Genomic DNA, 487,587 nt, shown 5'->3' with positions numbered 1-487,587 from the left:
ACAATACTATGCTCAAATCCATTGGTCAAACGGCTTGACTTGCTCTGCAAATCTATGCACAGCTGGAATGTTTCAAAGAATGTCCTGAAATGTGTCAAAGTCACCCGAGTCAAGAAATCCAAGTTATACCTTTTCCTAAATAGGTAAACCCACATGACAGGCCTTCATAATCGATGTAATGAAATTGACATTAAAAAGTGGAAAATTCCATCTTCTGCTCCAGTTCCTGATTGATATGAAAGATGTTTCAGAGAATCATTCTCTCTCTCTGCTTCCAGATGCCTGCTCATTGTGGAGTCACAGACTTTTTTGCAGTGTCAATACAATGTCATTAGCATCAAAACGGCAGCCCGGATCCCCACTTCCCCCTATTTAATCTGTATTTAAAGTTTCTGGGTGCTTTAAAAACAAAACAAAAACTTATTGCCAACGACTCTTTGCAATAAGGTGCCTTAGACCGAGTCAAACCATTCATTGTTCCATTTAGCTCGGCATTGTCTGACCGACAGCATCTCTCCAGGGTTTCAGACACCAGTCATTCCCAACCTTAGTATAATAATTAATAATAATTTATTATTTATACCCCGCCCACCCGGAGATGCCAGAAATTGAACGTGGGGTCTTCTGCACGCAGAACGTGCGGTTGGCAACTGGGAAGCAGCTCGGCCACAGTTCTGAATTTCGCTTGTTCCCTATACATAGGCAGCTGCCACTATTATCCCGCAAGCAGAGGTGGAACCAGGGTTCCCCCTCCCCTCTTCCAGCCGGCAGCAGATTTGGCCTTCAGCTCCGGGGCGCATCAGGAAACGAAAGAGAAAGTCGGATTCTCCGAGGGCGGTTTGCGCACGTCGAAGTCTTGAGGAGAGGGGGCGGAGCCTTCCATAACGAGGGGACGTTTATTGGCTGACGCCTCGGCCAAAGCGCCGCGCCGCCGTCACCGCGCTTTCCGCACGCGGCGCGGCGCTCCTCAGCCCAGCCGGCAAAACCGGCGGAAGGGGAGGAACGCGGCTGCGCGAGGAGAGGAACCCGGAAGCGGCTGGGTCGAAATAGTAAGCGTCGGCCCTCCATGGGAGAGAAGCGGCGTGGCAGCAAAGCGAAGAAGGTAAGCCGGGCAGCAGCTGCCGCCGGACGGAGCCGCTTCTCGGCTGGGGGCTGAGCAGGAGGCGCCCTCCGTGTGAGGGAGAGAGAAAGACTCAGCCCTGCTGAGCCCCTGACGCCCCCCGGGCAGGGCTTCCCGCCGGAATCGGAGCCAGGCAGCGACAGTCTCCGGCCCGTCCCTCGCTTCTCGTGGCTTCCCTCCCTTCTTGTAGCCGCGGGATTCAGCGGCCCACGCTCCCGAGGAAGAGGACGGGGATCGCAGCCTTTTATAGCCCAAGCCCTGCGCGCCCGTTTACTCGGGTGCGACTTTGGTTTAGGGACACTTCGGTGTGACGGTTGCCTCTCGGTCCCGGTCGTGTTTATTATTGCAGGCAAACCCCCCAGTTCTCTCTGGTCCTGTTCGTGGCCGTTTGGGAGTAAAGTCCATTGGGTAACGGGGCAGATCAACAAGTAAGCAAGGGACCGCTTTTGTCACCGCTGAGGGGGGTAAGCGACTGGCATTGCAAGTTAAAGGAAAACTGAGCCTGACGTCTCTTAAATCGGGCTGCCTGCGAGAGCCCCGGGCTTCCTACTTGCGGATAGGTGGATATTTGGAAAAAGACGTCATGACTTGCTACTTTCCCCCATCCCCATTCAGGCTCCCAGTGACTAAGTCAAAGTAGATGGCCTTGAGCCAAATAGTGCATTTTAATAGTACTGCCCCCACCATAGGTGCTATATAAGGTTCTAATCTAATGCATCTCCAAGCACTTTCCACCCCACCCCACCCCACTGATTTTGGCAGTGGTTGTAGAAGAAAAAAGTAGATACAGCACGCGAGTCAGCAGAGAGCTCAACATCACTTCCTCCCTGTGCATCACATTGATTATTTGCTAAGTGGAGAAATAGTCCCATTCCACACAGATTGCTGCTTCTCAGTTAGTTCATCTGCATGGATCAGCTGAAAAGGTGGGAAATTGGTTTTGTACCCTTGTGTGTTTAGAGGTGTGCAAGAGGGTGGGTGGCCATTTCCACTTTTGACCACACCCACTGCTGACATGCAGCCCCAGAGTGAATGTGGCCATCAAGCCAATGAAGACTGGTCACCTTTGGTATATTTGTTACTCAGGCTACATAAAACGTGTTCTCAATACTCCCGATTATATAATCTGGGGAGGCTCAGAGGTACATCAGTGGCGGAACACACACTTTACATGCCCCATGGCATTTCTAGTTAAATGGATCGGGCAGGTGACAGCAAAGATCTTTACCAGTGACACTGGCAAGAACCTCCCAGTCTGAGTAGATCACACTGGGTTAGTTGTAAAATAGTCTAACCTGGTATAAGGCAGCTGCCTATATTAAGAATATGTAAAGCGCTGTGGTCTAAATCACTGAGTCAAGGGTTGCCAATCAGAGGGTTGGCAGTTCGAATCCCCGTGACGGAGTGAGCTCCCGTTGCTCGGTCCCAGCTCCTGCCAACCTAGCAGTTCGAAAGCACATCAAAGTGCAAGTAGATAAATAGGTACCGCTCCTGCGGGAAGGTAAACAGCTTTTCCGTGCACTGCTCTGGTTCGCCAGAATGCTGGCCACATGACCCGGAAGCTGTCTGCGGACAGATGCGGGCTCCCTCGGCCTATAGAGTGAGATGAGCGTGCAACCCCAGAGTCCGTGACTGGACCTAACGGTCAGGGGTACCTTTACCTTTTCCTTTTAAGGCTAGTATTATGCCTATTTGCTTTTTAATTGTAGTCTTTTCTGATAAACTGGTCACACTTGCTGCTGAATCTTGCATTTTAATGTATATTTTACATTTTGGGTAAACTTGGGTTACAGACACTTCAGGTTACAGACGCTTCAGGTTACAGACTCCAGTAACCCAGAAATAGTACCTCGGGTTAAGAACCTTGCTTCAGGATGACAACAGAAATCGTGCTCCAGTGGCGCAGCAGCAGCGGGAGACCCCATTAGCTAAAGTGGTACCTCAGGTTAAGAACAGTTTCAGGTTAAAAACAGACCTCCAGAACGAATTAAGTTCTTAACCTGAGGTACCACTGTATACAAATTAGGTTAAGTAGGAATAAAATAAATAGTCTTTTGGTTCCCTTGTTTATAGTAAGATGAAAACAAGGCAGACATAGTGGGTGAAAGATTACTAATAAGTAGCTTTTGGGCGTTTTGCAGACATTAGTGTTATTTTGCAAGATAAGCTATTATAAATATCAGTAAGAAAGGTATGTGCTGCTTTAATCTTTTGATTTCTTGTTGAAGTTGTTTTGGTTTCCAGCTTATTCTACCATAAATAGACACTCAACTGGTTGTGTAGTGAAGTTCCATTAAAATTTTCTGAGGATAGGAAAAGCGTTCTCTCCATACTTGACAGCTGAGTAAAGCAAGTGGTACTTCTGTTTCCATCCAGAGAGCTTTTGGACCAAATAAGACTTGACAAATGAAGGTGGAACAAAAGGACTTGATAACAACATCATGTCCACATGTTATCCGTCTAACTAAAATCTCTTCTGTGTAAGTTTTGCGAAGGCTGGAAAAATCCTAGGCAGCAAGTAGTCCCCAAAATGGAAAATTAATTGTTGGTGTAAAGAATGTGCTCTTCTGCAGGAGCATTAAAAGTCTCTTGACTGTAAGTGGGTGATCCAGTACTGCATGATCCAAGGCCATAAGAAAGCTCTTCAGTTAGCAGAGTAGCTAAAAGAGTTTTATGTTCTCTATGACTTTGAAAATTGCAATGACAAGAGAGAATGACATGCCCAGGAGAGAGGAGACAGGAACCTGGGAAGTTCTTGGTGACTGGCCTTAGGTATGTGTATGTAGGTTGTTGCTGCTACCACCACTACTTTTATTCCTATTTGAGAGCACAGCTATTTGGTTTGCTTTGGAGGTGATGGCATGAAGCAGGGCTTGTTCACTTGGCTTGCTAAAGTCTTCCTTGAAGAATTTAAGCCTTTTCAATTTGCCGGGTGCTGAAGTCTTCCAGTTGCTTGATAGTTTCAACAATTTCTTTTAAGGAAAAGATATTGATGTGGATCTTCAGTTTGCTCCTGGTGGTTGGAGTATTCCATGAGTAGAGTTTTGTTCATGGGAGGCTTCCACTGGTGGAAGGGCAATGAGAGGTGACTTTCCTTGCTCCTGTAGCCCTTTGTGGCACCACATCTCTTCTGAGTTAATGCAGTCCTGTATATATTTATGCATACAAAATCAGCATGTCTTAAATCATTGACATTTCCTTTCCATGACTGACCTGGTGAAGATGTAATGTTGGCTTTGTGTATTTTACAAATTCAGAGCCAGCCTTGGCAACACATACTTAACTCTGTTCTTGCATCTGGTGCAAATCCCTATCCCCTCATTAGCCATAATTACAGTTCAGTATTACATCTGCCCCAAAGCTGACTATGATAACACTCAAACAAGTTACACTGGGCAGTGAAACATATTTTCAAATGGTTAAGGAACAACCTGGTTAGTGTTAACCATGATTTGTACAGGTGAAACTGTAAAGCTGAATCATGTTTAATGCTGAATATGGTTGGAGGGAAATGGGAAAAATGCACCAGACAATGAGGGAAGTCATTTTCCTTAGCCTGGATCTCAGTTTACAAACTGCAGTTGCCAGGGAGCCAATGTTATGTTAAGTTGCTACCAAGTATACAATGTTGTGTGCATTTTGTGATCCTAAACCAGGCATAGGTAAACTCGGCCCTCCAGATGTTTTGGGACTACAACTCCCATCATCCCTCACCACTGGTCCTGTTAGCTAGGGATGATGCCTGTACCTGTCTTAGACTTTGGAACCTTCTAGGAATGATTGGTAAGGTGGAGAATGTGGTTCTCCATTGTGTTTCCTGCTCCTCAACACAGCAGGTTGCTGGGGCTTTCTGAGAAGGGGAGGGCCAAGGCAGCAGGGGCTCATTGTGGTGCATGTACAATGTAAAGGCAGCATCAGGTTGGCTTTGCCACAGCACCTCATCATTCACTACTAAAACCTTCTCTACTGGAGTATCTAAGGCTGCTGTGCCCATATGATTTCCATTTTATAGATTATATACCGAGTGTAAAATAACTTTTACAGCTTGAAATTTGGTGGGGTATCAGTTGTGGCTATTCTCTGTCAAAAATACAGATGGTATTCTAAGTCTGTGTACATGTGTTGATTTTTGGGGATAGACTTATCATTCCCACATAATAAATCAGATGTTAATAATGTAGTCCTTTAATATCTACTTGGCAGTCACCCCCATTGAGTTCAATGGGACTTACTCCCCGGTAAATATGAATACAATTGGAGCCTAAGGAAATGTATTCAGTCATTGGCACAGTATGACTTAGCTGCTGCTGTACCATAAAATTCCTGATGTTATTTGCTTACTCAGTGAATGTATGCGTTATCTGTTAATTAGTGAAAATGAATTTATCATTTTATAATAAGTTTATAATGCTGCTTGTGTTATATTATTTCATCAAATAATTTAAAGTAATTTCTTTTTGCTAAAGTTCTTGCCTGCCGGTTTAAGAGGAAGTACAATCCTATACACAGAACCATAGAATTGCAGAGTTGGAAGGGATCCCGAAGATCATCTAGTTCAGCCCCCTGTAGTGTACCCATGGCAGATGGCAATCCAACCTCTGCTTGAAAACCTCCAAGGGAGCGGAGTCCATCACCCTCCAAGGGAGTCTATTCCACTGTTAAAAAGCTCTTATTGTCAGAAAGTTCTTCCTGATGTTTAGTTGGAATCTCCTTTCTTGTAACTTGAAGCCATCGGTCTAGGTTCTACCCTTTGGAGCAGGAGAAAACAGGTTTTCTCCATCTTTCATGTGACAGCCCTTTAGATATTTGAAGATGGCTATCATATCTCCTCCCAGTCTCCTCTTTTCCAGGCCAAACATATCCGCTTCCCTCAACCGTTCCTCATAAGGCTCAGTTTCCAGACCCTTGATCATCTTGGCTGCCCTCCTTTGCACACGGTTTAGCTTGTCAACATTCTTCTTAAATTGTGGTACCCAGAACTGGACATAGTGCCCTAGGTATGGTCTGACCAAGGGAAAATAGAGCAGTAGTATTATTTCCCTTGATCAGGACACTATACTTCTATTGGTGCAGCTTGTGGTCTATCTACCAAGCCCTCTAGATTCTTTTCACATGAGATTCATGTGACATTACTTCTTTTGAGAAACTGTGCTGGGTTGTAATAATCACAGCATGCTTTTCCAAGTGCTCATAGACCGGCTGTTTACTTATGTGCTCTAGGACCTTTCCTGCTATCAGTGTCAAGGTGACTGGTTGGTGACCTGGGTTTTCTTCCCCCCCACTTTTTGAAGATATGTTTTGGATAGCTCAGTTGGTTAGAGCATGGTGTTGATAATGCCAAGGTCACAGGTTCAATCCCTGGTATGGGACAGCTGCATATTTCTGTGTTGTAGGGGTTTAGACTAAATGATCCTCAGGGTACCTTCCAACTCTATGATTCTATGATTGTACAGTTCTAAGATGGGGACAACATTTGCCTGTCTCCAGTCTGTAGGGATCTCACCTATTCTTCAAGAATTTTCATAGGTTATAGACAGAGGCTCTGAGTGTACATCCATTTCTTTGCATAAAATAGTTTATTTACTTAATCTGAGAAGTTCCCAAAGCACTGGCAAAACTTAACTGTGATTTTGATGTTCTTTTTGGAGGTTTACCTGTTGGAGATGAATTTAATGTCTCATCATATGGATCACTGAATGGGTAATAAATGGCCCTTCCTCGCCTAACAGGAGCCCTGCGCTCCTTTTCAAATGTCACTAAACAAGATGATTACAGTGAAGAATCTGCTGACTTAACGGTAATTTATTTGTTCAAAACTTAACTATTGAGAATTATTTTAATGTTTTTAGTTGCTTATTATATTCAGTCATTTTGTCAACAGCTTTGCCTCAGATTATGTGCTTTATCTATTCCCCCCCCCCAAAAAAAAAACATTAATCTTTTTTTAAAGCTCACACAGGAGAGGATAGAGCTCTGAAGGGATGCAGTAGTGCCATAAATTTTGTAACTTCGAAAAGTCATTTTAATGTCACACAGTTGTATGTGCGTGCAGTATTTTTCTACAGTTTTCCATTCCTAGCATCTGTGGACATACCAGTGTGTGACATTCTATGAGTTAGTTCTGACCTTCAGTCTGTCACTGGCCAACCAGTAATCTGTAGCGCAGGCAAGTATAACGTCTAGCTCCTAGGCCAAATGAGGCAGCTCATGGGAGATGCCATGAGATCTGAGGTCCTACCAGGCTCATGAGTGGAGTGGCAGGCTGAAACAGATAAAACTTTCTGGAAAACCCACATCACTGGGCATACATGAGAAAATAAAGTCATACCTCAGGTTGAAGTCGCTTCAGGTTAAGCCTTTTTGGGTTGCGCTCTGTGGCGACCCGAAAGTAACGGAGCGCATTACTTCCAGATTTCACCGCTCGCGCATGCACAGTCGCTCAAAATGACGTCACGCGCATGCGTGGAAGCGGCAAATCGCTGCCCATGCACCGCAGACATGCAGACGCGGGTTGCGTTCGCTTTAGGATGTGAACGGGGCTCCGGAACAGATCCCGTTCGCATCCAGAGGTACCACTGTAATCCTTTTGCTTTGTTTTTAATGGGCTATGGCGATAGAGCTGCTGATCTCTCTAGAAAGTGAAAAGCTAAAACTTTTAACCAATAGCAGACACTCCTGAAACAAAAGGCAAAATAGCACAAATAGTCATTGCCAGCCAATGGCATCTTCTGTTCAAAGTAAATTGAAAAGAAACAAATTGGCATCTGGCAATTTGATACTGAGATGCCATCTACGCCTACGCGTACACCTACCCAAGCACTTCAGAGCTGATTCTGATTTCCATCATGTCGCTATAAGCCCAGAGTAACTCCTCTAATCTTACCTCTATTCCATTCTTTCATCACTATAACTAGAGCATCAATTTGGCCCTCTCTTTTCATGTCATTTGAAATTGTGTAAGTGCACTACTAAATGAACCATTAAAAGAGAATCCATTCACTGAAACAAGCATCAGCAACAACTAATATAGCATAAATTTAAGGAACATACTGTACAGCACTTTAATGCATTTTTTCTTAAATAATCTTCTGATGGCTCTCAAAGAAGAGTTGGAATACTAGCTCTATTTAATAATAATCTGTGCAGCTTTTTTTAGGTGCCTGTTTTTTATGGCAATAGCAGCCCCCCCCCCTAAACTGCATGAGAATGGAAAGAATCTCAAAAAGGGACTGTGATTGGCTGCTGGAATGAAGGGTGGTATCAGTGATGGAGAAGGAGAATTGTTTACATTCTCCAGTGGGGTCCTTTTGAAAAAGGGGGGAAATGGTATAGGATGGATCAGTCAGTTGTATTTCAGAGTTTCCCAAATCAGAGAGGGGTTTGGGGAAGGGGAAGATTGGGCAGGGAAAAAAATAGGGAGAAGTCAAATTTTAGATAGAAGATGATTCATGAATCCCATTGTCAATCATTAGAGATTGGCATGGTTTATAAGCCATGATTTAGTTAATCATTAGCTAAAGTTGATTTTCCAAACCTGGCCCTTCAGCTTAACTATGGTTTATAAACAACAGTTAAAACTATACTCGCTAGCCAGGGTTAATCTATAATTTATAATTCTATAATCCTTGGATAAAATTAGCCCATCACCTAGCAATATGTTGAACACAGACCTACTCCTTAACTATGGTTAGAACCCAGATTCATAGAGCCATAAGTGAAGAGTAGTTCAGAATTAAAGCTACTCCCAAAGCTCATCTCTTACTAGTGCTTTAAACCAGTGATGGCCAAACTTGGCCCTCCAGCTGTTTTGGGACTACAATTCCCATTATCCCTGACCACTGATCCTGTTAGCTAGGGGTGATGGGAGTTGTAGTCCCAAAACACCTGGAGGGCCAAGTTTGGCCATCACTGCTTTAAACTCTGCCTGGTAACAGCTACTCTCCTTGCCTCCCCCCTTTCCCCCATTCAAGTTTAAAGGAATGGCTAAAGAGTGATGATTGCTGAAATGACTAATAGAACAGTGTGAGATTCAAGCATGCAATTTTTTCACTAGATTTTTATGTGTTGTTTTAAAAGCAATCATTTTTAACACATGAATAATGTGCTAGCATTTGGAACTTTCAGCTCTGTTAAGCAATAGGTAGGTAGCGTTTGGAAGTATTTGAAAACATTCCTTTTCTTACCATATAGAATACCTTTTTTCAAAGAAAATGAACCTTTCTGACTACTTGTGTTATATATATATCTTCAGAATAAAAGAACCAAATTGCAAGAAGAGCAACTGAACTCTGGTCTTACCTGGAAGAAAATAGTTAGCTTTGTTGATGAAAATTCAGCCAAAGAAAACAAACAATCCATACTTGAAGATTTAAAGACAATACTACAAGCTTCCAAACAAATAGGTAAGTGGTAATTTAGAAGTGGGATAGTATTTGTAGATGACTGAGCCACACTGTAGTCTAGTCTTGCAGAACAAAAGGCCGCAACATTTAAAAGGCTCCTAATCATCCACAAGCCTGTTTTCCTGTGCATATCCATAATTACCGTATTTTTCACTCTATAAGACGCACTTTTCTCCTCCTAAAAAGTAAGGGGAAATGTGTGTGCATCTTATGGAGCGAATGCAGGCTGCGCAGCTATCGCTGAAGCCAGGAGAGCAAGAGGGATTGGTGTGCACCGATCCCTCTTGTTCTCCTGGCTTCAGCGATAGCCATGCAAAGCCTCTTGAGTGCAGCTGGAGCACTCCTGCCTCTTCGCTCAAGAGGCTTTGCATTGCTTTCTTGCTGCTTGTTTACCTTCTCTAAAAACTAGGTGCGTCTTATGGTTGGGTGCGTCTTATAGAGCGAAAAATACGGTACTCATTTGTAGGATATTAATGGTATGATGAAATTAGGCTAGCTTTGCAGATGAGTCCTCAAAAGTTGTTATCTTATTATCCTTGCATTTTAAAAACCACCTTTTTTGGGGGGGCGGATCTCTAATCTGAAACTTTGGAGTGAACACCTTTAAAAAACTCAGTTCTGGGATTACAGTTTTAATACTGTTTTCCCTTTTACAGACTAACTGAACAAAAGCACAAGGCACACAACCTCCCCCCACCCCGGCCGCTTCATAATTGCTGCACCTAACAGTGCAGGCCATGGCACATCCATTATATCCTCTTTCCTTTCTTTCTGCTTCTAATGCAAGAGATGTTTACTGGCAGAATTCGCCCCAATAGTATGTGATATAATATTTGATCTTCAAGTATTAATAAAGTGCCTTATTTTCCCCACTAATACCTTTAATGTAAGCAATCTTGCATAGTCTTCAAAATCATTGCAAAGTAATTTGATAGTGAGGCACCAGCATACCTCAGCTGCTTCTGTAAATACACAAAGCTGTCTTTCCACCCGCCTCCCAGCCAGAAAGAACACTCTGTTCCTACTGTCTGTTGCCCTTGGACCACAGGGCTGAGGGGAAGCATACTGGGCTGGGACTAAGGTTTGCTGGATTGTGTGGCTTTTCCTGTGTGTTGTGCACACACATTATTAAAATCTCATCTAAGAACGTTTGAGAATAATTTGATCAAAAATTGGGATATGAATCTTCTAGATCAATACTACTACTACTACTACTACTACTACTAATATATTATTTATACCCCGCCCATCTGGCTGGGCCTCCCCAGCCACTCTGGGCGGCTTCCATAAAAACCAAAAATATCACATGTTAAAAACTTCCCTGAACAGGGCTGCCTTAAGATGTCTTCTGAATGTCAGGTAGTTGTTTATCGCTTTGACATCTGCTGGAAGGGCGTTCCACAGGGCGGGCGCCACTACCGAGAAGGCCCTCTGCCTGGTTCCCTGTAGCTTTGCTTCTCGCAATGAGGGAACCGCCAGAAGGCCCTCGGCGCTGGACCTCAGCGTCCGGGCAGAATGATGGGGGTGGAGACGCTCCTTCAGGTATACTGGACCGAGGCCGTTTAGGGCTTTAAAGGTCAGCACCAACACTTTGAATTGTGCTCGGAAACGTACTGGGAGCCAATGTAGGTCTTTCAAGACCGGTGTTATATGGTCTCGGCGGCCGCCCCCAGTCACCAGTCTAGCTGCCGCATTCTGGATTAGTTGTAGTTTCCGAGTCACCTTCAAAGGTAGCCCCACGTAGAGTGCATTGCAGTATAGACTTCACTTTAGCACTCTGCATCTGGGAAAGGAAAAGTACATTGAAGGCCACACTCTGAGCATGGGCCATCTACTCTTAACTTACTGGGTCCTGATTGTGTACCAAAAAGATAGCAATGGAGGAGCTGAGTGCTAAGGTTTTGAAGTGTTGAAGTGATCATATTGAATGGTGGTTGTTTTTTTAAAGAGTTTGACTTGTGTTGCTAGGGAATCTTTTAAATTGGGGTTTCTGATCCACCTGGTTGCAAGAGGAAATGTCTGGGTCGCCTTGGCCAAATCTAGTTGCCAGTGGCAACCAGGTTCCCTGCTGACAGCAAGCCTGTGTAGTCTATAAAGTAATCCAGTGTTTGCTTGGAAACGAGCTACCTTTTTGGGTAACTGAATCACATCCTTCACAGCTGGCCTGACTGCTTTGGGTAACATGAGCCAGGCCAGAGGAGGATCACTTCTGAACCATAAGAAGTGCCTGTAGGATGTTCAGAGTTTGACTGCTGAGATTACTTTCATAAAGAGATTTGGAGGTTATGAAGCATATGTAGTATAAATCTGCCTGTCTTGCTGTCATTGGGACAATTAGGCCCAGGTTGGATTGGAAACCAGTACAGAAATTAGGAGCAGATCACGTGGGTCATTCACTCTCCTGGTCCTCCCTTCTGCTCTGCCTTGGTTTAGTATGATGGAAGACCGCTAGAGAACACCAATGTTCTCCTAAATTTAGTCCTAAATTCACTGTGATGAAAACCAGCTTTTCAAAAGTGAATTTACAAGCAAACCCAAGTTCATTTTGACCTGGAGTAGTAATGGTCTGTCTTAGCAATGAACCATGGTGGAATGGGAGTGGGGTTTATGCATAAGTGTGGTTGGTCGTAAAAGAGTACGCACAGCCCTCCTGTCTCTTCTTGATTCTTAAAAACTCTCCTTCTGGCTACTTGTCAACTTGTACTCCAGTGGTCCTTCACTTGTTGCGCCAGTCAGCATGGCCAGTGTAGTAATGGTAGTTGTAGTTGAACACCATCTGGAAGCCTACAGGTATCCTCTGTGCCCTTTAATAGCAGTGGAACTGAACACTCTAGCTGAATCAGTGCTATCTGTCCTTTGGTCCTCTTTATTCCAGAAAGATTGAGAAACTCCTAGCCTTGATGCTATGCTTGTGTGCTTATGCTCTCCTTCCATTTCATAGGCATGCATAAGATAATACATGTGTGCACACAGGTATTATTATTACAGTGGTACCTCGCAAGACGAAATTAATTCGTTCTGCGAGTTTTTTCGTCTTGCGAATTTTTCGTCTTGCGAAGCACGGATTCCCATAGGAATGCATTGAAAATCAATTAATGCGTTCCTATGGTCAAAAAAAGTCCATACAAAGCCAAATTTGGTACAAAAAGAGTTTATTAAGTGCTCTTTAAAGTCACACATACTGTAAAGAGCATTTAAAAAATTGAAGGAACAATAGTTTCTAAACATGACAGAAAAGCATTTAAAAATCACCAAAGTGTACAGTACTGTACATACATTTTCTAAGATTCGGGGGGACAACTCGAAGAAGGTTCCTCTTCCACTCTTTGCTTCTTGCTGAAGAACCTGTCCATGGTCTGCTGCTTCATCCGCCTTTTCAGCACCTCCCTGAAAGACAACATGACCCTCATATCAAAAGTGTTCGCAAGGTCACGTGTCAGGTCCTTGTCAGGGTGGTGCCGCTGTGCAAAAGCCTGCACATCTTTCCACTTCTGGCAAATGTCCCTCAGTTCTTTGGAGGACAGCCGCTGTGGAACGTAGCCCTCCGTCTTCACAACCTCCAGGAACTCCGCTGCAAAGTCTTCAGCTGCAGGAACATCAGAACTGGCAGCCTCTCCATGACTGACCACGCTGTGGATTCCAGATCTTGTCTTGAACCGGTCAAACCAGCCTCTGCTTGCCTTGAAGACTTCTGGCTCGCCTGAGGTTCCTGGTTGTTGCCGGATGAGGTCTGCGTGCAAGGCCTTGGCCTTCTCACAAATGACGGCCTCAGTCACTGTGTCCCCTGCACACTGCTTCTCTTCTAACCAGATGAGCAGCAACTTCTCCACCTCCTTCAGAACAGCTGGGCGGTTCTTCACGATCCTGGTGACTCCCTTGGCTGCATCAGTCGCAAGGATCTTCTCCCTCATCTTCAGGATGGTCCCGATGGTTGATGGATTCCTCCCGTACTCCCTGGCGAGGTCTGTCACACGCATTCCACCGTCGTGCTTCCGGATGATCTCCTTCATTTCCAGCGTAACCTTCTTCTTCCTCTCGCTGGCCTCTGCAGCAGCAGTCTTCTTGGGCCCCATGGCAGCACAGCTCCTACCTTTGCAACCCCCCCCCAAAAAAAACCAGTGCTTCACATCCAAAAAATTAAAAAGCACCAAACCTCCTAGAAAACACCCCAACCCAAAATCCAAAACCCCCCAAAAAAGTTTTAAAAGTTTAACTTACCAAATGGCTGCAAAAGAAGTTTTGGAAAAGCTTCAAAAATCACCAAAGTCTTCAAAAACCTCAAAAAAGGCTACCACACCGCGTGCTATGAGTTGCTCCTCGAAGTCAAGTCGCAACTGCACCTCTTCAAGCAATGCACCCTGGGTATTAACGGTTTTAAGAAAAAGGAAACATACTTGCAAGGCGTTTTTGTCTTGCGAAGCAAGCCCATAGGGAAATTCGTCTTGCGAAGCAACTCAAAAAACGAAAAACTCTTTCGTCTTGCGAGTTTTTCGTCTTATGAGGCATTCGTCTTGCGAGGTACCACTGTATTATATTAAAATTTATATACCATCCTTTATCTGAAGGCATCTTAAGGCAATTCACAAGATTAAAAAAAGAATAAAAGCACAACATAAATAGTTAAAACAAAAACGAAACAAAATCCCCACCCCCATGCCTACTGATTTCCTGACCACTTCCTGTGTTTGATGAAAAGGATCATAAGTAAAAATCGATTTCTTGTTGTTTTAACCTAACAATGTGAATTTGCATTGGTTTTAGCTGTAGAAGAACATATTTCTATATAGAAGTGTTAAATGTATAACTTCAGACTTGTGTAGCTTATAATACCTGTCCAGTAGAACATCTTAACATTAATTCAGATCATTGATGTATGGGGTGTCCTTGATGTCCTACTTTCAGTTTCATAAAATAAAGGTGGTACAAATAATGTCAAAAGGATGAAAATGGATTTATTATTTGAAGTTTGTGAGCAAATGTTAAGACTGTGCTGAAAAATCGTTGTGGCTCCCATTCATTGCCGTTTCAGCAAAGCGGACTGCATATCTTGTCTGCTGAAGTACAGGTTTGGGGTGGTAGGGTTGGGAGGATATCCTGGGAATTGCATATCTCACTTAGGTCAAGGCTCTGCTGTTTCTGGCCATGTGCAACTCCCTGTAGATGTTGCCTTGTACATGTTGCAGGACTTCAGCTCCCATCATTCCTGGCTATTGGCCGTGCTACCTGGTGCTGAGGGGAAATGGTGTCAAGCCATTGGTGTAGAGCTTCTCATTCCCCCATCTCCTCTTTAAGTTATTGAAGCACATTGACATTATATTTGCAAATTGGGGAATGTTGGGTGCGGAGAAAGGTGGCAGATTCTGGTCTGGGGCTGAAAATCAGCTACAACCAGGCAAGGAAGAGGATGGGTGAAAACTGAAGTTACTACCGAAAGCCCTTGGTATAGGAAAGAGAAGTCATCTTCATTAACTGAAAGGATGGGAGGTAAGTGATAAAACTCATGACTCTAGTGTCTAAATTGCATTTTGGGATTCTAGCTTAAAGGGGGAGCTCATCCTTGCCTATATCCTAAGGAAAAAACACAGAAATTCACCTGCAGCAGTATCTTTTAGACATTTAGAAAAGCATTAGTAGGAGGCATGGTGCTGTTCTTATGTAAAGTGGTGATTATCCTAGCACATGTGATTATCCTAGCACATTAGGGAGATGGCTAGGCTAGCCTTCTTGCACTGTTCTAGTTTATTACATGCAGGAAGCTTTAAATGAGGGCAGCATTACAAAACTATGTCCCTTCTCCACCTAACCACCCCACCCATCTCAAACTTTCACATACATGCATACTGGCAGCTTAGTAGCTTTGCTTTTTAGCTGCAGCTTAGTAGCTCTGTATAAAGTGTAGACTGGATCTAATGGAATATCATTGTTATTTGTCAAATTCCTAGGACTTCAGTTCTTCAAAAGAGTTTTATTCTTCAATTTATATTCTTGCTTTGTGTCCCTTACCTGATTGTCACAAAAATCATTCAAATATGGTGGTTGCATAAGGTAGTTGGTTTAAACTGTAGGTATTTATAACCTTTTCTGGGTTTCTTTTTTGTGAACAGTGGGATCTGAGAATGGTCAAGAAGCCATTGAAAGTGGTGCTGTTTTCCTTTTTAAAACATTTCACACAAAGGAATGTGTTGGTCATGAGGAAACGAAAGCCATCAAGCAGATGTTTGGGCCCTTTCCCTCATCCTCTGCGACAGAAGCCTGTGAAGCTACCTATCGGATTGCTTCTCATTTCACAGAAGATCAGCTAGCTGGCCTTCTGCAGATGACAGAAGACAAAAATGATGACAGGAAACTGTGTTTTGGTAAAAACATTGCGTTTTCCTTTGACATGTATGATTTGGATCACTTTGAAGAACTGCCAGTAAACGGGGAAATGGATGAACAGAAAGGTATTAGCTTGGATTTTAAGAAATTTCTAAATAACCATTTGGAACGTTTCCCAAATGGCTATGATGAAAGCTCTGGCATGAAGTCATTGGACAAAGTGGATGATTCTTTTCTGTGGTGTGAGGTTGGAAAGTACCTGAGTGAATCACTAAAAGAAACCCCTGGAGTCCCAACAACGGAGGATCTTTGCTGCACTTTGTATGAGATGCTAGCTTCGCATAAAAGTGGTGATGAGCTTCAGAATGAGGTACGGTATGCATAATGTTTTCATTATTACCTTAAGTATCAATGGCTTGGAACCAGGGTGTGCTTAAGTAGTGCCCCCTCGTGCTACCGCTGCATCTGTTCTCCCCATCCCCATAAGCCTGGCCCGATGCTCAGTAAATCCTTGGGAATGGCCTGAGGTGGGAGAGTCAGAGAAAACAATATGGAAACAGCTTGCTGCTTCTTGAAGCCACTCCTTTGTAAAGTGGTCTGAGAATAATCCCGGGGGTAATTTTCTGCTGACTTGCTGTGAAGTGGCAGTACTTCAGCTTCTTACAATAGTTGTAATGGGGAAATATATGAAACGGGGGTTTACTGTGTTTTGAGAAAAATTGCTTTTCAAACCAACACCTAGAAACTGGGTTTTGTGCGCTGTTTCCCCTTTGATTCTTTTGTAAAGAACAGGATGCCTCAGAGATAGTAGGGAAATAGAGAACAGAAAAGCCTGCTGGATCAGGCCAGTGGTCCATCTCATCAAGCCCCCTGTTCTCACAGTGGCCAACCAGATGCCTATGGGAAGCTCACAGGCAAGACTTGAGTGAAAACCCTCCTGTGGTTTCCAGGAGAGAGAGCCAGTGTGGTGTAGTGGTTAAGAGCAATAGACTCGTAATCTGGTGAACCGGGTTGGTGTCTCCGCTCCTCCACATGCAGCTGCTGGGTGACCCTGGGCTAGTCACACTTCTCTGAAGTCTCTCAGCCCCACTCACCTCACAGAGTGTTTGTTGTGGGGGAGGAAGGGAAAGGAGAATGTTAGCCGCTTTGAGACTCCTTCGGGTAGTGATAAAGCGGGATATCAAATCCAAACTCTTCAGGAAGCCTACTGCCTCCAACAATGGAAGCAAAGCATAGTCACTGTGGGAAGAAGCCATTGGTCGCCTTGTGCTGCATAAATTTTTCCAATTCTCTTTTAAAGCCACCCAATTGGTGGCCATCACGGCCTCCCATGAGAGCGAGTTCCACTTCCAGCTTCATTGGATGGCCACAAGTTCTAGAGGGAGAAGGTTTCTCTGTCCACTTTCTGCATGCCGTGCGTTATTTTATACATTTCTGTCATGTTGCCTCTTACTTACCTTTTCTATAAACTAAAAAGTCCCCAATGCTGTAGCCTTTCCACACAGGGGTGTTGCTCTGTCCCATTGATCATTTCAGCTGCCCTTTTCTGAACCTTTCCCAGCTCTGCAATACGCTTTCAGATCAGAACTGTACACAGTATTCCAACTGCAGTTGCACCATAGTTTCGTAGAATGGCATTATAATATTGGCAGTTTTATTCTTGGTTGCTTTCCTAATGGTCCTTAGCATGGAATTTGCCTTTTACACAGCTACAGCGCATTGAGTTGACATCTTCATTGAGCTGTCCACTATGACCCCAAGGTCTTGTTGCTCGTCTGTGACTGCCACTTCAGACCCCAAAACATATAGGTGACTCCCTTGTCATTCAAGGGTCCAGACCACCTCTCTAGAGTCTAGACCAGGCTTCCTCAACCTCAGCCCTCCAGATGTTTTGAGACTACAATTCCCATCATCCCTAACCACTGGTTCTGCTAGCTAGGAATCATGGGAGTTGTAGGCCAAAAACATCTGGAGGGCCAAGGTTGAGGAATTCTGGTCTAGACAATCTTCTGCTACTAATGTATTTAATTGCTTTGTTTTGTCCGTGGTCTTTATGTTTTTAGGAATGTACCGTCTGATTTCAAATGCACTTTCCTAAACCCTCTAGGACCTTGAGGGTCACATATGTGGTTTGGGGATGTGTAGTTTGAATTGGAGTCTCCCACCATTCTGTTACCGTACTTCCTTTCATTGAATTGGTTCCTTTCCAAATTACAGGCATGTTACCATAGCTCCCTCTGCTGGAACTCGTTAACATACTGGTAAAAGAATTCCATTCAAAAATAAAAACTTCTTTCAAATCTTTATTTCCTTCTGTATCTGCTCTTGGTACCAGACTACAGTGGTACCTCGGATTAAGTATTTAATTCGTTCCAGAGGTCTGTACTTAACCTGAAACTGTTCTTAACCTGAAGCACCACTTTAGCTAATGGGGCTTCCTGCTGCTGCCACGCCACCAGAGCACGATTTCTGTTCTCATCCTGAAGCAAAGTTCTTAACCTGAAGCACTATTTCTGGGTTAGCAGAGTCTGTAACCTGAAGCGTATGTAACCTGAAGCATATGTAACCCGAGGTACCACTGTACTTGTAATATGCATGTTGCTTGTAGTGTTGTCCTGTGAGGGTGTGTTTGTGTCCCAAACTGCAGTCAGAGAGATTGCCACAATGTGTCTCAGAACACTCATGGCAGGGTGAGGAGCTTAAAAACCCTTTCCCCTGTGTTTTTCTTTCTCCAATTGCTGAAAATCACCCCGACATTCCCCCCTCCCTCTGGTCCTGTTGCTTTTTGTTAAATCAGTTTACGGAATAACATTGTGTGGGGGTGTTTTCAAGTCCCCAGGGAAAGATTACATATGATTTGGTGCTGCATGTAACTTGGCGCTCGCTTTTTCCTTGTAAGAAGAAATCATGTTGAATAGCTTTTCACAAGTGAAGGGGCTCCTCTCATCTTTTCTGTTCATTCTTAGTGGATCCCATCTTATTTGCTGCTGCTTCAAGATGCTCCAGCAGGCTAGCTAATGTGGTACCTCCAGATGTTATTGGAGAATAAATCCAGCATCCCTAACCATGAGCCATGCTAGCTGGGATTGATTAGAGTTGGAACGCAACCACATCTGGAGGGCACCATGTTGGCTATCTCTGCTTTACAGTGTGACTGACCTTCTGGGAATCCTCCACTAGTTACCCATTCTTGACAGTATTAAGCACAAACAGCTTTTAAGCCCTTTCTTGGCTTTTGCTATCTTTCCTGTTGTGTTGATATCCAGTAGAGTTCCCAAGTACTTGCTTACTTTAAGTAGCTGAAAACACCTTCATATTTTGCCCTCATGCTGGGAGACAGCACGCTGCCAGAACTTCCCTTACTGTGATGGCATCCATACATAAGCTGGGGTTGTCTCTTTCACTGTTGAATGTTGTATAATTGTTTCCTCTCGATTTAATTTCTGTATCCTGCTGTTTCTACATTTGTTTGGTTTGCCAAGTTGAGCTTACAAATACTATAAACAGAAAACATCCTCGTTTTGTATCTGTATATTGCCTATGACAATGGAACTTTGTACCACCACAGTAAATATAGTATAAACAACAATGGCTTCTGTCCTGCCCAGAACTGAGTATACTCATTTTTCACTGAAATTATTGAGATATAAGAGCGTTAGTTTTCTTTATTTATTTAGCTCTATATATCTGGCAACTTTTGGGTCACATGTCTTTTTAGTATGCCAGAATCTCATTTGTTACTGAAATTAACCAGAAAAATTTGCACCATCAGCTAACAGCGACTGTATATAAACATGGTAACCTTTGTGCAACAAGATTTTGGTACCTAGCCCTTTTCGTAAAATTGTATATGTTGGGTTATATCTGGCTAACTCAGAAATAGACATGCTGAAATCAGTGGACAAGTTAAGTTTGTTTGTTTTAGTGGATCTATGCAGAGCATGATTTAATTCAAATTGAATTTTGAATAAATGCACAATTAATTGTTACTGTTTTGAATATTATTGCGCTATTATCTTTCTTGGTGGGTCATGCAAACTGCTAATTTGAGTAATGCTTTTTTATTGAGTAGGGTAGAGAGTGCTGGGGATGAGTTTATGCAGGGGTAGGCAACCTAAGGCCCATGGGCTACAAGTGGCTCATGGGAGTCATTTAAGCAGCCCATGGGCTACAAGTGGCTCATGGGAGTCATTTAAGCAGCCCATGAGCTGCCCCTGAACAAAGCCACCCTCTTGGTGAGTCCCCGCGGCTGCGCTAAACCGGTGCAGCGTGGCACAGGGACTCGCTTCCGTGGTGTCGGAAATCGCGTCTGCGCATGCACAGACAATGAAAATTGTGTCTGCACAGACGCTGGAAATCGTGTCTGCACAGATGCTGGAAATTGCAGGCGCAGGCACACACAATCCAGCCACAGAGGGATCTCCACTGGAGTGAACCGGTCCATGCGAGGTAAACCTTGCCCCTGAGTTTATGGGACTCATGGGGGGGTGTCCAAAAAAAGTTTGGGAACTGGTGCTCCAACTGCTTCGGTTGAATGTAACTAATGTCCACTTTAAAAATAGTGGGCTATATCTAAATAATAATAATAATAATAATAATAATAATAATAATAATTTATTATTTGTACCCCGCCCATTTGGCTGGGTTTTCCTAGCCACTCTGGCGGCTTCCATAGAAACCAAAAATACACTAAAATATCACACATTAAAAACTTCCCTGAATAGGGCTGCCTTAAGATGTCTTCTGAATGTCAGGTAGTTATTTATCGCTTTGACATCTGATGGGAGGGCGTTCCACAGGGCAGGCGCCACTACCGAGAAGGCCCTCTGCCTGGTTCCCTGTAGCTTTACTTCTCGCAATGAGGGAACCGCCAGAAGGCCCTCGGCGCTGGACCTCAGCGTCCGGGCAGAACGATGGGGGTGGAGACGCTCCTTCAGGTGATTTCTCCGTTTTTGTTTATTAGTGCCTCTCTTAATAGTTTAAGGTACTTTTATTATTAGATTTTTTTCCCTTTGAAGTGTTTGAGGTGCTGTGCGGTTCTTTGGCATTTTAAGCTTAACGTGCATGTGCAGAGAAAGTGTGTTTCACGGGCACAAATTTTTGTCAGACAAATTTTTCACAGACCTAAAGGTTTAAACCCAAATGAGATCTATGGGCTGTTTTGTATATTCAGCACTAAAGGGAAGACATTGAATTCTTTTAAGTTTCCTTGCCTTGTTGCGATAAATTACTCTGTTTTTCAGATAAACTGAAGAACCAGAACATCTTCATGGATAACTATCTTCTGAATTACTGCCTAAATAGTGCACTGATTTTACTACAGATAGATTTATTTGCTGGGGTAGGACTTTTTGGGTATGGGGGAAGAATGTTCATTAAAGATGTGTTGCTGATAATTGGATATAGTGTGTTGGCATAGAGAGTATCCTATTGCTGTTTACAAGAATTTTGTTAGGCCACTTTCTTTATTTTCCTGTTGCAGATGGGATGAATCGTGGCCCATTGAATAGATGTGATAAGAAGATTCTTAAGAGATTCATGCTTAATAAAGATTCATGCTTTATTGGGGGTATTCTCTACTAATCCCATTAAGTTGATGAGTTCTTAATTGGAACTGTGGTTTGGATTGAGAACACGTTAGTCATGCTTGGTCATGACTCACTTACTTTGCAGCCAACTCAATCTGTTTCAAGAGTTTTAAATGCTTTTGTTTTCTTTTTTGTGTTCTTTCATCACACCATCGAGGATAGGGAAGATTGAAAACTCAAATAAATACAGATTTACGGCAATGATATCTACATAATGTTTGTATTTTTTAAAAGAAAAACACAGGGCAAAAGCCTCATAGTAATTTATAGTCCTGTTAATGGTAGCTGGGACGCGGGTGGCGCTATGGGTTAAGCCACAGAACCTAGGGCTTGCCGATCAGAAGGTCGGCGGTTCGAATCCCCGCGACGGGGTGAGCTCCCGTTGCTCAGTCCCTGCTCCTGCCAACCTAGCAGTTCGAAAGCACATCAAAGTGCAAGTAGATAAATAGCTACCGCTCTGGCGGGAAGGTAAACGGCGTTTCTGTGCGCTGCTCTGGTTCGCCAGAAGCGGCTTAGTCAGGCTGGCCACATGACCCGGAAGCTGTACACCGGCTCCCTCAGCCAATAAAGCGAGATGAGCGCCGCAACCCCAGAGTCGTCCGCAACTGGACCTAATGGTCCAGGGGTCCCTTTACCTTTACCTTTACCCTGTCTTTAGATTTCATAGGGTAAGCTTTCATGGACTTAGGAGTGGACTCTGGGAGCAAACTCAAGTACAAGAATGCTAATGAGGACATTCTCAGTAAGTAACAATAGCTAAATAGTCATGCCACTATACAGTAAAGATGCCACTATACAGTAAAGATGGGATGCTAATGAATAGGAATAGATTAGAATAAGATTTAGATTAGAGTAAGATTTGGAAGATTTAGAGATTTAGAGTAAGATTAGCTTAGGAATAGATAGAAATATATTGTGTATTTTACTGCATAGCTACAAAGAGATCGTGTCCATCTGTTGGATCTAGTGTGGTTGTGGCAATGTTTGTTGCCAGTTGGCTAATTTAGGTGGAGAATTATGGCGCTACTTCCAAATGTTTTGGACTACAACTGTCATTTGCTGATGGTAGTCCAAGACACCTTGAGGGCAACAGGCTGGGGAAGGCTGAGCTAGATCTTCTATAGGGAAGTTTGTGTGTTAACAGATTCTCCATATTACATACCCTTCTTCTGAGACTGATGGGGCCAAGTTCAAGACTTAACAGCCCAAGGGCCTTTAAAGATGTCTCCTTGCCTTTTCAATTTAGGAAGAGATCACACATTTGAATTTGATTAACCCTGAGAGCTAGCAGGCAAGGCCAGGAGGAAGTGTAGGTTGGAGTCTGTTGCAGGGGGATGGGAGTTCATAAAGAGCACAGATTGGCAAAACTCATAAGGAATTTCAATGCTCCATGGCTGTTTTTTACTTTAACCTACTTTTAATCTGCTTTATAATTTACATTTAGTATTCTAAGCTTCTGGAATTGGGTTTAATGTAGATCAACATCATCAAGTAAAGAAATAAATGCTGGTAGGAATGTATCATTTATTTACGTTACATAGAACGCAAATTGTTTTAGTACATGCCTCTGTACTGTGTTTTTTTTTCTAATAGCAGAAAAATGTATGAAACTCTAGCATGCGCTGTTGTTTATAACAGTGGGGAAATTGGGTTTTAATTGTCCCAAAGCAGATGCTTCCAGATCTTACTCTGCAGCCCACCTCTGCTCCCTGCTGGCAAGCTGCTCTCCAATAGCATCCAAAGCTTAGTTTCTAGATATTAGCTGGTGCCCTTTCTCTCCCTCTAGATGAATCAACATGCAATGTTCCCAAATGCCTTCCAGCTGCTGCCTTTCTTCCTAGTTGAAACAGAACCAAAGGTTTACTCGGAGCATTCGTATTGCAGCTGCTTTTTGTCCTACCATGAGCAAAGCTTCTGATCCACTGTATAATCAATTGGTTTCTTCTGAAATGGCGTTTATAACAAAACGGACACTAAAATTAGGGTCTTGAAAACTGACAATTTTTCGCAAAAATAAGTAGAAGATTTTTTAAAGTTGATAAGCTATATCTGTAAGTCCCCCAAAGTTAATATTAATAGCAAAACTGAGTTTTGTTTTGGTTTTTTATGGAGGAAAAAGTATCTATTAATAATCTGTGCAATGAAGGCTATGTTTGGTTTTATCCATTTTACTTCAGTTTTGGTGCACGTGCACTGTTGAACTGGAGTGTGTTGATATCAGTAACGACATAGTTCAACATAATCTCAATCCTTCACAACTGCAGTTTCATTGTTGACTTGTGTGGACCGAGAAGAAGTCGAGCTTCCCCCCTCAGACATGAAGTGTCTCCTTTTGGTATTTTCATTCATGTGTTGAAGACACATGGGAGATCTAATGGGGGTGGTCTTTAATGGTTTTAATAGTTCATTGTTGGACAGTGTCACAAATACAGCTATGGTATGTTATATCTGCTGGCAAAGTTGACAGGGGTCCAAACATCTCATATGTCTAAGGAGCATGTGATCATCCCCCCCCCAATATTTATTATTTTCAGTAGATAAACATATTAAAAAAGAAGAAATTAACAATAATAAAGACAAACAAAAAATAGGAGGAAAAAAGAAAAAAGATACATACAACATATTACCACTTAATTAATTAAAATTAGGTACCATCCATCTTCATAAACATAGTATTTGACTTCCTCGAATCTCTTCCATCCGAATTTCTTAGTAATTATATGTAGCAGTTTCCAAAGGAGCATTTGATCATCTTGCGGTTCAAACAACCTTACACAAACAGGTTGGAATTGGCAGCATAGGATGCGGACATGTGTCATGTAATCTTAAAGCTTCGTAGAAATCTTTTGGCACATATGACTGAGTCTGGACATGCACCACTTATTCTGGACCCTGTTTTGTGTTGTCTTCCTCATGTAGCATTCCACCACACCTTCCCATCTCACATGTGGCCATATAGACCTGTATCAACTGGCAGATCTCCACACGTTACTTAGTAGCAAATGGGGTTGGGAATTTCAGTCTTTTAGTGGTTTGCTAGAACTGATGAAAATGGATGCAGATACAGTGGCTGAGATCCAAAGATCTGCTTTAGGTACACTTTTCCTTGTCTTTTTTTTTTCCCAGCAGACTTTCCTGCCATATGATGAGAAGCTGCTTTTTAAAGCCCCCAGGGTCTCAAAAGTGGCTTGCTGGTTGCTGTTTGAAAAATAAAAGCTCAAAGATTTTTTTGAGCATGCTGTGCTTTGGATCCTGATATATTTTCTTATATAAAATACAGTTGCTCTAGACGAGGGATAGCCAATGTAGCACCCTCCAGATGTTACATTTGGCACTTGACCACGCTGGCTAGGGCAGATGGAAGTTGGAAGTCTGAATAGCATATGGCGGCTGCTGAATTGGCTTTTCCTGATCTAGACATCTGCCTGTGGCCAGGAAGGTGATTTTCATATGCCATGGAAGGAATAATATCCAATGGTGTTCAGTATACAGGCGATGCAGTATAAAGGCAATAATTTCTCTTGTTTCTGAAAATGATTCTACCTATGTCACTTCATTCTAAACTTATCAAAATAGTGTCATGGTACTACTAATAATTACAGCTTTACTGGGAGGGTTGCTTCATTTTGAAATGCGTAGTTCACAAGATTACTGTGATTCATTGGAGTTTTGATAGTGGAGTATCACAGCTTAACAATCTTAATTAATGTTAATCATACATTTTCTGACATGTTGCACAAAGGATTTCCATGCCTCTGTTTGTGTAAAAGGAGTGAAGGCTGTGGCAACTTTGCCGTATTGGAACAATCACTTCATTTGTGAAAGCCTGATCCATATGTGTCCTTTTATGTGTGAAAAGGCAGTGTCAGTAATGGAAAAGGTAAAGGAAACCTTTATGTTTCCTTTTTTAGGTGTAAATTTAACGTATTAAGTATGAATGTGCCAAATGTATATGTTTGGCAACCCTCAGCTTATAAGTAGAATCAAAAATTGTAGAGTTGGAAGGGACCACGAGGATAATGTAGTTCAACTCACTATTTTGCCCAATTTTGGGTTCAAACCCACAATTCTGGGAAAGAGTCTCATGCTCTACTTCCGTCAGATCAGTTGACTTGTTACCAGGGATCAATTACCACTACTTCCATATGAATAGCCTGATTTAACTGAGAGGGGTTGTTGGCTGACCCTATGGGACATGTGCATGGTCTCCAAGGGGGGGGGGGGGGATTTCCTAGTAGTCTCCAGCCATTTTGTAATGTTTTATGTGGAAGCTGATGTGTTATATCTGGACATCACAACCACCCTCCGCAAAGGTCTGCTGCCATTTGCTAGTGGAATTTCCATTCTACAAAGACCCCTGCTCTGCTTGTTGAGTGCTCCTGTGGTCAGAAAAGGGAGGTGATTTTCACTGGTTTCCTCCCTACCTTCCCCCTGTTCCACTTTCTACAGCTTTCTGGAGGTTTTGTCAATCCTCTGCAGAACATTTGGGGTGGCGGGATTGGTGAAAAATTATCCACTCTTTACCTGCAGGAATGTGTAGTAAATGGGGTTCAACTCTGAATCTGGCCTTATGCATTTAGCTATACTGGGAAGCAGTGTGTGTGTGCTGCTCATTAAGTCTGGATTACGATTTATACATTACAGATCAACTGTACTGCCAACAGAACTGATATTGTGTCAAGAAAGTCTCTTTTTTTTAATGCCTTGATTGATCTGGACTCATCTCCCAGCACTAATCAGAAAACTAGTGTGAACTTGGGCTTCCATGTGTGAATCATCTTTTGGATTGGATTCTGCATAATATCCCTCGTAAGCAGTCAGTTTTGTCAGTGCTGAGAGCAGCCGCCATCTGCATGCTTGCTGCTTGATAGCGTGTTGAATCTATTTGTGTAAACGGACAGAAACTTTCACTCCTGAAAATCAGCTCTTGGGGGGCATCCTTCAACATAGCTATGGAAGTATCCTCCACACATAGCAGCAGCATGTGTGATAATGGGTTGTGGGAGCTCCACATGTTCTTAGCATTCTTGATCACAGCTTAGTGCCTGGAAGTTGTGAACAAGTACAATTCTGTAAAGTATATTTCATCCAATAATTGATAATACTAAGACAATGGCTTTTCCTTCCATTTCTTTAGTTGTTTGAGCTGCTAGGACCTGAGGGATTTGAACTGATAGAGAAACTCCTGCAGAACAGATCAACAATTGTGGAGAGATCTTTGTCGGGACCAAATGATTATAAGCTGCAGGCTCTGCAAGGTAAAGTAATAGCACACAGGGGTTTTACTAGTTGCATGGCTTAATTCTTGGTTCAAAACTTAGCAACACCACTCACACAGGGGAAAGAGGTGGTCATGGGTATGGATGGCAGACATCCAAAAATAACTTATTTTAGTGTGTATTTTTTTTTAAAAAATAAACACATTTTCTAATTTGAAAAGCTGAATACAATAACTTGAGATCACAAATTTATTCTTCAGTTTTTCCCCTTTTCCAAGTTCATAGTTTTAGTAAATTAAAAAAAAAAAACTTGTCTGAAGGTCTGCCATTATTAGTGGGTTTGCTGTAACTCCACAGTTAAGGGTATATAGTTTCATAGTGAGGGAGAGTACACACAATCACATCTCAGCTTAATAGGTTGAAACATGATGGGGATCTTCTCCCCTTGCATGAGCCTGAAAACTAGAAAGTCTTCCTGTAACTATAGTTTTAATGGTTTGAAAGAAATAGAGAAACTATTATTGTCAAGCTTTGGAATGGGCTATTGGGAACTGACTTTGAGGGGGAAAGGTGGGGTATAAAGAAATATACAACAACAACAACAGCCAAGATATTAAACCATGGTTGTCTTAATTTCCTAGTTTATTCTGAAGCTATTAATCATAGTTTCCTAGTTTCAATTAAACTAGGAATAGGAAGCCTTGCTGATTAGTTTGATGACTCCTGTAAATGAATGAGTGAAGGGGCTGTGTATGCAGCCAAAAGGCTTGTTCTTATCTCAGTTTATTAAGCTAAGATTCAATCATTCAAATGAGGTTGAATGTGTTGTGGAAAGCAAGCTGGTTATACTGTATCCACTTCCTTCCTTATCCCACTGCTAATTATTACCCAGTAGGGGAGGTGAACCGAATGTTTCAGAATGTGTCAAGTAACCTAACAATATTTTGGAAATCTAAAAGCATTCTCGAAAGAAAGCTCCCCCCCCCCAAACTTTTAAAAATAATGTTCCAGGCTACTTAGAAATTTAATAACTTTGCTAAAAACTCACATTGCAGACAGCATGATGCTACAAATAGCTGTACCCTTTTCCATGTTGCAGAACAGTGCAGGAAGCTTGCTGGAGAAAACACTAAGCCCAACTATGGCTGTCAAGTAACAATTCAGTCTGAACAAGAGAAGCAGTTAATGAAACTATGTCGCCGTGAAGAAAAGCGGAATGCCCGGCGAGAAAAACGAACTGGGGAAGATGGAGACGTTTTTCTCGATGGAGGAATGTGCTTTGATCCCAAAGAGCTCCGCAGTCAAAGGTAATAAATGCCATCAGTGGAAAAATGCTGTTCTTGTTAACTTTTAATGTATAGTAAGCATTTGTTCTCTCTTAGTGCATCTTTAGGGATTAGATAGACCTGACCTTCAGGGCATGTTTTATTTTTTATTTTTATTTTTTTAAATAATATTTATTACTTTTAGAACCTTACAAGAAAAAAAGAGAAGAAAAAAGACAAAAAGAAAAAACAAAAGAGAGGGGAAAAAACAATACAATACAATATATAAACAATACAAAACACAACCTTAACACATTAAACTAAACTAAACAAAACAGCAACAATTTAAAAACATACATCATACCATTTCAATACTCTATCTTTCATTCCCTTGTTTCATCAACCTCTTCTCACCTCCCTTTTTGTATTCCACTTCTGTTAATTGTTTCAGCAATTCCTTTCCATCTTTCTCTATTTTTTGTCATATAAATATCTTAACATATTTTTAACCTTATTTTCCATTAATGCTAAAGTACTTATTTATGCTTAACTCCTTATCACATTTCTACTAAAGCCATAAAATTTCATTCCAACATTTTTCTAACACTCATTAATTTTACAATATTTCTATATATAAACTTTAAACTTTTCCAATCTTTTTCCACCATCTCTTCTCCCTGGTCTCGGATTCTGCCAGTCATTTCCGTCAAATCCATATAGTTCATCAACCTGGAGATCTTCTGTCCGAGGCTCTTAACTCTTTTCAAGTCCCTTCTGCAGGTCTTCTTCATATTCCTTGATGCTGAAGAGTAGATCTCGGGGAAACTCCGGCCTAACAATGCTTTTATTCCTTCTCGACAGATCAGCCAGCTCTCCATAGTTAAAACTAAGGTCCATATAATATTTCAGGACATGTTTCAAAATTCCTCCAAATCCGAAAGCCCCCGCAACTCCAATCACCTCCTGACCCAAATCCAGGTCCCAACAGTCAATAAATCCCTGCATGAAGGGATCTATCCAACTTTCCTTCTCCAGTCCAAGCAGAGCTCCGATCCTCAAAGGCTGACTTTTTCTATATTCAATCATAAAAGGCCTCAACTTATAGTCCTCAATTTGCCTCTGTAAGGCTGATGCTCCCACTTGTATTATTTTAGGTTCAACAACAACAACTTTCTCCTTCGTCTTCTCCCCAATTTGTCCTGTCAAAGTAGATTACTGTGTCAAATCCTGAATAATTTCTGTATTGATGTTCACTTTTTGTCCCAAACTAATCACTTTTTGTCCCAAGTTATCAATTTTAGTAGTCATAACATCCGTCTTCTTGTGGAGCTGTTCCAGCGAATAGCTTATCTTACATAGTACAGTCACTAAAGCTTCTTCTGTCGACATTCTTAAATGGTCCAAGGTCAATCCCTGATTCTCACAATTTCTTATGTTGCAGCTGGAGATTCCCCAGCTCCACTCTTGTAACAGTTTCAAAAGCTCCCTCTAGAGGGAAACAGTCTCCACTTGTATCAATCCTTTCAAGCACAGTTTAAGCAATAAAATTAGTTTCAATTTTCAGTTACTTTTCCTCCTTTTTAAACGCAGAAAAGGACAATGGAAACAATATATTTCTCTTATTTAGCCAGCTGTCAACATACGTTCTGTTCACAGTCAATGAACTCTCCCAAGACGTCAATCTTACTGGCAGCCCGTTTCCAGGTTCAGAGCGGTGGTAATTTGATTTTCATCACTCTCTCCTGCAGGCTTACTAGGTCCAAAATTTTTCCCCTCTTCCCCTGCTTCCAAGGGGGGTTTAATAATTTTAACCGATGGAAATTTACTCCTTTACAATAGACTTTCCGAGACTTTAGCTTGCAGCGTCTTTGCTTCAATCTATTTACAAAAGAGGAAGGCGGACTTCCTGTTTGAAACCTTCCCGTTTCGATGCCAAATTATGATGTTTAAAGATCCAATTTTCCGTTCTACTCACGGGTAGTTGTTTAAAGTCCAATTGTCCACAGGAAAAAGTCAGCGCTCTCCGGCAACAGCAATGCGGCTTCACTCCGTGAAAGAAGCAGTCAATTCGAAGCACCGCGCCACTCACCCCACGTCGCTCTGGATCCCCGAAACCGGGTTTCCCCGCGAGTAGGGGAGGCGCTAAAGGTGCCAGCCGAATCCCACGTCCACAGGCTTCTCCCGCCTGTGATTTTTGGTGGGTCTCCTCCTTCGCCGTGGCGGCCAGACCCAGATTTCCACGGAGCGGATTCCTCCCGATCAGAGGAATTCCGCCATAGCCGGAGGCGCTAACCCGGAAGTCCCTTCAGGGCATGTTTTATTACAACTACAGATTATTTTTGGTATGAAACAAAAGAGCAGTGATCTGCCTAACACAGGTTAGAGGTAAAGATGCAAAAGGCACCCTATCATATTTGAGTACTGTCCATTTAGTTTAAAACATATAAGGTCTCTGTTCATTGTATTAAAACCATCTGTCTCATCATTAGATTAGTCCTTTTTCACATTGCCATTGTATTATGGATGGGGAGTGGGGCGTGCAGAAAGCTTGATAACAATATTTGTTTATTTCTAAAATAGGATGTATTTAGACAGGTACATCAGCGGAAGCAAGAGTGGTAAGAAAGAGTGGATGATCCCTTCCAATAGTAAAGACTTTGCATCAGTGCAGAAAGGAATGGGAGATAGAATGGCCCTCACTTTGCCCCTATATTTGTTAGAACCATCCCATTTTAAGGCTTGCACCACTGGGCTGCTGGGGGATATCTCTGGTGGCAGAGGACTGTCCTTAGCCACTAACGTTTGCTTGCTGGCGAGAGATGCTAGCTGGCTGTCAGAACACAGCTGCACTCTCTTCCTTGTTTAAGCTAGGCCTGCCTCTTGCTTGAAAATCACCTGAGCTTCCCTCCAGTCCAGCTGTGAGTGGAACAGCGGTTACCCTTGCCAGCTCCCTTTTCTCTGTTGAAGGAAGAACCTCCTCCCCTCTTTAAAAGATGTTGCCAGGCTTCCTGCGTATGCCAGAAAGCAAGTGGGGCATATCCTTTAATGGGCAGTCTGCGTCCTTTACTCTGTACAAGTGGAGAATATAAAGTGTACAAGAAAGATGAGGTAGTGAGAGAAGGTGAGGAAATACAGTGGAGGAAGTGAAGGAGAAAGGTGTTGGGAAGCAGTGAAGGTTGGGCTACAATTAGAGACTCGTCAGGGAACAGTAAGGTGTGTAATAATAAAGCCAAAAGCTTTTTCTTCTTTCCATTGTTTTTTCTACTTCCCTTGCCCCTTCAACATTTTTTCCACCCTTGTATGTACCCATCCAGTGGAAATTTCTGGGCTATTCACCCTTTGATCACCTCCTTAATTAAGAAGAGCACCATTCATTACTTCCTGAAGAGAGAGCTCTTGATTTGACCCGCATTTTACAATCTTCTTTTCCACAACTCCTCTCCTTGCACAGTGTTGGGTTTAGCATATTACACTTTGCTTACTTTTTACTCATCAGTATTTTGGTGCAAGTAATATTTTAGCTTAGATGCTATATGAGTGATAGGACTCCATCTTTCTCCCCAGTAAAGTTTTATTGTCAATCTTCTTCTCCCATCTATAAAAGCTGCTCAGTGTATGAATTGGCCCAAGTTTCTTGCAGTCCTCCCGACTGGCTTTTTTGTGATTTGTCAGAGTCAACATTAAAAAAAATGTTATTGGGAACTGTTGCACCTTCGTCTGGTATACCAGGAGTGAACCACCAATCGGCATGGAATGCTGGCTGATGCGGGGGGGGGGGCAGGAACAAAAAACAAGAGGGGAAATGGAATGGTGTATCCTGCAGGAGGGCATGAATGGCTGCTAGTCCTACCTACTGTAACATTTTGTTTCAGGTCACACTTGTTCTCTTTCGAATATTTATTTTGAAGCTGAATTTGCATGGTGGGAGGAAGGTTCCATGTGAATTCGCCTAAGCAGCCAGCTTTGGGTGTTAGTCTCCTTTGTAGAAAGCCAAATTTAAATGAAACTTCAGGCAGTATACCTACTTAAAAAGAAAAAGGAAAGATGGAAAACCAGTAGATAATTAAAAAAACACTCCCAAACAGGCTGTGAAAAGTTATTCTATATTGATATGTTTACTGAATTAAAAAGCAACTGAGAGAAATTTCATAGTTCCTGTGTGTTTCAATAGGAGGTTCATTCATTTTATAATACAGGTTTGCTCAAGTAAAAGGTGTTTCTAACAACTGTAATACACGTAAATGTTTTGCTGAGTTTGCGTAATATAACCTCTTGATTATAATGTGGTTTATTTTGTGATTACAGAGAACAAGCGCTTTTGAACGCCCGTACAGCGCCAGTGCTGGGCAGACAGCGAGACACAGAATTTGAAAAAATTCATTACCCTCACGTTTACGACTCTCAAGCTGAAGCTAGGAGAACCTCAGCATTTATTGGAGGATCAAAGGTATGCTTTGGGTGTTTGTTTCTAAATTCTGCATTTGAGGAAGTGTGAAACTTGTTTAAAACCATTTATATATTAAAAAGAAACACATTTTCCGCTCAAAGGAGGCAGTAATTTGTCTTCACGTTGATTTAATAATATTTCCCCCTACTCAATTAACACTTGCATGTTTGGTAATCTTGGTGACAGCCAGAAGTCACTTATTCCAGAGAGATCCTGCTGAATTCATTGCCATTAGTTCCACTAAAGTGGTTTTGAGGTCTTGGCAGCCTCTGCCATACTCAGCTGTATTTCTTGGAATATTGAAAGTGGAACAATCCTTTTAAGGACTATTGGTGGGATTATATATACAATGGACCACCCAGCAGTTAAAGACATTGCTACAAGCTTTCACATTATGGTTGTGAATTAAAGTTGTTCCTGAGTGGAGCTGGTTTTGGTGGCTCTCAGGTTACAGCATTTCAAGTCTTTCCCAGCTGAAACAGTGCAGAATGCATTCGTCCTCCAAATCCAGCCTTTGGATTTAGAGCTCCATGTTAATTTGAAACAAGCGCTGTTCTCTACCTCCTACCCATGGGTAAGAGATCGGAGAAGTGTCCCATGCTCACACTTTCTCTCCTTTGATTTCGCATGTGATTTCATGCCATACCATCTGTGTTTCAATATAGGTGTGATTGGCTTTTAGGTAGAGTTTGAAAACACATCTGCAAACCTTGCTTAAAGGGTTGGTAGAGAAATTTTGTTGGCCGTGAAATTTTGTTGGCATTACAATGGGGGGCAGGGGGAAAGTTGTGGGGGGAGGAGAGAGAAGGATATGAGGGAGTGTGAAACCTACAGCGTGCCTCCAAATGTGGTTTGAAAGAGAGAGAGAGAGAGAACACAAAACAGCTCAAGAGCAGCCCAGCTGGATCAGATCAGTGGCCCATGTATCCCAGCATCCTGTTATCACAGTGGCAAACCAGATGCCTCTGGGAAGCCCGTAAGCAGGATCTGAGCACAACAGTTCACTTCGCACATGCGATATGCAGCAACTGACATTCAAAGGCGTAGAGCATCAGCCAGTGGTGATGGAACAAAACCATCATGGTTAGTAATAAGTGGTAGCCTTTTCCTTCCCGAATTCCTCTTTCAGCACCATCTAAGAGAAGGTACTATGAAACAGGACATGCAGGTGATCTAGGACTTTGTGCTTTGAAATAGACTTTTCTGTGAATAAATAAGCCTGTGGCAATATTTTTAAAGTAGTGGTCAGTTTAATGAAAGATGCTTACTGATTCTGTACCTTTGCCTTTGCGGCACAGAACATGTCCACCAGTAGCTTGAATTAAGTAATATGAAATTTTTGTAGTTCAATCTCTTTTCCTAACAGAATTAATAAATCTGGTTAGCTTAACTGGTCACTACCACCCAAAATGCAAGCGTTTAAAACATGTATTGCAACCGCTTTGAAGGTGTGCTTTTTTACAATCAAGCAGTTTATACATTTCATGAAATAAACAGCAAGAAACAAAATACCTTGCGGATGCATATTTTTTGTAATCATCAGTATGACTTTCTCCAAACCTCTTACTCAATTTCTGGGCTGCTTACACATTTTTTACCACTTGGAAAATTACTTCACTTTGTATTTCTACTGTCCAAGAGAATATCTTTAATCAAGATTAAATCAAATTACAAACAGAAGCCTTTCTCTGGAGTTAATATAATTGAAGCAATGAAATAAATAACAGCATACAGATTCAACTTTACCATGATTTCCATAAAGATTTAATTGATGTTCTATATAGATTGTTGATCTCTCTCTTTCCTCTAGAAGGCTTACTTTGAAACCTTCATGTAAAACTGGGTTGTTGTTGTTGTTTATTTGGAGAACCCCGAAATAATCCCCTAAAGTTCACTAAAATCTGCAGTGGAGATGGGATTGATTTTCCCCCATGGAATTCCAGGAACTTGTTTTGCTTAGTTTTTGCTACTTTGTGCTTTTTGATGCTAGCTGTGTTATTTCCGGACTCTGTTCAAACTGATTTTTACCTGTTTGTGGAGGGTTTTCAAAACATTATTTATTCATTTAATTATTTTTAAGTTGTTTTCCCCCTTTCTTTTCTCCTGCTTAATTTTCACAGATGCTTCTGCCAGAAGGTATTGAGAGAGAAAATAACAAAATGTATGAAGAAGTAAAGATCCCTCACACCGAACCGATGCCTATTGGTTTGGAGGAAAAACCAGTTTACATTAACGATTTGGATGAGGTGAGGAAAACCTAACTTTTGTGGTGTGCTATGGAACATGTATACAAACTTTTGTTCCATTGCATCAGTATTGAATCAGGCGTGTTTGAAAGAAAAATATAAATTCAGTTTTTGTGTGTGGTTTAATACTGATATCAGGTTGGATCAAGGATTGTTTTGGACAAGCTGCACGTCACTGAGCACCCCCCGCCCCCATTCCACTGCCACCCCACCCCACATCTCTCACTATCAGCACTCAACAGTGGATTTTTTGCAGGCACAGAAGGTTGCAGTGGGGACGAAAGGGCAAGAAGGCCCCATTGTGCAAGCCAAGCTTTCTTTGAACTTCTCTGGATTCAAGCCATAGTGTTCTCACATGTTCTAACACTTTACAGCATGGCATAAGTAGAAAAAAGACAAATGCTTGCATTTATTGGGTGGGGTGGCAAAGGCGGAAGAAGATCAAATCCAAGATCACTCTGGTCAGTGACCAAAATAAATCAATTCATTCATTCAAGATGGAAGAAACAGGAAGAGAATATAGTAATTATTTATAGACCGTAATTTTGTTATCTTTAGTTGAAAACTTGATAATGTAATCTGCCTTAACCCTCTGTCAATACATAATCTTTAATCAGTCTGGATGCAGGTGTCTGTGTGTCAAATGCATGGTACAAAAACCAGAAAATTAAATTATTTCAAAACAAAAACAATTTTTTTTTCTTCCAGTAGCACCTTAAAGACCAACTAAGTTAGTTCTTGGTATGAGCTTTCGTGTGCATGCACACTTCTTCAGATACCAAACTAACTTAGTTGGTCTTTAAGGTGCTACTGGAAGAAAAAAAAAATTGTTTTTGTTTTGACTATGGCAGACCAACACGGCTACCTATCTGTAACTGAAATTATTTCAAGGGTAGGTAATAAGCATGACATAATGTGCAAGTTAAAGAATTATGCCTTCATTGAGAATTTTCTTTTTTCTAGCAATACACAATAGATGCAAATAAGAAATTGGGGCTAGCAATACCCCACAATGTAAAGTATAAACAACTACAAAAACATACATAAAATAGTTATGATGAAAAAGGCAGGTTTTTCACAAGGAGGTTTTAACTGGGGGTGGGGGCACAGAGATCTAATTTTGTTTGTAAAAAGGCTTTGTAAACCTGTGGGATACTGTTGACCCCTGATACCGTTGGTCAAGATATTAAGGGATTTGTCTGTTGGGAAAATAAACAGTTTCCCCTCTGTGCTCCTTTGCTGCAAGAAATGGCAATAAGAGGTTCTGGTTTAGTTATTTGTAGACATGAATTAACTAGCAAGCTACATTTTGGACAGTTTCTTTGACACCTAGCACCTTGTGTGTATAGTTTTTGAGTTTCTTTTTTCATTTCACTAGTACTAAAACTAGTGAAGAATAAATCTAGCTGTAAGAATAAATCTAGATTTTCCTCAAGATTTGGGATGGTGAGGCTGGATTGCTACATGGTAATTTATGGTGGGATGTTGAGAACATGAAGTTATGAAGTGAGCCACAGAAAAGTATAATATGGGGGGTGGGTTACATTTGACCTCCAGCTGTTTGTGAGGCACTGCAAGCTAGTCTTAAGAGGCAGAGATGTAACCAAGACAACCACTGAACAGGAATTTAAATCCATTTCTCTCTGATTCAGGTCATAGTTCTTTTTTTCTACATACCTCTCTTCTTATTGCACTAATTATGCAATAATACAGAATGTTTGATGTGGACTCTTTCTAGCATTAGCTTTTGGGCATCATCCAGCAAATGTTTAGCACTTTGGGCTCTCTGATTTCACTTAGAAAAGCACAAGTGCTTAATTTTGGTTACACAATGCTCAGTAGGTGGTAAAAGGACATCTGTCAACTGGTTTTCAATAGATTCCAATGGCAGATGGAAAACTGAAATGCTATGCCATAAGCCTTCGGAGCTAAAGGAGGTACATTATTGTACTTGTGACCTTTTCCTCTACGCTTCTCCCAACATTTTTATCCAATGGAACAGAGTCGTGTAAGCTGCTTCGTAGAAGTTGAGCTGGGATTTTTAGTACCCATTGCAGGATTTCATACTTTGGCAGAGTGCATCTCTTATTTGAAAATTACATGTGATCTTGAAGTACTGGCATCATAGTAATTAAAAGGATGACCTTCACACATTTTGCTTAAAACGCAAAGAGTCCCTAGAAATATGCATGCGGTTGGATAACAGTTGATCTATAATGTTTAGAAACTTGTGGCTTCCAGTCCAGCCTGCCTTGGAGGCAGTCCCCACGACAGTGTGGGATCAGCAGACTAAAAAGAAAAATGGTTCAATTTGCTAAACTTTCCCATATAACATGCTTACTTTATGCATCCCTGAAGTGTGTGCTTTTAAGGTATTAAAATCTTTCTGCTTACTTGGGACAAAGAGAAATTTTTCCTTTTCCTTTGCTGACCAAGTGAATGGTGGCCTGCCCTTCCTTCCACAGGAAATTTATGCTGCTTTTACAGGCCTAGTATTTGCCATGCAAAGCCCATGCTGCTGTTTCTCTGACATTTTGCCAAAGCATACTGCTGATATAATAATAATAATAATAATAATAATAATAATAATAATAATAATAATTTATTATTTATACCCCACCCATCTGGCTGGGCTTCCCCAGCCACTCTGAGCGGCTTCCAAAAAAATATTAAAATACTGTAATACGTCAAACATTAAAAGCTTCCCTAAACAGGGCTGCCTACAGATGTCTTCTAAAAGTCTGGTAGTTGTTGTTCTCTTTGACATCTGGTGGGAGGGCGTTCCACAGGGAGGGCGCCACTACTGAGAAGGCCCTCTGCCTGGTTCCCTGTAACTTAGCTTCTCGCAGTGAGGGAACCGCCAGAAGGCCCTCGGTGCTGGACCTCAGTGTCCGGGTAGAACGATGGGGGTGGAGACGCTCCTTCAGATATACTGGACCGAGGCCATTTAGGGCTTTAAAGGTCAGCATCAACACTTTGAAATGTGCTCGGAAACGTACTGGGATATGAAAGAAAGAGGTACTGTCAAGACTAGTCCTATTTCCTGTTGGGTAGGATAGCCAAGACTGGTTGTGTGGTAGTCTTTCTTAGCCTAATGCAAAGCTTTGCAGTGGTTTATCCTGGACTGGCCAGACTGCTGTGATGCTATCATGCCTTCCGCTATGCTCTTTCTTCCTCAAAAACAGAATGCTGTTGTGGCGCAAGCAAGGAGCCGGCAGGCAGAGGGTGATGTGTAGCATTGGAATGGGAGTGTGTAGGCCAGTGCTTTGAAACTATTTACAGGGCTGTGATACAAGGTTAAACCTGTTCTCTTCACCACTCTCCTAAGGTTAAAGAAAGGCTTACCTAACACATCTATGTTGCTGATGAATGGCTCTACTGTTACCTAAAGTGGATGGCTGTGATAGGATTTATTTCCTTGTTTCATGTCATTTCCATTTTCTTTCACTTGCTGTAATTAATCGATGGCCTAAATATAAAAAAGTACATATTTTTCTTTGCATAATGGTTAGGAATGATTACAAAATCAATACCCTCATTTTCTTTCCGTAATGTTTTCTTGCTTTTATGGTTTTAGTTAATAAGCAGGGCTGGTTGAAGGCAGACATATTAATGTATAAATTTTACTTTTGACGTCACCCTTCAGGATGTTTTGACTGTTTCTTAGGTTCCCTTGAAGAATGAGGCCAATCATTATTGTTTTTTAGATATTTCATGAAAGCTTGGCAGTAACTGATGTCTTTTGAAGAATATTGTTGCTGTGTGTGCAGCCATAACAACATTCTGTAGCAAAACAAGCAGGAGGGGATAGGAGTGAGAGTGTACATTTCTTCTACCACTATTTTAATAACCTGGAAATCCTTACTATTGGGAGTAACCAGTGCTTTGTCTGTCTGGTATTGGAAGAAATCCATTGGCATAACAGGGCAAGGAGGCAAGCTGTGATTCCCCTGCCTCCTGCATACCTCCACATCCCCTTAAAACTGTTCTGATGACAAAAGGAGCGCTTTTTGAAAGGTGATATCGTGCACTAGAGAAGTTCCTGAGCTAACTGAACACTATCACTTTTTGGTATGGCAGGACTACTTGATTTTGAAAATGCAGAACAAGTTATTGTTTGTGGAGGGTAACGGAGAGGATGGGCTGTATTTATATATAGCAGTCATTTATATAACCATGTACATTATTAAGAAGTGAAAAATTTAAAATGCTATTTATGCATCTTTTAAGAGCTGTCCGGATAGCATAAAATCCAGCTTTAATGACCTTCATTTTTGCTCAGATATTCTGATGTAATATAGTAATTTATCTTCTTCCTCTTTTGAAGTCGTGCTATTTTTTCCTTCTGCCTAGACGTATTGGGGCCACATATCTGAAATGTTTATAAAAGCAAGTTTTGAAAATAGTTGGTAGGCATTATTCTTAGGCTGATTATCTTCTGGCACGAACTTCCCAGTCATTTGGTTGCTAGCAAGTTGTTTGGCTGCAGCTAGCTGGGCTTTATCAGGCAGGTGGTTTCAATACTGGATGAGACCCTATCACAGGACCACTTGCATTTATTTAGCAGGGGCTTACAGAACCACTCTCCCCAGGATAGCTTCAGCTGCATGAAACCTTGAGCCACGCTGTGGGCCTATGCTTGCTCATTAATGCAAGATATGCCCAAGCCTTTTGCTCACACATACAGCCCATTCAGACCTCCTTATGGTGGTGAGCTGCAATTTCAACAAGGAAATCTACATCATAACCAAGGTTTCCCATTTAGTCTTAACTGGAAAATTATACTTGTCAGTTTCAGTACAAGCCAGGAACTTAAACCAACTTCAAACCATGGCTTAAGAACTGGGCCAGTTGCATTTTCTAGCCCAGTCCAATATCCAGAATCCTGTGCTGATCAGTATGGGAGAAGTGAGGGGGTAAAGTTGGATTCAGGCACCTCCATTCCTTCCAAAGAGGGTTTCAGCATTCAAAAAACAAAACAAAAAAATTGCTTATATAGACTGATGCATTTTGTTGGAATGGATGCAGTATCACTGTCTACAAGAATCATATACATATAGCAAGATGCACTTTATTAGAACAGTGCAATGAAAGAACAGTGAGTAGGGAGTTCATATTAACCAACAATACACCTTCACTTGCTATCTAGGCATAATGTATTCATGAGAGCTATGCAGACATCTTGAAAAAAGTTAGTGTAGAAAATAGATGCTAAGTGTTGGTTCCTGTGGAGTATTTCCTAATGTGTTTATCTTTTTTAAAAAAAGGAAAAAAATGTTTAATATGCTTTTAAAAATTTAAAACATACTTATAAAAGCAGGGATTGGTGATGAAGGGACATGGCCATAAGACTCATGGGTATTGATTTTAATCACGGTATTAATTACCAAGTAGAAAGCTTCTATTTGCATTATTGATTGTAATCAATGCTCTCTATTTTTTTACATCAGTATTCCACGGTTTATTGTCCATTTGAATATAGCTCCCTCGCTCTCTTAGCTGTTCCTGTGTTAGTGTAACAAAAGGTGCAGTTACAAACAAGTAAAAATAAACATTTAGTTTGAAACTTTTTAGCTCAGAATGCATTGTAGCTCATCAAGCCTTGAGCTGGTCCAGAGACAAAATTGGACACAGAATATGTATCATGTAAACCAATGGGAAACTAGGGTGCTAGCTGGAGCGTCTCAAGCCATGCTGGAGCTGAAATTTATGTGGGAAATAGGGAGAGTTCTGGATTGAAGTGGTAATGGTGGTGAATTGCTAATAGTCTGAAGGGTTGGGCTTATGCATGGGTGAAGAACATGTGGCTTCAGATGTTGCTGCAGTACAACTCCATCCCCTATCATTGGCCAAACTGGCTGGGACTGATGGAAGCTGAAGTCCAACAAAAGAGTGCCCCTGATCAGAGGGTGAAATCCATGTTAATAAATGGAGGTACCCAGGACCAGCCCAAGAGATGCTCAAAATCACTGGACGTAAATGTATTTTACCACCAGTAAATGAGGAATAAATATTCAGAATTCTTGGGACTCAAATATAGCTGTTAAAGCAAATGTCATGGAATTGCTAGAGTCAGTCCAATGTGTTTTGTTAAACTCCCACTGTATCTTTGCTCCTCTTGTTCCTCATTCTACAACCTTCTTACTTGTTTCCTAGAACAGGAACATAGAAGCTGCCTTATACTGAGTCATACTCTTGATCCACCTAGTTCAGTATTGTCCACATTGAGCATGGGGAACCTGTGGCCTTCCATATGTGGCTGGATTTCAATTCCCGTCTGACCTAGCTAGCATGGCCAGTGGTCAGGAATGATGGGAACTGTAGTCGAACAACATATAGAGGGCCACAGGTTCTCCAACCCAGCTCTACACTGACCAGCAGTGGCTCTCCAAAGTTTTAGACAGGGATCTTTTCTATCCCTACCTGAAAATGGCAGGAATTTAGTCAGGGATGTTTTGCATACTAAGGCTGTACTTCAGATTATAGCCATACATTTTCACCTTCACAAATTATATTTAATTTTGATTTTTAATTTGTTCTAGCTAAGAACAAAAATCCCCACCTCATTTTTGTTCACGTTGAAAACAAGAACAGGGAAATGTTTGGTGAAATTAAAATGTACAAAGTTTTTCTCAGTTTTTCTAAAAGCAAGCGTTGTGTAACTTCTACTTCAGGAAACATGAAGTTTCTGCTTTGTTCCCATATAATTACTAGGAAACAACTAGTGTTTGAACACTGTTATTAACTGGAGTTAAGATTTCTGTGTAGCACGCTTGATGAAAGTTATACAAACAGTAGAAACATTCTTAATTATTTTAAAGGTTTACATATTAAAAGTATGTTTTTTATAACAATAATGAACTGCCATCTTGTTGTTTCAGTCTTAGACATTAAGAACATATACATAATGTGCCCTAAAAAATTATAGATGATAATTATTAGGGAAACTATTCTTTTCCAGAACAGGCTGTAACGTCTGATAATATTTTAGGTACTTGGAGAATTTGCCTGTTAGAATGCTTCAAAGTATAAAACACACTTAAAATAGAAACGATGTTTACAGAGTTTACAGAGGAATTTTATGGGTGTTTTTCTGTGGGGGGAAACGGGGGAATCTCTTTGGGGAGCTATCACATGTTGCTAAGCCCTATCAGCACATAGCAGCCAGAATGAGAGGTGGGAGACTTTATTTTTTTACCTTTTTGAGGGGGTGCGTCTTCTTCCATTGCAGTCAACTGAAAGAAATTAACTACACCACCTCCAGGATTGGCGTAGGTAGGGCCATTTTTGGGGATATGTCTGTGGAATGAAGTGGAGTTAGGATTCTGTGGGTCCTCAGCCAACTCCAAGATGTGCTTGTGGGGTTTTCCATAGGTATACCAGATGCTCTTCCCAAAAGGTCTCCCAGCCTTCTGTAGCAGATTCTGGTGAAGTGGGGTACTGTCAGGGGAAGAAAGGGGAAGTTCCATTTGTGCAAACAGAAGCCCATGTTGTAATTTGGATGCCACAACTTGATATCATCTATGACAGGGGTTGTCAACCTTTTTGATGCAGTGGGCACATTTCAGATTTTCAGAGTACAGTGGGTTACAGTTACAAAATGGCTTCCAAGGGGGTTTTGCATAGAACTAAATGGGTGTCAGGGGGACATGGCAGGACACAAAATTAGAGAAGGTACTTTCATGATGCAGCTTGTCCATATTTGTATTCCTATGTTCTTTGCCTGAAAGTAAATAGCTTGCATCAATATGAGATGTGCCTTTTACCAAGTCTCCACCCCCCAATTTTCCTTCTGTGTAAACTAATGTAATGGTACTAATTTTGTCAAATTATCAGCTTTAATACATTTTTGCTTTAATTTTGGCACAGTAGATGATCTGCTCTGGGGCTGTGAGATTGAAATTAGGATACAAACAAACAAACAAAAAGGTAACCATGTCAACCCATAAGGGGGGACGACCAAAATACACATTAGGTAATATCGTTATCAGACCAACCAAAACGTCACAAAACATTGTGCAGGTTTTCAAGTTTTTAAGGCAAAAATAGTTTTCTTTGCTTGATTTTTCTCTCATGTTCTACCTTAAGATGCTTACAAAATACACACATATATGGCTTGAGAAACAGCCTTTTCTTTATGCCCGCCGCCTTATATTTTTTATTATTTAACCTGATGAAGAGTTATTGGGATCCTGAACGCTTACGCATAATTAGTTGCTTACTCTAGCTTGCTATTGCATGAGATAAAGAACAAGAAAAAAACAAGTGTACTCTAAAAAGTAGATGCTCACGACATTTGTGTTTTTCCCCCCAGAAGAATGTTCTTTCCATTCTCTGTTGCCTCACTCCTACTTGACGGGTTAACGTTTATTATCTCTGTCAGCTATAATTACCCTTTAAAGTAGTGTGTGTTAGTTCTTCCCCTTTTTGTTAAATAGATATTGTAGCACCAAGCTTGAAGGAGGTGGTTTATCTCCCATCATAAGAGAACAAGCAAGTTAAATATGTACTCTGAAAATCATTATTCAGTACATGTGGAGATCTCTAAAGTGATAAGATTGTTAAGAGCTTTAATCGTGACTCATGCCTGAACAGCTGGAATCTGTGCCATTAGTTAGTGCCTGTAGAGAAGGAAATTTCACTCACGGTCTTTCTCCTCAACCATTTTATTTCGCAGTAAATACACATTTGTTGAGCACACCTTCCAACCAGTTTGTGCTTCTGTTGCTGTGAAATCATGTTTTCCAAGAACTTAAAAGTGCAGTAGGGCAAACCAGGTGCTCTTCTAGACAGCACATTTGTTTTCTAATGTGATTGCAAGGCTGAGTGGAATATGGTTGGATGAGCATATCGGGCACCTGTTGAATATCTCTGTAGTTTAGTTATGGTTGACACAGAGTTAATCCCTGTGCATTCTCATGTTGTTAATTTCAAGCTGTTCAAAAGTAGGGAATACCAGCAAAGTTACCTCCTGCGACAGTGACCTGACATTTTGTTGAATGGGTGGTTGAGCTTTTATCTCGTCCCACCCCAATGTAGCTTTAAACATTGTTTGGAAGCTGTGCACTCCACCTTGTTTAATAGCTCTCTTGACTCATGAGAGTCTGTAATTTATTACTTTTAAACAGTTAAATTAAAAGATAGAAAAGGGGGGAATAGTTAAAACAGCATGTAAAATAGCAGGCAGGCTAAAACAGTGCTAAAAACAGGCTCCAAATAAATTTACAGTGTTCCTCAGTTAAAAGGCCTGGGTTTTCACCTTGCGTCAACAACTCATAACAGGGTATTGTATAATCTAGATGTCTTGACAGAGAAGGCCCAATCCATGATGGTCATTCTCTTTACCTTACTAGGTTGGGAAGAGTTTTTCCTGATCCGATGAGCCAACTAGTTCATATAGGAACAGGAAGTTCTTGAAGTATTCAGATCCAAAGTAAAATGTTATAGATTATCCCCTATAAAGTGCAGGGAGAGCTCATGAAGCTGTTTTAGAATTGGTGACCATTGTTCTAAATTTCATGTTGGTTAGGAGCCTAGTTGCTGAGTGTTGGACCAATTTAAGCTTCTGACATATCTTCAAAGACAGTCTTAATCTGCAATGCATTGCAGTTTATTCTAAATGTTGCCCAAACACGGGTGACAGCGGTGTTCAACACCTTCACTGTCTACTTTGTGCATGGGATGAAGTACAGTGGTACCTTGGGTTACAAACACTTCGGATTACAGACCCCGCTAACCTGGAAGTAGTACCTTGGGTTAAGAACTTTCCCTCAGGATGAGAACAGAAATCATGTGGTGGTGGCACAGCGGCGGCAGCAGGAGGCCCTATTAGCTAAAGTGGTACCTCAGGTTAAGAACGGACCTCTGGAACAAATTAAGTTCGTAACCAGAGGTACCACTGTAGACAAATGGTGAATGAAAGCTCATGCCTCCGTAACGTGGTTAACTAAGGTACCCCAGGGTTCTTTATTTTCTTCCCAAACGAAAGTAAATTTTGTTTAGTGAGGAAACATGAATACATCAACATGCAAAAATAAAAGCAGTGGCCCAGTTTGCATTTCCCAGTAAACTATAGGTTAAAGCAAAACTGGTTTGATGTGAATGAAGAGTGGAACCCCCAAGGCGCTGGTCCCACACTCTTGCTGTGCCTATGATGAAACAAGCCAGAATCTGAACCTGAACTTGTGGTTTGTTTCATGTGTCCTGAGGTGTTAATGCACATGTATTCGTCTGTAGCTTATGAGCTTAAAGGAAGAGTTGTACTAATCCCCCAATGCTTTGTTGCTGGCTTGTTTTTGCAATCCAAGTGCTTGGTTCAGTTATTGGTGTAAATCTAAGGAAGGAGAGAGACAGGGATGCTGAGAGAAGCCTTTGGTCATGTCTTGTCACAGTGACAACCGTGGGTGGGTGAATTTTTAAATTTGTTTGCATGGCCAAACATAGTTTTGCATTTGTTCTTTATATTCCAGTTTTAATTTGCCATCTTCACTCTGTACTTCACTTGATTTTTCTAACAAGTGGGTGTTGCTGCTTGTTGCAGTGGCACAGAGGAGAAACTAGGGTAGATCACTATTTTTGTAACACAAACAGCAGAACTGTTTTCATCTACAATAACAGGACCTGACAATGTTGGCTGTAGGCATAAGATTAGCTGGCAGGTGGCTAATTGGCTTTTCCTGTGTCCTGTCATGATCCAGAAGTGCAACTGCTCACCAGCCGAGCCTTTTCATCGAAAATGTGATGTTATGTTGCTGCCAGAATCAACAGCGGAATGAAGGAAATAAGCAGCTATTGGACACTTCATGGCTGACATTAAGGTCCCACAGAACCTTGTTCAAAGGAAATATGTATCGGACCACAGGGCTTTTGAGTTGGTTAATATATTATTAAATCCTCTCAATTATGTTCTTTACTGTAGCAGATCCAGGTTTAAATTGCTTCTTAGCTGCGGAATTCTGGAATAGGTGGATATTGTTGTGGATCTAGCAAAGAAATTTTTAGCTATTAGCAAATTTTGAACAATAGATTGGCTCTGGATTTTTTCAGAACATTTCAGCAGATCAACGGATGGTAAAAACAAATGCAACTCTGAGTAGAGGAACAATAAACTCCACAAACAGGAGAGCTCCTTGCATTCTGTGACCTCCAGGGATATAAGATTTAAACCCAATGCCTTTGAGGCACAAACCTAACGTACCACCACAGGTTAGCTGGCAACTAGGTATCAGTGAGATATTATTCTATTCACTCCTTTGTATTTCATATTCAAAGTGTGACTTGAAGGGACAAATACAAGTTGGGATAAAATATCTTACAACCATCATAAATCATCTTCCCAAAACCTATTTTAATAAGTGGATGTTACACAGCAATCTAGAATTCTGCTGCTAAACCTTTTAAAAGAGTCAGCTCATAAGAACTGGCAGCAACATACCCATTAATCAATGCACAATTATACTGTCCCAATTTTTTTCCTTTAGCCATAAAAGTCCAAATGGTCAAGCTGTCCAGGGAAAGAACAAACTTAATGATGATGATGATGATGATGATGATGATAATAGTAGTAATAATAATAATAATAATAATAATAATTTATTATTTGTACCCCGCCCATCTGGCTGGGTTTCCCGAGCCACTCTGAGCGGCTTCCAACAAAGATGAAAGATACACTAAAATGTCACATATTAAAAACTTCCCTGAACAGGGCTGCCTTCAGATGTCTTCTGAATGTCAGGTAGATGTTTATCGCTTTGACATCTGATGGGAGGGCGTTCCACAGGGCGGGCGCCACTACCGAGAAGGCCCTCTGCCTGGTTCCCTGTAACTTGGCCTCTCGCAGTGAGGGAACTGCCAGAAGGCCCTCGGAGCTGGACCTCAGTGTCCGGGCAGAACGATGGGGGAGGAGACGCTCCTTCAGATATACTGGACCGAGGCCGTTTAGGGGTTTAAAGGTCAGCACCAACACTTTGAATTGTGCTCGGAAACGTACTGGGAGCCAATGTAGGTCTTTCAAGACCGGTGTTATATGGTCTCAGCGGCCGCTCCCAGTCACCAGTCTAGCTGCCGCATTCTGGATTAGTTGTAGTTTCCGGGTCACCTTCAAAGGTAGCCCCACGTAGAACGCATTGCAGTAGTCCAAGCGGGAGATAACCAGAGCATGCACCACTCTGGCGAGACAGTCTGCAGGCAGATAGGGTCTCAGCCTACGTACCAGATGGAGCTGGTAAACAGCTGCCCTGGATACAGATTTGACCTGTGCCTCCATGGACAGCTGTGAGTCCAAAATGACTCCCAGGCTGCGCACCTGGTCCTTCAGGGGCACAGTTACCCCATTCAGGACCAGGGAATCCTCCACACCTGCCCGCCTCCTGTCCCCCAAAAACAGTACTTCTGTCTTGTCAGGATTCAACCTCAATCTGTTAGCCGCCATCCATCCTCCAACCGCCTCCAGACACTCACACAGGACCTTCACCGCCTTCACTGGTTCTGATTTAAAAGAGAGGTAGAGCTGGGTATCATCCGCATACTGATGAACACCCAGCCCAAACCTCCTGATGATATCTCCCAGTGGCTGCATGTAAATGTTGAAAAGCATGGGGGAGAGGACAGAACCCTGAGGCACCCCACAAGTGAGAGCCCAGGGGTCTGAACACTCATCCCCCACCACCACTTTCTGAACACGGCCCAGGAGGAAGGAGCGGAACCACTGTATGACAGTGCCCCCAGCTCCCAGCCCCTCAAGACGGTCCAGAAGGATGGTATGGTCGATGGTATCAAACGCCACTGAGAGATCCAGCAGAACTAGGAAACAGCTCTCACCTTTGTCCCTAGCCCGCCGGAGATCATCAACCAGTGCGACCAAGGCAGTTTCAGTCCCATGATGAGGCCTGAATCCCGACTGGAAGGGATCCAAATGGTCCGCTTCTTCCAGGCGTGCCTGGAGTTGTTCAGCAACCACTCGCTCAATCACCTTGCCCAAGAATGGAAGATTTGAGACTGGGCGATAATTGGCCATCGTGGCCGCATCTAAAGATGGTTTTTTAAGAAGCGGTTTAATAACCGCCTCTTTCAGCGGGTCTGGGAAGGATCCCTCACGGAGGGAAGCATTCACCACCCCACGAAGCCCATCGCCCAGTCCTTCTCGGCTAGCTTTTATAAGCCAGGATAGGCAAGGATCCAGGAGACAGGTGGTTGGCTTCACTTGTCCAAGCAGCCTGTCCACATCCTCGGAGGTAACAGATTGGAATTGATCCCACACAACTTGACTAGACAGGACTCTAGCAGTCTCCCGCCCCGGCCCTGCTCCCACGGTGGAGTCTACTTCTTCCCGAATCTGAGCGATTTTATCTGCAAAAAACTTTGCAAAATCATTGCAGGAGATCATGTGGCCCGTACTGGCAAATCAAAGCCATCGCAAAGTTCAATTCTCTTCTCCATTTTGCTTGTTTATATTATTTTGTTAGGTAAACATGTTGTTCAAGAGCAATTAATTCTTATCAAATCAAGCAAGAGTCATAAGTAGCAATGAATTTGGGAATACATGACAAGTGGGAAAGTTTTCATTGAGAAAGGGAAGCCATAATCAGATTAATGTCTAACTTTAAAAATATGCAAATTCCAGGTGTGAGGCTAGGAAATGCTTAAGTCTATTCCAACTCCCTGTTCTGGTCAGTCATGTGACCTAGGGTTCAAGTCTCAAAACTCAGGCCCATACTCACCTGCTGGGTTAGTTGTCAGTAGCCCTCTCAGAGGCTTCCGAACAGCGTTTGGAATGGGATAACTTACATTAATGTAAGTTATGCTGGTTTCCAGTAGTTAGAATTGCTCTGTAAATTGGTTCAGGATAGACAAGAAATTTTATAACTGAGATGTAGAATTCTCTGGCATAAGGAGTAGAAATAGCTCCTGTTATAGTTAGATTTCAAAAATAAGTAGACATACCGTATTTTTCGCCCTATAGGACGCATTTCCCCCCCTCCAAAAATGAAGGGGAAATGTGTGTGTGTCCTATGGGGCGAATACAGGTGCGCACCGACCCCTCTCGCTCTCCAGGCTTCAGGAAGCTCTGCACAACCCTAGGGAGCCCGGCGCAAAGCCGTGCCGGGCTCCCGAGGGTTGCGCGGAGCTGCCTGCACTCCGCGCAACCCTCCGAAGAATTTTTTTTCTTTATTTCCCCCCCCCCCAAAAAAAAACTATGTGTGTCCTATGGGGCGGTGCATCCTATGGGGCGAAAAATACAGTATTCATCCCTCACAATGGAAAAGAATACAGTAACAACATTTTTACCTTTCAGCTTTTTCCATTTGCAGCATGATGACCCCTGCCTTTTCTTACACAGAAAACTAGTTCAGAACTACCAATTTGTCAGATCTGAGTTTGGCAATTCAGGTCGTTTTGAAACAGCTGCAAAGGGGCTGGCTTATTAAATGGGGTGCAGCAGAAAAAGCGAAATATTTTCTGGACTTCCACTAAACATTACTTTTTACCTCTTCCAGCTCCTGTAGCCATCCAGATACATTTATTGCATTGTGAGGGAAAGTGACTGGTGGAGGGGAGGGGATGAGGTTGCAGGGGTGAAGTGGTGAAAGGGTTAACCCTTGCCAATTTTCCCATTACTGCAAACTGATCAATTGCAAACAGGCAAGAATAGAGACTTGGGTTCGTGAGCAGTGATCTGCATCTGAAGGTGTGTTGATCAAACAGACTATTCTTTAGGTTGTTTTCATAAATTGTGGTTCCTTCTCCTTCCTCATGCCACCGTCTCTTAGAAGTACATGTTTGAAGAGCTTTCCAAGATCGCTTCATTCTTTCTGGGCTTTGATTTCTTGTTCCTGCCGTCTTTTAGGAGTAGTGACTTGACAGACTGCCAGCCCATCTTGAAAAATCTGTCGTTGCTCACTCCTACTACTTTTCCTCCTCTGCCTGGTGTAACCATTATTTAAAAAAAAAAAAAAAAATTCAAAGCATGTCGGTAGCAATTCTTCTCCTGGAAACTGTTTCTGCCCTTCTCTTTTTCTTCTACACTTATGAATTGATCACACCTGGAATAGAAAACCTTAAGATGACTTTGACTTTTCACGTGGCAAGTTTCTGAGAACTGCTGTAGAAACAAAGGGAACACATTTTTCATTCCCAAGCCTGACCCCAGTTAGCATGATTGTGAAATTGCTAAAAAATTTAGATTGCGTATATTAACACGCATAATCTTGCACAACAGCTGTAGAATACTTATACTAGGTGAAATAAATGATCTGTCTAGTTCAACATTCTCTCTGGTATCTGTGGCCAGCCTAATGTGCCAGGCAAGCTTGCATGCCCCACATCTCTGTGCCCTGTTATCTGAGTGTCAGGAATATACTACGTGAATATGTCCTTCATGAATTTACCATCTCATTTAAAAAAAAAAATTGGACATGGGTCGCTCTGTGGGCTAAACCACAGAGCCTAGGGCTTGCTGATCAGAAGGTTGGCGGTTCGAATCCCCGTGACAGGGTGAGCTCCCGTAGCTTGGTCCCAGCTCCTGCCAACCTAGCAGTTTGAAAGCACGTCGAAGTGCAAGTAGATAAATAGGTACCTCTCCGACGGGAAGGTAAACGGCGTTTCCGTGCACTGCTCTAGTTCGCCAGAAGCGTCTTAGTCATGCTGGCCACATGAAGCTGTACGCCATCTCACTCGGCCAATAAAGTGAGATGAGCGCCGCAACCCCAGAGTCGGTCACGACTGGACCTAATGGTCAGGGGTCCCTTTACCTTTACCTAAAAAAAAAATCTATTGACGTAAGTGATGTGTTAATATTCTGTGGTAGTAGGTTTCATAGGTTTATTGTGCATTCCTGTGAGGAAATCTTAAAACTGCTTTGTTTTTGTTTTACTGTATAAAATGAAATAATAATTTCCATCCTCTCTGCTCCCTGTATAGTTAAAAGTCCTGATGTTATTTGTACACAAGATGCTTGATCCCTGTAATCATTTCAATTGCTTTTTAACATTTGCTTCTCTTAATATACATTCCTGACTGTGGTGGGGAGCCTGTGGCCCACCACAGGTTGCTGAACCTCAGTTGTGATTGGTCCCAACTCCTATATCCATTGCTAGGGATGATGGGAATTGTATGCCAGCAGGAGCTGGAGGACCACAGGTTCCCCCTACCCACTTCAAACACAACTTGAGGCAACTTCTGGGTGCACTGCTCTCACTTGAGGCTCAAGTGGCCTTGGTGGCATGGAGTGCCTTCCATTGGCTTCAACTGTTAGTCCAGCTATGTCCTATCTAGACAGGGATAGCCTGTCTTCTATCATCTATCCTCTGGTAACCTCTAGGTTAGATTACTGCAACAAGTTACACATGGGGCTGCCTCTAAAGGCAGTTTGATGCAGAATTTGGCTGCCAGGTTGCTGAACGGGGCAAGACAGTTTGGGCATATGATGCCAATCCTGGCCTGATTGCACTGGCTGCCAAATAGTTTCTGGGTCCTATGTAGAGGTGCTTTTTTTGACCTAAAAGCCTTAAATGTCTCAAGACTGCAATAACTCTCTCCAGATGAACTGACCCAGACCCTGCAATAATAATCTGAGGCCCTTCTTCATGTGCCTCCTCCATAAGAGGTCCAGAGAGTGGCAACACAAGAATGTGTATTTTCTGTGGTGGCTCTCCCTTTGTGGAATGCTCTCCCCAAGGAGGCTTGCCTGGCGCCTTTGTTACATATTTTTAGGTGTCAGGCAAAAACTTTCCTAATATGCCTAGATTAAAATATGAAGTACTGGATGGAAGAAAAATTAGTAAGGAAAGATAATAATATGCAGATGATTTGAGAAGGTTGTAGAATGCAAAGATTATTGTAAATTGTATAATGTGGAGGAAATTGAGTGGGGGCGGAGGGAAGTGGAAGGGAGAAAAGAATAATATGATGGATTGAGGAAATAGAAATGTAAATGTATGGGGGGATGGGGAGGAAATGGTGTTGGCTTTGGTATATCTGTATTGTAAAGTAATATGTGAAAAAAATAAAAAAAGGAAAGGAAAAAAGAAAAGGGAAAAAACCTCAAAGCGGGGGAAAAACCTTTCCTCTTCTCCCAGGCTTTGACTAATTTAAAAAATGTGTGGCCTTTTAAATGGGGGGGTATTGTTTTTGTTTGTTACTATGGTTTGTGTTTTTTGTGTTTTTATATTGAAATCCATCCCATGATCCTTAGTTGAAAGGTGGTGTAGAAATATAGTAAGTAATCATATTCCATTGATATGGGCTAACCAGCATTGTGCATAGCATTCTTATAATGTTACTTGCTTATAAATTGCCTAAAATGAACTGTTATCAGTCCGTATCAAGGAGAGCAAAGCCACAAGATATATGCTGTTAGAAGAAAAAAGTTGATTGCAAAGTGGGAGGGGAAGTAAGTAATGGTCTGTTTGATTTGGTCAAAGTGGTAGACTGTAATCTTAGCTGAACTTGAAAGGAGACGAAGTGTGACTAAGGGAAAAGTTGTGAGAAATGTTTATTTTTAGTAGTGAAGTGGAAAGAAAGTTGGCAGGTGATGACAACTAAGAGGACCTGAGGAGCAAAAAAGTGAAGAAGGGAATGGATAAATGTGAAACTATGCTTTTCAGTTAGTTGAATGTTAGGTGTGATGTAGTCTAGGGATAGAAACTGGGGCCCTCCAGATGTTGTTGTGACTACAGCTGAAGACTTTTATTCGAGCGAGCAATTAAAGTAATTTCTGCTTTTATAGTTTATTTTTACCTTTTTTATCTTGATTGCATTTGTTGACCTTGATGTAAACCAAATAGAATCAACTGCAGGTAAGAAATACATAAATAGTCAAAATAAATAAAAGTTGGACAAATAATATAATTCTCATAATCCCTGGCTGTTGGCTATGCTGGGTGGGGCTGATGGGAGCCAGGAGTCCAGTATCATTTAGGGGGCCACTGGTTCTCCACCCTGGTGTAGTTCATAATGATGAACTGGACATATTAAAGTTAGAGAGAATTGTACACTTTAGTCCTTGTCAACAGCAACTGTTTTGATTATTTAGTTGAATACTTCTTTTCTTTTCTGGACTTCTATTGCAGATTGGGCAACTTGCTTTCAAGGGCATGAAAAGGTTAAATCGAATCCAGTCCATAGTTTTTGAAACTGCCTACAATACAAATGAAAACATGCTAATCTGTGCGCCCACTGGGGCTGGAAAGACTAACATTGCCATGTTAACAGTTTTGCATGAAATCCGTCAGCATGTTCAGCAAGGAGTCATCAAAAAGGACGAGTTTAAGGTAGGAATTTAATGAACTGCAGGACAGCTTTATAACTTGTAAGATAAAGCCCATTATAGAGTTGTGCACATTTATATGGATTCAAGAAGTTTTCAAGGGCATTGTGTTTTCCCCAAGTCACATGGAGATGGAGCCTGTTGATTTACTTCATCTCTGTTATGTAATTCCTTTTTCTGTTCTGAAAATCTTATTACCCATGTGAAAAGCTTTGAAAATATATTTAGCTTTGATGCAGAACCAATTTTCAAAATGATAAGCCCGTGTAAACAAAATCTATTGTCTTTTAAAAAGCTGCACACTTATCCAGCACCGATAACCACTTTCCATATACTACTATTAAGTTTTTCCCCCGTTGCTGTAAGGTGCTAGGTATAATATTTCACAATAAATTGTGATTTGTATCAGTTGCTGCAAAACCAACAGTCTTGTACACTTTGCTCATTTATCAAACTGGTGTCCTTTTTGGTACAGATTGTTTATGTTGCTCCTATGAAGGCATTGGCAGCTGAGATGACAAATTACTTCAGTAAGCGGCTGGAGCCACTAGGCATCACAGTGAAAGAGCTGACTGGTGATATGCAGTTGTCGAAAAGTGAGATTCTACGAACCCAGGTATGCTACATGACAAACATAAGTATATTGATGGATGCAAGCAAGCAGTAGTGTATAAATGTGCTTTAACAAAACAATGAAATATTCTTGATTCATGAATTAAAGCAGTGATTTTTCAAACTTACTGCCATCAGGTTAGCTTTTCTGCAATGCTACCTGCTGCAGAAGATGGTGGGAAACATTCTAAGCTGCCTTGAAAGTCCATGCATAGAGGGAAACATTTGTGGAATATCTGAAAAGTTTTTGTATACATTTAAGCTCGTTAGCAGGATTAACGTGAAGCAAGAAGTTAAATGCAACGTTAAAGAAAAATCAGGGAATAGCTAATAAATCGAATAACGTAGGAAACGCAGTATTAAAAATGATAAGAAACTGCAAAAGGGGTGGAGTCAAAATATATACGTTTATTGGGAAGTTTTGTATTTGTATGTCTCGGGGGGGGATCCAAAATTGGAAAATAAAATTTATAAAAAAGAAAGTCCATGCATAGTGCTAGTCAGGCCTTTTGTGTTTCACCAGTGCCTTGCATGAGCAGAGATCACACACACCACTCCACTGTATGTCTGCTTTCAAATGGCAAGGCATAAACTGTAGTGATGAAGAAATAAGTCATCCAGTGAAACTTGTTCTTATTTACTGATACTTTTATTGGGAAACCAACTCCATATGAACTTCCAAATGGCCCTAGCGTCTCTTGGATGACTCTGAAAAACTGTTTTATGCCATGGCACCAGTATCGGTTCTCTTACCGCTTGCAGATCTGAGAGAGAAGCGAATGGATCTAGTGATACACAAATGGAGCTTTCAGCTTCTGTGTAAGCATAAGAAGAGCCCTGATGGATCAAGCCAAAGGCCCACATAGCCCGGCTTGCTTTTCTCATAGTGCTCAACCAAATACCTACAGGAAACTCACAAGCAGGACCTGAGCACAGGCTCCCCATTTTTGTTCCCTAGGAACTGATGTTCAGAAGCATGCTGCTTCCAACCAGTGAGGCACCCATTTTGTGGCTAGTAGCCATTGAGAGCTGTTTATATCCATTGATTAAAGGTAAAGGGACCCCTGACCGTTAGGTCCAGTTGTGGCCGACTCTGGGGTTGCAGCGCTCATCTCGCTTTATTGGCCAAGGGAGCTGGCGTACAGCTTGCGGGTCATGTGGCCAGCATGACTAAGCTGCTTCTGGCAAACCAGAGCCGCGCACAGAAACGCCGTTTTCCTTCCTTATTTATCTACTTGCACTTTGATGTGCTTTCAAACTGCTAGGTTGGCAGGAGCAGGGACCGAGAAACGGGAGCTCACCCCGTCGCAGGGATTCGAACCTCTGACCTTCTGATCAGCAAGTCCTAGGCTCTGTGGTTTAACCCACAGCGACACCCGCGTCCCATCCATTGATTATCCTTCGTGAATTTGTCTGATCCTCATTTAAAGCCATTGCAGTTGACGACCATTACTGCCTCTTGTAGCGGTGAATCCCATAGTTGAGCTATGCGCTGTGTGAAAAAGTACTGAATCTTTCAACACTGAGCTTCATGGGATGTCCAAGAGTTCATGCTGAAAGCATGTCTAAATCATCATCATCACCATCATCTTAGCACTCTGGCTGAAAGTGAGACAGGAGAGAGCTTGTTAGATTTCACCAAAGAGGGTTTTGCAAAACTGTGGCACCATCTCTGAGAAGACCCTAAGTATCACCTGAGTTTTTAATCAGTGACAGGACAGAGAGCAGAAACTCATTTTAAGATGTGGGCCAGTTTATTTGGGTGAGGTCAGTCATGTTAGTCATAAGGAGCACTGTGCTGTTATGTATATCCTGCTCTTAACTCTCTGCAGCCTTTCTGTTTCTTTCCTTCAAACAGATACTGAATTGTTATCTAACTCTTTGTGTACAGGTCAACTTGCAACTTGCATATAGTTAACTTACTCAATCCCAGCTTTACATGTTTGGCAGCTGGCCAGCTGAAATCGCACAAATTAAACACACACTTTGTCGACAATTAAACACACACGTTGTCGACAACCATACGCAACATAGGGATTTAATGCTGACCTAGCTAAAGGAGTTTTGTAAGGATTGTTGCAACGGAACTGTGTATTTGAAGCACTTAAGTGTTTTCAAAATGTCTCTTATCTTTTTTTACCCCAGCTCTGATTTCTAGCCCTAAACCAGAAACTCTAGGCTCAGATGTAGGGGCTTGGATGGACACACAGAGCTCTGGATAAGCAGGAAGAGCCCAATTCCAGTAACTGGGAAAGTGCCACATGCAGTGGATACGTGGGTGCACAGAAAATCTATTATGGTGAACAGACACTTTAAGTCAGTGTGGCTGCCTTTGTTCACTCACAGTTCTTTGTGCACAGCAGAACCCAGCAGGGACTGTCTGTTTACATATTGTCTCCCCACATACTAGAAAAGGTGGAGAGTGGGCGAATTAGTTTCCTGAAGCTCCTTTATAGAGGTTTTCTGTAAAGATCTGAGCAGCATTAATGTCTATTTTAACCAGATTTGTGGTAAGCACACTTGTGAGACAGATGTTGATGTGGTTTATTATGTTAGGTAATGTTTGAAACTCTGAGACAGAGACGTTAATAAATCCATAATGAGAGTCAGTAGCACAACTCCTACATATAACTGGTTTATTACTTTGCGAAAATACAACTTGTTTATGTAAGCTAATATTTCAGTGAAGTGGGCACTTTTCCAGTTACGCGTGCAGTGTTGCTTTTCTGGAATGGCGAAATAGCTTGGAGGGGGCAAGCAGATTGCCATTTCAAAGATTAGTAGATGGATTGCTTTTGTGATGACAGTGCAGTAGAAAGAAGTGAAGCAGACAACGGATGTGTCACAGCTGAACAGAGCAAGTAGCCCTGAGGGTGGCAAATGATATCAGGACTTTTTGAGCTGTATGGATTAGCACCCTGATGGGTTTGCCCGCTGATGGACTTCAGACACTTCAGCTATGATGGCTTTTCTGTCCAGTGGCAAATGATCCTGACAAGAGAGGGAACAATGCAGTTTTTCCCTTCAAGGGGAGGGCGACAACCAGCTTTAGGTAAGCAAAAGTGTGTGGGGAAGGGCTAGAATTCCTCACTTCTGAGGTGTCTTCCTGCCTTCGTCAGAGAGAACAGTTTTTGGCACAGCTCCCATTTTTGTTTGGCCTGTTTTTTGGCATAGGCTTATCTGCCTATGCAGATGGGATATCATCGCCAAACTTGACACGAGGGCTTCCATAATGTTTGAGTGTCAGGTGCCATTTTGAACCAAGATGGCGGACCAAAAGGTGACTCTTGATTTTACCTGATTTTTGACGTGATTGGTTCAAACTCACAAAGTGCACTACCCACTTAAAAATCACATTTTTTTCTGTTTTTAAGGATACTATGCAGGGCTGGGCACTCCCTGCTAGTATATAATATAACACTAAGAGTATTTTTGTGGCACTTTAAAGTCTAACAAATGTATTATAACTTAAACTGAAACAGACAAACATGGCTTCACTTCTGGAAATACAATAATTGTGATTATAATAATTTTATTATTTATTTTAATTTTAGTTATTAAGCATGACAAAATCTCTGTATTTTCAGTCAGTATAGTCTCCATTTGGAATTGCTAATTACTCAGGTTGTTGGTTGCCCAGCTGCTGTTCTGCTCACTCTGACATTCCTTCTCCTGATGACTGCTGCTTCACTTGCAATTTTTAAAGGGCCATTGGTTCCTGAATGCTACACGAGATGGAGCCAGATATGTGTATCCTCCCATGGCTCACCTCTTCTTTAATTCATACTCTGTGATTCCTCACCCCTTTTCTACCTACCACCTGGCAGTAAAAAAAACAACACACACACAAAACCTACTTTTTTTTTTAACGGCGGAATGAAAGAGAGAAGCCCAGTACCACTGATTTGCAGCCTTCATAGCTGGGTGATAAGCCGAACAGACACTTTTTGGAGTCTGTGGGTATCCTTTTCTAGTATTAAGGGTCTGTTTTAATTAAAATACTATAGACATATACCACACATATTCTCTCTCTCTCTCTCTCTCTCTCTCTCTCACTCACACACACACACACACACACCAAAAAGCCCTTCCGCACATCAGCATCACAACTCTGCACTGTCATAAGTGAGGACAGTACAACTGGGGTAGCCTGGTTTCTTATTGTTTGCTGTTTTTAGGACCAGTTTTTTTTGGTTTTTTTACAAATGAGACCTTTTGGAATAATGGCTTTTGAACACAAATAGGAGCAGCTGGAATCACAGAAGGTCCTCTGAAGACCCCGACATTACCAAGAAAAGTTCCCCATTACAAATGTTACATCTGAAAAGAAAAAGCAGTTGTTATAATACTTGTATTTTCTTCCATCATAACTAGGTGGAGAGAAAAAACTAATGCTGAGCGTTTTGCCCACCCACAGAGCTTCGGGATCAGAATATTTGCCTTTGATCGACATTTGGGCAGGGACCTGTAGCAATACCAGAATACATCAAGAAGCTATTGCTAATAAAGAGGAAGCCTTGTTCCTTTGCTGATAAATCTCTTGCAGCATTTCTCAGTGGCACAGCTATGCTGAAAGTAATTTCTTTTATTCACAAGGTAGAAAGGCATGCCCTATTTAAAATTAGATTCTTGTCCCCCCCTTAAGCGAACTACAAATGGAAATATAAAAATGTCTGTGTCTTTTTTCAAATGTAGCACAATGTACCCAAAGGTTGGTAGTGGTGTTCGAGGCTGAAGATACTTAGGAAAAACGTCTAGCTCTCCATAGGGAGCTGAACATCCTTTTCATATGCAATCATTTTTATAATCTGAAGTCTTCCTTATTTCACACTGTGTTCTCCCTTTATGGATTCATCTTTATAGTAGAGTGGTTTATGTGCCCCAGAATAAAGTGTTACATCCCACTTGATTGTATATTTTGGGAGGAATTCAGCAGTGCTCTTATGAACCTTCCATCTGTCCAAGCATTGCAGCTTGCCAGATAGAATGATCCCCTCTCTCCTCCCCCTGCATGCTGTTCTGGAGGTTCTTCTGGGCCCCCTATTGGCTATTTCAGGGGGTGAGGGGGAGGACGGCATGAAAGTCCCATTGTGCAAGCAGACCCAGCATGCCTCATCCTCATGGAACACATATAGGGAATCCTTCACCCAGTCTTTAAGGCAGAACTCGACAAGACTATCTACTCCCTTGCCCATCCCATCTTCTCACAAAGCTTCTGCCAGATGTCATTCAGACCACAACATCTAAACATTTTTATGCTTGATTCATTGCACAAAGAGCTCGAGGCAAGATTCAACTAGTTGTTCCATGCACAAAATGAGGTCTGCTTGCACAACCTAACTTTCTCCCTCTCTCTTCCCACCTGTCCTCCCCCCCCAAAAAAAAATGTTCTGGGGGTTTGAGGGGAAACCCAGAACAGTTTTAGGTGGTGTGAGGGGCATGAGAAGGAGGAAGTCTTATTGTGTGACTGGACCTCATTCCCCACACTCATGCCCCACTTAGCAGTGTGCTGAGTTCTACTCTCTGCATGCATACTTTGTGGGTTTTCTGTATCACTTTGTCATATGGAATACTGTTATACCTGGGCAGCTAAGTGGTAGAGCTCATGCATTCTGTTGCAGATGGTCCCAGGTACAGTCCATGGTTTCTCAAGGCAAGAGGATTGACTAGAACTTGGAGAACCACTGACAGTCCTAACAGGCAGTACAGTGGTACCTCGGGTTACAGACACTTCAGGTTACAGACTCCACTAACCCAGAAATAGTACTTCGGGTTAAGAACTTTGCTTCAGGATGAGAACAGAAATTGTGCGGCAGCAGGAGGCCCCATTAGCTAAAGTGGTACCTCAGGTTAAGAACAGTTTCAGGTTAAGAACGGACCTCCGGAACGAATTAAGTTCTTAACCCGAGGTACCACTGTACTGGTTTCGATGGACAGGTAGACAGGCCTAATATAAGGCAGCTTTCAAGGTTCCTGCTTGTGACACACTAACAGGTGATGATGGCAGATTACTAGTTACCAACGTATTCAAGTAAGCGCTTCGCCAAACAGTCATTTGTACCATTCTGCAAGCATGCTCGTTCTCCTGATTAGCCCTTTGTAACATGCAACTACTTTCTAATGCTGCTCAAAACCCAGCTAGACGGTGTGTTAGATTTGTGGCCACAACTGCATTCCTCCTCCTCCTTTCAAATGGCAGCCAAGGGGTCCTAATTTGGACTGGGACTATAGAGGGGAGGGAGGTGATTTGTACAAAGAAGTGTGAACGTTCAGTAAGTGCTAAATAAGAGCAGAGTACGGCGGCTTGAATTTTGGGAAAGGTAGTGTATATTTTATTATTTTTAAATTACTAATGGTAATTTAAATTTAATATTGCCAAAAAATGACTTTCCTTTTTTAAAGTATGTTGATTTCATTCTGCCTCCTTTCCTTGTGAACCCTCTCCTATATTTTAAATGACAAAATTGTTTAATCCCCTTTTAGAATAAAGGCTTTTTTATTTCAAAACTATATATGTTCTGGTTGATTGAAGCAGGCTTTTTGCTTAGAAGATTTAGTTTCAAGTATGCACACTCTTCCATTTATTTTACTCACTGTCTGAAAAAAATCAGTGTTAGTAGGCCTAAAAATGAAATAGTTAAATTAATAGCTATGCTGAGGTTTATTGTTGTACAACTTTAAAGGGCTAACATAAAAAAGAAGAAATAATGTTTTTCTTTGGATCCCTCATCAATCCAAAACAGTTGAGCACACTGAAAAGGAATATTTACTGCTTGTTGCTTATGTGTTTTCATGGACTGGTCCAACAGTGTCACCTGCAGGTGAACAAAATGTGTTTCTTAATTCTTGTAGTTGTTAATCCAATATATGATGCTGTAGAAGAGCTAATGTTTTGTGAAATAAAAAAAAAGGTGAAATGTTTTACTTTTCAATTCAGTATAGCCCAAGCTAGCAATGTTTTTGCCTACAAACCTTTCATCCACCTTTTCTTCATCTCCACGTTGGTTAAAAGAATGTTTATAGTGAATTCAGGGTGAATTTCAAATACATAAAGTACATTAGATTAAATTAGTGACACTTCCGCAAAATCAGGAATGAGGAATGTGTGGTCTTCTGAATATTTCTGAACTACATCTGTCACTCTCATTACTGGCCATGCTGACTGCAGCTGATGATTGCTAGAAGTCCAACATCATCTGAATAGCTCCCCATCCCTGCTCTGAAAGTTTACCTAGTCAGTTTTAGATCTGATTTAATATTTGTAAAACGTGATGATAACACACTAATAGTCTTGTTTTAATTCATGCAGGCAAACATTTTGTAGTGACATTTCATCATCCGATAAGTATTTTTTATTTTTTAAAATCTTATTAAATGTTTATATTAATGCAAAATCAAAATCTGTTAAGGTTATTTTTTTCAGGCTTCATAAATGGAAAGAGAACCTTTAGGAAGATGCTGGAAAACCTTTTGCTTCAAAATTCACGATTCTATTATCTCTGGCTTACAAATGATCCTTGTCATGCTTTTTGCATGGTGCTTCTGTAGGATTGCTGCAGGATTTGGGAAATCAGAGTGGTGATTTCCTATTGCCCTCCACAACACAGCATTGAGACTGCAGATGTCAACCACTGGCAATGCTTTGAATAAGCTATTTAGCAAGTGCACCTGCCTCACAAAGTTTTAAAATGTTTTTCACTTTGAGGCCTTTTCTCTTGTAACTGCTTACTATCTCAAACTTCAATTTGAATTTCTAAAACCTGTTCTGCTTTCCACATAAAAAAGAGAGAGACCTTGCCCCAAGAGGGCTCGTCATCTGGTGGGAAATGAAGCAGAAGAGCAAGATGAAAAGAGGAATAGCAGACCACCTGTCCTGTGGACCAAAAGATGCTCATTCTGGCAATCATTTGCAGAGTCGCACAAAGCGGCTTGCAGTTCAGTGCTCTGGGTGCTAGTGGAAAGCATTTAAAGGCAGAATTCCTTTTTCCTCCTTGAAAAGTAGCAACAACAATAATAACTAGCTGCCCTCCTTGCAATGTTTTGCCAGATATGATTGCAATTAGTGCTTGTTTAATAAATGGCCGACTTGTTACTGCTAGACTTATTAATAATATTTTTACAGAGACAGATGTGGAATACCTAACAGTACAGCTGCAGGGCTTTCTATGCTAATGTGTTAACTGCTTAGGATATGGTATACTGACTGCTGTGGCAAAGTGGTGATATTGTATGCAACTTCATGCCAGAATTACAACATTACATTATTTGTTTTTTCAGGCAAACACTGGGTATAATGATCTGTATCATTTTAAACTGCTATAACAATAAAGCTTTACTAATTTCCCTTTATATAATTGCTTTGTGAATCTGTTAATGCTTGATTGCATTAGGGTTTTTTAAAAATCTCACCAAATGATGACCCTTTTTACTGTGCGTTGAGTGCAAATATGATTTTTACAACATACTGTTCATAAAACAAATAGGACCCACTTATGAGAAATATTTCATTACTTGTATTAATAACTTTAAACATTGTAGAATTCCCAGAGTTGGTTATTGATTTTTCTTACTTTTGCAAGATTTAATAGCTTCTCATAAAACCCTTTTGTGCAAAGAAATCCACAAAGAAATCTGTAAAACTACTGTATAACTCTTTTGTGCTCCCCCCATACAAAAAGCACTATAAATTTAAAAGGATAGAAAAGCAGTCTTTATAGGTAATGCAAATGATGCATTAAGCTAGATTCTTTTCCTAGGCTACAATTTAAAAGTACTCTGAAGTCCAATTATCTTTGATTTAGCTGTAAAGATTTCAGAATAACAGCTGTGCTTGTTGAGTGAATATTCTTGAGCAGAGAAATGGATTTGAATGGTGAGAAATGTGGAGAGTAGGGGAGGGATGACAAAATGGAAGTGGAAGAACACAGTAATGCTTGCTTTCTTTTTGTTCTTTTTCTAAAAAACAAAAACATTCTGTCTTTTAGTGTGATGATTATATAGAATAAGAAACAACACTGAGGAATCCAGTAGTACTTAACATTTAATCTAAAAGCAGAAACGAAGAACAAATTGGGTATTATATATATAACCATAGTATCAGTGCATGCAAAATGACTTTATAACAGTTTAGTGTACTGGGCTTTCTTTTGAAATTCATGCAGAATAATTTTGTTTGCCAATTCAGTAGCCATCAGATTGAATTTACTTCAGCTGCTTAATTGAAACGCACAAATTAATCTTTACCTCTCAGATGCTAAAAGCCTTAAAAGTAAAACGCTGTTGTTCCCAGCGTGATTTTAGTCCCTGTTTGACTAACTTGCAGTTAGGGAAATCAGCAATCTTTTAATTTTGATTTCTGCTTTTAAATTAGAAATGTGTGCAATCTTTACATGATGGAAGTTTAAATGGGAAACTAAAGCTTCTATAAAGCTAAGTAGTCTAAACACTGTTTCTGCAGATTGCATCCTCCCGCCATTTCTTTGCTTTCAGAACGTCTTGATGGAAGACTCTGCTGAATCAAAGCAGCAGCAGCAGCAAGGATGAAGGTGATCTTCTGCATCATCTCCCTGCTGTTCTGAAGTGTCCCCAAGCTATTGAGAGCAGAGGGTTTTTTTGTGGGGAAAGCACCAATGATCACCTTGATCCCTGTTGTTTTGACCCAAGCCTGAATCAAATATGCTGAATCAAATAACATTCTGTCAGCTAACCGATACCAACTGAATATAACCCTGAGGCACTTGATTTGCTTGCACAAGTTTTGCCTTTGTTTAGGTATTTTGATTTTGTTTTGAGTGTATCTGTTGAATTGTTGTTGGGGTTTTTTAAAAAAACAACAACAACAGCAGCAGTTTGATTTTCCAAGGCTTTGAGGTCTTAGTGTTTTGGGAATGGTGTAATGTTGCAGGAATGAATCCCCTTCACTGTTTTGTCTCTAATGAAGATTGAGTAGGTCATATTTGAGAATGAAAGAACCATAGAGCTAATTCATATGTTACATTATGGAGAAGGTGGGGGAAAGCAGAGGGACTATTTTCCCTGCATATGTTGCAGCATGCAAAGGAAGAGACCCTTAGTTCACATTTGCTGAAGTAATAAAATTCACAGGCAGGATGGAGGCAGGGTTTTTAGGGGCAGATCAGGAAAAGGTAGTGCTTAATCCCTCCTACACTTGCCAAGTCTCCTCTGAAATTAGCTCTCAGAGGCTCATCCTCCAGCTGGGCTTAATTTGCATTTCTGAACTCAGTTGGCACAAACAAACAAAACTGACTAAAAACAGTTAAGCATTTTACATATCTGCCAATCCTTTATTGCAGATATCTCCCCATCCCCAACACACTCCCAGCCCATTACAAACAGGGGGGTTGGATCGCTATGATTGTCTTGCAACATGTAGTTTGACTCTGTGTACTAGAACTTAGGTCTGAAATAAAGCAGTGGGTCGGGACTGCAGCTTAGTAGCAGAGCATGTGCTGTTAATGCAGAATATTTTTAAGTTCAACCCTGTTATCCTGGTTGAAAGAGTAAGTTAGCAGGCGATGGAGAAGCACTCTGCCTGAGCGAGACAAATAGTCTAACATGGTCATAGAACAAACATTCTCTTCCTCCCTAGAGAATGAAGGAAGAGTATGTGATGGAGACTTAATTGCACTATGTAGCTGCCAATAAGCTACCATGCTGGAAAGCCAAAATGCATTTCCTAGATGTAAGGAATCCCCTCTGTGAAGGCAGGATAATAGGATGGTAGGATTTCTTATCTGTGCGTGTGTTCCATCACAATCAGTCAGGTCCCTGTGATGTACAGGAAAAGGAAAACACTTGGTTTTTGTTTCATTTTGCTTTATATCACAATTTTTTTCATATTTCAGAATTGAATATTTTCTTAACAAATTGTCCATTGGCTTTCACTACACAGGGGTAGGGAATCTGATGTAGCCAGAGGGACAGATACTCACCTCCCCTAACTCCCATGGGCCATTTCAGTAGGTGAACATTGTCACATGGTTTGAAATAAAGTTGTGCAGGCAAAGGCACAAGGGTTTTGTAATAATTTTATAATTTAGCTATTATTGGGGAAATATTGGAAAAGTAATAAAAATTATTCCTGCCCCCCCCAAAGGCACAAGGGTTTTGAAGATGCTACTGATTGGTGGTACCTGCATACCTCACTTTCAGCAGGGGGTCATGCCTGTGCCATACCTGAAACTCTGTATGACACCAGGTGTGTGTGGCTTATGGCCCTAATCTGGCCTGCAGCCTGGATGTTCCCCATGCCTGATTTATACCTCACACTTTGACAGAATCACCTGTTAAAATGGGCAATGAAATGTGGGGGGAAAGAGAAAATTATGAACAGGATTGCTGTGTGCTAATGAGGCACGCTAGCTGAAAGTTGTCATACCTGATTAAGGAGCTTATTGGCATCAGTCAAAGCTGACACTGGAATATTGGAGTTGATATAACCATGATTAGTGAAATGAATTAGAGCAAAGAAAGTCGGATAATAATATGGAATTTCTCTCCTGTTTAAAACATTTAAATCATTATTTAAACTTGCAGACTGAGAAGCTAATTATGTATTTTACAATACAAGTGTTGGATTTCACAAAGCACACAAGCTGTTCCTCCTCTTTTGTTCTGGAGGCTAAAAATGTGCTTTGTGTAGACAGACTTACTTACCCTAGAAAAATGTACTGGAATACTGTTTTGATGCTGCTTTTTATCAGTATACCATAATATGCTTTATTCTGATGACTTTCCCCCCTTATCCTTCCTTCCTTTGCACTTTCTCCTCTCTGCTCCCTTATGTCCTTTTATCTTTTGATATGTTTGCAGATTATTATACAAATATAGGTGCAAATCTTAATCAGTTTAATTGGTTAGTAAACTATTAAAGCTTATACCCAGTTAAACAACTATGCATTGTTTCCTGCTTGGCAGGGGGTTGGACTCGATGGCCCTTGTGGTCTCTTCCAACTCTATGATTCTATGAGTCACATTTTGTTACCATCTTTACTATTCTAGTTCTACATCCACCACAGTTTCTGGTCTCACCCACTTCTGGCATGCAATAGTTGAGATGTCACAAGAAAACTCTGCTATCCTCCGTTATCTTGACATGGTTTTTTTTGTACTGATGGGTTTAAATTGAGGGTGAGCATCTTCCCTGACTTCTGGTTTTATGTGGATATCTGGATGAAGAGAGCTTCAACGTCTTTTTTGTTTTAAAAAATATTTCTGTCGTAATGTTACTGTGAGCATGTTACGTGTTCAGTGACATGGAACAACTTTTTCCAGCTCGAACAGAGATAGCTGGTCTCAGTGATCCATTCAGAATACAGATGTTAGATTAACCGGGAGAGAGCCATTATGAGCACATTGTACTTCACAAGGTATTCTTTTGTGGGCTCCACCTCTATCTGAAATGTGGCAGGTGGCTACCTGGGAGAAGGCCTTTTCTGTGCTGATGCCCAGCTCTAAAATTTCTCTCCCCAGAGAATGCTAGCCTGGCAATCTGGTGCCTTTCTACCATGAGGTGAATGCATTTTTTATTTCACTGGGGTTTTAACTTTTTAACTCCAGTTGATCTGTATGTGGATGCTGCTTTTATAAGGGTGCTGTTTTTCACTTAATTTAATGCATTAGTAACTTTATGATGATTTTAACACTTTATTGTAAGTTGTCCAGATAGTGTATTTCAAAGATGGGATATAGGAATTTTGTAGTTACTAAGTGAAATTTTAGGACTCCTGCAAAGACAGCTTCAGTGTGCTATCAGGCTTATTTTTGCTCTTGAATATACTGGGATGGTCATGTGCGCTCCTGCAGTCCAGTTGATTTGCACCCTCAGACTGTCTAGATGGTCATGTAGAATCTGTAGCAATGATCCATAGCTTTTTACAGAAAGACTGTCAATTTTCATGCCAAAAAAAGTTCCCATTTTGGGGAATGGGTATTGGTCATTCTTCCGTTGCACTATAGCACTAGGTTGTCCTGGCAGTGTGCCAAATTAGGTTTGCTTTTTTGTGAAATGCTTCCCATTAATGCATTCTTGGGGGCAGGGGAGCGGGTGGAAATGGGCAAAGGTTTAGCATAGCAATAGCAGCCTTTACAATACTTTTTTCTTGCATTGCAATCCATGGTATACTGAGAAGTAAGTCCCACTTCATTCAATGGGACTCAATCCCAGGTAACACGACATAGGATTGGAACCTAAATATCTGTATCCAAAGTCTTAAATGTTGCACTTTTGTTAGCTGATATTAATTTTTTAATTGACCAGCGGTTTTGGACTTCTGCACGCATTTATTCTGTGCTTACCCAGTGATGGAACTAGTTCTGGAGTAGTTCCTAATACTAATCTGGGCACCACTGAAGAGGGTGTGGGAAGAAATTATATGGACAGAGAGAAATGTAAGTTGACAGTCAAAATATTGACAGTTAGCCCATTTCTATTTGGCCATGCCCTAATACGAAAACCAGATTGAAATGTCTTGCATGAGTTTCAATTCATTAACCAAATGTGACACTTTATTTCCTGGCTGTTTCTGTGCTGAGAGAACTGAAGTGGTGTAATAGTGATATAAATGAAAACTCTTTGCAGTGCTGCTCATTGAGAATAGAAACCATGGCTGTAGAAAGGTATTCTAAAACTCCTTTAAAAATGAAATGGTTTTCCAGTGTCACGAAATGAATATGCTATGACTATCTGTGAAGCTTGCCATGCTCACTGTAAGAAAGAAGAGATGACAAAAATAAATATGATTATCCGTGGGCTAGTGGCATAGAAATGTGCACTTCCCATGGGCAACCTATATACCCAGCTTCACTGTACTACTCATTTTGCCCCAATTGTATTTCCTAGATCAGGGATGTCCAACAGGTTTATCGTGATATACCGGTCAATCGTGGGCTGTCCCTGTTCGATCCCAATCACATTGGCTCTACCTCCCCCTAAAAAAGCTCAACAACTTTGGCTCTTCCTCCTCCTAAAAAGCTCATCAACTTTGGCTCATCCTTCCCCCCAAAAAGCTCAACATCTCTGGTCAATCCAATGGGTAGATTACTGCCAGTTTTTTATAGTGGGAGGAGATCACAGTCTCTTGGGAGTTGGACATGCTTGTCCTAGATGAATGTATTGATGTGAGCAGAGATTTGCATTTCTAGGCAAGCTCCTTGTTGTTATACAGGCAACTGCCTATTGACGTGGGTGGTTACATTCCAAGGCACCGCTCGCGTCAACAGAACGTGTGTAAGCCTGTTGTGCCCCTGCCCCATTCCATCCCTGCCCCATTGCGGTGCCAAAAACTGTGTGCTCATCAGCGGTTGTATGCATGCTGGCTGCACAAAAATAGGGAGTTGCTTCCACAGTGGTACCTCATGTTACGCACCGTCCCCCATACAAATGCTGTGGGTTACGAGCTCTACTAACCCAGAAGTAGATGCCCCTTGTTGCGACTTTTGCCCCAGGATGCGAGTGGAAGTTGTGCTCCAGCGGTGTGGCAGCATGTTACGAGTGGTTTCCTGTTACAAATGGACCTCCGGAACGGATTAAGTACGTAACACAAGGTGCCACTGTACTTGAATATTTTTTTGCAAACACAGTTGGATTGGGGGGGTTGATTCCCCTCACCACATGTAAATATTTTTAAAAACCCTTTATTCCAGTAGCTAATTTTAGTAGTGGTCTTGTGCCTACCAGAAAGACAGTTGAATTGGTAAGAGAATGTAAAGATTTCCGAATACTTTGAGGACTTGCCCAAGTACGTAGAAGCGTATTTACTCAGTCAAGAACTGAGCATTTCTCTAGGTGCCATGTTGAATATGTCAAAAGGAAATAATAAACTGGAGTAGGGTGGTAGACATGGGTGTGCTTAAGACCTAACAGTTTGTCACAGGGATGGGAAACATGTGGCCCTCCAGATGTTGGACTCACAGCTCCCATTATCTCTAGGCAGCATTTCCAGAGCTTAGGAATGGTGCAAGTTGTAGTCTAACAACTGGAGGGCCATAAATTCCCTATCCCTGGTTTACCATATCCTGAGGGTGGGTTGGGGAAGGTAACCTGAAAAGTGTATCTTACAACCATAATCAATATCCCACTTTTGGAAGCTCAGCGTTTTAAATCTAATTCTAAACTGTTTGAAGCTTAAAAGGCCCTTCTTCAGACTTTATATATTTTTCCTTCTCCTCGGCACGCCTCCCATTATCCCTGACTATTGGCCATACTTGCTGGGACTGATAGGCATTGGATTCAAACAGCATCTGGATGGCTGCATGTTAGCCACACCTGCTCTTGCCCAAATCTCCTTTCCAACTATCCTATGCAGCAAATGGAGGTGAGGAACAAACAGCCCCTCATTCATCCACCCCATGCCTTGGCACTTAGTGCTACAAGGCAATTTGGTTACAGAGTTAGAATTCTAGGCAAGATGAGCAGTAAACTACTCATCTTGCCTCAGAGATGAAACAACTCACACAACTGCACTTAGAGGAGGAAATCTTCGGACTGTTTGTTCTCCTTTCCTCACAGGAGCCTAAATTCTTAGTCATAAATCTGAAAACGAGCAGCATTGTCTAGCAAGACATGCACTGTTCTTCTAACTTTGGGTCCAGTCCATCAGGCACTGGCACTGTTTTTCTCCCTCAGTTTGTTTAAATGGTGTTTGTGTCAGAGTCCTATTGAAATTCAATGCTGGAGACTGCTCAGCAGCTGTGCTCAATGTGTTCACACTGTCTTCAGAATAACAATATACAGAACTCCGCATTTAATTCACGTCGTTATTTAGAGTGCCATCAGCAACTTTTAATTACAACATGCAGCCGTAAAAGAGGTTTACGCTTAGCACCGAATGTGTCTAAATACTTTAAAACTGAAGAAGAAGAAAATATGCATCTGTTTTATTTTAAATTGTGACAGCAGGGCTGTGGTACAAGAAAGTGTGTGATCGCAGCAGTACCAGTTTAGCTTTGGCAAATTAGCTAAGTAGCTTGCGTTTGTAGCATTTCACACCTTTAAATTCTTAATATGCCTTGCTAAATATATTTCATCACAGTTTGCTAATTAATGTTCTATGAAAATTACAGCTGCTAATTTTCGTGGTTGACATGGCTCATTTCAAAGTGGTAATAAGTTACATCTGTAGTGGTATGATGGCATTTTATAAATGCTGGTTGTACACTCACTATTTGGAGTTAGAGTGGGTTCATTAAAGGCCGCCATCATTATATACAAAGCCAGTATCTTCCCTGTACACAGTGTATTGTTGCGATTCTCTGAGTCTAATGTGACTAACATGTCCATCTTTTTCCACATCAGGCAACCAGATGCTGGTGATGGGGGATGATTCCCTTTCCCTTGCTTGTGAGAGATGCAGGGACAATTGACTAGCTATGACTGCTGGCCTGTAGCTTTCGGCTTTTGATTTGTTCTTTTGTCACTAGCTATTCTCATTTTCTCAGGCGAGTCAGTCTAAAAGTTAACATATTTGGAAACCACATTTTCTACTGCATTAAACTTCCGCCTTTAATAGGGAAGGGTCAAAGTTCGGTGATGGAGCACATGCTCCCCGTTCCAATCTCTGCAGGTAGGACTAGGAAAAGTGCTTTGAAATCTGGATGAGCTGCTGCTAATCAGTTAAACAAAACTCAGCTAAATTGACCGGTGGTCAGACTCTGACTTTGAAGTCCCTTCAAACCATCCCTGGAATCCAACCATAGCCAAAGCGCCAATGCAGAATAGCTCTAAGAATCTTATGCCTCTTGGAAGTTGTTAGCTATCTTAGCAAGATTGTTAGCTATTGTTAGGGTAGATTGTTAGCTGGCGTGGCTATAAGGGCAGTGACAGTACTTTCAGTAAGGTTCATTTGGCTAAAGAGGGATTTGCCTGACAAGTGGACAAAAACAGAAGATTTCTGCCTCTATTTCCACATATAGAGTGTTGCAGCATCTATAAATGTTTTATTAGGTTACATAGCATAGGCATAGAGATTTATTAGCTGTCTTCTATTTTTGAACACACACACACACACACACACACACACACACACACAGGTTCTGTTTTGTATAGATTCATTTAGATCAGCCTACACATTTAAAAGAGAACGTAGGGCAACTCCAACTGGTTTCCTTAGATTTATTTGTTTCCTAATTTAAATTTATATTTATTTTTTCATTAAATGTCTATACCACCCTTTTATCCAAGGATCACAAGGCAGGTTGCAATATAAAAACAAAAAATTACATAACACGGTAACAAACAAAACAATAACCACTACCACCTTTAGCAGTATAAAGGTAAAAGTAGTATAGGTATAGTATAGCATTTAGTAGTATAGGTGACTGTGCACTTGCGTATGCTTGTGTGTGGAGGAAGATACGCATTGCATTTTACAGGATCGTGGATGAAAAATTAACACACGTTACACCTTTCAAACAACATTTAGACTTAGCTGATTGTACTAAAGCTTGTTTTAAAATTTGACCATGTTTAAATAACCCCCCCCCCCAGTTGTATCAGTAAATATATTAGATGCTTAGGTTTCAGTAGAGTGATAATGTGAAAGATTTGTATAATTGTGTGTGTGCCTGTGTGCAAGCATACACACACCAACTTCATTAGAAGTTGAACTTTCAGGACATCCATTCACATTGGTTGGCAGAAGGCAACAACAGAAACAAAAAAGTAGTACCAACTTACATAGTCTTCTACCACAAAATATGTGATGGGAAAATTTTCTTTAAAAGTTAGCCAGTTACATAAGGGAAGCTATCAATGACTATTAACAATAGGTAGTGAATAATAGAGTGTCCATGTTCCGTTTCAGTATGCTGACTAGCAAAACAGTTATGAGCCAGTGTGGTGTAGTGGTTAAGAGCGGTAGTCACGTAATCCAGGGAACCGGGTTCGCGTCTCCGCTCCTCCACATGCAGCTGCTGGGTGATCTTGGGCCAGTCACACTTCTCTGAAGTCTCTCAGCCCCACTCACCTCACAGACAAAACAAAAAATTTTTTTTTCTTCCAGTAGCACCTTAAAGACCAACTAAGTTAGTTCTTGGTATGAGCTTTCGTGTGCATGCACACTTCTTCAGATACACTGAAACAGAAGTTGCCAGATCCTTCTATATAGTGAGAAGGTGGGGAGGGGTATTACTCAGAAGGGTGGTGGGAATGGGTGATTGGCAGATAGCTGTGATGAGCCTGTTGACGACTCTTAACGACTGCAATAGGTCTTACAGGAAAAAGCAAGGGGTGAGAAGGTGAAAAATGGCTTTGTCATGTATAATGAGATAAGAATCCAATGTCTTTGTTCAGACCAGGTCTCTCCATGGTTTTAAGTTTGGTAATGAGTTGCAATTCAGCACCTCACATCTGTCACCTCACAGAGTGTTTGTTGTGGGGGAGGAAGGGAAAGGAGATTGTTAGCTGCTTTGAGACTCCTGAAGGGGAGTGAAAGGCGGGATATCAAATCCAAACTCTTCTTCTTCTTCTTCTTATATCAGGCCCTTCCTCCCAAAGGAGCCCAGGGCAGCAAACAACAAGTAATAAAACAATAAAAACATCTCACCATTGGCAACTCTGGAAGTTGTACTCCAAAGCATGTGGAGAGCACCAGGTTGGGGAAGGTATTGCTATTATAAAGGCCACATTGAATAAATTATTTAACCAGTAGGCACCATTTTCAAGTGTAGCAAGAAAAATTCAGTCCTAAATTAGCTAATAAACAAAAGCTCATTATATTTCCCCCCCTTTAAGTTACATGAGAATTTGCCTCCTTCTTTTAACATCTAAAGCTGTACCTTCTGTATAGTAGCTGAAGCCTGATTAGAATTGTTCCCATTTATAAGGTAGTTCTTGAATTTGAAGTTATATAGGAAGTCCTGCTTTAATGGGTATCAGTTGGCTTTTCTAGTTACAGAACGAGGAAGGTAATGTTTTTTGCATGTCCTTGAAACCTCAGATTTATTATTTCCAGTCTGGTGATTTATCACTTTTACTACAGGGATGCAAATATACAACAGATAACTTCTCTCAAATCTCAGCAATAAGTGCCAGGCAGTGAACATCTAGGAAGTTACTCTGAATTTCTGATGGACATGATTAATCCTGCAGTGTTAATACATAAATGGTGGCATATTTAAAGAGGTTCATGGATACAACAATCCTTTTAACTACACACAGTGCCCAGTAAGCGTTATTCAGATGTAGTCCTTGCAGGGCAAAATATATCGGATGGTAGGAGGAAATTTCCTGATTAAGTGATGAAGTTTTGTTGGCCTTAATGTCCGCTGGGGACTTGCCAGTCTACCAGCCACAGCCTTGACTGCTAGATTCCCTACCGGAAGGTACAGAGGGATTTCCAGTGCTATGCTAAGGCCAGCTGAGCAGGTCAGTGTATGATGCGTCAGTGAGAGAAGTTCCAGGTGCACAGCTTTCTCAGGGATTGGTGCTGCTGTTCTTTTTAGATAAGAAATAAGACTGAGAGATCTCGGCTGTTTTTAAGTTGGTTGGGGCTGTGGTCTTTTAGATCTACATTGTTTGAGAGGGGATGTTTAATCAGATTAAAATCTACGTCTCTTCCAAACCTACCAAGAAGCTGGCCTCAGAATGATAGTGTTGCCACATTTTGCTTTGGATGTCTGCCTCTTACCCATCTGCAAAGTTCTTCTTATTTGTGAAGGAAGCTCTTTTGAACAGTGTTCGAAACTCCTGTTGTTCTAGGTGCATTTTGCGGCAGGGACTTTCATTAGGACAAGCAGTTTCTAAGCTGTGGATGCAGTACTGCGCCTAAGATTTCAGATTAAAACTGCAAAATGGAAGGAAAGGAGGACCTTTTTCTGCCTCCCCACTTCCAGCTACTTTCTGAAGACTGGAGAAGAGACCCTCTTAAGAATATTAGGGGGGTGAGCAGGGTCAGGACTAGACCATGTGAAAAATGAACATATATTTTAGATGCAGTTCATTTATTTTCATCTTATAAAAAAGTCTGCCTAGACATTCCGTCGTTGCCCCCATAACCCAGGTTTAAGGTGCCATTTAGCTCCTAGCCTTCATATCTCAGTTTCTAACACTGCTTTTGAATAACTCAGAAGTTTTAGCTGAAATGTTTTACTAAGGCAAAGTGGGAAACTTAAGGTGTGGAGACTGAATTCTGCCCTCTAGGCCTCTCCCCAGGCCATACCTCTTACTGACCCTGCTCCATGCCCTCCTTGAATTCTTTTCCCTGGCTAGAATGTGTCCTTGGATTGTGTTGATGATACTTCTTATGTGCTGGAATGGAGGTAGGTAGGGGTGTATTGTATGTATGGCCTGAATATAGTGTACTGTAGAAAGGTAAGGGCGACATTGGATAGCTCAGAATGAGATCAGAGGAAAGTGGTTTGAGGCCAGGGTGCTTTGTAACACAAAATGGCAGTGGAATTCTGCTCTGGCAAGAATAAGCTTATCTTCATTGGTTTACAAACTTGTTATTAGCCATTTCTTTTTGTTTGTTTCATTTTGTGTGGTTTTTTTAAAAAATCAGTAAAAAATAAATAAAAATGTGTCTGCTCCTTTTGTCTTTGTCAGATGCTTGTGACCACTCCAGAGAAATGGGATGTTGTGACAAGGAAGAGTGTTGGAGATGTAGCCCTCTCCCAACTTGTGAAGCTCCTTATTCTTGATGAAGTGCACCTTCTACATGAAGATAGAGGACCTGTGCTGGAAAGTTTAGTGGCACGCACCTTACGTCAGGTATGTGCAAAACCCTTTTTGGAGCTGCCAGATTAAACATTAGAATGCACATGGAGAAGTCAAATAATTCTAGTTGGTTCCTTCATTGTGCCTAAGCTGCCTCCAGATCATGTAGCTGTCAATTAAGGCTGCTGTGAAAGACAACAGAGAGAGGAAGGATGAAAATGTGTAAATCTGGAAACTTTCTGTTTTGGTAACATGAATAAAATAAGGAATAATTCAAAATCTATCACATAATTCCTAAAATAAGACACTCATAAGTATTTTTTTATTGAATTGTTATACAAATACAAATGAAACAAAGTATAAAAAACATTTCAATTAAATACAAAAAAGAAGAGTAAAGAAAGGGGTCAAGACAAAAAGAAACAGAAGAAAAAGAAAAAAGAAAACAGCAAAGCAGAGAAAATGCAAAAAGTAAGAACATAAGTATACATCAGGGTAACTAGAATAGATAGCCCAGAATGTCATTTCTCTACCGAGATACTGACCCTTCTGGGGTGGATCTCTTTTGATTATACTTTTGGTTTTTGACTTCCGTCGACCTCACGGTGGTTCATTTCTTATAACTAAAGCAATTTCTCTGTATTTCAATAGATTCCTCATCTTGGTATAAGGAGACATTTTCCCACTTACGGGTTTATTCTAAACACAACCAAATCTTGGTTGTTGAACCTTGACTCGATAGGTAGATATTTAGGTATTCCCATTCCTTCTGGACTATTTTATTTGACTTATTCCTTAAGGCTTCAGTCAACTTAGTGAGTTCCAAGTACTCACTCAGCTACTGTAGCCATTCTTCTCTAGTTGGTATATGGTCACCCTTTCAGTACTTGGCTATTAGTACCCTAGCCGCCATCACTACATAGAAAAAATAGTTTTAATCTTTCTTTTCGGGTATTGTCAGTTAGAATCCCAAGAAGGAATGATTCCATTTTTTTGTGAAATGCGATTTTTAGTAAATTTTTCATTTCTTCGTAGATCGTAAATCCCAGAATTTTTTTTATTTCTGGGCACGACCACTACATATGAAAGAAGGTTCCCACTTGTAGTTTACATTTCCAGCATTTGTTATTATGGTTTTTGTTGATTTTGGCCAATTTTGCAGGAGTTAGGTACCCTAAGTATTTTTTAACAAAAAACTATATGCCTCTTGCTAGGCTCTCTGAAGCAGACAATTTATTCCTATCTTGGAGTTATAGGACCTTATTTAAAATTAAAAGGGTGATTCCTGCAGTCTAGTACAGAGGGCAGTATCCAGTTAATTTGTTCCATCAGTGCAATGATTTATGCTTGTGCAATCCAACTTTCCCCGTATTTTTACCCCCCCCCCCCCTTTTTCCAATAATCTGTTCTGGGGTTAAGCACTCCTCTCTGTTGGTGGAGTTCCATTGGGCAACCGTAAATCCTTGCGCTGACAGAACAAGGTACTTAGTGCTGCTTTGGATAAAACCCAGGATACAACTCACAGTGGTGTGTACACCATCATGGCATATATACTTATCACATAACTTCAAAAATAAAATGTTAAACATAGTTAACGGTGCTAAAAATAGTTGGTTTTAATATTCTAATAACAAACATTGGGAGTTCAAGGCATATAATTCTTAGCAGAAGTTACTCTGTCTAGATTATACCTTACATCAGACAACAGGGAACTTGTTGGCAATGAAATATAGTTGGACTGCTAATGCCATTGCTCCTGGCCCACATGTCTAAGGTCCAAGGACAATGGGAATTGTAGTTGAATATCTGGAAGTATTAATACTGTGGCTGAAATTCAGTGTTACACTGTTACAAATGTTCCATAGCAGCTTGTCAGCTGGATCCATTCCCTTACCCTGTGTACTATTCTGGGGTTTTCCTGATCCCTCTTACAAATTGGGGGGCATTGGGGTGCTCAGGAGATGAAGAGAGGGGATCAAGCCCCATTGTGCAGGGCTTCCACAGAATCCTGTCTGTAGTTTCAGTTCTTGACACATGGAACCCTCAGAAAGTGTTGAGTCCTCTTACAATATTTAAACATTGGTTAAGAAACATTAATGTCATTATACACTGAATATAGCACAGGTGTGAAAATGAAATCCTCTGGTCGAAGATGTTAGCTAAAGTGGTGCTTAAAATTTTCAGCAATTCTTTGTTCAAATATTGGAAGAGTGGCAATACTCAAGGGTTTGGGGTTTTTTTGCATTCTACTGTGAATTAGAGCAGTATATGAGATGATTGTTGAGGGTTGGAGGATAGCTGTCTTTTTGATGTGCTTTGCTGAGCTCAGATTTTGGTCCCTTCAACTCAGGGGTCAAGTTACATATCTCGCAGGGTAAAAGCTGATGTGACCTTAGCTAAAAGGGTATAAAATACGAATGCACATTATGCACTTTGTGAATTCTAAAGGTTCCTTTTACAAGATATTTAAATTGAATTGACAAAACTTTTTTTAGTGGAAAAAGGCTTTGAGCTTTGCTCATATGCTGTGGATACAACATCAAAAGACTCTTCTGAAACTAATTGTAGCTTTGATGTTTAAAATTGTGCATTCCTGAAAATAACAGGGATGTAAGATGAAAATGCTTAAATGTTTAAAATAGAAAAAAAGTTAAATAAAAAACCATGCAGTTCAGTAATATCTACTTAGCAAATTAGTGCACTTTAAATTTCTAAGTTTCTGGTCATCATTTGGCTGGTGCATTGATGACTACCTTTTCTGACTTAGACATTTTGTCTAAATTAGTGATGGTAAAAGTCTCCCACCACCCACTCCCCCCCTTCTTTGTTTGAAATTGGCTTCTTTTTCCTAAACTCTATTGCAGTAGTCTGGGAGAAAAACTCAGCATTTTTTGTGAGCTCTGTCCAGGTTTGCAATAAGAACAAAGGAGTTCCACATCAGCCCCCTGTACCCCACACCAATTCCCAAATCTTACCCTTGAGAAAGGGGAAAGATTTGTGGTGGTAGGGGGTTAAGCAGCAATGGTGGAAACAGAAGCCTTCCTCTTTCAGATATTTATCTCTTCCCTTCCATTGCTTCGATTTTGTTAAGGCAGCGAACGCTTCTGATTATAGAATCATAGAATTTACATCTACTTTGAAGCCCCGTAGATTCACTTTTTTTGGAGGGTTTTCTATTCTCTAAATAGGCACCTGCACCATTGTCCCTTTATTACGCTGCTTCTCTTTTTGACTTCTCCTGCGTTCTCCCTCATTAGTGGTGTGTTGCTGCTGTTCATTACATTACTCATTCAGCGATCAATTTGTCAAAGCTAGCAGGTGTCTCTGGACGTTGACCCCATAAGAAACCCAGAAGCGGTGGTGTGCTCATTGAAATAGGACATTCAATTTGTATTAATTTCAGTGCAAATGCTGCAAACCCTTGGTGTGCAATCCAATGTAGCACTATGGCAATCATTCCATCAGTGCAAGGATTTCTGCGTCAGCAATGGAATGTTTTTACCTTCTTGTCCCCCAACCCCACCCTAAGTCTTTTCTAGGTGTTCCCTGAACTCTCTGGGGCAGGTTTGGGGAGGGCATTGGGGGGGAGTCCTACTGAACACATGGAAATCCTTGTGCTGATGGGACATAATAGTAGAATATTTCCCATGCTCTCTATACATATTCTAACCCTTCCTCTGTCTATCATCCTTGGCCTTTTACTTAAACAATCTATGACCTTTTAAACTGGGGGGGGGTGTTTGTTGTTATGGGTATGTATGTTTGTGTTTTTCTATTGTAAACTGCCCTGTGTTCTTTGGGTGAAGGGCAATATAGAAATTTATTTCATTAAAATAAAATTAATTAATTAATTTTAAATTGCTCTATAATAAGAATGCAGAACTTTTGCTTGGTCGAATGTGTGTTGGGATTCTCTTGCATTCTATCTGGCATTTACAGGAACCTCTGTTGTGGTACGCTCACACCACGTACAAAAGAAATTTGATTGTCCTTTTTTAACTATCAGGTGTGAAAGCTTCATAAAATAGGTATGGATGTTTATCCATCACAGAATACTGCAGAATTACAAAGCTTTGAGTGTTGTCTTCACTTAGTGGGTTTTCCCTCTATTGTTTGATTTAAGACTACTATTAATAGAGGCTCAGGAGGCCAGAGCACTTTAAACACCAGAATTCATTTGTTAGAATTAACCCATATATAGCATTACTCAGTTAGGTAGTTGCCTAGTAACAAATGCATTTTTGTTCTGAATAGTGAAGGCACATATGATTTCCAGTTGGTTTTTGTGCATAACTTCTATGCTAATCATTATTGCAGTTTTGTGTCTTTACATTGTTGCAGTTAAGGATGGATAAATAATTAAACCCTGAATATTTAGTCATAATTGTAGAAATGCCTGCTTGCATAGGCCCATAACAGTTTGTGATATGGAATTTGGTGCTCAGCTATGACCCCCCGACTCCCACTGTTGTTGTTTGTCTTGAATAAAAGTATTTAGCATGGTGTTTCCTGATAGAGGCTTAATGGTAACAAATAGTTCTGTTGTAGGACTTGAATCTCTGTGTCTTCCAAAATTACAGTCCTCCATCCTATCTGTCAGTCTCCATTAACTTACAGGTGTGTGTGTGTGTGTGTGTGTGAGAGAGAGAGAGAGAGAGAGAGAGAGAGAGAGAGAGAGTTCTGATGTGTTCTTTCAATGTCAGGAAAGCAACATTTTTTTGGAAGATTGGTTGAGGGGTAAACAGTGGGATGGAGGACTGTAGGGGGTAAGTGGCAGATAGGAAATGGGCTAAGCACCGCCTCTTTCTTGCAAATTGCTCTTCCCACTGTTGTGTTGCAAAGGAGAAACAGGATGGGGATTTTGGAAATGTGACTTGACCATGTAACATGGATTTCAGGCCAATGTGTGTAGCCAGAGACTGGATCAGGCTGCCCGCCAAGCAGTCCCGTCCCCCCCAATTTTGCTGAATGCTGCAAAAAGAAAAAGTAGACATGGTGCTGAGGTAGTTCAGCTCTCTGAGAGGAGTGCTAATTGACTCCTCGCTGTTCATCAGATTGATCATTTGATGAGTGGCAAGAGGGTATGGTTGGAAAGCAGGGGGCTCTTTGTCCTGTGTATATGTGTGCCCAAGAGTGTTGAGTGCAAGTGTGTTGGGCTTTCTCCCACCACTGGCAGATAAGATTTGCTGTACTCACAAAATCCAAAGTAAAGATTTGTAGGCAGAAAACATTACCATGCAGACTTTTAATATATTTTAATTAAAAATAAGCTTTCATGGCAATGCTAAAAGCATTACCTGGTGGTGTTAATCGTCAGTTTGTTAATTTGTCATTCTAATACATAATGAAAAAGTTCAATTTTCAGTGAGTTTTGTTGTCTGTCTCCGTATACTCTTAACAAAACTTGGGTCATAAAAACTGTTGACCATATCTTCTGGAACCATTCTGTTGATGGTGGTGCATTCTCTCACCTGCCACTACCCCCCTTTTTCAGCTTTACAAATCTTTGCTGCAATTAGCTAAATACTAATTCCCTTAAAATAACTCAATGGTAGTATATTTGCATCATGAGGGATTAAAGTATTCAGCCGTGTCTCCAATTAACCTCATAATCTCTCTTCAGAATTCTTCCACTCCCAGTCATAGTAAATTCGGTATCAACAGCATGGTATTGCAGCTATAATTACATGTTAAATTTTTAGTACATTTCAATCTATGTGGCATCTAAAGCTGCTGGAGTTGAACCTTAAAAGTGTTGTTTAATATTTGAACTTACTATCTTTATCAAAAATATCTTTCTAATTTTTTAGAAAGTGCCATGCAGTGCCATACAGTGCCATGATGCCATTTTAAGACATGCAGAGAGCTACTTTGAACAGTTCATAATACTGTATAGTACTGATCTCCCCCTCAAACTACTTGCAGTAAGATTAGGTGTCACTGAAAAACATTTTGGAAAGAACCATAAAAACTGCCTACACCCTTCTTTTCTTTTTCATGCACTAGTTTCAGTAATTGCAAAAATTATACGCTTCCCATATTTCCTCACACTGTTACAGTTACCTGTCAATTAGATACACCTATAAATCATGACAGGATTGCTCTTTGACTCAAATCCGTTTCGGTGTTACCATCATAATGTGGAACAGCGTTGCTTTCAGACTACTTGGTGTACAAATTAAATTGCTTTTTTAAAAAATCAAAAACAAGTCCTTGTTGGTTCTTTGCCTCTCTTTGTTTGTCTGTCTGTCTACTTCTGTACTCCTTTTGCAGCAGTTCAAAGTGACTTGCATGAGATTTAAAAACAAAACAATAAGCACAAGAACAGCACACCTATACAGGTTTGAAACAGACACAAAAAAGTTTCTCCCTTGAAAGAAATACGTAAGTTAGGTCCCTGGAGCAAACTGACAACCACAGAAAAGGTTGGAAAACCTTCTACCTTATCAACACCAGTTAAAAGACATGCAGCAGCATTCTGTACCAGGTGAAATTTCAAAACTGTCTTGGGGGGGGGGGGAGCCCTGTGGAAAGTGCATTGTAGTAATCAAGCCTGAGAGATCCAATACCATGCATCCATCTGATCTGTCTGAAAGGGAATTGCCCCCTTACTATCCAAACACAGATGAAGCCACTCCTAGCAACAACTTGTACAGACAACTTAGGAATCAATGCTGGATCTAGGAATATCCTCCAGGCCCTTTCCTTATTGTATCACAGGGATACAATCACTCACAGGCAGACATCTCCCTCTCCAGACCAGAGCCGTTCCTCCTCCTCACCTCTTTTTTTGTTTTCTGGGTTCAGTTTTAGTCTATTCTTCCCCCATCCATTTGACCCCAGTCTTCAAACACTGGCTCAGAAAACAGATAGCTTCAGTAAAGTTACATAGAGGTTAAACCAGTCAGTACCAAGTTTCCATAAAGTTCTGAGCACACTCAAGTGAATATCAGAATTAATGGATTTGAACATGAACTGAGAAAATCCTTGCTCTGCTTTATAAATTTAATGCCGCTAGGTTCTTTAACATCATCAACTTGGTTCAGCTTCTTTTTGTTCTGAACTCCACATGCTTTGAAGATCTTACCTCAAGTGTTCTCCATCTGGAGCATACACACAGTTCTTAGTGCCATGGTTTGAGAGTGAGAGCACGTTCTGTAGATAAGTGCTGGGTCCACTGCAAGACCTATCAGGACGTACTGCAGATATCTGAGTGATGTGGCTTGCTTGTTTGTTCATTCTGGTAATTTATTAGTTGCTTTTCAAAGCTAAGATTTCACAAAGTGACCCTCAGAGAGAAATATTGCTATAGAACCACAGGCAGAGCTGGCGCAGACAAGTAAGCTACATGAGAGATAATGAAGTAGATCACAAAAATTCTTGTAAGCGAAGACAATAGTAAAAAGATACATTTTAAAAGCCTCCTTCAATGCCAGAACTGAACTGATTTGCAGTACTTCTACAGCCTTCTGACTCAGTTGTTTAACCATGGAAGCAACTTGGCTTTGGCTTTCTAAATTGAGTTGATCTAAATCAGAAGTGGGTTTTTTGAGAAAGGACTACGAGTTCAGTTCAGGTTCTGACCACAACAACACACCCTCAAATCTGCTATTTTGAATGTGTCTCTAATTGCTGGGCCTTGGGGGTTTTGTTAGGAAAAGGAAAAACTCCTGCTGTACTACACATTGAGCAAAATATTAGTATCCACTAACACATATTTATATATTTATGTGGAAATTATTTTTATATTTTATTAAGGTAATATTAACTCTAGACTTTAATTAAAAAATGTGCTAACTTAATGACATTTTCTTTTCTTTTTTACAGGTTGAATCTACCCAAAGCATGATTAGGATCTTGGGCCTTTCAGCCACTTTACCTAATTACCTTGATGTTGCTACATTTCTGCATGTTAATCCCTATATTGGACTGTTTTATTTTGATGGCCGTTTCCGGCCTGTTCCACTTGGGCAGACATTTCTTGGTATCAAGACAACTAACAAGGTACAGTTTTGCTATAAAATATTTGGAATGAGACGTTGAGACAACCATTCTTAGGAACATGTTCAAGTGGTATTTCCGTATATATCTGTAGTAGTCGCCATCCTTCTCATATTATCATCCCTTTGTCTCTCCCTTCCTTGTAATACCTTCTTCAGCATTAGCTTTAGATTGACTACTACTTTGGGGTCAGGATCTTATTAAATTTTTGTTTGGTTTACAAAACTCTACAAAGTGCCCTGTCTGTTTCACAGGCATGAAAATAAACAATATCCAGTATGTTAGCATGTGTATATTGTTCAAAGTGATTCACGTATGCTTTCTTGGCAATCCTTATGACAAACCTGCAAGGTCCCTGTGTACCAAATGGGGAACCACGGTTTGCCATAAGGCAACAGAGTGAATCTTTTGCTGAGTTGAGATTTGAATTTGCAACATAGCCTGCAATTCTAATTGCACAATAGAACGTCTGACTATAGTGTAGTAATAAACTATTAGTCACTGTGCAACACTCATTACAGGGGAGATGTGTGGATTACTGCTTCAGACTTTACCCAGCAACACAGTAATTATGATAAATAAATACATGGAAGCATGGGAATTGGTTTGGAGTTCTCTTTTCAGTTCTGCTGTCTGATTCTTATGTGTTCCTGCATAATCCTACAGCAGTACAGTATTGCTGATGTTGGAAGAAATATCCAGCGTCTCTTTTTCCTTGGAATATTGTTTCTCTACATTAAGTTTGCATTTGAGAGTTAGATTTGAGACTTCTTTGACTTGCTCAGTAGTGTCAAATTCCCTTCCCTCCTTCATGATTACGTTTTGCCATGATAATAGAGATGGCGGTTTGCATTTTATTTCTTTGCTAGCGAGTTATTTATTCACTTTAGTCAACTACCCTTTTAGTAATGATGTGCTATGGACAGAGTGTCAGCTATGACTATGAATTCCCTGGCTTCATTTTAAGCTGTTGCTGCCTTCATGATTGAATTATTTCCCCCTTGGAACTCAGGTAGAGCTAGCTGTGTTGCAGTGTGATCAGGAATTATGTTACTCTCCAAGTATTAATATAAATAGAGAGTTAATATCAGATTACTTCTCTGAAGCTGTCTTTTATCAATGTTAATGCATAAGAGTCAAGAGGCACAAGGGGTTCTATAGTGCAAAATGCTTGTGAAATTGAAGTTCAGGTTTCTCCAGTTAAGTTGATGGCTTCCCCATCCTCTGCTTTCAATCAGAAGGAACATACCAAGCTCCAGAGACAGCACAAGTGACTATACAGATAGTAGTAGTTTTTTCTCTGGAGAGGATAAGGAGTCTGAGTAAGGATAGAATGCTAGAATCATATATTTGGAAGGGACCACAAGCTTCTTCTGTTCCAGCCCCCTCCTGTACAGAAATCTTTTGCCCAACGTGAGGCTCAAACCCACAGTCCTGAGATTAACATGCTGTATGTCCGTGTGGCACTGAACATGTTCACACATCATGTTTCGCCTCAGCCTGTAAATTTAGTATGTAATGCTTTACACATTTACTTGATTGTAAGTCTCATTGACTTCTAGCTTACTTCTGAGCAAACACATTAAGTCTTCTTTTACCTCACCTCTGCAAATGATGCAAATAGCAGCTTTGCATCAGTTGATTGGTTTAACAGCAACCAAACTGCTAAGGTAGTCTGTTAACCATGAAGCTGCAAATCTTGAATATTTATTCCGTGATCCTGTAGGGCATCTGTTTGTTCCATAGTGTTGTATGCAGCTGGTGAAGCTGGTTTTGTCCATTTAAAAAATGGGGTGACTTCTAGCTCCATTTGATATTATAAGTACAAAAGGTTGCCAGGCCTTGCATTCTAGTAGGGCCTTGGAACTCACTGAAGTTGTGGTGTCGTTCTGATGACTTCAGAATGTTTCAAGTGCCGCTAATGACATGGAAATAGTGACTAGGAAATCTTCACGCTGCACAGATCAAGGCAAGCTGCAGACCTGATCAAGTTTGAGGAACAGAACTTCTCTAAGAAGAAATGATTTTAAGTTATTGGTGTTAATATTTGTACCTCTTTGTTTCCACGGTATCTCAATGAAAGAGAAATATGTAACAATATAATAAAAGTATGCTTTCGTCAAGCATTAGTAAAACACCATAAATTTTTAAAATTATGCTACGTTAAAGTTGGTAGAATGGGAATACTGTCTTTTACATTTTGATACTACAATAAAGCATTTCTGTTGTATTGCTCAGGTGCAGCAGCTGAATAATATGGATGAAGTTTGTTATGAAAATGTCTTGAAGCAAGTAACAGCTGGACATCAGGTATGTTTATTCATTGGCTTTTAAGTTAGAACCTGCTTGTGAATATCCACAAGGATTTATTCTTTGCACACATAAACACTTGGATTTCGTTCTATTCAGGAAACCAGCTGACTTGGCCTTTTTTGAGGTTTCTGGAGGCGGTGAAAAGCTTCTAAAAATGAAAGGTTTTCATGTAAGGAAGTCTGCACAATCAAATACTGCAGAATGCAAATGCAAGCACATGTAGAATTTATTTCCACTCGTCGTTTGCTATTTGCCCTTCTTCTGCTGTATAGTAACTTGAGAAAAATTACCCTGCTGTAATGAAATAATGTACTTTTCCACTGAAGGTATGCATTCATTTCATACCAGATGAAAAATTAACTGAATGCAGCCCATTTGGTTCAACTTTCTTTCATTTCAGAACAAATATCAGAATGGGTGCAAATATGTTCACTGTCATTATCCTATTTATACCCATTGGTTACTTTTTGGTTATTGATTTCTGTGGGCACTGTTTTATTTTCCCAGAATTATTACTATTGTTACTAATCACCTTCCGCTCAATCATCTCAAAACAATGTGCAATAAACAAGAAGCTAAAAACACAACAAACAGCAGATACACTTAAAACAAAACTAAAACAATGCAAAATAGGCATATATTTTTTTTACAAATGGCACCCATTGATCCAGCCTGGAAAGCCTGCTGGAACAAAAAGTACAAATAATGGGTCCCTGACATATCTTGACAGGAATGCTATTCCACCGAACAAGGGCAGCCACAGTGAAAGCCTTGTCTGAGTTGTTGGAAAGTGAGCTTCTGAGATCTTGGAAAATTGCAAGAGAAACTCACTAATAGACTGCAGTGATATATAAAGTATATACAGTGGTACCTTGGTTCTGGAATAGCTTGGCTTCCAAACAAATTGGCTTCTGAATTCTGCAAACCCAGAAGTAAGTTTTCCGGTTTGTGAACGTTTTTCAGAAGCTAAACATGTGATGCGGTTTCCACTTGAGTGCTGGAAGCTCCTGCAGATAATCGGAAGCTGCGCCTTGGTTTTCAAACAGTTTCGGGAGTAGAATGGACTCCCGGAACGGATTAAGTTCAAGAACCAAGGTACCACTGTAAGAGAGGACAGTTTTTCAAGTAACCTGGACCTGAGCTGCATAGGGCCTTATATGTTAGTACCAACACCTTGAACTGCCTGGTAGCAGATTGGCCACTGGTGCAAATTGTGCAAGCAATGTTTTATTGTGGAAGTCTGCTCTCACAAGCAACCTAGCCACTACGTTCTGCACCATTTGTAGCCTCAAGACTAACCCATTTACCACATCACAGTAATTCAAAGGCTAGGATATTATCTCATTCCAGGGTGGAAATGATGGTTACTGGTTAGGGCTGGTATTTTTTGTGCCGGCAGGCACTGTTTCAAAGAATGCTGTTGAACTACTCAACATTTGGAGTGTTCTGGGAAAATAAAATTGAGCTCTACTACCACCCACTTCTCCATAAAAATAGAAAAGAGAGAGAGAGGCAGATTCTGGAGCATTCTAGGTGGGTCTTTCAGTCATTCAGCATCCATAACTACTTGAAAATATTAACAGGGCTTTAGTTGGGTCAAAAGTTGAGGTGGGTCACAACTAATAAGTCTCACTGATCTTAATAGCATGGAGAGTGGATATGTACCCTATATGGCACAACCACAGGATTTCCAAATGGTGATTGTATACTGAGACGTTTTATAAAAAAAGAGGGGGAGGTTTGTTGGGTGTGCTTAGAACGGAGTCTGATGTTTTTGCAGTTTTTTTAATTTTTGCTGTTAGAAGTTTCAAGCATTCTGGCAGCAAAAGATGTTGAATGATATATACATATCCCCACTTGTTATTAAAGTCTGTTTTCTATAATGCACTGTATTAAAAGTATGACATAAAACCTCTCCACCTACTACTAGTAAACCTATAATAAAGCTGCCTCTAGCTGTTTTCATATGGTCCTTAATACATCCTTAATACATACTTCTTCCTTCCTCTTCTCCAAAACTGGTTTCTTTCCATATGCATGACAAGTTACCGAATCTATATTCCATGGGTTTGTAGCTACTAAGAAAGTGTTTTTCCTCCTGAAATGAATTTTAATGTGTGTTTTTCCTGAATGATGTGTTTTGAATGGTTTCAGATATATGTCCAAAGAGATAGATTATTGTAGAAACAAGACCTTTATCATCTTTTCTTTTAATTCATCCTACTTGCTTTCTCTTAAAAATGCCCTACATGTAACCTAAACACTGATAAATGCTACCTTTTAGAGAACTCTATAGAATTTGACAGCTGTTCATTCAGAATTCCCTAAAGGAAAATGTGATAACTTGCTCTTTTTAAAAGTAAAAATTGGAACTCCATTTCATCAGTCGTTTGGGGATTGCGCTGATTCTTTACTGCACTCAGAGCACAGTTCGATATTTTGATTTTTTACTATAATACATACCTGAGGGGCAGACTTCTCACTTGTCTCCAATATAATCAAGCCATGCCATTTTAATGTAGTTAAACATGGTTTAAATATTGTGGATACAAAATAAGGTGGGTTTATTTTATTATTTTGTGATATGCAACTAAATTGTACCAAGATTGTTAAAGTAGTGCATGAGTTAAAATACTGAAATAATAGCTGAAGTGGCCTTATCAGACTATTGGGCCACTTGTCTCAGTATTGTCTGTTTTTACTGACGACGGCTCTCCAAGGTAGTTCTGTATTACAGAAACAGAACCGTATACTAGAACTGATCAAATCAGTATTTTATCTGTTGTTCCATTACTTGTAATATGGAATGAAAAATATTAACTTCATGTAATGTAGCCAGTTACACATTGGAAACGCTAATCTTTTAAGTGAGGTAAGTGTGACTTTCTTTAATACTTAGGTGAGCAGCTTCTGTCATAAATGGGATAAGTGCAGATGCTATTAATATATAATATTTTTATTTAAAAATATTCCTAAAGATTAGTTTGATATTCAGCACTAATTATTGTTTGTTGTGAAAGAGTTCGTTTTTATTAGCAAGTAATCTTCTTTCCATTTCCTACTGTCAGATCAGGAAATAAGATTTTATTATACCACCACAAATTTATATTTTTTATATATTTAAAAAAACCCCACAGGAATGGAGGCAGGTGTAAGAGAATTAGAATTTACATTAGAAGCAAACAAAGGAATTAAAGGAATGTATCTTGAACGAGCAAGCTACAACAACCTACATGGGTAAATGATAATTCTAGGTTTCTCAGAGTTTTAGTACTTAAGTGATACTTGATGCTACTGATCACCCTTCTCACCCCATTCATGTTGAATAAACCAAGGATTGTGAAGATCAAACACTTTACAACAGGCATAGGCAAACTCAGCCCTCCAGATGTTTTGGGACTACAGCTCCCATCATCCCTGACCACTGGTCCTGTTAGCTAGGGATGATGGGAGTTGTAGTCCCAAAAAAATCTGGAGGGCCGAGTTTGCCTATGACTGCTTTACAAGTTATAACGCAATGTAGAGAGCTGCCTTCCTTCTCAGGGGTGCTGAACTCTACCCTCTGAAAATTTCCTTGGGGACCACATACCCAGAATGGAGGCCCAAGTCAAAAGTGGGCGGAGCAATTAAATTACCCTTCTTCCTGGCACAGAAAGAAGAGAAAGAGAGAGAGATTTTAAAATTGCTCCCTGCACAGCAGTTAAGGTGGGGGGGGGCGGGTTTCATTGGTGCCTACAGGAACTTTTTATCAGCATATTTGCTGGGGCGGGGGGCAAGACTGAGGACGGGCAGCCGCAATCTGAATTCAGAGCCATTGAACAGCAATTTCCCATTCCTGCTCTAATGTGTAAGAACTTACTACAGGGGTCACTAGCCCTTTTAAATCTGTGGGCAAATTTTGAATGTTGAGTGAGTGTCATGGGTGCCGCTCTGCCTGGTCATTTGTCACCCCCTCCCCAGGATCAGTCCCCTGAGAGGCAGAGTGCATATCCCTTTTCCAAAGGATCTATGTAAAAGTGTGGTGCAGTACAATTAATCTTAGCGTTGGAAAACTTATAAAGCTGAACGAGGAAGTGAGGAAAGAGCTCTATGTACTTTTCAAGGGGCAAAAAGATAACCACTCACTGACCAAGGGGTCAATGAATGGAGGGAAACAGAAGCTTCATGGGCACCAATGGAAGATGTCATGGTTGCCATGACACCCATGGGCCTATTAATGACTCCATATGCATTAAGCATGCATGAGGCAAATTGTATAAATTTAATGGTGGTTCTTAGCTTTTGGCTAATTGTGTTAGGCATTTCCATTCAGCATTTGGTCCCTAGATTGAATTGTATGGAAGTCAGAAATAACTAGCCTTACTAGGGGCCCAAACCATCTGTGATATCAGAGATGTCTTTCCCTCTAATGTCTTTGTTTGTTTGTTTGTGAAATGGAAATAGCAGCTGCTGGAAGCACACAAGGAGGGAGAGTTTAACCCTTTCATCCCCTACAGCAGACCTGCTGAGAATCCTTCCTTTTAAAGCAGCTTGTTTGCATTGTGAGGAAAGCTCCTTTAGGGCCTATGAGTTTTCTTCTCAACGCAAATAGCAGCTTCAAAGAAACCATTTTCATTAGGGTCTTGGCAGAGGAGGAAAGGGTTAAAATCTCCCTCCTTACCTGCTACTATTGTGTACATAGACAGAGTTAAAAGGCAGTGAGATTCTTTTGCCTTGCTGTGTTCCAAGCCACATTTGCACACTGTTGTACACAAGGGAGAGGGGGTGGGGATGTCTTCAACTGGATGCCTGTATGGTTTCCCTTCCCCAGGATCCCCCCTCCAATTTCTATTCAATGAAGCAGTCATCTGTGCATGCATTGTCATCCACACACGCGCAATGGCTGTCTTAAGTGTACACCTCAGCTTGACTGTGACATGAAGGCGGCATAAGTTTTTCTTTTAGATTGAAGCTAGTTTGAGATTGATTTTCAATTATTCTACCCCTCCCTCCTTATGCTGGTCTATGACCGTAATAAAGTTGTTGTTGAAAAGAAAGGCATCAAACAGCAGTATTTCTAAAGAAATTACGGGATAGCTCTACGTTGTGGGTAACATTGTGGGTATACCGATTCAGAAGCACTGGAGCCAGAGTCAACAACATACACAGTCATAGTCTCTTACACTCCAGTTTAAAAGTGCTCGTTAAAGAAATTATGCATTCAGTGTCATGTCTGGTTCAGTTCCACTGACTTTATTTACATCTCAAATGCAGCCAAAAAAAGGAATCCTATGGTGCAGAGAGGTGGAAGGAACCTTGTTATTTTAACCCAAAGGGTGCTCATCAATGGTTCCTCTTCATCCTGGAGAAGAGTGACTAGTGGGGTGCCACAGGGTTCTGTCTTGGGCCCGGTCTTATTCAACATCTTTATCAACGCCTTGGATGACGGACTCAAGGGCATCCTGATCAAATTTGCAGATGACACCAAACTGGGAGGGGTGGCTAACACCCCAGAGGACAGGATCACACTTCAAAACGACCTTGACAGATTAGAGAACTGGGCCAAAACAAGCAAGATGAATTTTAACAGGGAGAAATGTAAAGTATTGCACTTGGGCAAAAAAAATGAGAGGCACAAATACAAGATGGGTGACACCTGGCTTGAGAGCAGTACATGTGAAAAGGATCTAGGAGTCTTGGTTGACCACAAACTTGACATGAGCCAACAGTGTGACGCAGCAGCTAAAAAAGCCAATGCAATTCTGGGCTGCATCAATAGGAGTATAGCATCTAGATCAAGGGAAGTAATAGTGCCACTGTATTCTGCTCTGGTCAGACCTCACCTGGAGTACTGTGTCCAGTTCTGGGCACCACAGTTCAAGAAGGACACTGACAAACTGGAACGTGTCCAGAGGAGGGCAACCAAAATGGTCAAAGGCCTGGAAACTATGCCTTATGAGGAACGGCTAAGGGAGCTGGGCATGTTTAGCTTGGAGAAGAGGAGGTTAAGGGGTGATATGATAGCCATGTTCAAATATATAAAAGGATGTCACATAGAGGAGGGAGAAAGGTTGTTTTCTGCTGCTCCAGAGAAGCGGACACGGAGCAATGGATCCAAACTACAAGAAAGAAGATTCCACCTAAACATTAGGAAGAACTAAACATTAGGAAGAACTTCCTGACAGTAAGAGCTGTTCGACAGTGGAATTTGCTGCCAAGGAGTGTGGTGGAGTCTCCTTCTTTGGAGGTCTTTAAGGAGAGGCTTGACAACCATATGTCAGGAGTGCTCTGATGGTGTTTCCTGCTTGGCAGGGGGTTGGACTCGATGGCCCTTGTGGTCTCTTCCAACTCTATGATTCTATGATTCTAAGATGCTCAAAGGTATTACTTATTTGTTGGAAGTACTTTATTTGGTATCAATGTACCACCACTTCAGGTGTCTGAAAATGTTAGTGATTTATTGGCATTGGCAGAATGAGAATAGCATTATGAAGAAATAATTTGGAAGCAATGCATTTTTCCATACTCAAAACTAGGACTGGATTTATTATTACCTGCATTACTGTAGCTACTATGATTTATTAATAGTTTGTGATAGGCTTTTTGACAGCTTGATCAATTATATCCACGGGTTATCCTTTATCTACTATTCTTAGCTCCTCAAAGAACATAGCATCCTAACAAGGCATAATTTTCACGTCTGCAATTCATGCTGGTTTGGTTCAGTCCTATTACTGTAATACAGGTTGTAGCATGTGATATTCAGATGATGTTGTATGTTGGTGTGCATTAATAGATGTTGCATGTTGTACTGCTATTAAATAATAAAGGACAGTGGGAGGTAGATTTATTCTGCACAGGCATGTGCTTATGACAGATGGAAGAAAATCTTTTCATGTTGATTTTTCAACTGTCCTACTCCGCAAGACTTCGAGCTCCTCTTGGCTATTGGGAAATTAGAAGTTGGCGAATCAGCCTTTAATTTTTATCCATCTGTTCAAACTAATGAGATGTCTCGTTTGTAGGCTTCACTTTGAATTACTCAATGCAAGCGCAGTGATAGCATTCTTCCCTCAGCCCCTCCTCCTGCGTTAACTTGCCGAAAGGGATCATAATAGATATCTTAGTCTTGCTGTGCTTTCCCCTCTTTTATGGAAACCTTTTAAAAATAGGTGAAAAAACACGCACACAAAACCTGCATACAGAGTTGACTTGCTTTCTTGGTAGTGTTTACGAAAGCTGTAGGTTTCTAAGGTTAGCTTTGTACTAGAGCATTGCCTGCTTCCTTAAGATTTCTACTAAAAATGTATTGGAACAGTTCTAATTGAAAAATCTAAATACTCACAAGATTTTGAGTATGACATTGGATGCTGTTTTGAGTTCCCTTTCCAAATGGTTAACTGTCTCCCTCCCCTGGTGAATGTTTTCCTATGCCTGCTAGTTTAATCTTTAATTATTATTTTTTTCCCTTGTTTGGGAAAGATGGAAGAAGAGATCCTTAGTTTCAGTTTGACAAGCATGTTACTGTTGTTTTCAAATGGAAGTTCAGGAGTCATGTTACGTTCCTTGTGCCCTAGGTTAGTGTGACTAGTCTTGGGCAAAATTGGTCAATATATTGATGAAGTGGGCTGAGCTAGATAGGATTGTGGAAAGCATGGGGTGCTTTTATTAATTAGCCAGCAAGACACAGGGAAGGGGGAAATGAATTTGGAGGAAAGTGTGGCATTCCTTTGCTATAACTTTGAGTGCCCATTCCTTCCAAAGAAGGAAGTCAGTCAAAGCCCAACAGTACATTAGGATACAGCTGCATATTACACCCAACTAGGTTATGGGTGATGGGGAGACTCTTCCGGGTTGGTGCCACTGTTTAATGGCGGATTCCCTCCGAGCTCCGGAGGGAATCGGCTCCGTAGCGTCTGGGTCTGGCCGCTGCGGCGAAGCGGGGACCCTTAAAATCACAGGCGCGGATGCCTGTGAACACAGAGACTCGGCGGGCACCATTTGCGCCCCCCCAATCCGCGACGGAGCCTTTTTAAAGGCTTCGGAACGGAGGCAGGGTAAGGCGTGGTGCTGAGAGTACTCCCTCGTCTACGGAGTGAAGCCGCAAGCCATTGACAGAGAGCGCCAACTTCTTCTAAGAGTGATTGGATCCTAAAACATCAACCCGTGAGTAATACGGAGATTGGAACTTAAAAAAATTTCTTATCTTGGATTTGGAACGAGCGGGAAGGGGCTAAAAAGGAAGTCCACCCCCCCCCTCTTTGTAAACAACTTAAAGCAAAGGACTGGGCAGCTAAGGTCGAGAGAATCTGTTTCTTGCTTTTTTTTTAACTAAAGATCCTGACCTCACGGTTTGGACATTATAAGAGGATATTCTGGAGGATAAAAAGAATTTTGGGAGCTGAAACTACACCCCCCCCCCCAGACCCGGGAACGTCCGATGAGAAAGCCTGTTGCATGGAAGATTTTGACAGCTGTCAAGTGAGCTGCTAGTCAGCTAGTTGTCAGCTGGAAAAAGAGAACATTGTTTCTACTGTTTTTGCTGGTTTATTCGGGATAACTTGTTGAAAATAAGGTTGATACAAAATAACTGGACTTTTGGTTTTTTGAGCTGAAAGGAAGATCAAGGAATTAAATCCCCCTAGAGGGGTAACAAGGATACTACATTACAAAAATGGCTGGAGTGTCTAAATTCCAAGCAGAATTGGACAGAGCACTGGTTCTCTTGGGAAACTTACAAGATGAGTACGATGCTTTGTCTACAGAGGTAGCGCTATTACACTGGACAGTAAACAACAGCTTGGAGTCTGATAAGGATTTGAAACAGGAAGCCTATTCAACTGAACAAATAAATGAAACCGAAAGCGTAGACACGATGGAGCAATATGTCCTTTTTGAAGAAAACGAAGGAGGAGATGGAGGTTTGCAGGAGTCAAAGGAGAGCTACAATATGAGGCCTGACATGATGACAAAAAAGGACAATAAAAACTGGATGCGGAAAGCCTGGTTTGATTGGGAATTTGGAAAATGGAGAGATCCTCTTTTGAGGAGATCTGAAGACCTGAGGATTATAAATTTGTTGAAGGTGGAAGCTGGAGCTGTGGGGACATTTGGATTTGAAAGAAATTTGAAACAAGAGTTGGAATACCCCATAGGCTTTGCTTTTGCTTTTAAGTATGGAGGACTGGCTAGAAGCAACACCGATTCTGTTGGGCCAGAGCCCCTCCGAGACCTGGGGCTTAACATCAAGGTCTATCAAAGAGACCGGCAGAAAGGAACTGAGAGAGACATAAGGGCCTCGGACCTGAGATCTCCAGGCTAAATAAATAATATAAAGACTGATGGATATTGGTTGGGGACTGGAACCGGGAGAAGGGTGGGTGGAGGTTGGGAATCCAAAGGGTACATAAGGATAATTTGCATTGCTTTGTTTGTTTTATATTTTGTTAGTGGTAAGGAAATTGGGTAAACCGTGGAAGGGAAATTTTGGTCGACCTTAGGAAAAAGGTTCAAGAGTAAATTAATGAGGTATAAGTATTGATGTGTAACTTTAATAAGGTGAAATTGGTTTTTTTCTTCTTCTTTTTTTAACTAAGTGAGAATAAGGCTGTTAAAAAATAAATGGAGGAAATGGAAAAAAGAAGTAAAGTAAAATAACAGTATGTTAGAATAAATGTTTAAGTTAAGGTGAAGAAATAAGTTAAGGACTTGCTGAATTGACAATTTAAATTGGAATACAAGAAGGGGAGGTGTGAGGAGGTCTGAGAAATAAGGTTGAGGAAAATAAGTATCAGAAACTGTATGTGTTTTTTCTATTTTTTTTTGTTTAGTTTCGAATATTTTGTTTATTTTTTTGTTTTTGTTTGTTGTGTGTTTTCTGAAAATACCAATAAATATTTAATTAAAAAAAAAAAAAAATATGGGTGATGGGGAAATGACACTGTATATATGAATTTCGGGATGGGGGGGGGGAGACCTTCGCCAGCAGCTAATGATCTGAACCTGGAGTGGGAAAACTCTGATTTGATTTGCTTTTGTATATTTTTATGCCACTTTCCCAACAACCAATCTGAACTCAAAAGCAGCTCACAACGGTAAAATGTTGTCAAATAAAAACAACACTTCCCAATAAAATAAATGAACCAGAACAATGTGATGTTGACATAATGGAGTAGGATGCCAACATGTCCTCTTCACAGAGGAGACACTATTTGAAGGGCTGTCAGATTACAGTCTCTTTCAGGGATGGGGGAACCCCAGGCCAAGATAAAAATTTTCATTGATTGCTCTGCCCTGCTTTGGCTCTGGCCCTGCTTTCCACTGGTGTGTTACCTCCAGGAGGTTGATCAGAAGGATATGTGACCCTCAGGCTGTAAAACGTTGCTCACCCTCCTCTATCTGAAAGGTGTCCAACCCAGATCTGGTTTAAACCCAAGAAAGGGCAGACGCTTTAAAGTTGTCCATCAGCAGCACTCAGATAGCAGAGGAACATAGGTCACTGGTCACAGTCAGCTCCACTATGATTATATAATTAATATTTACATTACAGTAGTAATTATTTCTAAATTTGCATCTGTACATATAAATTAGGATATACTGTACAGTTTTTATGCAAACTACTGTTCTCTTTTGTCCTCTGTTTTAGTGATGACTTTCTTTCTTTTCTTTTATTATTTTCTGTCAATATGTAATTGACCACCTTATCAAGGAGTAAGTGCTGGTTTATGTTACAAGAAGGAAGAGAAGGAACAAATTTAACCATGATCATACGTATTGAGAAGCAGAAACTTGTTATTTAGATTGTCATTTGTTGATTAACTGAGAAAATCCTTCCTTGCTGTCAACAGATTTTGCATTTTATGGCTTGTTTTAATCATGTATGTTTAGAACAGTGCTTATCAAAAGGTGGGGCACTCCATCCCACCCAGAGGAAGTTATGAAGGTTTCAGGGTAGATGTAAATGTTTCAAAAAAGTAGTACAGTATAATTTTAAAATAATAATTAAAATTCACAATATTTCAATGCTTTTGAAAATTTGAATAAAATAATTCAGAAAGCTAGGTTTGAATGGAGATGTGGGATTTTCTTGTTAGCTAAAAGTGGGCATGGGTTTTAAAAGGTTGAGAAGCACTATGTTAGACTTGGTGTGCTTCTCTACAAAGTAAAAACTAGAATACACATTCAAAACATTAAATATATGTAAAGCATGTTGGTTCTCACACGTTTCCTGTCATATTGGGGAGAAGATTACATGCATCCATAAAACTCTTAATATAATACACTAATGCGTAATGATGCTTTAACAGTAACACTGAAGCGAGAACTGCTGTTGAGAATGTCAGCCTTTAGTTACTTTGCATATTACTGGTTTTATTATAGACAGAAATTGCAGGAGTGGAGAGCAGTGGCACTGCTGAGTAGTGTCTTCTGAACTAATGATTACATTTTAGTTTTGACCTGCTTGCAGCTTCTTCTAATTTCACACATGGATGTTTCCTGATCTATAAACTGCAGTGCATGCACTCCTAATTTGTGTGTGGTGTTTTTAAGGGAATTTTTTTTATGCAAGAGGAGTTTGGTTTTCCATATTGTAGAACCAGCTAGCTGTCTTTCTTGTCAACAAGACAGCTTAGTTTTTCAAATCACTTTGCTTCAGGAACAGTCCCAAGAAGGGGAAAGCTGCAAAAATTTGCCGTGTTTTTCATTTGCAATCCTCTTTATGCATTCTTGAAACCCCCTTTCTTTCCTACACATATGATTTATACCTGCCATCCTCACCCATACAGCTCACACACTTAAATGCTCATCCTCAATATTAATGGCCTCTACCACAGCATTGCCAGCTCCTCCAACATGTTTTCACAACAACTCTCATTCCATTCTCTTCCTGGACCCTTTGATTTGTAGCTGGTGCTCATGAGCTTGCCCCAATGCTCAAAACCATCATATTATAGTGCTAGGAAAATATAATTTGTCCTTTAGGTAGGAGAGCAATAACTAGTGAGTGCTGTGTGGAATGTGGTTGCAGGTTGCTTAGTTGCAATTCCTTTAAGTTTATTCAAATGTGCATTTTCTTTTCATTTTTGTACAGTGGTACCTCTAGTTACAAACTTAATTCGTTTCGGAGGTCTGTTTTAACCTGAAACTGTTCTTAACTAGAGGCGTGCTTTCGCTAATGGGGCCTCTTGCTGCCACTGCGTGCCGGCACACAATTTCCGTTCTCATCCTGGGGCAAAGTTCTCAACTCGGGGTAACTCTTCCAGGTTACCAGAGTTTGTAACCTGAAGTGTTTGTGACCTGAGGCATTTGTAACTCGAGGTACCACTGTATTTACTTCAACCCTGTCATAATATATAGATGAATTTCTGTCTTTTACTTGACTTGGGTTTAGGAGTATTTAGGACCATTTTGAAGCTACATTAAGAATGGAATCCTTTGTGTGACTACTCAGATGTAAATTCCATTGAGTTCAATGAGATTGACTCCTATATAAGTGTATATAGGATGCAACCTGTGGCTGCTATTTATATTTTTAAAATGTACATTAGCTCATAGTATGTCAGTCCCAGTTTACGTAATATTCTTCCTTCCTCTTTGAAAAGTCTGTGCTTAGTGGCGTTCCCTTTTTTTTTTTTGCATTATAAATCTCCTGATTTGGTTTAAGGGTGGGTTCTGACACTGAAGAGGAAAGCTGGAAAGTTATGATCGGCTATTGTCATAGCCAGCCCCTACTTGGAGTGTCACCCCAGGAAGGATGCATATCAGCAAGATTTTCCTATGTACTGTAGTGACCGTGTAATGTAGGGTGTTGAGTCTCCGGAAGGAATATGTCTAAATGCAACCTTGCACAGGTAGATTTAGGTAAACACTAGGATTTACCATCCAGCCACTCACTCAGTTCTGTACTGTGGGTTGGTGTTGGCATAGCCATATGTTTATAGTTGTGCTTTTCAGCAATATTTAATGTATCTGAATGCTTTCATATGACAGAACTGGCCTATGCTACCTGCTTTTCACTTTTTTTTGCAGCCTTGGGTTTGTTTATTGTGACAAGTAGTATAGAGGTGAGCAGAGTGGCAGATCCCTTCATTTCTCTGAGGTAATGAGGCAAAAAGCCTGGAGTGACTTGGAAGGCATAAAAGTGCTGCTAAGCTGGAAAGGGAATTGAAGTTTTCTGATGAATTTAAGGCACTTCCCCTCTGTTGGGGTAGGGAACACTCATGGTAGGCTGTAGGCTTTGGGGGCATCCATCACTTTAGTCGTAGACTACCTTTTATATACATCTCACTCAAGGTGTTTTGCAGTACGGTGGAACCTCTGGTTACGTACTGTCCTCCTTCTGATTGCTTCGGGTAACAAGCTCCGCTAACCCGGAGATAAATGATCCTTTTTGCGAACTTTGCCCCAGGGATACGAGCGGAAGTGGTCTTGGCGGCAGCAGGAGGCCCCATTGGCGAAAACGTGCCTCATGTTAAGAATGGTTTCGGGTTAAGAACAGACCTCCAGAATGAATTAAGTTTGTAACCAGAGGTACCACTGTAAAGCATTAAAAAAAATCAAGCGTGTAAGTCTTTTTAAGGGTCCATTGCATGTGAATATGAATGAATCAAATGAGTTCCTTAGAGGCCAGTTTAGCTGTATAACATATTTAGCCCATTATGAACATTCTGGAATTTCCTCTTTCGCCAGGGGTAGAGAATCTGTGGCCCTTCAAATGTTGGATTCCCAACTACATTAAACTCCATCCAGCTTGGCCAGTCCTGTAGTCCAGCAACAGCAGGCCACAGGTTCCCCGACTCCTGGTTTAAACTATGTAAAGGTCAAGGTAAAGGTACCCCTGCCCTTACGGGCCAGTCTTGACAGACTCTAGGGTTGTGCGCTCATCTCACTCTAGAGGCCGGGAGCCAGCGCTGTCCGCAGACACTTCCGGGTCACGTGGCCAGCGTGACGAAGGTGCTCTGGCGAACCAGCACCAGAGCAGCACACGGAAACGCCGTTTACCTTCCCGCTATAAAGCGGTACCTATTTATCTACTTGCACTTAAGGGTGCTTTCAAACTGCTAGGTGGGCAGGAGCTGGGACCAAACGACGGGAGCTCACCCCGCCGCGGGGATTCGAACCGCCGACCATGCGATCGGCAAGTCCTAGGCGCTGAGGTTTTACCCACAGCGCCACCCGCGTCCCTTCCTTAAACTATGTACCACCTGCTAAAGCAATATGGCTGTGGTCTAGTTTAATATTATTAGGGGGATTTGTCGTTAAATATAATCTGTTTTAGCAGGGGCAGTTAGGACCTGTGTTCTGTATTGTGGGTTTGGTTCCAGGGGGTCCACACACAAAGACAAAATGGCTCAAAATCAGGTAGCCCAGAACCGACCCCACCCCTACCCCTGCAAGGTGGAGGGCTGCTAACCAGGCTCTGGGAAAGTTGTAGTAAGGACCTGAGACGCTTCCAGAGCTGTCCCATGATATTCCCAGAGCCCAGCGTGCAAGGAAAACCCACTGGATGTGTGGGATGGGGGGAAATAAATGGGACAGTGGGTTTTTCCAACTCTTCATTTATCTATCTATCTATCTATCTATCTATCTATCCAAACACCAACATAAGTTGTATATAATACACCTGTACATAATACACACACTGTGTATTTTGAAGGACTATACATTGGTAGTACTACACTGCACTAATCCTGAGTGGATGAGAATATGGGGAAAGATAACAAGGGTGTCTGGCTATATGTAGTCAGAATATTTATTAGTTTTCTTCATTCCAGGGTTGGTTGGGCTGCTTGTAATTTTGAATAATAACCCTTCAAGTTCATTGGCATCCACAGAAATGTGTTTGTTAGCTGTCTAATGACTTAAATTTTCAAGGCAATAGGCTAGCCACTCTTGCTTAATTTTTGTACAAGAATAGACACTGCTGTTTCTATATATTTGAATTGTTACTGACAGGAATGTTTACCTACCAGTAGAAGCTGGCAAAAGATTAAGCGATCAATTGTGTCACAGTAAAAAAAATAAAAAATCTTTTTTAACCTTCAGGCTCTCCATACTTGGATTTTGAAAAGGCTTATGATAATCAAAGTTTCCTATAAATTTAGTAGTTGCAGGTTAGATCTGTTTGTGTTATAGTTCAGTAATTTGGCTAAGGACAGGAAGCAAATGGACAGTTTACACAATCACAATGGAGGAAAGAATCCATGTTAGGATTAACTGAATCAGATAGTCTGGTGTGGGGTGAGAAGTGAAGTTAAGCCAGGTTGCAGGGAACGCCAAATTATTTAACATAACAAAAATCAGACTGTGAAGAATTTTAGAGGAATTTCTTCAAACCGTGTGACTGGGCAACAAAATGACCAATAGGATTCAGTATAAGTAAGTGCAAGTGCACATTGGTATAAAATAAAAGCAAGCCACATCCTGACTTGGACCCCCTTTGGTGTGCTAAATGTTCCTCTTTTTCACACAGTAAAATTTAGGATATATGGTAGCATTTATTTATGTTTTTTGTAACATTGTGGCTTTTATATAAATTCATAGTATGACCATTTTTGAATGCTATTTACATTTCTGTTTACCTTATCTCAGAAACGGTATCTTAGTACTTTTAAGCATTTGGTTGCTTCAGATGGTTGCATAAGTAAAATAGTTGGAAAGAAGATTTCTGTCTTTCAGTGTGCATAATTTAATTTGATGTAAGTAAATACATCATGCCTTTAATTCAGGATTTTATGCTCTAAAGGTGTAGTGAATATGCCATTAGTGGTGATCTTGCATGCTAACTGGTAACAAATTGATTCTTGCTAAAAAAAAAAATTTAATAAAGTAGATTATGCAAATATAAATTATCCCACAAGCTTTTAAGCTGCAAAAGTTACCTTTGGAAGTCATGTTTTGCCATTAGTATTCCAGATTTTTCTTCAATCAAGTGAGTTTTAGGCTTTATACAGGACTATTCCAGCCTCACAAATTAAGTAGAAAGTTAATAATGAGAATTAGATTCAAGAGCTGTAAACATATAAGTTACAGCACAAATAACAAATGACATGAGAGATTTGTTTCTGTCCCGCACATCTTCCACTTTTAGCCACATTTCATGATTTATTTAAACTTTACACTTGAGTCAATTCCGAAGTAAATTCAAACAGAATGCAAATATAATGCTTGTATGGCATATGCTGGCATTCCTTCACTATGTTTTCCAATTTCAACAAATGGAGTCATTAAATAGTTAATTGGTAACCTTGGTCTGTAACTTTTGGAGTATTAGTTCAGCAAGCTTTATGTATGTACAGGCAGTTGAGTCGTTATACTGAGCCTTTACCATTATTGAACTTCTTGATCAGTAGGAGATGACATGTTATGTGTCCATGGTTGTGTTTGCACCGCATACAAACAATGGTATGTCCAATAGCAAGAGGGAGCTGCAGTGACCTTCAGGCTTGCATATTACTTTTTTCTCATACTGACATGGCTAAGAGATGGACTTTGGTTGATCTTGACTTGTTTTATTCAAACTAGGGATCATAGTAAAGGTAAAGGGACCCCTGACCGTTAGGTCCAGTCGCGGACAACTCCGGGGTTGCGGCGCTTATCTCGCTTTATTGGCTGAGGGAGCCGGCTTACAGCTTCTGGGTCCACTTCTGGCGAACCAGAGCAGCTCACGGAAATGCTGTTTACCTTCCCGCTGGAGCGGTACCTATTTAGCTACTTGCACTTTTGGCGTGCTTTTGAACTGCTAGGTTGACAGGAGCAGGGACCGAACAACGGGAGCTCACCCCTTCACGGGGATTCGAACTGCCAACCTTCTGATTGGCAAGCCCTAGGCTCTGTGGTTTAGACCACAGCACCACCCGCATCCTACTAGGGATCATGGCGTATTCCAAATTACAGTTTAAATAAACCAACTAGCCACAGTTTGGAATAAATTAACATTATTATTTAAATTATAAACCACTTATATGCAAAAATGGCTTTTAAGTGGTTTACAACTATAAAATCAATTATAAAATCTGTACATAATTAAAATACACAAGAATAATCCAAGCAAAGCATTAAAACTTCCTCAACTAAAATGTACAATCAAGGAAGTTTAAAAGCATGGCAGTTAAAACAATAAGACTAGAAGTTCAGGTGAATGCTTGCCAAAAAGGCATGTTTTCAAGAGGCCATGCCAATACAGATGGAAACTCTCATATTTCAGCAGGAAGATCAATCCACAACACTGATGTTGTTGTTGTTTAGTCGTTTAGTCATGTCCGACTCTTCGTGACCCCATGGACCAGAGCACGCCAGGCACTTCTGTCCTCCACTGCCTCCCGCAGTTTGGACAGACTCATGCTGGTAGCTTCGAGAATACCATCCAACCATCTCATCCTCTGTCGTCCCCTTCTCCTTGTGCCCTCCATCTTTCCCAACACCAGGGTCTTTTCCAGGGAGTCTTCTCTTCTCATGAGGTGACCAAAGTATTGGAGCCTCAACTTCACGATCTGTCCTTCCAGTGAGCACTCAGGGCTGATTTCCTTCAGAATGGATAGGTTTGATCTTCTTGCAGTCCATGGGACTCTCAAGAGTCTCCTCCAGCACCATAATTCAAAAGCATCAATTGTTTGGCGATCAGCCTTCTTTATGGTCCAGCTTTCACTTCCATACATCACTACTGGGAAAACCATAGCTTTTACTATACGGACCTTTGTTGGCAAGGTGATGTCTCAACACTGGTACCACCAGTGAAAAAGCCCTCCTCTGTGTTACAACAAGCTGGTCATCACCAGGTTGTAGCAAAACCAACCATGTTCCATTTGCTGGTTGCCATTACCAGGCGTTGGAAGGAAATATGGTTTTTCAGGTAACCTTGTTCAGAATTATTTAGTAGCAGAACCTTAAAACTGGTGCAGTGGCTAATAGGCTGCTGGTGAAGATTCCTTCGTACTGGCAGGATATGTCCAATAAGGAGCACCACCCGGCTGCAGCGTTCTGCATAAGCTGCAATCTCTGAACCAGGGAAGCCCCACACAGAGTCATTGCAATAGTCCAGGTATGATGCTATCAATGAATGTGTCACAGTGGCTAAATTATTGCAATCCAGGAAAGGGTGTAGTTGACATACCAGCCAAAGCAGGTGGTACTCTTTACCACAGAGGCCTCCTAGGTCCACAGACAAAGTTGGACCCAATCCGTGTACCTGTTTTCCAAAGGGAGGCCGTACAGGCTGGCCACACACACACACACACACACCCCAATTGTCAGACCTGGTAACCACTTACCCATAGTGTCTCTTCTGTAACTGGATTCAGCTTCAGTTCACTGACTCTCATCCACTGCACCCCTGCATCCAGACAGTGGTTCAGCTTATGTATGGCCTTTCTTAGAAACAGAAAACTAGATCTGAGTGTTGCAAACCTCCTGATGATTGTTCCCAATGTGGATACCCAATTGCAACGCCCCATAAGATTTAGACGTGTAGTCCCCCAGTTCTCTGCTGGTGGTCATGCAGATAGGATAAGGAATCACCAAACTTCCAAACCACAGAGATGGTCCACTAGGATACCATGATTAATGGTATCAAAAGTAGCTGAAATACTACATGGCCTGTCTCTCCTTCAAAGGAGGTCATATTTTCAAGATAGTCCAGATAGTATGACAAGCCAAAACTCAAGGAAACTGAATATGAATGCTGGCAAAATGCTTCATCCAGTTGCATTGGAAGAATTAGAGGAGTATATGACTTACATATTTGAAATACCAACTTTAAGGCTATTGAAGTATATATCCTGGAAACAAATGCTTTGCAGTCATTTCAACCATTATCCCTTTCATGCATCTTGTCAGAAGTTGTTTTAACTAAATCACCGGTGATGGTGTGGTTTGATATACTTGAAAGTTTTCCTGATTAGGCTGTAATCTTATTTAGGAAACCATAATGAGGAAATAAAGACTGAATAGCACTTTAAACCCAGCTGGCCAGAAAAAAGCCGATCTCAATATTGCTAATACGCTTCAAAATCTGTAGGTGTTCATCATTTGTCTCTTAGAAGTCGGCAGGGGAATCTGCCAATAACAAGACAGATGTATCATCTGGCTAAAATAGTGCTTGTTGCAATACTTGCTGTGGTTCAGCAAATGTTGAAGGGGCAAGAGCAGCTCTGTAAATCTAGACGGCAAGATGTAAAGTTTGTACCAAGCACAAAGTAATGATGTCTTACTTGCTTGTTACCAGCTAGCCATTTTATAGAACTGAAATTAAATTAGGTAGTATCTTGGAAATCGTTTGCTTTGGTGGTCAAGTATACGTGAACCTAGGAAACTTTTAGAGTCCAAAGGGGGATTGAAGAAGTTGATGGTTAACAGGATTTTCAGCATCTGCAATGGCCATGGAGACTATTAGATGTAACAGGGTTCAAAGCTGATGTCAAGCACTGAAGAGATTTGTTAGCAAGAGAGTAATTCCATGGAAGAGAACAGTAAGTAGGTCAGGGAGAGGCAGACATCAAGTCCTTTAAAATTCTGTTTTACTAAAGATATAGCAAAGACATTCCCTTTTCTTTATCCTTGAAGTGATAAATGTATCTTCTTTCGATTTTGTCATCCCAGCATACTTTGCCTATTTATACACACAAACTAGGGAAGGGGAAAAGATGCTGGTTGTTATTGCAAGTAGTAGACCATCAGTGTGCCACCACTGACTGACTTGCATGCAAAAGTTTTAAGAAGTTTTTTAAGGCTGGATATATTGATAGCACTGAACTGTAAATCTTCCCACAATCCATGGACAAGCAAAATCCTAGTTTGAGAAAAGGGAATTGCCTTTGCAACCTCCTTATCAGAATGAGAAAAGCCACTCAAGAAATATTAAATAAATGCTCACAGTTTCTACACTTTTTGCTAAAGAGCACTCATTGCTGTAGAATGGTTGTCCATGCCTACCCTAAGCAAAATATTTCAACCACTGTGCCAAAAGTACATTGGGGAAATAGTAGAAATCTCCAGGGAAATGAGGCTTTGAAAAATAGTGTGTAGCAGGGATAGCCAGCATGGTGCCCTCTGAATGTTGTGATTTGCAGTTCTCATCAGCACCAGCCAACATGCCCAGTAGTCAAGGATGATGGACATGGCAGTCCACAACATCTGGACTGATGTTGTGATGCTGAGGGAGAATGATGCTGATTTGCCACATTGGTGTACAATAATAATAAACAATAATGATAATTTTATTTTTTATTATTTATACCCCACCAAGTGTTCCTGTTGGGAGGCATTGATTCATCTAGCCCAGCAAGAAAACAACAAAAGGCCCAGCTTATCAGAGCTAACTTTAATCATGGAGAACTAACATGGCTCAGCTTGAAGTGGCTTCTAGTTTTTAAGTGTTCCTCTCTATTGATGAGCAATCTTAATTAAGATAATCAAAGGGCATGAGATAAAGCCTTCTGCTCATCAAAATCTGAGTGTTTGTTCAACTTCAAGCTGAATTAATTTTTATTTATAAACCAGATGCCAAAATGCATCAAAATTGGATAAAGCGGACTTCCGGAGGCGGCGCCAACGGCAATGGCGGTCTCCTTCTGAGTAGGAGATGATAACTGTCAGTTGCAGTGGCATCACGGAAGAAGGATTTTACCACTGCCTGCTCCACTGGGCAGGAAAAGGATCTGTGCCAAAACTGGTCAGCTTCAAAATGTCACCATTTAATCTGCCTTTGCCGCCACCAGACTCTTTGGTGATAATGACTGAGATCAACAAAATGATTAAGTTTTCTAGCCACAGATATCATTTGGAAATGTTTTGAGAATACCCACATTTGTTGGTAGTCTTAACAATGGTGGTCAGCCATCCCATCAAAAAGGTTGACTAGGAAATACCGTATTTTTTGCACCATAGGGCGCACCTAGTTTTCAGAGGGGGAAATCAAGGGAAAAAATATGATTCCCCCCTCCCCAGCTCTGGGAGCAGCGGACAGGCTACAGGCAGCCTGTGCAATTCTCCCAGCCCTTCTTCCTGCTTTTGCAGAAGCCGTGCGCCCTTTAAAGGGGCTGCGCGGCTTCTCCTGGCTTTTCTGGGAGGTGGGGGGATTCCCTCACCTCTCGCAAAAGACCGCAGAAGCTCTTTAAAGGGTGTGTGGCTCCTGTGGGCTTTTCTACAAGGTGGGAGAAGGGACTGATGCATCCAGTCAGTCCCTTCTCCCTCCTGTGGAAAAGCCCGCAAGAGCGCACGGAGCTTGTGTGCGGCTCTTGGGGGCTTTCCCGCCTGCCTCCCCCCTGCATTCGCTCCATAGGACGCACACACATTTACCCTTGCTTTTTAGGAGGGAAAAAGTGTGTCCTATAGAGCGAAAAATACGGTAGTGCTACCAAAATGGAATGTTCAGTGACAAGTGTGTCTCAAAGGTGTTCACTTCACATAGAATTGTAGAGTTGGAAGGGACCCTGGGGATAATCTAGTCTAACTGCCTGCAATGCAAGAATATGCAACTGCCCCATACAGGGTTCAAACCTGCAACCTTGACATTATTGGCACCATGATCTAACCAACTTGTTGGACTACAACTCCCAGCAGTGTGGACATTGTCCTGGGTTCGATGAGAGTTACAGTTCATGAGAGCGCCAGATTGGGGGAAGCTGCCTCAAGTTGTTTGTTTGTTGCCACCCAGTGCAGAATATGAGGGAGACGGTGCTGTATTTGGTAGAAATTAAATCCACTGTTGCATTTTTAACATAGTAAGAAATATATTTTTGATTTATTTCTTTTTTCTTTTTGCTAAAACTACCTCTGTTCAAGGAAAGTATCGCCTTCTTTCTTTAAACCACTTTCAGTAGTGTTTTTTAAAAGTCTTCAGCAAGAATTGTTAGTCCCTCCCCCCCCCCCCCCAGATAGTCATAAAATTCTGTAGTGCTAACCTGGAGACATTTCCTTTGTGCTTTGCTTGCATATTTTGTCATTTAAAAGCTTAGTTTTTCCCTAAGAAAAGCTACACAAGCTCTCAGCTCTTGAGACACCAGAACTAGCTTTGAACTTCAGAGTACAGATCTAATTACACAGCTTGTAGCTGTGGAACCACTTTTCTCTATTCCAAATTACTTTTCCCAACTTATTTGCATAATGTAATGCATAGAGGTTAGCCACTGAAATAAAATAAAAAAATCTCTTGACATAGTTAGGACAGGCTAAGTTAACCCGCTTAGAACTGCAGTGTTGTTCTGTTTTATGTGCTCATTCAGTAGACTGAAATAAAAAGATATACAAAGCCTAAGTTAGAGCTCTGAAACTGAATTGTAGACTGTGAAAAAGAAAAGGGGGAAAAGTGTACATGCTTTCATTTAGTGTACATACCATCTACATTGGTACCTCTGGTTACGTACTTAATTCGTTCCGGAGGTCCATTCTTAACCTGAAACTGTTCTTAACCTGAGACACCACCTTAGCTAATGGGGCCTCCTCCTCCTGCTGCTGCTGCTGCTGCTGCCGCACTGCCACCGCCACACGATTTCTGTTCTCATCCTGAAGCAAAGTTCTTAACCTGAGGTACTATTTCTGGGTTAGCGGAGTCTGTAACCTGAAGCATCTGTAACCTGAAGCGTATTTAACCCAAGGTACCACTGTATTTGTTTGCTCTTAATTAGAACAGGCTGGATAACCTGTGGACCTCTAAAGGTTGTTGGGCTCCATTTCCCTTCTTCCCTGATCGATGGCCATGCTAGCGAAAGCTGATGAGAATTTGAGTCAAACAATCTCTGGAGGGCCAGAGGTTAACTAACCCTGATTAAAATGACTTCTATGTGTTTTATTGTTTAATTTAGTCCTAAATCACTAGTATTATTAACCAATTCCTATTGCTCAGTTTTTTTAAAAAAAATCTCTTTTATTTCAAGGTGATGGTGTTTGTTCATGCACGGAATGCTACTGTCAGAACTGCAATGGCTCTTCGTGAGAAAGCTAAAAATAATGGTCACATTTGCTACTTTTTGCCAACCCAAGGTCCTGACTATGGGCAACTAGAAAAACAAGTAAGTGGTTTCTATGGCTAATTGGTTTTGATGTCCTACCAAAACAAGGTCCATTAATACCTTCCTGTTTTTACTGCTTACCGTGGTGTGTTTTTCTTTTCTTTTTTAATGGATTAAACATTTGGTTCTGTGTTTGAACACACTGATTTGTTCTTAGGGTTAAATTTCACAAGCATTGCATTTACTTTGTGTCTGCTTCTAGGGCTGCAAATACGCTTTTTTCTGATGAAAGCAGTATTTTAAACATGAATGTGGCATTTGTGCAAGGCAGATGTATGTCAAAACATATTGTAAGCAGTAACCCATAATACTTTTGCTGTTGCCTCATAGCATGGGAGCCAATATACCATTTAACCCTCTTGCACCACCTTGGAAACATCACAAGATCTTGACTATATGAGAGCTGTCCTCAACTTGGTTCCTTCTCATGCCACCATTTTTAAGCTGCCAGGAGATTAATTTTGCACTGAGAAGGAGCACCGTGTGTATTCTTCTCAAAGGCCTCAATCTTTTAGCTAGAACAACATGACACCTACACCCATGAATATAGTGTCAAGTGGGCCCTGTTTGTAGGATTCCTAGTTTCCGGGGGGTGGGGGAGAGATGTGATATGAATATGATAAATAAAATATTCACAACATTTTGTATCTCTGATAGTATTTCACATTCACATTGTGGCAGCTGCTGGCTGTTAATCAATGCGAGTGTTATGGTAGCTTACCAAGAGTGAATCATTGGCATTCTAAGGCGATCTTAAATAGAGTGTAGATGTTGCTCTAAATATACATTTAGGTGTATATTGAGTTTATGCTCATGTCGTTGACAGACTTGTCTTCCTAAGTTTATCTAACTATCATCCCCAGTACTGTGGAAACGGGCTCTAGCTGGAGAAGTGAAGGTCTGCATCCTTGACTTCATTTGCCAAACCAACTGTAAACATTACTAATAATTTACCTGCTCTACTTATTCACTGAGCTCTTACCACTGACTTCTGTATTTCTCCCTGGTTCCAGCTGTGGCTGCAAAGTTCAACCATGGTTAATTTACGGTGGAAGAACGTGTGCTGTCTGCTAATATTTCAACATGGGATTTAAGTGTGTTCACTATTTTTTGTTGTTGTTGGTACTCCTTGACATGTCATGCTAATTAAAATCCATCTGTTAAGAAACAGCTACACATTACTAAAACATTAATATTAGTTTCCATAAGTGACAGTTTGCTGCTAAAACCCATAGGTTGCTCTCTCATTAGTGATAATTAATGGAGCTATTTCACTGCCCTGTGAGACACACGAACAAAAGAGATGTTTTCATCTGCTGATGTTTGCAGGAAAGAGTCATTTGTAGTTTGCAGCTCATTTATGCAAAACATTTATCATAACAAAACCGAAGCAGAGCACATCAAAGGCTTGCTTCAGATATAACCTTGCTTAAAATGTCAGCAGCTTTCATAGAATCATAGAACTGCAGAGTTGGAAGGGACACTGAGCTTCATCTAATCCAACCCACTTCAATGCAGGAATCCCAGCTAAAGCATTAATGACAGATGGACATCCAACATATCCTTAAAGGTAAAAGGACCCCTGACCATTAGGTCCAGTCGTGACCGACTCTGGGGTTTATTGGCTGAGGGAGCCGGCATACAGCTTCCGGGTCATGTGGCCAGCATGACTAAGCCGCTTCTGGCGAACCAGAACAGCACACGGAAACGCCGTTTACCTTTCCGCCGGAGCGGTACCTATTTATCTACTTGCACTTTGACGTGCTTTCGAACTGCTAGGTTGGCAGGAGCAGGGACCGAGCAATGGACGCTCATCCTGTCACGGGGATTTGAACCGCCGACCTTCTGATCAGCAAGTCCTAGGCTCTGTGGTTTAACCCACAGCGCCACCTGCGTATGCTTAAAAACCTCCAATAAGGAGAGAGTCCATTCTGGGTATGCAGCTTGAGGGTACCTCTGGGTCCATTTCTATGGCTTGAGCTTCACGTGGCCTCAGTGATGTGGAGCGACTTCCATCAGCTTTGGCTGGTGGCTCAGCTGCGCCCCTATCTGGGCAGAGATTGCCTAACTTCTGATGACTATGCTCTGGTAACCTCTGGGTTATATTACTGCAACATGGTATACATGGTGCTGCATCTGATGACAATTTGGAAACTTCAGCTGGTGCAGAATTTGGCATCCAGGTTGCTCACCAGGAAAAGACAGTTTCAGCATATGACATCAATCCTGGTCCAACTGCACTGGCTGCCAAATAGCTTCTGGGCTTTCTGCTGTTAGCATCCTTTTCTGCATTTCCCCCCTCCCCTTCTGATTTTAGCATGTTGCAATCTTGTAATGAATTCCTTTTACTGCAGACTTATTTTTAAATGTTCTGAATGAAAATAACTTTTTTTAAAAAAAGGATTATCTTATTTGCTTACTGAGAACAATAATACTTTTTCAGTAAAAGATAAGTTAATCCGGTTTGTGTCTTGCTAAGCAGGTAATTACAAAATTCTGCAGATGAACTTATAAAATGGAGAAAAGTATTTAATAAATGTAGGAGAATGAGATATAAGAGGTGTTATTAATTAACACTGTTCATATTCCCATCTATACTCTGGCAATATCTTTGGCATAATTAAATGAGATAATATCTCAGTAGAATAAAGTTTAGGGATGGGGGTGGGGGGGAGAATCCACTGCAGCCAAATGAACTTGTGTTCTTATCCACCTTGTATTCAAAAGAGGAAATGGCCTGGTTTGCGCATCACATTATCCATCATAGCAAAAATACACTATGGTTTAATGTGAAAGAGCAACCTGCTGATGCACACCCTTGGGCCCTTTGCTCCTCCCTCATTGTTGGCTTGTGCTGTGAACTGTCCAGCACATCCATCCGAAAAATGAAATTATGAGCAATGGGAACTTTGAGTGCAGCTCTACAATATTTTTCCATTTTTCTGTTCTTAATATAGCAATGGGGGCAAGGGGGCTAAAAGCAGATATTTGCTAGCTTCAGACATGTGTAACCAAACATTATAAATTAGACATTGCATAATTATTGTTGTTGCTGTTAATAATAATAATAATAATAATAATAATAATAATAATAATTTATTTGTACCCTGCACATCTGGCTGGGTTTCCCCAGCCACTCTGGGCTGCTTCCAACAAAGATTAAAAATACATTAAAACACCAGTCATTAAAAACTTCCCTGAACAGGGCTGCCTTCAGATGTCTTCTAAATGTCAGATACTTGTTTATCTCTTTGATATCTGATGGGAAGGCGTTCCATAGTCTGGGGTTATCTACATTGTGTCATCCAGATATTTGGGGCTACAACTCCCATCTGCCCCAGCTAATATGGTTGGTGGTTAGAGATGATTGAAGTATAGTCCACAACATATGGAGGTCATAGGGTTTGCTGTTCCTGGGACAGTTCCGTTTCCAACCTCAATTCTGTGTCTTATGGGTTGCCAATAGAGGCAACTTCGCCCTGATTTAATTGGGGCACATGGACTCTTCTGTCATAATAGTCATATGGCAGAGAGGCAGACCCACAATGATAGTGTGTATGTACACATACATGCATGTGTGGATAGATGTGGATAGTTGTAGGCATATCTTCCCCTTCACTCTGAATAACCCACACCATGAATCATTAACAAACTGTAATTTGTTTGGATACCGGTCAATAATGAAACTCGTTCAAGTTTTAGAAGCAAAATTACTTTTGTCCTCATGCTGGGAAAGATGACATTGAAGAGAGAGTCTATTTTACTTCAGCAGCTTCCTATTCCACGTAGCATAACATTTTGACAAAATAAAGAGCCGGTGGATTTTTTAAGAGCCTGACAGGAGACAACCTGCCCTTTCAATTTTGAAATAAAACCTCTCCTAGGAATTAACAGACATCTGTAAGTAATTAAGAATTACTCTCAGGAATTTATTCTCGACTAAAGCTTTCAGGCATTATGGATGATGTCAATCCCTTTCAGAAACATTAAGAATTGGAAATAGTTGACAGAGAAGGAACACACGCACACACAGAGAGACAGGATCTGGAAAACAGTGTTTTATAGAAAAAACAGCTAATCAGAGTTGAAAGCCTGCTTCAGACATAATGTGTCAGGGACCGGCAGGGCTCTGACAAGCGTGTGATGGAGGCAGGAGGCCAGGGGATTGATCCAGGAGAGGGGGGCAGCCATTTATGGGGTTTGTCACTGGCCATGAGGCTGGAGCCAGGGCAGCAGGCGGAGAGGAATGCTCAGGGCCCTCAGAGACAGAGATGGGCATGTTGGGGGAAGAGGCTGTTCAGGCAAGGGTTGGGTCAGTTAAATCCCCACCACTTACCTCCCTGCTGTCTCCTAGAACCAGGAGAGGCCTGAAGAGGGAAGAGCAGTGATGCCTTCTGCGCAGGAGAAGTCTCAGGTTGTGTACATGCACCCCATCAGGTGCGGGTACATAAGCTGGTGGAGGGGCAAGGGCCCACTGTTACTGCAACTGCTCCCCAGGGCACAGACTTTGGGACAGATGCCTAGAGGCTAGAAGCATGTGCAAGTGTTTATCCGGGGCACCATGGGAGTTGCTGTAAGTGTCTAAGATTTAACTAAAAGACAAACACATTTCTTGGCTAGGAATGCCTAGGACATAATGCTAAACCACAGGCAGCTGTTGTACAGTCTTTCAAGTTGCATTTTAGTAAATTCAGTAGTGACTAGGGATGAGGGGCATGGAACAAGGAGCTCAATGTTTTCTACGCTGTTCTCCCCTGTTTGTTTTATCTTCATATAACAACCCTGTGAGGTAGCTAGGCTGAGAGACGATGACTGGCCCAAGGTCACTGAGTGAGCTTCATTTGTAGGGATTTGAACCCTGGGGAGGAAGTCAGCATTGTGTGAAGACATTTTGGCTTCCCTCTCTTCCACCTACATGCTGTTCCCAGAGTTCTCTTGACCCCACACCAATGCCAATTTCAGGGGCATGGGAGGGGGAGGGGAGAAAAGAAGAGAACCCCTATTGTACAACCACAAGTCCTTGCACAGATCTTCCATTGACAGGACTCATTCATTGATTCCCAACCCTAGTCTCCCTAGTTTCCTGTTGCCATATTTCAAAAAGTGAATATCCCAACACAAAAGTTGGTTTTTTAGCAAAGTTGTTGAGCTGGTGTGATGATTGAAAAGAAGCAATCTATAAATAAAGTACCACCTGCAACTTTACAAAGGTTTGCTATGTTTTTATTTTCTAACCACTTATCTGTTATGTGAACCTTGAGTTAGCTGTTCACACCAAGCAAAGGGGGGGGGGGGGAGAGGAAGACTATGTTTTAAAAAATGTACTTCTACGTCACATGCCTTAAACCAGCATTTTAGTTTTGAATCAGTTTTAAACTGAAAATTATCTTCAGAACAGAAACATTTTAATGTAACACTAAAATGTATGAGATTTTATTTTTATATATATATATATATATATTTACACACACATATATATAGTATTGAGAGCCACCTTGTGGAATTTTTTGTTGTTGCACATTTTTTATTTGATTGTGTTTTTAGTATATAATCTGGTTTGCTGCTGTCTTTTAATATCTTATTTTTTTAAGTATTAGTACCTTTGTTTATACTCTGATTATGTTTTCCAATATACTTTCTACACGCAGCACTTTGAAAGTAACCTTTCCTCTATTCTTACTTTAAGCTGGTGAGAGGGGGAATGTGACAAATGGAATGATTTTAACAAGGTCAATACTTTCTGCAGTTATTGGCTGTATTTAGATGATCATATATTGGTTTCTTAAGTGAAGATTTGCAGAAATCTTTCTCACACACACAGCCCCTTGATTCTCCCTTCACAGTATGCGGTCATCAAACCAAGAAGTCTCTAATTAACCATAAGTTGCTTGAACAGGGAAACTATCCTCACCAGCATCAGAACAAGACAGGATCTTAACCATTGAAGTTGGTTTAAAGACTGAAGCTGGTTCAGACAAAATGGGAAACTATGGTTAAAGACTTCCTGGTTTAATCACAGCTCACACAAAGCAGCTTGTGTGAGGAAAACACTTATGAATCTCTGGTTACTAAGCCAGGATCATCCAACCTGGGCCATTGTGTTCAAACATGCTCAATGGTAATAAATGATAACAGATGTTCCAAATAACATAATGCCTTCCTGTAGGTAGTGTAGTTGCTTTTTACACTTCCCTGTTAAATATGCCTTGATGGTATAAAACAACTGAATGATTATGTATATTACCTGTTTGTCTCTGAAACTTGCAAAACAGCACCATTGAGGACTAATGAATGTCTCTTTGGTGCCAGTTCTATGCTTCAACAATGTCAGGTGCCTAAATTGGCTGTATATTTGCAAGAATTTAACAAGCACCTGGCTGGATGTATGCAATCCTCCCGCACTCCTTCTGTTCTACAGGAAAGTAGATCAAAATGTAGTACGTTAAGACTGCAATTCTAAATACACTTACTAGGCAGTGAGCCCAAGTGAGCACAGTGGGACATCAGAGTATACCTGAGTAGGATAGTCCTGTAAGAATCACCTGTCCACTTCTTGTGTAAGCCTGCCTGGAAGTCCATTTATTTGGGGTCAGTTTGTGTCTATCATTCTACATAGAATGTTTCAATTAGCAAGGGATGTTTATAATCTCATTTCCCTGCACAGCAGCCTTGTGAGTAAGCTATTTTAACTCATTTCCAGTTTGTTGACCACAAATCTTAGGCTGAATGAAAAAGAGGGAAAGCACAGAAAACTGAAGCACAGCGACTTGCTCTCTCTCCTTCTTAGTAAGATCTCAGTTATAGCTGAGACATTTACATCTTGCTTTGCAAAGTGCAGTAAAAATTAGGAAAGCCAAAGCACAAGTAGCTCTCCCCCCCCCTTTCGTCACTTTTCTCTGTAATATCTGAACATCTGAGTCTGGCAGAGGCTGCCTTGTGAACCTTGCCATCAGTGATCCAACACTAATGTTCCATCCACTGGACGATGCTGGCCTCTGTCTCCTGATGTCAATGTTTTAAATGTACTTTCTTGAAAGATATAGCCACCTCAAAAGCAGATAACTACATATTTTTGAACCCACCTAATATTGCTATTGGAACGCGGGTGGCACTGTGGCCAATAAAGCGAGATGAGCGCCGCAACCCCACAGTCGGTCACGACTGGACCTAATGGTCAGGGGTCCCTTTACCTTTACCTTTTAATATTGCTATGGGTATGGCATCTGCATATAGGATGACAGAGTTGTTCAGGCTGGCATAATGAAATTTGCTGTTACTCATTTCATAAATTACTAGTATGACTAGATATCTAACTATAGTCATGTATATTGGCAGCTGGTTGCAGATTATGAAGGGCGTATTTATAACTTATTTTGTAACTACTTTATATGAACTGAGATACATTACTCCACCTCATTTTTTCCTCACAGCTGCCCTGTAAGGTAAGTCACCATAGGAAATGCTGGTTATAAATATAGAATAAGATTCATGCTTGCAGTTCTCCCTACAAAATGGTTTGAGATCTATCAGAAGAGGAGGAGAGGAGATATGATAGCCATCTTCAGATATCTAAAGGGCTGTCATATGGAGGATTGAGCGAGCTTGTTTTCTCCTGCTGCAGAGGCTAGGAACCAACCAATGGATTCGAGTTACAAGAAAAGAGATTCCGAATAAACATCAGGATGAACTTTTGATAGTAAGAGCTGTTCAACAGTGGAACAGACTCCCTCAGGAGGCAGTTGTGCTGGGCCCAGGGGTAACCCATGAAACGCGGTCCAGGACTGGTCCAGAATCCAAAGGTTCCGCTAGGAGTCAGTCCAACAGGGCCAAGGCAGGACACGAGGCAGGAAACCAGGCGAGGACAGGTACAGGATCTCAGGCAGGATCTAGCATACAGAAATGTTGCTTCCGCAACCTGGGGCGGGGTCCGACAGCATTTTATCTTTGTCGAGGTAGTGGCCGGTCCTGATCCCCCGGCGACTCACCTCCCTGTTTTGCAAAGGATCTGGTGCAGACTGAGTCTCCTCTGGTTCCGTGTCTGAGCCCAAGTCCCAGGCCATCACAGTAGTGGACTCTCCTTCCTTGGAGGTTTTTAAGCAGGTGCTTTAGTTGAGATTATTGCTTTACAGGGGGTTGAACTAATTGACCCTTGGTGCCCCTTCCAGCTCCACAATTCTATAAGTCTATGAGAAGAGAGTCTATGAGAAGGGAGGAATTTTGTGGGTTCGCCCTTCCCTCTGCAACCCTCCAGCACCATTTTCCTAACTTCTGAGCAGATGTTTGTGAGATGCAGGGAGAATGAGGAATCACTTCCCCTCCTCCTTCCTGCAGACGCTTCAGGGTCTCCTCCCACTAATCTGAATATAACCCACAATAAATAACATAATGGGAGGAATTCAACATCTCACTAAAGTGATTGTTCCATCAGGGCAAGCATTTTGGCATGCCTTCCCCTGCTCTGAGGGTTCTCCTGGCTGCCCCACTGTGAGCGCACGGGGAAAGCCACATTGTGCAAGCGGCCGTCCTTGGGCAGGGTGTCTGCTGAAAGGACTCATGGGCTAACTCCCACCCAATGGGTTGTCTCTAATGCTGCTGTTGTGTAAACAGAACAGACTTCAGTTCACAAAACAGGGTTTACCCAGCCTCTCCTCCCCCCTGAAGCCCTGCCCCCATTCACCCCAAGAATCTGCTGTGGAGATTCCCTCAACCTGCTGGAACAAATTTTTGAGAGTGCACAGGGCGAAATGAGGAAGAGAAAGTCCCACTGCATGAGTAAAAGTCTCTTCTACTAATGCAATGGCAGCATGGATATAACCTGATATATATGTTTAATCCTACTCAAGTAAATTGAGAAAAACAGCTTAATCCAAAGTACATCAGCTTAAAATGTATTTATTATTTAGATACCCCTAAGTAGAGTATGCATATTCATTGTATTCTGCATTAAGATGGCTATTGTTGCTGCCTTTGATATTACGAGTTCTGTTTTCCCTGTGACGCACCATCTCTACAGCACTCTAGGATTGCACATTTTCCTTTGCAAGGTATTTTGAGGGAAAGTGTCAATAGTAAAATTAATCTCTCTTGGCTACTGCTTGAGAGAAGATACATCATAATGACATTGTTTTGTTCTCTGCATGCAAGATTGTATGAGAACATTAAAGAAAAACAACTAGGGGGGAGGAGACTACCATTATATGAGCCATCTTGGGTCATTTGTTTTTGGACTGTGGAACAATGAACAACTCTTGCTACACTAGCTCATAGAATCATAGAATTGTAGAGTTGGAAGGGACTATTCCTTGGAAATGGTGCAATGTGATCTGCCATTGCCTAGAATGTCACAATTGTCCTTGTTGGGAGCTGATGTCAAGGAGCAAGAAAGCACCTGCAGGAGACAGAACAGATAGGAAAGGTGAGGAACCCCATATCATTATCCTCTTTTCTGTTCCTTACACCAACCATGTCCTTTTTTCTTTTCACTGCCTGAAATTTCTATGGCCTGAGGAGATACTTAAGTTGGCAGCTTAGGATGTGTATGTTGGTAGACTTCCTCAGAAGATGAGCTTTAGTGTTAGAACTTTGTGACAGATTTTTATTATAGTAATTTTCTATAATCTCCTGGTTTTCATAAGGTTGAACAAACATAATCAGTAATGTCTTTAATTGTGATTTAATCCTAAAGGTTATACGCAATAATAGTGAAAGTCCAGTAAGATTATTGCACTGTGGACAACATTAAATCAAGGTTGCTAAGTAGGCATTGTTCAAACTGCTGGAGAATCAGTTTCCTTTGAAAGAACTCTGAAATATGTAGGTTGGGACTTGGTTACCAACCATTGAATTTATTTTATTGATTGATTGATTGATTGATTGATTGATTGATTGAATTTATATTCCTCCCTATACTCAGAGGTCTTTTCAGAATGTGTTTCGTTGGTTAGATTGTGTGCATTTAGGAGGCGGAACAATTTGGAGCATGTTTTTATCTTTGTTACCACTGAAGCAAAGTCCACTTTAGCAGTCTTTCCAGTTTTATGTTTTTTAATGGAAATCCTGAGAGAGCACCCTTGAAATCTCGATTTATTCTTTTTTGCCTTCAAATATAATTTGTAGTCCTGCATCCATACTTTACAAGCTACTGAAAAGGAAGTGAGGAATTGAGCCCAGGCTGTAAATTGAACGTAATGTTTGGTTGGCTATGTTAAGGTCTTCAGCAGAAGTCCCTTTCTAATGTGCCTTTGAAATCTGGAGACATGAAATGTTCGTTGTGGAAAATGGGCTTCCTCTTACTGCCCACAACCTCAGGAAAGGAAGGAGTTTCGTGTCCTAGTAATATATCAGTTCTTCAGAAGTTAACCATGAAACATTCTTGAAGATGAACTACATCATTTGGTAACTGAAATTTATTCAGTATCTGAATATAACCCAATCTTTTGGAGGGAAATAATACAATTTTGTTTTGGGATGCTATCTGTATGTCCATTCCTCTGTTCCAAAACATGCATCAACTGAAATATGCAGTTGTGCATATTTAGAAACCTATTAACTGACCCTCTACACTGAGTATTTTACTTGTGCTGCTCAAGGAAGACCCGAGAATGCCCCTTTGAGCATACATCTATCTGGCAATTCTGTAGAAGCATTGCAAATGCTCAGTTTCTGGCCCACAAATATGAGCTCATTTCCGCAAGGATGTTATGAAATCCCAATATTCTTTGTAAAACCTTCAATTTGCGCAGGATTTTGCTGTCTGAGACATAAGTCAGGCGTCTGAATCAGAATGATCTTTTAAGAGTTACTTCCATTGACTTGATTTGGTTTATTATTTTATCTGTGGACACACAACACGGTTTACAAGATTAAAATTAAAGTTACAGGGTGATAGCCAATGTTTGTCAAAGTAGACCTGTTGAAATCAAATCCACTGATTTCAGTAAATCGGCTCTGAGTTTGACGTTGTTATTTATAGATGACATCCAACTTTCCTAGCTTACTAGGAATTAAGGTATATAACAAGTCTGACCTAAAATGAGCCACTTCAGCAGCACTAACATCATACAAATATTAAGAAGAAGTAAATTAAGAAGTGAGTCTCAAAATGCGTATTTGGACTTCAAGGGTGGAATTCTTTGCGGAGCGGTCTGCAGTAGAAAACATCCAGTTGCCCTGTGACTTGGCTTAAACAGTGCTTTACTGTCTCTTACACCATTTGGCCTTCATGGCCTGTACTGTAGGGAACGGGACGTGGGTGGCGCTGTGGTCTAAACAACTGAGCCTCTTGGGCTGGCCAGTCAGAAGGTCAGTGGTTCAAATCCACATGATGGGGTGAACTCCCTTTGCTCTGTCCCAGCTTCTGCCAATCTAGCAGTTTGAAAGTGCACCAGTGCAAGTAGATAAATAGGTACCACTGTGGCAGGAAGGAAAACAGCATTTCCGTGCCCTCTGGCTTCTGTCATGGTGTTCTGTTGTACCAGAAGTGGGTTAGTCATGCTGGCCACATGACCTGGAAAGCTGTCTGTGGGCAAACGCCGGCTCCCTCGGTCTGAAAGCGAGGATGAGCATTGCAACCTCATGGTCACCTTTGACTGGACTTAATCATCCATGGGTCCTTTACCTTTTACCTTACTGTTTAGGGATACAGAACTAACAGTATGAAAGATATCCATTTCCAGTAACAGCAATAACAAACCACTAATGTGATTAGAAGAGCAGTTTATTTGCATCCTATCTGTGGTTGTTGGAAGCAATTTTGTATGGATTGCCAGGATTATTGTATTTTAATGTAAATATTATTTTTTCACTTGTCCATGAAAAGGTTCAAAGATCCAGAAACAAGCAAATGCGTGAAATGTTTCCTGATGGATTCAGTATTCATCATGCAGGAATGCTGCGGCAAGACAGAAGTTTGGTGGAAAACTTGTTTTCTCGTGGATATATAAAAGTCTTGGTTTGTACAGCTACATTAGCTTGGGGTGTCAATCTTCCTGCTCATGCTGTCATTATTAAGGTAAGAGCATATCCTCTCTCCATATCAGCCATTAAAAATCTATAAAGTGTCATATATTTACCATTGTTTGCAAAAGGAAGGGTAGGTTTGTGGGGGTAAGGTATGCTGCTAATTATCTAGTAATGTTGGAGGGGGGTCGCTTGAAAAAACTGTCTCTCCCCTTTGGGAATCTAGTTGGATAGTAAAGATTTAAATATATCACAGATTATGGAAGGATTAGTTTAAGTACATTCCTGAAATCCTGCTGTATTTGCCTAATTTTGGTCTTCAGCTCATCTGGATTAGACTCGTGTGTGTTTATGTTAATTTTTATTAACTTTTCGTCAACCAGGGAACACAGATCTATGCTGCAAAAAGAGGCTCCTTTGTTGACCTTGGAATTTTAGATGTCATGCAGATATTTGGTCGAGCTGGACGACCTCAGTTTGACAAATTTGGAGAAGGCGTCATTATTACAACACATGACAAACTCAGCCATTACCTGACCCTGCTTACTCAGCAGAATCCAATTGAGAGCCAGTTTCTTGAAAGTCTGGCAGACAACTTGAATGCAGAGGTACGTTTTCTTAAGCGATTCTGCGTAGCTAATACATATGACCCTTTTGAAACCAATATGAATAAAATGTGAGAAAATTCAGTACTGTTTATATTCCTAAATTATACAGCTTCACTAAATAGTTTCTGGGGTTTGCGGAGTGACACTGGGTAACATATTTTGCAAATGTAGCAGTGCTCTGTAGAGTCTGAATCAAGAATACTGAATTGTTTTTTTAATGTGGTTAGCCATTTTTATGAATAAGACCAAGTCTGGTTTAACAGCTCTCAAGCAGTTTTAAAAGCTGCTCAACACATCAGAAGATTTAATGGCTCTTCTTACTGCAACATGTTGTGTGTAAGAGGTTGGCCCAAAAAGGAGATAATTACATATTACCAGAAGGGATTATACTTTTCCTGATTATTCTCCTTGTACAGTACAAACCTTTCTCAAGTGGATTTCAATCTGCACATGCAAATGTAAAAACAAAAAAAGTGAGTTGTGTGAAGTTTGATGGGTTGTGAGGAAGGACTAGGGGATAGGCCAATTCATTTTCCAAGCTCCACATTAAACTGTGCTCTTTTTGGGATTCTGACACATATCTTTCTGTCAAGTTATAAGAGCCAGAAGAGGGAGGATCAGCACAAGTGTGGACTTCTATGCTTCTTGGGCTACTGCAGAGGGCTTCCTTCCCATAGTCTCCTAGACTATGAGAATGCTGTGAGTGGTGTTTCTTGGGTCAAGAAGTAGTAGTTAATATTAGAAACTGTAGTAGCAGTCTTCTAATTTGTCAGGATTATGTTGGCATAGTGTGCAGATTCATACAGGTACCCATCACAGTGCTGTTGATTCAGAGAACAAATGCCTTTTTTAAAAAAAGAAAAGGATAAAGGTCATCAGTGTCTGCTAGTCATGATTATTATATAATACCTCCAGGATCAGAAGCAGCAGGACTCTTAATACCCATCTCAGGGGAGCAACAGAAGGAGATTGTTATTGTCCTCATGCCCTGCTTGTGGACCTCCCAGGGTCATCTGTTGGCCACAAAATGAGTGCTGGAGTAGATAGACCTTTGACCTGAACCAACAGGGCATTTATTATGTTTACATCTCTTTGAAAAATTTAGCAAGCTGGTATTACCTTGTATGATAGATACACCTATTGTCCTCTGAGATGTGTTATTATTTATTAGATTTCTATACCACCCTTCATCTGAGGATCACAGGGTGGTTTACAATACAAAAATGCAAAAACACAAATACATACAACAGTAACAATCAAAAGCAATCACCGCCGCCACCTGACACATGGTTTAAATGCCATAGATTTTTTAATTAGCCAAAGGCCTGGGAGAAGACAAATGTTTTGCCTGGTCCCCAGATGTAGTTACTCTCCTATTCCCCCCCCCCCAATCTTCCAGTAAAATGCCATATTCTTGAGGCAACAATAGAGACAAGCAAGTGAAGGACTGCTTTGCTGGTCCTGACCTTTGTTTTGCTCTCTATTTTGACAATGGGCATGCATGTACTGCCTCGTACTGTTTTGAACATTGACCACAGGAGGCAATCTAGCTTCCATATCAGAAAAAAAGCAGAAAGAAAGTTAGAACGCTCATTTTTCTTTGGCCACCCCAAAATGCAATTTCGTTTTCGTAAAAGTTTAATTATGCTTTAAAAGATCTAGTGCACAGTAAGCATAAAATTAATCTTCAATGGTCAGGAACTGTGCCAGTTTCCGACAACTGAGGGTCAATGTTGAAGTGTGTTAATGATTTCTAATAAACTTATGTTAGTGAAAATAGCAATGCATCTCAGCTGGTGTAACTGAAAATGCTGAAAAGCAAAAGTGTGAAGCACTGACAGGGCCATGAAACCATCATTTTTTATGTACTCTGGAACACTGGACATGACTTTTCCTGCTGACATGACAAGCCAGGAAAGATCGGTACTTGCTTGATTACAGAAAATCAATTGTAAGTCAGGCCAATTACAAAAGTCTTTCGTTTCTCTTGATTGTAACTCAGTCATTTATCTCTTTCAGTTCAGATGATCTTATAAATATATTCCATTCTTGCTTAACTAGCTTTTGCTATAATCAGAGGGAAAAGGCTTTGGAGTCATCAGGAGAAATCCTAATAAAGTTACCAGCTTTTCTGTTTAAAGGTGCTTGAAAAAGCAAAAGTAACGCAGAGAGCAATTAGTACCACCTGCTTCTCTATGTTCAGTTCTGTTGAAATTACACAAAGAGATGTTGCATCCATTCTCTACCTGTTGGAATACCCTGCACTTCCCCGAAAGCTACTGGAAAGCCTCCAGAATGGTATTTAATGTGGCTGTGGGGGTTGCCACAGTTGGAACAATGACATACATCAGTGGACATCAGAAATTCTCTCTCTCTGTGTGTGTGTGTGTGTAAGTGTGTAACTGCCTTCCACTTGCACTAATCTGGGTTTAAGGCCATGCTTCAGTGGCTCATAATTAAAACTGCTGCATTCTTATCAGTCCCAGTGGGAAGACACTTGGTTGTTAAAGGCCAATTTAGGGTTAAAACAAGGAAAGGCTTTCAAAATAAAATGGGCAAGTCGGACATGCAACACAGTGTTGTAATGTGGAATGTTCTAAGGTGTTGGGTCTTCTGGATAGAATCCAGAAGGGACCTCCAACTAATTGGAAACACCAGATTTTCCCTTTGAGAACAGAGTATTTTAGAGATAGTTGTCTGACCAAACTCTCACCAGTTTCCGTAAGAAATGCCTTTACTGAGCTGCGTTTCCGAGTTAAGCCCACTGCAGTCTTAGATGGTTGCTACAGGAAGGTCCCACACACAGATAGGCATTGTATTCGTGTTCAACCTCAGGTGGAAGACATCACTCATTATCAGGTAGCCTGCTTCTTATATAAAGACCCAAAAGATCACTTTCGGAAACCTATGTTCACAAAGTAAGCAGGTACGCCCCAGCAGAAATGGTTTGTTTTCTTTTGAGTGATAAGAATAGCTTTTTAACACACAGAGTGCCCACCCCCTATGCACTGTTTAAAAAAACAAAATGGAGAAAATGAGTTAGATAAAATCGCTGTAAATTGTTGTGGTGATTTAGAAATTCAATCAGAAATCAAGATGGATTTGAGATTGTTGGTATATCTGGTAACGTCTCTCTCTTACATCATGGCTGGTGGCTCACATTATGGATTTTGACTGCATAAGCAACGGCATGCACAGCCTGAAAACTAGAAATAGAACAGTGAGAACCTCCAAAAAAATGTCGCCCCTTCTGGAGTACTCCTGTTTGTTTACTCCAGCCAGCCAGCCATACCCTCCTCCGCAATACTCCATTCTGTCTTCCCTCCCATTCGATTTTATAACTCCTCCCTGGAATAGTCAGTCAGCCTTCCATGGCTGCTAAAGCATGCTCAGTTCTTAACATGTGGTTTCCCATAGTGGATTTTTCTATATATGTTTATTACTTCTGCATTCCTTGGAATTCCCCAAAGCCTTCTGGCACCGTGTGTGTGTGTGTGTGTGTGTGTGTGTGTGTGTGTGTGGTGCCATTTTGACTCCATAAGCAACATCACTCAAAAATAAGATTCTTTAGTAGAGTAAGCTGTTTATAGGTGTTACGGATTATACTAATGATACATGTTATTAAAAGACCAAGCAAAAGCTGCTATTCTCTGCTTGATACCCTCATAACATTTCCAATACTTAGCTTGGAAAAGTGAGTCTTCAAATGTTCAAAAGAAGCGTCACATGATTGAACTCAAACCGAAAAACACACCCCCAGCACCTCACTTTAGAGAAGCCTCTCAGTCTTTGGCCAGGGCACATAAGCTCTGCGAGGGAATCTGGTGGATTGTGAGCTGCTGGGTGCTCTAAGGGAGAGAGGTGGGGAACCTTTTGCAGCCTGAGGGGCACATTCCCTGCTGGGCAACCTTGTAGGGGCACATGCCAGTGTCAGAGTGTACATTTTATAAGTAGGCTAGTTTGTATGCATGCTCACATACAAGTCTCTGACCTTTATGCAGACAAGCAAGAGGCATCATCAGAGTTCAAGGACAGGGCTGATTAGGGGCATGACCCAGAGAGTGGGTGTGTGGCTAGGGAGGCAATGGGTGGGGAGGGTATTCCAAGGTGGGATATGAGAAAACCTTGCCTTGGTTTCATATAAATAGCCTGCTGCGGTACAGTAGTGCAACACCAGGCATCCTTAAACATACTCTGAAAAGTGAGGGGAAGTATCAGTATGCACAGCGCTCAGGATTGATGCCAAGATGTATGTAACATGGTCTGTAACATGATAGGGTAATATATATATAGAGAGAGAGAGAAAAGCGGAGAGGAACATGCCTCTGGAAGTATCTGAAATAGTGCTTATGTTAAGGACTTAAAATACTATGAAGCATGTCTCCCACTGTTCAGTATGGCAAATAAGTTCAGAAATGTTGCTTTAAAAATAACAAGTAAATTGAAGGTTGCTCTGGCAGGACATAATATATTGAGCCGTTTGGGGGTGGGGTGGGGGGGTGTTGTGGCAAATAGGTGGCCATTCAGAATATAGTAGCAGTTCCAAAACAACCAAACTGGCATGACTATGCTGTTGAAGCACTTGAGAAAAGAATTCATGCTGTGCCAGTTCAAAGGCAAATGTTCTATCTTCTGCACACACCAGATTCCCCCCTTGCAAATTTTGATTTAATTATAGTGTTCAATACTTCAGCTACCCAGTAACTTTTGTGCAGGGATATAGTTCATTAAAAGTGTTTTACATCTTTCTGTGTAGATCTTCCTTTCATTACAGTGTCCTCTACGCTTATCTTGGACAAGGTCATTTGTAATGATGTACATTTACTGATGATCTGCACAAGTATGGTTGGTTTGAGAGGGAAAAGGGCATGGAAACAAAACTAATCCACATTACAATCTCTCGGATCGTTTGTATGACTTTTTTTAAATAATAGAATTATAAACGTAAGAAATGAATAATTATTTTCTCTAGGGACAGCATTCCTAGTGATTTTAACTGATTATAGTCTATGTTTCTGAAAATGAGCTAATCTATGTATACAGTTTTTAATGGCAGTTGGACATAGCAGTTGTTTTGTTATCTACTCTGGCATATGTTGGTTCTAACAGAGCTATGCACCTGCCTTCCTTTCTTGTAAATAGCAATGAACAGTTACTTCTTTGCCTACCTACAAACAAAATCCATTCAGCTTTGCAAAGAGGGGGGAAAAAACAGAATTCTACCTGCTACTTTGGGTTTTCCTTATCAAGCAGGCAATACAATGCTTTTTTGCTTTTTTCTTTAGGAGTCAAGTTTCTGGAAAAAATAAACCAACAAAACTGTTATGATAAAATGTTCTTAGTTATGTAGTTATGAATCATTCACAGAAATCAAAAGCATTTCCAAGCCCTGTCTTAGAACTCATTTTCTTGTGGGTGGGGTGGCAACAGTGGCGTAGCGTGGGGGGTGCAGGGGGGGCCGGCCGCACTGGGCGCAACATCTGGGGCTTAGGGTTAGGGGGCGCAAATCCACGGGTTAGGGGGCGCAAATCCATGGGTTAGGAGGCGCAAATCCACGGGTTAGGGGGCGCAAATTACTTGCCTTGCCCCGGGTGCTGACAACCCACGCTACGCCACTGGGTGGCAACGTTGAGTGTCAAAATTTGCATGTTTGCCAAGCTACTAAACAAATGCGCAAAATGAAGTGTTTCTCTCTGTGTCCAAGTCCTGTATACCAACACCTCCGAAAGGATTTTTTTTTAAGGTCCCGCCATAGGGCACAGCTCAGAGATGTCTTGCAAGATTTGGGGAGAGATGAAGCTGTACTTGTATGGCAATGCTTATGGCAACCTTCATACTTGGAACTGGAGTCTAGGCAGAGTCCCTCTTTCCTACTTATCCATCTATCTATTTGCTATATTTTTATGCCACTTCAGACAATTGTTCTCTCCCAAAGCTGTTCACATGAGTTTTCAAAAAGAGGAAAGGAACAGGCCCAGGCTTACAAACAAAGAGAACAAGACACACAAGGGGCAGAATGTGGAGAGGAAAGGTTGAGGTCAGTTCTTCTTCAAGGCCAAAACAAAGTCGGAACAGATTGTTGTAAACCACTCTTGAGCCTTTTTGGCCAAAGGCCAAATGCCTAGAGTATATGGTGAACTACAGTCATTTAAATCCAGTTTGGGCTAGGCTGATCTTCCTTTCTGGTGGTCTTCTTGGATACCAGTTGGTGGTCCTTGTACTCTTGGCCAATGGATGGAACCAGAGTGTTGCTTTCCTCCCTCCACCCTTTCTGCAGCTCGAGGGCAATTGGACATTGGAGCAGAGTGTTCTTTTGGCAAGGTGTCGGGAAGCAAACTCCTGTAATTGTCCATTCCTTGGCCAATGGAAAGGGGCAGATTTGTGTCCCCCTTGCCATTATGTTCTTCCTGAGAAGTGGGGGTGCAGCTGGCCCTCCTCTGCCCCCCATGGTGCATGGATTCCTGACTGATGGCAGAGGTCAGAATGTGCCTGCTGAGGAAATAGATTGGAGAGTACAGTATGCAAAGAGATTTTGCCTAAGTGGCAGCTCATGTCTGGAACCTGCCCCAGGTGTGATCATGCAAGGATAATGGGTTTCTCTGCTCCCTTGTATCCCGGGAGTTCTGGGGCTTCCAAGGTCTGTGTGTCCACAGTTCCCTGGGGCCTTTGCACATGACCTGAACAAAAAAGATAGATGATACTTTCAGTATATTTTTCTGTGCCCTCTTGAAATGGGAGGTGTTTAAAAAGCAGCAGTGACACAAAATAGATGGTTTCAGCTCAGCTTTCCTTTTTCTCTATAAAAAGAAAAGCCGACAGGGCACTGAAGTGGACACAAGGTGGCAGCAAATCTTCAAAAGTAGTTTATGTTCTGCAGCACCATCTGTGTTCAATAAGGGCTATAATAATAACATTAAAGAGTTTAACATCTTCATGGCTGCAGTCTTTAATCCATTCGTTCTGTAGTAGCCCTGTTGATGTTTAACGAGTGCAATTCCACAGTGAGGATTTTTTTTAGGGCTATTTTGCATATTTGCCTGTTTGCTATCTATTTTTAAAAGCAGCATTTTGGTTCAGAGGGGTAAATTTTTGCAAGGCCAATATCGCTATCATAGCAGGGCAGGGGGAGAACATGTTGAGAAGGAGCACATTGTTACCTTTTCTGAAAGGAGTGTTATAGTTTCAATAGCCCAAAACTTCACATTTCCAGGAGCAATAATGATGTTGTGTAATAGGATGAAATGCCTTCACTCTTTCAAAATAGAACAAGCAAGTACTTCACTGAATCATGGGCAGAAATCAAATGCATACATTAGTTTAGGTAACAAATTGTGTGATATGCCTGTGGCTTAGTATCTTTTTTCCTCTCGTTTGGATGGAGATGCACTCATTTAGTGTAGATCTGCATTTTTAACCTTTATGCGGCCCCATTCAGATATCAAAATAACCTTTATTTGACTTTAAATGTCCATGATAGCAGAGAGATACAATTTGGCTCAAACAAAATCTGGTGCTATTAATGCAGTTGGAGAATTTTGTATTAAAGATACTTTAAACAGCTTCATGTCATCCTGACACAGGTTGTGGGGCTCGGTTAGGAGAAGGCTTTGTTTATGATAAGATAGAAGCTTGGGGTGTTAGAACGAATGGAAATGTTTTATAGGATAATTTTGGAGAGGGGAATTGGATTACGATGGTTAGACTCTTGGGGAATGAGTTGGTAGTACTTATTTTCAAGTAAATGTGCTTTGTTGGGGATGCAAGGTTTTCCATTATAAATTCACTTGCTCGGAACTAGTTTCCATATAAATCAGTGAGGCTAATTTCTAAGTGAATATCAATGAAAGTGTGGAATTTCAGAATTTATTTTATGAACTTTTTTTTTTTTACAGTGATTCCGTATAATCTGGTGCTTTGGAATTGGCCAAGTAAATGGGTGTAGTTTGGGTGCTGGTTTTTACATAGCACTTAATATAGTTTGATGACATTGTGTGCATTTAGGGCCTGTCTATACGTCTCAATCACATTTCAGCATTTGTGTTGTATGAGTCAGCTTGCAGAGTCCATATTACAATATATTCTAGCTATATGGGGTGACAGGTCATTGTCTTATCATGGTAGTTTCCATTCTGCCATTGCCCTTTTAAAAACAGCCCCTTTAGCTAGATGTGCAGTTCAAGAGAAAGGAGGATATAGCTGTAAAATAATTGAAATGTATTTTTTTAAAGAAAATTGTACACAAATTCTGTGGCATCACTTCGGTGTTTGTGTATGCATCTGTTAACCTTGGCATGCATTCCCACTTAAATACATGTGACTAAATAGAAGAGTGTTCCCCACTTGGAATTGTACAAAAATGTTAACGCCCAAAATGATGATGGGATGCAGTAGGATCCAAAGTTTCATTTGAAAGGGATCATTTGGTGAGTAGAGCTCTGCTCCCATGAATTGAAGCTCCTACTGTTTATGGAATGGAACTTCTAAAGCCAGACCAATATACAGAAAGCAAGATTATAACCTCCCGTATTGTACCAGTGAGTTTTCCAGGTTCCTTTAGCACATTTGCATGATGGGAAGCCATAGAGGGAAATGAGAATCAGAAGAAATTGCCTTCTCTCTTCTGTTCATGAATTTCTCCACAAAAGTAAAAAGCCTTCTGTGAGTGAAGGATAAAAACTGGATGCAACTCAATATCCTGTTGATGCCCAGGACACTTGAGCAAACATTTTCCATAAAGCATCACAGTAATGTTGAAATGCATAATCGGGTTTTCCAAGTGTACTGCGTTCTAAGTTTGTTGGCAGAATATGGCACTCCTACTATGAAGGAACTGATACTGTGGAGAAACTTTCTGTCAGGGCCTCTGATTTCAAGAAAAAGCCATAGAATGGAAATACTTCAAATAAATAAATAGTGAAATAAATCTTGGTGCTTTTTTTCTTTTTTTTTAAATGAAGCCCCTTAATTTGTCAGCTTGGGAATATTTCATTGTAACATTCCTCATTTCCTGCTCATAGAATTTATGGTTGCTTTTATATCAATTTCAGCTCTTAACATGTAAATTTAATTTTATTTCTTCCTACTTGCAGATTGCTCTTGGAACAGTGACAAATGTCGAGGAAGCAGTAAAGTGGATAAGTTACACTTACCTTTATGTACGGATGAGAGCAAACCCATTAGTATATGGCATCAGTCACAAGGCTTATCAGGTAGAAAATGCATGAAAAAACTAACCTGCTTTCTGGTTCCATAATCCTTTCCTGATGGGAGATTAAATATTTGCCAGTGCTGCTTTTCCTGACATCAGCAACTCCTCTAAGTGCTTTAAAACATGGAAAATACTCCATTGAACAAAATGTAAAAAGGAAAGCAACTTGAATTATTTTTCCTGAGTCATCCTGATAGATAAAGTTTTGAACAGTCAGGCAGAACACACAGAATACAGTCAAATGAGCGCACATCGTATGTGAAGGTGGCCTATTCAGACCTGATTTCGTACAGCAAGCTCTCTCAGTATTTCGGTGCTAAATATAAAGCTTTGCAAACTAAATGTGAAAATGTTCACATGAACCCCCTTGTGCGTTCATGAATGCATGAGCAGTCGTGAGTAAGCACCCGCTGATGCCCCTTGGCATCCACACATTCATTGTTATGAGAAAGGGGTTCAATGTGACCCTTCTGCAGCTACCAGGATGTGTGGTTGCCAGGCACACCAGAAGTTGGATAACCCCTAGCTCTTTCAGAATCTGAGAGTGAGTGCTGGTATAGTGGTTAAGAGAATAAACCCTGAGTATTCAAGCCTGTTGACTGAACTCAGTAGGTAATCTTATGATCAGCACCGCTACTCAGTGCTGGATTTACATATAAGCTAAACAAGCTATAGCTTAGGGCCCCACTCTCTTGGGGGCCCCCAAAAAATTTAAAGGGGGAAAAACTGGATGTACATTTCCAAAATATAAGATAAAAAACATGTGGGTGGCGCTGTGGTCTAAACCACTGAGCCTCTTGGGCTTGCCGATCAGAAGGTCAGAGGTTCAAATCCCTGCGACAGGGTGAGCTCCCGTTGTTCGGTCCCAGCTCCTGCCCACCTAGCAGTTTGAAAGCATGCCAGTGCAAGTAGATAAATAGGTACCACTCCGGCAGGAAGGTAAATGGCGTTTCCGTGCGCTGCTCTGGTTTCGCCAGGAGCAGCTTAGTCATGCTGGCCACTTGACCCGGAAAAACTCTGCGGACAAACATCAGCTCCCTCAGCCTGTAAAGTGAGATGAGCAACCCCAGAGTTGTCTGCGACTGGATTTAACTGTCAGGGGTGCTTTACCTTTTTGTTAATATACTTCTTCTTTATTGTATTTCAGTTCAACAATTACTTTGATAAAATACATATGTTGTTATGTGCAAACGGCTTTAGATACCTATTAGGTCCGTAAATTACCAAACAGCATATATTCAACACAAAAAACAGTGACAATTTGTTGTTGACAAAGGACAGCTAGACATATAAAGGGCTCCATTACTTTCAGTAGCTTAGGGCCTCATCAAACCTAAATCCAGCCCTGCCGCTACTCACAGAAGGATAATAATAATTTGTCTACCTTGGTTACAAAAAGATAATTGGTGGCATCCCACATTGCTTGAGAAAACTTCTCCATGTTCAGTAGGACAAAGTGATGATGATAATTATTTGGTAGAATCCTTTTTCAATAAAGAAAATACCCATTTTTCTTGGAAGAGAATTGCAACATCATAGCTATGAGCAGTGACTGGATAGTTTGTCAAGTATAATTTTTTGTCACACAAGGTATCATTTGACCACACTTAGGTCAGAGCTAGACTTTTTCTCCTTCTTATGGCTGAGAATTTATTCTTTACTTTCACATTCTAATGAGACTTACAGCTTACAAATGCTGAAAAGGCAGGTGTTTGTCTTTGCTGCTGTATGTAGACTGCCCAGGCTCAAATATAAAATTCTAAGAAAATTTCTTAAATCTGCCTTTAGTACATGGTGTTTGCTTAAATTGTTCCTATAACATTAAATAAAATCCAATTCCCTCTACTCATCTTGAATATATTTGAATACTTGAATATATTTGAATTCTGAAATGACCCTCTTTAACACAAAATATTCTCATAGGGAGATAATAGGACTTTTAGGAGCCCAAGCTGGAAAAAAGGGAGAATTCAATACAGTGAATCTTTGCCTGTCTTCATATGTACTACAGGGAAAAAAAGAGACTTCTTATTCTTTATACAGTTAAGGGATTTAGAACTTCATGCTAACATTCAGTTGTTGTTTGTAGTAACTTCTTCCTACTGCAGCCAGTGGTTACACTGAATTAAAACTTTGCTCATCTCTGAGTCCAGAACAAATTGGTCCCAGCCCCACTGTTTCAAAGAGATGGGTTTCATCTTAGAGAGGAAGCTTGATTTTGTGAGTGCAATTTTAGGAATAGCGAAGCAAAAATTAGTTCCTCTTCCCCTTGCATTTCATATCTTAAGCAAATATTCTTCAAACCATTAATATATCTGGCTATTCCTTAGTATAACAACAACAGCTACAATAAATTCTTCTAAAATATGTCACCTTTTGTTATTACTATCCGTAATAAGGCTATTTGTCAAGTTATGTATACCGACACATCCCAAACTTATTAAGCATTTCAGTTCTAAATATTCTAGATAAATTGAACGGAGTCAAATGAAATCAATAAAATTGTACTATGTATGCATATCCATTTATTAATCTGAAACTGTAAAAGTGGGAGGACAGGGAACAGATAAATATATGTAATGCTTTACTGTATTTTAGATGGATCCAGGCTTAGAGAAGCACAGAGAGCAGCTAGTGATTGAAGTTGGCCGAAAGTTGGACAAAGCTCGGATGATTCGTTTTGAAGAGAGAACTGGATTTTTTTCTTCTACAGATCTAGGCAGAATTGCCAGCCACTACTACATTAAATATAATACAATTGAGGTACCCATGCTATTTCTCTGCATACTTTCTCATATTTGAAATAACGCCACGAAGATCTGTTTAACAGCATCTTCATCTTAGATTTGTAATAAAATAAATAGCTACAATTCTGTGCTTGCTTATGTGCTTTTAAATCCAAGTTCTGGAGGGGTAGGGGGGACATGATCTGGTATAACATTATAGTTTGTATACTCTTATTCTGTAAGGGAGGGTTCAGAAAAAAACTACTAGTAAGGTAAGATTGACTCTGTGGAAAACACCATTTTATTCAAGACATTTCAGTAATTAGAGTGTTGCAGAACTTGGGATTGTAAGGAGGCGGTGATTTCTATCTTGTTATGTGTTGGTCACAAGCAGCATGGTTTCCACTAAAACCATTTGTCTCATGATCCACGATGGCTGGAACTAATGTAATTAATCGTATAATTTCAGTGCATTTCAGTGGAAAGGAAACATTGAAACCAATGCATACAATCACAATTATTTACATATTATTTGCAGTCTAAAAATATATTTAGTGAATACTGTTTGTATGATTTTGTTACTGATCTTGGACCAACATTTGAATTGTGGCAATTTCAGCTCCCATTTCCATTTCTGACATAATTCTCCAACACCCTATGAAGAACATTTGTGTATGTGTTTGCAGAAGTGATAAGAACTTCTGAAAAGTGTTAGTATTTGTTATTCCATATTTGAAAGACTTACTGTGAGGATCTTTTGCATCTTTGAACATACAGTCCCATTTAGGTTATTTAAAATCAAGTTATTTATGTCCTTATACTTGGACTCAGTCACATTTTAGTATGCACTACATTAAACTTTCAGTTTTTTAAAAAATGGATACACCATTGGCACCTTGATGACTTGACTTTTCAGAAGAATCTTGTCCTGTGTATAGCAAGCTCCTTTAACCAAATTCGAGCCAATGCTTTAAATTCCACAATGTAAAACTAGTATACAGTATATGCTCCCTATGTTCAAAACTCCACATCGCTTTTCAGAATAAAAAAAGGTTTCTTTTGAGTGCTGATGTTGACAATAAGTTCTCCATCTCTACCACTTTGTGTCTAGATTGGCACTATTGATAAATATTCTCAAAGGCGAACCTCTCTTTTTTTGCAGACTTTCAATGAACTGTTTGATGCTCATAAAACAGAAGGTGACATTCTTGCTATAGTGTCTAAAGCAGAGGAATTTGAACAGATCAAGGTAAAAACACATCACCATTTTTTTAAAGGCTTCTTTTCTACACATGGAAAGTGGTGTGTGTGTGTGTGTGTGTGTGTGTGTGTGTGTGTGTTACTGGATACAGGAACGTCTTCATTTACTGCTATATAATGACAGCTCCATGCATCTCTCTGTCTCCATGCACAGTGTTGCACCTGTCAGTTTGGTGAATGCTAAAGCCCACACTAACAGGGGCTTCTTGAGTACAGCTGGCCAGATATACATGATTTAGGCCAGAATCTTATTTTCTAACTAGAGTACATTTTCTAATCCCGGACAACATTCAGTGATGTCTACCTCCCTTGCACAACTGGAAATCCAGTGCAACAAGACTTCCAGTTTCTGTTCTCTCCTCCGTAGCCCCTTTCCATGCTTCCAGAATTTGTTCTCAGGGTTTCCCAACTATCTAGAGCAGATTTTGAATGTGTGCAGAGAGCTGCTGGGGGGCGGGGGAGAAAGAATGGAGAAACCCTGTTACGCAAGCAGATGCCTGCTCATGCTACATCTGATCTCACCCCCAGTTTTTAATTCATTGAATTCACTTTAAAGTGAATAGTCTTAATGAGGAATGCAACCCAGAGGGCTGTGAGTGTTCTGTTCTGGCAGCTCTTCAAGAAACGGGGAAGAGGTTGAGTGTACTTTATAAAGAAATCCTTTCAAGATGAGTTGGAGTTTTACTGGCTAGCATAGTCACTTTCTTTTGCAAAATTAAGAATTTAAAAAAATCAAATCACTGCAATCTCCCAAAGTCTGCTTTGAATCTGGATGCAAATGTTCCTAAATGTTAGGAAGAAAGGCAAAACTGACATTGTGATGAGAGTTTAGATGCCGCTTCAAGTTTATTGAAACCTTAGCCACTTCATTCATTCAAAAGCTGTGGACAAGTGCCAGTGAAGGAAAGGATTTGATGTTAACAAACTGTAGTTCGCTAGTTAACAGAGTGGGGTCTTCTTGATGTGAAATAATTGGGGGATGATTGAGAAATCCTGCAAATGGTTCAAGTGACATTTGTGACTTTTCTGCTCTGCTTTCATATTGAATGAGCTGGTCAGGGCTTAAGGGAAACGGCCTCTGTATGGCTCCCTGCAGGTGCCAAACATTTACCCTCTTTAAATAAGTTTTAGACTAATAGACTTTCAGCAAATCAAAGAATATGTAAATGTATGCTCTGTTTTGCAAGTATGAGTGAAAATTTGAAATACTATGCATTATTCAAACTGTAGATATGAATATTTCTTTACTTGCATTAAGACTTAATCTTATTAACAGTGAAAACCTTAATACCATGAATCATAGTACTTCAGAGTTTTGAGCTAAGAACATAATATGCCACATGCAAACTATATGATTTTAATGAATGCATTTAATGTTAATTCAGGTTGGCCCTAATCCAGAAGGACAGAGGTCATACTCTGGTCAAATAAAAAGGGAAATCTCATCAGGTTGAGGATGGTACGGTCAGAAGACTTAATTTTTGAGGCATATCACATTTTTATGTGTCAATGGCAACCTTAATAAAAGGTGATGCATAATGAAATGCAATTGTGTCATTATTAAGATAGTTTCAATTAAGTTTTATTAAGTACAGTGCTGGGAGACTTGTTTTTCAGAAACTGTAGACTGTTTAAAAACACATTTATTGAGAGATAATTGGCATTTAATTTTCATGTGGAAGATTTAACAAGTTGCACCAGTCTTTTCAAAGTCTATTAATTTGTGTTTCAGGTGAGAGAAGAAGAAATAGAAGAGCTTGAAGCCTTGCTGGGTGATTTCTGTGAACTTCCCGCTCCTGGTGGTGTAGAGAACAGTTACGGGAAAATAAATATCCTTCTGCAAACATATGTTAGCCGAGGAGAGATGGACAGCTTTTCCCTTATTTCTGATTCTGCTTATGTTGCACAGGTATGAATGTGTGCATGTATCCAATGAATACTTACCCCAGAAACACAGAAAACTAGAGGCCCCATGTGTTGAAGCCCATACACATTTGACATGAGATTTGGATTTGAAAAACTAATAGTTTTGTGTGTATGTGTCTCAACCTATATGTAATGCATATGTATATAGCTTATTGCCCACAGAGGATCCTTTTCACAGTTACGTTGTTTGTTGAGGAGCTCTGTGCATCTGCCGTGAAGCTCTGAAATATTGCACAGGACAATGGAAATGTTCTCTTATTTTAGAAAACCTGTTAACCTAACCATTGTCACCCAAGAAAGAAGGGTCAGACTTAGAATATACCCAGTGCTCACTTCTGTGGTTGGTCATTGTAAGGCAAGACTTATCATGGTAGATTATCATGGCTTTCAGAAAGCCTATCCTCTAGGGTTTCAAAAAACTTTGGTTGAAAATTCTTTCTGTATTTTCTTCACAAACTTTGTGCTCTTTGTTGACTAAAAGCTTTTCTATTCAAAGCATTTGCATATCCAAGGTGATGTTCAACCACAAGAAACAAATAAATAACATACAATATGGTAGCATAGATAAGAAGATAAAGCAGCAGTTTTTTAAAAAATTAATTTTTCAGCAAATGACTTATGAAACTAAGTCGCTTTCAGCTTGTTGTTGGAAACTGTAAAGTGAAGCTGCCAGCTGCCGCTTCAAGAGAAAATTACATAATATGGATACTACAATGGAGAAAGACCTTCCTGAACATCCATGTTGGGGCATCATCCCTTCAGAAAGTTCTGTGTGCCCCCAAGGGAAGGCAGAATTAAGTGGCCAGGCCTGGAAGTTAGTGCTGTCAGCTCCTGAAGTTGGAATGAGAATATTTTGTGCCATTTGTTTGTTTTAATAGTTTAAATTGTAGTCTACACTGGGTTTTTGGCCGAAATAAATATGAGCAATTAATGTCATCCATAGTTGCACCGTTCTGTTTGAAACGTATGTGTATTGTAATAGATAAGGAATAGACATAACAATGCAATTTATCACCTGCTTGTACCCTACAGAATGCAGCACGTATTGTCCGAGCTCTTTTTGAAGTGGCTCTTCGAAAACGCTGGCCTGCGATGACATACCGGCTACTAAACCTTAGCAAAGTAATTGACAAGCGATTGTGGGGTTGGGTCAGCCCTCTGCGTCAATTCTCAGTCCTGCCACCGTCAGTCCTTTCCAAATTGGAGCAAAAGAATCTCACAATTGATAAGTTGAAGGACATGAGGAAAGATGAAATCGGTAAGATACAGGAAAAAGCTAAGTCAGTGTGTCTTGACTAGATTGAACTCTATTTCTGTCTTTACTGTTTTGCTTGCATTTCAATCCTACCCTTATCCTGAGGCCTTTGTGGTATTAATTTTAGACTACTGAAAATACTTCTCTGTAATAAAGGCTCACAACCTAAATTTATATTGACTTGCTTGCACATTGCTTTGTTCTTAGAAACATACTAATCCTCCTGCTACTGAGTCCCATGTAGCTGAAATGCGACCTGATGACATGGACAAGGTCTTGGGCCAAGCAATATTTCTCTCTCTGGGCCAATTTAAAAGTTGTTGTGTGATTGCCTCCTTTCCCCACCACTTCCCTTAGACTTCTGGTAAATGCAGATTTGTTTCAAGTTTTATATTTACTTTGCAGGTCACATGCTTCATCATGTGAATATTGGCTTAAAGGTCAAACAGTGTGTCCATCAAATTCCCTCCATTACAATGGAAGCGACCATCCAGCCAATTACACGCACTGTGCTGAGAGTTAGGTTGAACATCACTTCAGATTTCAAATGGAGCGATCAGGTAAAGATGCCTAAAACGTAAAGCCTGGAGAATTTGCTAAGTGACTTGGAATCCTCTGGGTTTAACTCAACACACAACCAGTTAGCATGAATTTTTTTAAAGTAACTTTTCCTTGCCTATACTTCAGATGAGATTGATGTATGGTATATGAATCTTGTATTTCGCTTCACTGAGATCAGAAGCATATTGGTTGTGAAGCTTTGCCTCTAAATTGGCATCCATCACACTGAATGTTGCCAACCACATGGGTAAATTTTAAGCAATCCCATGAATCCAGGGAAACTGCAAAGCATAGCTTTTTGCAAGAAGCCTACTAAGAAAAAAAACTGTTGGTCCCACACATTCTTGCATGGGGACACCTAAGTAGGAGATAGGAGTCTTTCCTTTCCACACTAAATAGGTTCAAATATGCCTTGCTGATGTTAGGCACAGTGGTATTCTGAGACATTTTTACCAACATTTTTTTTATCAGTCGAAATAATGCACCTGCCAGTTTACTTTAATGTGCAGATTGAAAGTCTTAACAGAGCTAGAATAATTTTAATGAGCGTGGATTTTCTTTGTCAACTAGGTACATGGAACAGGTGGAGAGCCCTGGTGGATTTGGGTGGAAGACCCTACCAATGATCATATTTACCATTCAGAATATTTCATTATTCAAAAAAAGCAGGTAAATGTATCCTACACAGCAGTTCAAAGCACATACCACGTAAAGTGGTGGGATAGACTTCCATAAACATCAGTTTAATATAAATGTTGTAATACAATTTTATTAGGTATCCAGTATCTGTCTGAATTTTGTTTTCAGATTCACATGCTAAAATTGGCTTTCTGCATGATCATTCACTGGCATCACTTTAAAAATAAAATCTAATAAAGGATTTGCCTTTCTGGTGTGTCTGAAAGAACAATTACTTGCAGATGAAAAATCAAATATGTGACGCTACCTTCTATTACAGATGTCAATACAGATTATTACTAGCTACAGTTCCATCAAAAGAAATCACTTAATAAGCAGGAGCCCAATCCTATTGTGTTAAGCCATTTAGTACAGAATCTGTCTCTAAAGCCCAAAGAACCAAAAGAGGAATTGCTTCTCTTCTGTTTTACCGTGTGTTTTATGAATATAAACAGATGCAATAAGCTTGGTTGCTTATGTGTATTTCATTTTTTTGCATTTACATGAAAATACAGAGCAATATAATTTTTGCCACCTGGAGAGTGATTATTGTAGTGTATGTGTGTATTTTTTACATTTATTTTTACCATAGGTCATTGCAAAAGAGACTCAGCTGTTGGTATTCACAATTCCCATTTTTGAACCACTACCATCCCAATACTATATCCGGGCTGTATCTGATAGATGGTTAGGAGCTGAGGCTGTCTGTATCATCAATTTTCAACATCTGATTCTACCAGAAAGACATCCACCTCATACAGGTAACAAAGGAGAGCAGCATTCCTGCACAATCATAGGTCATTTTGATTTCCAAGGCTATCGGTCGTCCTAAAATGATATGCATCATTGTTTATGTTTTTTCCTTCCTCACTTGTTGCTAGTTTAGATTGTCAATACTTTGCAACAGTGAAATCTATTAGCTAATCTTCAATGAATCTTTGGAACTTCTCTCTTAGCTGCAGCAAATTGACTTATGCTTTACAACATTTTTCTCTAATTGTCTCTCAGTGGAATTTTCAGTATTTTGTGCCATTAGGAAAAATATATTTTGTCCTTAAAAGAGAGGGATAATATTTTTTCTTCACTATACTATTTGTTTTATCTAGGAACTAATACAGGGCACTACTTTCACATTATTTTATTCATTCCCCACATTTATTAGTCACAAAATCAAAAACAGGTGGCACATGCATTTGTTTGCTGCTTCTAGGTTTACCAGAGAGATATAACATCAGTGTGCCTATTATTGTATAGACTTCTTTTGTCATCATCCCTGTTTAAAATCCAGTATACTTAGTACATTCAGAATGTACATGTCTGGAGCTGACAGCTCCCTGTTTTTGCATGTATAAATTCATACGTGCATAGGATGTGTTTAGCCATTGTTGTGCTGTACCTAAGCTGTCTGGCTAAACATGTGTACCCTATTTATCTAATTGACTGATCAATGAGTGCTATTCAGAAGAAACAAAAAGATATTTACACATCAGCAGATAGGGGACCTCCAGGATTTATGGTAATTGACTGCCATTCCCATCTGGTTCCTCTGAAACAATGAAGTGTACAGAGGTCCTGCTAGACAAAGATCAAGAAAAGGCCTTTTCTCCCTCTGACAGATCCCAAGAAATCACAGCATTAGCAGGGAATGATGAAAGAGTTCTGAAATATCTATGAAAAGTATGTTGTGAATATTAAGTCCTGCAGCTTCAGCAGATTTTATGGCTCTCCATCCATACCTTACTGTGAAGCATCCTAAAAAGAGGCACTGAGATCTTGAGCCAAACGTAACTTCAAAGAAAGCATCTGTGTAACAGAATCGATGCAAGTCCTGACTAATTTAATAGAAGTCCAATCCAGTCTTGTTATATACATATCAGAGCTTCAGCTCTCCACAGCTCATAATTGTTTGGCAATCAGATATTTCCAGAATGTTCTATATAATCCTGTTGTTTTCTCTTGAATTTCTCGTTGCATTTTTTAAATATAATTGGGATATGGTCTATCCTGATCAACCAATCAAATATTCTGTGGTGATTTGTCATTTCTTTACTATGGCAATAAAGCAGGCTTCCTCAACCTCGGCCCTCCAGATGTTTTGAGACTACAATTCCCATCATGCCTGACCACTGGTCCTGCTAGCTAGGGAACATGGGAATTGTAGGCCAAAAACATCTGGAGGGCCGAGGTTGAGGAAGCCTGCAATAAAGTTAACAAACTGCCTTTGCTTGGACTAATGTTGTGGTCTTAGCTTCACCTCTGCTTGTCCATAAAGTGGGCCCATTCTTTTGAAATGTTGTTTTTCCCCACTAGATATTAAGAAACTTCTGTTTATTTTGCTTTGTTGTAAAGAAATGCAGTTTCCCTGTAACACCAAAACATCAATCCTCTGCCACACGCCTTGCCATGTAGAACAACTTTGAGATTATCATAATTCAGACCTGCACATGTGAATAGATTTTTAGAGGTCCAAATATGGGAGATCTGCCATTGTCCCATTTGTATCATTTTTAGGCATAGGACATAACGGCCATGTTCAGACATGAAGTTAACTATGGTTTAGCATTAAGTGAGTTTTGGGCTTCTACATCGCCTCTCCTCCGGTGGAGTCATGAGCAAGACATGGAAAAATTGGGAGAACATTGTAGGGGAACCCATTGGAGCAAGTTCCCTCCACTCAGTTTTGGTCAGTTCCCCCATTGTAGCCCCTAATAACACAGCCCCCCCCAAAAGAAAACCTATATTGAGAGGGATTTGAGGGGTGCATGGGATTGTAAGGAGAAAGAGAAGTGAAGTAAGTTATGTGAGCTGCCTTCCATTCATGCAAGTACTGAGTTCTGTGCTTTTGTACTATTAAATCCAATTATACATCACTGTTTCTTTTTTCTTCTTCTGAATCCCCCCCATCCCAGCTGTATTTTAAGACTTTTCTCTTAGTAGAACTGCTACTGTATAAGCAGACACCTGTTTTTTCAAGGCTTTGGGTATCCTTTTCCTCAACCACAGTGTTTTTCTCCATGATTTAATTATAAATGATGGGTTGCATTTACTTTGATATGGCAGATTTTGATCTAATTTCAATAGGTTTGAAAAGACAATGTGGACAGTATCCTTCACAATCTGGTTCATATATTATGTGTTTTCCAGGGGTTTTGGTGCTGACGTTATAAATGATGCGATGCTCCGTGTTGCAAGCTTAAATATATACTAATCGTAATTCCTCAATTTTTAGAATTACTGGATCTCCAGCCTTTACCTATCACAGCTTTGGGACGTCCTGAGTATGAAGCCCTGTACAAATTCACTCATTTCAACCCAATTCAGACGCAGATATTCCATACACTTTATCACACAGATTGTAATGTTCTTCTTGGAGCTCCAACAGGCTCTGGGAAGACAGTTGCAGCAGAACTGGCTATCTTCAGAATTTTCAACAACTATCCTACATCCAAGGTTTGCAAAAACATTTATTTTCCTGAGAAATGTTTGCTTTTTTATTCTGCTTTTTATTAGTTCTGAACTTGCCATGCAAATGGACAGTGCTATTGTGTAAGAACACTTCTTTCTTATCTGAGTGTGTTCATTAAAAAATGTTTTACCACACTTGTGAAATGGAAAAACCACTACTAAATATGAATATTTTTGTTTCCAATGAATGAGAAATGCAAGGAAGTAAACGCAATATGTTGTAGTTGTTTTAAATGTTCTTATTAATTATTTTAAACCTACAATATGTCTGTGTGTTCACACTTTTTCTTGCTTCCTTTGGCCTTTGTCTTGCAGGCAGTGTATATTGCTCCCCTGAAAGCGCTGGTGCGAGAAAGAATTGAAGACTGGAAAATTAGAATTGAAGAAAAGCTTGGTAAAAAGTAAGCTTGCTTTTTTAACATGGTCAGAAATAAAACTTTTTTTGTAAAAAGAAAGAAAGAAAAGAAAAGCAACAACAATCCTGTAATACCTCATATTCAGATAAAGGTTAGCTTCCATATCAAGAGAATTGTCAACAGGTAGCATAAAAAAAAAGAAAGTTGTGTTCTTCAGAACTTGTTGTCCTTTGAGAATTCTGCTGTCTTTACAAGACAGCATAACTTGTACGTGACAGTAAAAGTTGTAAAACTTGTAGAGAATAAATTCCTGAAGAGTATTTTTCTGAAGAAAAGTATTTTTCTGAAGAATATTTCTTCAGGCTCAGGATCCTCTCACTATCAAACATACAGAGAGAGAGAGAGAGAGAGAGAGAGAGAGAGAGAGAGATCTTAGCCCAGCAGAAACTTCCTGTACATTGATCTAGCATTAGCTAAGAATCTGTATATGTGATAAATGTTCAGATATTATCTACACACATCACACCTTGAAATCACTTTATAATAGGGATGACTTTATCAAAATCATGACTAGGGTAGTTAGAAGATCTGCTGCTTTTTCAGCATGGATAAGTAGGGTACTGTATTAGAATGAATATTGTTTTTCCCTACTGACCGCTAGGCTACCACTTTCATAACAACTCCAGCTTTGATCTTATCTGTAAAAGGAGCTGCTACAACTAGAATGGAGATTGACTACTTTCCATTTTCAGCTAGGGTGATGGATTAGGAAGTCAGCCTTGGGATCCTATTGTTGATTCATCCTAGTCAGAGACAGCAAAGGGTTTGGGGTTTTCTGCATGTTTATATTAAGGGTTAATGTTATGGCCCTACTGTCTACTCCAAAACGGATATGAATCTGTGTTGTATTGCTTCACAATGACCATTTGACTCCCTTTACAGTGTTGTGGAGTTGACAGGGGATGTGACTCCTGATATGAGGTCAATTGCCCAAGCTGACCTCATTGTTACTACACCAGAGAAGTGGGATGGGGTCAGCAGAAGCTGGCAGAACAGAAGCTATGTTCAAAAAGTTTCCATTCTCATCATAGATGAGATCCATCTGCTAGGTGAGCATCGTTTTCACCGTTATTATTGCTAGAATTGAAGTGTGCTCTGGCATTGCGAGTTGAACTTTAAAGAATATTGATGTCTGTTTTCCTTTTCCTCCTTTCCTAGGGGATGAGAGAGGCCCTGTGCTGGAAGTTATTGTGTCTCGTACTAACTTCATCTCATCTCACACAGAAAAGCCTGTCAGAGTTGTTGGTTTGTCGACTGCATTAGCTAATGCTAGGGATCTTGCCGATTGGCTAAATATCAATCAGGTATGCAAAAGACATGAACGCCAGTTGTTTTTGAGAGGAGGAGCACTCTGGCCTTGGTTTGGGGATAAAAACAACCTGAGGCATGAACAGTGAACCATTTATATGTTTTCTCTTTAGATGGGGCTATTCAACTTCAGGCCGTCAGTGCGCCCAGTTCCGTTGGAAGTACACATTCAGGGCTTCCCAGGCCAGCATTATTGTCCTCGTATGGCTAGCATGAACAAGCCAGCATTTCAGGGTATGCAACCAAAGATACAACTTTATTTTTATAAGTCTGTGATAGACAAATTGTATTATGTGTTGTTGTGTATCTTCTTGGTTTGCTTTAAGAAGAATGTTTGTTTGTTTGTTTGTTTGTTTCAGCAACATTATCCAGCTTCAGGCCTTGTACATTAAAGATGCTAGTACCACACATGTCAGTGGAACTTAAATGTATTTCAAACAGAATAATTGAAATTACTGTTCACATTTGACTCTGTGTAAACATTTTTCTATTAATATTTTAAGATTTACAACATAAAACCTTTTGTGGTATTAATTCAGTAAGAGATTTGCTCCTCATGGAAGCATTAAAAAATTGCAAACAGAAGTTGCATGTCAAGCTAAGCTTGCATAATTCTGATTTCAGGGCAATAACCATAAACTTCAGAATTTTCAGTGTGCCCAAATATGTCTCTGTTTTCAATTCTTTATTCTTAAACTGGCAAGCGGGATAGATTTAAGAACCACCTTCATATTTTATTGAAACATGTTCTGTGTACGTTCCATAAGGAATATTTATTATATCAATTAAAAAGAAGTCCCCAAATAAATTTTGTGATGTGAACTGCTGTTGATTGTAAGGCGACAGTTGTGAGGTGACTTTTTAGCTGATCTAATTAGCCTTATGACAGAAACTAAGTATTGATTGGGGACTGGAGACCAATCTTGGCAGTTCAGATTATTTACACCTCAAGGAGGAGTATTGTAGAAAAACACTAATGAACAATAAATCTGTTCAGAGCTGTTCAGCTACACCTGTTCCAGAAGCAACAAAAATTCATTAGCTGTCAAGCTTTCTTTAGGCAATAGATATATTGATTTCTATATGAAGACACAATATTTACATTGTCTCCTATCATACTTATGTGTACATGCGTTGGTTTCCATTTGCAGAAATGTTTTGCCATGATTTATCCTAAAATTAAGTGGAACTTCAGAAGACTGCATGAAGGGATAAAATCATTTTATATTCAGCAAATCCTTTAGCATTTAAACAAGTATGTGGTACATATTGATAGTATCTGAAACAGTAGCTTGGTGCTCTTAAAACTTTGGCTGATTGATCAAATTGCTATAGAAATTTGATTTATAGAGAGGTTTTCTTTACACTTGTTTGATATAATATGGTTGTGAATGTGTCAACATTTTCCTTTATAATCTCCATTTCACAGCCTATAAAATTTTGTTGCCAGCTGAAACTTCTCATGCTCAGCAAGAAAATACTTAAATAATAAAACTGGATTGTTTGGCTTGTCTGCTTTGGTATTTGAAGTGCAAAAGCACAACAAAACAATAATAAAAATACCAATTTAAGTCACAGGCAGTTTCCATTCAAATGAATCCATGGCTGATGTAAAGGGTTTGTGCAAGGATTGCTGACTGAAGGAAATACATTGCATTGTTCTGAATTTCTGGTTTTCCACAGCTATCAGGAGTCATTCTCCAGCCAAACCAGTTCTTATATTTGTATCATCCAGACGTCAGACTAGACTTACTGCTTTGGAGTTGATTGCTTTTTTGGCAACTGAGGATGATCCAAAACAGTGGCTGAATATGGATGAAAGAGAGGTATACATTTTCTGTTAATTGAATTAGGGGGATTTCTGTTTTTCTCTTCTGTCCCCTCCCTCCCAATTTGTTTTTACCACCCTTCCATTTTATTTGTTTGCTTTTTTTCTTCAACTTGACATCCTAGCATTCACAACAGATCTCAAGGATAGACTAAACTTGCACAGTGTGCTCAACTTCTTCTTCCTTTAGATTCCCTCTTCACTGGGACAGGATGAAATCTTCCTGTAACAAATGAAGCAAGCCAGCATAGCATAGCTGTGATTTAGCAGCTGTGTGCTCCACCTACAAAAACCAAAAGGTAGCAGCAGCTATGGGAGTTCGCTCAATGGGAAGCTGGAATGCCCTGCACTGCAGATGGCTGGGAGAGTTATTCCAGAATTTCTCATTTATATACATTCCAACGCCATCAACATTCCATAAGTCCCTGGAAGCTCACTTGTCCTTTCAGGGCTGCTTTTGGAATGCTTAAATTTTCCCTTTTAATTTACAAAGTTACACACTTCTCTGTGCCTAGGGAGTCTCCTGAGTTGGTAAAACTTGCTGCCCTCTTTATGTAGGCGGGGGCGGGTCGTTTGCTTCAAAACTGATGATTTACCTCTGATGCTCCCCAACCTGTCTTCACGTTTCATTGAGTGAAATGTTCTGAGCACCCTATTCTTAATAGTGGTGCACGAAGGGTTAGACTTCAATTACTAGTTAGCTATGTTTTTTGTTGTTCTTAGGTGGCTTGTGGTGTGTTACACATGGTACTCTAGAAATCATATTCAATTGGCAAATAGCAACAAATGATTCAGATCACATATTCAGTATGGTCAAATTCTTAAGAATAAATTGTCACTTAACAGTTCCCATTTTGTATTATGAAAATGACCTTGTATCTCTTAGCCGTTTAGCTAAATGTCACATCTTCCCTTGAGCATTCTAAAAATTACAGAGTGTGTCCTTAGATGGTAAAGTCTTTAAAATTTTAACTAAAGCAGTGTTAACTATAACTGTCATCAGTGATTTAATGCAGCATTGTTACTGGACATGATTATTTTTAGGAAGGGTGTTTGACCTCCAAAGCCAAAGCATGCTTACTTGGGAGCAAGTCCCTGAGTTAAATGAGATTTGTTCTTTAATAAGGGCACTTGTGATTGCGAGCTTTGAGTGCTAGAAATGTTGTTGTAAGCAATGGAACTTATGCTGCTTGCTGAGGTTTGGGTTTTAAAGAGACTAAGCAGAAGTATTTATTTAAAAGGTCCACAGACCGTTTGATTGATAGGATATTAATTTGGGAAATTAAATCAATTTAAGAGGTATTTATGTAAAGGTGGTATGCGGTATAATGATGAATGTGGTGTAATTGAAGGAGAATTAATTTGGAGTAGAACATGGGTGGAGAATTCACTGGGTGCGTAAATGGATTGAAGAAGAACCATTTTAGAGATCTTCTGATTGGAAGGGGGGGGGACATTTTGCACAAGCTCAGAGAGAGACAGTGCCCGGGGTGCCAGGAATTTTGAGAACATCCGATGCAAGCATATTCTTCCAATTCCAAGGTGTGAAAAAACTGCTCATCAGCACCACAGCACAAAAATGTTGGCAGTTAAGTATGGCAATTGTGTAAAAGAGGAGGAAAATTGTCAGGAGGATACTTGTGAAATTAAAACATCCCAGGGGTCCTGTTGCACCATGAAAGCAAATACAAATATTATTGCATAAGCCTTCTATAAGCCATCATCAGTTGCATGAATTGTGCAGGTGTTGGATATTATTTATGCATGGGTGTACATGAGATAGCACACACTGATACCTAGCATTTCTATTCATAGCACATTTCAGTGCTCATACTGCTTCACGTACTTTCAACATCATCATAATCTTTACAACAGCCCTGTAACCTAGGCCAGTACAGTATTATTCCCACCATGGGCTGAACGGTCCAATTCACATACAGTGTACAATACATTTTGTGACTGGCCATGCATCCCGTGGGAGTCATTTTGTGGCTGTGGCCATTATATTTTAGTGAGCCTTTCATTCTTATCCACAAAGCAAAGAGGAAACTCGACAAACTCTGTTTCAGTGCTGCTGCTTCCTCCTCTTCAATGAAATCAGCTGAAATACCTGAAGCTACATAAGAGAAAATGAAATAGAACAAAATTGCAAAGAAGATAGCGTCAGGTTCACAATGGTTATTACTGATTTGACACTTTAAGTACTTAAGTTTGTATCTCCTGAGTTGCAAGTGATATAGGCCTTTAGGTTTTAACACATTCCTAAGGACAGGAAAAACTACTTGACAGGGTGTACAGTGCATTGGGAGAGCTTCCTTAATATCCAAACATTTTTAATACAGCACACGATCATCTGAATTGTACTGTAGCATAAGCAAGGAGAAAGAGGATTCATTGTGCAGATGTTGTTGATAAGAGAGAGGCTTATGTGATATCTACAGTGGCCATGGAACAGAACTGATGGGGGCAAGATTTTTGAGTTGTGAGCTAATAAAATAGTTTCTACTTTTGAATAGTTCTTAAAGTAGAGACTACTTAAGGACATTCAATTATCCAAAGGCAGTTAAGATTTAGGAAATGGCTGACAAACCTTCAGAAGCAATGTTAGTCTTAGAAAGATTTTTGAAATCACTGGAAGGATTCTAGAAGCTTTGACATACAAATTCATAGACATCTCTGAAAGTTGGTTGGCTTAAAATCACCTTTTTGACTTTTCATTTATTTAGGTGTTTTGAAGCCAAGTGATCTGCTTTTACCAAATTCTTCTTCAATTACAATTTTAGACCTAAATTATTTTGGCTAGGAGGTGGTTATAGGTGTCTTATTGAACAGATGCAAGTTGTTTGGCCCCCATGAAAAGTTTCTACCTTCCACTTTTCCACTGAGCCAGTCCTCAGAAAATCACTGTACGGCAGCAGTAAGTCAGGATAAAAACTTTGGCAGGCCAGATGTGGTCTGTAGGCTTTAATGTTTTCTGTTATTGTTCTAAAGTCTCCTCTTCTTCCACCTTAGTTGTGAGAGTTCATGTAAACAATGTTATTTCAGAGCATCAGTACCTCCTGTGAGGGCAAATAGATTTGTAGATTCAGTATCTTCTTCAGGACAGACATCATTTGGCATAGTTATTTCAGACTGATGGACAGAACTAAGCTTCCTAAAGCAACATATACATCAGAAGGCTCAGTTTGGTCAGAATCAAGTATACACTTCCAGAGATAATGCTAAATACATTATTCCTGGTAAATGAGCCACCATAGCTGCTTCCAGAGATAATGCTAAATACATTATTCCTGGTAAATGAGCCACCATAGCTTCTAGAGGGCTGTGACAATTTGTGTCCTGGGCTTTTTAGACTTGTCTACCCATGTACTATCTGAAACCAAAGGGGCACATTGTTTGCCAGATGTGAAATATATTGGCATTATTTTCAGCTCTCCTACCCTACTACAGGTGCTGGGAGCAATTGTAGGAGATGACTAATACTGTCGCTTTTTAAATCCCAGTTGATTAATCCAGGTCAGTTGCCTTTTATTACATTCTTTTTAAGAAAACTCTTCAGCTGATGATTGTAGACGGAGCTGCCCATTCAACACAAGGCCTGAAACACCTATATGTCATGCTGTCCCATTCTGAGAATATCCTGTGTTGTCTGTTGCCTGCTAGAGCACAAAAGAGATAGAAAATTGCTAGGTGTGTCACCAGTTTGAGCAGTCCAGGCTATCCTGACAATTTGACAGATCTAGCAGAGACAGCCTTATGTAAGTGTTACTCGTGTATACCAGCTAGAGTGGAACAGCACTTTTAGCTTTGCTCCAACATCAGCTCATCTTTCTTAAAGAACTGTGTGTTTTGTGTGACTGTCTTGCCTGTATAAAAAAGCAAATGTGTGAGGTTCTCTTCTGGCGTGAGGCCTTTGTGCCACTGGGAGCCCCCTCACACATTAGCTTTTTGTGTGTCCCCACACTGGTTTGTATTTGTGTTCCCTACACACAAGTAACACATGCTTAGGTCATAGTAACCAAAGCCAGATGCAAGTGAGCAATGTGCTCACAGTACTGAGAACAAACTTTGGTGCCTCGCATTCTTACATCAAGGGAAACAGTCATATTTTTTTTCTGTTTAAAGGGTCTATGACAGTTTCCCTGAAGATTCATGTTTTGGAAGCAATATTAGTATAGCCTCACTAGACACAGTAGTGTGATTTGCTTTGCTTTTAATGTATTTAATCACAAGGTTTATTTTTTTTTTTTTTTAAATAATATTTATTGAAGTTTCCAAAATACAGAAAGAGAAGAAAAGAAATTATGAAGATACATTCAGAACCTTATTTTCAAACATCCACTTTCTGGGACTCCCCCCTTCCCCCACCCCTACTGTATTCCCCTTTCATATTGTTGTTTCCACAAGTTCTATTTCTGATTTAAAGCACAATTTATATACCCCATTGTTCAAATTTAAATTTATACAAACCTTATGCAACACCCTTGATAAAAAAAAAAGCAAAAGATCTCTCCCCATAGCCCACCCCCTTTTCTTTCCACAATGTCCCCCTTTTTTCCCATTAAAGTAAAAGCACACAGAATAAAAGTATAAAAAAATAAAAAATATATTAGAAAAAAGAAAACCAATTCAGAAAATAGTTGCAAGCCTTTGGATTCTAATTCTCCCTCCCCTTCCCCGGTTTAATTTCCCTTATCCTCCAATCTATGTTTCCAGCCTGGAAATCTTAAGTCCATCAATCCCATTTTTCCCCCAACTCCTTGCAGAATTATTTCCCATTTCTAGGATTACTTTCTTTAAAAATTAATTCCTAAATCTTTAAAAATGTCAAATTATAAAATTCCCCCCATTGTTCTTTCAAGGTTATAGTCCAGCTTCCTCTTGTTCCGCTGCTAAAACTTTCTTATTCAGAAGTTTAGTAACTCTACATGGGTTGTTGTTATTCAGGAACAAAAACTTGCGTTCAGTCCCTTCCTTCTTCAGTAAGGTATTCTGTTGTCTCCTTTTAGTCTAAACACCCTGTAGACAAGATTCAGTTTCCGTTTTGCAGCTTTCCCAGGAGATAACCAGTTCTGTGAAATTCCGGAGTGTTGTATTTTTCCCGGCTTACGCCCATCTTTGTAATGTCCCGAAACTCCTCTAGGGGGGTTGTTGTAACTTTGTTTCCAAAAATCCGATTGTTCTCCGTATTTTCGCCATTTTGTATTCAAGTCTTAACAAATTATATCAAGTTGTAACAAATTTGACCAGCAAGGTCCTTGTAATAAAATCCTCTTTAATATTCCGACTTTGACAGCTACTTTGACAGCTGTCAAAATCACCGGCTCTTTTCACCAGGCTCACTCCTCAATCGCCCCGGTTCCCAGGGAGGGGGGTGCATTTTCCTTCTCCTTCAATTCTTCCTCCAGCACAATTCTTGTACTTTCCCATCATGGAATTCTTAATTTAGCAAAGATACCGTTCTTTTTGGGCCTTGGCTTCCCAATCCTTGTTTTAAAATGTCTACAATAGGGAGGGGGACTGACTTCCTTTTTAGATCCCCCCCCGCTCGTCTCAAATCCCAAAAATTTTTCTTCTTTTAAACCCGATTTCCAATTTACTCACGGGTTGTTGTTAAAAGTCCAAATTCTCAATGGAAGAAGTCAGCGCTCTCCGCCGGATGGCATGCGGCTTCGCTCGGCAGGGATGGCAGAGGACTCAAAGCACCACGCTTCTCCCCGGCACCCGATCCGTAGCCTTTAAAAAGGCTCCTTCACGAGTCGGGAGGGCGCTAGCGGTGCTAGCCGAGTCTCCAAGTCCACGGCCCCCGTGGCCATGGTTTCTAAGGGTCCCCGCATCGCCGGTGCGGTAAAACCCAGCCCCTGCCGAGCCGGCTCCCTCCGGAGCTCGGAGGGAGTCCGCCATTCGGCGATGGCGCCAACCCGGAAGTCGGTTAATCACAAGGTTTAGCTCCTTGTGATTGATCAGTGTAGGTGAAACAAAACTAAGGAGATTTATTTATAGGGTATATTTATATTTATAGGGTATATTTATTTATGTAACTCCTAAACTGCAAAGAGGGCATCCAACAGATTCAGTCCTGTGTAACGTACAATATTGTGCCAATTACCTAGGAAAGATCCTGTTGAAAACAGAAGCTAGTTCCTGTGACAAATGTAAAAAGTGCAACATACTAAATTAGTATTTGCTTGGATTTGATTCTCTTTACTCTAGTCTGAAATTTTAACAGATGAGACTCATGAGGAGAAGGGAAATCTAGTACTGGTATGTGGCTTTTAAACTATAATTGCAACTTCTTTCCACAGTGTATTTAGTACTGTAAACATCTACAGCTTGTTAAGATTGTACTACAGCTAATTTAATAAAGCTAATGTAGCATCTTTTAAACAATGACGCTTAGTAACACTTAGGAAGGCCGCATCCAATTCCTGCTAAGAACATTGAAAAGACTACCACACGTATTGTGGAAGGCGGTGGAGGCCTTTATAGCTTCTGAACAGGAAACTGCATGTGCAGCTGTGAATATGAAGCAAAATGTGTGTGCATGTATACAGAGGAATATGCTTCCTATATAGATCTAAAAATAGAAGTTTAAAAAACTGCTCTGTTTAGAGAGTGTCAAGAGAGTGTCAAGCATATCCTTTTGCTTCTAACATTCATATCAATAACTTAATATTTTCAATATGATTTTCAAAGAAAGAAAAATAGAGTGGTTTTGAACATGTGACAGCTCTCTCTCTCCAATTTTAAAGGCAATGTTAGGGCAATCTGTAGTTTGTGGGTGAAATTTAATGCTGCTTCTCTGTTCACAAAATGTATTTAGATCCATCAGAAAGAGAGAAAGAAAGGTGATTATCTCTCATTGTCCCTTCTGTCTGCAGGCCCTCTACCACCACTTCCTGGAGAGTACCCCAACCCTTTGGGACAGATCTTTTGGGGGTGCAAAGGTCTGCGGTGTGGAGGGAATTTGGGGCAAATATCCTTCCCTTTTCTTACATTAGTAAATGTCTCTGCTAGATCAAAAGCCATTTCACAAGCAGAATGGCAGCACTGGATTTCACCCAAATATATTTCTTTAATCATTTCTTCTCGGGGCTTTTAATATTCTGAAACAAATACGTTTGGGTTGGATGAAGGCATGCCCTTCCACAAATGGAAAAGCTCTTTCCATTCGCAGAAGAGATTCTGATTCAGCAAAGGCTGCCATAACAGGAAGGAGGGAAATGATTTCTGCAGCCCACATCACTGGCTCCTATTCTGTTCCACAGGGTCCCCTAATCATTTGGAGCAGCTTTTTGGTGACCAGAGGAAAAAGAAGATTCGGGGGGGGGGGGGAGGCTCCCTTTCCTTGAGTCAGGAAGTGTCCCTTGAGCAGAACTCCACTCACAGGAAACCTGGAAATCTGTCTTTGTAAAATAATGTCAATTGCTCCTATTTTAAACCCAATATTTTTTTAGCTAGGCTTTCACCTTTTTAAAAAAATTTAAAATTAAAACGTTTGTTGTGACAGGGTTGGGATCTTTTGTATGAGTTGACAGATTCAGCAGGAAATTTTTAAAAATACACAATAAATCTCTCTGTATTTTAGAATTCAATTTTTAAAATTCTATTCATTTATATTAGGATTGCGTGTGTGTTTCTTGTTTATACGTATTTATCCTGCCTTTCCCCCTCAAAGATCTTAGGGAAAGATATGTATTTTATCTTCACAACAACCCTATAAGGTAGATTAGACTGAAAAATAGTAACTGGCTGAAAGTCACCCAGGAAGCTTTGTGGCTGAGTGGGGATTTGAGTAGACACCTCCCAGATCAAGCCCCACTCGGTATCCACTGTTGCTGCATGGATGGTGCTTAGAATGAGGCATACCAACATAATGTGTGGGCTGAATCCGTGTAGTCCTTTCTCAGGATTTGCAGTGCCTCTTCCTTCTGCAGTGTTGTGCTTTATCATTAAAAAAAAATGCCATTTAACTTTTAACGCAGCAGCACTTTAACTAAACTCAACATCTGTGCCAGATGTGAAATGTGTAATTATATTTTCTTTTAAAGACTTCATAACTTTCCTGATTCTTTTGTTCAGCCCATCTTTCTTTCTTTTTTACCAGCCATTTCAGACAATCGATAAGCATTATGCAGTGGCATATGGTCTGGGTCTGATGTGCTTTGAAAAGGGTACAGAGTACTAATAATGAGGATTCTGCGAAAATGGGAAAACCAGGGCGGCAGATATGCTTTGAGAAAGTATGGGGTTTTAGCATCTTGAAACAATATATCACACTCAAAGGGACAGAATTGGGCTGCACAATCTGTTAGCTCATTCTTGTCCAATCTGGTCTCCTCCTTTCTTTTGGAGCCAGTGTTGTCATCAACTTGCTGAATTATACCCTGACTGGAATGAATTTCAGACTCAGGGTAATGTATCTACTTAAATGGAATTCTATCTTTCTACGAAAAGCTTTTTAGGTATAATAAATTTTTTAAAATATATTTTTAAACCCTGGTAACGTTAAATTGTTCAGAATTTTACATGTGTGGAAGGAGTGAGAGAGAAAATACAGTGTTTTAGTCTGAGAAAAATCTTGCTGGTGTTGTCATGAGATTTTTTTCCCGCTCCTTGCAACTTTTTTTTTTTAAATGTTATTTGTGTTACAAAAGGAATCCTAAGTGCATCTTTCAAAGATAACTTTTAAATGGCACATTCATTGTTAAATTATATAACATGAGGGCTATACTTTTTTCGGAGTTTAAAAATCAACAGGTCACATCAGAGTGGGCTGGATCTCTTTTATTATTAATATTAATGTTTTAACCAGCCCACTTCAAATTAGCAAACCTTAGCTGAGTGACTGAAAACACAGTTTTCTTGCTGCTTCAAATTAATTTTGATAACAAATGCATCTGGTAAACGTACTGTGCCTTTTCATGGTTAACACTTGTTCATGCTTTCCAAAGAGCTGTTATGTACGCGTGTTAATGTGTACACATTCCCTTGACAGGTTTTCTTTTGGCAGTGATGTCTTGAGCAAAGCTAGAAAAATCATTAAAGTTTGCTTCATGCTTGAGATGGGCAGTTTGCAAACATCTTGCACTGATAGCCATCTCCGAGGTTTCACGAGAACTATTATCTCAGCATAGTTGATCTGGCAATTGTCCTTCCAGCATTCCTCATGTTTTGTCGTATTTTATAAGGTGAATGGAATATGCATGCAAAAATAGACTCCAGGAAAGTGGTTTTCCAGAAGACAAATTGTTGTTAAGAATTTTTAAAGCTTACTTCCACCTTGGTACTTTTTTTTTTTACACCATTTTTCTTTTTCTTTAACCCTGTAAAGCATCATTCATTACATACCAATATACTAACTCCAGAACAATGTTTTTTCATATACTCTTTAGCACAACCCCATTCTTTTAATAATTTCTGGTCCGATTGTCCCCTTATGTAAGCTGTGAGTCTTGCCAGATTTATGTATTCACAAAATTTAATTTGCCAATCTTTCACTGATGGAATTTTTCTGCCTTTCCAGTTTTTAGCTATAAGCATCCTGGCAGCTGTTGTTGCATAAAGGAATACTTTCCTTTGATTTTCGGGGATATCATTTGTAATTAAACCTAAAAGGAATGCCTCCGGTTTTTTTCTGAAAGATATTTTAAACATCTTTTTGAGTTCTTCATAGATTTCATTCCAGAATTGTTTAATAGGTCGGCATTCCCACCACATGTGAAACATTGTTCCTATTTCTTTTTTACATCTCCAACAGGTATTCGATTTTAATTTGTAAATTTTAGCCAATTTTACCGGAGTTAAGTACCATTGGTACACCATTTTCATTAAATTTTCTCTTATTGTATAACATGCCGTGAATTTAATATCATATTTCCATAATTTCTCCCATTGGTCCAGCCGAATTACATATCCTATATCACATGCCCATTTAATCATAACTTCTTTTACTTCTTCATCCTTTAATTCCCATTCTAATAATAAATTATACATTTTGGATATATTTTTTTTGAGTTTTGTAATAATACTTTTTGTAATTTTGATTCTTCTTTTTCAAATCCTATTACTTTATCCTGGTTGAATATTTGTGCAATTTGGTGATATTGTAACCATGTGGTACAGTATTGGGTCACCTCATTGTATGGTCTTAGTTTTAATTGGCCCTGTTCTTCCTTTAGGAGCTGCTGGTATGTTGCCATTCTTCCTATAGTATTTTTCTTTTTAACCGATATTACTTCTAGCGGTGAGACCCACCATGGGGTATTTGGTTCTAACAACCTTCTCTGTCTCACCCAGACCTTGTATAATGCATTTCTAATTACGTGGCTTAGAAATTCTTTATGGACTGCCACTTTGTTATAAATTAGATAGGCATGCCAACCATATCTGTTGTTCCATCCCTCCAAATCCAAAATGTCACTGTTATCCAATTTGATCCAATCCTTGATCCAAGTAAAGCATGCTGCATCGTAATATAGTCTCAGGTCTGGGAGTCCAAAACCTCCCCGCTCTTTTATGTCAGTTAATAATTTATGTTTGATCCGTGGCTTTTTGCCTTGCCATATAAACTTTGTTAGGTCCGTTTTCCATTTTTTAAAACAATCATCTTTACCTATTATGGGAATCATTTGAAAAAGGAACAGAAGTTTTGGTAAGATATTCATTTTAATAGCCGAAATTCTACCCCAGAGTGTTAATTTCAATCTTGTCCAAGTTTCCATTTCTCTTTTTGTTTCTTCCCAATTTTTTTTATAATTATCTTCAAACAAATTTATATTTTTCATTGTTATTTGTATACCTAAATATTTCACTTTTTTTACAATTTGTAATCCAAATTTTTCTAATTAGACACAACAATACAGTAAGAGTAAATTTTTTGAGGTCTTAGAACAAAGAAAGGAAGTCAATTTGTGTTTATGTACGTAATGATATGGTTTTTTTTTCTGTAGATGTGTGCTTTTTCGTTTTTGTTTAGTTTAGTTTAGTTTTGCTTTTGTTTTGCTTTTGTTTTGTTTTGCTTTAGTTTTGTTTTGCTTTTTTTGTTTTTTGTTTTTTTTCCCTATATGTTCCGGGGATTTTTGTTTGTATAGTATTATTTTGGATTCAATGTTTGTAATTTTTGTTATGATTCTGCATTGAAAATAAAAAAATTCAAAAAAAAAGAATTTTTAAAGCTGTGGAATGTGCTTCTGGATAAAATAGGTGTTTGGAGTTTTTTATTACGCTGATTTATGTGAAAGTGAGGGGGGTCTGCTAAAAATGGCCAAGATTCCCCGCTGCTAGAATGACAGGCTCACAGTGCATATGCCAGCACTCCTGCTAAGGGTCCTTTAGTTTTGCTGTGTTAAATTACACAGCTTTGCAGGTATAGCTAACAGCACGGCAGGACATTGCTTTAGTACAAAGGCAGTGGGCGGATTGGGAGGGGATGAATAACATCATCAGCACAGCAAACGGTAAGAACTTCCTCTGTGAATAAATGTCCAGCAGTGTAATGGGGAGAGATGTTCTGTCCTTAAAACTTTGATAACAACCAGGAGGGGAAGTATAAAGTTGATTGGCCAAAGTAAACAAGAAAACAATTTCATGTTTTTATATTTCTTGGAGGTCTGAGCATTTCACTGATGTTGAGCTAGAATAAATAGCACTATAACTACACTGCCGCAGGTCTTGCAACATAAGCCAATGTTAAAAGGGATGTGGCTGATCTGTGCAATGTTCCCTACTTACGAATACAATGAATATAAGCACTATGTATACTTGGTCCTTTTAAATATCATTGCAAGTCATGTTTTCCTCCCAAACAGTGAACCAAATGTTTTAGCTACAGGACCCCAATTGTGGGGCAGGCAGTTTACAATGACTGGCTCCTGGCTCAAAAATTTGTTTGAAAATCAAAGGTTTTGATTAAACTATTCCGTTGATATGTTGGCTTTTCGACACAAAGCTTATTTTACTTCTTGGAACAGTGATTAGAAGTTTCAAAGGAATTCATACCCCAAACACACACACCCCACACAAAAAAATCAGTTGTTGCTCCTTTACAGAAAACTGAGGGCTCCCTTTATAATCCACTATAAAATAGTGTCTTTGTTTAAGATGTATGTTAAAGACGGCCTCACTTTTATTCTTCTCCCGTTGCATTTATCTCCATGCAGTGTATTCATTCATTCTACCCATCCAGTTGAGCTTCTGTAAATATATGATTTCCTTATGTTCCCATCCTATACTCTGGTGCACACATCAAACTTTCATTTTCCAGTGATTTACAATAAGCATTTGGGTAGCAGCGTCTATCCTTGGGCTGATCTAGGAGCTTTCCTCAGATCATGTAAATTGGCAGCAAGCAGAACCAAAACATCACTTCAGAAAACTGGGTTCCCTGTTGTGCATCATTGTCAGATCATTGTTGTGGGATTTACATTATATTTGGCTCTTTGGGATTGACAAACTAGTCTAAATAGGTGAGATATGAATAGATTGTATTAATTTTATGAGTTTTGTGAATTAAATGACATTTTGCCATAATTTCACAAGTATATAGTAATATTGGTACTACCTGTTGACATGATACAAGTTACTATTTACTCAAATTTTAAAAAAGAAAAACAGATATGTTTTGACATTCAGAAGTTGTTGGTGTTTATTAAAGGCCCCAGGGTCAGTCCCTGGCACCTCTAGATAAGGCTCAGAAAGACTTGCATCTGAAAACCTGGAGAGCTTCTGCCAGCCAGTGCAGAGATAATACTGGATAGTTGGTTGTACTTGATAGACATGAAAGAATCTTCATGAAAGATTTTTTTTCTTTTTTCTTTTTTATTGAATTATTATTTTTTGTTAAGTGACAAATAGCAAATAGTATAGCAAGAATAATAGAAGGTACAACATTTCCTTTTACAAAAACAATTTACAGACATCTTTACAATGTCTATGCTCTTTGAATTAAAGGATTGGCCTCTTACAATACCAAGGTACCCAACAGTAAATATAGTTCAGCATTTTCTTGTGTTTTATAGTAGCAACATGCAATAAATGGGCTCCTTTTTTCAATGAATTTTTCATCAATTTGTCTCCCTTCTCATATTTTGAGAATATTGTTTAGTTTTTACAATTGAACGCTATCCCATACTCTTACCATCCAGTTGTCCAGTACTGGCACATTATTTTTTTTCAACTTAGAATTACCATATGGGCCACTGTTTAAAAGTGTGCTGTTTCCCTGTCTTCTAAAAGAACAAGGTATTTTACGTATCACAGTTATGTAACTGCGCAGTGGTGGAGCATTTACTTTTATATACTTGTTTCTTCTAGTACAGCAATCTGGAAGTGTCTTAGTTGGAGGCATGACCAAAATACATTCAACGTATCTGTGTTGTAGTTTTGCGTCTTCAGCATAGAATATTGATGTAGCTGGCATTAAATACCACCTGGAAAGGAGTGTTATTGGAGACTAATACTAACAGTTAGTTGAACTGTATGGGTGGTGTTAAGCTAGATTTTATTCAGAGTAGATCCACTGAAATTAATGGACCTACCACAGCTATGCTCATTAATTTCAATTGGTCTTCTCTGAATTAAAGCTAGTTGAATACCACCCTGTGTTTCTATAACTATTTATGAAAGGTTTCTTAAAATGTAAAACTATTATACCATGTGGCTATTTTAAAAGTCCATGAACTAAAGACCATGCCACTTTCAGTATGCCACTCACATTATTTCCAGACAACACATCTTATGCTGCCTTGAACAATGTTTCTGAAGCTTGCCCAAGTTTGAGGCAGGTTGTGAGATCCCATGGAGGAGTGCTTTCCAAAGAAGGCAATTCAGAAGGCCCACCTTGAGGGTTTCCTACATGCACACCTTTGCATCAGTATGCAAATATGTACTGCTTGAATAATCCTTTTATAATTTCAAAAGTAGTATGAAACTCATGGGGGGTTTGCTTTCTGAAAGTTACCGTGTTTTTCCGTGTATAAGACGTCCCCATGTGTAAGACGACCCCTAATTTTTTTTAACCCAAAATTTAGAAATTAAATTGCTTAGCTTTTTTGGAGGGGTGGGGGAGGTCACTTCCGCCAATCGCTGACCTGCCTGCCCACCACTGCCGATCACTTGCCACAGCCACTGCCAATCGCACACCTCGCTGCAGCCGCCAATTGCCTGCCCGCCTCGCCACAGCCACCAATCACCTGCCCACTTGCCGCAGCCAATCGCCAGCAGGCCTTGCCACAGTTACCAATCACCCGCCCAATCGCCGCTGCCAATCTCCTGCTTGCTGCTGCCATTAATCACACGTCCCCCCTCTGCATTCACTATTCGTGTATAAGCCAACATCCAATTTTTGCCTATTTTTTTAAAGCAAAATGTATCGTCTTATACATGGAAAAATACGGTATATTAATAATATGTGGAGTGCATTATAAAAGGTGACTATGTGTTTGTATAGCTTATTGCTCCCCTCCTCTTCCTGATGCTTCTCTATTTGCTTGCTTCTGTGAATTCCTTAATGAAGAGACTGTCTTTTTCCTTTGTTTACTACTAAGACTGTATAGTATATTGATAAGTATTTACTAATGTCATATTGCTGGGGGGAAATGCTCTGGAAGATTCTTAGATTAATCCTTTTTTTGTTATTGCAGATGAGTGTCATCATAGGAACAATCAGAGAGTCCAATCTCAAACTGACCCTTGCTTTTGGAATAGGCATCCACCATGCTGGCCTGCATGAACGAGACAGAAAAACTGTTGAAGAGTTATTTGTGAATTGCAAAATCCAAGTATGCTTGTTCTGTAATATTATACTAAGACGTTCTTATTCATTTCTTAAACTTCTGTTTACTTCACACAGAGGTCCTTTATATATTTTTAATCTTGTATCTTTTTCTTTTTAGGTCCTTATTGCTACTAGCACGTTAGCCTGGGGTGTCAATTTTCCAGCGCATTTAGTAATTGTTAAAGGGACAGAATTTTATGATGGAAAAACAAGGCGTTATGTTGATTACCCAATTACAGGTATTGTCAGAAATCACAAAGCTCTTAGAAAAAATACATGTTATAATTAACTACTGATATCCATGAACATGGAAGTTAAATATGGAAGCTGAAATAGAGCTGTCATATCGTTTGTTCAGTTTCTTTAGCAATAGTAAACTTTTAGCTGTGCTTTGAGAATACTGAATTGGAATAATTGAGTGGAATTTGATAGCAAAGAACAATATCTGAGAAGAGAGAACAAATCGGGAGGGTATGGTATAACATATTTTTTTAAAGTCACTATTGAACAAACATACCATAAAGTGCATACAAGAAAATGATATATAGCTTATTAGATATATTATAAGGATGAATACTAATCTGATCTTAATTAACTTGCCTTATTTAATTGTTTAATCTCAAAACATATGAGAGTAGCCAGGCATTTAGTTTCAGTTTCTTACCTGCAACATTGCAGGTTAGATGGGGAATACTTGTCATTGTTTTGATTTCAGCATTGCTTCATAAAAAAAATTATCAGCATAAAACTACTCAAATGGGAACAGAGAAGTATATTAGGAGAAGGCCAGTACCTTTACCCTAGAATACCACTGAACAGAGTATAGGAAACTATGTGAACTGATATAGCTCAGGGGTAGAGTCCATGCTTTGCACACAGATGTGCTATCTCCACTTAAAAAGTATCTCAGATAGCAGAGCTGGGTCTACTAGGATATTTCATATATTTGTATGCTAGACTTGTCAGTTTTGTATCAGCCATGTGGAACAAAGGCTATTTGAGGCAGTGGCGTAGCGTGGGTTGTCAGCACCCGGGGCAAGGCAAGTAATTTGCGCCCCCTAACCGGTGGATTTTAGTAGGGGCAGAGAGCTGCAAGTGCGAGTGCGCCCCCCCCAGATGTTGCGCCCGGTGTGGCCGGCCCCCCCTGCACCCCCACGCTACGCCACTGATTTGAGGTGAGGCGTCTTGCTAAAGCATTTGGGTGGGGCGTTTGGGAGGCTTGAAACAAGATTCCCAAACCTCATTTTATTGAGACTTTGCAAAATCAAAGTTCAGCTTTCAGATACGAGTGTGTAGCCAGATGTTGCAAATAAACATTAGGGAAAAAGCAGTTTTAGTGTAAATTTTCTGGTCCTTTTTCCAGTTTAGATATTCATATATCTTTTAATCAATATTTGTGCTGTTTATAAGGGTGGTGCTGTATCTGGACATTTGCCTTAATATAAAAAAAACAGTACTCTACAGTGTGCTTAATGTTGTCATCAATTTACATTTGCAGATGTTCTTCAGATGATGGGACGTGCTGGGAGGCCTCAGTTTGATGATCAAGGAAAAGCAGTGATTCTGGTTCATGACATGAAGAAAGACTTCTACAAAAAATTTCTTTATGAGCCTTTCCCAGTAGAATCAAGGTAAAAAATAATAATACCACAGTTAATTTGGGGAAACGTGATTCACAAAGGCACTGTATTTCACGGAACTACAAACTGAAAAGTTATCATCTTCAGATAATCCAAATTCTATTTCATGTGGAGGTTTCTCCTAGATACTCAATTTATATTTCCAAGTTACACCCTATTGCCAAGATAATTCCTTTGTCAGACTGCAATCCTAACTCCACTTAACTGGGAGTAAGCTTCATTGAATGCAACTGGACTTTGCTGAAAATTCATTTGCTGAGTAGACTTAGCTACAATTTTTGGCACTAAGTCTTGATTACATGTATCTAAGGTAGATGACAACATTGTATCTGTGGTGAAATCTGCCCTTTTTTCCTGCTGCTACCTAAACACACAAATCCCAACACAGAAAGTTCTTGGGCTGTGGAGGTGGCGTAGCTAAAAAGGCAAGTGGATAAGACAATAGATGAAACAGTGGCAACAAAAGCAACATTGTTCACAAACAGACATTATCATTTTAAAGTTTCTGGTGTCTCGGTGTCTGTTGGGAGATCCTCAGCCCATTAGTCCAGTAATTTTTGATAGCCCCTAGGCAGAGAGATGTCTCATCTATGAGCATAACGGCTGGTAGCAGGTGATAGAATAGCAGTATCCTTCTCAAATGCTATTTCCCCATTTTAGACAGTCTCTAAAGTCGTATCCATTTCAAGTTGCTTTCTCCGTAAAAGATACTGTGGTCCTGCTGCCCTAAAAGGCAGTCTATAAGTAACCTAATTTAAAAGGGGGAAAAAGTGCTCACTGGAATCAGTCCAGGTACTGCAGCCAGTTTTTACAGATTTTAACATCTGTAGTCAGATAAGATTAGCTATCTACCCACTCCAGTTGAGTGTTTTGAGTACATAATACTATTCCACAATTAATCTAAGTGAAATGGTGCAATTTTAATTTTTGTTGATTTGTTTTAGTTTACTGGAAGTTCTGTCTGATCACTTAAATGCTGAAATTGCAGCTGGAACTATAACTTCAAAGCAAGATGCAATGGATTATATCACCTGGACCTACTTTTTCCGTCGCCTTATCATGAATCCAAGGTGAGCTGTTAAGTAATTGAGCACCAATGAGGTTTAGTGTGCATAGTAGGGAACCTTGAATACCTTGGTTCATATCCCCTCTCGCTTATGGACATGCTGGCCATATCACTTAGATATTTTTATCTAAGTCTTTCCTTTGTAAAATGGAAACTTTGTAGACACCCTGTAGATTGGTAATAGTATTGTAAATCACTTTGACCCTTGTTTACTACAGAAATCATAACTAGACCAACAAAAAGAGTGAGTTCTTTTAAAAAAAAAGTACAGTTTGTGTATTTTCCTTTTTCTGTTTTTGTTTGGTTACATCCCAGCTTTGAAAAAAGAGAAAGAGGACAGTACAATCCTTTCACCCTTGCTTATCTTCATCCCTTCCACATACTTTTTTGCCCACTTCAGCTGTTGAGATCCTCTCATGGAAGCAGACTTTGCTTTATGTATCACTTTCAGAATCAGAGACAGTAGGCCTAAATCAAAATTTACATCCAGGTGTAAAAGCTGTCTGTCCACACTGCTTTTTTTCAGTGGAATGAACACTCTGGCACACATTTGATGTAGTGTAGATGACGGGTAACCTCTGAGTCCACATTCCATTGCAGTCAGTCTACTGATTCTAAACTCAGAAATACATTTGGCAGTGTATCTGATTCACTCCTTATCATTTTGAAGAATACTGGGGCAGGAGAGGGGGTCTGATTCAAAGAAAGTATGGAAACATTGTCAGAGGCCTGGTCTTACGCAAACACCCTACTGTTCCACAAGTGTGTTGCAAGTCACTTAGTTCCCTCCAGACTAACTCCTGACTGAGTGCTCAACGTTACACATGTTTCTCTGGTGTCTACATATAGTAGCAGCATGTTGACATAAATGCATAGCTTTTGATCCTCACTGGTTGGGAAAGCCGGATTTGCCTGCATACCTCAGGGCCCTTTCCATCTATAGGAACCCCCTCTGGACACCTCTCAGGATTCATCTGCTATAACAGTGGAGTCAAGGTCCTGGTGGAAACAAATGATTTTATCTTCAAAATGAAGCTTAGGGTTTAGTCATGTTGAATATATTTCAGTACAGGTGTTGTTGTATCTTGATCACCATTGCTGTGGATTTTATTCAAACGGTATGCTTTTTAAATTATTTTTAAAACTGTATTTTTAAATTTTTGTAATCTGCCCTTGGGACATCTTGGTGAAGGGCAGGTAAGAAATATAATAACAATGGTGGTGATAATTTTGTTGGTTGTAGGGGGCTAAGTAATTCCTATATGCATGATATATAAAGAGCTTTTTATTTTGTTAGTTATATGTAAGTGCCCAGTTTTGCATGTTACCAAGTGAGAATATATAAATAGCTGGTTGATTCCTCCCTCCCTACTTAGAACAGAGCTTTTTCTTCTTCTAATCATGCTAATTGGCAACCAAGCCCACACACATTGGTTCAAATCCAAGTGCTCTTGTTAGCTTGGTTTGTCAGTTAAGCTGCTCAAATTATAGCTCTCAGCCAGGATCCACAGAACTACTGAGTTTCAAACAAGCTGCTTTCCCTAGACCAGTAGAAATTTGTCTTTGAACAAATGACCTTTCCATGCCATGCCACAAACTGCTTCAGTTTCAAAGGCTGTATGGCCAGGCTGTTGTTAGAGAAAAACAAGCTTCCTTGAGCTTTTGGAACCACTTCTGTGGCTCACTTGATCCTGACCATCTTGCATTAATCTTAAATAATTATCATAAAATTAATTACACTTCTTAAGGACTGAATCATTCCATTTTCTTTATATACAAAAACCACACAACTTGGATTTTAATATTCCAGTTCTGTTAAAACCAGTGCAACTCTTCTAGCCGAAATAGTTTGATGATTGGCCTAGAGAGTTAAAGACTCCACCAGAATACCAGAAAGTTATGTTAACCACCGTCTTGAAATACAGCTGGCTAAAAGAGCACTACCAGAACACTGTCCATCTGCGGAACAAATGTTTTTGAAGCCACTCCTGATCCGTGAATATTTTAATTATATTTATTTCCTAAAATTTACACACACTGCTTGAAGGAGGGGGTGTAGAAAGCTTAAAGTGTTTTACAAAAGATTATAGTGATGATATTTTTTAAAAAAGGATAACTCTATTCCATTTATTTAGTCAGAATTTATAACCCACTGTCCCTCCCCAAAATATGGCCAAGAGGGCTCACAATAATAAATTGCATGAAAACAACACACTAACATATTGCAGACTGCCATTAAAACCTGTAGTGTAGAAACAGAAAACTATCAGCCAAAAACGTGAATCAATAAATACAAGTCTTTACATGTTTCTTGAACGCAAGTAAGGACAGGATTGCCTTATTTCCCTTGGGAGTATTTTCCATAGCTAGGAACAATCCTAAACAAAATCTCCAGGGAATTTACTTATGAGTAGTAGACAGATTTAGGATTGCACTAAGCTCCATTTTTGGACTATCAGAGCAGTCCCTATGGCCCTATGTACTAATATATCTGGTATGGATTTAAATGTTAATAATAAATGTTTTATTTTGATATGTTGTTGTGAAGTGTGTTCTTCACAGGGAATCAGTGAAAACATGTATCTGAAAACATTTATCAAAATTTTTAATTCACTGGTACAGAAAAATTTAGTCACACCTGTTTAAATCTGTGCAGTTTAAATTAGCTTAGCCACTACTCTACTCACTTAAATCCCCTTAATTTCAACAAAACAGAGACACAAATAACTTTTCCAGATTTGGGCTCCTGTAGATAATGCTTAAAGGTAAAGGGACCCCTGACCGTTAGGTCCAGTCACGGACGACTCTGGGGTTGCGGCGCTCATCTCGCTTTACTGGCCGAGGGAACCGGCGTACAGCTTCCGGGTCATGTGGCCAGCATGACTAAGCCGCTTCTGGCGGACCAGAGCAGCGCACAGAAACGCCGTTTACCTTCCCGCTGGAGCAGTACCTATTTATCTACTTGCACTTTGATGTGCTTTCGAACTGCTAGGTTGGCAGGAGCAGGGACCGAGCAACGGGGGCTCACCCCGTCGCGGGGATTCAAACCGCCAACCTTCTGATTGGCAAGCCCTAGCTCTGTGGTTTAGACCACAGCGCCACCCGCGTCCCCTAAATAATGCTTAGGATATCTTAAAAATGAGCTGCTATCTTTCAGTTCCACCCGAGGGCTTCTTAAACACATATAGCAGGAAAATTAACTGCTGACAGATACTGAAGTAATTTTGACACAATGCAATAGACTATTTAAAAAAAATAGGATTCAAAACCCTGTGGTCTTATTTGTTCGTTCATCTGTTCTGTCTGTGAAAATGCTTTTTTAAATGCTATTGCCAAAAAAAACCACCAAAAAAACCCCTGATGCTAGTGTTGCTAGTTGGCAGCTGGCCTTGTTCAAAGGAATGTTGAATGACTTCTTGCTTGAATAGAGATTATAAATAGACCACAAATTAGTTGGGCAGTGTTGATGAAGGAACCAAATGTCTCACAGTGTGTTGTAGCTGTTGATAATGTTATGAAGAGGAGTAGGTTTCCCCCCAATTTTATTTAGACCATAGCATTTCAAAATGTTTTTGGTTCTACCAAAACCTATTTTGTCTGTTATTAAGAAAAGCAGGCTGTAATGTAATATATTACATGTTCTATTAACAAAAATATTATTAGGTACTCCTTCTTCTATCTTTATATTCAACCTATATGGCTGAAAATAAAAAACATGTTTATTTTATGGAGTTTCCATTCTGCCTTTCTCTTTGAATGGCCCCCAGGCAGCTTTCAGTAGCAACAACAACTACTGCAGAAACAACAGCCACACACAGTAAAATGCAATACTAAAATAATAAGCTACTGGAAATTTACCAGTATATAAAAAAGATAAGAAGTAAAGAACAGTAGATTAATTATCTCAAATGCCAGTAAAGTAATAGGAGAAGATGTGAATTTATAAATCAAATGGGCATTTGATTTGGTGTACAAGTTATCTTATAATGAAGTGAAAGGCTCACCATTTATATATAATTCTAAGGCTGCAATTTCCCTATTGAGTATCATGGGTTGTATCTAACTAAATTATACTCTGAATAGACCCACTGGAGTTAATGGGTCTAGTCATTTCCATTAATTTCAGTGGGACTATTATGAGTATGACTATTGTTAGATATGACTCAGTGAGACCTACCTCTGGGTAAAGATGACTATGAAGGCTCTGTTAAGTACTGTTAGGTCCTACAGTCCTCTAGAGGTCCAGGTCTGTGCTTGAAATGAAATCAAATGCTCACCTGGAAGCATTGCTGTCAGGTTGCAATGGATAATTGTAAATGTAGTGTGAAGGTGCAGTCTGTACCTCTAGAAGTATATAGCAAGCTTACACTGAATCTAATGGGTCTAAGACATCTCACCCATTTACTACCAGCTGTGTAGTTATTTTGTTTAGTTATTTAAATCTAGTGGTCATTCACTATTTTGGGCTTCCCCCAGCTATCAACTGTGTCTGCTTTACATAAGCCTTTCCAGGTTGACATTTGTCTCCCATCTTTTTCTTTCATATGTGGCTGTATCTGGTCCTTCTTCTAGTTTTCCTTCAGTCATACTTTGAACTAGTTTTTTGTTTCTTGGGATGTTTCCAGTCATTCTGTCTTCTACCTGATGAGACAAATACTGCACCTCGCCTCATAGTGAATTACATAGAATTGTAGAATTGGAAGGGACCCTGATATGGCTGAAGGATCTTCATAATGATCAGTCTGCAAGATGTGCACCTTAGAAATTACATTAAACTCACAAATGGTTGCAAAATATTAATTTTTAGTAACAGATTCCCTATCTGAGTTCTTCACAATTAAAGTAGAAAAAAATATTTTGAAAAGTAGCGGGGGGGCAATCATAGTTGGTGAAGAAAAAAATATTCTGAGATGATAAAACAAGATGGCTCTATTAATATTTCAGATTGTCAGTGCTAGAGATACAGTACTTTTAAGTGTTGATGGCCATTTTAATAATGAATTTGGTTCACTTTGATTGCCATTCCAAAATGATAATGATGGCCATTCAATGTATTACTCAATGACATAAACCTTCTTTCTCTTGCAAATGAGCTTGCTCTCAAGGGAGTGTCTTGGTTTACTTCCCATTGAACCGCGTTACAACTCGTGGATTAGATCCAGAAAATATGTTGATTGGATCATCTCTCCAGTGTTCCATCCATCAGGGATAGGCTTAGAATAATAGATTTCATCTAAGCCTCATATCCGTGGCCTGGGTTTAGTAAATTTCACGTTAAGAAAAATCATCTCAGTTGCAGCATGTCTCAGTGAATACGCCAGAACACCTTTTGAGAAGATAACTATTTGTCTACCCTGTGCTTTAAATTAAACTTCCTTTTTCAAAATGGCAAATCTCAACAAATTATTGTGAGCTGAGCTCTTGTGGTTTCCCCCAAGAAATACTTGGATTACAAGCAATAGTTTTTCTTAAAGTGTTTTTCAGTTGTCCCGGGGACTCGCTTTCATTATCTGTGTCATTACTACTACCGTATAATCTGAACATAAAAAACATGGTGTTTGTAACAAATGACTTCACAGGCCTGACAGTTATAGCACTACCATTTCAAGGCTGATGAAAAATTTCCCAGGCAGATCTTGGATCAGGTTTACATAAAACTCAAACAGGAAGCAATTGCCACCACAATCCACATTAAACCGAAAATGGTCAGTGTAACTTCATCTGCATTTTATGTCCTTGCACGGCTCCCTTTTTCTCATCTGGTGAAATGCCACACTGGCTTAGATTAGAAAAACAAGTTCATGTTTCTCGTTGAGTTCATTCTAGATATATTCTCAGGTTTAGCAGTTAGGAGTTTTAGTTTGTTTGTTTGTTTGTTTGTTTATATATTGTTTAAAAGGAAATTGGAAAAGTTTCTTCCTTCATTGTTTTGATTGTTTAAATGTTATGTACTTTGTAAATTTTTACGGTACCTAGGGGTTTGTTATTGCTTTTTTCCCAATGGGCTACTAATGGAAGTTAGCCTGTCTACCCCATGTGCTAGATGCTGTTAGTATAAAACTGCCTTTGACTTTCACACCTCTCAGGGGACGAGTAATTGTTGTGTTCAAACAGCCTGTAATTGTGATCCCGCTGGCTTTCTCAGTACGCTTCTGGCTATTAGAATCATTAAACAACTCAGCACCTGTTAACAGCATTGTAAATATTCAACCTTGCTTGTGTGCAGGTTGAGCAGAATATAGGAGAAGGCTTACAGAGCCCAGCCTCATAAATTAGAGTTGCTGACAAGTCAATTATTGTGAAACTGGGTTTCACTGTGAAATAAATGAAATGGTGCGCTGACAAAAAGGTGGGTTGTCTGTTTGCAGCAGAGGGGAAATAATGACTGGATGATTCAATGCAGTGACCATGAAACTGCACTGTTTTTATTCTTTATCTGTAATTAAATAGTTAGATAATACAGTCACTCAGAAGCGGGGGGCTGATATATAGTGTATTTTGAACGTATGAGCATTCAAACACCTCTGATTTTCTGTGGTATGCTTTTTAAAGTATTGGATTAATAAAATCTTAACTGAGAAGTACATAATCCCTCTGGTTGGATTCCTATTCTATCTAACAGAATACAAGCATTTTACTTGAGATCTCATGAAAATGACTTTGAAATCCTACCTATACAGCTCAGTCTTGCGCCTGTTTACTCAACACTTAGGCTGACTGCGTTCTGTGGGGCTTACTCTCTCTTGTGTTAAGGATTGGAACCTAAGATTCCTAGAAGTATGGCTATTTTGGATTTCCTTTAGTTGAGTTTTTCTTTTAAAAAAAGGAAGGTATATTAAGAGCTATGTTTTTTTATTTTAAAAAGTGCCATAGTTTTTGTATTTTTTGAGATTTTTATTTCACGGATTAAGTGCTTTTTTAAAAATAATTTGTATTATACAATGCCTTCAACTATTTCACCAACTGCATTCTTGCTAAATTAGCCGTTGTTTAGTGCCATACTGTAGTTGTGAAATGTGTCTAGCGTTGGGACTAGAAAAACAGCCAAACTCTATGAAAACAAAATTAAAGGCTTGGCAAAATTCACTCCTTAAACAAAAGAAAGATTTTCAGCTTTTCCTTATATTGGTAGGATCACGACAAAGCATTTTCATACACCATTAAATTATCTATAATTCCAGTTTTAGGCTGCAATCCTGTAACCTTTACCTGGATGTAGCCCCACTAAACTTTCCAGAATTTACTTCTGAGTAGAAATGAATAGGCTTGTCCATAAATGTAGCTTTATTTGAATATACAGGTTTAAAAACAATGCTGCAATTAAGATAAATCATTTTGCAGCAGTAGTTACTAACAGTTACCTTTAAAGCACAAAGGGATATCAAAACAACGGACCCTTGAAACATACATCCTGGGGGAAATAGAAATCTGGGTTCGAATAGCAGCAAAATTAGTATTGTGCACCTACTCAATCTTTAGACTTGTATTCCCTAAAGTTCAGCTCTTCCTGCCACATGACAAGCCTATTTTGAAATGTGGAAAGTTTAAAAAGCAGTTTGTGATATGACCTGGGGCCTGCTGTTGAAAGGGGAGGAAATTAAAAACCTATTAGGTATGTTTAATCATTTGGGTGCATCTGATGTAGTTCTTTTGATCCTGGCTTGTGCGAGTCAGCTACAATTTTATACCCAATTACTTGAGAGTAAGTCCTAGTGAACTCTGTGAACTTAAATCTGAGTAAGTATTGTAAAGCATATTTAGGTTCAACTGAGAGAGATTTAAGCATACCAATCCCATTGAGAATTAAGGTCTTATAGTCTCTTAGTTTTTGGCTAGATCATGCCTTCATTAAATCAGAATCTAGGCTACTGAACATGTGGTTTCATTAAATTTTGTATAACATTTTTAATTATAAGCTTGTGATAGGTGGTCATAATTTTCTTCTACACTCATTTTATCTTTGTATATTTTATGTGGCCATGATAAGTAGCCATTCAGTGAAATGCAGTTAAGACAACACCCATCTCTAACGCACATTAAGTAACAGCCTTGCTTTTTCTACTCAAAAACATATTTCATAATCTATCGCAGTTTAGTGCTCCATTTCCAGGTTTTGTGTGTATGCATGAGTGTCAAACAGTGCATTTCATTAAATAAATAAAGGCCTTCTAGTGGTTAATCTGAGCAATAAGCTTCCTCCTTTCTCACCCATTGTCTCATTTGTTCCTCCTTTATTACAGGGAGGATTTTGTTTATGTTTACAATGTGTACTAACTTAGCACCATTGGACCTCTCAGCTGCCATTCTGGGATCATGAAATTGCAGGACTATGGCTAAGGTAGTTGAAGTCCGTTTTATCCAAAGTTCTGTAATTTCATGTTCCCAGCATCATACTGATTGGAAGCCCATCTCTGGACTCTCAGCAAGCCACCGTTTTTGGCACATTACATGAGTTTTGTTGGGAGTTATTTGGAAAAGCAAGAATAGTGATCCAAATTGTATCTTATTTAAGAAAATTAACGAATTGACAGTTCAAAGAATACTTAGATTTTGTGTTGATATGCATGAAAAAGAGAAAGATAATGCACAAGAATTAAGAGCAGAAACTGAAACATGAAATAAGACTACAACAGTGCTGGGGAACACTACTGTTTTATATTAATTGATTTTTTAAAATTAAAGCTAGTCCATTAAAAATTGGGTGGTTCTGCCATATATTTATAAGAGATATTCATATTCCACTTCTATTTCTTTATTTGCAAATCACACATTGCTACAGAAGTGATTTGTTAAAGTGACTTATTCACACATTTGTTCACATTTTCTATCCTACATAGGAACGTCTCTAGTAAATATACACATTGTATTCAGCTAGCTAATAATGTAATAACGTAAACTAGCTTCTTATGTGATCTGCTCAAGAATAATAAAAAAGCACATGAATTTTGCTCTTATTGCTAGGAAACTGGCCTATTTTATGCAGCAGTCCAGAATAAAATATTTGTTTTAGATCTGTTTTTGTTACATGTTTATCTCAATGACTACATTCCTGATTTGTATAACAGTATATACATCAAGAACAACAAGGAAAGAAATCAGAATAATTAGAAATAGTGCAAAATTATAACACAGTTTTGTTGGTACATGTGCAAAATAATTCAGTGTGTTGTGTAATCTTCAAAGCACTACTGGGGAGAAGATGAGTGGAATTGGGTATCTTCCAGCAGCCAGAAAATAACCATACATATTTGTAATGTTTGGTAGGTCAAACCTGACAATGAAACCTTCATTTTTTTAAATTTAGGGGATTCCATGTTCAGGTGGGGCTGGAAATGGCTCTTCTTGTTGTCATCTTAACTGGCCACATCCCTGCAATCATTTTAAAATCACAGTCAGGCAGATGTAACATTGGATATGGTCATTGATTGCCACCTATAATACATGACCATTCTTACTTTAGTCATGTTCTTTGCTAGTGTTACAAGAACCTTATTTGTGTCAGCAATATTTTCAAAGCATCTAACTCTATTACATTTTCATTTACACAGTTATTATAACTTAGATGCCGTCAGCCATGACAACATGAACAAGTTCCTTTCAAACCTTGTGGAGAAATCACTCGTTGATCTGGAATACTCTTACTGCATTAAATTAGGGGAGGTAAGGCTAATTTATACTTCATAAAAAGACTGACAAGAACTGGGCAGCAGTAATATTTATTAGGGATTATCTTTCATCCTGATGTTTGTTGAATTATGAAATACATGTAGGCTGCTGTGCGACCTCCCGTTGCAGCTACTGAGGTTTTGCAGTTCCTTTGGCATTTGAACCAGTAACATGCTGTTAAATGTATTTGTGACTCAGATCTTGCTATTGTGAAGTTTTTAAAACATAACACCTCCATTAGAATACTGCATAAAATGTGCTTACCTCCAGGAAAGCACTAAGCACCTTGAATCATATTTATCTAAAATATATATATTTCCCCATGTGTAACAGAACGACCACAGCATTGAACCTCTGACTCATGGCCGCATTGCGTCATATTATTATTTGAAGCACCCAACCGTCAGGATGTTCAAGGATCGTTTGAAACCCGAATCTAGTGTTGAAGATCTGCTCTCAGTTCTGACAGTAAGTTGCTATTTTGTTTGATTAATTATTGGATTAAATAATTCTTAATCCAAATGAAGTAATTTTTAGCTCATCCAGCACTATAATGAAATGGGCAATACAGATGTGAAGACCACTCCCCGTGGAATTTGATGGGTTTTATGCGGGAGGGACGCGGGTGGTGCTGTGTGTTAAACCACAGAGCCTAGGACTTGCCGATCAGAAGGTCGGCTGTTCGAATCCCCGCAATGGGGTGAGCTCCTGTTGCTCGATCCCTGCTCCTGCCAACCTAGCAGTTCAAAAGCGCGTGAAGTGCAAGTAGATAAATAGGTACTGCTCTGGCGGGAAGGTAAATGGCGTTTCCATGCGCTGCTATGGTTCGCCAGAAGCGGCTTAGTCATGCTGGCCACATGACCCGGAAGCTGTACGCCGGCTCCCTCGGCCAATAAAGCGAGATGAGCGCCACAACCCCAGAGGTGGTCATGACTGGACCTAATGGTCAGGGGTCCCTTTACCTTTACCTTTACCTTTACCTTTACCTTTACCTTTACAGTGATAGTACAGGAATGTACAGATGTTGAAAGTAAAGTATTGTTTTCTTGGAGTAATTATCTGGATTACCCTTTTATTCAAAGAAATATTTCACACTGCTGAATATTGTTAGATGTCATGTTGTAATGATGGAAATTTCTTTCATGGTTTTAATTCTAAACTATGTCCATGCCAGCTTAATGTATTGTCTGGCAGCCAAAGGCAGCTGTTATGAAAGATGGAGCACATGTTATACAGTAGTATAATTTTCTTTTCAAAAAACCAAAAGCCCTGAAACCTATTGGCCAAGATCCAGAGAGCTACTTTGGGCACACCCAGTGGAATTTGTAACTCTTATCCCTTTGAACAGCAGAACCCCATTCCATATCACTAACCACTTTTGAAAGGCCCTTCAGTTTCAAAAGAAGTTTCACATGTGTCAGGGATGGCAGTGGGGGAGACATAAAGTTTTAGAAATCAAAATCCAAAACTCCTTTGGATGTGCTCAACTGCTAGCTGTGTGATTCTGTGGATTTGGTCCATTAATGAGACAATCACTATAATTTCAGCTCCCATTCCCCGCGTTGTAACTTGTAGGCTTTCTTTTTGCTATCTGAAGTCCACTTGATCTTTAATTGTAGTTCATCTAGATTGTATGGTTTGACTTTTGACGAGTTGGTATGGAAGTTTCTGTCTTGGAAAAGGGCTGAACTAAAATTCATTTTAGTCCCTTGCCCAGTGTGCATGTGTGTGTTCTCCTATGTGTTGGAAGATTCTGAAATGGTGCAGGACAGTCTAGTATTATGTAAAGTATTATGGGTGATGAAGCCTGCACAAGGACTTCACTTACACAGTGGCGTTTTCCCACCTCTTTGCGCCACCCCGCACGCTTACTCCAAGATTGGCTCAGAGTCAGGTGAGAAAAGTGCACGGAGGGGGAAGAGAGGAAGGATTGCTCATCTGGCAAGCAAAAATGCTAGCTCTGATGGAACAATCACTTTAGCACAGTGTTGAATTTCTTGCCTAGTATGTAGATGGTGCTATATAAATAATATGTAACCATCTCTATTAACCTGCAATGATAGCAATGGTAGCATCCTTTTCCCAAGTCACATATAAGCAACCCAAGGCTGTGAACTGCCTGCAGCATTCAGAGAACTTCTTTGCAAGTGTGGATCCTGCTTTTCAAGCAGGGAGAGAATGGATATTTTCAAGCTTGGATCCCCCATGAGACTCATGACTGGAATGTAGAAACTAAGGTGTATAAGCTGTTCAAGAGGAATAGACTAAACAGAAAAGGAGGAGGAGGAAGGATGTGTACACTTGTGAAGAGATCCATGATCTGGAGCAAGAAAGGCAGATAGAAAGTAAATGGATAAAAATTGAGAAGAAGGAAACAGCAGTGACTTTACTGTGAGCACCTGCTGTAGACCTCCAAGCCAGACTTGGAGGATGCCTTCCTAGACAAGATCACCAGACATTCAAAAAGGAGAGATAAAGTAGTCATGGGAGACCTCAGTTTCTCTGATATCAGTTGGGACTCAACAGATACTGGGGACATTCTGCCATGAATGTAAGGTCCAACAAATTCCTCCATTGCGTCGCTGACAGTTTCATTTCCCAGAAGGTGGAAGAAGCAACAACAAGGGGATCATCTATCTTTGACCCCAACAGGGAGGACATGATCCATGGAAGTACTGGGAAATTTGGGAGGAAGTAATGATGTCATCCTGGGTTTCATGATACAGAGGCAAGGGAAAGACATGCACTCTGGACTTTAAGAAGGCCGGTTTCAAAAAGTTTAAGGAACTACTGGAGAGATCCCATAGAGATACCCAAAGAGAAGGGAGTCCAAGATTCATGGGAATCTCTTGGGGTCCCTTCCAACTCTACGGTTCTATGATTTGATGAAATAAAGGCTGACTACTAAGTCCAGTCAAAACTTGTGGACCAAACCTAAGTGAAATATATTGGTAAAAGCCATAAAAAATGAAATAGCCTGTAACTGACCTGGTTTAAAGTCTGCCCAACAATCAATAAGGATTCCTTTTCATCAAACATAGATTGCCACAATTGTTATAAATGAATTAATAGCTGTTATACATGAAGAAATAATGTTTTCCTTCCCATTGAAGAAGTTTTTTGAAAGATTGTTCAGTAAGTTGTTCTGATTTAGGTTTCTGTGCACTGGACAAGAATTTTCAGGATTATAGTGAAATACGTTTTTCATTTTGTTGCATCCTGAAACCCCTCATCTAGTGGGTACACAAAGTGGTTGTATTCAAACACTGGCTTTTTGGAGAAGTTGTATCATGTTTGCCATGCTTCATTATTCAAACTGGCCCCTCACACTTACTGTTCTTGTGAATTGTCCATTTACCATTCCAAAATCTCACATATATGTTGAATATTCAAGTTACTATAAATTTTAACCTAAAAGGTATAATGGCGTTGAGTGAAGTATCATTCTACAACAACAATGCATTTATATTGCTTAGATGCCAAAATGGCTTCTAAATGGTTTGTGGTAATAATTTCAACTTAAAGATCTTTTATAATTATTTTTATATGATGGTTTACATAATTGTTAGGTAAACTATTATCCTAGCTTTTCTGGAAGTTGAGTGAAGTCTTTTTGTGCTAATGGTTTATCTTTCAACCTAAAGTTTAGTTTTTTATCATTTTTATGTTGGTTTTCATAATTATTAGATAAGCTACTCTCCCAGCTTTTTTTTTACCAAAGGTACAAATTGGAAGTTATAATTGCAATTGTTTGCTGTGTTGAAGGCATTAGGCACTTTAACAGAATTATCACCAAGCTGTGTTTTTCTCTCTCTCTAAACACTATGCATTAATGAGCTTTATAATTAAGGGAGTCACTTCACACCTCTATTGTTAACCAGTGGCATTGCATCTGCCTTGCTCCATTGATGCCCTTCTCACTTACTTACTGGAGCATTTAACAGTTTTGGCAACAGGGAATTACATGGCATGGGGCAAGTACTCTAATTAGATGCAAGTGAAAGTCCTTGGGGAGATGAATATTTAAAAAGTAATTTGAAGAATCTCTTAATGATGCTGGCAGCGAAAAATGTGGGCCACAGTGAAAAAAGGCATGTCAACATTGCAAAACATGGGTGCAGTAACAGTTGTGTAGTTCACAATCTATTTGTAAGGTTTTTATTTATCTTGAATACATTAGAGTGATTCTTTTCTAAAATGCTTTAACTTTCAGATAGAGTGAATGGTCTCTCTATTTTGTAGCCTTTCAAAACTGAAAACAACTTGTAAAGGATTATCTATATCCTATTAGCAACACACACATCACAGAATGCTGATAGCCCTGCATGCTGAGGGCTCACTTGGGCAAGGAGAAATATATCTACCCATGCTAGATCAATCTAGCTTACCCACATGGAGTGGGTGGGGAGCTGAGCCTCCCTCTTCTCCCATACCTTTCTTTAATGATAGTAACTTAAGGCATAAGGAGATAAGAGAGGCTGGGGGAAAATTAGAGGCATTGATCTTTGTGTTTCCCCTGGGAAACACAAACACATGGACACACACAGTCTCCCAAGCTAAGCTGCATATTTCTTAATAGCTCCATGATGTTGTCTATTATTTTAACTGTATTTAGCAGCATCTTAAGCAAAGAAGGGCACTGGATTCATGGAACTGGCCAGGCACACTGATCCTGGAACTTTCAGCAAGCTATAAGTTGTTGATTACTTGGACTCTGTTATCTATTTACAGTAGCAGCATCTCATTGCCCCAGTAGAACTTAAAGCCCAGGCTGGCAGAATACAGTGAGAGCTGCTCCTTCACATATTTGGGGCCCAAGCCTTTCAGGGATTTTAATGTTAGCATCAAAAGCTTGAATTGGGCCTGGTGGCATATTGGCAGCTAATGCAGTTCATGCAGAATTGGTGTTTTATCGTTCCAATTAGATACACCACTCACAACTCAGGTGGTCACATTCTACACTAGCTGCAGCTCTGGCTTGTCTTCAGATGCTCATTGCAGTAATATAATCATGAGGTTAATTGGGCATTTATCCATTTTCACCTGCAAAACCAGTGCTCTGACATCCTCTGGCATACCTGTAAGACCTGGGCATAGGCACCCCATTCCACTGAACCCATCTAACCTCCAGAGATGGATTGGATCAAGGAATACCCCCCCAACTAAAAAACTGTTCAGTCTCTATATAGGATAGGCTGTTTCCCCAATTTCCAGACATAGTAACCATCTCCCAATAGCACCTAGATATTATTGAAGATTCGCCTTCAGTTTATTGGCCCTCTTCCAACCCATTACTGCTTTCAGAACATGGTCCAAGCACTTGTACTGCCTCACCTGATTCTGATGGTTTGGGGAGATGAAGATGGGCATCAACCACATCCCTATCTGCATTACTATTTGTCAACTGAAACTAAAGGTCCCATCTTCCAAAGTCCATTGAGGGGGCCCAATGCGACATCCTAGCGTTGCTCTGCGCCAGGCTCTGCTTTTGACCTCAACAATGTGGGCCTCAAAAACAAAGAATGAGGGGGCCCAAAGATCCTCAGTGCCCTGGAGCCAGCACCTATAACTGAAACTGTATCAGGCATAACTACTCTATGCCATTGCAGCCACATAACTCACAAAGAGTATGGTGCGTCTTCTATTGACTTAAATGTATAACTAATATTGAAATATTCTGGAACTTTTGAATTCTGCTTAAATCTAAGTACTATAGCTTTTACTGATTTGTAGCTCAGGTTTTGAAATGCGTTTACAATAGTGCTCACACATAAATACATTTGTTTTGGTTTTCCATAATCTGAGTAAATGGGGCAGTTTTCCAAGCTAAAGTCATCTTTCCAGAATATGGTGGCATTGTGTATTTTTCAGTGCATGCATTCCATAGTCCCGTGACCTTAATTCTGAGTGTCTCCCCAGACACAAGTAATTCCATCATTGCTTTTTTCTCCCTTTTACTTCTAAAGCTAACTTTAAACTAAAAACACCTGGTGTTCTCTGCCTTCCCAGCAAAGCACAATCAGTAGGTAAATCAAGATGACAATGCCCACCACTCATTGCTGACTGAATGTGGCATATCGTATTTTTCATGCAGCACAGAATTCGGGGGCGGTGAGAGGGATAGAGAGAGGAACCAAGTTCAAAAGCACAAAACCCTGACATTTAGGAAACAAAGAATATACATCACCTTTCTATGCTCATTTTTAATTCAGGGTAAACAAATGTTTATTGTTCTTTTGCCATGGTCTAATTTCACTTCTCTTTAAACTAGCTGATTTAAAAATAAAGGTAAAAGAATATTGAGATAAAGTAAGGTGTAAGAGTTTTATGGTGAAAAGTATGACCCATCTGTTTCTCTGTTTCTTATAATGGAGGTCTAGAAGTGATATTAATGCCTGTTGGTAGAAATCATCATAGTGCTAAGTAGGGTGTGTATGCACAGATTCACTTGTGCAATGAAATTCCCCCTCTTCTCCCCCGTGGATCCTCTAAACCCACTGAGCAGATTTAGGGGGGTGCTGGGGACATGGAGGAAGACAAGAGATGGAAAGTTCCATTGCAGGAGAAGAGCTGGTTCTATGCACGTGACAATTTAGTTGAATCTCATTCCAGATCTCACCACCACCACCATTGTCTACCATTACTGGTAACTTAATTAAATGGAACTTTTAGCACAGTATGTTTTCTAAAACTAAAATGCATTGTTAATAGAAATAGGCTATAACTTAATTGCTTTTATAATAGAATGTTATTCTGGCCTTGCTGTAACTTACAAAGCTAGTCTAAAATTCTAAAAGAGCTTGCTGGATTTGTCACTTTACCCATCTTGTGACACATGTTAGTGCATGTGGTTTTTTAAAAAAAGGAGTATGGTCCATTTTCCATGTAAATATACAAGACTGCCTTGTGCCTTAGACGTGTTTATTTGTAAGTTACTTCCATTGATTTTTGTGAGAATTTGATCCCAAGCAGTTTGCCTGGCATTACCCCTTCCACAAATAAGATAAAATTTGATTAATTTTCAATGCCATCAACTTAATTCCTGCTGTGTTGCTTTCACTATATTTCATAGCTTAAATGAACTGCCCAATTCATGACTTGGAGAAGGGTTTCCGGCTTTTGTATGATAGATAAGGCTATATAAATCAGCATCCGCTTGTGACATTTTTGTTTTGGCAGGTATGTCCAGACATGTAGAAGTTACATGTGTTTTATCAGTCTTTTGAATGCTTTTATATACTTGCTTTTAACTGTTTCTTACTGAAAATTCTAATGTTTTATTTTATATTTTTGTAAACTGCTTAGAGATTTTCTTGCACTCAAGCAGTGTATACATTTTGTTAAATAAATAAATGTAGAGTACCCCAGAGCAATCGTGTTGGAAATGGTATGATTCTATAGAAAATAGATTAAGCACTTGTAAGTCTTCATTAGAAGACTCTTTTAATATTTATCTAACTGGTTCTAAAAGATGTTAGTCGTGAACGCTGTGTGAGCCATAAGAATGCATGCTTGCCTTCTCTCGCTTTGCACAGAGCAGATGGATGCTTGACTGCCTGCTAATCCACAGCTGGAATGGTTTCAGCATTTTCCACGTTGCTGGGTTAGAGTGGCTTTTCTAGTGGACTGAGAGGGCAGCAAGAGAGGGATATCATTATTCATCAGTATCCCAGTGGGATCGCTGCCAGCAGAGATTAATTTTTTCTCTTATGCTTGTAAAACAAGCTCAGGTGGAGTCTCTAATCCTCAGGGCACGGGTGGCAGATCAAGGAAGATGCTACAAAGCTAGTTAATTTTCAGATTCTAGGAGAAACAGAAGCTCTGTTAGATGTATAAATACATGATTGCAAATTTAAGTAGCTCAAATCCAAATGGGATCTTCCCAGACATCTGGTACTGAAAATCTCTTGTTTTTTCTTTGTTGTTTTTAATAGAAGTTCTTGCAAGTTTGAATCACAGCAGAAGTAGCTCTCTTCAGTTATCTTTCTCTATTATTCTTGGCAGATCTTGTCTTAATAGTTAGATTTTTTTTCTTTTTACAAGTGGCAAATAGAAATGTTAGCTGAGTAGAAATATAGAGCTTACAGGTCTTATCAAATGTCAGTATTGCCAGCCCTTTTACAAAACTGCCAAGTTCCAGGTTATCCCCCTCCCCCCCAAAAAAAGTTGCATGTAACCCCATTATTTTAGAGGATATGGCTCAGTGGGAACATACTGTACTCCTAGTAGCTCAAAACACCTAAACCAAGCTAATGAAATAGAGATTTATTCTTTATTTACAGAGCCTAGGACTTGCCGATCAGAAGGTCGGCGGTTCAAATCCCCATGACGGGGTGTGCTCCCACTGCTTGGTCCCTGCTCCTGCCAACCTAGCAGTTCGAAAGCACGTCAAAGTGCAAGTAGATAAATAGGTATCGCTCCGGCGGGAAGGAAACGGCGTTTCCGTGCGCTGCTCTGGTTTGCCAGAAGCTGCTTAGTCACGCTGGCCAATAAAGCGAGATGAGTGCCACAACCCCAAAGTCAGTCACGACTGGACCTAATGGTCAGGGGTCCCTTTACCTTTACCTTTATTTTCTCCTTAAAAGTTTAACATTGCTTTGGATGAAAGCCACTTGCTAATATTGCCTGGTAGCTTGCTTTATGGTCACCAAAACAATGGGTCAAGTTACTGGCTGGTTTTAAAGTGGTGTCGTTTTGTGAAATTTGGTAGTAAAAATCAGTTTTTGCTATCCTTGGTTTATCTAATAACCCTGACTAGCATCCAGGAGCCATATGGAGAGGGAGGTATTAGCTTGATCAGGAAGACAAGTAGCACAAGTTATTGGAGTGGTAAATGCAGACACAGGCCCCAACACCAAGCCTGAATGAACTGGATCCTAACTGCCCAGAGTCACCTGGACCCCCTGGAGACAGCACTCCTGAGCAAGATTCCCCTAAGGAACACCAGGGGCCTCAGACTCCCAGACCCAGCAGTGCTCAGAATGGGAACTGACTGAATGACTGTCCAAATTCAGTTCCTCAGTTCAGGTTTGAGCAGCCGGAAAATGAGGTGAGGAAGTAGGAACTGTGGCAAACAGGAGCCAAGACAAAGTCGATAAAAGGAGAGAGACCTGTTGGGTGCTGTTGTGCTACCAAAGATCAGGCAGCAACTGAGAGATGTTGTGCTAGTACCTATTTACACAGGCATTCCCTGAGTACAGGATTCCAGCAAACCTATTTTTCACTTCTAGTTTCAGGATTTTGTCTTTAAAAATAAGTTTGTTTTAAAAAACAAAAAAAACCTACCTACAGGCAATAGAGACTGTAAGACAGGGCTAGGGAACCTGACATTATCTAGATTTTGTTGCACTTCAATTCACATCAGCCTCAGCCTGCTTGGTCAATAATAATGAGAATAATAATGAGAATTGTAGTGCAACAAATTCTGGAGAACCAAGGCTCCCATAACTGCTGTTAAAATATCCTTAACAATGAAGATAATTGCCCATGTTTAGGTTTTGTTTTTACCAGTCCTCAGTAAATAAAAAATAAAAAAAATGCTGGAATGATGTAACTATATGTGTGTGTGTGTCAACCCTGAAAAACCTTATCTTCATGAGACTCATAGCTCTAAAATAATTTTTCAGTAGACAGTGCTGTCCTGGATATGTTTCTGTTGAAGTAAAATTCATTGGAATGAGTATGTTTAGCATCATAGCGATTGTGGGAAACTAAGAAGTGCACTGTATATCACGCCAATTTACGATGCTGGGAGTTGTGATGTTCCCAGCCTGCATCTGAATACTTTGAAACGTATATCTGGCACCATACAGAGGCCAAATAAGTTGAGTTCTTCACTTTACCAAGGCATATGCTCTAGTCTGCTTCCCTCTAACTTTCGGTATTTAGTTCAAAGCCTGAAACAAAAAGTTGACCGATTATTTCCTTCTGGGCAGCTGCTAAGCAAATCTGCTGGTACTGCTTTATTACTGTCATCAGTTCATACAAACTGTGCCAAAACAGTCTATTAATCTTAAAAACATGGGCAGACATTCTAATGGAACTGCAGTAAGTTAAAACTTCTTTTTCTCCTGACAAGCCAGCTTAAACCATAAAACCTAGACATTCTTTTTAAGTGTCCTTGGACACTTTATCAATATATAATATTGAAAGTTGTTTGGAATAAAATATTGACAAGGTTCTCAAGATCTTTTCTGCGCCATGGCATTGCGTTCATGTTTTCCAATGAAAAGTGTGGTCTGCTGCTCAAATACATAGCCTTCCCCAACTTGGTGCCCAGCAGATGTTTTGGACTTTCATTAGTCATGCTAGCTGGGGATGGATAGAAGATGGAGTCCCAAACATCTGGGGAAGACTGAGGTAGGGTGATAAAGATTCATGTCTATGTTTTCCCCCATGTTGATATTTTTTATGAATACTCTAGATTTTCATATTGCTTGTCCATCGCATCTGGTACTCAGAAAAGTATATTAACAGAGATTCCATTTAGCTATCATGGATAATAGCAGTTTTGTTGATACTTAGCCAGAAACCTTTCTTCAGATGCTTACAGTCCTTTGCATTGTTAACATCAAAAAGATACTAAAAAATGGGGGGGGGGGAATTATTGTGGCATAGGAATCAGATTGTATCCTAGTCTTATGAAGACTTTATGCCTTATGCTGATATCACTTCAGAACCTTACATTTAATGCAGTGGTTTGTAGGAGCTTGAGGAAGAGTTTAATTTTATGTGAGGAATTAACGAAATTATCACATAAAAGTTTTTCAGAGATTTTCCAGGAGGTTGTAAAAGAAACTACCATGAAATTACTCTTGGTCTGCCTTCAAGGTTCATTCTGATAGGAATTATTCCCTCTCCGCTCAAATACATCCACAGGTGTAGCTTTTTCTTTTACATGCTTCATTGTGGCAGTGAAACTAATATCTATAAAATGTTTGTGAAAAAGGTTGCTCTAATTGCAGATCTTCTTGTTGATTCTGTGCTAAGTGTTAAACATCATTTGTACGATATTCTAATTTCGCTATGGTGTAATGCTCATTACAGCATGGCAATTTAAGTTCACACCCCAAAAGAACTCTGAACTTTTGGTCAGTCTGCCTTGCTTTTAACTAAGTTTGACCTTCCTGTGCTCTTTCACAGTGGGAAAGGTCATTTGGATTCCTGATCCCTTGATAATTACAGATGACATCCATAGTTCTCTGCACAGTTAGGTAAGGAGGTAAAGTTGGAAACTAAATAAACACTCAGGGGGTTTTAAGGAGCCATAGAGATGTCTTGCTGTGCACAAATGTACTTCTCACGAGTGGCGTGTTATTGTTATTTTTAATGTTAATGGGACCAGGGTGTTAAAATATGCATTTAACATGCTTAAAGTATGTGACATGTTATATGCATGGCACAAATTGCAACACAGGCAAGGATGGGAAGATGAATTCTGGCAGCATAATATGCAGCTAAAAAGCAGCCTCCAGTACTTTGTGTTTCTCTGAAACTATTGTGGGGTACTGCAATGTACCCATTTCATTAAAAAAGAACTGGTAGTCCTCAGAACCCTCCCACCCAAAAAAAGCAGGCAAAATTACACTTCTACTTATGGGGCAGCCAGAGGGCCTTGATGGGAACCCAAAAGGTGTCTGAATGTGCCACACTACTCATACCATGTTTGGTGCCTCATGTGCATGTGCCACAGTATCACTACACACAGTGCTAGAAATTGTGTCATCTAACATGAATTTATATGTTTATGTGAGGGAGAACTTCCACAAAAACAAGAAGATGTAGGTTTAGGACAGCATGGAACAATCGGTCTTAGTGCGACCAATATATTACATGTATGAAAGGGAATCTTGTTGCCTAAATGCCATGGTCATATAATAGTAATTCCTTAATCCAAAAAAAAGAAAAAGTGGATCATAGCACAGTCTGTTTTCAGCCACGTACTTTTCAAAGTAATGAATTGGAGCAGCTTGACTTACAGAAGTCATTTTCTTACTAAACTACTAAAGGCCGGAAACCAAACTAAGTTTTTAAAAGTTGGCCTGTCTTCTGCCTGAGGCAAGTCCTCCCTCCATGATGGATGGGAGGGTGGAGAAAGGAGTAGGAAAACAAGACTAGAACTGGAGCTCTCCATTTCTTCCCTTCCAGCTCCTTGGCAGGACTTGGGCTACTATATAATGTGTTTCAAAGAGTTACTGTCAGCAACTCCTATACGGCTGCCTTGTTTTCAGCCTTAGTATTCCAACGACACATATTCTCTCAGTTTTCATCTCTTAGAGCTTAGATCCTTCCCACATTCAGTCTCTTGACTAGTTCTGATCACATGTCCTAGTCTAACTAATGTTGCTTCTTCTTTCTTTCTTTCTTTCTTTCTTTCTTTCTTTCTTTTTTCCTTTTTTGTCTAGACAGTAAACTTGTATGATCCAGTTTATATTGACTTTGGGAACATAAAGATTGAATCTCAAACATAAACTTATTTGATGCCCTTTGGACTGGTTTCAGGGTGCTGCAGCCCAGCAAATACTGCTTGGCAGAGGGAAATATTTGATTGTGGCTTTTCCATTCCTGTTTCCAGACCTCTCAGAATACAATATGTATATAAGGGCAACATGAGATGGTGGGAGGAGCACGCATTTCCAAATATTTATTTTTGAAGCGGTGAACTGTAGCAAGGGGAACCATAACCTAGTCTAGTGACCCCAAAGCAGAACCCATTACGTTTCTTACCTTCTCTCCCCCATAAGGTACCACGGCAGGTTCAGCAATACAAAAATGCAATGTTAAAATCAGTTTAAAACAGTTTCATCTAGAAGAACAGGAACTTATGGTTTTCTTTAAACCCTTGGAAGAGTTTGCCTTTTCGCTCAGCTTTGCTAAAACATTAATTTCATCTGAGCTTTTTTAAGAAGAAAAAACTTAAAGGCCAACTGGAGCAAAGCTATCCCTTTTACCACTAGCAAAAGGCTAACGGTCATCCACTGCTGGGTGAGGCATGATCCCAACATGACTGAAGAGAGAGCTCGGGTTTCAAGGCCTATTCATATCTTCTATTACGGGCAGTCAGCTCAAAGTATCAGGTTCTCCAGTGCCTCTCTTTCTCATAGGAATAAAATAACAAATGAACTGCACTGCATTTATTTGAATGTGGTATCCCCTAACCACATGCCACTTGGAGATAGGGGTCCAAGGAAATACTTCATTAAAATAAATGCATTGTCCATTTTGTTTGTACTGCATGCTATGCCTGGCGCTAACTGGGTATGTGAGGTCTGAGACTTGTGTTGGGTAGAGAGCAGGGGCAACACGGTGGGGGATACTGCCACTCCCACCACTTCCTTCTGCTGCCACCGGCTCTGCTACACACCCTGCCGCATCCACCACTGGCAGAGAAGCGGCACAGCCATTGGCACTGATTTGGGGCAAGATCACACTGGTTTCAGGTGAGATCTCACACAAAATGGTTGTGATCTTGCCCAAAATGGCGGCACTTCACCACCGCTGACAGAGGTGACAGGGCACCCATGGGCATGCTGCCTGGGGGGCTTCTGCTACCTGAAGCAACATCCTCACCCTACCTAATGGCTTAACCAACATCCTCACCCTACCTAATGGCTTAACCAGTATCGGTTGAGAGTTTTCCTAGCTTGTGATGCCTAGACAGGCTCTCAAATGATTTGGTGCTTGCCGAGAGTGATCGTGCCAAAGACCTTAAAATCTCCCTGAAGGTACAAACAGCACATTGTTTAATAGAGTCAAAGGAAGAGAAAGCACATGACATGCACATTTATCCCTTAAAACCCTTACATATTTATATGATACACTCGTATCTGTCCTCAGTTTGAGGGCTGTCCTCACTGTGCTTGAATATGTGCCAGAACAAGCAAAAATTTGTTTATGTGCTTCTAAAACGTCAACATCCATGTGCAATATAAAGTTGGAACCAGAAGGCCAATCTTTTTTTATGGACTAGAAATAAACTTCTCTAAATAGAAAGTTGTCAGAAGAATTAACTGATACAGACCTAATTTTAACCAGCGGTACTACTTGGTGCCACTGGAACAGCGGCGTTTCCTTTTGCTAAGTTTGTTTGCTGCTCATAAATCTGTGCCTGACTTAATTCCATCTGCTTGCTAGTACACATATGTATGGGCTTATAAATCAAGCTTGCACTTAATGTGCTGTCCAAGAGTTGAATGATAAAGTATTGGATGGTAATATGAAGTATTGCTAGTGAATGGGAGTTTTTTGTCAGATGTTTGATGACAAGGGTGGAAAACAGCAAAATCCAAAATGCGCTGTCTTGTTTTGCTTCCTTTCCTCTGAGATAATAAAAGTGAGATCGTACATGTAAAAGCTATTACAACACATTTCTCACTTGCTTTTCTGCTGGGTGGATTGTGCACTGTGTGTGCATTTAGGGGGCAATCGTATGCAAAATGTCAATTGGTTCATGCCTGTACACAGCTCATACTCAGTTTACTTTGTGCCAAAAAACTGAGCAACAGATTAGAATTGAGCTTTCTCTCAGTGGTTTATCCTTTCTTGTTTGCCTCTTTGGTTTCTTTTCCTTTATTTTAAGACAGTGGCGTAGCGTGGGTTGTCAGCACCCGGGGCAAGGCAAGTAATTTGCGCCCCCTAACCCGTGGATTTGCACCCCCTAACCCGTGGATTTGCGCCCCCTAACCCTACCCCCCAGATGTTGCGCCCGGTGCGGCCGGCCCCCCCTGCACCCCCCACGCTACGCCACTGTTTTAAGATACCAGCTAAGGACCATGTAACACTTTCCCCACAATAATCATCTTTTAGGCCTTTATGCTAAGATAATTGGAAGGAGGGGGTTGGATTGAGTGTAGGTGTCCCTCCCTGAACTTCTGCAGACTCAGATGTCCCCCTGTGAGCCACTGAACATGCAAGCAGATGTCAGGCTTGCTTGTGGTAAGCCACAAAATAAGGTACAGTGGTGCCTCGCAAGACAAAATTAATTCGTTCCGCAAGTTTTTTCTTCTTGCGAGTTTTTCGTCTTGAGAAGCACGGTTTCCCATAGGAATGCATTGAAAATCAATTAATGCGTTCCTATGGAGACCACCTTCAGACCAGGTCCAGGGACAGTCTGTCCCCGGACCTCTTCTGAAGGCTGGCGGGGGGAGAAGGACTTTTCTCCCCACCGCCAGCCTTCAGAACAGCCTTCTGAAGGCTGGCGGTGGGAAGAAAAGCCCTTCTCCCGCCGCCAGCCTTCAGAAGAGTTCCCCCAGGGCTGCCTAGGCTGCGGATAGCAGCCTGCTGCCCCGCGCGAGGGGCGCTCTGCTTCAGAGCGCCCCTCGCGCGGGGCAGACATTCACAGCTTGGGGAGCCCTGCAGGACTTCCCCGCAGGGCTCTCCAAGCTGCGGATAGCAGCCTGCTGCCCCACACGAGGGGCGCTCTGAAGCAGAATGCTGTTCTGAATGTTGGCGGTGGGGAGGAAAAACCCTCCTCCCACCGCAAGCCTTCAGGACAGGTCCAGGAACAGAGGAGAAGGCGCGCTGCGCTTCCCCGCTGTCCCCGGAGATTTCCCTATGGGCTTTCATCTTGCGAAGCAAGCCCATTGGGAAATTCGTCTTGCGAAGCCGCTAAAAAATCGGAAAACCCTTTCGTCTTGCGGGTTTTTCGTTTAGCGAGGCATTCGTCTTGCGGGGCACCACTGTATTCTGAGGGTAAGTCTGAGCTGGCCTGTCTCCACCTTGTGCAGCAGCTGCAGCTCTGTAGAGCTGCAGTGGTGGTGGTGAGGAGTTAAGATTACTCTGTTAGTAAATGTGCTCTAACAATTGCTGTTTGGCTGGCTGTGTCTCAGACCAATATAACATTTCTGGGGGTTGATGAGACTGTGTGAATACAAAGGGATGTTAGATTATGTTTAGTACACTTTTAGTCAGTGGAATGTGCAGAGATTAACAGCCTGACATCATTAACAGTCAGAGCCAAGTGTGGCCATCCAGAAAAAAGTAGGCCATTTGGCGTTATGTACGTATGTTTTCCTCAGGCACTTGTGATTTTAAAACTTCCTCTTGGATACATCTTTGTACCCCAGCTACTTAATTAAACACTGGCGTTATGTGCATGCTGGATTAATCACAGCTAAAGAAACAGCAAAGTGTATCTCCATTGCAATTTGAGAATTTGAAGCAGTCACACAATCATCACTGATAGGATGAGTTGTGACAAAGTCAGCTCTTGTTGGTTTCCCCCTAGAAGTGAGTTTGAAAGCTGCTCTGAAACTTTATTGATTATACACTTCAGCTGCCTGGCTCTGTTGTGAAGCCTTTCTCTTTTTAGCGGGGTCATTATTGACCCAAAATATTCCCCAGTGTCTGACATATCTTGACCCCTTATCTAGCACCACCTTTTCATCCATGCATTGAGAATCCACTCCTGGTCCTATATGTAGAACAGGTAGCATTTCTATAAATCAGGTGTTGAACCTGTGACCTTCCTGATGTTGCTGGACTTCATGACAGAGATGCGCAACCTTGCACATGACGTGGGGAAAGTGGAAAGGGAGATGCTAGAACTTGGGGTCATCAAATGAAGCTGAATGCTGAAATATTCAGGATATACTGTACAAAAATAGATACTGTACATCTTCACAAAGCGAGTACTTAAACTGTTTGAGGACTTCCCATAAACATCTGGTTGGCCACTGTGAGAACAGGATGCTGAACTAAGTTGGGCCTTTGGACTAATCCATATTCTATAGTCTTATGAATGTTTACTTCCCTGCCTTCCTTGCCCTGTTGCTGAACTCACCTAAGTCCTTAAATTGCCTGACTCCTGACCATCTTCTCAGTGCTTAATTACTGGGGCTCCCTTGTGCTCACAGAGTAGTAGCTTGTTTATACACTCCTATGGCTAGTTTGTCCCAGTTCTTTTGCAACAAATTAGAATAAGAGGCCTCACTTCAAAAAAAGAGTGCATGGCTACCTTGAAATTCCAAGGCTAATCCAGTTCAGTCGGATATCTTAGCTGCTACGGACTGCAGAAGACTGCAGTTGCCACTACTGCAGGTGCCACATAATACCCATTCTGCATGTGTAAGAATTCAGTTGTTTAGTATGGCATCACCCGCACATTGGAACTCCCTGCCGATTGAGATCAAGCAGGCACCTTCACTGTACTCTTTTCAGCACCTGCTAAAAACATTCTTGTTTAGACAAGTCTACCCAGAGGCTTAGAAAGTTGAGGTCATTTAAAATATGTTTTAGTATTTTAACTTTTGTATATATTTTTAATGGTTGTGAATTTTTCTCCATTTTACAGTTTTATCGTTTTGTAAACTGCTTTGAGTTTTTTTACAATCAAGTGGTGTATAAATTTTATGAAATGAAATAAATGCAACAATTTATGAGATTCTGCAGCACAGTTGACATTAAATACAATTGACCTTTTGCATTCCTTAAAAAAGAGGGGGTCCATTAAAAATGTGTAGATTTGATATCACTAAACATCACTAGCAGCAAGATATTTCTTTCATGAATACACTACTTTGACATGTGCATACTCTTCCTTTCTGCACTGGTAGAGTTTTAAAATGAAACCTGCATCCTAAAATTACATAGATCTAAAACTGCATACATCTGTTGGCAGTTTTGACCTCAAATTCCAATTTAAAGATAAGTGAAAGCTGAAATCTGCCAATATTTCAATCTCTTAGTAAAGAGGACACTTTTGCACCTTCAGTAGTGGAAACAAGCTCCAGGAATGTGAGAGACTAATTTGGTTTGGCTTAAAAGCCTCAGTGTTACAAATTAATCAGCTTGGTCCGAAAAGTCTAGAACTCATTAACTTTAAAGGCTTTGCCGGTTCTCATAGCTGAACTTAAGTTTTAGCATAAATAAGGCTTTCTTTTGTCACCTGCATCATCATGGCATCCCACATCTCTTACTCACAGCCTGATCCAGTGCATATTTGCTCATAATTGAGTTCAATGGGACTTATTCCCTAGTTAGCCTGCATAGGATTACAGTCCTGCAGTGTAATTCTAGCATGCTTACTTGGGGGTAAGACTCATTGTATTCAAGCGTGCGAAGGAGTGCAGCCTTAGCCTACTATGAAATGTGTTACCTATTAGCTTTTTATATTTTTGAGCTAGTGTGCTGTATAAATCTACATTGAATGCTTCGTTTTATTTAAATCACTGGAATAGAAGAATAATCTTACTGAAATAAATAAGAGCTTACATGTGATACCTATTATTTAATTAATTTCACAGTGACTTTTTTTCCAGGCTGTTAAATAAAAGAAAGAAAGCCATGTGTTCTCAGTCCTTCAGATACAATGGAAGGAATTCAACATCACACTAGGGCAATCGTTCCATCGGAACAAGTATTTTGGAGAATCTCCCATCTTCCCACCTACCCCCCGCTGTGCTGCTCCAGGGCCAATTTCAGGGGCATTTGCGGGGAGAGGAGGGAAAGCCCCCTTACACAAGAGGAAGTCCTTGATCAGCGCTTCTGCTGATGGGACTCAATTGAGTGCCACACTATGCATCAATAAATTTGCCTTTGTTTGTTTTAAACATAGGCACGGTTAGGAATATGTTTGCAAAGTCATAACTTAGAATTAGTCGTATTAGGGATTTTAGGTTAGGCCTTTTAATTTTATTACTGACTGGTTCCAGTGTACCTTTTAATCAGTCTTTTAAAAATTGTGCTAACTTTTAGTAAACAAAACATTTTAATTGACAGGCTGTGCTTTTTTTCTGGGGGTACTCTGGGTACGCAGTACCAGCACCTCTTTTTCTGGAAGAAAGGCACTGTTGACAGGTAACAGAATGGGAGAAGGTTGAAAAAAGATGATGCTTTGGAGGGCGTTTGTGAAACCTTTAATAAAGGAATGGTGGAGAACCTGTGCCTCATAGAGTGTTGTTGGACTCCGGTTTGCATCAGGCCTAGCCAGCATAGCAAATGGTCAGTGATTATGGGAGCTGTAATCCAGCAATATCTGAAGAACCATTGACTCCCCATCTAAGGTTCCACAGTTGGTGGAAAGGTTTGTGCTAATCTCGGTTTTGTGGTCAATTATCAGCAGTGAAAATGAAAGTGCAAATATTGTAAGCTAGGATGTTGGAAGCCCATTTTTATATTTTTATTCCTATCCTCATTTTGGTCTATGTCATCTTCAGTGTGCTCTTCTTCTCACCCATATTTCAATTATTATTTTCTGCACTGATCCTCCCCTTTTGCATTCTTTCATGAATCATTCCAAACTGACCTTATTTAGTTACTGAGTAAACTGAGAAGAATCACTCCTCAGTCACTTTGGGGTGAACCTGAAAATGCTTGGATGAGCACATCTGGTAGACAATCATGAATTACTTCCTACTCACCACTGCCTTTTGAGCAGTGAATAGTAGAGATGGAATTGGACGCCCATTAACATATGATGGTGACGTTCAAAAATGTAGTGTGGCCACTGGGATGTCCTTCTGGCACATGGTGAGTCAACTCAGTCCTGAGGCATTTGGAAATCTTTAGAAAGGTGATGGATTGTGTAGTCAGGGTGCTGTAGGTTAGAACTTCCACACAGTAAACTTGGTGACTGCTTAATTAATGGCCCTTGGGTTCCATTCAGCCTGCCAAAGAAAGAAGGGGAAGAGGGTGGTGAAGAAGCAAACTGAGTATTAAATGTGTCCAGGGCATCTACCTTCAGTTGCCTAACTTCCCCCGCCTCTGGACAAAATATAGACACTATGGGAGAATTGTATGTTATTCCAAGAGGAGTTATCAAAGAGCTTCCAGCTTTTGGAACTGTTCAACTTTCAACTTCATTTGTGTCCTAAATGATAGGACACAAAGCAACATCAGAGAAAACAAGGAAGGATGTTCTTCTCTCTTGTTCCCCTAAAATTGTAAACTTCAGTACCTTGGGTTTTGAAAGTCGTTTTATTGCCAACTTTTTGTTGAAATCAATACTCTAATGAAACAAAATATTTTTGTGCTTAGACTGCCATTGTTGAACCCACGGCATTTGCAGACTAGGATAAGGTTTGTACTGAAAAGGGAAACCCAAATGGAAAATACAGAGTGAACAGCCGGGCCTATTTGATTTGATTATGGAGGATGTTTCTTTATTCTGTCTTTCCTTGTGCAATCTGAAAACAGTAGCAGGGGGTTACAAGCAGAGTTCATCATCAGGTTGTCAATCACTGTCATTTAACATTTGCAGTGGGAGATGTCTTTATTCAAGGACAGCTGGGCAAATCAGAAGCACAGATTTGCAGTTAGCAGTCTGTCCTGCCTACACTAAACAAACAGGGACAGGGCAGACAGACCGGCCTCTCGCATAAAAATATAATGGACTGTGCTGACCTTGGTGCCCTCCATTCAGCTTCATTCCCAGTTGTATAAAAGCTTCAGTGCCCATTCTCAATTTCCTTTAATTACTTACATGATGCAGATAAGAAAATGAACTTCACTTACAATCATCCATCACACACAGGAAATGAAGTAGGCAAGTTGTTTGAAACAAGAGGAGTGTTTTAGAAGTAAATAAAACAGGTTGTATTTGCAGGGGGAGGGAAGGAGTCTGGGGAGCTATTTTCTTTTTGCAGAAATACCAGCTAAGCTGCAGCTACTCCTCTGACCCTGCCTCCCATACTCCAGCCTCTCCCCCCAGCCCGGTCTGTCTCCCAATTGTAGCTGCTAGGCCGTATTGAGTGGGAGGGGGGAAATCTCCTTGGTAAATATTCTTTAAAATATCTTTAAAAGGGTGCAAGTTAAATAAGAGTGAGGCAAACATGCAGAATTCAATAGGGCTTAAAATGGTGGTGACCTTTAGGTTCAGAAAATAAATGACCACAGTTTTCACAAGAGATCTGGCAGAGACATCAAGGATTAGTTAGCAGTTGTCTTCAGTCAGTCTTTTTATGACGAAAAAGAAAGAAACCTGCTTAAAGAGCATGATTTTTTTAAAAGAAACCTAAACTTTATTTTGAAGTTTTTCTAAACATGCTTTTACCTTTGGGCAGTAGCAACATGTGATATTGTTTATAATCAGAAGTGAACAGTTTTGTTGAATATTAACAGTGGGTTGTCTTTTAGGAACATCTGAAGTTTGGCTAATGTATTTACAGCTTCTTGGGGAGGTGGGGCTTGAAGGAGGATTCATCTGGGCAAACATTTAATTCCTATGGATTTGTGAGAAATGTAGCCGTTTTGTCCCAGAGATCTACAGTTCAAGAAATGATGGAAAACCAGACCATATTAATTGTGCATTTGGTGAAATTAAAAGTTGAGAGACCTTTCCCCTTTGAAAGTATTGATTTTGCCATTGCAAATCTCTCCCTTGAACATTCTGGTGGAAAACCTGGTAGCTTTGGTAGTAAATGCAAAAACAGTAGAATATTGTAAACGCTATCCATTCTTCCCCAAGCACTGCTCTTCCCAGTGAGACCTCTTCTGCACCCGCCTCTGGCAGGAGAGCTTTAAGGACACATGTGGAACTTGCCCAATGTCTGCTTCTAGTTGCCGCCTCTTGCAGTACATCAGATGCCATCCAGAGGGTATCCCTGCCCTTGTGAGCAGCTTATTGAAGGACACAATGGCTGTTGTGAAGGGAAGGAACAGCAACAAAATCTGCAGAAGCAAACTCACAGTCCTGTAGATCACAGCCATCATGTTTTCCGCACTAACATTTTTTCTCTTTCTTCCCCCCCCCCCTTTTTTTTTTATTTATTAAGGATGCTGAAGAGTATGCAGACCTTCCAGTACGACATAATGAAGATCAAATGAACAGTGAACTGGCCAAACATGTCCCCGTTGAAGTCAATCCGCATTCTTTTGACAGTTCACACACAAAAACCCATCTTCTGATGCAAGCCCATTTTGAACACGCTGTGTTACCATGCCCGGATTATGTCACTGATACCAAGACGGTGTTAGACCAGTCAATTAGAATATGTCAGGTACAGTTGCACTCTTTTATGATCACTTGCCTGGTTTGCTATTGTTAGCTGTCACAATATGGATCCAAGAATGAACCTGAATTGTTCACAGAGATTGCATTAGTACAGCATTCTAGCATTTTTCTGTATTTTGCAGTTCTTACTTTGTGCATCCTCACAACAGTCCTGTGAGGCAGGTAGACTTTAATGGTTCCATTATACAGGGAATGTCAGAAGAAGAAGAAGAAGAATGTTAATTTAGGACTGAGATGTAAGCAAAGTCCATGTTGATCCCACAGAAGTTGTGATTAGGCAGACACAGATGGGGACAGGGAAGTGGATGTAAGCCCCACCCTCAACAGAACGGAATGTGCAGGCTGCTCTTCAGATATTTGCTAGAACTAGAACAAACATATGAAGAAGGTTTGTAAGCACATGTAATTGAACACAATTAGAAATCTCCTCACCAACTGGAACCCTGGCTTCTCAGTTTCCAGTGACACCAATTATACCTTCAATTGAGCACAATTAAAACTGGGGCTAATGGGAGTTTTTATAGTATCTGGAGGGCGCCAGGATGGAGAAGGCTGATTAACAGAAGCAAGATAATGTTGTGTTTAAACATTACACTGGATCTGATCTGCACATTCAACAGAATAAAGTAGTATGAAGTGTTAGCATAGATTGTACTATTTCAGTTCACAGATAGGGGGATCACATTTTTTAAGACTTTACTAGCTGTAAAAAAAATAACTTCCTTTAAAAGGTTTTTTAAAAAAAGAAAGCCTATTAGAGAATGAGCTATAGTGGAAACTTTTTTCTGATATACTAGGGTTTGCTCTCCTTTAAAACTTTGAGGAAGCGCTTCTATACAGTGGAGCATTCAAAATTGTATTCCCCATTTCCCATCTGACATTGGTACAGTCTGTTCTATCATTTTATTCTGCTACGTGTGCTAGCCATACTCAGGGGATGCTGAATATGAGAAATCTATTTATTGGTCTTTTACTGGCTTCATATTAAGCCTAAAGCGAGTCATTAATGTTTCTGTGCATTTAAGCACCCAAGAACTTACATTTTCATTATTCTTTGATTCAGCTGCTTAGAAGTCTACATTTTTACTATGGAATCCAGCATTGTTTACAACCAGCAGCACAATAAAGTACCCGAGTAGTTTTTCTCCCAAACAATATGTGTGTTAAAAATAATACTGTGCTCCATTTTTCTGTTAAAAGTGTGCATGGTTTCTGATCTGTATTGCTGACCATTTGCATGGCAATAGTTTAATAAGACTTTCTTTGGGATGGGGGTGCTGAAAAGTTAGCTTCAGTAATTTTAAGTCATCATATTAGTATTGTACCAGAATATGTGAAATCACTCATTCCTTCTTTGCGTCAAATGCTTTATTACTGCAAGTTCAGTGATTAGTTTTCTTTCTGCTGTTTGAAACCGCCTTTTGAATTTGTATTAATTGAAATAGGTAATTGAAGTAGTAATACCTTTCAGTTCCTCACTCAGAGGGCAATCACTTCTTCTGAGAAGTAATCTGACAGTTGCCCGCTTTGCATTTTGATTGGCAATGAGCCTCCACTTGTAGAATTGTTGATAAAATATTTTACCATTGCCAAGTAGTGAGGCTGTCATGGTGCTCGGTCTTAACCTTTGAGAAGTGTTTACCCATGGATGAGTTAAGCACATCTCAGTAGGGTACCTGTACATTGAGAGAAGAGAAGGCTTCAGATATTAGAATTGTATTTCTTAACTGCTTAAGGGAGGTGCATGGAGGTGCAACTCCATGGTTTTTATGACTTTTTAATGCCTCATCCGAATCAGAAAACCTACTATACACACACACACAGGAAGGGAAAAAACTTTAGATCAGCTTCTCATTTGATGAAAACTCCCATCATTGTGAAAGGCAGGCATGGATAGAAATAATTGTGTTGGCCCTTGTAATAAATGGAAGTAGGAATTCATATATTTTCCTGCTTCCACTTGCATATATTTTATAAATAAATTCAGCTGTTTATGCATACCTACCCTTTTATTAGTAGGCAGATTCACATGTGTGTTGTACTTTCAACATACCCATCTGAGTACCCCATATAAAATGAGAAACCATCCTGTTGGTGAAATCCGACATGGCACTAAACCTCTCATTCCATCAGGACAAGGATTTCTCCTAGAGCACAGGACCTCTCTCCTCCTCTCCTCTCCCAGCACACCCCATTTATCTGTTTTAGGGCATCTCTCAATCCTCTGGAGAAGATCTGAAAAGGGTATGGGGCATGAGCAGAGGGAGGGGGAGGAGTCACGTTGCGCAAATGAAAATACAGTGACAGAATGCGGTAGTTGAATAGTGCCCACAGACTATATCGAGAGAGCAGTTTCACACACAGTGTAATTTTCGGACAAAATACTAAGTCCGTACAATTATACTTTGGGAGAAATAATAAGCCTGACCTCTGTCACTACTTTGTTGCCTGGCCTCTATTGCTAATTTCTCACTGGCTGTCATTTTTGCACCTCATTGCCAGTCAACTTCCACCTTACAGTTTTCTCCTTTATATACCATCCAACTAAGATTTCTCTTCATGCATCTGAAGGCATGCCACAAAGGCACAAGCATAATAACAAATTAAGTACATTTGTTAGTATTTATGGTGAGTTTTGCTGCAAAAGATTAACACGGCTCACGCTCTGCTAATTTTATATGTCATTAATATAGTGTAAGATACGCATCCTGATGTGCATGTTGCACCTAGTGTGTTGTCTATTTGTTCAATAATTGTTTGCTCTAATGGTGCAATATTTCTGGGCCAATTTAATTCCTCAAAAACTTGATCGTCAGCTTAGAAATTTTGGAAAGTCATGACTTCAATCCAAAAGTGGATTTGGCAAGTAAAAGCCCCTCCATTCAATCCAGAGTCCCAGTTTTCACCATACATCTTTCTTCTGTGGCCCCCATTGCTTTTGGGTGTCTAGCTACATGTTTCATTTTTGGAACCACTTGGTCATTATTACTGTCCATTTTCAAACATTCCATGTGCAAATAATTATTCCTGGGTCTTTCAGATACCTTAGCCTTTTTAAAAAGTCACTTGGTAGAGGGGGTAAATGTGAATATTCTTCTGTGTACCTCTGGTGCATAGCTAATAAATTCAAATGAGCATGTCATAAAAAAAAAATCTTAATTGCCAATACAGAGTTACTTTCCATCTGTCTAAGCTTTTCCCCCCACATGTTTGTTTTTAAACACCCCAGGTAGCCGTAAGTACTGCTATGTGGTAGTATATTTGGTGACAATTTGATGATACGGTTCTCTCCTTATGTACAATTCTCTCCCCCTCCCCCCCTCCCCAAAACTCATGACAAATCTTTTCCCAGTTGGCACTGGAGAAAATGACTAATGCTTAACCCATTTGTGTGATCAATTCACTTAAGCAGCTACTGTGAAATGTTAATCACAACTTTAATTTGTACTGCATTAGCATTTTGATTAACTTGTAGGCTTGCTAGCACACTTGAAGCACTTTTACTCATAGTTACTGCTCGGAAATGACTTTTTGATTAATTAAGTTTGTTAGATAGCAGCTGAGCTTCCTGAATGCTAACCTTACGGGGCTAAAAGTTCAGGAGAAAGTTATTGTGAACAACTGTTGCCGTTGAAAAGAATTCTCTGAAACACTATAAATATTTAATTATTTACAAAATATTGAATATTCTAAGGAAATTGACCTTAACTCCCTCCCTCCCTCCCTCCCCCCCCCCAAAAGGTGCAGATGTGACTGGAGAAAAAAGGTTTTAGATTTTCCTTTTCCAAGAATATTGAGCGTGGCCTGGCAAGTGGATTAGAATTTTGTAATTTGGTATGCTTTGGGGTTTTTGAAGGAATATTTCTATTTTTTACTTAATCATTGGAAGAAATTGGTTGTGCATTTTTAAGACTATTGGCTTAAAAATGTGGTGCATGAGCTATCCTTGTGGCACACAGACATAGAACTCAAGACAAATTGCAAATCAGTTATGCATTATTATAGCTTAGGCAGTCTTCGTCCAGGCTTCCCATTCACTTCACTGGAAGGGTCAGCTTTATGTGCACATGTCTTTTCATTCTCAGAGGTAATTGGTGGTTGTGGATATGTGGATTTATTATCCTGAACAGCAAATCTTAGCACTGGGCATTTAGGTACCATTCCACTGAAATATAAATTAATTGTTTTAATTTGCTGACTTTAATGAATATGTCTATTGAAGAAAGTATCCAGTGATGCATGTTGTGACAAGAGAGATACGTATTTTCAAAATATGTCAGCTTGTGTAATAAATTCTATTTTTTATTTTTCCTTAATTAAATCTGCTTACCATCTTCATGCAGCTTTGACAGAATAGTAATTACCTGTAAACGATGATTACCTTATAAAAGGAGCACTTCATTTGCTGTTATCTCATTTAATTCTTTGCACAATTAATAAGACTCTGAATGCCCAGCTTAAATAATTGTATATAGACAAATATAGGGCATCCGTGATATCACAGATATGTTTCTTACATAGTATATCATCTGCCTTAAATGGAGATATGAAGGGCTGGTGGGGGGACAGAAAAAGCTAGGGAGGAAATTTGGGGAAACACAGGGGGGGTGAAATATGATCTCCAGCATTAGGGAATGAGAATTCTGACATACATAGCACTCAAATCCAATATAAATTTCTGCACCCAGAAGGTTCTGCCATCTTCATGAGTTGCTTGCTTGTGAATTGCTGCTTCTGGTGACCTTTGGTCTAGCTTGGTGATATTAGAAGCAACTGTCATTTTCTTCTTTTCCTTTGACTTGGCCTCTTCCTTACGGCCAACTTTTCAGCTCTTCCCTCCAGCAGTTCAGGAAACAGCAGCTGTGCTTGAAGAATAAAAACATTAGAAGGTAGGAGCAAAACTGCAAAAAAAACCAAACCCTTTTGTGGGTGTCAAACCTAAGATGAAATATCTGGAAGTTTGGATAGAAAACGAACTCTAACCACGGCTAACAGAAGGAAGTTGACTACTTCTGAGTATAGTCACAATTTTGCATTAACAAAACTAGGTACTTGTAGCTGTAAATTCCATAAATATGCCAAATAATACAATTTCATATTCTGAGTTGTAAATGATAAATGTTACATTCTTAAAGCAGTAAAGTAAGCTTTGGTTTGATTTTTTTTTAAATTAAGTACTGCATGTATTTTAGTTTTTCCGCAAACTTTCAATTCCCCCCCCCCCTTGGCTTCAAATTTTTCAGAAACTTTAAAACGCTGCATTTCATTGAAGTTACTTCACATGATTTAATGCTTCTGTTGCGAGTTGTTGGAGCATCTTCTGTATTTATATAATATAATCACACACAAAGAAATGTGGCTGCTTTATTCAACACATGTGTCTTTCAACCCAAAAGAATTTTACTTAAAATACCGTGTTTACTCAAATCTAATGCTCACCTTTTTTGGCCAAATTATGCTGTGAATATTAAGGTGTGCATTAGATTTGATGGCACATTAGACTCAAGTAAATACGGTAAAACCTGATTTAAAATTCGGAATTTGAATTACTATCTTAGCATGAAAATAATAGAACTTTCAGGCTTTCAAAGTATTCAATCTATTCTGTGTCAATGTAAAAAAGATTCTGCTATTACACTAGAATATACAATGTACCTGCTCCACAACTTGCACTACCATAAGGCAAAACAAGGTGGTTGCTTCAGGTTACAAATTTGGGGCATCATTACAGTATCTAACTCGAGGATGGTACCATTTGGATATTCCATCTTAGGTGTCAGGAATTCTTGGTTTAGTAGTCCTTTATCCCATTTCAATACGACGACTTCTGACATTTCAGTGCCAGATATTCATGGATTACTATTCATGCCAATAAGAGCAACCTTGGCTGAGGTCATTTCCAAGGTTGCCTGTAGAACCCGATGTTTCTAAGGAGGGTTCTAGTTGTGATCCTGTCAGTACAGAGCAGCACAGAGTTAATAGCTCACAAAACATAGTTAAGCATTATGGGAAATGCAGAATAAATATGATATTTTTGTTTCATTTTTTAAAAGGAAGGACTTTACCTCACTAAAGAAAGCGATATTAGGTTGTCTTTTTTAAAATACCGGTTATGGTGATGGCTACAGGTGCAAAATCAGTTTTTACAGAATGGAGCAGATATGTTAAATATGTTCTCCATTAGTTACTCCAGTATACATGTGACTGACTGATTTGGAGAGCGCAAGCAGAATGACTCAATTTGCTACTTTGAGTATTTGAAAGGATTTCATTTTCCATTGATGTGTTAAGCATTTATGCGTGTTGCACTTAGCTAATGAATGAAAATGTGAATGGGTTTCCAAGCAGCAAATGGAAGAAGCTGATCTGGCTACGGTTCTGATTTCTTCACAATGTCCCTGTGCTGGATTTCACACCAGGATAGAGATGCTATGAATAAATATTATGGATGAGAGAACACAGAATAAGAGGGGAAAGAGGATTTGCCGCGTGGGCCTTAGGCACTATGTAGAACACACCCACACACTCAAGCGTTTGTTATTCCTTATTGGATACGAGTAAACGGCTGTCAATTTGTGCAAAGCTCTCTGTGTGGCAGAAGATCCTATAACAAATTTCTGCAGCTGGCAGATTGTAGATTTGCTTGCTCAGGTCCTTATTCCTTTGTCAAAAAAAAAATCTGCTTAGTGAGGAAAAACGAAAGAAAAAGCACCAATAGAATACATTGTGCAGCCCAAAGCCCAAAGCCTTCACACACTGAATTTGTATATTACACTATAAGAATTTCATCACTGCAGCTGTCTTATGTGCATAAATTTCAGTACGGTCAGTAGGTGGGGTAAAAGAGTTAAGGCTATCTCATGTTGATTCAAGCTCAACAAAGCCAGGAAATTGGAAGCTAAGGTTAATGTCTTTAAAGACATGCCCTGTGATCAGTAATAATGTGCAGTGTCACAAATTGTACTTCCTTACCATTTATACTCCATGCACTCACAGTTCTTTTTTTAGCTCTTTTAGACCCAACTCAAGATAGGAAGGATGGAGTGGCTGGGACCAGCAAATGCTTGTCCTCAATTGTCTTATGATGCATCTAAGCATTATTCTGTTGCTAGAGGAAACCTGTTGTGCATTAGCACATGCATGTTGTTTGTTTTACATCAGTAACTGGCAGAATGTGTTAAACAATGGTGTCCTCTGATGCAGTAATGGTTAATGTGGCAGGTGATGGTGCCAATAATGATAAAGGTCAAAGCAAATTTTGGAACTAATTCACCCATACATCAATTTTTAAAAGACAACAATGAAAGGTGCATATTGGCAGGGTGGAGGCGGCTAGCATTCCCCCCCCCCCAAGGGCAGCTACAGGTATTTACATAGAAAATCAGGGTAGACAAATGACCTCACAAATCTTTGCCCACACATCTTTTCTATTGCAAAGTGGTGTTGGGGTGGGTGCAGTTTGAAGCAATGAAGTGGTGTGCTGAGAGAGGTTTGCTAAGCCCTTCCGCGTATCGCTACTTTTCAGCCGCAACCCCAGAAGTATGAGTGGTGAGAAATTACCGCTTTTACAGAATTACGATTCCAATCGATGCCCTCAGTGGTGTTGGATGGTCGGTACGGCAAAGTACAGTATGAAGAGACACTTTGTGTATGTGGGCAACCCTGTGTAGAGGATCTGTACCATTATTTATTGCAATGCCCACTATATATAGATCCAAGAGACCGATTTATAAAACCCCTGCTTACGAATGGAATACACTCTGACAGGGTGGAAAGGGTGAAATGGCTGCCGAGCGATACTGATGACTTTGTAACTTATAAAGTAGCACTATATGTGTTGGCAGCTAAGAAGATCAGGAGAGAAGAGCTAGATAAAATAGCCGTCAACTGCAAAGGGGATTTGGACATTTAAGCTGGCATATTTTACCTGAGATTTCCCTGCTATTCTAGCTTATACAACAAATAATTTCTATGAGTCTTGACTGTGGTTTATTGCACTGGTAGTGCTAAATGTTTTTATGGTTATTGCTGTTTTTCCTTTTGTTCCCCTTGTGAACGATGCCATGGCCTTTGGCTAGCGCAGTAAAGACTATGAATGCATGAGTGAGAAATTATGCTGATAAGGCTTTTTCAAAGGATAGATATTGCATTTTCTGTAAGTACCATGACACCTAAGCTAAGTGAATGTCTGCATAGTCCAAACTGGTGCTATAAGTAGGCAACTCAAAGTTCAGGAAGAGCCCATTGAAAAAGCTAGGGGGGAAATCGCTCCTCTTCCCACCCACCTCCAGGTCATCCAGGGATGAAAATGTAGTGCTGGCTAGACAGAGTGCATAGCCCATTGTACGCATGCAGTGGTTTGTAGTGTTCCATTCTCCCACGGAAAGGGACGCGGGTGGCGCTGTGGGTAAAACCTCAGCGCCTAGGACTTGCCGATCGCATGGTCGGCGGTTCGAATCCCCGCGTCGGGGTGCGCTCCCGTCGTTCGGTCCCAGCGCCTGCCAACCTAGCAGTTCGAAAGCACCCCTGGGTGCAAGTAGATAAATAGGGACCGCTTACCAGCGGGAAGGTAAACGGTGTTCCGTGTGCTGCGCTGGCTCGCCAGATGCAGCTTCGTCACGCTGGCCACGTGACCCAGAAGTGTCTGCGGACAGCGCTGGCTCCCGGCCTATAGAGTGAGATGAGCGCACAACCCTAGAGTCTGGCAAGACTGGCCCATACAGGCAGGGGTACCTTTACCTTTACCTTTATTCTCCCACGGAAACAGAGAAGTAAGGATCCAACATATGCAAAAAGTCATCCATGCATTTTTCTACTGAGTAGCCCATTCACCCCTTTAAATGCTTACCAGTTGGAAGAATCCTAAAAAGTTGTCCTCCTCAAATTGTATTACATGATTGTGTCAGGAGGAGAGAGATTGGAAATCACCATTTTAAAAAATATGAAGTTACCTTCCTGTCCATATTTGTTTTGCCTCCATCTGAAATCCACAGTGTCATGCAATGAGTGTTATGGTAGCAGTGTTTTTGTTTACATACAATCACACTGGACATGATTTTCTCTTATAAAAAATCAAAAGCTCACAGGACATTGAACCATAGGCAAAATAGTTTTGAACATTGGTCCTTAGCAAACGCTAAGCAAACTTGGTCAGAAATAAACCTTTAGAAAGGTAAGCATAAACTACCGTTTCCAAGCTGAATCTCTTCCCCCATGGCTGCCACCAGCTTTGTGTACCTTTTAAACTCAACATTTCTCCAGGATCAGTGTAATTTAATTGAAATAGCTCTGCATGTGTAAACAACTCCTTTGTTTAAAGAAGATTTCGTTGTTTAGTTTGCCTTAAGTAAATGCTGCCTTTTGTTTGTCTGTAAAACATTTGATTAAATGTACAGGCTAATATAGACAGCTTAGCATTCCTCTAGTGGGCTGTACAAGAAGTCTGGAGCATACATTTTAGCATCAAAATGCAGCCTAGATGCTCCCTGTATTTATTTTTTAAATAAAATAAAACAAAAACTTAAACTGAAAATAAAAAACCTTCTGCTTCCAATACTGTCAGTGATTAGCTTTCCAGGTATATTCATGAAGTGTCAACCTACTAAAGCTTTTCAAATCTCTTTGAATGCTTCTTGTTTTGTCTGGCAGTTGTACATTTGTCATCATGTACAGTTTGGATAGCCTTTAGCTGCTGCTAATGTCAACATGTGATTTTGATGGTTTTACTGTAGGGCAGTGTACTTTCTTGACCTGCTGCAAAGTCTAATATTCGTAGGAGAAATGTATAGGTTGATTGCACTTAAAAACTTAAAAACCACTTAAAAACCATGTGATGGCACTTAAAAAACTCTGTATAAACATTAGCCTGATTTAAATATTCTCAACAGTAGTGTGACTAATTTCAGTATTGTTCGAAGGAAGTGATTCACATGGTTGATACTGGCAACATGGTTGCTTCTCATGCTAACACTGTCCTGGGGACCATTAACACTGGTATGGAAAATCGTACTGACCCCCATAACCCATCTTACTGTAGAAGAGTTGTTTTGGAAGACAGTTTTATGCTTTCCTTCTTTTCCTCAGGCAAGATGTAACCTGCACTTTTCTTTTTTAAAAAAGATACACTTAGGAACCACTGCACAGGAACTGTTCTCTTGAGTTTCCCAAATGGGAACAAGGAAGTAGTAGTGGACAGTCTCACAGAACTACTGTGAAGATAAACAATATCATATTATTTCTCATTACTGTATGTGGTTTCCATCGATCGTGTGAGAAATTGATAAGGAGTAACTAAAATTGTTGTCTTCTTGATTTAGGCAATGCTGGATATTGCAGCAAATGAAGGTTGGTTGGTGACTGCTCTAAACATAACCAGTTTGGTACAGATGCTGATTCAGGGGCGATGGATCCACGATTCCTCTTTGCTTACTTTACCTAACGTTGAATACCACCATCTTCACCTCTTCAGGTATGCATTCTTCTTGGGTACAGAATGCAGATATCCCTTGCTTCCCCACACGCGCATAGTGACACATGAGCCAGGACCATTTCATGAAGTCCTGATTGTGGGAATTCCCACTACACACTATTCCCCAGTTTACATCCACTCTCTTCATTATGGCTGAACAGATATGTTAATGCAAATCTTTCCAAGTTTCCAGTCCAACACTTGGGAGTGTATTCAGTTGTATCCTTTCTGTAGTACCTTATTTTTCTGTGCCTAAGATGAAACTTTTTCCTTAGTAATAATAGGCAAAAATTGTTGGTCATCTTATACACGTATAGCATCGGCTGTACTTGAGGGACGATTCCAACAGATTCCATACGAAAAGCGCTTATGTCCCTGCGGAGATGGCAGCACGGAATCAGTGGCACATGCCCTCCTTGCGTGCACTCTTTATAAAGACCTGAGGAACAAGATTATTATGCCTCTTTTATTGACCATTTCGGGTCGCCCAACCACTGCCACAGTGCTGTTTCTTCTGGCAGATCAAGAGGAGCAGATGACAGCAAAGGTTGCAAGGTTTCTAGCTGGGGCAATCAGAATAAGGTCCACTATTTGACTGCTGATTCAGGACCCTAAAGTGTGTTTTATATAATCAACTTTTTATTTTGTTCTGTGTATATCGCAATGTTTTTTTGTTGCTATTGCCGACGGCTGACGCAAATAAAGTTTCATTCATTCACATATAGCAGAGGGGGGCCGGACGATTGGTGGCAGCAGTGAGCAGGAGATTAGTAGCAGCAATAGGGCATACTATCGTCTGTGTTGCATTGAGTGCTCAGGTGGGCTTTTGCGGCAAGTGTGCAGAAGATAAGTGTCTGCGGCTATGCATGTGATTTACAGTGGTGGGCACCGCAAAAAAAGCTCAAGAACTTTGGGCAGCCACAAAAAATAGGGGTTGTCTTATACATGGGGGTGTGTTATACACGAAAAAAATACAATAATCTGCTGATAGATACATGCAGTGGTGCCTCGCAAGACGAAATTAATTCGTTCCGTGAGTTGTGTCATCTAGCGATTTTTTCGTCTTGCGGAGCGCGGATTCGCTGGGTATTAATGGCTTTAAGAAAAAGGAAGCAAACTCGCAAGACGTTTTCGTCTTGCGAAGCAAGCCCATAGGGAAAATCGTCTTGCGAAGCAACGCAAAAAACGAAAAACCCTTTCGTCTTGCGCGTTTTTCGTCTTGCGAGGCATTTGTCTTGCGAGGTACCACTGTATAAGTTTCTGGGTGGTGGTCTTCAGAGTGGAGTGCTAATTCGTATAAGTGGACCACTACATTCGTCTTAGTTGTAGATGCATAAGGATATGGGCAGAGATGGTCATCTTATTAATTTTAAATGGTAAATTGAAATAAATAATGTTAATCTGCATGGTAAAGCTATTTTCTTATTAAACCTATTTAAAGCAAGAGGGTAGCTACTTAATGTTATTTGACCTTGGACTGTGGTATATGCAGTCTCTCGTGTACCCTGTTTTTAAACTATGAAGCTTGCAGTATGGTGGTGTTTGTGCAACTTGCATTTCAGATTCATTAAAACATAAGGCTGTTGATGTGAACTTCTAAGACAAAGCTCCACTTAAAATAGATTTTGCCTTCTTTTATCTTAAAATGTGTATTTCTAGTTTCACCTTCTCAATTTTCCTTTTTCCTTTCTTTTTTATCTCCTTTCCTGAGCTTCAATTCTTAACTGGATATATCTTTACTGTTTTACTAGGAAATGGAACCAAGGGAAAAGGAAAGGTGGTTACCAAGGGCCTATTGAATGTCTTCCTGAACTGATTGCTGCATGTGATGGAAAAGAGACTGTTTTTGCTTCCATTGTAGACCGCGATTTCCACGCCACACAAATTACGCAGGTAACATTTTCTCTCATGGGTACAGTTTAAAGTTATTGGGTCAATATATATGGAAAAAATCCACTTGGCACACTTTCAGTGGAGCAACATGATTTTTGCAAACATATATATTTAATCCACCTAAAATTAAAACCTAAGATTTCAACAATTGGTGCAGAAAAGCTTAATTCAATCTAACGTGTTCCGTGCTTCAAACACACACAGTTTTGACCAGATATTCAGGACTGAAGCCTAAATGTATTTGCCATAATCTCAGGTAACAAGATAATGGCACACATTTTGTCTTCTGCACACACTTTGTCTTGATTGGCTTGCTCTGCCACAGGTCCTGGCTGCTGCAAATGCCCATGAACCATTTGTGTACACCATGCTTTCCAATTTCTGAAAGCTCCAAGAGGTTGCTGAGGGGATTGTCATGCAGTACCATGGAGCATAGATGTTTCTTGCCTGCTGCATGTGCAGCATGTGTGTCAAGATTGTCTTTGCAGAGGTTGATTTTGTTTCTGATATGTGTGTGTGTGTGTGTGTGTGTGTGTGTGTGTGTGTGTGTAGTGGTACCTTGGGTTAAGTACTTAATTCGTTCTGGAGGTCCGTTTTTAACCTGAAACTGTTCTTAACCTGAAGCACCACTTTAGCTAATGGGGCCTCCTGCTGCTGCCACGCTGCCAAAGCACAATTTCTGTTCTCATCCTGAAGCAAAGTTCTTAACCTGAAGCACTATTTCTGGGTTAGCGGAGTCTGTTACCTGAAGCGTATGTAACCTGAAGCGTATGTAACCCGAGGTACCACTGTATATGATAAGTTTTTGTTTCAGGTAACAGAAGCAAATATATTTAGATATAATAGACCCTAATATATTAATCAGCAAATAGTGTTTGCATAGCAGAGCTAGTATTCTGTGACATTCTAGGGCTGATGCAGGTGAACTCCAGGATGACAAGTGGTTCGTGTGTGTGTGTGTGTTTGTAAGCAGTGCTGTTTGTTTTGGTCAGTGGTAGCCACCATACACGAATCGCCCACCACAAAGGTGTGTTTAAAGTTGCTGCACAGGGCTGGGGGTTTTTATGTATGTGGGTCCTCCATATCTTGTACTTGGGTGTACCTGCACACAGCTGATATAAAATGCATGTCAGTGAGAAATGGTATGCTATAATATTTTGAAGAAGAAAATGCTGCTGAAATTAATTAAGTTTAGTATTCCAAGGCAACTCAAGTGTAGCAGAACTGTGACTAGAGACATTCTAACATTTTTTTGAATTCACCCTTAAATCAGAGGAATCTGCCACCTGTGTTTTTAGAGAGGAAAAGAAAAATACTTTGTTAAAAGATTGCGTATGTTATAGCATTGTCGCAAGCTGAAGCATTTTCTGGGTTCAGGAATGTCAAGTTAAACTGAAGGTGCTAACTAAAAATAAAATCTTCAAGTTTTATTTCAGGTACCCTAAGGCTGCAATCCTAACCCCACTTACATGAGAGTAAGCCCCATTGAATTCTTAGTAAACATAGTTAGATTGCGCGGTTAGTGACTTACCTAAATATAATCCTTTGTCCTTTGCACTTATCTCCTTAATTTCAGATAAGCTAAAATTTTGCTTCCAAACAAAAGGTAACTATTTTAATGTCCATTACTAACACCTGTATTTATATATAAAATGTCATTAAAATTGTGAGTAAAAATGCATTAAGATCAAAACAAAACCTTCTTTAACAACAGATTTCTAACATAATATACAATTGACTTAAGTCCAAGTTGTAGATCTGTTGAAAAATTAGAACATTGTTATAATTAGTTCAGGGAAAACTCAGAAGTAAACTAACTTAATTTATTTGCATAAATTGCCGTTCTGTTATCTTTAAAACCAAATGCAAATTGGCTCTGTCTGATACGATGATGGTTATTTGGCTCAAAAGTGCTTCAATTTGCGTAGCAATCTGGTGTCGTCTCTGCAGTGAGACGATCCCAGGTAACATACAAATCCTGAATTATTCCAGAAATTAGTATGTTTAAAGCATCAATTTAAGTGCTAATTGCAGTAGTAATGAGAAAAAGCAGTACTACTGTGAGATTTGCATCTCCCTCCCCATCAGTATGCCTGGAACAGCGGCTGACTGGCAGAGGATTTGGCTGCTAATTAAATAATTGTATGCATGGTAGTGTTCGCGTCTGATTCAATAGATGAAGATTAATCCTCAGATAAATATGTTTGGCTGGTATTGAAATGTCTTAGCAGTTTCTTCAAAAATAGCTTTTGTGTATGTGGTGTGCCCATATCTTTCATGTGTCTGTTTAATATGTCAATAACATAAACTCTGCTTACACTATACATCTAGATGCATGTAAGTGTAAATAAATACATTATATTACAACGTAGAAGGAAACACTCAGCTGAGTTCGAAGTGGCCATGCAACACATCTGTATGAAGCCCATGAATGTGCTTTGCAGGCCCAAATAAAAATATGCTTCTAAAACATTTGTCATTATTTTTAAAAGAGAAACTATCACAGAAATAAGTTGCAGGGCTTAATTGGGCTTAATTTTTCATTTGCCTCTTTCTAAACCAAATAAATAAGAAGCCAAAGAAAATACGAATTACCTGTGAAAATGAACCTACAGTAATCTGAATGGGCAAGAGTGACTCTCAACACAGGTCCAGCATCCATAGGCAGAAGTTTCTCCTTCTCACCATCACTTACACACAGTAGACAGCATGTTTGGGGGATTGGAAGCCTCTTGTGTGCTGGATGGACACAGGGTAAATATACCTACCGATCTCCCACAGTCCCCTTAACATTCCAGTAAAGGAGTGTGAGATAGAATCCTATTGGAACCCTGCACAAGCAGGTGCTTCACCCTCAGTAAAGTAGATCCTGCCTACTGTTTTGTTGTACAGTTTTTCAAAAGCACATCACTTTATATGGGCCAAAGCTTTAAGACAATACAGTGGTACCTCAGGTTACATACGCTTCAGGTTACAGACTCTGCTAACCCAGAAATAGTACCTCGGGTTAAGAACTTTGCTTCAGGATGAGAACAGAAATCGTGCTCCAGCAGTGCGGCAGCAGCAGGAGGCCCCATTAGCTAAAGTGGTGCTTCAGGTTAAGAACAGTTTCAGGTTAAGAACAGACCTCCGGAATGAATTAAGTACTTAACCCGAGGTACCACTGTACGTAGTTCCCGCGAAGAGTTTGCTGCACTTCAATTTTGTCAAGGGTACAGAAGTTTGATATAGGTACCTAGATTTCAACATGCAGGCTTTTTCTCTCTCCCTTCTTGTTGCAGCAGAGGCAGTGGGGTAGGGGAGGAATGAAGAGAAACCTTTCACACACACAAAACAACAACCCACCAGTGCTTCTCCTTCAGACCTCCATGATTTGAAGGAGAAACTGTGGGGATGGGGGGGGGTTGAAAATGCATTTTCACCCCACCCCATCAGCTGACAAGAGGGAAGGAGCATGGATTTTTCAAGGCCTTCAAAAATAAAACCCACCCCCACATTTCTGCTTCAAACTTCCATGAAGATTCAAAATAGAATTGTGGGGGGCATTTAAAAGCCCTTTATAAACTTCCCCCAGCGCCAGGTAATTGAAAGGGGGGTGGCCCTGCCCCCCTGTGAACTTTGGCCTATCGGGTGAGGGATATAAAGATGCACGCTTCTGGCCAAAAACGGTTCTCCACTCCTGATTTGCAATATCTGCAACAGATCTATATCTGGTTTCCTTGAAAACTATCATTGTCTTGAAATAGAGATTAAAGCTATCAAAGTTGCAGTTGCAGTTAAAGGACTTGTAAAATCATTTTTTTAAGAAAGACATTTTGACTGTGATGGATTAGGCAGTAATGGCCAGTGCCCATTTCCCAGCAGGCTGTCACTGAGGGCTTCCCACAAGCATCTGACTGGACACTGTGAGAACAGGGAGCCACACAAGTACCGTGCAACTGGCACAGAGGAAAAGCTTTTTAACCCTGTCCAAGTGAGAACTATAACAGAAGTTGTGTCAGAATTCCCCCCTTGCATCCCTCAGCTGCCCAGTTCTGTACAAGCCAAGTCACAGAAAATAAGTGAGCCGTTAAGGGACTAAGCTGAGAATTCTGAAGGAACCTTGTTTGCTGTACTCAGTGGAATAAGGAAATGGTTAAAGAGTGTGTGCCTGTGTCAGCATCAGTGCCAGCATTGGGGGGAGGGGTGTTGAACATGGTCAGGCATCTCCCAAGGACCTACATCCCAGCAAAGGGCCCACTGATGATCTCTGTCAAGTTGCTGCAGAGTGAAAAGTGGGGGGACCAGTTTATTATTATTATTATTATTATTATTATTATTATTATTATTACACTGGGCAACAATTTTTTACTTTTTGAATGTTGTCTAGATTTCTACAACTGATTTAGGGTATTTTTGCACTGCTGAATCAGGAAATGGCATCCGTTTCTCTCCATCAGGTCAGGTTTTTGTGCTATGTTGATTTGAAAAAAATCAGATCTTGTGACAAAATCAATTACATTTTTGTGGCATTATCAGCTGATTTTTGACAACACATATCATCCTAAATATGTTTTAAAGAGAAAAAAATGTTTTTCCAACAATATATATTGATTACCTGATAGAAACATCGATTACTGTAAACTGAATGGTGGACATTGATAAAGGTAAGTACACGTAAATTGCATGTTGCTTCACCATTTTTCAAACTTCAGGGCTTGAACTTCCGTTTCTTGGAACTCCTGGAATGCTCAGCGGCAGGGAGGTCTCTCTTCAGAGTCCAACAGTAGTCAGCCATCATGACTGTGTCCCAGCGACCCTAATACCTGGTCTCCATCTCTTTCATGTCCTGATGGAATCTCTCCCCCTGCTCGTCTCATTGAACCCAGGTTCTCAGGAAACTGGTCCATATGTGAAAATAGGTAGTGCATCTTGATGCTCATGTTGCAGCCCAGGTTTCTGAAAGCAGTCAGCATGTTGTTGACAAGTTCTGCATAGTTTCTGGCCTTATTGTTGCCAAGAAAGTTCTTCACTACCAGAACAAATGCCTTCCACGCTTCCAGTTCCACTTCGTTCATTGAGTTTCCAAACTCTGGATCTCTGATGAGCTGACGGATCTGAGGACCGTCCAATATGCCAGCTTTCAACTTCTCCATGGTCAATCCTGGAAAAGCCTGGCACAAGTAAGTGAAGCAGTCACCATCCTTGTTCAGAGCCTTGGTGAACTGCTTGATGAAGCCGAGCTTGATGTGCAGCGGTGGGAAGAGTATTCTGTCTCTGTCCACCAGAGGGTCATTGATGATGTTCCTTTTTCTGCAAGGCACCAATTCCTCCCACACAGGCCAGTCCTTCTTCGTGTAATGCTGAGCACGGTCCCTACTATCCCACATGCACAGAAAACATGGGTACTTGGTGAAGCCAGACTGTTGTCCCAACAAAAAGTTCACCATCTTCAGGTCAACACAAATAAACCACTTATGCTGATCATAACCAATTTTCTCCAGCACATACTTCACCCCTTCATAGTTCTCCTTCAGTGTACTCAAGTGAGCCAGGGGTTTTGATCCCCCAACTTTATGCTTTGCCACAAATCTTTATGGAAGATTTCGAGGTTTTATGACTTCAAACTGATCCCTTTTCGACATAATCACCCAGAACTATCGGACCTGAATACTTCTTGTCATTAAAATAATCATTTCCAATCAAAACAATTATTCAACATGGCATTTTACCCCCACCTACTTCTTCTAAAATGCTCCACACAAACGTACAGGTGAACAAAAACGTAAAAAAATGACATGTGGCCATAGCTAAAAAAACTTGACCTGATTGAGCAAAACCAATGTGATTTTTGGATTCAGCGCATCAGATTTGTCCTAAATCAGCTGAAAAAACGCAGACAACAAATTTGTTGTTGACCAGTGTTATTAATACCCTACCCATCTGGCTGGGTTTCTCCAGCCACTCTGGTCAGCCTCCAGCAAAACATCAAAATACAATAATTAATTCATCAGATATTAAAAGCTTCCCTAAACAGGGCTGCCTTCAGGTGTCTTCTAAAAGTCAGATAGTTGTTTATTTCTTTGACATCTGATGGGAGGGCGTTCCACAGGGCAGGCGCCACTACCAAGAAGGCCCTCTGCCTGGTTCCCTGTAGCTTTGCTTCTCGCAATGAGGGAATCGCCAGAAGGTGCTCGGTGCTAGACCTCAGTGTCTGGGCTGAACAATGGGGGTGGAGACGCTCCTTCAGGTATACATAGAGACTGTCTTGCCCAAAACCCAGAGCAAGCACTAGCTAGCACATATAGAAGTGAATCTCTGGGCACAGCCAAAGCTACTCAAGGCTTAGCCCTTGCTCACTTCAAACTATAGCTCCAGTTTGAAATACAAAGCTGATCTGGAATGTAAGGAACTTTTGATCTTGAGGAAGTCCTGAAAACTGCCAAGTATAGAAAAAGTGATAGTCGCTAACTATTTTAAGGACATTAAAGATTCAATCCACTTTGGTTGCAGTAAGCAACTTTGAATGTGGATAACTTTCCATAAGAATTTGAACTTTTGGGTAATTATCTGAACTGATCCTCTGAACTCTCTGTGGTTTGCCTTATCACTAATTAGCACTTCAGTGACTCACTCATTATGGATTATGTTGGGAAGATTTAATTCAGAATGTAATTATAAGTAGTTTTCAGTGGCTTATAGAAGAATAGTTTAATCAGTAGGGGTAAGACAATTTTTTTACATAAAAAATGGACATAAAATAATCTTTCTAAAGCATGTGTAGTACTCTTCAGGGGTTTCATATTTGCTTTGTTTGTGCTGGCAAAGTCAAATTAAGGAGTGAAATATTTATGGTGACAATTCTAGCAGTCGTGTTAAAACAAACAGACCCATTGGCTCTTACAGAAATGGGGAAATATCCCTAAAGCACTGGAGATCGATTTTGGAGGGATTCAGGAATGATCTACCCTTGATCCATGTTTCTTTCCTCTCTCTTGGACTACCGTGGCAGTTGTGACATGTAGCTCCAGCCCATATCCTTGTGTGAAAGACACAGGGGTGGATGTTTCTGAAACATCTATTTTTGTACTTTAAGGCTATGTTTCACAGAGTGCTGGTGCCCAGTCTTGGTTTTGTGTGTTTATGGATCTTCCATGTTTCTGAGCTCTTGAAAAGTCAGATAAGCTGTTTGATTTATGTGTGTGCGTTTAATGTAATGGTGTGTAGTATCCTGTTGTATGTTCAAACACATGTGTGCATGTTTTGTTTTAATCACAGCCTGTGAGCTGTGTCCAGCCTGCCATGTGTTTTTCTGTGTCCCCTTCTTTGCCCATCAATGGGTAATGATGCCACATCAGGATGTATCTTGGGGACTGACTGAAATTCTCAGTTCTATGAGAGGCTGAATAAGCTGGCCCCTGAGGTAGTGGGTGTGAAAGCTTAGTGCCAAATTAAGTTTGTTCTGCCTGGAGGATAGCAAACCTAGCTACTTGTTCTTTTTATGGTTCTAACCATTTGCCTGTTGCCCCTCAGCTTCGATCATTGCTCACCATACACCCATGATTAACAGGAATGCAATTAGGGCCAAGAGAGATGGCCCCCCTTGTTGCTTCTTCCACCTTCTGGGAAATGAAATTGTTAGTGACGCAAATGAGCGATTTGTTGGACCTTATATTCTTGGCAGAGTCTGAGTTCCAACAGACATCAGAGTGGTTGAGTTTTGGGGTACCGTCTGTGACAGTGGAATATTGTGTGGCAGGTTGCGATAACCCAGGGGAATAATTTTTAAAATGGAATACTCTGCATTGCACAAGCAAAAGGGCCTCCCATTAAATCAAAGCCACGATGGAAGAAAACCTGGTGTCACATGGCAGGGAGCGCTTCATGCAAGAAGGCAGATGCATGTACTAGCTTAAAACAAAGTAGGTGTTTTCTTCAAATTTATTGTTTTGGTCATATGCAGGTTTAATTTATTGATGGTTTTGTTTTCTTCAATATTGTTATAGTCAAATTATGCATCTGTAATTAATTGATGGTTCAATTAAAACTATTTAATTGGTTAAGTTTCTTTAATCAGGCAACATTAATTATTTATTAATTCATTAGCTGTTCATTAACATACATGCCCTACAATCCAAACAGCATATAGAGTAGCATTACGTGCAGAGGAGCCTCCCTTAAACTAATGGTATAAGATGTCTTTCAGGTACGCAGCGCTTGGCATGTAGGATTGTAGGCCAAAATTCTCACCAAAATTTAAAGTGGAGAGATCTTCTTCCCTACCCAGCAGTTGTCCTGTGGTTATAATCAATAGATTCAGTACTAAGGGAAGCTGAGCAGCTGAAAAAGGGAATAATTTGGGTACCGTTGATATAATATGAGTGCCCATTGCAGGTAGCACTTTTCTGCGAATCTTTCAATCTGATCTGTTGAACTCTAGAGTAAGTAGGTATCAGAGCCTGGTATCCCAATGCAGCAGAGGAGCCAAATAAAAAAGGCCAATAACAGAGCAGGGGTGGGAATCCTGCAGCCCACAGGACAAAGTTGGTCCAGTACAGGTCCCTGTTTGGCCCACAAGGCCATTTTTGCCAAACCACACCTTACATGATATGGGTAGAGACACAGCTAGATCAGCTGCATGACTTGAGTTCCCCCTGGGGATCTCGATCACACAGCTGGCTCCTGTAGTAAGCAGCTTTGCCAGCCTTGTGTTTGCCACTTTGTCAAGCCTGGGGCTGGCGAATCCCCCTGCTCTGCATTTCCCAAATGCCTGCCAACTGAGTGGTGTTCAGACGCTTGGGAAATGCTGCACAAGGGACTTAGGCAGGTGGGTGAGACAGCACACTTGCCAATCATAAGGTGTCCTAATGTCAATGTTGGCCCATAGGGGTGGGGACTGATAGAGATCTGACCCACCAGGCCGAAAGAGTTCCCCACCCCTGCAATGGAAAGTTAAGACTTGCGAAGGAATAATGGACAGCAGTTTTGTAATATACAAAAATCCAGAATGAAACACATAATTACAGAATGAGATTTTGCATGTAAAACTGAAAAACAAAAACAGTTGAGAATGCTTGGGAGACGATTTTAATTTTTGTGTTTTTCCTACTCTACAGGCTTGGCATTTCTTGTCCCACTTGCCCGTTATAGAAGTTAATATGACTATTAAAGGTGGCTTGGATGATGCAGTTCAAGAACAGAATGAACTACCTGTCCCAATGCTGGCAACAAACATGCGGGATAACAAAAAGTGGATCAAGTTGCACGCGGACCAAGAATATGTCCTCCAGATAAACTTGAGGAGATTGCATGTGGGTTACACCAAGGTAGAAATTTTTTGCTGTTCTTTGTCCCTGTCCCTCTCACTGGTGCCTAATGCCCATTTCTTGTCCTCCTTTTGGATATCTTAGAGTCATCATGGTATGGCTCCATCAGGTCAGTTTCATATGATGACTATTTTGCTTGAAAAATCACATGGTAGGGCTTGTATTCGCCATATTGTGAATTCTAAGCCCAATGTGGATGGTCACAGCTGTATAATAATCAAGAGGTCGAGATTCAGCCAACTAGCTGTATTCACTCATCACATGTGCCATGTGGTTAGGACTCTGTACATATGAGACCTCCCATATGTGGATATATGACATAGTGAAAGAGGTGGTTCCAGCTGGTGTGAACCTAACACTCCCTGACCACATGCTCAGCTATAAGGCATTAAATCATGTACAGACTCAAATACATTCTCTACACGGCTATTGTATTTTCTTGATGTGGTATATACCAGATCTCTCCGAGACCAGTTCTAGAAGCTCCATGTGTTGCAAACCGCTGCAGCTAGACTGTTGGTGGGAACAGACAATTGCCAGCACGTACCTCTGCTGCTTAAAAAGCTGCCCATATATATTACTGGGTCAAGTTCAAAGTTCTTCTATTAGTTTACAAGGCCCCTAACAACTTTGATGCAGGATAGCTTAAGGCAGGCATAGGCAAACTCGGCCCTCCAGATGTTTTGAGACTACAACTCCCATCATCCCTGACTATTGGTCCTGTTAGCTAGAGATGATGGGAGTTGTAGTCCCAAAATATCTGGAGGGACAAGTTTGCCTATGCCTGGCTTAAGGATTGCCTGTTTCCTTATATTCCTGCCCAATCAATGGGGGGAGTCTGTATTAATGGTTACCCATGACTCAGATGAACAGCTCATATCTGCCAGGAGCCATGCAGTCAGTATTGTAGCCCCAACCCTGTGGAAGTCCCTCCTGGCCAGGATTAGACAGGCCACCTCCCTGCCGAACTTCTAGTAGTTGACAAATATTTCAGCTTAAAATGCCTATATTAAGTCCACGTTCTGTTTTTACAATTAATTTTGATTTTGCCCACTGTGCTTTTTTAAACTGTTGCTCACAACTTAGAAATTTAGGGTGGTCATTCCATAAATGTGCATTTTCTTCCTTCCAGGGCAGGCAAGACAGCAAAGCCATTGCACCGCGGTTCCCCAAGACTAAAGACGAAGGGTGGTTCTTGATCCTAGGAGAAGTGGACAAAAAGGAACTTGTTGCTTTGAAAAGAGTTGGATATGTCAGAAATCAGAGTGCGGTTTCAGTTGCTTTTTACACCCCAGAAATTCCTGGAAAGTAAGATATTACTGAATGAAAGCTGTTTTGGTTTTTGAAACTGGGACTTCTTTTTGTGGGAGCGAAACAAACTGATATCCTTTTCTTTCACTTTATCACAGGTATATCTACACATTGTATCTTATGAGTGACAGCTACCTCGGAATGGACCAGCAGTATGACATTTATCTGAATACCCTACCAACCAATACGTCAGCACAGGTCAACACAGAGATCTCTGGTGCCTTAAATGACCTGGCTCTGAACTAACATGGCCTTTGTACTCACCTGTGCCCACATGTTCATTCTGGGAAAGGGAATTATGTTTGCCCAAGTGCAATCAGCATCCAACTTCGACACCTAGGAAATTGAAAACGACTACTGTATTGATTCTGATAACACAGAGTTAGCCACAGTGGCCTTTTACCCAATAAAAGGGTTGCATTTTTTAAAATAAATCATTTTCTAGGTTTCTTGCAAAGCGACTCTGTTTTCCTATTAATGTATATTGCCACTGTTGGTTTTGGCAGGTCAGGAAATGAAAGGAGCAGATACTTTGATTTGCAAAAACTTAACCTTTTCATTAGTGTTCCTGAAATCATCACTGCAGCCACTTTCTGTGATCCAAACACACCATTTATGTGTAAGTAAGCTGGAGATTCCAAACTAGCTCTCAAAGAGGCAAGAAAGTTCCAGCTGCATGGATGGTTTGGGCATGAATGAAGTATTTCAGTCACAGCCACTCTGTGTAAATGGTCCTTTCCCCCCTTTAATTTATGAGACATGGTGATGGGGGAACATTGCTGAGGTACATTGCAAGGTTTTGTACTGAAGACAATGCCTGTGGCACATTTTGTCATCTCAGAATTTTCTGTGTAAAATGTATAGGAAATAGTAATAAAGTTCAGCACTTAAGCACATCATACGTTTGAAAAGTCATTGTACCCATGGGCCTTTTAAAGGACTTCAGTATTGACTGTACATTCAATAGGCTGTGGCGTTTCAAGTTACATACAAAGGGGTTCGAGCTGAAATTAGGAATGTAAAGGAGCAATGCATGTTTAATGTCTGTAGAGTGACTTGTACTGCGGTGGATAATACTGGTAAGTTTATTGGGGGGGGTCTAAAAAATTCCTCATTAAAACAACACTGCTACTGTACTTGATAAATGTATTTAGAAAGGCCTAATTAATTGCTAGTACAAAACGATGTTAATGGGTATTTTTGTTTGTTTGTTTCTGGGTGGCATATAAAGTTATCTGGGCAGCTTACGATAATAAAGCACAAAGAAATACATTCAATAGGTTTGCGATATAAAAATCAAGAATTTAAAAAGCTGGAGAAAGCAAAAAGGGTTTTATCTGCTGCCAAAAATACAGCAAAATGTGTGCTCTGGGGAGAGCATTCCACTCCCAAGGTGCTGCCACTGAAAAGCCCCTTCCCCAATGCCAAACTTTACTTGGGCCTCCAAAAGTGGTGGTCTGATATGTGTCGGTCCATAAGGGAAGAGGCTGTCCTTCAGGTAACCTAGTTCCAAGGTGTTTGGAGCTTTGTATGTTAAAGCCAGAATATTGAATTGGTCCTGGAAGCGGACTGGAATCCAGGACAGCTGACAAAGCAATGGTGTAATATGAGCTAATTGCACAGTCCCAGGTAAGTGGTGCCCCCTATTCTCGACCAACTGAGGCTCCTGGATCATTTTCAAAGGCAACTCCATTCCAGTAATCAAAGCAGGAGGCTACCAGCACTGATAACTGAAGGAAGGCTGTCTCCATACAGATGTGGCTGTGGTTGGTATATCAACTGAAGTTAACAAAAGGCTGTTTGCACTGCAAAAGCCACTTGTGTCTCTACCAACAAGGTGGCATCAGTGAACATCTCCCAAGCTGCAAACCCGGATCCTTTAGGGGCAATGTAAACCCCTCCAGAGCAGGATGAACCCACATCTGCATTGATGCACCACATCTAAAACTATTTCCATGTTGTCTGGATTGAACCAGTAGCGGGGAACCGTGTGCTTTGTTTTTGGTGAGCCCAGGTATCGCCCAAGAGCAGCAGCTATAGCGTTTCGCTTTACCCATTTAACAAGCCAGCAACAGCAGCAGGGAGCTAGATAGAAAGCACCACAATATTCAGTATTAAGGTTTTCCACTGTTTCAGAAAAATGTGCTTTGTTTCCAATGTCAGTATAATTACGTTATTATTTTTATGTTCACCTACCTCACCATACAAGTTGAATAAATAAATATGGAATGACATGCCAATAATAGTTCTATTCTCCTACCTTTTGTATCACAACTAAATGATGTTGCAGAGACCTGTCTAATATTCCGAGATGAAGCTCTTAAACTATTTTGTTGCAAACAGAATAATTAATATACAGATATCATGCTCATTTGGTCACATTGGTTGGGGTACAGCATATTTGCTCGTTGCCTTTGAAATCCTGCTATTTAATGTAACATATTTATGGGTTTAAGAGCCTATTCAAGGACTCTCAGGTTTGCAATACTGGGTGCTTTTGTTCTTTACCTGACAGTACTTATATTTCCTTGGAGGGTATTTTTACATAAATGTTCACTGTGCTTCAGATAAGTTAACACAGAGAATACAGAAGGGTATTTCTGAACGCCTTCCATAGAAAGGAAATATCTACCTGATTTTTTCATTATCCCTGCGCAAACAATGGACTGGATAGTTTCAAAGGGTCAGCTCCTCAGTGAAAAATAACCCTTTCAAAGTCATTTTTTAAAACATGCCCACTAGAATGCCCTAATTTTTGAGAGAGTCTGAGAAATATATCCAGTCATTTTGAACTTCCTCAGAGAGCTGCAGATAGTTTTTATTGTGTTCAGCTTGCATCCAAATCTACATTTTTGAAAAGGCTATGATATTTTAACTATACACCTCATGGTGCCAGGAAATAAATTGAATGGTTTTGCAATGCCCACAGCTGTAAAGCAATTGCTTCATAGAATTAAATCAGTGTGATGCATAATTAGCTGAATGGTGGTAATACAACAAAAAAGTTGTTAATATCTATCTTAATTCCCCCCCATTAAGAGTAGGACCAGTGTACGGAGATGCAGGGGTCAACTGTCTCAAGAAATTAACTATATCCTTGGAGTGCTTTTGCGTTTGAGTTTTACATTGTGGCTACCTCTACTTCACCAGGCTGTAAAATACTTTTAAAAAATCAACACCAATCTGGTGAAGCAAAGCCCCATACGGGACTGAGCTGGAAATGGACTAGACAGTTAAGAATAAAACTTGGCTTCCATTAGCATCATTGTTCTGTCCATTAAATGTGGATTATATGGAAACTACATGCCATATATAAATATGTAATGCTTTCCATTGATGCATATTATCACAATATGAAGTTGCGCTTTAAATGAAGCAGGTTTATTCATGCCAAATATCTGTGTTCACATATTACTTTTGTCACTTAGTGTTGTTTGCTATGTTTTTAGGACATTAGATTTTCAAAATATGTCTGAAATGCCCTTGTTGCGAAAAAATAATTGGCTTTGTAAAATAAATTCACAGTCTACCTAACGGAGGCAAATTTATTGCTATCAGCTTTATATAAAATGGATCCTAAGCAAACTTTATATATATATATATTCCAGACAGCAGGCTGTGTAACCATAATCAATCAGGAGAATTTTAAACCAAGGAAAAATATATATATTCTATACATCTGACGTGGTAGTTATTTATGTGTGGTGTGTTTTTTTTGTGTTTTTTTACTGTTCCCTGATAAACCTTGCAGGTTAAAGGCAAAGTATAATTCTATGTGACAGGCATTTTTCCAATATTATGAGAATATCTTGGAACAAATGACAATGAATTAGGGAGTGATCATTTAACTAATGATGGTGATTTAGAAAATGGTAAGAAATGTTGAAAATGACATCTTAATCAACCAACAGCTAAAACCTCAGGCGCCACATGGAGAGAGAGAAAATGAAAATGGAAACCAAAGATGTTTGGGAAACCATTATAGAGCTGAAAGATGATATTCATGCACTGGAAAATGTCACTGAAGTGCTGTCATTTTAATGCTATCAAGGGGAGAGATAAAGAACATCAGAACAGTTTCACAAGCCTATCTGCAGATCTCAAAACTTAATAAGTAGTTATTCCAGCTTGTATAATGTGGTTTTTCACCAAACTGGTCCCAAGCTCATTGCTTTATAACCTTATATTTAAAATGTAATGCAACATTTTATTTTATTTTTATTTACTTATTTTTACAAACTTTATTGTAACATTTTAAAACAATTGCCAGGCATAAAGTGTTGTATTTAGAACAAATGCATGAATAGATGTTAAGTCTTTGTGTTTTTTTAAAAAAAAAGTGGTGGAGAGTGTTTTGGTTTATTTGGATGTCTCAGTTCTTCTGAAGTAGAGTAATACATGGTCCATTACAATCATACTTCGGACAGAAACCATAGAAATTGAAGGCCAAAGGGTCACTGAACTGTTTGTAAGATTGCATATGATATGAGAGCACTTTTGCGCAGTAAGAAGCATGACCCTTTCCATTCTGAGCCACATACTTAAATTCTAAAAACATGGTTTTTATTTGAGCATACTAGCCTAGATTTAATTAAGAAAGAGTATTCTGTAGAAGACCAAAGGCTTGTCTTCTCCCGCAGTGTCCCTTGGAAAATGTATTGTGATTAGTGACCCCTTCTTGTTTGTTGCCAGCATTTAGTGATGACCACTTTTGGTTCTTAAATTGCAACACCAACTCCTCTAAAAATGTCAGTAGTTCATGTTAAATTGTGATTATGAGGAAGCATTTTTAAAGTGCAATGTTGGGATTTGGAGTATGAATTCCAAGTAACATTTAAAAAATGGAAAAAGAATTTATCAGCACCTCTCATGCCATGGTGCAGAGTCATGAGAAATGATAGAAAATAACAATTTTAAAAAAATAAATGTCAATTCAGAAGCCTCAGCCCCACAATCTGAAACATAGCTTTGCCTTGTGTATTTTAGCATGCATTGTTGGATCTGAGACACAACCAGCCTACACTGAAGAAAATCTGTAGTTTTTTTATTTTGCAAATCCATAAGGAAGACTGGCAGCAGGAGGTTAAACAACTGGGCCTTTAAGTGAGCGAATATAATTTCCCTGCTAGGAATTCTTTTGAGAAAGATCTCTTGCAAATCTCCCACTTGGATCTCTATGTCAGTTACTTTATGGAGAATTTCTTACTATAGACAGAAAATAATCCCTTTACAAGAAAGATTATCCACAGTTATTACATTGCATAACAAATAAATATATTAGTAGGAGTCTTAGATTGTATCTCCTAATGAAGCTCCAGGTTTCTCATTTTAACTTGGCTCCACCATTCTCTGCATTGATGAGGCCTCCTAATGAACCTTGTATGGTTGGTGTTGGCAAATTGCAATTGTATCTGCTGCTGGCCACTGAAGAAAGCTCAAATCTTTTCTTGCACTTCACATTGCTTAGTAGTTCCCGTTATAGATTGCAAATGCACACACAGAAGTGCTTATTTGTGAAAGCCGCATATCATTTCAAAATTCTACTCAGTAATCTGCAGTTAAGGACCCGTAATTTTTCCTAATAACTTTGGAACAGGGCTGGGGAACCTCAGGCCCATGGGGCAAATACATCCCTCTGGTCTTCTCTGTCTGGCCCTTGAATTTCTTCCCTAGGCCATATCCCTTACCACCCATCCCTACTTTGCAGCTTTCTTGGGTGTTTTTACTTGATTGGAATGAGTGATTGTCTCCTGGTGGTGCTTCTTGCTTTGATGGGTGGCTGAAGGCTAGTGGGGGTGTAGACACTAGCCTACCTGTGTAAAAGTAACAATTCACTTTTGTTGCTCTGCTCACTTTTTCCTCTGGCCCTGCCCTGCCATGCGTCTTCCAGAAAGGAATGCATCCCAAGGGATGAAAAGGGCTTCCTGGTCCCTGCTTTGGAAGATGCTGAAGGAACTAAAATTTCTGCCTCAGAACTTGCATTTTGTTTATTTTAAAGTCATTCCAAATAAGGAGTTCGTCTTGCATACAAATTCAAAAGGATGTGAATTTGGGTGAACAACTGATATGGTGAGAAAATCTTGGCAATTTATTTCAATGCTTCAAGAAAGTTTTTGAACAGATTCTAGATACATAGTTGGTTCAAGCGGTCATTCTAATCATGGCAGAAGTCAAATTCTGTGACTTGATGAATCCTACTCTTACTTTTGGAGGGCAGATCAGTCAATGGCTCCTGCACTGCTTTTGTCATCTCCATGTTCAGATCTGGGTTCCAAATGCAGAGCCAGTTGCCTTCAATATTTATCTAAAAGCCATTTGTGTAATCCCAGTGCACAAATGCAAGTGCATTTCAAAATGAATTGTGTAGGAGTCAGAGGAGATCGAAGTTAAAAGTGGCTGCATTGCCGTTTTTCCAAATAGCTGTTGATATGTTTAGCTCGACTTCAGAAAAGAATGTGGAAAGTGATGTTTGAAAGTCAAAATCATCACCAATAGTTAACTTATTTGCAAATAAGAATAAGAATTCCACCCTCCAACAAAATATCTGGATGGTACACTGCAATATGCGTTTTTAAAAAGTATTAAAAGCAGTACAGAGCAATTATTAAAATGAATGGCTACTTAAGAAAGAAGTTAACTGCATGGGTCTGTAGGCAAAAATAGTCTTCAAGAGATGCCTGAAAGTCAAAAGCAAGGGTGCCTGCCAAATATCTGCTGGAAGAGATAGCATCAGACCAGCGATATTAAATGCCTGGCTTCCAGTGGAGGCCAGTCAGGCTTCTGTTACATGTGGGACAACTAGCAGCCCCCCTCTGGACGATCTGAGTACTCAGACTGTGACATCCCTGTGTGCATCCCTACATTTATATATAAACTTAATATATTGCTGTCATTACATGTCCCTTCAAATGTGAAGCACTGCTTTTCCTTTGCTGCTTATTAACATATTAGAAGCCATTATTGCAAACTAGATTCTTCGGACCATGAGCATTCACACCTTGAAGCAGTAGTGCAGCCCATTAATTGGCACAGACTGAGAGATGCTTTCACACTGTGCTTCCAGTGGTATCTTTCCTCCCTGCTGCTAAGTGTTACAACTCTTCCGTTTAGAACAAACTTCTGTTGCCAATTACACTTGGTGGAAGGTTGCTGGGGGGTTTTCACCCAACTTTGTTTATTTGCCATCATTAGGGATTAATTACTCTGTGTAATATCGCTCCCAGTGTCAGTTTCTGACTATCATTTATCTGGGGTTTTTTGAGAATGTGAAAGTTAACTTTCACTTAAATTCCTGTGTAGGAATTGGACAGTCAAAGGAATGTGTGTGTGTGTTAATGCTGTGCACTGAAGCTGCTTGGGTTTTCAAATTATTTCCACTCTTTCTCTTGTATTTTTACCATTCAGATTCAGTTCATTTGTCTTTCTTAGTTTCACTTTGTGTTTCAGGAAAAAGAACATGAAGATGATCCTCTGAAATGGGCTGGGTGGCAGCCTCCCCAAACAAGAATCATGTTGCCCTTTGAGTCATTGGAGAAGGTAGTTTTTGCCCCAGTCAGGAATTTAGAAGTACAGTGGTACCTCGGGTTAAGTACTTAATTCATTCCGGAGGTCCGTTCTTAACCTGAAACTGTTCTTAACCTGAAGCACCACTTTAGCTAATGGGGCCTCCTGCTGCTGCCGTGCCACCGGAGCACGATTTCTGTTCTCATCCTGAAGCAAAGTTCTTAACCTGAAGCACTATTTCTGTGTTAGCGGAGTCTATAACCTGAAGCGTATGTAACCTGAAGCGTATGTAACCCAAGGTACCACTGTAGCAGGGTTTTGTTTGTTCTCAGTGCAAGTTACTGGAAATGCTGACTGGCATTTGCCACAAAGAAGTGTTTGCTGTTACTAATGGAGCCATATAATATAAACACAAACCGCAAGTGACAACTTCGTTCCAATGCAACAGTGATAACTATTGTGAGATAGGATATGAGACCAACCAGAAATGCCTATGCACCATACTGTTTATGAACTCCCATTACACAATCATAGTTGTATAATGGGAACCATGTTATAATGTATGGCACTGCTTACATGCTGATCAACAGTAATCTGTACATCTAGTCAAGTCAGAGAGCTCTGGGTCCTATGTCATGGAGCTTACTAGGATCATGGTTCTGTTAAGTAACAAAGATATTTGTTTTGTTGCCAGCCCTTGGCCTAGGCTGTGAAAAGATCATGTAGAAGGTATATTCTCAGACCATAGCTGGGGCAGTCAATGCCAGGGAAGATGGAGAAGGCTTCTGTCCTGTTATAAGGCTGCTTCCTAAGTATCAAATCAAATTAAAGCACAGAATACAAAGATTTGAAGAAAAAATGAAATTTTGTCAGTTTGCTTGCAGGCACAGAAAACACAAAGCAGATTAAGCTCTTTATCACTAGTATTAGCAGGAGAAGGAGGAGTAACAAATGGAAACAGCAATGAAAATGTTGCTGAGAGTTCTGTTCAGAGTGTCAGCCAGCCCTCTTCCAATAGATTCCATTCCATTCTCCCTCTCCTGGTTTTTTTCTGCATTTTCCCAATAGTCAGAATTCATTGCTCATTGGCCTGTTTTGGGAGGCAGCTGTTCTTTCAAACAACTGTCCTTCTGCAAAGCTTGAGCTTGAACACCCCCTTGAAGATGTATCTCTCTTCTGCATGGGGGGTGCCATTCTGGCAACATGGATTTGATTTGATTTGATTTCATATTTGTATGTATGCTAATTTCCCAACAACCACGTTGAGGTCAAAGCAGCTGACAAGAACAATAAAGCATGAACAGATACAAACAACAATTCCTACACACAGAAAAAAATCCAATAAAGATATAAGTAAAATAAATGATTCAAAACAATATAGGTACAATGAATGAAATACATGAATCAGAACAGTTATTGATCACAAAATATGAATTCGTCGTGCTAGCTATATGTCAGAAACAGCAATTGACCATGCTGGTAGACATCCATGGATATACAGTCATACCTCGGGTTAAAGTCGCTTTGGGTTAAATGTTTTCAGGTTGTGTCCCGTGGCGACCCGGAAGTAACGGAAAGGGTTACTTCCAGGTTTCGCCGCTTGAGCATGCGCAGATGCTCAAAATGACATCATGCACATGTGCAGAAGTGGCGAATCGCGACCCACGGACATGCAGACACGGATTGCCTTCTGCTCAGGTTGCGAACCGGGCTCCGGAACGGATCCCGTTCGCAACCAGAGGTACCACCATAGTTAACAAAATGTTGCTGTATATTCTCACCTTGTAGCGGGCACCTTCCTCTTTGCCCATAAATTGTGCATTTCAAGCAGGGGATTCCATTCCGGCTCCCAATTCTCATTTTTCCGTTTCCAGCTGATGCTCAACATTCCACTGCCATTACGCAGGCCCAATCTTCATGGACTTTTTGTACTTCTGCAAACCTCCTTCATACGCCTTGCTTCTCAGCGGCCCTGTTTGGCTTTGTTTCTACCACCAAAAGTTCACAACAATGTCATTTCATTAGTTTAGTAGTAGCTGTTTGATGCATAATAAACATTAGTTGTTATTGAACTGCAATTCGAGCCACACCCACCTTGAGGCTGGCTGAAACCTTCCAGATTTGACTGGCAATATGTAAAAAAGAATGCTTAGCAAGATTGGGAGACGCAACCCGTTGAAGGATTAAACTCATGCTATACTCTTACTTGAAAGTCCTGCTGCTTTCGGGTTGCCATATTTCAACCCCAAAAGTTGAACTTTTATACACACACACACACACTTTAAAAATGTGATTTTTCAATTGACTTGCCTAAGATCCAGGTCAAAGCCACCTTTTCATAAATCCCCCCCCCCCCCGACGTCAACTCCACCTTTGAAATCCCAGTAATGTCCAGGAAAATCCAGATGTATGACAGCCCTATGCCACTTACCTGTGTGATGCCTGCAGCACCCCTGTAAATACCTGCCCAGCCTGCACAGATGATTACAAAGATGCAACGTCTTGCCCGTCTTCTCTCCTCTGAAGTTTCCTGGAATAGCCCACTTGGGGAAGCACTAATTGTTTTTCACTGGAGCAGCCTCTTGTTTTCAGAGTACAGCAAGCCTACTGGGCTGCTCCAGATCAAGTTTTACTGCAGCTGCTGACCGCTTACCCAATCCAAATGTGATTCAGCTTTCATATTTTGCTGATCCTCATTAATGCTTGTGTTTTTTCTGCTGCTACAGAAGCGCCTTATTTCATAAGGGACCAAATTCAGTGCGTTTCTCAGCTATTATTATCATTATCATCATCATGATCTGCATTAGGGAGGGGACCCCTGAAGCTCAATGGATAGTAGCCTATGTGTATATTTTGACGTGGACAGACACTCCCTTTTGTGCTTCTCCGTGCACAGAATGCAAAACTCTTAACATCTTTGATTTAAAACAAGGAAACCCCTACGTAAAGGCCTGATTTTGGGAAGGAAGATAATGCAGGCAATTTCCAACACTGAGGCTTGTTACTCAGTGTCATGCAGAGTCAGGAGTTGCCATGGAATCCATTTGCTTCTAAACCAGCTCCTCCTGCTGGAATACTTTCTCATTATCATTTCTACCAGCAACAGCAAAAGGTGCTGAGTAGAAGAAAAACGCTATCAGAGGGCAAAGCCAGTTGTACATCTGGATTGAGCATAGAAATCTAAAATCTACATTCAAAATGGGCTCTCAGCTCCGGGTTACAAGAATGCAAATTGTAGATGTTCCTTAGAAGTTTGGAATAAATAAATAAAACTTCAAATAGCACAGAGCGCAAGCAATATGTTGTATTGGGTGTAGCATTCATTTCCTCAAGAGAACAGACCACTCTTCCCATTTTAGGGCTAGGGAACTGAGGCTAAAATATAATATCATAAACAAAGTAACACAGTGAGTACAGTTAGAACCCAGTTCTCTCTTCTTTGTATATATGTAACATCTCTTCCAAGCAGTAATTTTTAAAAAAATACATATATTATTGTTTTTGTATTTGCATGAGCTGGGGACAACTGTCACAGGGAGCAATGGTGTTATTTCATTATTTTTAGTAGCAGTAATTATTTGCCGTATCCTATTTTTTTCTCCTGGCATGTCTGTGGTTAGCCCAATCCTCACACATTGACCTTTGGGTTCAAGGGCTATCTTCATCCTCTTGACAGCTGTGATTGATCCAGGGACAGCAAGGAACTTTACCAAGGAGTAGCAATTTGAACCTAGGTATTTCTAGTCTAAGTCTAGGGTTTTTTCCACTATATACCACACAGCTGCTCAAGAGCAGCCTACAAATGCTTTACTCATGGCTTCCCACCCAGGCGGACTTCTTTAACTTAAATAATAGAATTACATCATGGGCTTTCAGACCACTCCTTGGGACATTAGGAACACAATTCAGAAGAGATTAGGCAACCTTAAGTATTATTAATGCAAATGGTGCTTGATCACAGACTTGAATAGTTGTATGCAATCCCATTGATATTTTGAAACAGGTAGACCTAGTCTTGGAGAGATTGTATCCTATGCATACCATTGCAAGAGTCCAGAAGCACTCTCTCCAAAAATACAATTCTACCTGAGACTAGTGAAATGAGTCACCCACCCTTTTCTTCTGAATTAAGGTTCCTGTTCCTTCATAAATCAAATGAGATCCCAAGTGTTCCTGCTATAACTAGAATAAAACTTTAAGCCAAAGCCAAAGTATGTGGGAATGTTGAGGGTGGCAGGAGAGGATATATTGTTTATTAATATCCTTCCTAACTTGCGCTAGCAAGTTCCTTACGCAGCAGAAAACAAGTTGCTGACTCGTCTGAGCCTTTTACTATTATACAATTCAATCTAGCTCAGACTGAATTGTGTGTTCCTGGTAAGATCCCCTTTTGAATCCCTCCTAAAAGAATAAAGACTTATTCATAAATAACAAAAGTAGTTTTACCTACAATCAGGCAGAGCACAGTGTGATCCCTGAAGGCAGGCTTTAGGCTTAAAGTTACAAACATGTACAAATAGGTTTACCCCATATGGGAGTTGACCTAGTGACTTGCAGGCTTTCAGTCCAGGAAGTTTGCAGGATGAAAGGGAAGATGGAAGAGAGAAAGGTGGCAGTGTGACTGGACCTTTAGCCAGGTCTGGAAAGGTCACCCCCACCTACAAGTCACATGCAAGGAAGGATGCCCCAGACCAGGAGGAACAGGAAGTTTTGACTGGCTGGACCAAACATTCCCTTGCATGTCCACTCTAGCAAAACAAGGAATGTTGTACTTGACTGCTCCCAATGGATTACATCCCACAAAGTACAGTCCCGTAGAGGTCCAGGTACATCCAAGCCAAGCTCAATTAACACAGGCAGTTGAGCAGACACAGCCCCTCAGCTCTGCTGCCCTTTGGTACTTTGCATGCTGACTGCAGCTTCTGGGCTTGATGAGGCAGGTGTCCCTCACCTGTTCCAAGCCTACTCCAGCAGAGGAATCACACCCCTCCTCCCAGAGCTAGCAAGCCCCAGCTGGCCAGCTAGGGAGCTGAGTTGTGGGCCCTTGCATCCTAGAGTGCCACTTCTGCTGCTCCCTACACCTCAGAGCCCACTGTGTTTGTGGAGACAGGGCCCTCTCTGGCTCTGGTGATGGGTCCTGCTGCTGTGGTTCCTGTACACTGACATCCATCCCCTCGCCTTCCTCCATCACGCCATGAGTACTTCCTTCCCCATTCCCTGCTTGCCCCAGTGTGTCCCAGTCCCAGCTACACCCCTCGCCTGGATCCTCTTCCTCCTCTCTGTCATCCTGCCATGGCACCATGCTATATATGTGCATGGATCTACACTTCACAATTTACCGCTACGCTAGTGTTTTCCTTCCCTGGGTTTGATTGACTGATTAATTTTAAAAAGTGAGGCATCAGGTTCATCATCTCCATGAGCCCTGATACTAATAGACTGCAATTCTATGCACATTTACCTGGGTTCCCAAGTAAACAAAGGCTACATTCAGACAACACTTTATTCCTTCTTCGTAACATTTCATTATTTATTTTTTATTTTATTTAATAAAGTGAAATGCCCTGTATTTAAAAAAAAAAATCTCCCCGCCCCTTATCTCAGAGCTACACTTTTTCCTCTCCATAACCCATTTCACTGTAAAGTCTTGGATACTCTTCTGTCAATCTCCTGTTCACTGGCTAACCACCTCTCTGCGCCAGCTAGCCAATCTCAATCCAGAACTATTGCTATGGACAGGAGGCCTCACCCATCTCTCTCCAGGCAGAAAAAGATAATTTTATCTTGCCAGAGCTACTGACTATTTGCCCTAGTTGTACAGTTTTCCTCTCCCTCCTGTTATCAATATCTCAATCCAGTCAATATATCTAATATTAACTGGCCAACCTATTGGGTAGACCCAGGACATGTTCTGAGCATGCTCAAAGCTGTTTCCTTCAAGGCTACACCTCCAAACAACTCAAAGCACTCTTTGTAAGCAGATAGGAGAGCAGAGTTTAAAAAGCTTGGGAATTGTTGATGTTTTTTGATTTGTTTAGTATTTGTTAGAGAGGACATAGGACAACAGCAGTGTGAAACTTTTGATAATAAATATTTAATCTATCATTTCCTTTTTATTAGAGTTGCATTTATTTCTGTGAATGTGCTGCAGGATACTATGGAATGACTTGGAGGAGAAATGGTGAGCTGCAAATAGCTTGTGTGTGTTGCAACTTGTGTTTGTGCTGCTGCTTACCTTGTGGCCTAACATTTTTAAGGCTACAGCAAATGTAGTGTATGTACTGTGGGACTTTAGAATGGGAATATATTTCAGAATTGGGTACTGTGCCCCCTGAGCCTATTTACACAGCAGCACATCCTACTGCAGATGGGAAAGTGTGCATAGGATGGCAAGTTAACAGTGTACATGTCTACTCAGAAGAAAGCCCCATCAGGTTTAATGAAATTTATTCCCATTTCTATGATTGCAGCCTAAAGTTGGACAGCTTTTGCTATAGCAGTCAAACAGTATTTTGGTCCAGCTATATTTGTCAGCAAAGTGTTGCCACACAGGCATCTTTTGGATTCCCCATCTTTCCTTTTTTCCCCCTGCAACCAGTGAATGGGAAGCTTGTGCATTATTTTATGTTGTTATCTATTTTCCTGTGATTTTGTTACAATTTTGGTATGACTATGACCTGCATTGGGTTCTGTTCAACAGCAGAAAACTGGGCCATACATTTAAACATAAATGGGTGGCATCTAAGAATGTAAGGGTGGAGTGTTCCTTTGTTTTAGGATGGGAATAGGATTCATTTTGGCTGGGATTCCAGTATTCCAATTTGTGTGTGAGATAAAAATGAATCAAAACTACCACCTAAGGAGAAGCACTGCTAGAACCGATAAGGGCAGCTTTTCAAGGAAATCTGTCAGTAATTCTGCTGTCTGTTACTTAGAAGAACGGGTTGGAAACTTGGTTTTCTGACACCTCCTAAAAGGCATCAATGAACTTTATGGAACCTCCACCCATTGGCAACAACGCACAACCCAAAGTAATATGGGCAGTCTTCAATGCTTGATTGACAATGATGAGAGTTAGAGGACCAGGGCAGGCACTTTTCCTTGGTGCTAAGCCCCCCCCCCCCCGCCCTCCATGGGATTCCCTTCTTTCCATGCATTGGAAAGAACATTTCTCTGCATTGGGTCAATGATGTCAAGGGCTCGTCTCAGCAGAATGAATAGGAGAGCCCCCCACCTCCACCCCAAGGCAGCATGGCTTGCCGTCATCTCTTTTTTCTGAAGAAGGCGGTGTAAAACCATTACGCCCAGAGCCTAAAGCTCCATAACTGCACCACGGTAATATATGGGAAATATATCCCACTTCATTTAATCAGACTGACACCAGTGCAGCAATGTTTAATTCCTCAAAGGAGGGGTGTTGGGGTTTGATCCGTTTCCTGGCTGGACATCACTCCTTTGTCCCCAAGGCCCCGGAAATTTGGCAGCTGTTCGAGGGTTGGGAAGTCCCCTGAAACACAGATCCAAATGAACGCAGCTCCATCATCTGAAGCTCCTGGGTCTCTCCGTGAGTTGTAGATCGGACTGACTGTCAGCGTTGCTTGCTAAGAGGAGCCCTTCGGCTGCTCGTCTGTTTCACTTTGGTTCCTCCCTGAAGCGATGCAACTGATCTTGCGCGCTGTCCCAGGGCTGTCAGCTATAAAGGAGAGCCCTGCGTGCGTCCTTTGTGTATCTCTAGAAAGCTCTGTGTGTGTGTATATGTGTGTGTGTGTGTGTGTGTGTGTGTGTGTGAGAGAGAGAGAGAGAGAGAGAGAGAGAGAGAGAGAGAGAGAGAGAGAGAGAGAGAGAGAGAGAGAGAGAGAAGGCACTGGCTGGCAGTGCCGTAGGACCAGCATTTTGCAGCCACGCTGGAAAGCCAGCGCAGCAACTCAAGGGCAATTTGCAGCCAAAGTTTAAGGCGCTTAAAAGAGTTGGCAATCCTGAAGCTAGCAACGTAAGCATATTTCTTTCTTCTTGTTTTGTATGAGAGCCTTTTTCAAATGTCTTAAGGGCGGTCACATGGAAGATGGAGTAAGTTTGTTTTCTCCTGCTCCTGAGGCTAGGACCCGAACCAGTGGATTCAAGTGACAAGAAAGGAGATTCTGACTAAACATCAGGAAGAACTTTCTGACGGGAAGAGCTGTTTCTACGGTGTTGTGGACTCCCTTGGGAGGTTGTAGACTCTCCTTCCTTGGAGGCTTTTAAGCAGAGGTTGGATGGCCATCTGTCATGTATGATCTAGTCGAGATTCTTGCATTGCAGGGGTTTGGGCTAGACGACCCTGACTGTTCCTTACACCTCTACAATTCTCTGATTCTATTATTCTGTTTAAACCCGCAAGCCCAAAGTACCAATGAAATGATTAAATCTGCTGTTGTTGTTGTTGCTGTTGCTGCTGGTGGTGGTAGCCGTGGTATTTGTTGTTATTTTATCACCCCCTCTTCACCCTTAAGTCCCAGGGGCGGGCTACAACAATTTAAAGCACAATATTAGAACCGCCCCCAGGGCCTTAGTGAAGCCCCAATCCACTGGCTCCGTTTCCCGTCCTTTTCCCTCTCCAAGTAGCCAAATCCCCACAGATACCCGACGCCTTGTCGTTTCGCGGTGGACAGACTTGCGGGCTTTAACCGCGAATCAAGGCGGCCAAACGGCCGTCGAAAGTTGCGACGGGGAGCAGCAGCTCGACCTGAAAGGCCCAGGGCGCGTTGGCACACTCGGTTGGGACTGAGCCCCCCCTGACCTCAGTGGGGTCTCTCTTCGGGGGAAGCCTCTTGCAGACCGCCCTGTCCCTCACAGGGACTGCAGGATCCTTCTGAGCTCAGGCTCGCGCGTTTCAGTCTCCTAGACAGCCTCGCAAGTGACAACATACGAGGGGGTGGGATGGCGCGGCCCTGACGTGGTTTTCGCCCCTCTGTCGATCAGAGGGTTTGCTGCGAGCGACGGGAGAGTGGAAGGGAGGAAAAGACGCAATGGAAACGTCTCTCTCCCGCCCCCGATCGGTGGCCTTAATCGCAGATCTGCGAAGGACTCGTCGGGGGACAAGGAATTAATGGCACTTCCTTTCCTACCTCTAACGAAATCATCTCCTCCTCCAGTCTGTTACTGGAGCGATTATAGCTTCGTTTGGGAGCTGCGCCGTCTTCTCTGCCCGATCCCCACCCTGGCTAAACTCCACGACTGGAATTGAAACCGATTCCCCCCACTCCTTATTAAGAGCGGCTTGGCTCAGTACAGTATTCGGTTGAGCTGGGCAGAGCGTGTAGATCGGCCCACAGAGAAGGAATGGCATTGCCTCTCTTATTTATCTCTCCTGGACCGTCCACTCCTTTCCCACCCACCCAACTTAAAGCTGTACGCGTTGAATTCTGTTTTGTTTTGGCTTTTAAAGAAGGCCATTGGTTTCTTATTGATATCACTTTTGCATTGGGAAAACAAACAAACAAACTAAAGATTACCACCCTCTTGAGGAATAGAATAAATTTACCACCATTAAGCTCGGCTGTAAACTGCCAAGGTGCAAGCCAATCCCAAACACTTTGACTCACACAAGTCTCACAGACTTAACTCCCTCATAGGGATGCATTAGGATTGGAGTCTATTGGCAAATAGGCTTTCCCACTAAATGTATTTCGAGTTCAGGCGCCTGCTCCCTTGGAAGGCACGTTGCCCCAGAGCGCATTTAACTTGGAAGCTGTGATCTCTTCCTGCATCCGTTTAGGGCTGGAAGAAAGGGAAAGCTGGTCTCCGCTATCTTTGGAAGCTTAAAGGCTCCAAGATCTGGGTTCGTATTAAGTGACAGTTTGAGGACATTTTTGGAATAATTATTATTATTATGTTTATGTCTTGCCTGTGTCCAAAGTTTCAAGGCGAGGGCCATTTAGAAAAGGGGGGATCCAAACAGTTCTTCAAAATAAAAATCTTGCGGAGAAATCCACATTCTCCTTCTTTTATGACGTACAAATCTCTAAGCCACGGGGAACGCCTCTGTAGAAGGACTTTTTTCCCCATCCGAAAACTCCACCTGCATAACATTTAGCCGTTGTCAGACAAACAAAACAGCAGATCAGGGTAGATTAAACACTTAATGGCATTAAATCAAGGATCATGTCCCCAAGTATGCTCTCTCTCTCTCTCTCTCTGTATATATAGAGAGGAACAGGACTCTGGTGCTTTTAATAGTTGTGCAAAAGAAGGACATTCTTTTGCCACTAGTCGCCTTAGCAAAACATCGTCTTCCGGGCCTGGCCGTGAAATTTTAGTAGTCAGTGGCTGCTTAGTCAGTTGCCCCCCTGAGCATGCACATAATTGGCTTTAGAGGCACGTTTCATTTCAGATCAGTAGAGAGAGCAAACACAATCCACACTGCTATGCCGCCTGCCTGCTCTTCCCATAGAGCTAAATAGATGAACCCAAAAGACCAGATATAAAAGATATGCTTTAAGTATATCCTGTGGGTTTATACAGGCTTCGTCCACCTCACCCTCTTCCCTGCATTTATCCCTGAGAAATTACTTGTGCAGTTTGATCCTATCCATATTGGAAACGGGTTGCGCGTGTTCGGGATCCAGCGTCTGAGGCCTCGCTTTCCTAAACCGTTCTGCGCCTTGGTGATCCTTAAAAGAAACAGCCTCTCTGAGTCGTCTTCCAAAGGCAAGCAGAGCCATGGCTCTATTTAGCTAGTCCCTTAAAAACCCGTAGAGATGATGTTTTTAATCCAAACATCTAACGGAAACGAAGGGAATTTTAACTGGACTTTTAAAGCACTGCTGGATAACAACTAATGAATAGCGCAACCTTTGACGTGTCCCATTGACACGCACAGCCCAGACAAGTGTATATAATAGGTTGGCAGCAAAATAAGCCTATGCGTGTTTACTCGGAGGTAAGTCCCACTGTGTTCTATTGGCCTTGCCTTATTGTAATGTAAGGCAACAGAAGCATCCCGTGTAACCAGGCAGAGGTGTGTGTGTGTGTGTGTGTGTGTGTGTATCTCTATCTACACACACACACACACCTACCCCTGTACATTACCTCTCTGCACATTTACACATTTTATTTGCTCATTTTCGGTGCTTATTTACTTTAAACGAGAGAAGTTGTAATCCCTCCACCACCAGGCGAAAACTTGCGTGGCAGACCTTGGCTAAGGGAGCTCTTGACAATCAGGTTCTTTTGCTTCTGAAACTGAAACACTTTCAGGCTGCCGTCCGAAAACACACGAAGTGAGGGAACGATGTGCTGAGGATCGCGGGGTTAATTCTCTCTCCTAGGATTTGGCCAGCCCTCCAGTTGTATGTGTGCGTATTTTCTTCCCTTCCAGTTCTGAATCCGCCTCCATTATCATCAGCTCGCAAGACTTTCTTCTTCTTCTTCTTCTTCTTCTTCTTCTTCTTCTTCTTCTTCTTCTTCTTCTTCTTCTTCTTCTTCTTCTTCTTCTTCTCTCCTCCTCCTCCTCCTCCTCCTCCTCCTCCTCCTCTTCCTCTTCCTCTTCCTCTTCCTCTTCCTCTTCTTCTTGGTGCAGTTCGCCCACTTTCTGCCAACAGATAATTTAAAGCTGATTCCTGTTTTATTGAATCGTCAAGAGTGGCGCGCCGCGTCCCAACGTGTGACTGTCCTTCAAACCGGCACGAGAGCGCATTAAGGAGGCGTGGGTTGTACAGATCCTAAACAATTACTACTCTGCTCTGTTATCTGTTTCTAGAGGAGGCTAGTAAACCTCTGTCCTAAACTCGGATAATAAACTGGTCCTATAGAAATTCGTGAAAATATATTTCCAAATAATGTGCTCGAATTTGAGTCAGCAATCCTCAAACTGATCACTCGGAAGGAAACCCCGTTGACAACAGAAGTGGATACGGTTTATTTTTAAACGCCGGCCAATAAGTTTAGGGTCTGACTCTGAGGCCATTAAACGTTTTCACTCTTCCTTGAGTTTCCCACGGGCGTTATTTGCGTTCGATACCTCCAAGTTCACAGGCACAAGGGATCTGCCTCTTTGGAAGAGCGCTGGTCCAGCGGGGACCATGACTCCCAAAACCTTCCTGTCTCTCCAGTTGCAAGAAGCAAAGTGGTTTAACATGAGCCTGGCGCGAGCAGAAATAGGAGCGGGGTGCTCTTTCCCCAGGACTGTCGAAGAGCTGCCGTCGGGGTGCTTTCCTTCTCATCTCCCTGGGATCCCGGAGCGGAGCGATCCAGCCGCTTCTTGGCGCGTCCCCTCCTTCGGAGCGCGGAGGTCAGAAACCGGACGCGGCGCGCGCAAGGGTAAAAAGGGGTGTGTCCGACATGCGGTGACGTCACTGCGCCGCCCAGCCAGTGAGAGGCCGGCCTTTCGGAGCCCCGTTCCAATAGGAAGCGAGCTAGCTCTGTGAGTGGCATTAAGGCCGGGCTAGAAGAAAGCAGGACTGAGAAATGAAGTTGTGCTAAAAAGCCCTTTTGGCTATCCAGAAGTTTATTAGGCATTTCTCAGCCGGAAATTAAGGGATCTTCATTAATAGCCCCTCTTCATCCCAGATTAGAGCCCAGGGCGAACCTGGGAGAAACCGAAGCGAGATGGGACGGAGGAAAACTCCATCGCCCGCGGCAGGGGAAGCTAACTTCTTCTCCACCTTAGGAGGATCTTCCTGAGTTTCATTCAAGCGCCGAGATTGTCACCTTGGGCGCGGGGACAGAAGGTAAGTGGCCGAAGGGCACGCGAGAGGGCGGAGGGGGTGGCGAGGGTCCCCGAGGCTGTTTTGGGGAGCGGGGAGGTGCGATCCCTTCGGACTTGGCCAAACATCATCCGGACCCCCCCCCCCCCATGTGGCGCTCAGATAAATGTTATCTGATGCTCTCCCTTGCTGCTGTTTTGGGGGAAAGCGGGAGGGAGAACTCCCTTCGAAGGAGCTCTGCGTAGCATTGCAAGAGAATGATTTTGGAAGGAGCGTTTGCAAGGGATCCGAACGGGATCAGCTGCGGAGGGTTCTCCAAGGGCAGAGCGACAGAGGTCTCTGTTTGATCTTACCACCCCGCCCCCCCATATTGAGATCCAAACAGAGGGAGGGAGGGAGAGGAGGAACTAGCTGGTTTCATTATCCACGGATGCCGCCATCCTCAAAGTGTTTAAGCCCGAGTGCCGGATTTAATAGCCGAACTGGTTCAAATGGTTTTCAAACAAGACCGGACACTATGTTAAGCGAAGGAATCCGGCCTAACTCGTTTCTGGATCGGAAGCACCGTTTGCATTGCAGGGGGTTGGACTAGATGACCCTCGGTGTCGGTGTCCCTTCCAACTCTACAATTCTTTCTGGCTGTATCATTGATTGTATTTTTCTCCTAAGAACTGGTTGCTAGGAGGAAATGGGAAAATGCCACCATAGTAATAATTAATAATATCAGCAACAAGGGGCCCAAATTATTTGGGGAAATCTGCGCGAATCCCGTTAAAATGGACAGAATCTGAGAAACACTGATATCAACAGAGTGTGATAAGAACATCTGCATGGGACTGGGCCCTAAATAATAATGGTGGTGGTGGTGATTACTTTTTGTTTTTACTTGGTTAAAGACTCTGCATCTGTGATGTATTGTTTAATGGAGTTACGCAGAGCCGAAGCGTTCCCCCTGGTTTCGATTACTCGGAGGAATGGGCACCGCTTGAAACAGTGCCGCTTCCAAGGGAGGCCCTCTGATTCCTTCTCCTCCTCCCATTCCCAATGCTGAAAGCGACACTCACTGGCCCCCAGTTGCAGTCCTCGGAAGCTAGTCCCGCTGGGCTCGACGGGGCTTACACCCAAGGAAGTGTGCGCAGGATTGCGCAAAATTGCAATCCTACAGGTGCCTGACTCCAAAAGCAAGCCTCCGCTGAGCTCAGTGGGACTCACTGCCAGGGAAGGATGCCCAGGTGGATGTCAGCCTCATTCCCTCCGGGGAAAGGCTTTACTTACTTACACACCGCAGAATGCTTCCAAGGTGCGATGTTTTCCCTTGAGAATTAAACCCTTCGACCTCCCCGTCTCACCTCCCTGCCGTTGTTGTCTTCACAGTAGCCTGAAGGAACGGTCCCTGAGTCTGCAGATTCCCGGCCACTTTTTTTTTTCGCAAAGGGAGAGGAAGAGCTAGAGAGGCCTGGAGATTCTCAAACGTTTGAAGAGACGCTATCATGTCTCTTTTGCCAGGAATTACATTTTCAGCCACGACAGGAAGAAAGCATCAAGGACCCCCTGACTGGATTGCTGAGCTCTGAAGCCATCTTGCCGCTCTCCTCTCTGCCAGTCGCTTTTGGATTCCCAGAGCTGGATTCGCAACTTTTACAGCCCATTGATAATCAGCTCCTTAATAATAATAATAATAATAATAATAATAATAATAATAATAATAATAGATGGTCTTGCACCTATCACCATCCCGCACCCTGAAGCTTAAGCATTCGCGCGCCCGCAATTTAAAATGACTTTGTGATTTCAAAACAAAGCAACAAACAATTTCACGATGCTTTGCTGGAACTGACCGAGGCGCCGGCACGCACACTTTTGTTTATTTTTTTGGATGCATCTGTGGAGCTTACACTGTCAGAAAGAAAGGGGAAGAAACCACCATGAAAGAGAAGTCCAAAAATGCGGCCCGGACTAGGCGGGAGAAAGAAAACAGCGAGTTTTACGAACTGGCCAAACTGCTGCCTTTGCCTTCCGCCATCACCTCGCAGCTGGATAAAGCCTCCATCATCAGGCTCACCACCAGCTACCTGAAGATGCGGGTGGTTTTCCCCGAAGGTAGGTGCCCATTGTCGCGGGATTCAGCTACCCACCCCTATTTCCTAATCAGCGCGGGGGGGGGAGGTCCTTGATAGCCCAGGAGGCCCGCAGTGCTGGCCTCTTCCTCCTCTCATCTGGTCCAGTAGTTTAAGAGCGGACTAGGGGAGCCGTCGAGGAGGAGTCGCCTCGTGGCCCTGTTCCTCTGGCCTGTGTAGTTTTCGCACCAGACGGCTCTCTGGAGTGGTTCCCCACTCTCTTTCAAAAATAAATCTTTCTCTTCTCTCGCTCCCCCTCTCTCCCTCCCTGCCCATAAACACTTTCCCCTTTGGTACATAGGATGTGTTTGGCTGGGAACCGCTGGCACCTTTGTCAACACGTCGAGGCTCAGAGCTCAGCTGCTTGTTCCAGTAAAACAAACAATGCATTTTCTCTCTCCGCCCCGCGTCTCCCTCCCGGCAAAGCCACGTGCGTTGCTCAAAAGGGCAATTCTCTCATATTTATTATAGATAAATTGGGCAGGAGGGAGGAGAAGGTGGGGGAAATGAATTAATACGAGGCTAAATATTTGCATGGATGGATCGACAGCGCGCAGCCCCTGGGCTTCTGTGCCGAGCAAAAAAAGGGAGGCAGCCGCGGACAGATGCGTCGCGTCGCGGTGGAGAAAGGTGCGGGGGCGGAGGAAGGGGCCGACGAATTTAAATGCCTCTTTTGAATATGCATGAACGTGGCACATCTGGAACTGATGTCGAGGGTCCAGGTTTTTGAGAAGGCATGAATCAAGGCCGTCGGTGTAGTCAGCGAAAAACAAAAACAGTCTTTCCTGGTGTTAAAAGTTCTTCGTAAGAAGCAAGGCCGCGTTAACTGCCCGTTCTGGGTGATTAGGATGGGGGAAATAGCTGGAGTGTTTTTCTGGAGTAGTGTGATTAAAAAAAAGGGGGGGGGAGAACAGGATTCCTTAATAATAAGGTATGACAAACTTCAAACGGGGGGAGGGGGAATCCAAAGAAAAGCCAGGAACATCGGCCTCGATCCCCTCTGGCAACGGCTTTTAAGAGGAAATTCCCATTGCCTAGCTGAATGTTCGGCTTGCTTTTTTTTTTTAAAAAAAAAGATCAGACTATTACTCTAGGATCCTGTGTACTTTAAAAACGTCAGTAAGCCAAGGGCTTTTCTCCTGTGAAACCCGGATCCCAAATATGTTGGGACTGAACTCGGAAGAGAATCGTGGGACTTCCTTGCGTCGCTCCAAACTCTTCTTTGAATTAAGGGCCCCTCGTGTTTTCTGCTGTCACCAAATGAGACTTCCTTTCCCGTCTACATGGAATCGGGATATGAATATGATCCCGATTAATCTAAAATATATATTTGGCGTTATAAGATCGGTGGCTATTTTTAAATCAGGCAAGGGGTTAGAAAAATTCACTAAGGATGATGCCAATATTTTGTAAAGATAAACAGGAACCAGGGGGTATAGGAAATGGGGGGGGGGTGGAATTTCTCCCGGCGGAGTTAACGAAAACAAATCATTAGGATAGCTATAGCCTTAAGAACATATGTAGTTTTATTGGGGAAGTGAGGCGATCGCATCCACAGGATATTTCAGTTATGAAATCGAGGAGAACACAAGCGCAAGGTATTTGTTTTTACAGAAAGTCAGCCCCGACCAAATTCACTTGGAAATAAGTTGAAGTGGAATTTGTTTCCCAGAAAGTCTAGAATCATACTTGCTCAGAAAACGTTCCTTTGAAATTGAGGGGACTTCAGAATAACTGGGCTTGTGACCCAGCTGTGCGTTCTGCATATTTTGCAACGTGCAGTTCAACTTATTAGTATGTGCATCAGGCTGTTTTCTAAAACAGGATCAAAGTTTCATTCCTTTTAGCTTCCGCAGATTTCGAAAGCGGGGGAATTAAGCACATACTCAGAGAGCAGCAAAAGAAACCAGAGGGATTTAAATACAATTAACTTTGGCTGGATTGCACCCATACTTTGCAACATGTAACTTGCTGTTATTTATACAAGCATTAGATGAAAACAAGGCAGTTTGGGATGGGATGATGATGATGATTTTCCCTTTACCGTCCTGCACATACCCAAGGCATCTCCAGATTCCCCTTCTGCACATACATATTTTCGTTTGTTTGCAAGGAAGTTCCCTTGATTTCAAGGTGGGCATGATCCAGCTAGAGCCGGTAACTTCACCAGCATACACAACACGTGCCGCATTCCTTTATGCCGCGGTTGATGGGATTAAAGCGCGCTCAATTTCGGCTGGATAGTGCTCTGTGTTTGGGAAAGCAATCCAGCCTGTGTGTGTGTTGTACACTGAGCCGATGCTCCCAAATACCCGTGTTTAGGAGAAGGGTGCTAATCACTCTTGGGGTGAGGGAGAGAAGATGCAAAGGCGATGAAGTCACCTTATCATTCCGGCGCACAGTTTTTGGAGACCTTTTATGCGCACCCTCCCTTCCTAATTTCCCCCTTTCGAAAAGGCGGCTCCTTTCGACTGTCCACGCGGAACTTGTGGAAGTATTGGGCCCGTGGGGGGCCCGTGGGGGTTCCTCCAAAGATGATTAGCCACGATTTGCCCGCTTCCTCGGTCCCGGCGGGCTTCCTCCGGAGCGTGCTTTGCAGCAGCTCTGCGCAATTACCGGCGCCTCCCTCGCGGGCTTGTGCGATCAGAAGAAGCATATGGTGTTGCTTGTCGGCTGCGAGCAATCAGAGGAGGCAAAGAAGGGCTGATCCTCTGTCCCAGCTTCCCCCTGGCTTGTAAGCCGGCGAATGTCTGGAAAGAGAAAGGAAAGGGGTGGGGGGAGAGGAGAGAGAGCGAAAGCCGCCAGGGAATCGAGGTGGTCAAGGGCAAAGCGAGCCAGATCCGCTGCTGGGGTAATGGCCCCAGCGTCTGCCACACTCGGAGGCAGCGAGAGATGTTTTTGGGGCTCGGACTCCCTTTATCTCTGTTGTCTCTTTCTCTTTTGCTTCTTTTTCTTGTTTTCTATCTTAGGCAGCTGTGATATTCTTGTATTGTATGGGGAAATCTCAATAAAAATCTTACTGAAAGGTGTTCAGCTCCAGCTACGGATGGCTAAGGTTGGCCTGGATTTTGGCTCCGGTGCTTGCCCGAAGTGGGCTCCCTCCACATTTTTTATTTTTTAATTTTTTAATTATTAAGGTCGATCTTCAACGTGCTGGGCACCGCGCGACACCCAGGAGCTTCCAAGCCCATTGCAGTCACTAGACAGCAAGCCTAAATCCAGCGATTAGGAAATAAATCCCACCTCAGGCAAGGGGAATTTAACTTCTTCCTGAGCACGCACCCGCTCCTCTCTCCCTCTTTCTCTCTCTTTCTCCCCACCCCCACCTCAACCATCCTCTTTATATGCTTGGGCTAAGGTAGGGAAGGGTTATGGGGAAGGCGTCTTATGTGATGGCTTGCGTTTTGGTTAAAATCACTGCATATCTTAATTTTGGGAAAGGGGCGCAGAGAGCATTAGCCTGCAAGAGCTAATTGGGCTGCGGGCTGGGCTGAAGGTCTTCCTTACTTCTTCCAAGCACGTTGGTAGGGATCGGGGCCTACAGGCCTGAGCCTAGCCGCCTAGATGAAGCCCCATCGATTTCAGTGGCGCCAAGCAGGGTCTCGGGCACAGCTGCCTTGCGGAATGGTTGTATCCATGTGGAAGGAGTCCCAGGATCTGTCTGTGTGTGGTCCGGACTGAGCATGTTCAGGATTGCCACTTGAAGGAAGGCAAGGAAGGAGAACAGCAGTGGGGTGAGGAAAGCGAGCTCTAGAAGCAGACGCAGAAACAAACCAGCGGCGTCCAAACCATTATTGTTACTATGGCAAGGCAGGGATGAGGGAGTCGGTGGCCCTTCAGATCCTAGATGACAACTCCCATCACCTCTGGCTGTTGGACATTGGGTGATGTGAGCTGGAGTCTAGCAGCCGTTGGAGGGCCACGGGCTCACCGCCCCCCTCCCCCGTATTATCAAGCCATCTCTTTCCTCTGAAGTACACGTGGCACCATCAGCAACCCATCAACTGTGCTGGGCCTCTGACCTAAAGCGGCCTGGCAAACTTAGCCCGGCTGAACAACGTAGGACTAGATTCCCCAGGTCTAAGGGCGCTCTCTCTCCCTCTCCCTCTCCCTCTCCCAGTACGCCTTGGGATCGAAGCCTTAGCACATCAAAGGCCAGCAGGTTCACTTAAAAGCGGAGCTACCGCTGGTTTCTGGATTTTGACTTGTTTTTCTTGGCTGGTTCTTGAAGACAGGCAAATACATCGCCTCTCTCCCGAATTTTTCACAGGGCCTGAAATGCTCAGCGGAATAGGGTGGGATTTGCTTAGGATCCGGGTCTGGGCGTGTTGTGAGAATGGACGCGCCGTGGCACGCAATCGCAGACAGTAGTAGGTGGTTAATTTATTTTTGCACCAATTCTCTTTTTGGGGGGTGGGGGTGGGAATGACGCTTTCTGCCTTTTCCTGAGCTCTCCAGATGTTGCGTTAAGGCAAGGAAGGGAAATGCCAGACCTCGCTACACCTACCGCATCTCTCTCCTTCCGAGTCCCCAGAGATCTTAAGTGAATTCGTATTCACGCCGGTTTGGAGGGCAAAGGTCAAATTCAGGACTCCGTTTCGCCTTCCTGTGTTTATGAACCAGCTCTGGCCTTGATCCTTTTACAAATAAATGGGAGAGGGGGGACATTCCTCCTCCTCTTCTCACCCCCTCCTCTCCTCCAAGGACAAAAGCACATTTAAAGGTGAGAAGCCGGCTAACTTCCTCCCCAGAAACAAGCAGTGACGGAGCGAGTGACGGAGCCAAACGAGAGAATGACGCCATGGCGAAGCCTTGCTAGGCTTTCTACGTCAGCGCCCAGTTCGGGGACCGTCTGTTAGGGATCGAAGGACTCTTGGCTGAGCCAAATCAGGCCAAGTAGCTGAACGACAGAACCATTTTTAAAGGAACCCTGCTGCAAGGGTTGCATTATTCGCAGAATGAAATGCTGCAGAAGACCATCAAGCCTGTCTTGCTTTCATGCGCCATCTGTTGTAGATAGCTGTTGCTGCGGTTGTTGTTTCCCCAAACATTACTAAAGTTTGGTAAAATATTTTAAGGCGAGAAACACAGCTCAGCGATTTAGGCGCATGCCACGCGTCTTTTCGTCTCTCTTGTCTAAAATATTTCCTAAGCAGCGTTTGCATTCAGATGCTTGAGGGCCAGCAGTTATTATGTAGCTGTTGCTTTACACCTGTGCAAGATTAGATCGAACGGCCCGAGGTCCTCCAGATAGGGAAGGGTTTACAAACCATAGCGGATAGATTTCTAGAAACGTTTTAATCCGATGCCCAAACCAGGGAGTGGCCTTCGTTGCTTTAAAGACGGGGCAAGGAGGTGTCTTCAGAAGCAAGTCCCACTGAAGCCATGGGGGCTGTCCCTCAGTGAAGTTTTGGTAATTTAAATAGGATATTAACTATAGACCCAGTTACATTGGTTTGTGGAAATCATGCAATAGCTGCCCAAGTACATAAAACGGCTATTTTGACTGGTACGTCCGAGGGGCAGGTAGACAGAGGGGTCGAGGAGGGTCCACGCAGGCAACGCCGAGAGGTCTGGGGAACGAATATTAGAGCTAACCTTGAAACACAAAGTGCGGGTTTTCGCCTGCCGGTTGGTTGCGATGGAAAGGTTCGTTGGTTGTCGGTATTTTTGTGTGTGAGCGCTTGATATTTCTCTCGCTTATTTCGTAATTTATTTTTTTTATGATCCAGTAGGAGTCTTGCTTAAAAATTGCAACTGAAACTGTGAAGCGTTTGATTCATTTCCCCCCTCCACCTGTCTTTCAAGAGGAGAGAACTCAAGTACATGGGAACAAAATAAAATAAATAAAATAAAAAAATTCCTTCCAATAGCACCTTAGAGAACAACTAAATTAGTTATTGGTATGAGCTTTCGTGTGCATGCACACTTCTTCAGATAGGAAAGAAAGCTGTTTAGGTGTGCGGAATGGGCGGGTGTGGACTGGACAGAGCTGGATTGCACCGTTGTCTGAAAAGGGCTACAAGAATTGGACCACTAGGAGGGAGAATAGCGGTCCAAAAGTCCAGAGTTTTTGCCTCTAAGTATTCATTTCTTCTCTAGAACAATCATTTGTTGCTGTTGTTTTTAAAAAGAGCTGTGAGGTTAACGACAGCAAGAATGAGATAGGCAATCCTTTCCGCAGGCCTTACATCGAAAAAGGGCTTGCTAACTTCCTTGCTGTACTTCTTTTGCGGTGTTTCAAAAGTAAAAGTGCAAGTTAAAACAGCAGCAACGCGTGGAGGGAATTTCCACGCGGTTCTCACGTCGATGATAATTATGAAAATGTTCATTGATTTCAACTAACCCAGTGTTCTCCTATTTTTCCGATTGTTTGAGATATATATGTGGGGTTTGTGTGTGTGTGTGTGTGCATTGTGCGTGCGTGGGTGTATCTGTGTGTACGTTATGCACTACGTGACCAGAAACACACACGCACACACGCACACACACTCCTACCGAAATCATCTCATCTCCTTTGGGGTGGGCGGGCTGGCGGATTAAACAGGCGCTTGACATCATTTTTTGATAGCAAAAATAAGGAAATGCGAAGATTTTGAAAAATACATATTTAGAAGTACTGTCACTCCATCACTAGTTGGATTCTGGACGCTGCGATCAGGCTGCAATCCTATACCCACTTACCATGCAGTAAGCCCCATTAAAGCCCCATTAAACTGAATGGGACATGCGTTTTGAACAGGCACCGGCAGCTTCTTGCCGCTCCGCTTAGGGTTACTCAAAATCGCTTAGCAATGCAGCTCGGCAGCTCTACACTCCATAATTTTGCAGCTACTATTTTGTTAAATAAATAAATGCGTTTAGCGTTTCAGTATTGAAATCCATTGCCTTGTTTTAGTTGGAAGGCGGTATTTAAAACAAAAACAACAAAGGGGAGAAAAGGAAGAAAAAATAACAACCCCCTTTCCCACGTGGATCGGTGATTTAATGCTGTTTTTCTTGCTGCTGAGGGAAATGATTGAGCATTGGGTTTCAGTGTTTATTTTCTTACAGACGTTTTTCTCATTTAAAAGCCTTTAAGCTGCCTCCCTTTGTTTGATTCCAGTTTTGATGTGGACTTGAAATGTGAAGTGCAGAACGAAAGCCCCGGCATAACTGCTCCAAAAGCAGATTTATGGCTGAGAAAAGCAGAGGTCAGGCTGATTGGCAAAAACCGTAATTTCTTCGCGGAAACCCGCCTCGATCGCCAGAATAAAATAATGATGGTGGTGGTGGTAATGGTATTAATTGATAAGCTGTTTGCAGATATTTTCATCAGTCGTGAGGTTAGTAGGTGGTGAAATAATTCCTCCTCACTCCTTTCCCCAAGGATTTCAGGACGAAATGTTAATTTTTTTCCTCCTCTGTTGTTATGGTTAGCATGGAAAACGGAATCGTTTTATGGGTCTGATTAACAGAGCAATACTATAGAGTTTAATGGGACTTTTCCCCCAGGTAAGTGAGCATATGATTCATCCTTAATCGGGTTGTCTATTTTCCTGGTAAAATACGATTCTGCTTTCCAAGGCTGAATGAATCCATATCTGTTCTGCTTCCTAACGATTTTCTTTTTAAAAAACGTATGGCAGTTGGGTTGGTGTGGATAAAACGTTTTACAGATGTACCGTTTGATATTATTTAAATCACAGCATATTAAACCACCGGATTCCACTTATTATTAAAGACAAACAGCACTTTGTTTCTGCGTACATTTTCACATGCATGTAAAACAGAGCTGATTTGTGCTTTTTAGTGGGCAGGGTCTTAAATTTTGTAGAGGTCGCTAGCAACTGATGGTTCTGTAAGGCCGAATCTGAGCCGATCCCGCGTAAAGTTAGTTAACAAATATCGTGAACTGGATACCTAAATATGGCAGAACCCGGGTCTGTTGAAGTGAAAAGTCCGTCTCCTCGGTGTGGGGCTTTGGTTTTTGTTCTCAGTAATCAGAGCACACACACCCCTCACACACACACCATCCTAAATAAATACACGGAGACGAGGAAATTTGAGGTCCCTTGGAACGATCGCTTAAAAGGACTGACAGTCCAAGCCCCCTTTCCTCTGATTGTGTGCGAGTCATTTACAGCCCAGTCCTATGCACATCTACTCAGAAGTAAATCCCAATGAGACTTACTCTCCGCCCGGGTAAATGTGTATAGGACTGCGGCATTCCTCAATAATCCCAGTTTCCCCAATAATCCGGTGTCGGAGGCATGCCTGATTTTGTCGAGGTTGCTCCAGCCCCTAGGATTCGAATACTCGAATTTGTGTGTTTCAATTCAACCCAGTTCGAAGTCAAGCGCTTTGCTTTCCTGCCTTCTTTGTGGGGAGAGGACACTGGATATTATCGCTGGGTAGAATTAGTATTAATCCTCGAAGCCGTAAAATAAGCGAGAAAGTGGTGAAGTGTCTGCTGAGGGGGTTTAAAAGGTGCTCATTTTCTAAGCTGGCGGGATGACCAGGGTCTCCTCGACAAACCGAGAGGCTGAAGGGCCGCCACGTGGTGAGGGAAATGGGTTGGGTCAAAGACTGCGCATGCCTCTGCCAAGCCTGGGATGTGGCAAACTCCACTCAGACCTTCCTCGTCTGGAGCCTTCAGGGAGACTGAGCCGAGTCTGAATAAGCAGATGCGCCACAGTTGTCGTCGCTGCTCTCCTCTGAGTCCAGAGCGGAGGAGAGACAGATTAATATGTATTGTTATTTTTAATGTGAGCATTAATAAGCAAAATAGTCAATCAGTAAACTTCCGAGATGCGCAGAATGCATTCTCAGAAGACCTCTGCCTCACGTGGGACCTTGGCGGTACCTTGGCTCCATAGGAAGTCTCATCTGATCTATATCGACAGTCTTAGACGCGAATTTAGCTGGGTGTAAGTCTCACGGAACTGAACTCAAAGTTCTGAGCAGGCATGTATAGGACTGCACTGCCTAAACGCAAACTTGTGTGTTTCAGGGCAGACTTGGTGGGCGAGGTGGGCATGATCGAGATAAAAACAACCCCCATCCTGGATTTGGACCAGGTTTTCGTTTGGTGAACTGTCTCCAAACTAGGGACACACTCCTGTAAGGAATCTCAACAGTCAACCCGAGAGCGCTGACCTCAGAGAACAAGCGAGGGGAAAAACCCTTCCCAGAGACTGGGATTGAAAGCGATACAGTCGGCCAAACGTCTGTAAGACTGCCTGCCTGCTCCTTGGAGAAATCCAATGTGGTTCATGTGACTTTTAGCTTTAGCTGCAGTTCTGACTGAAGTTGCTTTAGCTTGGGAGAAACTCAGTGGGATTTTACTTCCGAGTAGACCCGCGCGGGCTTGTTCCTGCTATCTGTCTCTCGTGAACCCGGATCGATGGATTTGGAAGCGCCTTGGCAACCTGAAAGTGCCGCGCATGCCAGCCGTGAATCTCCTGTTGCCGTCGAGAGTAAAAGCAGATCAGGCCATCTGGAAAGATGGCATTATTTAAGCACTTTTATTTAAGCTCTCAGTAGAAGGGAGGGAGGGAGGGAGAGGAGGGGGGGGGACCGTTCCGTAACTCCTTTCTCCTCAACAACAATCCAATTAAGAAGCAATACTTGGGTTTAGGTCAAGGTAGGCTGCACCCGCTTTCCCTCCGTTTCCTGCGAGCCTGGTTTGTAGCACAAGGGCCGTGGCTCAGCGGTAGAGCAGAGAAGAGGCGCTGTTAGGAGGCCTTGGCTAGACTAGAGGTCGGAGTGGGCCAAGACAGGTGGTTGCTTCAGTCCAGCTTTTGAGGGACCAGGACAGACACGGAGAGTGGCTCTCAAGTATATGACTGTTGCTGGAGAATTAGAAGGATAGAATGACCACGGAAGCGATCCTTAACCCGCTGAGGTTCAGCCCGAGCCTCTTCGGCTAGAAAGAACGTGACAAGCTTTTCTTCTGTAGATTAGGAAAAACCCACGGCGGGCTGACTACCTGAGAAGGTATCGAGATGTCTACTGCAGCCACTTCCTTTGGTCCAGGGCTGCGCTGTGTCCACATTCAAGAGCAGATCGTGCTGCAGCGTGTTTGCTGAGCGAAACTCATTCTGAAATACATATAACGTTGGGTGCTGGTTGCATCTCCTGAAGTAGCTGTACCACTTCAGGCTGCTCACCTGATGGAATGCTCCCCCGTCTCTCTAAACCAGGGGGGACGAGCCTTTCCTCCTCCTCCAGATGCGGCTGAACTAGAACTCCCATCACCTCTGGGCATTGGCCGTGCTTGTTGGGGCTGATGGGAGTTGTAGTTCATCAACACCCTAGTGGGCCAAATATTCCCCACACCTGCTCTAAATAAAACACCTGTATATAGATAGAGATTGTGTCAGGGAGAACCATTCCCCTTGGCACTTAACTTTAGGGTAATTTTATTATTGTGCGTTATTTATTTATGGCTTTGTTTGTTGCATTTATATTCCATGTTTTCCTCCATTGAGCTAAGGGCGGTGCAAATAATTCTCCCCTCTTCATTTTATCCACACAACAACGCTGTGGGTGGGGTAGGTCAGGCTGAGAGGCAGTGACTGGTTCAAGATCACCTCGTGAGCTTCGTAGCCAACTGAGGATTTGAACCCAGGACTCCCAGATCCTAGACTCGGGCACAGCCCTTAGTGCAAACTCGGCCCAAGAGTGAAATAAGTCGAAAGGTGCAGTAGATCTACCAAGGCAAGTTCCATGTATTCTGCCTTAATTAGTTTGATGACAGCAAAGAATATGCTTGTCGGATAATTTGTCCTTGAATTAACAAACCGAAGGTCCTAACTGTGGCTCCGAAGCCCAGGGTCTCATCCCTGCCTCCCTGCTTCCCACCCAACCTGCTTCATACTAAATAAACGCGGCGGCAGGATTCTGCTCATCTCAACCCAAGCCCTGCCTTTCTGGTCTTGCGTTCCTCATAGTTTATTCCAGATTGTAAACTCCGTGGAGGCAGGGACCTGTCCATTTATTATTATTATTATTTGCTTATCGGTATGTAAAGAGCCCTGCACTGTAGCAATAGTAACATCTTTTTTCTCAGGGCTGTGGAACGAAATTATGCGTGATCTAGAAAGCTGCCGGAAATGAAGGTTTGCAGGAAACCAACGCCGCAATTTCCAAGGGCAGCGAACTACTCTAGATAAGAAAGGTGGATGGAAAGATCACTGCACAGTCGGATGGTATGAAGGGAAATGAGGTTATTCCCCGCGGTCTAATAATAAATAAAGGTTAGATTCTGGCTAGGTATAATGCAGAGCGTTGACACACAGGTAGTGTACTGTGAATTCTTGGGGACACGCAGCTCTTAGGCTCTCGGCTGAAATATGAGGACTGTGGTACTGGCCTGCCTTGCGGTGTTGTTGTAAAAATGTGTACGGGACGCGCTTTGAATACATACAAAAACACTACAGTATTAGACATGTTCAATATTAGCCTGATCCTTCAATAACCCTTTAAAAGGCCACTAAATATAGAAACAACCCAAAGTAGAAAATCACATTTGAAAATCGGAATATTTGGGGGGGGGGGGTTGGGATCCTGAAAAAATAACGTTCAGAGCAATCCAATTACTCAGATATATAAGCCCACCCCCCAGCGTTCTATGGGCTTTTCTTCCAGAAAAGCATGCATAGGATCGCAGCCTATCGGTGCTGCTGTATGCTTACGAGGAAGTTAGTCTCCCTGAGGCCATTAGGACTTCCTCGCAGGGTTTCAGCGCAGGTTTGTCCGAGCTGGTTTGCCCTCCGCTCCTAATTTGAAAGAGGCGTTTGGGGACCCAAACCCTTCGCTCCAGGTTTCCGAATGCGCCTAACATGCGTCCGACCACCACATCTTTTTCGAATGACCCACCTGGGAGGGTGAAGCGCAGCGACAGAGTGGAGCTTCTCCCCCTTCCCAACATTTCTGAATGGAGCCACTAACCCACCTTTCCGAAGTACTGGGTTCAGTGAGACTTGCTTCCCCTTCCAACCAGTGGGTTAAGGACCCCGCCTAAACCAGTTTTTTAATCTGGCAGTGGGTGGCATTTGGAGTTTTGAATGCACTAGCAAAAGCTGAACTGAACACCGAGTCCCGTTTGGAGAAGCGCACTTCACCTTGAGATGCGGCCTCAGAGAGACGCCGAACTGGGAAAGTAATAAAGCTACATTTAGTAAAGGAAGTTTGATGGGAACGTTCATCGCTCTAATCTGAGGTGGCGATGCACAAAGAGCCGTGCTTGCTCTTTGTTCTCAGCGGGAGAGGCCTACAAAGATGTCTCCTCTCCCAAGCTGAGGATGAAGGAGCAGGAAATTAGGTCAGCAGCGCTAAGAGTTTCCCTCCAGCAGCTGAAGGAATGTCAGCGCAGGTCGAAGGACAGTCTAGGATGCTTGCAGATTCTTCTATCTACTCTACTCTTTCCCATGCAAAGCCAACAACCTATAGGCAAGCTGTGTTGCATCTCAACACTTCCTGCAGTAGCTGGGCTTAACAGGGTTATGGGTGGGGGTTTAAGTTGCAGCTTTCTATATGTTATTACTTGGGAGTAGGCCTCAACTGAAATCTGCAGAGCTAATTTCTGAATTTCCGACTGCAGTCATTATGGCCACTTACCTGGGAACAAGACCCATTTTGTCTACTTTGGGACGAATTGCCTTGGAATAAGAAGTGTGGAGGTGGCGGTGAAATGATGAGCCAATTCAAATTTCACCACAGCTGCTGACTGGGTAGGTGGCCTTTGTTAGGCTTTTTAGGGCACTGGGTGCATAGCAAAGAGAACAATCTGTTCTGGATGACTATAAAAGGAAAGAAGATTTTGTGGCTGATTCCTGAAATCCAGATCAGAATCCCTCAGGATAGGTGGGAAACTGTGGAACAGAGGCAGATAAAATCCAGATCACAATATTTGTTAACGTTAGCATTGCACACAGACAATAATTCTAGGTTGGCTTGGTGTGGGGCAAGTAAGATTCTCCCAGATACTAAGAAGAATTCCTCTAGTATGAATAAGACTAAAAGCTTGTTTTGCTTCTTATATCCCTCCTGCTGTGGGGCAGGCTGTAGTAGGCAACACAAACCATTTCATGATAAAATAATAAAAATAAATAATGCTATCAGCTATTATTACTGGAAAATACTGCAGTGAGAAACATGGGCAATGCCGCTACTACAAGGACACGAATGTTGTGGCAGATTTTTAGTAATTTTTAGTAGCAGTGCAGCAATGGTCTACAGCTTCCCCTATACCTGCAAAGGTGTTTTCCCAGTTTTTAATGTTACTATCACTATTGTAGCGGTTTCCTCATAGATTTACCTGCTGCATGGAACTGCATTCTTGAAGTTGCAAACACAGGAGAAAACGTTTTCTGGGTGTTAGTGATTCATTATAATAGAAGTAAATGTAATAATATTAGGAAGCCTTTTATATTCAGTTTGTGACTTTAATAATAGACATGTGGTTATTTTTGTTTGCTCAAACCAAAAGTGATACAGACATTGGAAAAAATAATAATAATCTTATATGGGTGTTTTTGTTTTTGTTTAAAAAAAACAGGTTTAAATTCCTGTTAAATGAACTCTTTCCCATTATTTATTTGTAACTAGTGGAATCCCGCTGGGTGAGTGAGGAGAGGCGAGCCCAAACACTTGGCCTTGATTAGAGATGTCCTCTCTTCTCTCTCTCTCTCCCTCGGCTGGGGTGGCTTTCCCTAGGACTGTGTTTGGTCTTCCACTGTCATACTGTAAGCATACGAATCCGAGTGAGGAATCTTAGATCGGGTGGGTGGCGGGGGCGGGGGGGAAGGAGAGAAACCAGTCGGACTAGAAGAGATCCATTCTGCGGAGGCCCCTTTTAGTTCTGCACACCTTGCCTGCAGCGCGCACCTTGTCTACTTTGAAAAGATTTCCCCTTGTCTTTTTATTCTCCGCAGAGGCTGCTTCCAAATGTAGTTTCTCTGCCTTCGGTGCAACAGCTCGAGCAGTAGGCAGGTTGCAAGAAACCCGAGTTCTGAATATTAATGGCCGCGCGCCGGTGAGCGACTCGGGAAGAGGAGAGAGGGAAGGGAATGAGAAAGAAAGAGAGAGACTTTCTTAGTTTGCGTTGCACAAACCAGCACAACGGTGTGTGCTTTATCGAATCGGTTTCTGTCAGTTAGCTTCACCCGGACCAAACGCAAAAAAAGAAGGCGGCGACGGCGACGCATCTCCACGCAAGCCCTCCCTAGTAGCCCACACTTTTGTGCAAGATTGTGCCACTGGATGTGCCTAGGATGGCAGCTCAGAGGCATTCTTAATCCGGATCGAAATTCCGTCTCGAGGGTTCAGAGATCAGAAGACGACCCTCGGGCCAGAGGAGAAGTGGTTCAACAAACGCCATCCTCCTGCCCCACTCCGCGCGGCTCTCCCCCATGCGCGATCGATGCTCGTCGTCCGGCCAGCGATGCCGGCAGCTGCCTGGTCGCCTCTGGAGGGGGCAGGAGGGGTGGCTGTTCGCCGTCCTCCCGCCTGCCTAGTCAACGGTGCCTGTGGGATTAGGTCAATTGGTGTGGATCTCCTCCGCCTCATTTGGTTACTAATTGGTTTCTTGTTTTAGAAATCGAAATCTCATTTCCAGAAATCACAAAGCCTCGGTAGGCAGGCCGTGAAGGTAATCCGGGGGTGGGATGATGGGAAAGATGCAGGCGAGCAGGGGGCGGGGGGGGGGAGGCGTCTGCCTTCAAACAGAATCGCGAGGAAAGCAGCAGTGGAACTTCGCCCGGCTTTTCAAGCGAAATGTGAGCTCGTTAGAGCCATAATAGATACATCCCACCCACTTCTTAAGGCTACTTATGTAAATATGATAAACCAGGCTTGGCGAAGCGCGGAACGGAGACCCCCCCCTTTTTTATTTTTATCTAGGAAGGTTAATGTAGCGTAGCTTGGAAATCTTCCAAAATAGATTATGTTTTCCCTTTTTATCTTCCACCACTTTAGCCGGGAAAATCCCCCCTTCAGATTCCAAGCTCCTTCTTCATCTCTTCCAATTCTCGCTGCTGCTTCTTCTTCCTCTGCTTCAGCGAGGCTCTCCAAATTGCAAGAAGAAACCTTTACATCTCCTGACCAACCTAATCCCAAAGGCAAAGAGAGAGGGGGAGGGGATCTGGGTTTCTCACTTTTTAAAAAGATGAAGAAAATGCAATCAGACTACAGTATTTGAAGGGGTGGGGATTGGCTGCGGTAGGTCAAGTGCACCCCAAGCAACTTTACTCAGCGTTAAAATCGGGGGGGGGGGGAGATACTTTAAAAATAAAAGATACCGAACTATAATGTATCTGAAGCTGTTGTTTTCCAGTACCCCCTTTTAACTCAGCGTGTCTTAACGCGCAATAAATGCAAGTGGAAGACTTAGTTGAAACGTTTCGAATTAAGTCCAAGCTTGATTCCAAAGGAACTGTCATTACGATAAATATTTTAGGATTCGTGGGTTAAAATGTTGTTCATTTCAGAGGAAGAGAGGGGGTGCAGGGTAGGGGGGAAACTAAACTGACAAGGGCTTGCTTCTGAGTAGTCGCGATTAGGATTGCGCTGCAACTTCCGGGTGAACATCTCCGGCCACAAGATTGTGATCCAAACGCACTTAGGGGGCAAGCCTATCCACTCTCTCCTTGGCCTCTGTCTCCTTTGATTCTGCGGGATTCACTTCTGAGTAGACGCTCATAGGATCCCGGTGTTCCTGTAGCGCTAAGTGCAATTGAATCAATGGGAAGTTTTAGACCGGAGCAACTAGGGGAGATCAGTCAGTTTGAGATGTCAGTGTTACTCAGCTTGAGTCGCAGTGCAAGTCTATCACCACCATCACCACCCGTCAATTAAATTTGTTGGTCACCTCTTTACCAAGGTAACTCAGAGTGACTTACAATACACTGGCAACTAAGTCTCCTTGAGCTCAGTGGGTCTTCTTCTCTCAATAAGCGGATAAGACAGCAGCCTCAACGCCCTCCACCTCCCCTGGCTTGTGGATTGAAAAAGCTGAAAGTCGCCCACCCACCACCGCGGCGAGGTTTTAAGGAATCCCAGAGACCAAAGGATTGGAGAATGGTCAGATGGCGGCCAGTCACTCATGGGAAAGGATGGAGACATCTGGCCAGTAGAAGGCTCTCGCTCCCTGCCCCCTCCTAAATCTCACGTGGCTCAGTTTGGAAGAGAAGTGCTCGGAAGGGCGAGCAAAGCGCTTGTTTAGAAAATATTAACTTGGCTCGGCTGGAGGGAGGAGTTCACCCGGAACAGGAGCAAAAGAGCTGCAGAGCAGGGCGGGGAGGCAGGAGAGAATAGAATTGCGGATTCTGCCCAAAAGTTAACCTGTAATGCAGGCGGGCTATTCATTAACCCGCCGGGGCAGGATCTGCTGCTCCACTTTTAGTAGCCTAAGAGATATAGGAGGCCCCCCTCTATTCCCCCCCGCTTTTGCATTCGGATTAATCAGCAACTGGGAAAAGCGCAGAGACTGGAATGGGAACGTCCGGGTCGCCCACAGAGGGTCTCGTGAGTCGACAGGTGTGTGTGTCTGTGTGTATGCACACAGACAGCATTACTCTCGTTGCTTGTTTAAATCCAGACCTCCTTAATACGTTTCTGTAGATCTGCACATCCAGGCAGCTCCCCTCCCCCCCAAAAACCCACGTCTTTACGTCTTTCTTCTTAATTCCGCTAATAAACACATCAAAACGAAAGGAACCCGTGAATGTCTGAGACCTTCCCTCTTCCCTCGGCCACTCAGGCTTCAGTACTTTCAGTTTCCCGAAGAAGAGAAAAGAACCCTACAGGAGTTGGTTGTTGTTGTTTTTAAAAAAACACACGATCCAATACTCATTTAAGCAGGCAGCTACGTCTATCTGAATGTAGCTGGGTAGCCACGCCCTTTCGTTTAATCGTGGCGCCGAGGGAGCGCATAAACTCTCGAGGCTCCTTCATAGAAAGTCAAACCTCGACGGACGAGTCTTTTTTTTTTAACCAACCAACAACTTAGGCACACAGGGGACTCCCTTCTAAAGGAAGCAAACACGCACGGATTTGGACTTTCAGGCTGAAACCCTCAGGAGGGAGTGCCACTGAATCCAAGAACAGGCATTTCCAAATGCGCATCAATCCAGTAACTCTAGGCGCCCCGGGATTCGGGAAGCTTCCTTGAGCCACGCTAAACTTTACTTCCGAGCAAGGATCAGCTTGGAGCCTTCCCTGACAGCCACTTCCGTCGTCGCTCCCACTCCCCCAAGAACGATTCCCACGTGTAGGCGGCCAGGTGGGATTTAGGAAGGCGTGTTCTCTGAAATCCGCTAGGATCTCGTCCTCCCAATATTTGGTGTTGGCAAAGCGGGCGTGTGTGTGTGTAGCACCCGGCTCCTAGACATTTAAAAGTTGTGCAGAAGACACGAGCGGGAGGGCTTGGTAAATCACGCACCTGCTAGCCTTTCCGCTTCTGAGCCACTACGAAAGGTTCAGGCGTCCTGCCTTCTTGCGCACCTGGGCCACCTGCGCGAGATCCCCAGCCATTAGGCGTGTCCCAACAGACATGAAGTCGGGAGACAGAAGAGCTGGACACGTACCTTGTTACGGAATTCAAGAAGACCTGCGCAGAGGGTCCGACGCCCCTGTGCGCGTTCACTATTAGAGGAATCGGAGGACGCAATTAGCATGCAGAAAGTTCAGTTAGGTCGTTTTAGACTCTGGAATTAATGCTCCCCCCTAAAGATTTACTTCATAATGGTTCCAGCTTTGCTCATATCAAATGTGGTGAGCCAACCAGGCTCAGTGTTGGGAATCCTCCTGCTCATCTCGCTCTGTGGGGCCCCGGACTTCCGCCGGAAAGTCTGATGAAGAATCCGGGTTCACACTCTGGAAGCTTCAGGTTTTATTTATCGGTACCGTTTCTTACCTGCCCGTCACCTGGACGTCCCAGGGCTGGGTACAGCAAGAGAAAACACAATGTTAAAACCAAATAAAACCATCACAATACTATAACAGAACGGTTCCAAAAGGAACCGCTGGAAACACTGCTGTCAAGATGTAGGCAGTCGATGCCGGTCCTTATGGACCACATAGAGCTAGAAAGACCTGTGCTAGAAACAGAGGTGCCAACCTGAATAAAATATTGGGGGGAGGGGGAGGTAAGCCCCGCCCCACGTAATCACAAGACGCGGCACACGCACACTATGTGAATGGCACTGCCCATCAACTTGCGGGAGGAGCCTTCCCCCTCAAATATTTTATTGGGGGGGGGGGCGAAGGGACCTAAATTCCTAGGGTCTGGCTCCTGTGGCTAGAAGTTTTATGTCATGGTTGTTATTAGAATAGAAGAGGCAGCCTATATATGCTACAGGTGAACTCCTGCGAGGACTCGCCTGTCCTGTTCCATTTGGCGAGTCCAAGGCTAGGCCGGCGAGGAGGCCGAGTGGATTCCGGGAAAATCTGAACGGGGTGGCTCCAGGTCCGCTTTCCCCTTCGTTGGCACCGTCCTCGGTCTTTTTGGCAAAGTGAAATACGACTTCGATTGCCCTCGGGCTTAGCTTTGAATAATCGCTGGGCTCTAGGGACTTCGGCTGTATCCCACTTACTTGGGAGTCAATTCCATTTAATTCGATTGGGCTTGCTTTTGAGTAAACATGACAAGAGCTGACTGATCCCAGTTGGGGGACCGTGTGTGTGTGTGAGAGAGGGAGAGAGAGAGAGTGAAAGCAAAAAGAACCTATAAAGGCCAAACGACTTGATTTTCACGGCTCAGGTTTTTAGGCGGCTTACCCCGCTGACCTTGAACATCTGGATGTATGGTCCGCTGACGTGTGTATATGTGCATGTGTAAATCACGGGCGTGTAAATTATAGATCTAAGGCGTAAATCCAACGCACACTTTCCTGGGAATTGAGTCCCATTTGGATACAGTGGGACTGACTCAGGAGTCAACGTGGATAGGGTTGTGCTGTGCACGTCTACCTGGGAGTAATCTTCACAGAGGAATTGCTCTGAATGTGCAGCCAGTCGGCTTAGATTCAAGCGCTCTTTGGTTTAACCGAGTTGTAGACAGGTCTGAGTCCGGAGCGGATCCTCTCCAGTGTTTTACAGCACCACTGCTAAAGCACTGAACGTATAAATTGCCATCTTATGCGAGCGCCTGCCACAATTGTTAGCTAGCTCAGCTTATGCCCTCGCGTTTCCTCAGGCTCGGTCGCTTTCACGAGTTTTCACGTGCTTGTGAACGCGAGTGAGTCCCTGGAAACGCGTGGGAGGCTCTCTGGCAGGAGAGTGGGCCGGAGGGGGGAGGCGAAGAAAGGGGAAGGGCGAAGGCTTGCGCGAAGAAGGCCCGGTGTTTGCGTAGCGCGGGCGCGATCGTTAGCGGGATTTAGCTGCATCAACAACAAGAGGCGGCTCTTGGGCCGCTTGCTTTCCATTCTAAGCCCACTTAGGGGGTGTAATGGGATGAGGCGGCATCGAGGGCACTTGCAAGGAAACGTGCGTTGGAATCCAGGCGCGAGAGAATCTGAATGAGCAACAGAGGAGGCGTGTCCGGGGTTGTATGCGATCCACAACTCAGCTGAGCCACCACGCCCTTGGACCCCTCCCTTCCCCCCTTTGATACCCGCATCTCTCAGTAATTTCAGTGGCACTTCGAGCTCAGGTGTGTCTTAGTTTAGCAAAGCACCCCGGATCCACAGCGCACAGGTTCTGCTTGCGGTTGTTGATGATTGTGACCACTAGTTGGTTTGGCATAAACTGTTCTTGGCACCGCGGGTCCAATCCAATGGTCTCAATTTAAACCGGGAGCTGTAGCCGTTTCAGAAGTATTGTCAGAAAAAGACAACAAGGTGGAGGGAGGGGAGATTAGGAGGAATGCCAGAAACAAGGGCTTTGCAGACAAAGAAAAAAAAAAAACCGCGATTTCACACACACATTCATGTACTTTCCTACACGCAGGCGACTTTTAAGCGTTGTTCCAGGAGGCTTTTCGGATCATCTGCCTGGTTCTACCGCCGCTTGAGGCGGAGGCCGGTCTCCTTCCCACTAGAGGGAACAGTTCCCGACACAGGGGGACTGGAAGAGACCATTTGGGGGGGGGAAAGTGGGGTGGAGGTGGTGGAATTAATTCACGAGGAGACGCTCTTAGACGTCATGCAGCCCCACGGTTTTAATTGGGATTTGTAAGTCGATCCCATGACTTTCCCTCCGAATAACGTTCCTTCCAGAGACACGACTAAAGCCCAGAGAAGAGGAGGGGAAATTTCAAGGCTTCCTTCGTGGCTGGGGAGCAGCCCTTCGCCTCCCAAATAAAATTTCCTCCGTTTGAAATCTGCAAAAAGGACGCGACGACGTTATTAACTATAATAACCGCTTTTGCTTTTATTCTTTTATTTTATTCGGAGAGCTGAATGGCCACACGACGGTTTGTGTGTTTACAGGAGCTTGCTGCTTGTTCACACCCAGTTTGATGTTTTTTAAACATTGAACAGAATAGTTGTGGCTAAGCTGAGCACCCGCGTTATGTTCGTTTCCACGGCATTTCTCTCTTTCCAGGGCCCTCCAAAGGGGATGGGTTTAGTTGTTCCCCACATTTCTGGCAGAAAAACTAGTTTCTGGGTACCAGAAATTGGTTCGTTGTGTGTGAAACGGATGTGTGAATATGGGAAGAATTTTTTCCAGAGAGCCAGTTGGTAGGATTTCAATGATTCGAGAAGCAAAAGCATTCTAGGCCATGAGTCAGAGCAGAGGTTGTTCTATTTAATCCAGAAAAACATAAACCCGCATTTATTTCAATCGAATTATCATTCAAGAAAGTGGTTTCTGGTTGGAACGTCTGAAGTCCAGTCAATGGAAGCGCAACTGAGCTGGAAAGTAGAGGGGGGGGGAGAACTTTATAGTTTCGTTATTCGTGACCCCTCCCCATCTCCCCTTGTACTGTCAGGTAGAAACCACAGAATAATTATTCTTGTTTAATTAATATATACCGCTCATTGCCAGATCAGGCATTAGGACCCTGGTGCCCTGCCTCTCTTTTATTATTACTATTATTTTATAAATTTGTATACCGCCCTTCATCCGAAGATCTCGAATAACGCGGCGATGTCTCCACAGGACTTGGAGAAGCCTGGGGACACGCGAGTCGAACCAGCCCTCTGGACAACGTTGGGCGCGAGCTGGGATCTCACCTATTGCAGGTACTAGTCCGGAATGCAGCTCCTTAAGGTTTTGTAGGGAGAGCCCGGGCAACCCAATCGAGATAGCGGCAGACTGGGAAGAAAGGCTATAGAAGGCTCGTGATAGAAGACAAACACGGGCTTGATGCTCTTTCCTACGAGTTCCTGAACCAGACTCAAGGTTTGCAGGCGATCGAAACGGTCCCCTGGGGAGCGACCTGCAGATCTGTCGGGCCCCAGCCATGTAAAATGTCCTTTCTTTCTCTCCCTGATAAATAAGGGGACACGTCGCGTTGACTTCAGTGGTGGGCCTATGGCAAGTCTGTTTCAGGATTTGCTGGAGGGCGGGGTCACATTTCGGCCCCTGTCGTTGCCAGTTTAATAGTGCCAGGGAGCTGGTGACAGAAAAGGCCCTTCCGCCTGGGATTCTGGACACTTTCCGAGAAGACAATCGTGGTTTAAAGGGGCAAGGCAAATAATCTGTCTCATATGATCTCCGGAGATACTGGAAGGTTGTTAATGATCATTATGTGTTTTTATATAATTCAAAACCATGTCGTCCAGAATAGTAATACGGGTAAGGGCAACGTCAGCAATGTTTGAATCAATGCACGACTGAGATAAGCACCGGTACTGATTCTGACTCCATTTAAAATCAGTGGGATAGTTTCAATTCCGCTGAGGGTTCTGAAAAAGGGAGTGAGTTTATATCTACACTACAAGCTGAAGTCAGATATCTACTGCTATATATTCCCCAAAGAGTCCTGTGAACTGTTGGTTAATGGGAGATTCTCTGAAAGAGAGCTTGGAGATGAGAGACCCCTTTAGGGGAGAGAGAGAGAGAGAGAAACTAAAGGTGTCTCCTCCTCCCAAGGTGGGACCAAGAAGGAGGAGGAAGTGGGAAGTGAGGTCAGCAACTCTGAGAGTATCACATCAGAAGGAAGGTATACAGTCTACACAGTTGGGTCAGAAAGACAGTCTAGGAAATTTGGTTCTTCTCCTTGTCCACTTTCTCCGCATGCAAATCCCATCATCCTAAATACAGGAAAATGATTCCCTGGGGACAAGGATGATTGTGGATTTAGGATCAGATTTTTAACTGTGATGGCAATTGAATGAAGGCCTGTCTTTTGTATTTCACACTCATTATCAAACCATTTTTGTCTCTGACAGTGCAATCCTATACATTTCTATTCACAGGTAAGCCCCACTGAGTTCAGTGGTACTTACTCCCAGGTAAGTGTGTATAAGGATTGCAGCCTGAAAGCTGAGGCTGCTCCTCACTCCTCACTTGTTAAGGCCTGGAGGAGAGAGCAAAGAAGGGTTGGCGAGGACCAACATCTCATAAACCAGACTTGACACACAGCTTTTTTCTGCCCCTTTCCTTGCAGACTTTGGACGGTTTCATATTTGTGGTAGCTCCGGACGGCAAGATCATGTACATCTCCGAAACCGCCTCTGTTCATTTGGGTTTGTCGCAGGTATGCTATGAATGTGCAGGCATGCACAGGATCCAGGCAAAGAGGGAGGGGGAGCCAGTTTGATGAGCAACGTTCAAGGCCAGGAACCTCACATGCAAGACCTGAACACTTCACCTCCACTGCTTTTGGCAAGCAAGGCAGGTGAAGCCAAGCCTGTTTGCTTGTGCAAATCCTAGCCCCATTTACTAGTCAGTCCCATTCATTTGGAGGAGTGTTTTTTAAGCACATCCTTTCAAACTCAGTAAGATGTACTTCTGAGTAAACATGCACAGGGTGGTGCTTTCAAGTTCCATTGATGATGACTTCAGTGCAATCCTAACAGCCTGATCCTAAATGTACTTATTAATTAAATTTGTATACCACCCTTCATCCACAGATCTCAGGGTGATGTACTTTTTGGGAAGCCTCACTGGGTTCAGAGGCACTTTGCTGCAGAGGAACATGAACAGGACTGGAGCTTAGCAGACATTTCCGTTGGGCTGGAAGTCCATTCCATTAAACACTCACATAGTGTTTAATTGAATAGACCTGGGGCATGCTGGCACTCAGTGTCATAGTGTGGGTTGCCAGCACCCAGGGCCATGAGGAGGGGTGGGTGGGAGGGAAATGAATGGAGTACGCATGCACATTCAACTGTTTAACAGTGTCCAGGAGTTTGCAGCCACAGAGATAAGAAGAGTTGTTCAGTCGTCTGGAGAAGTCACTTCCTGGTTCACATGGAGAAGCCGTTGCCAGTGGAGCCTAGCAGAAGAAGCATGCAACTATACTGAGGCAGCACTGGGTGTTGAAATTTTACATCCTTAACAATTTTGTGCCTGGGGCAACTGCTCTTGTGGCCCCCCATGCTATGCTAATGCTATGCTGGCACGCCCATAGTACAATTCCAGAAATCTCTGTCCAGAAGATTGGCTGAGCTCCTGTGCAAGATGAATTCTGTGATGACAAGGAGGTGAAGCGTTGACCCATCTTGCATCCTGGGCTCCTTCAAGAGAAAGAGTGGGATATACATTCAATTAACAATATTTCCCTTTACAGCTCAGGCAAAGCTTCACCTGTTGAATTTCTAGTCACATTTAAAGGCACAGCAAACCTGCTGAAGATTGGCAACCATGCCTCTTACCTGCTGCCAGTCTTGTGCATGTTTACTCAGAAATAAGTTTTCCTTCAGTGGGGGTGTGCTCAGCCTTAGGTCCAAGGCTGGATGTGGAATCTGTGGCCGCCCATCATCCCTGTCCAATGGCCATGCTGGTTGGGGCTGATGGGAAGTGGAGTCCAACAACGTCTGGACAGGACCACCCCATTATTGGTTTAAGGTATCCAATTGCTTGGTGCAGATGCCATTTTGCAACTGAACCTGAACTGTCCATCTAATTTGAAGGAGCCTTGTTCCTTTTCATGGTGTGAATTGACGTCCTTCGTGGGTGCTTCAGATTCCAGACCAGAACCCGAAGAGAGAAGAGGCTCAATTCCGTCGAGTGGCTTAATGGGCTGAAGGTGGCTGAGATCACCCTGGGCATAGAATGGGGACACGTTGCGTCGTCATCGATGGAAAGAAAGATATAGCAGGGGGTTGAACACTAAATGACCTTCCAACTCTACAATTCTATTGTTTTCTTTCCCCTGCCCCCGATGACTCCCTCTTGCAGGTTGAGCTGACAGGCAACAGCATTTACGAGTACATCCACCCAGCCGACCACGACGAGATGACCGCAGTCCTCACCGCCCACCAGCCGTACCATTCCCATTTCGTTCAGGGTAAAGTTCACCGAGTAAAGCAGCGGGTGGGAAGGAAGGCAGTGGCCGGCGGCAGAGAGCAGCCTCTTCCCTGACATGCGCATTGTGCCCCCTTGTTTACTAGAGTACGAGATCGAGCGCTCCTTCTTCCTAAGGATGAAATGCGTCTTGGCCAAGAGGAACGCCGGGCTGACTTGCGGAGGCTACAAGGTAGGTGGGCTTACAAGCGCCAACTAGCGGCAGAGCGAAGAACTGTTTGCGCCCGGACTTGAGTACAAAGACAAGGGTGCTTTGAAACCTTCACTGATAGGAATACAGTAATCGGGACCAGTTGGAGCTGTGTAGCGCTGCATGTTTCCACCTCGATTTGAAGCGCATTTACTTGGCAGCCAGTCCCACCCGTTTCCCTGGGACTTGATCCCAGTGAAGGCTGAGATTCCTTGCGTACTTGTTTGGGAGAAAGCCCCACGCAACGGGACTCACCTCTGGGTAAACAGGCATAGGATTATTCCGTGAGCCAGCAATCCTCTGCATATTTGGGAGTAAGACCCTCAAAATCCCAGTAATTGCTTTCGGTAAGACTTAAAGTCTGTGCAAATCCTCTGCATAGAGAAAATAAGGCTAGAAACGGCAGAAGGGGAGAGTGCTCTTCTGCGCGGGCCCTGCTTGCAAGTTTCCCACAGGCACCTAGGGGGCCACAGTGAGAACTGGATGCTGGACCAGATGGGTCACCGGCCTGATCCAGCAGGCTCTTCTTATGTAGTTATGCTGACCAGCTTACTATAGACTAAGTCCCTTGGAGGTCAATGGTTGGAATTTACTTCCAAGTAAATGCACATAGGCTCTCACTGTAAGTGTTCTGGGCCTGGAGATTTTGGGGGGCTGTAGGGACAAGGGTGGCGCTGTGGGTTAAACCACAGAGCCTAGGACTTGCCGATCATAAGGTTGGTGGTTCGAATCCCCGCGACGGGGTGAGCTCCCACTGCTCGGTCCCTGCTCATGCCAACCTAGCAGTTCAAAAGCACCTCAAAGTGCAAGTAGATAAATTGGTACCGCTCCAGTGGGAAGGTAAATGGCATTTCCGTGTGCTGCTCTGGTTTGCCAGAAGCAGCTTAGTCATGCTGGCCACATGACCCGGAAGCTGTACGCTGGCTCCCTCGGCCAATAAAGCGAGATGAGCGCCGCAACCCTAGTCGGCCACGACTGGACCTAATGGTCAGGGGTCGCTTTGCCTTTAAGCTCCAGTGAGGTCAATGGCACTTACTCCCAACTAAGTTGCCAAAGTCCAGGCTAGTGCTGTCAGTGGAAGGCATTTCAGAGTAAACATATCTAGGATCTGGTTGTTGGCTTGCTTCAGGTCTAAACCGCTGAGCCTCTTGGGCTTGCTGATAGGAAGGTCGCCGTTTGAATCCAGGCAACGGGGTGAGCTTCCGTTGCTCTGCCCCAGCTCCTGCTAACCTAGCAGTTTGAAAGCACGCCTGTGCAAGTAGATAAATAGGTACCACTGCAGCAGGAAGGTAAATGGTGTTTCGGTGCACTCTGACTTCCATCACTAGAAGTGGTTTAGTCATGCTGGCTACATGACCCGGAAAGATGACTGTGGACAAACGTCAGCTCCCTCGGCCTGAAAGCGAGATGAGCGCTGCAACCCAAAGTCACCTTTGACTGGACTTAACTGTCCTTTACCTTTTACCTTTACCTTACATACTTTCAGTGGCGAAGTGATACCTTCTGAAGTGCAGGCGCACTTCATGATAACTCCCCATAGCCATACAACAGTTGACCAATGAGGACATTATGGCTTCAGTTACCATGCCAGCTTTTTAAAATTCAGCCTCAGGAAGAGTTCAGGAGGACTCCACCGCTTGCTCACGATGGCTTAATGTTTTGGTTGACCACAAAAAAGGGGCTTTGGAATTTTCCAACAAAAAGGGTGCCAGTTTACCCTTTAGTCCCATATGCTGATGTCACCTCTCTCTTCCTCTGCTTAGTGGATGGGTTTCTCTCTGAAGAAAGCTTATTTTACAGACAGAGGGTTGGCCAACAGCGTCCTAGGAGATGACGCCATCACCCCTCCGGTGACATCAGTGGTGGCGCTTCCTCCCTGCAGACTTTTTTGTGTTGGCTTGCTGAAGTCTGCAATCATATACACATCTTTCTAGGAACAAATCCCAGTGAACTTTCCCCCAAGTAGATATGCCTAAAAGGTAAAGGGACCCCTGACCATGAGGTCCAGTCATGGCCGACTCTGGGGTTGCAGTGCTCATCTCGCTTTATTGGCCAAGGAAGCCAGCGTACAGCTTCTGGGTCATGTGGCCAGCATGACTAAGCCGCTTCTGGTGAACCAGAGCAGCACACGGAAATGCTGTTTACCTTCCCGCCAGAGCAGTACCTATTTATCTACTTGCACTTTGAGGTGCTTTCAAACTGCTAGGTTGGCAGGAGCTGGGACCGAGCAACGGGAGCTCACCCCGTTGTGGGGATTCGAACCGCTGACCTTCTGATCGGCAAGCCCTAGGCTCTGTGGTTTAACCCCCTAGGGAGGTGCTTTAAGAGACCTCAGAGTGCCCGCCTGTCATAAGGCAGCAGCTTACCTTGTTGAGCTGCAATATTCACTCCTGAGAGTAACCCCCACTGAATTCAATAGGATTTACTTCTGAGTAGGCATGGTTAGGATTGTTATTGCAGTGTTTTCCAAGAGCCTTGTGTTTTCTGGAAGAAAACTCCTTTAATTTCGGGGCTAACTTAGTTTGGGGCAAGTCTGTTGAGCACTAAATCACGTGCATAATATTCGACTGCGGGGAATTTATTTGTGTGAATAATTGCGTAGTTTCCGAAGGAGGAAAGGCCTGTTTTCCGATATTTTACTTGCTTCCGGACTGTGCCTAATTCTGTCGAGGACGCCTTTCTTGAGAGGCTTGAGAACTAACTGCCCCTCCGGCTGCAAGGTAGCCCACGTAATTCAAAGGGAGGCTGCCAAGCAGTCGCCCTGAGACTCCGTCCTACTCACTCTCCAGTAATTCCAAGTGTTTTGCCAGCCGATCTATATCGGGCACACGCAGAGAGATGTAGTAATAGATTTTGTCATCGCAAATAAACCACGCGACCAAGTTGGGTGAGAGAGTCAACAGTGCGTCTGTCTACTCAGAACTAAGTCCCACTGAGTTTGGTGGAGCTTCCACCCAGGTAAGTGGGCATAGGACTGCAGCCCAAGGCTTTAATCCTATCCACGTTTATCTGGGAGTGAGCCCCAGTGAACAAATTCACTTCCTCGGAAACACGTGAAAGCGCGCACCCCAATCCTATGAATATTGACCTCTCGCCAGAGGCAATTAAAGGGGGGGGGGAATCGCCCTGCACAGACCTCAAACGCAATACATTTAAGTTTACACTGTTCTCACGTTCTGCTGAGAGTCAATAGGTGTAGATAATAAGCCTCGTAATTGCGGGTTGGTTGGAGGATGCACCCCACTTGATCACAGAGGAAGATGAGTGGCAGGTGAACGTCACCTGGTTTCATTCGGATGACTGAGAGGGAGTAACGCGTTGATCCTGAAGAAGAAAGAAAAGATCATTCGGAGGCTGGCACGCTCCTTACGACCAACTAAATGGGGACCCGGAAAAGCGGCCTGCAAATAGACACAAGAGAGCGTGCAAGCTTATTTCCCTGAGAAGCATCGGTTGTAAACTGATAAACAAAGTCCTGTCTGGTCGCCGTGGCCCCTTCAGGCGCGCAAAATCAACCCTTGGCGCTGTAGTCCCAACCAGACGATTAACAGGGACCGAAAAGGAGGGGAGGGGAGACCAGCCGCGCGATCCTCTGCGCGTTTACTACATTGAGGCACATCCGTGGTGTCGAGTGGGGCTCCCACACTCCCTCTTTCGCGGGTTTACTGTTCGACAGTCTCCGTCCCGGAGAGTTTTCTGTTTGCGCGCGAGCTGTTTCGCAAATCGCTGACCACGAAGGGCAACCCGAACAGCCCTCTCGACTTGAGCGGATCTCTGTGTCTCCCCAACAGGTCATTCACTGCAGCGGCTACCTGAAGATCCGCCAGTACAGCCTGGACATGTCTCCCTTCGACGGCTGCTACCAAAACGTCGGCCTGGTGGCGGTCGGCCATTCCCTGCCCCCCAGCGCCGTGACAGAGATCAAGCTGCACAGCAATATGTTTATGTTCCGGGCCAGCCTGGATATGAAGCTCATTTTCCTCGATTCCCGGTAGGTCGGCGTCGGGGCTTCGTCTCCCCTCGCCCTAACAGCACCGACGTGCCAAATCAAAGCAACCTACCGGCTTTCTCTCTCTTTCTCTGTGTCTCTCTTTCCTGGCAGGGTAGCCGAGCTGACCGGTTACGAGCCTCAGGACCTGATCGAGAAGACGCTTTACCACCACGTCCACGGCTGCGACACTTTCCATTTGCGCTGCGCTCATCACCTGCGTAAGGAGCCTCTCCTCTTAGCACGCTTGAAGCCCCTCGCCTAGGCAGGTCGCGCTGAGTTCCCTGGGCCTTACTCCCAAGTCAAAGTGGGCTGGCTGGTGGGCTGTCTTACTTGGGTATTTTCCACGTAGCTGCGTGCGATCCTAATCAAGCTTGATGGAAGTCGTGCTGCGTTCATGGGGACAAGCATGCATAGGATTGCGGTAGCTGCTGGGAGCCGGGAGAAAGAAAGAGTAGGCAGCACGATTGAAACATTTCCCCAAAGCACCATTCCATTGAAATAAGACCTCAGGGAGGAAAAGTCTCCAACACAAAGCAAATTTGTCTCCACCGCAGCCCTTTAACCATAAGCCAGGCATAGGCACACTCAGCCCTCCAGATGTCTTGGGACTACAGCTTCCATCACCCCTAGCTAACAGGACCAGTGGTCAGGGATGATGGGAGTTGTAGTTCCAAAACATCTGGAGGGCCGAGTTTGCCTATGCCTGCCTTAAGCACACGATGGGACAGTTTGCACTCCACTTGACAAAAGGGTATCTTTTCTTTCATCGTTTGAAGGGATGATGTATTTGGGATTAGGGGTTGAGATTCCAGCTGAGTCCAAGAGGACCAGGGTTCCTGCACCATGTCATCATCTTGCAGAAATTGGGGATTCTGCCTTGCAAACCATACCTGTTGAAAGCCCCTCTCCTGCACTGTGATGGTAAGGCACAGGGGCCCTGGTCCTCTTTTGCGTTGGCCACCCCCCACTATGGCAAAAAAGAAAGTGCTCGATTATACTGCAAGCTAAAGGGAATAGATGTGCTTCATGGATAATCAACTTGACTTTTGTGTAGGAGGGGGGGATGTGTAGATGAGTTTTCCCATGTCATTCCTTAACTCCAAAATAATCTCAGGCCTATTAAGGTAATAAGAGACCCAACTCCACCCCTCTAGGTTTATTTTTAGAAAGCAACAAAGGATATGCACTTCCCTCATGCCTTCTGCTGAACTGCTTTATGATGTGTTAATGGTGGGTGATGGAATAGATTTGGCTTGAATAAATGACATGGTTTGAGAAAGGGCTGTGAGAAATCGCCTCTCAAGCCTGGTATGAGTGGGAATGCAACTTCTTAACAGAAGAACACTTTGGGTTTGGTCTTCAAATCAATTACAATTTTTTAAATTTTTGTTGTGATTTTGATGGGAAATCCATACTACCTCCTTGCCAACCTTTAGTTTTGGGTTCTCTCTTTTGGTGTGTTGGTCCCTGATTCTAATTATATTTACAAGGGTGTGAATCCTATAAGGTTCGTTTTAATTTAGGGCAGGGCTTCAAAGAATCATCTGATGTTAGTGGCTTGGAATGCACTTTTCCAGAGCAGATCCTCATCACTGCTTAAACCGGCTTGCTGCTTGGTTTGCTCTTTCCTAGCTCTGTGCCTGTAACTGTAATACATGCCACAATTGTGATAGAGACAGAAATTCAGCTGGCGAAAGGTATTCTGTAACTACATCTTCCTGCTGGGGAAAGTGGGTACTGTTAAAGCTGGGTAATGTCTTTCCAAAAAACAAAGGGTTAGGCCTAGCTGCTACTGCAGACTTCAGACTAAATAGAAGTGATCGCGAAATTGTTCTTAAGTTGGAGAGATGGCACAGGAAGGACTGGGGTTTTGTGTCACTTTAACAGCACAATCCTACACGTTTCCACAAAGAAGGGAATCCAGCTGAGTTCAGTGAGGTTTTCTCCCAGGTAAGTGGGCACAGAATGCAGTTTAATGGTGCGATCCTATGCCCTTTTCTAGACACACACAACTCCCAGTTTGGGAGAGGTGATGAAAGGGGATTGGTTTATGACAGTTCAGTGGACATAAATTTATCTTGGGCTTGTTGTAGATGGGGTGGCAGGGGTGTGGCTGGTACAGCATTAGAACCTTCTAGATCTTCCCGTGGCATGCCCCTGAGCTGCCCTGCACTGCAGTGTTAGGGGATCAAAGATCTGATAGGGGATCTCTGTGGAGGTCTGATGTAGTCTATTACCTCTGGCCATATGAATGCAACATAAGTCTTAAATCCAATTAATCCAGGTTGTTTTGATTTGTGGTCCACAGCTTTTGGGATCCATCCTAATTAAATCTATAAGTCTATAGCTTTAAATGTGTGTTGCACTTTTAATTGTTGCCATTCTGCATGCACTGACTTGAAAGTGCCGCTGAAAACAATGAGACATTTAAGTAAACATGGTAAAGGCAGGCTTGCAAAATATTTTGTTAATTTTGAGCCTGAGTCTCAGATTTTGAGTGTTCAGTCTAAATTCTAATATACGGTATTTAACAAAATTTGGGACAAGGGTGAGCTCTCAATATCTGCATTACAAAGACAATGTAAAATTTGTTAATTAAAGTTTGGTAATTCATAGCTAGGAAGCTTAGTACAATCTTTTATGACTGCTCAGAAGTAATTCCCATTAAGTTCAGTGGGTCTTACTCCCAGGTAAGTGTGTACAGAACTGTAGCTCAGTCTGCTTTCAGAATTGCTATGTTGATGTTTGACAGAGAAGGAGGTCATGACAGCTGAACTCTTTAGTAGTGTAGACACTACAAAGCCTTTAGTCTCTCTCATGACTGCCAGGAAAAGGCATTTTCACCAGAGACCATAAGAATGCCTTTTAATCTAACTGCTGACACTTGTGAACTCCTGTAACATAATAATCACATGCCAGAGACTCATTTTAAATTTGATTGACACCCTGGCTGGGAAGTAGACTGACTTTTGCTGTTAATGATTGATTGTGCTTTTGAGTTGCCATGCCCTTACAGTAGAGCATTACGTTTCTACCATCTGCCACCACTTTGGTCAGAATTGTAATAGGAAGTGCGGCTTCTTTCAAAATAGGTGGAGGACCACAACTCCCACCATCCTTGGCCATGCTGGCTGGGGCTGATGGGAGGTTGAGTCCAACAACTTATGGAGGACCACAGTGTAAGTCGATGTGGTGGTCTGGAGAGGTGCCACTCTTGAAAAGACATAATGTGCCCAATGGCCTTAATGTACATCAACACGAATATAGAGGACTGGTAAAACCACATTCTATTTCTTTGCTGAGAACACCGACAACATCTCTCCGAGTTCACTTCTAATTGGTCCCATTCAACGCTATTCAACCTTGCTGAAGTTAAAGGAAAGTAGTTCTGGATAAGAGACCACCCAATTGCCCAGAGCTTTCTAAAAAGCAGGGCACAAGTTACCGTACATCACTGAAATATAATAAAGAAAATGGAGCCCTTGTAGAGATTTGTTAGAGTTCCTCTTTGAAGGTAAAACAGAAATGGAGTAACTGCTCATTAAATAAATCAGCCCTTCTATTTCTTTTTCAGTGCTAGTGAAAGGTCAAGTTACCACAAAATACTATCGCTTCTTGGCCAAGCAAGGCGGCTGGGTCTGGGTGCAGAGCTATGCCACCATTGTCCACAACAGCCGATCTTCACGGCCTCATTGCATCGTCAGCGTCAATTACGTGCTCACGTAAGTACTAAATCCCGCGAGGTTTCTTGTTACTCCTCAGCAGAGTGCCTGTGTGAACTCACATGAACATTGGGGCATTGCACACCAAAGTTCTGCTAATGCGTCAGTCCCATGAGTCTTGGAGAAGGGCTGTTGGAGAAAAATAAGTGCTTGATGGATTGCATCAAAGGTGCTCTTCTTTTTATTTTGCCTGTCATGGAAGTGCTTTAAGTGGGGGTCATAAAAAAAGGCAAATATTTCAGTCCTGCCAAGAAAACTCTCTTTGGCCCAGGGCTTGAGTTGACAAGGCCCATCCTTCTCCACGAGCTTGGTAGGAATCCACAATGTTCTTTCATCTGCCTGAAAGCTTTTCCCTCCTGTCTTCTTCTGTTTCCCTAGAGGGGAAAGAACAAGATTTAGGGCTTTGTCACCCCTTGAGTTTGCTCCTTCTCCGCCTTTTTACAGTTGAAGGGGGCACCCTGCATTAAATAAAGTTTAATGCAGCGTAAAAGAAAGGTTTCAACGTACGGAGTTATTTATACTTAACAAACAGGACATCTGTTTTTCTTTTGCTCCCAAAAAGGGGGGGAAAACCTGGGAGTTTGAAGTTCTTAATTTTATCCAGAGTCTCTATCAAAGCCCCATGATTTCTTTCTTGTTCAAAGGGATGGAGACTTGCATGGAACTAGGTGGGGTGACCAGAAGGGGTTCAGTTAGCAAACTAATAAAATATAGGGGGGAAAGGGGGAGGAAGAGTAATGAAAATGTTGACTTTTGCCCTCACTCTTTATCCCATCATTGTTAATATTTAGGCACTGCCAGAGGTAGAGGTCTACATGGATGGTATTAGACAGCATACTGAAGGTGATTCCCATGTGAATTTGTTACCTCTTAATGCAGTGCACAGAGCAATCCCTAGGTATATTAACTCATAAGTACATCCCACTGTGTTCAATAGATAAACACTCATACAGGAGTGCAGACTTAGTTGCTTTCTGTTTTCAGGAGTAGAGTTGTTAAAGGGTAGTTAAGGGAAGATTCTCTCCCACCATCTGTAATTTATTTCTGGCTGTACTGGCTTACCTGTCAATAAAGTCCCATTGCTCTCAATGGGACTCACTTCTGAACAGACATGTCTAGGGTTGCTTTTATGCAAGGTGTCATAGAAAGTACTATGTGATTTGGCTCACTTGTGTGATGTTTTTATGCTACAAAAAGGTAAAAGTAGCCAAGGTCCATATTAGAGCAAGAATACCTATATTAGGCCAACCCAAGTCATGTGCTTTCAATGAAGAGAGTGAGAGAGACCATATATTTAAAGCACACTGCTTTCCCCCAAAGAATCTGGGGAACAATAATTTGCGCTTCACAGAGCTACAATTCCCAGCACCCTTAATGAACTTAAGATTCTTGGGGGAAGCCATGTGCTTTAGATGTGTGGTGAGGGTGTAGCCAGAGAGACAAGCTGGTAATGCAAGAGACTGGAAGCCAACCTAGAAGTCCAATAAAAGCAGCCCTTTTGGTACCATTGTATTAAATTTAAGGAAGTTGGTGGCATTGGAGCACAATCGATAGATATGGATCCAGATGAGGGGAACAGTATTTGAGGGGGGCACAGAAGAGGGGAAGTATATTTATAGGGGAGGGGGAGCCTGTGAAAAGCACCTTTCCTTCAAGTGACCATAGGGGTCTACCAATGGGGAGCAGGGAACTGACTGTGTGTGGGGGGAGCACTTTCCCTCCATTTCCCCTCTGGTCAGCCTATGCCCCAAGGTGCACCCAGAGCTCAGCACTTCTTTTTGTCTCAACAACATGCTTTGACCATAAGGAATCTGAACAATAACATTTCTGTAAAAATTTGTGGGACAGTGAATGTTTTGCCCACTCCTTTTTACACCCTCTCCCCACTATTTTCCTTCCTTGTGCTGCCTTAGGTATTGGTTCCAGTCTGCCTTGCTAATTCTGAATACTTAGAGAATCTAGGTGTGGTAATTATTTTAGATTGCTTGATTTGGATTGTGTATCCCCAGCCCACAGGCTTGCTAATTGAGAAAGTTCAGGTGCTTCTTTTGTTGCTAATAATGTTGTCACTGCAGTGATTAAAAAGCCACATCCTGTGGCTGCTGATGGAGTGATCACAGTTGCTGGTTATAGCGGTTTACCTGGCACATCTGGTGGGCCAGTGGGCTGGCTTGTTTCTCGTTACTGCCAATTAAGTAGATTTTTGCATTGATTCTCTTCTCTCTCCTTTGCTTTGATGGAATTGCTTTGCTCTGTTTTGAAGAGGGTGGGCATGGACAGGAGAAGGAGCAATAAGCAAGTGACCGTTGGTTCTACTGTAAAACATCATGAACTTGCAAATGCCCCAGGACAGTGTTTCCCACACTTGGGTCTCTGGCTGTGTTGGACTACAACTCCTAACATCCCTAGCTAGCAGGACCAGTGGTCAGGGATAATGGGAATTGTTGTCCAAAAACAGCTGAAGACCCAAGTTTGGGAAACACTGCTCTAGGAGATCCCTATTGCACGGGCTGCCTCATTCCCAACAATGCCAACAGGATTTCCTGCTAAGGCAGTGTCTATTCTTGCCAAGTAGATTTGTTTATATGGATCATCAAAAATCATTGTTGTTGTTTGAACGGGATTGAAGGTTGACTTGGATGTGGGCTTTTGGTGCCCACCAGATGTTGTTGGACAACAGCCCCCTTAGTCCATGGGGATTTGCTATTCTGGCAGAGGCTGATGGGATTTTGGGTCAAACAACATAGAGAGGGTGCCACAGGTCCCCCAACCCTGATTTACATGGTTGCAGTCTGGGAAGGAACCCCAAGGTTTCCCCAAAGCATTTATTTATTTAGAGCACTTTTACCCCACTCTTAAAGAAACTTCCTAAACAGATTACAATCCCACCCTTGGGCTTGCAATCTAAAGGACAGGACACAATAGGAATGTAGATTGGGAGAGAATAGGAAGAAAAAGCAAACCCAGGAATAAAACAACAACAACAGCAATAATTCTATTATTTATACCCCACTCATCTGGCTGGATTTCTCCTGCCATTCATTCTTACAAAGTTCTTCCAAGGATCAGCTGGAATGGAAACAGTGCAAGGAGAGGAGAAGCCAGCAGATTCTAGTCTCTTGGCTTTTGGTCCAGCTTCCCACATCTCCCTCTGCAGCAGACTGTCAGTTGATGGAGGAAGGAGCCTTATGGAGCTGCTATCTTGTTAAGAGCTGATGGAGTGGTCCTGATTTCCTTCTCCTGCCCTGCTGCAACTGGATAGAATGACAATTGCTCAATGGTGTCACTGGGGAGGAAAAGGCAGATTGGACTGTACAATGACTTACCAATAACTGAATATGGCAGAGTCAGAAAACAAGGAGCTGACATTTAAAACTATGTTAGAATGATAGAATGTGATAGAACCCTGGGAACTGTTCATTTAAAAGGAGTAACTGAAGGTATTATGTGTAATCTAAAGATAAACTTATTTGGCTTTTCAAGTAATGACAGACAAAACAAATCTTTTAGGACACTGGAAAGATTTCACTGTATATTTTGTTGTTGTTTCCACCTCCTTGGACTGTTATGGGCTACACAGGATCAATAGGTGGGTACAAAATAAACATTTCTATAATTCTAGAGGCAAAATTCTGCAAGTTGAGAGGCAAGTGTGGGCAGGACAATGGATGTGACCTTTGTACAATAGGTTACATTTCAGCCATACAAAAGCCGGTTGGTTTTTTCTACACATCTACAATCTCTTCTTCTTCCTTCAGGCAAGCAAGACACTTGATCACATTTCAAGGACACATTGGAGCCAGGCAAAAGGACTTGAGGAGGGTCCAGAGCAGGACTGGAGATATGCGTCGCTTGAGGGGGGAGGCCTGGGGAGCACCCTGAGGGTTACATAGAGAGGCCTGAGGTTATCCTTAAAATCACTGCCAGTGCAAGGATTACTGATTCAACAGGAAAGTGCCTTTGCTGATGTTAGGAATCTTAGGCTGCTTACACCATGTATTCAAAGCATACCCTCCCCAAGTATCTTGGGTACTGTAATTTTTTTAAGGTTGCTGGGAGCTACAGATCCCAGAATTCTTATTTTGGACAATGCGTGCTTTCAATGCATGTATGGGGTGTACATAGCCTTCATTGGCATCAGATTATCTTTGGCACCATAGATGCAGTACATTGGACTGCCCATTTATGATCTTAAGGAAGAGTCTGTTTTCTTGAATTATAGGTTTTGCAGTTTTATATCCCTCATCCCTAACTTTCTCACTAGGAGCACACCAGATGCTGACCCCTCAAATTCCTTCTATGATTCCTCCCTCCACCTCTGCTCCTGTTAGGTACACAATAACAATTGCATTTATATATTCAGAGTCCAAATCTCACATTTATTTTACCAGTTTAAATAAGGGTGCTGAATGTATATTTAGTCAAGCATTACAGCACCCAGGGCTTAAGCAGATTAGAAATGAATAAATCCAATTAAAGACCATGTCTGTGAAATTTGATAGGTCACCAGCATGAATGAACTGTTTGCACAGTAACAATAAAAACCCCATTAATGATTAGCAACTTACAAGAGGTTTAATCAAGGATCAAATATATAAGATGTAAAATATTTAGATTAAAAAGAGAGAAGATTTTGAATTCATACCAATAAATATAACTGTTTAATGATGTCTGTCTTTCTTTGGATGGTCATATTGCTATTATGTGTCTTTTGCTGGTTACTCATCATCATAAGCTGTAATGAACCTCTGGGGTTGTCTGCCCAAGATCTTGAAGTATACAAGAACTAATAGATGTTTATTCAGTTCTGTCTCAAAAACCTTCCAGGAATAGAACCTACAGATTCACTGGGAATTATTCTTACTATTCACTGGGTTCCGCTGTTCCTTGCACGCAAACCATGCGCTTCCCAGCCACTTCTCAGCTATGTATCAATGTCAAAGAACTGCAACTTATTTTCCGTTTTCACTTAGGAAGACTTTTAAATGGGAAGAGCTGTAGCACATGCAGGAAGTCCCAGGTTCCATGCATGGCATCTCCAGGTATGGGGTCTGAAACTGGCATTTCAGTGTCCAATCTGCCTAATACAGCAGTATTTAAGTTTAACATAATTATGAAGCAAACAGAGCTGGTTACTTTACATTGAAGTCTTAGGTTGGTTATAGTTTGGGCCATGAAACCAAAAGATCCAGCAGCAGCCTCCTGAGACATATTTGAGTTAACCCAGTTGAAGCCAGTGGGACTGTGAACTGACCTAAATCCTCATGTTTTCATTCGCTTCAATGAAGTTCCATTTACAGAAATATTAACACAATAGGTTTCTATGCTGCTTCTTTGCTGACACTTCCAAACCAGCTCACATCCTCCATGAAATAAAAAGCCCATTGTAACAATACCACCTCTTGATTCTCTTTGCATCAAGGCCAATGGTGAAATCTCCACTGGAAGGTTTAACTATCAGCTGTGATGGGAGCCCAGGTTAGCTCCATGTCAAGTGCTTCCAAAAATCTCGTACAGAATGACTAGCCCAAGATCATTTGAGATTCTTATCGTAACAGAATGAGAAATTGAACTTGGATCTTGTGATGCTCAATCCAACAGCACTCATATTAATGGTTCCCCCTCCCAACATGTAAAAAAGATTGCCTTGAAGATTGAGGTGAAAATGTCTAGTCTGGGAAACAGCTGGGGGTCCCTATTAACTTTGCATGTAATGGGGGATGCTCTCCTACTGGTGTGTGAGGATTTACATTTCTGTGCTATTAATACAAATAAGAGATACTGTTTATGCATAAATGCTTGGATATTAAAGTAGAAATGCAAAGGTTGGCTTTGGGAAGATGCATTCTTAAAGGAAAGATGGGAGGTGTTGAAATTGGCTGTTTTATCTCTCATCTAATAGGCTTTCAGTGTATTCTCTGCAGACATGCTGCTAAAAAGCACCTATGAATTTAAAGTAATGGGAAATTATGCTATATATAAAAAAACAACCAATACACTAGCTTGCCCAGTGTTAACATTGCAGGATTCAGGGGCACCACCTTCTCCGAAGGATTGAGGGGGCCCATGTGTGATGTCACACGGAGGCCTTCTGAACATTGAGGAAGCCTGGTCCCTTAAAAAATAAGGGGCGGCACAGTGCCTCGGCCCCCAAGAGCTGGCACCCTTGGCAGAATTACACCAAGTTAAAAGGGTATTGTTTCATCTGAAACATTGAATCAAGTTTCCCTCTTTATAACTTGGGTGCCAATTCAGGGTGATGTTGAGGGGTTTTATGGTACAAAAAGTTGGCTAACATTTAAATGCCTTTGTGAACTGTCTGAAGTGTCCTTTGGTATGCTCCATGTGCCTTGGTGCCTGCCCATACAAGGAGCCTAGATTGAGAGAGTAGGGTAATGTAAGCTGCTTCCAGGAATCTTCTTTATTGGGAGATCGGGGGCGGGGGGAGAGAGAGAGAGATCTGTGAAATTGTTTGGACCCTAGTTGAGAGCCAGGAGGCTCTTGAGCAGGGAGATGTGTCAGAAGGAGAAGGAATTGATATTGGTCTATATTTTTGAATAATTTATATTAATGGGTTTCCATAATGTATTTGTAACTACTGTTGTTTTTCGTTTTCTGCACACCACATTATTCTTAGATATCATGTGGTATAGAAATGGTCTACATAAGTATCTTCTACTTCTGATTTGCTTGGGTAGCTCAGTTGGTTACAGCATGGTGCTGATAATGCCAAGGCTGCAAGTTTGATCCTCGTATGGGACAGCTGTATAATCCTGGATTGCAGAGGGGTGGGCTAGATGAGCCTCAGGGTCCCTTCCAACTTTACAGTTCTATACAACATCAGTTGGACTTGCAAATCTCTCTTCTGAAGCAGCTAAGGCTGAAATCACTGTAGCTTGCAGCATCCCAACTATCTACCCTCTCGCTTTCGAAAAAGAGCATCTCTTTCTATGTGTGTTTTCACATTGCTTATGCCTCTTCCCATGTATATGTAGCTTTGTAATTGGCCTTTAAAGCGAGATGAGCGCCACAACCCCAGAGTCGGTCACGACTGGACCTAATGATCAGGGGTCCCTTTACCTTTTTAATTGGCCTTTATCTGTATAAATTTTCAGTTTGTCACGACAGTATTGGCTTTTGTTATTGTCACTTCCTGCCAGGGTTTTTGCTAGCTGATTGGGCAGAGACAGCAAGTTAAACGGTCCTTTTTTTGCTTTTGGTGTAAATTCAGTCGCCAGCCTGCAGTGTCTGTGTTTATGGAATGGCAGTAAAATACACAAAAAGGTGGGGGGGGGGATCTGCAGTGATTAGTACAATAACTCAGCTTCTCTCCTGAGATCAACCTATTTCTTAAGCACAGTGATTTATTCCTCCTAGAGCCCACAGTTCAATTTCTCTAACTGGGTGGCTCCAGGGTGAAGGAACTTGAGTTGGCAGAACAAGAGCCTCTTTTTCCAGGTGTAACATTTGCCAGACTGCTGTGCAGCAGAAAAGTGGCATTCAGAAAGGTTTTGCCCCTCCTGAAGTAGTCGAGTCCATTCTACCACTTCCAAATTCAACTCATTAATTCTGCTGCATGTGAAGCTACAGTGAGGCTATAGAATTTGCTGCTGTAGGAAGTGGTGATGGTTGGTTCCCACCCCTTTAGAAGGGGATTAGACAAATTAATGGAGGATAAGACTATCAATGGCTACCACCACCTCCAGAATTAGAGGCACCATGCCTTTGATCAGTCTCTGAGAAAGAGGCCTGTTGGCCTTGTGTCCTGCTTTTGGACTTCCTTTAAGCATCTGGTTGACTACTGTGGGAAAGCAGGATCCTGGATTTTGGTCTGATCCACCAGGGCTTGTCCTATGTTCTTAATGTAGGTTATGAAGGTAAGCCAGGCCATTGTACAAAACTTCCATTATGTCTCGACACCCATTCCATTGAAATAAACACCAACGGACACAAGGCAGAAACCTGACAAATGACCAGAAGCATTTGTATATTCAGATTGATTGTACCTCATCTGTCAATCTCTAGACAAGCCAACTTTTCAAACCACCACAATAGTTTATAGTGCTCCGTGTATTCCCAGTTATAAATATTTTTGCATGTGGTATAATATAGACTAGACCTGTCACTTTTATACAGGAGGTCTGGCTTTGCCCAATTCCAGTTAATGAGCCACTGTTCTTGCCTTGTTTAAAGTTATGTAATGAATTAACTCTAAACTAATGAGTTATCCATCAAATGTGGATTGTCTATATTGAGACCCACACTGCTGTCATTTTAATATATATAGTGGCCTGCACCACAAACACTTCAGGTGGATTTACTTAACTAGAGCAAAATTTGGAGCAAACTTCAACACTTCTAGTTTTTTAAGGGATTTCCCCCTCAGGTCTCATGTGTAGATTATAATAAATGAATCCTCTTGTTTGTCCTTTGAAAAGCCTCAGAAATTTGGATATATTCTTAGTGATTGTGTACTCTTTGTCGTCTTAGACCATTTTGTGACTATGTACTGTTATAAATCTTTCCTTCCAATGGATGGTTTCAATTGTATCTATTTATTGCCTTCATTAATGCTTGATGCTCTTTGTTGTGCCATCTGCATTCAGTGACTCCTTATTGACATATGGAGCACTGGGCATGAAATTTAACTATGCTCATCACTACATTTGAAGAATGCTCTGTATGAATGGACAGTCTCCACTGCTCATGTGGAGCATTCTCTTGTCCAGGGAAGACTGTTTGATGTGTACCTTTGCTATTCTCTATTTTATTTATTCCTGAGCCGCTGCCTCCCCTTTCCACTTTTCTTCTGTAGTCTGGAAAGAGACTCACATTTCCTACAGGTATGTATATTTTATGGGATGATTTCTTACAAAAGGGATCAAGACACTGCATAAAATGAAAGCTATACAAGTTAACCCCAAGTTGTCTTGGATGGTATTAATTTCGCCTTATTCCTTTTATCCAGGGATACAGAATATAAAGGACTACAGCTCTCATTGGATCAAGTTTCAGCAACAAAGCCATCATTCCCATATGCAAACTCAACACCAACAATCACTGACAACAGAAAAGGAAGCAAGTCACGTCTGCCGAGCACAAAGTCAAAATCTAGGACATCTCCATATCCACAGGTATGAATAACATGATTTTTTCATTATTATGGTTGTGCTTCATATGTTTTAAAGAAGGTCTAACTCAATATAAGGGAGTTTCCTATGCTCCCATGTCTTGGAGAGACCCCATCTGAAGCTCTGGAGATCCATTGCCAGTTGAGTGTAGACAGTATCGAGCTAACTGGATCAACAGGTCTGATTTGGAGCAAGGCAGCTTCCCCTGCAACATATATTCTATGTTCATGTGGAAAATAAATTATCTAACTCTGGGGCCACAACTGAAAATATTTTCTTGGTGTCCCTGTCTGCTAATCTTACTTTGTAAACCTAATAATATATATGTGTGTGTGTGTGTGTGTGTGTGTAATAAATAAATAAACAAATGTGTGTGGTGTGTGTGTTAGTGATTAGGACATATGGAGGAAATTCCATCATATCCTTGCAGCTCTCCTGCAGAAGAGAGCATCTCTACTTAATGGAGGTTGCCTGCATGGTTTTGAACTCTGGTAGATTAAATGATGAGGAAAAACTGAACATATGAGGTGCGAGCAGGTAGTGAGCAGAGAGTATTATGAAGGTCAATGGGCAGGGCTAGCTCTTCCATTAAGCTGAGTAAGGCGGCTGTCTCAGATGGCAGGTACTAAGTGTTGGTGCAGAGAGTAGAGTTGGAGAGGTAGATGTGCTTGGTTTATTATATGAAATGAAAGTGATAGAATACATCAATGCTGTTTCAGACAGTAAAATTTCAATTTAAGCAGGCAGCAAATCCTACCATACCTACATAACCTTGATCTAAAGAATGGAAGAAACCCCACCTATTCTCAAAAGCCTCCAGAAGTGAGCATGACAATTTTGCCAGCAGGACTCACACTAATAGTAAATTAAGAAATGCAGAGGAGGGGAGGAATAGCATACCTGTCCTTAAGAGTGTGTGTGTGTTCCTTCCTTGTGAACACTGATTGAAGGTACTCGCTGGAGCTAGGAGAGCCAGCTGACTTTTTGAAACCTGGGGGATTTATACCATTTTGGTTAAGGTGTTCCAACAGAAAAGAGAGGAAGGCCTTGAGATGAGCAATTTCTACAATTTCCAATAGTTCTGCTCAGTGGAGTAGCGTGGGGGGTGCAGGGGGGGGCGGGCCGCACCGGGCGCAACATCTGGGGTTAGGGCAAATCCATGGGTTAGGGGGCGCAAATCCACGGGTTAGGGGGCGCAAATCCACGGGTTAGGGGGCGCAAATTACTTGCCTTGCCCCGGGTGCCGACAACCCACGCTACGCCACTGGTTCTGCTGCCTTTTCCCCAGAGTTCCTGCCCAGCTTCACCTGGTCCATTTTGAAGATTAAGTGTTTGAAAGGAAATCATCCTGGTGGGGTGTGACTGAACTGATTATCTTTTGTCTGCTCACTGTCTTCAAATTATCGAATTATCAGGTGGTGAATAAACTGTATGTACCGGCAACTAAATGTACATGTGCTGACCTTTATGCAAAGTGTGAGGAACTCAGGGTGTTTCCTGAATGCCCTCAGGACATGTTTTGAGATCAAACTTGTACCAAGGTCACCAGAGTTCATCATGTCATATTAGAGCTATGTCAATTTTCTTACCTATGCTATGATCTACAGTAATAAACAACAGAATAAGTACAGATTGACACACACCTATTCACAGTACAGCAGAAATTGACAAGAGGTATTATTGATAATGATCATCTGAATGTAATCTTTCCTTATAATGACCGTATAATGAAAAGTACTCTTTCTATAATGGAAACACTTGGTCAGCATCTGGCATGACCTTTCAGGGGTTCTTCTGCAATTCATTTTTTCACGCTGTTGGAGAATTGTGTTTAAGCCACTGATTGGAATGTTATTTGCAGTTGTTTAACTCCAAACTTATTTACTGTAATAGCCTTGGCTGATGAGTGTCAATGAAATACTGCTAAGCTTTCATGTGATGAATATTGATATCTCCTCCAAAAGCTAACCATCTCATACTGCAGCCTGTTACTTTCATTTAGAAACTTCTGTTTTGTTGATTAAAAAGGACTGTATAAATAATGGGTTGGATCCAAAGGTGGCTTTGCAGAAAGGGCTTCTTACATAAGTTAGGATATCTGTTTTTTGTTTGTTTTGTTTTTGCCAATCCCACCACCACCACTCTCCAAAATACGCTTCCAAAGTCTGGGGAACAAAGAGTAGAAAGGAATAAAATATGACATGGCAAGATAGCTGCAGTACTTGGGTGGTGTGTGAGGGGGTCAGATTGGTGATAATCCAGTATCCACTAAGGCAAAGTTGCCATAAGATACCACTCAACACATTCAGCCCACCAGACTTCATACCAATAGACCCATACAAATCTTTTCCAACTCTGAAAAACACAAGGGAGAATCTCTCCATTTTCTCTTGCTAAAAGTAACCCCCAAACTGTCATTGGCTCACTAGCAGCAGAGGTTAGTTTAATGGTTGTGCTGTTACTTTAATCTAAGCCTTTTGCCATCTGTTCTGCCTACAACAGTGAATGCAAAATGAACATACATAAGATTTCAGAGTTACATTAGTAAAAAGCAAGATAAAAGTGAATTAAAAGCATGCATATGTTCTCTGAACAGTGCAGACTGCACCTGTGATTCCCCCTCAAGTTTCAGGCACAAATTAAGAAAGTTGCAAATGGCCAGTACTGTAGAAACCTTTGATAGCAAAGGAGACTTTATTGAGAAGGCTTTTCTCTCCCTCCTCCTTTGTAAGAGCAGTTGTGTTGCCCAGGAATTGAAATAAGAGTCACATAGGTTGTAGCACACATTTGACTTTGGGTGTGAAGCCTGGTTCTGTTGTCCTTGGCCAGACTGGCACTGAGACCTATCAAGGTCTGATGGGAAGGGTTTGTGTGCTGTTGCCCCAAGCCAGCCGGCAAGAATGTGCTAGCGCTTTGCAGCTTAATAAAGTTACAACCCGGCGCATACTGATGCATGCTTAAGTTCCCCTGAAATCTACCGCGTGCATTCTCAGTTTTCTCAGCCTCTCTTCTTAACCTAAGTGTTTTACAGCTTTGTAACTGGTAAGCCGATCTGTTCCCCTGAAGCAGCTTGCGTTGTAAAAGCCTGAAAATGTAAGCTTTGCAGCTCTTTCAACAAGAAAAGGAGGGAGTGGGGAGCTAGACTCTCGTAAAATGTATTGATTTTCCTATTTTGTTTCTGTATTTATATAAAGCTTAGGTAAAAAGAGAGACCATGAAAGACTTTACCTCCTTTTGGCTGCTGTCCAGAAACCACTTAGAGCCGACTCACATGATCTGCCCTTTCACTGCATGGGGATTTTTTGTAGCCACCTTGCCAGGGTGATATATAAAGAACCTGAAAGATATATATATATGCTATAATGCATAACTTAATCTGAGCCAGGGCGCTCAGTTACAGAACCTGTTCTTAATGCCAGGGATTGACATCATTATTATACAAGATTTATATACTGCTTACTAGAACAAAAGATCTCTAAGCAGCTTACGGAATACAGTCTATAATATTTATTTTAAAACACCAATAAAAAATAAACATAGAAACAAACAAAATATAAAATAACACTGGTAATTCAATTACATTCCTGGGCCATGGGCATAGCCAGGATTGGTGGGGGAGGGTAGCCAAAGTTGTTGAACTTTACTGAAAAAATAAGGGTAAAAATACCCCATAAACAGGACATTGTGGGGGGTAGGATTCTGCTGGAGAGGGGGCAGAACCTCTGATAACTGAGTACTTTCAAAGCTTTTCAATAATATTTGTGGATCTAGCCGCCCCCCCCCCCCCCAGTTATGCACATGACCTGGATAGGGATGACCTTGAATGATTTTTAGCCAGGTTGAGTATTTTTGAGCATAGCCCTGCCCTGCTTTGTGATAAATGGTCTGGAGGGTAGGACTTGAACCAATGGGTTCAAGTTACAAGAAAGGAGATTTGGACTGAACATCAGGAAGAACTTTCTGACAGTAAGAGCTGTTCGACAGTGGAATAGACTACCTCCGAGATGGTGTACTTTCCTTCATTGTAGGTTTTTAAGCAGCAGTTGGATGGCCATCTGTCTTGAATGCTTTAGTTGAGATTTCTACATCTCAGGGAGTTGGACCAGATGACCCTAAGGGATCCCTTCCAACTTTACAATTCTATGATTCCAAATACCATCAAATATCACATATCTGAGGCAAAACCTCCAAATCAGGGGGCTGGAACATACAAGGAGAGTTTCAAACCAGCTATGATTGGGAGCTCCCGGGCTTTAAAAAAGAATCTAATGATTGCTGTCTGGAGGAGCTGCTGTTGTTGTTTAGTCGTTTAGTCGTGTTTGACTCTTCATGACCCCGTGGACCAGAGCACGCCAGGCACTCCTGTCTTCCACTGCCTCCCGCAGTTTGGTCAAACTCATGCTGGTAGCTTTGAGAACACTGTCCTCTTCTTCTTGTGCCCTCCATCTTTCCCAACATCAGGGTCTTTTCCAGGGAGTCTTCTCTTCTCATGAGGTGGCCAAAGTATTGGAGCCTCAGCTTCAGGATCTGTCCTTCCAGTGAGAACTCAGGGCTGATTTCCTTAAGAATGGATAGGTTTGATCTTCTTGCAGTCCATGGGACTCTCAAGAGTCTCCTCCAGCACCATAATTCAAAAGCATCAGTTCTTCGGCGATCAGCCTTCTTTATGGTCCAGCTCTCACTTCCACACATCACTACTGGGAAAACCATAGCTTTAACTATACGGACCTTTGTTGGCAAGGTGATGTCTCTGCTTTTTAAGATGCTGTCTAGGTTTGTCATTGCTTTTCCCCCAAGGGAGGAGCTGCTATAGCATAACAAATGCAGGACAAAGATAGAGCAGAACATTTGTGGGTATAATAAGCTATGAGGTTTTAGCAGGAGGTTTTGGGGTATGCACAGTGTGGCCACCAGAGAACTTTTGCACTTGCAAACTATATTGAAAGCAAAATCATGTGTGACTGCCTCACTAGCTTCACGAGTGCAAATAATCATGAATGCACAATAAAAAAACACATCTGGAGGGTGCGCTTAGAAGTCTGAGCACCAGGGTGCCAACTTGAATGAAATATTGGGTAAGCCCCACCCTGCATAATCAATCACACATGCCATTTGAATAGCAATGCCCATCAGCTTTGCGGGGGGGGGGGCAGATATTGGCTCCTATGCTGAGCGCCTTTGGTGTAAACAGCAGTCAGGTAGGCGGTGACTTCCTGCAGAAAACTGGCAAGGAGTTTCTGATTCAGATCAGACCATATTCTAGATTGTACCCCATGACTTTCCCCAAAATAAATGTGGGTAAAGCACACTTATTTAAACATGAAATCGAGGCTGGTGAAGTACAGCTTGCATTATACTTAAACAGTACTATTATTGCAACTTTTGTGTGCTTAAGCAACAGGGCAAAAACACAATGCAAGCTGTCCCTAATATGAAGCACTATGGGTGCCTCTAGTAATGCCATCCTTGGTCAATGCTCACTCCCCCATCTCTTGTCATTCTGCTGGCACACTGGATAAGCACACTGGATGTCAACTCTTGTTCCAGGAACTGCCAGTCCCTCCCGTTGGAAGCTATCAGTACAACAGGAAGAACTGGGCTGACTGGAGATGATCAGAAATAGATCATATGAACTCTCTGGTGCTCCTTTACTGCCAGTAGTCCTTTTAGTTTTGGAAAGTGGTGACTGATTTCAGGAGCGACTCCAGGCCAAATAAGCTCTTAGTGTTTGTCCCAAGTTTTATCTTGTAATTTGACTAGACAAGTCATGTTAACAGCTGTAGAAGAGTTGACAGGAGGAAAATGAGAAGAAACCACTTCCAAATATGGTTGGAATTGGTCAAGAGCATGCTTCTATTTTGGCCTCATATTTCTCCCCCTCTCTTTTGATTTCATTTCTTCTTCATGAGAACTTAATTTGGTTTCCTGCCCCCAAATATACCTCCACCTTCTTCTTATTTGTTTGTGGAGAGGTGAAATTAAGGTGCATCAAAGCAATTGTTATCTCATACTTTCCGGTGCATTTTCCTATCACTCTCCTTATTGCAAAAAGTATTATATTTTGGGAAGTGGGTTTGTTATGGAAGACTTTAGCATTATTTAGCTGAGGTACTTGTACACCAGAAGCAAATGTTAAAAACTAACTAACTAACTAACTAACTAACTAACTAACTAACTAACTTCACAACCTGAATATGTGATTGAATTCCACCAGAAAATAGTGACAGTCTAGAAGTGCCATGAATACTACTGTTGAACTAAGTTGAACATGTGTTTCAGTAAACGTACATAGAATTGCAGCAGTGATTCCTAAAAAACTTCTGCTTAAGAGCCTTTTAAGTACATGGCTGTGGATTCTGGGAAAGCAACGAACTTAGAAACAAGTGTTTGCAGGTGAGGAGGGGGAAATGACTGCCCAAACATAGTTTTCTGGCCTCTATAAGCACTTGGGAAATGGTGTCTTCATTTGCCACTTTTAAACCTGAGAGCCAGCAAATAAGTATTAAGGGTGGAGATCAAACTAAGAAGGAAACTTCTTAGCTTGTGGAGTTTAAGTGAAACATCACATTGGCACAGTAAGCCCATAAAGCAGAGTGAGTGGGTGTTGCTGTTACAGCAGTATCACTAGACACAACAGAGCACTATTGTGAAAAGCTCTTGCATAACATGGGATTATATGGAGAGGGCTAGAGGTAGCAGTGGGTCTGATGCCACTTCATGGAGTCTTAAAAGGATTTTGGCCATTGGGATTGTGGCTGAATAGACAAAAACAGTCCCATTTGACTTCTATAGCTTTTACATTTATGATTTCAATCAGGGGTTTTTTCCAGCTGGAACTCACCGGAACTCAGTTCCCGCACTTCTCAGGTGGGTGTCATTGGTATTATAAGAGAGCAAGGGAGGTGTTCCTGATGAGTTCTGGCACCTCTTTTTCTTGAAAAATAGCGCTAGTTTCAATGCAGAAAGCTTTGTAGTGCTATGTAGCAGTGAGAAAGCAGGCATTCTGATTCACAGCCTAGTTATGGATGCAACTTGTCTTAGTCCTTCTTCTAACTCCTCTGTTTTGTGAATTGGGTTCCGAGTTTTCAGGAAATCAAATTGCTTCTTAGACCGTATCCCACCGTTAATGTCTTCTTTCCCCTTTTTCTTTGTATTGCAGTATTCTGGATTTCATACAGAAAGATCTGAATCAGACCATGAAAGCCAGTGGGGTGGCAGCCCACTGACCGACACTGCCTCTCCACAATTGATGGATCCCATTGAAAGGCCAAACTCTCAGCATCACGATGTCTCCTGTGCCTATAGACAATACTCAGACCGCAGTGCTCTCTGCTATGGTTTTGCACTTGACCATTCCAGGTTGGCTGATGACAGACACTTCCACACTCAGGCCTGTGAAGGCAGCAGGTGTGAGGCCGGCCGATACTTCCTTGGCACACCACAGTCTGGGAGGGAAGCGTGGTGGGGTTCCCGATCTGGCCTTCCCTTAACCAAATCTTCTCCTGAGAGCAGAGAAGCCTATGAAAACAGCATGCCTCATATAACTTCCATACACCGAATTCACGGTAAGTGGTAAATGTACTGGAAGGCAGGTTGTGGTAGCAACATTGAGCCAGGGTTTGAAAGGCCTGCCTCGAATGGTCTCAAGTTGACCATTTATGGACCTAACAATGGAGTTAGGAGATATCTGTGGTCTGTTTGTTGACTAGCACCTTACCTGGAAGTAGGGCTGGGGGAGAATTTCAATTTGGGTCACATTTAAAGGTGAATCTATCCAATTCAGACATTCCAAAACTGTGTGAGCACCAAAACACAGCCATCCTTCAAAATTCACACTTATCCAAATTTTGCAATGCAGTTCTCCAACCAACCAGTGGTTACAAAAATGCATATATTAAGGGAAAGTGTGTGTAAAAAGAATTAATTTCTGTACCACTTAATATATAAAAATAATTCTAAATCGTGTGTAGAAAACTAAAGTAGCAGCAACAGGCAACTTAAACAACAATCAAATGTTGCAAAAATACAGTTCCATAAACAAATAATACATTAATGCAAATTGTGAATAAATACAGACCAAAATCAACATCTTCTCCGTCTAATACACCTCCCTCTCAGCCTCCTGGCTCTCACCCAGAGCCCAAACAAACTCACTGCTCACCCTCATAATCTCACAAAAAAAAAGACTCTTGGAAACTAGATATTAGTGAGAATAACAAACAAAATACATTATATTTGGAAAAATTGATTTTACCCATCAATATTCAGGGCACTGGTGTGTGTGTGTGTGTGTGTGTGTGTGTGTGAGAGAGAGAGAGAGAGAGAGAGAGAGAGAGAGAGAGATTTTTAAAAGGACCATTTCAGCCAGTCAATTGTTATTATTCTGCATTATAATTATTGTAATGTATTTATGGCCCACATTTTCCCCAAAGCTGGGATTCAAGGTGGCTTACAACATTTAAAACAACATTATAAAATACAATTAATAAAAAAAATGTTTGAAATACAACAGAACACATTTAACATCAACAAATTATATGACTACTTGCAAGTTAATTCTGCTTGCACAGTAGGACTTCCAAAAGTGTGACCATGATTGAAGTGTCAAGCATCTTTAAAATTAGGGAATATTTTTTCTATCAAAAATGAAGTTTTACACTCATTGACCATATTTGACAAGTGGGGGCATCCCCTGTCAATCATTTAATACCATAATATGGCATCAGGTGGATCTGATCTTTGCAGAAAGCAATGGGACTTGTATTTGGTGCAAAATTTAAATAGTGCTGAATGCAAGCCAATTATAATAATAAAAAAGCCTTCCAATACAGGGCTGCCTTCGGATGTCTTCTAAAAGTTGTGTAATTCTTTATCTCCTTGACATCTGAAGGAAGGGTGTTCCACAGGGAGGGTACCACTACCAAGAAGCCTATAACAAAAGAATGATGAGGAGTCCACTCTAAACTGTGCATTTTTTGTTGTTCTTTGGCAGCTGTGGCTTTACCTGTTCCACACCTGATGTCAGGCGTGTGTGATAGGCGGGCATGGCCAGCCAAAAATCACTTTGTGGGACAAATTGGACAGCTGATTTGGTGGGCCTAGAGTGGCCCATTAGCTGCAGGTTCCCCACCTCTGCCCTAGAGTCTAAACCAGAATTCCCCAACTTGGTGCGATGTTTTAAACTACAAATTCCACAATCCCTGACCACTGGTCGTACTGTCTGGAATTGAAGGTTGCTAGAGCCTAAGAAGATCTAGGTTGGCAAAGGCTGACTTGGACCGTGACAGGGGAGTTCTGTCAGTTGTGCCCTTCTGCTGATACTTCAGTGTTGTGAACTGGTCACAAGGTCAAAGAAACAGGTGGTGGGGAGGCTTAATTTCATCATTTCATGGTTGCAGAAGACTTGTAGTTATTATAAGAGTTATATTCCCACTGGGCGTGCATAAGGTCTGAATGTTCTGCTGTTCTCTGACTGTGTACAGCCCGTTGCTGATTGCTTCTCTCCTTTGTTTTACCCCACTTTCTAGGAAGAGGGCACTGGGATGAAGAAAGCGTTGTCAGTTCCCCAGACCCTGGTTCTGCTAGTGAATCAGGTGACCGATACCACTCTGAGCAGTATCAGGGCAGCCCACATGAGCCCAGCAAAATTGAGACTCTCATAAGAGCGACTCAGCAAATGATTAAAGAAGAAGAAAACAGGCTGCAGTTGCGGAAGTCGACTCCCGATCAGCTGGTTTCCATTAACGGAGCAGGGAAAAAGCACTCTGTTTGCTTTGCAAGCTACCACCACCACCAGCAACAACAGCTGAGAGGAGATGCCTGCAGGGTCCCTAGTGTCACCAACACATCTCCCTGCGAACACACACAGCAACAAGATGGGAAGATGATGAGCCCCCATGACAATGACTATGACAACAGCCCCACGGCACTGTCTAGAATAAGCAGCCCCAATTCTGACCGAATTTCTAAATCCAGTTTGATACTGGCTAAGGACTGCCTTCAGTCAGAAGTGTCACCTCATCAAACTCCAGGGGATAACTCAGCAGAATCCCCAAACTATTACAATTCCCATCGGCAGTACTTTGATAAGCATGCATACACGCTAACAGGATATGCTCTGGAGCACCTTTACGACAGCGAAACCATCAGGAACTATTCTTTGGGTTGCAATGGGTCACACTTTGATGTGACGTCTCACCTACGGATGCAGCAAGATCCAGCACAGGGACATAAGGGGACATCTGTTATAATAACCAATGGGAGCTGATGGGTGTTTCCCAACCCCCTTTTCATTTCTCTTCTTTTTTAAAAAAGTTTGTGCTAGGAAAATATCTTTGCAGTAGTAACAGCAGGCACACATGTTTTGATACCCTTGCTGTTACTGGCATTTGATAAAACTACAATGCACTAGAGAGAATACTTGTAAGGTACTGGGGAAGTGTTGCTTTATCTAAGTTACTGTTGAAAATGCACTGGTCTCAGTTAAGGTTACAGCAGTCAGTTGAATCACAAAGCTGATGCTACATTGTGGTGATGGAGATCTATTCTGGGAGCTTCTGGGGTACATCAAGTGAGCAGATTTTTCATTGTGTGGAAATGTATGAGGATGTAGAGAGAGGGACTGAATTTCTAAGCAGCTGGCTACCTGCCACACCCTCATAAGACAAAAACTGCTATGCACTCTTTCCATGAAAAAGAAAGTGAAATGCACCCCCCCCCCATTTTAAAGCAAAGCTATGTGTGCAGTTTCATATTTATACTGGTCCTGCTTCTCCAGTGACTGCACTGGACTGCTACATAAAAGTTATAGGGCCGGTGTGGTTCTTTGATAGGGTATTGGCTATTATATGGGTATTTGACCTGGAAGCTGACTTGCTGGACAACAAACACAGACAGGAAGAGAACTGCTTGCTGAGGTCATGTGACAAGGGAGAGACAGAAGGGCGGCGAGCCATTCTTATCCTGGTTTGGAGTAGCAGAAGAGATGTAACTGCCAAGGCCACTGACTCCTGGGGCCTGGGGCACCGTGGGGGCCCCCAATCATTTTTTTGAAGTGGCAGGGCCCCCTCAATGTTCAGAAGGGTGCCCCGTGCAATGTCAGGAAGTTGAGTGCTGCTGTGCATGGTCCCTTCAATCTTCTGGAAACTGCATAGTTATACAGGAGAGGAGACTATCAGATTGTGGTCGCTTTGTGGGAAATGGTTACATTCTGGGAAGGAGTATAGTAGAAGATAGAGCATAGTGGAAGTTAAGCAAGAAAAGGAAGAGCATTCAAACATAATTCATTTCCCACAACCTGGCATGCCCTGTCCTTGGTCTAAGAATGACTGAGTTGTGTGTGGAGAGAGAATTTACTGATTTGCTAAAATAGATGTGGGGAACATTTGGCCCTCCAAAATGGTGCTGAACTGCAACTCCCATAATCACCAGCCATTGGCCAGGCTTCCTGGGGCTGATGGGAGCTGTAGTTCAGCTACATCTGAAGGGCCAAAGGCTCATCCTACCTGTGCTAAAAAAATAGAAGGGATTGTGGAAAAGTCCAACAGAAGTGATGTTAGAGAGGCTGAGGGTCAGAAACACAGGTGTGTCAGAAAAACAGAAACACAACTCGGAGGTGGGGAAAAAGGAGGGAAGATTCAGCAAAACTGTGGAGAATGGTTGGCTTGCCCAGTTTCAGAAAATTCTGAAAATGCATCAAAGCTGGCAGAGATGATAAGAAACAGGCCAGTGAAGTGCAACTTTCAGTGGTCCCATAAGAGCTCTTTGGGAATGATTGGGGCTTATGCAGAGGCCCCAATGGTTGCCGTGAAAATGTTTTGCTATCGTACAAGTATCAACACAAAGAGAAATTCCTTTTCCAGCAACCATTTTTGGCATGCTGGGAAGTATAATGCCTCCTCTGTCACATGCAGAGTTGGTCAAGCAAGTGGACTAATCATGAGACCTGGTATTGATTCGATTATTCCTACTGTTTAAAATTATCAACCACAACTTTGCTGTGACATCAGGAAGCTTTGTGAATTACTGCTACCTGGTTTCTGAGGTATCTTCCAGAGAGATTAGTCAATGTTGGCTATTTAATGAGCATTTATCTCGCTTTGTCTGTGGGGTGGTAGGACGGCACTGCATCAAGAAAGTGTTATCCCTCACTTTCCACTACATGCCCCATCACTTTCCTTATTAGAAAAGGTCTGACCTTTGGGGGGAGTGTGTTTTGCAAGATGAATTTTCCAGCATGTATTTGAATCCCACTCAAAAATTGTGATAGTCTGGAAGTATGCTGGGTCTTTAGCATATAATACCCTTATGTTGCTAAGCCTTTCCTCATAGCCGAAAGTGTGAAATCCACTCACAACGGCACTGCAGTAATGATGCTTTGGATTGGACTGTGTTTATGATATTCTGCATCATGCAGTATCCTCTATGCTTCTGACTAGCTTTGAAATCCCTGTGACAGGTGCCTAGCCCAGACTCCAGAGCCCCTAAAATGCTCCACATAATGTAGTTGAGATTCCTGCATTGCAAGGGATTGGACTAGATGACTCTCAAGGTCCCTACAACTCTATGATTCTATGTATCCCTTCCAGCCATGTGGAAGAAGTGATGCCTAATGTGATACAACCATGTTACTGAATACAGCCTTTGATGATCACAGTATGAGTCTGGCAGCCCATTCCCCCCACCCACATACTGCTTACATAAATCACTATGAAGAAGTGCCACTGGCAAACATGGTTGTGCTGGGTTAGATCTTACATGATGCATCCATGTGTATGCTCTGGGTGGAAGGTTTTACAGTGTCTGCACATTCTGTCCAAATGTCTGAAGAATATGATGCTGCAGTCTAAATCTACCTTCTACCCACTCCCTTCTTTCAGTGTAGATTCATTTAGGGTTATGGTAGCAGTGTGCTGTATAAAAAGAAAAAAAGAAAGATGAGATTCTGTGGATCCCAACAAGAGTTGTGAGAGTCCGATAGTGCACTCTAGAGTCTGTTTAAGACCTGAAAGGTAATCCATTTGGTGCAGCTGTTTAAGCTAGAAAGTCCATATGCTTGAGCCTCAGCTAGATCTCTTCACAATGAAGTGCTTATGCAATGCCTCTGCCTGGTTATGACAATGGCCACCTGTTAATTTTAAATGGTTATGTGTTCTATCAAATTTTAAATAAAAATTACATGCTGTTGTACAGCATATTTTACAAAAAGGATAGGAGAGGATTGAAGGACTAGGCTGTCTTGTGCATAAATGCAATTGGTCTTATTTTCAGAGCTTTAATGCCCCCACCCCCAATTAATATTGCGAAATGGTGCATTAATACACCCAAAAGGTGGGTATTTGGTTCAAGATTCAATGCTCCAAATCAGTTGAAACATGTGCTACGATTTTGGAGTGCTTAACAAATACTGCAAAATGCATGTTGACGTGATGTTCTTCCTCATCTGGAAGACTTCCTGGGGGTGCTTGATTTTTTTGTTTTGTTTTTGTTTTAAAACAACAACTAAATGGTTATTTGCTTTCTTTTGCTAATTGGACACTTGCTTTCTTTTCACTGAAACTCAAGTGTTTTTCATCACAGTTTGAACATTCTTTCATGTATCTGCCAAAACCTGGAATCTATCCCCAGAGCTAAAATGCACTTAAAATTAAAGCACGAAATCCAAAATCCAGCCTTTCTGTTGATTTTGAGCTTATATGCAGTCAGTTTCCTCTAACTTTCATGTTTGCTGTATAGTTTTGGTGCAGTTGCCTTCTGTAGAATGATCTGCTCCCAGGAAAACCACAGACTGGGTTTAACTCTGGCCTGGGTGATTCTGATAGGAATTATATTACTTTATTTGTTTATGCATTTAAAAGTTTTCTTATTTCGTCACATGGCTTTCCTCTGATCTTTCCAAGAATCTGGAAACAATGCAAGTAAAACAGCAAGGCTGCTCATTCCCATCAAAATAGCATAAACTGCCATCTATCTGAGGCTGTTCTTTTATTTATGGTTGACTGTTACCTCCAGAATGTGCCTCAACAGAAAATTAAATATTTTGATAGAGAAATTCAGAAGCTTTTGTTGTTTTTGCAGAATAGGCACTGCAATGCATTTTTATTTTGCATAATAAAACAATATCGTGTATTTATCATGGAGACTACCGTAGGACAAGCTAAGGACAACTGATGCTCACTTCAAAGACAGAAAAGTCTTGTGGTTTAATCTTGGCTTCAGATGGGAAGAATATACCTGCTGATGAAAGATGGCTCATTTATGAGTTGTGGCACTCTTCATGGTAGGAAACAGTGAAGCTGGCATTAAAGACAAAGACTTGGAATTCAGAAGGTGGCAGAATGAGCATTAGATGCCTTTGCTAACGCAGTTTTGGTAGCCACCCTTTCTGCTGCAGTTGCCTAGCCATGTGCTCTTCTATTCTGAACCCATTTTTTTTTTTTGTATGTATGTATGTATGTATGTATGTATGTATGTATGTATGTATGTGTGTTGAGGGTGTGAGGGCTTCAGAGGGAAGGAGAAGGCAGGAGAGTCCTGTTCTGTGAATGGAACATGTTACAGTCCAAGCCAAAGTGTCTTGTCCTAGCCAAGTTAGGTGCACTTAAGCCACTGAAATCATACCCTTAATTGCACCCAGCTTGGCCACGATTGGGCTGAAAAATCGAAGTGTCCAGTTCTAGTCACTGCTACTAACCTCTCTTTTTAACAGCGAAAACAAATATGCTCAATTATTATTGTAGTCATTTAAGCTATTTATAAAAACAAACTCTTATTTATTTTTAATGCATGTGGCTTACTTTTCAAATGAAAAAAGTGTTCTTAAAACCAAGCAATTACATAAGCTTATTATGAAAGAACAGTGTTTTACTTTAAGAAGAAAAGAGAAATTAATATGCACAACTATTTTCTGTTAAGTATTGATATGGTCTTATTTTTCCTTAAAGGGATTTTTTAAAGGTCAAACATAACTGCATCCAAGAGCACTTCTAAGATAACGATGCATTTTGCTTTGTTTTTTCACGGATATGCAGACACCCTGTTTCTAAACCAATTGGGTGGTATTCCATTGGCGCAAGGGCATGGGCTTTGAATTCATCAGGGAGGGGTCTGCTAATGGTAAACAGATTTCTGTGGGGACTGCAGGGTGGAGGGGACATCAGCAAAAAACCCTCCCCTCCTCCTATTCCAGTAGTGGATGCCTTCTGTTGGAGCAACAGCAACAGGAGGACCAGCCGGATTCTACCCACTGACTTAAAAGCAGGTCCCATTTATTCTAAAAGAAATCAATTCCAAATAAGCATGCTCAGGTTCAGTGAATAAGGTGATTACTATAAGCGTATTTACTTGGAGTTCCACCAAAATCAAGAGGTCTTTTATCCCATATGATAATGTGTCTGATCCAGCACTCTAAGGCACATACTGAGCTCCTTTTGCGCTCACAGGCATTTCCGACAGCTCAGTGGAATGGGCTGCTCTATGCATGTAAAGGAATGTAGGTGTCCTCCATTGAAGTGAATGGGGAAGCTCTGCGGAGCACTTCAGAGCAAATTGTAAAACTGAAGAAAATGTGTTTAGGATCAGGAAGGCCGAAAGGATTACTCGCTGGTATGGCAAAAGTGCAAAGTTGCCAACATCACAAACACCACGACTTGCAATGTTCATGTTCTAGTGACATTGTACCATAACATCTGTAATTTGAAGTTCTCCTTTGGAATGTAACGTAGGAAACCCAACTTAGCTATGTCACCAATATCTTGAAAATTGTTTCCATTTATAATTATTTATATTGTAAATAGATTTCTGAAGTAAATTTGAAGTCAATGTGTATAAGATGTATTTATTATGTGAAGAAATTTTTCTTTAAAAAATACAGCTACCAATATGTAGTCTCCGTCTGGTTTCTTGATTTTTTTGGCAGTTAAACCCTTATCCTTTGCACAAAGGCAAATGATACTTACCTGTGCAGCATCTCACTCACCTTCTGTCATATCTAAACTAGGTAACTGTGTGCCCAGTATTAGTTTACAATATGATATCTGCCCAGGCCACAGTTATGATTATGCTGCATGAGAACTTAAGACAACCCAGTTCACACAGATTTTAAATTAGACCTGAGGCTGTTGGGGAAAATATTTCTGAAGCAATACCATTGTTATCTAACTGAGAGCCCACTCCAAAGAAGTCTCTACAGTTAAGAGAGTATACTTTCAGCTGCCACCACAACTATGGTGGCAGCCCACACCTGGTAAGCAAGGGTGAGAGTCAGTTTGTTTCCTAACTTGTTTATTACTGATAAAGTTGAAAGGAGGGTTGTTATCTTAGTGGCAACTAGGGATGCCTAAGGCTACTAGGACTCCAAATGTATAAATGCATTTAGCACAAAAGAAACATCTCGGTTATCCTGAAGGCGATGATCAGACAGGCTGCTTGAAGAAAAACAGCTGATTCTGATTTTTTAAAAAGGGGATAGCTTGGCTTCCTGTGATCAATCTTCCAAAGTATGGTAGTAAATATGCTAAACTGCAGGTGCCAGCAGGCTTTGAGGCAAATAACTTAATATGGTTCTGCTTTGTAGTGTTGTCAAAATAACCAAGCACAAGTACAACTTCGTTATTTCATGATTCTCCATTATGAATGAATATGAATGATGTTTACTGTTGGAAACTGATAGCATGTGGGAGTAATGCAAACATATCACCGTTGGAGGAATTCATACAGAATATATATTTTAAATAATATTTGTTCCTGGGCCAGCTTTGCGGCACGGAGTAATTCCATATGGCAGCTTGACTTGAGCTTACTCCAAAGTTAACTTAAAAATGTATCTTGGCAAAATGCAGTTGCCCCATCAGGAAACCATTCTCAGCTTCTTCTGAGGATTTCCGGTAGCTTTCTTTAGTGTGTTTTCCTGCTTCCAAATCTCCTTAATTTTTTTTTTTTTTTAACATATAGTGTCTTCAAGGTTCATTTGGAAATAGGCAAATACCACTTACTTTGGAAGCTGTACAAACAGAGTGTGAGAGATCTGATGCACTCAGTATCATTTAGGGTCACCATACTGATTACATTTTTAGGCGAGCACCTAAGATATATTGTGCAAGATCCAGTGATGTCCATCTAATTGTGCAACATGTGTCCATTTGCACAATGAGACCTTCAGTTTTTCTTATCCTTCCATTAGCCCCAAATCTGCAAATGCTCCAGAGAGTCCCCAAATCCCACCCCCAGAGCAGATTTTGGAATTGCAGGTGGGACACGAGGAAGGAGAAGCCCTGTTATGCAAAGGGACATCTGGCTGCATTATGCTGGATGTCTCCCTCTAAAGTATACATTTTAAAAGGTAAAGTGTGAATGCACTAAATATGTGTACTGTAGAGTTGTAATTGCCTGTAGCATAGGCATTAATTGACTTTTGTATTTTAAAAGGGTGGTTCTCTAAGAAAAGGCTTATTTCTTTATTAAAATTTACACAGCGCTTGATGGTTAAAAAACCTCAAAGCTGTTCACAAAATATAAAAAAGTAAAGTAAAACAACAACAACAACCTTCCTTTGAAACATACAAAATGTAATGAGACCATTGAAAAAATATTGGATGTTTCTTCAAAACACAGACAGCAACCAAAAAGACAAGCAGATGTGGAAACATCCAACAACCATCTAAAGGGAGTAGGAGTTAAAAGAAAATAAATAAGCACTTGTTCAAATCCCTCCTCTGTTATTCAGCTGAACTGTTTCAAGTAAGAATCAAAAGCCTGTGATATAACTGCAGATAAAGTGCAGTTATTGCATTAAGGTTGGTTTTGAAATGACACTGGGGGTAAATTTTTGAATGAAAGGGCAACTGATTCATTGAGGGCTAGAAAATTCAAAATAAACTGTTTTTGGAAAGAGTCCCTGAGCACAACTGCAAGCTGACCATATTCAGACCATGCAGCTGGCTTTGCAAAATTAACCGGTGTAACTTATTAAAAACTCTTAGCATTTATATGGCGTTCAGTGTGTACAGATCCTTATAAAACCCCTGTAAGGTAGTATTGTTATTATCCTTCCAGATTCCAGTTACAGTAGCTAGATGCAAGTGAGTTGCATAAGGCTGAAATTCCATAGCTTCATTAAACTCAATGGGATGTACTTCTCCGGAGATATGTACAGGATTGCACAGTAATGCTATTAAGTATCTCATAACTTGAGGAGAGATTCATACACAGGACTTCCTAGTTTACAGCTCATGCTCTGTCATCCATTAAGCTGCATGACCTCTAGCTGTCGAGAAATGGCATGCATTTATATCATTCCACCCAAGAATTCTCCTTATGGCTGAAAGAAATGTGTCTGTGGCCCTCATCTAAAAGGAAAGAAGCTGTGTACCAACATAATGGCATCAATATTCTTAAGAAAAGCGTAAAGCACAAGATGAAGGGAAAAGTCTTGTACTCATTTGGTCATGGAAGATGTTTTCAAAGGCATCATGATCTATCACAAGATGTTTGGTTGCTGCCAGGCACCAATATCTATTTTTATTGGACACCCCCCAAAACTTGCATAATGTAGCACTTTGTTTTGGAATTAAATCTTAGACTACCATGTTGGTAAGATGTGCTGCAATTGTTGCTAGTTCATTTAATGATAGGCAATGTATGAGAGAGGGCTTGTGTTTTAAACAGAACACCCAGTAGCCTTCCTGCAGATGAAGCATTTAGTGAAAAATTACAATTTGTAACATGCCAGAGTCAGGGAAATGAATGGTGGGTGGGGAAGGAAGGAATTTTGCTTGCTAAAAGCAATTTCCTGAAACTTCCGGACAGACAAATTTCTGTTTTGGTTATTGATGTGGATGACTTGCTTATGTTTAAACAAAATAAAAATAAAAAATCCTTAAAGGTAAAGGTAAAGGGACCCCTGACCATTAGGTCCAGTCGTGACCGACTCTGGGGTTGCAGCGCTCATCTCGCTTTACTGGCCGAGGGAGCCAGCGTACAGCTTCCGGACCATGTGGCCAGCATAACTAAGCCGCTTCTGGCGAACCAGAGCAGCGCACGGAAACGCCGTTTACCTTCCCACCAGAGCGGTACCTATTTATCTACTTGCACTTTGATGTGCTTTCAAACTGCTAGGTTGGCAGGAGCAGGGACCGAACAACGGGAGCTCACCCCGTCACGGGGATTCAAACCGCCGACCTTCTGATCGGCAAGTCCTAAACTCTGTGGTTTAACCCATTATTTACCATTAAATCTTCAAAGCACAAGGGCCAGCCAATCAACACTCAGCACAGCCACACAGGGTAGGGAAGGAGAAAGGGAAGTAGCTTCATGGTTGTCATAGAGGTTGGACAACAGCTCTCTGCACAGCCAGATTCTCCTACAAATAGAGAGAAAAAGTTGGTTCTGAACATTATTATGCTAGGAATGCTGTAACCTTTGCCCTAAAACACTAAAAGTGGATGTGTAGTGGGATCACGACCCAAGTTACATTCATCAGTAGTCAACACTGAGTTTGGTGTGACTTGTTTCTCTAGTATGGGTACTTTATATTAAGAATCTAAAATTGTGCCTATAAGCACTTGTTCCAAGGGGTAGCAGCTCCTCTGAAACATAGGCCCCACATTTAAAGCAGTATCATATAATTTTAAATGGTCATTAGTCTCCCCCAAAGAATCATGAGAACTGTAGCTGGTTAAGGGTGCTGGGAGTTGTAAGGCAATTCCATTTTCTACTCATAAAGCTACAGTTCCCACCATTCCCTGAGATCAGGGACTGACTCTTGAGCCACTCTGAAAGTTGTAGCTCTGCGAGGGAAATACCCTCCAACATTTCTCCAAGGAAAATAGGGATGTCCCATTCCATAATAATAATTTTACTATTTAAACCCCTCCCACCTGACTGGGTTGCCCATATATAAAAACATAATAAAACATTAAACATTAAGAAAAACCCTTTCCTATACAGGGATGCCTTCAAATTACTCAGGGGGTCATATAACTCCATACACATTTCTCCAATGAAAATAGGGATGTCCTAAGGAAAAGCAGGACATTCTGGGATCAAATTAGAAACTGGGATGGCTTCTGTAAATCCAGGACTGTCCTTGGAAAACAGAGACACTTGGAGTGTCTGCTAACAACTCTCAGCACCTCAGTGCTCTTAACAAGCTGTAGTTCCCAGGATTCTTTGGGTATCATGTTGTTTTAAATGTACAGTGCAGTTGGGACCTATTTAAGACCCAGCATAGAACTCAGCAACCTGAAGGAGTTTATCTCCTTACATTGTCCTACTAACAATCTGAGATCAGTTGAGACGGCCCCCTAGTTGCACCATCACCACATAAAGTCCAGGTAACTGTAGCTCAGTACTAGCTCTAGTTAGTTTTGGTGCCAGCTGGGAGCATTTCTCTTTCACCCAGTCTTTTGCAATTATAATGTTGGCTAGCATGATGGGTGTGACAGCTGGAGGGATCAGTGTGTAGTGTAGTAAAATTTATTGGCATTTATTGCTCAATTGCATTTAGTTTCTCAATGGTGTGACCCACCCTGAGATCATTCCACAGTAATATTTAAAGCTATTAAATAAATACTAGTTGCTTGTCCACCACTCTAGGTTCCAGATACAGATCTGCAAAATTTCTGGCCCCTAAGGCTAACTGTGTATAATTTTAAGTATGTTTACTCAGATGTATCACTGATGTCAAGGGAATAATTGTGCTGTATTGGTTTAACCAGAGTCAAAGCAATGCTTTGTGCATTCTCCAACCACAGCTCAAATATTTACAAAGATGGCAGTAAATCAAAAGTGTTGAGCCTAGATTGACAACACAAGCAAATTTGTACCCACTTTGGCATTACCTCAGCAGTGCAGTAGCAAGATAACCAACTCTTTATGGTTCTGACAAATGCTTATCTGCTAACATCTGTCTTTATGCGGTTAAGGGTAAACAAGATAATGGGTTGTAATCCGCTAAATACAACGCAGAGTAGCCCAACTGAAATGAATAAACCTAACCTAACCATGCCCATTAACTCCAATGGGCCTACTCTGAGTAGGACTAGAGTAGTCTTGGCCTTACAGCTCTCTGGTCTTTTCACAAAACTAAAATCCCCAGGATTTGATGGGGGATGCCCTGGCCATTAAAATGACTAAATTATCATTATCATCATCATCTTTATTATTCATTTCATTTCTATACCATTTTGTATTTTTAAGATAAAAATATCAAAGTGGTTTACAACCTACCATATTTTTCGCTCTATAGGACGCACTTTCCCCCCTCCAAAAATGAAGGGGAAATGTGTGTGCGTCCTATGGAGCGAATGCAGGCTCCTTGGCTTCGCGGCAACGCGCCTGTCCTGGAAGCCGGAGGAGGAACAGAAGGGTCTCCTTCTGTTCCTTCTCCAGCTTCGCTGAAGGGCGCTGCGCCTTCTCCCTCTCTGCGCAGCGCCTCTCCTGTGAAGGAGAGGCGCTGCGCAGAGAGAGAGAGAAGGTGCAGCACCCCTTGAGCAACACGTCTATCAAGCGAAGCCGGAGGAGGAACAGAAGGGTCTCCTGTTCCTCCTCCCGCTTCGCAGCGACGCGCCTGTCCAGTGAAGCCCGAGGAGGAACAGAAGGGTCTTCTTCTGTTCCTTCTCCAGCTTCGCTGAAGGGCGCTGCGCCTTCTCCCTCTCTGCGCAGCACCTCTCCTGTGAAGGAGGGGCACTGCACAGAGAGAGAGAGAAGGTGCAGTGCCCCTTCAGCGACGCGTCTGTCCTGGCTTCTGCTTTAGCCCTGCGCAGCCTCTTTGGGCAGGGGGAGCCTTCATCCCGCTGCCCTGAAGAGGCTTGGCGCGGTTACCCCAGAAGCCAGAACAGCCACACGGTATCCCAGAAGCCAGATCCCTCTTGCTGTTCTGGCTTCTGGGGTTCAGAATAATTTTTTCTTGTTTTCTGCCTCCCAAAACTAGGTGCGCCCTATGGTCCAGTGTGCCCTATGGTGCGAAAAATACGGTACATTAAAACATCAGATGAAACAACCCAGAGTGAAACATTACAGAAGAAAGCCAAATACACATTCAAAGCAGCATAATTAATAGGAAACTAAATATTATCTTAAAGTTTTCAAAATAAAACATTACTAAGGTGATCAAGTACAGAATGCACATTTAACACAGCAAAGTTAATAAAAAAAATATCTTAACGTTTCAAAAGAAAACATTTCTAAAGGAAATCAAATATAAAATGCATATTTAAAGCAGTGCAATTAGCATAAAAATAAAATATCCCCAAGCCACACAATCAATAATTTTTAAAATATAATTTATGAATATTTTTCAAATAAAATACTGAGCCTTTTAAATACAGACACATGGTTTCCATTAAGCTGCAGTTAGGTTTTGCTGCTCAGGAGAATTTTTGAGCAACTTGGCACAAATGGCTGCTGTTTAAAGGAAATAAATGCAAAAAGCTCTTCAAATTAAAAGATGGTGTGATCCTATGCATGTTTATTCAGCCATACTGTGTTCAATGGGTCTTACTTGCTGCTCAGATTGCTGCCCAGCAAGATTGTGTTCTCCACCAACTCAGTATCAGCACAGGACATCGCTGGTGTTAATCTGCAATTTCATTTTACTATGCTTGTACTTGTGTTTACAACAGTTTTGTTTTTACATGACTTTTTACCTCTATTGTGATTATGATTGTTTAACTTTCTTGTCACCAGTTTCAGAATGTGCTGCTTGGGAAAGCAGGTGAGAAAGTTTAATGAACGTATTTTGTTGTGATAGCCTTCTTTTTACTCTGAGGCTTGTTTAGCTTTCAGTTTTTAGGGTTTTCTCCCTCTCATTCACCAGACTTTGCACTTAAGGTATCTATTTTAGTGCCACAATCAAGGGTGCCATAATATTGTCTTCATAAACAGTCCCAGCTTCAGAATCCAAATGTAATTAGCACAAAGTTATTCATGGCGTACACCAGACATTATTGCAACAGCAATATAAATTCCACAAAATGATGCATAACCTAGAAAAAGGCTGCAAATTTATCATGCTGTGATGCTTTTGCAATATGGATTGCACTTATCTTTTTATTTTCCACTGACAGCATAAGTTATGTGTAACAGGATGGTGATCCATATACTTTAGCATCTGTGCAATACTATAAATTACAGAGTTCTCCGTACACTAGAGGAAATGAGAAGTTACCAGCATCCAGCTCAGTAATTTTGATGGGAAAAGGAAGGCTGTACAAAGAGCTTTAAAACTGATGATGAATTGAACCTAAGAGGCTGAGATGTTCCTTTCGGGCTTGACAAACCCTGAGATGAAACTTTATCCATTAAAATAAGTTTCCCCACCCTCTTAATTGGGATCTGAACTACACCACCACTGTCAGATACTCATAAATCCTTCCCTCATCTTATTAACAGAAGTCAAACAAAAAATTTAAACCCATCTTAGGAGTCTCTAGCTACAGGCAGAACTCAGGGCGCTTCCAGGTGACATGTCTATTGAGCATTCATCCTGATTTGTTTGCAGAGATTAGATGGCATTGGCTAATGAATGAGCTTTGTTTGTGGGGAGACCAGATGATGTTTTGTCAAAACAAGTGCTGCCCCACATTTCCCCCATCACTTTTCATCTCACAAAAAGTCAGATTTTTAGGAGAGGTGGGCTGGTTGTGCAAGACCTCCCAGTCAACTGCAATTGCACAGCTGCCACATCTAGCCCAAAGCTGATGCCAGACACTTCATCCTGAGAGGATGAGTCAGATGCTCCACAGGTCAAGGCCCTTAAGGACTCCTCCTTGACTGGACCCACCTACCTCCTCACTGCTACCACCACTATCCATTTACTTAGAATTGTAGAGTTGGAAGAGACCTCGAGGGTAACTTAATCCAAGCCCCTGCAGCACAGGAATCTCAGCTTGCCATCTCTCTTTGGGCCTAAATGACATGGATGCCTTGAAGGAGAGGACAAAGTGAAAGGAGGCTGCTGTTTCTCCTCGTTACTGCTCACTTCCTTAGAGGGGACAGGTGAACTGTCAAGGGGTGGCCCATGTTTCAGCACCTGAGGCAAAATGCCTGCTGCCACCCCTATAGTGTGGTGGGAAACTTCGTAAGGACTTCACCTGGCCACACTGCTGGGGAGTGGAGGTGGGGAGGTCGTTCTGGATCTCCCCTCCAGCCTGTCAGCAAAGCTGGGTGATGGAATGCCTCCCCTCTCACCAAGTCAGCAGGAGGGAAGGCATTCCGCAGATCTTTACTGCTGGAACTTCTCTGCCCTAGAAGCTGGGGAGATGGGTGGCAAAGTTGGGAGGCCGATTAGAGGTGCCACCCCTTGAGGGGTGTTGCCTGAGGAAGCCACCTCACTATGCCTCATAGGCAGGCTGACTCTGGGTGAACCTGTAGAGGCAGCAAGCAGGACTGTGAGCCCTGGCAGATGTCCAACAACGCTGACGTCTGCTGCCAGCCCTTGTAGAGCTTAGTATCCTAAACAGCTGTTGTGCACACACATAGGGAAACTCTAGCCTGAATGCACACAGAAAGAGGAGATGCAGCATATATACCCCCAGAGGTCTAGGGCTAGTTTTGCAAGTATTTCTCAGGCACAAATCCTGGGCCTTTTATGGCAAGAACTGGTAATCATATTGAGGGTGGTATGCAACTAGGGTGGATCTCCACCACATTTCAAGCACACCCTATGCACCTGACTTTCCCCCAAGAATCCTCGGAACTGTAGTTTATTAAGGGTGATGAGAAATTTAGCTCTTTGGGAAGGGGAAACTACAGTTTCCAGGATTCATTGGGGAAAGTAGTGTGCTTTAAATGTGTGTTGGATGTGTCTGAAATGTATGGTCTAGGTACCAAGAGCACAGTCCCCTTTCTTCCCAGTTTGACTGGCAGCTGCTAAAAATATGGTTGCCATACATCTGGATTTTGGGGACATATCCGGAATACTGCAGTCGGAAGTGGTGTCTGGGCAGAAATTGTCAAAAACGTTTGGGAAAATCTGGACGTACGGCAATCCAATCTTCCTTAAAAAAGCTTTTGTTTTTGGATTTTCACCTTTTGAAATATGGCAACCCTAGCTAGAAATATGGAGGGGATGGGAAATCTCAAACCAGGGGGCCCTCTAGGTCTCTCTCTCTCTCTCTCTGGCCCACAGGACTCTCCCCACAACATGTCCCCTTCTCAGCCACCCTGGGCCACACTCCTCACTGACTGTGCTTTGCATCCTCTTACCTGGCTGGGATGTGTCCTTGAACTCTAATTATGTTGTCTGGATGGTGGGGAGAGGGGTATGTAGATCCATTGCTCCTCCCACTTTTGGCTGTGGTCCATCCTACCTCTGGCATGTGACCCCTGGGAAGTTGCCTAGAAGGGTAGCCCTCAGGCTGAAAAAGGTTCCCCACCCCTGAAATCAAAGTTGGGAGTTGGGAAGGATCCCCAAGTCTAAGTGCCTGCAATGTAGAGATTGCAAGTAAAGAACCCTTTATTCTTCACTCAGGGGGAAACGAAGCTTTACTCATAAAAATGATGGCAAGGATTTCCCCAAGACATGTCTCCTTGCATCGTTGGAATGTCTCTTAACTGTTCTAACAGTGATCTTCAGTTGTTGGAACATTATTGTGCATTTGTGCATTGTGGTTAAAGCATGACTGTTAGAATAAAGTTGAACTTGTTGAACCTGTCAAAGCCCATACAAAAACAAGTAGGCAGGCAGACCGCTCATGTTTTATTTGTATCTGCTGCGTTCCAAAGCCTCTGCGTGCTTTATACAAATAGTTAACATTTTACACTGAAAAAGACAAAAGGAAACAAACAAATGTTATTTCCCTTGGTGCTCTTCCCTTCCTGCTGAGTGGCAGAAAAATGCCACTTCCCATCAGGGGGGATGTTATCTCCTCTAGGCAGTGATGGGGGTAGACTGACCTTTCTTGGGCCTCTGCAGCCACAGGGCAACCCTGTGTGTGCACGTTGAAGTGAAGGTTCAGTTATCTGCTGGAAAAGTGTGCTGACGTTCACTTCCTCGTAGTTCCAGCGACTTCAGAACCTGCTCTTTCATGGATCTGTTTTTTGAACTGCTTTGGTGTTGCCTCCAAAGAATCCCACTGATGCAAGTGATGAAGCCTTTGACAGCAACACCCACAAGGACGCACTAAACCACAGCAATTGTAAATCAAGCCACATATGCTTCTAATGGATCGAATTATCCTTGCTAATTTTAACTTTGTCATTGCCAGATCTGAGGAAAGCTAGATGGATTGCTGAAAAAGGAGAGAGTGAGAAGGAAGGAATTAGAAAGGTTTGAGGCATCCATCTTTAGATGCTGAAAATGAAAACATGACTTCCTCCTAGCCTGAGCTGACTCTATGCAGCTCTCTGTTTAAAAATGGTTCTTTCCATCACTAAGTGAAGAAAGTGGTTAGTATATTATGTTTTTTATTGGCTGCAATTGTGCAGAGATTCCCACTGGCAGAAGGGTGCGTGTTATTCCCCACCCTTTATTCTACCTGTCCCCCAGACCACCTCCCACACTCCTTTGGAGGGTATCTGAATCCGTCAGATCAGAATTTGTTAGGGGAGGCAGCTGCAGCAGGAAAGAAATTTCCCTACCCCCTCCACCAGCAGGAGTCTCTGCAGGATTGGAGCCATTTTAGATTATTTTATTTTCATACGTCTTTTTCAAAAGCATACTTTTTTACAGCCTGGCCCTTTAGAATAGGAAGACATAAACACTTCAACAAATGCAGTTTGTTCAGCAATTGTGGAAATCATGCACTAGATCAAGAAGGATTTCTGACTCTCAATTGCTTAACAATGGCAGCAACAAAATGACTCACTCCTCTCAAATTTATTTGAAGAAAGTTGGCATGGCACATGTGTGTGTAAGGACTGTGACCACAGCTCAGTTCAGTTCAGGTATTAAAAACAAATCTCTGGGGGTCGTATCAACAAATATGGATAAGTCACAGAACCAGAACATTACTAAAGAGGGAAGACTACCTAAGACCTTTTTTGAAATGACTGACAATATGGACTGGGTTGACATCTGGAGAGTTAGAAACCCCTTGGGAAGAGAAGGAACATTCTTTTCTGAAGCTCAACTGACTTGGACACGAATCGACCAAATATGGATAACTAGAAGTCTGGCACCTAAGGTGAGGAAGGTGGAAATCTGCCCCAAAACATGCTCCGACCATAACGCCTTGAGAATGGATATGACATTGATCCCAATCGGCTCCTTTAGATGGAAGATGAATGATGGCCTGTTTAGAGATCAAAGAATTGTAAAGAAGGCCCAAAAAACCTTAAAGGACTATTTTGAGATTAATTTGAACACTACGGTGGAAAAAAGAACTATCTGGGATGCAAGTAAAGCTGTGATGAGAGGGTTCTTGATCCAACAGAATTCCTTAAAGAAAAGACTGCAAAATGAAAAGAAAGATAAAATTCTGGAAAGTATCAAAGAGTTGGAGAAGAAGTTAAGATCTAACCCGAAGTCCCAACCGATTCTGAGAGAAATTAAACTTTATCAGGCGCAATATTCCAAGCTGATAAATCAGGAAATAGAATGGAAGATTAAAACAATGAAACAAAAAACTTTTGAATCGGCAAATAAATGTGGGAAACTGCTAGCTTGGCAGTTGAAAAGGAGACAAAGATTAAATACAGTAACAAACTTAGAGGTTGAAGGAAGGAACATTCAGAACCCGGGAGAGATTAGAAAGTGCTTCCAGAGGTATTTTAAAAAGTTATATACTCAAGGGCCACAAGATGAAATAGAGATTACACAATTTTTGGAGAGAAATGGATTAGCAAAGCTGTCAGAAGAAAACAGAACAATTTTAAATGGCAAAATAACACAACAAGAGATTGAACAGGCCATCCTGAGTCTGAAACAGGGCAAATCACCAGGGCCAGATGGACTGACCTCTAACTACTATAAGACATTGAAGGATTATTTGATACAACCTTTGTTGGAGGTCAGTAATGAAATAATGGAGGGGAAGAAGGCGCCTGAATCGTGGAAAGAAGCATTTATCACATTGATTCCAAAGTCAGAAACTGAAAAGACACAACTTAAGAATTACCGTCCCATCTCCCTTTTAAATGTGGATTACAAAATATTTGCAGATGTTTTGGCACGAAGATTTAAGAAAGTTTTAAGTGAGATAATCCATAAAGACCAGGCAGGCTTTCTCCCGGGCAGACATATGTTTACTAACACAAGGAACATTATAGACATATTGGAACTTTTACAAACAAACATAAACACCAAAGCAGCTTTAATTTTTATAGACGCGGAGAAAGCCTTTGACAACATTTCTTGGAAATTTATGAAGGGGAACTTAAAAGAAATGGGAGTGGGACGGGGGTTTGAGAACGGGATTGAGGCAATATATTCAGAACAAAAGGCTAAACTGATAGTTAACAATGTGGTTACAGAAGAGTTTAAAATTGAAAAAGGTACACGACAAGGCTGCCCGATTTCCCCATTACTGTTTATTTCGGTTCTGGAAGTGCTCCTGAATATGATTAGGGGGGACCGGTTGGTGGAGGGGATTCAGGTCGGAGCGAAACAATATAAACTTAAAGCTTTTGCAGATGACCTAGTTCTGACATTACAGGAGCCGGAGTCTAGTTTGAAAAGAGTACTACAACTGATTCAAAACTTTGGTCGAGTGGCAGGATTTAAGTTAAATAAGCAAAAAACTAAAGTTCTGGGGAAAAACATGACAGATATTGAGTTGGAACAGCTTCAGAAAGAGACAGAACTAAATGTGGTTAAAAAAGTTAAATACCTAGGGGTAAACATAACAGCAAAAAATCTGAGTTTATTTAAAGATAATTATGAAAAATGTTGGTCAGAGATTAAGAGAGACTTGGATAGTTGGTCAAGATTAAAACTTTCATTGCTAGGCCGAATAGCTGCCATCAAGATGAATGTATTGCCAAAAATGTTATTTTTGTTTCAGACACTGCAGATTGTAGACAAGACAGAGTGCTTCCGGAAGTGGCAGAAAGATATCTCTAAATTTGTCTGGCAGGGCAAAAAGCCCAGAATCAAATTTAAAATATTAACAGATGCGAAAGAAAGAGGGGGCTTTGCCCTGCCAGACTTAAAGTTGTATTATGAAGCTGCAGCTTTCTGCTGGTTAAAAGATTGGTTACTTCTTGAAGATACGGATGTCTTGGATTTGGAAGGTTTTAATAATGCGTTTGGATGGCATGCATATTTATGGTATGATAAAGCTAAGATAAATAAGGCCTTCAAGAACCATATTGTCAGAAAATCAGTTTTTAATGTCTGGACAAAATATAAAGACTTACTGGAGAATAAAACTCCGAGGTGGCTGTCACCCCTGGAGGCTAAGGCTCGGAAAAGAGCCAATATGGAGGCCAATTGGCCAAAATATTGGGAGATAATAGAAAAGGATGGTGACAACTGGAAATTGCAGAGTTTAGAAAAGATGAGAGACAAAGTGCGAGACTGGTTACACTATGCTCAGATTAAAGAAGTGTTTAAAAACGACAAAAAGTTAGGATTCCAAGTGGAAAAGTCAAAGTTAGAAACTGAACTGTTAGAACCTAAGACTAAGGTACTTTCAAGAATGTATAACTTGCTGCTGAAATGGAACACACATGACGAAATGGTAAAATCAACAATGATAAAATGGGCGCAGGATATTGGGTATAATATTATGTTTGAAGATTGGGAAAGGTTGTGGACCTCTGGGCTGAACTTCACTGCATGTAATGCGTTGAAGGAAAATGTGATGAAAATGATGTATAGATGGTACATGACCCCTGTCAAACTGGCTAAAATATACCATTCGTCTGATAGCAAATGTTGGAAGTGTAAGGAAAATGAAGGAACATTTTTTCACCTCTGGTGGACCTGCCCTAGAGTGAAGGCCTTTTGGGAGAAAATATATAATGAATTAAAAAAGGTGTTTAAATACACCTTTACTAAGAAAGCAGAGGCCTTTCTCCTGGGTATTGTCGGCCAGAGTGTGTTAAAAGAGGACAGAACATTCTTTTTGTACGCAACAACAGCAGCAAGAATATTAATTGCCAAGAATTGGAAAACTCAGGAGCTACCCACTGTGGAAGAATGGCAGATGCAACTGATGGACTATATGCAACTAGCCGAGATGACCGGCAGAATTCGAGACCAGGGAGAAGAAAGGATGGAAGAAGACTGGAGGAAATTTAAGACTTATTTACAAAAATATTGTAATTTGGCTGAGTGCTGAATAGGATGCCAGTGCAGACAATTGTCTACCATTAAAATAGATTTAAAGTCGAATTATATGTCAAACCAAATTAAGATTATTAATTAAGATGAGTTAAATGATAATTTGCTTGAAAATAATTTAATAATGATGTAAGTGTATGCGGGAGGTGTGGGGGAGTCCCATGTAACAATTGAAAGATGTTAAATGGACAACGATAAGTGCTTATTTGATATATGTTTTATTTGAAAACTTTAATAAATATATTATAAAAAAAAAAAAAAAAAATAAAAACAAATCTCTGGACTCAAGAGTTCTATAATTCTAAATGGATCTGGCTCGTGGATCTCAGGGTTTTAGGAAAAAAGAAAAAGTAGCTGCCAGCCACTAGTCTGCAGCTGAAGACAATGAGCAACTATTCAACTGAGTTTTTAAAACTTCAGATGCTCTGTGCTCTGGGGGAAAGGGGGGAAATGAAGAGGGAAAACATAAGAAGAGATGTTTTGTGTAGCTGCCCTGTGAACAAAGTGTGGCTATTCCATAGCAGGAAGCAGTCTTCATTGTATGTTCAGTTCTTTATATGGCAACCTGTTCCAGTTACTTAAAAGGGACTTACTCTCAGGTAAGTGGATGTAGGATTGCAGCCAGCATCTGGCATCTTTGATTTGTGCTTCTGAACTGATGAGATATGCTCACTCTTATGTTACACAACCCAGCAACTTAGGATGCTACTGTGGCTTGATGACTGTTCCTCAGAATGGTTGTTGCTTTGTTACCTGTGTATGCACCATATCCTTAAAGCACTTTAGTTTGTTCAGTGTGCTGGGAATTGTAGCTCTGTGAAGGGTATACTACAGTTCCCATGATTCTTTTTGGGGTAGGGGTAGGAAGGAGTTATGTGTATTGTGTGGGATGTAAAACACAGGAGATGTCAATTACAACATTCCTAGAGTGTACATGTTAAGACATGGGGAGAGATGTCTGTCCAGCCAGCAGGTAAACTTCCTGGGACAGACTTCCTCCGCATGTGACCAGAGGTGGGTGTGGCCTCACCTGTGCAGGTAATGATAAAAACACAGGTGAGGGCAGCCATCTCTCTCTCTCATCTTCATCTTTCAAAGCAGCAACATCTGCTAAGGATGCCCTCTTGGCTCCCAGCCAAGAGAGGACAAAGGGACTATCTTCCTATAAGATAGATTCTAAATGTATGTTACCTTTTAAGCCTGTCTGCCTTCTGGGATCATATTGTGAACAGAACGTGAGTAAACTCTTTTATACTTTTATAAAGACTGTGTCATGTCTTGTATTTTAAGAGGGAATAAAGGGGAAATTACCAGAGTAATTATTATAGAGGTTCTAGCGAACCAGAGCACACGTTACCGTTACGAACTTAAAAGGGGAATGTCTATTAACTCTGCTGATATTTTGGGAACTTGTTAGCACAAGTTGGATAAGGATATAATCTCACAATATATCCTCTCCTGCATCCCTGAACATTCCCACATATTGAATGTGCTTTAAAAATATTCTGTGTGTAAGACTTCACAGGATTAAACAATTAGAGAACAAATACTACTTCCATTCTAGCAGATGCAATACATATATGGAAACAATATTAGATATTTTATTTTTGGGTGGTGGGAAGAAAGGGAATGTAATTAATAACTGCCCCCCCCAATTGAGCTGATTTCTCTTTTGAGGTATAGAATGGATCAAATTTTTAATTTCCACTTCCTATGATTGGCTAGGAAAACAAATATCAAAACACCACAAGAAAGACTCTCCTTGCATCATTTCCAGAAAGCACAGGAAATACCAGCTGGTATAGAACAGCCTCCAATCTCCAGTAGTTAAATTACTGGATATGTATCAGAGGATTTTCATAAGATAATTAGGGATACTTCCTGTGTGGAAAGGAAAATAGTCAAGATTTGATTTAAATGTCGGGGGATATTGAAAAAGCTCAATCCAGAGCCAGCTACGTTGAAAGGTTTTAAAGACAATTTGTTCTCAATGAAGTCAATTGAGTTATGTTGGCTTATATTCTTCAATGACAGTTTGCATGGTCCTTGATGGATCATGCAGCTTGGAATAATTGTACTCTTCCTCAGCCTTCTCAGATTTTAGTGGTGTGTTGTTAGATTCCTGAAAAAGCACTGGATAGGCAATTCTGAAAACTGGTACTTCTGTAAATTTTTCATTCTTACACAACCACTTATGTACAATGGCATTGGTTCAATGTGCTTTACAAAACAAGCAAGCAAACAAACAAACAAACAACAAAAGCCAACCCTGAAATTAACTTACAATTAATTTTTCTTTATGAATCTATAAATCTTATATAAGTTACGTAGCAAAATCCTTTGTGTCATTATAACAGGAAGGCCTCTTTATAGTGCACTGGGCAATGTGAGGGTATTGTGTGTACAGTAACAACAACCCCTGCTCCAAGTATCCTATTTTCTTCTATGGGTAGGACAGCAATGAATCCCTCTCCCCAAACGTAGCTGCTACAACCATCTTAATACCCTGCAACTGCATTTCCCTTTAAAAATCTACAACACACCAAGAAAATTAACACTGCACTGTGCTGTAGGATAACAATGGCTCTTATTTGAATTTGCATTAGCAGGGTAATTTTTAAATGTTTACATTCTCGGAATGTTTCATGCCCCAAATTAAAAATGAGTTAGAAAGAGAATTAGCTCTAGTTAAGCGATGGCATTTGCTCCCTTAAGAGGTAGTGATGGCCACCATCTTGGGTGGCTTTGAAAAGGATTAGATACATTCATGAAGGAGAAGGCTATTATGGGCTACTAGCCACGATGTCTATGTTCTGCCTCCTGTATCAGAAATGGGAAGAGGGCTATTTCACTTAGCACCTGCTGCAGGCTTCCCATGGTTGGCCACTGTGTGAAAACCGGGTGCTGGATTAGATGGTCCTTTGGCCTGGATCCCTCTGATGTGAGGAGGGGCATGTGAGAGAGGGAGAAGAATAGGCAATCTGGGTGTGACATGGGTTGTCAAACCGGTTTGGTGGGCTTTTGAAAAAAACCCTTACCAGGATGATTTATAACATTGCCTCCTCAAACTCAGGACCGTACAACCCATCAGCAGCTGTGCAGATGCCTTCCTCTTCTGTGGGTTTCATAGATCTCCAGCGGGGCGACATCAATATTACTGATATTTCTTGGTTTTGTAGAACTTGCTAATGAATCGACTATGCATTGTTGAAAGTCAACATGTTTACAACCAAGCTAGTGCTTTGTAGTTTAGTAGCACTGATTTTTTTTTTGAATTGGGCAATAAATGTTCTTCATTCCATAACCACATAATTAGGATAATAAATCTCCCTTCTTCGAAACGAAAACTTGTGAATGTGATAATGACTTCTGATTCTCCCAGTAAGAACAGAAGGAAGTTTTGGATATCCAAGATCAAAGATTCATGCTTCTGCTGTTAAACTGTTTTCCTCTGGGAAGGAACTTGTATTAGGTTTCAGGATGTGCTGTAATATGCACTACGTTTCACATATAATAAGTCTTTTTATCTCTGAATCTAAAAACAAATGTGAAAATATGTAAACACAAGGTCCTGAGAAATAGGTTAACTACACTGCATCCCAATGAAACAGACATTTTAAAATAATAATAATAAATAATAGACATATTGCTCAGGTTTTTTTAAAATAATAATAATAAAGCAAATAGAGAATATATCAACCAATATGAATATCCATATTGCTTCTTTATATATATTCCTAAATTTCTAAGACTATACAAGATTACTTTAGCTTATCTCCCAGGATACATTTGAATCTTTCATTGATTTATATATAATTATTAAACACTAAGTTATATATCAGGTTCAGTGTAATTATCTGCATAGCAATGGATAGTGGAGCAAAACAGCACCACCACATCACTAAGCAAATGTATTTTCTTGTGTGTAAACTGGTAGTGACTAACCAGGAAAGAAATTGCTGGGTCCATGGTGGATAGCTCAATGAAAATAACAATTTGGTATGCGGCATCTGTACAAAAGACTAATACCATGCTAAGGGGTATTAGAAAAAGAACTGAAAATAAAACTGTGAGGTTTATAATGCCTGGGCAATCATATTTAGAATACTGAGTATAGTTATGGATGCCCTATCTCAAAAAGGATGTTGTCGAGCTGGCAAAGATGCAGAAATGGAGAATTAAAATGATAAGTAAGTCTGATGACTTTCCCAGTAAGGAAAAATAGCATTTGGGACTGTTTAGCTCAGAGAAAAACCATTAATATGTTTTGATCAAGAGCATGATGGCCAAGCTAGATATTCTACCAGGCATGGAGTTTCTGCCAATCCATGCTCCTTTTTCCTTGTGACATCTAACAAAAGCAATGTGATGTCATTCTCTGTGTCTCTACGCACTCCGCTCTCTACCAAGCAATTGTGTGAAGTATGGGTGAACAGCCCCATGTCACATAAAGTTTATTAGTAATAGATGTTGCAAGGAAACAGAGTTCAAAGTATTGACACAGATCAATGACAGCACTCCATGTTTTTCAAAACATCTAGTTTGTCTCTCAGTAACATGCCTCCGAGGTTGTATGATCTGTAAGGCAAGGTCATTCTGGGTCATTCTGCGCAGAACAGTCTGCACCTGAACATATTTAATGAGTATTACATGAGTGACAGGGACATGGGTGGCGCTGTGGTGTAAACCACTGAGCCTAGGGCTTGCCAATCAGAAGGTCGGCAGTTCGAATCCCCACGACGGGGTGAGCTCCCATTGCTCGGTCACAGCTCCTGCCAACCTAGCAGTTCGAAAGCACATCAAAGTGCAAGTAGATAAATAGGTACCACCCCGGCGGGAAGGTGCTACTGCTCTGGTTTCACCAGAAGTGGCTTAGTCATGCTGGCCACATGACCTGGAAAAACTGTCTGCGGACAAACATCGACTCCCTCCGCCAGTAAAGCGAGATCAGCGCTGCAACCCCAGAGTCATTCACGACTGGACTTAACTGTCAGGGGTCCTTTACCTTTACCTTTTTACATGAGTGACACATTGTGCCAGGCATTGTTTCATGAGCAATAAATGCGGGGCTTTTTTCAGCCAGAACTCACCGGAACTCAATTCCGGCACCTCTCAGGTGGGTGCCATTGCTATTATGAGAGAATAAGAGAAGCTTTCATGGTGAGTTCCGGCACCCATTTTTCTAGAAAAATAGTGCTGAAGAGATGTCATACAATGCAAAAAAGGTGCTTATTTGCTGCAAACCATATTTGCCAACCTAGAGTCAAACAATCAGATATTGATGGACTCCAACGCCCATCAGCTCCAGCCAATATGGCCAGTCTTCAAGGACGATGGGAATTGTAGTCCAACAGGATCCAGAGACATCCAAATTGAAAGAAAAGGTTTTAAATATTCAGTTTAAAGAATGCAGGCATAGTTATATACTGATTCCTTTTCCATGCCAAAATCATATATGCCAAAGTTAATATGTTTCATGATGTCTGAAAACCTATTTAAAGAACCCAACCAGCAGAATCTATCAGACAAAATGAAACTCTAGCTTCCTCAGCAAATGATGATTGGGAAATTTGCTCTTCATTAAATCTGTTCAGGTAGCTTTGGCCCACTTGATACTTTTCCAGTTGATAATAACTGTCCCAACTAGCTTCAGCTGCAAGTGAGCCAGATTTGGAGAGACCCACCACTGCAGATAGATGATGGCTCAAGCAAGTGAGAGGCCAGTAGTACCAGATAGACAGGGAAGCAAGGTAGAATCAACATAATGAAGTGTGGTCCTAGGTGTGTGTTTCAGGACCCACAGTTACTTGTCCTGCAGATGGGCAGTTGCAGAAATTGTCTCAGCAGTGTCCTAGAGAAAGTCCAGACTCCAGTGAGCACAGCTTCACATAGGATGGACCAAAGACTCTCTATGTTCAATGATTCCTATTCTGGTGCCATGGCACTTCATTCCATAGCCAAATATTGGAAGTTTAGGCTCACAAGTCCTTTCCCATGGGTAGGGTTCAGAGAAGAGTGATAAGAACTCCACTTGTGCAATAGGACTTTCCTGGCTTCTCTCCACTCACTGCACGCCCACCTGAATCCTCCCCAAAACTGCTTCTGCAGATTGAGGGACAGTCTGGAACTGAATGGAAGAGGCATAGGGAGGGGCTGTAGTGAGAAAGAGAAAAGGGGGAAATTTAGCAGGCCTACCTTGCTCAAAGGAAAGTGACTTTCTGGTTGAGCATGACACGTTGGGATCCAAGTCCATGTAAAAACAACAAATAATCCCCCACCCTAAAATAAATAAATGAATCCAGTGATGCAGTTAGGTAATTTCAGGCGCTGAATTTAATGGCCTGATTGCACTTCCAAATGTGGCAAGCCAGCCCTGCTGCATTTTGGGTACCCTGTTAATTGTGCACATCTTCTTCCCCCAAGTCCTGCCCATCGATACTGCGGAATGAATCTTAGGGATTTGCACTGAAAGTTGATCAGTCTGTATTGTCATTCAGAGTGATTTCTGTTTGAAGCCAGCTTGTACAGCATGGATACCTAACCTGTGGCCCTCTAGTTATTGATGGAGTATAGCTGCTTTCATCCCCGACCACCGGCCACACTGACTGGGATTGGAGTCCAACAATCTCTGGTGTGATCACAGGGTAAGCCAGCCCTTTCAGTGCAGTTCTAGTACTTTTGTTGAAGCTGATTTCTGGCACTAGCTCTGAACTGTAGTTAGTAAAGCTGAGTTTTACTCTGCACAGCTGGGATGTTGGGTGCTATAAAAACAGGGCATTACTTATAACATTGCTCACTAGGCAGTTAATATAACAGCACTGTGAAAGGAAGGAGGGCCTATAGTAGATTGTCAAGTTGAGTGGGATCAGTTCCAATCTGTTACCTCTGAGGATGTGGACAGGCTGCTTGGACAAGTGAAACCAACCACCTGTCTCCTGGATCCTTGCCCATCCTGGCTTATAAAAGCTAGCCGGGAAGGACTGGGCGATGGGCTTCGTGGGGTGGTGAATGCTTCCCTCTGTGAGGGAGCCTTCCCAGACCCGCTGAAAGAGGCGGTTATTAAACCGCTGCTTAAAAAACCATCTTTAGATGCGGCCACGATGGCCAACTATCGCCCAGTCTCAAATCTTCCATTCTTGGGCAAGGTGATTGAGCGGGCGGTTGCCGAACAACCAGGCACGCCTGGAAGAAGCGGACCATTTGGATCCCTTCCAGTCGGGATTCAGGCCTCATCATGGGACTGAAACTGCCTTGGTCGCACTGGTTGATGATCTCCGGCGGGCTAGGGACAAAGGTGAGAGCTGTTTCCTAGTTCTGCTGGATCTCTCAGTGGCGTTTGATACCATCGACCATAACATCCTTCTGGACCGTCTTGAGGGGCTGGGAGCTGGGGGCACTGTCATACAGTGGTTCCGCTCCTTCCTCCTGGGCCGTGTTCAGAAAGTGGGGGGGGATGAGTGTTCAAGACCCCTGGGCTCTCACTTGTGGGATGCCTCAGGGTTCTGTCCTCTCCCCCATGCTTTTCAACATTTACATGCAGCCGCTGGGAGAGATCATCAGGAGGTTTGGGCTGGGTGTTCATCAGTATGCGGATGATACCCAGCTCTACCTCTCTTTTAAATCAGAACCAGTGAGGGCGGTGAAGGTCCTGTGTGAGTGTCTGGAGGCAGTTGGAGGATGGATGGTGGCTAACAGATTGAGGTTGAATCCTGACAAGACAGAAGTCCTGTTTTTGGGGGACAGGAGGCGGGCAGGTGTGGAGGATTCCCTGGTCCTGAATGGGGTAACTGTGCCCCTGAAGGACCAGGTGCGCAGCCTGGGAGTCATTTTGGACTCACAGCTGTCCATGGAGGCACAGGTCAAATCTGTGTCCAGGGCAGCTGTTTACCAGCTCCATCTGGTACGTAGGCTGAGACCCTATCTGCCTGCGGACTGTCTCGCCAGAGTGGTGCATGCTCTGGTTATCTCCCGCTTGGACTACTGCAATGCACTCTACGTGGGGCTACCTTTGAAGGTGACTCGGAAACTACAACTAATCCAGAATGCGGCAGCTAGACTGGTGACTGGGGGCGGCCGCCGAGACCATATAACACCGGTCTTGAAAGACCTACATTGGCTCCCAGTATGTTTCCGAGCACAATTCAAAGTGTTGGTGCTGACCTTTAAAGCCCTAAACGGCCTCGGTCCAGTATACCTGAAGGAGCGTCTCCACCCCCATCATTCTGCCCGGACGCTGAGGTCCAGCGCCGAGGGCCTTCTGGCGGTTCCCTCATTGCGAGAAGCAAAGCTACAGGGAACCAGGCAGAGGGCCTTCTCGGTAGTGGCGCCCGCCCTGTGGAACGCCCTTCCAGCAGATGTGAAAGCGATAAACAACTACCTGACATTCAGAAGACATCTTAAGGCAGCCCTGTTCAGGGAAGTTTTTAACGTGTGATATTTTACTGTATTTATACCCCAGATGGGCGGGGTATAAATAATAAATTATTAGTATTATTATTATTATAGGATGTATTCAGCTTGTTTCTGGGAACAGGTAGGTAGCTGTGTTGGTCTGCCGTAGTCAAAACAAAATAAAAAAATTCTTCCTGTAGCACCTTAGAGACCAACTAAGTTTGTTATTGGTATGAGCTTTCATGTGCATGCACACTTCTTCTTCCTCCTATCTGAAGAAGTGTTCATGCACACGAAAGCTCATACCAATAACAAACTTAGTTGGTGTCTAAGGTGCTACTGGAGGAAATTTTTTACAGTGGTACCTCAAGTTACAGACACTTCGGGTTACAGACTCCGCTAACCCAGAAATAGTACCTCGGGTTAAGAACTTTGCTTCAGGATGAGAACAGAAATTGCATGGCGGCAGCAGTGGGAGGCCCCATTAGCTAAAGTGGTACCTCAGGTTAAGAACAGTTTCAGGTTAAGAACAGACCTCCAGAACGAATTAAGTTCTTAACCTGAGGTACCACTGTATTTTGTTTCTGGGAAGTTACCCAATAACTCTATGGGCATGGGGTGGATTATACAGTTTTACTTCTCAGTCATCATTTGTAGTTATAAGTGGCACTTATTGATTAGACAACAAAAGGCACGTTTACAAATGCCTCCCATTTGTGTTTTTATCTTGGCATCAGTTTCCCAGTCATCTCCCTCCAAGTGATACTTGCTCTTTCCATTAGTTTACTGGTACAGGTGGCTACCATTTGTAGGGTGATCAATTTCTCTGCCTGTTTAAAAGCACCTATTATTTAAGCCAGTCCCTGCTTATCCTCTTTTTTATTCATTTGGACAAGAGGTGCTGCAAAACATTTTAAATAGCTTGAGATAAAGGTTAAGCTTCAGGATCCCGTGTTATCATGCACAGCCTCAAAATAAATGGGTTAAGTCTGTTCCAACACAATGTTCAGAAATTGTGTCTTTAATGTGCATTTAATTTGTGCCCTTCTTTCAGATGTGAAAACATAAGCCAAGCTAAGAAAGCTATAGCCCATAAAGAAAATCATCTGCAACAGGTTAAAAAGTGCACGATGTGCTTTTTGCCCTGGCCTTTTACAGAGGATCACACAGATCTTTAAAACCTTTTAAAGATGTTTATGGCTACATAAGTGTGTGTGTGTGTCTTTTCCCCCTTACTGGATATGTTTCTCAGTGGAGAAGTGTGATTATTCAGAGTTGTATATTTATTTCAGGTATAATTTTTTTAGAAGGCTTCATATTAGAATTAATGGCTGGTTCACAGCCCTGGTTACAAACTATAAATTATCACTTCACGTCTTGCCGTAGAAAGAGATTACTTAGCCATTCACCATTTGCCATCGGATGCTCTCCAGATGTGGTGTATGCAGCTTTCTGAATTTTTACCGGCATATGACCAAGTTAATATGTTGCTTAGGCACCAAAGAAATGGTAAACTATCACGGAACTTTGCAGGAGCCCACATATTTCTGTTTACATTTGTGGGGGTGGGGAAATGATCTTTCTGTGCTCTAATCCTGGAATAGCTCTTTAACAATGCTCCACTGTTGCATTGCAGTTGTTTTTGTCCTCCACAGCATAATTTTATGCTAATCCTTGAGCTGTTGAGGAGGCATTCGCTTTCTTGGCTGCCTTTTACTTGGAATTCAAGTAGTCACCCACATCTTACTATGTCTAACCGTTCCTTCTGACTACTGGAATTGTGATGGTGTAAGAATGGCTGTTTCTTCTATCTACTGTAAATATAGCACACATATGATCCAGTTGATGAAAGAACTGGGCTTTCATCTCTGTGTTGGAATAAGGCCCAGATAACGCATTTCAAAGCAGCTAAAAGGGAAGACAATCATGTTACCTTAAATCCCAGTTCAAATAATCCCAGACTCTATGCCAAAACGCAAATGTTGACCTTGCTGGAGCACCCTGTCAACCTCCAGAATAACCCATAAAGCTTTGAAAGATGTCCCAACATATTTCTGAAAAGATTTTTTTCCAGGGTGGGGGGCTGATGTTAGCAAAATATCTTTGGGTTGCCCTTAGTTTTGCTTAAATCCTGTGGAAATATTCCAAGCTCCATGGTGTCTTCAGCACTTTGGAGAAATGGCTCATCTTAGCTCCGACTGCCTGATTGCTTGTGTACTTTAACCCACCCCCCTTATTTTTCCTGGTTCACTATCGGGCTAGGCAGCTCTGTCAACTCATTCTTTTTACAAACTATTGATCTCTGTTGCTCTTCCAAATCCGTTAGTATTGGCCCTTAGGATTACTATAATGCTATAATCATTTTGTTAAGGATTCAGATTCATGGTGGACTAAAAGATGGTAACATCAAAAGGATTGAAATGCCCTTGAAGAAATCAATTTTTGTTCATCAAATACAAATGCTGAGAGGCTGCTTTCAGCTAATAATTTATAACTGAATTAATGACACATGGGTTCTCTCAGTAATGGGCTTTCTCTCTTCTTTCTTCTCTCCTCTCTCCTTCCCCTCCCCATCTCTTTGGGAACCTTTAGCGCTATGATCTGATTTTATATTCTGTGAATGAAAATCAGAATTTAACAAGAATCATGGCCTGTGATATGAAATGCTTTTGTGTGTGTGTGTGTGTGTATACGCACACACATGTGTATGTGTGTCTTCCTTCCTGATTCACTATGGTATTGATATATGCCATTTACTTTGGAAAATGGAATTCTTAAACATATTTTAATTAACACCACTGATGTCCTCTGGTGTTTATGCCTATGAGATCGCCTTTATTTTCACTGAGATTTATACAGAAGCAACTTCTCTAATTCATTACCCTTTTTTTATATCCTTCTTTTGTTAACTTGTTCCTGTGAACCAATACTGATAGACACATCACTTTTCCTTCTTTCAAAGACCAATTAAATGTTAGTACAGCATAAAACAGGCCAGGCCGCAAGGCTTTTTCTGATGTCAAGAAGAAGAAGAAGAAGAAGGCGGCTCTAGAAGAAAACAAGAATAATCCTGCTGCATATTTTTGTTATTACTTGCCATCAAAAGAAATGCTTTTGAACTAGAGATATTATCACAATTCATAATTACGTAGTTGCTTCACAATATGAATTAGTTCAGATCAACGTTCGGCTATATTACAAATTGAATGTTGTTTCCCCCAGTTCTTCTCTGCCAGCCAACCAGACACCCAAAGCTAGCACTATAAATCTGTGCACCAACATTTGATCATGTTAAACTCCTTACATTTTCGTAGTGTTGGATACAACCCCAAATGTTTATTTCAAAATATTAGATGTTAATGTTGAGGTAAAATGTTGACTTCAAAATATTTTAAATTTTGGAATTCTGTCAAATTATTAACTATTTTAAAAGCTTTGGCTTGGGCTTCACACTGATAAACTTTTTGGACCTTATAACATTTTAATTTGAAATGTAATTTCCCTTCTCTCCACATTAATGCTTGGTCATCAAATATGCTTGTGTTGCTAAGGAGGCGCATTGTAGTTTCCTTGTGTTTAATTAGGGATTGTCTGAGTAGCTTATTTTCATCCTGTTTCAGTTTCTCGGGTGCTCAATCACCCCATTTAGTGCAGATAATTTGGGAAACGCAATGCATTTGAATTGTATGCATTTTGTACAAACATTTTATGTAAATTAAACATTTTGTAGGATTTTGTTGTTGCTGTTGCAGAAAATGCCTATTTTTGTGTGCACTTTTAGTTCACCCAAACTTCACGAAAGAATATGGAGAAGTGCACAACCCAACCGGGAGTTGCATTTTGATCTGGAAGCAAGTTTGAAAGCATTGGGTTAGTGGTCACAAGGAAGGCCCAGGGCCTGCCTGCAAAGCCGCCTAACCAAGAAGGGGTGAACGGACATCTCAAACAGATTTTCTGTATCAGTATGGAGAGCTGATTTACACTTGCACATTCATAACCTGTCACAGTTTGATATTTGTTAACTCGCAGCTGACCATGTGAACTGTTTCCACTGAAAATCATAATGTTTAAGATGATGTGACATGGGCATGAAAGCTCTGTCTGTTATACTTTCTCCTTCATTTGGGGCTTGTCAGAGGATTAGGATTTCCTTTGAGTCTAAACCTTGCTTGAGCTGCTCATGGCACACCTCACTGGAGCTTCCATATTGGTAGGGCAGGAACTGTGGAAGCTTCTTTTGTGGCAGGAAGTGGCATTGGAAAGAGTATCTTTTTCTCAGTCTCTGCCTTCAGAATGGGAAATCCAGTGCTTTCTATGCCCCCTGCGACACCTACCTAGGAAAAGAATTGGCTTCTGCTAAAACATGGCAGAAGGTCTGTGTTAGATTGTGGCTTCAATGTACATCTGTGTGAAAAGTCCCCCTGGAGCTTGCTGATGTGACACCATTATAAGAAGTGCTGGATTGGCCTACTTACAACTAAATAAAGAATACTCTCCAGGAAGATCAAAGCTCAAATTAGACTTCAGCAAAAAAAAAAATCATTCTATTATCATATACATTGAAGATATAGAACTCTGACTCAAAATCAATAGACCAAATTTTTCTAAGTGCTAAGAGGCCTTGTGTTTCTTTCAAGTCATATTTTTAAGATTAAAAAAGTTATAAATAGTAAAACAAACTTAAACTCTAGTCCCTGTAAAAACTCCATACACCCCATTTTGACTGCCTAAAAAGAACATAGAGTATTTTTAAAAGATTATCTAATGCATTTAAAGTTATTCCAAATAGAAGTTACAAAATAGCTAAACAATTATAATGAAAATGGGACATTAAAAAAGCTTTTAAACTAATTGAAAACATCATAACATTAACCTCTATGACAACCATGTTTTTTTGTAAAAAAAGAAGAAGAAGCCAAACATGTAGTGTTTGGCAAGCAACTTATTTTAAAATCTCTCCCACCCAACTGTTTAATACTTTCCAAATGTCTTTCTTCTGTCTCTTTGGTCTTATCCCATTCAGGGGCTTCCCTCCCCCAACTAGATGTAGGGACCATATCACCTCCAGTAGCCCATATTGTTCCTGTGAGGTACACACAGTCTTTTACTGATACAGTCATTTGCTAAGCTCTTTCTACTTCAGAAATATTTGAGATTAATGACTCCAGTGCTTCAAGTACTGCAAATGTTTAAGGGAGGGGAGGGGAACCTGTGGTGGTCCTCCAGATGTTGTTGAACTCCAACTCCCATCAGCTCCAGGCAATATGGCCAAGGATCAGGGATGACGAGAGTTGTATTCTAGAAACCTCTGTAGAGTCACGTGTCACCCATCTCTGACTTAGGGTCTGATCCAGGGGCAGCCAATATGGTGCTCTCCAGATGTTGCTGGAGAATGCAACTCCCATCATTCTTAACCAAGTCACTTACTATTCCAATTTATTTCTGAAATTGCTGTTAACCTCATTTCACTGCACGCCAGTAGTATGGGGCATGTGATTCTGAGTGCTGCAGTAGTGGCCAAAGGCTGCAGAAGAAACGATGATCAGATAGCAGCACAGACCTCATGGCAGCTTCTTGTTTAGCTCTAGGGACTGCCATCATGCAACCACGTGTGAGGAACACTTGTTTGGGTCTGATTGCAGTTGATGTCTCAAAGGCCCTGAAGCCCTGACAGGCAGAGTTCTTGTACTTTTCCTCATCTATCATTCAAATGAGGAACATTTTTGGAAGCTTCTCACCACTGGAAGTTCTTTTTGCAAAAAAATCAAGGTTATTAAAAAAAACTGCTCCCCCCCCCTCCTGTGCTTCTGATTCTGACTAGCAAAACAGTTCTGGAAGAGAACATGGGCAGGCAGACCTGCAAGTGTGGGGTATTATTTTAGTTAACCCAAACTCATCCAATGAGCACTCACATAGCAAAGAATGTGCTTGCTCCTCATAAGGAGGCATAAGGCCAACAGCTGTGCCGAGTGTAGCAGCTACAAGGCTGTAAAAACCCAGTTGATGAGCCTCACAATCACTTTGTGGGTATGAGCTCAGCGAGGCAGTTTTACTAACTGTAGTATATCAGTGATGACTGAAGAAAGGTATGAGAGTGATTTATTTTACTTACAACCCCCTTCCTGTTACTTAACCCCCCAAATAGCACTTCCATCCTATTTGTCTCCATTAAGGTATGCCAATAAGGTTTTAAGGCAAAATCTGCTGAATGCATTCTTGGGAGTAAGTCCCCCTGCAGTCAGTTGTACTTTACTTCCAAACAAAGAAGCATAAAATCATGCTAGAAGGCTGAAACCATATGCACATTTTATTGGGAGAATGTCAGACTGAACTTTGCATTGTTTACCTCTGAGTAAACTTTCATAGAGGCACACTATGCAGGTCAAGTTGTAAGCTCACATATTAGAGAGCTTGAAGCTTATTGAACTTTCAGTAAGACATATTTCCAAGTAAACATCTACGGAGCTGTTGGACCAGGGCTGGCTAATCGGCATCCCTCCAGGTGCTGTTTTGACTCCAAGTCCCATCAGTTAGCATGGCCAATAGTTGGGGACAATGGGAGTTGTAGTCTGGCAACATCTGGAGGGACACATGTTAGCCAACCTGTGTGAGCCTGTAAACCTAAACTCAAGGTTAAATTTTCACTACCCTGCATATATATTGCCAAGTTATAGGTGCTTTAGGGGGGGGGGGAATGGTGACAATGACTGAAATACAATAAAATATTGAAACAGATTCACACCCTTAATTTATGCAATTATTTTAACTCTGCCCACTTTGTGTTCATTTTCTTTTAAAAACCCCCAACACAACTCAACTAGTCACGCACGCAGGGTTTTGTACTTTATTTCTGAAGGTGTGGGTCCAGAGAGTGTGCTGCTGCTTTGTGATTACACATTTGCTCTGATAAGACCCTGCATTGCTGCTGGTTGTCACCTGTGTACACATTACACACCCTAGCCACATATCTTTCATAGCATTGGAGAATGTTCTCTGAGCAGAAACATATGGGGTCACAACTTCGACTTCTTCCAATAGATACGTTCCCTGAGTGGCCCAGAGTTTTCCCTTTCAGTTTAACTCAGTGATGACCAAACTTGGCCCTCCAGCTGTTTTTGGACTACAACTCCCATCATCCCTAGCTAACAGGACCAGTGGTCAGGGATGATGGGAACTGTAGTCCCAAAGTAGCTGCAGGGCCAAGTTTGGCCATCACTGGAACTTTAACCCTACACTGTATGGGAACTGTTGTCCCATACTTTAACAAATGAAAGCTGCAATCCTGAGCTCTCCTAATCTCATGGATTTTGACAAAGCTCTTATCAAGTAGCTGGGCTATGGCTTAGAGCCAAGGCAACACAGATTCAAGACCATTGTTCTAGGACAACTTAACTGAACATGATATGACTATTTAACACAATATTTAACATGATATGATATTTAAAATATGTGGAATATTTCTCTAGCGAGCAATTTTTAGAAGTTAGCCCCCAATAATTTCTCCTGCATCTTAAGCAATAGATCTTTGCTTAAGACCTTGGGCCTGCCACTGTTTCTGCCTAATTTACCTTACACAGCTGTTGTGGGGATAAAGTGGGGAGTGGGGGAACCAAATATGCCACCTTGAGTTCCCTTGGAGGACAAGGTGGGATATAAAATATTTAAAATAATGATGACAATGATAATCCTGTCATAGGTTCAGAACTTCAGCAGTACAGTGGAACCTCGGGTTATGTACTGTCTTCCTTACGAACGCTTTGGGTAACAGTAACTAACCCGGAAGTAGATGCTCCTTGTTGAAAACTTTGCCCCAGGATGTGAGTGGAAGTTGCACGGTGGCAGCGGGAGGCCCCACTAGTGAAAGCTCACCTCATGTTAAGAACGGCTTTGGGTTAAGAACGGACCTCCAGAATGAATTAAGTTCATAACCGGAGGTACCACTGTAGCTTAGCAAATGGAATGCCACCAGAGAAGAGACCCTATTCTAAGCAAACTTCCCCTAATCATGGGAAGCAGATAAGAGCTTCCTCCACAGATCACAGGGCAAAGGTCAGCAACACAGCGCCCACAGGTGCCAGTGTGCCAGCCAATACATCAGTTGGTGCCCACATAATGTCTCAGTAAATATCCCCTGTATCTCAGGGAGAATCTTGAAAACTGAATAGGTCTTTCTGTCCTATCCTTATTTTTCATTCATTATGAATTAAAATTAACGAATTTACAGGCGAAAGCTGTTGGTTGCTTTTGCGTTTAATGTTTTGTACCTGCATTGTTTAAATTTGTACAGAGGTTATCATTCCTAAATCAGAAGCACTAGCTTAGTGAGCCTTTCAAACACTGAAATCTGTGCTAAAAACACACACACAATTACCTTAATTTTCACTTGATGTTGAAAGGAAGTGCTGGAAGTGATACTGTTTTTGACAGCAAGATCTGTTTGATGTCTCCTGAACAAATCCATATTTTCTTATATGTAAATCAGAATGATGGAATTTCACTTTGGCCCTTGTAATGGAAAGCCTTGGAAAGGCAACTTAGCCCTGATCTTAATTCTGCTGCTTGTAGAGCTTTAATAACCCACAAAATATGGATTGTTTTTATTTTTTATTTTATAAAACCTGGCCAAAATTCTCCCCAAGCTATTTTTTCTAATCCCCCTGAACACCAAACTGCTTCCCCCCTCCCCACTTTTGTTTTTAAGCTTTCAGTTGATTTCCCCAGTGGATGTGAAGTAGCAGCATCTTTTAAACTTTGGGTAACTGGTTTTTCCTGGTGTTTTCTTCCCTTAGTCTTTGTAAATGGATATCTTTCTGAGCTTGTAGCCTTGAGTTTCTCATGTGATATTTATCTATCTGAGATAGTGATACTGCTGACATTTCTGAAACAATTTGAGATCTCTATGCTACATTTCTGCAGGTGCCAGATTACTTATCTTGGAGGAGTTTAGAATTGTCTGATAACGTCAATATTTGGCTACTACAGAAGCTTTACAGTAGTTAACAAGAGAGAGAGAAAGTAGAAGATCTGTCTTCTTCCTTATCTCAAGGTATTGACTAACAACCCAGTACATGGCTTTGTTAAGTGAAAACACTAGAATCAAAAGTAATGGGCTCAGAAACACAAACACAAAAACACAAACCACACAAATGCAAACTTTCCCTGCTAACCTGTCTGAGACTTATTTCTCCATCTGTGGTCTGGCGAAAATGCCAATGTGATCTGTTTCATGCATGGATATTAAGACTTTTCAAATTCTAACTTATTTATTTCGTTTATATTCCACTTTTCCTCCAATGTGCTGAAGGTAGCATACTTATTTCCTCCTAGGACTTTTGTTCACTGGCACCTCTCAGGTGGGTGCCATTGCCATTATAAGAGAACAAGGGAGGTGTTCGTTTCAGAACCTCTTTTTCTAGAAAAATAGCACTGGTTCTCCTCTTCCTCATTTTATCTTCACAATAACACTGTGACGTAGGTTGGGCTTAGAGACAGTGACTGGCCCAAGGTCACACAGTGAGCTTCCTGGCTGAGTAAGGATTCGAACCCTGGTCTCCTAGGTTATACACCAACACTCTAACCATTATATAGCACTGGATGAATGACTTGTGAGAGGCATTTAGTTGACTTGCAAAATGTCTCAAAGAGAAGAATGCACATAGCATCCTCTCTCAGCTGTTGTTCAGAGAAGCAGCCAAAATGATTAGGCCACAGTGACAAGGAGAGCTTCCCACTGCCCCACTTTGGCTGGTTTACTAGGAATAATGTAGCCTCAAGGAGGTACTGCTGTTCTACGGATAATCCATTTCCCCATCAGTCCAATTGTATTCCCCCCCGCTTCCACTGGGAACATGAATTTTTTGATGCTGGAGAAATGCACTTTCTCCTCAACTCATTCCTCTACCTTGGCATTGAGTGTTGTGTTGAATGTAGGCACCCAAGTAATAGGCACCTATTTTATAGCACGTTTAACATTGCTTATGAGGAGTGATACAATGCCCCTTGCCGCCATCATTTAAAGTTGTGTTTTTTACGTGAGTGGCTCAACTATGTCTGCCATTAAGGCCATCTTTTGCAGCTTTGAAAATAATTTAGATAAGCAATGGAATGTACATATCTCTTTTTTAAGCAGCAACACATCAATTTTCTTCATGCATTTGTAAGAATGCATGTGGATGTAAAATGTGTGGGGTGGCAATGGTAAGTAAGCATGCACCACCTTGCCTCAATATTCCCATATGATCCTGGTTGAACCCGCACCATCCTCAGCCTACCTGCATGTGTGGCAAGATCTGAAGGGGCTTCTAACTGTCTTCAGCTAATAATGCCAGACTCCAGATCCATGGGGACGCTTTGCACCCATTCACCTTCTTTTGAATGCATGGATAGGGCTGAGACTTCCTTGTTGACCCTTGCTGACCCTTCCATTATGAAGCAACAGGTTACCACATTAACCAAATTCACTGTACAGTCGTAGCTTGGATCCCGAATGCCTTGGTAGTCAGATGTTTTGGCTCCTGAACACCACAAACCCGGAAGTGAGTGTTGGAACCTGAACATCCGATGGGGCTTCTGCGGCTTCCGATTGGCCAATCAGAAACCGCGCTTTGGTTTCCAAATGGTTTGGAAGTTGAACGGACTTCCGGAACGGATTCCCTTCAACTTCCAAGGTACGACTGTATTTATATCAACACATAGTTATATATGAATAACATATATAGGTTTACTCACATGGAGAGGTTTACTCGCTGCTGGTAAAAGCCAAATATTCTTGCCTTGGAAATGCTTTGGTCTCATTAAATCAGTAGGACCAAACTGGCTCTGTGCCAAGTGTTTCAGCTTCACTGGGTGGTGGACAGGGTTGCTGTTTTGTGAAATATTGCTGTGCAGAGCAGTTGAAGAAAACCCTTTCAATGGTAAAGATATTTAAAAGGCCACACTCATTTCAACTTGGCACAGGAAGAAAGTTTTTAAATGGAATTTTCTTCCTTTGAAAATCTTCTCCTAAATTTCTAAATGCCTTGTGCGAGGATTGTAATGGATTCATCCCTTAAGTAGAATAATCATAGATGGTCCTATTTACCTGAACTGGAAGCTGGATGACAACCCCCACCCCAAAAACGGAAACCTGAAAAGCATCATTGGCAGAATTCTGTCATGGGAAAACAAAGAAATAAAATAAAATAAAGGTCAGTTTTCTATGCTGGGAGAGTGGAGAGGGAGAAGATATATTAAATTATGGCAACTGGCCATTTTGGCAAAGCTTTAAAAAACTCAAAGTACTTCCACTCTTTAAAAGCAGCACACACATCCATATATTATCTATTTTTTTTTCTTTAATGTGAAAGTCAGAAATATGTTTGTACATTGTCTCTGGGCAAATTCTCAAGAACCTCTTTAAATATAGTAAGCAATTAAGAGCCTCAGTGGAGCAGTATAAGGTGATACTGTGACAAACAGATTGGAAAAATTCAAGCATGACAAGTACTGAGGGAATTACTGTTATGGAATTCTTGGGAATTGTGATGGAATGGCCATTTCTTATGAAGCCAAAATCAGAGCAACTTAAATGGGGATATGAGATAGTGTGAGTTACATATTAGTAGGAGAATGTAAATGGCAGTAACTTTACCCAAGAAAGATAGCCAATGGGACTGCATGCAAAACCAATATTTATATATTTGTTTAAAATTCTATCCTGCCATCCCCAAAGGCAAAATATAAAATGAGCAGCCTGCCTCTTCTCCTGTTTTATCATGTTGTTATCATCAACTTCTTGCATGCAGTTTCCCCATCTGTTGTTCTAGATTTCATCATTTCCAGGCCCACTGCTTCTTTGTGATTTGACAGAGATGATGGGCATGGCCTAGCCCAGGGATGGGCAATCTGTAGCTCTCCAGATGCAGATGGACTGCAGCTCTCCTCATTCCTTGTTGGTCATGCTAGGTGGGGATGAGCGGAGTTTGACTCCAGCTACATCTGGAGGACCACAGGTTTCACACCCCTGGCTTAGCTAAACTTAAGGCTCTCTGACTGATTTCAGTGTGTTGGCATTGACCATATGATTAAAATTTGACGCATTGAAATCATTGCAATTATAGGTGCTTAATTTTGGTTGGATTCTCCCCCAAATCCACAACGCAACACAGAGTTCAGCATCAGAGTTGTGGCAGATGATTGCTGTTGAGAAAGCAAATGCTTTCTCCTGTAGTAACCTGTCTAAAATATAAAGCACCAAACCCTTAGGAGAGAAAATGGGGAACCTGTAGTCCTCTGGGGGGTGTTGAACTTCCATCAGCCCCAACTAGTCTGCCAATGGTTGGAGAGGATGAGAAGTGTAGTCCAACCCACTGTGGAAGGCAGCAGGTTCCCCATCCCCACTCTAGCACATCAGGGAGACATATCCTAACCTAGCCTGTTCCATCTTTAGCTAGTTTCTTCTTGCATGGTGGTGGTATCTCCAGCTTCAAGGCATTGTGAGCACATTTGCATCTGCTGTCACTTGCAGTCTTACAGTGGCAACAACTGAAAACACTTTAGGATAACATTTAGAAGCCCTTGAGGGGGAAAACAGTGGGTGAAATTTCTCTGGCCAAAAATAGGGTGGAGAATTTTGCAAGACGGTGCACAGCTCACCAATCATTTTAAAAGGCTTTGAGATCTAGTCTATGTATATTCTGAATTTATTTTACATATTCTGTTTATGGAAACTTGTTTATACAAAACTACATGACTTGATGCTTTCATTAAGGCCAGACAATCATAAAATCCAATTAGATGAAAGTTGATTTGCGCACTCTTCAGCAGCATGTACATATGGACTCATGCATGCACATACAATAGAGAGCCCACAGCCTATCCTAGAAGAGTAGCCATGTAAGTCTGTTGCCCCAAAATTCCATGAGGATGTGGCATCTTAAAAACCAATAGATTTATTGTGGCATGAGCTTTTCTGGACCACTCCATCAGATCCCAGTTCTTTGTGTGCGTGAGTTACATGCTTATGAGAACATGTAAAATATTTTCTTTGTGCCCATAAAGTGTAGTGTGTGAAATGACCCTTAACTCTCATTTAAATATTCTTGCTCATTCTTTTAAAGAACACTCAGCTTTACCATGTTAACACTGTATTGGGTTCCAGTATTTGGAACACAAGCTGGTTGAATACCAAATCTCATTGGCCATGGTTCATCTGCTGCTTTCCAGTGTTCTGAAGATTTGCAAGGACCAGGCCAGCAGACTTATTCTCATAGGGATGTTGGTTTGCTGCCATGGGAAGTAACTGAGTGTCATGAGCATAATGGCTCATATCCAACTAAAAATGGATTGCACTGAAGAAATCAATGGAAATCAATTGAAACGTTAAGAGCCACAAACCTTAGTCTGATGGATTTCAGTGAACCTCCTAAACACAACAAACTTTAGTTGGGTGTGTGTGATGTGGGGAAAACCACATTGCAGGCCAGCTTGGACCCTCTAGCAGGCCAAGACTGACCCATGGGGTGGAGATTTCCCACCCCTGGTATGGAGTATACACCAAGTATAGAGTATTGTGGTATAGAGCATCCTCCACATCCTTGTATGTGCTTCTCCCATTCCCAATGCCCCCCATGCTTAGGACTCTCAATCTTGGGGATGATTCTAATCACATCCACCACATTCTTTTAAGCACATGGGTAGGGTAGGGTTTATGTATGTACAAGCTACAAGTGCTAGGCTGTGTATGAAAGATCAGATGGAAGATCAGTGCAATCCACTTCTATACATTGTATATACTTATTCACTGGTAATCTAATAAGGGAAACTGTCACACAGAGAGATGACTGAAAACCAAACAAACCAAAATACCAAGTGGCTGTGTAGTGCCAAATCCTTTGTTTATTTACTATATATGTCTCCTATTTTAATGATCATATTTTCCTAGAAAATGCATCCTACTCAAATATGCATTAATAATTAGAAAGTAAAACAAAAACATCTGGAACTGATGGAAATGTTGTATAACAGTGAATATGTATTATATAGAATCAGCTGTAGCACACCAGTACATAGATATTCATATGAAACCTTAAATCAGCATGCCAGTCTCTTATATAAAACCTTCCATTGAAATTCTACATGAGCGCTGTCTGGCTATATATCGTGCAATGTTCCAACACTATCACCAATCTAAACTTAAATTGTCACAACACAAAATGTGTGAAATGGAAAATGCATATATAAGCTGCATAAGGTCCCCCCCTTTTTTTGAACTAGGAGATTTAAAGAGCTGGACAATCAATTCAGGCCAGCTTCAAAGTGGGTGTTTTGTTTTTATATATTTGTGTACAGATACTTTTCATTCTGCAATATAGGAAGAACAGAAACGCTGAACAGATCTGTAAAGAACAGCCGAACAAAGGGGGAGACAGCTCTGGTGGACATTAATGAATCTCAAAGGAGGTGAAAAGGTGAAAAAGACAGAAAACTCTGTTCTGGGGAAGGAACAGTGCTTTGTTTTTAATTATCACTAACTGAAAATAATATTTCAATGAAAACATTTCAGTCCCAGTTGGCCAGAATGATTTGTGCCATTCCCTAACTAGTTGTGCAGAGCTTACATAGTTAGAATATAGAAGCAGAAGAATCTGAGACTGAAAACAGTGACAAATTAGAAACACACACAGGCCTATGTGCTAGAAGCACTGTGGTCAAGGGAGTCATGGCCTCCCACCTTTGAAAGCTTCCTGTACAATTAAACATATGAAAGAGGGTGCAGGGAAGTGGCTCAAGCAATGCCTGTAATTTTGTCTGCCTTTGCAGGGCCAGTTCAATACATTTTGGCACATGTGAACCACAGAATGACCGCTCCCCACATTAAATGGGGGGCGCCCTTTGTGTGGTCGTGCGCAGCCCCCTGGACCCTATGCGGCACCATTAACACAGGCTTGGCTTCGCCATCCCCAGGTGTGATACCTGGAGGTCTCCGCCTGCCTCAGCCTGTTGCCCAATCCCACCTGGGGAGGCGTTGCCAAGGTGATCAGGCCAGGTGGGGGAGGGACCACCTGCCCACACAATAGGGGGAGGATCTTACCTGGGAATCGTCAGTTGGCTCCAGAGCTTCTCCCACCCTACCCACCCTCAGTTAAGACTTCTTTTGCAGGTTAACCTTTTCTCCACAGGTACACGGGTGCTGCTACGTTAAGGTCACTGTTGAACGGCCAGAAAGGAATTCTCCTGCATTGGCAGGTTTTCCTTTCCCATAGCAAAACGTCACAACTTTGGCGGTATCAGGCCTTGGGCAGAATCCTTTAGTCTATCTTCCCTAAATGGGGGTGGGCATGTAGTGGTGACCCAGGCCCCCCTCCTCTTTGCGGCGGCGATACCAGGGTTCCCTGTTAAAGGGTTTTGAGGGAAGGCTTTGGCCGTACGCCTAGAGGTTGTCATTGCTCTCCCCTGCGACAGCAGCGTAACGGGGGTGGGCTCTCTCTGCTTGAACATATGTTCTCCAGAGCCAGCCCATCCCCCACAAACACTGGATAACCCTGATGTTCCCCAGATCCCCAGCAGGGGACTGGGAGGAATAAATGCCCAATGCCTGAGCCAAGGTCTACCCACATCTGAAACGTAATAAAGTTGAGGCCAATTTTAATCCCATAGCATGTTGTCTTCAGTTGTTATTCCGCACGGGTTTGGGGGACTCCACCTGTCCACGCAATGGCAGCTCTCTCCCAGCCAGGGAAGAAGAGGTTAGTGAAAATCTGCATCAGGGACAAGAGGGGAATAAGATCTATGTCGGGATCCACTATCCCTGTGGATCCTGCTGCCTGAGGCAATCAATTCACCTTGCCTCATAGGTGGGCCAGCCCTACTTTCACAGCACTCCTGAAACTTCATTGCAAACTGTGTTCGAAATGCTGCCATTGGTTTCTGGGGAATGTTGATCGGGGATGGTAGAGTCAGATTGTGATGGGGTTTGAGATGTATGTTCACAGTTGTGTATTTATTCATTTAAGGATTTGTCTGCCACCTTTAGAAACAAAAACTTTTCTTAAAGTGGCTTAAGCAGTTGGTCCCTTACCTCCCCCCCCCCCCCAATCTGGCCACAGTAATCCATGCAATGGTCATCTCCAGGCTTGACTACTGTAATTCGCTCTACGCGGGGCTGCCCTTGAAGCTGTCCCAGAAACTCCAGCGGGTGCAGAATGCTGCAACGAGGCTCCTCATGGGGTCCCTGCCATGGGAGCATATTCACCCAGTGCTTTAGCAGTTGCACTGGCTCCCGGTGGAGTATAGGGTCAGGTTCTAGGTACTGGTTTTGACCTTTAAAGCCCTTTGTGGCTTAGGGCCCTCGTATTTACGGGACTGCCTCTCTTGGTATGCCCTGCAGAGGACCTTAAGTTCCATGAATAACCATAGTTTAGAGATCCTGGGCCCTAAGGAAGTCAGAATATCATCCACCAGGGCCAGGGCCTTTTCAGTGATGGCTCTGACCTGGTGGAATGCTCTGTCCCATAGACTAGGGCCCTACAGAATTTAACCTCCTTTCGCTGGGCCTGTAAGACAGAGCTATTCCACCTGGCCTTTAATTTGAATTTGAAAAGCCTGATCTTTTATTTTCCTTCTCTTCCCTCCCCCTCCTCTTTTATGAAGATTACCCACTCTGAGACCCCACAGCTAATTCTCCCCTGGCCTCCTCACTGGCCCAAGTAGGGCTAATTCAGCCAGCTAGCCCTGGTGACTAGCTAATGTTTATTGGATGGATTTCCCCCAAATTGATTTTTGAACTTTGAATTTTATTGTCATTCATGCTTTATACTGTATTTTATGCTGCTTCTATGTTGTGTTACAATTAAGTCTTTTAAATTTGTTGTTAGCCGCCCTGAGCCCTGTTTTCTGAACTGGGAAGGGCGGGGTATAAATAAAAATGTATTATTATTTATTATTATGAACAATACCATAAAAACCATTTGGAATATATATGTATATATAAAAACTAAAACTGAAGAAGAGCTGTATAAATAAATCTCATCCAGACCAACAAATCTGAGAATTGATACAGGCTTCTAAAAATTATTTCATTGGCACCATAATCCTAAATATACAATAGACTTTGCAACAGACTTGACAGAGTAGACATGATGGGAGCAGGGAGTTGTGTCTGTATCTCTGCTCTGTGGCTTATTGTTGATGGTGAGTAGATGTTTTAAGTTGGGAGGAGGGATGTCTGTAAGCAAGTACAAGTGCTTTCAGAGGGAAGTGGATCAATCTGTGCACTGGGGAGTTCCTATTGTTGGCTGCAGAACGAGTCTTTTATCTTCAATAGCCAATAATGAAACTTTTGGATTGTGAATAATGTGTTTAGGACTGGAAAATATTTGCATTAGTGCCCAATCCAGAAGCCACTTAGATTTAAACCAATTAAGTCTAACGGTAGTCAATAATGCTAATAGCCTCATCCTCAGTGCAGAATGTGAACATGTGATTGGTTTCAACTTCCAGGCAATGACTCAGGGTGCCAAAACATTTAAATCCACGTACTTAAATTTAAGCAGCTTGTAGACTTTGAGGAAATAAAAGTCTTGCTTGCTGGCTCACAGTTGTATTTTGCTTAGTGAAAAATGATGTGCAAAAGATAAGTACTCTTACAATACGGATTTTGTCCACTATCCCACAGCGTTGTTTTTTATGTGTGGGGGAGGTGGGCAAGCAGGCACAGGAATTTGCTTTACAGCATTGGTCTATCTAGTCAGGGCCAGCCCAATATTGGGCAGCCTCTGGCGGTTGATTTTGGGTTACTATTGCATTTTTATTGCCAGGGTGAGGAGTAGAATTTTTTGTGAGACTGTTTCAGGTGTCTAAATAACTTGGCCAGCATTGAGTACTCTGCACTATAACTATGGCCGAGGGGTGGGGCTGGGAGCACCATTTGCTGCCTTGCCTCAAGCAATGAAATGACTTGGGTTGACCCAGCATCAAGCTCAACATGGTCTACAGTGACTTGCAGCAGCCTTTAAGAATTTTGGTGCTTCTCAGCCCTTTTCAAATATCCCAAGGATTGATCCTGTGACTTTCTGCATGCAAAGCATGTACTCTTATTACAGAAGTACAGTCCCTCTCCTGAGGGGCCTGATGTAGAAGCAGAATCCATATATAGATCCGTCCTGCCCGGTGTAGACTGCCCATGTTTCAGCAGGGTGCAAGTTTAATTGGTAATTACAAATGACAGGCTCTGTACAACGTATACCTTTAAAGCACACTCAGATTCTGGGCACTGTAGTTTATCTCTCACAAATGTACAGTTCCCAGAAACCCTTGACAAACGACAGTGCCAAGAATTCTTTGAGGGGTGAAAATGTGCCTTGAATGTGCTTCGAAAGGTAAAGTGTGTCTGCAGTCCCAGTAGAATACTTCTGTGTAGAAAAGGGGTAGGGAACCTAAGGCCCATGGGCCACAAGTGGCCCACAAGGGTCATTTAACCGGCCCACAAGCTGCCCCTGAACCAAGCTTCCCACTCAGTGAGTCCCCGTGTGCTGCGCTAAACCGGCACAACGCAGCACAGAGACTCGCTTCCGTGGCGCCAGAAATTGCATCTGCGCAGACGCAGACACTGGAAATCGCAGGCGTGCATGCTCACACACATGCACAATCCAGCTCACGGAGGGATCTCCACTGGAGTGAACTGGCCCAGGCAGGGCAATCCTTGCCAATCCCTGGTCTAGAAGGATTGGCACCTTCCTGTCATAGCAGGCAAAATTCAGCTGGTAAAGCTTTAAAAATAATAAATTATTGTTATTATTATTATTTGTACCCTGCCCATCTGGCTGGGCTTCCCCAGCCACTCTGGGCGGCTTCCAAAAAAATATATTAAAATACTCTAATACATCAAACATTAAAAGCTTCCCTGAACAGGGCTGCCTTCAGATGTCTTCTAAAAGTCTGGTAGTTGCTGTTCTCTTTGACATCTGGTGGGAGTGCATTCCACAGGGAGGGCGCCACTACCGAGAAGGCCTTCTGCCTGGTTCCCTGTAGCTTGGCTTCTTGCAGTGAGGGAACCGCCAGAAGGTCCTCGGTGCTGGACCTCAGTGTCCAGGCAGAACGATGGGGGTGGAGACGCTCCTTCAGGTATACAGGACCGAGGCCGTTTAGGGCTTTAAAGGTCAGCACCAATACTTTTGTGCTCGGAAACGTACTGGGAGCCAATGTGGGTCTTTTAAGACCGGTGTTATGTGGTCTCGGCGGTGCTCCCAGTCACTAGTCTAGCTGCCGCGTTCTGGATTAGGCGTTCCCCCTCACAGCATCTTACAAATGGTTTAAGCTGTTATGGGCACATGAGTCCTGTTTGAATAAAGGTGAATGATTTCACCACATATATGTGCTCTCTCTCTCTCTCTCTCTCTCTCTCTCTCTCTCTCTCTCTCTGTCCTCCCCCCATCTCGGTGTCATTAATGGCAGTCGTCTGAGCAGAAAAGTGCCCCAGATTGTGACACTACAGGAAAACAGTGTGGAAAAAAGAAGAAAAACAAACATCTTAGGAAAGAATGTGTTCAGACTTTCAAATGCATTCTTTGTCAAACATTGAAAGAATTTTGATTTAGTGGGACTCTCAAGTATGCCATTGGCAGCCTTTCTTTCTGAATGGGTTAGTTAAAATACACACCATGCCTGCCACCTTAATATTATTTTGAAATGCAAATGTTCACTGTTTAGTTTGCTTTTTTGATTAGGCAGTTTCAGTTCCAGCAACCCCAACTAACCTATAGTTTTGTTTGCTCTGGATTCATTCGGCCCTCCCGGTAAAGAATAGCTATCATCCATTCAATTGTCCTTTCTCTTTGCTTTGCTTGCTCACTGCTATGACACTTTCTCCTCAAACAGCTCTCTCTCTTTGCCAATCCATATCCTTTGTCATTCTGAAAACAATAAGCATGAGGAATGAAGTTTCCTTTTCCAGAACCTAATGGGATTCTAGCCCCCAGCCCAGCTGTGGTTTCTTTTACTACAGATTGCAAACCTTATTTTTACTCAAGATAGCAGGCATTTCTTGGCTCTGTGTTTTGTAATCTTCTCTAGATAAAATGAACAGGATCAGTGTTTGCACTTACACTAGAAAAAGCTAAAGTAAGGACAAAGAAACCCCCATGTTTAGAAGCTGTCTGTCACAGAGCCTGTGCCATCAAACTCCGTATAGTTTTCGCTGACTGGCCGTGGTATTTCTGAGTTTCAGATCAGACTGTTTGCCAGCCTTATTCGTAGATGCCCGTGATTGAACCTTGGCTCTTTGGCCTGCAAAGTGGATGCTCTACTGCTGAGCTACAGCCCTGCCTCAAAGCTATGACCCTTCCCATAATCTTTGGAGCAAGATAGAGAAAGATAGCAGAAACAAGGGTGGTGTGTAGTGGTTCTTTCCCATCCTGGTGTCCTTCAGGTGTTTTACACTACAACTCCCATCCTCAGTGACCATCAGCAATACTGACTTGGGCTGATAGGAGCTGTATTCTAAAAAATCTAGAAGGCACCTGTTTCAGGAAGTGTGGTGTTCAGGAAGAGGAAAAAGGTGAAATTGCATGCAAGGTACGAACTTCTTTTCTTCCCAAGGCCAGAGCAGGTAAAACAGAATAACCCACAACTATTATTGCTATCTCAGACCTTCTGAGATTACACACAGCATGGTGGTAACTTCAGGTTGCCTTATTTTACAGCTGTGCCTTTGTGTCTGTCTGTCTGGTGCCTCATTTGTGCATCAGTGTATGAATATACACGACTGTCTTTAGGGTGCTTTCCTATACATTGCCATGCTAAGATTAGTATGGTCAAGATGTGGCCAATATAAACACTAAGAAATGCCACTGATTTCAGTAGGAGAAATATGTGCTCAAGCCAAAATCAGTGGGACTAACCGTACTTAACATTTAGACTGACCCCGTATATTTCAAGCTTAAATATTCTGTACAAACTTCGAAGGTCAATATATATATATATTTTCTCTTTCCCCCCACCCCTTTTTAAAAGAAGTACCGGTACATGATTTGTTTCTGCTGTTCAAAGAATGTTCAATGCAAAATGAAAATGAAAGTACAGAAGAAGTACTGATGAAGTGAAGCTGCCTGGAGGTTCACTTGTGAACACAGGGGACATTGAAGGGAGAGGGGAGAGCTAAAGAAGAGATTGCATGCGTGGAGCACTGTGCGCACATAGGATCCCCATGGAGCTTTGAATCTCTGCCAATGTGTGTGTGTATTTCTAAGCCAGGCAGCATCAGGCACAGCAGGCAGCAAAAAGGTGCAGTTCTGCCGCATTAATCATTGGCTTATTCTGGGATTAATTTGAATCAAGGCTCACCAGGGCTTAGCTGCGGTAATTGTTTCAATTGCAAGGCTCAGCTCTGGGACGTTAGATGTAATAATAATAAAAGTAGAAACAATGCTGGTGAGCATGTACAGGCTGCCTTGGCAGTGTGCAATCACAGCGTGTGGAGAAAACACAAGGCTTTTCAAAAACTATGCAATAAAGTTCAATTTTTCCAGCCTCGTCTCCCCCTCCCTCCTCTTTCACATATAGGCATCCTAGAGCAAAGGGAGGCAGACTTCAGGCTTGTGGGATCAACTTTGTGTGTTAGGAGAGCACTGGGATCCACCAACTGGAGCCTGGTGCAAAAGGCATACACTTCGAGTGCCACTCACGGGGAAGCAGCTGTAATGTATAAACAGAGCTTGTCCATCTATCTGCGTTAATTAAAATGATGCAATACAGCTGAGTAATGTTTTATTCTACAATATAGTAATACACCAACACCTATTTTCTGCCACACAATACAGGCTTCTAATTATTCAGTTTTAAAAGTTTAACGTTGTGCGCATACAATGGAGAATTCAGTTGGAAAGAATACAGCGGCTTAAATGGAGTTATTTGGTGTTTGTTTAAAAAGCAAAATGTGGCCCTCTAGGGATTGCTTTGTCATTTTGTTTTGGTTTTTCTAGGACTTGATATCTCTGCTATTGATATCAGGTTGTTCCCATATTTCAAGACTGAATTGAAATTCAAGCTGGGGAGTGCCAAGAGTAGCAATAGCCTTTAACTGTTCCCCAGAGCTCCCATTTGTCTAGTTTGGAATCAGGAAGAGGGCAATGGCAGGCTGCAATCTATTTCCTTTTCATTATAGCTTCTTATATGCTGCTAAAACCAATCCACTGGTACAGGGTACATATATATCATACATAACATTCCATGTACACAATCACATCTATATTTGCCTGCCTGCCTTCTTTTTTCCTTTCTCTTCGTGGTTATGGATAGCATCAAAAACAGGTAAGTTCAACACACACTGCAACTATCTCTGGAAAATGTGCCTTGCTGATTACAGTAGCAATTCAAGAACCTGCAAAACTCCCCAGAAGTGACAGTGGATGTCTGGTGAGTGTGTGCAGTACAGGTCATGATACCTCTGTCATACCAGTTCCAACTTTCTTAAAAACTGTTTTTTGTCTCCAGTCGTGTAGTGCGTTGATTATGTCAGCTCCGTCTGCACTCGTTCATAACTCCCCTGTTCCTCCTTAAACCACTTTTATTTAGGAAATTTGATTTATTGATCTGAAATTTATAGACAACAAGCCTTGTATGCTATCCAGCAAGCCTGGTTCCCAGGCAGCATACAATATGATAATTTCAGTGGGACTTCTGTGGGAGCCTTATCTGGCTCCAAGCCACCGTTTCAGCAGAAAGAAAAGCTAATTGATCTCCTGGAAGGAATCAACTATGCACCACAGTGGCATATCATCAATATCACTACCTATTTTGTTCTTGTTGTTCTTGTTTGGAAGGAGCTGTTTCCACACAACATATCTAGTTACATGGGAACGCGTCAAAAGGCCTGATATTTTCCCAGCAAATCCAAATATATGTTTGTAAAAATATCCTGAGATGGGGGCAGAGAGTCTTTTGAAGCACCTTCCTCAAGTTTTATGACTCCCTGGGAGCTTTTTCGGCCGAACTCATCTGTTCAACGGACTTCTTTATTTATTGTTCCAGAATGGTGCAGATATCACTTTAAACCACTGTGCTCTCTCTCTCTCTCTCTCTCTCTCTCTCTCTCTCTCTCTCTCTCTCTGTGTGTGTGTGTGTGTGTTACTACCATATGGAACTCTTTTTTTCAACAGGAGAAAGTAGCCCTTCATTCAGCTTGTGAGGGAGATATATCAAGGTAACTTGGCCTCATCATGCAGTGTGCTTACTCAGAACACACAACACACAGCCCTTAATGACACCAGCAGCTCCAGTGTTTCCCATGACTGATGGGACTGTGTCATTTGCTCCCCCCCACTTTGGTCAGTGGCCTGATTTTGTCCTGAGTGTGGCTTGGCAGACAAGGGCCAAGGAAACACAAATGTAAAAGGACAGGCTCATCAAAGTTTCCTTTAATTCACTGCAAATTATTGCAGTTCTGTTTATTCCTGTTTCACGTTCCCCCCCGTCCGGCTTCTCTTTCCCATTCCAAAGCAATGGTGTCATTTGCAGCCTTTGCCTTCGCTCAGCTCAGTGACAGCTGTGCGAACAAAGGCAAACCAACAGAAAGTGTTCCAGTCTTGCCATTGTTTGCCTTGCTCAGCTGATGGTTAAACAGCGATTTTGAAACCAAACTGCTTATCTACAAGAGAAGAGAACTGGGCCATTTCCACCTTGATTATCATCTCCATTGTATTTGCCAGCTACATGGGCAAAAAGAGTTCCTCCTGATAACTGGGTGTATTTTTGCAGGATCTAAATATTTATCTGCCAGTGCTCATATGGTTGTTTATTAATATTTACCTTCTTAAGGACAATTCTCCCATTGTTGCTGCAACCTGATCAACGTTATTTTCCCTTGGGTGTGTGTGGGTTGGGGAACAGTGCTTTTGATTGCGTGGACAATTTCTTTCTGCAACATGCCATATCAGATCTTTTACTGGTATTTTGGACAAAAGTTTGAGAGAGGGGATCTGAAAATGACTTCAGCCCAAATACTTTGACCACAAGCCAGTGCGGAGCAAAAATAGTTTATTAGCTTTAAATGCAAGGGTTCCCTAGTATCTCTTAATCTAAGGGTGCATCTAAACATGCATCCTTTGAGCAAGGAAGCTATAGTAGCAACACATCTTTCATTCTTATTAAAAGAGGATTAGACAAATTCACAGAGAAGGTTATCTAACCATGGCAGCTATGTACCAACTCCACAGAGACAATGTGCCTCTGAATACCAGTTGTCACTGGTGAACTTATGCCCTGCTTGCGGGTTGACCACTTGTGCTGGACTTGATGGGCCTCCGGCCTGATCCAGCAGGGCTTTCCTTATGTACTTGCTCACCCTGTTTAGTTCACATGTATACTTTTCTCCCTAGAATGGAGTTCAGGGAAACCTTAGCTCTGTGTGTTTGGGGCAGAAGCTGGTGCTACACTGCGCTGGATAGCCAAGGACTTGTGATGCTCTTGAACTTTTTGAAATTTCAGTGCTTTAAAAAAATGCTGAACAATATATCCAATAAACTGGGAAGGGGTACTTTCAAAAATTAAAAAGGTGGTTACCCACCCAGAAACACATGGAAAGGTACAAGGTAGGTTACTTGATCAGCATAGCATTTGCTGAGAGGCATATCTACTGAAACATTAGGACAGCAAGGAGAAGCTGGGCTTGATCCTACATCAAGGGAGGCATTTGAATAGAAGACTTACAAGACCCCATCCAACTCTGTGATTCTAAGGCTGTGTGCACACCATACATTTAAAGCACATTTAAAGCACATTACTTCCCCACCCCACCTCAGAATTCTGGGAACTGTAGTTAACAAGAGGTTGCTGGGAATCTCTGAGGAGTAAACTACAATTCCCAAGATTCTTTGGGGAAGTCATGTGCTTTAAATGTATGGTGCGCACACAGCCTGTGGTTTAATAATGCTCAGGAGAGGGGAGAAACCTTCAGAAAAACTTTCTGTTAAGGTACGACATACCTTGGAGGCTACCTCAGAGGGTGCTCTAGTCACTTTGTTGCCATGGCAAAAAAGGCAACAAATAAATTTAATTAATTAATAATCTAGCTTGTGAGCATGCAGGTAGGATCTTGTATAAGTTTTATTTTATAAATTGCATGGCATGTGGATAAGTGATAATGATTTAAGAAAACAAAATCAAACCAGAATAAAACAAATGCAAACAGTATTATTATTTTTTAAAGAAAGCCAAGTTAATCCTTCACCACTCATACAGCTGTTGGCTCTTTTGATATCTTCTGCTTGTTCAGTCCAGGCTAGGGAAGCCCACACCTTGTAGACAGATGTGTGTATATAAGGATCTGAATGAGTCACATATGCAAACACAACTGTTTACACAGGGCCACCTTGTATGACTTTTTAACTTTGCCCTCTTAGGACTAGAGTATGAGTTACAAGCACCGTACATGAAAGAATAATTTTAACAGACAAGTGATCTTGTGAACTGTGTCAAGCAATCTCTGCTGGGAACAGCCTTCCAACCATCAATAATGCAATGCCTGGTATTTCCATTGGAAATGGCAAATTCTTTTCACCCAGCAATTGCATGACAGGTCAAGATTTTTTAAAAACACACACACACACAAACACCATAATAAGTGGGAGCAATTTGTAAAATTGTCTGAAGAGCTGCCCTAGCCTTTCTGAAGAGTTTAATATGTAAAATTGGTGGTACCAGGTTTCCTATCTGCAAAAGGTGAGCTTGTTCTTCCATTCTAGATCGTGTTATCTTATTTTACAGTATTGAGGTCAGGCAGAGCAATCCCAACCCATATATACTAGATCTGCTGGCTGAATGGTGTTAGAAAGACACAGCAATGTTTCAGTGGTTTGAGAAAAGCCTGGGCAGGTCCATAACTATGCCCACAGACAGCTTTTAATTGGTTAGGTATGTTTTTATGAGGGTGCCATGCTGTAAGTGGTATGTACCCCAACTTAGGAACAAGTGTGACATTTGTTTGACAGGCTATCATATGATACTGTGACAAAGACATAATGTCCTCAAATCTGTGGTGGGAATTAAGAAGTATAGATCAACAGCAATTGCTGGTTTCATTCTTTATTTCTATAAGTTTTCATTTCAGATTTCATTTCTGAACATACTTTAACTGAGTGGGAGCGTCCCCTACCATGATCTCAATAGATCATCAAAAGAGCATTCTTTCACTGTTTTAACCACATGCTTTATCTGTGTGTCTTTCACTATTTTTGCCAGGAGACACGTTGCCCATGCCGACTTTTACTTTAAAGCACACATTGCTGTTGTAATAAACAGTCCTGGCCAACTTAATGTCAGAAAAATAAACACAGCTAATATTCAAGGATTTAATCAATGTTTGAATCACATGTGTGAAAACAGATTTTCACAGTTCTTTTGCATGGTGCATTTTACTGACATTAGAACCTGTTTTGTTTTGTATTACAAAAACTGAAATGTTACATTTCTATTGGCAGCAGAAAAGTCAGTCAGTAAAGGAGAACCATTAGAGGTGAAACGAACAGATGTACACTCTAATCCATGACCCATCAAGTCAAAATATTTAAGCTAATTTATTCTCTGACATACTTGGAAGCAAGTCCCACTAATTCAGATTCAATGTATTTTCAAGTAAGTGTGCTTAGGAATGAAACCAGGCGGCTCAATCCTTTTAAGCCATGACAGCTGAAGTAGCACAAATACTGACCATGGCATCTGATCCCTGGCATGGGAAGTCAAAATCATCTGCCAGGCAACCCTCCCATAAAACGGTTAATGAAGAACAACACATTGAGTAAATGGACCATCTGTGGTTCTAGCTCATCCCTGTTCACAACAGAATACGGTACTAGGTATCCTTACGTGCATTATGTCAAAAACAAAGGGAAAGGCAGCAGCATGAATGGAAGTTGTGCCAAGACCACAGAATGGGTCAAATATCAGTAATGATGGCACAATGAGCTGTGTTCTAGCATTACATGGACATGAGAACATTAGTCTCACATCCCGTTCTGGATTCTGACAGGCTGGTACACTGCCACACCGATCAGGCTGTATAGCCAGAATTTGAAACACTCATGTTTGAAAGGAGGTTCCATTTAAATAAATGTCCTGTTGACACTTCATAGACTACGCCATTGGTCCTACTCATTTGGCTTTGAGACACACACACATCTTGCTGGGTTGATATGGGATGAAGCCCTCACACTGGTGAGCCAAAGTGTGTTGGGCCTGATTTTGCAAATGAATCGCATAAGTGGCCTTGCATTCTTTGGCTTAGCTGTGAACCCGGCACCTAAAAAGCACCACTGCAAGCCATTATGCAATTCCATCTTCATGCTGGTATAAGTCTGTTGATTCCGGGTGCTGCGGTAACAAAGAAATGGTTTTGGAGCTCGCAGCACTGCAGGCTAAGAAATGAGGCTAGTCAGTATAGAAAGCTGGGAGAGGTGGCACACTTTAATGAATATCTTTGGGCCCTTTTTGCTTTATGCACTTTGCTTCATTCTACCTCAGTAATTTGGATCCCCAGCCTTGTAATAGTGTGCACTTTGGCAGCAAAAATGCTGGCAAGGTTTAGGGTGGAAAAGCTCTACAAATTGTCAGCTCACCTCTGAGCTCTAGCATGGATTATAGGATCAAAAGTCATTAAAATGGAATGGTTTGTTTGCCGTTACATGAATTGGAACTATGTTTACTGTGCAGAACATTTGGTGGCTGGATTTCATGATGGGAATCAAATAGGACTTTTCCTGTTGGAGTGTGACATTTCTGGAGAGTTTGAATTGCTTTGGAAATGCTATACTCTGAGTTTTTATTTAGGATGAAGCTTCGTGTGTGCTTGTATCTCTTAGGGGGATGCATCAGCTCTGTGTACATCCCCAATTATTAGACATATAAGACAATTCAGGTGAGATTTCTTTTAGGGAAATGTCCTGAGCTCTAGTGGGAAAGGGGTGTGGTAGAGCTCTTTCATTTTGCTGGACAGATCTAGGTTTTAGGATTTGGGGGAAATATTAAAATATGTGTTTGCTTTTTTACTGTACATGGATCTATACCGGTTTTCTCACCACCCCCTTCCATTGTGGAAACCAATAGAAATATATGTCATCCAGGGAGAAGAGGCTGTATCCCAAAAAATATGTGGTGGGGGACAGAAGTCCAACCCCATCACCAATGGCCCTTGTGGTAGCTGGGTCCTTTCTATGAGGGTGACACAGAGTGGTTCCAAAACAGACAAAGCCGCTTTCCAAAGCCACAGATATATATTGTTATGAGTTTGTGGGTATTAAAGGTAAAGGTAAAGGGACCCCTGTCCATTAGGTCCAGTTGTGACCGACTCCGGAGTTGTGGCGCTCATCTCGCTTTATTGGCCGAGGGAGCTGGCGTACAGCTTCTGGGTCATGTGGCCAGCATGACTAAGCCGCTTCTGGAGAACCAGAGCAGTGCACAGAAACACCATTTACCTTCCCGCCAGAGCGGTACCTATTTATCTACTTGCACTTTGACGTGCTTTCGAACTGCTAGGTTGGCAGGAGCAGGGACCGAGCAATGGGAGCTCACCCTGTCGTGGGGATTCAAACCACCGACCTTCTGATCGGCAAGTCCTAGGCACTGTGGTTTAACCCACAGTGCCACCCACGTCCCTTGTGTGTATTAGACTCCCCTAAATTACTGGGTCTAGTAGGTGTTAGAATTTAATCAAGGCAAATGTTATAAGATAAGCCTGGCCAGTTTCTTGATAAGGTAATCACTTGGGAGATGGGCCATTTTGAGAACAAAGGGAAGGTAAGGAACCATTAGGAAAGCCAAAGAGAGGGGTTTTAAAGTTGAATTTGCTGTGCTGCGACCTGGAGAAAAAAGCTGCAGGTTGCTAAAGTCAGCAAGCTGGAGAGAGGGTCAGAGCACAATGTCTGATGTCTGTTTTGAATCCAGAGCTGCACCTGTGGGAGAAGCAAGGCATCCTCAGAGTGAAATGTGTCCCCCTCCATTGTAAGTTCAGATTGTGTATACATGTAAATATACCATTATATCATCCGGACACCACAGTCTGCACTGTTCCTCATTTCCAAAAGGATGCTCAGAGATTGGTGTGTCATGCAACAACATGCAAGTCTGATCTTGTGGCCAGTGCATACTGCTAATATATATGTATCAAGGTTTTTGAAGTACATTGAGTTAAGTGTGTATGAAAGGATGGGTTGTGATAGAAAAACAGTGTCCTTGAGTTTAAATAGTTTTGTGTTAAATTAGGAAACATAATGTAGACAAACAGTTAAGGTCCTTATTATAATATATACACAATGGAGACTATATCATGGTCCTCACGTGGCCCTTAGCTTTCCCAAGCTTCCTTTTCCCTTTTATGTACTTTTATACATTACGTTCCTCAGCTTTTCAGAACTGATATACTTAGATTTTGATGCTCCTGCTGGCTTAAGTAGGGAAACACTGTGCTAATAAATTCTAATGCATAGTCAAGTCTCCACAGGCCTATGACCTTCCAGCAGTCGGGGGCTCAATGTAACACTTCATTCCCCTCCCCTTTTCTGGCTCTCGCTGTTTCTCTTGCCATTAGCCAGTGTCCTTGATTTATGGGTGGGCTGCCAGCAGGGCAACTCACCTGCAAAAATAGTTCACACAGTGTTGTTTATTGTACTAAGTAGACTTCACGCTGACTGAGAGATTTTTCCAAGGGAAAAGGAGCTGCTGTCAGATCTTCCAGTATCACACCAAAATTGGCACCAATGATCTCTCAAATTTCGAGAGGAAATCCAGGAATAAGACGCCAACATGAGTTGCAGGCTTTTCTCATCACTTGGGAGTTTGGGGGCAGAAGAGGACTACCCCCTACCAACCCAATTACACCCTGGCTTATACTGAGAAATGTTCCTAGGATGAACATGTGGTGCTTGTTCTCTTCCTTCCCTATTGTGTTTGGGTCACTGTTCTTTCTTCATTTGCCCTCGAAAGCACATCTGAACTTTCTTCCAGTGTTTAGGTTTGAAATATTGCTGGGGTAGTTTATCCCACCCCAGAAATAAAGACGCAATATGGAAAAAGAGTAAATGAGCACCAGTGTTAATACTAAACAGAGTAGTTTATACAAAAAGGTGAATAAGAGGCAGCATGACAGAAGTGTATGAAATTATTCATGGTATGGGCAGTGGCAGATTCTGAGCTCTCAAATGTCAGCAGTGCCTTGTGCGGTGCTAAAATTTGGCACCATTCTACAGCATTGTTTGGGCGTCCCTTGTGACCAAACTGCCTGCGCCACCCTAAAACCACTTCTGGTATTTAGAAAGAGGCTAGAGAAAGTTTTTTGTCCCTCTCTCATATCACTGGAAGTCATGGACATCCAGTGAAACGGAAAGTTGGAAGGTTCGGGACAGACAAAGGAAAGTACTTCTTCACACAGCTATGGAATTCATTCCCATAAGAAGCAATGGTGGCCTCCAACTTGAATGGCTATAAAAGAGGAACAAATTCATGAAGCATGAGGTATCAGTTGATGGCTGTGTTCTGCCTCCACAGTCAGAAGCACTATGCTGCTGAATACCAGTTGTGGGGGAAACACAGGAGGGAAGAGTGCTGTTACCTTCAGGTCATGCCTGAGAGTTTCTCATAGGCCACTGGTTAGCAACTGGGTCTAGATCCTATACAGCTATAAAAAAAATGTTCTGCAAAAGAACTGTTGCAAAGGTAACAATTGAAAATATCATTGAGTTGCGATTTCAGCTCTATAGCACCATCTGGTTTCAGAGTGTGATAACATATTTATACAGTGGTACCTCGGGTTAAGTACTTAATTCGTTCCAGAGGTCCGTACTTAACCTGAAACTGTTCTCAACCTGAAGCAAAGTTCTTAACCTGAAGCACTATTTCTGGGTTAGCGGAGTATGTAACCTGAAGCGTATGAAACCTGAAGCCTATGTAACCTGAGGTACCACTGTAACATTGTATTTTGACTAATGTAACTGAGTTTTGGGAGAACAGGATGCTGCTACAAAGTGGGGCAGGGTGACTGGGTAAGTATCTATGAATCAGGATATTAGTACAGAATTTTTGGTACACAATGGGCCAGATTCAGCTACATCAAGGGGGAAGGAAGGGAAATATTGTGTCATCGGGCAAGCAGAACTGCTTGCACTTAATGCAGTGAACTTCTTAATGCTATGTTGAATTCCTCCCAGTTAATTGACTCAATTTGCATTATGCATGTCTATTACAGAAATAATATTTTAAACTGTATACACATATAAACATCCACTCACATATGGTGAGAGAGGAAAAAGCGCTAAATACATAATGAGCTGGGCCACTGAAATGTCTCTTTGTTAAGATGTCATCAGAGTTTCACATTGCACAGTTATGGCTATGCAGCAAGTCCTGCTTGCTGATCGGGCACCTGTGCGCATAAATCAACAGAATGGCTAAATTTCCAAAGGGCATTATTAAGTGCATATACTAAATTCATCATGACTTAGCAGTGTTCGCTCAGTTTGGTAATTACTCTTTTTTTCCCTTGGACAGAAAGGCTTGAGTGCTTTTTCCCTGCTAATCCCAATTTACCTCTTTGTTTCATTGTGGAAAATTGAAATAGAAAAATTGTTTCAATGTGTCTAAGAAGAAAAGCGACTTTTGTATACTTAGGTGTCACTTGGCAATTTAATCAACAGCCCTTTTTGTGTTTTATCTGTGTAATGAAGAAAATATGAGAGAGCCCTAGTGGAAGTTCCAGTGCTAGAAACCTATCGGCCTAGCAATCCGCATATCATTCACTATAATTGCTAAGAGATCACAGCTTTCTCCAAGTGTGGAGCCTGACTGGCAGACAGCAACATTGTGGAAATTGTTTCATTGATATTTGTCAGTCATTGCTTATAATTTATGGCTATGGTGAATAGCTGTTCTCTCCTTCCCCCAGTGCTCACTACTCTAGGAATTTCTGGTCTGCAGAATGGAATGCCCTATAGTTTGCGTATTAGTTAATAGAATATGGGTTTTAACACATTGGATTGGACTGAAAAATGTTGTAACACACTGGATTGGATCCAGATTTAGGCAGTAATCCTATACATACTTGTGCAGGAGGAAATGCCATTGAACTCAATGGGACTTATTTCCGAGTATAAATGTATAGGATTGTACTGTAAGTTCCTTGGAATTTCATTCCCATTGAAATTAGTGGGACTTAAAAATTGTACACGATTAGCTTTTAATATTGATTTCAGTGAATCTAAGTGCAACAAACTCTGATCCATTGAATCTAAATAGCCTCGTATTAAGTACTGCACAGTTCTGAGCTTTTATAAGCAACCAAGTTATGTTGCGTTTTATGGAACCTATAGCATTTGAGCCTTCCTTGAATATTGTCATAAAGAAATAAGGGGAAGAATTCAATGCTGTGCAAAGGCAAGGCAAGCATTTGGACTTGCCAGAAATAATGACTCTCCCTTTCCTTCCCCCTTGAATTGTTCTAGGGATTCTCCCATTTCAGGGGCATGCAGGGGAAGGAGGGAAGCCCTGTTGAGTAAGCAGAAATCCTTGCACAGGGCTTTTGCTGGTGGGACTCATTAGCTGAATCACATCCAGTGAATTATATCTTCCACTATGGAATCTCCTGTTGCAGCTTGGTGTGCTTGTATGTGTATTAGGGTTTCACATCCCACAACTCATTCAACTGATTGGGTCAATTAAATACATGATCTGGACCCCACTGCGTGTACACAATTGCTGGCCAATGATACTGTGAACTGGTCTGGCTCAGAACAGTAAATTTAAAGAGAAAGAAGAGTAATAATAATAATAGTAATAATAATAATAATACTAGTATACCTGTTATTTTAATATATAGCAGCAGAGTGCCCCTCTACCTGTTTAACATAAGGATATTTCTACACTGCTACAGTAATTGTTTTCATCTGTGAGCTGTAAAGGAAAGTGAATCCACTATGAAAGCAATTTCATTTTTCTTGGGCTTTTCTGCCTCCGCATTGCCAATTATTCTTTTTTGGTGGCGAGTATTCCTAAGTGCATGCTACTTCAGATTTCAGCTATTCCATCTCTTCTATGTTTCCAAATACATCAGGGCACTTTATATCACCTATTGCAGCTTGCAGAAAGATGAGAATAAATATTCAGCTGGAAGCTGACCAAGAACTCTGAATATCCTTGAGTGTAATAGAAATGAGCTAGAAATATATAATCTAGGTGTTTCTATTAGCTCTGTTAGTATTTCTCGTGAGACAGAAGTTGAACATGTTCCCAGGATGCCTTAGAGTGCTAAAAATACTACTGATATGCTTTATGCCTCCAACATTATTGTAATTAATAAACAATCTGGAAAACATAGTGTTAGTGAAATCAGTGAAGCCTGCAGCTAAATGATAATTCACCTGCTTCGTGTGCAAAAGATTCAAGGTTCAATCCCAGGCACCTCCAGGAAGGGCTAGAGATGCCTCTGTCTAAAACTCTGGAAAGCTTCTGCCAGTCAATGTAAAACAACACTGAGCAAGCTGGACCAAAGATCTGACTCAGTATAAGGACATTTCCTGTGTTAACATTCAATATGATTACATTTATGTACAGTCTACAGAAATAGACCTTTGTGAATTTAGTACACGGGCTGCTACAATGGTAAACAAGGTTAGGACTGAGTGGCTAGGGATGCTAACAACAGAAATTATTGTTAATATAATTAATGTCTGCCATTAATGCCATTAGTGAAACAAAGAGGAAAAAGAGACAGGCACAAGCATGGCAGTTTTAAAAGCTACAGCTTTAGTGATGAAACCAGAAAGGGTACTAACTGAGCAAGTGTCACGGAAACAATGTGGAGGAGATTTCACACTCTTCAGTTCAGGCTCAGAACTGACCTACTTTAGCAGGAGCTGCCATGGACAGGTATTGTGCCACCTTGGATATGGTGCACCTTAGAAGGTAGTTTGGCAGGGCCGTCTTAAGCATATCCGGCGCTGTGGTGCAAAGTCCCCCCCCCCCCGTTTCCCAGAGATGTTGACCTTTTTAAGGGGGGGGCCCTAAGTTGTTGACCATTTTAAGGAAAGGTTCCCAGAGTTGTTGACCTTTTTAAGGGGGGACCCCTAAGTTGTTGACCATTTTAAGGAAAGGTTCCCAGAGTTGTTGACCTTTTTTTAGGGACAACCGCTTACACATTATCTCTGCTTGGGAAAAGAAAACAGGAAACATAAACTTTTTTTAGTTGTTCATTTATTAACAATGCACCTATATATTATATACACACTTGTATAGTCTCAGATGCATGTGGGCCAGCCAAAATCTGACAAGTCACTCATGGTCTTAAATTGTCCAAGTAAAATGGCATAGCTTAACCTGGCACCAAAATGAGAAAAAAATGCTGAACTTAGATATACTGCAGTCAGTAAAGCACGAGACTCTTAATCTCAGGGCCATGGGTTCAAGCCCCATGTTGGGCAAAAGATTCCTGCATTGTAGAGGGTTGGACTAGATGACCCTGGTGGTTCCCTTCCAACTCTGTGAATGGTTCTGTTATTCTGTTGTATCTGAAGGGCTGTTCCCAGGGAAGATGGAGCAAATTTGTTTTGTGAGAGATGCTTGTGCTGTGATTCCTGCACTGTCCATTTCTGTGATACTATGATTAAAATACTCGAAGAAATAATGTGCTTCTCTGTGGCAGTCACTGGAAAGGGCTCCAGGGGGGGCCATCCCACAGAAAGTTTGTTATGTGCCCTGTAGCCCAAGCCCCATTCACCAGGTGAGACCCGGTGAGCCAAAGGAGTTCTCCGCAGTGGCAACAGGGCTGCCCAGGAGAGCTTGAGTACGTGACTGCATGCCTGAGGGATCTGGGCAGGTTGAGGCGCGTGCAGGCCGGCCACCTCAACGCCTCCCTTGCTCAGCCTTGGACTCTGGGCAGGAGCCCAAGGCGGCGGAGGGTGGCGGAGGCAAGGCTGGGCTGTGCGCCTGGTGGGAAGCGCCCAGCCTCTAGGCAGGTTGAGGCGCGTGCAGGCCAGCTGTGCCTCAATGACTCCTGCTCAGTGCTCCTAAGCAGCAGCCGGAGACCAAGTCCCGAGACGGCGGCGGGCAGCGGAGGCTGCAAGGCCGGGCATGCAAAAAACCAAGCATCACTGCATGAGCCAAGGCAAGCCAAGGCAACTGTTGAAGCCGGCCAATGGAGCCTCATGAGTAGCATGCTGCTGGGCTGGCCCTACACCAATGGCACGCAGGGGCTGGGGCCGGGCAGCCACCTCAGCGCCTGCTCCGCTGAATAAGCGGGGGGGGGGCGCATCTGCAAAAGAGCTATGCCTGCCTGCTGCTAGACTCTCTCGGCTCTTCCCGGATGACTCCACTCAACTCCAGACTCCCCGCGGCGCCCTCGGCAGCGGGGGAGTGTCCTGATTCAGCGTGCCAGCTGCACCACTGGTTAGAGACGGGCCTGTAGTTTGGGGCTAAAATAAGTATTAAGAGCAAAGGTGGACAACCCTTGTACCCTAGCTGTAGGGATCCATCAATGTGGTAGATATGGGCATTATTCTGCCATAGATTCTCTTCTCTCCTTACATTAGCATTACTCTGTGAATCGGTACTATATATAAAGGATGGTATATACGCTCCCATAGGTGTTTGGTGGAACAGTGTGAATGACCATGTAATCTCACCAAACCTAATGGAATGTATGTGTGACACATGCCCAGGCCTTTTCTGTGGTGGCTCCCTGCTTGTGGAATGCTCTCCCTTGGGAGGCTTGCCTGGTGCCTTCACTACATAGCTTTAGGTACCAGGCAAAAACATCCTTTCTCTCCCAGGCCTTCGGCTAGTTAAACAATCTATGACTTTTTAAAGTGTGTTGGGATGGGAGTTACTGCTTTTGTTTGATACTGCAGTATGTATTTTTGTGTTTTTATATTGTAAACCACCCTGTGATCCTCAGATGGAGGGCAGTATAGAAATTTAATAAAAAATGATAATACTCGGATAATTTACATATTTTTCTTTTCCCCTTGTCTTCTGATAAAGTATCTGAGATGACAGCTGCGTCTTCACATATTTGGCTGTTAGATGAACGATTGTTGGTTGCAACTGGCTTATGCTGGTTTTAATAAGCATTCATCCTAAAACTGGATTATTATTTTTCTTTAACTTGTTTGTGTCTCTGCTGTTTAAAAGGCATGTTCTACATGTCTTCTTTCATTAAATCAAATGCCTACATGGAGGGTTTGAAGAACAGTATTCATAACAGAAAATAAACATCACAAGCATTTTATAGGATAAGTATTCTAATGAATTAATTGTTTATGACACTTTAATAGCACATAAAAAAATCCGCTTGTCATGTGGAGTCCCTCTTGTGCCAATGTTATATATTAGACAACTAACAGCTCAGCATGCATGTGCATCCTGCCTTTTGTACAGCTTCCCAATTGTATTAGTTGCCAGAGATTCATAACCAATGATTTGGCTGCTTCACAGCAATATAGTATGTGAAATCACAAACCCTCTTCCCTGCTACTTTCCCCATTGTTTTGGTGCTGTTGGAACATTAAGGAGGGAATTTATTTTTATTATTACATTTGTATACTGCCCTTCACTCAAAGATCTCAGGGCTGGTCACAGCATAAAATACAGGATACAACCACAAAGGCTTATCACATTATGAAGAAAGTGAAGGGGTGGCGGCAGAGGGAGAGACCCCTGTTAGCTTATTTGGCTCACAGTCCAAAATAGGCATCCCAAAACTCGGCCCTCCAGATGTTTTGGGACTACAACTCCCATCATCCCTAGCTAACAGGACCAGTGGTCAGGGACAATGGGAACTGCAGTCTCAAAACATCTGGAGGGCCGAGTTTGGGGGTGCCTGGTCTAAAATGACTGAGTGCACTACTGACCAGAATCCTTTAACCTCCAGATTCCCCCAGCTTTTCTTATCCACTCTCTTCTCACCACACAGACCTTTCTGTGTTTGGGCTGGGTGTTCATCAGTATGCGGATGATACCCAGCTCTACCTCTCTTTTAAATCAGAACCAGTGAGGGCGGTGAAGGTCCTGTGTGAGTGTCTGGAAGCGGTTGGAGGATGGATGGCGGCTAACAGATTGAGGTTGAATCCTGACAAGACAGAAGTACTGTTTTTGGGGGACAGGAGGCGGGCAGGTGTGGAGGATTCCCTGGTCCTGAATGGGGTAACTGTGCCCCTGAAGGACCAGGTGCGCAGCCTGGGAGTCATTTTGGACTCACAGCTGTCCATGGAGGCACAGGTCAAATCTGTGTCCAGGGCAGCTGTTTACCAGCTCCATCTGGTACGTAGGCTGAGACCCTATCTGCCTGCGGACTGTCTCGCCAGAGTGGTGCATGCTCTGGTTATCTCCTGCTTGGACTACTGCAATGCACTCTACGTGGGGCTACCTTTGAAGGTGACTCGGAAACTACAACTAATCCAGAATGCGGCAGCTAGACTGGTGACTGGGGGCGGCCGCCGAGACCATATAACACCGGTCTTGAAAGACCTACATTGGCTCCCAGTACGTTTCCGAGCACAATTCAAAGTGTTGGTGCTGACCTTTAAAGCCCTAAACGGCCTCGGTCCAGTATACCTGAAGGAGCGTCTCCACCCCCATCATTCTGCCCGGACGCTGAGGTCCAGCGCCGAGGGCCTTCTGGCGGTTCCCTCATTGCGAGAAGCAAAGCTACAGGGAACCAGGCAGAGGGCCTTCTCGGTAGTGGCGCCCGCCCTGTGGAACGCCCTTCCAGCAGATGTCAAAGCGATAAACAACTACGTGACATTCAGAAGACATCTTAAGGCAGCCCTGTTCAGGGAAGTTTTTAACGTGTGATATTTTATTGTATTTTTGGTTTTTATGGAAGCCGCCCAGAGTGGCTGGGGAGGCCCAGCCAGATGGGCGGGGTATAAATAATAAATTTTTATTATTATTATTATTATTCTCTTTGAGGTTTCTCCTGAAACATTCATTGACCTCTCTTCCTCATACTATTATCCCCTTATATAACTTTGTTCTTTTTTTCTCTGATGTTTTCATGCTTCTTTCTTCCAGGATATGCATCTAATCTCCTGCTTGCTTGCTTGCTTGCTTGCTTGCTCATTCATTCATTCCTTTCTTTATGGAATTTATCCCCTGTCAACATGACTTAAAAAACAAATACTTCATGGTGGGTTGGGTCTTAAGTGCCCTACCTCTTGCATCCTATCTCAACTCTCAGGACTTTGTTCTTCTTCCTGCCCTTGCTGTACCCCGGCCTACATTCCTGCTGCCTGCTACCAATGCCACTTGTCAACACAAATATAGACTTGAGTTATGAGTTGTCCTCAAGACCAAACATTCACATGACTACTTTGTTAGGGGCAAACAATTCAGCCCTGAATTCAATGTTGAATAAGTTTCATGCACCTTCTCATCCTCCCCATAAAGTTGCATCAAACTACGACTTTGATCAGGTTGGTTTTTCTATACCTTACTAAAGGCCTAGAACATGAGGCATTAGATTTTTCTGATAAGGAAAGGAGGAAGGAAAGAGTACTAGATTTAAAAGAAAAATCTGGTCTCAAGCTTAGTTTATCCAAATTCCTAGCAAATCTCAATTTCAGTAAAAAGCTGCACTTTTTGGTAACAAGGAAAGGTGAGGAAAGCATTATTATTTTATATATATATATATATATATATATATATATATATATATATATCAGTTTAAAAAATCAGTTATCAAAAATGTTATTGAGTAGATGAAGTATTAGTTCCCTTTGATATGCATTAGTATGAGCAAACACAGATCCATTTAACTTCAATCACATATGTATTGACTTGGTATTTTATTGGTTTAGAGAATTGCATCAATGCGGGCCTCACTTTTATTGGTTAATGCCTCAGTAAACAAGACTAGTTGTAATGAATGAAGAGTAGAATTCTCAGATGCATGAGAGGAATACATGGAGTAAGAATTCATTTACTTAAAATTTGATTTAAGTCTTGATAAGGTTTGTTTCTCGAACGTCTTTACTACAGCTAAATTATAAAGTTCTCTAGCTTGTGGTCTCCAGGACTGCAGCTGAAAATTCTCATGGCAGTGCAGAGATATAACCAAGAAACCATGTTTAGGATTTTGAATCAATAGTCAAATAGTGGATCTTATTCTGATTGCCAACATGGGGGAGTTTGAAAAACAGATTTGCTATTTAAAAAAAAAAAGCAACTGACTGGGGTAGCACAAGCTTTGGGTTTTTCCTATAGCAGCCCATTGAATTGTAGCCTGGGATTCAACAGCAACAGCACCATCTGTGCTGTGCATACAAAATATATGGAAGAGACCTTCACTTTTGTTGAATTGCACATTTCACTCAATCCAGTGTTCATACAGCTGCAGGTACACTGGCATGTGAGCACCTGACCTAATGCATATTCAAGTGGAAAGAAGGGCATCCAATGAACATTTCTTCCTCTTAGTGATTCACTGTCTCAACAAAAGGATGGCTGCTCTAGACACATGTAAACTGCTTCAGCGTTCAGTACAGCAGTCAAGTCTTGTGGCTCCTCCTACTCCTTGAGAGGAGGGCTGCCTGTATGATTTGGAAGCTCTGGCAAAAAGCCTGAGCTCATTGATTACAGATCACTGTTAATAAAGAGCATTTGTAATGCAGCAGTGGCGCTACAATCTCCACACGCCAGTTCATGATGGTCCTTCAGTCTCCACAATTAAGTCGTCCAGCAGGCATGCCCCCTGTTGCAGCTGCTCTGTCAATCTCATTTTGCAGTACAAATGATCTTAGACCCAGTGTTTGACATGGGGCTTTAACACCAAAGAAGGCAATTCTGCAACTTCAAATGAGCCTAATTGGCTGTGCGCTCAGGCGTTCACTCAAGCTGCTTCAGTCCATCAGAGAAAGATTTCCAACTAATTGAACAGCTCAGAAGAAAAAGAACCAAGGAAATCACAATGCTCTGAACCAGTGGAGAGGGGTCTTTTTCATGATTAAAAAATAACAACACACCTTCAAAATAATGCGAGGGGAACCAGCCACCTGTCATTCTAGACATAAATCTTCTTGATAAAGACACTTTCAGAGGGAAAAAGCAGTTGCTGATATTAATCAGTTAGCTCCACAGGTACATATGCATTTAAGAAATAACAATAAAAGAGAATAATTTCGCTTAGATAAATGCTTGGTTTGAGTTGGAATGCTTCGAAACAGCAAAAAATGCTTCAAAACATCTCATTTGAGATGTCTTATATGGGTGGCGAATTGCTCACATGTTCTCGAATTGATGGAAGTAGATCCCATGGAAGAAAATATTTGGTCTGGTTTTGAGTGTTCTTTGAATATAATTCATTTTATTTCAATAAATTAATTTTGTAAAATGTAACAACAACAACAACAACAACAACAACATAATATCTGGACATCTCATCTTACAGTTGGTAGGGGGTTTTCAGGGAGTGGGGAACAATACACACTCCTGATGCCACCCCCTGTTGCTGCAACTCACCATACTTATTTCTCCCAAATAACAGAACACCATACTTGGAGCATTTGGAAAAGAAGAAAAATGTTGCCTGGAAGCAATCTATTGCATCTCAATAGTCAAAATGGAGATTCTATAGTGGGAAGCATTTCAGTTTGCAAATTGCATATTTGCAAAGTGGTTTATACTAAATTGCATTCAGTGTTAAAAAACCCAAGTCAGTGGTTATATCCAATAGCAGACGATGTGCTGGGGTGCTGTTGCTCATGACCTCTGGTTGGTCATGTTGCCGCTGCTTACTGTGAAGTAGGGAGGGAGGGGCTGGGCAACAGCCGGATCAGCATGGTGCAAACTTGGCAGGAGTGGTGGGTTGGTTCTACCATTGCATTTGCACCATGCTGGCCTTGTCACTGCCTTGTCCCTCCCTCTCAGTACACAGCAGTGACATGACAATGGCAGCGCCCCCACTCACCATCACATCTGCTACTAGTTATACCCACTGGTGGATCTTCCTACGAGTTGAACTCTGCTCATGGGAAATCTGGAACTAACCCACTATATTAGTGGTGGGAAGGTTAATCGTTCCCCCTTGCTTTTGCTTTGTGAAGGATGTTCCTGCTGTACTTTCTGTTTTTATTGCAATGCCATTGGAGCTTTATTTTTTATTTTTTTATTTGGTAACTGATGGGTTTAACTTTGAAGTTTGCCACTTTGTGAATTGTTGTAGTGGGAAAATTAGTTGTATAGGCTTTAAATGACTGAATGGGAAAGTGACTGGGCCAAGTGCTCTCCAATCAGGTCTGTTTACCAGCTGATTTTTGAAAAAACATGCAGAGTTATGTGTACAGTTTCCACTGGGACTTGTGTGCAATGAAACAACACACAGCTTGCAGCACTAAACTTCAGTCATGCAATCAGGCATGCTTGCTTAAAAGGTAAAGGGACCCCTGACCATTAGGTCCAGTCGTGACCAACTCTGGGGTTACGGAGCTCATCTCGCTTTATTGGCCGAAGGAGCTGGCGTACAGCTTCCAGGTCATGTGACCAGCATGACTAAGCTGCTTCTGGCGAACCAGAGCAGCACACGGAAACGCCGTTTACCTTCCTGCCGGAGCAGTACCTATTTATCTACTTTCACTTTGACGTGCTTTCAAACTGCTAGGTTGGCAGGAGCAGGGACCGAGCAACAGGAGCTCACCCCGTCGCGGGGATTCGAACTGCCGACCTTCTGATCGGGAAGTCCTAGGCTTTGTGGTTTAACCCACAGCGCCACCCGCCTTGGTGTTTAATTTGCATGCACTAGAAGTATATGCACAGCCAGAATGCAGTGTTAAGGTTATAACTGCACTGAGGCTCATTTTGATTAGTACACTGTATTCCATGGCTGACAGTAATACGGGTGGCAATGTTTCATAACATAATATGAATGATTTCACTGTGACACATCTAAGTGAATGGAGTTTGTACTGTGTAGTGGCTGTAGGCCTTCATGGAAAAACTCCTTCATTTCCACTGACCACGCCACAGAAGCACTGTGTGTTTCACCGAGCTGCTATACATTTCTACAGTGGGGATAAAACCCCATCTATTCTGATAGAGAAGAAACTAGAAATGAAAGAACATGCTTATTGTAAGGACTCACTAAAGTGCCCAAGCACCTAATAGGATAAACCTTAACTGTGTGGTAAAGTCTACCACAGGGGTGAGGAACCTCAGATGTGGTTCTGCAAGCCGCATTATCTGGCCCATTATCTGACTCTTCCTGGGTCACATCTATTACCCTCAGGCCACAGCCCATAGAAATTAATCCACGAGGGAATGTAACCATTGGACTGAGAAAGGTTCTCGACTCCTGGCCTAGAACCGCAGTTGAATTATGGCCTCCTCACTAAGATGTTACGAAAGAAGGTAAGCTACTGCCCGCTGGGATCTAAAGGGCTGCATTGGGATGTCTACCTATTGAGCTCTTCTCCCTTTGATTGCATCAGGCTACTCAGTAAGCCACTCCTAAAATTCAAGCCTGGCCTCCAAGGCAGTGTGATGTTTGTGACTTGAATAGGAAACTGGAGGGCTGGGGGCCTCCAATGAACCTGCATAAGCACTTGCACGTGCCATTTGGCCACTGTGTTTTTATAAACCGAAGCAATAAAAAAATAAATGGAGCATTTCTCAGATAGGGTCACTTCATGGATACCATCTGATACTGGCTCCACATCAGCTGTTTCAGCCCCACCATGTCATGCAACTTCAACCAAGCATTCTGGGGGCAGAAGCGCATGTGTGGAAATGGCACGTGGGGAGCTAATCCATGTGGGGAGCTGGCAAGCATGCAACAGATCAGCAGATGGAGCAGCTGCTCTGCCAAGGCAGTTTCAAGTGTCCCCCATGTGGTAGCACTGAGGAGCGGCCATTGTCTGAGCTTTCAAATTGGAATAGATATAAGTCCTCCAAATTTCTGAATTTAACTGTATCACTGGTATAAAGACCGCCAGTTCTTTAAATAACACTATATGAATGTATAGTCCTCTTATTTCTAGCTTCCCTGATCCGTTATCCATGCGTTATTAATAGGAAAAGCATGTGATGACCATCAGGCATTGATCAGCAATTAAATGTTATGACAGCCATACATGTCTGCTCTCTCTTTCCTTCTATTCAGTTTATCTTTATTTATCATCTCTCTTTTGCTAACAATATAGTTTCTATAGCAACAGCCATTGGCTGTCGAAATAATGAAAGCCACAGCAAGATCTCCTGCGGTGAAATCCCTCATGCTGACAAACCCAGCTTCTATTATCTTTGTCCAGTGTTTTTCATTACCTACCAGAATGACCCATTTATCAGGATTTACAAGATATCAACTAATTACTTCTGAAATAAATAGACTAATGGAACCAAGGCCACCGGCTTTTCTTATACCTAAACGCAAAACCTCTGCATGGTGTATATCTGCCTTAAAGCATGAACCAATCATTTGTCTTTTCTTAGTGCCAGAAGCTAAATCAATAGATCCATTACAAACAATTGACCATCCTCAATAAAAAAACAGCACACACCTGGTAATCACAGTAGAAGACAGCATGGTATCCTCCAGATGTTGGTAGACTACAACTCCCGCCATCCCTGACCATTAACTCTGAGGCTGATGGGAGTTGTAGTCCAACAACTTCTGAAGGGCACCACATAGGCTTTGACTGGAGTGGAATAAGAGAACCATTTGCTAGCTGGTAGCCTACCACATTGTATTTGTAAACTAGCTCTTTGTATTGACGTATTTTACTGTATGTCAGGATATGCTCAAAAATCTGTAGGAAGGAGAAGGGTGAGGAAATTCTTCTCACCACTTGACAGGGCAATACAGGAGACATCCTCTTCAGCTATATGCAGACTTGGCAAATGGTCATATGTATTCACCTTGAAACCGCTGCTTTATTACTTCAGAAAAGTCAAGTCATGAAAATCTCCCATTGAATATGCTTCTGTGTTTGTGTAACTTGTCGTCTATGAGGAATGACTAGCAGATTCTAAACTGTATAAGCAATTGTCCCGAATAAATAAGTAGGGTAAAAATGGAACGCATTGTAATTTAGTTTCTCTCTTCTTGATCTGGGCAATTTTAGAGCAACTTGCATTCATTTTCAAGAGCTGCATGTGACAGTGTTGGCAATTACATTGAAAATTTAAAAGGAAATAAATGTGCCCCTTTGGCCACTACTTCTGACAGTTGTTCCACTGACAGACCTTTCAGCTAATTAGCTCCAGCCAATCTCTGTTTAGGAAAGTGTTGTAAATTTCCCCAAGACTATTTGTCTCACATAGAACACCTTGAATTTTGAAGTGACTCCATCCCATATTATAATATGCACTCCTTTATCTTGGTAAACGTGTAGACTACACACAGCTTCAATTTGACATATTACAGCTGTGGGAGTGTTTTTAAAAAGAATATGGATGAAAGTTTTATTTTGAAGTAGTGGTGATATTATTCATCATGCTGTAAACGAAATAAAGCATTACATTGTTACCAACTTTAATTAATGCTTGAAAGAGGGGTTTTTTCTCCTACAGCTTTGAGGGCACCTTTGTATTCTGTTATTTTATTTCCTTAATCACTACCATCTATCATTTATTCTTGTTTCATACTATTTATGTATTGATATATATATATATTTGGTGTTTAAAGAATCTAGAACTTTTTTATGAGTATTTTCATGCAAGGTTGTCCAGTTTGTATATTTGACTGCAAAATTTATGGTTGCTAGTGGTAGCTTTTATATATCATCCATATAAATGATTTGTTTTCTTGATGCCAAGTAAAATTTAGCCTAGGCTTTGGGCAGGAAACCTTGTTCAGTAAGGTTGAGTGAGCTGTTCAATGAATCTAGAACTTTGTGTTGAAACTTGTACTTTTTTGTGCTGCTGTCAATGCCACATTAACTGTCTGGTCATTGTCATTTTTCATTCATCTTTTATGTTTAGGTCCTCTATTTAACATTTTCCAACATATAAAAATGTAAGCTATATATGCATTTTAAAATATGGCTGCTGACATAAGAGCCATTTATGTTCAGGGCAGTGTAAGGTAGGGGAATCTGTGAGCACCAGTGTGATGTAGTGGAGAATATTTGCCTGGGATATAGGTAAAGGTAAAGGTACCCCTGCCCATACGGGCCAGTCGTGTCCGACTCTAGGGTTGTGCGCCCATCTCACTTAAGAGGCCGGGGGCCAGCGCTGTCCGGAGACACTTCCGGGTCACGTGGCCAGCGTGACGAACCTGCTTTGGCGAGCCAGCACCAGTGCAGCACACGGAAACGCCGTTTACCTTCCCACTATAAAGCGGTACCTATTTATCTACTTGCACTTAAGAGTGCTTTCGAACTGCTAGGTGGGCAGGAGCTGGGACCGAACGACGGGAGCTCACCCCACCGTGGGGATTCGAACCGCCGACCATACGATTGGCAAGTCCTAGGCACTGAGGTTTTACCCACAGCGCCACCCGCGCCTGGGATATACCTGGGTCTAAATTCTCACTCCACCCTAAAACACACTGAGGGACCCTGGATAAGTTCTTTAGCATCCAACCTTTAGCATCAAAGGTTCCGTAATGATAAACTGGGATGACCCACAGAAAGACGGGATGTAGTCATGTAGAGTTGGCAAGTTGCAGCTGATACCTTTAAATTCATTGGTGAATTGGGAAAGAAGACAGTGAGGGCTTTCCCCACCCTTTCCCCTAAGGTCCTTTTCAGCTTCCCCACTCTCCATCCTGTTAAGTATAATTGATTTAATTCACACAGAAATGAAAAATGTATGTGTATTAATGAAGGTTTAAAATGGAAAATGTCTAAATGTGTATTGCTAACATGGGGGGGGTTTACACAGTAGCTTTCTAAGTGGAGCTCTTGCTGAATTGATAATTAACTAATTGTTGTTTTCTGCTACCTAACATGTAAGAGTTGTAACCTTAGATCAGGTGACAAAGGTATTGAGTTGCAAGTTCACCATCTGGAAAGGGTGGTGACTGCATAGCCTTGGGCAGGCTGGAATGTGTGTGTGAGAGAGACACTGTTTTGATTTTTGGAGTTATCATTTATTTATAAGATGCTGAACCTGTGTTGGACAGCACAAGACATTGTTTGGATGTATCATTTGGTGTTTCTGTTTTGTTTTATAGAGGTTTGCCTGTAAAACATTAAATACTATTTTTATGGGTCTAGACAATGCTTCATTTCCAAAAGGAGTCAGTTCTTATGCTTCCAGTCACTTCAAGCCGTGCAATATTAATATATGCAGTAGTTATGCAACCCCCTGGACTTGGCATGCCTAAGGCAGGGAGAAAACACAGGTGACCATTGCCTCAATCCCAATTCACCAGGTATAAGGCATGGGTGGCTAACCTGTAATCCTGTAATCCTTCAGATGTTGTTGGGACTACAGTTCCCATGTGTCACAGCAAACAAGGCTAATGGTCAAGAATATCCATCCCACTATAGTGTGAATCTCTGACCACTTTAGCAGGATCTATATGACTATTAAAATAAATAAAGGGCAACACAACTGGATATTTTTGCTTTTTAAAATAAGAACAAAAAGAGGGAAGCAGTTTGCCTCGTCAGCTGTGGGAACAACATCAGTAAAGCACAAATCAAGTCTTGACTGCATTCATGGTTTCTATGTAAAAGACGCTTTTGGACTGTAATTTATTATTCTTATGTTTAAAAAAAATAAGGTTTTGTGACAGCTATTACAGACTCCTCTATGTTTCCCTATTGTGGGAGTTTGCCAGTCTCTTATAACAGGCTTATCCTGTTATAAACCTGTTTAATGTATGATTTCCTTTGGTTTTTCAGTTCAAAGCAGCAATGGAGAGTTATTGGTTTGTCTCACTATTTCCCCTCTGTGAAAGTGCACCTCTGCCTGTCCATATTCCTTTCTCATTTTGGGGCTACATTTTGAAGATCAGTCAAAGTTTTTTATACTTACTGTAAGAAGTAGTTTGGCAAAAAGCGCTCTTTTGAAAAACACAAGGCAGTGGCGTTTAACCTGGACAAAAGTTTATTTTGCAAAGAAGTAGAAAACTCTATTTGCCGTACAGTCTCATGAAAGGTTTTGCAGGATGGGGTGGGAGGATGGGGTTGTGCAAAATATCCGGTGTTGTATCAAATACAATCAGATGTACAGTTGTACCTCAGGTTAAGAACTTAATTCGGTCCGGAGGTCTGTTCTTAACCTGAAACTGTTCTTAACCTGAAGCACCACTTTAGCTAATGGGGCCTCCTGCTGCTGCCATGCCACCAGAGCACGATTTCTGTTCTCATCCTGAAGCAAAGTTCTTAACCCGAGGTAATATTTCTGGGTTAGCAGAGTCTGTAACCTGAAGCGTATGTAACCCGAGGTACCACTGTACTTCACTTGTTCTCTGTTATTTACTAAGTTGTGGCTGTTCCTTAAGCAAGTTTGTATCTGAATTGTCATAAAATGGGCCTTTCCATGGTAGAATTTGGAGCAAAAATGTGGCAAACAAGTCATGTCCAGCATTGGCTGACATGGCTCATTCAGCAATACTGTGAATGCGCTGTAATTGCACCTGGCTGCAGTACAGAGTACCTGATTTGAAAACAACTCAGAAAACCCTGTCAGTGGAATATATATTGAAAGGTCCACCATATCCAGTACATTTGTATAATTTGATTTTGGGACCTGGCTCCAGTTTTGTCCAAAATACTTTCTATTGACCCCAGCACAGAACTTGCTTTGTGATTTCTGGTGATGCAAATAAATGAATAGTTTTTGACATGTCTTACAGCTATCTACTAATTACCATTCAGAATGCCTAGACACACCAAGCTTCTAGAGATGAGCTACAAGGATACACAAAACTTCTTGAGCATATGTGATTCCTGTCTGAAGCAAGTGAGGAAGTGTAACTGATTATATATGTATACGTACATTCAGGACAGGTCATAGCATGGGAGGAAACAGCACTCACTGGTAGAGCACAGGTTCTGCATGTATAAGGACCCACATTCAAATCCTGACAAATCCATTAATTGTCAGATTCCAAGAGCAGAATTATCCTTGAGATGATCCTAAAACAAAACAAAAAATGGCCGAACTGTTTCATTCTTTCACAGTTGCTCTGCATATGTGATTTTTTCCCCGCTGGTCATAATGTCAAACTATATGCACTGTGGTGGGTAATTAAAATTGCACCCACCATTGCATTATATTGCTGTTTTATTGGCTTATGCCATTGCACTACCCAATAAGTAAATCCACCTTTCTGTATGTGCAATGCTAATTGGAAGATATATTTTCATGGTGGACTTCTGAAATCCAGTTGCTAAGGCTTAAATATTTTCATACCCATTTAAATAGTTGACTTGGTTAATCTCTTAGAGCTCTGATTTATTTGTGGAAACTTCTTCATGCACATTGCATTTTGAAATATTAACTGTATTGAAGAGTGAAACTTTAAAAGAAAATGGCAATGGGTTATCCTTTCCCTATAAATTTCCTTTCTCTCTCCCCTGCCACTTTCTTCAGAGCATCATGTGAAAGAAAGGGTCTGCATTTGGCATTACAATTTTTCTCAAATCTCCTTGAATTTCTTGGGATGATAGGTTCCCAAAGAATACATATTTGCTAGTCTTCCTAATGCCTTTCCCCCCTCAGCAGGGAATTAAGCTGAATAAGGAGCTGTGATTTTTAGTTCTATATATGTTATAAAGGAATAGATAACGATCCTACGCAGAATGCAACATTAAACTGCAATGGTTATTCAGCTCAAAGACGGAGTGGGTTCCTTTCTGTCTCCTTTATTTATTGCTTCTGAAGAAATCTCCTTAGAAGAATTTGGCCCTGCTCCAAAAGAGCACATGCCCACTACACAAAATCTAAGACCTTGCAGAAATATCCCTTTTAAAAAAGGAAATAAAGCTGGAATATCATTGAGCAGCTGATTAACGGAGAAGAGGGAGTCAGGGGCACTACATTCCACCCTCAGTCTCTCATGTCCCTCAGTGACAATTTAGGGTGTTCTTTTAAAAAGGGCTATCAAAACAAAATCACAGCAGCTGGATTGGGGATCTCACATAACTTTGTGACCATTTGCTCAGGCAATTGGCTGTAAGCGGAGCTGGAAGCAAAAGCAGAATATTTGCATGCCTTTCATTTACTTAATTCATAATTCTTGTTTCATATTTTCCTATAATTCACCTTTCTGAGGGCCAGAAGTATATTTTTGCTCACACAAACTGTCCCCCCTCATGAATGCACTGTGCCTACCATCTGGCAGTAAGGTTGCATACACTAGTATGTATGCAACTGTGAATAATAAGACAGAGCTTTTTGTTCTATTGCCACATAAATAAAATTACTCTGTTTTGTTAATCACAGTTATATGCACACACCCACACAGCTAAATAAGGGAACTCATTTAAGAAAAACTCTCACTTTTTGAAATAGGGAATAACCAGAGTACAATATTTTACCTCACCCCTCCCTCTCCAGCCTTTTGACTGTATAAATAACCCTTTGCACTTCAAGGGTCGTTAAATTACGACAGTTTATAATACAATTATAGTTAGCAGGCTGGTCTTTGGGCTGCTTGGTAATTTGCTTGTTAATATATTAGCACAATGCATTGATCAAGTGGCTAATCCAATCACACGCTTCCTATTGATCCGTTATTGAGCACGTTGCCCGTGATCACTTTTTTTCTCTTTTTTGCTTAGGCTCAGTCAATAGCAAATGCCAAATAGGTTCTCTCACACCTAATTAGCTTATGAAATAAGCCAAACATTTTCGTTTGCCCTGAAGGCTGGAATCAATGGAACGCTTTTAGACCTGAATTCAGATGATTTTTTCATCAACTCCCCCCCCCCCCCGCTTTTCTGCCGGCACTCAGGTTCACATTGAAATGAACACTTTTGAAAACTTTCTAATTTGAAGACATCTGAAAAGCAGCTGCCATGTCTGAAATGCTGGAACAGCTGTAAACAATCAATCACAATGGTGAGGAATTCTGGTCTGTACATTGGCATGTGGTCTGTCAGACTCCCAAAAAAATAGAGACATAAAAGATCAAGAGGTCAGAGGTACCCAAGTCAATGAAATAGAACATAGGCTATATTTCATCTAAAAGGGACCTAATCATGCAGAGCTTTATCCTTCAAAATGTTCTCTTTACAGGAAGGATGTTCCATTCTCTTATTTGTTCTTGCTCACAACTAAGAAGATATGAAGATATGGCTACAGGCACCTCATACTGCTTCTGTCCCATTGATGCTACCTCAGTATTAGGGGATGGAAACATATATTGGAGGCGCAGGATTTGTCAGAACATAAGCCACAGTTGTGCAACCTGCAGCTCTTCCCTGAAATTCACCGAACGCCGGCCCCCCAACCCACCCCTAAATATTGCTCCCCGCCCTTTCACTTCCCTCAGCAAATTCAAACACAATTTACATGTGGAGGAAAGATTGTCATAAGCACATTCTAATTATGGATGGAAATCGTTCCACAGATAAGTGACAAACAGTGGCTAAGATGTAACACTGACTTGTTCTTCAATATATGACTAACTGAAATGGCTCATTGTGTGTTTTCTCAGGGATATTTTTAGCAGTGTTCAAAAATGCTTTGCCTTCTTTTTTGTTAATATCTGCAAAAATGTTTACCTGCTCATGTACACTGCCCTGTCTTGTGCTCCCCACCACAACTGATGTCATTTGGCCTCAGTGACATTACATCATCACATAATCAAAGCTGAAGGGCTACACAGCTTAGTGACATCACCCTGTCCATTGTATGGTCCCTGAGAGTCTCAGATCATCCATATGGCTAAGCTGAAGAAAGAAGAAAGATTTTGGTAAGTGAAACAATTGTACTGAACAGGATTAAAAAAGTAGATGTTATCACAGTCAAAACATTTCCCACCACCACCAACTTGCCTGAATTCTGAAATGCGAGAATATTCACCATATCTATAGAATCCCTTAGTATGCCATAAAAAATGATCTAGCCATGGGGGAAAAATAGACTTTGAAAGAAAAGGGGGGGGGGAATGTTTCCAGAAAGAGAAACACATTCTGGTGTTAAATCGCTTTCTAAATCACAGAATTCTCATTGGTTTTATACACCAGGCCTGTATGCTATAACTACCACAATGTATGGTGCATACAAGGATACAGAGAAGGTGGATGCTAGGTCTTCCATAATGCTTGGCAGTGGTACAGTTGGAAGCCAGATGGGGAGTGGAAAAAATGATGGTGTATGTGGAGGTTAGGAATGGCAGGGAGACAGCAACAGATTTGACATGCAGATTATGGATGCCTCCACTACGCTGGAGCAATGGGCTCTTACTCATGCAGGGCACAGATAACCCCCTGTTGTGCTAGTGTAGCTCTGAACTGTGGTTCCAGCTGTCCATCTTTCAGGACAATTTTTTCCCCTTTGTGTGCATTCATGGTTTGAATTGATATTTTTCCATTTAGCAAGGGGTCTTCTAGGAGCAGAACAATAACACACTAATAGTAGCCAAGATTAGTTCATTTAAAAAAAGCAAGCAAGCAAAATCTTTAGTTTCCTTGCTTCAGGTTGTTACTTGTCAGAACTATTGTACGCTGCTAAATGACATTTTTTGCTTGAATCAATTTTTCCCCATGAGCTTGCTTAGATTATTAAGATTTCCATTTCCCTTGTTATCACACTTACAGTAACAACTGAATATAAGCCAGGAACCATTTGTGTATGCATTGGTAGACCGGTGAGGTCAAACCATTACTAAAATAATTTGATTACTTGTTTTGCAAAACATACATGTTCAGATGGAAAAAATAAGGATTGCGATGTTTCAAGTCAAGTTTTGCCATTTCTTGGTATTCTAGATATTACTCCTAAAAGCACAGGACATTGTATAACAGGCTATGTGAAATGCTATTACAAGCAAATAAACAACAATAACAGCTGCTGCTGCTACTACTACTACTACAAAACAAAAACATCTATGTTGCAAACATATAGCCACTTACTGGGTGTTTATCTCATTGAACTCAATCCAATCCTATACATGTCTACTCGGAAGCAAGTGCCACTGAATTCACTGGGACTTACTCCCAAGTACGTGGGCATAGCTGTGGTCAGTTGATGAGTTTAATTAAGAGAAAAACAGGACAAGGCCAAGATGATGGTTTCTTCCCCTATTCCCCCCCATCCCGTTCCCCCATATGGAAACTGATTGGACTTGTTATTGAATCTTATTTTCAACTGTGTCCTCCACTGAACCTGAAAGATTCTTAGTCAGTCTTTGGAGGTGCTGGGAAGGTGAAACTGTTACCCCATTCTGCCTAATGTTAGGGTGAGTCCTGTAAGCATGTTTACTAAGAGATCCAACTGCTTTTGGTGGGATTAACTCCCCGGCAAATGCACAAAGGATTGCAGGCTAATTTATGAAATACCTTTGGACTTGAATAATCAAGAAAAATACTTGCAATTATTTTTTAATAGAGTAACTTCTAATACTGAAGACGGCAGGTTATCTTTGAAAAAACTTTCATCCTTCTCTGACACAGAAGAGGAATGCCTCTTCTAGGATTATGGGGAAATTTCTAATGCATTTCCGACCACAAAATTTTGACCCCCCCCCAAGCCAATAAAAAAGGCATGTAACCCCTGGAAGGATGCCTGGGGGGATGGAATGTAGCCCTTGGGCTACAAAATATTCCCTCCCTTGCCATCACTGACAGTCAATCCTTGGCATCTCCAGGCAGGGCTGTGAAAGACTCCTGTCTGAGAGCTTCTGCCAGTCAGAGCAAACCAGCCATTCCTAAACTGCCACCTTGCAGATGTTGTGCTGCAATTCCCATCAACCCCAGCCTATATGATCAATGGCCAAGGATGATGGGAGTTGTAATACAACCCGGAGGACACCAGGCTAAGGAAGGCTGCAGCAGACAGCAACTTGAAGGGTGCCAACTTGAATAAAATGGGGGGGGCAGGTAAGCAATGCTCCACATAATCGATCACAAGATGTGGCACATGCACACTATTTGAATGGCAATGCTCATCAACTGGGGGGGGGACTGGCCCCCTCATATATTTTATGGGGAGGCGAAGGGACCTCAGGCCCTAGGAGTTGGCTCCTATGGACAGTACAGTAGCCTGACTTGATAAAAAAAACTGCTCTCCAAATTACTGCCTCAAAGTGCTTCTTGGGCAAAGGGAAATCAGGAAAATTGTTTGGATTTCTAGTTAAGCGACCTGCTTCCATTTTTAAACCACCAGCCTCGACTTCTAACAACTAATTTCAAGCCACACCCTCTGAAAAATGTAACAAGAGGTCATTCTAGCTGGCTGCAAAGCAGGGCATTTTTCCTCTCTCCCCTCCTTGCCCACCCCTCTCCCCTTCCACTCTAGAGGGAAGCTAAAAATGATCACACAATTCTCAGATGTTATTTGCAGAAGGTGGGAAGGAGAGGAATAAAGGGAGGAGGGAGCTCTCAGGGGTACTGAATGCTTGTTGCTCTATTGAGGAGCAGAGGCTGAGCTCTGTGGCAGCTCAAACAGCCTGTGAGGCAAGCGGCCCGGGCAGGGATCCCTGCAGCGTCCCACGTCCCTGCTCAGACTGCCAAGCAGCAGCCCGTCGGTCTGGTCATGGCGAATGCAGCAGCTGACAAAACAACCTGTGCGGCGGCTGCATTTGGAGTCCAGCTGAACGGAAAAGGGAACGCTGTCAATCAATACTCACACATGTACAGTGTGAAACATAATCGCCGGGTGGCTTTTTCTGTTTTCTTTTTTTCCAAAGCAGCCATGCTTTATGATTGAAGCTCGTCAATTGCTGTTTACTTTTTTTTTCCTGCCCAAAGTGAGGCCAATTGTCTGAAAGACCAGAGGAAGATGTATACATGCATGCAAAAGGAATATCCTTGGTCACTTTGCACCACTGGCCAGTTAGAGCCAGAAAGCATACTCTGCTGTGGGAATTGGCTCTCACATTGCGAAAACTCTCTGGTAAAGGCCAGCGTAAACATTACACTCAGTGCACCATAGAGTAGGGTAACTCTCTAGAGATAAAGTATCTGTTATGGACAGTGAAACACCATTCTTTCCTTTGGAAATATCCAAAGTTAAGAGTAAAGTGGCTATGTTTTACTCATCCCACAGTAAACACATTACCAGGAGAAATTTCTGAGGGCCCCTCCAACCTCACCTTTCCTCTACTTTCTGCTAACCCTTTGCTACTCCATCCCCATTACTCTTTTTTTCTCCATCTCACAAACTTTGTCCTCTACTAATAATAGTCTGCCCAATATGAGGGGATAGAAGTCTGTTGTTGTTGTTTAGTCATTTAGTCGTGTCCGACTCTTCGTGACCCCCTGGACCAGAGCACGCCAGGCACTCCTGTCTTCCACTGCCTCCCACAGTTTGGTTAAACTCATGCTGGTAGCTTCGAGAACACTGTCCAACCATCTCGTCCTCTGTTGTCCCCTTCTCCTTGTCTATATTCTATTAAAACCATCCATTTACATTTGCATTTATGCTGGTTGTAAGGCATTCAATAGAAAGAAGATATCAGACCCTTTGTTCTGAAAAGTCCTAACTTTTTCTTTCTTTTTCCCTTTGAATTCAGTCTATCATGCTGGGTCAGCACTCATGAAAATACTTCCTTGCCTTTTTTCCCTTTTTCGTGAGGTGAGTTGCATAAAACCTTTTATGGTTAGGCTTTTATGTTTTTCTGGCTTCCATATTTCATGTTAATGTTTATATTATTTGTAAGTCGCTTTGGGATAGTGAAATACACTAAATATTAATAAAATAATGTTTATATGTATTTTCGCTTTTCTGGACCAAACTCACTGTTTAAGGCCTGTTTATCTGGATCTAAAAAAGATTCAGGCAATAGCCCTCCCCTCTTGTCTTAGGACTATTATAACCAGTGTTTTTCTTAGGGGGGGGGAAGGTGCCGGTGCTGCATCCCCCAGAAAAGAAGCACTGGTTATAACATAAGAACACTGAAAGAGTCCTGAGTGAGCCTGAAATTGTAGCCACCTCTGGTAGGCGGTGTGGGTGGGACTCCATTGCTTTCCTGGCTTCCCATCCCAGCAGGTTTCCAGCATTTCCTGAGAGAGAGGCAGGGGACTTCTGCATAGCCTGGGGTGTGGGAGAAGGAGTGCTAGTTTGGCTCCATCATACCACAGTCACTGAGCTCTCCACACTTCACATCTCCCCTCCCTCTCTTGGTAAGCAACACCTCACTGCCCACTAGGTCTACCTAGTTTAGCAGCCCACAGTGTTTCCTACAGTGACCAGTCAGCTGCTTCAGGGAAGTCCACAGGGAGAGCATAAAGGCAAGAGTTCTCTTCCGGTATTCAGTCACATAGTGTCCCTGTACACCCAGGGTCACATCCTCACACTACATTTAAAATACTCTTACCCCAGAACATTTGTTTGTTAAGTTAGGGCAAGATCCTGTGCCGACAAGTTATTGCTGTGCGCTACCTTGGCTGCAATCTCAGGAGACAGCTCCTAACTTTAAAACACCTTAAGCTGTTCCTCATCATTTTAATATACAGTTGTACCTTGGTTTTCAGTTGTAATATACAGTTGTACCTTGGTTCTGGAAGCCCGTTCAAATAACGAAACTTTCGGAAACCAAGGCATGGCTTCCGTTTGGCTGCAGGAGTGTCGGAAGTCGCACCAGATGTTAAGCTTCCGAGACAAAGTTTGCAAACCGGAACACCTACTTCCAGGTATATGACGTCCGAGTTCCAAGTTGTTCATGAACTAAGCTGTTTGAAAACCAAGGTACGACTGTAATTACTTTATATTTCCCATTGTTTTATATTCTATATTTAATCTTGTATTTAATGTATAATACTGTGTTTTAGGTATTTTGTTTTCTTCCCTCCTTCTCAAATGGTTATTGACCAAAATAAATAAATACAGTTTATTAAGGGTGCTGGTACATGTAGATGTTTGAGGTCAGCATGCTTAACAAACTACAGTTCCCAGGATTCTTTGGGGGAAACCATGACTGTTAAAGTGCCATAGGAGCACTTTAAATGTATGGTGCAGATATGGCTTGCAGCCATCAATGTACCTCTTCCCCTGCACATCTTCCAATGTCAGCATCTTTCAGCGATGCCCTTTTATGTACGACAGCCAGGAAAATCTCCACTTAGATCTGGAGGTGCTTGGTCTTGTTCACAGTTTTCTTTTCCTTTTATTCTTGGCCACATGCACTTTTGTTGCATGCAGACTCTGTTTAGTCAGAAGGTAATTTGAAATGGGCATATACTTAAAATAATTATATGTTAAGGACCAATGCTTTCTCTCACAACTGGCTGGAAAACATGGCATTCTTGCTGGGAATGAGTTTCTGCTTCTGAAGATTCATTCCAATATACCTACACAGCTTCTTGGAACTGGTTAGAGCACGTACAAGTTAAAGGTACCATTCTTCACAATTAGTACTTCATAAAAAAATAAAAATCATAGAGATTAGCAGACATCAAAGGGCATGGACCACATCAGCCAGAGATCTTTTGAGCTTATCTGAACACGCCAAACAAATTTCCAGAATTGTTAAGTGCATAAAATTCTTAGATAAGCTTTATGTATGCCATATACTTCAAAACAGCTGACATGAAACTCCACAGTCCTTTGATCAAATACCTTGGAAATATGCCTTAATGCACTGACAGTCTGGGGTAATAATACCTCACTTATTCTAATGTGTAGTTAACTTTCAAAATCATATGCAGATTTTAAAGATAAAAATAGATTTATTTATTTATTTATTTTACCTTTTCTTTTCACTTTGATTTATGCTGAGATACAGGTGCACTACAGTTTGACATGAGACAATGCCCCACCAGCAGCTTAGGAAGTGAATGTTCTAATAACTTTGCTCCGTAGAATGTGTGTGCCTCATTTCAGATAAGGTCCTTGCACCATTTCCATTCACAATCTAGTAGCCTAAGCTGGTGCAGATTTGCTTGGAACATAGTCCCCCTGAGTTCAATGAGATTTACTCACATCTTGAGTGGCATGCATAAAAATGTTTTAAATGAATAAATTTAGTAGACACCTAACTGAAGCAATCAGGTCAATTTACCACCTTGACTGTATTATTAACACTGTATATGCATGGAATATTTCTGGGGTGTGTGTGTAAATTGGGAATTGTGTGTTATTTGTATTTTTAGAGACTCAAGAGTAAAGTTAAGTGGGGTGGGACTAGAAACTGCTAGGGTAGATCTGGGCAAGCATGTATCCACAGGGCTGGAGCTACTGAACTCATAAGAATGGCTGGATCAGAGCAACTTGTTAAGGGAATGAAAGGTGTTTATGGATGCAGATGGTGTTCAGCTATACGTTTTTGACCTGATTCAGCAAAAGTTCATAGTGTCCAAGACCCTTAAGGTCATAGGGCTTACATTCTTTTATTTACTTATTACATTTATATACTACTTTTACCTCCAAGCTCAAAGTGACATACATGGTTCTTCCCTCCTCATTTTATCCTCAACTGTGAGGTAAGTTAGGCTAGGAGACGGAAGGTCACCCAGTGATCTTCATGCCAGATCAGGCTTGCAGACCCTCCAAATGTCCCTATTTTCCAAGGACATCCCTGATTTAGAGAAGCCATCCCAGTTTCTGATTTGATTCTGGAATGTCTCACTTTTCCTTGGGATGTCCCTATTTTCATTGGAGAAATGTTGGAGGGTATAGAGTTATCTGACCCCTGAACCGCCTGAAGGCAATCCTGTACAGTCATACCTCGGGTTAAATATGCTTCAGGTTGGGCGTTTTCAGGTTACGCTCCACGGTGACCCAGAAGTAATGGAACATGTTACTTCCGGGTTTTGCTGCTCACGCATGCGCAGACGCTCAAAATGACGTCACACGCATGCACGGAAGTGGTGAATCGTGACCTGCGCATTCGCAGATGTGCAAACATGGGTTGCATTCACTTCCGAATGTGAACGGGGCTCCAGAACGGATCCAGTTCGCATCCAGAGGTACCACGGTATAAGTTTATTTAATGTTTAAGGTTTTATTATGTTTTTATATATGTTGGAAGCTGCCCAGAGTGGCTGGGGCAACCCAATAAGATGTGTGAGGTATACATAGGAAGATTGACATTATGGAATGGGATGTCCCTATTTTCATCAGAGAAATGTTGGGGGTATGCACTTGTGCATGGATTCCATGACATATGGGGCTTGAATATGGTCTCTGCACTTTCCTGCTTTAGTTTTAAGATGTGATTACGGCTAGGAGAACCAGCAGCATCAACCATTCTTTAGCAAGTGCAGGTCACAGCTATCATCTACTGCTATGTACAAGGCACTGTGGGGGACGCGGGTGGCGCTGTGGGTTAAACCACAGAGCCTAGGGCTTGCCAATCAGAAAGTTGGTGGTTTGAATCCCCGGAGTGAGCTCCCGTTGCTCGGTCCCTGCTCCTGCCAACCTAGCAGTTCGAAAGCATGAAGTGCAAGTAGATAAATAAGTACCACTCCGGCGGGAAGGTAAACAGCATTTCCGTGTGCTGCTCTGGTTCGCCAGAAGCGGCTTAGTCATGCTGCTCACATGACCCGGAAGCTGTATGCCTGCTCTCTCGGCCAATAAAGCAAGATGAGCGCTGCAACCCCAGAGTCGTCCGTGACTGGATCTAATGGTCAGGGGTCCCTTTACCTTTACCTTTCCAAGGCACTGTGGGTTGCATACTATGTCTTCAGGCAATTAAAACTGAATTGTGGCAATGTACATAACATTCATAGCTCTCTTGTCTTTTAGACACACTTAAAGCAGGAGGCTTGAATCTTTACCTACCCTCTCCCATGGGCTTAGTATTTTGATAGCAGTGTTTATTTTTCCTAATGTGATTATAGGATCCAAGCACTTTGGGAAACCTGCTTTTTTTATTTCACATTCTCCTTCCCCCCCATCCTCTCCCCCTAGATTTGTTTCCCTCTACAATTTTACTTGTTTTAAAAACATAGTACTGTATGCTATTTTGAAATAAAGTGCAAATTCAAAATACATTCATTTTGAAATAAATACAAGCAACAAAAAGGAGGAATGTCACAAAACAATTGCTGCTGCTGTGCAACACTAATAAAACATCCAAATTTTTCTATCTCACAGGCTCACAATCTAATAGACATAACACAAAAGGAAAAGGAACTGGGTGGGAGGATGAAAGCAAGCATTGGAGCAGCTGGATTGGGTAAGACTGGTTTTCTTCCTTGTAAGCAGGGGCTCAGCCTCCCAGTGGCCCTTGGTGTCCTGGCAGATGACAGAAGCAGAACCAAAGGGAGGCATACTCTATCTGACTCAATAATAAACACAATACAAGCTAAAGCAACATGGCAAGACAATTAATTAAATGAAGGCGGGAAAGGAAACTCACTGATGCAGTCCTTGATATATGCATAAACTTGTGGGGGCATTTAGTGTAAAGCAGCCTAACTATTGATAATGTTTGGGTGTGTAAGTTATATAGGCAAGTTGCAGTCAGGGTAAAAAAAAAGTCATTAGCAGAGACCATCTGTATAAGGTCTGCAGGAGAGTAAGGTTTGAGTGAAGTAAGGGTTTTAATAAATATTTGCCTATTTTAGAAGAATTCGAAGAAACCTTACCAAGATGTGGAATAATCATTTTATGGCATTCTATGGATGAAGTAATAACAGGGTTAATTGGATTGCTATTTGTGGCTGACAGCTCACCATGAGGACCTGGGTCTTGTCCAGAATTTCCTTTGGAAGGCAAAACACATCACATCCAAAGTGGATGGTCGACCTCTTTTGATTCAATTGAGTCCATGATTCACTTTCTTTCTGTATTTTTCTCTATTTATTTGGTTCTTTTAGGACATTTCTTCATTGCATTAGCCACTCTGAAATCCTTCTCCAGCATAAGATCAACATCTTAGGCTAGAATTTAAACTTTGGGAGTGGGTGGGAGGGGAGGTAGTGGAGAATCTTTAATTTATGAAACTGAAGAAGTAGACTTATCTAAACATCTCTAGGGCTTTAATAGGGGATATCTATAATTCTCTGAATTGTATTCCTTTCACAGTGATATTTTGTAATTCCATTCTATTACCCTTGCTTAACATTAATGAGATAAAAAGATCACATTATGGCGATTGATGTTCTTCAAATTAAATGCACGTTTCCATGTACAAAGCTGCCTGCTAATTTAAAAAACATAGCATGTAACATAGACTCATGACCACGGTCATCACTCAGCTGGGATCAGATAGCATTTTTTATCTATTCATTGGATTTAACAAGGCGTGAGATGGAGGCAGAATACAAAGTGTGGCCAGATTATCCCACATCCCCCCTTTTGGCCACTCCTTGGCACTCTCAACAAGGAAACTGAGGCTTCACGTTGCCATGGCAATAAACCTCAAGGTCAAAGGGGCATATGGAAGGTCAGGCAATGACAAAGGAACATCTGAGAGGCCATCTGGATGAGTGACCTGACATAATTAGTCATTAATCCCACTCTTGGGAACAATAGAGTTTGCCGGGAATGTGTTTGGACTTTGATCGTGGTCAGGGTGATCTCAGGGGGGAAGGGGGAAGAAAGCTCTGCTCGGTAGCTAAGCAGATTACACTGGCATTCTGCTAACAAAAAGAAGAGCCCAGCAGAAGCGCCAGTGAGATATGCATTTTACATGTGCTATATTTTCCCTTCAGTTCCTACAAGGCCTCTCTCTAGAGCCATGTGTCTCTTGGATTAGCTTAAGGATAGATTTCCCCCCCCCTTTTTTTTACAGTGTTCAATGAAAAGAGAGCAATAGTTTACTTAAAATTCTCAGGCAACAGATGGGAAGAGAACCAAAGAGCCAAAACCAAGCCAGGCAGCTTGGTTTACAGGTGTCAATATTTACTAAGCAGACTTTGCCAGGATCCCTTTTGGGGGAGAAAAGGGGAGAATAGTTAATCAGTAAAACAATAGCAATCAGTCCTGTTGTCTGTTTTAAACCAAACGGTTAGAATTAAAAGATGACTGAGTGGATGGCAAGAGCCAGCCGTCAGCATCTGTCTTTTCCTCCCTCTCTCATCTGCCACCCCCCCCCCGCCCTCTGCCCCATCCTCCTTCCCTTTCATTCCCCCTCCCTTTGCATGTCATGTTTTATTATGCAGACCTAGGCTTTGATCAGAAGATAACCTTCACGTGTAGCCAGGGTTTCTTCTGCGGGAAAAGTTGGTGATGTGTCGTGATGGATCACCTACATTTTTGTAGGATGTGAACATGATAATGGACTGTGTTAAATTTATAGGCGCTGCTTAGGCCTCCTGAAATAATTTCTCCCCCTTGGAACAAATGATTATTTTCATTGTGTCAACAAGGGTAGTCTGAGGAAGCAATATAAATTTAACAGGGGGAGGGATTGCAATTTAAGAGAGACAATGCATTTCTCTAAGAATATACAGTGTGGCTTCTTATTTTTTAAATTTCAGGAGTTTTTTTAAAAAGCACTTTCACTTCAACCAACATATCTAAATCGATTTATCTATCAGTAATGTAATTTAATGTAATAATATAATATTTATTTATGAGTTGGGGGCAGGTGGAGAGATATTACATTCATACCTTTTTCTGCAATAGAGACCAAAAGCCAGAACAGCTGGACGCTGAGGCAGGGTGACAGGTTCCCTCCATCCCACAATGGCAGGTCCACATTCATTTGTATGGGATAAAATGGAATGGGTTTATTATTGTTATGGTTGTTGTCATTATCACCACCATCTCATCACCACACTACTGTTGTAAGAAAAACACTGGGGCCTAATTTGAATAGTAGAGTGCTTGGTATCTGGTGGGCGGAGCTTGTGTGTTTTGCTCCGGAATCAGCCCCTCCCTTCAGTGTGTGTTCCGTTAAGGATGTCACTTAAGAGGGATCAACTGGCTCTTCTTGTTTCTTGCCTCAGACTTGCCTCATGTTGTTGTATTTAGTTTCTCTCAGTCATTATGTTATTTTGTTACAGTTTTCTTTATTATTAAAGCTAATTTGCATTTACGTGAGCCACTTATTTTTCTCAAAGAGAAAGAAATTCTGCTAAGAATGGTGGAATGTTCTAAACTTGGGTGAGTGAGGGCAGTGCTTTTTTTTCTAGGGGGACGCATACCCCTAAACATTTTGTGAATCTAAGTTTGGCCTCAATGAGGGGCAGTATTTCAATGAGTAGGAAAATGAGAGTACCCCATACATTTTTTTAGAAAAAAGCACTGAGTGAGGGGATATTCCCAGTTTGCCAAGACGATTGATTTTGTTAATCACCACCCACACCTTCACAACATTGTTCCATTCATTTGTTCAATAGCAAAACAACAACAACGAAAACAGGTCACTGCTCTAAAGTACTTACAACTCTGACACACAAGGAAGCAAGTAAAGTAGGAGAGGAAGAATGTGTGTTTGAATGAGTTGGATGTATACATCATGGGTAGGCAAACTAAGGCCCAGGGGCCAAATCAAATATCTTTAATACGGTCAGTGACCAGGAAGCAATTTATAAAAATATAACATTAAAAGTAGTATTGTGCTACAAATAACAGTAGAAATATGGCCAATTCACAGAATTGGTGCTTATATTTATGACCAGGTTTCGACTTTTAAAGTTTTAAAAATTCAATTCAGGTGTCGCTACTGTTTATTATCGTTCCTTCGATGTTTACAATTTGAACTCCGTTGTTGACATCGTTGCTCGTCTTATTCTTGTTGCAATGTAACAGTACTTTGCCATGGGCCTGTTAATTTCGGGCTCTTTGTCAGCTAAGAGGTGTCTGATATAGGTGTCGTCTGTACTACGAGGTGTTTTCCTCAGAATCGGTTCGATCAGCTCTTTTCTTGAGTCTCGATATAATGGGCAGTATAAGATGACATGCCCAATGGTTTCGATTTCATTGCTGTTCTGGCCCAATCACCTAAATCCGGTTCGCAGACGGTCCGGGAATCAGCATGCTTTTACATGAGTAGAATGTGTGCTTTTATTTAAAATGCATCTTTGGGTTATTTGTGGAGCATAGGAATTCATTCATTTTTCCCCCAAAATATAGTCCGGCCCACCCACAAGGTCTGAGGGACAGTGGACCGGCTCCCTGCAGAAAAAGTTTGCTGACTCCTGGTATACATGCTGCTCATGTGTAGCACACTAAGCCTCTCCCCTTTAGGCCACTCTCCCTGCCACCCTGCACAAGTTGGAAAGCCAAGCTTGAAGAGGGGTACCTCCTCTACACAATGGAGAACTATTTAAAGTCCTGCAAAATTGGGCTCTTAAACCCGTGGGGAAGCGTTCACAAGCACGATGAAGCTCGTCGCTTCAGACTTCACCCTAAACTCCTGAAGGGAGAGCAGGGTAGAACACACACATCCCTACTCACATCTAGGATTTACATTTAAGCTGCACACCCAAACAGGGCTTATGATGAGCTTGAAAGATACACTTACATTGCTGAGCCCACCTCATAAGACCATATTTTCTTATGGAACCTTTATTCTATATACAGAGTCTAACCAGCCTAGTGCTATCTACTGCCAAGGGGTACAGTTTTTCAGGGTCTTACATGGCGATTTTTCCAAGTTCTGCTCCCAGATTTTAGCTGGATATACCAGGGATTGAACCTGAGACCTTCTGAATGCAGAGCATGGGCTCTGTCACTTAGCTATGCACCCCTCCCCCACATCCCTGAGCAGAGAAGGCTAATTTTAAAAAAACTCGAACGAGTCTTGGTCTATGCCTTCATTATGGAGGGTGAACTTCACTGCAAATGTTAAGAGGAAATATAATTAATTTGCAAACATTATTTTTGGAAAACTAAATGTCATTTCACTATAACAAATATTTTTTCTAAAGGTAACTTAGCTCCCAAAAGTGAATAAAAAAGGAAATAAATAGAGAATAGTAAAATGCTATGCAAACAGAACACTTCCTAGTGATGTGTAATAGCTTTTTTAAAAAGTCAAACCATTTTTAAACTCTCAAAAGAAATCTAAATAAAGATAATTATTTCTATAATTTTGTGTGATTATCAGCAGGCAGTACTAGAAAGCTGGAATTGTCCTCATTCTTTCTCACAAGCGGAAGCCCTATGGTATTATTTTAACAGGAAGCTACAAAGTTTGGATTCAGTCTCTACTTTTTCAGAAAGTATTGGAATGGATTTTACTCGGTTGAATTTGAATGTACCACTAAGATCACAGTCTTCTGTCAGCACGAGGATTTCTCCTTGCAATGTGGAATGTTATCTCATCCCTAAATCTGTTCTAGGGGTTCCTCCTACCTTCTGGAGCAGATTTGGAAAGCTATGGGACAGGTGCAACGGGGGAGAAGAGTGGGGAAATTATGAGATTATGTATCCTGTGTTTTTTTATTGTGATTTTATCCTGTGAACCGCCCTGAGACCTGCAGGTGCAGGGCGGTATATAAATTTAATAAATAATAATAAACAATAAAATTAATAATACTGCACAAGTAGAATCTATTGCACTTGTGCAATAATTTAGTTGAATATTGCCCATTATTTCTGGTTCATTTGAGAAGCATGAATATACATTGACAGCAGTATTCTTTTATACTAGTGATGCCACCCAAACTCAAAGTTGTTCAGTTTTTAAAACAAATTGAGCAAAATTGTCATACTTGAATTTATAACAAGGCCAGACTTGGATTCAAGGGACTTTAATATTTTTGTAATTGATAACAAGCTATTTACTGTGCCCACCTGGTCTGTTCAGTTGACAGGAATAAGTGACCAAATTATGCCATCTTGGTGCACACTCAGTTCTTTGCTGAGGTAAATGTAAATGTCCCATTTGCAATACATTTATTCAGTGCTTTTTTCTGGGGGACGCAGGGGGACATATACCCCTAAAGGTTTTGTGAATCTTTGTACTTTTGTCCATTTACGGTATTTATTTTTCCCGATTTGAACTATAAAATGGTGGTTTTCTTGAGTCAAAATGAGAGAACCCCTAAACATTTTTTTTAGAAAAAAGCACTGTGTTTATTTATTTATTTTTGTTCAAAAGTATTTCTCAACTCCTTAACATTTTACAGTCTTTTAGGTGGTGCACAAACAATAAAAATCAACATAAAATAGTGAAACAATATAATAATACCAGCGGTAAAAACAGGAACTCAGCAATATAGGCTCTAATCTTAAGGATCAGATAAAGTCTGAGCAAAAGTGTGCAAGACATCCAAAGCAAATAACTGATAGTGCTTCATATGTGGCAGAAGGAAGAGCACTCAAAGCACCATTTGGAATACATGTGGGATGATTTTATTTTAACTCTTTAATTACCTTCTGCCAAATGATCTATTCTATTTAAAAGTTTGGCCAATCACATTTGAAGAAACCCAAAGTATATATGTATCCACTCATTGAGCAGTATTTCTTTCTTATGATTAAGAATTCATTCCTGATCCAGCAAGTTGACTTTTGCCTGGCATTCCTTTGGAGTATAAGACAGGGTTGCCTTTTTGTGTGTGTGTGTGAAAATCAAAGTTTAAACTTGAGTATTGTGCCTCTGGAGGGCTCTGTGGTTAGCCTAAGTGGCAGTCAGAATGTTCAGCTGCCTACTCAAATTCTTCTGTGGAACATTTCCATGATTTTTAAGCCTTTTACTGACTTGTCCCAAGAAAGGGAAAAAATAGGCAGGAATTTGGCATTAATTCGGTGCTGTCTACTGTGCATTGTGTCATAGTTCACGCAGTTATCATGTACATTCTTCCATAGGTCATTGCACTAAGCATTCCTGTTCGTATTAATTATTTCCTGTTCTTAAGGAAAAGTGTAATATTGACAAAGTACAGGCAAACTTCCACCTTGCCTTGTCAATCAATGGCCTGAAGATGGGCTGGTTATCAGTGCAGAAGAATTTATAGATGCTGAAAGCATCTTATCCTTTTCCCCTGTGTAGCCGATGGTCTGGGAATAACTTTGGTTTCCAAGCCACTGGTGGCTTTCAGCACAAATTGTGTTATATTAAAGATCTATGAATTATGGCGCTGGAGGAGACTCTTGAGAGTCCCATGGACTGCAAGAAGATCAAACCTATCAATTCTTAAGGAAATCAACCCTGAGTGCTCACTGGAAGCTGAGGCTCCAATACTTTGGCCACCTCATGAGAAGAGAAGACTCCCTGGAAAAGACCCTGATGTTGGGAAAGATGGAGGGCACATGGACAAGGGGACGACAGAGGACAAGATGGTTGAACAGTGTTCTGGAAGCTACCAGCATGAGTTTGACCAAACTGCGGGAGGCAGTGGAAGACAGGAGTGCCTGGCATGCTCTGGTCCATGGGGTCATGAAGAGTCAGACACGACTAAACGACTAAACAACAACAACAACAACAAACAGATCCATGCCTTTTTTCTAGAACCAAGACATAATCCTGAACACTGTCTGCATCTGGTTCTTTTCAGACCATTCCTTTTTTCTATATTACAGCTATTAAACAGGAACACTGCAATAATTATGGATGAACTGTCACATCCATTATATGTCCTCATTTTCAAGTGCTTATTATAGCTTTAAAAAAATTACAGGCTCACATTCTTTTTCCATGCATGTTCTCACCTCAGACACAAGCAGTTCTGGAAAGTGTAATAAAAGTCTGGCTGTTACCAGAGCTGGCAAAAACAAAGGGATGTTAGAGGCATTTTACAGATGCTTTCTTTCTTCTTCATTCAAAATAAATTAAGTGGGGCTTTAAAAACAATTGTCCACATGGCACGAGGTAGCCTTCATGGATAACTACCCTGCAGCTTTTACTCAAGCAAAGGTATCAAGGCTTCACTGAAGAGGGTGTCTGTCCTTATGGCATACAGATCAACGGCATTGTTCAATGGTTATTCTCTATCAGTTGCCCCACCCCATAAATGTCCCTTACCTTTGCATTAGTGTTTAGATGAAACATGAAGTTGGGAGGCCCATCATTTCCTTGCACCTTCTAGTGCTTCCTTCATGTATACTTTGTTGAAGTTACAGGTATAATATGTAACGTTAAGGAAACAACCGTATTCCCAAAGTTTGCATGTAAACTAGCTCCTCATAATGGGGGGGGGGGGACTCTGACACACGAACGCCTATAAAAAAAGGCCAACTTTAATGCACTTTCTGCAATTAACATCACACCTTGCTATCGCCTCCCTAAATTTCTAAAGCAAAATTAATGTAATTAAGGATCAGATCAATATGTATTGATCTCAGGTTGGAGTTCAGGTGGAACTCAATGTGTACAGAACTAGCCTGGGTAGCCATTAGCAACAATTCATGTAGCAATGATAATTATAAAGAATAAGATACTGAATGGCACAGCATATAGTCACATTTGGCAGTTGTACTTTTTCATGTTTGTGCCTGCAATTATCCCTTCTTGTTATAAAGGAGTCCCCAGTGGCAGAACAGGACAGAGTCCAGGGAGAGTAGGGATGGATAGCTGAGGAATGAGAATCTGGTGTGCTGCAAAGACTGGACCTTGAGAAGTGAGCAGGATTGGAAAACTGGCTGGCTTGCTTCAGTGAGCCATGCAATGACAAAGAAGAAGAGAAAAGGGGCTACTACCCTGCAGAAGAAGATTTGGAACTTGTTACTAGGAGATAGTTTAATATAGCCTATGCCAACTTGCTGTCCTCTATATTTTTGAACACATCTCCCATTAATCAGGCTGATGGGAGTGGTAATCCAAAAACCTCTGAAGGGTACCAATATGGTGAAGGCTTAATATTTTTCCTTAAGCTCTATAGTTCCTATAGTTTCCACAGTGAATAGTGAATATTCATTACATTTTGTCTGCTCCAGGGTTATGTACACACTATACCATTAAAGCACATCTAAAGCACATCCTTTCTCTCAAAGAATTCTGGGTACTGTAGTTGGTTGAGGATTTCTGGGGATTGTAATTCTGTGAGGGCTAAGCTACAGTGCCCAGAATTCTTTGTGGGAAAGAATGCATTTTGAATGTGCTTTAAAGATATAGTATGCATGTAGCTCAAAAAGCCTACTTCTAGGTGTTATTTTACCTGCTGTAGTTCCTGCTCAGTCTCCACAAGGTAGGTATGACCAAGGTTCATGAGAGGTTCTGGTAGGCCTCACTTAATATGTGACAGTTTGCACTGGATGTTTCACAAGAATGTTTTCTTTTTGCATTGACCATATTTTTGCACCTTCCTGGTTCTATGAATGTCTGCTACAGAGACATTTGTGATTTAAAAGTTGCAGCTGGATTTAGGTTGTGCATGGAACTTTAACAAGTGAATTTAGACAAAGCATTGCATGACTCTATGTCTCTTTCTGAGTCACCAAAGAGCAATCGGCTGCTTGTAAGTGGGTCCAGTCTCCGTTTCAGTCTCATACGATCGTGTTGATTGAAGCGGTGAGCAGTTAATTTGCTTCCCACATCGTAAGAACACTGTACAGCACAGTCTCCTTTTTCTTAACTCATATTTCATGGCTGTATTTCACATAAGTTTTACAATGCGTGCATAAATTCTCTTGGTGTAAGTGATCAACGAAAATCACTTTTTAAAAGGTAATTAATTTTAAGTGTTTTTCTTTCAATTTCCACACCATAGGACGCGAATAAAGTTCTTCATGGTGTATAAAATTTATATACAGTGATTACCAAATGAAAGGCAGAAACAGGTGTATGTTTAAGCCCATATGTAGTGTTGTCATACTTACATTTTTTAAAAATGTAGTTTTTGGTTGCATGCTTACTCTTCGCTCCATTGAATTGTTTGGAAATGTACTTGTTTCAAAAGTGGCATCCTTATTTCTACAGAAAGAAGATATATATTTTTATGGTTTTTCAATGAACGTGTAAAGCAATCTTGCTGCTGGTTTCTAATCATAATGCTATGCTTTTTATTAATGCTAATTACATACTCAAGGAGACAAAACTGGGAATCCCAGGAAAGTGTTAAAAAACTAATAGAGACATTTATTGTAAACATACAGGCCGTGCGTTTCTAGAGACAAAGCAGGAACACCCTTCAGTGGGAGTGATTAAGCTGATGTTGAATTCATTGGAACAAAGTAGAAAGCCTCCCAGGCTTTCAAATTGTGAACTTTTGAATGTACCAAATTTTAAATCTGATGCATGGCTTTACGCAACAGGGCCATCAGCTTCCATCAGGCTTCCATCAGCAGAATGGGGAGGAACACAATATTGACAATAACTTCTCCCTTCTGCAGCTCCTTACCCACCATCCGAAATCTGCTCCAGAGGGTTAGAGGACCCTTCAGAGCAGATTTAGAGTGGGGTACAGCCAGTACTAGTTTTCTAGAAAAATAGTGATGGAATTCACCAAAAATGCCTCCCTTGTTCTCTTATAATTGCAATGGCGCTCACCTGAGAGCTGCTAGAACTGAGTTCCAGCCAGTTCTGGCCGAAAAAAAGCTCTGGGTGCAGGGAGGAAAGGAGAAATAACTGAAAATGGCATCCCTCACCATTTTACGGATGCCTTTAACTACACTGCTTATGTGTCACGGTATAATGCTCTATGCTTTTCTGTACCCTGTTGCTGACTTGTTTTATGCTATGCCAAAATTCCCCATGTGAAAACTTGATGCTGTTGGTAAAGTGTCCAAACTGGGACACAAACATCTAGATGACCAAGAAGTTACATGCATACCATGGTAAGTTACCAGCTGGTAAATCATTTTCTGAACCTGCTTAGCAAACCATAGAGGTTGATTTTGCTTCTGCTGAACTTATCAATAGATATCCTGTTGGTTGCAATGGTGCTGGAAGAGTACCATGCCTAACATAGTCCAAATCTTTCCTCCATTACCAGCAGACATTAAATGGAAAATTGTTTTGTTGTGATGGAGTCTTTGGTGGCAATGCTTTTAAGAGTGCAGCATATCAGATGGAGGAGGCTGCATAAATTATCTCACTTTGTCCACCCCATATCTCTTCTTTGGGTGTGCATATTTCTGATGGCCATCAAGAAACAACCATGAAAATTTAAGAGACAGAATGCTTCTGGTTTCTACAAGATTGTTATTGAAGTTCTATACTAAGAGCTATCCGACTTATTAGGTCTGTCACCCTCCCACATGTATCAACTGAGGTAAACAACAATCCTAGTGAGACCCTCAGAATGTCTTCCCTTAGCATTTTTCTGAGAGAGGATGCATACCCATGACAATTTTTTGCCATAGAGTCTATCATTCATTCTATCACACATCTTCACCTGAAGTGTGGTTTTAAAAATCCTACTTAAAACCAGGCAGGGTTGCATTCTTAGCAACCCAAGAATGAGAGAGTTTACCCTGATGTAGTTTTGTCATCTGTATGAGATCATTGATTCAAGTGGAGCTGCTGGAGCCCATAGAAAAATATATGGCATGGATACCCAACATGGTGCCCGACAAGTGTTATTAGACCACATCTCCCATAATCCCTTGCCCTTAACCATGCCGATTGGGCTGATGGGAGCTGCAGTCCAACAACATCTGCAGGTAAGCACATTGTCTAATCCTGATACTTGACATGAATCTTCATCACTCCACCTCAATCATGCATTTTGTGTCCTCGTTAAATGAGAATCTTTAATCTCCAGTGATGTCCCCTGGTGTTGTAGGACGTAAGTAACACGTGGAGGACGCACCTGCATTTCCTTTGCTGCTGCCACATTAACCCTTTCCTTTCTGGTGATTTTTTTTTAAAAAAAACTTTCAGCTTTCCGTGTTGGTATCTGTGCAGTGGCTGCACTGGTTCTGCAGCAGCAGCACCCCCCACCGCCTGGTTTTATTCTCTCACGTCAATGTTATAGTTCGTGCTAAACCAAATTGCACACATGCTCTCGTGTCTATTGATAGACATTTTGTTTTCTTTAGGCAAGTAGGGCTTTCTTTTTCATTGATGAATCTGTACTGACAGTCCCAACAAACATATGGATAGTAACACTCTTGCCAGCAGGATGCTTATCTGTTTTACTGGCTCAGAAGGGTCTGATTGATGGGAGAGACCAAGGTCTCCCTAAAGATAATTTAGCCATTTCCATACAGTTTCAGGTTGTGTTCATTGTATCCTGCAGGGGACTCCCAGGGGGTGGGGGTTGTCTGACCTTCCTTCTAAAAGGTAACACATAGGAGATTCCTAAAGGAGCCATCATCTAAAAAAGACTAATGATAGCTTCCATGCCTATTATCATTCAGAGACATAGAAAGAGACTTTAAAAATGCACTACCACATTCCTCCCTTGATGTTTCTCATGATCTATTAAGGCATTAGATGCCAGATAAATTAATCATTAAAAACTTACAGTTAAGTCCTTACAAATAATAACCAGATGTATGCTGATTATCTTTGATCTTGATATATATGTTTTTCTGTCACTTAATGCAGATGATCCAAGGCAATTTGCTTGCCTAACAACTAATAGCCTGCGAAAGTTCAGTGAAGGGTGTTAGTGCCTTCTGGATTTGGATGCAGAACAAGTCGGACGGATTACAGCAAAACATCAGTTTCCCATTTCTGCTGAATCTTCTAATTTGCAGATTGGTTGCCTTTCTGGCTGTTTGTGAGCAAGCTTCTTGCAATGATGAGCTGCTACTGTTCTTAACTGAGCACTTAATTTATTTCACCTATATATTATGGCAAGGGATGGATGAAGCTGTCCATTTTGCTTTCTCTCAGTTTCTTTTTTGCATCATAAATTCAGTTTTCCACAGTCCGCAGCAATATGCTTAAAAAAATGTTTCATGAAAATGTACCAGCGTTTTAATGCAAATTTCTCCTAATATGCATTGTTGTATGCATTTTTTTTACTAATATGATATGTGAGCAATTTCCCATAATATAATACATTTTTGTATACTGTACATTGTATACAAATGTATACAAAAATGTATACATTTTGCACACTTTCTCTTAATGTACACATATTTGTATATGGGGGGAGGGTATTCAACTACATTTTTCTTGCTAGCACAAAAGGATTTCCCCCCTCTCTTCCCCCTGCACACACCCCACACCATCTACTCTAGTGGGTTGGGGAAAACCCCAGAACAGATTTAGTGGACGTGGTGGGAGAAGTGGAGATAGTTCTGTTCAGCAACCATCTCCTTAGTGCTACAATGCATGCAACCCATATTTAGCTACATTGCAAAATTCAGAGAAGTGCAAATTTGAAGGATAGCTTTTTTCAGTTCACATATTGGTTTGAAAAGAGCAAATTAGGTAGTTTCTCATTAAAATGCAAATAAATTTCAATTTCTCATCCAACCTGAATTATTGGTTTCTATTTAACAATTTCTTCCCATAAGATATAGTATGCTGCAGATTTGGGGCAGTTAATTTATTACTGTATATTATTTTTAGGTTCTTGAAATGAATCTATAGTGAGATATTCAACTGGTGGATATTTCCAGAAATTTCCTCAAATAAACAAAAGGGGGAAAAGATGATTATCAAAAAAGAATATTAGTGAAGTTGAGTATTAGATGGTGTCTTCTTACAAAAATAGCATTACTGTTTAAACAGTAACAAAGATCAAATTTCCAACAGTAATGGACTTTTTGTCAGGCTGCAACTAGACAGGTTCTGTACTACTAGTTGAGTGGTTTAGCTTTAAAACCAGAAATCTGAAAATGAGAATAGAAAAGGGTTTTGCATGCCAATCTCCACAATCTAGACAATGACACCTCTTAGATTATATTTGTTTTTCATTTCATTTATGAATTGCTTTCCATGAAGCATCTTGAATTGATTTCACAATACAACTAAAATTTCATTCATTTAATGGGAATCAACACATTGCAGGTGACAGTGCTTGTATGGCTTGCTGGTGTCACCACGTGCTAAATAAGCACAATAAATCCCCTATTTGCAACTAGCAGCACATCCTGTCTTGATGCCACCAGAACACTGGTGCTGTCCAAGCCTCCAAAGTTCCCAGTCCACAAGGAATTGTTCTGTCATAAAATGTACATGTATGGGTATCCTTAATCCCATTTCCGAGCATATGCACTGGTACTCTGCCTTCCAGGGAATTGAAGTACAATTCAATATTTTGCGTCTTCTTTAGATTATTTCTGACTTACCATGAAGTCGTTCACTTTTCTGTGCCCATTGACTATCTCCAGGATCAATCAAGGTTACAGAATCCACTTTGCGGCGTTATGCGTAAGAGAAATGTTCTTTGTGACTGCCTCACAGATGTGGGTTTCCTATGCCTGTAGACTTGATTTATTTACTTTTATTTATTTAGAATATTTTACTTAATACTACTCACCACCCAAATAGATCAGGGAATTTTACAATAATTAAAACCGTAGATCCCATATAACCACTGTTTTAAAACAGCTGCACTGGTTGCCAGACTCATTGTGCTGGAGTTTACTTGCACAACTATGTAGTTGTATCCAACCCTTTGGTCACAATATTGTTTTCTGAACATCCATGTGCAGCTTTTCGTTTTTTTAACATTCTTCTACATTTGGAACTATACAATGGCAAAGTGTACAGTACATCTGGGAAGAGCATTTTATAGCTCAATTCCATACATGTCTTTCCCAAAGAGTAAGTCCCATTGAGTTCAATGGGACTTACCTCCAGGTAAGTGCATATAGGATTGGACTCCCTGATGTTTCTCAGTTCCCTGCATGATTGAAAATTGCACTTCATGCTTTGGCATGTGAATAAAGGATTTGATTGCTCACCTGCCTAGTTAGCAGGAGTAAAGCATGATAATTAAATATATATATTACAAGCTCTGCCTGTTTATGGTTTTGGTTCCTTGCCTTTCTTTTTGATGACATCCTGCAGCTTGCTGCTCACTGCGCCATCACAACTGCTGCTCTTAAGTTACAAGCCGCAGTGCTGAGCCCAGCTTCGCCCTAAGCAAGTGATATATAGGCTCATCTGTCAGCTCCAGGAAATAAAAAAGGGCTATAGAAACAGTCAGATCAAAAGGTTGCCTGGGATAACAAAATATTAACAGACTGAAAAATATTAAGAGAGTACTGTTCATCTTATTTGGTGTATTTACTGTTTGGGAGATGAATTTTTTAAATCATACAACCATAGATCAACTTTACTGGGCTGGTCCAGCCTCTAGCAGTAGCTACAACTGCGTACTCTGTTGCTTGTCGTTCACAGCTAGCAGCAGCTGGATTAGGAAATCTAGATTTCTGCACAAACCTACCAACCCTGTAATAAGAACAAATAATGCTAAAAATATTAGGGAGCATTTTGGGTGCTAACAAAAGAAAAGGGAAGTGTGGAGCAATGATGTGTTGGTGCAGGCAGTAAGGGCTGATGATCAGAGACCCTGTCGGGTGTGGAAAACTCAAATGATCTGCTCCTGGCACACTAGGGTCACTTTCAGATTGTCACTGTTTTGTGGGAGGGATTCAATCACACACTGGCAAATCTAAGTTTGCACAATTAAATTGGATTAAAGCACAAAACCAAAATACAATATTATGTAAGAAACCCACTTTTTAAAATCAGCGTTTTTCTCATATGGAATGTGATGGGAAAATTCATTAGAAAGTATGAGATAATGATTGATTAATGGGAAGCATTTATCCTGATGGGTCCCCCTCCCCCTTATAGACCAACAACATGCAAACAGGATAAATGCTTTAAGAACAGGTCACCTGGAAGCAACCTGGTCAACTCAGACATCACCTCAAACCACAGATAAGGAAGCTTAATTATGGTTTGGCAAGTTATCTGAATTGACAAACCACAGCTTGCAATAGGTTGGCACACCAGAGTCAGAAAACACAATCTGAAGTTGGTTTGCAAAGCATGCTAGCTATAGTTTGGCCTGATGTCTGACAAACCATAGTTATGGCCAGCACTCTGCCTACAGAGCTTTCTGCAAATTGGAACAGCAGCTGTGTGCCTCAATGATAGAAAACAAATGCAGACAAGCAGCTTTAAATCATGGATGCTTGAGGTTTTCATTTGTAAAAACAGCAAGCTCTATTTGCTCTTATGTCTGAATCGAGCCACCAGTACACAGCCTCCTTTCTTTTCTTTAGCATAAGTTGATGAGATGCAAAGCAGAGCTGGGTTCCTGGTGTCTTTAGAGAATGCATTTTTGCAAGCTCAGCTTGGCACCTTGCAAAAGTCACACAGCTCATTCCTACTTCTTAAGAATTTTAAGAGGTAATCTGACATTTTCTGAGTTTTGAATATGAGTTTTGAATATGCTAGTCAGGGATGAATATACCTAATTTTAACAGGTGTTGCTTCTTCCAGAAGAATTCTGGGAATTATAGCTCTGAATGGCACCTCTACGTTTTCTCAAAATACATGTTGCGATATTTAACATGTACCTCAACGCAGTGTATAATTTTTTCATTAAACAAGGAAACAGAAACCCATTACTATCTGATTAATAGTGCAGAGCTGAATGGTAACCTTCGGTCTTTTTTCATGCTCTCCATACTAAAGGGTGCTTTATCTAAAATTAGTTCAGCCTCTCTCTTTCAGATATGCTCCACCTTGAAAGGTTAAAAGGTGAAAGGTCCAGTTCATTTGTAAGGCAACCAGGACTGGATAGTTTGCCAGTATTTTAAGTTTTCTTTTGCACAGACATCATGAACACAATGTGGAACACACACACAAAAAAATGCAGTCAGTTTACCACATGGCTCGCAAGCCATTACAGATGTCTAGTCATTGTATTCACAAATCTTACACAGTAAGGGCACAGTCCAGCCGAAGTTAAGCACTTTTAAGTCTCCTTTAATGGAAGTAACAAGCATATGCTCATTTCTCTCATTGCAGTTAAGATGACTCGCAATACAATGCTATGCATGACTGTTGAGATGTATGCTGCACTGAGTTCAATGGAACTTATTCCCATGGGATTGTTAATTGGATTGTAACCTTAAATCAATAGTGGCTAATATGTGGCCCCCTAGAAACGTGCTAGGAGGAAGGCACGCTTGGCAAATCCACACTGTGATCAACTCCCGCCCAGAAACCAACATCCCCACTGTGGAAGGACATGTGAATCCAGAATTGCCTCCACAGTCACTTATGGACTCATTGTTAAAACCGTGTTTATGGAAGACAATCTTACTTGGCTATGAGTGATCGCCAAAGAAGAAGAAGTTGTCAAACTCCAACTCCCATCAATCCAAGCCAGCGCAGCCGGTGGTCAGGGATGATGGGTGTTGTAGTTCAGCAACATTTGGAGGATTAGCTATCAACTGACTTAAAAGAATATTGAATTTGGCTCAATTCTGCCATAGAGTTTTTACTAATCTTTGGATGGTATGAAGTATGAATTGCTAACTCTAGCTTTAAATGCAGTAATGAGGTGTATATATAATTCTATGTCTAGGTAATTTTATTATTAAGGGGGAAAGCCCTTCTCCAAACTGAAAAGTAATAGCAGTGGAATTGTATTTTATGGTTCTGATGTGCTATTGCGAAGGGCATATTATTAAAATGGACTCTGGTGTGTGCTATGACTCTATGAGAGCACAGACAAAGAAGTAGTCTGTTGAAGAATTTTGAGAACCTCAGCTTTATGGTTTCTTAAAAATGATGGATGAGGAACTTTTGGTCCTCCAGATGTTGCTATACTGCACATTGGCCATGATGTCTGGGACTGATGGGTTGGGACCAGTCAATATTTGGTGGGCCAGAAGTTCCCTACTGCTGGTTTAAGCCTACAAGTTTCCAGCCCTTGTAACTGAAAATACATTCCAAATTATGAAGGCAGAGCTTCTTTACTTCTTCATGCTAACAAAACAGGAAAAGATGCTGTAAACTGGTAAATGTGCTTATGTAAAATAAGCAAAACCGTAAAATTTGCAGAGCAATCCCATACACATATTATGCTGGGGATGGAGATACACTGCCATGCTGGAGGAACAGGAAACTCACCACAAGAACATTTTAAAATGGCAGAAAATATATCGACGTGTCCACAATGTCCTTGAAAACACCACCTCCACCCTCAGCCAGGAACTGTGTCAGAATGGCATCCACATGTCACCCATACATGGAGGGAGCTATTGGTTAATGACTTGCCTTTCAGGGCATGCAAACGCCACTTCATCTATTGTATGGCTTGTATACAACAACAAATACTACTAAATGTGCAGCCTCTATCTAGACTTTGAAGTTGAACCAACCAACATCTGTATACTGACACCGTGACAAAGTGGATAAAAATATCTAATTTCAGTTCTTGATGCATTTGGAATTTCCAACTGAATCATATTTGTACTGCTATAATTATTGATAGCATGTACCAACAACTTGGTTTCTTGAATCCTTATCTTATATAGTTCTAGGACATACCATGTGAGTTGACTCTCTTAGATACAGTGTAGGTCTTTCTATCTATTAATCCATGGTTTCTTCAGTTAAGTTTTCCTTGGCTTCTCTCTTCTCTCCATCTCCCCAAATTCCTAATTGCAACAGCAGTTCAGCAGGTGAACAAACAGGTTGGAGATCCTTTTTTTCTCCAGGGAAGGTTGGACTAGACAACCCAGGGTGTCCCTTCCAGGTTTAAAACTCTTTAAGAGGGCCCCTAAATTAGGTATCAAGAAGTCATTGAGATTAAAAACTGAAGGTGGGAAGCTGGAAAAATTGAGGCATAATTGACAAGAGAGTCAGGCTACCCAACAATAACATTTCTCAACTTCCAGAGGTCATTCTGGAATAAAAGAGCTCCTGAACCTTTGTAAGTAAATATTTACTGAGCAGCTCCTCTTGTCATGCCTTTCCTAAATTCTGCATGCTTTGGGGGAGGCTATAAACATGCACATGCCTACATAAACATGAAAGGAAATGCATTTGACAGCATGCATTTAGATTTTACTTTCAGATGATTCCAGGTCCATATTTTCTCACTCAAATTTCATCACAGGCCTGGCAGTGAGATAAATAAACAGGGGCAGTGGAAGATGCTCTGATTTACTCATCCCAGTGTTTAATAAAGACACCTCATTGTTTTCCTTGGGCTACAATAACTGGATTTGAATTACATGCTCTATAAAATTTCCCCTTTGGGTGACCTTTGCTCTTTCTTGATTCCATTTATGTTAAACTTCATTCCTCCCTTCCATTTATCTTGCCGACAGACCTATTATTTTTATTCCTGAATACAATTGCCATTGCTTTTCTTCATTTTGTGAAAGACCATAGCCTCTCAGATATTTGGGGATACATCAAATGCAACTCTGCAAAATAAAATGTAGAAAAGCACAAGCACATATCTAGAAATATACTCTCCACAGACCTATCATTTAGAAAATCTTCCCTATCTGGATATCAGTTGAGCAAAAGCTATAGTGTATAAAAACACATTGAAGTCTAAGAATAAATTCTGAGACTTGGCCTCAAAGCATTTGCATGGTTATATGATTTCTCTGATCTAGAGTTCTGGACACATTTTGTAGCTTTTCTGTTCACATCCTTGGGCAGAGGACTGCTCTACACATGTGTGCCCATGCATGGATAGCTGTCTTCTCTATTGACGTGAATGAGGAAGCTCCACCTCTCTATATATAGAGAGGGAGGGGGAATCTAGAAGCCCTTGTGGCAGTGAAGGTGGCTGGTTCAGTCTTCCCAGGAGAGATCCTTTAAATACCTAGCCTTGCCAGCAGCAATCATTTCTGCTACAAAGTTTCTCTCAAGCAGCATGGTTTTAGATACCTCAGTCCTGTCAGCTCATTTTCTGGTTGGTTGAACAGCTTGAGGAAGCAAAGGCACTGCAGATATTGAGGTGGGAAATGGCCCTAAAGATCCAGAATTATGCCCATTTTATACAATGTTTGGTAAGAAGGTACTAATAACTGTTGAATATAAAGGGCAGCTTTGGATTGATGACATTAATTTACTTACCGGTACTTATTTCATAAAATTTATACGCTGCTTGATTGTAAAAAACAACCCAAAAACCCCAGTAGACTCAAGAAAAAAAATTACAAATCCACTTTAAAACAGATTAAAACAGATTAAAATTACCTCAACTTTTTAACAGGTATTGCTCCTGTTCTACTTTTGGTCAGGCAGTTGGTCTCTCTGTCTTTCTTACACTGTAACATGGGGATGGGGAATCCGTGGTCCTCCAAACGTTGCTGGATTACAACTCCCATCACCCCTGCCAGGTGGCAGGAAGTGGGGGGAAATTCAGTTCAGGTCTCATTTGGAGCCAAATCTATCAAATCCACACTTGTCTAAGTATATAGGGCTAAGTGAATCAAGGTACAGTACAGGTATACAACATTTAATACATAGCTGTCAAGCGTCCCTTATTTGGCGGGACAGTCCCTTATCCCAGCGCTGTGTCCTGCTTCTGTCCCAGATTGATGAGGTCCCTTAAATTTCCCGGGTTTCAAAGGAAGCAGCTCCTCTCCCTCCCTCCTTGCCGGCCAGGGAGGAGGGAGGCTCCAACTGTGTTGCTTGGCTGAGTTGCTCACCCAATAAGAAGTCTAAGAACGATTGGGGGATGGAGCTTGCATGCCTTGTGCTGATCAAATCAGCTGTGTTGCCTGGGGACTCGCCTTTTCTCAGCACTTCCCAGCGGAGAGGTGACGGTGGTTTTCCTCGAGGCTTCTGGATTCGTTTGGCTGCTGGCTGGGCTTTCTGCCTTTGGCTGGGAGGGGCTCAAAAGTTGAACATACCTGTGCCCGGAAAATCTGCTGATCCCTTATTTTTGAGGCTGCTAGTCCCTTATTTTCAAATCTGTAAGTTGACAGCTATGATTTATTAGCTTTTTTTTTTACTGCATTTATTCAGCACACTTGTGGGCATAGGACACACAGAGAGAGAGTTATTTTGCCACCAGACTCTGGCCAGAGCTGCCATCAATCCAACACTCTGCCAGAAGAAGTGTGGCAGGAGCAGCCTTGTCCTCCAGACCCAGACATTGTTCCTGTTCCTGGAAAGGTCTTGTTCTTTGCTCTTCTACTGAGGCCAAGAACCACCACTGTTGACAAGGGGTGAGGGCAACTCCATTAAGCCCCATTTTGTGGGGACAATTGTGGTGAAGTTTTGGGAAGAATTCTTCCTTGAGTAGACATAGCGTTGGGCAGGGGTAGCTGACATGGTGTCCTCCAGAAGTTACTGGATTCTGCTACCCAGTACTATGTAAGTTGCTTTGAGAACTTTCTGCTACTTTGTGATGCATAAGTATTCTAAATACATAATAAAAAAATAAGAACAGATAAGCCTCTGGTGGATGTGGAAGCTTTCTGAAGGTGGGCCCGAGGCATTCTGCTTTGTGGTGAGCTTCAGGCCTGTTCTGCACAAAATAAATAAATGAGAGTGGCGTCTAAGATGTAAAGCTAGTCCCCCGGCCATACTTTACCCATTTGTCATGTGTGAGTGCCTTTGGCATGATGAGAAGACTGTGATATTACAGGTTAAGAGGTCTTGAAGCAAATGAGGACAGTTCTACCATGGGCCCAGGTATCTGAACCAGAATCTGAACAAGATGGGTTTGTGTACTTATTTTTCTAGTGAATTGCTACTGTTTCAAGTGCAGGGGTTCTATCTAAGTCATACTCAGAGTAGTAGATGCACTGAAACCAGAGGACTCAAGTCCACTGATTTCAGTTAGTCTTCTCTGACTTATTCAGATACAACCTATAGGTTCCAATAGAAGAGATTCTATTGGGAGGGAGTTTTACCTCCGGTTAGATGGACTAGTGACTCAGAATTTCTTCTCTCCCAATAGCATATGGCTATGAGTTACTTGGCAGCAGGAGTCTGGAGGTTTCTGCCTGAGGGAAAATGTTGGGACTACCTGACCTTCAGTTTCCTTCCTGTCCAGCCATTCTAAGTGTCTGCAAATGGTCAATTCTCATGCAGATAATGAATGTTCAAGTCTTTTGAGATGTTCAGCAAACAGATTTCCCATTAAAGGAATACCCTAAGTACATAAACAAACTGTTTATTAACTTGCTGCCATGTGTTGCAAAATCTCAATCTTTTAATTAATCATAGAACAGATGCTGGTGAATATTCAGAATAAGATGGAAATGAGAGCACATTAACATTCCTAGATCTGAATTCCTGGAATGGTCTCTATGGATGTATTAACTGTGCATTGCAGAAGTGCCCCTAACTCACAAACTGCCATGGTTTGATACAGATTTGTATTTGGTTGGGTACCTCAGCTTCAAAGAGAGCTATGTGAATCATGTGCCATATGCACAAGCAACTCCAGAACTCAGTTGTGGTGGCAACATTTTTAGACATTTCAACAAAGAAGCACTTACACTGTGGAACTCACTGCCCCTTGATATTAGGCAAGTGCCTTTTCTGTATTTTTCAGGCTAACCCCTCCCCCTTTTCCCCAAGCAAGCCTTTCTAGACATCTAACTTTATCATGGTACATAGTTTCAATAAGTATTTTATTAATGAGTTTTTTTTATATTTTAATTTTAAATGTTATTTGGTTTTTAAAGTATTTTTAATTAGTGTTTTAATGACTTTTTAGACTGTTAATTGTAAACCCTCCAGAGGTATTTTGTTTTAGTAAGCAGTATATAAATTTTGTTAAACAAAAATAAATAAATGAATGTGTTCAGATTCATTTCTCTTGGGATTCCCTCCAGCATCCCAGAAGATTCTGGGGTACAGTTCTCCAATCAAGCAGTTCCTCATCATTCCCTGAAAAATATGTGGAGTGCACCTCTTAGATCATGTGGCACAGCCACTTGATAAGACAGATGCCAACCCGACAGCACATTAGCAAGCAGTAAATAATAAAATAGACCATGCATGAGTGTTTGGACATGCCCCTGCTTTTGTTCTGGACTTTAATTCAATCAGTGGTGTGGGCAAATAATTTTTGCCCCATTTCCAAGCACTCCAAGTACGGAGGTTTCATTTGCACTATACAGTGGTACCTCAGTTTAAGAACAGTCCTGTTTAAGAACAATTTGGTTTACAAGCTCCTCAAAACCAGAAATAGTGTCCCGATTTGAGAACTTTACCTCGGTCTAAGAATGGAAGCTGAATGGTGGAAGGGCACCGACGGCGGGAGGCCTCATTAGGAAAAGCACACCTCGGTTTAAGAACGGTTTCGGTTTAAGAATGGACTTCCGGAATGGATTAAATTCATAAACCGAGGTACCACTGTTCATTTAAAGAAGTATCACACCACTTTAAACAGTCATGGCTTCCCACAAAGACTCCTGGGAAGTGCAGTTTGTTGTGGGTGTCGCGTTATTAGAAGACCCCTATTCTCCTCACAGAGCTAAATTTCTCACAGTAGTTTAACAATCTGGGAGCTGTAGCTGTGTGAGGGTAATAGAGGTCTCCTACCGTCTCTCACACCATGCTTAACAAACTCAAGTTCCCAGGATTCTCTGGGGGAAAGCACAACTGCTTAAAGGGGTATGATACTGCATTAAACGTATAGCGCAGAGGGGGCCTAAGAGATGAAAGGAAAGGGCACATTATGCCTTTGCCATGTGTAATTTTGTGTGCAGCCTGTACCCACTCCATGAGGTTAGCTGGAAGCAATGGCCTCCCCTCCACGAAGGCAAGCAAAGCAGCTGCCATTTCCTTACAGAACAAAAAGGAAGCTTTCTGTATTACAGCAACAAAGCCAATGGGGCTACATCTGCTATGCTGGGACACCAAAAGCAATGACAGACTTATCATTATAGTCTGTTGAGACAGTGCCATGTGGAGCCAAGCACATGCCTTTGTTAACTCAGCAGTTATCCTAGCTGGCCACACTCCTTCCAGCCGATTTTCTATTGAAGTTGCTAGACAGACTATATGATGCAATGATGAAAAAAGGGAGACCATGCGTAAGGAGACTCATTCTAATATATGGAAACACATGGCACAGGCCCTGTTTAGAATCATGGGTCGATGCCAACTGAGCACCACCTAGCAGCAGTGCCACCAACAGGCCTTCCACTGCTAAACATAGTACCTGAGACCATTAGTATTGGGCAAGGTGTTGTTTTGGGCCCCATGCGGTTTTGGGCTTTGAATTGTGCCTAACAGCAGTTCTCAACCTGTGGGTCCCCAGATGTTGTTGGACTACAACTCCCATCATCCATGAGCTCTGGCCTTGCTAGCTAGGGGTGATGGGAGTTGTAGTTCAACAACATCTGGGGACCCACAGGTTGAGAAAGGCTGGCTTAGGAGCTCACTGGCAGCCAGTGCAGTGCTTTCAGGAGTGGTGACACTTGGTCAAATTGAGCTGCCTCATTTAGCAACCTAGCAGTCACATTCTGCACTACCCGTAGCCTCTGGACTGTCTTCAAGGGCAACCCCATGTAGTTTCACGTTACAGTAGTCCAGAAGAGAGAGATCACCAAAACATGGGTAACTGAAGCCAAGCCATTCTGATCAAGGAGCAGCTGCAGCTGGCAAACACGCCTAAGCTAGTTGGCTACTCCTTTGATTGAAACGATGCTAGAGATACATGCTCAGCACCACACAATGAGCCAGTGACACACCTGGGTAAGTGTGTGCAGGATTGCAGCATTAAGCCATCTGATAATGGAAGAATTAGACTGGTGGTCATTGAAAGACAGAGCAAATGCTTCTCATTATGAGTGCTGCTGAGAGTAGAGACATTCACTGTGTTGGTTTCTAATGTGAACACTTTTCCAGTTTCCTATTAATAAGTGCACCAAGAAGAGCATAATTTAAAAGGTTAGCATTTAAGAGAGTATAAATATCTCAGTATGGCATGTATGTGTTCCAGAGACAGAAACTGTTGCCATTAAAGGCAACAACCATGAGGCAGTATTTGTTGCTGGTTTCTTCATGGCACTCCAAGTACTTACAATTCAGACTTTTGTCATGGTTTAAATCAATCAAATGTCTTGGTTGCTCCATTCATTTCAATGCCAGGTTTAACTGGCATTTAAAATCAGGCACCTAGCTCCAAAAGAGTTGTGAAAGTTAACGGGGGGGGGGGACCATTCATGTAAGGAACAAGAGGAACAAGTAATGTCTATTATGGCTAAGCATCTATAATGTAGCCACTGTCAAGTATCTTACTATTGTGTACATACACACACACACAGAGAGAGAGAGAGAGAGAGAGAGAGAGAGAGAGAGAGAGAGCGCTATTATTATTAGTGCTAACCAGTGGTGTAGCGTGGGTTGTCAGCACCCGGGGCAAGGCAAGTAATTTGCGCCCCCTAACCCGTGGATTTGCGCCCCCTAACCCGTGGATTTGCGCCCCCTAACCCATGGATTTGCCCTAACCCCAGATGTTGCGCCCGGTGCGGCCCGCCCCCCCTGCACCCCCCACGCTACGCCACTGGTGCTAACATCAGGGACAATGCAAAACATTTTGCTGTCTGAGGCACACATTAACACCCACACACCTAGTGTCCCTGGTCTCTCCTCTTCTGCAGCAGTAAAAATATAACAATACTAAATTAAATAACTAAGGGTGATTCTTAACCCCTTTTCTGCAGTGGCTGAGCTTAATGAAGCAGTTTGGACTGGAAAAGAATAAGGTTTTGGAGCAGGACAGAGGCTGTGTAGCATTTCTGCTTTGCATTTTGAATTAAGCATGGAGAATCTTGTTTATTTAATTCATTGTCTTTATCTCCCACCTTTTTCTCCAAGGAGCTCAAGGCGGCTTTAATCCTCACAAAAACCCTGTAAGGTAGGTTAGACTGAGAGGCAATGACTGGCCCAAGGTGACCTAGTTAGCTTCATGGCCAAGTGGGGACTTGAGCCCTGTTCTCCCAGCTCATAGTCCAACACCCTAGCCATGACACCAGGCATCTTCAACCTGCTCCGGCCCAGGACCCACTTTTAGCACAAACATGCATTCGGAGACCCATTTCTTTTACCATATCTTTGCATGGTGGTAGTGCTCCTGTTGCAAAACTCCTTGGATCAGGCCTCAACACACAAGTGGGTCCTGGCCCACCAGCTGAAGACCAGCAAACTACGCTACACTGGTTATGTATGAGCTAGATGGTCTTGGTGAGGAACTGGCAACAACAAAAACAGAAATTCCTTTGTCTTCACAGTATTTAGGAAGAGATTTAATCCAAATGTTTGAGCTGAGCATTGCAAGCAACAATATATATATTTATGAGTGGTATGTACCTGTTGGCAATGTGGAACTGAGCCAGTTACAGTTGGCACAATTTTTAAAAAAGGGTGGAAAAGAAGAAAATCGGCAAATAAATAAGGCTTAGGTGGCACTAGGTGGCTGCCTAGGGCAGTGCTTTGTAGGGGGCTGCAGTTTGGCAGGGTCAGATGGAAGGTATTTGTGAAAGTTTTCATTATAGGCAGTAACAGCAAGGACTGGGGAAGGACAGAGCTCCTTGTGTGAAGAGTAGACAAAGAGAGGCAAAGCAGTGGGCAAGAAATTAGGGTGGGGAGTTCAATGGGACGCCAAACATTTAAAAACAAATGAAAAGCAAATGAATAAAATACATTTAAAAAGCTAAAGAAAACTTTTACAAAATTTCAAGGTCTCCAGTGCAGGGTTTCCCTTAATTTAAAAAATAATTAGGTGAATTCTCTTGCACTAGAGGAAATAAGCAACCCTAAAGAACCAAACAATACAAAAATGAAAATGAAATTTATTTAGCCAGAAAATAATGAAGGGGAGGCGGGTGTCAGTGTCTCATTCAGTAATCATTGCAACATAAAAATATAGGTTTATGATACTTAAGTCACACTCCACATTGCAATCTCAATTTCTAATCTATTGATGAGACCTTTGATATAGTAGTTGTGATACGTAATGTTGCCCGTGAACCTTCCAACTACTCAGAAGACAAAGCTATCAAAACATTCATAGTCCAGATTCTGCAAGAAAAGAGGAGAGTGTCAGTTTGGCTGAAACGAAACCTTACACCAACTCTTGGGACTGGAAAAGCTAGAGAATAGGCTGAGGGCTAGAAAGAAGTTCCAGGCTGTAGGGATGGGGGGGAAAGTAAGCATTCCAAAGACAAGGTGGCTGAACTAATGATATAGCTAAACAATGGACTGAAAAACAGGAACTCAGAAAACTATGGGAGAAAAAGGTGGCAAGAAAAGGACAGAAAACACTACACATTAAGGTGGGTCTGGGATCCGAAGAAGAAATTCACAGTGCTTCTGCTCAGAAGGGTGATGAGCCAGAGATGGAGGAATGCTAAGGAGGCTGTCCAAAAAGACAAATGTAACCAAAAGTAGCTTGACAAAGCAGTCAGTCAGTGGCCTCAAAAGTGGGATACTGAAGAAACAAAGGTGGGTGAAGAGTTGGCTTTGAAGGGAGGGAAGTTAAGAAGGAAATAGGGTCAGGAAGGGTCAGGTCAGAAGGGTCAGGAAGGAGGTGAAAAGAAAAGGGAGCTATAGAGGCCTGAGGACCGTGGGTTAGTTTTGATGGATTTGGACCCTAACATGGCTGCTATACCTTTAAGAGTTATATAGCTGAGGGATTTTATCTCTGGTGGCTTCTGCGGTATTGTGGCCTGGCAATCCTGAGCGAGTAATGAGGACCAAGAAGCAGCAAAGTCTGAATTTCATGTATTGATTTCAACTAGCCAGCCAATTCCTTGGCTACAGGCTTCTGGTAACAAAGTATCTGCTATCTGGGGGAAGTATTGCCAATTTCCCAGGTACAAAATAATGATTTGTAGTGCTTATAAAATATGATAGACCTACAAAAGATGAGCAGCTGTAATGGGGAAAATGAGGTGTGGGCAACAAATGTGTTATTTGTTATGTGACAATAAACAGATTAGTTGGAAAGGTCTCAAGGAACGGAAGCAGAAGTAAATGAGCAAGGTTTCTGAAAGCAAGTAAATATTTAGTAGTAACTAGAGGTTTAAAAGATCCTACACTGATTCTCAAAACTGGATTGAAAGCTCAAAGCAAAAATCACATTTTTGGAAAAAAAAACCATACACACACAAATGGAAAAAAAATGTGAAAAATGTTGCCACCTGGTTTATATCGTAATTTGTTATATGTTGATTTCCAAATATCCATTCTTCGACTACACTTCAAACAGTAGCTAGGACTGCAATCCTGCTACATGTATTTGGAAGCAAGTCCCATTGAACTCAGTGAAATTTACTTCTGGGGAGAGGTAGTGCTGTAAAGCTGAAATCGTATGCACACTTACCTGAGAGTAAGCGCCGTTGAACACAATGGACTGTCTGAGCAAACATGCATTGGGGAATCTACAGACAAAGATGGTCTCTATTAACTTTATTGCTGTGTAAATCATAGTGAAATATATCTAAAAACAGAAAGAAATTAACCAATCCTATGTATGTCCCATACTGAGTTGAATTCAGTGGGGCTTACTCCTAGGTAAGTTGGCATAGGGTTACTGCTTTGAATCTGTCTTGCACGGGGTTGCAACATTTTAAGGATATGTGTTCATTTTGCCTAACAATAATCAGGGAGAATTCTTTGCTCAGAAAATCACAAAATTTGTATTTCATCTAAAGCAGAAAGTATAATTTTGGGTACATGGAACATCTTAGTTCAACTTTCCAAAATTCACGACAAAAGTACTTGAGAGACACTTTTTGCTCTTTACCCAAATTACAGTGCAAGTTATTGGTTTTCAGCTTGTTTTCAGATGTGGTATTTGTGGGAGAAAAAGATGCATTGGTCTTGGTTTGACAGCTTGGTGGGGAGACATGGAATTTTCTGGGGGGAAATAATGTTAATGGTCATGTGTAGTACTTTACTGAATTCTGAGAAGATGCTGCCATCTAGTGATTCTCCCACCAGCAACTCAAATGGCAGCACATTTTTGGAAAAGCTGTGTGTAGGTGTGATATTATTTGAACTGAAACAAGAGCTAGATCATATCCTGTTTGGGACTGCTGATCCTTTAAGAATGATGGTGTAAATGTTCTGAGGTTTTCAAAGTGGGAAATAAGGCATAACTTGGCAATGAGTAGTCGGTTCATGGTGGCCGATGCTTAAAGCACCTTTTTATTTTTATATACTGAATTATATAAATTTATAAATATACATTTTTCCCATTACTGTTAAGGAAGCTGTACTGTTGATGGAACTACAGTGGTTTTTATATGGTTATTTAATTACAACATTTAAAGAAGGGATGCTTTAATCCTGAACAGGTCAGCAGTGTCCAGGAGTTGGTATGAGATGAAAATCTTGTTGACTAAATCCAAAACAGTGGGAAAATGGCTACTAGATTAAATATGTGTAAAAGTGGAAGGTTGCTCAGAAAGACCAAGACTCACATGTTTAAATTCACAAGAGGAAACTTATAAAAAATGAGAAGGTTCATTAGAAGGAAGTTGAAAGGGAAAGCCAGGCAGTTGGATCTATTTAGGGTGTTTGAAACTCACTTGGCCTGAGGACACACCATTTAAAACAAATGGCTTCCCCCAAAAGAATCCTATGAACTGTAGCTTGCCAAGGATTCTCGGAATATGCAGAAACATTCAAATATGTGATCCCGCAACTGTGCTGAGAAGTGACACAGTCCTATCGCCCTTATACCACATGCTACTTATGCAAGTTTGCAGCAGCCTTTAAACTAAACAGAAGTATGATCTGTTGTATTTTTAAAAATCATATGTTAGTATTCCTATGGAAAATACTTTAAAATAAAATAAAATTTAACCACTTGTGGGGATGATGAAAAATGCCCGCTTTTAACAATTCAGTGTATCTAAAAATGAATTCTAGAATATTGCTATTGATGAAAGTCATGCAGAGCACCAAAATTTAGTTTCCAAGCTCCAGATACAACTGCTTACTCATGAATTGGAAGCATGACCAAGCCTGTAGTCCTAATCCCACTGACCTGAGAGTAAACCCTAATGAATTCAATAGGACTTACTTCTAAGTAGAATCATAGAATTGTAGAGTTGGAAGGGACCATGAGGGTCATCTCGTCCAACCCCCTGCAATGCAGGAATCTAGACATGTTTAGGATTGTGTTGTAAGTCAATCAAACCCAATATTTTCATGCATGCTAGGTGAGGCTGCCTTTGAAGGCAATTCAGAAACTTCAGCTAGTATAGCGTGCAGCTGTTTGAGTGAGTGTCAGGCCAGAACATATTACACTAATCCTGCGCCTTCTGCACTGCTAGTCAGTGCATTTACAAGATGGTGATTGCTTTAACGTCTTAAAGCCTTCAATGGTTTCCGGTCTGGTTACTTGATGGATTGCTTACACTAATATGATCCTATCCATGCCCTAAGACAGCGGTGGGAAATCCCAGGACTGAATGCAGCCCTCCAGACTTCTCTAACTGGTCATATCTCCCCACAGGCCATGCACCCTCTCTGTGGTCCACACCCTTCCCTGGCCCCGCTTTGCATCCTTCGTGTTTTCACCTGACTGAGATTGCTTGCCTAGGTGGAGGATACAGAGGATGAAGTGTATGCAGAAACTAGCATGCTATAAAAGGTAAGTTGCTCCATTTGTTGCTCCACCCACTTTTGCCTTTGGCTCTGCCCACCATCACTGGCACATGGGCCCCTGGAAGGTAGCCCATAAAAGGAAGTGCAGCGCTTGGGCTGAAACAGGTTCCCCACCCCTGCCCTACAATCAGCAGTGTACGCTCTGGTTGCTTGCCCCCCTTACGATCTCTTAGATTAGCAGGTACAAGACTCTGGGCCTTTTTAGTGGTAGCCCCATGCTTATAGAACTCTCTCTCCAGGAATTTGTGCTTGTGTGCTTGTCCCCATCAGGACTAGCTGTCAAAAATGCTTCAAATGTCCATTATTATTATTATTATTAATTATTATTATTATTATTATTATTTGATCTGATTAGCTTTTAATTAAGATGATTTCATTATGGTTCATGCTGTTGCCTTTTTGGTGATGGTTATTGGATTCCAATACATTTTTCCTCATGCGGTATTTGTTGCTACTGCTCACTGGATTTTCGATATGCTGCTGTTTATACTTTGTGATTTTATTGAAAGTTGGGTATGATTCCATGTTTAGGTACTTTGTTGCAAAAGATCAGTGCATGGAAGTGTCACCTCTTTTGAGATGAACAGAGACTCCTCGAAATCCCATATGCATAGTTTCCTACAAAGAGATCTAAATGAGGGTGATTGATCTGGGACTTGGTGTATAAACCCTTTGAAATGGAACTCATTCTATGTTGCTTCTCAAATCAGCAATGGTGTAGCACTGGAATTGGCAGTAATTAATAACAGCATTTGTCCAAGGCCTTGTAAGTAAAGGGAAATCAGTGATAAATGGCTCAGAAAGAAACATGAACATTGAGTTAGACACTATTTCTTAAAGTCTCCTGAATTTATTTGCCAATACGTCTTTGGGTGGTTGAGGGCGGGGAGAGATCAGAACATAGTTCTTTAAAAGCTTTCATTTACAATTAGCAGTAGAAATTACATCTGCTTTGCATCCATCCCTGTTTACATCATATGCACTCAACATTATATGCAGTAAAACCTTCTTGGGGAAAATATTGCATTAATAGCATGTTTTTATTTATTTGGTTCTACTTCACATTAGGCAACACAGTGACACAAATGGATTTTGTTTGCTTTCTGCAAGTCCGTATTTTAGGCTGCTCGCTAATGAATAGTGCTGAAATAACAGCCATCTGGCTTTTTGAAGTCTTTTAAAAGGCATTACCAAACTGCATTGAGTATTAGCCTAAGAAATAGAGCCATCCTGGGTTGCTTGGATCACTTTGCAGAGGCAGCACTGTATCCTATTGGGAAGGGGGGAAAGTCTCTCTTCATATTCCTTTCTCCCTTCAGTATGAAGGGCTCAGGGCATGGCCTGAAGGCATATGAGGTCACCACCTTCGTGAAGTTAAGCAAGTCTGGGTCTGGTCAGTGACTGGATGGGAGACCACTTGGGAACTGTGTTTACTCTATCTTGGATTCCATCACTGTAGAAAGTCAGAATATAAACGTAAACAAACAAACGACTAAGAGCCAAATTAGGCATGATGGCACAAGTCTTGTGTGTTTAAACTATGCTATTTAGAAATGCCACTCCTTCACAGATGACAACCATGTAAATGCCATTTTGGAAATTTTCAGGGATAGGTAGAAAGGGAGGAAATGCTTCCCTTATTTGGGGCAAACAGTGGCAGCTGACATCCACCATTTTTATTTCTCACAGGTCTGACAAGGAGAAAGCTACATCGTTTATCAACTTATTGTGGGGGGGGTGCGTTGGGAACTTTCACCACCATCACCCAAAGTTTGAGCTGAAAGCTTCTAATCACTGTTGCCCCCAGTCCAAAACTCTGAATGTTGCTTGATGCTCACACTGCTTGAAAAGGGCTGATGTGTATATGCTTCAGTCGAAGTCTTAACCCCATGCATTCAAATGGGATCTAAGGCAGTACATTCTTCTCATATAAAGGGGAAAGCATGACCCCTCAAACGGACAGGTATGGGACACCCCAAATGAACTTGCCAATCTGCCTATGTCATCAGTGGAGGCCCTGCTCCAAGTAACCCTGCCCCGAGAGGTGAGGCAGCAAATGATGACAGGAGATAGTGTCAGTGGCGGCTCCCAGCTTTGAAATCCTCTCTGCAGAGAAAGTCAGTAACCACCATCTCTCTCCCTATTTAGACAGCAAGTAAAAATATTTATTTTCTTCCATGTGTTTTCCAGGTCATTGCTGTCTGTCAATTATTCTGCTTCTCTGGTTTAGGTGTTTCCCGCCCAGCTGGTTAGTTGGTTTGGGGCTCTTATATTAAGGTCACAGTCCTAAACACTCTTACTAGGGATTAAGCCCTATTTAATACAATTGGAATTTGGAGTAAAAATGCATGCATTCTACTTGATGCCTCTATGGCTTTATGTAAGCTCCCTTGGGCTTTGAATGATTGAAAGGTGGATTATAGTATTGAAAATAAAAGAAATACATTTTCAGGTTACAAGTTCTGTCTTGCAAGCATTAGCTGATGGAGGGAGGATATAGAATGCTCATTTGCCCATGGGACAACTTCAGTTTCTGCTGTCTTCACGTGTCTGTGGTGCTAACTGTACTCTGCAGTGTGGGTGGGAAAAACTGGACATGGATAATTTTTAGTAGGGACATTTGCCCCATTTTCACAGCTTGTATCAAGAACTATGGTAGTGCACTGGAAGCACACTGCTTGGCAGATATCAATATTATCTGCTGCTATATGGGCTATCTAGAAAGCAAATTTAGAATAGGCAGGGAATCTTCATAAAGACATTAACATTTGGTAAAATAAAATGAGTTTCTGTATCATGTGAAACAAATACATGTCATCTTTCTGGTTCATAGTTTCCATAAGCAGCATCCTACTTCACATTTTTGAAATGATGACAAACCATTAGATATTTGATGCATGAAACGCATGCAAACATGCAGATGATGGAAAGACCTTTACAAGGCCCATTTTTCCATAGTTTATGTGGGCTATGCAGACGATTCAGATCATAAACAGGTTGGATAAATGGCAGCATTATCTGCAAAGGAATTACATTGACACGGGATACATAAGGGAGCCACAGTGAATTCAGATAAGTCAGGGTTTCTGATAACTGTGATTCAAAATAATATGGACCTATTACATTTATATTGAGACACGTTTAGTTCATATTTCTGCTAGTTACTGGAATATTTATTCCATGTTCCAACAATTTTATGGTTTACTAATAGCGTTGACATTCAGCAAGCCTAGACTCCTTGCTATTTTGAGAGCAGAGATTTATATGTTTTCATTATATGCTTTCCTCTTGTAGATCTTATAAACAATATGAATTATAGTGCTTTTACTGTGACCGACATTTCCTGGAAGACAAGGACAAGGTAAATACAGCCCTCACCTCCTGGATTTCTATCTGATCATTCTGAAATATGAACATCCTTTGCCCTAAATCTAGATGATGGCTTCTATCAATCTATTTCTCCAGATATGATTTAGAAGCAACTGCTTTTATGTGATAAACAATAAAATAATAAGAAGTTCAGAGAAACCACCCGCATTGTGAAGTTGGTAAACACAAAACTAAAGTTCATAGTACTTGTGCAGCTCTTTATTTTAATTGTCAAACTACAGAAACTCTTTATTTGGGATAATGTTTGAGAGAGAGAGAGATATTTAGGACTGCTGATCAAAACGGCACTTCAGTTTTATGTTTTTTACACTTGGTAACATTTTTGTTTTCAGATAGAAATAGATTTCCAATGCAATGCTGTTCCAATCAGACCAGCCTCAATTCAGCACTGTCCCTACCACACAAAGGGAATGTAGGAAACTGCCTTACACCGAGTCAGACCTTTGGTGCACCCAGCTCAGTATTGTCTACAATGACAGACAATGGCTCTCCAGAGGTTCAGGCAAGAGTCTCTCCCAGCCCAACTGGGAGATTCCAGGGAGTGAACCTGGGACCTTCTTCATGCAAATCAGATGTTCTGACGCTGCTCACAAGGACCTTGTTTGTTGTGTGCATTTAAATGCAAGGATCGCAGTGATTATCCTCAAATAGTGCTGTAACGGTTAGACTGCAATCCTATGCATCTTAGAGTTAAGCCCCATTGAACTCAGTGGAATGTACTTCTGGGTAGACATGCATATGCTTGCATTTTAATGTTTAGATTGTTTAACCAAGCACTTTTTGCTTAACTAAAGAGCTGTCTTCTTATTATTATTAAAAATAAAAATACAGCAGTGGTGGGGAACCTCAGGCCTCCATATCTGGCCCTCAGGACTCTTCTTCGACCACATACTGTCTCCCCAAGCTGCACCCTCGCCAACCCTGCTGCATGCCCTCCTTGAGTGCTGCCAGGATTGTGCCCTTGAACTAAATGTGCCTGCAATGTAGTCTTCAGAAATGCAAGAATCTCCGCCCCCGGTGAGCACACTTTTTTGCCTTTGATCCTGCCCACTACTGGCAACCTGATGTACAATGCAGAGAACTGGAGATTGCAAAAACAAGAAACTCCGAGAAACAAAAATGGACAGATTTGGCTATCCATCACCATTACTCAGGCATTCATCTTGGAGGTGGCAGGAACCTAGTTTAAGGTCTATAGATAACTAATAACAAACTGTTGTATATTAGAATACAAGCCCTGTATTTATATCTAAGCAGTATACTGGGGCATGAGGCTACTTGTTTATAAATGCAAACATCTGATCAAGACGTACTTGAAAGCCCTCTATAAACTACAAATTATAAAAAGCAAGCTTTTCAAGTTAGCCAAGGTTACTTTGTTTTCAGTCATTTTGTATGAAGTGCTTTTGAAATTTTCTAGGGTTACCTAGCGGCTGATAGTTACCATGGAAACAACAGCACAGAACTCGCTTACTCCAGGGAGAAAGGGGTTTTCCTTCTAATAAGCTTTGTCACCATTACTCCTTTCTTCCATTTCTGTTTTATTGTTTTCATTTCACAGTCGGAGATCAGGCTTCCAAAGCATCTATGCCTTTTAACCCCAAGGTGTATTCCAACTATCTCCTGTAATTTTGTAACACCTAATTTGCTATGTTGCTTCTGCCATTCCTGTCAGCTGAGATACGGCTTCACGTGTGACCTTCCATGCTCAATTACTGCATTTGCTTCAAGTGACCTTGGTGCAGCTACTGAGATTTATTCTTCATCCACTGCAGAGACCATCATCCATTCCAGAAATTGTGACTGTCTTTCACACACCCATTTATACAGGTTGTAGCTCTGTTCTCCCCCCCCCCCCCTCGTGGCCAATCAGTATTCAGCTCTCTTATAAATGTGTAACTCCTTACATCGTGCTATTTTTATTATATATTTTTAATGCACTTGTGCATTTGCTAAAATGCAAACATGCCCCCCCCAATGCATATCTTTAAATGTGTGTGTGTGTGTGTGTGTGTGTGTGTGTGTGTGTATTGCAATCAGCCTGGGGAAATTCTTCTCCCTCCTTTTTCACGCACTCAAAGCTCCTTCCCATCCTTTCCCACTTCTAGATGTAGTTTAATAAAACAACAATGACACCCAGTGGTTGCTGAGCTGATCAGCAGTTTTTCCTTCCACTGTATTAGATGCAGCAGGTGTTGACATAGTTTTTGCTTTTGAAAGCTTGATACAAGATTTCCAAATGCTATCTTTGACAACTTTTTAAAAAGTATATCCCTGTGCCAGTATGACTGATTTCTTCAGGACGGCTATCAATAGCATTACTCAGTTACTGTCCATGTCCTTTTCTTTGCATCAGGCAAGGACTATGTTTATGTCCTGTCCAGTTCCGACTTACAAAACAATCCTTGTTGTTGTTTAGTCGTTTAGTCGTGTTCGACTCTTTGTGACCCCATGGACCAGAGCACGCCAGGCACTCCTGTCTTCCACTGCCTCCCGCAGTTTGGTCAGACTCATGTTTGTAGCTTCGAGAACACTGTCCAACCATCTCGTCCTCTGTCGTCCCCTTCTCCTTGTGCCCTCCATCTTTCCCAACATCAGGGTCTTTTCCAGGGAGTCTTCTCTTCTCATGAGGTGGCCAAAGTATTGGAGCCTCAGCTTCACGATCTGTCCTTCCAGTGAGCACTCAGGGCTGATTTCCTTAAGAATGGATGCGTCTGATCTTCTTGCAGTCCATGGGACTCTCAAGAGTCTCCTCTAGTGCTGTCCAGTTCTGACTTACGAAACAATCCTAGGCATGCTTATTTGAAAGTAAGCTACAGTGGCAAAGTGTAGCTTGCTGGCATTTCTCTTGTGGGCACCATTGCCATTCTAAGAGAACAAGGGAGGTGTTCATGGTGAGTTCCGGCACCTCCTCTTCTAGAAAAATGGCACTGCTGGTATAAATGTATAAGAATACTGAGATAAATATTTGGCAGAATAGACAGAAACAGTGTATGTGTGTGTGTGTGAAGATAGAATGCAATTGATCCACAGTTGAGCATTTTCCAGTTACACTGATCTCAATGGGAGACACTTCAGCACACTCTCAATCAACTCAATGGGATTCATTTTGGCACAACCATGCCACTGCTTTTTAATGGGCACCAGGACAAATATGAAAAACAGTATATGGCAGGTGCAGATTAGGCTGTGCCAAAGGTTAGATGGGGGAACTCTGGGGTAGGGGTGACTGTGTTACATTGAGGATAACATTTGTATTGGTGCTGGTGCGGGGGGGGGGGGGCAGGCAGTATCTTCCACAATTTACAGCCAATGGCATGGTGAAATGCCTAAGGCACCAGTGGTAAAATATCATTGTAGCAGTTCTCATTTAAACATGAAATAGAATCCAGCCTGCTAGATGTCCAGATCCCAGTTTTTAGCCCCTGGCTATATTTCCCATGCTACTGCAAAGGGTAGCAGCTTAGAGCCCATATATAATTGCACTGCTGAAGTTAAATCACAACTCTGATTGATAGATTAATAGCTTTGGAAGTTAGAGGGCAAAGCCTAGGAAAGTCTAAATGTTGTTTTCTGCTCTACAGAAATCTATTAGCTCTCTCCACGGGATTCAGCTTCCTGGAGCTGATGCAGTTTGTTGCAGTAAGTTCAAGGGCTTTCTCTAGCATAGAATTATACTACATATTTTAAAATCTAATTTTAAACTCAGTAACTGAAATTGGAGAAAAACTGAGAATTCCAAAAAATATTTTTCTTCTACAGGAAAAGAAAAGAGCCAAATGTTTTCTTAAAGCTTTTCATAGTCGAGATCAGTGGTTTTTTTTTCTGGGGGGATGCAGGGGTACGCGTACCCCTAAACATTTTGTGAATCTAAGTTTGGCCTCATTGAGGGACAGTATTTCAATACGAGTAGGAAAATGAGAGAACCCCATAACCTTTTTTTTTTTTTTAAGGAAAAAAAGGACTGGTCGAGATGGTTGGTGGTTTTTAACAGTCCCTACAGTTTTATGCTGCAGTGAAGAAAAATATTTTATATTATTAACATCCAAATAAGACTAGTAAGATGTCAGTAAATTCATTATTTTAAGAAGCTCAGGGCTGGATTACTGTAATGTACTCTATGTGGGGCTGCTAATGCTCCTGATCTGGAAGCTCCAGCTGGTGCAGAAAGCAGCAGGTACAGTGGTACCTCAGGTTACAGACGCTTCAGGTTACAGACTCCGCTAACCCAGAAATAGTACCCCGGGTTAAGAACTTTGTTTCAGGATGAGAAGAGAAATCGTTCTCCAGCGGTGCGGCAGCAGCAGGAGGCCCCTTTAGCTAAAGCGGTACCTCAGGTTAAGAACAGTTTCAGGTTAAGAATGGACCTCCAGAACTAATTAAGTTCTTAACCAGAGGTACCACTGTAGACTCCTGATGGAGTCGGATGGCTGATAGCTGTGACATCTCTGTTAAAGCATCTGCACTGACTGCCAATATGCTCCTGGGCTAGGTTCACTGCTCTTGTGTTTATATACAAAGCCCTGAACACCTTGTGTCCAGGATAACTGAAGTACTGCCTGAGCAGCTGCTTCTTCTTTATCTCAGCCCAGTCACTAAGATTACCCAGAAGAGCACTGTTAGCTGCCCCTCATGTAACAAACCTATCACCTGTCCCATGCTATGGGATTCAGCAGGCATTCTCTCTTTTCCCTTTCAGGCATCTTATTTTCTCATGCCAACAGGCCTATTCAACTTTTTCGTTGAGTGGGCAGTCATTTTAATTGCTGCTCTGTGTTGCTTTTAGGTTTTATCCACACTTCCTCTTGTTCCACTGCTTTCCTCCAAGGGGAAACCACTCTTTAGTACTCAATTGGAGCAAACAGCATTTTCCCCAGATTGCTGTTGGTTCTGATTTATCTTTAAAGAGTGGGTTTCCCCTGGGAAATGAGTGGAGCAAGGGGGAAACTGTTCAGACTCATTCCTAGAAAGTGTGGGTCAAGCAGAAAACCACGCAGACCCATGTTTTCTAGGTACAGGACAAACAGAAGCGTAGACAAGTCATCAGCGGATTTTTTAAAAATGTTTTTAAATTGCTGTGCATTGCCCTGGTATTTTGTGAAAGGGTGATATATAAATACTTTTAAAAAATCAGTCAGTCAATGTGTAGGTTACAGTGGGTGTATGATGGCTAGCTGTCTAGTACTTTCTAACAGAATTATGATTGCCGTCAATTTGGTGCAAGCTGATGACATTCAGATATTAGTAAAGACAAGAGGATTTTTGTGAATGTCCAAAATCCATATGGATAGTCAGCTCCATGAGGGCGTTTACTTGGGTACGTGCAGAAAGTGGAGAAGTACAAATTTATTTTCAGACACACCCTGAAACTACATGAGATTATAGGAATTTACATATAAATGTCATTTCCCACTAAATTTTGAACTTTCACTGTAACATAGATACCACAAACAGGCATAAACTGGAATGAACCAAGGGTTGCACCCAGTTGATGCCCAGAGTATGGCATACACAGCAGTGTCATTTATAGCTGTGAATCAACTAAAAGCCACTGGATTTATTGACCTTGAGTCCACCACTGAAAAATGTTTGAAAGGCACTCGGGATGAATTCTGCATGTAGAAGGTGCTGTACATGCAACTGATGCAACAGAGATCAATATAGCTTGGACTGCCACCTGCTAAAAATGATGGCGAGATTAGGCCCTCAAATAGCAATGCATTTCACAGCATTTACTATTGCAGAAAATAAATCTATACTAGAAGGCACTGCAACTTGACATTTCCAATACGATAAGCATAAGATGCTGCATATTACAAGAGCACAGCAGAAGATTTACTTCAAATGTGGTTTTTGGGGAGACTTTAATTGCTGCTTGGATTAAAGTTACATTTCAGGATAGTTATAGATGGGAAAGTATAAAAGATACCAGGAGGTTCTTTGTCAGGCTCATTCATGTGATTTAATAAGGGACTGATTCCATCAGGACACCCTTTCACTGGCATAAGGAGCTCCCACCTGCTACTTAGAAGGTCACACAAAATTCCTAAATACCTAATTCCTAAACTCCTCAATACCATCAACTCTTCTGAGAGTGAAAAGCTGTGTGTATTATGGTTGTCATCAGAAGACAAAGGCAGTGGCAATGCTCTTGGATGGTAAACTTTTGGCCAGGCTATCCTTTTAAGAGTTCTACAGACTCTAGGAAAGGAGAAGGGTCAGGAAACAGAAGGTGCAAATGAAGCCTCCTACCACCTAAAAGCCAAGCAGCTAGACTTTACCTAAAATGCAGGTGCAAACTGCAGACCCTACAAATTCTTGGCATCTTCACAACATTCACCAAGTCTTAAAACAGCAATGCTACACCATCAGGGCACATCAAAAGAATCATCTGTCACCAGATCAAAGGTTCAAAAATTCCTTGGGGAAGGGCCATACCTCAGAGGTAGAGCACCTGCTTTTTATGCAGAAGGTCCTAGCTTAAATCACCAGCATATTTAGATAGGGGTGGGTATGTCCCCTATCTGAAACTATGGAGAACCTCTTCCAGTCACTATGAACAATACTATTCTAGGTAAATTCATGGATTAACTTTGGTCTCAGGCAGCTTCCTATATTCCTCTAGCTGCCAATGATCCCACTATCTGCTGTTCTGGATAGGCAGTGCTCTGAAAAGATGAGATAGTATAACCAGTCCTATTAGCTGCACTGCCCAGCCAGCAGATATGACCTGATCAAATTCTACCAGCCTTTCTCCTAAGCATTGCATGAAAAGCTACCATGCCCAGCACCTGCTACATGAAAGAGTGGAAGAGAGCGGAATTTTGTGATCTTTCAAGTGCTACCATGAAAATTTTGTTTTGATAGATATGTAATAAGAGAAGGTCACTGACCTGTATTCCTGAATTATCTCTAAGCTACTCAGCAGATGCTTTCATTCAGTTCGCTATAATTGACTGCTGCTTCCCATGCTCCATCCATACTGAACAATGCAATTAAGCTGAGGAACTGGCTAGTGTATTAGGAACAGAATGGTATATGTGGACCCACACAAAGAAAAGAAACCCCCTATGAAAATAATTATGCCATTAAGATGCAAACAGAATACTGAAGATCTTGCCAGTAAGCAAGTGTAGCCACAAGAAAAGTCGTATCAGTGACCTTTTGGAAGGCTAATTGGAAAGAATCTGATACTGAACTGTATGCAGAAATAGGCTTTCATTCATGGGGATAATTGAACAAGAAGAGGGAGCATCCAGCCACAATGACAAGGAACATTTGGGGGGGGAACTGAAGTGTTGGAACATTGCAGAATAAATTATTTTCTGAACAAAAACAAAGATGATACAGCATTATTAATATGAGCAAAAATCAATCAGATTTCTGCATGGCTGATGTTATATGCATGGATGTGAATTCTTTTTCATGTAAGAGTTTTTAAAATTCAGATTTGAAAATCAGATGTTTGTGAATTCAAATATTGGCCTCAACTTTTAAATTCAATATAATTTGTGTGCTTGGAGGTCTGTTGTTTGTTGGTTTTGACAAGTAAGCTGTAAAACATGATCAAATCCTAACAATCAGTTGAGACAGTGCTCAATGTATTGAACACTGTTGCAAAGCAACTGTGAAAGTACAGTTGCACATTGGTTGTAAATCACTGAAAACTACTCAGTGGTGGCTCATCTGGTTGTTTGCTGGCAGGTTAGTGGCATCTGATGCTTAGCGCCATTGACTGGAGAAAGGGAGGGTATGTGGTGCCATTGCTTGGTGAGTCACTAATGGTGGAGGTGCTGAGGCTGCTAACTTCAGCACCATATTGGGTGGATAGCAGCAGCCAACCTCTGCTGACACTAGTTTCTGGTGTCCATACACCAGGCAGGTGCCTGCCCAATGCTCAAGTAGTAATCCCAGTGCCCGCTTTGCTGCTATGGGGCATCCTTTCAAAGATATGATATTCTTCTCCCCCTTTCAGTAGCACTCATCCACTGAAGCTGAACATTTCACACTGTCCTCCAGATTATATGAAACAGTGTTCCTAAAACCCACTGTATGTCAACTGCCAACTGTTCTCTAATATTGACTGTCAAACTGAGCCAAATGTCAAGTACAAGAGATGACTTAGGCTTATTCAGTGTATAGTGTGATATGAATGCTCAGTGAGTATACGACATCAACATTAGCAGAGGAAAATTTTCAGGGAAAATTATGAAACAAATTAATTTAAGCTCAAGCTATAAATGGATAATAAATAAAAACAATACAAGTGGGCAGCAAATACTTGTGGCAATGAAGGAATGGGTTTCCCAAACCCAAAACTGCACAGCAAAAGCTGCAGTGCACATACCTTCTGTCCAGGTGTTATGCCTGGCTGAACAGAGCCCCAAAGCACAATTCAAGATCCCAGGATGATTTGGTATTGACAGCTGGTGATGAGCTCATCTTAGAAATGAAAGTTACAAAATACTCTTCTTAAGCTAACGTTTCCATGCAGGTCTCCCTGTGTCAGCATAGCCCCCCACTTTCTTAAATTTTGTGGTTATGTGGGAAATATATTCCAAATTCATTGACTTGCCTCTGCATTTCATACGGGTTGCTAGTTACAGAGTCATTTAAGGTAGCCTCCATGTGGCAAGTAATTTGTGTGTAGAGATCTACAAAATGCCCCCCCCCCCGCGTCTCATTGAAATTCATAGTACTCTACTAAACTACTATTCATATATGGGCTAAAAGCACTTTAACTGAGAAGCATTTAAACTCAGCACTATTTATTTATTTTTAGCCTGTGGGCTAAATGCACAAGGGAGAGATGCTCTGCGTTGGGAGTGATGACGGGTGTGTGTCCAGATGTGGCAAAGACTTGGGGAAACTTTTTTGCCCCTCCTCCCATTCCTACGCAGAAGGAATGGTCGCTCTCTCCTTCCTCGCTCAGCTATGGCTCCCTCTGCTCTGCTCTTCAGGATGGCGCTTGGCAATTGTAACAAGGCGGAGAGTCGAGAAACAGGGAGCGGGGAAGCGGGAGGTCTCTGCTGGAAGAGGAGACAACGCAGCTGAGCTTCTGACGGGCAGTGAAACCAAAAGCGTGGAGCCCTAGCCGTAATTCTATGGGCAGGGGGAAAGATTTGCTCTCTGTAAAGCCCGGGCGGGAGATCGGTGTTTGTAGGGTGTCCCTGCGCGGTCCCTGCTCTTGGGTCTTCTCCATCCTTACCCAGCCCTTCAGATGACAACATTAAGCTGGTGCCTGGAATAATTTATCCTGGTAAAGGTAGGAAAACGCACAGAGGGTTTTGTTCTGGATCCCAATAAACCACGTGTGACTTTTTTTTTAAAAAAAAGAGTTCCTCTTGGCTTGTTGGACTTCTTAGCGCCGCGTTTTTACAAGGGCAGAGGCGGGGTAGTATCAGCCTGACGTGTTAACGTAATTTCAGTCTGCCGGTGGAGGAGATATTCTAATACCTGGAAACTGACTGGGGAGAGTTTTACCAGCCATTATATTCTACCTGCGAACATGGGCGTAGCCAGGACTTTTGTTAGGGAAGGCAGAACCTCAGTTAGCTTTGTATTTTTATTGATCTTTATTGATGGGGGGGCTGGCCCCCTGCCCCCCCCCCGTTATGCCCATGCCTGAGAATCGATAAATAGCTGGAAAGGGAAATGTTAGGGTTTCGCGTTATTCCCCTCTCCATGTTTTTAAGGTGCCTACTTCTCCAGTTGCGGAGGAGTGAGCTTAGGCTACATAGGACACGTGTTGTGCGATCCAGTGCCCTTTTCCCTGTTCCCACGAATTAAGGTTGCAATCTGGCACACACTTAACTGGCGTCTAAACTCAGCTGGACTTAATTCTGTTTAGACGTGTATGGAATTGAGCTGTAAAAATCGACTCCCTCCCGTTTTAAAAAAATAAAAAATGATTTTGTAGCTGTGCATCTGCCTGTTAACCATAAGGTTGGTGGTTCAAGCTCACCCAACGACAGCTGTGTGCAGGATACTTGCACTGCAGGGGGTTGAGCTGGATGACCCTCAGGTCCCTTCCAACCCTACAATTGTTTGATTGTATAAAGCCACCACTTGGGCACTCCGCAGACAACTCTCCAATCTAAAGCAATGGATTGTAGATTACACTGCCTTCTTACTGATATGTTTTTAAAATGGAGATCTATAAATAATGGCTCGTTTTAGGCTCATGAAAATAATTGTGTAATATTTATTCAGAAATGTGTTGCTTTTACTGTTCCCAAACATCAGCTGTTTCATCTTTCATGTTGCCACTAGATTTAATGGTAGAAATGGGGGGAATTTATGAAAAAATCAATCAATTTCAAGAGGATCTCAAGGGTGTGTGTGTAGCCTCCTCTCTTCCTTGCATTCCTTTATCTCCCCTAACACAGCACACCAATATCTATCTCTTCTGACCCCCGTGACACCCCACCTTCTCTCCTCTGGCTGCTCCATTTTCTCCCCCAGTGTCCCAGATGGTGAGAGTTGTTGGTCTTGGAACCTTGGAGACCAAAGTTCTAATCCCTGGTCAGACAGGAAGCTCATGGTCTAGTCAGCATCTCTAAGCTTAAGCTACCTCACAAGGTTGTTGTGAGGGTAAAATGGAGAGAAGGAGAACCATGTTTGTCACCTTTAGTGCCTTGAAGGAAAGGTGTGATAGAAATTCAATAATCAATTGTTTTTCCTTTCCCTCTTGCTCCACTTTCTGTTCAGCTGCTGAGGTGCTGGTCACAGCCTTGAAAAACATATCAAGCTGAAACAGAAAATGGGCAAGAATGTAACTCTTTTGACTTCCTCCCTAAACTATGGCTTTGTCAAGGGGGAAGGAAAGGGACCCATTACCTCAGCACCTCATCATGAAAGGGGCAGTGAGTTATGTGCTGAGAGGTACTGCAGAAAATCTCCATGGGGTGCCTCTGCACCTACAGCACCATTCTGATAACTTCAGAGACAACATTTTTGTGGCATGAAGCATTTTCGACTCACAGCCTTCCCAAGTAATTTAGAATCCTAGCTTTCCATCACGTTCTCCAGAAACAAGACTTTGCAAGTGAATACTGTTTTGAGAAATCCCTTCCTCATAATAATGTGCTTGCTGTGGTTGTGTTCTTGACAAATGGAATGTTGAAACCATCAGATCCCATGAATAACTGATTTTGTTTTGTTGTTCTAGTTTAATGAACTGAAGCTTATGAAGAATGAATGAAATCCAGACTTCCCACTGGCAAAGTACTGTGGACACACCTAACTTAACCTGCAATGGAGAGTGTTATTATCAAGGAATCGGCACATCAGAAACCATTCTCCTTCCTTTTCTAATTGGGATTATCAGTTCCGCCAGTTCTATTCACTATAATAAAGTATGCAAGAGACTATCCAGAAAAGAGTGGAATTGTGATCCTAAGAGCATTTAGTCAAGATCATGCGGCGGGGTTACATCTGAAATGCCATGAATTTGAGGCATCCTCATCAAAAAGCCCTTGTAATGCACTGGAGTGAATAAACACAGGACTAGCCTTCTACATCATCTGCTATTTCTCCATCTGCCTCAGTTTTGCCAGTTGCATTAGTCACTCTTACTTGTACATACTGCTTAGTGAGAGCTTTCCGAAGCATCAGAGGCAGTGCACAAATTAAAGACACAGACATGGAGTTAATCATATTGTGAATACTCTGAAATCAAGTTGGGGGAAAATTGTCCAGAACTTTGTCCAAATTCTCACTAGCTGCTTTAATTCCCTTTAGAGAAATGCAGAACCATTCAAAAACAATATTCTTGGACCTGATATATAATAGCCAATTTGGACAATGCTGAAGTAAAGAAAGCTTTAGACTCATGATGGTTTGTGTGATCACTTTCCTGACAACAGGCAGAAATTCTCATTGTCACTTCCATTCACTTGCCTCACAATGCAGAGAATTACTTCCCATATTCATTGAATTTATACTGGACTCCCAAGCCTGTTCAGTTCAAATGCACACATATTCAAACTTGTCATAGCTGTTCTTTCATTGCTTTGTATTTGTCTGCTCATTGCTTTCCATGTGTTCCTTCTGATTTTATTATTATCACTATTATTATTCATATCATTTGTACACTGCTTTATATTTTTAAGAAAAAACTCAAAGCAGTTTACAACAATTTTAAACATCAAATAAAACCACCCGGAATAAAACATTACTGAAGAAAGTCAAATATCATGAATACATTCAAAACAAAATAATTAACAGGAAACTATTATCTTAAATATTTCAAAATAAAACATTACAAAGGAAGCCAACCACAGAATGTATATTTAGCACAGCAAAGTTAACAAAAAAAAAATCCTAAATATTTCAAAAGAAAACATTAGTAAGGGATGTCAAATATAAAATGCGCATTAAAAACAGCATAATTAACAAAAAAATAACATATTACTATAAGCATAGAACTTACCTGCTGCTGCTGCTGCTACCAGTTCTGCCAATGATGGTTCATGGTGGGTGGCGGCTGTGGACGCTCAGGCTCAATGACCTGGGTCTATACTAAGAGGCAGCCAAGATGGCTTCTGGCCTCTGTAGCAGCCTCAGCTTTTATAGCTGGAGTCAATCAAGGCCCCACCCTTCCAGGCCAGGTGGAAAAGGGCCTGCAAGGCAGGGAGCAAGTCTGTCAGAAGTCACAGCCAAGATGGTCTCTGACCTCTTCAGCAGCCTTGCTTTTTTACCATTTGTTTTAAAACCAATAAAAACATTGTTATTGTTGTTTTCATCCCACTACACCTTTCATTAAATCATCCTTAAACAAGTGTCTTCCCTTTTTTGTGTGAAAATCTTTCAAACTTTGCCTTTTCATGCCTCCAGTATTGTTCAGGACAAGCAATTCATCTTAACTGATTTCCACCAGAGCCATTCTTGGTCATATGTCTAGCAAAACCAAGTATTTCTATCACTCCTCTTGAAGTTTTGCTGCAGGGAAGGTCAGATCATCATAGCCCTTGGTCTGTATAGGTTGGTAAGTACACAACCTGATTAGTCATGTCTTGCCCTGGTGAATTCTGATGGCTCACAGCATTCCCTCAAGGGTCTGTGTGAAGACCAAGTCGCCTCTTGTCTCAAGAAATCTGTGTCTTCCTAAATTAGCAGCTATTAAGCCAGAGGCCTGAATTTGGGCAATCCTGTGCTGCTGCTTGCTATTCACATGGCTGCATATAGAAAGCTGAGTAGGCCCATCTGTCCTTGCTGGAACACTGCAACAACATCACGACTCCTCCATCATCATGAGAGACTGCAGCAAAATGATCAAATGGTACCATGAAAATTGAGCACCAGTCTAGTGGGGTTGGATATGCCCCGATCTTAGGGATAAGTGAGAAATGCAATTCATTTGCATGTTCTGAAAGAATACACAAACCAGAACACAGCTATCCTTTGAAATTTGCACTTCTCCACATTCTGTGATGCAGTTTTAAAAAGTTGCAAAAATAAGTATGTTGGGGTAACTGTGCACAAAAATAGGTAATTAGTGGAAAGGACATGCTAGGGGAAACTGCATGCAAAAATATCTTTTTGGGGCATAATTGCATTCAAAAATGTGTATATTAGAAGAAATAAGCTCTAAAATGCTAGCAATTTTTTGTAAGGGCTTAAAAGAAGCAGCAGCTCAAACTGATGTGGAAATGTGGTGAACCTTTAACATCCATGGGATGAAATCTTTTGATGCAACTAAATGATTCATATATTTGATTTATTTGATTACAGTGTATATTTTACTGCCTTTTGCACATACTGTAGCTGAACTAGACCACTGTATACATTCTTCATAGTAGTGATTAGGACTTAATGGCCTGAGCTTTCAGGCAATGTCAACTGGATCCACACCCCAGAACTAAGCTGGAGAGCCCAAACTTCAGAATTACCATCTCTGTTTCAATCATAACTCAGTTATTCTACGCACCTTCACAGCTGGTGTCAATGCTAGTATGTCCCTTCATGTGATCATAGGAGGACTCATGAGACAGGTTAGTTTCACACTATTGACAAAGAAATTGGTCACTTGATGTGTGTTGGAATAAACCATTGAACACTTATACCAGTCACGCGCTTACTGTGTCTGTGAGCTAAACATAACCCAGGACATGTGACAAATGCAAACTTATTCACTCTCCCCTGTGCTCAAGTGCTAGGAAATTCCAGGACAACCTTTTACAGCTTGTGGGGAAGCTATAGCCCTCCATATATTGCTGGACAGCACTGGCCACGTTGGCTGAGGTTGGTGCTGCAGGTTCCCCAGTCCTGTTTTATAGTTTCCTTGAGGGAAGAAACTGGAGATTGTTTTGCAATATCTGTTTACAAATAAACACACTGAGCACCCACTTAGGAAGTACTAGTCTAAAAGCAGGATCAGATTCCTAGATACAACAGCAGCTCATGCTGAAGTTCCCTGAGACCGCTTCTTGCTATTCCATTGCCATGTCCCAGTTCTCTTTCTCTGGCAAGAGAATGACAATGTTGTCCCTGGTAGTCTCCCACCGAGAAAGTGGGATGTGGCACCCATCTGAGTAGCTTGGGTGAGCCACCTGCAATCAAAGACCAGCTAACTGAGCCTTAGATAGATTGTGGCCAATTGGCACTACTCAAGAGCATGAAAATATTCTTTTCCAAGTGTTTGCAGTAAATGGCACAACCCAGTGTTGGCTGAATTTGGTGCATGGTAGAAGCATGCACACAATTGGCTTGCCACCACCAGCTGATGTATGAGGGAGTCAGCCAAGGCTGATTCTGTTTTCCCAGGGCAATTGTCCTCAAGTCCAAAGCAATAATGCTAATAAGTCAAAGCTGGTTTCTCTTACAAGACACAACTCAATATATTCGCATCTCTGCTCTAGAGTGATGTTTTTGTCTTCTTCTTCCTTTCGTTCACCGACATACATTTCAACCCAGGCGTTTGTGGCCAAACCATGCAATGCTAATGTTGCATTTGATGTACAGCCAACGCTACCAGTCCCTTGCCAGCTTAATGCCTCTTCCACTGACCTGCTCCTTTCAAAAATTATTACGCTCCAACTGAGCATGTTATAGATTTCTGTCACAAGCTGACTTAGTATGTTACTTTTCCATTCAAAGTCCTATAGACATTTGACCTTTTGGATAATGCTTTAAATAAATCCTGTGAAAAATGGGAAATGAGGCTTTCATGATTCACAGCGTGATTAATCCACATGAAGAGCTGAAAGGGATTGTGCCTTTTCCATTGGGGTTTAATAAGGTTTGAGCTGTTTCATGCTTCAGCTATCAAATATTTTAATGGCTTGTTCTATATTCCTAAATGCAGCAAGTAGCATTGCTTTCTCTGATTGCCTTGTGTCTACTGAACTGATTTTTTAAAAGAAAGAGAAAGAACCTGTATTGTTTGTTTCTGTATCCAAACCATCTGGCCTGTTAGGATCCACTGTGTGTCATTTAACCTTATAGGCCACTCTAAACAGCTAAAATTGTCAAGCCCTTTAAGCATAGCCTAGCCAAAGCTGAACTTAGAAGAGACCATAGCTGAATGATAGAGCCATTCAGAAGATCCCAGGTTTATTCCCCAACAGTCCAGTCCAGTTTAAACAGGATCAGGTACCAGGTGATATGAAAGGCCACTTCCTGAGGCCCTGGACGGTGGCCAATTGAACAAACATGAACCATCTGACCTATCATAAGGCAGCTTCCTATGCAATGCTAAACCCCACAGACTTTCATAGAATTGTAGAGTTGAAAGGGACTCCAAGGACCATTGAATTCAACCCTCTGCAATGCAGTGGAGAGTTAGATATGTGGTTAACTCTATAACTGAAAACAATGAGATTCAGAACTACCCAACTTGGGCTGCTGGATATCTCCATGGTTTAAGATCCCTTAAAGAAAAGTAGCGAGAAGATCCAGTTTCACTTCATCAGGAGAGGAAAAATTCGAATGATCCTGCAAAACAAGAGTTTCCAAAGAAAAGGACCAGCTAATTAGAAGTTATAAAGTCAAAGAATGTCCAATGGATGATCCTGAGTTTTATTTTTATTTTTTTTAATGATATTTTATTAAAGTTTCAAAAAAAATATTACAAAGGTAATAAGAAAACAGAAAAAAGAAAGCAAATAATACAAAATACAGAATAGAAAAAAAGAAAAGAAAAAAAAGAACAGTTAAAAATAAGTCCATCTTTCAATGTCTTGCCTTTCATTTACTTGTTTCCCTGACCTCCTCACACCTCCCTTTTTTGTATTCCATTTCGAATGGTTAATTCAGCATATCCTTTGCCTCTTTGTTTTTATCTTAGTTCTTTATTTTAACATATTATAACCTTATATTTTCATCTATTAACAAGTCAATTTTACATACTCCTTTTTAACATTGTTGCTAAAACCGCTTCATTTCATTCCGACATCCTTTTAACATTCATTAATTTTGCAGTGTTTCTGTAAATAGTCCTTAAATTTCTTCCAATCTTCTTCCACCGACTCTTCTCCCTGGTCTCGGATTCTGCCAGTCATTTCCGCCAATTCCATATAGTCCATCACTTTCATCTGCCATTCTTCCAGAGTGGGTAGATCTTGTGTCTTCCAGTACTTTGCAATAAGTATTCTTGCTGCTGTTGTGGCGTACATAAAAAAAGTTCTATCCTTCTTTAACACCAATTGGCCGACCATGCCCAGGAGAAAGGCCTCTGGTTTCTTCAAGAAGGTATATTTAAATACCTTTTTCATTTCATTATATATCATCTCCCAGAAAGCCTTAGATGATCCTGAGTTTTAGTACTATGAATGTAATAGAAAAAGTTATTTCTATCACTTTATTTCTATCACTATTACTATTAATGTTTATTATGATGGTGGTTGTGATGATGACGATAATAATAATAATAATCATGATGATGATGATGATGTGATCCTGAGTTCTAGCACTATGGGAGCAGAAGAAAATGTTATTTCTATCACTTCCCCCACATCATGCATAATTTTATATACCATTAAGTCATGTTTTTTCTCCCCTCCCCCAGATGCTTCAGCAATGAGGTCCCTTTGTTTGAGATGAGAAGACCAGAGTTGCACAAAGTGTTCCAAACTAGTCCACACCAGATAGGTTTGTATAAGGAGCATTTTCAAGTTTAATGAAGGAAGAAAGGCAAAAGAAATAAATCTAGAGCACTTACTAACTATCAAATCCAGATTGTTTCTGAATAGCCCTGGTAGCAGGCCCATGGGAGGTGGACAGAATAGGAATAGATAATAAATCTAGAAATCCTAAATAACTGTTTCTCACAGTGACTGAAAGTGAATTCTGCCCCCATGAAAATCGATGAACTTCCTATGAGCTTGACTTCTATAGCTGTTGAAGCCACTCAGTTTATAACTGGCCAAGTTTTAATTTCCTATATTCTAGGTAGGGATAGCTTTCTTGGCGGCAGCAAAAAAAAAAAAAAAGCGTAATTTTCAATGCTTTTAGCTAAAATGGCTGCAGAACAGCTATTGTTTCAAATTTGGAACTTAATCAGATTCTGGGATGCCAATTGACATTTGAGCTGCCAGATCTGCATTAGCTTTAGAGAATTTGGCAACCATTAACACAACTACAACTACTTAGAACACTGAGAAAGTTGGCAAATGGGGCACAGTAATGGTTGCCTCACCTTCTGGCTGGAGGCGAACAATAACCTTTCTCTCCATATGGTTAGAATCTGCATAGATTTTGAGATTTTCAGTCTGGTTTAATTACATTTACAATCACCCAGGAGAAAGGAGAGGACAGGGTTTAGGTGGGCTCTCTTCTCTCTCCTCCCCCCCCCCCCCCCGGCATTAATAGGAGCAGCCCTGACAGCAGAACTGGTCAAAGCTAATCAGGGATAGAGAGAAGAAGCTTTTTGCAACCTTACTTAGCAGTTATAATGGGCTGAGCAAGAAAAAAAGGACCCCAAATCTAGAGCCAAGCTACACATCACATTATATGCAGAGCCAAGGCTATGTTTAAAAAACATCGCTCCAGCTCAGCTGCATTGGAATCCTGACAACATCTTCCCTCTGGTTGTCTTTAATTAATTAATTATCCTTTTCCTCAGTCAAACAAGATTCCCAAATTACTTAAAAGAGAGAGAGAGAGAGAGAGGGAGAGGGAGAGAGGGAGGGGGGGAGAGTAACAATCCGTTCCCTTGGGCTTTTGATCCAAAAAGACTAGCACAAAATGGAAATTGGCTAAGAGGGGGAGCAAAGAAGCAAACCCAGGTTCAGGTTCTTAGTTAGGAAGCTGAAGAAATTTTAAGCACTGGCTTCTGCTTCACCTTCCTCTGACCTCACTGCATGAAAAGGAGAAAGCTCCCAGGAATGTCACATCCACTTTGGCAGGTATGGCATATATACAGTACCGGTACCCCTTTTAAAATGAATTCACTGACACAGTGTTTGTTTTATATACAATGTGTAAGAGATCATTATGTATGTGGAGTTATGTGAAGGGTTAAGTGTGAAATACTAAGTATCCATTGGTGACTGGCAGTTGTGCGTTACGTAGCTGCAACAGTCCAGTGCTATTTTTCTAGAAAAAGCGGTGCCGAAACTCATCATGAACGCCTTCCTTGTTCTGTTAATGCCAATGGAGTCCACCTGAGAGGTGCCGGAAGTACCGGAAGTTCCAGCTGGGGGGAAAGTCCTGTATGGGAAGTTCCAGCTGGGGGGGGGGGAGTCCAGCTGGGAAGCCGGGCTTTTGTTTTTTTTAATACAGTGGTACCTCGGGTTACAAACACCTCTGGTTACAAACATTTCGGGTCACAGACTCCGCTAACCCGGAAGTAGTACTTCAGGTTAAGAACTTTACCTCAGGATGAGAACAGAAATCGCACAGCGGCGGTGCAGCAGCAGTAGGAGGCCCCATTAGCTAAAGTGCTACCTCAGGTTAAGAACAGTTTCAGGTTAAGAACGGACCTCCGGAACGAATTGAGTTCGTAACCAGAGATACCACTGTACAGTGCTAGAGGATTGCAAAATTCACTTCTGATCGGCTAGCTGGGTAGAAATTCATGATCCATCAGTGGACAGGAAAAGTGGCGTGATGAGATAGGAGAATTCTTTGCCACTCAGTCAAGGCTCTGTGGAACAACAGAGTCTGTGCCACATCCACAGCCCAGCCACTTGTGGCCACAGTGATGGAATGCGGGGGTGGGGGGGGAATGACAAGGAGATTCAGCATTATCCTTGAGGCTGATGCCGTGATCAGGCCTGCATTGGGCCTGCTGCCAGAGAGCAGTGGCTCCGAATCCATCGGATCTCACCCCCAACCTCAGAATGACCAATTTGGGGTCTTTCCCCCAAGTTCCACTGGTGGGCAGAAGGAAGAAGTCTGTACTGATGGCAGGAGGCTGGCTGACCCAGCGGACAAGAGAATAGGGTTGCAACCATTCAACCCAACATACTCCTATAGCCTAGCATAAGTCTGAATCCAACCCATAGATTCCATTTCCAAGGCAGGCCTTGTGTATTTCTTCAGTCACTAAGGGGGTTCACTGTGGGGGGGGGGACCAGTGGATTCAATATTTGTAGTGTGTGCAGCAGCCCTAAATCTATGGCTGCCTAAACACTATACTTTTAAAGCACATTTGAAGCACATTTCCCTCAGCCCCCAAAAGAATTTTGGGCACCATAGTTGACCCCAAACAGAGTTACCCATAACAAACTACAGTTCCCATAATTATCTGAAGGGGGGAAATGTGCTTCCATTTTATATTGTGTGTAGATAGGTGTAGTACATGCATGTGAAACCATATGCATACATACAAACATATAAAGGCTGTTTTCTTTCTTTCTTTCTTTCTTTCTTTCTTTCTTTCTTTCTTTCTTTCTTTCTTTCTTTTCCTTTAGTGGCAAATAGATTTAGGATAAAATATCTGGCTAAAGTTCCATCCAGACCTATGTGACAATATCTCTGAATCCCAGAATTGTATAGTTGGAAGGGACCCAAAGGGTCATTTATTCCAACCCCCTGCAATCCAAATGTATTTTTGGAAAACATTTCTACTTCCATATTTAGCTATACTTCTAATTGCCAAAGAGGCTCTAAAGGCAAACAGCAATTCTTAATGTGTGGAGCACTATAGAGATAATGTAAATCAGTACTCAGCCATAAGGCTGATAAGACTTCAGTAGTAAATGATTCTTCAAATATGGAAAAGATCAATCCTTTAATATGTCAAACATCTGCTATTATGTTAGCAGCAGAGATCCACTTTATACAGCTTTTCCTATAGCACAATAAAACTTCAGAACTGCATTGAAGGCATTCCTTTCTTGCCACTTTTATCAGGGGTTTCTGAAAGCATCGCAAAGTGAATCCAAGATTAGAGGATGAATAAGATCATCTCCAAGAAAAGCTCGCTTGCCTGTACTCCACATGTGCCTTTATTAACTCATTCTGAAATGTTCTGTTTAATAGACTCCAAAAGCATGCTTGGGGCATCATAGAAGACCAGAAAGGCTGTAAATGCTAATGCAAAATACTTTTATGGCTAGAGTGAATGACTGAAAGTTGTAGGATAGATTTAAATACGGTTTGAAAGGACGCATATGTTTTGTGCAGATGTCTACTGACCCACTTCAGTGTTTTATAAAGTTGGTGCCTAAGCACCAGGTATGTCATGAAGTTTTAGGGGGTCCAGAAAAGGAAAATTTGTCCCCATAAGGCATCACCTTTTCCCAGTATAAACCTGTTAAAAGAGAATATTGCTACCAACAGAGCTCTCTTCCCCCGACCCAGATTTGTAATGAGCCCAATACCCTCAGTGGCAATTGTTATGCACTCCAAAGTTTATATGTGGACTGGACTCCTTGTCCACATTTACCTATGGTTGCGTTCACATGGCAGTTTATTCTTTTTTCACTACTTTCCTTTTCACATAACATGAAAGCTGCTTCTGGAACTATGGTGGAATAAAGTGCAAGTTTCAGGCTCATTTCCAGGATATTTTCTTCCAGGAAAATATCCACCTGCAAATAATGTAAAGATGAGTGCTAAACTTGCACGGAGCTACTTTTTCCAGAATGGTTTAACAATTGGTCTCTTTTCCCAAGGAACTTCGGCAGCTGTAGTTCTCTGAGCATAATGGGGGTCTCCTAACAATGCTCAGCTATCTTAACAAACTACAGTTCCCAGGATTCTTTGGGGGAAGCCATGACTGTTTAAGGTGGTAGGATACTGCAGATGAGGTCACTCTCTCTAGCTATGCTTCTGTGTCCAGTTTGAAACGGACTGCTGTATCTTTGAGGGGGAAATAGAGGATCCTCACCCCTTCAATTGATTGGAAATTCAAAGTGTTTGTAATTGTTTTTGTAATTAGTTTCCCAAACAAATTTGACCTGCTCATTTTATTGATAGCAGGACCCACAAACATGCAATTCAGGATGCACCTGCAGAGATTTCCCCCCTCCCTGGAATTTCATTTTGATCAGAGGAATCAAGCCAGTGCTAATTGTTAGATGCAGTGTGAAAGGACTGAATATGCAATTTACACAAACCTCCCTCAATTAGGACTAAGTGGTCCCTAATGAGGTTTCCCATCTGTCACGTTTTTAATTACCATCCCTTTTCAGGTGATAAATGAGGACATTTATTGGGTGACAAGCACAAGCTGCTTTAGAATGCAAAAAGGAGGGTGTTCTTTATGCTTAATCACTATTCCATTTCCTCCAGTTTCTGTGGAATAATACGAAACGTACCAAGCAGTCCTGGAACAATGGGAGAGGATTGCTTTGTTTCTTCCCTTCAACTGCAGGGATTCCTCGATATTTATAATTTTGCAATGCCTCTCCCACCCAACCTGCCACAATTTTACAGTCCACAACCATCACCGACGTTAAAGAGCTTTTAGTAAGCATGACAGACTAATTCTTAAGCAACCCTAAATAAATAAATGTGCAGCAGCGACTGGGAAGAAATCTAGGTTGCAGTTGAGCCATTTATGCCCTCAACTAACAGCATGATAACTCCACACACTGCACATTCTGTCCATAAAATGAATGAATAAGTAAACTCTACAATCTTGATTTATTAGGTTAGGTCATAATGGTCAGCTGCATGTGGCTATATTACTACGGGCACCTATAGTTGTCTTCCAACCTGGTGTTTGGTGGTGTGTGGTTTGTTTGTTTTTTAAGGTTTCATAGCTACATTCCTTTTATCAGTCAGCCACAACACTTTCTGACATTTACATGCAGTATTCACTCAAATTTTATCCATCCATGCCATCTCCCAACTTACCTTTTCTTAACTCTTTCTTTAGTTGGTCTTGCATTTCCATACCCTTTAATTCAGTGTTCTGGTTTTGTAAAATGAGAATGAGGTCTGAAATAGAAGACCTAATCCATCAGTGTCCGATATTGTTGATGCATTATCTTGTTAAATATTGTATTATTATTATTATTATTATTATTATTACTACTACTACTACTACTACTACTACTACTACTACTACTATTGCTACCAACAAAAAACATTAACTATCAATGGAATAATGGCTGGAAGAGGTTCCTCAACTCTGGATTATAGTGCTTTCCTCCTGGTAACAGGAGAAAGGAGCTCAATTAAGGTCTGAACTTCTGAAGGGGAACTTGAACAACTTTATTTTTTCAATAGTGAATCCCAAAGTAGGGCAAATGTTTCAGAATAGGCTAAGCATGCAAATTAATAGCCACCAATTTACGTGTTGTCACCCACACACCACACACCAGTTGTCCAGTTTGAGATGCATGATGAGATTTGGCATCCACCCAGATTGAACAAGCTGATTTGCAGCATGCCAAAGGTGAATTTAGCAGTGTGCAAAATCACAAAGAGTGTTCATTCCATATGAACTCACTAAGGTAAACTATCACTTTATTTAGTTTCGTGAGAGAAAATAATCTTTGAAGCTTCAGGGGCTAAAAATGAACTGAACCATCCAAACTTTGTTATCTGTAAAGGTAAAGGGACCCCTGACTATTAGGTCTAGTCGTGAGCGACTCTGGGGTTGCGGCGCTCATCTCGCTTTATTGGCTGAGGGAGCCAGCATACAGCTTCTGAGTCATGTGGCCAGCATGACTAAGCCGCTTCTGGAGAACCAGAGCAGCACACGGAAATGCCGTTTACCTTCCCGCTGGAGCGGTACCTATTTATCTACTTGCACTTTGATGTGCTTTCAAACTGCTAGATTGGCAGGAGCAGGGACCGAGCAATGGGCGCTCACCCCATCGCAGGGATTTGAACCGCCGACCTTCCAACCTAGGCTCTGTGGTTTAACCCACAGCGCCACCCGTGTCCCTTTGTTATCTGTACCTGAATGGAAAATTCAGTTCTCCCAAATGACTCTACCAGAAGATTTCCACTTTTTATTGTAGTTTCTCAACAATTACAGAGGCATGAATGATCTTCTGCCCCTCAGGTGTCTCTGAATTTCATTGTTCACTCAACTAAAAAAAAAAAAAGGAGTGTCGCCGGCTTATATCACTTTGCACCAACCATCAGTGAAATACTCCATCTGCTGGTTAAATCTATTGTTGCAGCAGAAGTATTGCATTGTATTGTATTGTATTGTATTGTATTGTAAGCCAAGTCTCGACTTCCTGTTGCACTCTCTTAGCAATCTAATGTGGCCAAGAAACAGAACCAATTCTAAAGTTGCACAAATAATGGTGTGGATTTGATTCTCAGTGGCAGTGGTGCACTCAGGGTAGGCCTCTTAAATATAAATATATATTGATATCAATAGATCAGTAAAATTTCAATATGATAGGAAAGATCCCCAAGTGAGCACTTGATTCCTCTTATGCATGGTTCACTACTTCCCCACACCATGTGCCCCAATTGGCTTACTTATTGCTCATCACACTGGTATTCCTTTGACAGTGCAAGAGTATTGCCATGCTCTGGAGTCCAGCAACGACCAGGACACTGGCTCAGAGGCTAAAGTGCTATCAGTTATCAGGTTCCTTCCTCGGAGTCTGATGGTGGTGATCAGGGGACCACTGATAATAACAAGCAGGAGTTCACTGAGCCAGTTCCCTCTGCACCAGGGCCTGTAGGAGTCAGACCCTAACATGTGTGCCTTTCTCTGGTCCTAAGGAGAGCGGTGTCTCCCACAGTTACTGGTGGCCCGTGTCCTTTGGGGCTGGTAGGGAAGAAAGTAGGGCTCAACAACCTACTTTTGCCCCCATTCTCCTCCATGCAGAATTCTACCAGCATGGAGTTGTGCCTTAAAGCATTCTGAGTTATCGTTTCTAGAAGGTTGAATCAATCTTGACTTAGCTTCCAAGTTTAAAGCTGCAAAGGATGGTACTCTGCTGATCTCACTCACATGAGCAAGGAAGGAGAATAACTAAATAATACATCCTTGAAGAATGTTAATTGCTCAGATAAGCCTTGGCGTCCAGCCCGCTTCAGCTGCGCAGTTCTGCTAGGCCTCCGGACTTCAAAGGCCACATTCCAAAGGCTCTGAGCAAACGCAGAGTTTAACCAGCGGCAAGAGAAAGCTGCAAGCTCCAATGCGTTCTTCAGTGTGCTTAAATAAAATCCACTCAGGATCTTAGCAGCTAGAAGCAGTTTTTATTTACAGCAGACTATCCATTGTCTATCACAGCAAACAGCATCGTGAAAACACGTCCTCTCTCCTCAAAAGCGAAAGTGGAGAGAAAAAACAAAGGCTGGAGACTCTCGGATATGACGTGTCTCCCCCCTCCTCCCAATTTGTAGGCAGGGCGTACACTCTGAGCTGTTTAACCCTGTAAGCTCAGGTTCTCCTCACAATCCTTTCCTGGTGTCTAAATGCATTCTAAATGTTGTTGTTGTTGTTATACCCCACTCATCTGGCTGGGTTTCCCCAGCCACTCTGGGTGGCTCCCAACAGAATGATGATGATAATAATAATAATAATCAGTAAAATTTCAAACATTAAAAACTTCAATAAACAGGGCTGCCTTCAAAAGTCTTCTAAAAGTCAGGTAGTTGTTTATTTCCTTGACATCTGATGGGAGGGCATTCTACAAGGCAGGCACCACTACCGAGAAGGCCCTCTGCCTGGTTCCCTATAACTTCGCTTCTCGCAGTGAGGGAACTGCCAGAAGGCCCTCGGAGCTGGACCTACACTGCAAGACCACATCTGTTTGTAGGTACAAACTGGCTGCTCTTTGGAGAGCAACCAGTTGGACTCACTTGTGATGTGAATACGTGAACCCTCTCCATCTAGGCGCAGGTGTTTATATGTGTAAATAAAACCGTATGTCTTTAAAAACACTACAGCCTCCGCTGTTCCTAATTTTCCAGAAGGAAACAGAGCCCTGGGTAAGTGCCTAGAATCTCTCCTGGAATCTTCCTACCTAATCGCTTGGCAGAGATTGTGGGTGTCACATAGCAATATTATCACTAGCATCCTTGTAGCTGGCATTGCTCAGGAATGGTAAGAAACCAAAGAAAAATCAGTTTTGAAATCACTGGTTCAGATTTGTATAGTTTTGGAAAGTACAGTCAGCCATCATCTTGACTCAAAGTGGTGTCCAACATAGAATAAAATCTTCCCTTTGAACCCTCATGTAGCATTTGGTTACACTATCTCAAGAGGTTTCCAAAACACAGCAAACAAACAACTTCCAAAAGTATGTAGTAGATTTTAAATAACTGTGATTACATCCACACAATGCTCTCACATGTGGTGACAAATCAAGATGACACAAGTTAACATTTATGCACTAAATAAATATTGCATACACTACACAGGAAAGGGAAACACCTGCTTCTTTGTAGCATATAACCAAAGCTAGAACAAACTAGATTAGCATAAAGCAAATACCCTGAAGGGATGGTATACACAAATGTTACATTCTTCACAATCTCTGTTGTGTTTCACTTCCTACCCCTGAATTTAGGACCGCTGCCTTATACCTTTGGAAAGAGGCTTCTTCGTGCCCCAGAGCATAGGAAATACTTTATTTTTTGTTTATAAATATGTAGCATTTCCCCTTCTGTCACTATGTTCTTGTGCAGCTGTTAGGTTGAGACAGTATCAGCAAGATGCACTACAGGGTGAAACTGACTGTTTTCAGGCTTTACAAACCATCTGGAGTCACAAGCTGCTCAGAAACTGAATGGTTTTCCCACTCCACACGCCCCATGATGCACATAAACTAACTTCATCATGCAAAAGCAGGAATACAGCTCAGCCTTATAAGTCCACAAAAGTTGCTTGCCAATGTTTTACTAACCCACTAGGAGCTCCAGCATATATCTCTGGTGGGATTTCATGGCACATCAACAGCCCAAAATAAAAGCATCTTCTAACTGCCAAGAAGCTTTCTTTACTGGTTTGAACCTGAGACCTTCTGCATACAAAGCAATAGTTCCTCCCTCCCATAAAATAGTTAAAACGTGTAGCAAAGAAAGAAAGGCTCTCACGGACCAGCCACTCCTCTTATCTTGCAGCCCCTAAATTCTGGAGCAAAAAGGAGCGCCTGGAAGCATGCTAGATTTAAACTGCTACAGTGAAACTGTTGAAACGTTGGGTCTGAAGGCCAGCAGCAGATGGCGATATTGGCTAGTTTTAAAAATGGTTTCCAAGTAGGTCGGATGGCTGAATGATCCCTTTTGTATTGCGCTTGCAGCAGCAAAGCTTCTGGCATTGAGTTTCTGAACTAGCATGAATATTCAACACACCAACACTTTTTTTTTTAGAGTGGATCGCAAAGAGTAGTCTTAGCCAGATGCCTGTTTGAGCCAATCAAGGGCAAGACTGGTGGTGCCTGTTCAAGGTATCCACACCTCCCTCAATTTGTAAGGTGCAGCTGAATTATCACCCCCACCTAGGGAAGGGACTCCTGCCCAAAGCACTGTAGAGATAATGCCAGGCCATACAGACAAGACTGAGCTAGATGGAGCAATGGTATCACTCAGTGTAAGATAGCTTCCTATGGTCCTACAGCCTCCTCCGTCCTGTTGCTTCCCCTGGTTACTTGCAGGGCAGGCAGAGACAGGCAGGCAAGAGAAGCCATAGGTGCCTCACCTCCTACCACATAAAAAAAATTAAAAGTATTTGCATGTTCTCCAGTTTTCCATCTAGCTGAAGAAGGTAGCCAAAACCTTATGGCCTGAGATCCTATGCATGTTTATTCAGAAATTAAGTCTTACACGCAAGTACGTAGGCATAGGATCGAAGCCTTAACTGAATAAAAACTATGTATCATTAAAAGGATTTTACTTAGCAATAGCAATGCTTTGTTCCAACATCGTTTGTTGCTTTGCGTTTTATTTGTATGTTTTTCACGGAATCCAGCTATAGTCCTAACAGGCTGCAGTTAAAGCAGGTGTCTCTCATATGAAATAATGTGCTGCATAAACAAGGGAAGGTTGAAAATATGAAGGGTGTGCTTGCCTGTGCTTTTTGCACAGAATTTCCCCTGATGTTTTTTAATGAAAACGCTTACTGCAGGGCGCTCTGGTCTCAGTTAAGAGGACAGCCTGCTTTCATCTTGCTGCTCAGTTCCTGATCGCTCATTTTTCTATTTGATTTGTGGCATGCAAATGTCTTCGCGGCAGCATTTTATCTACTTAAGTCCTTAAATGTAATGAGTGCATTTGCAACAAGGAGTTGCAGCCTCTCTAAGATATTGTTCAGTAGTATAAAAATTAGCACTTTGTCAGAGGCCATGTGGCTTGCTCTCTGAATGTGATCAATGACTATAGAAAGGCTTCGATGCCAAGCAAACAGGTATGGGAGTAAACAGGGAGTGCAGAATCAGGAAGCTTAAAGCCCTTCTAGAATGTTCCACAGGAAATCTAGTAAGTAATAGAAGACATGTTACGATGCTAACATGTTAGCACTTTGGAACATCTATTGACCTGATATTAAAACTTATGCCACATTGTTTCCATTCCCATAAATTTGATATCTAATGATAGGCAGAGGGTAACTGCTACCTTTAAAAAGGGAGTGCCACCCTCAGTGGCATCTTTCTCAATCTCTGAAGCAACTCAGACTACAAGCAGTGTTAAGATTAGTCAGTTGACTTCAGGGTCTGAGTAGGAATTTCTGGGTACTTCTAATTGGTCTTTGGAGTAACATTTTTCCCCTATTCTGCGCTGTTCAGCCTGTTCTGATCTCTATGTGTGTATGTGTGGCTAATCTGGCTTTAATTGGTTTTCTGCTTTGTAACAACTTGGTGTTCAGCATCGGAGCCAACTCCAGGGGGCTGTGGGTGCTTGGGCACCCACAATACTATAATTGTGGGGGCCAGGTGCCTACAAAATCAATGAGCAAAGCTGGCAGGTGGCAGCAGTGCTGCCTCCAAGAGAAAAGCAGTTCAGCTCCTCTCTCCTCAGTCAGCCAGCGAGGCACCCTTTTCCATTCATCTAAGCTTAACACAGCATCCATAGGACCAAGACACAAATTTGTGACAAATCGTGGTGGGAATCATTTTAATTTGCTCAGCTACATGTACACACTATGTGTGTGTGTACAGTCATGTACTGCCTTAGATTTGTGCTCAGAAGACTCTTAGGGGAATGATGCACACATAGTCCATCTATTAGTCCAGTAGACACTGGTTTCTAACTTCTAAATTACCTTCCGTGGCCAATCTGCCTCCTTTGTTGCATTTACAGTGAGGTGAACAGTGCCGGATTTACGTATAAGCTAAACAAGCTATAGCAGGCATAGGCAAACTCAGCCCTCCAGATGTTTTGGGACTACAACTCCCATCATCCCTGACCACTGGTCCTGTTAGCTAGGGATGATGGGAGTTGTAGTCCCAAAACATCTGGAGGGCCAAGTTTGCCTATGCCTAAGCTATAGCTTAGGGCTCCACTCTCTTGGGGCCCCCCAAAAAAATTAAAGGAAAAAAACCTGGATGTACATTTCCAAAATATAAGATAAAAAACTAATAAAATAAAACCTACATACATCAACAGTGTTTTGTGTTGCGTAGGCTCCTATTATGTAAGTACTGGGCCCCGCCTGCTAGCCTGCTCCCTAAAATATCACTGGTTTGCTCATTTCCATATAACATATATTCAACACAAAAAACAGCAACAATTTGTTGTTGATAAAGGACAGCTGGACATGTAAAGGGCCCCATTACCTTCAGTAGCTTAGGGCCTCGTCAAACCTAAATTCGGCCCTGGGGGTGGAAAATGTATTTTACACACACCACTCTTCATAACTTCTATGTTTTGACAAGCTTCTCTCCTCTTGCATCTTCTTTGCCAGCATAACTCAAAAGAAGCAAGTGTCATTTTTACTCCCGTGCCTTTTCTCTCTTTCCTTCTTTCCAGTAATTGACAACTCCTTTCTGCTACACAATTCACTTGTCAGCAATGGGGTCATATTTATCTATTAATAAATGAAGAATCTTTGCAAAGAATTCTCTAGAGACTTGTGCAATGATTCTTCATTGTTTCATACTTCTTGGAAATAAATTGGAAGTCAGCAACTATTTCAAAATATTGTTGCATTCAGTGAATTCATCTGTGCTCAGGTATTGACAAGTATCCTGTAGATATCTACAGTCATGGATTTGACTAGGGACTTGCCTACTTTGTGTGATTGCCAAGAGGAGGTGAAAACTGTGCACAAATTTTGCTTATGTTATCCTGTGCACCAATCTTTGCAGCAGTGGGAGAGGTTCTTCCAAGATAGTGCCAGCCCTGGCATTGGACATAGCTGTGGGCAAGGGGGTGGAATGTTAACAGTACTGTATTATTGGTGAGTTGAGAGTTAATGGGTAGTATTCAACAAAGCAGCTCTGCTAGTGCAAGGACTTTTAACAGGACAATGAAACTTTCCTACCCTCTGCCCTCTTTGTATGTGTCCTGAATGCCCCATGAATCTACCCCAGAGCATTGGGAGAACCCCTGGAACAGATTTGGGGGTTGTATGAGATAAGAGGGTGGGAAAGTTCCATTGTTCAACTACAAATATTTGCACTAGCAGAACTGGTAAGTTGGATAACATCCATTTCACACAGAGAGGGAGAGGGGGATAGAGAGAGAGATTAGGGATCTTCCTTCCTGTGTAGAACCTTACATTTGTCCTCATTGAAATGCATGTTGTAAGTTCTGGTCCAGTTCTCTAATCTGTTAAAGTCATTTTGTATCCCAATTTTGTCTTCAGTGGCATTGGCTACCCCTCCCAGTTCATAGCTGTCAACGTTTCCCTTTTTTTAAGGGAAATTCCCTTATTCCGAACAGGATTCCTCGCAAGAAAAGGGAAAAGTTGACAACTATGTCCCAGTTTGGTGTCAACTTGAAAATTGATGAGCAATCCCTCAATACTGCCATCCAAGTCATTTATAAAGATGTTGAATAACAATGGGCCCAGGACAAAATCATGCAGCACCCCAATGGCCCTTCCTTTTATATAACTTTCCTCCAAACTCTTCTCTTATACAATCTCTTCTCTTGTACAATTTCCTATTCCCATTGCCTTCTCAACCCTCTCTCGCTTTTTGGCTCACCACTGGGGCCAACAACCCCAGACCCTTCCATTCTGTTTCTCTTTTTCTTATCTTCACTCAGTAGCAGACCTTGAGCTCTCAAATTTCAGCAGCACCCTGTGCAGTGTCAAAATTCAGCACCCCACCCCCACTGATTACACTCCATTCTAAATCATAGTTGTGGCATCCCCTGAAGTGTCCCTGAGGTTTGGCGCCCAGTGCGACCGAACCAGTCATGCTCCCCTAAATCTGCCTCTGCTTCACTGTGGCAGCACAAATTTCCTTCGTAGCTCACCCTTTTCTCCTCCACTTCCATCATCTTCTCTTCTCACCCTCCAAATCACGCTGGTTTCTTTGTCTCTTCAGTGTTCCTCCTCCGACACTGTTGCTCCTCTCCACCACCTTCTCCCCAAGGGGACCTGGGTGTGACACTCCTGCAAACCAACCTTTTAATGGTGACTAGACATTCTCTGCTAATATGAGCCATCTGTGCACAGTTCCTTTTCCAATCCTAACACCATTGCATTGGTTTGGAGCAGCCAAGAAACCATGCACAGACCCAAGCAGCAATCCAAATGGAACCCTACAATGACAAAAAGAGTGGTGTTATCAACAAACATTTCTGTCTTTTCTGCCTTTTTCATTGGTTTATAGTTCAGGATATCAACAGTCAGTCCAAAACTCAGGTTCATGTTTCTAATCATTTTAAGAACACTACTGGCCAACCTGATTGCAGCTGATGTGAGAGTCGTGTAGATGTAGAGTGACCAGATGTCAAAGAGGGCAGAGCTCTTGTGCCTCTGATAGGTAGAAGGAAAATTCTTGCATGTCAAACTGCACCCATTGGAATACTCTCTGTTGCACAATCATTAAAAGTGAAGGAACTGTCTTGCATCTGGGCATCCTAAATGCACAGCTTCTATTTTGTTGTCTGCAAAACAAATATTGTCACAATCCATGCAAAGCTAATCAATTTTAACCCCTGTCGAGTTTCAGTGTGAGGGATTTGTGTGTGTTTTGCACAGTTAAGCACTATGAGCTCTGATTAATTTTAGTAGGAAGATTCATTAGAGCGCATAAGTGCTTAACTTTGGCTGGATCGTGTCCATTTATCTTTTCCTCAGCTTTTAAGAAGTCATTTTGACTGTCAGTGAGAATTCAGATACAAGTAAAAGCAAAGCCATCTTAATGAAAAGTCATGGAGTAAGCAAATGTAAGTTAATCTGATTTGCCTAGTTCAGATAGCCTGTTACTAAAGCACTGAGAGATTAGGTTTCCAAGCACTGTTATTTCAAGCTCAGTGAAAAACAAAGATATGTTTTCCCCCACAAGCATTGTGTCCTGTTGCATTTTTATGCCCTACCAGTGAGGACAAACTATGGAATTAATACAATAAAATCAGATATCCTGGTAGTCTGGAAGAATGAAACCTACGGCAATTGCTTTTAACGAACTTTCAAAGTATTTGCTGCATTCAAACGAAATATGGAAACTTAACATAAATCCCAAAGCCAGATTGACAATTTTCTATCTTATTGGCTATAGGTGTGTGTGTGTGTGTGTGTGTGTGTGTGTGTGTACACACACATACCCCTTGGAGATGCTGCTTCAAAAATGGATTAAATGACCAATCAGTTCTAATGGTTCTTCAGTAGTGCAGAATTGTGGAAGGCATATCTGCCAAAAGACATTGAGACATATTCAGAAGCCTGTTATTACTTTCCTGTTAGGTCTTGAGGACAGACTAGTGTTCAGCTGGTTTTATCTAGTCCAGCTTTCTATTTATATTATATTATTATCTAAGACTTCATATCTCTGCAGATTTCTGTTGTTATCTTCTAAAATTGTGGAATGGGAATAATGGAATCCCTTTTGAGACTCGTTAGTAGCAACATTTCATGTTGACTCATGTTAGGCCAGAAAGGTTTCAAATAAATTCCAGATTGTACACTTGCCTGGTTGAGCTGAGGCCTGTGAGCTGACAAGCATTGAGTCTGACGGAAATTAAACACAAGCAGGTACCAGTCCTGGCAGGTTTTCATACCCTCGAACTACACAGTGCTCAGTACTCATTTCCTCCTCAAGTTTATGAGATGCCTTGCTAGTACTGATTTGGTACTTGTGCTTGGTGCTTTCCATGTTTTCTGTAGAAGTACCCAGGTGCTGCCTCAGGCTGTAAGGCAGCTGGTAACTGACTACTGGGCTGGAACCCAGGTAAATGCCACAGTACACAGCAGAGGGGAGCAAAGGAAAACCTCTTCCTTGTCTCCGTCTTTCGATAGCCTTTATACTCAGTGCCAGAGCTCCAATTGCTATGGAGCTGACAGAGGCGAACAGAGAGAGCTGAAGCTAAAGGTCCTTCAGGCTGTAGCTGCTCCAGACCCTGCAGGCTGTAGCTGCAGTCGTTTCCTTTGGTTGCCTTAGAGGGACTGGTAAAGCAGGAGGGGGCCTCAAACTCCTTGTAACGGCTTGCCAACTGGAATGTACACATGATTCCTCCAAATTATGAAGATGCATGAAGATATTCAGTGTCCAGCCATACAGCTGCCATTATACCTTCAAGTACAAAAAATAAATAAATAGGTAAGATAAAAGGGAATGGTAAAAGTATGATACACCATAACCAAATCTATTCACACAGTGAGCATGAACATGATATTTATCACTTTGCATGCTTCTCATTGGTCAGAAAAAAATAAGCTTCCAGAGTTCTTGCAGGGCTTTCCAATAGGAACTTAGGCATCAGTTACAGATAGGTAGCCGTGTTGGTCTGCCATAGTCAAAACAAAAAAAAATTTTTTCTTTCCAGTAGCACCTTAAAGACCAACTAAGTTAGTTCCTGGTATGAGCTTTTGTGTGCATGCACACTTCGAAGTGTGCATGCACACGAAAGCTCATACCAAGAACTAACTTAGTTGGTCTTTAAGGTGCTACTGGAAAGAAAAAATTTTTTTTTGTTTTAACTTAGGCATCGACAGCCTTGTGAATTGCAGCTAACATGTTAGGATTTGAATGCTACCAACATTTAAATAAAAGGAACTTAAATCTTAAGTCATCATCCAGCTTTAAATCCAAGACATCTTACCCTACAACATTTCTCCGATGAAAATAGGGACATCCTATTCCATCCTTCCTCCTACTCCTCATTATCATCATATTTATACTCTGTCCATCTGACTGGGTTGCCCCAGCCACTCTGGGTGGCTTCTAACATATAAATACATAATAAAACATTAAACATTTTTTAAAAAATTCCCTATACAGGGCTGCGTTCAGATGTCTTCTAAAGGTTGTATAGTTGCTTATTTCCTTGGCTCAGGGGTCACACAACGCCATACTGTCCAACATTTCTCCGATGAAAATAGGGATGTCCTAAGGAAAAGTGGTACATTCTGGCATCAAATCAGAAACTGGGACGACTTCTGTACATCCAGGAATCTCCCTGGAAAATAAGGACACTTGGAGGGTCTGAGACATCCTGCTAAGCCCAATGTAATTTTTATTTAAAATGGTGCCCAATTGGTCCGCCATCCTAATAGCTGCAAAATGACCTACACATGGTTACTCCATAAATAAATCCAAATAACTTTGCATGTTCTCTAGCAAGCGAGCACAGCCTGCAGCCTGCATATTTCTATGTACAAATCTCCTGGGGTTTATTTTTTTTAAGTATAAAGTGAAAAACATTAGCAGTTAAATAAATTAGTGTCCAAGACTGAAAGCAATTGATATATTTTTTAAATAAAAAATCTAGGCAGGAACAGACTAGAACCTAGTAAACCATTTTGACACTCATTGGTGTATATTTGCACTTCAAAACTGTGAAAGGGAAATTTGGCAGGGCTATCTGATCTTTGCATAAAAATGGACTTCAAAGCTCGCATGAGTTCCTGTTCATTTTGTGGCTACAGATTTCCAGTTAAAGGTGATTACCTCTGATTACCTATGCCTATTGTAATAGGATTTCATCTGCAGCTTTTTAAAAGGCTATTTATTGTCTTTTGTTGACCACAACAACTGTACCAAAGGCTTTGCAGTACATGCGTAAGTGGCAGGTGTGAATGAAAAGCAGACTAAATCTACTGGATTTTTGTAATGCTGTGAACTATGAAAAGGGGGAATAAAATGTCCTCAATGGCCAGATATTTATTGTTACTTTGAAGCTTCCCCCCAACTCCCACCACCACTGGAACTGACCAGAAGCTAACACCCACTCTTTTAAATAATTATTAGATTAGGTTTTTTCATTCAGTCTATTGTGAGCACCATCCCACTTGATGTTATAATTAGTTCTCCAGAAGTGGGAGGGAACCCTTTTACAGCATCCATGGCTCAGGCTCTGAAATATCAGCTCAATGAAAACTGTGGTTAGTCAAGAAAAGACAACCATTTTTGTCATTGTCATTTACAATAGGGACAAAATTGCCATGTGCTACTGTGTTGGGCTTTACACAAGCACAAGCCTGATATGATCCGGTGGTGAGTCATACTTAACAGTTCATGATGAGCACAATCTCCAATGAGGGTTTTTGGTATGAATCTCCATTTATTTCAGTCAGTCTCAGGCAAAATAATTGGAGGACACACAGCAAAAGTCCTTGGTGGACTACATCTTTAGACAAGAGCAAGTGGCCTGTTTTCTCCATCTGGTCATCATGTACAAAAAAAACCACTTTTATTCATCTTGGGGTGGTGGGATTTCATTGAATTTATATTTTATCTGTCCCAAATTTATGTCAAAGTGGTTAAATCTCTACATGGAATAGCTTTTAATCAGAAGCAAATGATAAAGCAGAAACCGGTATTTGCATCATCTCCAATAACACCCACAGCATGTGTCCGCATTTCCTTTTCCGCATGTTGTTGGTTGGTCACGCATCACTACTAAAGCTAATTAGGTCACTTGAAATGGACTGTAATTGATAATGACACTTTTTGCAGGTTCAGATTTTCACACACGGAAACTGAAAGTAAATTAATGACCAGCAATTTTGACAATTACGCGCAATTGAATTTGTCAACATGACGTTTGATGCAAATAGTCCATATGTAAAATAGAAATATCAATATATTTATTTATACAAAAGCATTTTATAAAAATCACATAATCTTTCTTTTGGGAAAAATAAGGTGTGTTTGTTTGTTTGTTTGTTTGAATATGCAAATTTGCCTTTATATGCTTTTAATGTATATTCTGGCACTAAATTTGTTTACTTTGAAATGAATTCCTTACAGATCAAATATTTATGTCCATGTAACTTGTCTTAATCTAACAACGGCAAACCAAGTAGCTTTGTCACTGAAGTCAATAGTTTTCTGATTGGAATCTGAGTCATAATGCTTGTCTTGAACCATCTGAGACAAGCATTGTTGCTCAGATAATAATCCGAGCTGAAAAATAATTTATTCCTCTCACCTTTTCTTATACCTGACTTGGTGGAAGCATCACCAACAGGGAGATGTTGGAGGTCTGCTTCCCTCCCTGCTAGGATGGCATACTAGATTCTAGGAAACCTGCGAAAAGATTCAGGAACCCTGGGAAAATTACATTTCCAAAAATCCCTACTACCTGACTTTCTGCCACAGCAATGTTCCAGAAGGCGCCAAGGAAAAGAAAGCCAGAAGGGAATTTCCAGGTGATGCTGCTACTGCTACTATCAGAACTAGAGGTAAATATGAAGGTTGGTAGGCCTCTAGTAAGATCTTCCTGTTGCTGCTGTCTCTGTAACCATTGTTGTTACTGCCACTATGAAATACATGGGAACCAGCACAGGAAATGCTGCCAGAGAAGATGCTGGCAAAGCATGGAGAGGAGACTGATAGATTGTAAAACCAAGCAGCATGAGGATGGGGATGGGGGAAGAGGCAATTGATTCCAGGTACCCAGCTCATTCTCTGGCAGCTGTTCTAGTGTGGCTATCAGAGACATCTTTCCCATAGAGCTTAGTGGTGCGCTGCGCCACAGCGCCGCCCTCTCAAGGGCGCCCCAGCAAGTGGGGGAGCTGCGCAGCTTTGCCGGCGGCCTCCCCTTTCCCTGCACGCCCAGGCGTGTAGCTTGCCCCCCAAGCCTCCTGTGCATGGCAGGAGCTCAGGAGGAGAGCCCCGAAGAGGTGGGTGGGAACGGTTTTGACAGGGAAGCTGAAGCCTCTCCCAGCAGCTCCCTGTCAAAGCTCCCCACCAGCAAGCGAGGACCTTGCCTCTCCATTTTCGGTGCTGCGGCTTCCCGGCGGGCAGAAGGGAACTCCAAAGCATTTGCAAAGACTCTTCTCCTCACCCAGGAGCAGAAAGAGCTGCTTTGGCTGCTGCCCCTGCGACTCAATCCATGCCCTTTTCTGGAGACCAAGCTGAACTCTGACTGAAAGAATTATTTCATGGGGTCTGCCCAAGGTGTTTGGCTTTCCCCCCATAGACCCATCCTTAGCTGTGCCCAAGTGCACTTTTATTTCTCCCTTTAAGTAGTGTTGCGAAATCAGCGGGCTGCTAACACACATGCTGCGTGTGTGGTTGTGGGCGAGGACAATCTGCTGCTGTCCCGCCGCACCCACCCACTCACTTCGAGGGGATCAGGGAAGCCTGCGTGGGCAGGAGAAGCGACGCTATTTCTGCCCCGGCTCAGCTTCCTGACCTCCACCCTCCTCTCCTCTCCATCGGTGGCTTAAATGCCCTCTCCTTCCTGCTTTCGTCTGTCCCACTTTCTCTCTTTTTATCCAGTAAAGGAAGGGGTAGGTTCCCCCCACCCCCAGCTCTTGCCTCTCCTTCCCTGTAGTGAAATCTTGTGGAATTCCCAAGTTCAGGGCAATAACTCTGGGGAACCTTTCCTTAAAAAGGTCAACAACTCTGGGAAACGGGGGGGGGGGGGACTTTGCACCACAGCGCTGGATATGCTTAAGACGGCCCTGGTGGCTATTGTTGTAGGCAGGTTGCACAATACCAGCAGCCATTGCATGGGAGTGAAAAGGGAGGAACACTGACATGGGGAAAGTGGTAGTTTGAAACAACAGCAGAGTAAAGCAGGGACAGAGAAAGCTGAGAGGAAAATAGTGGTTTTAAACAAAAGCAGATGTTTGAATAAAGCAGGGATGGATGGAGGGTCACAGAGGAAAATGGATGTTGTAAACAACAACAGACTCCAGTGGGTCTTTCTGTCATTTTCCTCTCTGTCTCCCCATCTCTGCTTTATTCAAACTTCTGCTGCTGTTTTAATCCACCATTCCCCCCTGTTGTTGTTTAGCCTGCCTTCTGTTTTGCTCCCTCTCCTGCCTTCATGCAAATCCAGGACTGTGATGAGGCACTACAAGTCTTCCAGTAGGGGCTGCATTCTGACTTCATGCAAACCCACAATTGTGATGCAGCACTACAAATCCTCCAAGGAGGATTTTACGTATATAGAAAGACAGAAAGCTGCATCCAAGTCTGGGCCATCTAAAACAGGCCTCATCCTGGTTGAATGTAATGAAAATAAGGCAGTCAACAATTCTGCTACTTTTTTCTCCTTTATTAATTAATATTTATTAATCATATGTTGTTATTGTTGTTGCTGTTTTTAAAATATAAAAATGAGCTTAAAATAAAATTAAAAACTTGAATGGCTACAATTCAGACAAAGTAAATCACTTCTGAGTCCACTGAATTTCAGTGTGCAATTTAAATGTAAGAAATAATTTAAGTGAGATTTATGTATATGCTGACTTCTCTCACTGAAATTGATGGGAGTTTTCAGAAATTATGTTGAGTGTGTATTAGCATCCCACCTTGCCTGGATCATGCCCTGTGCATTTAAAAGTAATCAAATCCAGGTCATGCTGAAGTCTTATTTTGAGATACTTGATTATTGTTCTTATTTCAGTCGCATGGAGGAGGAATGGAAGGGTTACAATGGAAACACACCTATTCCAGATATTTTTCAATGAACCACGCTGGGGTTAAGTGTCTTATGGAATGCAGCGTGTCTGGTAATGAATTGGAAACATGGATCCTTCTAGAACACCCTTGTTCTAAAATTGTGCCATTTTGTTTCTGAAGCTTGAGCTCCTTCTTCAGGAACATGGAGATGTTCCTGCTTTTTTCTGCCATGTGCCTGGAAGTGATGTGCCGCTTAATATAATACGTTTAAAAGAAGAAAGAAGGAAGGAAAAATAGGCCAAAGTGAGGCCAATGGATTCCCACGCAGCACAGAAGTAATGTGTGGCATGCAAACCATTGATGTCAAGTTGCTTTACGGGCAGGAGTTCTCTGTGCAGCATCATTTTGCACATGGACTCCATTTTCAGAGGAATGATTCACATGCTGGTTATTTTTGCTAGACTGGAGCAATAGGAAAAAATGCTGTCATTTTGTTCACAGATCTCTAAGCTCAGCAGCTTAGAAGAAGTCCAGTTCTGTGACACTGATCTAGGGCAGCTTCCAGACAACCTGTTTATGGAGCATTTATCCTTGTTTGTTTGCAAAGTGTTTTGGGGGTTATGTTATGCCCACTGTTTATTGAGGACTCCCTCCGATTTGTTTGTCAGGAGGTTATATGATTTTGCATCAAGCAAATGTTATCGCACGCTTTCCGTGCAATTTCCCATCGCTTTCCTTTCCATAAAACATCCACTGTGGGTGGGGAGGCTGGAAATAGGTTTGTTGTACAAGAGCACCAAATCTACATTAATTGTGCAGCCTGAATTTGCTCGCATGCAAATGAATCCTACCCATGAAATACTACAATCTGAAAACCCCTGGGACTGATCCAGAGGTATAAGAGGTAAATTAATAGCACAGAATATATGGCCACCAACATCCTGATCCCACAGAAATCAGTGGAGAAACACAGATTAAAGAAGAAACAGACATTGGTGCTTGTTAGTTTAGAGAGCAAAACATTTACCCACTATGCTCTCCAGTCAAACAGGTTTGGCAAGGTTTTGTAGTGCCATGAACAATATTAGACTATGATGATGATAATGTGCATTTATTTATTCAAACTAGTGTCCAGAATTTTTTATTTTTTATCATCTTAATAGACTTACCACCTTAGCTGTGCCCAACCTGAATCAACAGAAACATGAACAAACCCAAGAAAACAATTATAATTCTTTAGTCATGTATTTATTCTAAAGTTTATATCTCACCATTCTACAATTGTACCCCAAATACAACAATGGGAAATAATTTCCTGTTTGAGCAACTGCAATATTCAGTAATTCCTTCAAAGAATATCATTTTAATATTAAGAAATAATTCAAAAGTGTGTTTGTGCTTTGAAAACTCAAGTGCCATTTTTAAAAATGTATCAGAACATCCACTGATAATACAAATCAAATAATGAAGAAAATACAATACACTTCTGGCGTATAAAGCTGCCAGCATAAGCTTATTATATTTACCTTTTACCTTCTTATATTAATACTTCAGTTTAAAATATAAATACATGTAAAATGCTTACTAGGAGAAAAACATTAATATACAGGATTCAATTTTATTCCTTTCCACATGGCTTTCCTCTTTCCCTATAAGTCCATAAAATACAATTACATACATTCAACTGATGATTTTAAATTACAGAATATAACTGCATTTTTAAAAAATGGTAGCAATGTAATAATATTTTTACAACATAAAATCTCAATTTGTATTACATTTGTTAGATTAGTTTAATTACAACACCAGTAATATCAAGGGTTGTATGGCAAAATATTGACTCTTTTAGAAGAAACACTGGGAGGAAACAAAAGGATTTTGAATATGCAATCGACTCTCCATTTCTAATAATCCATGCATAATCAGACTATGGTAGAACCACATGAAGTTTAGGTCTGTTCTTGGTATATTCTTCAGAGCTGGACATGCAAGATCTTATTATGCATAGCAGATACTCAATATTATTATAGGTATAATTTTAGCTGCAGTTAAATAATCATAATCATAATCATAATTTATTATTTATTATTTATACTCTACCCATCTGGGTTTGTATGAAACAGCCAAGGTTCTATAAGGAGCTGCTTATCTGAAACAAATGTGTATGCGTTTATCACTACAATCTTTTAATTAATTGGTTCTAAATTGTGATTTGGTTCTAATTTGTTCTTTAAAAAGTCATTTTAATTATTAAAATGCTGCAAAGCCTCTCAAGCATTAATAAATATATTTTCAAAAGACAAGGGAAGAAGACACAGTATTTTTTATCAGCCACCTTTGCATATAACTCACCCACATCTCAGTTCTCCCACAGATATTCCTCTTGGGGTCTTTTATAGAGGGTTGTTGCCATAGACCTGCAACATATGCTCTGCCTGTGGTTCTATCGCTCGTATATGGAAATAGAACTAGCGTTAGAGAAGGTCATCGTAACAATGTGGATAAACTGTGGGTGATGGTTAGAATACCTTTTGCATGAAGATCTCACAAAGCGTACGTTATTAAACAAGCATTCTCTTGAATTCTGGCTCCTTCTAAGTAAAACTGAAAGGCTGTCATAAAGTTGAAATGATACTTTAACAAATTGACCAAATTAATATATTGTATTATCAACTGCTTAAGCATAAAAGAGAGCTAGTGAGACACGCTGCTGTCTCTTTATCCCTTTAATTAAAGAAATTCTTCAGGATGCCCATGGGAGGGAGGTTGAAGTTCCACAAAGGGTTGTGTAAATGATCATCTAAGCGTCCAAATGCAGTTGTTGTTTAACATACATACATTCATTAACGTAGTGTTCTAATGTAAAGCAAAAAACAAAACAAAAACCCAAATCTAAAATGCTGCCATAGATAATTATTAGTGCCCTAGCTGTCAGTTAGTCAAATCATCTAAAAGACCAATTATTCTGATGATACACAGGTTGAAAGGTTGGCTAAAACAGAGTTTGTTGCTGACATGGTTTGCGAGTTGGGACTCAAGAAGAATGTTTCTCTTCCTGACAATTATGATAATGAGGGTAGTTTACATTTAGACTCAGAGTAACTTTCCAGCATCTTCTGCATTTTTAAAAAGGTAAAGGTAAAGGTAAAGGTACCCCTGACCATTAGGTCCAGTCGCAGACGACTCTGGGGTTGCGGTGCTCATCCCGCTTCTGTCAAAACCAGAGCAGCGCATGGAAACACCGTTTACCTTCCCGCCAGAGCGGTACCTATTTATCTACTTGCACTTTGATGTGCTTTCGAACTGTTAGGTTGGCAGGAGCAGGGACCGAGCAATGGGAGATCACCCCATCACGGGGATTTGAACCGCCAACCTCCTGATTGGGAAGCCCTAGGCTCGGTGGTTTAGACCACAGCGCCACCCGTGTCTGCATTTTTAAGCCTCCTTAATTCATAGAACTGATTCTGAAATTCTCTTTAAAAAGAAAATTCATCAGCTTGGATCTTGAGATTCCCCAAGCAACATTTTATTCATGGGATGCTCCTACTGGCAGAAGGGAGGATTGCCATTTGTGCCAATTCCCATTTGCCCCTTTCCTCTGTTGCTTCTTGTGCCCCCTGATAATCTGCCCCAGAGGGTTAGTTAACCCACCGGAATGGCACGGGAGGTGGGAGGAAATAAAATGGGCAAACATCAGCTCACCCACATTTCACCACTTAGGTAGGGTACCAATTTGGGTGGTCCACCCCCAGAGCCTAATGGAACCAGAGAAGCTCCCGAGCATTCTGGGAGATTTCCCATTGGATAGAGCCATTGATCCTGTTGAGGCTCTGGTCTCACTGTGGAATGGGGAGATGGGGAGTGCTGTGGATACTTCTGAATAGAGTTTAGCTTAGAAGTTGCCTCTCAGGTCCTGTTTGGTCAAGATCCTTTCATCCACTGGGGTAGATTAAGAACCACACTTTCAATGCACATATGTAGTTGCATAATGGAAGTGGCACGTGAACTGGAAGTACATGTAATATGTAATGTCACTTTTTATATTGTTGTAAGGTCTACCTTATGACAATGTGGTGAAGGACAGGTAAGAAATGATAATGATAATGATAATGATAATGATAATAATAATAATAATAATAATAATATACAAGTTACATGAAATTACAGTAATTCCAGAGATCCAAAAAGAGCTCCTGCAGATTGAGGTATTATAGCAACCACATGAAATGTCTGTGGTACAAGACCTGGACATCAGTTTAATTGTGTGTTGCATGTTGGACTATCTCTCTCAAGCAGATTTCACATGTCACTTAAAACCTTTCTGAGCTCTTTCCCACTGTTAGTGTGCATTTGTGAATGCCAGAAGTGTAGTTTTGAATGTACCTGCACCGGGTGTTTTGTTACCAATGAAATGGTGACCATGCAGGAAAGCTGATCTACATTTGCACTTCAAGTTCCCTGCATTTTGGGGTCACCTGCAAACAGCTGCATGAAATTTGAAGCTCATTTTGAGCATTTTTGTCCCCTAACAGAATTGTACATCTTTGGGAATGTCTTTTTTTTAAAAAAATCATCATCATCAAGTCAGCAATCCCAGATTTCTTTGTCATCTGCAATTTTGTTTCAAAAACAAAACACATTGCAAATATAGTTTATTTGTAAGATCAAGCTCCCAATTTTTCAAATTTATACAGAAGCATAATTCTGAATGACAAGTCCGTACAATTATTTATTACAATATTATTTATTATATGTATTTATATGCTGCATTCATGATTGCCCTGTTTAAGGCAGTTCCCAACATGTTAAAAACCATCTGGAACAGTGGTTCCCAAACTGTGGTCTATGGACTACCAATGATCTGCAAGATTCATTCTGGTCATCCACAGAGTATCTGTGTGGTTGAAGATCGTACTGAATATTCATACTGATTTTCAATTGTATTTTTTTTTTTTGCCTTTATTTCTTATATTGTATTTTAATGTATTACAATCTGAATTCTGTGGAATTACAGTCATTGATTGTTCCCCCCAAGACCCTCAGCAATTTTCAAGTGCTTCATGACGGGAGGAAGTCTGAGAACGACAGATCTATAGCGTTATGAATCATAAAAATATAAAACACAATAACACATCCCAAAATCATTTAAATTATACATTTTGATCTGGCACACAAATTTAGCCCAACAGTTCTATGTGTTCTATAGTTCAGCAGAAGTCTTCATTTTATGGTATAAGAAACAAAAACAATGTCTCTCACAAAGGCTATTTAAATTATGGAAGAAAGAAAAAGTTGAATCTGTTCCATTTAAAATAGAACAGACATCTGCACTGTCACACCCATGGTTCCTGTTAAAAATACTGTTCATGAATATATCATAGAATGTCAATCCCAGATTTATAAAACCAATAAACCAGTAAGCATTCTAATTCTTTTTTAGTATAGCTCTCCATCCTGTTTGTAATAAATTCACTTTTCAAATTTCTCATTTGCAAATGTTGATGTTGAATGTTCTTCAGGAACATACAGTGGGCCCAATATTCTCTGCATATTTTCTTGCAAGTAGATAAATAGGTGCCGCTCCGGCGGGAAGGTAAATGGCGTTTCCGTGCGCTGCTCTGGTTTCGCCAGAAGCGGCTTAGTCATGCTGGCCACATGACCTGGAAGCTATCTGCGGACAAATGCCAGCTCCCTTGGCCTATAGAGCGAGATGAGCGTGCAGCCCCAGAGTCATTCGCGACTGGACTTAACTGTCAGGGGTCCCTTTACCTTTACCTTTATGCAATGTCATTAGCATATGACAGTACTGATAGCTGATACACAGTGGAATATGACACTGCTTTTCAGACTGTATTCAACCTTAGACACACTTCGCAGAGAGTCAGTCCCATTGAACTCAATGAGGCCTAGTAATGAGGAGACATGCATAGGGTAGGGTTGCACTGTTAAATTAACAGTGTTATCTATCCAAAACTATAAAATAAGATATCTGATTGCATGCCAGCTCTCAAATAGTATCTAACATTAGATATTCAAAAGGGATGTGTGATTTTTTTTGTACAATATACAATGCCACATGCCATTTTACAGATGATAATTTATGACCTAACATATTTGAGCCTAACAAACTAAAACCAACTAAGAAATGTGATTAAATCTAATGCTTCTGAGTTTCAAATTTTAAGTGAAAATGATTGCATGCAAACTGTATTTTCTTTTTATGACTCTCATTCATAAACAAAACTGGAGAAACTGGCAGATTTTAGATATTTTGGAATAATACTTCATTCCCTGCCCTCACAACCATCTACACAACTGCACCTTAATGTGCTCCTTTTTGATACTAGAAAATGTGGTTTTTTTCGCCCCTCTGTGTTGTTTTGCACTCCATTGGAAAGGCATTATAAGAGATACAGAACATGTACTAAGAATGCACTGCCTTCTGATATATGGCAAAAAAACATAATAATCCACTATAACTATTCTACATTATCTGTTACTAAATATACATAGCTTAATTTATATATGTATATAAATGCTGCTTGCTTTATTATATACAACTGCTGTAAGATACCATATATAAATAAATATTTTCCCCTTTTGAAAAAAAAACCTATTCTAAGCATGAGCAAAAATTTTAAGAATAAGCAATGACTAGTCAAAAAAAGAAATTAGATGACGGGAGGTTTTCCAACTTTTGAGAGGGTTGAACAAAACATCCTTTCTGAGTTACAGGATACATTTTCTTCTGGGAAACAAATTGCAGAGATTCCCCCCCCCCCCCCCGGAATCATTTCATACCAACTAATAATAAGTGGAGGAATTTGCATTCTAGAAATGAATAGTAATGAACTGATAACTAAAGTATTGCTTAAAGGTCCAAATAGGCAAAGATTATATATTACAGGCATTTTCTCTCCGTGTGTGTGTTATGCTATGTATATGTCATTGGAACCAGTGGAAAGGAAAACATACCATAGCACCACCAAACCGCGGGCATTTTTCCTACAACCTAGTGCAAATTCAAAGCTTTCTGTGACTGTCTCCCATGGAAAAAAAGAGCCATAACTATTTTTAAATTCATCGGGAGTCCATGACCCCATAAGTAGTAACTTCCCTTTCTTGACAGAGCGCACATCTCACTTTTGTAAGTGTCAACAATTTCTGGCTGGCTGGCTCGAAACCCAGCCGGCCTCCTCTGTTTTCCTCCTAAAAGGGCCATGTCATTCTTATACAACTTAATCAGTGGCTACATACAGAAAAGCAACACTGCAGCCTTTCTGATCATTTTAATGAGGACCCCTGGCTATTCAGTCATTGAAATATAATTGACTTGCTCTCCTCTTATTTTCATAATAGACACTCCAACCTCAACCACATTTATTTTGCTATAAGAAATGTCAAGAAAGATTGGAAGTTTTCAGAGTGTCCCCATTAAAACTGAAAACATGCCACCCTGTCTTTTGCATGAGCTGCAGTCATTTTATATTGGACTCATTATGCAGATAGAAGATGCAAATGCTATAGCTATCGCACATAGAACCAAACTGCAAGTGCCAAGAAAATAAGCACATGGAAAATAATGTTCTCATTATATGCCTCTGTGTGTGTGTGAGAGAGAGAGAGAGAGAGAGATTGAGATTTGGGGGGGGGGGATGGAGTGTGCTTGTATGTGTGTGCATATAGCCTTAAATATATATAAATACATCTCAAAATCCTAGCATTAGTTTATATTATTTAGTCAAAAGGAGCATTCTGGCAGATTTGATCATTTCAAAGTAATAGTAGCCCATTTCTTTTAAGATCTGGTATATTTTCTTTTAGTAATAGCTAGTAAATCTTTAATGTAGGAATGCCAAAAGCTGCTGACTGAAAATATCCTTGTATTACAATGCAATGTGACTATGTACTATGCTTTATAAGGCCTGTACGCCATTTTTTACTTTTGCATTTCAAGCCTTTTCAAAATAGGCATGCTAGCCATAACAAAAAGTCACATATTTTCTCAGATAGATTTGGTTTAGGGTGTGATCCACCACCCATTTACTGTACATATCTACTCAGCAGTAAGCCCCGCTGTGTTCACTTGGACTCATTCCCATCTGAGTGTGCATAGGATTATAGTCTTAAAATGGTGACTTGAACCAGCAAACATTCCAGTTTTAAGAAAATTTCTGAGATTGCGACTGACTTTAATGAAATTTAATTCCATACAACTGTGCTGAGATGTTCTGGGCTAAACTCTTTTTTTTTTTTAATTAAAAAAATTCATTGTATTTGTAACAAAAGAAATAAAATCAACAGAGCATAATCATAATGACACAAGATCACCTTATACCTAGATGTTACCAAAAAGTAAATGATAAGATTTGTTCATTATTTCTCTTCTTTGAGAGGTTTTGACATGGGATTCTCAGTATTAACAAGCAAATCTCTATTGGGATAGGAATGCATGGCCAGAGGGTATCTTTGGCTTGCACTTGCCTCATAAGTCTTGTAGTGCATGTGCTTGGGGCTCCTGGGGACTGATAAGGGCTATGCTCTCTGGATCTCCTCTGCCTCCCTAGAGACAAAGCAGATGGATCTCCAAGCCACAGGCTCTACCTATTTCTCCAATTCAGGAATGCAAAGCTTAGAGCTCTAAGGGGGAGCTGTTGCTTCAGAGTGAAGCAGCTCAGACTAAGATCTTATACAGAAGTCAGGCTTGCAGCCAGGCCTAGATCTGGGCAGTCATGTGTATGCATTTCCCACACCTTCTGAGAAGGTCCATGTGCAGCTAGCCAGGCACTTCACCAGCAGCCTGGAAATTCCCGCCTGGCTTGCCATCTCCTCTGTTCCTGTGGTTGATGAGGGGTATTTGCAAACCAGCCAGGAAGTAAGACATCTCGTATTGAGATCTCTGATCCTTAAGTGAAGATGTCTGGATATGCCAGGCTGGGGGTGCAGAGATCTGCTGTGCTCCTCATCTGAGACCACAGTTTCCAGGTATAGGTAGGAGTTTCATCCTGATAAGCTCTGCACAGCTCTCCTTTTTCCAATCTCTTTGTTCCTTTGTCCATTGCCTTCACTTTGCCTTCTCTCTTTCTTCTCAGGTTCCTACTTTCACTCGGCTGACTTCCTCTTCCATCACTGTGACTAGAGTTCACCTGCTGGAACGACTACTTCTGCAAAAGGTGCAGGACCTCTGCATCCTTCTCATTTGGGCATCCTATTCTCTGTTTCCTCTCCTGACCCTTTTACTGCCTCCTTGGTTTCTTCAGCCATTTCAGACTCCAGACCTCCACGCTTGCTCCACTCTCACTGCATACCTTCTCCCTCTTTCTCTCTGAGCTGTCTCTTATGCCTTCCCTAACCAGACCCCAGATCATCATTAGTTCCTTTCCCTCAGCATGGCTGCAACTCAGTAGGCTCTTCCAGACCCAGTCCTGTTCTGGCTTGCCATCACTGCTGGGTAGTGCTCCTTTTGGTTGTCAGCTACCACAATCAGCATCCTCTTCAGCAGAGAGGGGCCATGATGGACAATGGTGTCAGCTCACAGGCATACTGATTGATTGGTAATGATGCATTATAATGTATTATTATTTCTGTAAATATAGTGCTTAACCAATGGTAGATGTACTTTCTACATGCACAGCTTCACCTGACCTGTCAGCAAAGCCATCCTATCAACTTTTTCTCATATTTGAAAAACACTGCTTCAGAGATTTTAACGTTAAAGCACATTGAAGGAAAAACAGGAAAGGTTTATTTATCCAATGACTACTAATGAGATTTTCATCCAGGTCACTATGTTTGCTCCAAAGTTTCCTATTTTAGATTAATAATTGCATGCTCTTATAATGGTAGAACATCATTAAAGTAATTACTATAGGGTCTAGCAATTTCAAGCCTACACTGGAACGGAGGAAGCAAACTGTTTTTTCGTATTTGTAAAGAAGGTCAAGATGATTGAGGCTGGGATATTAAAACATACTATGGAAAGGACGTGAACACATACTTAGCTCGGCAGTTATTGATAATAATAAAAAGTGAAGAAATGAGGAATTTTTAGAATATCAATTATATGATTTTATTAAGATGTCAAAATAATACTGTGGCACACTGGAGACTAAAGACGGTTTAGGACTGCATTTACCACATGGAAGTCCATTATTTTTCGTATATTTGTTTTCCCACATCACACATCATTATCCCTTTAATAATGAATTCATGTCATTGAGTGCCAGCTGGATGAGAGCCAAAACAAGGCCACAGAGATCCTCTTCAGTGCACCAAAGTGCCGGCTGTTGGACTAGAAGGTGAGCTGGTCAGAGCAGGGAGAATGCACTGAGAATGCAGCAACACACAGCCCAACAGAGGATAAAGAAAAGGCAAGAGATAATTAGGTATGGTTGCAAGCCATGGAGAAAGAGAGGGGGAAACAGGAGCTGATGAACCAACACACAGTTTGCCCTCTCTAGACTGCTTTGGTTCCCCAAAACAAATGGAAACTGTTGAGAAAGATATGCTTTCTTTTCATCAGAGAGCAAACTGAAGCTTTTGAAAGGTGAGCCCTCCACTGCCACTACGTTTGGGTTATACGTTGAGGGGAAACACAGCAAAAGTTAGGCCAGGTCACCAAGAAGAGCTTTATTGAGAGATATGTCCAAAATGAAGCCAGTTGTTGTTCTTCTGGAAATGATACCCCACAGGGAACCTGGTCTCCTTAGCTTCAGTTCCATCAGCCATGTTGCACTTAGGGTTAAATTACTGCTATGTGTTCTACATGGCACTGCCTTTGAAAAGTATTTGGAAACAGCATCTAATTTAGAAAGCAGCGGCTAGACTCTTAACTGGTGCTAGCTGGAGGGAACATAACATTTATTATCAGCCCTGGTTGCCAGTTTGTTTCTGAGTCTAATTCAAAGTGCTGGTGTTGACCTTAAGCATTCTAATAGTCTGAGGTCAGGGCATCTCTCTCACACACATGATGAACAGTGTTTGGATGGGCCTGAGTTGTGCTTTCCATATCAAGGAGATACAGATCCCCATTTCACTGGAATGCCTTACACAGAAGAGTATGAAAATCAAAATACCTTAAATAAGCTTGATATACAACAAAACAACTGAATTGTCCCCTGCACCAGCACTTCTTGGACTTAGGATCCCGTATGCTCATGATGAGATGGCAAGAATAAATATTGACATCCTGGGCATCAGTGAACTAAAATGGACAGGAATGGGCGAATTCAGTTCGGATGACCATCATATCTACTACTGTGGGCAAGAAACCCGGAAAAGAAATGGAGTAGCCCTCATAGTCAACAAAAGAGTGGCGAAAGCTGTACTGGGATGCAATCTCAAAAATGATAGAATGATCTCGTTACGAATCCAAGGCAGACCTTTTAACATAACAGTAATCCAAGTTTATGCACCAGCTACTGGTGCTGAAGAAACTGAAATTGACCAATTCTATGAAGACTTACAACACCTTATAGAAGCGACACCAAAGAAAGATGTTCTTCTCATTATAGGGGATTGGAATGCTAAAGTAGGGAATCAAGAGATAAAAGGAACAACGGGCAAGTTTGGCCTTGGAGAGCAAAATGAAGCAGGGCAAAAGCTAATAGAGTTCTGTCAAGAGAACAAGCTGGTCATCACAAACACGCTTTTCCAACAACACAAGAGACGACTCTACACGTGGACATCACCAGATGGGCAGCATCGAAATCAGATTGATTATATTCTCTGCAGCCAAAGATGGAGAAGCTCAATACAGTCAGCAAAAACAAGACCTGGAGCTGACTGTGGCTCGGATCATCAGCTTCTTATAGCAAAATTCAAGCTTAAACTGAAGAAAGTAGGAAAAACCACTGGGCCGGTAAGATACAATCTAAATCAAATCCCTTATGAATACACAGTGGAAGTGAGGAACAGGTTTAAGGATTTAGATTTGCTAGACAGAGTGCCTGAAGAACTATGGATGGAGGCTCGCAACATTATACAGGAGGCAGCAATGAAAACCATCCCAATGAAAAGGAAATGCAAGAAAGCAAAGTGGCTGTCCAATGAGGCCTTACAAATAGCGGGGGAGAGAAGGCAAGCAAAATGCGAGGGAGATAGAGAAAGATACAGGAAATTGAATGCAGATTTCCAAAAAATAGCAAGGAGAGACAAGAAGGCCTTCTTAAACGAGCAATGCAAAGAAATAGAGGAAAACAACAGAATGGGAAGAACCAGAGATCTGTTCAAGAAAATTGGAGATATGAAAGGAACATTTCGTTCAAAGATTGCCATAATAAAGGACAAAAGTGGTAAGGACCTAACAGAAGCAGAAGACATCAAGAAGAGGTGGCAAGAATACACAGAGGAATTATACCAGAAAGAAATGGATGCCTCGTACACCCCAGGTAGTGGGGTTGCTGACCTTGAGCCAGACATCCTGGAGAGTGAAGTCAAATGGGCCTTAGAAAGCACTGCAAATAACAAGGCCAGTGGAAGTGATGGTATTCCAGCTGAACTATTTAAAATTTTAAAAGATGATGCTGTTAAGGTGCTACACTCAATATGCCAGCAAGTTTGGAAAACTCAGCAGTGGCCAGAGGATTGGAGAAGATCAGTCTACATCCCAATCCCAAAGAAGGGCAGTGCTAAAGAATGCTCCAACTACCGCACAATTGCACTCATTTCACACGCTAGCAAGGTTATGCTTAAAATTCTACAAGGAAGGCTCAAGCAGTATGTGGACCGAGAACTCCCAGAAGTGCAAGCTGGATTTAGAAGAGGCAGAGGAACCAGAGACCAAATTGCAAACATGCGCTGGATTATGGAGAAAGCCAGAGAGTTCCAGAAAGACATCTACTTCTGCTTCATTGACTATGCAAAAGCCTTTGACTGTGTTGACCACAGCAAACTATGGCAAGTTCTTAAAGAAATGGGAGTGCCTGATCACCTCATCTGTCTCCTGAGAAATCTCTATGTGGGACAAGAAGCTACAGTTAGAACTGGATATGGAACAACTGATTGGTTCAAAATTGGGAAAGGAGTACGACAAGGCTGTATATTGTCTCCCTGGTTATTTAACTTATATGCAGAATTCATCATGCGAAAGGCTGGGCTGGATGAATCCCTAACCGGAATTAAGATTGCTGGAAGAAATATCAACAACCTCAGATATGCAGATGACACAACCTTGATGGCAGAAAGTGAGGAGGAATTAAAGAACCTTTTATTGAGGGTAAAAGAGGAGAGCGCAAAATATGGTCTGAAGCTCAACATCAAAAAAACGAAGATCATGGCCACTGGTCCCATCACCTCCTGGCAAATAGAAGGAGAAGAAATGGAGGCAGTGAGAGATTTTACTTTCTTGGGTTCCATGATCACTGCAGATGGTGACAGCAGCCACGAAATTAAGAGACGCCTGCTTCTTGGGAGGAAAGCAATGACCAACCTAGACAGCATCTTAAAAAGTAGAGACATCACCTTGCCAACAAAGGTCCGTATAGTAAAAGCTATGGTTTTCCCAGTAGTGATGTATGGAAGTGAGAGCTGGACCATAAAGAAGGCTGATCGTCGAAGAATTGATGCTTTTGAATTATGGTGCTGGAGGAGACTCTTGAGAGTCCCATGGACTGCAAGAAGATCAAACCTATCCATTCTGAAGGAAATCAGCCCTGAGTGCTCACTGGAAGGACAGATCGTGAAGCTGAGGCTCCAATACTTTGGCCACCTCATGAGAAGAGAAGACTCCCTGGAAAAGACCCTGATGTTGGGAAAGATGGAGGGCACAAGGAGAAGGGGACGACAGAGGACGAGATGGTTGGATAGTGTCTTCGAAGCTACAAACATGAGTCTGACTAAACTGCGGGAGGCAGTGGAAGACAGAAGTGCCTGGCGTGCTCTGGTCCATGGGGTCACGAAGAGTCGGACACGACTAAACGACTAAACAACAACAACATGCTCATGATTACCCTAAAGATGACCTCTTTGTTGGAAAACCGGTGTTGAGCTGAACATTGGTTCTTGGTATAACAGAGTATGGTCAATAGCATCAGCTGAGAAACTAGCATGTCAGGTGAGGGCGGCAAAGGGCAAACACAATCCATTTTCTTTTCATAACATATGGCAAATGTTTATTGAATACATAAGTTGTTCAGACTGTGGCAGGAATAAAATGTGACGTGATCTCTTAGAGTAATCAAATGAAACTTCAACACATGACATGATAAAAGTCTGTAAGTTTGTCAGGGCAAGTTATTTGTTGCATACTGTTGTAACAATTGTTTTCTCAGTTTCAGTTTTTTCCAGTTTCTTTAGCATATTTTAGTATCCTGTATATTTGGCTCTCTACTGTTTCACTCATAGTAGACCTACTGAAATTAACGAACATTGTTGCATTAGGCCCATTAATTTCAGTAGGTCTACTTGGAGTAAAACTTAGTTGAATACACTCAATGAATTGTGTCACATTGGCTTAAACTACATAATGCATGGCATCATACAAATATGATACTATAGAGCAGGAAAGTATAGCAGCTATTCCAATATAGAATATCCCAATCTTAATAATGTTTTTGTACCAAATACTCTGCTTTTCTAATAATGATCACAACCCCCACCTGCGTCTGATCACATGAAATTTTATTCCCAAGGGCATGCTTATTTTTCTACCCTGGCAGGAATGCATTCATCCCTGTGTTCTGGATAGAACTGCTGACCATTTTGTTGTATGTATGCAATAATCCCAGAGGGGGAAAAATAACACTCCAATTTTCCTCCAATATAGCTTTATTATGTAGCACTGCAAATGACAACACTGTGCTACTGCAAGATCAACTGAATAACTCTGACAAGTTACTAGCAAACCTTAAATATAAATTGAATTTTTAGTCTCCCTTTATGGTGGCAATTTGGCCAGGCCCTCATTTTCAGCTTCTCGAATCAGAGTTTAGCTGGTCTGTACTATGGTTTGTACATCATATGGGTTTAAAATCATTGTTACCAGTGCAACTCTCTGTCCTTGTTGCCAAAGGCACTAAATAAAGAAGATCAACTTATTATGAACTGTTGTACTAATAGATTACTCCTTTTGCTGGTTGTACATGTAAAGCACAGGACATGGAGTCAGAGGAGCTCATTTCTATTAATGGATCTGTCAAAGAGTTGCTCTGCAACCTACAGCAAGCCCCTTCTGGAGCTAATTAATGCTTTCCCTGTCTAAGTTAATATGGGGTGAACATATCCCATGAAGGGTACCTAAATTTAGGCATATGAGTTTGAAATGTTTTGCCCAAGGATACCCTCCTTGAGCCTCCAAGAGCACTCTTAAAGAAGCTCACCCAACACTTTGCAAGTATAGCAAACCCTTTTGTTGATTTGACTCTCAGTTCTGCAGAACTTGTACAACCCATTTGATGGTGTACACAATATTCTTACAGAGTATTCTGTGTTAATAGCATTCCATTTTATCAAAGCTGGTGCTTATCTGAACATTTAACATTAAATTCAATTTATATCCCACCTGTGTACATATAGCACCCAAGGCTATATGTTCAGACCAATTAATATAAAGGTGGGTGCTGCCCCAATGCACCTTTGCAAATGCAGAATGACATAATTCCAGGGGCCCCACACCCTCAGAGATCAGCACACCACACCAGTTCTTTTAATGCATCCCCAAGAGTTTGCCTCCTTTCTTCTTCGATGTTAATTGCCTTGCAAAGCCTTATCGCCACCACCTACTGGCTACAAGATTGCTCCTTTTCAACTACAATATTTCATAAAGTTTAATATCTTGTAAGAACATCTATAAAATAACAACCCCAAATATTTTTATCGTCATACAGACATCCCTCAAAGACAAATTTATAATGTCCAAGTCATCAAGCTTGCAATGAACAGGTTCTCCACGATTCTTTCTGGGACCTAAAGGCTATTGGGTAGAGTCAACTATTCATCAACTCTACCCTTCTCTAGCTGTAGCCTACCTAGGCTGATTACTGGTTGAGTTACTTATAAGCAATTAGCCAATCCGGTAGTTTGTTCTTCACGTATGGGCTCAACAACATGGCTCAGTGGTAAAATACATGCTTTAAATGCAAATGGTCCCAGGATCTCAGGGAAGACCTCTATATGAGATTTTGAAGAGCCAATGTAGCATATAATGGGCTAGAGGAACCAATTGTCTGGCTCAGTACAACACTACAAATAAAGGAACAAGTGACCCACATTGAGTCAACACAACAGTTTTTAAAAAGTAAACTCTCAGTCATGATAGCGATACAAAAGGTGACTTGTAAATATAGTAGGAAATATAAATATAGTGTTATCCAATCAACCATCTAAATATTTAATGCAATATTAAAGGAATCCAAATTTGAAATACTGCAGAAATGCAATATAACAGAATAGCAGTAGAATATTATAAATATATGTGGCTACAGTTGAATTCTTACATTTTCCTCCAGGTTTAGAACTGCTCATTGATACTGTGAAATTGCCCCAATGAAGAAAACAAAGTAGGAGCCTTGCTTGTGTGAAGCGCCATGGAGTCGTCCAGTCAGAGCTTCGTGAATCTGCTTCTGCATTTAATAAAGCAGTGCATACTATGAAGTGAATACCAAAACCATCACTAACTCATGATCTTATGTAGTTTTGGCCTTTTATGGAAAAAAAGATTAGTTGGTTGATTTTTGCCTGCTTGCCTGCTTACCTGTTAGGATGGCTTTCTCTTATTTTCTATATCCTTACAAATATAAGATTCCATCTTTTCATTTGTCCCCCTGGTAATTGTGCCCTCACAATTGATACAAGCATGCAGGATGAGCACACAGTGCGCACACTCACGCCTACTCACAAGCTGATGGGAATGTTGATCTAGGTCAGGTGCAGTGCCGGATTTACACATAAGCTAAACAAGCTATAGCTTAGGGCCCCACTCTCTTGGGGGCCCGAAAATATTTCACTATTAATATACTTCTTCTTAATTGTACTGTATTTCAGTTCAACAATTACTTTGATAAAATACATATTATGTTATGTGCAAATGGCTTTAGATACCTATTAGGTACATAAATTATCATTTAGCATACATTCAACACAAAAAACAGTGACAATTTGTTGTTGACAAAGGACAGCTGGACATATAAAGGGCCCCATTACCTTCAGTAGCTTAGGGCCTCATCAAACCTAAATCTGGCCCTGGTCAGGTGTGTCAGACTGCACTTTGATGGGCAATGTGCACAGAGTATTACAGGCTGTCATGTCCTCCTCAAAGCATGCTGACTTCTGAGGATACTACAGTTCCTGGACTTTTATCTCGGAGGCCAAGTGAAATATACTCAGTCGAGAGTGGATTTCATGCTCTTTATTCAGCTCATAGTGGTGAGGAGGAATGGAAGTTCCCCCAGAATGTCTGTTTTATATACATTATTTACACAATGGGCCCCGTGTGATTGGCTAATTCCAGGATTCACCTGTAGGCCAATCAGGTTGCGGATTCACTTCCACCTGGAGCTGGATTGGGTGGCTCCTGTGGACCAGACTGCTGCATTCTGAATCCTATTGTTCTAGGACCAATCAGACTGCTGCATTCTGAATCCTATTGTTCTAGGACCAATCAGACTGCTGCCTTTTGGATTCTATTCAACTCAGTACATAACACCACACATTCTAAAGTACCCGGGGGGGGGGAGGGACAAGGTGTGCAGAGGTTACTGTGCCGTCAACTCACTCCTCTCCCTCTTCTCGCATTCACAGAGAGGAGGGGAACAAGCAGAAACAAAAAGGATGGGGAGGAGAATCAGAAGATTCCAGGGGTTGACAGTGGGACATGGACCCTGGGAGTTGCCCTATAATGCTGACCCCTGACACTGGGCCCTGCTTCGGCTGGTTAGATGCAGTACTGATACATTTGCTCCTTGATCACTGAACATTCTATGTTTCCCTTCCTCAGACTGATGTCTTCCACTTAAATCCACCTGCCCAGAAGCCCTTAAAACATTGAAACTCTGTGCCAATGTTACCAGCAATGCAAGCTTAAGGTCTGAAATACTGTCCTATACACATAGGGGGCATTGGGCACACCTCCTGAAGATCTGGGGCCGCACACAATTACATCCCCCCTTGTGGCAGCGTAGCCCAGATTTGTGGATCATACTGGCTAATCATGCAATGTCAGTCAGCATTAAGCAGCTCAACAGAGCTGATGAGCAACAGAGCAAAGAAATTTGCAATTAAATACAAAGTGCTACCGTTTATGTCAAGCTGAGGGAAGTCAGTGTTGGAAGATGGTTAAGAGAATTAGCCCTTTTAAAGCAGGGCAGTGGTTCGTTATAAAAAGCCAGCATTAGCAAAACCCTCGTTTAAGTATAAAAACAATACCATCCTCAAATGCCTAATAAAATCATAATGGAATAACTTGCTGATCAAAACTGGGGGGGGGGGATAGTGACCAATTAGTATTATCAGATATAGTCCAACAAAATGAGTGGCTGATTTCTGTAATTCATGGGTGAAAGTAGGTTGGCATAGAAAGAGAATATTGGCAAAACTTTGACTCTGATACATCACTAAATTTAAATGTAGTTCTCACTATGGTGTTTAACCTGTGTCTCAGATGTGCCACCTTGGTGGAAACTGGGTTTCAAGGCATCAGTATATCATGAGATACTGGTAAAAGATAAAATCCACTTTCATCACTGCTAATACCCCTGTTATCTATTCATGCAGGATATCCATTGATATTAATTTTAATATGGCCTATTTCCATATTATATGTTTAATATCAAGGAAGAAATGCCTCTCTATGCTCTATGCTATGTAAAAGAATTATAAATCCACTGTATAAAGGGGCAGGTGACGGCCACACCTCCCCTCCCCCAAACCAGATTTTACCAAAGCCTAACCGCCAAACCTTACAAAAGTTGTGACAATTGCTACGAGATAGGCAAAAACCCAATGACCCATGCCAATTTGCCAAGTGGAAAAATTCCTACCAGGCCCCTCAATGGCTATCAACCGAGGTCCGTAGCAAAGCCAGTATGATGAATGCGTGAAACGAGGGCGGGAGGGCGGGAGATCCGTGGAAGCCAGATCAAGAAGGGAGATCCCCCTGATCGTGGGTCTGTTTAAAAGGGGGTAAGCCACACACCCCGGCCAACCGGATTGGCCGGCCAGGGGCTGGGGACTCCCTGATGATGCGGGGCTTGCCCAGACCCCGCTCTGTGTGGAGGCCACGTGGCCTGTCCGCAATGGCGCCCCACCCGGAATTGGAGTGGCCTTCCCAGTCAAACGTGACGTGGCAAGGCAGATGTGCATGCTAGCTCCGCCAATCTACCATCCCATCCCAGTGGCCATTCCAATTATATTTCAACTCATGGAGGGTGAAGATCTGAACTCAGAAAGGCTCCCTGCATATTTTTAAACCTGATTATTATTATTTTATAAAGGGGCTGCCACCTTCATACCTTCCTTAACATTGTTGAAAGGTGGCTCGAATAACAATGGGGAGCAGCTCTAGTGTGCTCTTCCCTGACTACCTACCTCATGTGTTTACTTTAATTGGAAATGGAATGAATGAAGGTAGTGGGGGGGGGGAGAGAGAGAGAGAAGAAAATAACACAAAATCCAAAAATAAAGAACAATGTAGCACCCATCATATAAAAATTGTCAATAGACAATCGCTGTTGCACAATACTTTTTGACTATCTGACTTCAAATTACTGGTTGGTTGAATGGTTTCTTACACATCAGAGAACAGAGCAAAATTGTGTGTGTGTGTGTGTGTGTGTGTAGCTAATATATATATTTCTATCCTGCCATGTGGAGCTACGTGGCAATTTACTATGTCTAGGAAACTTAGAAAATCTTAGATGAGCCAAAAGCTAATTAGCTGCAGTCTTTCCACATTTGTTTTGGAATTTTGGAATTTTCAATTTTGGAATTGCCTTATAGTGAGTCTGAAGCTTTCTTGTGCTCTCTCTCTCTCTCTCTCTCTCTCTCACACACACACACACACACACACACACACACACATGTGTGAACTTTCACATCCCTTCTCCTGGGCAGGCAAAGAGTGCGGGAGTTAGCCTGCCCTGATTAAGCAGCAGGCACATTCCCAAGAAAAGAATGAGTGATTCTTTTCTTGCACACTTTATTAAAATTCTACACCATGCTATAATCCTTAAAATACTGTAACTGAATGCTGGGGAAGTGAAATTGATGGCAGGAGGTATTTCCCTTTGGGGTCTTATCTAAGTCACAAATAGACACATTATTTGCAAACTAAGATTATGAGCAAAACAGAAAGTGGAAATTAAAGACTAAGAGCTCCATTTCCTAGTCCAGAACACTGGGCCACCTTTTGCTCAAATGATCAAGCTTTAAAGCTTCACAAATCCCATCCTCACCAGGAGAAATTAAACTGTGGGCGATTGAAAACATCTACAGGATGAACTAATAAAGCTGGTTGAGTAGGCTAGATGAGGTGAAATTGGCTGATTAGATTTAGTTTAGACAAAGGCAAGCTCATGCACAATGGAAGGAGGGAACAATATGAACTACTCATACACATTGATGAGTGTAACAGTAAACACTCAGGAGAAAGAGCTAGGAATGGTTGTTTCATTTAACAAAAACATGCACCAAACTGCAGCAGTAGCCCAAAAGGCAAACAAGATATTGTCTTTTATTAGCAGATAATATTTTGCTAATTTAAAATGTGAATATAAAAATAATACTGGAAATTTAGCAACACTGTCATATGAAATCCATTCCCTGATTTTGATTACATTTGGACAATCTACCTCACAGTGCTAGATGGGTCTTTGGTCTGAATGTACTGAAGTACCATATCACCATCACCACCTTTCACTCTGGCCAGTGCAAGCCAACAGGACTTGGGGTGCAATGCTAAACCCACTACCAGGACCCAGGGAATACATCGTACCCCTGCTTGGGGTCAAAATGGGAGCTCAGGAGCCAAAGGAGGGGAACCTCCTGAGGAGACTGCCATCTGCTGGTGAAGGGCAGCGGGTGTTGGTGCTGACAGCAGCCTGCCTTCAAGCAGAGGAGAGCGAAGCAGCTCACTGCCACTATTATCATGAACAGATAAAGAATTGACAACATCTGGTAACATTATCTTTTCCAAGCAACTCTCCTAAGAATCAGGAGATTAATATTTGCAGTGGGAATTACTGCAAAACTGTATTGGTTGTTCTCTTCATGGTATGTCTGAAATAAGATAGTCAGATCGTGTTGAATGTGCAAAGCTCACTTGCCTGACATTAAATTAAAGACCTCCTGGAACTAAATTTGACAGCCAAAACAAGAAATGAAGCCCGTGGAGTTTTGTCATATGTGACATCTTTTACCTGTGTGTTTATGTCACCTTCCACTCCACCCCTCTCTCATCTTCCATGCCCTTTTAGACCTTACAGGCTCATGACATAAAACTGTAGTGGATAAAAACAGATTGACTCATGGAGAAGGGAAGGGGCCCCAAATAAACTTTGTAAGGTAAAGGTAAAGGTACCCCTGCCCGTACGGGCCAGTCTTGACAGACTCTAGGGTTGTGCGCTCATCTCACTCTATAGGCCGGGAGCCAGCGCTGTCCGCAGACACTTCCGGGTCACATGGCCAGCGTGACAAGCTGCATCTGGCAAGCCAGCGCAGCACACGGAACGCCGTTTACCTTCCCACTAGTAAGCGGTCCCTATTTATCTACTTGCACCTGGGGGTGCTTTCGAACTGCTAGGTTGGCAGGCGCTGGGACCGAGCAACGGGAGCGCACCCTGCCGCGGGGATTCAAACCACCGACCTGACGATCGGCAAGCCCTAGGCGCTGAGGTTTTACCCACAGCACCACCTGCGTCCCTAATAAACTTTGTACCCCCTGATAAAATTTTCTCTGCCTGCCCACTGCTCTGCTTCTTCCACCCAATATGAGGAATAATGTACCCACATCACAGACCTAACTAGATTGCATCCTGCGTCAACAAAGAAAGTTCTTCCTGCTCTGTTCTGTGAAAAGGAACTGTTGACAACCTGTTGTTCAACAAGGAGTTTCTTTGTGCATAAACCAGCTGAAAAATGAATGTTTTCTCTCCTCATCTTGCCTTGTCAGTCTCACAGCAACACATTTTGCTTCCCAGAATACATTCTTTGACAGCAATGGCAGATAATGACTAATAGAGTAGGCATCTGGTTCGTTTTCAGTGCACATACTAAGGGAAGGTATGTTTTAAGCAAATTGTACTGCATTGGTAACAAAGCATTACAATTAGCATAGATTCAAAACTTATTATCCAACACCCTTTGAAAATTCTAGCTTCCTATATAGCTAGTGCATCCACATTCTTACTTGTCCAGCATTTGTCTCTTCTTCCCTGGGGTTAGTTTTCTTAACATTATGATTTGCAAAAGGAGGGCAGACAATGGAGGGAGGCTGTATCTTTGTCACTACACAGAATCATTCCAATCAACAAGCATTCATCGTGCTATTGTGTACAATATAATGCGCTTGAGCTTATCAGGGGACAGGCAACATAGCCAGTGAATAAGATCCCTTTCCAAATCAAGAAAACCAAATTACGCTATCTGACAGCTGTTTGTTGATCCATCTAAAACAATTTAGTCGTTCCATCCTAGTTCCTAGCGGACAGGTGTCTTATCACACACACAAAACCCACCATTATAACAAGTATGAATTGCACATCCATGTTGGAGTTATGGAAGAAACCAGCTACTTCTGAGAAGCAAATCACACAGTTTCCCAATCAACTGTAAAATGAAAAGAGCAAAATAAACAAAATGCTGCAGTAACCTTTGCAGATTAAAAAAGTTTTTAAACCACCTGTTTTTAAAAATAGACAATTTAAAAAGCAACCACAAGTTATTGTTTTGTGCCGCTAGCCTTAGTGCTGAAAGAAGCTATCAAATCTTCAAACGGTCAGGTCTACAGAAGCTACTCTTTCACACTTTAAATCTACCACAGTTTTGTCCCTGTTTGGAACCAAAGTGAAACATGGAGTTGCTTTATCTGCCCCTAGTCTGAAAACAAACATTATTCACTTCAGCATTCTTATTTTTGTGACAGTTGATGCAAACATTATACTTCATCAGGAAAATGGAGATGAAAACAAAAATGGATGCCACAATTATGACCTCCAACGATGATGATCTAGACATGAAGGGACGGACACTCCTCCATGGTAACTTGTACACATCCGGCCACAACAGCTATTTTATAAAGCAATCAACAGTATAGATGATGAAGAAAAACACAAAAGACTATCCCTCTTGTTTAGGGTTGCCATATTTTAAAGTGCAAAAAAAGAGGACACTATGATGGCCATTCAAGACAAATAAATGCAATTTCTCTCAAATTTTACCCCTGAAAAAGAGGGCGTATCCTGGAAAAAGAGGATGCATGGCAACCCTATCTTGTTTATGTATCATGTAGTAATCCTAAGACTTTGCTTCACCTCCCCGGGTGCGTATAGGAAGATTCACATTAATACCTGATCTGAAACCTGAGTTTGCTTTTCTTATTTTCACCATGCTTTTGTATTTATTTTTATTAGACACCAGCGACCATGAGATACACCAGCATTAAACCTTTAAGGGAAGAAAGAAAACAGAGAGGAAATTATATCAACCATGGGGACAAATTCTCTGTAGCAACCTGTGGCCTGCCTACGAACCTTAATTAGTTAGAGAGATCATGATATAGAGCCTCTTGAAATGGGAGTAAGAATAGTTGTTCTCTGCAGAGAAATAGAACAAGCTATTGTACCTTGTAATTTAAGGAGCAGCAACAGGCTAATAGGCAGACAACGGAGGGTGTAGCATGTGGTTTGGTTCTCAGCAGAACAGCAGGCCTCTAATGAGGCCTAGTAGTGGATAGCAGCTGGTAAACTCTGCACTCAAGTAGGAGCCTCAGAGAGCTTTTATGTCTTAACAAAAGGCTGCAAATTGCTCAAAGGCCTGAGGAGGAAATGAGAACATGTTCATATGGTCAGTCAGTATATACATTTTTTTCCTTTTTTACAAATAAAAAAAATTACAATGTGCAATTCTACACTTTCATGAAAAGCTATACGGGCTCATGATTTTGTGCATTTCTGAAAAAGACTAAGTTGTGTATAATCTCAGTACTGGTTTTTGACGATAAACAGTACCACCTGCTCCTCCAGGCCAAAATGCCTGAAACATCTGAACCAAGTAAGGGCATTTTAAAAAGAGTAATAGTTCATATCTGATAAGCACAGATTTCATAGGAACTAGGTAGGATTGTATTTCCCAACCTGGTATAGGCACAAGCCATCCAGGTCCATTGAAACAGGTGGGAGCTCGCCAAGAGAACTATCCTGCTATTATTGCAAAGATAAGGTATATCTATAACATAGGGGTGCACAGAATGTTAAATAAGACATTGTAGAAAAGTAGAGGGTATGCAAGAAAAAATGTGGTGTTTTTTTCCTTATTCCATTTTATTTTTACTTCTTAGAACCTTATTCATTAGAATTTTTCTGAAAATCACATTATATTTTAATATTATTTCATTCATTATTGTTATCCTTTCCCATTGTTTTTAGTGGGAGACCCAGATATACGTCTGTTGCCTGTGACTTCTATGTTTTCTGTCCAATTGACATGACATTTCTAGCTTTCTACTATCCTCCCCTCTGCCAAGGGATCAGACCTGCCAAATTTCAGATGGGTAAAGAAAGGGGTCTCTATTTTATAGGCAGTTTTAAAGCCACACAGACAAACAGCATAACATTGTATTTAATTGTAAACTGAAGTAAAAACTGAACAAACGGAAAAACCTAAACAACCACAAGATAATGGTAAAAGTAAGGAAACAGTATGGAATGAATTGAAAATTCTGAAACAATTGTTAACTAATAGCCACTATTTTTATGCACAGACCGACTAAAAGGTATGAACTAAGAGGGATTCATCTTCTTCCCTGTTGTCTGAAAGCAATTTAATGGTCCTGAAGGGGACAGTACTAAGAGATTGCAGTGTGGTCCCCTTTGCTAGTGGCAAAGTATTACTTGCTGCTTTCTGCTCTACAGAAAGATCCTTCCTAATGGTAATATTGGGAGTGGATTGCTTGCTTTGACTAGAAGTGCTGGCAGTGGCAGCCTCCGAGCCATGGGGAGACAGGAGCTGCCATTGCTGCTGCAGCAGCAGCATATTAGTCCTGTGCCTGAGTTTGCTAGCAAGAACTCAAGTGGCCAGCGCTGCTGGCGCCACTGCAATATCCCTGCTGCCCTACACCCCCAGGGCTAACACATGGCTTGCTCTTAACACTACATACTACATCTCTCATGATCAGACCCAATGTATAATTGTTGCTGCTGTTGTTATTGAATAATAATAATGTCAGAGATCTATGAGAAATAAGGGGAAACCTCGGCAATGGGCAGAAAACACACAGTAACTGCAAAAAAAGAACTGACAGATATAATAAGACAAAAACCAAAAAGTGTAGTGAAAAAGGAATGGGAGTGCCTAAACGAATACCTTAAAAGACAAGGTTCGAGGACAGAAATCTGGCTGAGTCTGGAATAACCTTGTGAAGTGAAAGGATATGATAGAAGGATATATATTTAGATGCTAGGATTGAGATGATAAGGATAACAGGAAGATACAATGAGAGGTAAAGGAGGTGCTGTGGGATTAGTGAAAGTCAACATTTGTTTTCCTTTTTAGTGTTTATACTATTAATTTGTAAGATTTGGATTTGTTTTTCATATGTTTGTTTTTGTGTTTTGTGTATTATCATTTTTCGTTTTTTGTTTTCTGTTGTGTGGAAAATACTAATAAATTTACTGTTTTAAAGGAAAGGGGGGAAGAACTGTTGCCATCTGAAATGGGCAGTGACACACACACACCAGCAATATAATTATACTTATTCGCTAATAATTATGATAATCAGATATTGATGAGAAATGGTGGCAGGGAGGTGGGGGACTTGCCACCAGACAGAGAAGACAGAATTGCCACACAAGACCATTACATTCACACACAATTAATCAATTAATTAATTAATTGTTCTACCTGGAGATAAATTAGAAATGAGGGAAAAAGCGCTTGCTAATGGACAGAGATTGCAGAGTTACTGTCTACTGTTCTTAACCACTACACCACACTGGCACATAGTGGGCAGTTCTTAATAATGTGGCTGATGATGAGAAAAGAAAGAAAAATCACTCAGCACACACATCTGCACTCAGTAATAAGGTTGAATGAAAAATAAACAAACTGAAATTGCTCTGGTTAATTTTAAAAGACATGTAAAGGTCTCAGCCCCAAACTACATCTAAGCAGGAGGGAAGAATCCACTGCACCCTAATAAAACAGACTCAAACCAAACAGCAAGAAGATATAAAAGGAAAATGCAATGGAAAGGACTAGTGACCAATTTAAAGGGCGGGTTTTCAAAATGGAATGAAAGTCAGTGTGACTGGAAAGGGTAAGTGATGAATGCTGTTCTCAAGTCCATCAGAACAATTCTATAACATCCTGCACAGCAAGGACAGAATGGGCAAAAGAACAAGGAGAATCATGTGAGACTAGGGTATCATTTCCATCAACATCCTGCCCCAAGCCCCTGAGATTGGAGAACTTTGGTGAAATCAGACAACCCTCCCACTATGTGAATATATCATTTCCAAATAAATGTCTTCAAAACAGAAGCAAGAGCTGCCCATAAAAAACAATGTAAAAATCCAAGATTATAATGTAGTTGGGATTGAGCACCAGAATGTGCGCGCACACACATACACACACACACACACAAAATTGAAAAACAGCACAGAACCAACCCAACAAGAATTGAGAATGGTCAGCGAGAACAAAATGCTGAACTACTGTTAGGGGAGAAAGAAACAGTAGGTGGAGGCAGGAGTGCCAACATGAATAAAATATTGGGGAGGATCAGGTAAACTCTACACTGCATAATCAATCACATGATGCAATGCACACACACCATTTGAATGGCAATTCCCATCACCTTTGGAACGGTCCAGTCCACTCAAACATTTTAGGGGGGGCAAAGGGACCTGGGCCCCTAGGATTTGGTTCCTACGGGTGGAGGATAGAATGGAGTAATTGGAGTACTGAACAGGGAGTGCTCCCCACTGAAAGTTTGAGCAGGGAGCACTGCAGTTGGTGCTATTCCCTGCCCCCCACAACCACTTCAGCCACAGGGTCAGGTAACAAATGCACATCAGGAATACACTGCAACATTTTGTTGCTGGACTTGAAGACATATATACTAAGAGCAATCTCAATTCTCTTAAGTGCCGGTCCTATGTAGCTAAAACAGAAAGGTGTATGTGTGTGTGTGTACGCACACACACACACACAAGGTACCGGCAGACTTGAGAGAAACCCAAGATTTGCAGAAGTACAAAAACCTCTTGAGAGAAATCTCCCCAAACAACCTGATGAGTCTCTTCAGAGGCCACAGACTGCTAACTGACTGGCTGCAGGTGGGCAGGGCAGGGAGAACAAAAACTGTGAGGAAGGGAATTGAGTGGAGTAAGTTGAATCCTGAACAGGAACCCTCCAAACTGCAACATTTTGTGGCAGATCTCCCTTGGAGTGCTTGAACATTTATTTTGATAGTTTTACGTTTGTTTGTTTGTTTGTTTGTTTGTTTGTTTGTTTGTTTGTTTAAATGCATAGCCTGCTCTTCCTTTCCAGGAGCCTGTGATTAATTGTGTGCAGGCTTGTGACTCCATGCTACATAGAATATTAAAAAGAAAGCATAATCCTCCAAATCAAATATAACACAACTGAAGCCAAAGGCACCTGTAAGTCAGAACAAAGAGCAATGAGAGGCAGGGCAAAGCCCATGACCTCCTTTGTGTCTTGCAGACAAAGGCCAGTTAATAAATGATTTCCACATACGTTTCCTGAAGCTTGTGCAGGAGACCTTTCTGGTACACAGATGTACCTTGGATTAGAAGAAGATGAGGAAAAAGAAGAAGAAGAAGCCCAGAGGAAGAGTATCATCACAGTGACCAGCAGCTGCAGTCACTTTTGGTACTCTGTTCTAGCAGGTTTGATTTAGAACATCCACACATAAAGAATCAGAGGATTCAAAATAGAACAACAAACCTATATTTATGCCTTTTGCTTCTAAAACAATAAGCCTAAAAGACTCTCAATACAAAGAAATGAACATAATGAAGTAATTTAAAACCCTAGCAACGTGGAAGATAGAAGCTGAAATCAGGCCATAATTTTAATTACTCTGTTGCAGTGAAGTTCCTTATTGTTAGACAAGTCAATGAAGGCTGGCGAGTGCGTAATTATCTCCAGCTTTCTGAAAATGCACACTTCTTTAACTGTGATGAACTTTATTGAATAGCACTCAGTCTGAATAGATGTGTGGTGTTGAATGTTCATTTCACATTGAAATAACATCAGGTGCTGAATAAATTCTGGCCACAGCGGGTCCAGAACTTTACAAGCCCTTAAATTTAATAATGTATTGTTATCACAAAAAGCAAAGACATCTCAGATATTGTCTTTCTCAGGTTTATCTTTTTATGCACATGACTATACAATTTTGTTGCTGTATCCTGTATTTACCAGTGCAACATAGATCAACAAGTAAATACAAGCTATAAATATTTCAGAACCTTATCAAGGATTTGCATGCAAATATAAGTTACAGTACAAAAAAAGTGTTTGCAGTCACTTAGACTAGCCAAAAAGGAAATACTATAATTAATAATAATAAACTCAACTAGTTAGTTAGTTAGTTTGTTAGTTAAAGCTGAGCCGCAACCAGCACAGCACAGAAGAGATTATGGCAAATTTCAGAAACAACTTCGCCACTCCCCAAATTCCAACCATATATGGGCACAAGGGTTTATTTCTGTAATCTGTCTGCTCAGCAACAAACACAACCTTAACAAAAGCCGTCTCCTCAATAGATTTAGGTCCAAGCTGAGATCTAGTACCCAAGTAGAACCTAATCCAATTAAGGCTGAGATCTTCTAGTACAGTCCATTTTAAGACTCTGGCTAAATGCCACCTTGCTCTGGTGTCTCTGCCTCTCCTCCGCCTCCATTTTTGCCTACTAACTGGTTTGAAGAAAAGTTTTGTTTGCTTGGAAACTAGCTCATTGGGGGGGAGGAGGTGATATTTTGGATTTTTCCTGCAGATTATAGGGTGATCTTTTCTGCTAATGGATGAACAAGGCTTCCTCTCCTTTTTGTTTGTAGAAGCGTAAAACTAAGGAGAATTTTAGGTCTGGCTGGAAAAGAACTCTAGGAGGAAAAAAAAGATCCCTCCGCAAGAACGTACACACCGCTTGTGAATTATTTCCACACATACCTAGCTGAGTTCCAGCCCTGTCACATCTCTGGTGATATGGCTTACTGTGCAGCAGGGGTGATCTCTCCCATAACCACCATTTGAAATTGCATATACCTGATTGTATATATACAGGAAAATTCATGCCAAATATTACTGAATCCTGGAGGGATGGGAGAACAGGGGTTATTGTTTTGTTTTGTTCTTGTTTTATTATGCATTTTGTGTTTTTCTCTTGTATTTTTATGCAGCGAACCACCCTGAGATCTATGGATGAAAGACAGCATACAAATCTAATAAATAAGTAAAATAAAATAAAATAGAAGGTTACTATTTATTTTTGTCCACATTGTGCTTAATTTCTACTGAAGAAAATGTATAAATATAACTGTCAGCCTTCTAAAGAACCATGTAACATCTGGAGCAGTATTTCAAGGCATCATCACAGCCTTCATTTAAATTGTGGATCCATTGCTGCCACCTGAGGCTCAGGTGGCCTCAGTGGTGCACAGTGCCTTCCCTCAGCTTCAGCTGGTGGCCCAACCGTGCCCCTATCTAGACAGGGAAAAACTAACTTCTGCCGTCTATGCTCTGGTAATATCTAGGTTAGATTACTGCAATGAGTTATACGTAGGGCTGCCTCTGAAGACAGTTCAGAAACTTCAGCAATACAGTACAGAATTCAGCGGCCAGGTTGCTCACCCGGGCAAGACGGTTTGAGCATGCTATATGAATCCCAGCCTGACTGCACTGGCTGCCAATTAGTTTCTGGGCCCAACTCGAAGTGCTGGTTTTGGCCTATAAAGCCTTAAATGGCTCAGAACCACAATACCTCAAAGACCGTCTCGGCCCATATGAATCAACCCAGACCCTGAGGTCATCATCTGAGGCTTTTTCTTGTGTGTCTCCTCTGCAACAGGTCTGGAGGGCCGCAACACAAGAGAAGGCCTTTCTGCAGTGGCTTCCCATTTGTGGAATACTCTCCACAGGAAGGCTTTCCTGGAACGTTCATCATATATATTTAGGTGCCAAGCAAAAGCATTTCTCTATAACCCGGCCTTTGGCTAATGAAACACTCTATGGCCCTTTAAACTGTTGGGGGGTGTTTTTGTTTGTTACCATTGTATGTCTTTTTGTGTTTTTATATCGTAAACCATCCTGTGATCCTTGAGTAAAGGGTGGTAGTGAAATGTAGTTAATAATAATAATGAATTATAAATTAAATTATTGATGGTGGTGATCGATAGATAAAGAGTTCATCAATCCATTCGGCTTTGTCACAAGGTAATAGTATATAAGCGATGGTCTGACATGTTAGTTTTCTTCGAACAATCAATAAACCAGCTTCAGGTTGTCTGATGTCAACTGTAAGCAGCTTTTTGTGTTTGCTTGGTTGGTGTTGCCGGCAGCAAGTCCTAAGGACCTGGCTATATAAAAATATGTCACACTCAGGAGGAGCCTTGCAGGCCTGCTGTGGCACCGGCATCTGCTTTGTGTGTGTCCATGTGCAGGGAAGCTTAAGTAAGTGTGGGAAAATAGCAACTGCAGACCAGGGATTGCCATAAGGCAGGACCTAACGCAGAGCTCTTTCTGGCTCATCACAAACAGATGGAATGGCACATAATAGGCTTGGGCCACAGGTCCTCAGATCTTTTCTCTTCCTTATGAATATACAACTAAACATTAGCCAAGTGGAAAGGGAAAGCCACTTAGGAAGGAAATATCTACTTCACTGCAGGGCCATTTGTTGCAAATGGTTTGAATTAAAGTAGGTTTAAAGTGTATTCGTTTGTAGGGAGGGGGAAATGCATACACTGCTCACTTGGGAGGCCCCACACATTCATTTTCACACATCCACACTCATGGTTAGATAGCATTAATTTAAAAATATTCTACTTTATTCACATCATATGCGTGCAAAGGACCAGAATCTCTTGTCATTGGCATTCATTCATTTATTCAGCTGTCATTTTGTTTATTTGCTTATTGCACTATCACCAGTTATAGCAGTTTTTTCCAGACTTCCTACCTCCAGGGAGCAGTTTCTAAATCAACTTGTTTGCTTGAGAGACTTTGAATGTCTAGCATGGGTCCTATGTACCGCAAAGGATTCTGGGTCATGTCCTAGAGCACACTTTCACTCTATGCAGGGCTATTTCCAGACCTGTTGGGCCTGACTGTTGTCCCACGTTAACTGACAGTACATCCTGGAACATATCCAACACTCACTTGCAACTTTCAGATGGCCTGTAATAACATGTTGGGTGTATAACTCAGTGCTTTTTTTCTAGAAGAAAAGCACTAGTGTAACTTACACATGTCCAGAGTGCTCTAGGAGCCCAAGTTTTCCATGAGTAAATGTTTAATGGCAAAGAGTCAGTCAAAGTTTTCAGCCATTTATGAAGCCAGCTGAAACCCAGTGCTGCTTTTTTTATTCGTTTATTAAAATAAGCTACTTTTGTGGGCTTGCCACTGAAAACCATTAATTTCTCCCTACTACAATCCATGGTACAACACTGTACTCACACAATCCAGAGCAACTTTGAGGACCCTGTCTCCTTCCCCTTCCAGCTGCCCCCAACTGCTGTGCTCTCTCCTTTCTGAACCCTTTCTTGCCCCCATCCCTTCCAGACAAAGTGATTTGTGTAGGCTCAGGGAAGCCACATAGGGACTGGGCTAGAATTCTGATGCCTGGCCTGGCAGCAATGGTAGTGGCAGATAGCCCCAGTTACAGGGTCAACAGCATTAACTAAGCTGGGTAACGATGGATGAGAACAGCATTTCTGGCTGCCTTTGCTGGAGCAAAAGGGCAGCTCTGCTGTACTAGCAATAATCTAAAATGGAGGGCTAAAAGGATCCTATAATACCATTCTATTCCCCCCAAACACACACCTTATTGGTCAAAATATGGTATCATGGAAACAAAGCAGTCAAATTAGGTTTTAGCTGTCTGCGAATCAGTAACACACTGAATATTCTAGCGACCTACACGATCCCACACGACCCGCAGTGTGCCTCTGGTTATTTGCACATTGGATGTGCTATCAACCAGCTTATCTTCACAGCAGAGAAGTGTGATCACTGGTGCATTTGCAGCGCGGCGCTGAGCACTGTGTCAGAAGAAGTGTCAGTGCTAGGTTGTTCTGTGCCAAACACTTCCCTCTTTAGACAGATTCATTCTGCAACCACATCAGAAGAGCCATAGCAGTAGATGTAAACTTACTGACCAACCAGCATTGAGGGCATTTTGGTTTTTCATGCTTATTTTTATTTATTTTTGAAGGCTGGGCGATTCTCCACAGTGTCATATGCAAATTCTTGTACAAGGTTAATTTTACTTTTGGTACCAACCAGGCCCATACAAAGGAGCAGGCAGCCAGGTGCCATGGACCTCAGAAAACTAAATGGAGCCTAAATGATAGCAAAGTTGGCACCAGAGGAACTTCCTTGGCTAACCTTAGACTCTTAATATTGGAAACAGGCAACAATGGTGCACTTTACACACCCCTATCCTGGTTGGGAGCAAAGTTCTTTTCAAGGGCGTACAGAAATAGACAGAGGCAGGGAAATTGTGACTCCTTGGGATTCTGCTGCCTGAAGCAGTTGCTTCCATTCATTGGCCCAGTAGAAACAGATGAGATGTCCATAATCCTTGTTCATCCAATGATCAGCTCATAGGAACTGATCGTAAGAATTGGGATGCTTTCACAACCTTTCAGACTTAAGTGATGTTGTTGCCTTTACTTATGGGTGTACTGTCTTTGTGGAATATCTCACCTCTCTGATTACATTGTTTCAGTGCCTCTGTAACCTTATCATTTTCCCGCATACCGGGTTGTTGCCAGTGTGAGCCATACTTAGAACAGACCCGTTGAAATCAATGGATACAACTGACTTAGGCTCAGTGGGTGGGCTGTGAACAAAGCTTAGTTGGATGCAATCCACAATCAGTAGTGTCCACTGCAGGACCAGTCCAGCTTATTCAGCCTGCACAGCTAACTTCCCATAGCATGTGCAGCTGTGTTCTGAACAGGAAAGGTACCTGACTTTACCAAGACCACTCTGCATTTTTTGGTTATATTTACTGAAGCACTGTTCTAAGACAACTAGAAGCATCCCTAGAGTAGCACTGCACAACTTATGCCAATCACATCCCACCACCCATTTATTGTGAGCTGCCAGATGCTTAACAACTCTACTATCTTTAAAACCCAGAGAGGTTTATTCAGCCCCTGCTAGGCTGCCAAAGAGGACTGGTGAGCTCTGTGTTCAACCAGATGAGTCACAAATTGTATAAATGTACCATGCACATTCAAAAGGAAATGGTCCCAAAAGAAGAACACAGATAGTTTTGAGAATCAGTGTGATGTAGTGGCTAAAGTGTTAGGCTAGGGTTTGGGAGTCGTGGGTTCAAATTCCCACTCAACCATGAAGCTCACTTGAAACCTAAGGCTGATCACTTCCTCTCTGCCTAACTCTCCTAACTCTCACAGAGTTAATGTTATGATGCTCTTCCCATCTTTTCAAGCACTGACCCTTGAGCAAAAAAGAAAACCTAAGACTTGCAGAATGCCATATAAGTTTGAACATGAGATGGGAGGCAATAGTAGCTGTTGCAATGGCTACAACACACCTGGTGCTTCCAATAAGAGAACACTCAAAAAAAACTGAAGCTTCAAATGAGCTGCTTCCACCTAACAAGCTGTAATTTCTCTCCTTAGAGAGAGGGGAAAGAAAGGCCAGGGAGGAGCATTCACCATGGCAGTCCGTTTGCTCTGTCTGTGAGGAGGAGTTCAAGATGATCTTCAGAATGCCATGAGACAAAAGCATCATTACCTATAATTACTGCCTACCAGCGCCCACGGATTGATAACAAGCTTCCTCTGCCAGTCTTATCCTGCTTTTATTAGAAGAGATGATTAAATTAATTAACAAATCAGTTTTTCCATACCACGTTCAGTTACTGACCTCCTGCACAATGGGATAGGGCTAGTTAAATGTAACTAGACAACCACCAAAGGCTGTTGCATGCTAGGAGTAGCAAGAGGGGAAATAAGAGATCAATGTGGCAAATTATTTCTTTGGAAATTAATAAATATATTTCCTTACTTCTCACAAATTACAGTAGCTTGTTTCAAGTGACATCATTATGAGAGATAGGAGACTGTTCTACTTAGTGCAAAGCAAGGGTGGCTTCTTTTATGGTTTTTATATTTAATTCAAAAGGTGTGTGTGTGTAATATCATATGAATATTAGCCTTATATCTTAATGGAAAGAGAAGTGTATTACAGTAAATTAAGCAACTAGATTTCTAATTGGGCAGGGGTACGGGCAAAGTCGCTGTGGTCATTGTACTGTTCAGTTGATGACTTCATTATATTATTTGCCCATTGTGAATAATACCCAAAAACAGAACCAAATTGAGTCTTTCCTATATTCCTTAAGGAAATAAAGCTACAATTACAGTTGGTTCTACCATTAGATACAGTGAAACAGGCCACCTCAGATTTTGAGCAGCCATCAAGGGGCTGCAATTGTCAGTTATTTAGCTTTTTTATTTTTACCACCAGGTTATATATTTTGGATTTTCACCTTTAGACACAAAATGTCTTAGATCATCTCTTTACACCACTGCCAGAGGTCTAATGAAATGGAATGACACACGAGATCTAACAAGATGCATGTATTCTGTGTTTTTGTATTGTGATTTTATCCTTTGAACTCTCCGGTGACCTGCAGATATAGGGCGGAATACAAATTTTAATCATCATCATCATCAAGATTTTCCTGCTTCTCTTAAAAATTAAGAAATACACATTGTCCAACTGTGCCATGCTGCACAACATCTAACTGTGCATATAAAAATATTAGGAAATGGTAATACCTAATCCTATACAGTGGTACCTCGAGTTACAGACTCTTCAGGTTACAGATGCTTCAGGTTACAGACTCCACTAACCCAGAAATAGTACCTCGGATTAAGAACATTGCTTCAGGATGGCGGTGGCACGGCGGCAGCAGCGGGAGGCCTCATTAGCTAAAGTGGTACCTCAAGTTAAGAACGGTTTCAGGTTAAGAACAGACCTCCGGAATGAATTAAGTTGTTAACCCGAGGTACTACTGTATAGTCTTTGAGACAGGTGTTCTGGAACATCCTAGAATGTTTTTACAAAATAAATATTTCCGAGATTTCCTGCCAGTGCAATGAATCTTATAAAACTGAGATGGGAACCTTGCAGATGGAAACAAAGAAACTTTAGCAAACAATTTTTTTTTAATAGTTGCTATTGTACAGGCCATGGTGGCTGCAATCCTGTGCAGTTACTCCATCTTCATCTTACAATTGATAAGTGGCTTTGGGTTATTTCCCTCACACAGATGGAGAAAAGTATGCAGAGCAGTAGCAACATGTCTATAGCTGCCAAGCAAGTATCTTAGGAGGAATAAAATACAAATCCAGATTGCCACTATCTCTGGTGAGGACCCCTCTCCCAGGCCTTTTCTGACACCACTGCTCTGTCCCCAGCAGGCTTACCAGCGCCACCATCACAGTAGCTCCATCATCCGTGGTGGTTGATGTGAGCTGTTTGCCGTTACTCACAGTGCCCTCATGTAGCATCAGTCCAGAGCATTGTGGGCAATTTATAATGGTGCCTACCAAGATATCTACCAGCGCTGCTCAGTAAGCTAGGACTCCAGAGAATGAAGAGGAAGGTGGGTCCATCAGCACTGGTGGCCCCTGCCAGGACAGCAAGTCAAGAATTGTTGGGTCACTGGGCTGCCCAGATCCAAGACTGACACACCAGTCCCTGTCACAATTTCCCTCAGTACAGCAGATGAAAACCCATACCACCTTCCAAACTGAGCTCTAGAGAAGTTTGTGGCAGGATTTTCATGATTCCTCCCTCCAGGGCTCTCTCATTATGCATATTGTTTCACACATTGGGTCTGTTTGTTTTTTTAAGAAATGACACAACCAAATCCTCATCACATCTGCCAGGATAATTATAGCAGTATAGAGTTTTTCCAAGCAAAAAAAAAAAAGGTAATAGGTAAGTGTCATACTTCAGCACATAGGTCAAAACTTTTTTTGCTGCTTTGTTAAGGATGCATTCTAAGTATTTTATTTTTTTAATATAGTTTTCAAATTAGTTCTTTCATGTCACTGGAAAGTTTTTTCCCCCCAAAGATGAAAATTTGCATAGAGAAAAAGAAAACCTTGAATGAAAATCAAAACTTATTTTTTAATTACATGGCAATTTGATGATATTTTCAAGCTGTTCACTCCAAAAACTGCATTCACAAGCTGACTTAATATGCAAGTATTGTTTTAATATGATTTCAAGTGCCTCACTGTGTTCAGGTTTGTTAATTAAATGTGTTATTGAAAGCACGCAGCCCAAGTTCTTCAAAACTTCATCAGCCCTTGCTTCATCTTTGAAAAGATGTCCTTGGAAGAATGCCAGCAGATTAAATGGAAAACCACTTATTACAAACCAGGTAGTCAGTCTTTTACCTGTATGCTTTATCTTCAGATGCTACGTATTATCTTCACCCTTCTCTTGTATTCACAGTTGAGAGTGAGCTATTTCTATAGAAAAAAATGGAAAAAAATGGAAGACATCAAGCGATTTTGACCCTTACCAGATGTATAATGTTGTAACAGCCATGTTGTCCTACTATGGAAAGCCATTCTGTCAAGAGGTTTGATGTGGCTTGATCATGAACATTAGCCCTCATTAATGGACAAGAACAGTGGATGCAGTTTTTCGATATCTGAATCACTGATGTGCTACTTTAAGCATCCCATCCTCTGTTTGAGGCACCTTGGACAGCTCCTGCTCCAACTTGGACAAGCCCTGAATCACTCTTCAGTTTAAGAATTGGGGATTCATTTGAATCCATTGCCCAACATATAGCCTTGCTTACCTGCTGAGCCCGGAAATTCATTGTGGAGGACATAGGAAGGTGTATTATTTATCAACCAACAAAGCATCCCCCCACCCTCTGCTTCTACTTATTTCCATCACTTCCAGAATGCTTTTATGGGGGTCAATTTTCTTTGGAGAAAAGAGTTCTGATAATCTGTTTATTTAGCAATGTCCAGGATAAAGAAGGGTGCAGAAACAAGCACACAGGCAGCACCAAATCCACAGAATCAGCAGTGCCCTAGAAACCAGCTTTCCTTTT

At 41.5% G+C, this 487,587-nt stretch overlaps 3 protein-coding genes and 1 long non-coding RNA gene across 6 annotated transcripts; 2 read left to right on the top strand and 2 right to left on the bottom strand.

Moving 5' to 3' along the window:
* Positions 1–949: 949 nt before the first annotated feature.
* Positions 950–217,622, top strand: ASCC3 (activating signal cointegrator 1 complex subunit 3). Its single transcript, XM_083608265.1, has 42 exons — positions 950–1,103; positions 6,767–6,917; positions 9,372–9,522; positions 15,627–16,210; positions 26,566–26,686; positions 27,747–27,954; positions 32,218–32,359; positions 34,480–34,605; positions 52,674–52,874; positions 53,346–53,486; positions 74,046–74,210; positions 81,984–82,160; positions 84,396–84,467; positions 107,321–107,455; positions 119,274–119,465; positions 119,797–120,021; positions 129,111–129,230; positions 131,828–131,992; positions 133,118–133,204; positions 134,948–135,124; positions 136,174–136,399; positions 136,802–136,956; positions 137,528–137,626; positions 138,228–138,396; positions 140,865–141,085; positions 141,416–141,501; positions 142,399–142,565; positions 142,675–142,820; positions 142,938–143,058; positions 144,508–144,650; positions 159,295–159,432; positions 159,547–159,667; positions 160,927–161,059; positions 162,013–162,138; positions 171,683–171,794; positions 172,134–172,268; positions 193,511–193,735; positions 204,066–204,217; positions 205,969–206,110; positions 215,206–215,415; positions 216,548–216,723; positions 216,825–217,622. Exons 2-42 carry the CDS (start codon positions 6,828–6,830, stop codon positions 216,970–216,972), a joined length of 6,630 nt encoding a protein of 2,209 aa, XP_083464391.1. The 5' UTR covers positions 950–1,103; positions 6,767–6,827; the 3' UTR covers positions 216,973–217,622.
* On the bottom strand, positions 12,804–13,606 carry LOC310759011 (putative CENPB DNA-binding domain-containing protein 1; the record flags this gene model as incomplete). Its single annotated transcript, XM_083605772.1, has 2 exons — positions 13,080–13,606; positions 12,804–13,049 (listed from the first exon to the last, which is right to left on the bottom strand). Exons 1-2 carry the CDS (start codon positions 13,593–13,595, stop codon positions 12,804–12,806), a joined length of 762 nt encoding a protein of 253 aa, XP_083461898.1. The 5' UTR covers positions 13,596–13,606.
* A 13,987-nt stretch (positions 217,623–231,609) lies between the features above and the next one.
* LOC310760108 lies at positions 231,610–233,498 on the bottom strand. The gene is made up of 2 exons (XR_014546780.1): positions 233,334–233,498; positions 231,610–231,958 (listed from the first exon to the last, which is right to left on the bottom strand). It is a non-coding gene; the product is annotated as an uncharacterized lncRNA (long non-coding RNA).
* A 3,164-nt stretch (positions 233,499–236,662) lies between these two features.
* On the top strand, positions 236,663–296,343 carry SIM1 (SIM bHLH transcription factor 1). 3 transcript variants are annotated; one of them, XM_083608340.1, is made up of 12 exons: positions 236,663–236,936; positions 238,287–239,012; positions 260,117–260,199; positions 261,570–261,659; positions 263,306–263,414; positions 263,518–263,603; positions 267,413–267,612; positions 267,724–267,830; positions 271,187–271,334; positions 280,303–280,468; positions 287,625–288,030; positions 289,993–296,343. In XM_083608340.1, exons 2-12 carry the CDS (start codon positions 238,838–238,840, stop codon positions 290,730–290,732), a joined length of 2,310 nt encoding a protein of 769 aa, XP_083464466.1. In that variant the 5' UTR covers positions 236,663–236,936; positions 238,287–238,837; the 3' UTR covers positions 290,733–296,343. The 3 variants fall into 3 exon arrangements, with proteins under 3 accessions (XP_083464466.1, XP_083464467.1, XP_083464468.1); XM_083608341.1 differs by lacking the exon at positions 236,663–236,936 and having other exon boundaries at positions 238,118–239,012; XM_083608342.1 differs by lacking the exons at positions 236,663–236,936; positions 238,287–239,012 and adding an exon at positions 246,289–246,354.
* Positions 296,344–487,587: the final 191,244 nt, after the last annotated feature.

This window comes from Podarcis filfolensis, assembly GCF_964270895.1.
Source record: "Podarcis filfolensis genome assembly, chromosome: 3".
NCBI classification, from domain to species: Eukaryota; Metazoa; Chordata; class Lepidosauria; order Squamata; family Lacertidae; genus Podarcis; species Podarcis filfolensis.
Note: the sequence above shows the minus strand (reverse complement) of the source record. Positions and strands in the feature narration are given on the sequence as shown.

Bases quoted from the DNA above. Each gene is read 5' to 3' on its own strand.
- ASCC3 (XM_083608265.1), top strand. From the start codon at position 6,828: ATGGCCCTTCCTCGCCTAACAGGAGCCCTGCGCTCCTTTTCAAATGTC. The intron at 9,523-15,626 runs GTAAGTGGTAAT...TTTTGTGAACAG, and splicing joins ACAAGCTTCCAAACAAATAG to TGGGATCTGAGAATGGTCAA. The intron at 206,111-215,205 runs GTAACATTTTCT...CCTACTCTACAG, and splicing joins ACGCCACACAAATTACGCAG to GCTTGGCATTTCTTGTCCCA.
- SIM1 (XM_083608340.1), top strand. From the start codon at position 238,838: ATGAAAGAGAAGTCCAAAAATGCGGCCCGGACTAGGCGGGAGAAAGAA. The intron at 263,604-267,412 runs GTAGGTGGGCTT...TCTCCCCAACAG, and splicing joins TGACTTGCGGAGGCTACAAG to GTCATTCACTGCAGCGGCTA. The intron at 267,831-271,186 runs GTAAGGAGCCTC...TTTCTTTTTCAG, and splicing joins GCGCTGCGCTCATCACCTGC to TGCTAGTGAAAGGTCAAGTT.